The 404,446-nt window shown below is 39.1% G+C and overlaps 1 protein-coding gene across 4 annotated transcripts; it reads right to left on the reverse strand.

Moving 5' to 3' along the window:
- Positions 1-113,666: 113,666 nt before the first annotated feature.
- SRD2 (snRNA activating complex family protein) lies at positions 113,667-368,377 on the reverse strand. 4 transcript variants are annotated; one of them, XM_089423978.1, is made up of 12 exons: positions 368,250-368,377; positions 367,733-368,131; positions 356,780-356,835; positions 319,835-319,901; positions 319,680-319,735; positions 243,883-244,033; positions 243,483-243,595; positions 243,279-243,363; positions 146,326-146,421; positions 114,891-115,016; positions 114,411-114,674; positions 113,667-114,042 (listed from the first exon to the last, which is right to left on the reverse strand). In XM_089423978.1, exons 2-12 carry the CDS (start codon positions 368,030-368,032, stop codon positions 113,758-113,760), a joined length of 1,599 nt encoding a protein of 532 aa, XP_089280104.1. In that variant the 5' UTR covers positions 368,033-368,131; positions 368,250-368,377; the 3' UTR covers positions 113,667-113,757. The 4 variants fall into 4 exon arrangements, with proteins under 4 accessions (XP_089280104.1, XP_089280105.1, XP_089280106.1 ...); XM_089423979.1 differs by lacking the exon at positions 368,250-368,377 and having other exon boundaries at positions 243,507-243,595; positions 367,733-368,203; XM_089423980.1 differs by lacking the exons at positions 146,326-146,421; positions 368,250-368,377 and having other exon boundaries at positions 367,733-368,205.
- Between the last annotated feature and the right edge of the window lie 36,069 nt (positions 368,378-404,446).

The raw sequence follows: 404,446 nt of genomic DNA on the forward strand, positions 1-404,446 counted from the left end.
CATTATTTAGCAGATTGAAAAGATTTCTTAAGGATTAACTTAATTTTGTAAACTCTTTAACTCTTTCTTGGTGTCTTTTGTGCTAAGGTAAGATTTAAAGGTAAATTTTTGTTGTATTAGTATTTTTCATTTCTGTATAGTTAAATGTGCTTAAATTTTTATATCTAAAGGTTAACTATAGGAAAATTTTCCTAGATTTGAGTCACTAAGCATAATTTTTTAAATCTGGATCGAAATTGGTTAGCATTTAAATTTTGTGTTGTTTAAAGCATTTGTATCTCTTGAAATTTAATTGCTAGAACATTGTGCATTTGTTGAATATCTTGCATCTATAGAAATCTATCGTCATTGTTTGAATTATTTAATGTTCATTACATTTTAGACATTTTGCGAATATTTTCAAGCGATCGTTAAAGAATTTTATCGTGGAATTGTAAATAGATTTCATATCTCTGTTTCCTAAGCAGCAGTTGTTAATCAATTACTTGGTTTTCATTTTCCTAGCAAGATCGTTGACTCCATAAGGCACTGGTATTAATCAAATCCTAAGTCTTGCTAAATCTTAAATCAAGTACTTGATTGCTTCGTTGTTTCTCCCGAACTGGTTGATTCCCAACTAGTTCTTCTTTATTCCATTTTTCCATAGGGTCTACCCCCCTTAGCCTGCTGTAGGGAGACAACTTAAATGGAGAGATTGGGGATCTGGGTGATAGCGCCCGATCTGAGTGTTGTCGCGGTGCCTAGACATTCTGTGCGACAACAGGTTGATTAGGATGTGCTTGAATGTTAACATATCCTTGACTCCAATTTGCTCCTTGTATCCGTGGAGGCACTGAATAACCCAAGTGTCCATTTGTGTTACTAACCCTAGCACTCGGTGCAGGTGTCATATAAACACAATTAGGATTTAAACCTACACTGGTAGGGGTATATGAGGTGGCACAACCCTTGGTTGATAGCGTGGGACTTGGATGTTAATCAACTCTTGGTATGATGGTGCGTGCTTTGCAATGTGGTCCAACGTATTGGACATCATCCTATTTGCCTCAAACTGGCTTGGACCATAGACTTCCCTGCTTGTCACCCCTCCTCCTCTTTCCAACACTTCTTGAACCTTTCTTGCCTCCCTCTCTTGCCTTGCCAATTGTTTTTGATGTTCCTTATCTTCCCTTGCTTTTTGTCTTTCCATCCTTTCCTTTGTTCGAGCTTCTGCTGCTGCAATCCTTGCAACTCTCTTGTCCTTGGCCAACTACTTCTTTCTCTTTTTAGTTTCCTGAATTTCATTTTTTTACGTTCAGACTCAAACAATAAATTCATATAATCTTTAGATGTGAGCAACTGTGAACTCCTCCCCAAACGAAGACAATCTGCAGTTGAGTGCCTTGATGAGGCCTTCACTCTCTCTACTGGTAGCTTTAGGAATGCACCAAGTAATCTTTGATTTGCCCCATGCTCCCTAGGATCTGACACTTGGCTTTCAGCCTCCGGTACAACTGATTGGCCCCCATTATTGTCTTCTTCAGGTACTTCATGCTGAACAAGCTCCTCTTCCAGTGAACCATTGTCCACAAAATAATGAACAAGTTCGGTGTTCAACTCTGATGGTTGTGAAGGCATGTCCATGCTTTCCTCATTGGTGGTAGACACATTATGTGGGTTGATATTCATCATGGCCTCTGCCAACCATGATGGTGGGCTTACCTAGGTTGACATGCTCAATTGTTCATTGTTTAATCCTGTTGCATTATCATTTGAAATCAAGTTTGCATTTTCATTCGCTTCATCCACTGCTTCATATGGAATATCACATGCAGAATTGGCATGTGGTTTAGTGGGTGTGACAGCCTCCATAACATTGACAGTTGGTTCATGACTGAACTGTGTCTCACTCTCACTCACATGTTCATCATCATCACCACATAAGTGCCCTTCATAAAAGGACAGTATACCTTCAGCAGCAGCAACATCTTCTTGGGCATCAACATGGTCTTGTCAGTTCTCTGCTTCTTGACCTTCCACATAAAATGTTTGGCTACAATAAGTATTATGCACGAGAGCATCAACATTAAGTGGCCATATACCAGTCCTCCTAGAGCATCAACATTAAGTGGCCATATACCAGTCCTCCTAAATCCAGCCTTGATATTAGAAGATGTGAGAGCCCTTTCTAATGCTTTACTTGCAAGCTAAGCTAGCTCAAACCTATTTACTTCCACCCCTGGATTCTTTGCCATCCACGAAGCTCGCTTGATCCTGAAATAATTCTTGAAAGGCCCAAACACACTGACATCAAGGGGTTGCAATCTGTGAGTGGTATGAGCCGGCAATGTTAACCAACCGGTCAATGCTAGCATGATAAAGTAAGATGATCTCATAAAGTAAGATGATCTCTGCTCCATTTCTGTATTAGAAACTTTTTTGTACGCTGCAGAACTTGTTAGAGACCTTCTGTGTGCCAAACAAAATCAACTATGTCCAGGTTATGAAAAACTCCCTTACTGCTATTTTTCTTATCTCTCACTATGTCGTTTTCAATTAGATTCTCTGTTTGTTGACAAGTACTCTCGAAAATGATGAATTTACATACTAAAATTTCATCGACAAATGCATCTCCAACATTTTTGTATCTCTCTGTGATGCTGCCCTTCACCTACAAGGAGTAAGATCTCATGGAAAGTTTGATTGTCAATATATTATAAACAAAAAAAGGGTTGCCCAATTGAACTGCCAAGAGATTTTACAATTTCATAAGCAGCCTCAAGACGAACTGCAATCGTGTTTTTATCACATAGTGGGTGAGTTACCCAGAGGATAAGTAATATTGCACCAAAGAAGTATGTGTGTGGTCCATCATCCATAGTAATGATTCATTTCCTCAGGCATTAACATTATTTCTCAACACCTCTAATTGCTGCAAACAAACAATTTCAATCTAGTAGCCATTTCCCAGGGCTTCAAAACGTTACCAGCACACTGTCTGATTTTCAAAACAATTAAGTTACTAACACTTTGCCATTTTGCAAAGGCTACTATGTAGTTCTCCATGTTGAGCGCTTGGATTTGATACTATGGCTTCCTCCCTGGTATTCGACACTTGGTGCTCATTGAATTCCTAAAGTCTCTATATGAATCTTGCTGACAGGTGCCCTTCTATTTTATGCCTTGAGATGTAGAAACTGATTGTTGACTCATCCAAACACCATTTTTGTATGGATGCTGGCAATTCTACAGTCAATCTCCAAAGCCTGGGTGAATTCCAGATTCACAGAACTCCCTCCTCACCTCCAGCTACAACAAATGGCCAGATTGTTTGGATTCCAAAGCGTATGCATTTTCAAAGTGGGCATTTACTCTCACCTTAGCTCGTGTCCTGCCTCAATATCCCATGTATAAATGTCACTTCCTGCAATGCTTATAAAATGAGGGCCTCTCATAACCAGTGACCGCACCCAATATCTTTGCATACATGAATGCCCATATCTAAGAGCCACTATAAATTCTGACAGAGTCAAGGTCAAGACATGTAATGGGTCCAATATTTCCACAAAGGAAAAATTCAGTTCTCTGACTTGTGATTCCTCAAATGTCAAACAAATGAGGGAGCTCGAGAATTCCTCGCCAATCTCTCACAAAAACCTCAGTTGCACCCACAACCAACATCTCCAACTATGGCTTGTATTGTGCTACGAAGTGGTCGCGATTATTCAATCAGATACCTTTCTGCATGTTCCACATTCTGATCACTGTATCATATCCTGCAATAAAAATGAGATTTGCTAATGACAGAAGACAAACAGATCATATGGGTTTCTTATGGCTATGGAAAACATTTATTTTAAATGGCCTTAGAAAATCCTTGCTGCGATCTTTTCTCTCAAGGTAGAGCTCTCTCCATGTTTTTCTTGGTGGCAAGGAATCTCGAATGCAGAGTATTTTTTTAGTTCATTGTGGTTTGGATTAGCAGAATGCAGAGGGGCTATTTACGGTAAGTGGTTTTGATGCAGGGGGGTGCACCATCGACATGAGGTCGACATGTATACAAAAATGGTTTTGGGAAACAACCCATTGCGGATCCCCCCCTTCTGTTAAAGCTCAAATAACCCGGGGTTTGGCAACTTAACTAAGGTAGTCGATTTCCAAGTGACATTACCCACTGTTGATCACTGCAAACTATTTATTGTGTGTCTGTTCAATCTAAGGATTTTATCTCTGCATATTGTGGACAGAGAACAAAATAACGCCATCACCCCTTATTCCACCTTAAAATAATATGACTTACCTCAACCTAACTCTGAAAGAAACCTGATAAGTGCCAGGCGAGCATCACTATGCAAATTGTTTGTATTAACTCTCAAACGTCGGATTCAGATGTGGTTTGAAACCTAAGGTCTCGTTTAAATTAATTTCAACAATTTTATACCTGGCAGTAAACAATACACTCAGCGTTCATGATTAACCCTGTCAACATATGTATATTTGAAAATTCGTTCATTTGACATTTGTGCACCCCTTTAATTTATCAGTCGACTTCACCTTTAGCGCACTTGACACTTGATTGATAATAACACTTCCAGGAAGCCCAGTGTGCTTTAACACATTTGCAATCAGCATTTTTTTAACACCTGGCTTGTATAAACTTCAAGCTTTTTGTTCGGATGGGATATATATCCCACATTCGCTAAATGAAAAAGGTTCAAGGCGTTTATAAATATCATTACATTAAAGCCCTATCCCTGCGTAGTAAACATACGCGCCTTTCTGAGCTCCTCCCTTTGGCTTGGTGTTTGATTGGTAGAGCTTTGACTTGCCTTGCAATCGTCGATGCGGATAATTGCTTGCTGGATTTGGTCGTTGGTTCATCTTAGGTGTTCAAATTACTTGTTGGTCCAACTTTGTTGTTCAAATGAACTTTGGGATTAGGTGACAAGCCCAATAATAACCTTTTTAAATTTTGTTGAATGAACTTTGAGATTAGGTGACAAGCCCAATAATAACCCTTTTAAATTTTGTTGGATTTTGTGGCAAGCCCAATAATAACCTTTTTAAATTTTGTTGGATTTGGTGGTTAGTTCAAATTACTTGTTGGTTCAACTTTGGTGTTCAAATGAACTTTGAGATTATGTGACAAGCCCAATAATAACCCTGTTAAATTTTGTTGGATTTGGTGGTTAGTTCATCTTTGGTGTTCATTGTTGGTTCAACTTTGGTGTTCAAATGAACTTTGAGATTAGGTGACAAGCCCAATAACCCTTTTAAATTTTGTTGGATTTGGTAGTTAGTTCATCTTTGGTGTTCATATTACTCGCTCAATTTGGTAAGCCCAATAATAACCCTTTTAAATTAGGTGACAAGCCCAATAATAACCCTTTTAAATTTTGTTGGATTTGGTGGTTAGTTCATCTTTGGTGTTCATTGTTGGTTCAACTTTGGTGTTCAAATGAACTTTGAGATTAGGTGACAAGCCCAATAATAACCCTTTTAAATTACGTGACAAGCTCAATAATAACCCTTTTAAATTTTGTTGGATTTGGTGGTTAGTTCATCTTTGGTGTTCATATTACTCGCTGAATTTGGTCGTTGGTTCAACTTTGGTGTTCAAATGAACTTTGATTGGGTCGTTGGTTCAACTTTGGTGTTCAAATGAACTTTGATTGGGTCGTTGGTTCAACTTTGGTGTTCAAATGAACTTTGAGATTGGGTGGCAAGCCCAATAACCCTTTTAAGATTGGGTGGAAAACTCAATAACCCTTTTAAAAAATTTTAATATTTTAAATAAATCATTTTATAAAAAATATATATAATCATATTTTTATAAAAATAAATTTATTTAAAATTGAAATCATTATAAAATAAAAATAACACTATAAATTTGAACCCGAAACCATTAAAATACTTCTTCAAACCAAATTTATCATCCAAGATCCAAATTTTAAACAAAACTAATAAAATTTGCATATGCCTAGGAGTTGGGCATGAAACAAACTAGCATACTTCGAAAAATTTCGTAACATTTCCTTTGGACAAGAAAATGCTACAACATCGGCTCCACCTGGGGACTGCTTCTCCCTATGGGATGCAAAGAACTAATAAACTTGGTGCCTTTTTGTTGGGTTAATGGAGTCATGCCAAACCTTCAATCAATCATCTGCAACCTGTGACCTACTCACTACAAACATTCACCCACTGCAATAAATTGTGGCCTTATATATTTTAGAATACGAAGAAATCAACAACAATGTTCTATTTATTGGGTTGTGGAGTTATGCCAACACTAATCAAATGAATTCTACTCTTTATCAATGTCTTACAACTTGTGAGCTGAGACAATTCACACTGCAAATTGAAAGATGAAACCAAACAATCCATATATTGAAATCCAATTGATTTATTACAAATCAAACGTTGAAACTAAATCAATCCATAAACTGCACAGTAAAACCAGTTGATCTAGTGCGCACAAAACAAACTTATCCAATTCCACACCCCTACTATATTAGACTGAAATTATGCACTGTTAGTGTTGTAATTTCTAAGTCTAACCCGTTAGAAATTCTTCATGTACTTTTTGATTTGTTCCTACCTACTTGTTCTGTTAATTAACAAGTTATTTACCATGTAAATACTAGAAATAAATACAAGTGCATATTCAACACATTACAAATAATCAACTAAAGGAAACAGAAACAAGCACACAAGTGACACCATTGTTTTTGGACTAATGTCCCTGTAAAAACCCAATGTGGGAAAATCGGCGCAACTATCTGAGGGTTTGATTTATTAAGTAGTTTCAGAATACAATCTGGGTGTCAAATCCAGCTCACCCAACAGAGAAAAATTCTCGGCAGTAGTAACTCTCTAATCGGAAGCAGATATTCCGGTTGAAACCCCGGATAAACACTTTGGCAGCTCCACAACTCCAATATGCCCCACGAAACCCCAACGTCAACCTCTAGGGACTGTGTCAACCTCTCTCTGGCCCAGCGTTAGCCCAACGTCACTCTAGCTTGGCCCGCGTCAGCCTCTGGAGGCACTGGGTCAGTCCTTTGGCCCTCTACATCACCCACACTGGCCCTCTAAGGCACTGCACAGCTCTTGGATGCCTCTGCGTGAGCCCTGGCTAGCTCTGCGTGAACCCTTGACTGCTTCTACATCCCTCTCTTCGGCTACTGCGCTGATCCTCCCGATGCTATCTCTGCCTCTCTGCTTCTGTATTCACTACCCCTCAGCTGCAACTCTGATCACTCTCTCAACTTTCTCAGCAAACTCAACCCCAGAAAGTCGAAATCTTGATCTCTTGGTGTGTTCTCCAAGTGACCCTCAAGCCTCCTCTTATACTTTTCTCGTTGACAAATCAACGGCTGAGATTAAGTCCCTAATCAACGACTAAGATTAGATTTGGTTTGATCCATGACTTTGGACCATTCTAACATAGTTTTATATTAATTCACATTAATATTTTATTTTCCCTAAGTTTAGACTTAGGGACTCCATTAAAAATATTAATTATTTTAATATCTCCCAAACTGTTTAGAATCTGCCCAAACCCTTTCTGGGTATTAGAGATATCATGTGCCTTAGCCTCTCCACCAATTTTCGTGGCTAGAGCACATCCGATGCTACCCCAAATCAACAGTTAGTGTAATCATACTTCCAGTGTAACCAAGTGAAGACTGGATTAACTGACAGACCACCTTGTATGCAACTGAAAATTTGAAAAATATTTACAATATGACACTCAAACTCCATAGGCAACTAATATTTACAAGTGAACTTTGAAGAGTGCATCTTCTGTAAACTTCTGAATTTTTTGCTTATTGTTGAGAAGGAAAACACACAACTGGATAACATCATCATAACAGTGAATGCACTTGTCGTTTGAACTAGTGGAATATAGAACCCATGGAATCACCAAATAAACAAGGTGGAGCCACCAGGTGAAAGAAATGCAACCAATACCAGATGTCTAATCTTTGTTCACCACAAAAAAATAGATCTAGCCTTGATCGTTCTTTTGGGAAAAATATACTTGTCATTGTGCTCCCTTGCAACGATGCCAAATGTTGTATATTTTTCTCGAAGTAAGTCTATTGGCTGGAAACTACGCCGAGAAACCAACTCAGCGAACTTTATTCTCACACTGACCCTTGAATCAGAGGGGGCTCCCTCAATGTCACAAAGATTTAATGTTGTTCACTGTCACTGAACAACAACCTATGAAACACAATGGCCAAATCTAGGGGTCATTGTATAGGGTGGTTGCTTCGGGTTTCAAATCCCTGCTTAACAAATAAAGCCTTCTCTTGTAGATGCCTTATCAAAGTGACAACATTAAACATGACAAAATAACATAACTTAGAAGGTGTTGATAGAATAACGTAGGAGAAATTAGATAGTTAACATATCTTCCCTGAATATCCAATTATCTAATAGGATCATAAACGTATAGAAGAAACTCTATAATGAACATCAATACATTTAAGTATAACATTAAAAAAACAATTTAATAATTTCTAGGTGATCAATTAAACAAATTATCCAATCTTTTACTCAATACAAAACATAAATTTGCAAAAGGACGTAAGGGAGACTGATACTCAACCTAGCTCGTCCCTAATATCTATACTACCTAAGATATATGCATAAACAAATTATGAAATCACCGAAAACACTCACCTAGCAAAAAATATGTCAGAGGCCTAAGCCATAAGCCTATGATTAAAAACTCGGTAACAACATATTTTTTATGTTTTACAAAAAAATAAAGTGTTTATGGGCCCAAAATCCAACTCTTTTACATTAAAAATTAAAGAATATATAGAACATTACAATCATGAATTTGTTACAAGCTTTCATGGATAAAATCCTACCAGTTAACTAAAATTAAAAAGAAAATTTTATTTAATTTACAAGAAATATGGAAATGCTTCATTGATTGTTGATTGCATGTTTTAAATATGAAAATAATCTTCATCCTTAATCTATCTCCTTCGAATTTGTAGTTGATTCTTTGACTACTGAATTTCCTCTGGAATTCTGGGATTTGTCTTCTGTTGTTAATTCAGAGTTTTAGTGTTTGGAATCAATTTGCAAAGAGTCCCACCCGTGTTCTACCCCTTGTGATTTGGATGTCCAAATGCTTCCTATAATCACTGATTGAATCCCTGAAAATTTTGGATTTGAAGATATCATGCCACATATCTAATTTGGATCCGACACTGCTAGATATTTTAGAAATGATGGAATTGCTTCAACATATCTCGAATGCTGAAGGCCCCTGGAGGTAAATATTTTGAAGCAAACAAAGTTCCTTCTTCAGATTAATTACTCAAGAAGACTTGTAATATAAAGATATCCACGAGGATACAAATATTATATATTAAATGTGTGAATAAGCTTTATGATACAATGAGAGTGAGAGACTTGCTTATATATCAAGCATGTGTCTCTTCATGGAGAGACATAACTCTTCAACCTAATTACTAATTAACTAATCATTATTTATGATTATTATCATTTACATGATTTCCTATATATTTATTCACAACATTGTCTTGCTTCTCAAAAAGCTTTGTCCTCAAAACTTGTCAATGAAAAATGCTTGATCTTTTTTTCGGGTTCGAATGTCTTCTCATCTCAGAACAATCATCTTCGTCGATACAAGTTGATATGATCTTCTAAGTGACAAACAAAACTGTCGCATTGAGAAGGGATCAGAGCACCCTAGATTAATCTTCTGTGGAATATTCTGATCACTGGAATTTTGTACTTTGTAATGACTTGTCATCATAGGAATGGATTGAAGTTACATCACTATTCTCTCGAACATCAATTTGTTGTTTCTGTTCTTAATGGTCCCGATACGTAGCATGGTTGAGTTGTCTACTCTCATGATTCAGATGTCGATATGGAACTTTTTTGGTTTGACTTTCCCTTATTAAGTGTATGGAATTTTTTTATTTACTTCAAGTGACGACGTTGTTGAGTTGGTTACAGAACCTTCACTTGAGGCGTTTATCATTTGAACTGCAACATCTAAGTGTGTCTTTTTTTCAACCAGTTTGCATTCTTCTTGAGTTATGATATTCACTGGATCGGTATTTGTCCCTTTATCTTCAAATTGAATTGTTATGACTAGAGATTTCAATACTTCTTCTTTAGTAAATTGTTCTAACTTGTCTTTTAATGCTTTCTTATCATCCTTAAGTTTCTTAATTTGAGTGAATAGATTTTGATTATTGTTTCTCAGACGTAAAAGTTTTTTGGTTTCTGATTCATTAACCTTATTTTCAATGTTTTGACTTTTGAGTTTTTCATCTTTTAGATCTCTAATTTATTCTAATAAATTTTTATTAAAGTTCTTTAAACGCAAGGTTTCCTCTAACTGTTTTGATAAGTGCTTCTTGAATTATTTCTTTGTGACTGTAGTTTTCTTCACTTGTGCAAGTAATTTTTCGACGTGATCCTTGAGGCGAGAGATTTCTCCATCATTTTCCATTACTTCATTGTAATGCATATCCACAGGATTTTTATATTCCTGTTGTAATGCCTTCTTGTTTTGCCGAAGTTTGGCTATTTTGTTTTTCTCTTGATCTTTTAGCTACAATTTCTTGGTACACTGGGTTACATCGTTTTATAAGAGTGATGATGGCCTTTCAACTTGCAATGTGGATTCTGTTTTCCTCATTTCCTTATTAGAATCAGTTTGTCATCGCTTATATATTATCATTAATTGTCCTATATCTCTTGCAATTAATTGTTTTTTTTGCATCACTTAGATATTCGACTAAGGTAAAAGATTTGTAACATTTTATGCAAACAACATTTTGATTTCTAAATGACTCTTGACAATTAGAGTATTCTTTTAAACAAAAAAGACATTGAAAAGAAACCACTATTCTTTGTGAACATTATCTTTTTGTTTTTTCTTCACTTATTTTATCTCATTTTTTAATTAATTTTTATTGTTATTTCTTTTATTTTTTGATTTTTAATATATATTTTTCTTTTTAATAATTTTCTTTTTTTTTTTACTACTTTCTTTTAAATCTTATTTTATTTATTTTTTTATTTCAATACGTAATATAATGTAGTTGATAATAATGGAGTCAAAATTTTAATAAACGTGAGTAATTAAAAAAAAAAAACAAAGGTGGTCGAGGGACTACGAGTGGAAAGACGCGATGGGTCCGGGGGTTTGTAATACGTAGCGGTCGATGGTGGACAGTCACCATTGGTCAAGGTTTGCGGATCAGCGTGACACGGAGCAATGGACGCACAGGGTAACGATAAATATGTGCGGTTGTTGTGGCCGTTGCCAATGCAACAGAGTGAGTGAACTGATATCGATGGTGCGTCGGTGGATAGACTCGGGCGATGAAGTTCGCAGTGTGCGGTGGAAGATGTAGGAGGCAATGGTCGGGGTGTCGGGGAGCTGCTGCGACTACTGTTCACAGTGGCCGATCCACCGAGTGTTGGGAGATATACAGTTGGCGTCACAGGAATTGTAGACGGCTCCAACGGGTTTTCTTTGCGCGGGTCACGTAACAACATGTATATATATTTTTGTATAATCGGTTTTTATTTTTATTTTTATTTTTAAATATAAACTTTTGTTTTTTATAAATATTTTTTTAATGTAATTTTGTTTTTATTTATATATATATTTTTAATAAATCTTTTGTATTTTGGTATTTTATTTATTTATTTATAGATATAATCCATTTTTTTTTATAGTACTTTCCCTTTTTTTTATGTATATAAATTGTTGCTGACTTTTTCAATGGTTTTTGACGGTGAATCCAATAGAATGGAGAACTTCTAATTGTGCTTGAATTTTTTGACGACAACAAGGTTGACATATGGTTGATGGTTAAAAGCCGGGTGAATCTAATAGAATGGAGAGCTTCCAATTGTGCTTGAATTCTTTGACGACAACAAGGTTGACGGATGGTTGATGGCTAAAAGAGATCAAACGTACTCTGATACCAAATGAAGCGAACAAAATTCATACTTTCTCTTAATTACTCAAGACTTGGAATATAAAAATATCCATGAGAATACAAATATTATATATTAAATGTGTAAATAAGTTTTATAATACAATGAGAGTGAAGAATTTGCTTATATATCAAGCATATATTTCTTCATAAAAAATTATGTCTCATTTACACATGCCTCTTCAACTTAATTACCAATTATCTAATCATTATTTATGATTATTATCATTTACATTAGTAATTTTTAATCTATTGATGCTTTGCCAATTGTATTCCAACTGCCAAATGTGTCCAGGCCTTCAAACTGGGATTGTTGACATAATTGCTGATTTTATGGCTTGATATACTCAATCACCCACTAATAAATCTGAAGCTATTGAATGCTCAATCACCCGCTAAGAAATCTGAAGCTGTTGAATACTCTGCTGTTGTAGAAACCAAACCATTAATTTATGTCTTTAACCTCATGGATTGAAGAAGCAAACATTCTATATGTTGTATCTTGAAATGAGCCATGAGTCACAGTGACAACATATTTACTAATATAAACTTTAGTTTGCTATACAAATTGCTTATTAAACTTGACACAAAAAACCCAGTGATCCGAGGATAGAAATTTGACCATTTACAATTTCGAAAGCTCTTGATAATCCAAATTTTCATGAATTTGAAATCTTCCATTTTTCCAAGCTTCCCCCTCCATCTTGGCAACTAGCTAAATCCACTCTGTTATTATATTCCATTCCACTGTCGCTGAAGGAGAGACCCGTCCACTCATACAAGAATCGTTTCCTTTTAATGTACCATTCATCATCGAGGCTAATTCTCTTAATTGTTGCTTCTTGAAATAGTTATGAGACTCATAGTATGTCTGCAAAAACTTCAGCACTGATAAAATTATATCCTCATCACTAATATCATGACCAGCTGAAACAATATTTCCTTCAAATAACTTCTAAACTGAGACAAGACTTTCTTGAAATCTAAAATATTATGAAAGTTGGGCAAATATGACCAATCTAATAAAAAAAAATATAAGCAAGAGCAGAACCACCTAAATGGTGTTTTTCTTCTGTAGGCAAGCCTTTGAAATAAGATTCTTCAAATAAAACTAATTTTCCTTGCATTGAAGCACATTGACAGCTTCCTTCGTTAGATGTGTATAGGGGATTATGTTACCACTCCTTAGCTTTGTACTCCCATATATTCCACAGAATCCATCAATTGTTGAACTTGGTGTAAATACAAGCTAGCAAGCTAAAATAAGATGATCTCTGCTCCTTTCTGTATTAGAAACTTTTTGTATTCCGCAAAACTTGTTAGAGACCTTCTATATGCCAAATAAAATCAACTATGTCCAGGTTATGAAGAATACCTTTACTGCTATTTTTCTTTTCTCTCACTCTGTAGTTTTCAATCAGATTCTCTGTTTGTTGACACGTGCCTTGAAAATGATGAATTTACATCTAAGAATTCATCAACAAATGCACACTTTTGTATCTGTCGATGGTGCTGCCCTTCACCTGCAAAGAGTAAGATCTCATGGAAAGTTTCATTGTAAAAATATTCATAAACAAAAAAAGGGTTGCCCATATGAACTGCCAAGAGATTTTCAATTTCAGAAGCAGCCTCAAGACGAGCTGCAATCATGTTTTTATTACACAGTGGGTGAGTTACCCAGTGTTCAAGTAATCTTGCACCAAATAAGTATGTGTGTGGTCCATCATACGTAGTAAGGATTCATTTCTAGAGGCATTGACATTATTTCTCAGCACCTCTAATTGCTGCAAACAAACAATTTCATTGCAGTATCCATTTCCCAGGGATTCAAAACGTTACCAACGCACTGTATCATTTTCAAAACAATTAATTTATCAACACTTTGCCATTTTACAAAGGCTATTGTGTAGTTGTCCATGTTGAGCGCTTGATTTTGATACTGTGGCTTCCTCACAGGTATTTGACACTAGGTGCTCATTGAATTCCTGAAGTCTCTATATGAATCTTGCTGACAAGTTCACTTCTGTTTTGTGCCTTGAGATGTGGAAAGTGTTTGTCGACTCATCCAAACACCATTTTTGTATGGATGCCAGCAATTCTACATTCAATCTCCAAAGCTTGGGTGAATTCCAGATTCACAGAACTCCCTTCTCCCTTCCAGCTACAACAAATGGCCAGATTGACTGGATTCCAAAGCATATGCATTGTCAACATGGGCATTTAGCCTCATCTTTATCTGGTGTCCTGCTTCAGTATCCCATGTATAAATGTCAATGCTTGTAGCGCTTATAAAGTGAGGGGCTCTCACAACCATTGACCGCACCCATTCTCTTTGCATACATGAATGCCCATATCCAATAGCCACTATAAATTTTGACGGAGTCAAGGCCCAGGCATGTAATAGGTCCAATATGTCAACAAAGGAAAAATTCAGTTCTCTGACCTGTGATTCCTGAAATGTCAAACAAATGAGGGAGCTCAAGAATTGCTCGCCAATGTCTCACAAAAACCTCAGTTCCATCCACAACCAACATCTCCATATGTGCTGATATGGCTCGTTTTGTGCTAGAAAGTGGTCGTGACTGCTCAATCAGAAACCTTTCTGCATGTTCCACATTATGATCACTTTATCATATCCTGCAACAAAAATGAGATTTGCAAATGCTAGAAGACAAACATACCATATGGGTTCCAAATGGCTATGAAAAGCATTTATTTTAAATGGCCCTAGAAAAGCCTTGCTACGAGCTTTTCTCTCAGGGTAGAGCTCTCTCCATGATTTTTTTGGTGGTTAGTTCATGGTGGTTTTGATAAGCAAGATGCGGAGGGGCTATTTATGGTAAAGTGGTTTTGACGTCGGGGTGGGGAAGGTGCGCCATCGACATGTATACAAAAATGGTTTTGGGAGCTCTCTCCATGATTTTGTTGGTGGTTAGTTCATGGTGGTTTAGATAAGCAAAATGCGGAGGAGCGATTTATTGTAAGTGGTATTGACGTCGGAGACGGGAGTGGGTGGGCCATCGACATGAGGTCGACATGTATACAAAAATGGTTTTGGGAAACAACCCATTGCGGACCCCCCTTCTGTTAAACATAGCCTTGAGTGTCCGCAACTGAACTAAGGCCGTCGATTTCCAAGTGAAATTACCCACCGTTGATCGCTGGAAACGATTTATTAGGGGACTGTTCAATCTAAGGATTTTTTTTTCGGAGCAGTGTTCAATCTAAGGATTTTATCTCTGCGTACTGTGGACAGGGAACAAGGATTTTTTTTCGGAGCACTGTTCAATCTAAGGATTTTATCTCTGCGTACTGTGGACAGGGAACAAAATAGGGCCATCGCCGCTTATTTCACCTAAAAATAATAGCAGTAGTCTAACGATCAGTAGTCTAACGATTTTGTTTTGTTTTGTTTTTTTTTTAAATTATAGAAATTTTGGTTTTATTTTGAAAAAATTTAGTGGGAATTTTTGTAAATTTAAGTAAAAGCTATCAAATTTCATAATTTTAGGTGCATTAGAAGTTTTTGAAGGGGCTGAATCCATTTCCACCCTAAAATACAAACAAGATTCAAACACTGATTTTATAAGATTTTTTGAAATTTTTTTGCTTTTACAAGAATTTTTGATTTTTTTTTGCCTGGATTCAGGCCATTTTTTACCATACGAAGAACTGCCTCTACAAAATTTTTGGAAACTTTTTTACCTCTACAAATTTTTTTGAATTTTTTTGCCCAGATTCCAACTATTTTTAACCATCCAAGCAATTCTTCCACCTTTCTATAAACAACTCTGAAATTTCTTATCCTCTCTATAAACAACTCCGAAATAATATAACTTATCTCAACTTAGCGATGAAGTACCTCGGCCTCCATAGACGATTCCAAAATAATAAAATGATATGACTTACCTCAACTTAACCGTGATAAAAACCTGATAAGTGCTATTCACTCTCGAAGATCGGATTCACAAATGGTTGGAAGCCTAAGATGTTCAAATTAATTTCAAGGCTGTTACACCTGTCAGTGAACAATACACTTGGCGTTCATAATTAACCCTGTCAACATCTATATATTTAAAAATTCATTTATTTGTGCACTCATTTTATTTATTGGTTAACTTCTCCTTTAGTGCATTCAGAGACTTGATTGATGATAATGCATAGTCTAACAAAGTGAAGAAGTTGCCTGGAAAGTTATGGAAATTTTGGTCATATTTAGAGAAAATCCGGCAAGGATTTTTGTAAATCTAAATTATAGTCGTTAAATTTCAAAATTTTAGGTGTCTTAGACGTTTTTGATGGTGCTGAATCCATTTCCACTATCAAAAACACAATTCAAACACTGTGTCTACAAGATTTTTTGAAAAATTTTTTGCCCAAATTCCGGCCACTTTTGGACGTGTGGGCAATTCCTATGCCTCGTTAGACGACTCCGATGATAACACTTGAAGGCATCCTTGTGTGCTTTAACACATTTGCCATTAGCGTTGGCATAAAGCATGTTTTTAACCCATGGCTTGTATAAAATTCAATGCTTTTTGTTTGCATGGGATATATATCCCACAGTGACCATATTTAAAGGATTCAAGGTGTTTATATGTATCATTACATACAAGGCCTTCTCACTTGTAGTACAATATATGCGCCCGCCCTTATGAACTCCTTTCTCCGGCTTGGCGCTTGAATGGACGAGCTTTTGAGATTGGGTGAATTTGGTGTTCAAAGTTTGGTTCAACTTCATGGTGACAAGCCCAATAACTTTTTTGAGATTCGGTGAAATTGGTCGAGCTTTGACTTGACTTGGTCATTGGTTCAATTTTGGTGTTGAAATTAACTTTTAAGATTGGGTGAACTTGGTGTTCAAAGTTTGGTTCAACTCCATGGTGACAAGCCCAATAACCCCTTTTGAGATTAAGTGAATTGGTGTTCAAAATTTGGTTCAACTCCGTGGTGACAAGCCCAATAACCCCTTTTGAGATTGAGTGAAATTGGTGTTCAATACCAATAACCCCTTTTGAGATTGGGTGAAATTGGTCGAGCTTTGACTTGACTTGGTCGTTGGTTCAACTTTGGTATTGAAATAAACTTTTGAGATTGGGTGAACTTGGTGTTCAAAGCAAGGAAAACTTTAAGGATAGAAGTTTATATTAAAGTTTAGAAAGCTTGGCGAATCTTACTAGTCCCTAATATACAAATTGTAAAATGTTTGGCAAAATTTTTGGTAAAACATTTAGATTTCTAATGATTTTATATTAATCTTTATAAATTTTGGCAATTTTTAAGGTAAAATTATTTTATACTATAAAATGTGGGCGAATCATTTAAAAAAAAATGGAAATTAACAAATCTTTTTTTTGGAAAAAAACATGGAAAATTAGCCCACTTGCGAATATTAGCCCCTAAAATTTTCCCTTGTTCAAAGTTTGGTTCAACTCCGTGGTGACAAGCCCAATAACCCTTTTTGAGATTGGGTGAAATTGGTGTTCAAGGTTTGGTTCAACTCTGTTATGACAAGCCCAATAACCCCTTTTGAGATTGTGTGAAATTGGTGTTTAATAACCCGTTTTCAGATTGGGTGAAATTGGTGTTCAATAACTGGTGACAAGCCCAATAACCCGTTTTGAGATTAGGTGAAATTGGTGTTCAAAGTTTGGTGACAAGCCCAAAATGCTTTCCAACCCCCCAAAGTTTTTTTTTTTTTTTTTCCTTTCTACAACCATCCCAACTTAGATTTTTGTTGAAGTCAATTATGAGGTCTTTGTAATCCACAACTTCTTCCAGAATGTTTCCTTCAAAGTAGAACTTATGCTGGTTATGTTTTCTTTTTTTTAGATAAAACCACTACTTTCGTTTTGCTGATATTGACTTGCATCCCCACACTTCTACAAAAATGCTCAAGGGATAGCAAGTTCTCTTGCAAACCAAGAGTCGATTTATCAATCAGAATAAGGTCATCTGCATACAAAAGAATCCTTATAACAAACTTGCCCAAATAGATACCATCACCCCCTTGCGAATTTAACCACTCCTCAAGCTTGTCGATATATAAACCAAGAAGGGTAGGATATGTTGATTTTTGGTAGTATCGGATTTGCTCTAGCCATGAAATTTAGTAGAGAGGCTAAGGCACATGAGATCTCCAAGGCCCATAAATCGTTTGGAGAAATTCCACCCGGACGAAGAGATATTAAAATAGTTAATATTTTTAATGAGTTTCTAAGTCTAAACTTAGGAAAATAATATTATTAATGTGTATTAATATAATATGGGTGAGAAATTTCTAAGTGACGAGGATCAAGCTAGTGCTAATCTTAGTCGTTGATTAGGGACTTAATCGCGACCGTTGAATCGTCAACATGAAAAGTATAAGAGGAGGCTTGAGGGTCAGTTGGAGATACAGTAAGAGAGATCAAGAATTCGATTTTCTGGGGCGAGGTTTGCCTTGGAAATCGAGTTAGTGATCAGTTGCACGAGGGGTAGTTCAACAAGAGATTTTCATCCAAGGTTGAAGAATACATAGCAGAGAGGCAGTGAAGTGCCGGGAGAGACAACGCAGGCCCAAGAAGGGCTGACGGAAAGGCCGAAGGAGGCAATGCAGGGGACGTAGAGGGCCGTAGAGGCTGACGCAGAAGTCGTAAAGGCTAACGAAGGAAATGCAGAGGGCTTCAGAGGTAGCCCTGGGAAGATTCCGTGGGGAACACTGAGATCAGATCAACCAGGGGAGGGTGACACAGTTCTTGAAGTGTGACGCAGTTCCAGAGCAATGCCTGGAACAACTTTCACTGTCTAGCACAAGGAACAATCAGAGTCACTGTGGGGTTGATCATCCGGTTGCTGATTTGCCGGAATATCTCTCCGGATAGAGGTACTACTACCGAGGACATTCTCTGTTGGGTGACCCAATTCTGGCACCCTAGTTGTATTCAAGAATCTTCTTAATAATAAAACCCTCATATCTGCTGCACCGATTTTCCCGCATTGGGTTTTTCCGGGGATGATTGTCCAAAAATAACGATGTCCCTTGTGTTATTGTTTCTGTTTACTTCAGTGCATGATCTGTATATCTGTGAAGGCTGCATTTGTGTTTACTTCGATGTTTATGTAATTAAATAACTTGTTAATGTAAAGAACAAGTAGGAGATAGTAAACCAGAAATTGCAGTAGGGGTTTCTGATGTGTTAGATTCAGAAATTTTCACATGGTATCAGAGCGATTGCAGATCAGAGGCGACTGAAGACACCAACCAAGAAAATTTTAGAATTTGCAGCTGAGACACAGTTGTCCTGAGAGACAACGTTGTTCTAGAGCCAAAGATGCAGAAGGAGGAGGGATGTAGTGCAGAGAAGGTGCCGCAAAGGCTCATGCAATGTCTGCATCAGCACTCTGAGTCAGGGGAGGAAGACGCAGTAGCTGGGAGGAGCCTACGCAATAGTTGCGTCAGCTATCCAGGCCAGCACAAAGGCAGAGGGGGTACAGATCAGACCTACGTAGTGCCAAGTTGTCTTTCTCAGCCAGGAAGGATTGACGCAGTGGCCAGGGGGAGCTGATCCAGCTCTCTTTGTGATTGTGCAGAGTTAGAAGGGCTCAGATTATTCAGTTGCTGGCGCTGAGGAAGCTAAGAAAATTTTGATTTGTGGAGCTGGTGGGACGCTGTTTTTATGAGTGCATAACAGTGTCTAAGGAGATTGAACCAAGGTAGAGGGAAGTGCTACCTTGACATATTTCTAGCCAAGAAATCTAGATTCGAGTTCTAGTGGCAAAGGAGGATTGGAGAGGAGTGATTCGATAGTTGGGCAGAGGATTTCAAGAGGGAAATCAAGACAGATTGGACAGGGCTTCCAATTTTGTCATTTGGAAGGCCAGGATCTTGACAATCCTGGATAAACATCACATCAAGGACTACGCATTGAAAACTGTAGCTGTCCCAGTTGACCTAAATGTAAATGAGAAGTATGAGGAGGCCAAGGCGAAAGCGAAATGCATGATTCTAGACGGGGTCAAGGATCATGTCATACCACATATTGTTGAGAATAACACATCAAGGGAGATGTGGTAGACGTTGACCACCTTATACCAGGGATCTTCCGTGCAGTAGAAGATGCTATTAGAGAATCGGTTGAGGTCATATCAGATGCAGAAAGGAGAGGAGATAGATATGTTCCTTCTCAGGTTGCAAGGAATTGGTGACCAATTTACTTCTGTGGGGTCTACACCAGATCCAGAGTTTATGATCAGGACTGCGCTTAATGTAGTATCTGAGGACTAGGAGACGTTTGTCCAAAGCATTTTGGGCAGAGCGACTCTCCCTAGTTTGGAGGAGATGTGGGCAACTCTTTGACAGGAAGAGGTCAAGAGGTTGACTAAGGCAGGAAGTAGCGGTAAGGGAGTTCGAATCAAGAAAGAGGAGGAGGAGGATGAAACTCTAGCATTTGTGGGACAACAAGGGGTTCAAAAGAGGAAGAAGAAAGATATTTCCAAGGTCAAGTGATTCAACTGTGGAGAGATGGGACAATTATCTCTCAGTGCCCCAGGAAGAAAGGCAAGGGAGAAGGTTTCGACTCAAAGGCTGCTCTAGCAAAGGCAGAGAAGGATGTCGAGACCGATGACGATTGTGCCATGAGTGCTCATGCGCCTCTAGAGAAGAGGTGGGGAGACATTTAGTTGTAGTCAAGATGACTACAAAAGGGGGGTAGAATCCTTGAGGTGCCCAAACTCTTGGATCACATATGGCTACAAGAGCCCTTAACGACAGTAGCATAATGACGGGTGTCTGGTGGAGCAAGGTGTGATGGAGCGACAAAGCAGTGCTACAGTGTAGAAGTTTGTAGCAACACAGTGGAGGTTGCAATAGTGCGAGAGGTACAAAAGAGGTTGCAATAGCGTAGTGGCAACAGAGGGAGCACAATATAGTAACAGAGGTAGCTTCAGCATCACGAGGCTTCTAGACTGACCAAGATGTCAGTGTTTGGGTGAAGTCAATTACTTACTTCTTAGTAATTGAGTTGCAGTGCAACAGTTAGTAGTGGCAGCGCTATGGGCAGCACGATGCAACATCTTGAGAGAGAGCTGCAATATAGATGTAGCAGTGGCAGTGGCAGTGTCATGTGCAATAGTATAGGAAGTAGCAGTGCATTGGATGTGGGGCAGTAGGCCAAGCATCAGAACAGAGGACCGATGTGGAGGATCAGTGTGATGCTTCTATGGTGAGGCATTACTAGAGCACATTCTTCGCTAACAGGGAGTGTTGATTTTTGGTAGCATCAGATGTGATCTAGCCATGAAATTTGGTGGAGAGGCTAAGGCACATGAGATCTCCAAGACCCAAAAATGTTTGTAGAAATTCCACCCGGATGAAGAGATATTAAAATAATTAATATTTTTAATGAGTTCCTAAGTCTAAACTTAGTAAAATAAAAATATTAATGTGTATTAATATAATATGGGTGAGAAAGTTCTAAGTGACCAGGATCAAGCCAGTTCTAATCTTAGCTGTTGATTAGGGAATTAATCTTGGTCATTGAATCTGTTGAAGGAAATGTAACTAGGTTCAGTCTTCATAAATGTAATTTTGATATTTGTGCTTATTTAAGAAAAGACAAATTATTTTGATATTATTTGTCAATGGGTTTCTTGCTCATTGAAAATAGGACAAACACATTTTGAAGTGCTTCTAGAGAGTCAAAATCAAAATGTGATTATGATAAGACCCTTTGAGGGCATGTTACATCATGTATGACATCATACAAGGTCAAGGGAACACCTCCAAGCATGGTCAAATCCTCTCCTAGCACCAACGTAGTCTACAAGCAGCAAAACGATGGGTAAAAATTGAATTATAATGCAAATTGTAAGTCGGCCTAAAAGCAGCCAGTCATGTCAGCTTAATTGGAGGGACAAACCTCTATTTATAGAGCTTTTCCACTCCAAAATATGACACAAACTTCACTCTAAAATCCGCATACAAGAGCTAAAAAGACGAAGACAAGGGCAGAAAAAGGGTAACTAAGGCAACAAGTTAAGAAGACAGAACAACGAAGGTAAGGAGATCATTTCTAAAGCAGATAAAACTACATGTGCAAAGGAATAAAGGGAAAATGGTGGCCAGATCAACAGTAAAGTTGCAATGACATATTATTTATGGTTTGGGCTAGTAACTAGGCCTACAAAGGCCTCCTACTCCAGCGTTGAAGGTAGCCTCACAAATGAAGGAAGGAGAAACACAACCGAGGAAGAAGAGGATTGTTTCTAGGGCTAGAAACAATCACACGTGTGAGGTACAGTAAGGGGATGACATCAGCTAACAATCCTTTGTTTGGGTGAGAGATCAAGCCTCCAAGAACTCACAAGAGCCCATCTCTCTAAGGTGAAAAAGGACTCTAATTGGAAGACGAAGTGCTGGAAGACTAAGTGCCGGAAGATGTGCCAGAAGTAACAGTGCAGAAAGAGGAAGGATTTGACTTATGCTTGGAGGATATCCTAGTCAAGGGTCTAGGGTTTGGCAGTTGTTCAAATAAGAAGCTTCAATAAGAGAAATCTTACAAAGGGTTTTCCTCTCAAGATTGGAGAGGGTTTGTCCCTGGCAGAGAGCCAAAATTTTGTGTTCTTGTTATTTTGTTTTGGTAGTAGTTTGATGAAGCACACACATATGCACTAATAATAAGAAGAAGAAGTATAAGCTAACTAGAAAAAGTAAAAAGACTTCACAAATTGTTATCAAGTCTCGGAGAATCATCACAACATTACTTTTCCATAGATTCTCCAACAGAATCGTCAACAGGAAAAATATAAGAAAAGGCTTGAGGGTCAATTGGAGATACACCAAGAGAGATCAAGAATTTGATTTTCTGGGGCGATGTGTGCTGAGGAAATCGAGTTAGTGATTAGTTGCAGCGAGGGGAAGTTCAACAAGGGATTTTCATCTAAGGCTGAAGAATACATAGCAGAGAGGCAATGAAGTGCCGGGAGAGACAACACAAGCCCAAGAATGGGATTCACAGACGACGAAGGATGCATCGCAGGGGATGCAGAGGGCCGTAAAGGCTAACATAGAGGAAGCAGAGGGCTTTAGAGGCAGTGCTAGGAAGATTTTATGGGGCAGACTGAGAGCATATCAGCCGGGAGAGGGTGATGTAGTTCCTAAAGGGTGACACAGTTCTAGAGAACTGCTTGGAGCAACTTTCGCTATCCAACTCAAGGAACAATTGGAGTCACTGTGGGGTTGATCATCCGGTTGTTGATTTTCTGGAATATCTATCTCTGGATAGAGGTACTACTGCTGAGGACATTCTCCGCTGGGTGAGCCAATTCTGGCACCCTAGTTGTATTCAAGAATCTTCTTAATAATAAAACCCTCATATCTTCTGCACCAGTTTTCCCGCATTGGGTTTTCCCGGGGACGGTTGTCCAAAAATAACAGTGTCCCTTATGTTATTGTTTATGTTTAGTTCAGTGCATGATCTGTACACCTGTGAAGGGTGCATTTGTGTTTACTTAGATGTTTATGTAATTAAATAACTTGTTAATGTAAAGAACAAGTAGGAGATAGTAAACCATAAATTGTAGTAGGGGTTTTTGATGTGTTAGATTCATGAATTTTCATAGGAGATAGTGGGCAACCTTGCTTGACCCCGATATCGCCTCTAAATCTTTCAGAAATTCCTGCTAAAGTTATAATCTTGGCTTTCACCTCTTCATACAACCTATGCACAACTGCTCTCAAATGCTTAGGAACCCTAAGTTCCTCCATTCTGTGCGAAATATTATCCCTAAGAACCGTGTCAAACACTTTTCTGAAATCAACAGAGAAACAAAAGACTTCTTCCTTTTTCTCCCAAAATTTTTCAATGATGTGCCTTAAATTTGTACAATGATCAACTATGGAATGTTTAGGTCTAAAACTTGCTTGCCCTTTAGCACGCTTATCTATTTCTTCTGCCCACTTGCTAATTTTATTTTCTAGCATGCTTCCAAATAGCTTTGCAAACAAAGGGTTTATCATTATGGTCCTATAATTGGAGGGATTATTGACGTCACCGCTCTTGAAAAGAGGTATTGCCAGAATAGTTATTGAATATGTAGGGAGCCCCTGTTGTATGATGTTGTTGAAATTTTTTGTAATGTGAGGTGCAAGAATCTTTGAGCCCCACTTTAGATATTCCGCTTGGAGTTCAACTAAGTCTTTTTCTTTTCCAACACCTAACTTCTTGATACCCATCTCTACCTCTTTCACCATGAAGAGTTTAGTATCAATGTTGACCAAGGGGGGAGGGTCAACCTTGGGATCCTGCTCATAGAGTTGTCTTGCATATTCAAACAATTTAGAAGCTGTAATATTATTTCCTATTTGTATCTTTCTCGGTTGGAGCTCCTTCCAAAATAATTTGGGAGTATTTTTCCCAATGAAGATTAGTTCTTCCCTCCTTGAAACCATGAAATTTGCCTTTTTCTTGCTTGATAACTGCTTGTAAGCTTTGAGATTTATGTTATCCTTGTTTGAATCCTTCCACATTCTCTTTGCCTTTTTGCATTCTTCGTCAAACCAAGCATTAATCAGAAAGCAATTTGTTTCAAACTTCTTAATTTTTTCTCTTTTTAACTCTACAAGTGCGCATTGAATTAAATGTGTTAATTCATGACTACGAAGGTCATGAATTGTGATTTTCTCCTTCTCAAAGAGCCTCTCTAGCGTCATTTTGAAGGTATTACAATTTTCTGGAGTCAAAAGAATTATGCCCTTTGGGAGATTTTGTTGGACATGCTGAATTTTTTACTCTAATTGTTTCTTTCCAGTCCAAGAGAAACTTAAATAAATTGGCTTGTGATATGATTTTAAGTCCCAAAGCTGATCTCCAATCAAAACTTCCTCCATTTTCTCACACAAACCATGCGAACAAATTACATAATCTACTACACTTGCTCCATTGTAAGTATTGCAAGTGAAATTACCAGACTTTGCCCATCTAGTCAAGCCATTACAAATGACTAAATCAAAGGCCCCACATAGAGTAAGAAATTTTTCTCTAAAGATTTTGCAATCCTTTTCCTCTGAAATTCTTTCCCACTCATGATTGCTCTCTTCTGTAAGCCAAATAGGGTCGCAGTCTTCTTTACAACAAAGAATGCTAGCTTGATCACTTGCGGTCCTAGCATTGAAATCACCCACTATAAGGACTTCACCTAGCTGAAAATGTGTTGCAATATCTGCTTTTAAGGCTGCAAAGGGATCTTTTTGGTCAAGCCCTCTACCTTTATATATTTTTGAAACTTGTGGCACAAAATAGTATGCTGCAATTCTGATGTGGTTTCCATTTTTTGATATTTTAAACTAAATGAATTGTTTATTTGAGTCTTCTTTTTCTAACTGAATGAGATGACCTTCTTTCTCCCTCACTAAAACCATGATACCCCCATGCCATTTGCCATTCCCTGCTTCCTTGTTCCACACTTCCATATTCCAGTATCCTTCAAATAGAGGTGTCTTGCACCCTTCATGCTGATGTGTTTTTATGAGGCAAATTATGTCTCTATCTTCTGCAATAGGCCCTAACCCGGGTCCTCGTCTCCATGGGTAACATCTACAATTACAACAAACTAATCTTAAGGAAACCTAGGTATGACTTTATTGCTATTTATTTTGACATGAAAGACTCACATTTGAGTCTTTGTCTCTACTTTCCCATACTGACCTTGCTTACTGATTTCCTGTTGAAGAGTTTGTTGCCTCTTCTTTATTACCATATTGCTTCTCTGTTTTGGAAGGAGGTCCAAATAGCGCTATCACAACTTTACCTTTATAAATCCATAATCTCTTGCCTTCATCTCTTGCTGCCCTAACCTTTAACATTTCCTCCCTCCTTTCCTCCTGTTGTCTTACAGTTAAATCTTCTTCTAGAAAAAAGCGAGAACCCCTCAAGAGATGCTTCTTGCTTAGAATAATATATTTATTGTGCAAGCTAGGCATGATGAATTTTATGGGCCTGGATCTTTCACCATTAAACTTACCCACCCTCCATGCTTGGCATATTTTTCCTCACCATAGCAACTTGTCTTTCAAGAAGTCTCTTGCAAGGTCAAGAGTACATTCATTTTTCCCATAGTCTTTCACCCCTTTAATAATTATGTTTGATGCTCTATTTTGTCTTTCCTTTCCTTCTCTATCTTGCATGTTGTCAACCTGAATGATTGTTTCTCCTTCCTTATTAGCAAAATTTCTAATAACTTGAGCCTAAGTTTTGGAAACTTTGGTGGAATCTCCTTTCCTTTCTTCTCTTGCTTTCTCTTCATGGTTGTCTATTTGGGCAATTGTTTTCCCTTTATCCTGGGATGATTTTGCATTCACCACCTATGTACTTTCCACTACATATTTCTTTGTGTTTTGCACATATGCCTTCATGCATTGCCATTCTGTCTTCCCTATCAGGAGAGCTTCGTGGAGTAATGCCACTTGTTCTTTCAAAAATTTATTTATTTCTGCTAAAGCCTTGTTCTCAACTGTTATTATATGAATTTTATGATCTCTTTCCCACTCTTTAGCTTCTAAAACCTCCAACCTTTGTTTTTCATTTAACAATTCTTTCACATAAAGATCAGATGACCAGGTGAGAGGTGTGGATGTGGGACTGTAGAACGCAAAATCATCAATGATTTTTCCTCTGGACTTCTTGTTGCCACATGCTTGTAGAGGGGACTTTTTTGAGTGCTTATTGCGAAGGACTCAAGCACTTTTCCTTTGACACTGTTTTTTTTCCTTGTCTGCTCCCATTTTAGACGGGCTAGTATTCATTTTAAAATGCCCCAATATTGTTTGGCATTGACCCAAACCCACTTCCCAGTTTTGGCGGATGAGGCAATTTTCACTTGTCCTAAATCATTTGTCTCCACTGTTTCTAAAATTTCTTGTCCCGTTATAATGTTTGAATGCATTTTCTGTCCCAAAATTCTCAGACCTCAGACCCTTTTCGTCGCTTTCACGTTCTTTCACTGAAGATTCAAATAGTGCGATTGAGGAGGGGACTGTTAGTTGGGGAATGCATGCTCAAAGTTAGCGACGACACTCAATCAATCAACCTCATGACGATGGTAGTTATTGGGATGGCCTCCCTGTAAGTACAACAAATCTTCCCTGGACGAGCATATCCATGTCCCTCTTATTGGATTCCTCTCCTTGAAAAAGAAAACTACAATCTAGAAGAACTCAGCTGGGCATGTGTAAATATAGGAATGGGGAGCCGACTTTGTCCTTTCCCTGCCACTGTTACTGCAAATTTTTTCTACAAGATGCCTTCAATGTACGTAATGGAAAACCACCCGTTACCACTTTTATTTTGCATGCCAATAAATCTAAGGGTCCATGTCACTTTCGAATGAGACCTATAAAAAACAATGAATAAAGTGAAAATATGATCATCCCTTTACATTTTGTTCTCAATTTTTAAACTTTCAAGTGTATAAGTTTCATGTTGATTTTATTTAATTTAGTATGTTGCAACTATATAAATTGATATAAGTTGTGAAATAAGAATAATATGTGATCAGATTCAAATTGAAGAGATTGCTAGCATTTTCTTTGTTGATGTCTCTTTTTTGGAGTTGGGCTTCAAATATATTTGTTTAAATTTAAAGATTGTTTTTGGATCATTAAAAAGTTTGAAAATCTGTTGTCAATATGGTCACACAAATAGCTATCAAGTGGGGTAGGTTGATTCTTGCACATATGATGCCACAATTTATCATTAAAAAATCAATGTCATTATATTGAATTTTCTATGGTTTGGAGCAAAGGGTGATCACAAGATTCATATTTTGCAATTGGAGGTTATCTCTCGAAAAAAGAAAGCAGACGGATGGGGCTTAAAAAAATTGGATGGGATTTGATGACTTGGCGTGCTATTTTTGGCTCAAGCATTTGGCAAGATATTGTACAAGAGAAATATTTATGAGGGAGCTACTAAAAATGTTTCTTTACTTTGGCATTGGTTCATGAAAATAAAAAATGTCTCACTGGAAATTTACTATGTGAGAATGGGCTAGGTTCAATGGTTGGATTGGATCCAATATGTGGTGTCCATGGTGATTATACTCTGACTAGCGAAATTTTAGTGATATTATATGGGTGTGAATTGTGGGCTAGCAGTGTCCCTGTCTCAAAATGGAAGCAAATTGAGAAAATCCAAAAACGCTTGATCATGAGCGAGTTTAAAATAAAAAGTTCGGTTCCTTATGAGATAATGTTGAGTGAAATAGGATCAACTCCCATTGAAGCAATTGAAATGGTGCGTTTCATAAGGTACCTAAAAAGAATTGAACAAATGGGAGAAGGTAGATGGCCTAAAGTTATCTTCAATGAAGGAATGAGTGAAATAAAGAAATCATGGATGAGACAAAACAACAAATGGATGCAAAAATGGAATATTTACCTCAATTCGTGTCCCACAAATAGCAAGGAGTTAAAGGATTTTGTTATGGAGAAGTTTCATAAACATATATGGGGAAAAGAGATGGGTAGAAAGAAGAAGTACTATGTTCAGGAATTCAACCCCACTTGTGATCTCCAACAAAAATAGTACATTGGAGATAGCATTCCATGGAGAGAAAAGATTCTTATTGCTCAATTAAGAACTAACTCACATCAAATTCGGTGTGAAACAGGTTAGTGGAAAAGACCTAAAGAAGCTTGGGAAGAACAGGTGTGTACTTTTTTCACTTCTAGAGAAGTGGAATCGGAAAAACATTTCATTTTGGAATGTGATGCTTTCATAGACATCAGAGGCAATTACAACAATATGTTAACATTAGTTCATCGGCATTGTCTTTTTAGTGAGGGGACTGTTAGAAGGTTAGATCAACTCATCATTAAATTGAGTAATAAAAGAATTAAATTGCAAAAGGCGAAAAACATGGAGGTTGGTGGTTCCATAGACTATTTCTAGTCTCGTGAACGTTAAAATTTCATTCATTCATAAAATATCAGATCCCACCCATTTTAAGATGTGTGGGTTTTCAAATTTTGTTTTAAATGTTAAGGAATATTTGTAAAGCCCTCTTGTTTGTTGTTGAATGGTGTAGTATATAATTATGCCTAACCAACACATGTATGACAATTTTACAGAGATGGTACACTGAGTTTTACAACAAGAAGGGATGTCGTAATGTTTTGGACACATGCATATAATGCATGGAGCTAATTTTGCAAAGAGTATAACACATACGTAACACAATTTTGGGTATAGGTCGGTCCCTCACTTCTTAAATCTCTTAGATTTATCAATATAAATCTAAACTTGTGGGATCTAAGATAAGTTTCAAGCTAATTCTAATTTCTATTTATTATAGAAGCCCATTAACTAAAGAGAAAGAGTATTGTTCTGTGATTAGGTAGTCAATTCTAATTTCTATATTCTACAATTAATTTCAATAGGGATGAGCTAATGTTATCTGAGCATCACGATTCTCATGTTTAACCATTATCCACACCACAATACATTTTTGAAGAGTTGGGACTGAAGACTTCGACTTTGAAAACCAGGATGAAAACCCTAGTAATGGCGACAGATCTAGTTCAAAGGGCAGCTAGGAGCGCCTTTGATATCAAAGAAAATGTTTCAAAATCTCATGCCGTCAGGTCTGAGAAAAAAATGATCGCACAAGAGGGAGCCATGAATGTCGTAAAGATACATAAGCGACACATAACTCTAGTAATTGCTGATGTCATAGGATTAGAGGACCCTAATCCCGTGGCTAAAACCTATGGTGATGTGTGGCTCCATTCAAAGTAAATTAGAGGCTCCCCTAGAGTGTCGGGTTGAGGTACCCCCACAACTCTCCTTTCTTATATGTTGTTGGGATATCGTGTGCTAGATTCACAAACTTGTTATCATATCTTTGTCAAGATCCCCTGTAGGTAGTAACTTCTCATAAGGTATTTCTCCTCAGATATGGTTTGAGACCTCAAGTTTTATTTAGAGCTTCGAGTGAGTATTCCCTCATGCATACAATGCCTTCTTTTTCAAGGTAAGCAATTAGATGATGCTTCTCCTCTCTTAGTTTACAACATTGGTAAAGATGCCACTGTTTTTATGGTTCTTTGTCTATGAGGGGGGATTGGAGGTAAGCCTTCCTCCTCTCAGATATTTCCTTATAAAGATGTCGTCCATGCTCACCCCCCCAAGGCAGATTAGGCCCAGATGGCTCCTGGGCCAATTTTGGTGGAAAAGTCAAGGAATTTCCCTCCTTATAAATATCTCACTCAGATTTGGAGGATCTCCATTAGTTGTATTCAAAGGAAGCCCAAATATGCCATTTTAATGGCTTCTGGCCCTGCACAACCAATCTATACCAATGGATCCATTCCGCACGGACTAATAATTGCAAGGTTATTTTCTACTCAAAAGGCTTCTTCATTGTGTTATTTGGGGAATCATAAGATTAGTAGAAAGCTTTATCTAAAGGGCTCTGGTTTTGGGGCAATGTTGGATTGTTTTTAACCCCTTGGTTCCCAGATTTTGACCCTTTCACAACTATCATTACTAAGCTCCCAATATGGGTTAGGATTCCTAATCTTCCAGCTCACTTATGGTACTACACAATAATTTAGGGCATTGGAGACTCTATGGACCATTACCTTACTATTGATGCCTCTCGTGGGAAGATTAGTGTATACACCTATAGTAGAATTCATGTTGAAATTGATATCTGTAAAGGGTTTCAAAACCAAATCAATTTAAAATCAATGATTTTCACTAGACCCAAGCTCTGGACTATGAGAATACTATTTTTGTTGATGCTTCTGTCATCAAATAGACCATTTACAAAATTCTTGGCTGATGTTTAATATTCAATAGAAGCAAAACATCCACAATTCCAAATCTAAAAGTTGGAAGTCATGCAACCCTCCTCTTATGGAGGGAAACACCTCCTCTATGTCGAACAAGGACGGTGAAAAGATGAATAGTGATGCTTCTATGGGTATATTGAAACGAGCTCATCAGTTGGATTCTTTAGACTTTAATAAGGAATCTCCTTCAAGGTGCCTTGATAATTTGTAGATTGCTTTGATCGAACTGCCTTCAGAAGGTTGGGTCAAGGTTTTGTTGTAGCTGCTGCAACAAACTCATCCAGGCATCCTTAAATTTTTGGATCCTCTACACCAGGTCAAAACTTCGGCCTCGCCAGGTCCTGCCCAAAAAGTTCATTAGTATCAGTAAAACTGAGGAGAAATCTAAGTTTTGGCTAAGTTAAACCAAGTCGCCAGTTCCTACATTGGTAGGTCGGTCGTAGAGTCAAAACGCGAGTATGGCTAATAATTTCGACCATGGCAACCATTGCGACTATTGTATCATCCATTGTTATTTACGTTTTATTTTCAGTTTTATCACAAAATGAAAGAAAAATCAAAATATGAAAGAAAAACCAAATATTATGTTATAACGGAAATAAAAAGAAATGCGAAGATTTGAAAGAAATGGTTGATTTTATATTATTAATGGCTTTTGAAAGTGATAAACCCGCGAGAAGATCTGGGCCGTCCGATCAACAGGCCACAGATCTGACGACAATCGCGTGGGTAACTAAAACAAAGTTTATTTTGGAAATCAGACGCGATGGTGTACGAAATACAGTTTATTTCACTAAAGTCTGGGCCAATTGCAACCGTCCATCGATAGAGACGAGATCCGACAGATATCAGGTCGAAAAGTAATCGGGTTTTACCTTTAAAATTGGACCCAATAAATCATTAAATGGCAGTTTTATTTCCTATCGAGTCCGTATGGGAGTCAAAGGGGCGTTGAAAAAATGGACGCGATAAAGTTTTGTTCGAACAGGTTTAAAGTTTCATGAGTTCCGAGGCATCAGACCATCCATTGAAGGGGTGATCGGACGGTGATCACGTATAGCTCAAGCGGACGCGACAGGTTTATGAACCAGAGTTTTAATTCTTTGAGTTCCGTGGTAACCGAAGGTTTGCCATATTCTAAAGGTCATGCAGGTTCAAGAGGCGCGATCAAGCAATAACTTGATAAGTACGTTGAGGTGTGTTGCAGGGAAGCAATGAGCATGAAGATTAATTAAAGCTCAACCACCGCAGTTGACCACGATGTTAGCATGGTTGACCACAATGTGTGGCCTGAATTTACAGTGGGGGTTCAACCTCGTTGAAGCTCCCGTACATTATTTACCCCCGCGGTGAGCTCCAAAAGCTTTCCGCCCCACATCGCTCATTCCACATCTTCCACCCTTTCATCTGTTAATTGCCCACGTCACTCACCATACCCCACCACTTCATCCGCTACTCCATTAAGGCTCAAGCTATAGATTCTAACAACGAGCAACAATCTCTCATCATTCTCTGATTTCTATTACTTCTTATTATCTTGTTTTCTTGAAATGAATGAGGTGTTTTTACCCTCAAATGTAATATTTTGTAATGATCTTTACTTCAAAGCAGTTAGAGGATAGTTAGGTAGTTTGACAGTTTGGGTGGTTATTAACTATCCTATGATGTATAAAGAGGCAAGATTATAGAAAAAATGGGGGTTCAAACTTTGGAGAACCTGGAGACTAGGCCACTGTATTCTTGATAAAACTGTTGATTAATGAAAGAATTAGAAGTTTTCCACACATTGTTGGGTATGATTTTGTGACTTCTCTGTTATGTGTCATTAAATGTTTTCTTCCTTTAAGTATGGTAATGAAGCTGCAGGTCTTTATTTCTTATGGAAATGAAGTTAAAATCCCTTAAAAGACGCTCCTATACTTGAAGTTCCCACCTCTGCAATTCTTCTAAGTTATAGATAGTAGTTTCTGTGTAAAACAACATATTGTCTATGACTTCTTCAAGCTTTCTTCATTCATCATTTATATTCATCAATTAAATGGCATTATGAGATTTTCATGTCACCTAAGTATTGAGGGTTTAAAACCAAGTCTTTCAGCTCCTTGATTTGAGAATACAACATACAATTAAGTGACAAACAAGTGACAATAATTATAAACATTAATGTATTAAGCACAATTTCTTCATAGCCAGGGAATTGGTTTCTTAAGGGACAACATTAATTGGCACTGTTGCCGGGGAGAGAAGACAAGAACACTTTTCCCTGGGTTTTCAATAGTTTCCTTTGGTTGTTCAGTGAGGAGGAAGTTTTTGGCTGTTTTGGATAAAAGCAACAACTCTAGCTCCAAAGAGACCCCATACAAGGTCAGATACCTCACAGCAGAAAGTTCAAGCCCTTTGAGATCCTGAGAGGATAGTTTCCAAGAGGGTTGGAAGGCCTAAAACTCCACTTACACCATGTCCTACGCTATCTGCACCAGGAAATAGTTTATCACATCTTTCACATTCATCTTTTATTGACCGAGAGTCACCTTCTACATTCATTCCAAGAACCCAACTGTCAGGAATAGTCTTTAGAGTCTGTTTGTTTTTCAGCCTGAACCTATAACTACATTACCACCTTTGCACACTCCATTTACTCCTCAGTCAGGTTCCACATTTGCTGGTAATCAAGGTTCAGTAAATTCAGGAGCAAATATGGCAGCACCTGCATTTTTGATGAATAGGTATGCACCTATTCAATTGCCACAACAGTTGAATCAAATGCCACAAGAATACTTGAAGATTCTTCCTCGTTTCACAGGGGAGGATGAACAAACAATAGAGAATCATATATCAGTATTTTGTAATTTCGTAGAAAACCTAAATGTTGAACACCTGGATGTTGTTCTAAGACTTTTTGTCCAATCCTTGGATGGAGAAGCAAGAAAATGGTTTAAAGGGCTTCCTAATAACTCTATTACAACATGGGAAGAGATGGAGCGCCTGTTCACCCAGAGATGGGGAGAAAAAAGAGACCATGGGTATTCACTCACAGAGTTTAATGCTATCAAGAAGAAATCTGATGAAGGTGTTGCTGAATTCATCAGAAGGTTCAATAAATTGTATAATAGTCTTCCAATGGAGATTAAGCCCCCTCCTGCTGGTGAAAAAATAACTTTTGCAGGGGATTTTGAGTCAAATTTTGGATTCACATTGAGGGAGAGGAGATCCCCAACCCTTGGTCAGATCCAAATAGATGCATTAGAGATAGAAGCAAATCTGGTGGCTGCAGGTAAAACACCAGATGCACAACCTATCCAAGATAAGGGAAAGGCTAAAGTAGAATCCTCTCAAGATCAAACATTAGAGGATATGAATAATGTAATTAGAAATTTGTATAATAAATTGATTAAATTGGAATTAGAGAGTAAGAATTCTCAGAGACAAGTGCAACAAAATAGAAATTTTAATCCTCAATATAGAAGAAAACCTTTGCAAATTTTATAGAGGGAGAGAAAAGATCAAGATCAGATTCAAGCACCACTGTATATAGAGGCAGATCTTGATGGAGTACCAGAGCATTCCAAGGATCATGATGACCATATTTTCACATTGTATGCAGTAGATGAAGATGAACTAGGTGTTGAGGGAGGAGAATATAGTGAAACAGATGTCATCTATGATGATAATAAAATTGATGAATGTTGGAAGCGATTTTCTGATTTTATGCAGGCATAACTACATAAGAAATATGGCTTGAGATGAAGGAAAATATCTAGAAGTCAAGAAGATGAAGGTGAGCAGCAAGTTCCAGCTCCCTTACAAAATGCGAATCCACAAGAACAAGAACCACAACTTGAAAAATAATTGAATAAAGGAAAGCAGCAACAGAATACAAGTAGCGAGACTCAAATGCTTCAAGGTGAGTCTTCTCAAGACAAAAGTGAAAAAATTCCTTTAGAAAAATTTGTTTGCATTCCACAAGAGATTTCAGTCATGAAGAAAAGTGAAGATGAGAATGAAAGGAATACTAAACAAAGCCATGTGTTTAGTTTCACTAAAGAGTTAGAAAAGAACAAAATTCAGGTACCCCTCACAGAGTTGGTTAAAACACCAGCTTATCAAAGAGAAATTACAGAGTTTATCAATCTATCTCAGAATGTGAATATAAATGACATTGTGAATTTGCAAGAAGATAAACCAGTAGTGGTTTTTGGTTCACATGTGGAGGAGGTAGATTCTTCAAAACCTCCTTTCTACATTTCTTTATTGGTTCATGATTTACTCTTGCACAATTGTATGTTTGATTCAGGAGCCTCACATAACCTTATGCCATTATCAGTGATGAAACAACTAAACCTACAAGTTACTAAACCTTACAGAGACTTGTATTCTTTTGATTCACATAAAGTCAAGTGTTTTGGGGCATTAAAGATATGGTGGTGTCACTAGCCCAGATTCCAGCCAAAAGTTTGGTAATGGATGTAATGGTAGCAGATATCCCTGCTAGGTTTGGAATGTTACTATCTAGGTCATGGGGGACTAAATTGGGTGGTGTTTTGAAACTAGATTTTTCTTATGCTATCATACCAATTTTGGTGGGGAAGAAAGGAGGCTATACAAAGAAACAAGATTTATTAGAACAATCACAAATAACGAAGCAAGTAATTCACCTATATATAGCCAGGAAAAGACGACTTTTCTTGCTTCAGGCTGCATGACAATGCAGAATTGGCTAGAGATAACCAGAGGCAGCTTACTTCAGCTTATGTAAATACAAAGTTGCAAATAGAAGGGGTGTGGAAGTGCTTCTTTGATGGAGCCTATTCTAAAGAAGGAACAGGTGCTGGTTTCCTTTCACAGGATGAACATATTCAAGATCACAATATTGGAATCCAGAAGGAGCCCAAGCTGGTCAAATTGTTCAAGGAAGTTTCATTTAATTATAAGGAGAGATATATTAAGCTTTTCAGGCAATACATTGATGTTTTGGCTTGGTCCTATGAGGATCTCAAGACATATGAGGAAAGCATGTTTAGCAGACTTGGATGCCCTGTCAAAGTCATAACAGACAATGCTCAAGTGTTCAGTTCAAGTAAGTTTGTTGCCTTTTGTTAGAAGTATAATGCTATTTTATCTCATTCAACTGCTTATCATCCACAGGGAAATGGATTGGTTGAATCCACTAACAAAACTTTGATGAGAATCCTTAAGAAAACTACTACAAAGAATCTTGATGGTGAAACTCTACAGCTGCCTGTCAATGGGCAATACCTCAAGCAGTATTTCCAGTTCTGAAGCACAAGCATCCTATCATTGTAGATACCAGAGTGAATTCAGTGTACAAATGCCATAGAATTTGAATTGGTTAAGCAATATATGACTCCATGCCCAAGGTGAAGGCACTGATCTATGGTTCTTAGTGCTTCTATGGCAAAAGCATTATCCCTAAGTGGAGCTAGATTTTGTAGCATCCATTGTTATTTAAGTTTATTTTCAGTTTTATCACAAAATGAAAGAAAAATCAAAATATGAAAGAAAAACCAAATATTATGTTATAACAGAAATAAAAAGAAATGTGAAGATTTGAAAGAAATGGTTGATTTTATATTATTAATGGCTTTTGAAAGTGATAAACCCGCGAGAAGATCTAGGTCGTCCGATCAACAGGCCACAGATCCGACGACAATTGCGTGGGTAACTAGAACGAAGTTTATTTCGAAAATCGGACGCAATGGTGTATGAAATACAGTTTAATTCGCTGAAGTCCGAGCCAATCGCAGCTGTCCATCGAAAGAGATGGGGTCCAACGGATATCGGGTCATAAAGTAATAGGGTTTTACCTTTAAAATCGGATCCGATAAATCATTAACTGGCAGTTTGATTGCCTATCAGGTCCATATGGGAATCAAAGGGGCGTTGAAAAAACAGACGCGATAAAGTTTTGTTCGAACAGGTTTAAAGTTTCATGAGTTCCAAGGCATCGAACCGTCCATTGAAGGGGTGATCGGACGGTGATTGTGTATAGCTTAGGCGGATGCGACAAGTTTATGAACCGGAGTTTTAATTCTTTGAGTTCCATGGTAACCAAAGGTTTGCCATATTCTAAAGGTCATGCAGGTTCATGAGGTGCGATCAAGCGATAGCTTGATAAGTACATTGAGGTGTGCTGCGGGGAAGCAATGAGCACAAAGATTAATTAAAGCTCAACCCCCGCAGTTGACTGTGATGTTAGCATGGTTGACCGCAATGTGTGGCCTGAAATTACTGCGGGGGTTCAACCTTGTTGAAGCTCCCGTACATTATTTACCCACGCGGTGAGCTCCCAAAGCTTTCTGCCCCATGTCGCTCATTCCACATCTTCCACCGCTTTCATCTGTTAATTGCCCATGTCACTCACCATACCCTGCCACTTCATCCACTACTCCATTAAGGCTCAAGCTATAGATTCTAACAACGAGCAACAATCTCCCATCATTCTCTGATTTCTATTACTTCTTATTATCTTGTTTTCTTGAAATGAATGAAGTGTTTTTACCCTCAAATGTAATATTTTGTAATGATATTTACTTCAAAGCAGTTAGAGGATAGTTAGGTAGTTTGAAAGTTTTGGGTTGTTATTAACTATCCTATGATGTATAAAGAGGCAAGATTATAGAAAAAAGGGGGTTCGAACTTTGGAGAACCTGGAGACTAGGCCACTATATTCTTGATAAAATTGTTGATTAATGAAAGAATCAGAAGTTTTCCACACATTGTTGGGTATGATTTTGTGACTTCTCTGTTATGTGTCATTAAATGTTTTCTTCCTTTAAGTATGGTAATGAAGCTGCATGTATTTATTTTCTTATGTAAATGAAGTTAAAATCCCTTAAAAGAGCGCTCCTATACTTGAAGTTTCCACCTCTACAATTCTTCTAAGTTATAGATGGTAGTTTCTGTGTAAAATAACATATTGTCTATGACTTCTTCAAGCTTTCTTCATTCATCATTTATACTCAGCAATCAAATGGCATTCTGAGATTTTCATGTCACCTAAGTATTGAGGGTTTAAAACCAAGTCTTTCAGGTCCTTCATTTGAGAATACAACATACAATTAAGTGACAATAATTATAAACATTAATGTCTTAAGCACAATTTCTACACAGCCAGGAAATTGGTTTCTTAAGGGACAACAACGACCACGATGACTCACAGGTTGCAAGGTCGCATAGTCGCACCTCCACCCTCATAACACTCTTGTGACTTCGCGACCTTCCGAGTCGCATAAGTCGCAGGGTCGCAAGGTCGCCTTGATTCCCGTCAGTCATATGCGCGGCTTTGTGACTATGCGACTCTGTGACTTGTAAGGTCGCAAGGTCGCGCCACATCCTTACATCCTCCGATGCAACCACACGACCCATGCGACTTCGCGACTTGCGAGTCGCATGGTCACAATAGTCGCATTCCCGACCTTCGCGGCCCCCACACGTGCGACTATCTTATAAATAGGAGGTCACCCAGTTGCATTTGTTAAGGCTCTATTAGTTGCATGGGAAGCTAGAAGCCCCTCCAACTTGAATTAGCGCGTGCGTCCGACTCCGGTAAGTAACGGTCCTCCCTCCTACAATTATTATTTCCTTCCAAGTGGCACTGTCTGCCCCTCTCGACCTATGGGTTATCCCTCACCCTAGGGTTTATCCTTTTTACTTGGCATTTCTCTCATTTCATGCTTGATAGTTTGCCCTAGCCTTTCCCCCATGCCTACACCTAAAAAGTTTGCTTTTTCTTAACCCTGATCCCTTTACTTTTATCTGGAAGCCTAAAATCCATCCCTTTGAGGGTGACCCTGGCTTCGCAAAGCCATTTAGGACCTTCTGTGAGCTTTTCTGAGCCATAGTCGCATGTCGTGCAGCCACGACACCATTCCCCACGCGACTTCATGACCTCCAACTGGTTGCGACTTGTGACCACCATCCGTTGTGCGACCTGCGACTAGATTTCGTGCACCGCAACCTTGTGACTTCATTTTGCACTGCGACCTATGATCTCAGTCGCTTAGTCACATTCTTGAAATCTGCGACTGTGCAACTTGCCTTCCCCGCGACCTTCCTGTCACCGACCAAGACTCCTTTTTGTTTTTTGGTTTCAATTGATTGTGATTCCATCTCTCTCATCGTGGGACTGTGTTTTTTACATGCCAGGTGACATCGAGCTTGAGTGCATATCGATTTCTTCTTTCGAAGATGAAATGGGTCACCCAACTACTAAAGCTGCTCAAGGCACCTCAGGAAGCGAGGCATGGGAGGCCGATCCAGAAGAACAACCACCTATCTTCGGAGACACTGCTTGCAACATAAGTAAAACCACCAGGCTCTCCTAGTATACGATCTATGAGGAATTTGCTAAAAAGGATATTCCAAAAACACAGGAAGACTTCTTGGTATATATCAACGTCAAGAAGTCAAATTTACATAAATTGGCGGCACATCCCCCAGTGTTCTCGTTCATGGAAACCATCGAATGGATATTGCAGTGTACATATATAGATGACTGGATGATCAAGGGTCATGATGGGGCACCCATAGCCACCATCTCTTCAACAGACATCAGCACCTACTACAGATTGCCTGAGAAGCAGCAGACTTTTAACACCAAGTGGCTTGCCGGGTTCACAACCCCAACGAAAGACATCTTGAGGGATTGGTGGCAAGAACCGACAAAATTTCGGGTTAGGATAGACGAGGCTTACAAGATAGAGGGGTTACGCAAAGTATATAAGTTAATCAATACGATGATGTGTCGGTTATATGGCAAGGCAGACTGTGATGTCTTTTTTGGCACATGGGTCCCTCTCATGTATGATGTCGCCACTCAAGGAACTATTTTTAATTGGGCAAGCATCCTCTCATTATCTTTGAGGACAAACATAGCTGCTGCCAAAAGGCCACCCCTCGAGCACCCTTCGAAATTTTATATGTCGTCATACCTCCTTGATATTTTCTATTCGAGGTGCTACTTCGAGCACTGGAGCTGTAATTGGGACACATCAGTAGCCCAACCCATTCGCTGCCCCTACAAAATTTTAAGGGACACAACTTATAGAAGCATGTTGGATATAATATCTGAAACATTTATTATCCCATTATACCAACTACTGTTCGGGGAAGAATCACCTTGCATGTCACAGAGATCCATGAAGACGATGGTCAAAGTAGATCATTGGTTACCCATTTATGAAGGAACAATCATCAGAGTGTTCGGTACTCATAAAGCTCCTCATGCTCTTCCCAAGTTCGTCACGGATAGGACACTTCTACGAGAGGTCTGTTACCAAATGATGCAGGGTTTCTCGAAGGTTTTGAACAAAGGCAAGAAGAAACCATGGCCACCTTTTCCTCTCACTATTGGGGCATACATGGTAGAAAACTTCAAACAGGTAGAAGCAGAAGCCAAAGAGCTAGATGGGAGTCATTTTATGACCTTGAATTATCGAACATATGATCCCGAGAAAGTCGTAGTTTCCCATTGCAAGAAGGAAAAAATCAACCCAAGTGAACAACATGCCATAAAAGATGAGATCCTCGATGATTCCAAGGAGGACGTTAGCCTTAGATAAAGAGCTTCAACCGTGAAGAAACAACGGCATGAAACACCAAGGGAGTTGAGGAATCGAGGAAATGAAAAGGAAAAGAGGTTGAAGACTCCCTAAGCGACAGCGAGGAAGTTGTTAGCGCTTGAATTTGGCCTCAGGCTGAAAAAGACAAAATCCAAGGCAACATCAAACCACTTAGCCTCGTAGCTAGCCCTACGGGGACAGGAGAGGGCTCTCTCCGAGTCTATCTCGGCAAAAGGTCTTCAAAGAGCGGAGATGACCAATAAAGAACACTGATTTTAGGCTAGTAAACTGACAGGGAAAGTTTGATTTCAAATTTTTAGGGTTTTGTTGGAAAACTGAGCACAACAATTTTGGGTGCGGGGATGAGACACAGTTTTTGCAGAGATCTTTTTGGGGCAAGGTAGGAGATTGTCTTGATGCCTTTGAATTAAGTGAATGGATAGAAATGACCGGTGAGGAGCTAAAGAGAGCAAGAAACCTTCGAGAGTTCTCTTTAGACAGATGAAAACATAGATATTAAGCAAACTTAAAGGCAGAGCATATAAATTATGAATTCTACCTTAACACTTCATTTACTTAATGTGCAGAAAAGAGGAGTAGGAAAATGATACACATAACAAACTTACAAGTACATGAGAGAAGCACAACATCAACACAAAACACCACAGGAATCCCAAATAGTGCTGCTAAAACCCTGGTCTTTCCTTTGCCAAAATTACAGAGATACAAAGAGTAAAACAGTCTAAGCTTATCCCTCAAGAGTCCAACCATGAAAATGACTAATAAAGTACATAATATAGGCAAGCTAACACACTTCCTTGCCTCTAGGGGTCGAGCTCATCATCCTAGGAGCTGTTTCAACCAATTCTAAACTGAGCACTACAATCTAGGCAATCAAAACAACTTGCCTCTATAAGTTAGGAAACCAATTCATTCATTAATTTTTTGCCATTTTATGAATGAATCTTCTAGAATAGGTAAAAAGTGTCATGTCAATCATGAAATTACATAAAATACATCAAGGAGGATGAAAAATCCAACCAAAAAGTCAAAACTAGTCACTGCTGCGTTTTCCTGTGCTGAAGATGCAAATCTGGCAAATTTTCCCAACGCGTAGCGCGCCATTTCTCAACGCGTAGCGCGCCTTTCAGGCCACTTTTGAGGCACTTCCCGGCATCCAAATGAGGCACAAGTGGGTTTTTTGGAAAGGTCTGGATGTTTACTCTCCAGCCCAAGTGGAATTTCTCAATTTGGTGGCCATTTGCCCCTCCAAAATTGCAATCTCCCAAGACTGCTTCCTGTGTGTCCAAAAAGTGATAGAAGGTCATTTTTTGCTTGTTTTTTGACCTTTTGGGGGCTCAAATCTCCATGAAACTTCTTGGCAGTGGCTGAGCAAGTATATTTTGCCATGAAAAATCCAAAAATGCTGAGTTTTCCTGAAATGGACCTCCCCAACTTAAGGGTAGTGCGCGGCGCGCTACGCATTGAGGGCAAAAACCTGTGTTTGGCACAAAAAAGTCAAAATTGACCAAAATTGCTCAAAATTTCCTGAAATTTGAGCTGGAGGTGTATCATTGAGCACCATGCTCCCTCAAGGTGGCTTCAGCCAAAATTTGAAGCGGATCGGGCCTTTTCCTCCGTTTTAGTGCCTTGGCCAAGCGTGCTTTAAGTACCTTCATTTTTGCTTTGCACACATGCATGCGGGCCCAATAATGGTTCTTCATGTGGCGGAGCATGTCTTTGTCCCTGTTTTCCTTTGCTATCAACCTCTCTAAATGTGTGTTCACCTGAATGAGCATAGAGCTTTGCTCCTTAGGTGTCAAATCACCGGGTCTCTTGCGAGCCAAGTTCCGGTCTTCTCGGATCCTCCGCAACTCATCAAGAGTGTGTTCATCCTCTAATTGCTTGTTGCGCTGCTCTAAGTATGTGATTGTCCAATTTTCCATTTCCAACTTTTGCTGCAACAAGTCATTTTCAGCCCTTAGTTGCTGGATGATCTCCTTTGGCTCTAGGCTAGGAGAACTGATATCAAGGTCAACAACATCTATGCCTGGATCACCTGATGGCCCCTCATCAATCTTGGGCTGCTTGCCTCTCTCTTGTACCTGTGCTGCTGTCGAAAACGAGGCCCCTTCCACCTGATGTGGATATAACACTCGTTGTGCTGATGAAGAAGGCGAGATCCCTTCCACCTGATGTGGAGATAATACTCGCCGTGCAGATGCAAATAAGGTCCTGTGGCCTCTCTGATATGTCACATAAGGAGGAGTGCTGACATGCTCTGGCTCAGGAATCTCAAATTGCTGTGAAGGCCCTCCCTCATCATGGACAACCTCGGGAGGTGGTTGTGGCACCATGAAGAAGTCGCGAGAAATGAAATCCTCCCAAGCAATACCCTGCTGTGCCAACTGATGCATCACTATGATCTCGATTAGTGCATAATGATATATACTTTTGAGCTGCTGTGCGGGATTCTTCCTTTGCACTACGGGCACCATCTTCTCTATATTTCGGCACATGAAAAATGGAATGTTCATCATTCGTACTCGGGTGAAATGCATCAACAAACGGATATGGTACGAATATAAATGTGAAAATCTGCCCTCACAAGTGAAATAACGCATAATGAGCCTCATCAAGGGTGCATACTCATCCCTTAGGAATCTGAAAGGAAAAACAGCAGTAAGGTGCCTCATGCATCCGGGTTTGATGTATGGTTGATAATGAAATTTGTCTAGCAGCTTGCGCTTGGTCCACTCTTCCCCAACATTTGGTATCCCGGTAGCTTGAGCAACCATTTCAGGTGATAAGGTGAAATCCACTCCTGCAAGGTTCACATGGCCATTGTGCAAATGTAGGACAAACAAGCGGACCAGCTCTCTATGGTGTTGAATTTGTGAGATCCTCTCACAATATCCAAAGCATGATTGATATCGAAAACATGACATTGCAAGTGGACAAGCTTGCAAATGAGCCAATGAAGTGGGCTCCTCTCTAACATGCCGACCACCCTTACCACCCTTATGATACCTCCTTGGCACTTCTACCTCTGGTGATGAATCACTGTCATAGCTCTGCTCATAATCTGATTTGGTTTCTGACATGGTTATGAAGGCAAGATGACTGAAATATATTGCTGACTTGGCACCCAATTAACTGCTTTTTGACTTTTTCAAATGCTGTCACCAAGGGGACATAAATACAAGGGAACTGTTAGGGGTAGGGGAACATGTCGGAATTAGGGAGAATAAACACAAAGAAGGAATTTAGTGAAGACAAGCATGTGAAATTACAAAATTATGGGATTTTAAAGTGTAGTAGGGTTTAGGAATTAAGTATGCTTTTAGGAATTTTAAAGAGGAGAATGATGAAATTTCAAGGGAAAATTTGAGGGAGAAAGATGATGAAAATGAGGGTAAAAGGGATTTACAAATGGGCAACCTTGGACAGCAAGAGCAATTTGAAACCCTAGTGCCATTGAAACTTTAAATTTGTTAGACTCTCTCATAAAACAATAATAAATCCAAAAAAGAAATAAATTAATTAAATATTCCAAGTTAGGAATTTGTGCCTAACTCTTGGGTTGTTCCTCTAAGATAGGAGTTAGTTTAGGTAACTCCTATATTGGTGTGTCTGGTGAGAAATTATCTCAACCAAAGGAGAAATTATCTCAACCAAAGGTGTCTAAGATAGCACGCACTATCTTGAGAACACTGTCTCTCATCTATTTATTTGTAACACTATATTCAATTTTTTTGTAATGTATGAATGAGAGATAATACATGAGGAAGCTTGAAGCTTCAGCCTTTTTCTGCCAATATTGTGTCTCTGATTTTTATGTGTTTTTCTGTAATGTGTCTGAGTTAATTTCTCTTTTCAATATGTGGTATCAGAGCAATGCGAGACCGGTGATAGCTGAGATATTTCGCTGGAAAGCTTCATAGTGATGGTGTCTAACTCATCAGTGGAGCGCATCAAGCTTGGTTTACCAGATTTAAAATTTAATATTCCATCATCAAGGTTACAACTCACGGTGGTGTAGTTATCGTATAACGATGCCACTATTCTAGGAAGTCCACAATCTGGCGATTGAATATCCAACAGGTGGTTACATAGATGGGTCGGTGGCCAAGTTCCAATGACATTCCACGACAGCGGTGATATCGTATCATCGGTGGTGGTTCCATACTTCACGCCAACGAAATCAACAGGGGGGATCCGATCCATGGTCAATGGTTTTCCGATTCGTGGTTACGCTAAACAGTGGGTTGCACTGAGCCATGATTTTCCAAGCTTAATGGTGAGTCGAAGAGCCGAAGTGGAGGCTTGAATTTCTTGCAAGAAGGAGGAAGCATTTCTAGCAGAATCTGGTGGAAGCCACAGCAAGTTCAAAACTTTGTAAGAAAAAATCCCAAAAATATTCTCTTGCCTCTCATATTTATTTTCGAGTTGCATGCACAGTGTGTCCGTTGTAATTCTGTGTAAAACGAGTTATGAAAGCACAACCAAATTATCAAATCTCATGGATAAGTGCGAACACGATTTTGTTTTGCCTTGAAATTTGATGTCAGAAAAAGTTCAGCCTAGGAGAACTCGTTCCTTGATTCTTGTGTTCAATGTGATTACATTTTGGTTATTGTCATTTGACTGAATTGTTAAGTCATGAGCACTATATTTTTGTCTCAAGTGGAAGCTAACTGAGAAGTTGTGAGCCTGTTGTCTAAACTACTGCTGCGTGAAGGAGGAAAGTCGTGATTTGTGCAGTGTAAGGTGATGTAGTGCTGAATGAACTATTGAGAGAATTCCTGGAACCGATGTTGAAGACTATAACGTTGTTCAAATTATAAATTTAATAGTGTGAAGAGGTTGTTGCTCAAACTGTTGGAAACGTTTCCCTATTGGGAGTTCCTCTTCTTCACAACCTAGGCGATTGAAAGTGCGAATTATTGCTTCTTATGGTCTCTTATCTCCAAATTTTTGAATGCTTTCTTGATCTTGTGATGACACTGCTAGTTGGAGTGAGAGCGATTGCCCAAAAAGAATGGATCAGCATTGTGCAACACCTAGAGAACATGTCTGTGTTATATGCTGAAACATTATAGGAATCACTTGTATGGAGAAATTGATGTCGTATGTCTATAGGCTACTAAACGAACTGGGGACAATTAATAACGAGCTGTACAACTGTTGGTGGGGCCACAAAGTCCGTGAAGTGGCAATGTCCTATGTGCGAGCAACACATTTTGTTACTGCCATACTGCAGCGAGAACAACATCCAACAAAATCAAATTTAGCACATACAAAAATATATAAGAGCATGGCATGTTTTAATACTTTGAAGTGATAAAGTTTTTTTTTTGAAGTAAGAAGTGATTTTGTATTCAAAGTGATAAGTGGAATTCTTTGAGAGAAATTCTTTTTTTTAATCCGAAGTAATATTTTACTTTGAGAGTGAGTGAGTGCAGGTAGTTTTTTGAAGACATTTTCTTCTTTCAAAATTCTAGAACTCTGATTCCATGAAGATGTTGTGAAGCTGAACGCTTATGTACTCCAAAATTTAATAAAGACATTATTTGTGGTGATTGTGTCCTAGATCCGCCCGAAATTGAATAAGGGGATCTTAGGTACACGAAGAGTGTGTTGATGATGGTGCATGCTTCATGTTTTTTTGCTTATGATTTGTGTCTAGTTTTGACACATAAATGATCTCATTTATCACACATAAAGTTCAATGCAAGCAAGCACAACACTTGTAACAAAATAGCCGCAAGGAAGGATAATTAAGCTCAACACATGCATTTGCGTCACTACAACAAATAATCAAAGTTTTCAACATCAGCATTCTAGCTCAACAAATAAATTCACTCAATACAATCAAGTTCATGACTCCAGCATTTCAAAGCAATGTCTACATCACTACAATCAAGTTAATGAATCTGTAAACTTCAACGTTTCAGCACACAGTCTACATCAACATTGTTGAACTTGTAATCAAACTCAAATTCCATTGAATTGTAAGGGTGCATTCTCGGTTGAAACCGACACCCAAGCCTTGAATTGAGTCATTGTAGTGAATCATTGAAATCATTGTAAGCTTTTTTGGGTGCATTTTCGACAGTGTTCGACACCCTGTCCATGAGTTTTAACTCCTTGACACAACCATCACAGCAACCAAAACAAGTTCAACTCTAACACCAATCAAGCAAGTTGAGTTCGTCATCAAGCGAGCGTGAATTCGAGAAAGTTCTAACAAGTGTTCTCAGCAAATACAATAAGCAACAAATCAAGCGAGCGTGCCATTCAAGTCCCATAGTAAGCGAGCCTGTCATTCAAGTAACAAAATGAAGTGAACCAGTTCAAAGCACGACATCTACGGCAAGAGAGCCTGAGTTCAAGTGAGCAAGTTCATATGGCGCAACATATTCAGTTGTTAAACATTCTTCACAGTTTGATCATCTCCAGTGATGAAGACATGGTGCACATCAGCAAAGAAACTCTTGCTGATATTTCACGGCATCTACAACAAACACATGAAACCATTGAGTTTCTTCAACTTGAGTCCCAACTTCAAAGGAATGAATTGCAAGAAAAGAGTGATACTTTCAAGTCTTTGAACCATCCAGATGATAAGTCATTCATCCCAACAACTTCAAGTGTCAAAGTTGTTCATGATCAAATTCCAATTTCTTCCAAACCCCTCATCAAGCCCTGGGAAGAAATTCAAAATAACAAGAATAGACGAGGCTTAGGATATGTCCCTGATGACACCAACTTACATATCCCAGATTATTCCAAGCCAATTAAGTTTGTGAGTGCAGGATTTCTTGAACAACTCACCTCAGCAGGTTCTGAGAAAGTAGTAGTCAAACCGAATTGCACGCAACCTGAAGTTCATGTTCAACCGAAATGCTCTCATTGTCAAAGAGCCGGTCATATGGAAGATCAATGTTTTGATCTCCATCCTTGTTGCCATTGTGGCAAACCCAATCATTCCTCACAAAAATGTCGCAACCAACAAAAATCAGCCAGATTGAAGATACATTATGAATGGATTGATCCTTGCGAATGGTCATCCACAGTCAAACGGTTGTCTCAGTTCTACAACCGACTACATTCACGCATAGTACAGCCAGCAGTGAATCGATGATGGTACTCTCATGCAATTGAATGAGGGAGTACAATAGTGAAACTCTCCTACACCTGAAGGGGGGGTGTTCAAATATATTTTGGAGAAGATTGTCTCTCCTTTCAGCTGACAAAGGGGGGAAAATGTCAATGAAATTGACAAGTGGTTGTCAGACTGAAAGTCTCGACAACATCAGCAAAGCAGCCAGTGGGCGATCGACAGTCAAAGCAGCAGTGAGCAGCTTTGATCATAGCAAAAGCAACATTGAGTTGTTTTTCGACATCTTCAGCCAGTGGGCAATCATCATCAGCAAATTCGCCAGTGGGCGATCGACAGTCAAAGCAGCAGTGAGCAGCTTTCATCATAGCAAAAGCAACATTGAGTTGTTTTTCGACATCTTCATCCAGTGGGCAATCATCATCAGCAAATACGCCAGTGGGCGTTCATCAAATTGTGTCAGTGGACACCGGATGCTGTTTTCAAGCAAAGGACAGTTGGATCCTTTTGCGGCTTGGCACATGATGGAGTTGTCAAGCGTCCCTCTGAGATGAATCAGTCATGCAGCTGACTCAGTCTCTTCATTTTGTGGTTTTTTCAGCATCCAGTTTTGGCGGTTTTTTCAGGCAATGTTTTTGAGGATCAACATGAGAACTTGGAAGATGGTTCTCATTCTTATTTTGGATTTATCATTGAGGGGGGGAATGTTAGACTCTCTCATAAAACAATAATAAATCCAAAAAAGAAATAAATTAATTAAATATTCCAAGTTAGGAATTTGTGCCTAACTCTTGGGTTGTTCCTCTAAGATAGGAGTTAGTTTAGGTAACTCCTATATTGGTGTGTCTGGTGAGAAATTATCTCAACCAAAGGAGAAATTATCTCAACCAAAGGTGTCTAAGATAGCACGCACTATCTTGAGAACACTGTCTCTCATCTATTTATTTGTAACACTATATTCAATTTTTTTTGTAATGTATGAATGAGAGATAATACATGAGGAAGCTTGAAGCTTCAGCCTTTTTCTGCCAATATTGTGTCTCTGATTTTTATATGTGTTTTTCTGTAATGTGTCTGAGTTAATTTCTCTTTTCAATAAAATTCTCCATAACAAGGGAGGGTTTTGATTTATCATTTACATAGCATTTGAACATATTAATTCTCTTTTTCATTTTGCAAAACCAAATTTAGGCATAGAGGAGAAGCCTACCTGCACTTTGCCTGAGAGAAAAATCGTTTTGATGACTTGCTGGTAGTTTTTTGAGCTGAATCCCCAACGCGTAGCGTGCCCTGCCCAACGTGTAGCGCGCTCCTGACGCGTAGCGCACTTGTAAAATAACACTGAAAAAGTTTGCCTGACGCGTAGCGCGCCCTTGACGCGTAGCGCGCCTCTCCTGACGCGTAGCGCGCCCCTGAAACTGCTCGACTTGCTCAAGAACTCCTCAAATCGACTTTGCAAGGATTCACTTAGCTTGTAAATGGCAAATGAGTTGTAAATGAGGAGTGATGTGCTTTTATAGTTTTCCTTTTGATTTTTACTTGCCCAAAACCCACTTTGTAATGTTTTGAGTGTTGACACTTTTTGAATTAATTGGCTCTGACCTTTGATTTCTTTTCTTTGAAAAATTGGTTGAAATGATGATTTCTTCTGAAAATTTTTGCAGGGATAGCTTCTAGGATGCTTTGGCAAAGGAGACCAAGGCTGCACTTCGACATTTGAAGAATTTGAAATTTTGAGAATTTTTACAAAATGAGATAATGACCTTTGTTTTCAAAAACAGAGTTTTTGAGAACAAGGTAAAAATTTAGCTGTACAATGATGAGAATTTTTGAAATAATATTTAATGAAGGACATCCCTCTGGCCTGCTGGTCCTTTATGACTTCTCAAGACAAAAATGGACTCAACCCTAGACCTAAGACCTTAAAACTTAAAGCAAGATGAATGACCCTTTGAGGATTTTATTTACTTGAACAAACCTGAACCAGCAGTGCCAAACAAGAGGGAAATAACGACACAAACTCCCTCCACCAGGATTATGGCATGCCTAACGGAATGCAACATGATCACACTGATGGGACACCTAATCATGAAATGCAAAGAGCTTTGATCTCTGGTGGAGGGCTACTAGACCGACTCTAACATTGGCTCCAATGGGGATGGTAGCTCCTTGGAGGTGCCAAGAACCGCAAACCTCTGGGAGAGCAGACCAGTGCTTTCAACCATTGGGCGATGGAGTCATTATTTACTCATTTGACACAAACTCTGACAGCTTTAGTGACTGCAGATTTGACTGAAAATTGGACACAACTTTGACCCAAACTAACTCAATTGTGAACAGAAAATGGACTGATAAAAACACCTTGACAAACCTCAAACCAACCGATATCCATCTTCAGAATTATAGCCTTCACCGTGGGCCCCAGACTGAGGATGAAAGATCAGCACACACATGCGATAAAACAGAAGTAAAACGGTATATACAATGATGGTGACAAGAACAGAAAATGCTCAGACATGGTACCTCTTCAGCAGTCGACCATTGATCGACCCTCCGGGATAATCATCTCCGTTCATTTCCTTAAGAAGAAAAGCATTTTGGCCTCGATATGCTGCGATCTTATAGGGACCCTTCCATAAATTATCAAATTTGCCGTGCTTCCCTTTGTCTTCATTCCGAGCATACCACTTCAAAACCACATCATCTATTTGAAAGTCATCTGATTTTGCTTTCCGGTCATAAATTTTCTTTATGCGCTCTTGCAACTTGAGAGTATTGTGAAGAACCTCCTCCCGTGTCTGCTGTAAATGAATCATTTGATTAATCCGCCTTTGCATGGGATCTTCCTCACTATCAACTTCTTGAAGAAATTTGACTACCGGAATAACAAGCGAAGTAGGAAACATTGCATCTGTCCCGTACACCAACTCAAAAGGAGACATGCCAATTGACTTTTTATGACTTACCCTATCAGCCCACAGTGCATTCACTAACTTCTTATGCCAGCTCTTCTTATTGATTTCCAACAACTTTTTAATGATATTTACCAAGGACTTATTCGAAGATTCTGCCAACCCATTTCCTTGCGGATGGTAGGCGGTAGAATGCCCCAAGCTGATATTATACTTGTAGCAAAAGTCAACCATTCTCTTTGACTTAAATGCTGCTGCATTATCTGTAATTAGCTTACTAGGACAGCCAAAACGTGACAGTATATTATTTTCAAGGAAAGAAATAATTACCGCATCCGTGGCCTGCCGGGTGGGAATGGCTTCAATCCATTTTGTGAAGTAATCTGTAGCTGTCAATATCCATCTATGCTGTCCTGACGATGCTGGATGAATCTCACCGATAAAATCCAAGCCCCACTACTGAAATGGTTCGCTGACTTCAATTGATTTGAGAGGCAATGGCTGCAATTTCTGTTTCCCTTGAAAAATTTGGCACTCATGACAACTCTTAACAGCTTTATACACATCTGAAAACAATGAAGGCCAATAAAAACCTGCCCTTAGGATCTTATTTGCTGTAGTCTTCCAAAACAAATGACCCCCACAGTCACCTTTATGAAAATCTTCCACCACTGTTTTGGCTTCCTCCTCAACCAAACAATTCAGCAATATTCCACCAGGGTCTTTCCAATATAGTGCAGATTTAAGGATGCAAAACTTGGCTGCTTTCAACTTCAATGTCCTACTCTTATTTCGAGGCATCCCGGGAGGTGAAGACAAATTTTGAAGTACATATACAATATCAGCATACCAAGGAGAAGAAATAAAGATGTCGGATACCTGTTGTGCTGAATTCTCCTCATCTTCATCGGACATGGCAGCTATCAAATTGATGTCTAGGACATGTAGATTTGTTTCAGCCATCAACTTGGCAAGACCTTGCCCTTTGATCAACTTAGTGGGTTTAATTTCCACATCATACTCTAATAATGCAGCAATCCACTTTCCCCGCCTTCCTTCCGGTTCTGCCTGTACCAACACATCCTTTACTGCCGCGTTAGGAACATAAGCTATAATGTGGGAATGCAATATATACACACGGAAATCTTTCAAGGCCTTCACAAGCGCAAGTGCTTGTTTTTCAATGATGTTATACTTTAATGCTCCATCTCTGATAATACGGCTGAAAAAAGCAATAGGCTTCTCAACTCCATCTCTCTTTTGCATTAGTACAGCTGCCAATGTGTGCTCAGAGGCAAATGAAAACAAAATAAAATCTTGTGTGTAATCCGGACTGATTAGAGTAGGGGCTGAAGATAAAACCAACTTTACCAAATTGAAAGATTTTACCGCCTCTTCGGTCCACTTGAGTTGGCTGTCCTTTTTCAGCATGTTTGTGATTTCTCTAAGGTGCTCGGCAAGATTCGGAATGAAGCGACGCAGAAAATTCAGCTTACCATTAAAGGACTGTATTTCTTTTTTGTTCCGGGGCTGCTCAAGTTGCTGAATAGCTTCAACACGTGCAGGATCTATACGGATGCCATCTTTGGAAATGATGTGACCCAAGAGCTTGCCTTCACTCATGGCGAAAAAACTCTTTTTTGGATTCAGCGAAATACCATATTTTCTGCACTTTTGAAAAACAATTTGCAAGTGATATAAATGTTCTTCATCAGATTTTGAAAATATAGTCAAATCATCAAGGTAAACAACTAAAAAGACATCTTTCTCATTGGCAAAGGCCATGTCCATCACACGCTGAAAAGTGGCCCCTGCATTTTTCAAACCAAATGGCATTTTTGCATAATGAAATGTTCCCCATGGAGTAGTGAATGCGGTTTTGTCACGATCATCCTCATGTACCAAAATCTGATTGTACCCAGAATAGCCATCGAGTAGCGACATCCTTGATGCTCCAACTACTCGCTGCAATATATGATCCATTTTGGGCAGCGGATAATTGTCCTTTAAAGACACCTTATTCAAATTTCTGAAGTCAATGCATAAACGGATCTCACCGGTCTTCTTTCTTATGGGTACCAAATTGGATATCCAATCGGAAAATCTGATAGGTACTATGATTCCAGACTTGTACAACCTATTCACTTCTTTTTCTATCAATGGCAGCAATTTAGGATTGATTCTCCTCAACTTTTGGCGGAAAGGTTTTTGATTTGGCTTTATAGGAATAGTATGCTGAATGATATTAGTATCATATGTTTTCAGATCTGAATAATCCCATGCAAAGACATTAGAAAATGAAGACAACAATCTGACATACTCCTTCTTTACCTTTGGTGTCAATGACTTAGATAACTTTACCATCTTGGGATTCTCAGCTGCTCCAATGTTTACCTCCTCAACACCTTCTTTAGTTGGTCTCAATGTCAGCTTGCGGGCCACATCATCTTGATCAAACAACTCTTCCAAAGGAATCAATCCTTTAGGAATAAAATTATCCTTAAGTTGCAGCACATCCATTTGATTTACCTCATCTGGTTCAATATCTATGGAGATGTCCTTAAACTCACCTTCAATTTGCAGAAAATCTTTGATTTCTTCATCATCCTGGAAGACTTGCCAACATCGTTGATTATCCGGAACTGTGGGGCAGTGTTTCACATAAATCTCAAATTTGTTGCTGGAATTCATTGGAATTTTTAAGTTACTTGTTGCCTTGGCCAATGCATCAGCTACACCATTTTGTATGCGGGGCACACATGTCATAGTATGTTCAGAAAATAATTTCAAAATATCTAGGACAACATTTCGATATGCTCTCATGCGAGGATGCTTGGCCAGAAACTCACCTTTAACTTGCTTTATCACCAACTCGGAGTCGCCATAGACTGCAATCTTCTTTGCTTTCAGCTTGCAAAGAATTTTAAGGCCAGCAATAAGAGCCTCGTATTCTGCCTCATTGTTTGAACAATCAAATGCTAGTTTATAAGAACACACTCTCACCTTGCTTGGGACTTTGTCTCGGGCAGAAAAGGGACTTCGAATCCACACACCAATACCAGCACCATCGCTGCCCACAGCGCCATCGAAATCCATGGTCCAAAGACCATCTTCCTCTTCTTCCAACTGCTGAAACTGTGTTGCCTCTGTTTTTTCTGTTTGCTGCCCCTTAGCTTCAGCTGTTTGCCTCATGGCAGCTGACTTTTCTTCTCTTTCCTTTTGTAGAACTTCTCTAAAATTTTCAGTAATCTCTGGTATATCCTCTGCCTGAACTAACTGACTATCTATCTCATTAAAATTATCAGCAAACAAAACAAACGACTCCAAATCTGTATGTACATAATTTACAGGATGATTTATTGGCTTTTCTTTGCTAGTTATCATGTATTTCATCTTTTGCTCCCGATATAATTTTCTCATTTGACCGAAGACTGGAATTGTAGCATAAGAAAAATCTAGCTGAAGTGTACCTTTCAACTTAGCTCCCCAAGATCTTGAAAGCAACATACCAAAACGCGGAGGAATATCCGCCACAACCACATCCATCAAGACATTCTTAGCTGGAATTTGATCTAGGCTTACCACCAAGTCCTTGATCAATCCAATACACTTTACTCGGCTGGAATCAAATGAATACAAATCATGATATCTTCTTGTGATGTCCAATCCCAACCTTTCCATGATTGCTTTCGGCATCAAATTGTGCGAAGCACCCGAGTCAAACATAGCATTATGTAAAACATACTCGTGCAACCTCAAATTGATATAGAAGGGAGGAACATCATTTTCAGGAGACTCACCATTTAAAGCAGGCCCAAAAATTAATTCCGGCTGATCATCTTCTACATTTACCATGTCAAGCATTGGATCAATATTCATAATTTTGGAAATTTGACCTCGGTAGGTGGTGTTTTTCATGATTTCAGTCAATGGAATAGACACTTTCAGCTTTGAAATTTCATTCTCCAAACTAAATGCTGAAACCTTTTCACCTTCCTTGGCCGGAACTTCTCTTCTTTCAACTTTATCCTTCATTATGCTTGGTGGCTGATTTACCTTATCCGCTGAAGATGATTGACTTGCTGGGGGATCAATTATATCTTTTCCTTTTGTCTGTGGGGAAGCTGAATCATTTTTTGCTGAAGTATCTTTCCTCTTCTGAATGGGATTTATGGGAACAGTTCGATTTCTTAATTGTCTCTGCTGAGCGGACAAAGCATTGAGATATCCTCTTTGGTACTCCTCCGATTCTTCCACGAGAGCTGCATCATTTGATAAGATATAATCTTCATCCTGTTGGATGATGGAGCTTCTCATCAATTCTTCTTCTTCTGTAATATAAGTAGGCAGATCATCAGGAGTGAAAAAGTGATTCTCCTCTCCTATAGTATCACCTTCATCCTCGGATTCTTGGCTAACAAAATTCTGCTGAAGCGGAGGTTTTATTTGCTGCTGAACTGCTGTTTCTTGTGCCCTTGTTTCACGCTGCTTAATTCTGTATTGTGGCTGCTGCGGACCTCAGAAATTAGGATTACGGATCTGCGGTTCCGGCTTGCTGAGATGAGTATTTTCAAGCAACCTTTCTACCCTTTCTACCTTGCGAAGGAGCTGATCTGATGTAGAGGCTTCTTCTTTGATTGTCACTCGCTTTTCAGCTTTCATCCTCGCTCTTTTATCATTCAAATTTGCTTCGACACTAACAGCGATTTTCTGCATATCCTCCAAGGTAGGCAGATCTCTATCTCGCAATGAATAAGCCATCTCCGGATCAAAGCCATCCGGGAATTTGAGAAGTGCTGATTTTCTAGATGGTCTTAAATCATCTGGAATAGCATTGTAAACTGTGTTAAATCTGATAATGTAATCTTGGACAGACTCACCATGATTACGTTTGAGATTGTTGTACTCAGCATTGATCTGAAGTGGATCTTTTCTGATTTCCCATCGATCTAGAAACTGCTTCTGAAGTTCTTCCAATGTGGGTATGCTTCTAGCTGTCAAACCTCTGAACCATTTTCTTACTTCTCCTCCGAATGTTTGTACAAACAAATGCATAGTTACATCCTCTTCATATATCTCATATAGATCAAAGAAATTTGTCATCTTGTCTATATGCTGCTGAGCGGAAACACCCTGAGGAGTGCCATCAAACATGGGAATTTTACTCTGATAATCAGCTGGCATATCATGCAGATTTTGAGGAAGAGCAAGTGGGGCAAACCGGGCAGCCATTGCTTTAGGTAGATTGGGTCTAGGAGTAGCAGGTGGAGTAGGTGTAGCTGTAGTATGAGGGGTATAGGGAGGTGTAGGCAGAGGAGAAGCGATATGTGATGAGGAAGGAGAATTGACTATGGATTCAGGATGTGTAACTATAGGGGATATAGAAATAAAAGGAGGATTGGTCTGCTCGTGCGGAACTGAAGCCGTGATAGTAGATCCAATATTGCTAGATATAGTTTCTAGGAAATCAGCAAGATTAGTGACTTGGATATCTGTCTGAAGGTGTCTTAGGATGAAGTTTTCAACCAATTTATTGTGTCTCTCGATTTCAAGGGCAGCAGCAAAATCAGGGTTAGGAACTAGAGAATCAAGTGCACTTTCAGATTTGGTTTTGAACAAAGACAACTCAAAACTTTCGTCAAAATCAATGTCTTCAAGATACAAAAAAACAGCTGGACATGAATTAGGTTTGCATATATGATTAGAATCTGAAGCCAGTTTGGATATCAAAGAACAAATAACCAATCAACCTATGGAAACTCTCAACTAATCATCCAAAAGTTCAGAGTTTGCAAATGAACTGGGGTAAAATGCAATCGAAGTGCCGTATTCACAAGCTCACGGAGATTGACTGAAGCAGCGTTTATCTACTTCCCCTTATGCAAGGCAAAAGCGTTTCGAAGGCTACCTGACATAACTTCAGGCTCCGTCTAAGACTTATGAAATAAACACATCAATCCACACACAAGTTTGTTCTCCCCAGTATGGTCACCAATATGTTAGCGCTTGAATTTGGCCTCAGGCTGAAAAAGACAAAATCCAAGGCAACATCAAACCACTTAGCCTCGTAGCTAGCCCTACGTGGACAGGAGAGGGCTCTCTCCGGGTCTATCTGGGCAAAAGGTCTTCAAAGGGCGGAGATGACCAATAAAGAACACTGATTTTAGGCTAGTAAACTGATAGGGAAAGTTTGATTTCAAATTTTTAGGGTTTTGTTGGAAAACTGAGCACAACAATTTTGGGTGCGGGGATGAGACACAGTTTTTGCAGAGGTCTTTTTGGGGCAAGGTAGGAGATTGTCTTGATGCCTTTGAATTAAGTGAATGGATAGAAATGACCGGTGAGGAGCTAAAGAGAGCAAGAAACCTTCGAGAGTTCTCTTTAGACAGATGAAAACATAGATATTAAGCAAACTTAAAGGCAGAGCATATAAATTATGAATTCTACCTTAACACTTCATTTACTTAATGTGCAGAAAAGAGGAGTAGGAAAATGATACACATAACAAACTTACAAGTACATGAGAGAAGCACACCATCAACACAAAACACCACAGGAATCCCAAATAGTGCTGCAAAACCCTGGTCTTTCCTTTGCCAAAATTGCAGAGATACAAAGAGTAAAACAGTCTAAGCTTATCCCTCAAGAGTCCAACCATGAAAATGACTAAGAAAGTACATAATATAGGCAAGCTAACACACTTCCTTGCCTCTAGGGGTCGAGCTCATCATCCTAGGAGCTGTTTCAACCAATTCTAAACTGAGCACTACAATCTAGGCAATCAAAACAACTTGCCTCTATAAGTTAGGAAACCAATTCATTCATTAATTTTTTGCCATTTTATGAATGAATCTTCTAGAATAGGTAAAAAGTGTCATGTCAATCATGAAATTACATCAAATACATCAAGGAGGATGAAAAATCCAACCAAAAAGTCAAAACTAGTCACTGCTGCGTTTTCCTGTGTTGAAGATGCAAATCTGGCAAATTTTCCCAACGCGTAGCGCGCCTTTTAGGCCACTTTTGAGGCACTTCCCAGCTTCCGAATGAGGCACAAGTGGGCTTGTTGGAAAGGTCTGGATGTCTAATCTCCATCCCAAGTGGAATTTCTCAATTTAGTGGCCATTTGCCCCTCCAAAATTGGAATCTCCCAAGACTGCTTCCTGTGTGTCCAAAAAGTGATAGAAGGTCATTTTTTGCTTGTTTTTTGACCTTTTGGGGGCTCAAATCTCCATGAAACTTCTTGGCAGTGGCTGAGCAAGTGTATTTTGCCATGACAAATCCAAAAATGCTGAGTTTTCCTGAAATGGACCTCCCCAACTTAAGGGTAGCGCGCGGCGCGCTACGCGTTGAGGGCAAAAACCTGTGTTTGGCACAAAAAAGTCAAAATTGACCAAAATTGCTCAAAATTTCCTGAAATTTGAGCTGGAGGTGTATCATTGAGCACCATGCTCCCTCAAGGTGGCTTCAGCCAAAATTTGAAGCGGATCGGGCCTTTTCCTCCGTTTTAGTGCCTTGGCCAAGTGTGCTTTAAGTACCTTCATTTTTGCTTTGCACACATGCATGCGGGCCCAATAATGGTTCTTCATGTGGCGGAGCATGTCTTTGTCCCTGTTTTCCTTTGCTATCAACCTCTCTAAATGTGTGTTCACCTGAATGAGCATAGAGCTTTGCTCCTTAGGTGTCAAATCACCGGGTCTCTTGCGAGCCAAGTTTCGGTCTTCTCGGATCCTCCGCAACTCATCAAGAGTGTGTTCATCCTCTAATTGCTTGTTGCGCTGCTCTAAGTATGTGATTGTCCAAATTTCCATTTCCAACTTTTGCTGCAACAAGTCATTTTCAGCCCTTAGTTGCTGGATGATCTCCTTTGGCTCTAGGCTAGGAGAACTGATATCAAGGTCAACAACATCTATGCCTGGATCACCTGATGGCCCCTCATCAATCTTGGGCTGCTTGCCTCTCTCTTGTACCTGTGCTGCTGTCGAAAACGAGGCCCCTTCCACCTGATGTGGAGATAACACTCGCTGTGCTGATGAAGAAGGCGAGACCCCTTCCACCTGATGTGGAGATAATACTCGCCATGCAGATGAAAATAAGGCCCTGTGGCCTCTCTGATATGTCACATAAGGAGGAGTGCTGACATGCTCTGGTTCAGGAATCTCAAACTGCTGTGAAGGCCCTCCCTCATCATGGACAACCTCGGGAGGTGGCTGTGGCACCATGAAGAAGTCGCGAGAAATGAAATCCTCCCAAGCAATACCCTGCTGTGCCAACTGATGCATCACTATGATCTCGATCAATGCATAATGATATATACTTTTGAGCTGCTGTGCGGGATTCTTCCTTTGCACTACGGGCACCATCTTCTCTATATTTCGGCACATGAAAAATGGAATGTTCATCATTCGTACCCGGGTGAAATGCATCAACAAACGGCTATGGTACGAATATAAACGTGAAAATCTGCCCTCACAAGTGAAATAACGCATAATGAGCCTCATCAAGGGTGCATACTCATCCCTTAGGAATCTGAAAGGAAAAACAGCAGTAAGGTGCCTCATGCATCCGGGTTTGATGTATGGTTGATAATGAAATTTGTCTAGCAGCTTGCGCTTGGTCCACTCTTCCCCAATATTTGGTATCCCGGTAGCTTGAGCAACCATTTCAGTAGATAAGGTGAAATCCACTCCTGCAAGGTTCACATGGCCATTGTGCAAATGTAGGACAAACAAGCGGACCAGCTCTCTATGGTGTTGAATTTGTGAGATCTTCTCACAATATCCAAAGCATGATTGATATCGAAAACATAACATTGCAAGTGGAAAAGCTTGCAAATGAGCCAATGAAGTGGGCTCCTCTCTAACATGCCAACCACCCTTACCACCCTTATGATGCCTCCTTGGCACTTCTACCTCTGGTGATGAATCACTGTCATAGCTCTGCTCATAATCTGATTCGGTTTCTGACATGGTTATGAAGGCAAGATGACTGAAATATATTGCTGACTTGGCACCCAATTAACTGCTTTTTGACTTTTTCAAATGCTGTCACCAAGGGGACATAAATACAAGGGAACTGTTAGGGGTAGGGGAACATGTGGGAATTAGGGAGAATAAACAAAAAGAAGGAATTTAGGGAAGACAAGCATGTGAAATTACAAAATTGTGGGATTTTAAAGTGTAGTAGGGTTTAGGAATTAAGTATGCTTTTAGGAATTTTAAAGAGGAGAATGATGAAATTTCAAGGGAAAATTTGAGGGAGAAAGATGATGAAAATGAGGGTAAAAGGGATTTACAAATGGGAAACCTTGGACAGCAAGAGCAATTTGAAACCCTAGTGCCATTGAAACTTTAAATTCTCCATAACAAGGGAGGGTTTTGATTTATCATTTACATAGCATTTGAACATATTAATTCTCTTTTTCATTTTGCAAAACCAAATTTAGGCATAGAGGAGAAGCCTACCTGCACTTTGCCTGAGAGAAAAATCGTTTTGATGACTTGCTGGCAGTTTTTTGAGCTGAATCCCCAACGCGTAGCGCGCCCTGCCCAACGCGTAGCGCGCCCCTGACGCGTAGCGCACTTGTAAAATAACACTGAAAAAGTCTGCCTGACGCGTAGCGCGCCTCTCCTGACGCGTAGCGCGCCCCTGAAACTGCTCGACTTGCTCAAGAACTCCTCAAATCGACTTTGCAAGGATTCACTTAGATTGTAAATGGCAAATGAGTTGTAAATGAGTGATGTGCTTTTATAGTTTTCCTTTTGATTTTTACTTGCCCAAAACCCACTTTGTAGTGTTTTGAGTGTTGACACTTTTTGAATTAATTGGCTCTAACCTTTGATTTCTTTTCTTTGAAAAATTGGTTGAAATGATGATTTATTCTGAAATTTTTTGCAGGGATAGCTTCTAGGATGCTTTGGAAAAGGAGACCAACGCTGCACTTCGACATTTGAAGAATTTGAAATTTTGAGAATTTTTACAAAATGAGATAATGACCTTTGTTTTCAAAAACAGAGTTTTTGAGAACAAGGTAAAAATTTAGCTGTACAATGATGAGAATTTTTGAGATAATATTTAATGAAGGACATCCCTCTAGCCTGCTGGTCCTTTATGACTTCTCAAGACAAAAATGGACTCAACCCTAGACCTCAGACCTTAAAACTTAAAGCAAGATGAATGACCCTTTGAGGATTTTATTTACTTGAACAAACCTGAACCAACAGTGCCAAACAAGGGGGAAATAACGACACAAACTCCCTCCACCAGGATTATGGCATGCCTAACGGAATGCAACATGATCACACTGATGGGACACCTAATCATGAAATGCAAAGAGCTTTGATCTCTGGTGGAGGGCTACTAGACCGACTCTAACAGAAGTTACGCTCATACAAAGAAATGCCAAATTGGCAAGGAAGAAGCGAGAGCTCAAGAGGCAAAGAGAACTGGAAAGCAAACAATCACAGGACTTCAACGACCAGATCCATAATGAGAAAAGGAGAAAACAAGAAGAAGAGAAAAGGCGACAGGAAGAAGAAAAGAAAGCATAAGACGAGATAAAGAGAAAAAAGCAAGAAGAAGCTGAAAAGTAGAAACAAGCGGAAGAAGCTGAAAAGAGAAAACAAGAGGAGCACAAAATATTAGAACAAAATCTAAAGAACATGGAGGAGGAACTAGAGAGGAAACGGGCACTAGAATAAGGAGAAAAGAGGTAGCAGAAAGAAGAGCTTAGGATGAACAAGGAAAAGGAAACTGAGAAAAATGAACAAGGGGAGACAAGCAAAGTAGTCGACTTCGGCTCAGGACAAGGTGAGCTTCCTCCTTTGGATGTACCTCCTGCTACTCCCCTCACTAGTGGACACCTTCCCCTCTGAGAGTTGGGCATCTTAGAAGATCAAGACGAGGAGGTCTTAGATCTAACTAAAATCACATTTGATGAAATAAACCTCAAAATTATACAGGAGAGGAAGAAATATTGTAGCAGGAACCCAGCTAACCCATTGTCAGTAACTACGGCAACGGATATCGTGCCCAATATCACGACAAATCCTCAAATGATCGCCTCCGCCGGAACAACTTTCGTGGCTGCCACAGAACACAATGTAGCCCGGATGAGTAAACAAATTGTAGACTTGCAAAACAGGCTATACGCATCCGAGCAAAGGGCCACTGTTGCGGAACAAGAGAAGAAAAGGATGGAGGAGGAGAATGCAACACTCTGCTTATTACACACAAGCTCAGCAGAATTCCAAGCAGTAATCACATCAGAAATAGAGACCCTGGGGGAGACCATGGCAGTAGTGTATGAAGAAATGGCAAAATTGCACCACACTATAGCACCCATCATGGCCATTCAGACTCACTCAAAAGAGAGGGTCACCATGCTCAAAGAAGCCATGACCGCTTTGGATAGAATACATGAATGGTCTTAAAAGTACCCCGAAGCCTCGACAGTGGTCCCCAAGAAATATTGGATCGCTATGCAAAATACTAGGGTCCAACTTCATATCAAAGTTCAGTCCAGAGAAAAATTAGCCAAAGATGCGGAGAGGGTACTGGCCTCCTACAAAAAATTGTTTAGCAGCTTGGAATCAGTGATCCAACTACATGGGCCCCCCTTTATAGGAGAGATTGGACAGGTGAAAAACCAAGAGGAGATCAACAATGAAGTACAAGCATTTGTAGAGACATATAGACAAGCAACCTGTATGGGAGATATGCCAATCACCAGAGAAAATATCAAGCGTTACGTAGTAGAACCAGTGAGGCTCTACACCAAGCTGGGTACCTTGAATAATCATGTGCATGCCAAACGGAACACCCTCCTCCCAGATGCACTTGAGTGCTTACATCGACATGATGAAGGCCAACCACAAATCTCTCCTATTGCGGCAAAATACAACATATGGTGCACTTATCTGACAAAAAAGCTCAGGCTCAACATTCTGGAACTTGCCATCAGTAGATTAGTCAATTAGGTTGATAGTCATTTTTGTGACATTGTGTACTACAGTAGCACAAAATTCCCTGTGAATGTGAAAGGTCACGTAGAATGCCAAGAGTCATCTGGTAGATGAAAGGTCATGAGGTAGCCCAAGAGTCAAGGGTAGACCAAGGGTCACTTTTATCCTATAAATATAACCTCATGCCTCATTTGTCAGGGGCTTTTTGCTGAGGACTATTTTGGAGATACATACACACACACACACACACACACACACACACATATATATATAGATTACTTGAGAGAATTGATGTCCTTCTAATTTATGCAAGAGTTGATTGTACGTCTTCATATTGGATTCTTCAAATCTCTTTGTGCTTGTGCCATGAGTATTTTCTTCACTTGATGGATCGAATGTTCTTGAAAGCTATTTGATGTGCGGTCTCCTCACCTACTGTTTCATAATTCAAATCTAGTTTTGCTACGTATGAATGGTACTTGACTTACTAACTCTATACTTGTGCTGGTGAACTATTTCGTTTTGGTATTAGTATAATCTGTCTTGACTGCATAGTTATGTATGCTTATAAATGGTTGATTTTTGTGAACTGATTTACGATAGTTAAGCATTACTTATCTGGTGTACATAAGTCTTATCTAAAGTCCTGCTAACAATAACTTTGTATAAGGTTGTGTTGTTTACATTTTGGCTATTCATGGTATATATGGTATAAGATATTTGTCAATTATTCTCTTGTGTTTATTAAAGTTCATACATTCGATTAAGTTCATATCCCACCTTCGTCTGAATCTAGCTCTACAAAACCAAACGACATCCGGGCCTACATACCGGAAGGTATCCCAGCACACACAGTGCAGGCTCTAGTTGGGAGCCTACACCAGGGAGATCCCCTTGACTGTTGGTGTAAAATTCCAGCCCATCAACAGGTTTCAAAAAAGAAAGGAAAGAAAGGTCGCCTTGAGGATCAACCCAAATTTGTATGATTCTCCTCTCTAGTTGTTTCTTCTGTCCCTTTAAGCCCACTTTTCTATTCTCAGTATCATTCATCTATGCTTTGATACCATTAGTATAGGGCATTCAGTGGCAGAAAAAGGGTCATCATGGCAAAAAAATGTAATTTTGTGTATGTTTGATCAATATAATTTTTAGAGTCACAAAGAAAAAAACATTATCCTTGCCATAATGATTTTTTTCATATATTAGGCCTTCCATTTTAGGCTTTCTCAAGAATGGCTTCATAATAATTGTCACATTTTCAATAGATCCATCCTACAAATGGAGGGTTGGAGGTAACCAAACTATTGAGTGAATGAGGTTTGAATACCGTTATTTGCTTATCAAGACAAGCATCATAATTTCTATCTAGCAACGAGTTTCAAACCATGGACTTGGGAAGAACATGTTTTGAACTTTGGACATGTGAGAGAAAGCTAATAATATGTTGATATATAAGCACGTCTAATAGTCATTCTTACAATCCAAGGTGCCTTTATGATGCTAGCAATCAAATTTAGTCAGGTATCGTCCCTACTTATCAAGAGTCCTCAAACCACTATTCTAATGATCCATGATCCATAGACAATGTTAGCAATCAAATGCAGTTGGGAATTCCTAGATGCATGATGACCTTTAAGAAATTGAATTAGCAGAGCATAAGAAAACTACAACAATGCATAATGCCATAGAGTTGTTTATTCAATAGATGCAAAACAAACAACAAAATATGGTCAATGTCCCTTCTTTGTTATTTGTGTATGTACTTACATGAAAGGATGTAAATCATTAAAATGTAGAGTTGTGAAGGCACATCTAAATTTGTTTAGGTGGATATCGGTGACCACCCATCTCTTTCACTAACTCAACGATTCTCTATCTTCTTAGTAGTTTTTCTATGTTTTTTCGGTTCCCAAACTTATAGGGCCATTTTGAGGCCCTATATGATGTTTTTTGGCAATTTAGGGGGCCACGGGTTGTCACGACATGCTTTGGCCCCAACTATAGGTTGTAATCCTCATATAGTTATTTCCAATAGGCTATCGTGTGCCCCAAATGGACATTTTATGTAAAGGTTGTGTCCCTTGGTAGTTGATGTACCAACTAATCACCTCAGGCACTACAAACCTTTTGGCATTTCATTCTCTAGGGTTTTGGACCTTTAGGGTTTTTTCTTTATATTAAAAGGCCATTCTTTTGACCTTTTGTAATAACTTTTGCTTATGCGTGTAGTTTCCATCTTTCTCCCTTTAAAAATAACTACCATCATTATGGCCAATTTGTATTCTGCAGTATTATGTTTATTTAATTATCAATAGAAGTTAGGTTTTCACTATATTATTGTGCTCTTTGCTATATTTATTTTTGTGTGTTCCACTCTCTTTCTTTCCTTTCATTTCATTCCTTGTACAACTCTAATTAGTGGTACAAGAGCAATCTTCTCCTTGTTGTTTCTCAATGGATGTCCCTAACAAGGTCAAGGTATAGTGGGTTTGTCTTGAGCTAGTTTCACTTGAGAAGTGTTGAAGAAAGTGCAACTAGGTTTGGTCTTCATAAATGTAATTTTGATCTTTGTACTTGTAAAAGAAAAGAATTATTATTTTTGTAATTATCAAGAATGGGTTTCTTGCCCATTTGATAGGTCAAGCACATGTTTGAGTGCTTCTAGGAAAGTCAAAGAGTCAATGTAATTATTGAAGACCCCTTGAGGGCATGTTACACTATGTAACCTATGTAATTATGTCAAAGATATGTGTCAAAAGTGATCCTCCAAAGCAAAGACAAGTCTCCTCTTCAAGTCGGCTCAAAGAATGAATTTTGGTGCACTTAAAGTCAAGTCGGCCCAAAAGGAGGGACAAACTCCTATATATAGGGCCATTCAACCTCACAATTAGACCATCAAGTGATCTCTGAAATCAGCGAAGAAGAGAGGCAAGAAAGAGGTGCGAAAAAGAGCAAGAAAGGTGCTTCTAGGGAAGCAAAGAAGAGAAGAAATAAATCCGAAGTTTTGGGATTGTTTAGGGCTCCTCTCTATCACACATGCGAAGGAAAAGAAGGACATTCTGCTGCTACAATAAGTTAGAAATTGTATCCCTCCAAGAAGTTTCGATTGGGCCAAAAAGAGGTCTCCATATCAAGCGAAGTGGGTCCCACCTCAAGCAAAGGAAGGGAGCAAGCTAGAAGGACAATCTTGTGCCATAATCAGCCACACATGCGAGAAGAAATCAAACCTAAAGTAGGGTAAGAGGATCAACCTCTCATCTTAGAAGTATCTCTCAAGGAAGGTCTCATTCTCTAGCCTAAGTGTCAAGGAAAGGGAAGATTGCTAAGTGAAGTAGAGAAGGAAAGGAAGACTCCAAAGAAGAGGTCTCTAAGGAGACCTAGGGTTTCTGCAGTTGCCAGAAGAAGTGTGAAGGAAGAGATCAAGGTGCAGTACAGAAGACAGCGTTGATTGAAGAACATTAAAGGAAGGTACAGAAGCGAGACTATGTCTTGTTCTTGGAGGATATACTGGTCAAGGGTCTAGGATTTGGAAGTTTTCAATTGAAGCTTCAATAAGAGAAATTTGCAGAAGGGTTTTCCTCTTTAGGAGAGAGAGGTTTTTCCTTGGCTGAGAGCCAACATATTGTGTTCGTCTCTTTTATTTTGGTAATTGTTTGATGAAGTAAGAGAACACACACTAATAACAATAAGAGAAGATTGTGTTAATAAGAAAAGTGAAAAGTCCTTCACAAATAGTTCTCATTGTCAGAATAATGTCACTATAACCCAGATGCCCTAGATTCTTCAACATGGTTTTAGAGCGAAGGTGACACATCAAGGAAGGGTATCTCAAGAACACATAGAAGATTGAAGCATCAAGATCAAGAAGCGAGGGCACACAAAATTTGAAGCATCAGATCTACAAGCAAGGGTTCTAGATCCATCAAAGACAAGGAGGATTACCATCTCCTCTCCTAGATCCATCAAGAAGGACTACCATCCTGGGAACAAAGAAAGAATAAAGACTTCCATCTAAAGGAATCTACAAGAAGGTTCATATAAGACAAGATTACATCAAAGAATCATCATCTTCAAAGGAAGGTACTCAGATCCAGGCCCATCATTTAAGATCTCTAGATCTACACATTGAGAAGTTTTCATCATCAAGCAAATCTATCACAAGGCACCTTGAAGGAAGCATCTTGAAGAAATCCAAGATCCAAGAAGCTGAAACTTCATCAAGAAATAAATAATATCTCCTCATCACTAACACTCTCAAGTAAGTATTTTTATGTCCTCTCTTGAAAATATCAAAATGTCTTTTTGCAAGGAAAGCAACAAATTAGTTGGGACTGCTAATTTCCTTGCATGGAAAAAGAGGATTGATCTACTTCTCAAAGATGAAACAAGGCTCAAAGTATTATGATAGAATCCATCAAGGACCCTCTCATTCCTTATGTTTCCAAACTTGAAACATCTAAATAAATCTATGATAATATGGTAGAGCTATTCTCAGTTAGTACAGTTGGAGAAGTGATATCGTTGCATAATGAATTATATAAAATGAAGATATCCAAGGAAGAAGGAATAACTCCCTACTTCATGAAGGTCTCTGAGATGATGTGCGGCTCCATTCAAAGGAAATTAGAGGCTCCCCTAGAGTGTCGGGTTGAGGTACCCCCACGCCTCTCCTTTCTTATATGTTGTTGGGAGATTGTGTGCTAGATTCATGAAATTGTTATTAAATCTTTGTCAATATCCCCTGTAGGTAGTAACTTCTCATTAGGTATTTCTCCTCAGAAATGGTTCGAGACCTCAAGTTTTATTTAGAGCTTCGAGTGAGTATTCCCTCATGCATACAATGCCTGCTTTTTCAAGGTAAGCAATTGGACGATGCTTCTCCTCTCTTAGTTTACAACATTGGTAAAGATGCCACTGTTTTTATGGTTATACGTTGATGCCACAAAATATTATTCAAACCAATCATATGTTAATGCTACAAACTATTCTCAGTTGCATTGGTAAAGATGCTACAATATCTTCCTTGGAGTTGTCATTATTAACTCCCTTTCTTTCTTCTAGAACCTATACTTCATGTTGATCAATATTGTTATATTTATTCCATGCAATATTGTTTAAGAGTCTTTATCTCTAGCTATTCCAAAGCATGTCATCTTTCTTCTTTCAAGCATCATGTAACCACATGGAAGATTTACCTAGCATATTTTCAAAGCCAACTCTTCTTGCAAGATTCCGTACATATGATCCCTACCTTGGAGAAGATTTACTTAAAATATGCATACCTTTACTTCCATGCAACCATCTAGCCATCCTTTCTTGAATAAGCCTGCTTCTTATACCTATTGGAGATAGGTTTCTTTTCCGAAGAGTAGACAAACTTTCATTATGCCCTCCATACTACAACTCGACCATCTGCATTCCTTCATCATTTAAAAATATTGTTCCCATACTAGATGGAATATATACTAGTCATAATGCTCCTTCCAAGAACCTTCCAAAATGATGGTTCTTATAGGATCTTGATGATCCCTCTTTGCAAAATGACTACCTCTAACTATATGTTAGAAAATGCTTGGATGAAAAATAATATGCAATATGGTCCCAATATTCTCATTCTTGAAAGCTAGATGATTCCTACCAAAGCAACTTAATCAAGTAGACCCTAATTCTTCCACTATCACATGCTTCTTTCTATGATTTCATGAATTCAAAACCACGACTCTTCTAGATTATACAACAATGCATGCTAATCTACTTTCTACTTAATAAAATAAAGAAAAATTGCATAAAGAACCTAGTAGGGATGGAACTTCCTTTAATAGTAAAGATCCTTGTGATCTTCTCCTTTTGAATTATTCTCAAGTTCTACCTTTTCTTCAGCTATGTGAGCTTCACTTCTTTCCTTTCTTTTGTTGTTCACTTTGTTTGGACAATCCATCTTAAAGTATCCATACTCATTGCATCCAAAGCATTGAATCTTGGACATATCTGTCTTCTTCTTGGAAGTTCCAAAATTCCCTTTCTTCAGCTTCTTGGTCATAGCAATAAAGGCTTGAGATCTTTCATTTGATTAAGTTTCATCCTTTTCCTTGACCGTAGATCCTTTAAAGATACATTGAGCCCATAATTAATCAAAAGGTGTAGTATCTATCTTAGAGTAGATACTAGTTGCAAAACTGCTCCAATCAGGTGAAAAAGCATTCAATACGCAAATGGTCATTTCAGAGTAAAAAACAATCTCCCCAAGCCCTTACGACTAGTCTCTTATCTGTGAGATCTTCAAGAGATAAGTGGCCATGTATTCATCCTTTGACTTCCTTATTTTATATAGTTGATTCCGTAAGGAAATCTTTTAACCTAATGTACTTTTAGAGTACAAATTTACCAACTTATCATACATAGCCTTTGATGTCTTCAAATCAGCAACAAAGGGAACAAGATGATCTTTTATGGATTCAACAATGATCCTTTGTGCTCTTACTTCTCCCTTCTTGTATTTTTCCAACTCTTGAGTCTTCTCTTTATCTGGTACAACTACTTCACCAAGGACATATTCCATGACCTCATTTTCTGTGAGTGCCAAGTCAATCCTCTTCTTCCATGCTAGGAAGTTTGTTGATCCAATGATCTTGTTGCTTTCCTTGCAAAATGTAGCCATGCGATCAATAGATTGAGGCATGTAAGACAATATAATACTTACTTGTTAACCAAGCTTCCTCCTTTTTGATGATGTCTCCAACTATCTTGATGTTTTTAAGACCTTCAAGGGTACTTCAATGATGCCCTATAATGATGACTTCTAGGATGCCTTCAACAATGGTATCTTCGAACAAATTCAAAAAATGAATGATGATCCCAAGATTCCTTGATGCTTCCTCTTCTTCAAGATGATGCACTAGATAATTTTCAATAAGAACTTATCCTTCCTTCCTTCAATGAGAGTTTAATGATGTGGTTTTCTTCAATGAAAGCTTGCTGTAATCCTCTTCCTTCTAGGCCAATAGATCTTCTTCTTCTTTCTTTGTGTCCTTTTGCAAATGATTCCCTTAACAAGCAAACCCTTCAATATGATATTTCTAGCCACCTTCTCTTGTTCACCTTAGCTCTGATACCATGTTAGAGAATGAAGTAGGGAAACTATTAATTCAAATTATCCTTAACATTAATAATTGCATGTGAAATTTAGTTATCTTCTTATATTTCTTTATTAGATATTTTCATCAAACAATTATCAATAAGGAAAATTAAGACAATGGATAAGAGTATTAGGCTCCAAGCCAAGGAAAAACCCCTCCAAGGGGAAAACCAATAAAATCTCTTCTCTTCTTATAAAATCTACTTAAAATGAGAGAAAAAAGGTCCAAAACCCTACCCTAGACCCAAACCCTAGACCAAGTCCTCCTCCAAGCACCAAGTTAGCCTTCCAACAAAGCCCTTTCAAGATGAAAAAAATCAGCTTCAAGTCAATAAGAGTTAACCCTCTTCAAACTTTATCCAATCAAATATTTCAATCCTCTATCTCAGAAATTCAGGCATGCAGTAACTTCAGAATTTCAGCCTGCAATTTTTGGCCTCCCTGCAACAGAACATAAACCCTAATTCACACGTGTGAGAGAGAACTAGCCCAAAATCAATGTCTTCTTCCTTCAATTTTATTTTCTTCTTCTTTCCTGATCTCTTTGCTCTTATTTTGTCCTCGTATTACATATCTAACTTGTGGAGTGTGAGTGCCAAATGAGTTCGAAGTTCCTTCTATATATAGGATTCTTGTGGGGTCAAACTACCCCTTTCTGGATTGACTTGTCCTTGATTATGGAGGACTTGTGCTTAGAGGATCATGGGACTTTCTAGACTCAAAATCATTAACTCTTACATGTTACAACTTTCCCAATATGGTCTTATAAAAAATACAATGACTCTTTTGAATCAAGAAAAATATTCTTTTGACATGAAAAACCCTAGAAGCATGTAGAAATGCTTTACCTAGATGACCATAAAAAATGAAGCATGAAACCCATGCTTTAAAATAATATTTCTATTTCTTCTTTTTCTTGTAACATAGGATATACATAAACTTGAGTACATTGCCAATTATGAATATCAAAACTAGTTACATTTTCCAGAAAGATTTACAGTCCATCATGCCAAAAGTCTAAAGGATCTCAATTACATACTTTCCTTGACCAAGGAAGACTTCGCCAGGTTTTTGCCACACTTCTAGTCACAAGTAATAATGCATCAACCCAAGATCCTTCATCAAATTGAGAAGCCACCTGCTTCTTACATTAAATAATAAGAGGCTCATCATTTGTAAGAAATAAATCATCAACATAAAGTAATATAATGACAAGTGCATTCTTCAAAACCTTAAAATAAACGTTTGGGTCGGCATCACTCTTGGTAAATCCCAATCTTGTTAATTAACTGTCAATACAAGCATACCAAGCTCTTGGAGCTTGCTTATGTCCATACAATGCCTTGTTTAATATGCAAACATTGTATTCCTTTCCGATCCCAATGAATCAATAAGAGAAATAGTGGATCTAATGGAGGTGTACCTGGAAATTGGAGCAAAGGTCTCATCATAATCTTCCTCTTTCTGGGAGAACCGTCTAGCCATGATCTTGTATGTCCACTTGGAAGTCACCACTGACTTCCCCTCTGACCTTGGCACAATCCCCCAGACATCATTATTCATGATAGATTGATATTATTCATTCATGGCCTCTTTCCATACTTGATGGCTAGCTGCTTCTTGATAAGTGGAAGGATTCACATCAATCAAATTAGTCATGAGAGCTACATAGCTAGAAAACCTTTTAGGTTTCTTAACTTCTCTAGATGTGCCATCAAGAGCTACATGTCCCGCTTTTTCCAATGTAGATCTAAGCCATGCTGGTCTCTTTCTGATTTCTGAGAGAAAAATCAATTCCAATGGTTTACAAGGTCCTTCTGGCTCTTCAAGACTTTATGTATAACTTGAGTGCTCTTCCTTCAGATCCACCTACTTTATTTCATCATAGGAATCTATAGCGACTTCCTTAAACTTCCAATATGAAACTTTATCATTGAAAGTGACATCCTAGCTGACCTCAATCTGTCACTGCTCTAGAATGTAAACTCTATAGGCCTTTGATGATTCATTGTAACCAACAAATATGCCTTTCTTTTCTGAGGGTTCAAGCTTGTTCCTTTTATTCTTAGGAACATAAATGTAAATTGGGAAACCAAATATTCTCACAGGTCCAACCTTTGGCTTTCATCTAGAGAAATATTCTTTAGGAGTCATGTCTTCCAGAATTCGATGAGGACTTTGATTTTGAATATATACCACTGCCAATGATGCTTCCAACCATAACAACATTGAAAAATCATGATCATGCATATAGTCTTGAAAAATTATTCAATGGACCTATTCTTTTGTTCTGCTACACCATTTTGTTGTGGATTATAGCTGGGAACAATAAACTCTCTTACTTTCTTATAGAAAGCAACAAGTTCTTTTGAGGTGTACTCTATTCCATTGTCAGATCCCAAAATCTTGATTTTCTCACCTGTCAAGTTCTCCAATTCAGCTTTGAATTTGTGAAACCTTGTGAAGACTTCATTGTTGGTATTCATAAGATATATCCATGTCTTATGAGAGAAGTCATCAATAAATTTCACATAGTACAATGAATCTCCAAGTGATCTCAAATGTATAAATATAAGACTTCTTTAAATCTATTGTCACTACTTGGAAATGGTTTCTTGATATTTGTTACACTAAAATTTGTCACCATGACTATTTTCAGTCAGTATGGCTCCATCAATAACCATACTGTCCTCCTTGGCAAGTCTTATACCTCTGCTCCTCATGTCAAACTCCAAAAAAGAGAGAAAGCCTTTAAAAAATCAATATAACTCTGGTTCCGCACTTTCTCTTGCTCTTACCTGCGGGCACGCACCTCAAGTACATAATACCTGTGTACTTGTACGCTCTGTTTGTAAAGGGGTGGGTGCGTACCCCTGTAAAAGTCAAAAGGCGCAAGTTTTACTTCAAAAAACTTACTTGCGGTCGATTCTAGAGCATTCTAGAAGATGGTTTGACGCGGATTGAGCGCCTCCAGATGGTTCATGCATCCCAATGAAAAATGAACTTATCCCATGAAGAGGGGAGCTATCCCTTTGAAAGAGGGGCTTATCCCATTGATGGTGGACTTGTTTAACTTCCTCCAAAGCATTATAAATACAGGCATTGGGCCAGAGGCAAAGGAGGTTGAAAGCTGAACATTCCTAAGGGTAGATGCTGCTGAAATTAGGACTCCCTTATAGAGCTTGAGAGGAGAGATCACATTCCTTTCTTAGCTTCATTTGGAAGTGGGTGAGCTGATCAAAGTAGAGGAGAAATCTTGCTGGACCCTGGGAGGGACCTGCACAACACCAAGGCGTTGGTTGTAAGGTTTCTTTTGTTTCCAATTAATACAATTAAGTTCATTTTTCTCAACAAGTTGTTATATATAATTTGTTTCATAAACTCCTTGGTCTTTATGATGAATATGTTTTATTATATGAGTTATTCAGGTGCTATGTAATCGTTTGCTTGTTTGTGTATGCAGGCTTCAAGGAGAGGAGCTCATCTGGATCGAAGAGACTTGGCCGCTACAAACAACGTTGGACTAAAGGTAAGCCTTAAACACCTGGTTGCTTTTATTTTAAATGCATATTTAGGGAAAGATAGTGCTTGATTGTTTTGTTTGTCACTAGAAAAGCCTTAGTTTCTAGGGAGGTCGGTTTTGTCCGCAAAATTGACTCTTTCCGCATGACAAAATGGCGACTCCACTGGGGAATCCATGGATTTGATTGATTTCTCTTTTGATTGATACTTTGATTTGAGAAACGTTGATTTCTTTCTAGTTTTTGGATGATTGACTGTGAATTTGGGTAGAATAGCTTAGGATTGAGTTAGTTTTTTATTTTTCTTGTTTTTGAGAGAAGTACGCACCCTCTGAGTTAAGCACAGTGCGTACCTGTACGCACTTCTGCTTTGTACACAGAGCGGGGCCGCACCTGTGCAAACGAGCTGCCTGCGTACCCTGTCAAAAGTTTAGAAAATTTCAATTTTTTCCTTTTTTACCTATTAGATCTTGTTTATAGCTTATTTATTGCTGCCCAGATCCACTGGTTACCTGTCAGAAGTTTTCATCTAGGCTTGTTTCATTAGCATCAAGGGTTTTAGTGAAGTTCATAGAAATTCTAGCCCTAGGTTTGATTTTTGTATTGGTCTTGTAGTGACTCCGGATTTAGAAGTTGTAGAAACCTTGGATATCCCTGGTCTTTTCAGTCTTGTTAGGAGTTAGACCATTCGTAAAATCCACCTTTGTTTGAGAAACCTACCGTTGTGTTGTCTCTTTGCGGAATTTCGAGAAGGCTTGTTTGTTAAGCTGTGAATTTAATTCTTAAGAAAAAGAACAAGAGCTTTTTATTTTTGTTTTTGACTGATTTATGATTCTGCATGAATTAGTCCTTGGTTGAATTGTAACTGAGTAAAACAACCTGGAATTATATTTTGTAGGCTTTTACCTCATTGGATTTGCTTTTAGGTAAATTTCTCTTAGATTTTCATAGATCTTAAAATTGATTTTTGTTAAGTAGTTTTACATGCTTTGTTAAAATAGGAAAAATACAAAATCTCTTTTGAAGAAAGTTTGTTTTAGTAGCGTTTGAAGTATTTGAAAAAGAGAAAGGAAGTTTTCGTGAAATAATTAGTGGTCTTGTGTTGTGCGATTTGGAAAAGATAAAGAGAATTTTTCTTTGATTTTCATTGCTAGGAAAGTTGTATTTATAAATTTTGCATTCTCCAACTCTCTTAGCTAGGGAATTCATTGAAAAGGAAAGATTGTTTTTTCATCCTAGGTGCATCTTTTTAGTGGATTTGAGTCGAGTCTACACATCATAAGTTTCATCTCCGCTACCTTTTGTCCTAAAGAAAAGCCATAAAAAATAACGCTTAAAGTAAAATTAACTTAGTAACTTTTTATTTACTAGGGCTCTGATACACCAACATAGATCAGGCTAGTGTCTTGGAGTAGGAGAGTAATTAACTCTCCAAGACAGTAAAAACAAACAAGTAGTTTATCTTGCGGTAGGATAAATCCAATTGTTACATTTATGCTCTGGGAAAGCTCCTCTTAAAGGAGAAGCACGAGGTCGTGTCCGAACCAGTGAGGGGATCAATCCTCCTTCATTGGGAACGACGCCAGATATGCACGTACTACAAACGGTAAACCTCGGATTAACCATTGTCGAGGAGCCTGGGGTCACTTGTCGGTAAACCTTGGATTATTGTCAAGGAGTCGGCAAGGGGATTGAGCTTGTTACTCTGCCCTTGCGTGCGTATCGAATCGTAGACTGTTCCCCCAGGTATATTTGTTGCTGTTGGTGACCTTAGTGACTATTATCTTTAGGATTCTTCCTAAGGTGACGGTGGAGGGAAGATCCCACTGTACCTGGAGCAGACGTCGGCTAGACTCACTTGGATTTTCTGGGGGGTTCACTTCACTCGAGACGGTTAAAGTGGAGGAACTTGGTCCAGTCTATTCATTAAGCAAGTTGCCGGGGTAACTGTTCCAACCGCCATTTCTGTATTGAATTCTGCAATGTTGGATTTCATCACCAACTAGTGTTTTCGGTCCGGAAAGTTACTGTTTGCGTGTGTTTGATCTCTAGATTCTTTAGGCGTGTGATTCAAATTTGTTTGGTTCTCTAGAGACTTTAGACGGTTTGCTTTGAGATTTTACTTTGTTTGCGTGTGCAGTAGTTAAAAGTTTTTAGCTGTGGCTGAATTACCAAGACAGTCCCGTAGACTTCAGGGCCAGTCTCCTGAGGTTGTAACCGTGGCTGATTTGTTGAGGAAGTCCCGTAGACTTCGGGGCCAACCTCCTGAAGACGTCCCAAGAAATTACGAAGGTTTGAAAGTCCTCGTAACTCCTAGTGGCAGTAAAGTTGGGTCACCTGAAGAAGGAGAGTCTTCGTTGGTCGTTCATCCTGATTACCAAACTCTAGAAACAGGTTATAATCCTGAAGCTATTTCGGTTTCCGAACTTGCTGGTAGCTTTTCATCTACTAGTGATATAGGCGAAGAACCTGAGATATCTGAACCTGTTACTCCAACATCGGGGTTTGTCTCTACAACTTCTAGTGCTCCTAATTCACCTAGGGTAGAAAGAGTAATCACCAAAAATCTTCCTTCTGCTTTGATAGCTATTGAAGAACTTGCTCTGGAAGAATAAATAGGCATCCCTATCCCTGAAAATCAACCTGTTATTGATCTAAGGGAGCGTGAATCAATTTTTTACAGTCCACCTAGAAGTACTACTTGGTATCTTTCTTTAAATAATTATTTGGAAAACCCAGTGTTGTCACAAGTCAACCACAATTCACTTATCAACCGCACCAGGGACAGTATCAATTCGGTCCTGCTGTCCAACATCCAGTTTATCAGTATCAACCGTATCCTAGGTACACTTATCAACAACCACAACAACCCCTGTACGGTCCGGTTAATCCTGGTTTTCCAGAAGGATACAATATCCCGAACGCGATTCCTATTCCTAGTTATCCTGGATATCCTCCTCCTGGGGCTGGTCTCATGACCGAGAGTTTTAGGGATCCTAATCGGCAGCTACCGTTTATCGAAACTTTGGACTTACTAGACTTGTCGCGCCTAACGAACGATCCAATTAATTATCTTCCGTTTTGGCCGCCAATGCCGAATAAGTTGCCCAGTGACATTCCCAAGTTCGAAGGTAAATCTAGAGAGGACCCGTCGAACCATGTGATGACTTACCACCTCTGGTGTGCGTCTAACTCCATCACAGATGATTCGATCCGCTTACGTCTTTTCCAGCGCACTCTCATTGGTCTTGCGGCCAAGTGGTATATTGAGTTACCACGGGCCTCTTTTTATAATTTTAGTCAGTTAGCTACCTCGTTTTTAACTCATTTCCAGTTGCCAGTCCGATATGACAATGGCACGGAATTATTAACTTCGCTAAAACAATCGACATCCACGTACATTTCAGATCATATTCATGAGTGGAGACGTTGACGACGTTTAGTGAAGGTATTTATTCCAGATCAAATCTTGGCTGAGTGGTTTGTAAAATCTTTGTTGCCAAGGATCACTGAAGATGTTGCTAAAGCCGGAGTTGTTATTGAGGAGCAAGTGATTGCTCAAGCACAGTACCTTGACTTGGTCTATACTCAGTCAGGTACGTTACACGAAAAATATCCCCGATCTTCCCAAGTCAAATCAAATCGCTGCAGCTCCTTCGGGATCTCATGCCGCTGATGGTATGATTGGTACGGTTAACACTAAAAGTAAGAAGAAGTCTTCCAAGAATTCTTCTCCTATCATAACCTTGCCTGATTCCCCGACAGGAGATTCTTCTGCAGAGGTTTCCGCCGATATTCACGTTGTAGAATCATCTACGACTAAATCAAAATCCGGTGGAAAGAAGAAAGGAAAGAAGAAGAATAAAGCAGACAAAACTCCAAAGGAGAAAACTGAAAAATCGGAAACCAATGACGAAAAACGCAAACCTCGATATCCTTGTCTTATTTGTGAAGAGGAACACTTTACAAGAGACTGTCCACATCGAGCAGAGGTTGCGAAGATTGTCAAAGGTTCCCAAACTCCTGCTGTTTTGAAGGATCCATTTCCAAATCAAGATAGCAAGATGATAGGTTCTTCTTCGAGTGCCAATGAAGAACCCATATTGATGATGTCCCATGTAAGGATTGCGACTCGATCGCAAGATTATGGTAGTAAAAGTCCTGTTGATGGCAAAGAAGCAGAATCTTCTCATTCTAATCCATCAACCTCAGCTCCCGGTTCTGATCCACTACAGATCGAGAAGCCTAATCCAGACTTGGTAATCAAACCGCCCGCCAAGGGTATACTTCGAAAGTCTGCTTTCAATCCACATGCGAGAGCGGCCCAGAATTATAACATTGTTGAGGACTTAGCTGTTTCACCCTGAGTAATGTCGGCTTTGGAAGTGCTGCAATCATGTCCAGCACAGCGTAAATTACTTTTGTCGGCTATAGGAGCTGTTGATGTTCAGGACCCGAACCTAATATTCTTTGATCTAGAAAATAGTACACCTCGTTTGCCTCATCAAATGGCTTTCCAGATCCCAGTGATAGTAAAAAATAGGCCTATTCATCGGATTGTAATTGATGAGGGAGCTTCAACGTGTATTATGTTGATAGAGTGTTGGAGATCGCTTGGTTCTCCTTCACTAAATCAATCCCTGACAATTCTTAAGGCCTTTGATGGCCGTGGGTTTCATCCTTTTGGCATTCTACAGGATTTGCCTATAGGGGTTGAAGGAAAAACCGTTAGTCTAGATGTGGAGGTGGTTGATGCCCCTCTAGACTACAACCTTCTCTTGGGTCGAAGTTGGTCTTACACTATGACAGCGGTCGTTTCGTCGGTCTTCCGAGTAATAAAGTTCCCACATAATGGAAAGATCGTAACAATAGACCAGCTAGCTTACTTTTCATCCGACCCAGCCTCTTTAGAGAGTATTCAGCATGTCGGTAAAACGACTATCCCATATAAGGATGTTGGAGTAGGATTAGTTAAAGATGCCGGTTTACTGGGAACTTTTCCTTTTCCTCCAATCAACGCATCATCTTCATTTGCAACCATTCATATGATTACATCAGATACTATTTTTTATGACGATCCTTGGATCGTTCCTTCTGAATATGAAATAGACTCATTTGGTAATTTTATGCCGTTGAGTCCATATGAAATTTCCTATGAAGCCGTGCAGTCTTTTACCGACCCGTGTTCAACCGAAAAAGACTTAATGAATGTGGTCTGTGAGGAATCACTTTTCACATCAACCTCGGATTTAACTATGTTTTCTGAACTTGTTCACTCTGATGAGCAAATTCGTGAAATCCTATGTGTAGATGATTTACCATGGGAAGATCTCCATCACAGATCTTCGTTTTTACCTGAGGATGATCGTTTTGAAAATGATTTCTCATCAATCTTTACGATTGAATATGTCAAGGAACCTCAGAATCCAATGAAACATCCCGATTCAGAGTTAAATTTGGGAAATATCTCTCGAACTATTCCCATTGACATTTCGGTTAAGCCTGGAATTGTTGAGAACATTCATATAGGTGCCTCGTGTACAGATGACGAACTTCAGACATACAAGGCCCTATTTCAAGAATTCCGTGACGTGTTTGCTTGGTCCTATGAGGAAATGCCAGGAATTGATCCCGCGAATGTTGTTCATGAGATCAAGACTTACTCGGACGCTAAACCCGTCTGGCAACGTTTGCGTCAGATTCACCCAAGAAAAGCTGCTGCAATTAAAGCAGAAGTTGAAAAACTGTTGAAAGCAGGTTTCATTTATCCGATCCTGTTAACGGATTGGGTATCGAATATTGTTCCGGTTAACAAAAAACAGGGAACAATAAGAATATGCATCGATTATAGGGACATTAATCGAGCTTGTCCAAAGGACAACTACCCAACTCCCTATATCGATCAAATCATTGATGATTGTGTTGACAGTGAAATATTTTCCTTTATGGACGGTTTTTCCGGTTACAATCAAATCAATATTCTACCTGCCGATCAACCAAAAACGGCTTTCATTTGTCCATGGGGGACATTTGCTTATTGCAAATTACCTTTTGGGTTTAAGAATGTCGAAGCAACTTTTCAAAGGGCGATGTCTTATGCGTTTCATGACATCAAACACATTGTGCAACCGTATCTCGATGATTTGCCCGCTCATTCATTACATCGAGCTGATCACCTCGTCCACTTACGTGCAATCTTCATGAGGTGTAGGCATTATCGTATTCGGTTGAACCCACACAAATGTGTTTTCTGTATAGAAACGGGTCGATTACTGGGATTTGTAGTTTCGAATGCCGACATTCGCGTTGATCCCTCGAAGGTCGAAGCTATTATCAATTTGCCTCCTCCTTCGAGTCTTCACCAACTCCAAAGTTTGCAGGGGAAAGCAAACTTTTTACGACGATTCATTCCTAACTACGCCGAGGTTACAAAGGGTTTTACGCGGTTGTTGAAAAAAACGCTCAATTCTCTTGGGATGAGATAACTCAGAAATCTTTTGATGCACTCAAGCACGCGTTGACCCATGCACCCTTGTTGCATCCTCCCAACTACAACCAGGATTACTTTTTGTATCTCGCCGCCTCCCATTCCACCATTGGAATGGTCTTAGTTCAGGAAGATGAATTCCGAACGGAACATGTGATATATTACCTTAGTCGAATGTTAAATCCAACTGAGCTAAAATACTCACATGTGGAGAAATTGGCATTGGCAGCCGTTCAAGCTGTCCAACGTTTTCGTCACTACATTTTACTACGTAAAACTACAGTCATTTCGGATTGCAACCCTATGATCTACATTTTGACCAAACAATTGCTAGGGGGCAAGTACTCTAAATGGATTGTTATCCTGCAGGAGTTCGACTTGGAGTTTGAGAAATCTAAGTCTAAGAAATCTTTAGTTTTTGCAGAGTTAATGTGTGACTTCCCGCGTGCTGACACGGAAACTGTGGCAGAGGAGCCCATTGCGGACGAATCTTTGTTTCTAATCAGCACTTTCGATCCGTGGTATGGGGATATCATCGTCTATCTCCAGACCCAATCCTTTCGGCCCGAAGTTTCAAAGTCGGAACGTCGAAAAATTCGATTCCAGTCCCAACAATACAAAATTATTGGAGATACTCTTTATCGCCGTGGGGCGGACTCTATTTTTCGACGTTGCTTAACTCACGAAGAGGCTGAAAGGGTTCTAAATGACTGTCACTCTGGAGCGTGTGGCGGTCATATGTTTGGGTATGCCACAGCCCAAAAGATATTGCGCGCTAGCTACTTCTGGCCGTCCTTGTTTAAAGATTGTATTACTGCGGTCCGAAAATGCCACAACTGTCAAGTGTTTGATCGAAAGATGCGCGCTCCACCTGCTCCTCTCCACCCTATAATTGCCGTTGGTCCTTTTGCCAAATGGGGTATCGATTTTATTACATGTAACCCTCACTCGGCCGGGGGGCATGCGTATATCATCCTTGTGGTAGATTATTTTACTAAGTGGGCCGAGGCGATGCCTACATTCGAGGCAGACGGCAAGACAACTGCAATTTTCGTGTTCAATCATATAATTGCTAGGTTTGGTGTCCCATAAGCGATAATCACTGACCATGGGCTCCATTTTCGAAACGTTATGATGACAGAACTTACAGGCCAGCTTGGTTTGCGTCACGATAGTTCAACTCCTTATTATCCACAAGCGAATGGTCTGGTTGAGTCCATCAACAAAGTTTTAGTTATCATGATCCGACGAATCATTGGTATTCATCGGTCAAATTGGCATAACATGTTATTTTCAGCGCTTTGGGCGTACCCAACCTCAGTGAAAACATCAACAGGGTTCACTCCTTTCCAACTAGTTTATGGTTTGGAAGCTGTGCTACCCATTGAATGCGAAATCCCGTCACTGCAAATGGCCATCGAGTTACTTCCAGCTACTTCCGAAGAGGAAAATCATTTATTATACTTAGCTCAATTAGATGAGAATCGACGTGATGCTGCATTGGCGATCGAGACTCACGCAAAACGTATGAAAGCTCAGTATGATCGAAATGTGACCCCTCGAAATTTTTCGGAAGGAGACCTAGTGTTATTGTATGATCAATCTAATGACAAATTAGGTGCTGGAAAATTCGTTCCTATGTGGCATGGGTCCTATATTGTCAAGCGAAAGCTAGCAAAAGGGGCCTATGAGTTGGTAGACTTTGACGGGGACTCTTTAGGTAAACCCAGAAATGGTCTTTCCTTGAAGAGGTATTATGCCTAAAAGATGGGTATGGAGAATTTTTAGTTAGGTTAGTTTTTCTTTCTAGCTGGTGTGTTTGTTAGTTTAAACAGTGTGCTTAGCTTAGAGAGTGTGTTTTCGTCGTTATTTCTGCTTATCTTGGTTTTACTCTTGATGTTGCAGATGTCGATGCCTCTCCAAACATACATTGGTTTCGCTGATGGTGCTTGTCGTAGTACACGGAATATCTCTTCCGCAGCTTGGGTTATCTATTCGCCCTCTAACGAGTTAGTATCTATGCATGGGGTGAGCCTCGGTCAAACAACGAACAACATTGCCGAATACAGTGCAGTGATTGAGTTATTGTCTGAATCTATTTCATTTGGGATTCAGAGTTTGATAGTGAGGTTAGATTCTGAACTCGTTGTATTACAACTTAATAGAGTGTATGCCATTAGAAATCCAGTGTTATTAAGATTATTTTTGAGAGTGCGTCTCTTGGAACGTGAGTTTGATTACATTGAATATCATCATATTCCAAGGTCTTTAAATACATTAGCAGATGCAATTGCTTCTCGAATGTTAAATAGACATTTGCAATAATCATACATGTAAATTTAAAACCATTCCATAACATGATTTACAAGATAAGCCGGTAATAATGATATATATATATATATATATATATATATATATATATATATATGAGTGTGTCAAAAAATACATCGTCTTCGATCATAGGTTGAAAAACACCTTATGATCGGCAAAAATGATAAGTACAAAAAACCAAAATGTCACATGTGTCTACAAAACGACCATCCAATCACTGGTGATGATCTCTATATGACACCACTGTACGGGCCACCCTACACAAGAACCTCCTAAAAGGTCCTGGGACCCCGACTACATAGCGCTGAAGCCTGATTGGAATATCATCTATGGTAGTCTCCAGTATATCTGCTGTAAGACGCTCCAAGTCACTTTCCAACTCAGCCAAAGTCTCTGTGGCCTCGTCCTGTGGGGCCGGTGCCGCTGCAGCTAGTAGTCTCCTCTCGTAAGGCCGGAGATTGGTTGGACGTCGCGGGCTTACATCTGCATTTTGAAAATTATTACTATCATTTTTGAGACGATATAAAACAAACAAAAATAATAGATAGTTTAAAAAACTTGTGAAAATGAAGTTACCTGTATCATCCCATTGTTCTCCCGGAGGAAGAACCATGTCCGGATCTCCACGAAAATCAACTCCGGCATAAGGAAAATCTTGTATAGCAAAGACCTGGTTTTCTAACCAGCGAAAGTACTCCGGAGTAAATCGGACGACCTCCGTCCCCTCATCAGGATGACGGGCCATAACCGCAACCCACCGCATCAATTTGGGCTCTCGAGGAAGCCCAGCCTCAACAGTGAGCTGCTGTGGGATCAACATCGTAACCCTCTCTAAGCCAAAACTCACAACTAAAGCCCCATAACCAAAGGTCTTTAGCTGTCCGTTTTTGGCTCTAGTCAGTTGGCCTTTTACATTGGCCAACATAGCATCACACCAGTTGAAAATGGTACCTCGATAGCAATCAACTGCCATCCACATCTGGGATCCAGTGGCAATGTGTAAAGCGGCAGCCCCGCAAAGTCTGGTAACTATAAAGGCAATCACCATAAGTTTAGGACGGGATATAGTTTTGATCTCTATCCCTTTCTTCTGAGACTGAGTGTTAAACCACTCTAGTCGGAGACTAGCGACAGACTGGCCACCTGGCCTAGTCCCGAACAGAGTCAAGTGTTCGCCTCTCTTGGGAAAACCAGTGATAAAGTAGATATCTGCCGGCTCTATCTCAAGCTGGTGCCCTCCAATATAAAAACACTGGTCCTGAACGTTCCATCTTTCTACCAGCCACTCTAGAAAGCTCACTTGGGCCCTCATGCCAGGTATGGCCCAAAATTTATAAAGGCCGCATGCCTTCAAAGCATCAATTGATGGTTGATGATTAATGGCGGCCAAATCAACATCTTCGTGCTCTCTCTTGCGCCAATCAAGCATGGTGAACAATCTACATACCACAAAACATCCATTAACCATAAAATCAAAAAATTTTGGTCCATTTTGGAGAATTTAGGTTTTAAAAACTCGTTGCGCGGGGTACGCACCCCGCCTTTAGGAACAGAGCGTAGGTACGCAGGGTCCCTGAAGGCAGGGTGCGGACCCCTGACATTTTTCCAACTGAGAAAATGTCGGGGTCCGCGGGTCCCTAGTGTGGCGCCTGCGTACCCCGAGAGGCGGTTTTTGAAACCATAAAACCTCCCAAAAATGAAATCTGGGGCCTTAAAAAGAATTCTAAACGGATGAAATTGAAGAGGAGGATGTTGTAGATTACCTGGAAGAGACGGCGTTCGATTTCGACGGTCGGATTCTCCGCAATGTCCATGGGAAGTTTCTTGCCAAAAGCCCTTTTTCTCTCCTCAAATAGTAAAATGGTAAAAATGAATTGGTAAAAGCCCTTTTTATAGGTTTTTTGGGTAAATAAATGGTAAATTTGTTTATTTTTCACCATGAAAAGGTATTTTTCAAAGTATTTTTATCTATCTTCAACAGGTATGAGTAATGTGTTGGTTTTTGTGCAGGATAAAGGATTTTCAGGGAAAATTGTCATTTTTTACAAACAAAAACATCAGAGTCATCTTTAAGCTCTTTTCTAACTCCTAAAATGTGAAAAGATTGCCGAGTTTTCTTTTTAGCTCGTTAAAACAGGATTAAAAAGACGGTCCTCTTACAGCCCTTTTCTGACCGTAAAAACATGAAAAGATTGCCGGATTTTTGTCGTTTCAAATTCGATATTGGAAATAAAACGACGTGTCCTTGATCGCTTTCTACTTTTCAGATTAGAGACACTAATCATGAAAGTACTCCTTGGTCATAAAGATCAAGCGGTTCTCTCAAGTATTATTTTATACTTTTTCGGGCTTGGGAGACACAAATTTACGAAAAAGGTCAACCCTGGAGTCTTCTTAAGTTTTTCAGACTCTCTAAAATTGAAAAACGCCGAGTTTCTCCTATACTGGACTCGTTAAAATTTCACAGTAAAGGACCTGTTTGATTACAAACAGGAACGGACCACTCCTTCTTAGGGTTCGAATCTAAACTAAGTTGGACTCATCCGAAGGATGAGCTTATACTCAAGCAAATGTTATCCTCCTCAAGCTTGTAAAAAATAAAGAGGTACTTGCCAGAAATGGTGGGGGAAAAGAGAGGAAAATGAGCCTATTTGTTATACTTTGTCTCGGAAAAACCTTATCACCACTCTTGAACACGACACTTTTCATTCACCTGGGTTGGGAAATCCTTTGCCTAATAGTTGATCAAACCACATTGAAAGTCTTCAGCCGGTTTCCGGGTATTAACTTTGGGACAATTGTCACCAAACCATCTGTAGTGTCGTTATGTGTTCAAGAGGAGTCTTGCAAATAAACCATTCATCTGCAAAATATCTGTCATCCATCTTGACCATCCCTGAGTCAGTCCTTATAGCTACATTTCTTCAACTTGATCTATGATTTCGTGTTGTGGGCTTGCCTGCAACGGATCGCTTTCTATCGACTTCAGTTCATTATCTAGAAAGATGATCTAGAAATCATCAGTACCTCGGGATCTGCATGCCTCAATGGCAGGTTTCTCGCCTTTGACGACAGTTTACATCATTGACTTTCGATCGAAGGATTCCATGACATGTTCGACATCAACACATTCATTCACATCTCATGGATTGTACCGGGTACTTTGAGAGCCATTGACATCACTGGTGGTCTCTCTCACACTTGTTAACAGTTTACATCATTGATTGGTAATCAAGTGGTTTCTTCCATGTTCGACATCAACTCATTTATTCGCATGGATAGAATCGTACTATTTCGGGAAGCAGAAATAAAGACCCTGGATCTAGTTTCCGCCATTCAGGCTGCGAGGAGTTTTGTATTCATTATACAGTAGACTAATTATAAACAGATGGCTGCGTCCATACTGTGTCTACATGTGTCTATGATTATGATGTATTGCGAAATCATTCCTATATCAGAGCAGTAGTTAGTTTGTTAGTTAAGTTTTTGATCTGAGTATGGGAATGCCTACCTCAGCGATGATATGATCTCATATATGTATTTTGTGTTGAATATTTGTAGGTTCCGACTGGGCTCTCCACAAGATAATCCTCGAAATGATAAAGTGCTTCACCCTTCCTAGATGATATAAAACCTTGATCTACTACAGACCTCGCACTTTAGGGGGCAATCTGTTACATTGAAATTTGTCACCATGACTATTTGCAGTCAGTATGGCTCCATCAATAACCATACTGTCCTCCTTGGCAAGTCTTATACCTCTGCTCCTCATGTCAAACTCCAAAAAAGAGAGAAAGCCTTTAAAAAATCAATATAACTCTGATTCCGCACTTTCTCTTGCTCTTACCTGCGGGCACGCACCTCAAGTACATAATACCTGCGCACTTGTATGCTCTGTCTGTAAAGGGGTGGGTGCGTACCCCTGTAAAAGTCAAAAGGCGCAAGTTTTACTTCAAAAAACTTACTTGCGGTCGATTCTAGAGCATTCTAGAAGATGGTTTGACGTGGATTGAGCGCCTCCAGATGGTTCATGCATCCCAATGAAAAAGGAACTTATCCCATGAAGAGGGGAGCTATCCCTTTGAAAGAGGGGCTTATCCCATTGATGGTGGACCTGTTTAACTTCCTCCAAAGCATTATAAATACAGGCATTGGGCCAGAGGCAAAGGAGGTTGAAAGTTGAACATTCCTAAGGGTAGATGCTGCTGAAATTAGGACTCCCTTATAGAACTTGAGAGGAGAGATCACATTCCTTTCTTAGCTTCATTTGGAAGTGGGTGAGCTGATCAAAGTAGAGGAGAACTCTTGCTGGACCCTGGGAGGGACCTGCACAACACCAAGGCGTTGGTTGTAAGGTTTCTTTTGTTTCCAATTAATACAATTAAGTTCATTTTTCTCAACAAGTTGTTATATATAATTTGTTTCATAAACTCCTTGGTCTTTATGATGAATATGTTTTATTATATGAGTTATTCAGGTGCTATGTAATCGTTTGCTTGTTTGTGTATGCAGGCTTCAAGAAGAGGAGCTCATCTGGATCGAAGAGACTTGGCCGCTACAAACATCGTTGGACTAAAGGTAAGCCTTAAACACCTGGTTGCTTTTATTTTAAATGCATATTTAGGGAAAGATAGTGCTTGATTGTTTTGTTTGTCACTAGAAAAGCCTTAGTTTCTAGGGAGGTCGGTTTTGTCCGCAAAATTGACTCTTTCCGCATGACAATATTCTTTCCAAGTGCACAACCTATGGAAGCACCTTCGTAATCTATTTGAAATTCAAGGACACCTGAAACTATTTGATTCAATTTACGTAATGCTCCATAATGAAGGTGACCATATTCTCTATGCCACAACTCACTTGGATTGATTTCATCATGAACTAGGGCTTGTGTTGGTTGACTCACAAAACTATACAATCTTCCTTCACAAATCCCAATAACCCTAACATTATCTATACAAGTAATTTTCCATCCACAAAAGCTACTTTATCTCCTTTATCTTCTAAACATGAAATAGAGACTAGATTATTTTCAAACTTGGTACATATAAAACATTGTTGAGATGCACATTGTTACCAAATTCCAGCTCTATGGATGCCTTTCCAACTCCTTTGACTGCATAGTTGTGGTTGTCTCCAAGCTCTATCCTTTGGGACAACCTCTTTTCCATCATACTAGAGAGATTTTCAGGATCTTTGGTCATATGTCTTGGTGCACCACTATCTACCATCCACATGTCATCATCATCTTCACATCACGAAGTTCATTTTTATGACTCATAGCTTGGCCAACATTATTGATAGTGAATATATTGGTTAGGGCATAATACATCTTCTTAGAAGTATCAAGCTTTGCAATGTAGGGAATAAGATGATCTCTAATGGAGTCCACAATAAGACTCATAGCAGTAATGTCATCCTCCTTAAACATTTCCTTTCCTGTAGTATCTGCCAATTCTATAAATTTCCTTGTCACTATATCCAAAACTTTGTTCTTTGCAAGAATAAGATCAATTCTAAGTTTCCAAGCTATGAAGTTTGAGGCTCCTTCCAACTTGTTCTCAGATTTCATAGAGGAATCCATGGATGTGAATCAATAAGGAATTCAAAAATAAAATCTCAAAGTAGGGTTTCTTTAAAGGTGATCTCAATGTTCCTTCCTTCACAAAAGCTTTGATACCATGTTGATTTTCTAAGTGTAATATAGAATAGCACAATATTTATAAAATAATGATAATTACTTTTGGTGTTGATCTTCTTTTATTTTATTCCAAAATATTATTCAACAATTATACTTCATAAATTCAACCATAAAAGAACAATAGAGATCACAATGCACAAAGAGAAGGCAATATTTAGCTTGAGAAAACCCACCTAGGGAAAAAACCCAACAACCTTTTCAATAAAGAAATTATTTTTATTAACAAGTGATACACCTAGACCTATGGTCAAACCTGGTCAATCCCTCCAAGTTAACCCTCCCAATCTGATTTAGATTTTTTTTTGTAAGCTTGGTAGGATTACATCTTCATCATGTTCAACTTCTCACCACGATCGTTGGGGGATAGCACAAGATTTGAACCCAAGACTTCCGGTTTGGTGAGACTTCATTTCCATGGCCATTGCCAATTGAGCTACCCCAAGTGGACAATTTGATCTATGATTTTTCTCTACCTAATCTAACCCAAAAATTTAGCCCTCCTGCAGTGACCAGTTACCCCAAAGTTTTGGACCTTGCAATTGCCTAGAATTCTAGCCCCCTGCAACAGAACTGCCCAAAAAAATTACGAACCAAAAGAGAGAGACTTTATCCAAACATGCGAGCTTGAGAGAGAGAGAGAGAAAGAGATGCAATTTGTCTTCTTCTTTTCCATCCTTGTCCTTCTCGATCTTCATTAAGATGCCCATAAAATGTCTTCTTGAGGTAGTGCAAATTGGTGGAGGAGGAATGAAATCGATCTACATTTATATAATGATATGCTAGGTCAAATGGGTGTGTCCTTTGCCCTGAGCCAACTTGACTTGGAGGGAGGACAACATGACAACTTTTGGAGCCAGAAATTACAATTTTCTTCTTTCAAAAGTTGCAATGGGACTTTGACTCAAAACAAATTTTCTTTTGACTCTAGCATTTAAAACATGCTTTACAATGATCAATACAATACATCAAGTGGCCAAATATACATTATGAAGACCAACCATAGTTACAAATTCAAAAACAACAACATAATATTATGTAGGAGAGATCAAATTATAAAAATAAGTGTTATTTCAAGAAATACTATCAAACATGAGTATCTACACTAGGAATACACAAAACAATATTTCTCTATATAAAATTATTTGTGGGATAAGACACCATGAACAATGCTCCATGTCTAATGTGATTTAAAGGAAATGTGGTTGATGGCATTGTTGTCATTGATGGAAAAAGAGCAGCAAGATAGGTCACCAAGAGAGGCATTGTTGTGATGCTTGACAGAAGAGATGCAACTTGTTGCCACCATATGTATGAGAGGAGATGCAACTGAGAATAGTTTGTAAGCATCAACGTATGACTGTTAGAGTTGATGGCTTGTACATGATATGTTGCAGAGTTGATGGCTTATACTAAAATGGAAAAGTAACAACAAAGGAGTAGCAAAGTGTTGTTGAATTGAAGGAGTTATGTTGTATACAAAGATATGATGCAAGACATGATCACATAATAAGGTATACCTATGAGTAGCATGTTGAAGAAAATGTAACTAGGTTCGGTCTTCATAATGATATGATCTTTGTAACTGATGTAAGAAAGAGAATAAATTATTTTTGTATATCTTGCTTCATGAGTTTCATAAGCAAGAAGTATAATTAGGTCAAAGACTTCTTCTTGATGTCTTTAGGATTTTATTGTTATGTCAAAGAGTCATGTCATGTGTAGAGAAGCTCTTTAAGAGCCTATGTAAAATGCATTAATGTCAATGCATCCCTCCAAGACCCAAAAAAAAAAAATCCCCCAAGAGAAAGCACACCAAAATCTACAAGCAAAACAACAAAGGAATCTTATGTCGACTCCAAAATGAATTACAAGGAAATGATTAAATAAATGAAATTCATGTCGGCTCAAGAAAAGTAGTCATGACGTTTCATGGGTTCAAGTCGGCTCAAATATACGTGGCTCACCACTATAAATACCTCGTCAAGGTATTCACAAAACGCAGATTAGTTTTGAAATTCTCTCTGAAACTTCGTGTGAAGATGGGTGCAGGTCTCCGCAAATAAGAGGAGATAGATCTAGGGTTTCCTCTCTGATATCTCGAATTAACAGAAGGAACAGATCCACATCACCTTAGGGCAAGATATCAAGGGTCTGTCTGCACCTAGGATGGGTTTAAGCGCAGACATACTAGGTATCAGATGGCTAGAAAGAGCAAAAAGGCAAGCTAAATCTCGGAAACATGGAGGAGCAGACAGGACCTCAGATGGATGGTTGACCTCAGCATAAGAATGTCTCCATAGTCCTGGTAAGCCGCAGTATCAACAATATGATCAGTCTCGGATCTATGACTGTGAAGGAGCATGACAATCTAAACATTCTTGTGAATGAATCTGCCTAGACATATATATTTTCTATCTCAGACATACATGTATTCTCTGCCTAGATGAAAAGTAGATCTCGATGGATACAAAGACCTTCAAGGTTAATTCAATGTAGTTCAGAACCCTTACTATCCTCATTGTCTCGGCCTAATGGAGATCACAGTGATCTTGAAGGTGCTATCTCAGTCTCAACATATAAATATATTATAATTACTTTGAAGAGAATTTCGGTGATGACCGTGTCCACTGCAGTCCTAACATAATAAAGAGTAGTAACAATCAAATCAGGACCTGTAGTCTCGAGGGAGCAATAAGCAACTATGATAGTTGCAATCTCAGAATAATGATGGGAACTATGATACTGATGACTAGGATGAACAATCTCGACAAGGATCATGATCTCATAATGTTACACATTATCTCAAGCTATAGTAAGGTGCTATCACAAGTCATGATCTGTTTATTGAAGATCATAGTCTTGATGAAGAGTGCAGAGATCACCTCAGTGGCAATATCAAGGATCAGTCATGGAGAAAATGTTAGAAGCAGTAATGAAGATCCCAGTGATAGCTTCAATGGTGCAACAATCATTATGATCTCAACAGTGATGGAGGAAAGGATTGATGTCTTGGCCTTAGAGAGGTAGAAAGTGTCAAGGGTCATGGTCTGGGTATTCGTCAATGAAATCTCTATAAGAAGAATTTTGCATGGGTTTTCCTCTCCAAGAGGGAGCGGCTTTGGCCATGGTAGTAAGCCAAATATTTGTGTTCTTGTCTCTTTTGTTTTTTATAGCAGTTTGATGAAGTAAACACTCACACAATTAATGAATGGAACATCAAGCTAAGATTAATTGTATAAACACTTCACAAATTATTATCATGTAACAAAGAATCAATTTAATTATGCATGCCCTAGATTCTTCAACATGGTATTAGAGGGATAGGTTCAACAGTCAAAGAAAGGGCAGAAAAGAGACATACAAGAATCAAGATTCTAGCAAGCTCAAGGATGGAAAATCAAACCCTAGTCATGATCAAACCCTAGATCAAAGATCAGTCTACAACAACAAGGGTTTTGGATGTCAACAACCTTTAGATCTCAGGGAGTGCATATGGACAATACTCAAATAAGAAGCTGTACTATCTAATGGATCGATATGCATCATGGCAAGCAACTTCAATTTGATATGTATCAGCAGTTTGTTGGAAGGAAATCTTCCTATCAAGGATCTCAGTCAATGGAAGCATCAAAACATCTACTCCAACTACTGCCAACATGATCAAGGTGAATAATTCATCTTCACAATCAAGTAAGTACCTTTTCATTTTATAATAAAATTTGGTTTTATGACTTCATGGATGCAAGAAGACCTATATATATTGAATGGGTCATCAAGGGTCTTGCATGGAATGAGAAGGATTGTCATTATCCCTAGAGAAGTCAATACATCAAGGTCTCCTTTGAAGTCATGAAGAATACACATACTCTCTGAAATACAATGCAGAAGGTGCCAAAGAATGAAGAAATATCTTCATGAGATCTCAATTGAGAGATCTGAGAAAATGATGAATAGATAATCATCATTGATAAGCAAGGTGACAAATGTCTATGAACAAGAAGGTCACCTCAATCAATAGTTTATGATCTCTATGCCAGATAGAGAAAGGTAAGTTGAAAAGACTCAACTATATGCAAAGGAAAGGTTAACAAGACAGAACATCAATATGAAAAGATTATGGAAAAGGGTTCATATCATCTGAAGGATAGAGGAAGCTAAAGGGAAGAGGGAGTAATAGATCTCTAGTATGAGTGAGATGGCATTCCTCTTAAAAGGATCCTATGAAAAGTCCTTATAGATATGATCAGAGTAAGAAGACGCATTGCGGCATCATGAAAAACAAGAGCTCATATGAATCATAAAGGATATACATTGAAGGAAAGGAAGAAGTCATCCGAGACAAAGGGAACATTTGCCGCATGGGGATATACTATATCCTGAAGAATCTCTGATAGAAATCTCAGCGGAGGATCTCCTAGTCTGGGAAGGTGGTAAGTGCTTCATCAGGAATTCCAACTTATGGAAATCATGAGATGAAGGAAAAATAACATGATGAAGTAGATCAAGGGATTGAAGATCTATTCAATTGGGAAAGCTATTGAAAGAAGCCTGAAGAGAAAATGAGGTACGTATGCTTGTATTTGTATTTGTATTTGTTATTGTAATGTCATGATATATGGTTGCAGGTAAAATGGATCGAGCATGATCAAAAGGGAAAGGATCTCCTCCTCTGAAAGGACGCAGTGAGACATAAGTCAAACTAGATGAAATCAAGATAATATGTCCTCATATGATGTATGAGGTAGTTGACTACAATTGAAGAACTCTAAAAGCTCCTGAGAATGGACAATGTGAGGATGGAAGAGATCGTGAAATATGCAACCATGATGAAGGCAATCAACCATCAAGGGATCATAATGATTTGACCGAGAAATCTCCGGGAATGATGTGAAGACTTTGATGGAAGTCTGAAAAGATGAAGACCCTTGACAACAGATATCGTTGGGATATGAGTCAACATGTATGCAGGATGTTGATACCTATAAGAAGATGTCACTGGAAAAAGGCCATCACCAAAAGGTAATATGTGATTTGTTTTTAGTGTCTAACCTCTTGGAAGAGATTGTGTATGTGTGCAGGGCCAAGGTAAGGAGAATTGTGAAGGATGTCACAACTATGTACCTTGTAAATCACCACGAAAGAAAAGGTGAAGTTAGATGGCCTTATGAAGGAAGCCCCAGATGTAAAGCCAAGGAGGATACTTTCCGAGAAAGAAGGAATGACATGACGAAGGAAAGTGATGGATGGCTGAACCCTACACGTGAAGAAAATTGATGACATCGAAGTCTTGGATTGTCAGTCAACTAGAAGACCCTATAAAGCACTGATGATAGAGTCCCTAGGTAAGAGGGAGCTCTAGGAGGTTCCTATAAGTAAAAGCAACTCGAGAAAGTTTCTGAGTGAAGAGAAACTTGGAACTCGTCCCTGGTTAAGAGGGAGAGTTGAATGAGGGTGTGGTAGGGCATCCAAGTGTTAGGATATTCCGACACATAGGAAATAGTTAAGTATAACTTGGTCTAGTATAGAGTTATGTAAAGTGTGTTTCTTTACTATGTACATTTTGTAACTTACAATCCGACGGTCACGATATGTAGTGATCCGACGGTTCATTCTCTCCTCGGTATTACTGACACTTGATCCGTGGCTTAACACCCGATTGGTCCATGATCTCTATTTAAAGAGCATGGAGGGTCATTTGTAGGTTAACTGATCATGAGAGAAGCTTATGTAAAATTTCATTCTTTTATTAATAAATTGCCTGAAGTGGCCGCATTGGCTCAGGCCGTGGACTGTTTCCCTCTTTGAGGGTTTTAACCACGTCAAAATACTGGTGTATTGATCTGTGATCTGTGTGTGAGCGGTGTCCTTTGGTGTTCTGTCTGAGGAACTTACCCTGTAAATTCCTACACCAAGACAAGAATGGGCAAGAGGACCGATATTCTTGAGGGCTGGGAACCCAAGATGAGAATAGTCATAGTAGGGCATACTCGGAGAACACCCGGGTGGGTATGATCCTAAGAGAGACAATGATGATGTGTGTCTATTAGTCATTGGTCTCACCAACATTGTGTGCTCTGATCTAAGTGAGAGATAGAGCTGTTAGTCAAGGCCTTGCTATATGAAACAATGTTGGTTGAAATGATGCTATAACAGATGGATTGCAAATCCGATTCTTCTTATGAGAAATTCTTCATATTGAGAATGACCAAGTACCATTATGAATACCTCCCTAGTTAAGAGGGAGTGTTGAAGAAAATGTAACTAGGTTCGGTCTTCATAATGACATGATCTTTGTAATTGATGTAAGAAAGAGAATAAATTATTTTTGTATATCTTGCTTCATGGGTTTCATAAGCAAGAAGTATAATTAGGTCAAAGACTTCTTCTTGATGTCTTTAGGATTTTATTGTTATGTCAGAGAGTCATGTCATGTGTAGAGAAGCTCTTTAAGAGCCTATGTAAAATGTATTAATGTCAACGCAGCCCTCCAAGACCAAAAAAAAAAATCCTCCAAGAGCAAGCACAGCGAAATCTGCAAGCAAACCAACAAAGGAATCTTATGTCGACTCCAAAATGAATTAAAAGGAAATTATTAAATAAATGAAATTCACGTCGGCTCAAGAAAAATAGTCATGACGGTTCATGGGTTCATGTCAGCTCAAATATAGGTGGCTCACCACTATAAATACCTCGTCAAGGTATTTACAAAACGCAGATCAGTTTCACAATTCTCTCTGAAACTTCGTGTGAAGATGGGTGCAGGTCTCCGCAAATAAGAGGAGATAGATATAGGGTTTTCTCTTTGAAATCTCGGATGAACAGAAGGAACAAATCTGCATCACCTTAGGGAAATAGATCAAGGGTTTGTCTGCAACTCAGATGGGTTTAAGGGCAGACAAGCTAGGTCTTAGATGGCTAGAAAGAGCAGAAAGGCAAGCTAAATCTTGGATGCAAGGAGGAGTAGACAAGATCTCGGATGGATGGTTGACCTTGGCATAAGAATGTCTCCATATTCCTGGTAAGCCATAGTATCAATAATATGATCAGTCTCGGATCTATGACTGTGAAGGAGCATGACAATCTTGACATTCCTGTGAATGAATATGCCTCAACATATATATTTGCTATCTTAGACATACATGTATTCTCTACCTAGATGAAAAGTAGATCTCGGTGGATCTACTTCATAAGTAGTCAATGTAATTTAGAACCCTTACTGTCCTCATTGTCTTGACCTAATGGAGATCACAGTGATCCTGAAGGTGCTATCTCAGTCTCAACATATAGATATATTATAATTACGTTGAAGAGAATTTCGGTGATGAATATGTCTATTGCAGTCCTAACATAATAAAGAGCAGTGACAGCAAATCAGGACCTGCATTCTCGAGGGAGCAGTAGGTAACTATGATAGTTGCAATCTCGGAATAATGATGGGAACTGTGATACTAATGACTAGGATGAATAGTGTCGACAAGGATCATGATCTCATAATGTTACACATTATCTCAAGCTACAGTAAAGTGTTGTCACAAGTCATGATCTGTTTATTGAAGATCATAGTCTTGATGAAGAGTGCAAAGATCACCTCGGTGGCAATATCGAGGATTAGTCATGGAGCAGATGTTAGAAGCAGTAATGAATATCTCAGTGATAGCTTCAATGGTGCAATAGTCATTATGATCTCAGCAGTGATGGAGGAAAGGATTGATGTCTTGGTCTTGGAGAGGTAGAAAGTGTCAAGGGTCATTGTCTTGGTATTGCTCAATGAAATCTTTATGAGAAGATTTTTGCATGGGTTTTCCTCTCCAAGAGGGAGAGGTTTTGGCCATGGCAGTAAGCCAAATATTTGTGTTCTTGTCTCTTTTGTTTTTTTATAATAGTTTGATGAAGTAAACACTCACACTAATAATGAATGGAACATCAAGCTAAGATTAATTGTATAAACACTTCACAAATTGTTATCATGTAATGAAGAATCAATTTAATTATGCATGCCCTAGATTTTGCAACATAGCAAAGTAGAACCAATATTATTATTGGATGCTTATATTGCATATGTTGCTTGTGATGCTTGACAAAAGAGTGACCTAGTTGAGTGATGGTGTTGATGATTGATATGACTTGATGCATTGTAACTGGCTTTGTGAGAAATGTTTGTAGAGATGTTGCAAAGATTGTTGCGATGCAAGGCAAGGCAAAGTCATGATGCAAGGCAAGACAAAGACATGATGCAAGATAAAGGCAAAGGCATGATCACTGTTGTAATGAAAGGCTAAGGCTAAGGCAAAAACATGAATAAGTTGTAATGCAAAGGGTGATGGAAAAGGAGCAACAAGGAAAAGGTGTTGATAAGAAAACATAACTATTGACAACAGAACAAAGGAGCAACAAAGGGTGATGAAAAAGTGTATGCACAATTGATGAACAAGTTGATGTATTATGTCGATATATTATGTTGAGGATTATGATGTATGAAGTTGCAGAAATTGCAAAGGATATGGTATGCTTGATATGAAAAAATATTGTTGATGCTTGGTAATGCTTGGTGAGTGGAGTATAAATGTTCAGTTACATGGTCTTATGCTATCTCTATAAAATTACAGGGCCTTGGCATTATGTTGGTATTTTTAATATTCAAAATCTAAAAAGGTGTGAAACGAATTGGTGGAATGCAAAGAGGCAAGACTGTTCACTTCATATTCTTGTGTGGAATACTAAAAGCTAACAAACTATCTTTATAAAAATATGTACTTTTGAAAGGATGAAATGTTAGAGAATGAGAGAATGTGAGAGTTGATTGTAGAATTGTTCATTAATTACCTGGTACACATAGAGAGCATATGTGAAGCAAATTTGAGGAGAAGAAGAAGTTGAGACAAATCTGGAGGTATGCAAAGTTATAGACCAGGTAAACCAACATGTTATTTTCTGTATGTATCAATGAATTGTAGTCTCATTTCAAGTTGTAGCTTGATAAATAACAAATTGTAGCCTGTTGAGGTAGGAGCCTCCTGTGGGTTGAAGCCTGCAGAAAATATATGGGAGTTGGAGCTTCCTTGAAAGTTGTAGCTTGCAGAAAAATTGAAGTAGAATTTAGAAGCCTCTTGTAGATTGGAGCCTACAAAAAATAATATGTAATAAGGGTGTAGGAGCTTGCCTTTGCATCACAACAATAACAAAGTCGTGTATGGTTTCCACTTATTTCTAGTGTTCATATGTGATGCTTTTATGTGTTCATGTGATGTTTTGGTTTACATATTTTTTGTTGTTCACATATTAAATATAATAATCATAATGTATTAAATTGCTCATTTAATCAGTTAAAATAAGAGAAATTTAAGGTACATGAGTGTACTAAACTGATTCACCCCCCCCCCCCCAGTTTAGTCAAGTTTTCATTAGTTGGCATGTGAGCAGGTTCCTAATATGCGAAGGATATTGTAAAGTCTCCTCCACTTAGCAAGGACGATAGTGGAATGCTTAAGAAAAATGTGTAATGTATAATAACCTTCACAATAAGGATCTTGAGACACTGATAGATTTAAAATTTACAAAAGAAATTTAGGAAAGGTTACAATGTATGCATGAAAGAGACACTAGTAGCAACATTGTTGAAAATGAGAAGAAAAAGGGAAGGAAGAAAAAATCTTATCAAAAGGAAAGTGTTCAATCAAATGAGTCTTGTTATAACACTGAAAATGCATCTGATTTTCATGAAGAAAATTTAGTTCAATAACAATCCAAGCTTGACTTAGCCTTGGCTGAAATAGAAAGATCGAGGAATGAGAGCATAGACCATAAGAAACTGTTGCAAATATCTGATGAAAGAGAACATGAATTCAAAGAGGAAATTATTAGCCTAAGGACACATCTTGAAGAGGCAAGGAGAATAGAAGAGGTGATGAGCAATCAATTGAAGGAGAAATACCTACAGTGTAAGAGATTAGAGGTTGAGATTGATTCAACTAGAAGTAAGTTAGATCAAAAGAACAAACTATGTAAATAACTACTAGAGGAGGTTGTTTCCATGAAAAACTCAGAAAAAGAAACCATAGAGGATAATGAAGCAACTGTGAAAAGACCTATAGGAGAAAGGAAAAGCAACATGATTAGTAAAGAAGAAAGCAAAAACAAGCACCAATATCAAAAGCTAAAGAATGAGATTAAGAAAGGGTCACTTGTAAGAAGCTCATTTGCTCCTAGAGATGAATTGAACAAATTTGGAATATCCCAAAAAAGATTCTTTGCTCCCTTGAAAGATGTCAAATGTTTTTCTTGCCATGAATTTGGCCATGCCATGTAGCAACAAAATGTAAGAACAAACAAACCAAGACTAATCAGTAGAAGATGCAACAAACACGAAGGATCCCTCAAGCAAGCAAACAGAGAAGACAATCATCCACCAGGTACACAAATTATTTTTATGGTTATTGTTATTTGTGCAATGAATTTGGACATAAAGCTATTGAATGCAATTGTACACAAAGAAAAACAAGCATGCATGAAAAAACAAACCATTTTCTCTATTTCTTGGCCACACAAGATGTTTTGTGTGTGATAGTCTTAGCCACAAAGCTAAAGACTACAAGTTGCCATATACCCAAAGAGCTCTAGACAAAAGACGGAAGCAACTCCAAGAAGATCAAACAATGAAGAAAGTACATACAACAAAAGGCATCCCATTAAACTGTGGAAGAGGAAGAAAAATGAGTAGCCAATGACTTCAATGAATTGAAGTCAGCTTGGTCTCAGGGGGATCTCCTCATGAAAGCAAAGAAGAATACTGTTAATGTCATAGTTAGAGGAGAAATATTAATGAAATGTGAAATATCACAAAGGGAGAGCAACCAAAAAAGTTGACAACATTATGGGAATGAAAGAAGAACATCCCATGAGAAATGGCAAAAAAAAAAGGAAAAAAAAATTGAGATGATTCATTTCAATAAGAACAATGTCTGCAACAATGAGAAATATTATTGTTAAAAGGCAAATACCAAAACTAATCTTTACAATATACTTTAATAAATGATGGACAAAGAGGAATTATTTGTGAAGCACTGGCCAATTCTATTTTGAAGAAGAATACACAAGACCTACTACTTGAGAAAATTGTGAGAGCACTGATAAAGTCAAACTTGAGTGTCTAGTATGTGGGGTTTATGTGAGTGTGTTGCATATGGTGAACTACTAAATTTTGACATGGCAAATGTGATGTATGAAATTGCCCTGCAGTTCAATCCACATTGTGTAAAAACATGCAATAATTTAGGAGTTATTTAGATAGGGGTAATCTTGACAAAGTTGTGGAGTGCTACCAGATGGCTTTGTTGATCAAACCTAGTTTTTCAGTCTCTTAATAATCTTGGTATGGTCTACACAGTCCAGGGTAAAATGGATGTTGCTGCAAGCATGATTAAAAAGGCTATAATGGAAAATCCTACATATGCAGAAGCTTATAATAATCTAAGGGTTTTGCACATTGATGTAGGCAATATAATGCTTGCGATAGAGGTATATGAGCGGTGCTTGCAAATTGATCCAAACTCTCATAATGTTGGTCAAAATCGTTTGCTAGTCATGAACTACATCTATGAGGGCGATGATGAAAAGCTTTATATTGCACATATGGAATGGGGTAAACTATTTATAAATCTCTATCCTCAGTACACTACTTGGAATAATTCCAAGGATCCTGAACAAGCACTTGTTATTGGTTATGTATCACCATATTACTTCACATATTCAATTTTATATTTCATAGAAGCACCTCTCGCATGCCATGATTATAATAATTACAAGGTGATCGTTTATTCTGCAGTTCAAACCCAAAGACACATAGGTTTAGAGAAAGAGTTTTGAAGAAAGGTGGGCCTTGGCGAGATATCTATGGAATTGATGAGAAGAAGGCCTGCTCAAATACAAACTACATGGTTTGGTTATCCAAATACAACTAGTTTGCAGATTATTGATTATTGATTTACAGATTCATTGGTCTATTTTTGACTCAAGACTCATGCTCAGAAATCTTAACTATGTCCAGTGAAGAAATGGATCAAAGATTAATGGAGGGAATCTGATGCCTTAATCCGAAAAGAATATTCCTAACACAGACTTAATTGGATGACATTCTATTTACAAAAGAAGAGAGTATATCATATGTAGAGGAAACATATTTGCCGAAGAAAATAAAACAAGGAAACACCACCAACACAAATCACCATCACCACTTGGCACTGAGAGAGAGAGAGAGTTATATAACTTCTCACTTGCAGAGGAGAACAACATATAATACTCTATGTAACTACTGAAGAGAATATACAAAAGACAATTTATAATAGAGGATTATATCACTGCGTTTCGACCCCAAACAAGAAGACAATGGACCAAAGAGAAATCAACAATCAGAAGAATGTGTATTTAGAGAACAACCCAAAAAAACCAAACTGGTAGTATCAGAATCTAAAGATGTAACGCAAAGTCGACAGAGGCAGGATGAACATAATAGAGGTAGAAGAGGTAGATGTGAAAAAGAATTAATGCATTGGAATTATATTATTGCAACACCCTACATGTAATTTGACAATGATGGCTCGATATTTATATGATATATATATTGGTGACTGGCTTATTACATAGTGGATTAACAACATATGCTGTCAACTTTGATAACACATACATTATTGGCAGCGAATGTATTGGAGATGTGTAATGAACGAATTATTGCATATTGCCCACAACCTTATAGTGTTGATAACGTTGGTATAGTGATATAAGTATTGACGTGCATTATTGAAGTTCAGTGAATATATGGCTTTCAGAGCCTGCAGCAGTAGAGAATAATACACGAGACAACGGATGATTGGAGACATGCGTTTCTAAAATATATCTAAAGCAATGCAAGTCTTAGATAACAGAGACGTGGTGCAGTTGACAAGGACAGAGTGGAGGTATCAGAGACATTATTTCCCAACTCGTTAAATGCTTGCACCGTTATTGGCAACATTACATGCTAGCGTTGGTATAATTCATTACATGCTTGCAGTGTTGATTGGTGTTATTAGCAGTGTTACATACTTGCATCTTTATTGGCACTGTTGGTAGAATTCATTAAATGGTGGCATTGATATATGCATTATACATTAGTATTGATATTATTATTTTATTGCGTACGTTATGCTGGTGGGCTATATTGGCATTGATATAATCTGATGTCCATTACATTGGTTATATTGGTGTTGGAATTAAGGTTTTATACCTAATACCACTTATACAGGGCTATGTTGGCATTGATATAATTTGATGTCCATTACATTGGTTATATTGGCGTTGGAATTAGGGTTTTATACCTAACACCACTTATACCGCGTCATGCCACAGTTGAACCTGCATTGTGATTCAATGCAATACTAGTGAACATAGATACATGTTGAGAAATATAGGGGGCAACAAGTGTAGGTGATTTCTCTTATTTTGATAACTGTTTGTGATGTATTTTCACTTGATTAACTTCTTCTTTTCTTTATTATTATTATTAGTGTTCTCTATCATCAAACAACTTCCAAACCATAAAGAACAATGAGACAATAGGACACAAGATATAGGCAATCAGCCAGGGCCAAAACCTCTCCAACTGAGAGGAAAACCCATCAGAATCCTTCTCTTCTTATAGAACTTCAATTGATGAATTCCAAGACCTATGACCCTTGACCAAGTCCCTCCAAGACCAAGTCATCCTTCCTTCTTGATGCACTTTCCTTACATAGCTTCCGGCAACAAACTTTGACCTTCGAACAACTTTGACCCCAACAACAATTTCTGCAACTTTGACCTAGCAACTTCAGTGACTTCAACCTAGCAGCTTCACAACTTCAACCTTGGTACAACTTCAGCAACTTTGAACTAACAACTTCACAACCTTGTAGCTCTACAACTTTGACCTTGCAGCTTCACAACTTCGATCTTGCAGCGTCACAACTTTGATGCAGCTTCATAATTTCATCTAGCCCAGAAACTGTAGAAACCCTAATGGAAGAGAGAGAGAGAGAGAGACCCAAAAACTTCGATCTTGATCTTTTTCTTCTTCTTCATCCTTTTCCAGCTTCTATCTTGACAAGATCAAACTTCCTTGAGTGAGTGTGCAAATGAGGTCAAATTCCTTCTTATTTATAGGCTTGTGAGGGGTACGAATTTCTATTTTGAGGTTGACTTGTCCCTTCATGTAGGCTGACTTGATCTTTGTGCCATGACGAGGTCTTGGAGGTTGTTTTGACTTTATTTTGACTCAATAATTTTTTCTTTACAATATGTACTATGCCCAAATGGGTCTTCAATACATGCCAATGACTCTACTGACTTTATGACAAACCTAGAAGCACTCAATGGATGCTTGACCTAAAAATAAATTTCCCTGGAACATGAAACCCATGCCTCAAGAATACAAATAATAAATTTATTTTTCTCTTTTCATTAAATGCATAAAATCACAATTACATATGCCATTATGAAGATCGAACCTAGTTACATATTTCAAAAATATGCACTATAGAGTATTATTGCATAGAATCTGTAGTAATACATATTCTGTTATGTGAAAGCAGTGGCAGTAGCATGGTTGTTAAGGTTATATGGTATTTGTTGCCCACACCGGTTCACATTATTGCATGGAACACAACATCGAATGTGTAGGAATTTACAGGGTAAGTTCCTCAGACAGAACACCAAAGGACACCGCTCACAAACAGATCGTAGATCAATACACCAGTGCTTTTGACGTGGTTAAAACCCTCAAAGAGGGAAACAGTCCACGGCCTGACCCAACGCGGCCACTTCAGTTAATTTATTAATAAAAAAATGAAAATTTGCATAAGCTTCTCTCATGAACAGTTAACCTACAAATGACCCTCCATGCTCTTTAAATAGAGATCATGGACCAATCGTGTGTTAAGCCACGGATCAAGTGTCGGTAATACCGAGGAGAGAATGAACCTTCGGATCACTACATATCGTGACCGTCGGATTGAAAGTTACAAAATGTACATAGTAAAGAAACACACTTTACCTAACTCTATACTAGACCAAGTTGTACTTAACTATTTCCTATGTGTCGGAATATCCTAACATCCCCCCTTAAGAACAACTTGGGATAGGATTGAAGGATTTACAAATATGACACAATAGGAGAAGGAAGGAGGCACTAGAGCCTATCCCCCCTTAGTGACAACTTCCTGAACTCCAACCATAAATCGAAGTTTAGTGAACTTCGCCTCTGTGAGAGCCTTTGTAAAAATGTCTGCAACTTGATCATCTGTTGAACAATATTGCACTTCAAGAACATGGTCATGAATGAGCTTTCTGATGAAGTGCATGTGCAGTTCAATGTGTTTGCTGCGCTGATGTTGGACTGGATCTTTGCATAGTTGAATGGCACTTTGATTATCACACCAAAGTGTAGTCGGATGTTGCTGCTGAAAGCCAAACTCTGACAGGATCTGACGAAGCCACAAGGCTTCCTTACTAGCTTCTACGGCACCACGATACTCTACTTCTGCTGAAGAATGAGAAATGGCACCTTGTTTCTTGCAAGCCCATGTAATAGGTCCTGAACCAAGAGTGAACACATAACCTGCAGTAGACTTCCGATCATCAGGGTCACCAGCCCAATCGGAATCAGTGAAACCAACCAATAGAGGAGATGCTTCGGCACTGTAATGAATCCCAAACTGAACTGTACCTCGAACATAACGAAGTATTCTTTTAGCTGCTTTCCAATGACTTTCACGTGGGTTTTGCATAAATCGAGCAACAAGGCCAACAACAAAGGAAAGGTTAGGACGAGTATGGGTTAGATACAAAAGTTTTCCTACAAGTTGACGGTATAAGGTAGCATCAACTTCAGGGGAAGTACAAGTGACTGAAAGTTTGACTCCAGACTGAAAGGGAGAAGGGGCTGGCTTACAGTCTTCCATGTGAAAATGGTGTAGAATATCACAGGCATACTTGGATTGGGAAAGGGAAATACCTTCCTTGGATTGCAAGACTTGAAGACCAAGAAAATAATGTAAGTGTCCTAAGTCTGTCATTTCAAACTTCCTTTTAAGGCTAGACTTCACATGGTTTATAAGGTTGGGATCACTACCAGTCAGGATAAGATCATCAACATAAAGAACAAGAATGATAAGAGACTTGCCCACTTTCTTGGTGTAGACAGTATTGTCAGAATGACACCTAGAAAAGCCATTTTCTAAAATAAAGTTATCCATTTTGGCATACCAAGCTCGAGGAGCTTGCTTGAGACCATAAAGGGATTTCTTAAGCCGACATACAAGGCTGGAGTCTGTTTGTATAAAGCCAATAGGTTGTTCCATATAGATTTCTTCATGCAAGTCCCCATGCAAGAAGGCGGATTTAACATCCATCTGATGGACTTCCCATTTGAAAGAGGCAGCAAGGGAAAGAACAAGGCGGATAGAGTTCATTTTGGCAACAGGGGAGAAGGTTTCAGTATAGTCAATGCCTTCAACTTGTGAAAAACCCTTAGCAACAAGACGAGCTTTATGTTTATCAACTTTCCCATCTGGTCCATACTTGGTTCTGTAAACCCATTTGCATCTAACAAGTTTTCGTCCCTTTGGTAGAGGAATAAGATCCCATGTATCATTTGCCAATAATGAATGATATTCTTCATTCATAGCTGCTTCCCAATCTGGATGGCCTAAAGCTTCTGCAAAGGTGTTAGGATCATAATTCAGTGAAGCTTGAGCCAGTAAAGAAGAGGCTCTCTCGAACTGAGAACGTGTACGTCGCTGATCTGTAGGATCACCGGCAAGATCACCTGCTGCATCCCGAGTAGCACGAACCCATTTTGGAAGCTGAGGAGCTGAAGGAGGATCCTGAGAAGGTGGGGGAGGATTTTCATCCTCGCTTTCATCATCTGAAGAAGAAATATTTTCAAAAGTAGAAGAGATAGGCAGAGGTGGCACATCCGCCGAACTAGGCTCGCAGGCCAATATATTTTTAGCAAACTTTACATCTCTTCTAATGATAACATTTTTGGACTTAAGTGGAATAAGTCTATATCCTTTGACATCTTCAGAATATCCAACAAAAATACATTTTTCACTCTTAGGTTCTAAAGCTTTATGTTTCTCATCTGGAATATGGGCCCATGCTTCACTTCCAAAAACACGAAAGTGACTTACATCTGGTTTGATTGAGCTCCATGCTTCTTCTGGAGTGATATTCTTTAAAACCTTAGTAGGAGTGCGATTTAATGTAATTTGCACAGTTAATTGCTTTTGCCCAATAATTAAGACTAAGTCCTTTAGATTGAAGCATACAATTAGCCATTTCCTTTAAGGTGCGATTCTTCCTTTCAGCTACACCATTTTGTTGTGGAGTATATGGAACAGTATGTTGCATTTGAATTCCATTCTTAGTGCAAAAGTTGATGAATGTGTTTTTAACATATTCTCTGCCATTATCAGATCTTAGCTTAAGAATTTGATGTCCAGATTGTTTTTCAACAAAGGCCTTAAAGGCCAAGAACATGTTAAATACTTCACTCTTGAGTTTTAAGAAGTATACCCAAGTGCGTCTGGAGAAATCATCAATGAAAGTTAAGAAATACTTGTAGCCAGAGAATGAAGCAACTGGAAGTGGACCACATAAATCACTATGCACGAGCTGTAAAGGGGCTGAGGCATGCCAAGAGGCACGTTTTTCAAAACTGTCCCGACGATGTTTTCCGAGTACACATCCGGAACAAACACCATCTCTGCAAGATACCATTGGAAGACCTGTCACCATATTTTCTTTACATAGATTCTGAAGAGAGCGATAGTTTAAGTGACCAAATCGCTCATGCCAAAGTTTGCTCACTTCATCATTATGAGCAACAAATACTGAGGGAAGATTTGATGACCCAAAGTTGTGAAACTTATACAACCTTGTAGAATCATCAACAATGCCAGTAGCTAAAATCTGTCTAGGATCTCTTAGGTCCTTAATTACAACATCGTGAGGTGAAAATTCAACGATTTTACCTTCACCTGAATGGGTTATCTGATATACAGATAGAAGGTTGCAGGATAAGGTTGGAACACATAATACATCATTAAACTGACCATTGTCTAGATGAACAGTTCCAGTCCCTACAACACTAAGAGATCTATCATCACCAACATATATATTTTTGGTGTTACAATCATTTAAAGAAGAAAACATGGCTTTGTTTTTGGCCATGTGATAAGAAGCTCCAGAATCAATGAGCCACTCATGAGAATGAGAAGAAGAAGATACATTTAGTGCATAGCCAGACCGAGATGCTTGACAACCACATGCAGAAAGTGCCATTCCTGAAGATGAAGTTGAAGTTGAAGATTGCTCCAAATGGATGTTATGCTTCTTCATTGCTGCTTCCAAGGCTTCCATCTTCTTAAAGCATTTGGATTCTAAGTGGCCATCTTGATTACAAAAGTTGCAATGTCTATCAGTCTTCTTCCATTTGTTTTTATTTGTCTTATCATTTTGTTGAAATGATTTTTCACTTTGAGGCTGAAATTGCTTAGGACCCTTGTTTGGTTTAGGACCATTCCTTTTAGGATATGACTTCTTAGGATTCTTTGAATTTGGTTGCTGCTGGGCAGCTAACGCTTTCTTAGAAGAGTTTCCAAGATGAAGAAGACCAAGGTGTAAGAGTTTTTCTTGTTCTCTTATTAAAGAATCACAAAGGAATCAAAGGAAGGGGACTTGTAGGTTTGTCCTTGAGAAATGAAGGCTTCTCTTGTAGAATGGAAGGTGGAAACAAACACAGAATAGGCTGGTCCCAACTTAGTAAGAATGGAGTAGATACACCTTCCAAGAGAAGTCTAAGGGTCTTGAACTTGGACAAAAAATCTTCAATGCAAGAAAAATTATTGGGGTCCAATGTAAGCAATTCATTTTCCAGTTGATGGGTTTTAAGTTCATTTTTAATTCCAAAGACTTTAGTAATCTGTTTCATTGCTTCATCCGGAGTATCAAGTTCTGCAATATGGAATCTAAGATCTGGAGAAATAGACATCCCTATCAACCCACGTGCTTGGTCTTGCCTATTTTCCCATTTAGCTGCCTTGTCTTCATCTTTCGGTTTAGTCTCTTGGCCTGTGGCTATTCTGTAAAGACCTTTACTTCTAAGTAAATCCACAATGTAGGACCACCATTGGAAGTAGTTGGTGCTGTCAAGAATAACTTGGCATGGACTTTCCATTTTAAAAAAACTGAAGCTATAGATGCTGAAATTAAGTGTTTCAATGGAAAGATCTCGAAAAATTAGGCTGTTTCAAAAAAAAAAACGGTTCTGAAAACGGCGTCCGGATGAAGAAGTTATGGCTTTTTGAAGAAAATTTGATGAAGTCACCGACGAAGTGCGGGAATGTGCGGAAATGAAAAATCCGCCCCCACAAAATGGAGACTTGAACCCAAGACCTCTACTCTCATAAATTAGCTTTGCACCAAGTGAGCTATACAAAAAGTTTGAGAGAAGGGGGGGGGGTTGATGCTTTGGGTTGCGTGCTTGCTTTGAGAAAACTCTTTTTCTCTACAAAACAAAAAACACAAAACCCAACATGAACATACAAAAAAAAACGAACCTTGCGGCTCGAAGTTAGCTTTAGCCGGAAACTAAATATTTTCCTCAATGTTTCTGATTTTCCGAGATCACACTAAGGCGCAACGGAAAAGAGCATACGCATGAGAAAAATCCTTCCTTTCTGTTTCTGATTTGCCCAGATCGCACAGAGTCGCAGGGCAAAGAGCATACGCAGAAATGAAAGGTATAGATCCGGTAATAAAAAAAGGCTAAATAAACCGAAAACCGAAATAAACAGAGAGAAAATAACTGTAAACTGCAAATAAACACTGTATACCTCCAGATCTTAAAAATGACGCAGCTAGGGCTACCGGAAACCTTTTCGCGTGAAACGAAAGGGGTTCCTCACTGGAACAGATGCTCCCAACACAACAGAGCAGTCCTCTCAGCCCGAAAGCAGTCAGAAACAGTAGATCTAGGAAACGGTAGTCGGATGCAGTTCTACCGGCTTCAGATTTGGATCACCAATGGACGCGACCCTCAAATAGCTCTGATACCATGTAGGAATTTACAGGGTAAGTTCCTCAGACAGAACACCAAAAGACACCGCTCACAAATAGATCGCAGATCAATACACCAGTACTTTTGACGTGGTTAAAACCCTCAAAGAGGGAAACAGTCCACGGCCTGAGCCAACACGGCCACTTCAGGCAATTTATTAATAAAAGAATGAAAATTTACTTAAGCTTCTCTCATGAACAGTTAACCTACAAATGACCTTCCATGCTCTTTAAATAGAGATCATGGACCAATCGGGTGTTAAGCCACGGATCAAGTGTCGGTAATACCGAGTAGAGAATGAACCGTCGGATCACTACATATCGTGACCATCGGATTGTAAGTTACAAAATGTACATAGTAAATAAACACACTTTACCTAACTCTATACTAGACCAAGTTGTACTTAACTATTTCCTATGTGTCGGAATATCCTAACAAAATGATCGATATATGTATATATTGCAATGTATCACAATATGAAATGGAATTATACGAAACATCAAATACATAGTGTATCACAACATCAATACGACCATCAATATGTGTTGGTTATAATGAGCATTGGTTATTATATGTAATGTGCATTGGTTGATACAAGCGTTGATTGATATGGTTCATCTCAGGAAAACACTGAAGATGTACCACAAAAAGACTTGCATCAATCATATAGTACATAACATAGGGAACTCGTATCAACCACAAAAATGTGTTATATGTAACTTCGCATCATTCACAGGAAATCCATAGAAAAGTGTCATAGGCATCTCGCATTATACACAAAAGGTAACTTGCATTTGTCTCAAACCATATGCCACGGAAAAACTCGCAATCTGTCTCATAGTATAGACTATAGGAACTTCACATTAATCTTAGAATATACACCACAAGAAATTCGTATCACTGCCACACGAAACTGCCTTAGATGACTTGCATATATAGCTCATAACTCAACACAAAAGACCAACACACTGCTGGTCAAATGATTGAGGATACATGCCAATTTATAGTTGTTTCCATAAGTGAAGGGTCATGTCTATTGGGAAGGCCGACATGAACTCTAGGAGGGTCAACCAACATTGACTAACAAGCTTTATCTCTTCACTAGATCAAAGCACAATGTTGGGAGGCATATATTTGGACACCACCACCGCCTCTCTCCAGGCACATACCCCATCCGGATGTTCACCAGGTATGTTCTCACACGACTATTCTTATCTTGGATTCCCCCAATCCTCAAAGAATATTGGTCCTCCTCGGGACTACTCTTATCTTGGATCACCTATCCTCAAAGAGTATTGGTCCTCAAGACTACTTCTATCTTGGATACCATTCATTAAGAAGCATTGGTCCTAGATGCTTAGCCAATCCTCCATTCTCCCTACCAGTGGCTTCACTAAACTTACGACTGTTAGTCCTGGCCTAGTGCATGACACATGGATAATATGATGTCCACTATCACTTCATCATCACTCCCTCTCAACCAGGGAGGAAATCTTACTCTCTTTCAAAAAGGGGGAAACATCCACAAGCTCAAGCTTGTCTCAAACATACTTATCAAGGCACTGACTACATGTTCTTTCATGGAGATCTTGTTGTAGTTGCTGGGTTCCAATCTGTAACACATCATAATGTGCTTCAACGGTTCAACCTTCCTATATCTTGACAATCTTCATACAACTTTGTCATCAAATGGTTCATTTATCATCTTCAAGGAGCCAAACTTGCTCACTGTTGATTGCACATGTTTTCTTTATTTTATAACAAAATTTTTCCCTCATGCTCTTCCAAGCTATCATAAGTGCTGCCCACTCAATCCATGTGTTCCCAAATTGAATCAAAACAACTATCAATACAATATTATCAAACAAATGTCTCACAATTTCTTGTAATAGCTGCTACATACTTCTGCAATGTATTCGTCCAAGGAGCCAAACCATATCCCAAACAAAACATCATTATCAGATTTGCCAAATCACAATAGCCTCTAGTCAAGCTATGGGATTCTTCATGTCAAATTCTTGCTGCTTGCTCCCTCTCAGGTCAACATTTTCTTATGTTTCATGTTCTTTCGCTTCCAATCATCAATAGTATCTCTATCAACATCAATATTGTCAATTAATGTGTTCCTGGAATGAACCAATCAACTGCTAATAAAAGGAGCCCTATCTCTATCAACTTCTTGCTTAAGGACATTGCCCTAGATCAATCATCTTCTTTTTTATCACAACTTCTCTAGGCTCTCTGACAAACTCCCTCTTAATCTTAGATCTTTTCATTGATGATGTCATTCTTGTCCTTTTGACAACGACAACAAATAGCTAGGGTTTTTGTTCCTAGGGTTTTTTGATTCAAATCTTTGCTAAACCCTAGATGCCAAAGTCCTTAAGACCCGCCATTCAAAGATTGCAAATTCTACGAACACACTAGAGAGTTAGACGTAAAATCCTAGAGATGTCGTTGACAAGTCTTCTATGCATGAGATTTCATTCCTTGATCATAAAACCTAGACTTCATATACAAGTATTATCTCAAAGATTTCTAACATATCTACTTAGATCTTTTACATAATATGACACTATCTTTCAAAGGGAGCATACGATCATTAGCATGTTCTAGAAAGCTTAGCATTATATGTAACACATTTAGCAAGATAACTACGAAAATAACAAGAATTATACATACCTGTTTTGACCTTACCTTAACCCTTCTTGCAAAGATCGAATCCTTTGACATTTGTCAAATACCAACTTTCTCCAATAAAGATGCTTCAAACCTTCAACCACATAAATTTCTTTAGGCTGCTTGATTTGTCTTGGTTCCTTCATTGATGTAAATCGTCTTTCTGCTATCTCAGAGTTTTGGCTTCTAATTTTTAGTGAGGATTTCTATTTCTTCCTTAGTCTTTTGGTCTTGTACTAACAATACACCTTTTGCTTATGTTCGTGCAAGACTTGACTTGAGAATGTCAAGCACTCATGTATGTAATCAAATTACGTGAGTTTGACTGAATCATTGGCCTCAATCACCCTGCTGCAATATTTTCTAGGATGTATGCTATCTAAGACTTCATTGTTCAGTGTTAATCTTGCATTGGATGATAGTTCGGGCTATATGCCTTACTCTCTGCTTCAGTAACATGTTTTCGAAGTCAATTGTATATCTGTCATCAAGCTTTGAGAGATGCTTATCTTGTCAGATATTATTATCAAGTTCCTATAGATCATAATGCAGGGGAGACTTCAGAGAGGTTTGGTTCTTCCTTAGATGATCTCGATCTTTATTCTTAGGATTTCCTTTGAAGCATTATATTAGCTTCCATATTATTTAACAGCTTCTGCCTTCACACATATGGAGATCTTGAGGCATTGGGAATTTTCAATTCCTATCTGAGATACTTCAAAGGAGTCATGGGTTATTTACAATTCAGACTTTTCTTCCAAACTTCAACCTATACCTTAGGGATATGAACTTGAACTGCCATAATTGACCATAGATCAGAGTCTTGAATAACTTCATGTTTCAGATTTGGACTGCTGGTCATAGTGGACTTGATCAAAGATTCGGATTGAGGAGACAGTAGGTTCTGACTTATTGCAATTCCACAGAAAGATACTTCGGGATACACGATTCCACGCAGAGGTATATGAGCTTAGAGACATATGAGCCCCCACAAAGGGATATACAAGTTTCCACAGTTTCAAACTTTATACCTGCTATGGTCCTCTTAACTCAAGACAGGGGTATCCTTAGGCTTGTTCCAGGCCTTTTTTTTCTTCCACAAAATCTCGACTGCCAAACACAGAAGGTCTTCTTCATAATCTCGATTACTTCAATAGATGTGCAAGTCCTTCACAAAAGTATTGTCCTTAGGCTACTTGATAACTGCTGTTCAGCCTTCATAGTGAAATCCTTCACAAAACACCACTAATATAGGCCTTCTTTTGATTTGGCCAACTGTCAGGTATACCTTCAAGACTTCGATCTTATCAACACAGGCCTGTGGCCTTATCAACAAGGGCACTTCTTTTGCCTCTCGCTCTAGCTGAGGTTACTTGGAATTTTAGTCCTAGACAACTATAGGGCTCTCAGCCTTCTGGGTAAACAAAACAAACCTCAGCTTCTTCTAGTAGTGTTCCAGACCTTTAACCTTTCTTTTTCTTTGCAGGACAGAAGAGTAACAACCCTCTTCTAGGAACATAACGTCTCTGTTTCTTAAACGAGGATAATTTGGATTTCCTTAATGAGAGAAGAGTTCTTACCTTAAGACAAACTTGGACAAAGCTTTGAATTGATGGCTCTTGGGAAATTGTTGCTCTCCAATTTTCTTGAACCTAGCTCTGAAACCATGTTGAAATTCGAGAGCAATAGAGAATTTCTTGTCATGGTAATTACTTATGATTGTGTTATGTATTTATTTTTCATTGAGTTCTTTACTTCATTCATTAGATCATCAAGAAATTACACAAATGCAATACAAAAGACAATAGACACTAGAGATTAGGCTCCAAGCCAGGGCAAAACCCACAAGGGAAAAAACCCATCAATCCTTTCCTTATAGAATCTTTATCAACAAGAGAAATCCAAGTCAAACTAACCAGTGATCCAAGTGCCAAGTCAGCCCTCTGAATGCAGCATCATCATGGTAGAAAGTGTCTCTGAAACTTACATCAATATAAGCCTTTGAAGTTTTCATTAACCATTGAAAGTGTATCTTGGGAAACCATTGAAGATCTACCACAAAAGACTTGCATCAATCACAGAATATATAACATAGGGAACTTGCATCAGCCACAGAAATGTGTCATCTGTAAGTTCACATCATTCACAGCAAATCCACAGAAAAAGTGTCACAGGTATCTTGCATTATACACAGAAGGTAACTTGCATTTGTCTCAGCGCATATGCCACAGAAAAACTCGCATCTGTCTCAGAGTATAGACTACAGGAACTTCGCATTAATCTCAAAATATAAACCACAGGAAATTCGTATCACTACCACAGGAAACTGCCTCAGATGACTTGCATATATAGCTCATAACTCACCACAGAAGACGAACAAATTGCTTGCCAAATGATTGAGGATACATGCCAATTTATAGTTGTTTCCATAAGTGAAGGGTCACGTCTATTGGGTAGGCCAACATGAACTCTAGGACAGCCGACTTGGCAACATGGAGGAATAAATAACATTTACAAAATTCAAATTCTCTTTCTTTTTATAGGGTCACCATGAACATGCCCTTTTGATTTTTCTTTTTATTCTCACAAAAAATACATATTGATAAAAATACAATGATACATTAATTATGAAGACAAAACATAGTTACAATTTCAACACACCTATTATCATAGCATGATCAACATTTGTAAATATTATTTTGATTCACATGGTACAAGAGGTTTTATTTAATGCTTATTTTCTTTTCTTCCTTTAATTTTCTAAATATGATAATAATATACAAAATCCTTTGTAAACGTTATATGTACAAAGATCTCTTTGCTACCTAGTAAATACAAGAAATTTATCAGAACGTTCAAATTTTATCCCATTACTCTTATGGTGTGCAAAAGACATATCATTTATTGTCATCCAAAAAATATAAAGCTAAATAGCAGCTTTTCCAGGATCCATTTCAAATCACTTTGGGATCATAATGAACATTAAGTACGCTCCATGGAATTGATGTTCCCATTCATGTACAAGAAGTCACCACCACCAGAGTTGGAATCTACCAGTTTTGGTGAAACAAAACTCAGATGACCACCCCGCAAGCCGCTCTGCAATCATTTCTTTTACTTTCATCTATATGGTACCCAGACCACTATGAGCCCTGCAAATGGCATAACCAATGATGACTACCTAGGATGTATTATAGCATAGCACAAGCATGTTATCGAACCTCCTCCATTAAGATAGGCAGGGATCGCTTTTTGCAATTATCTACCTTCACCTGGATTATCTAAAAAATTATCTTTCGAAACAAAAATACAAATAAATGCGTTAATATACAATTCATATAATACATGTCAGAAAAAATAACCAAGTCCTATTCATGATAGTAGTCATAGACTCTGAAGTCATCATACATAAGAGTTCCACTCTGAGAGTAGTGTAACAGGTAGTAACAGTTTTCACAGAAGAAGGATGGATTTGTTGGAGCCCATTTATCGTCATAGGTGACCTTCTTTGCACGATAGATATCACAGATGCTGCATTTTCGATGTCGGACACGTGGTTGGAATGTTAATAAAGGGTAGGCTGCCTTGTTTTGATTATCTTCAGGATGAATTAACCGCATGTCCCTTATCACAATGCTATGTTTACAGTCACCCTGAAATATCACATGAAACAGGAATCAGCTGTAGGGCAATGAAGCACTAGGCAAAGTTCAATAGCATTATGCTTAACTATCTTGAAGCTTGATGGAATCGGGAATGGAGTCTTATAATTGCTTGCACAATTAATTCTAGAAGATCAAACTCAGTGAACAAGTTTTAGAATATGAATGCTTACGGCACTGATTTACAACAAAGGTTGCAAGAAAAGAAAATAAGCATTAAATAAAACCTAATGGAGTAATGTATTGCAGGCACTTCCTCCTGTGAAACTTTCAGAGCTTTGATAATCTGAAAAAGAGATCTACCACATTTGTTGAAATTATCAACTGCTTATTTTAATGTTCATTGTTAAACCTCATACCTGGTGACAGTAAAGGTACCGAACACCCAATCGGAAGCGTAAATCAGCAAAACACGTTGAAGCCATGTTAGCAGCCTTGAAGAAAGGAAGTTGATCAGATGGTAAAGAACCCTGGAGCAATGCTCGCTGTTTCTTCTTGAAACCAGCAGCCACAATGACCTTCCATTTCTCAAGTGCCTCATCTTTATTGTAATTGACCCAGTCAATGATTGGCCTGCTGTAATCAACAGCCATGCGATCCCTTAAATCATTGTAGAACACATTCTGGTGAAAGAATCAGTAAGGTCAGTAAGAAAACCAGGAAATCCATTTCAAATTTCAATCATATTTTCTGCTTATTGCAAGTAAAAACCAGTTATGAACCATAAATATACTAATATTGAAATAAGGATTTGCATTCTTTCTGCTTATTGTAAGTAAAAACCAGTTATGAACCATGAATATACTAATATTCAAATACGGATTTTGCATTCTGCTTACCTCGATCATGAAATAGCCTGAAGGTACTTGCTGTTCAGCCTTCTGCATCAACTGATCTGTCAAACAGTAAAGCTTATCCTTCAAGACTGTGAGTGGCTGTCTTCCTAGAACCAAAAACTCTTGAATCTACACAAATATTATTCCAATGAAATAAAGCAAATAAGCCACTAAACCATATGAGCAAAAACAAGGTCAAGTTGAACTGAGAAGAAACACTATTGAGCCAGAAATATGGAAATAGAAATAAACTAAATGCAGAATGTATTACTGGACAATATCAATTCATCAAATAGATAAATATGGAATAATTTGCACAATCCACTCAGAAACTAAATGCTTGATAAGACTTGAACAAATACTGTCAGGTCAAGGGAAGCCCCTGGTTTGGTTCGGGAAAAAACTAATGTTGAGTATAAAATTAAAACACTTACAATTATGGCTACAAGAAGTACACCAAATGATATTTCTTCACATATACCAAATCACGGAGACAATGTCAACAAAGTTCCTCAGTCTGATTCATCTCTCCAAAATCTGTGAACTATCAATCTTCTCTGTTGCAGGCAGGCACTTATCATTTTGATTGGTGGTCAGGATAACAAGTAGGTCACTCTATTTTGAATTTCCTTCTTGCACTTGATTACTAGGTTCAATTTGTAACATACCCAATTCCCTCAATGACTTACAGAGGTTATGGGGTACCAAAAAAATTATTTTTCCTTTTACTAGCTTGACAATAAGCTCTGATACCACTTTGTCACATACCCCTACTAAATTTATCCTAACCACACTTGCAAAAACTTGATTTTCATCTCTCATACATTTTTTCAAACACTTTATATGTAAACCTTTCTTCAAATACTTTGTATATAACCAATTAAGTAGTATTTTTCTTGTATACATTTTGTCAAACATTTTGTATGAAATCAAATTAGAAACATTGCTCTAATTCTACTTGTAACATACTAACTGAAATATACCACTCAATCATGCAACTTTTGAATTGTCTTTCAGGTATTTTATCAAATAGTTTGTATGCGAATTGTACAAATCACTTTTAACACATTTTTTCAAATTCTTTACATGCAAATAGACATATGTCACCTACAACAACACTATCATACAACGATACTATCCCCATCCAAAAAATAGTACTTTCATAGGGGCATTTCATCAAACAGTTTGTAAGCAATGAAATTATGAATCATTAAACTATTTAAGCATTTATTCAAACACTTTGCATGCAAACTAATATAGCAAATTCTGTGCATGCAAATAGGCATGTATCAACTACAACAATACTATCATACAACAAAACAACATTTTTATTGGGGCATTTCATCAAACAGTTTGTATGCAATGAATCATTAAAAACCATTTAGGCATTTCTTCAAATACTTTGCATGGGAACTAATATAGCAAATTCTTCAGGGCATATCTCCTAAATTATAGCAGTTCAAGTTCTAAAAAATGAACCAAGTGATCAGTGGGAGTTCCCCTCACTATGGTTTAGATTGCAACTTCTAGAACCTCCCAGATGAAATAGCAGAAATGCTAACATTGTAATGTCCTTGGGTAATTTTACCCTTAGGGTTATTGTGACTAGGGTTTTCTACACCAATTAAATTATGCAGCAACAATGAACATTCATCTATTCTTATAACAATAGGTTTGCATGCATAATATAAAGACTGCCATAACAACATGATTCTCACAAGACCACAATAAATTAGGGTGGATTGCCCAATGCACTGTACGATTATCCAATTCCACTTGATCCAACAGTATAATCCCAATTTACAATAACAATAAATCCAGTGAACAACAACTCTACTCTACTTCTATCAACTCACAAACAGAGTTACTGGTTGATTTAAGCATGGCGTTGCTTTGACTGCCTCAGATCAGATACCACTGTACAACAATTGATTACACCACAGTCTGACTTGCTTCTTGGAAAAAGGGACTTCATTGGTTGCTACCTTCCTACAGTGCTGTGTATGACAAAGTCCCCCTTCCTGTACAAGTCTTGATCAAAGTACCTAGGTATGTCTTCGTTCAGCCGAAAATTACCCTTATGATTTGCCAACAAAAATAATATTTCGTCCCCACGACACTGCGGCCCAGCCTTAGCGAACCTGCGGCCAAAAATTCACTTATTATGCCCTATGTGGATTTTTCAAAGAGGCCACAACCTATATTGGCCTCAAGTTGTTCTGGCAAACCTTTTTTGTGCTGCTCAGAGGGGTTTCCGCCCTGTGAGGATCAACTCAGAATCTCAGATCCCTTAATTGGTTTGGTTAGGTAAAAGATCATCAATCTTCAAAACTAATGCAGATTGCTCCAATGCTGTACTAGAACAAGGAAAGATAGGTGTCTAGGTAGGGTGGGATCAGCTCCACCAAAACTAGACAAAAGGATTAGATAGGGTGGGATAAACTCCACCGAAGCTAATCAAGAAGAAGGGGTATTAAACCCTCAGCTCAAGAAAACATAGATATCAATCCAAATTGATGATGATAAATGCCTCAACTCTCCTTTATTTATAGATTTCCCCATGGAGTTCCTCTAATGTGAGGGGATGCAAGTGCAACCCCCAATTTGGGCTTTTTTGCCCCGACTAACCCAAAATTTACCCAATGTTGCTCCAGTCATTCGATAATTGGGTTTCCCCCCCTTTATCAAGACTATAGCCTACAGGGTGGGATAGGCTACTTTGTCCTCCCTTGGGAAATTGATCCATAGGAGACATTATAGTACCCCCTTCCTGACATTGCTTGTGCTCAAGCAATTGTATGTCTTGGTGTTGCAAAAGTTGTTCCCTTGCTTTCAAGAGTGAAGGTTGCTTGCTTGCCTTGCATCCTACCTTCTGGTCATTTTCAATTTCTACACCAACATAGCTTCTTTTGTTGGAAATACTGAAATGGGCGGTGAATAAATATTTCACTTTTCTTTCCAATTTAGTATCAAAAACATTAACCAATAACATCACATCAAGAAATACACAAGAATTATATGAACAATTTATTTATATTACAAGGGAAGCTGCAAATTCTGGTTTACCAACTATAATTGGAAGGGCTAAAACCCCAAGATATTTACCAGCCACTACTAGAAGGAGCTACAACTCCTATTTTACCAGCAGTCACTGCAAGGAGGCGACAACCTCCTAAAGGAAACTACAACTTCCTTGCCTAGCAACACCTTGCCACCCTTAACAATTAAAAATGAAACAATAATTTTGGGCTCCCATACTAGGGATAATGACCCCAATTACAACAATATTGAAAAATTTCAAAAATTATACAATTTTGTCACTTTTCCTCAACCACTATTGCTCACCAAGGGCTGTCTCACTATATCATTATCAATGAGCTTGTACTTATGCAAATTCACGTCCTCAAGCTGCTTTCTCAAACAAAACTTAATGTGCCTTTGGTTTTCCTTATGACCAACCTCTCTCTGTCTCAATATCTACCTAAGACAACACACATCATAATCTAATTTTAGTCAGACAACAAATGAGCTTTGCCTCCAGACATTCGACCTCTGCCTCAGTTATATATATAGTCAGTCCATAAACTTTGCTTTATGCCTGAGTGTTTGTTGCTTGCGTGACTACTAAATGACCAAACATGAAATAATAATCCATCTATGCATTTATGCGACTATAACAACCATCTACGAGTTTCAAATCTGATGTGTCTTGTGTCACTCACTTGGCAATCTAGTCTCTGGTTATGTATATAAATCAACTTGTCAGTCCACATTCAATGAGTCAAATAACGGAGAAGATTTGACCACTGCAATGCAATCTGTTGGAAACTATTATAACCCAAAGGCATCAACAAAATAAACAACTGAAATTGTGCCAGTCAATATATATGGAACAAAAACCCTCCGCAAAAACTATGATTCTATAGCAAACCAAGCTACGATTGCAAAATCAATTATAATAAGATAATTTATCCTTTGAACCGAAACATTGTCCAATCGAGGTACAACTACAAATCTTTGTAATGAAATCAAACCAAAAATTGCAGTGAATCAAAATCACTTTAATATTGATTTTATCACGACTATACATAAAAGATTTCATGAGTTTTCCAATAAGACTTCATCAATCGTGCTCAGAAATGGAACTCCAGTTCTTTTCCGCCAAATGAGGCTATCATAGACTCAGGCAGTGAGCATTCTGAAACTTCGTTCCATATATAGCAATGCTGACGTTTCAGCCTTGACTGAAGACAACGACAGTGATGTTGAATTTTTGTAGCTATGGTCGGTCTTCATAATCAATATTTTAGCCCTTCAAATATGTGTAATGATAAATACAAGACATGTTCTTCATGTCAGCATCAAGAAAGAGAATTTCGATTTTTTTTTTGAAATTTAATTTTTATTTTCATCCAAAAGATCAAGTCGACCTAACTCTTTAGACACACCACTCCGGGTTCATCTAATCAATATATATACCCATTAGACTTCATCAATTGAGAGGCAATTCAGATCACTTTTGTTCAAGCGAAGGAGGAGAAAGATGAGGGCAAATCAGGTTTAAAGGGCAAGTCAAGAATTTGGGCAAACCTAATCTCTGAGGTAACAACATCTAATTTCTGAAGCAGTAGGTTGAAATTTCAGGAGGTCGAGATCTTAAGAGGCTGAAATTTCAGGAGGCCGAATTTGTCTCTGGTTGACCAGGTTTGACCTAGGAATGTTTGTGGTCAGTTTGACTTTGTTTTTGACTAGAAGATCAGATTGTATCTCTTGTTGAATTGAATAATTTCTCCAAGGAAAAGGTCGTTGGGCTTTTCCCCCAAGTGGGTTTTCCCACGGTAAAATTCTGTGTCTCATGTATTTGGCTCTCTTTATGAACCTACTAGTATTGTGTTTCTACTGTTGAGATCTTTTGTGCAATTGTTTTATGATGAATGTGAACAAAAAAAAGATTAACATAAGAAATCATAAGAAGTAATTATCAAATTTGAAGATCTTTGAAAAATCAAGAAGTGGGACCTGAAAAACCAGAAGCCGCTCCAAGCTTCTCACAACCATATGTGGGACAAACAATATCTAACATCAACAGGCCAAAATCTGTACCCTAACCATACATTATATATATGAACGGGAAGCAGAGATACCACACCTATTTTGTAGCCAGATACAACTTCAGGTAGTGATTATTGGATTGAAATTGGATGACCGTTGCTCGTTGAAGGCCAAATCAACAGAGTCCTCAAACCAAATGCTCTTCCACCGATTCCTTAGATAAACTCCTTCGTTCTTTTCTTGCGTGAATGCTCCATAAGAATATGAATTGATCTGAGATTATTATTTCTTCCTTGATTGATAATCAAATGAATCAATTAATCTTTAATTTACATGATCCTCCTTCTCTTAAGTAAGCTAACTTGAAGCTCATTAACAAGTTAATTATTTTGTTATGGAGCCAACTTGAAGTATCAACAACTAACGTCCGCATCTTGCTTTTGTTTGTTAGGGTAGCTCCAAACAAACGATGTTTAGCTTATGCAAACACAACCACTTTCCTTTATGCATGGGCCAATTCTTAAGTCTCGAGAAATATCTTTGATGGGCTATATCTATTTGGAGAATGATCGGTGTGACAAGGAAGCGACTATTAGTGGAAAAACAAACTTCGAAGTGGAATAGCCCACACTAAAACTAGGTGTGCCAACTCATCAATAACCCATTCACTGTTGATTTTCCACGACCTTGGGTCTAGGTTAGAGTCTTAAAATCACTGATGCTACCAAACCAAGAATCTCAACCATAAACTACTTTGCACAGTGGAATAAAATAGCAGTAAATCACATATGCACATAATATAGACAACTTTTTTTTAAATTTTCAACCCAACTTCGTTATATTAATCCAACTGATATAATACAACAGTCTAGGGCTCCCATACTAGGGATAATGGCCCTCATACATCCACTGATACAAGATACAAAATGGGGCTTGGTGTCAGTCCATTGATGGCCAATCTACCCTCAATAAGATACTCTAACCATCTGACTATCGCATGCTCTCTCAGCTCCTCTCGGTCGTACCCTATACCTACCCGGTCCTTCGGCTCCCGATCTACAGCTCTTGCCTCTATTAATGCTCCATGTCCATCTGGCCACTGAATCTCAACTATCCAATCTACTCTCTAGTTGTGCCTTAGTCCATCAAAGCCACAACACATCGAGATTCCTGTCGAGTTGTTCACAACTCCACTTGTGAACAACTATCAACTACCCACTGCTACTCCTCAACTACTCAGGGACTTCAGCCCACTATGGTCTTCCTGCGCTGCTTCGATGAAGACCAATGTAGGGCATGGAAGGCTGCCACTTATCACTGCAACATGTCCATCTCCCATAATGAACATAGGCTAGGAGGACCGCCCATCATCTGTTGTAGAAGTCCTCCACACACAAGTCTTGGGCTCCATAAACTACTCTAGTTCGTCAACCCTTGAGCTCAACAACTGCCACTCAAGCAACCACCTAGGTCCATCAAGGTGTTGCACACCGGGCTCCAAATTGGACATTATCACGCTGTCCTCCAGCAGACCATAAGTGCCCAATCACGTCCACACTTGGCCTTCTCTCACGCTGCCCTCCAACAATCCACGAGTGACCAAGTCCACACTATAGCGTCTGCTCCTAGTTAGAACATCTCCACACCTACGAGACCCTTACACATGGCTTCCCACAGACTTCACCAATCCGTCCTTTGCTCTGCAATAGAGGAGCTATTGCACAAATCTAGGTACATCAAAATGTCCTTCACCTGGGACACCATCAACTCATCAACCAAGGGAACATCTGCAACACTCCTTGTTGTTGTCCTCATGCCTTCCAATCTGATGTGCCTGTTGTCACCTTGGTTGTTTGGTACGCTACCCAACAATCCACGTGGGCTCCTCCAAACAACTCCTAAGGCCTCCTCAAGCTGCCCATCAACTGATCCACACTCTGGTCAACATCTTTGACCCAACATCCCTCCAAAAACACTATTGCACGTGTTTGTATCTTGTTGTTCATAACACCTGGTTAGGGCACTTGCTGCAACCCTAAATCCTCCCACAGTCATCAAACAAGCCTTGTAAGGGCTGCGACACACCTCAAGAAGCCTCCTCCTCACCCACGTTGTCACTAAGGATAGATGCCAAGCCTCAAGGCACCTCCTACATAACCCAGCTGTGTGCTATGACCTGCGGCCTAGCACAACAACCCTCCTGAAGTAGCGGGCCTCCAAAACAGTGCCCAAACACTCCTCAAACAACAACGTCTTTTCTCACAAGGAGCTCGGTCTTGGTCTAACAACCAGCCTCCTCGACCTCTAGAACAACAAACTCGGTCCTCTTTTCTAGCCCAAAGGTAGTCCGTTGCCATTGTAGCTCACTCGGCCTCCACCATAGAATTCAAACCCTCTTCCACGTTGTCTAGGGCCTCTCCTTTGCTGCGGCTAGGGCTAATTTCAAAGTTCCTTTTCCTTGAGATGATGTTGCACAAAAGGATACCTATAACACATCAAATCACCCTTTATTTCTGGCCAATAAAGGGGTTTCAACGAATTAGTGAAGAGACACATCTATTGGCTAAATTTTACTTCAAGCTTACATGATTTGAAAACCAATTATTATTTGCCAACTTCAAAAATTCATTTCTCCACTTCTACAACTCAGAATTCGACGCTTCTTGAAGCGTTGGATTCTCCTTTCCACCCTCTATTGTCTCATGTCATCACATGTAGAAATGTGCTTCCGAAATTGCCCCAAACACGATTGGGTGCAAGACCCCAGGCTTGGGTTCCAAGCCCACAAGCCTACTTGTGGTGGTTTGACCTCCAACCCTTGAACACTAGGGCTTGGAGTACCTTCCAAGCTACACAAAAATCAACACTCTTAGCAAGAGAGGTACTTCCAAGTAACCATCATCATACGACGATGACACTAGCCCATATGGCATCCATCACTGCAACATATCCTGTAGAATGAATCTGACAATCTAGGTAGTGCCTCTGCTTCATCACATCCAAACTTGAAGATCCCAAACCTCCATAGGGATGCTCCCTCTGAGGCTAGACTCCCTCTGAGCCTACATGATCTCCACTGGCTCAGTCCTGCAAGCACTCATCCTCCTGGATCAAATAACACTTGTGCAAATCCCTCCAATCTCGGATATGCAACATCACGATCCGATGAAGACTCTAGTCTATCAACCTGTAGTCCATCACATGAAGCCATCTCAATCAACCTGATCTCGTCCATGCCAAAGCAATCCTCGAGCTGTCCCAACCATCCATGACAAATCAACAGAAGTCCATGATCAACAATCTTCCCTACAACAAACTGTTGTTCACCGGGCTCACCACCAATCCACTAGAACTCCTAGCCAATCTTGCTGCCAAGCTAGTCAAGACCACATCTCCATGTCTTTAGCTGAACCCTCTGCTCCATGATCTAGACACCGACAACTCCCTCTGAGTTGCTTTGCTGTGCACACTTTGATTCACTGTCCCTCAAAGTAGCTCAGATACGCTCTGATACCATGTTGATTTTCCATAACCTTGGGTCTAGGTTAGAGTCTTAAAATCACTAACGCTACCAAACCAAGAATCTCAACCATAAACTACTTTGCACAACGGAATAAAATAGCAGTAAATCACACATGCACAAAATATAGACAACTTTTTAAATTTTCAACCCAACTTCGTTATATTAATCCAACTGATATAATACAACAGTCTAGGGCTCCCGTACCAAGGATAATGGCCCTCATACATCCACTAATACAAGATACAAACTGGGGCTTAGTGTTAGTACATCGATGACCAATCTACCCTCAACAAGATACTCTGACCATCTGGCTGTCGCATGCTCTCTCAGCTCCTCTCGGTCGTACCCTGTACCTGCCTGGTCCTTTGGCTCCCGATCTGCAACTCCTGCCTCTATCAATGCTCCAAGTCCATCTGGCCACTGAATCTCGGCTATCCAATCTACTCTCTAGTTGTGCCTTAGTCCATCAAGGCCATAACACATCGAGACTCCTATTGAGTTGTTCACAGCTCCACTTGTGAACAACTCTCAATTGCCCACTGTTGCTCCTTAGCTACTCAGGGACTTCAACCCACTATAGTCTTCCTGCACTGCTCCGATGAAAACTGACATAGGGCACGGAGGCTTGCCACCTATCACTGCAAGATGTCCATCTCCCACAATGAACATGGGTTAGGAGGATCGCCCATCATCTGCTGTGGAAGTCCTTCTCCACACACAAGTCTCGAGCTCCACAAACTGCTCCTTTGGTTCGTCAACCCTTGAGCTCAACAACTGCCACTCAAGCAACCACCTAGGTCCATCAAGGTGTTGCACATCGGGCTCCAACTTTGACACTATCACACTGTCCTCCAGCAAACCATAAGTGCCCAATCACGTCTACACTTGGTCTTCTCACACGCTGCCCTCCAACAGTCCACGAGTGACCAAGTCCACGTTGTAGCATCTGCTCCTAGTTAGGACATCCCCAAACCTGGGTGACCCTTACACATGGCTGTCCACAGACTTCACCAATCCGCCCTTTTCTCTGCAATAGAGGAGCTATTGCACAAATCTAGGTACATCAAAATGTCCTTCACCTGGGACACCATCAACTCATCAACCAAGGAAACATTTGCAACACTCCTTGCTGCTGTCCTCTTGCCTTCCAATCTAATGTGCCTGCTGTCACCTTGGCTGCTTGGTAGGCTACCCAACAGTCCACGTGGGCTCCTCCAAACAACTCCTAAGGCCTCCTCAAGCTGCCCATCAACTGATCCATGCTCTGGTCAACATCTTTGACCCAACATCCCTCCAAAAACACTGCTGCACATGTGTTTGTATCTTGCTGTTCATGACACCTGGTTAGGGCACTTGTTGCAGCCCTAAATCCTCCCACAGTCATGAAACAGGCCCTTTAAGGGTTACGACACACCTCAAGAAGCCTCCTCCTCACAACATTATCACTAAGGATAGATGCCAAGCCTCGAGGCACCCCCTATGCAGCCCATCTGTGTGCTATGGCCGACGGCCTAGCACAACAGCCCTCCTGAAGCAGCGACCTTCAAAACAGTGCCCAAAGTTCAAACACTATTCAAATGTTGAAGAAAGTGTAACTAGGTTCGGTCTTCACAATGACACATTCCAATGTAAACGATGCAAAATTGTATCTAGCAAAATATTTTTCTGAATTTGAGAAATGGGTTTCCTGCTCAAAAATGTATTTGTTTTAGGAGCTCTCATTATGAGCTCTAGGCTAGGTTATAGGTTTGTGTCATTGATGTAAATGTTTACACTTGAAAATGTACAATGTATGACAACAAGATCAAGGGCAGAATCATGTGACAAGACTCCTTCAAGACCAAGAACAAAAGGGTAGCAATTAACCCCTCCAAACGAATATGGAAGAAGCAAAGTATTTTCGGCATAAATATATATTTATATTTGAGTGTTCATGTCAGCTTCATATCACATTCACATCGGCTTAGAGGCATGTTATGTCGGCCTAACGAACAGCCCTCAAACACTATAAATAAAGGCCTCTCCTCATCTATTCGGACACACAATCACAAGATCTATTCTGTCTCCATTCTATGCTGAAGAAGATTGTCTTTGGGTGTGAGGTGAAGGAAGAGATCAAGGAGCCGCAGAAGTCTGTTCTAAGTTCTAACAGCAGTAAGTCCTGCCACATGTGCGAGGTTAGGGCATCACTCCATATGCCATCGTTGTGAAGGAAAATGCTCGGTCTTGAGTCCATTTGCAAGGTGGATCCATGTGAAGAAGGGTGACCATTGAAGCGAGGGTTTAGGAGGGCTAGAAGAGCCCTAAACCCCTCTCACATACGAAGGTGCAGATCTGGATTAGGGCTGAGTTACAGTCCTAAGGTCTCTTGATGACAAGGGCTGGTTCTAGGCCTAAAGAGCTCGGTCATTGGGCTAGAAGATAACTCCAAGCACAGCGAGGAAGAAGAAGACCTTGAAGAGCAAAAGGGTCATTCACACGTGGAAGGAAAGTGTCATCTTCAGGTCTGCAACTAAGATTTCTGAGCAGTCCATTCCAGGAAGCAGATCTCATTGTCTCAAGACAGCGTTGAGGAGATCCACTAGGCTAGTGGACCATCTTGAGCAAGGGAAGCTTGAAGGACGAAGAAGAAGGAAGGAGGAAGCCAGTTCATTCATTCATGGCAGCAGATCTGATCCAAGGACAGCAAACTTGCAGTAGCAGTATGATCTAGCCTTGATCTTGGAGTCACATTGGTAAGAAGGGTCTTGTATTGGTCTTGGAAATTTTGTCAAGTGAAGATATCATAAGAAGAATTACCGTGGGTTTTTCCTCTCAGGTTTGGAGAGGTTTTTGCCCTGGCTGCTGCCTATATCTTGTGTCTTTGTTCTTTTTGTTTATCATGCATGGTAGCTGGTTGATGAAGTTGATAATCACTAACATATAAAAGATCTTGTTTGAATAAATCTAAAGGATAAATTTACTTCACAAGCAGTTATCAAGATAGAGAAATCATTAACTTCTCAAGCCCTTAGATTTCTCAACATGGTATCAGAGGGATGGTAGCAGATCAAGGAAGGGCTGATAAAGAACATTAAGGAAGAGGCAAGGCAGCTGAAGTTGAAGGCAAAGCAAGATTCAGAATTCAGATCCACATTCTGAAATTCCAAGATCTATCAAAGTGAAGGATCTATGAGAGGAAGTTATCAAGAATCCTCTTACTTCAGTTGAAAAGCAGATCCTCAAGGATAAGGCAAGCAGATCTCAGGTTCCCTAGCATTCAAGGGTAGTCAAGCTTCCTCAAGCTCCTTCAAGGCAGCCATCTAAAGTCAAGCTTCAAGGATCATTACATCAAGTAAGTATCTTATTGATTTGAGCAAACCTAATCTTGAAAAGGATGTCTTCTTGCAAGGAAAGCAATAAGTTAGTTGGAGTTGCCAACTTCCTTGCTTGGAAGAAGAGGACTGATCTCACTTTGAAAGAACAAGAAGTTATTGATTATGTACAAAAGAAAATTGCTGCTCCTTTTGATAGTCAAGAACTAGCTAAGCATAACAAGAACGAAGTGAGAGCTCAAAAGATTCTCATAGAATCTATCAAGGACTCTCTAATTCCTTATGTAGCCAAGCTTGAAACAACCAAAGAGATCTATGACAAACTGATAGATTTATTCTCCGTCAGCACTGCAGGAGAAGGGATCTCTCTAAGGAATGAGTTATACAAAATGAAGATCAGAAAAGAAGAAGGTATAACTTCATATTTCATGAGGGTCTCTGAAATAAGAGATCAGTTGCAGGAACAAGGAGAAATCATGTCTGATCAAGAGATGACTACGATAGTGTTGAATGCATTACCTGAGGAGTGGGGAAACTTTACAACAAGCATATGGGCCAAGAAGGAGGCATCCTCACTCAATGATCTATGGGCAATATGCAAAGTGGAAGAAGCCCGATTAAAGGCCAAGGAAGATATTGCAGTTGGATCCAAAGAGCAAGCATTTGCTGCCAGGTTTAAAAGAAAAGGGAAGTTTGGAAAGTTTGAGAGATCTAGTCACCAGCAACATCCCAAGAAAGACATGTCAAAGATTCAATGCTTTGAATGTCATGAATATGGACACTACCGAAGAGATTGTCCCAAGCGAAAGAAGAATGGCAAGAGGAAACATGAAGCAGCTCATGTCGCTCAGGAAACAAAAGACAATGAAAAGAAGCCGAAGAAGGAGGAGCCTGAGGATCTTTACTATGATTAAAAGATCACCTCCTGTTTTCTTTCATAGGTCTTAGTTAGCATAGCATGTTGTGATTCATGAACATTCTTATGTGTTGTTTAAGTAACTCTTTTAAAGAATGAACTGATTATGGATTTGGTAACATCTATTGATGAACTATTGATGAACATTTGATGAATGAGGATATGTTGAATCCTCTGGAAATAGTGTTAATGGTTATGATTAATGTACATTGTATTTCTTTATGTAAGGATTCTAGCTAGAAATGAAATTGTTATGTGTAGGAAATTCTAAGATGAGAACATCTTGGTTCTCCAAATCTTTGAAGAATTTCTACAGGCAAATATCCTCTGTAAAAGAATCCAGGTCAGAATGATGAGCTCTAGGCTAGGTGATAGGTTTGTGTCATTGATGTAAATGTTTACACTTGAAAATGTACAATGTATGACTCCAAGATCAAGGGCAGAATCATGTGACAAGACTCCTTCAAGATCAAGAACAAAAGGGTAGCAATTAACCCCTCCAAACGAATATGGAAGAAGCAAAGTATTTTTGGCATAAATATATATTTATATTTGAGTGTTCATGTCGGCTTCGTATCACATTCACGTTGACTTAGACGCATGTTATGTCGGCCTAATGAACAACCCTCAAACACTATAAATAAAGGCCTCGGACACACAATCACAAGATCTATTCCGTCTCCATTCTATGTGAAGAAGATTGTCTTTGGTGCGAGGTGAAGGAAGAGATCAAGGAGCCGCAGAAGTCTGTTCTAACAGCAGTAAGTCCTGCCACACGTGCGAGGTTAGGGCATCACTACATATGCCATCGTTGTGAAGGAAAATGCTCGGTCTTGAGTCCATTTGAAAGGCAGATCCATGCGAAGAAGGGTGACCATTGAAGTGAGGGTTTAGGAGGGATAGAAGAGCCCTAAACCCCTCTCACGTATGAAGGTGCAGACTTGGATTAGGGTTGAGTTACAGTCCTAAGGTCTCTTGATGATAAGGGCTGGTTCTAGGCCTAACGAGCTCAGTCATTGGGCTAGAAGATAGTTCCAAGCACAGCGAGGAAGAAGAAGACCTTGAAGAGCAAAAGAGTCATTCACATGTGGAAGGAAAGTGTCATCTTCAGGTCTGCAACTAAGATTTCTGAGCAGTCCATTCCAGGAAGCAAATCTCATTGTCTCAAGACAACGTTGATGTTAATTTTAGGTATGTTCTATGCTAGAGCAATTTATTTCAATTTTCACAGTTACCACAACATCTTTTCCAGATTAGCAATCACATCAACATTAAAGTAAACTGCAGATAGAACATAAATATAAATCGCAGAAGACAAGCCAAGGCAAGAGGACACAAGATGTGGCACTAGCCAGGGACAAACCCCAATATCAGGAAACCCTTGATCAATTCTTCTTATACATTCTTCAATAGTTCAGCAGAGAGAGAGAGAGAGAGAGAGATAGTACATATACATCAGAAGTCAACACTTTGACTTGACTAGATAAGAGCAGAGATCTTCACCATGAAGATGACACAATGCAGTTATACACCAGACACCAACGACTGTAGCTCGGAGAGCAGCCTTCAATCTTCCATTGATTTGCAACATAAGGTCCTTCAAGGTGAGACCCTTACATCATCATGCTGCTCCTTGTCAGTTGAACCAACCCATGACACTAGCTCTGTCCATCTTATATTACAACAACATTAAACAGTCCTCTAATGGCTTTAGCATCATGACAACTCCATATATATTATGCTAATGATTTGAGCACTTAAATACTCATACGAGATATTGATTGTGGTTTTATGGCCTGCGGCCTAACACACAGTCTTCCTTTGCTACTCACTAGGAAGTTTGTACCTTCATACGGTCAACTCTTCAATCTGCCTTCTATTAATGACGAAGTTCCACCAATGTCACTGAACATAGGCCTATATTAATCTGCCCTCCTGCTCCAAAGGTTTCCAACCAAGGTCTTCAACACAATGATTTCTCTCATAGAATTTACTGTTCATAATCTTCATCAAGTTCACACCCCTTTCTCCATCCAAGTGACTGTACTATTATCAACACAGTTCTAACATATGCTGCCTTGCTGGACAAACTTCAATGTATACCCTTCAGCACTCTTCTCCATGTCATACAAGCCACTTTCAGACCTTCCTCATCTGCCTGAAGCTTGACGCTATTGCTGTCCAAATCTGAGGTAATATTAGGCATCTTTCAGCTGAGGAAAGACTCCTCCATGGCTACGGCTGGGGCATGCTTGAATAGTCTTCTTTTTTACTGCATTAAGGGCTCCCCTTTCCAACGTATACTTGCTGCATAGAACTCTCATTCACTGCCTTTGAGGACTGCGGTTAGGGCAACATAGAGGCCTCTTGAGATAGCGCATTAGAGGACTGCGTCTAGGGAGATAAGACCTCCTATTTCTAGCGTATAAGAGTCTTCTTAAATTGCGGATGTAGGGCAACATCCTAGTGCGGAATAAGGCCAACAGTTAGGGTGTATATGGACTGTGACTAGGACACGAACAAAACAATGGCTAGGGCTCTTTTGATCAGCATATAGGTCTCTCTCCTTAGGGCTGCGTATAGGTTCCTTTTAGGACAACGGATAGGGTCTCTTCTAGACCAACAATTAGATCTTTCCTTGCTGCGTTATGTAGGCTTCCTTCACCATTCTAGATCTCCCTTCCTTTCTGCGTCTAGGGCTTCTTCATTAGGGCAGTGTAGATCTGTATTAGGGCAGCGTAGATCCTTTCTCCATTAGGGCAGCATTATCCCTTAGGATCTCTCCTCCTACTAAAACCCAAAGACAAGTAGAGAGGAAGAGATCCCAAGTGAGTGTGTAGAAATGACTTGAAGGCCACCTCTATTTATACTAAAACGTTGAGCACAAGTGGGGTTTGTTTGGTTGCTGGCCGATCTTGACGAATTGTCCCATAACACAAATAAATTCATATCTCCATGAATACTTATCGGAATTGGATGATCTTTAGATCAATCTTACACCTTTCGATGAGAGGGATCCAAGAAAAATATCAACTGCCATTAATAAGATGACCCACATGGAGTTTGGCCCGAGTTGCCAATTTTAACACTCCCTCTCAACTAGGGAGAACTCCTCCATCAGTGCCCTGCACTGCTCTGCCGAGCTCTGCTCTACTCTACTGAGCTTTTCTCTTCTCTGTTCTGCTGAGCTCTGCTCTACTCTACTGAGCTCCGCTCTTCTCTGCTCTGTTGAGCTCTGCTGAACCATGAAGAAGAAGAATTGATCGAGAATGTCTCATACCATTCTCTACTAACCCGAATTCAGTTTCATTTGAAGAGAGTGTGTCATATTACTGACCCGAAGTCAGTTTTATTGATCCTAGATCAATATCACAAGAGAGTGTCTCAAACCACTCATACTGATCCCAGATTAGTTGGAGGTCATCCTAGCATAGGGAGTATGGTAGATACAACGATGCGTCCATCGATAGTACTACTATGGTCCCTAACCCCATTTCCCTGCTCATTGATCAGATGAGAGGTACTTCCCATGAGTCCCAGACTGCACGGGTAGGATGCCTCAACAGGAGAACTAATCATCCTGTCCCACAGGAGAACTAATCATCCTGTTCCAAAGTCGCCATGGGGTATCACAGGGGAAGGCTGAGCCATTCACCCTGTACACAGCGCACCATTAGGGGAGGGTGAGTCGCCCTATGGTCGTGTGTTGCTCTAGTAAGTACCCCAAGCCCCCCAGAGCTCCCAGAGATCAATGAATGCAACATGCAGGACCCTTTTCTCAACGACTCCAAGTCATTCAGGAAAGTCACAGGTTTGACCTTTCCCCGGGGCTTTGACAAAATGTCTCTGACCTGTACATCAGTCTCAATGTGATGGAGCCTCCTCGCTCATCGACTTACCATATCCCAAATAAGGTAGTATCTGATGTCTATCTGTTGGAGTAATCATCGAATACGGGATTCCTCAATAATCGAATCCCCCCAGGTTGGCACAGAGAATCACAGTGGTATTCATCATGTGTACAAACAACTCACTGAAGAGCTTCCACAACCAGCCAACTTCACACGAGATCATACTCGTAGCTATGTATTCGATCTCAGCGGTGCTTATAGCAACCGACTTCTACTTCTTGCTCATCCATGATATCGAAGCAGAATCCAAAGAGAACCAACACTGAGAAGTGCTCTAGCGATCCTCCACACTGCCTACCCAGTCAGCATTCGAATAATCATGCAGCTTCATATTTACGGCAGTGTATCTCAATCCATGAGAGATTGTGCCCCGAAGATATCTCAGAAGATTCTTGGCACCAATCCAGTGAGGCTCAACCAAATATGAGCTCACAATGCTAATTGCAAAACATATATCCGAACGGAAGTTCACCAAGAACATCAATGCAATGAGTTTATGAAACTTAGAGGCATTTCCCAAATCTGGTCTGGCATCATCACCATATAACTTCTAAAAGTTAAGATCCTCGAGGTAGTCATGGGCTTGCAGTTTACCATTCCACATCCGGAATCCAACTCCCTCTTACTTCTGCAAGTGAGAGGGTCTGCACCTATCAGAAATAGGTCGTTCTTAGAAGGTGCCGGTATGAGAGGTCTATCGTCCACAACCTTCAAACAATGGTTTGGATCGGCTTCACTCTTAGCGAATCTCAACTTCATCTGACAGCTATCAATCCTCTCATATCAAACTCGGGGTGATTTGCTTCAAGCCATAGAGGGCTTTCTTCCACCTGCATACATGAGATTCCTGATGAATCTCAAACCCCTCGGGTTGTTCCAAGCCTGTGAACCTGCTACATGAGAGGAATGGTCCCCTTGTAAGATTTTCCTTCGATACATCTCAGACATGTACCTTCATGCTCCTTTTGAATTTAGGAATCCCAATCACCATCTAACTCGCATCGGGTAGGGCCCCATAATAGACCTCTGGTGCTATATATGAGATGTGTCAATGGACATGGTCCCTAATGGACCATCCTGCAACTTGATACAAAGTGCCAACTCTAAACCCATGAGAAAAACATCTTAGAAAATTTCATTTTCATACACGTACCTTTCCATCGATGAATGCCACCCTGAAACCTTTGACTTCCATTGCCGAAATGGACACCACGTTCTTCTTGCGATTAGGTACATAAAAGAGATTATGTAAATGAATCAAGTTACCCTCATTCAATTGAGGGGTAACACCCTTTCCGGGATAGGTGGCATTAGCTCCAAGTATAATCCCACGAATGTTTCCATCTCTACCAAATTAGAGAGAGAGCACCCTTCTATTCAATGGAGTGCCTTGAAGCACTACAATCAATAAGCAAGATTCCCAAAGAATCTGAAGGAAAGGGCCAATACAAGATAACACTTCTTTATCTTATCATAAACAACATTTGATTCTTCATTCCTGGGGTTCCTTGCTTTCTTGAAGAGTCAACCATTTTCTTGATGACCTGCACTCTCATTCCTCTGATCATTGAAGATGTCCCTGGAATGATTGTTATCATCATCAAGTGATGTGTACCTACCATTCAGACACTCCTTCGCATAATGGCCGAACTTATTTCAACCAGGGCATCTGCATTTCCTTCCTCCCTTAGATTTGGACTTCCCATTGAAGTGATCTTTAGGTAGGCCATAAGAAACTTCGGCTGCGCCATTCTGATAATATTCTCTGCTTCGACTTCACCCTTGGTGAATTAGAAGAGGGATGAGGAATCCATAGATCCTTTTCCTTTCCCAACAATCTTTGGTGATTGCTTCACTCTTCCTTGGGCTTTGTCTTCACCTCAGCTCTGATACCATGTTAATTTTAGGTATGTAACATGTTCTATGCTAGAGCAATTTATTTCAATTTTCACAGTTACCTCAATATCTTTTCCAGATTAGCAATCACATCAGCATTAAAGTAAATTGCAGATATAACATAAGTATTAATCGCAGAAGACAAGCCAAGACAAGAGGACACAAGATGTGGCGCTAGCCAGGGACAAACCCCAATTTGGGGAAACCCTTGATCAATTCTTCTTATATGTTCTTCAATAGTTCAGCAGAGAGAGAGGGAAATTACATATACATTAGAAGTCAACACTTTGACTTGACTAGATAAGAGCAGAGATCTTCACCATGAAGATGACACAATGCAGTGATACACTTGACACCAAGGACTGCAGCTCGGAGACCAACCTTCAATCTTCAACTGATTTGCAGCATAAGGTCCTTCAAGGTGAGACCCTTACATCATCATGCTGCTCCCTGCCAATTGAACCAACCCATGACACTAACTCTGTCCATCTTATATTACAGCAACATTAAACAGTCCTCTAATGGCTTCAGCAGCATGACAACTCCATATATATTATGCTAATGATCTGAGCACTTAAATACTCGTACGAGATATTGACTGTAGTCTTCCTCTGCTGCTCAGTAGGAAGTCTGTACCTTCATACGGTCAGCTCTTCAATCTGCCTTCTATTAATGACGAAGTTCCACCAATGTCACTGAACATAGGCCTATATTAATATGTCCTCTAACAGTCCCCTTTGCTGCTCCAAAGGTTTCCAACCAAAGTCTTCAACACAGTGATTTCTCTCATAGAATTTACTGTTCATAATCTTCATCAAGTTCACACCCCTTTCTCCATCCAAGTGACTGTACTATTATCAACATAGTTCTAACATATGTTGCCTTGCTGGATAGACTTCAATGTATACCCTTCAGCACTATTCTCCATGTCATACAAGCCACTTTCAGACCTTCCTCATCTGCTTGAAGCTTGACGCTGTTGCTGTCCAAATCTGAGGTAATATTAGGCATCTTTTAGCTGAGGAAAGACTCCTCCATGGCTGTGGCTGGGGCATGCTTGAATAGTCTTCTTTTTTACTGCGTTAAGGGCTCCCCTTTGCAGCGTATACTTGTTACATTGAACTCTCATTGATTGCCTTTGCGGACTGCGGTTAGGGCAACATAGAGGCCTCTTGAGATAGCATATTAGAGGACTGTGTTTAGGGAGATAAGGCCTCCTATTTCCAGTGTATAAGACTCTTCTTAAATTGCGGATGTAGGGCAACATCTTAGTGCGAAATAAGGCCAGCAGTTAGGGCATATATGGACTGTGACTAGGGCACGAACAGAACTGCAGCTAGGGCTCTTTTGATCAGCGTATAGGTCTCTCTCCTTAGGGCTGTGTATAGGTGCCTTTTAGGACAGCGGATAGGGTCTCTTCTAGACCAGCAATTAGATCTTTCCTTGCTGCGTTATGTAGGCTTCCTTCACCATTCTAGATCTCCCTTCCTTTTTGCGTCTAGGGCTTCTTCATTAGGGCAGCGTAGATCTCTATTAGGGCAGCGTAGATCCTTTCTCCATCATGGCAGCAATATCCCTTAGGATCTCTCCTCCTACTAAAACCCAAAGACAAGTAGAGAGGAAGAGATCCCAAGTGAGTGTGTAGAAATGACTTGAAGGCCACCTCTATCTATACTAAAACGTTGAGCATAAGTGGGGTTTGTTTGGTTGTTGGCCGACCTTGACGAATTGTCCTATAACACAAATAAATTCATATGTCCATGAATACTTATTGGAATCGGATGATCTTTAGATCAATCCTACACCTCTCGATGAGAGGGATCCAAGAAAAATATCAGCTGCCATTAATAAGACGACCCACATGGAGTTTGGCCCTAGTTGCCAATTTTAACAGTTGAGGAGATCCACTAGGTTAGTGGACCATCTTGAGCAAGGGAAGCTTGAAGAACGAAGAAGAACGAAGGAGGAAGCCAGTTCATCCATTCATGGTAGCAGATCTGATCCAAGGACAACAGACTTGCAATAGCAGTATGATCTAGCCTTGATCTTGGAGTCACATTGGTAAGAAGGGTCTTGTATTGGTCTTGGAAATTTTGCCAAAGTGAAGATATCATAAGAATAATTACTGTGGGTTTTTCCTCTCAGGTTTGGAGAGGTTTTTGCCCTCGCTGTTGCCTATATCTTATGTCTCTGTTCTTTTTATTTATCATGCATGGTAGCTGGTTGATGAAGTTGATAATCACTAACATATAAAATATCTTGTTTGAATATATATACAGGATAAATTTACTTCACAAGCAGTTATCAAGATAGAGAAACCATTAACTTCTCAAGCCCTTAGATTTCTCAACATCAAACAACAACGTCTTTGCTCACAAGGAGCTTGGCCTAACAGCCAGCCTCCTCGGCCTCTAGAACAGCAAACTCGGTCCTCTTTTCTAGCCCAAAGATAGTCCGCTGCCACTGCAACTCACTCGGCCTCCATCACAGAATTCATACCCTCCTCCACACTGTCTAGGGCCTCTCCTTTGCTGCGGCTAGGGCTAATTTCAGAGCTCCTTTTCCTTGAGATGATGTTGCACAAAAGGATACCTATAACACATCAAATCACCCTTTATTTATAGCCAATAAAGGGGCTCCAATGAATTAGTGAAGAGACACATCTATTGGCTAAATTTTACTTCAAGCCTACATGACTTGAAAACCAATAATTATTTGCCAACTTCAAAAATTCATTTCTCCACTTCAACAACTTGGAATTCGACGATTCTCGAAGCATTGGATTCTCCTTTCCACCCTCTATCGTCTCATGTCATCACATGTAGAAATGTGCTTCTGGAATTGCCCCAAACACGATTGGGTGCAAGACCCCAGGCTTGGGTTCCAAGCCCACAAGCCTACTTGTGGCACTTTGACCTCCAACCCTTGAACACTAGGGCTTGGAGTACCTCCCAAGCTACACAAAAATCAACATTCACCCTTTGACATCAATGACAATTTTCTTCCAACATCTTCTCCACCATAACTTGGGAGATCTTGGGCAGGTGAGAGGTATCTTCTTTGGCTCAACCTTTGGTGAAGCTGCGTCATGATAGAATGAGGGCATGGGGGATGCTTTGAATGTCAATTTTTTCCTACGCATCTTTTTCTCAGCTTCTTGTAGCTCCTTTGTTTTGACTTGTGCTTGGTTTTTCTCCGCTTCCTTTGCATTCAATTTTGCCTCTATTTTTGAAAATAACTCTTTATGCTTCTTAGCTCTCTCATTGCATCTAAATCTGAAAACAACTCCAAAAGGAGTACTACCAAGCTTGCCCCTAGAATCTCTGATTTATTTTCACTTGTAGTTGAGGAAAAAGTGGAATGAGCATCTTCCTCTAGGCTTGCATGCTTAGGCGGAGTCAAATTTTGGTCACGTAGATGCAGATTTTCAAAGAGAAAAGGATTGCAAGCGGCTTGTGTATTCAGTTTCACTAATATCCCATCCCTTTTAGGAATTGAAGAAGGTGTGGTACCTCTTGCACCTAAATGCTTGTTCATGTCACTAGCAACTACATCAACGGGCTACACTCTTATAGAAGCCTTTTTGTCAGTGGCGAGAGAAAATGGTTGTGAAACAATATACTTCAAACTTGCAATTCCACTTTTTGTTGGCCGATGAACTGAGCTTTCTGCAGCTGGCACTGTGACTTCCATATGTTCCAATTGAGACCTTTCTCCCGTATTTCCATGTAAACTCAAGTCTTTGCTACCTCTTGGTGCAACGTTTTTAACCCTTTTGAAAGAAGTACTTAAGGGAAATGGCCATGGCTTCTGTATTTGAAAACATTCATTCCCACCTTTACCAAGCACACTTGAACCAAGCCTATGTGATTTCAACTCTGTCAAATGCTAGCTGGACATACTCCAATTACCCTTAGAGACTCCGTTCTTTTTATCGTGTGCCACATTAGATTGGCCTATGGATGAATCATCTATTCCAAACTGATGTTTGTGGTCATCAATTGCTCCATCATCTGTCTCATCACTGTCTTGAACAATTGCTTTCTCTTTTGCTTGTTGTTTCTTTGTGGCCTCTTTGGATTCAACCTCCTCCACAAGACTGTTTTTGTTGGACCAAAAAAGGGGCATTTCTTGCCTTCGACTCTCATTAACTGGGAGTGAAATATTTTGAAAACAATTAGCATTAATACCAGATGTGACTGGAATTTCACCTGATTCCAAATCCACTATTAATACAAGAGAATAGGGAGTGGCACTTGCTAGCATAATAGGATTGAGAAAGCTTCTCTTCCCATCCCCCATCTTTCTTCATCCGAATTGGATCCATGAAGATTATCAAAGTGCCATGACTGTATCAAATCAGGACAGACTTCAAAATGTATGCAAAGAGTGATTAGGAAGACCTCTGGACAGTGGCAGTTTGCAACCAGCAAGGAACAACGAGGACCTCGGTCAAAGCGCGCTGACTGAGGCCCATGGAGACCGCGTAGGAGGCAAAACTAGCAGTTAGGAAGCCCGGATCGGGAAACAGAGGGCATTTCTGATGCGCGATTAGCGCTAATTGCGCATCACTGGGCAAAACCCCTCGAGAAGGAAAAGCCCCAAAGCACTCGGTCGCATGGGAAGCCAGGAAACCGTGGGGAAAGCGCTAAGGCGAAAGGTGGGTCCCGCGCTCCAAAACCGGCAGTATATCGGAGGCATCCTCAGGCTGTAAGCGGATTTGGCAGAAAATGAGCGATTCCATTCAGTGCACGACGCGTGTCCGGCAGATGAGAGAGAAAACTGCCTCTCATCGCGCACTAACGGTCGAGCAAGTCAACTGTGCGAAATGAGCGAATATCGTAGGATCTGGGGGCTCCAGATCTGATGGCGGAGATTGCGCCCGATGGAAAAATCAGATTTGATAGGGGAATTAAGCCGCGGCATAGAAAAGTTGGACGTCCCATTTGACCATTGAGTTGGCAGATGAGTCATTCCACAGTGTAACTGAAATACCGAACCGTCGAGGAAGAGCTAGCGCAGTTTGTGAGAGGACAAGTGGCCACCTCCCTGTGAGATGTTGGTGATGACGCAGAGGTAGGGAACTCCAAGCAAACAGCAGCAGGCGAACCGAAGGGGCGGAAGAGGAAGCGAACAGTCAAAGACAAATTGGCTTTAAGCCATGAACAGACAGAGAACAAAACAGGGAAGAGAACGAAGACAGAGAGGGCGAGAGCAAAGAAAAGACAGTGAAGCAAGAAGCAGAAAACAGAGAGCCGAGCTGACCTTAGGCAGCATTGAGCAGACAGAAAGCTTGAGAGGTTCAAGCAATCCCTGAGAGGATCTGTTGGGAATTGAGCACCACATTGGGCTCCTCCCATTAAAGACCAGAGAGGTCAAGATTTGGTAAGGAGAAGAGTCTGTGCACTCTAGTGGCTTGGGGAATCCAAGAACCACCCTACCAAACATCATCTGTTTCAGGAGACTCAAATTGAGCTCCTCATTGTAAATCTCTGCTTTAAAGACACAATAAAAGAAGGCCACCACTGAAAGCTGGACCAGAGATGTAGCCCTAGAGAATAGGGTGAACTCCTTATTAATTGTTGTGTTCTTGCATTTGCTTACTGTGTTTTCCTTACTGTTTTCCATTTTCCAGTGTCTGTGTATTTTGCAATCTGATCGATCCATTGCCTAAAATAACATAGACACACACCAGCACATGAGTCTGTAATACCTTCATTCATTAATTAATTAACTGAGGTCACTCACGAGTGATTTTCAGATCAAGTGGTATCAGAGCTTTAGGCTGTTAAGGTTAGACAAGCTTGTGTTGGTTTAGTTGTTGAATGCTAACTAGATCAAAGCTCAAATTAGGAGAAGGAGAGTTGGTCGAAACTAATCCTAAAATTGGGAGAGTCTATCCTCAGAAGACAATGTCAGAAGAACGTTCTGTATGACCAGACCCTCAATTCATAGATAGTTTCCTGGCCATAAGGTCCATTGTAGAAGAAATGTATAAAAACTTTAGAAAACACAAGGATGAAGATGCATCAGGCTCCAAACAAGACAAAGGAGAAGATGAGTCCTTCCTCCATGACCACTCAAAAGGCAAAGGGAAAGAAGAACACTTTCTCACACCTCCTAATAGCCCTGAACACAAAAAGAAAGCATCTTTGATCAAACTAGATGTCAAATTTGATTTACCTATATATGATGGAGAGTTGAATGCAGAAAAGCTGGACAATTGGATTAGACAAATTGATGTTTATTGCAGAGTGCAGAGTATCGACTCAGACAAGAGCAAGATTCAGTTGGCAAGCCTACGCCTTGGAGGCACTGCCTTGGTTTGGTGGGAAGGCAGGACCCAAGCTGACATGAAGAGACATGGTAAGACTATCTCTGTCTAGAGTGAATTTGTTTTTGCAATCAAAAACCTGTTCTATCCATTGGCCTACATGCAGCAAGCTATGATGAGTTGACAAACTCTTCGACAGTTGAAAGGGCAAAGTGTGCAAGGGTATACTCAAGAATTTAGAAAGAGAGCATTGATTCTAGGAATCTCATTAGACTCACCTGAGATTCTGTTGAAGTACATTGGCGGTCTACATAGCTACATGAGGCACACTATCCTCATATTTAATCCCACTAGTATAGATGAGGTATCTGTACAAGCTACTCATCTAGAAGCTAGAGGAAAGAATGGAAGTCCAGAAGTTGGGGGATCATCCCAACCCACTACAAGCAAGAGTAAGGAGAAAAGAAAGCAGAAATGGAAAGCAAGGAAGGCTAACACTGCACAGAAGAGCAAAGCTTCATGCACTCACTGTAAAAAGGATGGGCATGATGATGAGCACTGTTGGATTCTGCATCCAGAGCTGAGACCTAAGAAATTCGAGGGCAAGAAGAAGAAGACTGCTGCAACTATTCAGAAGGATTTGGGGTCAGACTCGGGAGATGAAACAACTATTGCAGCCACAAGTATAAAAGGTTGTCTGCTTTAGAGAATGCTGAAATCAAGAAGCAAGTACAGGAGTTGTTCGAGAAAGGGTTCATCAAACCTAGCACATCACCATGTGGGTCACCAATCGTTTTGGTGAGAAAGAAAGATGGCTCGTGGAGAATGTGCATTGATTACCGAGCACTGAATAAGATAACAATAAAAAATCGTTATCCCCTTCCTCACATAAATGATGTTTTAGATCAATTGAAAGAAGCTGTTTATTTTTCCAAGCTAGACTTGCATAGTGGATACCATCAGGTCAGAGTTGCAGAACAAGATGCATGGAAGACTGCTTTCAAAACAAAGCAGGGATTGTATGAGTGGTTGGTTATGCCTTTTGACTTAACTAATGCTCCTGCTACTGTCATGAGATTAATGAATGATGTACTCAGACCTTTTCTTTATGATTTTGTTATTGTGTATCTGGATGGCATTCTAATATTTAGCAAAACATGGGAAGAACACTTAAAGCATGTTAAGCAGACACTAGATGTTTTGAAAAGAGAAAAACTTTATGTTAAACTCTCAAAATGTGAATTTGGCAAAACATCTCTGAATTATTTGGGTCATATAGTAGGGGGTGGTGAATTGAAGATAGATCCCTCTAAAGTGGCAGTCATTGTGAACTGGCCTAAACCCAAATCTGCTACAGAAGTTAGAAGCTTCTTAGGAGCAGCACAATATTGGAGAAAGTTCATTTCTAACTTTTCCTTAATTGCAACTCCCTTACATGCTTTAACATGATTGAACAAGGTGTTTCAGTGGGGAGGCAAACAGCAGAAAGCCTTCGACACCTTGAAAGAAAAGATTAGTATAGCACCTGTACTAGCACTGCCTAATCTTCAAAGACCATTTGAGATCCAAACAGATGCCAGTGATTATGCCATGGGAGCAGTGTTGACACAGCACGGTAAACCCATATGTTATCATTCAGAGACATTTAATTCTGCAGTAGTTAGCTATCCTACATATGATAAAGAATTGTATGCATTAGTACAGAGTGTGAAAAAGTGGAAACATTACTTAATGGGCAAAGAGACAGTAATACATACTGACCATCAGCCACTTCAGTATCTACACTCCCAAACTAAGTTGTAGCAATCAAAACACTAGATGGATGGGTTTTCTACAACAGTTTCATTTAGTCATCCAATATAAAAAGGGCATACATAATAAAGTTGCAGACATGTTATCTAGACTCATTATAAATGCATCTACTATACTTAACCATAATTCTGTGTTACATGAGAGTTACATTGAACAATATGCTCAAGATATAGACTTTAAAGATGTATATGCAACTTTAAGTCAAGGCAAAAGAGCAGAAGAATTGGACTATCATGTAAAGGACCGACTCCTGTACCATTGTGGGAAGTTATGCATTCCACAAACTGAAAGAGTAAAGATAATTCGAGAAGCACATACTTCTCTAATATCAGGTCACTTTGGGGTAAGTAAAACAGTTGCATAGCTGCAAAGATTTTGTTATTGGCCAAAAATGAATGAGATAGTTTCTAGACATGTAAGAGGGTGTACTATGTGTGCAAAAAGGAAGCCCAACAATAGAAAACTAGACTTGTACACTCCATTACCAGTTCTTTCTCACCCTTGGGAAAGTGTTTCCATGGATTTTGTTGGAGGACTACCTAAATCTAGGAAAGGTCATGATTATTTGTGTGTTGTTGTGGATAGGTTCAACAAAATGTATATTTTGATACCTTGTAATAAATAGATAACAGCTGAACAAACTGCAAAACTGTTCTTTCAACATGTATGGGTTCATTTTGGATTACCCACTTCCATTGTATCTGATCTAGACACCCGATTTGTGGGGAAGTTTTGGTCAAGTTTGTGGGAACTGATGGACACCAAACTAAAGAAAAGCACAACTTTTCATCCACAAACTGATGGCCAGACAGAAGTAGTTAACAGGATAGTGATCCAGTTAATCAGAGGATATTGCAGCAAGCATCCTAAGCTTTGGGATGAACACTTATGTTATGTGCAACATGCTTACAACAGAGCAAATCATTCTTCTACACAAAGATCTCCTTTTGAGACCTGTTTTGGTTTCACACCAAGGTCTCCTTTGGATTTTGTCTTTGGTAAAGACACCACAGTTGAGGGACACAGTGATGTGGACAGGGCAACTAGGTTCATTGAACAAATCCAAGAGATCCACCAAGTAGTATAGGAACAGCTGGAAAAGAGCTAAGCCAAATACAAGGCAAGGCATGACAAGCATCGGATGGAGCATAGTTTCCAAGTTGGTGACCAAGTCTGGCTGTACATCAGCAAGGACAAGATGCAAGGTGAAGGTAAAAAGCTAAAGCCTATCAGGTATGGACCTTTCAAGATACTTGAGAAGATTGGTGAGAATGCTTTTCGCCTTGATCTACTAGCTTACATGCACATCTACTCAGTCGTGAATGCAGATTGCTTGAGGCTGTTTGAACCTTCACTAATTGAGGATCCCGAAGAACAGAGTCAATTATCTTTTGTTGATGACCTGCTACCTGAATATCTTAATGAATTGTAGGAAGACACAGTTTTGGACAGGAAGGTGAGGACGACGTGTAGGGGAGATGTTGAGTACCTCAGAGTTGGGCTCAAGGGTTCAAAGCCAAGCAGTGCAAAGTGGATAGAGATTGGACAAGTGAGACAATTTTACCCTCACTTAGTCGATGCTTGAAAACCAACTTTTGGTGGTCCAAAAGCTTTTTCAGTGGGAAGGCCATGATCCAAATTGGATCCATGAAGATTATCAAGTGCCATGACTATATCAAATCAGGACAGACTTCAAAATGTATGCAAAGAGCGATCAAGAAGACCTCTGGACAGTGGCAGTTTGCAACCAGCAAGGAACGACGAGGACCTCAGTCAAAGCGCGCTGACCAAGGCCCATGGAGACCGTGCAAGAGGCAAAACTAGCAGTTAGGAAGCCCGGATCGGGAAACAAAGGGCATTTCTAATGTGCGATGGCGCATTGCTGGGCAAAACCCCTTGAGAAGGAAAAGCCTCAAAGCGCTCGGTCACATGGGAAGCCGGGAAACCATGGGGAAAGCACTAAGGCGAAAGGCGGGTCTCGCGCTCCAAAACCGGCAGTATATCGAAGGCATCCTCAGGTTGTAAGCGGATTTGGCAAAAAATGAGCGATTCCATTCAGCACACGACGCGTGTTCGACGGATGAGAGAGAAAACCGCCTCTCATCGCATGCTAATAGTCGAGCAAGTCAACTACGCGAAATGAGCAAATATCGTAGGATCTGGGGGCTCCAGATCTGACGGCGGATACTGCACCCGATGGAGTAACCGGATTTGACAGGGGAATTAAGCCGCGACATAGAAAATTTGTGACGTCCCATTTGACCGTTGAGTCGGCAGATGAGTCATTCCACAGTGTAACTGAAATACTAAACCGTCGAGGAAGAGCTAGCGCAGTTCGTGAGAGGACAAGTGGCCACCTCCCTGTGAGACGTTGGCGATGACGCAGAGGCAGGGAACTCCAAGCGAATAACAGCAGGCGAACCGAAGGGGCAGAAGAGGAAGCCAACAGTCAAAGACAAATTGGCTTTAAGCCATGAACAGACAGAGAACAAAACAGGGAAGAGAACGAAGATAGAGAGGGCGAGAGCAAAGGAAAGACAGTGAAGCAAGAAGCAAAAAACAAAGAGCCGAGCTTACCTTAGGCAGCGTCGAGCAGACAGAAAGCTTGATAGGTTCAAGCAATCCCTGAGAGGATCTGTCGGGAATTGAGCACCACATTGGGCTCCTCCCATTAAAGACCAGAGAGGTCAAGCTTTGGTAAGGAGAAGAGTCTGTGCACTCTAGTGGCTTGGGGAATCCAAGAACCACCCTACCAAACATCATTTGTTTTAGGAGACTCAAATTGAGCTCCTCATTGTAAATTTCTGCTTTAAAGACGCAATAAAAGAAGGCCACCATTGAAAGCTGGACCAGAGATGTAGCCCTGGAGAATAGGGTGAACTCATTAATTGTTGCGTTCTTGCATTTGCTTACTGTGTTTGCCTCACTGTTTTCGATTTTCCAGTGTCTGTGTATTTTGCAATCTGATCGATCCGTTGCTTAAAATAACATAGACACACACCAGCACGAGTCTGTAATACCTTCATTCATTAATTAATTAACTAAGGTCACTCACGAGCGATTTTCAGATCATTTCTGGTATCAGAAACAGGTTCATCAACTTCTTCAGGAACATCTCAATCATAGTCAACGCCACTGACAACTTTCAAGACTATCTCTACAGAACATTCCTCCAATGCATCCTCCTGACCTTTAGCCTTCCCAATGTTGGTGCATGCATTGACAGCTGCAATCGCATCTAGTTTGTTGATATGCTGGTCAACAGCCACATCGTAATCAACCATATACTGACTAATTGCTACAGTGTTTTTGACATTGCAAGCGCTCTCATCAACTGCCACTAGAAATCCAACATTGACCTCCCTTATAAACTTGGCAAGCACTGATCTGAAAGTTCTCATCATTTTGATTTCTTTGTTCTTCTTACTTTCATCATGTCCATGTGCTTGATCTATGGCAATGTCACCAGCATTTGCTGCTGTTGCTTCTAACAAGTGCCCTGGACCACAGCTTTTACCTTCTCATCTAAGACTTCTATAATTCTATTCACTACTACAACTATACCAGCTTGCACATCTGCATGTGCTGCTTCTTGAGATTCAAACCTTTTCAAAGAAAGCTCAACATTGTTTTTATGTTCGTTGTTTCCAACTATGCCCTAAGATCTGGAGGGAGTACTAGGTTTGGTCTTGTCATCCTTATTATGGGGATTAACATTCTGCAGTAATGGAGTTTTTTCTAGTTCCACCAACACCATCTTCACATCCTGAGATGCAGCAGTATTATCATCCTTTTTCAAGGAATTTTGAGCCCCATCAGAATGATCAATACTGTCACATAAGAGATCACGAAAGCTTTCTTGAGCTGATATATCAAGATGAGGTTGATTATCAATAGACAGACCTGGCACAACTTCACTAGGTTAATTAACAGTAGAAAGGCTTGGTGTAAAAGGCACCCCAACCTGGGAGCAGCCAAAAACATTTTGTTCTGCAAATAAGGAAAACTGCACTGACCCAATCTATCCCCTTGAGTAGTTTTGAGGAGAAAAAAGAACCATTGTAATAAGACTCTTGTACCGTACTTGATGTCTTGCAAATTGACCAGCTCTAAGGAAGGCTGAGCACATACAAACCTCTGCTCAGATTTCTCATCATTCCCAGACTTATCTTGAACCATACTGCTGTCGTAAGGCGAAGATTGTGAGTTATCCCTACCACCAAATTCAAGAGAATCTCTTTTATACATTTTAGGAGGGTATAGCCATGACCGATCATTTGGCAACACTAAAGGAAATTCAATAGGGCTATCACTATCGCCACAATAACACCTCCCCTTACTTTAGGCAGGCCTTCCTCTAGCACAAGTGTGGTATCCCTAGGGTTGGGATTTACTAAAGCTATGCAATGGAGGCTCGAGCTTAGATAGAGAATTAGATTTAGTAAAACAAATTTTAAATGGTTTATTGAATTAGATGCAACCTTTGGATATTAAATTTTTAATTTAACTGAGTCTATCAATTTTGTTTTCATCCAGGAAATTTATTGTAAATGCTAAGCCTTCCAATGGATCACAGGCAGCAAATACATAATAGATGTAATGGAAAAACAAATTGAAAATTTTCAAAAAGTTTATACAATTTTGTTAACCTATTAAGTGCTAAACTTATTTCTCATCTTTTCTTATATAGTCATGACTGACAAACAATGTTGCAAATTGGAAGGATTAATGTCATCATACCTTGTGATCTTTTCTTATATTGTGATAAAACTCAACGCACAAAACTACTTCTGGATAACGCACTGCCTCATACTCACTCTCACTGACTTGCTTTGTCTGCAAATTTATGCCAAAACAGTTAGGGGAGTTTCTTATAACAATATATCTATGGTAACTCTGAATAAATTGCACGGATAGATGTTGAAAATACAAAAGACTTAAAAAATAAACGGGTTGGTTTAGGCAATATCATTGGCTTCAATCCTATGCAAATTTCTGTAACTATAACATTATAGCTTGGATCATATCATGAGGTCTATCCTTGTTATTAGGTCCAACTCCTTTGTCAAACTCAAGAATCTAAACCACTTATAAATCTAGAGATAGGGAGAGATCATGGCGTTAAAGGCTAATCAATTAATCTTGTGGCTGTAACTATAACATAATAGCTTGAATCATATCATGAGGTCTATCCTTGTTATTAGGTCCAACTCCTTTGTCAAACTCAAGAATCTAAACCACTTATAAGTCTAGAGATTGGGAGAGATCATGGCGTTAAAGGCTAATCAATTAATCTTGTGGTTTAATAGAAGCTTAGGTTCTAACTTCTCACGTTTCAATTTACACATTTCGTTCTAAAGCTGACCAGGGAAAATTTTAGGGGCTAATATTTTCAGGTGGGCTAAATGGATTTTCCAAAAAAAGATTTGCCACTTTCCCATTTTTTTTTTCTAAAAATGATTCACTCAAATTTATAGTAAATAATTATTTTACCTTAAAAATGGCCAAACTTTTATAGAGACTATATAAAGTTATTAAAAATTTGAATATTTCTAAAAAAAATTGCCAAACATTTTACAGTTTGCATATTTGGGACTAGTAAGATTCGCCAAGGTTTCTAAAGTTTAAGATAAATTTCCATCCTTAAAATTTTCCCTGAAGCTGACTAATCTAATCCTAGTCTTTCTTGGAATCTATAACATAATTAGTTCACATAAATGTATCTTCTGGACACATTTAACCAAAAACAACGTTAATTGCCTAAACACAATGCATTTATCAGATGTGACTCAAAAAGGAAATAAAGGCATCAAAGTAAATGACACATTTATTTGTAGAGGAAGAAATGAAAACAGATACAAGCATCTAGTCAGTGTTCATTCAATCAACTCCAAACAGTTTCAGGAACACCATGCTTTTTTCCTTTCTGTTCAGAAGTCTCCTCATCATATTTACTTTTTCCAAGATGCTCATTCATTCTCTTCATGCTCTTGTTTATCAATTATGTATTGGATTTTTTTTATTTTTTTTTATGATTCATTTACAAAACTTCTCTTTCTTCTCAATCAAGCTTATGTCAAGAATTTCACATTGTTGAAACTTTCTGTAGTGCAGATGGAGATGAGTTGATGTTGCCCTCAAAAATTTTCTCTTTACTATTTTCTTGTTTCATTCTTCATAAGCATACAATAAACCTATTTGTGCATCCTCTCATCAATAAAATTCTTTTGTTAGAACATGTAATTCGCTTATATTCTATTTTTCATGCTTTATTTGATTTGAAGGCTTTTCAAATAGGTCACTAACAATGTGAAGTAGAATTAGTTAGTTTTATTCCTTCTGTATCCTTATCTCTTCTCTTTGCAAGGCGTGTATTTTTTTTGCTGTTGGAAGTCCCTCCATAGACACACCCCAAGGGACTACATGACATTGCATGAACCTCCTTCAGCGAAGATGCCAAATCTAATAGGCCCAAGACATGCAGCAAACCTTGTCACTTCTAACGTGCCACTAGGGTGGGGAAAACCTGAGACAACTTAATACTTTTGTCAATCTCCTCAATTAATCAAGCCCCAATCAGCACTGTAATTTATATAAGGTGATCTCCTTGGGAGATTTTATATGTCAAATAGCGGAGAAAACAACTTTAGGTTGTAACATCAAAGTATTCATCACAAAGGCACTTGGTTTATGTCATAGAACTTGTACATGATCCAAGCCATTTTAATTATATTTTATCCAACTTGTTCTCTTCCTGGCTCATTGTCTTATAAATCACCCAATAAGTTTGATTTTGCACTCAAAGTAAAAGCTCAATATTGTATTCTAAGATGCCTAGAATCATTCACATAGACAATGCATAGAGAATTCCCTCTATGTTGACCCTTGGTGCTCTACTATGATAGGACATAGATAAGATAAGATAATTTTATTAATGTTTACAAGTGACTGAATTAGGTGAATGTGATTAGATTCTAGAAAGTACATCGAGCCATAATGGTGATGCAAGAGTGTCAAGGCAACTCTTGGTTAACAAAATATGTGTGTATGAAAAAAAAGAATAGTGACTAGTAAGGCATAAACCCTAAGAAAAACTAAAGATAAGTACATCAAGATGAAAAAGGATAAATGAGGGTAGCCAATACTTTGCACTAGATGTTGATGTAGAGGAGGAGGAGCTATCTCTTCCATCATCAATCATCATGACAGTACAAATGCAAGTTTTGATACTATCCTCTGGGGAATGCCTAGGGCTAAGAGGACTTGCCTAGGTAATCTTGGAGAGAGATTGGGTTCAATTAGTGGGAGCTAACTTAACATCGGGGCCAAAGAGAAAATCTAGTAATGGGTGCATAGGAGCTCAATATAAAATGGGAGTTGCACTCATGTCAAGATCTCCTAGAGCAAGTAAATCTTCCGATTTCATGCTAATAGATCATCATTCCCCAACAAAACACGAGGATTTGCCTTGTGTCACCAGTGTATTGTTCCCATTATACATTGCTAGGGTATCTACCACTGTTACCAAAATTGAGAAAAAATCCCGATAAAATTGCCAAATCACGAGTTTTCAACTAAATGATTTTATTGGACGGGTTTTTGCTGAGTTTTTCGAAATTGAAAAAATAAGGATTAAATTGTAAAAATTGGGATTTTTTTGAAATTGAAAAAAATGGAAGATTTTGTACTTTTTTAATTTTGCCGAGATTTTGCAATTTTTTTTATTTTCTCCTGACTTTTGTGACTTTTTCAATTGTCAGACCCTTGCTAATTTATTCCTGAGATCGACTTTTGCAAAATTGGTATCTAAATGGTGTTAAATGATTGCAATCATGATGATTAACTATGTTGATTTTTGGGTAGTTACAGGAGGTATTCCCCAACTACACAAGTCGGCCTTGTTACCCACTACCTGTGGCTAGTATGCATAGGAGATTTTTTTTCTCCTAGATGGTCCTCTGCTACCAGCCAACAGCCCCTTACAGCCACCAGATAGCTTGATGTGCTATTATCTCTGCCACCTGAGCCAGCGATGTGGTCCCTCGCCCATCTGTTATGATCGTATGTTTGAAGGTGGGCCTCCCGACCAAGAAAGTATGGCTTTTCATTGGTATAATTGAGTAATTTTCCTTACTTATCATGGACACTTTTGGGCATGGATTGATGGGGGATTTGGCGGAAAGAGTGGGCTAGGTCTGTACTCTTGTCTCCTCTGCTCGATTTGGTGGTTACCCTTATATCCTAGTCCCTTGGGATCTCCTTTACTGGCCATTAGCTTTAGGGTTGGCACTACACGGGAAATCCTAATTTTGGTTGCATGGTCCCACTTCTCGACACCATATACATCACTCCCTTATGCTCATTCTAACCCATTCATCATTTTTCCCATTTGGGCCCACATGGTCCACTGGGTCCACATAGGGTTAGCCTCCCCCTCCCCTTGTCCACACCTTGGATCGGGAATGGAACGATGCCCTAGAGGTTGATGCAGCTAAAAGAAAATAAAAGCATAATCTAGCCTCTCAATAGAAAATGTACCACAAAATCCAAAAGATGGTTGGGACATACAAATTTAGCACATGGACAAAATCCAAACATGAGCTCTACCCCTTATTTATGGCCATCAACCTGGTTCCTATGGGCCCTAAATGAGCCCCCTCTACATTGAGGAACCCATGATTGTCCCAACCCCTGGAGGGCAATGGAATGCCCCACCTTAAAAGGGGGTACCCACTGCTATATCTTACACATTATACTCTAATCACCTAGAGCCCCCAATAGTTATAAAGAAAAATCAATCAAAGGCAAAAGGCATATGAAGAAGGGTGGAAAAACAAAGGTCGGGGTAACTCATGTACCATGATTTGGTCCCTCCTACACTCATATACCCAAGTGTGGGCTTCCCTCATTATAGCTACCCTTGTACCATGACATGTGGCCTGGATCCTTCCCTTGATCCCCACCCTGTTCCATCACTATATCACTCGCCACCTACCACTTGATGGATGTACCATGGACATGTCACCCCCTTTAAAGGCTGAAACCACCTAACAGGGTCCTTGAGTAACCCCCCCCCGCTATTAAGCTTGGAGTCACTTGTACATGCCAAAGCCCATGTTATGAACTTAAAATCATAACAAATTAAATAAAATATTAAAATATTTTGTTTTTGTAAGTCAGCTTTTGATATTAACAAAATGAAAATATAGTACAAAACTTCTGCTTCAGCAGACTACGGGCCGCTAAATAGCAGGCCTTACCACAGGAGACCAGAAGAGAACAGAGTAACTGAAAACTAGAGAAGACAGAGTAACTGAAAACTGAAAGCCAGCACACCACGCAGGGCGGCAGAGAACTAGAACTAACAAAAGGACATAAACAGAGGAAACCTGGACAGTGAACATATCAACCCGCTGAGAAGAGGGAAGCGAGGATAGCAAGCCGCGAAACAAAAGAGAAAGTCCGCCGAGGATGAGGAATCTGAGAGACTACAGAGTCAGATATGTTTAAACATCTCCAGGACCGGTGCAGACCTTGACATGTTGACCTGTCCTGGCTTGGGAGGATTGCCCTGCTGATCTCCAGTCGGATCTCCCTTCTGCATATCTGAAGGCTTGCTGTCTTGACCAATGACATGTCGTAAAAGTTTAATCAGGACCGTGAGTTTCTTGTCAATCGTGTCGACCTATTGGTGCAACGCACTCAGCTTGAATTCACTGCTTTCCACGACCGCCATATGATCATGCGTCATAGCTTTTGTGAACTGCTGAAGCTTTCACAACTGCTCCGCGTGTTCACCCTAAATATCCATTGCTTTCGCAAGAAGGGTCTTCATACGCCAGCTCTCGGCTTGGGTTCTGACAAATTGACTAGCGCGAGTGCTGAGTGTTCCAGGGTCCTGGATCCAATCCAATTCTTCCCCAATTTGTTGGTTTGAAAGCTTGTTCTCCTCTTCTTGGACTATGGCTTCTAAGTTGATAATCTTACGCTTGTTCCTTTGCGAGGTCCGCGTCTCATACATCTCTCTCGCTTGCCGAAGGTCGTTGTTGGCAGACTTATTGCGGCTGCCCTCCCCTGCCATTGTATTTCTAACTGTCCTAGCGATTTCCTGAGCTCTGTAGAGTGAGGAGGTTCTGTCTTGCTACACGATAAAACAATGGTTTTCCTTTGGCCTTTGATAGTGGTTAAATAACGAATTCCGGGGAGATTACCGGTGAGTGATCGCTTATCTCTGTGCAACTTGCACGTCAGATCACCATAATTGCTGCGTGATGGAATTTTGGTTGGGTTATGGAATAATTGTATCCCCTTACGGTCACCGCTCCCTGCTTGCTCCATATTTTGCCAAGTGTCCCTCTTCCTTATTATGTTTCGGCGGCTCATATCACCATAGATCATGAAACTGCAAAAATCTTTGTCACCTGCTTCTGTCATACTTGCCCTCATCCCGCTTGTCCTTCGAGGTCTGCTGGATATTAATGGAGCGTGTCTAGTCAGCTTGTCTAATCAATTATGGCGCTGAGTTATTCGACCCTTCGGTCGAACTCCTCTGCCGTCACCAGATCTAACCCGGAGAGTTGCATGCATTTTCCTCTTAACTGTGGGTTGTCAATATCCTGCCAATAGCTGTCTCACATTGTGTTGGGGTGTTCAATCCCATGATTTGCCAGGTGGTCAGCAACCGAATTTGCATTTCGCCTTACCGCCTGAAAGATGAGGCCTTTCATTTCTCCTAACAGTTTGGCAATATTGTCTGTGACCTTGGATAGTCGCCAATGTTTTGTAACCTTGCTGGCTGGCGTTCCCCCGTAGATTTTCCTGGCCGCTGTTATGGCTACCTCTGAATCTCCTTCAACCACTGCGTTGCTTGTTTGGTTCATTCTGAGAATCCTTAGTCCTTTTTCCATGGCTGCAAATTCCATTTCGTTATTGGTGCCTTCCCCTAGAGCTTTACTGTAAATGTGAAGAATTTCCCCTTTATGATTCCGGATGATTCCTCCAATGCCTTCCGGGCCAGGATTGCCTCTCGAGGCACCATCAAAGTTTAGCTTTAGGAACCCTTCCGGCGGACGACTCCAGCCCTTTGGCACAGTGTTTAGTTTTTGCTGGCGCTCTGTGGATCCCATGTTTTGTTCGTTGATCAGGTTGAAGGCGTTCAGAATTCTCTAGTCCTCGGCCGAAGCTTGGTTGTCAGGATCGGCTCTGCATTTTACCAAGATAAATTGTCGAATATTTTGGGTTAAGGTAATTTGCGAGTGCTCTATATTTTTGTGCTCATTTTGAAAAATTCTTCTATTTCTTTCTTTCCATATGGTCCAAGTGATGAAGCCTGGCAGGACTTTCCATATACTGTTGATTTTTAAATTGTTAGAGTACTCGCTTGGCCAATTCATAATAGTGTTTTGAATGGAGTCCCTATCCCTATTAGTTTGTTGCATTATAGTTTCCATCCCTCGCCAAAGGTGATCAGCCCATTCACAAGTGTTGAATAAATGGTTCATAGTTTCTTCAGCTTGATTGCATAGAGGACATTTAGAAGGGCCCTTGAAACCTTTTTTGCGCAGATTCTCCCAGGTAAGAGTTTTTCTCCGCATTAGGAGCCAGAGAAATGTTTTTATTTTAGGCCAAAACATGGGATCCCAGACCTTGTTGCTCCATTGCATTACCTCCACTTGCTCTGAATGCTCTAGCTGCTCTTTGGCCTCTTTGAGAGTGAAATTACCACTCCCATTCATACCCCATCTTAGCATGTCGTTTTCTGTGGTCTTTCTGATTTTTCTTTTGTTTAGATGGTTTAGCAAATCCCTTGTATTATTGTTTTCCTCAATTGAGTTTTTAGTGTCAATGGTCATGGAGTGACCATTCTCTCCATTCCTGGTCGCTGTTGCTATGACTCCAGTAGTGGTGGACAGTGAACCTTCTCCTGTTCTGGCATTCTCTTTTAAAATCTTCGAGCTCTAGTTTTTCCAGCTTTGGGAGTTGCTGCCAAGCATCTTCCCAGAAGAGAACGATTTCCCCATTGCGGATTTCCCAGAAACTATGGTCCTGAACTAAGTTGCGATTCCTTCTAGCTAAATTCCATATTGGAGAACCCTCAAGCACTTCCTGTAACCTTATTAAGTGATGTTCATTGCAGTCGGGAGTGTATTTCTCCTTCCAGTGTCTGGCCCAGGGCAGATTGGTTTCCTTCAGCCAACGCCACCACAACTTGGCTTCGCATGTCATGTTGATGGTGTAGGGATCTACTAAATTTAAGCCCCTTGCTGCTTTCGATTTGCATAATTTGTTCCAGGCCACCAGTGCCCATTTCTTTTTCTCAGCATTGCCACTCCACAGAAAGGATCTTTGAATAGCTCTAATTTTCTGGAGGACTCCACTAGGAGCCAGCATGATGGAAAGCAGATACTGCGGAATGGCTTGCAGTATTGCTTTAGTGAGGACCAGTCTTCCAGCAAAATTAAGAGCCCTATGAGTCCAATGTTTACATCTTTTCTCCATTTTCGCTAAGATTTTTTCCCAATGAATTTTTTGCCAAGGTTTAGTCGTGAGCGGGGCTCCCAGATACTTAGAGGGTAGACTACCTTTTCGAAAGCCGAGAATGTTGGATAGATGCTTCTGAATGGCTAGATGAGTATTAAAGAAGAAAATAGTAGATTTAGCATGATTAATCTCCATACCTGAAGCTTTGCTGAAGAGGTTTAGAATGTTCTTGAAATCCCTGGCTTCTTTCATAGTTGAAGTGCCATGCAGCATTGTGTCATCTACAAATTGCTGACGCGTTGTTGCAGGTATGGAGGGAAGTGGATGTAAGCCTTTGATTTTTCCTTCCTCTCTTGCTTTGTGAATGAGCCTGCTAAGCCCTTCCATAAGGATCACAAAAAGGAATGGGGAGAGAGGGTCTCCTTGTCTGATGCCTCGGGAGGGGGAGAAAGGTTCAGAGGGGGAGCCATTGACCAAGATAGAAAAATTGGTGGATTTAATCAGAGCAAGGATCCATTTGGTCCATTGTTTGTCAAAGCCAAAAGCATTCAGAATGGCTTCCAGATAATTCCAGTTGACTTTGTCGAAAGCTTTGGAGAGATCTAGCTGCATCAGCATGCCTGGTAATTTCCTTGTCTGAAGGGTATGAACCATCTCCTGAGCTAAAAGGATGTTGTCTAAAATTTGTCTGCCCTCCACGTAGCCTGACTGCTCTTCCGAGATTAAGTCAGGAAGAATAGGCTTAAGTCTGTTGGCTATAACTTTAGATATGATTTTATATATCACATTACATAAAGCTATAGGTCTAAATTTTTCTGGGGAGTTGGCTTCTTCTTCCTTAGGAATTAGAGCTAGGAAGGTGGAGTTCAGGGATTTGAGAATGGAACAGGAGCGTCTGGAATCTTCTACAACTTCCCAAACCTCTGTTTTAATAGTAGGCCAACATGCTTTGTAGAAATTTATTGTAAAACCGTCAGGCCCAGGTGCCTTATCATTCGGCATACTCTTGACAGCGTCTTCCACTTCCTCCATCGAAACCTCTCTTAGCAGAGCTGAGTTTTGCTCAGTAGTTAGTTCCTCTATGGCCTCTGATCGTTCTTCCTGCGTTTCCTGAGCTATATGCTTGAAGTGCCTAGTGAGCAAAGTTGATATTTCCTTGTGATTTTGAAGAGTTTCCCCTGCTTCATTATTGAGCCGAAGAATTTTATTTGCCCCCCTGTAGTCCAGCGTGGATCTATGGAAAAACTTGGTATTTTGTTCTCCCTCCTTTAGCCATTGGATCCTTGATTTTTGTTTCCAAAGTGTTTCTTCCTGCTGACAACGGAGTTGCCATTGTTGCATCAATGCCTTCTCCTGTTCCCTTGAGTCTTCACTGCAGTTCCCCGAAGCCCATTCCTTATGAATTTGATTTAACTTGCCTTCTATGATGGTTTTTTCCTGGAAGATGTTCCCAAATTCAGCTGCATTCCAATCTTTAATTCTGTTTTTGATGTGTTTTAATTTGCTTTGGAGCTTGAACATTCTGGTTCCTCTGATATCCAATGGTTCACACCACCATTTCTCCAGCAAATGTACAAAGTTGGGGTGAGTTAACCAGAACTTTTCGAATCTAAAGGGCTTGTTTCTAGGGGTCCCTAGGAAGGCCGCCTCCAAAGAGATTGGCCAGTGATCTGATCCTCCACTGGGAAGAATGTCAGAATCCACTGTTATTCCTTCAAGTAAAATGCTTTCAGAGATTAGAAATATATCCAAACGAGAGGCAATCAGCTTCTCTCCTCTCCTGTTGTTCCAAGTGAAGGAACCATTTTTGGGAAGGATGTCTACTAGTTTGGCAGATTCAATGAATTCAGCAAAGAATTCTGCATCTTTATTGAGCCTTCTGATTCCTCCTTTCTTCTCCAGGAGAGAGGTTATCATATTAAAATCCCCTCCCATGATTATCTTCGAGGTGGGGTGTCTAAGCTTTAAACTCATGAGAGAATTAAGAAAAGAAAATTTATCTTCTAATCTTTGCGGTCCATAAACATTTACGCATAAGTAAGTTTCAGAATTACCTATCATTTGAACTTCTGTGGCGACAGCCTTCTGATTCCTCCTTTCTTCTCCAGGAGAGAGGTTATCATATTAAAATCCCCTCCCATGATTATCTTCGAGGTGGGGTGTCTAAGCTTTAAACTCATGAGAGAATTAAGAAAAGAAAATTTATCTTCTAATCTTTGCGGTCCATAAACATTTATGCATAAGTAAGTTTCAGAATTACCTATCATTTGAACTTCTGTGGCGACGAACGATCGTGTAGCTTCCATTGAGAGGATGCCTACTACTCTGGTGTCCCAAAGAGTAACTATGCCTCCTTCCCATCCCTGACTGGCTACGTCTATAAATTCTATAGGTTTACCCAGCCTTTTGCTGATGTTCTCCATTTGATTAATGGCACATTTGGTTTCCTGTATGAACATAATATCCGGCTTTTCTTTTTGGAACTTTCTCTTAAGAAGTCTTTGTTTGGCTTGGCTATTGAGCCCTCTTGCATTCCATGAAATGATTTTCATTTATAACTAGATATATTATTGGTAAGACGGGAAGGCATTTAGAGCCTTCATTTTGCCTGAATTTAACATTAGAATCCCCAAGTCGTGCAATACCTCCCCATTTGTTCTTCGGCCTCTTCTCTTTCTTTGCTTCAGACCTGTTGGATTAAGAGAGATGCTCTTTGAATGATTTCCTGTGCCTTTTGCTATTCCTAATCTCCTGTTTTGCCTGTCTAGTTCCGCCTTTTGTCTTGCGATGAATAGATCACTGATCTTCCTTATTTCTTCTTCCGGAATATTTTCCAGTCCTTGAGTTCTCCAATTTTTTTCCATGTCTGGTAGGTTCACCCCTTCCTTTTCTAGAACTTCATTGAGCTCCATCTCCTCACTACCCCCATCGCTGGTTAGCATATCAGTATCTTCATCGCGTTTGTCTTCTAGCTCTTGCATTTGGACTTCTGTTCTAATTATATTTTCCTCCCCGTCCTTTGTTTTGTGTCCTTGCTTGTCTTTTGGCTCTTCATTAAGTTTCATTTCCCTGTTTGTTCCTTCTGAATCTGTATCGGTTTTCAGAATGCTGAAGGTGTTGTTGGTGATGCCTGGGTCTGCCCCTGCTCTATTCATTCTTTTCCTGTTAGCTCTTTGTCTTGTTTTTGGCTTTGTGAAGACTTCTTTGCTCTTTGCTACTTGCTCTGGTTTGTGCTCTTCCCCTGTTCTGTTTAAAGGGCATTCTCTGATAAGGTGTCCGTGTTCATGACACCTTCTACATCAGAAGGGGATTTGCTCATAATCGATGGCTTGATAATAGTCCTCATCTTTAAATTCCAGCCATAGGCCTTCATGCAGAGCTCCTGAGACATCCATCTCCACACAAATTCTTGCACAGGAAGTGTATCTTCGTTGCATCGTTGCTTCTGAAGCTTTGATGAAGGTTCCGAGATGGTCTCCTATTCGCTTAAGCGTCGCTAGTCCCCAATAGTCTATTGGAAGGGAGAATAGGCGGATCCATACAGGAACCTGTGTGAAGGTTTCTTTTTCGGGCACAAAGTTTGCTTTCCAGGGTCTCATATAGAGTCCTGCTGAAGCAAAGAAGTAAGGGCCTCCATCGAAGACCCTATCCTTGTCCTCTAAGTTCGTAAAAAAACCTTTTGCCCCAAGGTGTAGTTTAACATCACCTTTAGGTTTCCAATGTTGCTTGATCCATTGACAGAGCGCTCGTTCCATTGGCCACAGTCCCATGAACTTGCATATTATTGCATGTTCCGTCATGTGTTCTCTATAGGCTTGAATGTCCGGATCTGAGAAAACCACTCGGAGGGTTTCGATTTTTTTTTGTTTGCATGCTTCTTGCGTTGCTTTATTGGAACTGGGGTTTAGAGCTTTTGCTTTTTCCTCTTCCTCTCGAGAGTGCTTCTCTGCCTCATGTTCCTCTTCGCCCTCTGTTTGGATAATTATTGGTACTGTGTCTCTTTAGCTTGCATCTGCCCTTTTGTCGTTATTCTCCTGTCCATTGTTTACTTTTTCTTTCATTTTTGGGTTGTATCTTGTTTCTTTTTGCAACTGCTATGTCCTTTCTTCGTTGGTTCTGCTGTTTTCCTTACGCTCTCCATAACCAGTGATTTTAAATCCTTCCTGCGCTTTCTATTTCTGCATTACAACTTGCTTGAAGGATGGGGTCCCAGTGGACCCCGTTTACCATTTGTCGGGTCAGTCCTCGACCTCTGTGAAGTAGATCCGCTATTCTGTCTCTATGTGCTTCCAGAACTGGTGCTGAGCCTGCAGGTTTGCAGCACTAAACCCTAGACCTCGAAGCTCACTCCTCCCCTGTTCTTCCTATCATAATAAAATATTATTAGTATTATTTAAATAAATAAATTATTAATTACAATCAGTTAATTAGCAAATAATTAGTTAAATGAAGAGACATCAGTCCCAAGGGACATGTCTCTCTGATTAGGTGTGGCCAGACAACTCCTATTTAAGGAGCATCGCCTCAACCTTGTAATGATCATTTCAATTTTTATCAAATATAAATATAAATATTACATTCAGAATCTTATCTGAAATCTTATTATCAGTTACAGAAAATTAAATATTGCTAACAGTGGTATCAGAGCTAGAACTAGTCTGGTGACACCTACAAGGTTCTGCTGGCTGTTAGGCCTGACGGGTTTTCCATCCGCAAGCTGCATCTCCCTGTCCACAACTCTATTGACGGAATAGACGTGCGTTTCCCCCAGTGGCAGTGGAAAAAAAAATATTTATTGTCAAAGTCGGATTCGTAGCAGTCTTCACACAATTTTCTGGACGTAGGCAGCATGTGCGTGGGGCAGCGGGCCACCAAGGAAGGCCGCAGTGGGCGTGGCTCAATTATGGCATAGCCGGCTCGAGATCTGTTGGCGGGTTCTATCTGCGTGAATAGGTTTTATCTGCGTAGGTGTAAGCCAACGTCTGTGTGGGTGCGGGTAATCAACGGACAGAACAACCGCACCGCAAGTAATAACTGCCACCTTGCAAATGCTCATTCTGTTAATTGGCGGCTTGCTGCTGTTAATTTGCTGGTATAACCGCCCGTGACCACGGTATTTCTGTGCAGAGATACGGGTCACGCTTGGGTCAACGGACGTCACCGGGACCGAAGGGTGACGTCTAGTCACTCTTTTTAATATTTTTTTTCGATCGTATGTCATTTGAAACTTTATAAAAGAAAAAAAAAATTAATTAATATCTTTTAATTAATTAAAAAAAAATTGGGTCTTCAAAAAAAACGGGAACAAAATGACGAACGACAACAATGACGTTATGAAGAAGATCCAAGAGGACATCAGTAAGCTATGTAAACGCATGGATAACACCGAAAAGTCAGTTAGTAAGCAGGACCAGATGACTGACGAGATCTTTTTCTTAAAAAGCTTGATGAACCGACACTTTGGAGAGATCGATCCACCTTCAGCTACACAAAGTCCCAAGATTCCAGAAGGGGAGACTTCCCTATAACAAGGCTTCATGAGGCGTGAGAAGCAACAAATACTCCAAATTCACTTTGAAGGGAGCCAATATTATACGCATTCTCCTGGAAAGAACCATCTTAAAATCAAAAATGAATTATCGAAGTATGCTGGAAAGAACTTTAAAGGCGTCGTCGTATGGGTAAATAAGATGGATGCAATTTTTTAGCAAACCCTCCTCTCAGTGAACAAGAAAAATTCGGCACTGCATCCAATTACTTAGAAGCAGACGTGTACGATTGGTTTTTGTGGTGGTCATCTAAATGCACGGATTGCTCATTCAATTGGAAAAACCTTAAAAGCGCTCTAGTAAAAAGGTTTCATGACGAAGAGGAGGATGGTGTCTATGAGAGATTTGTTCACTTGAAGCAAAAAGGATTAGTGAGTGAATACACTCACGAGTGGGAAGTGTTAGCAGTAAGGCAGAGAGGGTTTTCAGATGAGGAGCTGCTAAAAATGTACCGTTGTGGCTTTAAAGATTATATTCGCGAAGAATTAAAATTGCATAAACCTAAAACTATTGAGGAGGCCAGACATGCAGCCATAATTATCGAGCGAAAATATAAACTTCACAAACCACCATATGTCACTAACGACAGGACTAACAGCCAATTCAAAGGAAGGGTGGGTAAAACCTCGTCAGAGAATACTAGTAAGTACGTTCCACCACCCTTATGAAGTGAAGGAAAACAACAATTTAATGTTGAAAGAAAAAAAGATGGCAAATGCTGGAAGTGCGGAGACAAGTATCATCCAGGACACAAATGCGCAACACAAAAATTGTACAACTGTGAAGCTAAGCAAGAAGAGGAATCCTCAGAAGATAGCTCCGATGAAGAGGAAAATGAAGAAAATGCAAACCCTAGTCCAGAATCAGAAGACAAGATGCCACGAATTTCCATAGCAGCATCACAAGGATAGCTCAACCACAAACATTGAAGCTTAAAGGTTACATCAAGAAGCAAAGCGTTATTGTGATGGTGGACTCAGGAAGTACGCACAACTTTGTAGATGTCAATGTTGCAAAAAGATTGAACATCTTTGCTTACCCAATAGCAGACTTAAAAGTTATGGTAGCAGATGGAAAACAAATAGATGGAGTTGGCAAGTGCCATAAAGTTAAGTTGCAATTAAGCGACTATGCAATAGAGTCCAGTTTTTATATGGTTCCCCTAGGAGGAGTAGATGTTGTTTTAGGTGTACAATGGTTGAGAACACTAGGCACTTATTCAGCAAATCACATAAAACAATTCATTAAATTCAAATGGGATGGACGGAAATATCAGTTGTTCGGTTTTCAGGCACCACCAACACAAGTCATCTCTGCTCAACAGATGAAGAAGCTTATTCGCAAGGGGGCACCAGCATTTGTTGCACAATGTCAGCACTTGGAATTATTATCAACAGAAGGGACTCATCAAACATCAGAGATTTCATCCTTGATCCAGAGATATGAGAAGGTTTTCCAAGATCTACCAATGAAGTTACCCCCAAAAAGGCAAATTGAACACATTATCGAAGTCAAAACCGACTCAACTCCAGTTAATGTCAAGCCATACCATTATCCCCATCACCACAAGACAGAAATAGAGCGCTTAATTCAAGACCTGCTGAAGCATGGAATCATTACGAAGAGTAGAAGTCCATACGCTGCACCCGTAGTATTGGTTAGGAAGAAGGATGGATCTTTCTGATTATGTATAGAATACAAAGGTTTAAATAAAATCACTATTAAGCATAAGTTTCCGATTCCGTTCATTGATGAAATGTTAGATGAATTACATGGTGCAGAATATTTTTCCAAGTTAGATCTAAGATCAGGTTACTACCAAATACGAGTAAGGTTAGAAGACATCGAAAAGACAACATTCAAGACTCATGAAGGGCATTACGAGTTCAAGGTCATGCCATTTGGATTAACAAATGCACCAGCCACCTTCCAAGCCACCATGAATGAGCTCTTTCATCCTTACCTTAGGAAGTTCATATTAGTTTTCTTCGATGATATTTTAGTGTACAATAAGACGTGGGAAGAACATCTCAAACATCTAGAAGAAGTGTTCTCTGTTTTGGAAAAGAACCAGTTTTACGCCAAGCTATCAAAATGTACGTTTGGGTAGAAGGAAGTTGAATACCTAGGTCATATTATATCAAGGGAAGGAGTCCAAGTGGATCCCAACAAAATCAAGGCAATCAGAGAGTGGCCGAAACCCAAGAACATATCTAAGCTAAGGGGATTTTTGGGTTTAACAGGGTATTACAGAAGATTTATAAAAAACTACGCACACCTCACAGTACACTAGACGAATTTGTTAAAGAAAAATGCTTTTAAATGGGATGACCAAACAGACAAGTGTTTTGAGAAATTAAAGGAAGTGATGTCAACCACACCAGTACTAGCAACTCCTGATTTCTCCAAACCGTTCGTGGTCGAATGTGATGCTTCTGGGTTCAGAATTGGAGCTGTATTGATGCAGGACAACCACCCTATAGCATTTGAGAGCAGGAAACTTAATAAACAAGAAGGCTTAAAATCAACATACCAAAAGGAGATGCTTGCCATCATACACGCTTTGACAAAATGGCGCCAGTATTTGCTTGGAAGTAAATTCTCAATCCGAACCGACCACAACAGTCTTCAATACTTACTTCAGCAAAAGACATTATCAACAGAACAACAAAAGTGGATGGAGAAGTTGTCAGCTTTCGATTTAGAAATATTACACAAGAAGGGAAAGGAGAATGTCATAGCTGATGCACTCTCACGTAAGGATGATGATCACACAACATGTGCCGCCATGATAGTCATTCCGGAATGGTTGGATGAAATACGAGCCGAATATGCCAAGGATAAGGATTGTGACTCCATGATCAACAATATCAGTCAATATACCAACTTCGAGTGGAAAAATGACATCTTATGGTACAAGGGGAGAATTTATCTAACACCTGCATCCAAATTTAAGGTAAAAATACTAAAGGAGTCTCACAATTCACCAGCAGCTGGACATGTCAGATTCTACAAGACTTACTACAACGTTCGACAGTCATTCTATTGGAAGGGTATGAGCAAGGAAATTCAGAAATATGTTTCAGAATGTGATATTTGTCAAAGAAACAAGAGCGAAAATGTTCCAACTCTAGGGTTGCTACATTCACTACACATTCCAAATCAGAAGTGGGAGGAGATTTCGATGGATTTTATTGAAGGACTACCTGCATATAGCGGAAAGGATAAAATATTTGTAGTAGTCGACAGACTCACTAAATATGCCCACTTTATGGCTATTAAAAAGATTGACACAATCAAACAAATCGCTGATGTGTTTTGTAAAAACATTTACAAACTACACGGGTCCTAAGGTCATAGTCAGCGATAGAGATGTAAGGTTTAAAGGGAAATTTTGAAAGGTTTTATGTCATCAAGCAGGAATATCACTTAATATGAGTTCATCCTATCACCCCCAAATTGATGGGCAAACCGAAATCGTTAATAAATGCTTGGAAACATATCTTCATTGTTTCGTTACAGATAAACAAAACAGATGAACACAGTGGCTACACCTGGCTGAATGGTGGTATAATACCGCATATCACACGTCAGCTAAGATGACACCCTTCCAAGCTCTATATGGTTATGAACCACCCAGGTGGAAAGATTTTGCATTCCTTGATTCTAGGGTACCAGCTGTTAAAGACCACTTAGGAGAAAGTTAAAGAATCATCAACTTACTAAAAGAAAATTTAACCATGGCCCGTAATAGAATGAAACAACAAGCCAACCAACACTGTTCTGAAAGAGAGTTCGAAGAGGGAGATTGGGTCTTTGTTAGACTCCAACCTTATAAGCAACTATCACTAAAACAACAAGGGAAGAATAAATTGTCACCTAAATATTATGGACCATACCAAATAATTAAAAAGATAAGTAGTGTAGCTTATGGGTTAAAGTTACCAGACAATTGCCGAATCCATAATACCTTTCACGTATCAAGTCTCAAAAAAGTATTAGGGCAAAATCAAACAGCACAGACAGAAATACCAGAGACCGATGAAGAAGGAAGAATAATCCTTGAACCTGAGGGTATACTTGCTACCCGAGAAAAAGTTTTACGATCTAAGACAATAAAGGAATACCTCATCAAGTGGAAGAGGTTACCAGAGGAAGATTCGTCTTGGGAATTAGAACATTTCATGCATCAACACCCAGGCCTACCTATGCTTTGAGGACAAAGCATCTTAAGGGGAAGGCAATGTTATGAACTTAAAATCATAACAAATTAAATAAAATATTAAAATATTATTAGTATCATTTAAATAAATAAATTATTAATTATAGTCAGTTAATTAGCAAATAATTAGTTAAAAGAAGAGACATCAGTCCCAAGGGACATGTCTCTCTGATTAGGTGTGGCTAGTCAACTCCTATTTAAGGAGCACTACCTCAGCCTTGTAATGATCATTTCAATTTTTATCAAATATAAATATAAATATTACATTCAGAATCTTATATGAAATCTTATTATCAGTTACAACAAATTAAATTTTGCTAACAACCCACTATGGAAGGGCATGCCACCATGAAGTGCCCCATCGATTCCACGATTTGTAAGCTCTTTTACTTGATTATTCTAATGATTTGTTGTATTGGAGGGAAAGGGGACGCATTGGATCTTATGCGGGATTGCAGGTGAGTCACCATTTGGGGTTTGGTCTCCCTATACAGGGTCCAAGCCTTCCAGAGGGCCACATTAGCACTTGTAAGGTGAGCGTTAAGAGCCATGGGCTTCCACCATAGCAGAGTACTTCATGAATTCCTAGCACCATTTAGTGATTGCTCATGTTCCACTGTTTGGATAAGGATGATGCACCTGGATCACCATGCCTAGCTGACGTCACTTGTACCACACACTTGGCAAAGGTTCTAGGGTCTAGACGAGGATGTGTCTAATCGCAAGAGACAATGGGAGGGTTTATGTCATCATCCTAGCCCTTACAAATTGTTTATAGGCATTATCGATTAACTCGGAGACCCATGAGGATGTCCTTGTGCCCCCACACCCACTTGGGAGCATCACAGTTGCTTGGAAAACAAGGGGCCAACCCCTTGTCTACTATGTTTGGAGTCCATTTTCTCACCATGGCACACTTTGGACTTCATTAGGCCTTCTTAATGGCCCAACGACCCATTATGTTGATCATTATGCCCTCTTGAGAGGCTTATTTTATGTTATTGAGCTATCTTGGTAGGCTTGTCACCAAGGGATGTTATTATTGCACATTATTTTATTATTTGGGGTTTAATTAGGCCTAATTAGGCAAATCAAACTCCTTAGAGATCATATAAATTGATGAGAGGTGATTCATTTCTCTCATCATCACTTATTTGGGTTTAGTAGCTACTTGGAGAATTTCGCATTCCCTTTTGGAGGACGAGTTTGGTTTCATGGATGAATTTTGATGTTTGGATACTATTCTCTTGGTCTTGGAGCTTCATTCTTGTCATGATTTGATGATTGGATATACTCATTGTACATGTAAGTGATTTATTTTTCATGTTTATTCTTGTATTTATCATATCACATGAATGTTGCTGGGATTTTCACTATCTAGGTCTGAAATTTACTGCTACTTTATGCGAAATGCTAGAATTTTTTGACTAATTGAAGCGTTGCATCATTTCATGTGTCATGTATGAATGGGTGAATGTTCCTAGAGGTTATTTTTGTTGAATATACCTTGATAAGTCATCAAACATTGCACATCGAAGTATAAAGTCCTTGGGTAGCTGCTCTCATGCCCTAATTGCCATGCGAAGTTGCCTATAGGCCTCCTTGATTGGGTTAATTCTCTCCAAATCACAAATTCACCTTGACTCCATCTCTCCCAAAGGCAAGGCACTGATCCAACTATTGGTGGTCACTTAAATGATTATTTTTCACACCTTCTCCTTCTCTTTCTAGGCCTAGCCCTAATAGGTCACCTAGGGCATCAATCAAATTCTCTTCTAGCCATCCAATCACCTCGATTTTTGGTCCACTACTGCGTTGGGGTTTTGTCTAGAGGTCCTCCAAATTTGAAGCAAATCCGATGGTGGAATCTTGAGATATAGCAAGCCCTAGACACAGGACAAATTCTTGCCCTAGATTGACTTGGGTTAGTGTCCTAATTGGGATCATTGCATTCAAATCTCAAAAGAAAATTAGTCCTTTAATCCTATTCCCTACCCTAATTAGGTCAAACCCCTCAGTGGTCTATCAATTCCATACCCTTGACCTAGTTTTGGATCCACTTGGCTTTGTGTGGTCCCGCAACTTTGTAACTCCAATTCCACAGGGATTTCATAGAAGCCTTTCATCCATAAGGATCCTTAGGCCTAGGAAGCTCCTTGTCAAGGCATATCCTCCAAACCTAAACTCAAGAATCCTCTTAGCCCTTCCTAGAGAGTCTACCACCTTGCTTTTGAAGCAAGCAAGCTATCTAATTGAGCCTCTCTTGTGAATAGGCCTTGGGAATCACTCTCTATCCATTGATAGATCCATCCTTCCTAGTGATTCCGCCTATACCGGGTCTCCTCCCATTAGTGAAAGTCTGTAAAGAGTAGGGAGCCTTAGCTAAGGTGATAGTGGGCTATCGCAATTGCTCATTGACCTAGTAGTTGCTCTATAGGATCCCCTCCTAGGACCCCTGCTAGTTTGAGTAGTAACAGGCATTAAAAGAGAATTTGAAAGAAGAAATTTTAAATTTAAATTTGCCTCCAAAAGTACAAGTCGGCCCAACAATAGTCGCACCACTTGGGCAACCCTAAATCACTATAAAAGGGCATCGATCCCCTCATTTGCACACACACACAACAACAAAAACAATCTCTCTCTCACACGTGCAAAGAAGACTGAGGAAGAGGCTGAGATTTCTGAGGAAGATGAAGTTTTTGAGCAGTCGAGTTTGACCAACATTTGACTAGCTTTGATATTGCACGTGTGGGTTGTAGTTCTGGGCAGGTTGACCAAGTTTTTTGGGCAATTGTAGTAGGCCTAATTTTGGCCTATTTCATTGAGGTTGACCGATTTCTGCGCAGGTGCAGTGTTATCACATGCAAGATATCTTTGAAATCAACTCTCTTTAGGTCTTAAATTCTACTAAGTTTTAATTAGTGTTTCCTTTTAATTTGGCAACGCTCATCGTAAGGATATTAATAAAAAGTGCTTAAGACTTCGATCATTTTGCAGCTCCGGGAAGCCAATTGTTAATGGCAGTTTTGTCAACAACAAAAATATCAAGGTTGCACGAAATGGGGAAACGGGTATGAGTTTCCGAAACGGGAAGCGATACGAAACGCGACCTCCCCAAATTTTGGAAACGGGGAAACGCGAATATATATATATATATATATATATTAGGACATTTAAGAAATATGTGCAATCATAAAGCATATATGATACATTCTAATTTATTGCATTATGATAAAATTGTCAATTGTCAATGCATAAACTATAAGTATCTAAATTTACATCACATTTACTCATGAATAATCACATAATGAAAATAGAAATATCCAAAATCAGCCACGAGAAATTTCTAATTTTTTGTCTCGTGCTTGATTGGGAGTCTCCTCCTACATAGTCGAATGACCTTAGTGCTCTTGATTAAATACAATTTTCATACCCTAGTACCCTACAATCTCTTGATTATTGGGAGTCTCCCCTGCATAGAGGGCTTTGTTCTCTCGATTAAATACAAGTTCCATACCCTAGTACATGATAAAATCCAATGGAAACATTGCAATCCCCCAATCCTCTGAAAAACAGATAAGTCTGCTGGATTTTGAGTGAGATCTAAAATTCTACTTTCTCCATATGAAATCCAATGAGGGCGAAACCACTCTCAAACATCCTGAGTCATTTCATGGTAATGTTAAAAATTTAAGTAAAAGGATGAAAATGAAAAATAAAGGAGAATATCACTTTTACTTTAAGAGTTTAACATTACCATGAACTGCATATCAACACTAGGGCAAAAGTTCACTTTTATAACTTTAGACAGGCATCTGGAAGCAACTAGAAGTCACTAGGCTAACGTAAAAATAGATTAGAAAACAAATAATAAAATTTAAAAAAAAAAAACACAAGTAAACGCTGAAATGTGGGTCGTACGGCCCTGAAACGCGTTTCAGGCCGTACTGGCCACGTTTTAGTTTCGTGAAATGTGGCAGTACGGCCTGAAACGCGTTTCAGGGCCGTACCAAATGCGTTTCAGCGTTTCGTACTCGTTTCCGTACGGAAACGCCCTCCTACCCCACGTTTCCTGCAACATAGAAAAATATACAAAATTTTGGGCAAAACATTTATAAGTTTGGGCAAATAAAATTGGTCTTTAAAGCTATGAATGCTCTCAGGTTTATTAGCAAGGTGAAAACTTTGTTTTACAAAAATATTGGGCTCGAGGCCCTATCTCCAAGTTTTGAACCTTGTTATCACCCAAGTCTACAAACATTAAAGCCAATACAACACACATGAAAGCCCAAAGCCAAGCTACACCAAAGGAGTCCATAATTTGTGCACTACGTGTCGAAAAGCATTATGAACAGTTGTGTATATAAACACCAAAAGTTCTTCCTATTTCATTGATGTGGCATTTTTCTCATTCATCAAAAAGGAAAGGCGACAATTAACCAACACATGGTGCCTAAAGAAAACCATGTGAAATTTCAAATGTTGTTTGTCCAAAACCTAACACCCAACTTTCGAAGGAAAGCATCCAAATGTTCGTTTGACTCCCAATATTCATTGCCAGCAAGATAGATACTAGGGATATTGTTAAAATATCTAGGTTTAAAGGTATCTAAGCGCCAAGGGTTTTGAATGCCATCAAAACACCACACTAAAGGAAGATAGTCTCCAGTATCAAGCCATGAAAGCGTTGAAATGCCAAACATGTCCTCTCCTAGAGCATTGAAGTGGAATATCTGCTATGGTTTATGTTGAAATATGTAACTAGGTTCAGTCTTCATAATATTGTATGTATTATTATTATTATTATTTATAGCAAGGGTTTCATGCTCAAGTTTATTTTTGTTCTATGTCAAAGCACCCATTGAGTGCTTCTAGGTTTTGTCATAGAGTAAAGAGGTCAAAAGAGTCATTGTCATATGTATTAGACCCTATTGGGCAATTTGTAACAAGTCAAAATAATTTATTTTGAAGAAAAAATGTCAAAATACCCCTCCAAGACCAAGTCGGCCTAGCAGAGAAGAAATTGGCCTAATTAGAACTATTTGTCTTCCTAGGAAGCCTATATATAAGATACCATTCGACCTTATTTGGAAATTCACTAACTCATTCGATCAAGGAAGCAAGAACAAGAAACAAAAGAGCAAGCAAAGGACCAGAAGAAAGAAGGAAGATAAAATTTCGATTTTTGCCTCTCTATCTCTCACACGTGCAAAAAAGGCTAGGGCTTTTGCAACTACAAGGTTGAAGTTTTTAAAGAAGCAAAGAAAGGACAAATTCCAAGGAAAGAAGGTCATCTTGATCACCTACAAGCCTTTGAAGAAGAAGCAGCCCAAACGAAGGAAGGAGGAAGCCTAAAAAGCCCTAATTCATCCACACATGCGAAATTGCAGCTTGTTGTAGGGGGTCGAAAATTTCAAATCTGCAGTGAGGGCCGAAGTTTGTAGTTGGGAGTCGAAGTTGTGCATTTGGAAAAGATTTTGACATGGTTTGACTTTATAACAAGAAGCACACCATTAAGATGGTTTGACTTGGTCTTGGTCTAAAGATCTTGGAATTTGTCATTTGAAAAATCTATAAGTAGAGGAGATTTTTGTGGGTTTTCCTCTCTAAGAGAGGTTTTGGCCTTGGCTAGCAGCCTACATCTTGTGTTCTTGTGTACCATTGATCTTCATTTTTGGTAGTTGTTTGATGATAAGAACAACATACTAATAAGAGAAGAAGAACCTAATAATAAGGAAAAGTATAAGAATATCAAAAAAGTAGTTATCAAGTCAAAGAGAAATCACTTCAATTGTAGCGCTCTTGATTTCAAAACAAGTTATGAATTAAAATTTACATAACTAAAATAATAATAAATGTATATGTATAATTAATTAATCAATCAATCATTAAATAAATTTAATTAATGATTGAATACTTAGTGATGAATGGACACCATTCCCAAGGGACGTGTCTTATGGGGTTCATGGCCAGTCAACTCCTATTAAAGGAGCACCGCCACAACCATGTAAATCATTCATTCTTTTAATAAATAAAAATATTACAGTTCAAAGGCAATTGTGAATTGAAGTCTTCAAACATACAATATTTTTCCATCTTTATATTCCAGTGGTATCAGAGCCGTCCTTGTCATTCCTCCACACCACTGCGTTCATCCAAACCACTCTGTTCCTCCACATCCCTGCTGCGTCCACCACCGTCGTCGTTCTCTGCTCTGTCTACACCCGCTGCGTCCTACATCGTCTCACCACCGTTGTGTTCTTCTCTGTCTACACCCGTTCTCTGCTGAGTCCCGTGTTCGTTGTCCCTTGTGCATCATACGATCCGTCTCACCATCATCGTCATTCACCTCTGTGCCCACAATCACATGCTGTCTAACCATTCACACATTGTCTAATCCGTCTCACCACCGACGAATGGTTTTTTTCCGGCAGACGTATCCCTGTGAACCGTTGACTTCTTTTTCCATCCGACATCAACCCTTAAACCAATTAAATATTCGTTCATTCATAAAGTATAACCATATTCAGAACCTAAGTCGTTCGATTCAGTTGATGTGCCGTTCAGTTCAATTGATGCATTGAGTGCATATTTTAATAATTAAAAAACTAATATATATATATATATATATATATATATAATAAAAATTATATATATATATATAGATATATAATAATAATAATAATAATTTATATTATTATTATTAATTAAAAAAAAATTGGGTCCACTAGGAAGAAAAAAACAAAATGGGTCATGATGATAATTCCAAAAAAATTCAAGAAGAACTCGACAAGCTACGTAAATGCCTTGACAATGTTAAATGGAAGCAAGACAGTTTTGGGAAAACTCAAAACATGGCACAAAATATCTGAGCCATAAAAGACATAGTGAGCCAGTCTAATAAAGGAGCCAATCCACCCTCAGCCACGTAAAGTCCTTGAACCCTGGAAGGAGAAAATTCACCAAACCAGGAGTTCTGGATGCACGAAAAGCTGTGAATTCCGCAAATACACTTTGAAGGAAGCCAGTGCTATACCAATTTCGAAAGGAACCATCTTAAATTTAAAAATGAATTACCTAAGTATGATGGTAAGAACTATAAAGCTAAGTTACCGGAAACTCCTGAAGAATTTCCCAGAAACGCGGATCCCCGTTTCCGATACATAAACGGATACGATTCTTGTCCGAAACACTGTAAAAACGTTTTTGTGCCGCTTCAAAAAATTGGAAACTTTAGATTTGGAATTGGATATGTTTCCAAGGGATTTAAATTCTTTTGGATCCGTTTCAGGGAAAACGGATCCACGAAAATTGTGATTAGAATCCACCCTTAAAATGTTAAAAAGCTTGAAAATTTGCATAGCCATAAATAAATAATAAAAATGAAGAAATCAGATTTGCAAATAAACTCACTATAAACAGAGTCTCATAAAATCTTTTCTAAATCTTTAGAAACAACAACACTCCATATATTTATCAAAAATTCTTACTAAGAAAAAAATAGATGTTCAAAAATGCAAATAAAGGGGTTTGATGAATGTCTTCGTAAAGAGATTTATTTGAGCGATTAATTTTCATTTTGGTTAAGGTTTTGTTAATTGTCATTGATTTTGCTTTTGATTTCATAAATCCCTCCAATGTAACAAATCTTCTCTAGCCAATCTTGTGCCTGCATATAGTCACAAGACCAAGCTGACATTGAGAAGATTGAAATGTTCAGATAGGTCTTGATGGAATATCCCAATGATCCCATGGGCCTTTTAATTGTCATGCAAGGAAGATAGATATCATCTGCCATGCATGACACGTTCTTTGAAGGAGTTGGACCCGAAAGCACAAAGGTTGTTGCATTTCTGATTACATTATTAATGATGATGATAATATGTTGAATGTTATAATAATCACTAATGATGATGACAATTTTTATGCTGAATTGATGATGATGATTTGTTTATGTTGAATTCATGACGATGACTATGCATTTTTAGATATAGATTCTAGATTCTAGATTCTAAAAGATGAATGGTAATCTGAAATATATATATATATATATATATATATATATATATATATGCATGCCGTTTCCTTGCCGTATCGTATCCTCATATTTTGAAAATTTGTCGTATCCGTTTCAAACCCCGTATCCGTATCCGTTCCCGTATCCGTTTCAGTGCAACTTAGCTATAAAGGCGTCGTCGTATGGGTAAATAAGATGGATGCCATTTTTTTAGCAAACCCTCCACTCAACAAGCAAGAAAGGGTCATGACTGCATCCAACTACCTAGAAGCAAAAGCGTACGATTGGTTTCTGTGGTGGTCGTCTAAATGTACAGGTTGCTCGTTCAATTGGCAAAACTTTAAAAACGCCTTGCTAAAAAGGTTTCATGACGAGGAGGAGGATGATGTCTACAAGAGATTCGTTCACCTAAAACAAAAAGGATCAGTGAGTGAATACACTCACGAATGGGAAGTATTAGCAGTAAGGCAGAGAGGGTTCTCAGATGAAGAGCTGTTAAAAATGTATCGTTGTGGCCTTAAAGATTACATTCACGAAGAATTAAAATTGCATAAACCCAAAACCATTGAGGATGCCAGACACGCAACTATAATTATCGAGCGAAAATATAAACTCCACAAGGCACCATATGCCAGTAATGAGAGAACTAACAACTACTCCAAGGGGAAGTCAGGTAAACCATCATCAGAGAACACTAGCAAGTACGTTCCACCACCAATGCAAAATGAAGGAAAACAACAATCTAGTGTTGAAAGGAAAAGGGATGGAAAATGCTGGAAATGTGGAGACAAGTATTACGTAGGACACAAATGCGCAACACAAAAATTGTACAACTGCGAAGCCGAACAAGAAGAAGACATCTCTGAGGAAGAGAACAATGAAAAAAATGCAAACCCTAGTCCAGAATCAGAAGAAAATATGCCACGAATTTCTTTGGCAACGATCACAGGGATAGCTCAGCCACATACACTAAAGCTTAAAGGTCACATCAAGAAGCAAAAAGTTATAGCTCTAATAGACTAAGGGAGTACGCACAACTTCGTGGATGTCAATGTTGCAAAAATATTAAACATTTTTACTTACCCCGTAGTAGATTTAAAAGTTATGGTAGCAGATGGAAAGCATATAGATGGAATAGGTAAGTGCCATAAAGTTAAATTGCAGCTAAGCAAATACGAAATGGAGTCTAGTTTTTATATAGTCACCCTAGGAGGAGTAGACGTCATTCTAGGGATACAATGGTTACAAACACTAGGCACGTACTCAACTAATCACCAGAAGCAATTCATTAAGTTCAAGTGAGATGGAAGGAAGTATATGCTGTTTGGGTTTCAAGCTCCACCGACTCAAGTCATCTCCGCTCAGCAAATGAAGAAACTTATTTGCAACAAGGAGCTCCAACATTTGTCGCACAATGTCAGAAGTTGGAGTTATTATCGATAGAAGGGACTCACCAGCCTTCAAAAATATCATCCTTGATTTAGAAATATGAGAAGGTTTTTCAAGATCTACCAATGAAAATACCCCTTGAAAGGCAAATTGAATACATCATCGAAGTCAAACCAGACTCGACACCAGTAAACGTTAAACCATATTGTTATCCCCATCACCACAAGACAAAAATAGAACGATTAATACAAGACCTGCTGAAGCATGGAATCATTACGAAAAATAGAAGTCCATACGCTGCACCAGTAGTATTGGTCAGGAAAAAGGATGGGTCCTTCCATTTGTGTATAGATTACAGAGGGTTAAAGAAAATCACTATCAAACATAAGTTTCCGATTACGTTCATTGATGAAATGCTAGATGAACTACACGTGTAGAATACTTCTCAAAGTTAGATCTAAGATCAGGGTACTACCAAATATGGGTAAGACAAAGGGCATAATGAAGATCACTACATCCTTGAAGAAGCCATTGAAGTTCTCATTGAAGCAATTTTCTATGATGACAAAACATCTTAAGTAAGGCATCAAAGCATTTGGAGATTTCTTATTGTCTATCAAGAACTATATCACCAAGACCTTCACTACAAAGGATTTGAATGAAGGACTATTCTCAGCGCTTACAGGTACTTTTGAAGATGATAGCATATGAGTGATTGATAGTGGAGGTTCTAGACATATGATAGGTGAGCATTGTTGAAATATGTAACTAGGTTTGGTCTTTATAATGTAATCATGATTTTATGTATTTAATGAAAAGAGAAAAATAAATTTATTATTTGTATTCTTGAGGGATGGCTTTCATGCTAAAGGGAAATTTATGTTTAGGTCAAGCACCCATTGAGTGCTTCTAGGTTTGTCATAAAGTCAATCCAATATCAATTATTTTATACAATATACAATTACAATTACTATCCTACGATGGATGTCTTTGTCTATGAAGTATTTTAAATATTTCTAATGCGTACGCGACTTTTGGTCATTACATTGGTATCAGAGCCACATCTGATTCGGCCTTTGGCCATCTACCTATTGTCAACCTTGTTGTCGACGTGATTTAGGCATTCGCCAGTGTTGGAGATTCTCCACTCCACCAGAGTCGCCGTGAGGCCTTTGGATATTAAAAAAAATTGCAAAAAAAAAAAAAGGAAAAAGAAAAGAGTGAAATAGTTATATTAGAAAAAAGAAAAAAGGAAAAAAATAAAAAATAAAGTAAAGATATAAAAACAAAAGATATAAAAAAAAATCAAATACATATACTCAAAAAAGAAGAACAATATATTAAAAAAATAAAAACTAAAATGAAACGAATTACTTGCAATTGTCTAACAGCCGCTCTGATCGAACAACAACACCCACTGCTGCAAGCTACCTTCCGCCCACAATCTGCTCCAGTCCAATCGTCCAATAGCTAGATCCATGCTCTTGTCATACAGCAGCGGTCCCTGCTACACAGTTGCGAGTCTACACCATACACCACCACTCCATCATCTTCGTCGTCGGAACCTAGCCGCCCTCGATATCAATCGTTGAGTAACCGTAGGGTCGATACAATCCATAGCTACTTCACCACTGCCATATGCCTTCACTGCTGTTGGTTGCCAAACACCTTCATAACCGTTCCCTGTAGCGTACAATCACCATTTGAATTGGTGAACAATGGTATGTTAACAAGAGACTTGTCTCTAGAAGCGTGCAACACATAATTGCCGTCGTATGAGCAAATTTAGGGAAATCAACACTTGTTCGTGGTCGTGCGTACAGTGGCGTCTATTCATGATTTTGTGGCTCATTTTTGTGACTCAATAAACTTAATATACTAAAGAACGATATCTATTAAAATTAATGAAGTTAAGGAAAAGGTTTTTTGCAATGTTGCACTAATCGTTATCGGGATTAATTCGGCGCAGGGAAAATATAGGAAAAAATCGGAAAAATTGGTAAAAAATCGGTAAAAATCGGGAAAAAATAGTAACATACAAAAATATTCATTTTTTTTCAAATTTTTTAATATCTAAAGCATCTACAACATAAAATAAATACATTGACACATAAATATGATAAAAGAACTAATATATAAGATGTTAATATCATTTATAGTGCCACATCACACATAACAGTGAATCATGTCCTGAATAGTAAGACTTGACTCATGACTCCCAACTCGGCCTCAAAATATCAACAAAAAATATAAAAATGTATCTCATATCATGAGTCATAATGTCATATACAATGAAATGAACAAAATAACTAAAGTCTAATACTACTCATTTCCTTTGTCCCTCTAGATGTAGATGTCGATGGAGTTGGCAGTAGACTCTGCCGTGCTCTAGAAGCTGAAGAACTAGGAGCTACAGGAGGTAGACCACATCCTCTACTGGTGACAGGGGTAGCTTGGGTCACCTCCTCATAAAACAAAGAACAATTTTTTTTAATTTTTTTTTTTGCTACGCGTAAAAATCGTGATTTTTTCATAAAAATCACTGAAAAAAATTTGTGATTTAATCAGCTGATAATATCGCTGATTTGAAAAAATCGCGATTAGTGCAACACTGGTTTTTTGAAAGAACAAAAAAAAAACAAAGGGGTTAAATAAAATAGATCTAATTAAAATCAAAGAAATATTTTCCAATGAAACTAAAGGAAAGGTATACTAAGTGAATAAGATGAAGTATAAAAAAAATAGAAATTGAAAAGTATATATATATATATATATATATATATATATATATTAAAAAAATACATACAACTTTATCATAATCATTATATTATAAGGTTAATATAATTTAAAAATTATATTATAAAGTTAATACAATTTAATTACATTATAAAGTTAATGTAATTTAATTAATTAAATTATTATATATATATATATATATATATATACAAGGTTTATATTTAAAAAAAAGAAAAGAAAGAAAGAGGCGATTACATAATAGCTGAAGTCATCTCGATTCTCGACAAAACAAATGGGATCAATCATTGAAAAAAACTGATGGAGTTCAATTCTAAAATGACGAAGGAAGAAAGTTTTTCCTATAATGGTCTTTTAGTTACAGATCACAGAGTAATTACATTAAAAGAAGGTATCCAAGGAAGAGAAGTTAATGTCACAATCAGCCCAAGCAACGATAAAAATTATATCAACATCAACTTGGCAAATCAACTATTAATTCCAAAGCTAAGCATTGGTGTGAAGAAAAATATTTTTGACCAAAAAGAGTATAAAATTAGTGATCTACAAGTGACAATAGGTCATTATGAGTACATATCTCAATTTCATGTTGCAAGGACAGATAAATACACTGACATCATACTCGGTCAACCTTGGTTTAAGGATTTGGGTACATTCATGTTAAACATAGAGAAACAAGTTTTGACGTTTCCTTATAAAGGGAAGATGGTCATGTTTCGAGACATAACAAGTAAATCAAAATTAATAAAATCTTCATTAGAAGACCTTAAGGATATCTCAGACTTGATGTTTCAAGATAACGAAAAAACTATATCAAAGAAGCAAAAAGAGTTTGAAGAATTCATCTGCAACAAAGACAATGAATTTTCGCGCCTCAGGGATCACCAAGAAAAACTACTCGAAAAAGTCAAGAAAACTAAAGCATTGAAGAAGGAACTCAAGGAGTGTTTATTAGAACAAGAAAAAGAAAATTTGCGTTTAAAGAACCTTAACCAAACATTAGTAGAACAAATCAAGTGTTTAAAAGACGAGAAGCGTGAAGGCCAAAATAAAGTTGACTCAGAGAATGAGGAATGCTTACGTCTCAAAAATCATAATCAAAATCTGCTCAAATAGATTAAAAAACTTAAGGACGAAAATAAATCATTGATGAATAGGTTCAAAGAATTTGTCGCAAAGGAAGCATCAAAATCTCCAGATGTAGCAGTCCAAACTGAAGAAACAAACATCAATACCACTAATCTTGTAGTTCAGGCAAATCCAAACCCTATTGAAGTAAAACGTACTCAGAGGTTGTCGTTCAAATAGAGGACACCCCAAATAAGGATTCAGTAGTTAAGTCAACAACAACAATGCCTGATGGAAATCAGGAAATTTCCATAAAAACGTTTAAGGAAGTTCAAACAAGAAAAATTCCTTATCTACATCTGAATCACAAGAGTAGACACCTTAATAAATCTACAAATCTATATCACAAAGAACATAAACAAACTTATGTTTCGACAAATATTGAATGAGTTCAATCCAGTCATACAATAACTATTCATCACACAGCTCCAAGGATCAAAAGGTTCCACAGAAGATTAATCTAGGATGATGCAATCCATTTTTAGTGCGACAATTTTGTCTATCGCTCAGAGCATCATATCGTCTTGTATCAACAAAGATGAAAGTTAGAAAACAAGAAATATTCCGTCATCAATAAGAGATCTGATCCGTCATCAATAAGATTTGAGGACAAAGATTTTTGAAGGGTAAGGCAATGTAACAAACTAAATTTACATAAAAATAAACACAAATAATGTAAAAAAACAACAAATAAGATTAATGATTAATTAGTTAGCAATTCATGAAAAAGTATGTCCCTAAAGGACATAATTGTTCGTGAAAGGGTACTTACCTGGCTATATATAGTATATGCAGGACCCTCATTCTCATTTGTATCATCCAATATCAATTCTTTTATACAATATACAATTACAATTACTATCCTATGATGGATGTCTCTGTCTACGAAGTATTTTAAATATTTATGCTGAGTATGCAACTTTTGGTCATTACATGTGAAAAATCGGTTACGCAATTCCTATTGTGGCAAACAGATTATATTTCACCTACTTGTGAAATTAATTGAACAAGTTACTTGCAGTTTTCTATGGCAAACACTGAAATACATACACTGCAGCCTACACCAAATAAAACTGCGGAAACTAAATACTGCACATGAGAGAAATAAACATCACACACATCTAGACAGTTATTTTTGGACAAATGTCCCTAGAAAAACTCAATGCGGGAAAACCGGTGCAACAATTGAGGGTTTTATTATGCAGTAGTAATTCTAAGTACAATTCGTTGGATGCCCAATTGGCTATCCGATACAGAGAGAAACTGGACAAAATGAAATAGTGAGATGATCTCACCTTGTCGCTAGAATATCCGACTCTGATCTGCTAGAAGTGAGCCTCTGCGCAAAACTACATCAACCCCACACAGTCTTTGCAACACCTTTGGTGGGGACTACGCTGCTCTTCCTTCTGACCCTCTGTTGGCTGGAAACTTTAGCTCTTAGCCTCCCGGTTTCACACCCCGACTCCCGACTTCTTAAACTTGATTTCCTCAATGGGAATTCGATCTCCCTTTAGGCTCTGCGCTGCCACTGCGTCAGCGCTGCTTGGACCAGTGTTAGCCTCTCTGGACATCGTTCTGCCCTCTCTGCCTTCTACTCTCCGGCCCAGGAAAACTCGCCACCAGATACTATCCCTGCCCCGCACTACAAAAGATCACATCGAATTTCTCTCCTAGCAACTGTTGTGCTTCAGAAATTCGACCTTCTGATCTCCACTCGTTATGTCTTCCAAATGCCCCTCAAGCCTCCTTTTATAATCCTTATGCTGAAAACCAACGGCCTAGATTAGATTCTAATCAATGGCTCAAATCATTTTGGCTTGATCCTCCTTTTCTTCTAGAAGTTTCACCCACAGTTAGATTACTACCCTTTAATTATTTTAATTTCCTAAGTTTAGACTTAGGCACCCATAAAAAATAATTAATTATTTTAATAAAACTGTCTCCGGGTGGAATTTCCCAAAACGATTTCTGAGTATTGGAGAATGCATGTGTCCAAGCCTCCCTGCAAATTTTGAGGCTTAGAGCACATCTGATGCTACTAGAAATCAACACTCCCTCTTAGCGAGGAATGTGCTCTAGTAATGCAACCTGTTGAAGCATCACCCTTCTCTGTAACATCTCCCTCTGTGCTGCTGATGTATGACACCACTTTCCATCAACTACTGCACAAATGTTGCATTTGTACTGCTGCTGACCTTGCCACTGCCAACACTGCAACTCCCTCTCAAATTCTACATCTGTGCTGCTGCTAGCACTACCACTGCCAACACCGCATCTGTACTGCAACCTTCTCCAACTGCTGTTGCTGTTGCATCAGCAAAGGAAAAGCATCCAAAATTACTGAATTGGTGTTCAGCATGATGCATCTTGTTGTTGGAGTTTTGACTGTTGCTAGTCTTTGTGCTGGCCCTCTGAAGCCTCTGCGCTGCTGCTGACTCTGCTCTGTGCCAACTGCACTGCTTCCAACTCTAGCTTTGCGCTGCTCAGTCTCTGGCGCTCCTAGCCACTGCAACTGTCACTCCGACACTCCTCTGCATCAATTGATCTGATCCATCCTGCTACTTCTGATTTGGGCTCCCGTAGCAAGGTATTGATCCAAGAGGTGGACTCCTCAAGGATCCTGCCCATCTGTAGTTCTTTCGAACTGCAGTTTTATATCACCCCACATCTGGACGATCATGGCAAACTCCTCCTCCTTGATCTGTGTGGATGCAGCCTTCGGATCATGCTTCTCATCCTTGTCCTTCTTCTTGGGAGGACACTGTAGCGTAGTGACCAAGTTCGCCACACCAAAAGCACTTGATCTTCGAAATATCTTTCTTCTTCTTTCGCTGCTCCTGCTGCCCCTTAGATGCAAGGGCTGCATTCTCATCCTCCTCCTTGGGCTTCGACCCACTGTTGCTGCTACTACTGTCAAGCTTGCACTTGACTAAGTCTCTCCTCATCTCTTCTTGCTAAAGAGTGGCCCACATACCTTCCCAATCTGGTAATCTCTCTTTGCCCAGGATACTTTGGACAAACACTTGCCAATCTTCTGAGACTGAATTTAGGGCCAACCTCACCATCTCGGTAGGCTGAGGTGGTGACCTCACAACTGCCAACGAGTCTCGGATCTCCTGAAGCTTCGTAAGGAATGCATCAATGCGTTCCCCCTTCTTCATCTGCGTGGATCTCATCTTCTGCTCCAAGTAAATCTTTCGCTGCTCAGAAGATCCCTGATATAGCGTGTACAAGGCATTCCACATTTCCTTGGCAGTCCTTTTGCTTGAGATGTGACATACTACATGATCCTTCACTCCATCGAGGATCATCCGCTTGGCCTTCACCATCTCTCCCTTGTACTTCTTGAGCGGATCTAGATACATAGGCTTAGCTACCACACTGTTGACATAGATCTTGAGAAAATATTCATCTAGAAGGCATGACATCCTTGCCTTCTAGATCACATAGTTGGATTCACCATCCAACCGATCTGGATCTTTCTACGCACTGGTTGCCATCTCTTCCATTCGAAAAAGTCGAATGACCTCCTCTGTCCTCTACGTTGTTGCTGGGCTGGCCTACGCACTCCCTGCTAGAGTAGTAGAGCCGTTGCTCCTTGTTGCTGCTCAACTAATGAGAAATCAAACTTCTTGGTTGGAAGTCCTCTGAGGAAGAATTCCCTCTAGTGTGTCTCCTTCTCTCCCATTGATGCTATTCTGCCATCAACTGCTGCAAAATATCTGTGTCCCGGCTGAAGATTTGCTCTATGAAGAAGAAAATACACTGCTCCCTTCTGCCTCTGGCAAGCTTCGATCTGGAGATTGAATTTCTTTGTCGACTCACTCAGAGAAAATGATTTCTCCTCAAAACTTTTCCCTTCAAGCCTTCGAACTGCACTGCCTCCGGGGTTTCGAATTGTTGCCTCTGCAGTAATTTCGAAATCCTCTTCCTTCCTGCTTCTGAGCTCTTCTGCTCACGATCTGTGCTCTGATACCATGTGAAAAATCGGTTACCCAATTCCTACTGCAACAAACTGATTATATTTCACCTAATTGTTCAATTAATTGAACAAGTTATTTGCAATTTTCTATGGCAAACACTGAAATACATACACTGCAGCCTACACCAAATAAAACTGCAAAAACTAAATACTGCACAGAAGAGAAATAAATATCACACACATCTACACAGTGAGTTTTGGACAAATGTCCCCAGGAAAATCGGTGCAACAACTGAGGGTTTTATTATGCAGTAGTAATTCTGAGTACAATTCGTTGGATGCCCAATTGGCCATCTGATACAGAGAGAAACTGGACAAAACGAAATAGTGAGATGATCTCACCCTGTCACTGGAAGATCCGGCTCTAATCTGCTGGAAGTGAGCCTCTGCGTCCCTTTTGTTAGAAAATTATATATTACATAGCAATGGAACACATAAAATATTGCAGAATTATAAACACAGAAAACACATAAAACAAGAGAGACACAAATATACGTGGTTCACCCAGTTTTGGCTACGTCCACAGAGAAACAGCTAGTCCTTCCTTTTGTATTATCCATCAAACTGAAGAGATACAACCTACATCAGATCCGCTATGATTCCCGCTTTGCTCTCAATCTCCTCTCTCTTCCTCACTTAGAATATAGATCTACATAGACGCAATACAATTCCCTCATATATAGCGAGGGGTTGCCTTCTAGGGCAAAAAACCCTAAATTAAACATAACTTCTACCGTCAGATCTCTGCCTAATGAACGACCCAGATTGACTACGAAATTACAACGTTTTACAAGGCAATTTTACATCTATTTTTAGCTTCGGGGCCGCTTGCCCCCCCTGGACCCCCCCTGCAGCGAATATTTTACGTGCGGCGTTGCCACCCCATTACGAGCTGGGGTCCAATGTGGCGATACCTTTGAATACAGAAGATAATCAAGCTCCACACCCAACACCTTCTGCGTCCCTTCTGCATCACATCTACTGGGGACTGTGCTACTCTTCCTTTTGACCCTCTGTTGGCTGGAAACTTTAGCTCTCATCTTCCTGGTCTCACACCTCGTGTAGAAATTTCTCTATAGATCAGCTAGCTCTGATACCATGTAGAAATTCTCACTGTAGATTAAACCGATTATGCAATGTAGTAAAGCAAAATACTTAATCTACTTCTACAATCAAACTTGCGAAAGCTTAATCGATTTTGAGCAAGATCAAACAGAACACATATAACAAAGAAGAAGATTCAATCACACATGAAACACAGAAGAATATTCTGGGGAAAGCCTCAGCTAAAAACCCCGCTATCTGTATTATCATACAAGTGGAAATATCTTAGGATTACACAAAGCTTTAGCTCACAAGCTATCCAACTCTCAATACAATCCCTCACTGTTGCTCATTGACAGAATAGGCAACACATATGCCTTCCTCCAGTCTTCCAAGCCTCCTATTTCCTTGCACAGTTTCTCCTGGGTCCTCCAGCTGCAACCTATGTGATTCTCACCTCACACACAACACTGACCTCTAAAATAACTGCGCAATCCTGAAGGAGTTAATTCCTTCTGCATGGATGAGTTTTCTTTATAGGAAAATTCCTCCAACTGATAGTACAATGTCCCTGTCTTTAATCTCAACTGGGTCTCTGTCTGAACTGACATGTATTAGTTATTTATGAGAGAATATTCAGTTATCTGGAGAACACTAGTTGCATGCATGCATGCATTAATTGACTGAACTCACAATTAGTTCCTCCAACTGTTTGGAACTAATTTAACTAGACTTAACTCAGTTAGCTGAGCTAACTAATTACAACTCAAATACAACTCATCCTTATCTCCTTAATTAAAGGATAACTTCCTCAATCAAAGGGATAACTGTTGTATGTCTTCACAAAGACTTCATGTTTGATTTTCTCCAACTAATTAACTCAAGATGAATTAATTAATTATTTTTCAAACAGCTAGTGAGACTAAATTCGAATTTTAATTCTCAATTGATTCAAGGACAAATCAAAATTGGAATACATCCCGAAATGCTATTTATAGCAATGGTATTTTTAGCATTTCTATTTTTTGCTATTTCCAACAGAGTTGGAGTATATCTTGAAATGCTATTTATAGCAATGTTATTTTTAGCATTTCTTGTTGCTATTTTCAACACCTCGGCTCCCGGTTTCTGAAACTCGATTTCCTCAGTAGGAATTCAATCTCCCTTTAGGCTCTACGCTGCCACTGCGTCAGCGCTACGTGGCCCAAACGTCAGCCTCTCTCGACATTGTTCTTCCCTCTCTGCCTTGTACTCTCCAGCGCAAGAAAACTCCCCACAGGATACTATCCTTGTCCCTCACTACAAAAGATCACTTCGAATATCTCTCCCGACAACTGTTGTGCTTCAAAAATTTGATCTTCTGATCTCCACTCGATATGTCTTTCAAATGCCCTTCAAGCCTCCTCTTATAATCCTTCTGTTGAGAACCAACGACCCAGATTAGATTCTAATCAATGGCTCAGATCATTTTGGCTTGATCCTCATTTTCTTCTAGAAGTTTCACCCATAATTAGATTAATACCCTTTAATTATTTTAATTTCCTAAGTTTAGACTTATGCACCCATTAAATATAATTAATTATTTTAATAAAATTGTCTCTAGGTGGAATTTCCCAAAATCATTTTTGGGTATTCGACAATGCATGCGTCCAAGCCTCCTTGCAAATTTTGAGGCTTAGAGCACATTCGATGCTACCAGAAATCAACAAAGCAAGGTACAAAACTTTCTAGGAAAGGGGATGAGGATTTAAGGGCTCGGTTGAAGGAGTGCGAATTGTAAAGGAGCTTCCAAAACCCTAAAATCCTTATTGAACTTGGTTTCCCAAGTGGTTTTTGGAGAATTGACTTTTCAAAGGTATGGGACCACACGGGACCAAGTGGACCCAGGTTAGGTCAAGAGGAAGGAGTCTAGCAACCAATGATAGATTTGACCTAAACAAGGAGGAGAAAAGGATCAAAGAAATGATTTTTACTCAAAGGTGTAAAATGATCTGTATGAGGAACTAGCCTAGGGAATCTTAGGGCAAAAACCAATCTCGAGGCTAGGGCTTGGGATATCTCACAACCCCACTGTCGGAATTTCCTCAAATTTGGAGGAGGCCTAGGAGACACACCAGCACAGTAGAGGCCAAGAGATAGAATTTTTCTTGTGGATGGTTAGTCAGGAAAATGATGCCCTAGGAACCCTAATCTGGCTAGACCTAGAATAAAGGAGAGGTGAAAAAAAAATGTTTCTTTGAGTGATCACCTTATGGTAGAGTAGTGCCTAATCCCTTGGGGAGATTGGAGTCAAGAAGAATATGAAGATAGCCTTTGTTTCTAGGTCAAGGAGGCTCTAAGCTCAACTTCGCTTATCATCTAGGGCAAAGGAGAGTGATCTTAAAATCTTTTATACTTCGTTTGCAAGGTGAAGTGGCTTGTCAAGATAAATTCGATCATAGAATTATCCCTAGGAAAATTCGTTCAACATACATGGCCCATGCATAGAGATACGCTATATAGAAACATCATTAAACAATTTCGCAATAAATGCATGCAGCAAGTAGCCCTAGTATAGCGAAAATCTCATTTTAAATGCATGTAACAAAGTGAAAGAATAACAACATTAAATTTGTACTTACATGTAAGAGAATATATCCAACCACTAATAAAGTTGCCAATCATGAAGCTCCAAGACAAGAAAAGACAATCCATACATCAAAATTCATCCATGCTCCAAAAATTTCATCCACTAAGAAGGAATAGCGAGAATCTCAAGAGAAATACAAGTCCAAACCAAGTCATGATGAGAAATGAACTCTTATCATTTGTATTTATACTCTCCTAATGAGTTCGATTCACCTATTTGAGCCTACATTAGCCCATAAAATAAAAATAATATGCAAATAACTAACTTTTGGTGACAAACTAGCTCATAGACAAAATAACAAGCGTCTCAAGAGGTCGAATAATCAATAATGTCATTGGGCTCTCTAAGATGCCTAATGAAGTCCATAAGTGCCAAAATGATGAATTGGACTTACAAAAGTAATGGGCAAGGGGTTGGCCCCTTGTTCTCCACATAATAAACCTATGGTGCTCCCAATGGCTGTGAGGGCACACAAGTGACCTCATGGGTCTCCAAGTAAGTCGAAGATGCCTGTAGACCATCTAAAAGGGCTCAGATGATGGTGTAAGTGATGCCACGTCAACATACAAGTCCCGAGTCATCTGCCAAGTGTATGGTACCACTGTGGGGCTAGCTGGGCAAAGGTGAACCAGGTGCATCTTCCTCATCCAATAGGTGAATTTTAAGCAATCTCTGAACATCTATGGGGATCCATGGAGTGTTGTCTACTACTGTGGAGGCCGATGGCTCTCAACACACACCCAACATGTGCCAATGTAGCCCTTTGGAGGGTTAGGACCCCGTATAGGGAGACCAAACCCAGGATGGAGACCACATGCAATCTTGCATAAGATCCAATGTGTCCCCTAGTCTTCCAGTACAACAAATCATCGAGGAAATCGTGTAAAAGAGCTTACAAACCATGGACAATAGGTGGGGACTTCATAATGGCATGCCCTTCCATAATGGGCTTTGGCATGTGCTAATGTTCTCCAAGCTCCAAATGGGGTTAACCAAGTATCCCACTACATCCTTTAAAAGGTGGTGGCTTGTGATAAAGAGATGAATGGAGTAGGGAATGAAAAGGGGCAGCCCTGGGCCACATGCTGGGGTACATGGTAGCTAGTAAAAGGGAAGCGCACACTTGGGTATATAATGTATAGGAGGGAGCAATCATGGTACATGAGGTGCCCCAACCTTGATTTTTCCACCCTTCTTCAAATGCCTTTTTCCTTTTATGATTTTTCTTTAATTAACTGCTCGAGGCTGAAGGGATAAGAGCATGATGTGTGAAATACAGAAGTGGATACCCTCTTTAAGGTAGGGTGGTTCATTGCCCACCAACGGTTGGGACAATCACGGATTCCTAAATGATAAAGGAGGCCCCGTAGGAACCAAGGTGATGGCCATGATGATGGGGTAGAGCTCATGTATTGGCTTTTGCCCACGTGCTAAATGTGTTTGTCCCGACCATCTTTTGCATTTTGTGGTACATTTTCCTGTTGAATGTGGCCAATTATGCTTTTACTTTTCTTTTCAATTGCATCAACCTCCAGGGCATCATTCCAAGCCCGACCCAAGGTGTGGGCAAGGGGAAGGGGAATACTAGCCCTATGTGGACCCAGCGGAGGAATGTGGACCCAGGTGAAAGAAATGATGAATGGGGTTATAATAAGTGCAAGGGGAGTAATATATATGGATGAGGGAGCGCGACCACACAACCAAAATCAGGGTTTTCCATGTAATACCATTCCTAAAGTTGAAGGGTCAATAAAAGCGATCCCATGGGACTAGAATCCAAGGTTAGCATCCAAAAAAAGGGTCTATGGGACAGTAGCACAAACCTAGCCCATTCTTTCCGTCAAATCCCCCCATTAATCCATGCTCAAAAGTGTCATGATAAGCAAACTGTAATACTAAATTACCAAATGACAAAGCATACCTTTAGGCTCAGGAGGCCAACCTTCAAACATGCAATCATGGCAGATGGGTGAGGGACCACATGGCTAGCTCAAGTGGCGTTGAAGTGGCACAACGAGCTAGTTGGTGGCTGCAAGGGGTTGCTGGCTGCCGACTGAGAACCATCTTGGAGAAAACTTTTCTCCTAGGGATATCACCCACAAAATGGTGGGTAATAGCCTTGAAGGAAGAAAAGTAGGAAAAAGCATTGTCATCATCATCAAGGAATCAATGTGATCTCCCATTGAGCCAAGGATCACTTTTGAAGAAAGACATCTTCTATTATCTACATCATCATCAAAATCAAGAAGGCATCAAGTTGATTTCATCATCTAGGAGTATCTCCGCTTGACAAGTAAGTATTTTTATATCTATATTTGAATATGTCAAAAAGATTCCATATTGCAAGGAGAGCAACAAATTGGTTGGGTCATCAAACTTTCTTGCGTGGAAGAAGAGGATAAATTTGATCCTCATAGAAAATGAAGTCGTTGGTCATGTTAAGGGTTTAATTGTCGAACCTCAAAAAGAAGAAGCTCAAGCTCTACAAGACGAAGATATCAAAAGAAGAAGGAATAACCTCATATTTTATGAGGGTGTCAGAAATAAGAGACCAACTCCAAGAGTTGGGAGAAATAATGTCTGACAAGAAAATGACTACCATAGTGCTCAATGCACTACCAAAGGAATGGGGCAACTTCACATCAAGCATCTATGGGAAGAATGAAGCTACTCCATTCAATGAACTATGGTCATTGTGCAAAATAAAAAAACAAGGATGAAGGCAAAAATCGATGTAGGATCAAGCGAGCAGGCTCAAGCATTTGCTACCATGACTAGAAGAAAAAAAAGTTTGGTCCTCAAAAAAAGAACTTGTTGAAGGTTCAATGCAATGGCTGTCATGAATATGGACACTTCAAGAAAGATTGCCCAAAGCTCAAGAAGGAAAACAACAAAAGAGGAAGGGAAGAACCGCATATCATTGACGAAGTGGAAGAAGCTGAAAAGAAGAAATTCAAGGAGGAGGAAGTAAAAGATCTCTACTATGATTGTGATAGTCTTCCTCACCTAGTTCTTTTCAAGTTTTCTATTGTAAAGTATAACTATCATGGTAGGAATCATTAGAAGCATGATAGGATGCATCATGTTAGGAGATGGCATCATAGAAGCATACAATTGAAAGCAAGAGCTCATGACATCATCACAAAGAAGCATGAAAGATCGCTGAAATATAAGTCTATTGTTGTCACCTATAGAAGGAGGTAGCTCTTGGTAACCTCATTAGAAGCATAAGTAGTACTTATGGGAAAACGAAAGTCATCTAGTATAAAGCTCATTATACATCATTCAAAAGGAGCATTTGCAGGATAAGGAAAATCAAGGTCCTTTGGAATTTTCACCTTCTGGAAGCAGCAAGTGTCTCGTCGTGAATTCCAACATGTATGGGATTCAAGGGATGATGTCAAAAGAAGTGAAGCAGGTCAAGGGATTGAAGTTCTTTCAATCTAGGAAGTTGTCAAAGGAAGTCTAGATGACGAAAAGAAAGAGATGAGGTATGTACGCTTGTACTTGATAAAATAGAGTCATGTCATATGGTTGGAGATATCATGAATGAGTGCTCTACCTCAAGAGCATGATCAAAAGAAAGGATCTCCTCCTGTGAAAGGATGCATGAAGGCATGGCTCACAAATTGACTAGATGAAATCAACATAATATGTCCTTTGTATGAAATCAACATAATATGGTTTGCGGGGGAGCGCCCCCCCCTCCCCGAACCCGCTCCCAATTCACACTCTGCTTGTCAACAGATAGGGAGCGACCTCGGGAGCACGCTCCCTTTAGAAAAAAATTGCTCCCTGTTTTTTCGAAGCGATCGCTTCTTGACCACTCCCTTTCGCTATGGGAGCAAATTTTTAAAAGAGGGAGTGATTGCTCCTGACCTCTCCCTCTTTTAAAAATTCGCTCCCGTCGACAGGAAAAATGGGCTGTGTGACGGAGAGAGGGAAGAGCAGCAAACGGTGAGAGGAAAGGGAGGGAAGGGGAGGGCGGAAAAGGTTAAAAAGGCCCTCTCCCCTCCCATTATTTACTATTTGTCTTATTCGAGAGAGCAAGAGAGAGGAGCTTGGAGCTTAAGTCGAGGAGGGAGATTGAAGGAGCTTGAGGAGCTTGCAAGGGAGATTGGAGCTTGGGATTGAAGGCCAAAGAGGTAGGATCTACACTGTAATCTAGCATTTTTGTTTTTTATATGTTCATTGATAAATAAAATTGTTGTCTTCTCTATTTCCCATTCCCATTCCTCCATTTTTTTTGTAGACTCAAAACTTCAAACATCGTGGCTATATGGCTTGGCATTTTCTTGTTGTTGGTTCTCTTTTTGTTATTATGGTGTTGGAGAGTAGAAGAAGGAGGGTTGAGCCTGATGAAGAGGATGAAGAAGTGGGTTATAGTGGATTTGATGCCTGGAGAGGAGTACCTTGGTGAGGAGGAAGAGAGTGGAGACGATGAGGCCCCAAAAACTAAACAAGACCAAACTCCATTATGGAAATATGTTTCTAGGTTTGATGCAGGGAAAGGGGGTGGAACGACTAAATTTACATGCACCCATTGCAACAACACTTACACAGGTTCATACACCCGTGCCAGAAGGCACCTCTGTGGGAAAAGGCCATGGGATGGAGATAAACAAATAGGAATCAAAGCTTGTGTAAGTGTGTCAACAACAAAAAGAGCCAAATACATAAGGGAAGAGGAGGAAGCCCAATACAAATCTAAAAAATCAAAGGGTTTCTTTGAACATAGCTCACAATCACATGCACAAAGAACTCCATCAGCATCCTCCCATGGCAGTGGATATGGAAGCACAGGAACAAACATCTCTTTAAGGCGTAGAACCATATCAGATTTCCTTGACGAAGGGTGTAGGAATGATGTGGATTAAAAAATTTACTGGTTTCTCTATGCATGCAGGATGCCATTCAATGTTCTTCACTCACCTTATTGGCATGAAATGGTTTTCGCCATAAATGATGCCCCCAAAGGATACAAGAGCCCTAGGTATGACAAGGCTAGAACCATTGGACTTGATCATGAAAAAGCAAAAATAGCACATTCTTTGAGTAAAATGACAGGTGTCGATTTTATTCGATGGATGGACAAATGTAAAAGGCAAGCCATTGATAAGTATTCTTGTTGTGTCTGTTAGTGGTGTCGTCTTCCTTTCAACATATGATTACTTAAAGAAGTTCAAGACTGGCATCAACCTTGCATAACCATTACTTGAAACAATTGAACGTATTGGGCCATACAATGTCATCCAAGTCATCACTGATAATGTTGCTAATTGTAAGGCAGTGAGAGCAAATTATTGAGGATAAATACCCCAACATATTTTGGTCTGGGTGTATGGTTCACACAATGAACCTTTTGATGCATGATATTATTAAGAACAAAAACCAACATTATAAATGGATTGGTGATTTGTACAAGAGAGACAAAAAAATGATAAAATTTATTACAAATCATAGCAATACCCATGGGCTTTTCCGTAGTCACTCAAGATTGGAGTTGTTGAAGATTGCGAAGACTAGATTTGCTAGGTATTACCTCACGTTCAGGTATTAAATGACAGGGCTCCAAATGTAGTTGAAAAGCAAGGTTTTGAATAGGTGGAGTAGACCTCTCTTTATGGTCTGTTTTGGGCACGTGTGAGGGAAGTATTGCAATTCACCAAGCCCATTTATAACATGATTCATTTTGCAGATACAAATAAACTAGTGATTGGGGAGGTGTATGATCAGATGGATAACATGTTGGGGCAAATAAAAGAAAATGTTCGGGAAAATGATCCCACCTTGTATACAATGATTCACAATTGTGTGTGTGCAGGGTGGAATAAACTTAATGTTCCACTACATGCCTTGGCATATATCCTTATGCCAAAATACTACTCTCCATCTTGGTTGGGCCAACCTGCACCTGGGGGTGTGGTTAGGATCAAACCCCATACAAATTCAGAGGTATCTAAAGGATATATGGAAACATTAGACAAGTTGGTACTTGACAAGGAGGAGTGTGCTAATCTGTGTCTTGAATTAGGCAGATACTTCAGTTGCATTGGTTTGTTTGGTTCTTTGCATGCAATGGAAGATAGAGACAAATTTGATACTCTCACATGGTGGAAAGCATAAGGCGACATGGTACTTTTTCCAAAATCGGCAAAAAAAATTCTCTCACAGGTTGTAAATATTTCTTTTGCAAAGAGGTGTTGGAGCACCTACGACTTCATACATAATGTCAGAAGAAACAGACTCGTTGAAAACCAGGCAGAAAGATTGGTTTATGTGCACTACAACTTGAGGTTGTTGAGTCATTATTGTGATCAGACTTATGAGGATCCAACATATAAAATTTGGGACAACCACCCAAAGGACGATAATTTGGGGGATGGCACTATACATCTTGAAGAATTGGAAGCATAAATTTTGAGAGATGATGATGAAGCAAAAGCAACCATGCCACCCCCACCATCGAGTAGCAGTGCTAGTGCTCGACTTCCAACTATTGTTCTTTTGTTGATGTCGCCTCCATCTACATCCTCATGTGGAGGGCATGTGCCTTCTGGTTCTGGTCGTGCGACTATGCGGGAGGAGACTCCGAGAAGACTACCACAACCTGCTCAAAAATTAGACATTTCTCATGGCAAGAGGAAGCTGTAGATAATAGACTTACTTGTCTTTTGTAATTTCTAGTAGTTTTAATAACTGTTGACTCTTTCATATTTATTATGATATTTTTTGTAAACAATATATGACAATTTAAGTTTGAAGTTTGAAGTTGGCAATTATAACTCATTGGTAATGAATTATGAATATGATGCTTCGTGAAAGTTGAAAGTTGTTTCATTTCATTTCATTTTATAACATTTCATTTCATGTTAGATATTCTTTGTTGTAATGGTTACACTTAGCTTACAAGTACAACTTTGGTGATCAATGATGATAAATGTTATATATCAAATTTTGAAAGCTTGAAACTTTAATATTGATGAATCATGAGACTCAATATGTTGTATGTTACTAACTTGTGGACGTGGTTGATGAAGATTATAACTTCTAGATGATTGATGTTATATGGTTCAATCTATGTTTTTATGCTTTTTATATCTAATTCATCATTCTACATGCTTTTGTTGACATATATGCATCAAAATATAAAAATATATATATATTATATAAAAATTCGCTCCCCGATTCGGAAGCTTTTGAAAATGTCGCTCCCGCTCCTGCTCTCGCTCCTTGTTTTCGCTCCCACTCCCAAGTAACCTACCGTCACCATATGTTCCGAGAGAGACAATGATGAGGGTGTCTATAAATCATTGGTCTCGCCAACATCATGCTCTGATCTTGTGGAGAGATAGAGTCGTTAGTCAAGGCCTTGCTATATGACCGTGTTGGATGATACAATGCTATACAAATTGGTTACCAATCCGACTCTTCTTATGAGAATTCCTTAGATTGAGAATGTCCAAGTACCTTGTATGGATTATGAATACCTCCCTAGTTAAGAGGGAGTGTTGAAATATGTAACTAGGTTCGATCTTCATAATGGCATATGTAATCGTGATTTTATATATTTAATGAAAAGAGAAAAATAAATTTATTATTTGTATTCATGAGGCATGGTTTTCATGCTCAAGGGAAATTTATTTTTAGGTCAAATACCCATTTGAGTGCTTCTAGGTTTGTCATAAAGTCATTTGAGTCATTGTCATGTATTGAAGACCCATTTGGGCATGTTACATATTGTAAAGAAAAATTTATTGAGTCAAAAGACCCTCCAATATCTCACCATGGCACAAATATCAGTCGGCCTACATGAAGGGACAAGTCGACCTCAAGACAGCAATTCGTACCCATCACAAGACTATAAATACGAAGGAATTCAGCCTCATTTGTACACTCACTCAAGCAAGTTCGATCTCCTCAAGAAAGAAGCTGGAAAAGGGAAAAGAAGAAGAAGAAGATCAAGATCGAAGTTTTTGGGCCTCTCTCTCTCTCTTTCGTTAGGGTTTCTACAGTTTCTGGGCTAGACGAAATTATGAAGCTGCATCGAAGTTGTGAAGTTGCCTCTAGATCGAAGCTGTGAAGCTATTAGGTCGAAGTTGTGAAGTTGCTAGGTCAAAGTTGTTGAAGCTGCTAGGTCGAAGTTGCTGGAAGGTCAAAATTTGTTGCTGGAAACTGAATAAGGAAAACTCATCAAGAAGGAAGGATGACTTGGTCTTGGTGGGTCTTGGTCAAGGGTCATAGGTCTTGGAATTCATCAATTGAAGTTTTATAAGAAGAGAAGGATTCTGGTGGGTTTTCCTCTCAGTTGGAGAGGTTTTGGCCCTAGTTGATCGCCTATATCTTGTGTCCTATTGTCACATTGTTCTTTATGATTTGGTAGTGTTGATTTCTATAGCATCAGATGTGCTCTTGCCTCGAAATTTTTGCAGAGAGGCTAAGACACATGCATTCTTCAATACCCAGAAATCGTTTGGGAAAATTCCACCTAGAGATGATTTAATTAAAATAATTAACTTTTTTGAATGGTTCCCTAAGTCTAAACTTAGGAAATCCAGTTAATTAAAGGGTATTAATTAAATCAAGTGTGAATCTTCTAGAAGAAGACGAGGATCAACACCCAATTAATCTTAGCCCTTGATTATGTTGTAATCTTGGCCGTTGGTGCTCCAACAAGAGATTACAAGGAGGAGTTTGATGGGCACTAGAGAACACGCTTGTGCAGTTCAATTTTTCTAGGAGGTCAATTTCCTGAGTAGCCGCTGTGAGTTGTCGGAAGTGACTTAGTAAAGTCGAAGTAGTGAGAGAGGGGCAAGGATAGTAGACCGAAGGAGAGCTTTTCCAGATCCAGGGAATGCAAGGTAGAGAAAACAGAGCGAGGTTCAAAGAGGCAGCGCAGAGCTTCAAAGGGAGTCCAAGATTCAGCTGGGAAGTCGAATTCTTGAGCTAGAAGTCGGGGTGTGAGACCCGAGGGCTAGAGGAGCGAAATTCCACACAACAGGAGATCAGAGGAGGAGGTCAGGCAGACCCCAGAGAGGCTGATGCAGACGTTGCATAGAGCCATCATAGGGCCAGTGGTTTAGAGCCTGGATCAAATTCGGATTGCCAAACAGTGTGCGATTTTTCCTCACTATCTCCTTGTCAGTATTTCTTTGTATCAGATTGTTAGTTCAGGCATCTAATGATTTGTACTTAGATTACTACTGCATAATAAATAAAACCCTCAGTTGCTGCACTGATTTTCCCACATTGGGTTTTTTCAGGGACATTTGTCCAAAAACAACAATGTATATGTGTGTGTTTATTTCTCTCCAGTGCAGTGTTTAGTTTCCACAGTATTTTATTTTGTGTAGGCTGCAGTGTATGTATTTCAATATTTGCAATAGAAAACTGCAAGTAACTTGTTCAAGTAATTTAACAAGTAGGAGAAATATTTCAGTTTGTTACAATAGGAATGGAGTCGTCGATTTTTCACATGGTATCAGAGCACAGATCATGAGCAAAAGTGCTCGGTTGCAGAGGGAAGAGGGAATTCGAAATTACTGCACAGGCAGCAATTCGAAACCCCAGAGGCAGCGCAGTCCTTGGGCAAAGGAGGTTGAAGTTTTTAGTGAGATCGATTTCTTTGAGTGAGTCGACAGAGAAATTCAATTCTCCAGATCGAAGCTTTTCAAAGGCAGATGCGAGCAACGTAGTTTCCTTGCAGAGCAGATCTTCAGTTGGAATGCAATTGCTGGCAGAGTAGCGTCAGAAGGAGAGAATAGCACATACTAAGGGAATTTCTTCCTCAAAAGACTTCTAGCCAAGAAGTTCGAATTTTCCAAGCAGAGCAGCAGTAGTTGTGTGCGGGATTTCTTACTCTAGAAAGAAGTGCGAATCACTAGACAATAGCTGCGCAGAGGAGAAGAGGGAGCAGTTCAACTTTTTCAGAAGAAATGGCATCAACTGGGTTGAGATATCAAGATCGGTTGGACAGAGCCTCCAACTATGTGATCCAGAAGGCTAGGATCTTTTGTCTTCTAGATGAGCATGATCTCAAAACTTATGACGATAGTGTGATAGTTGTACCTGCCGATGTAAATATGCTTAAGAAGTATAAGGATGAGATGGTGAAGACTAAGAGGATCATTCTCAATGGGGTTCGAGACCATATAGTCGGCAAGGCTACTGCCCGACATATGTGGGAAGCCTTAGCTATGCTGCATGAAGGATCTTCCAAGCAACAGAAGATGTACTTGGAAGAGAATCTGAGATGCACGAAAATATAGAAAGGGGAGCGTGTAGACCCCTTCCTTGTGAGGCTTCAGGATGTCTGAGATCAACTGGTTTCAGTAGGGTCAGCACCCTAACCCTCAAAGTTTGTACGATTAGCGCTAAATAGCGTTTCTAAAGACTGGGAAGTTTTCGTGCAAAGTATCCCAGGCAGAGAAAAACTACCAGATTGGGAACGTGTGTGCGCTGATCTGTAGCAAGAGGAAATGAGGCGTGATCTGGTAAAGGCCACCATTAGTGGCAGTAGCAGCAGTGGGACGAAGTAGGTGAAGGAAGAGGAGGATGTGGCCCTTGCATCAAAGGGGCAGCAGGAGCAGTGTAGAAGAAAGAAGGATATTTCGAAGATTAAGTGCTTCAGGTGTGGTGAGTTGGGCCACTACAACACTTAGTGTCCTCTCAGGAAGAAGGATAAGGAGGAGAAGCAGGATCAACAAGTTGCATCCGCTGAGATTGACAGGTTGCTCTCCGGACTGAAGGAAGAGTTTGCCATGATTGTCGAGATGCCTCCAGGGGTGAGGTGGGGCGATCTGGAATTGTAACCCCAGAGAGCTACAGGATGGGCAGTATTCTTGAGGAGGTCCACCTCATGAATCAATACCTTGCTACGGGATCCCAAGACATGCAGTAGAAGAATGGATCAGTGGCAGTTGGTGCAGTTAGGTGCCAGAGTGACAGATGCAGTAGCTAGTAGCAGATCAGAAAACTGAGCAACGTAGAGCAGAGTTGGCAGCAGTGCAGAGTCAACAGCAGCGCAGAAGCTTCAGTGATAGCGCAGAGTCAACAGCAGCGCAGAAGCTTCAGTGACAGCGCAAAGTCTAGCAACAATCATATCTTGAGTGACAAATGCATCATACTAACCACAATTGGTTTAGTAGGATGGACATCTCTCAGTTGCAGCAGCAGCATATGAGAGACCATTGCGGATGTTGCAGTGGTAGCAGCAATAAAGTTGCAGTGCAGTAGTTGACAGCAGCAACACGGATGCAACAATCAGAGTTGCACAGTAGTTGGTGGGCAGTAGAACCAGACATCAGCAGCGCAACAGGAGATGGTGCAGAGACAGAGTGATGCTTCAGTGGGTTGCAACACTAGAGCACATTCCTCGCTAAGAGGGAGTGTTGATTTCTGTAGCATCAGATGTGCTCTTGCCTTGAGATTTTGTAGAGAGGCTAAGACACATGCATTCTCTAATACCCATAAATCGTTTGGGAAAATTCCACCTAGAGATGATTTAATTAAAATAATTAAATTTTTTAAATGGTTCCCTAAGTCTAAACTTTGGAAATCTAGTTAATTAAAGGGTATTAATTAAATTAGGTGTGAATCTTCTAGAAAAAGACGAGGATCAACTCCCAGTTAATCTTAGCCCTCGATTATGTTTTAATATTGGTCGTTGGTGCTCCAACAAGAGATTATAAGGAGTTTGATGGGCACTTGGAAAACACACTTGTGCAGTTCGATTTTGCTGGGAGGTCGATTTCCTAAGTAGCAACTGTGAGTTGTCGGAAGTGACTTAGTAAAGTCAAAGCAGTGAGAGAGGGGCAGGGATAGTAGATCGGAGGAGAGTTTTTCCATATCTGGGGAGTGTAAGGTAGAGAATATAGAGAGAGGTTCAGAGAGGCAGTGCAGAGCTTCAGAGGGAGTCTGAGATTCAGTTGGGAAGTCGAATTCTTGAGCTAGAAGTCGGGGTGTGAGACCGAAGGGCCAGAGGAGCGAAGTTCCAGACAACAGGAGATCAGAGGAGGAGGTGACGCAAACCCCAGAGAGACTGATGCAGATCTGCGTAAGTTGACACAGACGTTGCGTAGAGCCAACATAGGGCCAGCCATCCAGAGCCTGGATCAGATTCGGATTGCCAGACAGTGTGAGATTTTTCCTCACTATCTCCTTGTTAGTATTTCTCTGTATCAAATTGCCAGTTTGGGCATCTAATGATTTGTACTCAGATTACTACTGCATAATAAATAAAACCCTCAGCTGTTGCACCGGTTTTCCCACATTGGGTTTTTCTGGGGACATTTGTCCAAAAACAACAGTGTATATGTGTGTGTTTATTTCTCTCCAGTGCAGTATTTAGTTTCCACAATATTTTATTTTGTGTAGGTTGCAATGTATGTATTTCAATATTTGTCGTAGAAAACTGCAAGTAACTTGTTCAAGTAATTTAACAAGTAGGAGAAATATTATCAGTTTGCTGCAGTAGGAATCGGGTCACTGATTTTTCACAGGTAGTTTTTTGATGATAGAGAACATTAATAATAATAAAGAAAAGAAGAAGTTAATCAATTAAAGTAAAAATACATCACAAGCAGTTATCAAAGTAAGAGAAATCACCTACACTTGTTGCCCCCTTAGATTTCTCAACAAACATGGACAACTAAGGACCCTATCAAAAGGAATATCTTCTCATTCAGTCGAGCTTCGAGACGAAAAGAGATATGCAGTAAAAGGAATTGGATCAACCACATTGGAGCTAGAAGACGGAGGAAACATACATCTCAACAACATCCTATATGTCCCAGGTTTGAAGAAAAATTTACTTTCCATTTCTTTTCTAGAAGATAAAGGAGATAGAATTGCTTTTGTTGATGGAAAAGTTATGGTATGGGGTAAGGGCTCTAGCATTAATAATGCAAAAATCATTGGAATTTGTGAGGGTAGACTCTACAGATTACTTACACCTCTCTCTCAAGCCTTGGTTCACCTTGAAATCAGTCCATGTGAACTTTGGCATAGAAGGTTTGGACACCTTTACTACAAAATCTTATCATCTTTACACTCAATGGTGAATGGCATCCCTGATCTAAAGGAAGAGCATGAAGGAATTTGTATGGGATGCACATTAGGCAAAAATGTAAAGAAACCATTTGGAAGCAGTTCACGATCTAAGGAAATTTTGGATCTCATTCACTCTGATGTTTGTGGTCCTGTGGCTACAAAATATCTTGGAGGTCATCTATACTATGTAACTTTCATTGATGACCACTCAAGAAAGACTTGGATTTGTCTTCTTAAGTCCAAGGATGAAGTATTTGATAATTTTCAAGAATTCAAGGTAAAAGTAGAGAATCTTGTAGAAAGGAAGATAAAAGCACTAAGATTTGACAATGAAGGGGAATACACATCAAAAGAACTCATTACTTTCTGTAAGGAGGCAGGAATTAAGAGGGAGATGATAGTTCCAAACAACCTTGAACAAAATGGGGTAGCAGAAAGAAAGAATCTTACAATTGAAGAATGTATTAGAGCTATGTTGCATGATCAAGACTCACTTCAATTTCTGTGGGTCGAAGCATCCAACACAACAGTCTATATTCAAAACCGAAGTCCTCATAAGATACTTGAAAACATGAATCTTGAAGAAGTATTTACCACAAGAAAACCTTGCGTATATCATCTCCAAATATTTGTCTTCCCTGTCTACATTCACATTCCGAAAGATAAGAGGAAGAAATTGGATCCTACAACCATGAAGGGCATATTTGTTGGTTATAGTGCCTTATCAAAGGCATATAGAATCTACATTAAGGAAGGGCATCGAATTGAAGTAAGTAAAGATGTGATTTTTGATGAAAACATTCCTACAAGAAGTCTAAAGATCTCCCTATTGATTCTGATGATGAAGATCTACCAATATTTGAAGAATGTCCAAGGGAAGAAGAAGATACTATACCTAATTATGAAGAAGAAGGTCCCAATGAACTTGTGCAACAAGTCATAATCCTTGAATCTTGTAAGAGACCCGTTTGGTTAACATCTCTTCAAGAAGCAAAAGGACATGCTGCAACTAAAGGAACATTTAGGGAAAGTAAAAATCAAAAAAGATATTCAGGGTATGCAACCTATATGACAAAATTGATTGAAGCAGAACCATCCTCTTTTGAAGAAGTTGTCAAACATCAAGAATGGAAAGATGTTATGAAGGAAGAATATCAATCTATAATGAAAAATGGAGTTTGCGAAATCATTCCTAGGCCGAGTTCCAAATCTATTGTAACTTTCAAATGGATCTACAATATCAAACATACAACAGATGGAAGTATTGACAAGTACAAAACAAGGTTTGTGGCTAGGGGTTTCTCTCAAAAGGAAGGTATCAACTATGAAGAAACATTGGCACCTACATCCAGATACACAACAATAAGATCATTAATCCCTTTCTCAACTGTTAAGTTTGGCAACTAGGGACAAACTTCACATTGGACAACTCATATGAGGAAGCTGATATTTTTATTGGATTCCTCTTTTCGAGAGGTGTAGGATTGATCTAAAGATCATCTCATTCTGACATGTACAAATGGAATTATGAATTTATTTCTATTATGGACAAATTGTCAAGGTCGACCAGCCATCTAATTTAGACCCTCAAGCCCACAACGTTGCATATAAATAGAAGGAGCCTCCTCCTCATTTAGACACTTCACTTCACTCACATATCTCTCTCCTTTCATGATTGGGTACGGATTTCTGAGGCAACTCTCCACACGTGCGAAGAAGGACAATTCTTTTCTATTCCTGCGTTGACTAAAGTTGCAGGAAGGGTTTTGACTAGCGTTGACCAACAACGTTGCCCTGTTTGAGTGCATTTTTGTGGGGCGTATCTCTGATGGGCAAGTCGCATTTCTGGGCAAAAAAACCGAGGCAGACCGTACTGTTTGATCAACGTTGACTACATAAGGGTTTGACTGCAACGTTGACTTTCGTTGACCAGGTTTGACTGAATATTTTCGGATTGTTTTTGGGCTGATTTGATTTGTTGTTGGAGGCCGAGTTGACCGAGCTGTTTTGGAGGTCAAAATCTGCCCTTTTGACTAGAATTGACTTTCTGGTTAGGGATTTTTGTGGTTGTTGTTTGACTAGTCATATTTCACTTTGATTGGGTAAGTGAATATTTCATATTGTACTCTTTCTCTCTGCTGAACTTTTGAAGAATAATAAGAAGAATTGATCAAAGGGTTTCCCCACATTCGGGTTTGTCCCTGGCTAGCGCCATATTTTGTGTCCTCTTGTCTTGCCTTGTCTTCAGGGTTTCCCCACATTCGGGTTTGTCCCTGGCTAGCGCCATATTTTGTGTCCTCTTGTCTTGCCTTGTCTTCTACTGTTTTATTTATGTTCTATCTGCATTTACTATCATGTTAATGTGATTGCTAATCTGGAGATTGATATTGGGCTAATAAGAAAATTGAAGTAAATTTCTCTCAAGCATATAACATACCATTGTTATCTAAAATTAACAACAACAACTATGGGAAGGAACATCCATCAAATAGATGTCAAGATAGCTTTTCTGAATAGTACCATTGATGAAGTATATATTGAACAACCCTTGGGATTAGAAGTACATAGTAAAGAAACTCATGTTTGTGGACTAAATAAGGCACTTTATGGTCTTAAACAAGTCAAGGGCTTGGTATGCTAGGATGGATACATATCTACAAAGGATTGGTTTTTCAAGGAGTTCTGCAGATCCAAATTTTTATATCAAAGTAGTGAAGAATGAACTAGTGATCATTCTTCTATATGTGGATGACTTACTCATAACAGGTGTGGAAAGTTGTTAAAATTGACAACTAGAGCCAAACTCCATGTGGGTCATCTTATTAATGGCAACTGATATTTTTCTTGGATCCCTCTCATCGCGATGTGTAGGATTGATCTAAAGATCATCCGATTCCGATAAGTATTCATGGAGATATGAATTTATTTGTGTTATGGTCGGCCAGCGACCAAACAAAACCCACTTGTGCTCAACGTTTTTAGTATAAATAGAGGTGGTCTTCAAGTCATTTGAACAATCATCTCTTGTGATCTCTCTCCACTTGTCTTTGGGTTTTGGTGGTAGGAGAGATCAAAAGGGATACACTATCCTAAAGGATGCCCTAACTAATACGCAGTCAGGGAGAAAGGTTTCATAACGCAACAAGGGAGTGACCTAAACGCAGGTCTAATGTTCCATTGATTGGTTTGCATATCTACTACTTCGTGGAATATAGAAGTTCGCAGGACTGTCTCACATATGGTATGACCGCAATCCCTTTTCGCATAAGGTATATCCGTGTATGTCATAATCTCTGGCCCGCATATGGAATAACCGGTGACTCGCTGAAAAGCACAGTCACGTTATCAAATTGCATTATATATTATCACCACATTGTGTATGGCATGGTATAGCTAACAACTTATGGCAGAAAATGTTTCTTTGACATGGCAGACAATGTTTCTTTGACATGGCAGACAATGTCATGGAATGGCAAACATCAAGTTGAAACATGATATGGCAGACAGTTCTTTGACATGGCAGACAATGTCATGGTATGGCAAACATCATGCTGAAACATGATATGGCAGACAGTGCTTTGACATGGCAAACAATGTCACAATATGGCAAACATCATGCTGAAACATGATATGGCAGACAGTTCTTTGACATGGCAGACAATGTCATGGTATGGCAAACATCATGCTGAAACATGATATGGCAGACAGTTCTTTGACATGGCAGACAATGTCATGGTATGGAAAACATCATGCTGAAACATGATATGGCAGACAGTTCTTTGACATGGCAGACAATGTCATGTTATGGCAAACATCATGCTGAAACATGATATGGCATACAGTGCTTTGACATGGCAGACATTGTCATGGTATGGCAAACATCATGCTGAAACATGATATGGCAAACAATGCTTTGACATGGCAGACAGTGTCATGGTATGGCAAATATCATGCTGAAACATGATATGGCAGACAGTGCTTTGACCAATGTGGAAAAAGTCGCTGTCGGGATTAATTCGGCAAGGGTCCAAAAGTTGAAAAACTCGGCAAAGTCGGGAGTTTTTCGAAAAAGTCGGCAAAAAGTCGGCAAAATTAAAAAAACACAAAATTATTCATTTTTTTTAATTTTTTTTAACATCTAGAGTATCCACAACATCAAATAAATGCATTTCCACATAAACATGTAAAGAAAGCTAATATATAATATGTATATGAAGTCTAGTGCTGCATCACATATCAAAATAGTGAATCCACTCCTGAATTTTGAGTCCTGTCTGAGTTTCAACTCTCAAGAGTCAAAATATCAACAAAAAATATAATAAATGTACATCATGAGTCATCTAAAAGTCATCAAGTAATCACTAATCAGTCACTGAGATCCTCTTCCCCTTTTACGGGAATAGGGAATGGCTTTGCCTTTTCCTCTAGAGGAAGAAGACCCTGCCCCTGGGGATACAAAAGGAAATGGACTCAATCGTCCTCTAGAAGCTGATGGAAGAGGTGGCCTCTGTGCTACGCTGCCGCTGCTGCTGCCCACCCTAGATGGTGTCACCTCCTCCTCAGCATCCTCATCCAGCTCTGCTACTGCCTCCTGACCCTGATGTTGCTCCGCCTCCTCCTCCTCTATCTCTAGCTCTCCCTCCTCTGCAACTGCTACATCCTCTAGATCCACACCTAACCAATCCGGGATCGTGTCCAAGATTGGCCTCTCAGTCTCGACTCTCCATGCAGCGGTGGTATCAATATTGTCCAATGAGATGGCTTCCACATCAGTAGGTTTCTGAAGCTGTCTCACCCACAATCGAAGATTGTAGTAGACGTATACCATGTCATTGAGGCGTTTGGATTCCAATCTGTATTAGGGTCATAGATTGTAAATTAGTACTTAGAAAATTTAAATATTAAAATTAATCAAATGAATTCAAAAAATTTAATTTGAAATCTTTTTAGTTTTTAACTTTTTACTTGTTGCGCTTTTTGGAGTGTATTTTGTCAGATACACTCCAGTTGCGCTCACACCCAGAGGAACTGCATGTTTGGCTGAGCACTCGAATGGCAAGCTTTTGGAGATGTGGTACTCTGGCACCATAGCTTGTCCACCAAGCATCTACAAGTTAAAAGAAAAATGAGAAACATAAAAAAAAACATTGAAATTCTAAACTTGAAAGTTTGAAACAAACTGAAGCTTACCTGGCATTTTGGTCGTCCTATTCTTAATAGCCATGTTAAAACCAAATGTGCCACCTCCCACCCTATAGACCTCCATTTCTTTAGAAATCTCCTCACGTTCTTGCTCAGATGACACCATCCTCTCGACACAAGTGAAGAATCCATCCATCACCTCGGCATCAAATCTGAAACCACAAGCATAAGAAAATGCAGGGTTGAGGTAGACACCTGCAGCATGAATGGGGCGATGGAGGGTATTGTTCCATCGCTGATCAATCACTCTCCATATGACCTGTTGTTTCTCTAACCCCTCGTCTCCCTTATCTGCATAATAAGCACGGATGGCTTCTTTGGCCCTATCCATGGCCTCATACAAGTAGCCCATTGCGGGCTTCTCTCCATCAACCAACCGAAGAACCTTTACCAAAGGTTCTGAAATGGCACACACCTCCTCTACTCCTGCCCAAAAGCTCTGATCATATGAAACTAGTCTGCATATGCCCTCTCCCTCCAGTTTGCGGCGAATAGATAAAGAACGCCAATCCGCTGAGAGAAACATGCTCTTCACCTCCCACATAGAATTCAACAGAGACTGAAGAGATATGAAAGAAGTGGCAAATCGTGTAATGGCAGGCCGCACCAACTCTTTTTTGTTGGTGAATTTTCTCATCAAGCTAAGCACAGATGAATGATTATAAATAAATTTTGTTATGCTCTTGGATGATTCAACAATATCCCTCACAGTAGGAATTTTACCTATATCCTCCAACATCAAGTCAATGCAATGAGCAGCACAAGGTGTCCAAAACAAGTTAGGATACCTCTCCATAAGCATCTTGCCAGCTGCAACATAATTTGCAGCGTTGTCCGTTATGACTTGGACAACATTGCTTGGGCCTACTTCCTGAATGAAGAGGTCCAACAACTCACATAATAAACGTGCATCTTTAATGTGGTCAGATGCATCAACAGATTTCATAAACATTGTCCCCTTGGGACAACTAACCAAGAAGTTAAGAAGGGTCCTACCCTTCTGGTCAGTCCAACCATCTGACATGACTGTGCATCCAGTGTGCTCCCATGATGCCCTAAACTCTGCCAATCTAGCAGTGCACTCAGTCTTTTCATCTTGAAGAAGAGGCCCTCTCAACTCTGCAAAGGTGGGGGCTTTGTACCCCGGGCCAACGACAGCAACAACATCAAACATAGGCTGGTAGAATGGGTTTGTCTTGGCAATGTTGAAGGGAACATCACTCCATAGAAGACACCTACTGACCAACTTGTCAGCTTCTGCCTTTTCCTTTTTTTTCATTGATGATCTAATCCCAGGTTGTGAACCAGCTGCTGTTCTAGGAACAAAAAAAGATGAGATAGAAGGATGAGTACCACTACCCAATGTACCCATGGGTGAGGAAGGTGATGCTGCTGTAGAAACATTGCCACTCTCAATTCCCCCCACTCTTGAGCCCCCTACAATTTGGTTTCTTAGTGTTGCCCTGGTGTCTTTTCCTTCCTCTTTATCCATCAATGATTGAATGGCCCGTCGGATGATTTCTGGAGTTGTCTCTTTGCAAAGTTCAATATTTTGGCCTGGAATTTGCCCCAAATGGAATTTTAATCTGTTGATGCCTCCTGACATATGCTTTCCACACAATTTGCAAGTCAAATACATTCTATTGACCGCCCCAGTTTCAGGTATAACATCAGGCTCACCAAACTCCCACATAGAATCCAAAATCCTCGGCATTTTGTTTTAAACTTTGAGCTGGAATTTAAAGTTTAAACCTGGGCACAAAAAGAATGGAAACAAATTCAAATCAGCAAATTATAATTAGTAATTTACTAATTTGTATTGCACTCAGAATTTAGAAACAAATTAGTAAATATTAAATAATAAATGTATGTACAGTGAACCTACTCTGAGCGGCTGTTTTGAACAGTTATATAAAATTATAAATATTAAATAATAACATACATATATAACATACATATATAAATATTAAATACATACATATTACATAAATATAACATATAACATACATATTACATAAATATTAAATAATAACAATAAAATAAATATAAATAAATGTAAATAAAAAATTAACATACATATTACAAATTTACATATTACATAACAGCCGCTGTTTTGAAGTTGACTGTTGAACAGTTATATAAAATTTAAATAATAACAATGTAACATACAATTACATGTAACATAACAGTTATAACTTATAAACTTATATATAATATATATTTTGTCCATTAAAATTTTAAATTGTTATTTGGATTCTGGAATCGATAATGGGCAGTGGGCACAGTGAATATTTGAACCGCTGAACAATATATATTTTGTCCATTAAAATTTTAAATTGTTATTTGGATTCTGGAACCGATAATGGGCAGTGGGCACAGTGAATATTTGAACCGCTGAACGCTGAGCGGCTGCCGCTGGCGGCTCAACAGTTATAAATTAAAATATATATATAATATACATAAATAATAAATAAACCTAAATGATAACTCATAACACTGAACAGTGATATATAATATATATTATATAGTCGATTTTATTTGGAATCTGGATAACCGATAATGGGCCATGAGCACAAATGCATGGAGGTACCAAATACATACCTTGACGGCGGACGCTTGCGGGGGCTCCTCTTGCAAATGCACACCGACAATTTCGCAGTCGAACTCGAAACCCTCGATTCTCCTCCACAGCGAACAAGCCAAAACACAATGAAAAAATAAAACGAACGATTTCCGGTTTTTATGCCCGCGGACCAAATTTTTTTAATGCAGCCGATTTTTTCGATCGACTCCCGATTTAATCGGGATTAATTCGATTTAATCGCGATTTTTTCGTTTCTTAAAAAGTCGTCAAAAAGTCGGCCGATTTAATCCTTTCGCTGAAAAAATCGAGTTTTTAGGAATAAATCCCGATTTTTTCGGGACTTTTTCCACACTGCCTTTGACATGGCAGACAGTGAACAACATATATATACATGGTATGGCTAACAGGATTTTGGTATGGCAGACAGTGTATATATATATATATATGACATGGCAAACATAGTATCCATGACATGGTAGTCTCCCTAGTGACATGATATAGTAGACGTGGCAGACAGCTTGATGTATCATGATCCACAGTATGTATTCTTTGTTTCTCTTGATCGATACACTTTATTTCTCTATAATATGGTTGGCATCAAGATGCTTTGGTTTTCTTTAGATATGACATCAACTCACATTGCTCCTCTATATGGGAAGCATCATTGTATGGAGAAACCTAGTTGCAGTTCATTGTTGGGCTAGGCCACAGGCCATAGCCACCAGTGGAGACCTTTTTAGGAGTTGTGTTCATAAGCAGTCCTATAGTGCAACACAGTGACAGTGGTGCAGCCCAGTGATGATTAGTGCAACACTATGTTGCCATGAAACGTGGGTGCGGGGACGGGGACGGGTACGGGGACGGCATTTTTGGAAACAGGGTGTGTGGGTTCGTCGGGTAATATAATAATATTAAATTTTAATAATTATATTTTATAAATTTATAATTTATAATTTATAATTAATAATATATATGAAATTTGAATTTGTATATTTTTTCAACTTTAAATTTTAAACAAGAAAACTTTAATGATAATCATTTAAACATGCATATTATTAATTAATATTTCATATATATATAATTAATAATATATATGAAATATATTAAAGTTGAAAAAATATAATTAATAATATATATGAAATTTGAATTTGTATATTTTTTCCAAACCCATTCTGATAATGCATAAATGGACCTGCTTACCATTTTCATCTGATGGCAGTCTGGCACATGCCTTCAGAATAATAGTGAAGATCACCTGGTTTGGATTTATGCCAAACCAAAGCATTCTGCCACAAATTGGAAAGCATCCATGCAACAGTTGTGGTCAGCATATCCTGCTGTCATTGAGTTCCACGAAACCACATACCACGCAAGCATCCTATCAAATACAGTTTTGCAGGTCAAACTTGTTCCCTAACTCTATATTGCCATATTAACATTGCAGGCATCATTGTTTGTCTGATCACACTGCTATAATGTCCATCCTTTTCCATGCTTCCAATTTCTCTTCCTATGCTTATCTTTCATTTTATTTTCCAAATCCAACAGAATTTCAGACCTTTCTCAATTGTTATGTTACCTGTTTGACCCTCAAACACAAGTCCCCAGTATTAGCTACCATAAAAAAGAGTGAAGATATTAACTATTGTTTTATACAGACAAGCATAACATCTGTTGCTTGATGCAATTAACTTATTCAATTTAGAGCTGCACCATATTTTCATCCAAAAATGAAACACATGAAATCAGTACAAAGTCAATTATACAGCTTGCTGGCAAGTGTCTTTTGTCAAGCCAACATATGGAATAATACATTACAGCTATAAACTATAATTCTTGTGTGCATCTCTCTATGTCCATTAATGTTTGTCTATATGTATGCATCGATTTGTGTGCATACATCTACATCTTATATGTATTTATGTGAGATTTGAATTTCAACACTTCTCATCATGAGCAAAAATAGAACAAGAGTGTCTCTGAAAATGCCTTTACTGCTATTTGTAAGTCATTACCTGAAGCTCCAAGGAAAAAAAAGGTCTCTAACTGAAGCCCGATCTCTATTCTGCCCAGACAAGCTCTCTGCAATCATATATCCAAGGAGGTCGACAGTCCACTCACATCTTTTCTTCACTTGAATATCTTGATGTACCTTCAACCTAAAAATTTTGAAAATACCCATGCTACTTCAAACTTGTTGTATGGGCTCTTGTCCTTGAGAAATGCCCTAGGGAGATATAGCCTTTGGCATGATACATGAAAACAGTAAACAGTCCTCAAACCTCGACTCCCTTTGTAGAGACACCAACAGAATAATATAGCACTTCCAGCTAACTTATTTTACTTAAGCCTCAATATAAATCCCAAAAAAACAGAGTTGAGGAAATAATGAAGTGGATTAAATCACTCAGGACGGTTTCCTGCATGGTGACCTCATTTATGAACTTGGCAGAATAGTGGCAATTACGACATATGCACTTCTTGTGCTTTTGATGAGACTTCAGTGGTCTTTACAACTTGCTGAAAAGCACAAACAAAATATAAGCTTCTTCCTCTTGTAAAACAATGCAGATTCCCACCACTCCTATTGCACATCATGTGATGATCACTACCACCTGCTCCTGTTACTTATCATGCAGCATAAAGTGCACATCAGGTACATCCCCTGCTTCCTTCATCAACCCTGTCAGTCACTGCAATTCTGCATAGATCTCCTCTGTCTGTGGGTGTGATCTATCTCCTACAACAAATGTATGCACTTTGTTCTTAACCTCAATCCAACTATATATTATTAATTATATTTTTAATATAGTTTTTTTATGAAGAACCCAAAGAACCCAACCCGAAGAACCCGAAGAACCCAAGAACCCAAGCACCCGAAGAACCCAAGAACCCGTTAAAGGAAAAGAACCCAAATTTTTTTTTTGAAGAACCCGGTTCTTCATGGAAGAACCCGGTTCTTCTGGGTTCGTCTGGGAAGAACCCGTACCTGAATCCGGTACTTGGGTGCGGGAACCCGGGACGGGTTCGAGAACCCCACCCCCGGGTGCAGGTACCCGTGCAACACAGGTGCAACATGATGAGATACAACATAGCAGTGATGGGTGCAACTCTGTGATGGGTGCTGCATGTTGATGAGATCACCTTAGAGGATCATTTGAAGCAGTTTGCCTTCACCTGAGTTCATATCAGCTACCTCATGTGTCATCTTCTTAGAGAAGATCTCTGCTCTTATTATGACAAGTCAAAATGTTGATTTCTGATGTATATGTACTATCTCTCTCTCTGTTGAACTATTGAAGAACATACGAAGAATTGATCAAGAGTTTCCCCACATTGGGGTTTGTCCCTCGCTGGTGCCACATCTTGCGTCCTCTTGTCTTGTCTTGTTTTCTGCGATTTATGTTTATGTTCTATCTGTATTTTACTATCATGTTAAATGTGATTGCTAACCTGGAATTGATATTGAGCTAATATGGAAAATTGAAGTAAATTTGCTCTCAGCATAGAACATACCTAAAATTAACATGGTATCAGAGCTGAGGTGAAGACAAACCCTAAGCAAGAGTGAAAGAGCAATCACCGAAGACAGTTGGAAAGGACAAAAGGCTCAATGGGTTCCTCATCCCACTTCAAATTCACCAAGGGTGAAGTCGAAACAAAGAATATTATCAAACTGGCACAGCGGAAGCTTCTGACGGCCTACCTAAAGATCACTTCAATGGGAAGTCCGGATCTAAGGGTAGAAGGAAAGGTATATGCCTTGTTTGTAATAAGTTCGGCCATTATGCGAAGAAGTGTCCGAGGTAGGGACACATCACTTGATGAAGATGACAATCATTCCTGGGACATCTTCAATGATCAGAGGAATGACAGTGCAGGTCATCAAGGAAATGGTTGACTCTTCAAGAAAGCAAGGAACCAAAGGAATGAAGAATCAAATGTTGTTTTTGATAAGATAAAGAAGTGTTATCTTGTATTGGCCCTCTCCTTCAGATTCTTATCTGGCTTATTGATTGTAGTGCTTCAAGGCACTCCATCGAATAGAAGGGTGCTCTCTCTCTAATTTGGTAGAGATGGAAACATTCATGGGATTATACTTGGAGCTGATGCCACCAATCCCGGAAAGGGTGTTACCCCTCAATTTAATGAGGGTAACTCGATTCATTTACAGAATCTCTTTTATGTACCTAATCACAAGAAGAACCTGGTGTCCATTTCGGCAATGGAAGTCAAAGGTTTCAGGGTGGCATTCATCGATGGAAAGGTACATGTATGAAAATGAAATTTTCTAAGATGTTTTTCTCATGGGTTCAGGGTTGGCAATTTGTATCAAGTTGCAGGATGGTCCATTGGGGACCATGTCAATTGACACATCTCATCTATAGCACCGAAGGTCTATTATGGGGCCTTACCCGATGTGAGTCAGATGGTGACTGGGATGCCTGAATTCAAAAGGAGCATGAAGGTACATGTCTGAGATGTACCAAAGGAAAATCTTACAAGGGGACCATTCCCCTCATGTAGCAGGTTCACAGGCTTGGAACAACCTGAGGGGTTTGAGATTCATCGGGAATCTCATGTATGCTGGTGGAAAAAAGCCCTCTATGGTTTGAAGCAAATCACCCCGGGTTTGATATGAGAGGATTGATAACTATCAAATGAAGTTGAGATTCACTAAGAGTGAAGCCGATCCAAACCATTGGTTGAAGGTTGTGGACGATAGGCCTCTCATACTGGCACCTTCTAAGAACGACCTATTTCTGATAGGTGCAGACCCTCACTTGCACAAGTAAGAGGGAGTTGGATTCCGAATGTGGAATGTTAAGCTGCAAGCCCGTGACTACCTCGAGAATCTTAACTTTCAAAAGTTATATGGTGATGATGCCAAACCAGATTTGGGAAATGCCTCTGAGTTTCATAAACTCATTTGTATTAATGTTCTTGGTGAACTTCCGTTTGGATATATGTTTTGCAGTTAGCATGGTGAGCTCATATTTGGTTGAGCCTCACTGGATTGGTGCCAAGAATCTTCTGAGATATCTTCGGGGCACAATCACTTGAGATACACTACCGGAAATATGAAGCTGCATGATTATTCGAATGCTGACTGGGCAGGCAGTGTGGAGGATCACTAGAGCACTTCTCAGTGTTGGTTCTCTTTGGATTTTGCTTTGATATCATGGATGAGCAGGAAGCAGAAGTCAGTTGCTATAAGCACCACCGAGACCAAATACATAGCTACAAGTATGATCTCGTGTGAAGCTGCCTGGTTGCAGAAGCTCTTCAGTGAACTGTTTGTACACATGATGAATACCACTGTGATTCTCTATGACAACCAGGGGGGGATTCGATTGTTGAGGAATCCCATATTCAATGATTGCTCCAAGAGATAGACATCAGATACTACCTTATCTGGGATATGGTAAGTTGATGAGCGAGGAGGCTCCATCACATTGAGACTGATGTACAGGCCGCAGACATTTTGTCAAATCCCTGGGGAAAGTTCTAACCTGTGACTTTCCCGAACGACTTGGATTCGTTGAGAAAAGGGTCCTGCATGTTGCATGCATTGAGCTTTGGGAGCTCTGGGGGGCTTGGGGTACTTACTGGAGCAACACACAACCATAGGGCAACTCACCCTCCCCTAATGGTGCGCTGTGTATAGGGTGAATGACTCAGCCTTCCCCTGTGATATCCCGTGGCGACTTTGGAACATGATGTTTAGTTCTCCTGTCGAGGCATCCTACCCATGCAGTCTAGGGCTCGTGGGAAGTACCTCTCATCTGATCAATGAGCAGGGAAATGGGGTTAGGGACCATAGTAGTACTATCGATGGACGCATCGTTGTATCTACTGTACTCCCTATGCTAGGATGACCTCCAACTGATCTGGGATCAGTATGAGTGGTTTGAGACACTCTCTTCAGATGAAACTGACTTCAAGTCAGTAGAGAATGGTATGAGACATTCTCGATCAATTCTTCTTCTTCATGGTTCAGTAGAGCAGAGCAGAGCAATGCAGGGCACTAATGGCAGAGATAGTACAGTCGGACATATGTATCAACAGATGGAGTTCTCCCTAGTTGAGAGGGAGTGTTAAAATTGGCAACTAGGGCCAAACTCCATGTGGGTCATCTTATTAATGGCAGCTGATATTTTTCTTGGATCCCTCTCATCGAGAGGTGTAGGATTGATCTAAAGATCATCCGATTCCGATAAGTATTCATGGAGATATGAATTTATTTGTGTTATGGGACAATTCGTCAAGGTCGGCCAGCAACCAAACAAACCCCACTTGTGCTCAACATTTTAGTATAAATAGAGGTGGCCTTCAAGTCATTTGAACAATCATCTCTTGTGATCTCTCTCCACTTGTCTTTGGGTTTTGGTGGTAGGAGAGATCAAAAGGGATACGCTGTCCTAAAGGATGCCCTAACTAATACGCAGTCAGGGAGGAAGGTTTCATAACACAGCAAGGGAGTGACCTAAACACAGGTCTAATGTTCCGTTGATTGGTTTGCATATCTACTAGTTCGTGGAATATAGAAGTTCGCAGGACTGTCTCACATATGGTATGACCGCAATCCCTTTTCGCATAAGGTATATCCGTGTATGTCATAATCTCTGGCCCGCATATGGAATAACCGATGACTCGCTGAAAAACACAGTCACGTTATCAAATTGCATTATATATTATCACCACATTGTGTATGGCAGGGTATGGCAAACAACGTATGGCAGACAATGTTTCTTTGACATGGCAAACAATGTCCTGGTATGGAACATCATGCTGAAACATGATATGGCAGATAGTTCTTTGACATCACAGACAATGTCATGGTATGACAAACATCATGCTGAAACATGATATGGCAGACAGTGCTTTGACATGGCAGACAATGTCATGGTATGGAAAACATCATGCTGAAACATGATATGGCAGACAGTTCTTTGACATGGCAGACAATGTCATGGTATGGCAAACATCATGCTGAAACATGATATGGCAAACAGTTCTTTCATGGTATGGCAAACATCATGCTGAAACATGATATGGCAGATAGTGTCATGGTATGGCAAACATCATGCTGAAACATGATATGGCAGAGAGTGCTTTGACATGGCAGACAGTGTCATGGTATGGAAAACATCATGTTGAAACATGATATGGAAGACAATGCTTGGACATGGCACGCAGTGTCATGGTATGGCAAATACCATGTTGAAACATGATATGGCAAACAGTGCTTTGACATGGCAGACAGTGAACAACATATATATACACGGTATGTCTGACAGGATTTTGGTATGGCTGACAATATATATATATATATATATGACATGGCAAACATAGTATCCATGACAGGGTAGTCTCCCTAGTGACATGATATAGTAGACGTGGCAGACAGCTTGATGTATCATGATCCACAATATGTATTCTTTGTTTCTCTTGATCGATACACTTTGTTTCTCTATAATATGGTTGGCATCAAGATGCTTTGGTTTTCTTTAGATATGACATCAACTCACATTGCTCCTCTATATGGGAAGCATCATTGTATGGAGAGACCTAGTTGCAGTTCACTGCTGGGCTAGGCCACAGGCCATAGCCAACAGTGGAGACCTTTTTAGGAGTTGTGTTCATAAGCAGTCCTATAGTGCAACACAGTGACAGTGGTGCAGCACAGTGATGATTAGTGCAACATGATGAGATACAGCATAGCAGTGAAGGGTGTAGGTCTGTGATGGGTGCAGCATGGTGATGGAATCACCTTGGAGGATCAGTTGAAGCAGTTTGCCTTCACCTGAGTTCAGATCAGATATCTCATGTGTCATCTTCTTAGAGAAGATCTCTACTCTTATTATGACAAGTCAAAATGTTGAATTCTGATGTATATGTACTATCTCTCTCTCTGCTGAACTATTTAAGAACATAAGAAGAATTGATCAAGGGTTTCCCCACATTGGGGTTTGTCCATGGCTGGCGCCACATCTTGTGTCCTCTTGTCTTGGCTTGTTTTCTGTGATTTATGTTTATGTTCTATCTGTTGATTTGGGGTAGCATCGAATGTGCTCTAGCCACGAAACTTGGTGGAGAGGCTAAGGCACATGAGATCTCCAATACCCAGAAAGGGTTTGGGCAGATTCTAAACAGTTTGGGAGATATTAAAATAATTAATATTTTTAATGTAATCCCTAAGTGTAAACTTAAGGAAAATAAAATATTAATGTGAATTAATATGAAACTGTGTTAGAATGGTCCGAAAGTCATGGATCAAGCTAGACCTAATCTTAGCCATTGATTAGGGACTCAGTTCAATTTCTGGAGCGGGGATAGTTGAGAAATTGAACCAGTGGCCTGGAGAGCAGTCAAGAGGCAGCAAGTACGGAACAAAGAGATGGGAGATCAGCACAGAGGCAGAAAAGGCAGACGCAGGGCCAGAGGGATCCACGTAGAGGCAATAGAGATAGCGCAGAGCCAGCAGGGCCTGCATCATCCACGCAAAGGCTGCAGGAGTGATGCAGAAGGCCAGAGAGGCTGCGCAGAGTCTCAACAGGCTGACACAGAGGGTTTCAGGTCACGCAAAGGTCAGTAGGGCTGACGTTGGGTTCAGAAGAAGTGTTGGAGAATTTGTCTATCTATGGGTAAGCCAGTTTGGCACCCTATTGTACTAGAAAAATGCTGAATAATAAAATCCTCCCTTGTTGCATCGGTTTTCCCACATTGGGTTTTTCCGGGGACATTAGTCCAAAATAACTGTGTCAATGTGTTGATTCTTGTGCATATGTTTGTTTCTGTATTACGCTGTGATATCTGCAGCATTATTTATTTTAATGTTTATTGAAGTAATTTCATGAATAACTGATGGTAAAATAAGTAGGAGAAGTAAATTAGTTGTTGCAGTGATAGAATTTTCACACTATCTGCATTTTACTATCATGCTAAATGTGATTGCTAATCTGAAATTGATATTGAGCTAATATGGAAAAGTGAAGTAAATTTGCTCTCAACATAGAACATACCTAAAATTAGAAGTGCATAGTAAAAAAACTCATGTCTGCAGACTAAATAAGGCACTTTATGGTCTTAAACAAGTCCCAAGGTCTTGGTATGCTATGATGGATACATATCTACAAAGGATTGGTTTTTCAAGGAGTTCTGCAGATCCAAATTTTTATATCAAAGTAGTGAAGAATGAACTAGTGATCATTCTTCTATATGTGGATGACTTACTCATAACAGGTGTGGAAAGTCGTATTCAAGAATGTAAGAAACAATTGGCACCAAAATTCGATATGAAGGATCTAGGGCTCATGCATTATTACTAGGCACAAAAATCGAGGCAGACCGTACTGTTTGACCAGCGTTGACTGCATAAGGGTTTGACTGCAACGTTGACCAAGTTTGACTAAATATTTTTGGACTGTTTTTGGGTTGGTTTGATTTGCTGTTGGAGGCCGAGTTGACCGAGTTTGACCGAGCTGTTTTGGAGGTCAAAATCTGCCCTGTTGACTAGCGTTGACTTTCTGGTTAGGGATTTCTGTGGTTGTTGTTTGACTAGTCAGATTTCACTTTGATTCGGCAAGTGAATATTTGATATTGTACTCTTTCTCTCTACTGAAGTTTTGAAGAATAATAAGAAGAATTGATCAAAGGGTTTCCCGGTCCCCACATTGGGGTTTGTCCCTGGCTGGCGCCATATTTTGTGTCCTCTTGTCTTGCCTTGTCTTCTACTGCTTTATTTATGTTCTATTTGCATTTACTGTCATGTTAATGTGATTGCTAATCTGCAAATTGATATTGGGCTAATAAGAGAATTGAAGTAAATTGCTCTCAAGCATATAACATACCATTGTTATCTAAAATTAACAGCAACAACTATGGGATGGAACATCCATCAAATGGATGTCAAGATAGCTTTTCTGAATAGTACCATTGATGAAGAAGTATATATTGAACAACCCTTGGGATTAGAAGTACATAGTAAAGAAACTCATGTCTGCAGACTAAATAAGGCACTTTATGGTCTTAAACAAGTCCCAAGGTCTTGGTATGCTAGGATGGATACATATCTACAAAGGATTGGTTTTTCAAGGAGTTCTGCAAATCCAAGTTTCTATATCAAAGTAGTGAAGAATGAACTAGTGATCATTCTTCTATATGTGGGTGACTTACTCATAACAAGTGTGGAAAGTCGTATTCAAGAATGTAAGAAACAATTGGCAGCAAAATTCGATATGAAGGATCTAGGGCTCGTGCATTATTACTTGAGGTTGGAAGTTTCGCAGAAACCTGGCAAAATATATCTAGGTCAAGGAAAGTACATAATCAAGATGCTACAAAAGTTTGGCATGATGGATAGCAAACCTATGACAACTCCCATGATCACCAATTTGAAGAGATTGAGAAGTTCAAAATCAAGCCTCATAGATCCTACAAGTTATAGACAATTGGTTGGCTCTCTGATGTATCTTGTAAATACACATCCAAATATTTGCTTTGCAGTGAATATTCTCAATCAGTTTCAGATGGAGCCTAGACATGACCATTGGATAGCAGCCAAACATATATTGAGATATCTGCGAGGGACAATACATTACTTCCTGAAGTATGATGGAAAGAACAATATCTATATAATGGGATATACCGATTCAGATTGGGGAGGCAGTGAGACTGATGGAAGAAGCACTACTGGAGGATGTTTTAGCTTGGGATCCTCTATGATCTCATGTATGAGTAGAAAGAAAGAATCAATTGCTTTAAGTAGTGTTGAAGTTGAATATATTGCAGCATGTGAAGTTGGTAGAGAAGTTGTTTGGTTAAGGAAGCTGCTATCTAATTTGTTCAAAGGACCGATGGACCCTACAATTATACATTGTGACAACACAAGTTGCATAAGGTTGTCTGAAGATCCCATATTCCATGCAAGATCAAAGCATATAAACAACAAGTATCATTACATATGAAAAATGGTGCAAGATGGGATTGTATAGCTAGAGTATATCTCCACCGATGAGCAAGTAGCTGATATTTTGACAAAATCTCTTCCTAATAAGAAGCTTGTGTATTTAAGACACAAGCTTGGACTATTTGATATTTACTCCCTAGCTGAGAGGGAGAGATAGACACATCATTCTCGTCTTCACATTATGAAGAAAGAATGGAGGATTGGGTAAGCATCTGAATACTGATACTCTTTGAGGATGAGGTAGGGCATCCAATAGGTAAGAGTAGTCAAAGAGGAGATTCCTTGAGGATGTGTAAATCCAAGACATGAATGGTCCTAAAAGGGCATACCTTGTGAACATCCGGATGGGGTATGTGCCTTGAGAGACAATGACGAAGGTGTCTATAAGTCATTGTCTCCACAACATTGTGCTCTAATCTAGTGGAGAGATAGAGCTGTTAGTCAAGCCCTTGCTATATGAGAATGTTGGTTGATATGCTGAGATGCATTGATATAAGTTGAAAAGAAAGCTTATGAGATGGCTTACCAATCCGACTCTTCTTATGAGAATGTCCTTGTACCATTATGAATACCTCCCTAGTTAAGAGTGAGTGTTGAAATATGTAACTAAGTTCGGTCTTCATAATATTGTATGTACTCTTGAACTTATGTAAAAAGAAAAATTATTATTATTATTATTATTATTTATAGCATGGGTTTCATGCACAAGTTTATTTATGTTCTAGGTCAAAGCACCCATTGAGTGCTTCTAGATTTTGTCATAGAGTTAAGAAGTCACTGTCATATGTATTAGACCCTATTGGGCAATTTGTAACAAGTCAAAAGAATTTATTTTGAGTCAAAAGTGTCAAAATACCCCTCCAAGACCAAGTCGGCCTAGCAGTGAAGAAGTTGGCCTAATTAGGGCTATTCATCCTCCTTGGAAGCCTATATATAAGATACCATTCGACCTCATTTGAACCACTCACTCATTCAATCAAGGAAGCAAGAACAAGAAGCAAAAGAGCAAGCAAAGGACTAGAAGAAAGAAGGAAGATAAAATTCGATTTTTGTCTCTCTTTATCTCTCACATGTGCGAAAAAGGCTAGGGTTTTTGCAGCTACAAGGTCGAAGTTTCTAAAGAAGCAAAGAAGGGACGAAATCCAAGGAAAGATGGTCATCTTGATCACCTACAAGCCTTTGAAGAAGCAACCCAAGCGAAGGAAGGAGGAAGCCTAAAAATCCCTAATTCATCCACACGTGCGAAGTTGCAGCTTGTTACGGGGGCCGAAAATTCCAGATTTGCAGTGAGGGCCAAAGTTTGTAGCTAGGAGTCGAAGTTGTGCATTTGGAAGAGATTTGACTTGGTTTGATTTGGTAAGAAGAAGCACATCCTTAAGAAGGTTTGACTTGGTCTTGGAAGGGTCTTGGTCTTGGAATTCGTCATTCGTAAAAACTATAAGAAGAGGAGATTTTTGTGGGTTTTCCTCTCTAAGAGAGGTTTTGACCTTGGTTAGCAGCCTACATCTTGTGTTCTTGTGTACTATTTATTTTCATGTTTTGGTAGCTATTTGATGATAATAACAATATAATAATAAAAGAAGAAGAACATCACTTCAATTGTAGCCCTATTGATTTCTCAACAGTTTACAAGTAGAACAACTGAGTTTTCAAATGTCAAGTAAATGAGGATTTAAAACAAAGTACCCAAATGTCAACGTTATTCCTTGAAAGGAAGGAAAATGTTATGAATAAAATATTCATAACTATAGATATATATATATATATATATATATATATATATATATATATATATATATATATATATATATATATGTATTAAACTAAATAAAATAATAAATATTAATTAATAATCAACAAATTAATTAAATTAAATTAAGTGACCCAATTAAATTATGAAAGGGCACTTATGTCCAAAGGACGTGTCTTTAACCCTTGTGGCCAATCAACTCCTACAAAGAGAATCGCCCAAGGGCTTGTAATCATCATCAAAAATTTGGAATAATATATATATATATATATATATATATATATATATTACATACATAAATGAGTCTACAATTGACACATTCTAGTGAACAAGCTTTCTCATTCTAGTGGTATCAAAGCACGTCGATATCCTTAACCTCTGCTGCTATTCATTGTTCATCCTCATCCACCAAACTCGTCACCTCCTCCACAACTGAACAATTCCCTATCCACTACTCCACACTCATCCGATGCTCCCTCAACACAATGCCCCCGTGTTGCGTTCACCTCGGTCCGCTGCGTATTCAATAGTTCCATAGTCATCGACTATGCCCGCTGCCTATGTTGTCGGTTGACTCCTCGACTGGTCCCCACTACCTGTGTATTGGTGTGTCACCTCTTCTCAATAGACGACAGTTTCACTAGCCATCCACGCTGTCGTTGGCTACATCTACACTCGCAGTTGTATTTTCCCCGACAGTCTGTCGTTGTGTTATTGCAGTCAAACGGTGTGAAGCAGTCAAAGAGAACAATCAAATGATGTGACAATTGATAGTCAGGTCATTAAATATAACTATATAATACGTCGTAACATTTGACATTTAATTTTTCCAATTAAATTATATAATTATATAATACATATAGTTAATTAATTTAATTATTTAAAAAAAAAGTATTTAATTAAAATAATAATAATAATATTATTATTATTATTTAAATAAATAAATATTAAAGATTTTTTTTTTTGGGTCTACTAAGAAAAAAAGGAACAAAAGGGGAAGTAGCCATGACGATGCAAATTCAAGGAAATTTCAGGAGGAAATCAACAAGATGCGCCAGCGCCTTGACAATGTCAAGAAGTAAGAGGAATTCGGGAAAGGCCAAGAGAAGATAATTAGCAATCAAGACCAAATGGCGATTAATATCAAAAAAATAGAGAGCATGATGAGCCAGTTTATGGGAGGAGTTAATCCACCTTATAATCCCTTAAGCACACAAGGGTCACCACAAAGTCCCAAGACTCCAGAAGGCGAAGTTTTTCCAAGCCATGAATTTTCGTCGATGCATGAATACCGAATATACAGTTCCAAGGAAGTCAGTATTATACAAAGTTTCCCGAAAGAGACTTTCACAAAATTAAAAGGGAATTACCCAAGTACAATGGTAAAGACCATAAAGGCGCCATTGTGTGGGTAAATAAAATGGACGTCATCTTCGGAGCAAACCTGCCAATAGGTGAATAGGAGAAGGTCATGACCGCATCCAACAACCTGGAAGCTGAAGCATATGATTGGTTCCTATGGTGGTCCAATAGATGTGAGGCTCATTCGTTCAATTGGAAAAATTTTGTAGAAGCTTTGCTCAAAATATTCCATGACGAAGAAGAAGACGATGTTTACGAAAGATTCGTTCACCTCAAACAAAAAGGAACTGTAAGCGAATACACCCATGAGTGGGAAGTATTAGCTATAAGACAAAGAGGGTTCTCCGACGAAGAGCTGCTAAAAATGTATAGATGTGGGCTTAAAGGGTATATTTGAGAAGAATTAAAACTATATAAACCCAAAACCATTGAAGAAGCTAGACATGCAACAATAATTATTGAGCGAAAATATAAGCTCCATAAAACACCATATGCCAGTAATGAAAAATCCAACAACTACTCAAAAGGGAAGACAAGTAAGTCGTCTTCAGAAAACACTAGTAAGTACATTCCACCACCAATGCGCGAAGGAGGAAAACAACAGTCAAATTTTGAAAAGAAAAAAGATGGCAAATGTTGGACATGCAAAGATAAATATTCTCTAGGACATAGATGCACTACGCAAAAACTTTACAACTGTGAAGCAGAACAAGAAGAGGAATCTTCAGAGGATAGCTCCAATGAAGAAAACAACGAAGAAAACGAGACTCCTAATCCAGATCCAAAAGAAGAGAATATGCCAAGAATTTCTCTGGAAGCTATCACAGGGATAGCTCAACCACAAACATTAAAGCTTAAAGGACATATTAAGAAGCAAAACGTTATTGTGTTAATAGATTCAGGAAATACACACAACTTTATAGATTTCAATGTCACAAAAATATTGAACATTTTTGCCTATCCTGTAGCAGATTTAAAAGTTATGGTGGCAGATGGGAAATGAATAGAGGGCGTAGGAAAGTGGCATAAGGCTAAAATGCAACTAAGCGAATACGAAATGGAGTCCAGCTTTTATACGGTCCCTATAGGAGCTATAGGTGCCTTAGGAGTACAATGGTTGCAAACGCTAGGGACATATTCTGCAAATCACCAAAAACAATTCATTAAATTCAAAATGAATGGGAGGAAGTACAAGTTGTTCGAATTCCAAGCCCCACCTACACAAATCATTTCAGCTCAGCAAATTAAGAAGTTTATTCTCAAAGGAGCTCCAATATTCGTTGCACAATGCCAACAATTGGAGTTATTATCAATGGAAGAAGTCCACCAATAGTCTGAAGTTACAGCCTTAATCTAGAAATATGAAAAGGTATTTCAAGAATTACCGATGGAATTACCTCCTTGAAGGAAAATTGAACATATCATTGGAGTCAAACTGGATTCAACACCGGTAAAATGTAAAACCATACCGCTACCCCCATCATCATAAAACATAAATGGAGAGGTTGATACAAGACCTGTTAAAATGTGGAGTCATTACGAAAAGCAGAAGTCCATATGCTACACCAATAGTGTTATTCAAGAAGAAGGATGGGCCCTTCAGGTTATGTATAGATTATTGGGATTAAACAAAATTACTATTAAACACAAATTCTCATTCCATTTATTGATGAGTTTCTACACCAACTCCATGGCGCAAAATATTTTTCAAAATTAGATTTGGAGTCAGGTTATTATCAAATTCAAGTAAGATTAGAAGACACTGAGAAAATTGTGTTCAGAACTCATGAAGGGCACTACGAGTTTAAGGTAATGCCATTTGGTTTAACAAATGCATCCGCCACCTTCCAGGCAACCATGAACGAATTCTTCCATCCATGCGAAAATTCGTCATGGTCTTCTTTGACGATATTCTCATCTACAGCAAAACATGATAGTAAAACCTCAAACATCTTGAAGTACTTTTCGTGTTAAAGAAAAATCAATTTTATGCCAAGTTATCAAAATGTACCTTTGGGCAGAAGGAAGTCGAATACCTAGGACACGTCATATCCAAAGAAGGAGTCAAGGTGGATCCCAACAAAATTAAAGCAATTAAAGAATGGTCAAACCCAAGAACATTTCAAAACTAAGAGGATTTCTAGTTTTGATAGGGTATTACAGGAGGTTCACAAAGAACTGTGCAACATTTGACGGCGCCACTAACAAACTTCTTAAAAAAGAATGCTTTCTAATGGAATAACCAGGCAAACGAATGCTTTGAGAATCTGAAAAAAGTAAGTACTAGCAACTCCATATTTCTCCAAACCATTCGTAGTCGAATGTGATGCTTCAAGATTTGGAATTGGATCAGTGTTAATACAAGACAACCATCTTGTAGCCTTCGAAAGCAGGAACCTTAACAAACGGGAAAGCTTGAATTCAACTTACCAAAAAGAGATGCTTGCCATCATATACGCCTTAACTAAATGGCGACAGTACCTACTCGGAAGTAAGTTCTCAATTCAAACTGATCACAACAATCTTCAATCCCTACTTCAACAAAAAACATTATCAACAAAACAACAAAAATGGATGGAGAAACTTTCAGCATTCGACTTGGAAATACTACATAAAAAGAAAAAGGAAAATGTTGTAGTTGATGCATTCTCACGGAAAGATGATGACAACACAAGATGCGCCACCTTGGTAATTGTTCGTAACTGGTTAAACGAAATACGAGCGGAGTATGCCAAGGATCCAGACTGTGGTGCTAAGATTGAAAATATTAGTCAATATGCCAACCATGAATGGAAAATGACATATTATGGTATAAGGGTAGAATTTTTCTAACCCCATCATCCAAATTTAGAATGAAAATTCTAAAAGAATCTCACAGTTCTCCAACAACTGGGCATGCTGGATTCTTCAAAACCTACTACAACATTCGACAATCATTCTACTAGAAAGGTATGTTATGAATATAATTCATATAGAAATAATAATAAATATAAATATAAATAATAAGTAATTAACTAATGGTTAGTTAATTAGTAATGAAAAGGCATGTCTTAGGGGCAAGACCGTTCATTATTAGAATAATGCTATTTAGTGTTAATAATGCTATTTAGCGTTTAATACTCATTCTTATTAGTTGTTTCTATTTTTATCTTTTTAGCAGTTTCTTAAAAGAAACTAGTTGTTTCTATTTCCTAATAGAAACTTGATGTTTCTATTTCTGTAAATATCTCTGTATTACTTATTGAGCTTAATCTGCTCATGTAAATCAATTCAATTCATTCATTCATTATGGTATCAGAGCACAAGTATTTCTTTTGAAATAATTTTTCACTGTTTGAAAAATTTCGTGTTCATTTCAAAATTGCTCTCTAGGGGTTTGAATTTTTTTTCCGAAGGCGTTGATGTCGAAGACGAAATCCGAAATCGAAGAGCATCGTGTCACCGAGGCACTGTTGTCCCCCGAAGGTTAGTGTCTCTGTTGTGAAAGAAAAGCAAAACCATACCCACCCTGTCCGTCGTCTGCGCTATAGTCCTCTTCCGCTGCCTCGTGTTTTGAACACACGACCTCTAGCTTCATACAAAAACCCGCATTGACTTGCCCATTTAGGCATTTGGATATCGGTAACCAATTTGGCCACTGCATTAGGAAGCCACGGTTCTGTTACAGGTTAACGAAATAAGTTTGAGTGCTCCTTCGCTCCAGAGCTGGGATTTTCGATCCTAGGCTAGCCGTCGCATAGCAAGATCTCTCTTTGAAGGGACACAGCACTTAACGGGACGACGCGAGGATCACCATGTTCTGTCCAACATCGCAGGCATGTCCGACGCTTCATGCGGGCTCTACAACGGGCTCCACGTAATTTTTTTTTCCGCACATCAATTTGGTTGGCGTCTCAGACATAGCAAAATCCACGCGTATTCATTTGACGCACCTTCCATATTTATTGTCAGAACTTCAAATGACACTGTTTCGACTCAATGTAGTTCTTCCGATACAACTCTTTTGGGAGGGGTACGGGAATCAATCGTGGGTTTTGTACAGTCTTCGCAAATTTCACTTAGCAGTTGTGCTATATGCCTTGAGGCAATAAAACCAGGAATTATTGTATCGTTAGAAGCTGTTCGTTGTGCTGCAGCAGCAGTAAATACCTCCGCAACATTAACTGCGACCATCCTTCGTGGCTCAATTTTTATCGACCAAGGTATTTTTAAAAAAAAATTGTCGAAAACTTCTTCCGATTACAGATTTGATGTGGGTTTTGTGATATTTCAACTGGGTAGTTGTCAGAATTTTTTGGGTGCATCGTTTTCTGTGCCTCGATTTTCGAGTCAACGGATTTGAACTTTGTTTCTAGCACTTGTCAGATTTTGTCCGGATCAGGTAGCATCTGCATTGAAATCTGTGCCAGACTTCTTTGTTGTTTTCCGTGTCTTGGGAAACGTGCAAATGGCCTCGTTAACTAATCTAATGTTGGAAGGCAATCAGCGCTTTAATGGCACCAACTATAACATCTGGAAACAGAGAATGTTGACCATTTTTTAATATAGGCGTCTTAATCACCTCATTCTAAACAAAGGGCTCTGTCCTGGTACAGCTGGCACCGATCAAGATAAGTTTGATGATCGAAATCGAGAGGTCATTATGCTTCTCAAGATCTCTGTGACTGATGATCAGTTACCGCAGATTCCTTCTGGTAAGACAGCTGCCGAGATCTGGCAACATTTGAAGGAACTGCACAAGACATCCGACAAGAGCAGAGCTTTCTTTCTCAAGAATCAGTTGTTCTCCATCATGATGGACAAACATATGTCTTTACAGGAACATCTCAACAAAATTAAAGACATTCGAGATCAACTCGAAGCCATTGGTCGAACCATGGAGGAAGAAGATATGGTAGTATCATTCTGAAAAGTCTACCAAAATCTTATGAGCACTTCATAGAAACACTCAACATTACCTCCACTAATGTTGATCTGAAGTTTCCAGAGTTATGCACCAAACTCATGCAGCAGGATCGTTGGAAACAACAGATTGGTAGTGGTGCCTCATCAGCCTCCTCAGAAAATGCTTTTGCTGGCAAATATCAATCCTCTCAATCCTTTCAGCAGAAAGGTTCTTCTCAGTTTTTTGATCCGGCTAGGAAGAAAAATGTGCAGTGTAATTACTATCACAAATTCAGCCATATGAAGAAAGAGCCGACAGAGGATTGCTTCTGAACAGAAGAAATAGGGAGGGCCCCATCAGACAGCGAATGTTGCAAAACATTCCGAGCAGACAGAATCTGCCTTTTACGCCTTTATGGCTAAAAGGTTTTCAGATCATATCCCGTCTTCGGCCTGGTACATTGACTCTGGTGCATCACGCCATTTCTCTCACAGGCGTGACTAGTTTATTGACTTCTCACCTTTCAGTGATTCAGTAGTATTCGGCGAAGGTGAAGAGTACACAGTGGTTGGCAAAGGTACAGTTCAGATCCAGTCTGGTGGGCGCACACTCATCTTCCTGAATGTGTACTATGTTCCTAGTATGGAAATTAATCTGTTGTTTGTCAGCCAGATTATGAGGAGCTCTCCTCGGCTTGATGTAGTGTTTAGTGCGCACAAGTGCTCCATTATCGACAGGGACACTAGTCTTAGGGTTGTTGTTGGCCTAGAGGATCATGGTCTATACAAGCTTCTTGACACTGGAGATTCTCCAGAAGTAGCTCTAGCCGCTCGTGTTTCTCCCATCAGCACTCTATGGCATTAGCGATATGGGCATCTAAACATGCAGTATCTCTCTCAGCTCTCTCAAGAGGGACTTGTGTCAGGGTTACCTGATATTCAGACTCGGCAGTTTGGAGTATGCAGCACCTGTCAAGCTGGCAAGCAACATCGGTCTTCATTCAAGGATGGAGAATCTTGACACGCATCTAAGGTACTCCAGTTAATTCATGTTGATATTTGTGGTCCTATGCATACATCTTCTATTACTGGTTGCAAATATTTTTTGCTTATTGTAGATGATTTCAGTAGAAAGATGTGGGTGTATTTTCTAAAATATAAATTTGATGTATTTAGTATCTTTCAGAAGTTTAAATCCTTAGTTGAAAAAGAGTCTGGCTGTAATATCATAACTCTTAGGACAGATAACAGGGGGGAATTTTGTTCTTCTACTTTCTCCAACTTCTGTGATACTCATGGCATCAAACGTCAGTTAACTACAGCCTACACTCCTCAGCAGAACAGTGTTGTCGAACGGCGCAACCGTACGGTTGTTGAAATGGCTCGTTCCATGTTACAACACAGGAATGTTCTAAACAAATTTTGCGCTGAAGCAGTATTTACTACAGTTTATCTTCTTAACTGATCACCTACTCAGGCTGTTAAGGGGAAGACTCCTGAAGAGGTTTGGTCTGGCCATAAGCCTAAGATCAGTCACCTCAAAGTATTTGGCTCAGTTTCATATGTTTGGATTCTAGCTGCTAAGCGCTCTAAGTTGGATTCCAAAAGCCAGAAACTCATGATGACAGGGTACAGTGATCATCACAAGGCCTCTAGATTGATAGATATAGCCACTGGTCGTCTTAGCTTCAGTCTCCTCCTTCTGAGCAGTGTTCTGAGGATCAGGCTCACACTGTTCTTCTTCCAGTAGGTCCACCTGATGGGAGGGATGATGCAGCATCAGTATTTGATGATGCACTACCAGAGCTTCCTCCAGAAAATAACCCCCCTCTTGTTGCTCCTATTGTTCCTGAGCCTTCTCCATCTCCTCCTGATATTGGTTCCTCTACTCTCCAGCCTAAATGGTGGGTTAAAACCATTGGTGATCTCCAGGATAATGAGCTCCTTGAAGGTAGAACTTCTAGACATAAGAGCAAACAACAGTCTACAGTAAATTTTCCTCTTATGGCTAACCTACACAATATTTTTGAGCCTCAAACCTATTCAAAGGCTAAGGGTACACCTAAAGTGGGAACAGGCTATGGAAGCTGAATTCCAGAGTCTTCAGAAGAATCACACTTGGACCCTTTCTGATCTTCCTGCAGGGAAAAAGCCCATTAGCTGCAAATGGGTGTATAAAGTGAAATACAAAGCAGACGGAACCTTAGACAAGTATAAAGCTCGCCTTGTTGCTCGAGGGTTCTCACAGGTCCTACTCAGTGGCTACTAAGTAGGACCTTGCTCGAAGTTCCGATCCTATACTCAGTGGCTACACAGATTCTGACTGGGCCGGTTCAGTTGATGACCGTAAATCTACAGCTGGATATGTGTTTAATCTAGGATCCGGTGCTGTCACCTGGACTAGTAAGAAGTAGCAGGCAGTGGCTCTCTCCTCAACAGAAGTAGAGTATCGGGGAGCAGTTAAGGCATCTTGTGAGGCAGTTTGGCTTCGACGTATGCTTGCGGATATGCATGTTTTCCAGACAGGTCCTACTCCCTTGTTTTGTGATAATCAGGGAGTGCTCAAACTTGCCAAGAATCCAGTATTTCATGAATGAACAAAGCATGTAGAAACCCATTGTCACTACATTTGCCAGCTTGTTGAAGACGGATCCATTCAGTTGCGATATGTTCCCACAACGGAGCAGCCCGCCGACATCTTCACTAAGCCTCTTGGTCCTGATAAGTTTGTAAAATTCAGAGGGTCTATCGATGTTGTAAATAGATTGAGCATTAAGGGAGGGTATTAGAATAATGTTATTTAGTGTTAATAATGCTATTTAGTGTTTAATGCTCACTCTTATTAGCTGTTTCTATTTTTATCTTTTTAGTAGTTTCTTAGAAGAAACTGGTTGTTTCTATTTCTTAATAGAAACTTGATGTTTCTATTTCTGTAAATATCTTTGTATTGCTTATTGAGCTTCATTTGCTCATGTAAATCAATTCAATTCATTCATTAATTATTCGTGGAAGGGCACCTGCCTAGGGTATATAAGCAGGCCCTCATTTTCACTTGTAATCATCATATATCAATTCTTTTATACAATATACAATTTACAATTACTATCCTATGATGGATGTCTTTGTCTTTTAAGTATTTTAAATATTTTTGTTGTGTATACGACTTTTGGTCGTTACATTGGTATAAAGTCACGTCTAATCCCGACTTTTAGCCATCAAACTCCGTCAACATTGTTGCCATCAAGACTCAAGCGTTTCGCCACAAAGTGGGAGGTTCTCCAATTCACCAGTTGGCCTTTGGCCATTTAAAAAAAAAAAAAAGAGGTTATAAAGAATAAATTCAAAACATTAGCAGGAGTTTAGCAACAAATTAAATTTACATTTTTACTGATGTACAATTGACAAATTTCTAAACATTGTTTCACTGTTGTTCAGTGATTTATTTCTAGCATGATCGCAAGCACAATGTATCTTTCACTAGCTAGATGGGATGGGTCAACATGGAGATCAAATACATCAGTAGATCAGAAATAATTAAACTCAGAAATTTTCTGAATTGTAATTATCAGTTTGTCATTTAAAAATTTATGTTGTTATACATAGAAAAATATGAATATTGCATGGTTACAAGACTGTTGTTTTAGAATATATTGTTGGCATTAACATTTGATTTAAGAGCAGATTACTAGACTGATATTTCATTAGTATGATCTGAGTTTAAAACACTTAGTTTAATTTCTGAAGTTCATTTGTTTTTACATGCTCATTCAAGAAAGATTAACTTAGTTTCACTTATGCATCCAATGATCTTTGATTGAGTACTTCATGCAAATAGATTTCTGAATTTAAAGTGTTTTATTTCCAGCATTTTACATTTCAGTAATTACTTGTGCAGATTTTACATTTTACATTGCTAGTATAAGTACTTGTTTTCACATTAAGATCACCTTTTTTATGAGCCTTAAGTTAAAAAAACATTTAAGACATCTCAAAATAATTCATATTTTAGGCCCTCATTTAACTAAAATTAACCAAGTCCCTACATTTCACATAGCTTTAAGTTTTGCATCTGCATATAAGACAATTGAATCATTCAGCAGCAGTTTCCCATCCTTTACTTGGACTTTATTTCCTTCACAAGATAGTTAACTCCACAAGGCACTGGTATCATTTTCCTCAAATCAAATCGAATCCTTCCAAATCTTGCGCGATTCAAATGAGTATTGGTTGTTTAGTTGTGTCTCCCGAACTAGTTCGTTCCCAACTAGTTTTCATTCATCCCATTTCTATAGGGACTACCCCCCTTAGTCTAATATAGGGAGACAACTTAAACGGAGTGATTGGGGATTAGTGTGACAACCCCCGATCTGAGTCGTTGTCGCGAGCCTAGACATTCTGTGCGACAACACTCCCATTGCATATGCAATGTCTGGTCTAGTATAGGCCATTGCATACATCAGGGTACCGACTGCACTTGCGTATGGAACACGGGACATGTCCTCTTCCTCTTCTTGTGTCTTGGGACACTGTTCAACAAATAAATTTACACCTACAGGAATAGGAACCTTCACTGGTTTACTATCCTGCATATTAAACCTCTGCAGTATTGTCTCGACATACTTCCTCTGGTTTAACCAAAGCTTCCTCTTTGCCCGATCTCATTAATTTCCATGCCCAAAATATAGTTTGCAGCACCAAAATCCTTCATGTCGAATTTGGAGAACAATTGGGTCTTCAAATCCTGGATAATTTCTTTGTCATTTCCAATCAACAACATATCATCCACATACAAGACCAGATAAATAACATGATCACCAATTAATTTAAAATACACAAAGTGGTCCATTTTGCTTCTGGAGAAGCCAAGTCCCCGTATATATGTATTAAATTTCTGATACCACATCCTTGGTGACTGTTTTAACCCATATAGAGACTTTTTTTTAACCTGCATACCAGTTCTTTCTTTCCCTTCACTGCGAAGCCTTCAGGTTGCTTCATGTAGATCTCTTCTTCCAGATCACTATGAAGAAATGTTGTCTTCACATCCATCTTTTTTACCTCAAAATCAAAAGCAGCAGCAACAGATAAAGGTAATCTAATAGAAACTACCTTGGCAACAGGAGAAAAATATCACCAAAATCAATTCATGGCACCTGGGAATAACCTTTTGCTACCAACCGAGCTTTGTATTTCTCCACCTTGCCTTCTGCATTCATCTTCTTCTTAAACACCCATTTTCTTCCAATGGGTTTCCTTCCAGCTAACAACTCCACTAGATCCCAAGCCTCATTTTTGTCCAAATATGCCATTTCATCAACCATGGCCTCTTTCCAGAGTTTGCCATCCTCTGAATCTATTGCCTCCCTGACAGTTCTGGGATCATCATCAGTAATAAATAAAGAAAAAATTGAATAGAAAGTAGATGGACTATACCTTTCTGGCTATCTTCTTTCTCGAATTGATCTTCTCACAACTGGAGTTTGTGGCTCTTCATCTTATGGTCCCTGTTCTATTGTAGAGTCTGATTCTTACTCCTTTAGCTCAAACTCTATCTTCTCAGGTTCCTTTGGGAGCACTTCATGCTTAATAACATCTTTCACCTCTCTAAACACGACATCTCAGTTGTACACAACCTTCCTTGTTTCCGGTTTCACAAGCTTATAACCAATGTTCCACCAAGACTCCGGGACGGGGAGACGCACAAGGGGGACGTGTGGGAGTACCCTCAAATTTTAGGGAAATTTAGGGGGGACGGGGGGGACGTCGGGTATATATATATTTTTTCCTTTTTAATAAATAAATAAATATATATATATATATATCAAATTCATATTCAATAATGAAAGCATAAATACAATGATCCATACTCATCATCCTTACTAATACATACATGATTCATCCATAGATCACAAGATTCAATAATGAAATACTCCAATCCATATTCATTATTCATTATTCACCATTCTAGAATCTACATTGATTTAAAAACTAAATTCATCATTCATCATTCTAGATTCTAAATTGATTTAAAATTAGAATTCATCATTCATCATTCTAGAATCTAATTAGTACTAAGCAAAATAGACTATAATAGATACTGAAATCTGAACACTGGAATAGTAAATTGATATAACTAAAACTCAAAAACAGTGGAGTGATGAGTCTAAAAGTCACTCTAAATTACAAAGAGGGCTTGGTGCTCTTGATTAAATACTAATTCCATACCCTTGTACATGACAAAATGCAATGGAAACATTGCAATCCATCGAATCCTGAATTCCTGAAAAACTGTTAAGTCTACTAGATTTTGAGTGAGATCTAAAATTCTACTTTCTCCATATGAAATCCAATGAGGTCGGAACCACTCTCAAACATCCTAAGTCATTTCATGGTAATGTTAAAAATTTAAGTAAAAGGATGAAAATGAAAGATAAAGGAGAATGTCACTTTTACTTTAAGAATTTAACATTACCATGAATTGCATAGCATTAGTAGGGAAATATGGTCAAATACTAGGTTTTCCCTATCATAAATCATTGTTTAAAAGCAAATTTAACAGGGGATGCATAGCCCATATTGAGGGGAGACGCCCAGGAGTCCCCCTTTTGGGGAGTCGCGTCCCCCACACTGGGGAAACGTCCCCCCTGCGTCTCCCCGTGTCTCCCCAAAAGGGGGACGTGGGGAAACATTTCCCCAGACGTCCCCCCGTCCTGGGTGCATGGGGTGCGAGGGGTGCGCGCACCCGACCTTGGGAGACGCGTTCCCGTGGAACACTGCTTATAACCTTTTAAACCATCCTTATACCCAATAAAGATGCACCTTTCAGATTTATTATCCAACTTGGTTCTTTTCTCCTTTGGAACATGTACATATGCATCACAGCCAAATACCCTCAGATATGAAAAAGAGGGTTTCTTACCAGTTCATACCTCATGTGGAGTCTTATCCTCCACCGCTGATGAAGTTGATCTATTAACCAAGTAACATGCATTCTCCACTGCCTCTGCCCAAATTTCCTGTCCTAACCCAGCACCACTAAGCATGCTTCTTTCCTTTTCCATCAACGTCTTATTCATTCTTTCTGCAACTTTGTACTACTGAGGTGTGTATGGAGTAGTCTTCTGTCATGCTATACCACACTTCTTACAAAAGTCTTCAAATTCCTTCTTGCAGAACTCTCCACTATTATATGTCCTCAACAGCTTTATCTTTTTCTCTGTCGGGTTTTCCTCCAGAGCATTAAATTCTTTAAACCTGTCAAAGACTTTAGATTTCTTCCTGAGGAAATATATCCATATATTCCTTAAGAAGTCATCTGTAAATGATACATAGTACATAGACTTAGTGATCGAACCGACACAGGTCCAAACACATCACTGTGCACAAGCTCTAATATCCCTTTCGCCCTCTTAGCACCAGAGAGGAAACTCACCCGATTATGCTTCCCATATACACAATGTTCAAAAAAATTGAAATACAAAGAGAAATTAGACATACCTTCTACCATACCATTACCATGAAGTATTCAAAGGCCCTTTTCTCCAATATGTCAAAGCCTTTGATGCCATAACATGGTCTTTTCTCCAGAGACCACTAGATTTTCTGCTCCACTTTTAGGAACCACAGAACTGTTGCACCCAACAATAACAGTACTAGCCAAAAGCTTGTACAAAGTTCCAATTCAAACTCCTCGCATCAATACCAGTGTTCCCTGAACCATCTTGCAGGTATCTTTTTCGAACACTGATTTTACACCTGCATCATCCATCTTGCTTACAAAAATCAGATTTCTGGCCAATGCAAGAATATGCAGAACACCCAGAAGTGTTCTAATCCTTCCACCTTGCAACTTCAACTTGACTTTTCCGCGTCCGACGATTCTAGCCTTCCTGTCATCTCCTAAGAAGACATCACCACCATCATATTTCTCATACTCGCAGAACCACACCCTATGGGGAGTGAAGTGAAAGGATGCGCCTGAGTCAATCAACCATGCCTCATGATCTAATGTGTACTTGAAGAAGAAGCCAAGTACACATCCCCACCTTCATCTAAGGTGGTTTTTGTCTCTGCAGAAGGAGCATCATCAGACCCCTTTCCCTTCTCAAGAGCTTTAAATCTACAATCCTTTTTGAAGTGCCCTTCCTTTCCGCATTTCCAACATACCTTTATAGGTTTTCTTGGAGATTTAGATCTCCCACTCGAGGACTTATTTTTATTTTTGTTCTAGGATCGTCCTCGTACAGACAAGGCATCTCCATTCTAGCTCTCCATATTTTTCCGTCTCATCTTCTCCAACAGTAAGGATGAGACTATTTCATCAAACTTCAAAGTAGTTGTATTGCTATCTATTGCAACAACTAGACTATCCCACGAATCTGGTAGAGAACACAACAAACTGATGCACTTATCTTCGTCTGAAATTTTTATATCAAAGGCATTTAGATGCTCTATCACTGAGTCTCCATCCTTCATCCTCAAGTTATACAGTTTTTTCTGCAGGAACAATTTGTTCACCAGAGACTTAGATTGGTACAAAGTCCCTAACTTGACCCACAAATCCTTCATCGTAGCTTCCCCTAATGCATTCAACAACACTGAATCAGAGATACACAACCGTATTGTGCTCTTTGCCTTTTGATCCAACTTCGCCTAGTATTCTGCTTTCATTGTCATTAGTTTAGTACCTGGATCTACTACGATCCATTGATCTTTATCCACCAACAGATCCTCCATCTTGAGTTTCCACAACTCAAAACTCTGACCATTAAATTTGTTGATCTCAATCTTTCCACTGCTTGCCATCTTCTTTCACTGCAAGAATTGATCCCGCAGATCTCCCACTGAACAAGGTCTACCACAGGCCCGAGCAAAACCCCTCAGCAACAAAGGCATCCCCTTGAAGTCGAAACAACTTTAATACCAAATGGAGGCTTTAGCCCTGTACAAAAATTACCTGCAAACGAATTCTTAAAAAACAAAAAATATACAATGGCGAGAAACACAAAACAAATACACAAAGATTTTTCCCTGCATCCCAAAACTGGGACTACTAGATTGATTTTTCATTATGTTCCTTTCAATGTTACAATACATATATATACATGCCAAAGCATTCATAAACCTCAATCCATTAACCCTAGATTAGAACATAATTGTAGTTCCTTGACAAGATCTACAAAATACCATGGGCAGAAAATCATCATGCCCAAAACCATGTGCCAAACCCCTGCACAAAACCATACGTAGGAAACACGCGCGATTAGTCGTGGAAAGAATATAACACACACCCAACATATCTGGTGGTTAGTCTCCACCTACAGTTGATGAGAACCAACTCGAAGCTCATCCAATGTTTGCGCTTGTATGGGGGGCGGATGATGATACCATCCTGTAACTCTAGGAAATGCTCAAGGTAGAAGGACATCTTTGGGCCCAAGCTCGTTAGGGGGAGTCCAAGTGACTTGAATGTACAATCTATAGATATCTTCTCAGATGGACTAATTCAATACCTGTTTGGGCAGCATGAGATGGCTTGGAGTAGAAAGGGAGAATCTGAAGGGGGGAAGACGCTCTGGGGAGATGGTCAGTGTCTACAAAAGTTGAGAAACATCTGAGAACCAACTTTGTGCTTTACTTAAGGTGTGAATTAAAGTAAGGGCCTCCAAAGAACAAAGTGCAAGGTAGGGGTATTGGTCTCTCCGGATGGTTGAATCTATGAAAGATCTGACTTTGTGGAGGAAAGAAACCAAGCAAAAGATGACATTGAGGCAGAAGGGGTGGGCACCAAACTCTGCCTGAATAATGGGTTGTGGGACTATATGTTTGCATTGGATGATGCACCTAAGAAGCAAGGCATGGACTCTCTCCATTTGGGCCCAATCTGTCTATACCAAGCTTAGGCCCCAGATCTCACATCCATAGAGGACCGTGGGTCTACTAATCATGTCCAACAGGTAGAGTTTGGACGAGATGTCTTGAAACTAACTCTGGAAACACTATCTCTCGATGAGGGCTAGGGAACCATACCCTTTACTAAGCCGAGGTTGGAGAGCTTGTTGCATACCAAAACGAAGTCTCGTGAACTTAACTCCCAAGTAGATGTAGGATGTGGTGATCTTGATCCCTTCCCCTCGGAAGTAGAAATGCAAGTCTGTTAGAGTTTTCTTCGAAGCATTGAAGATCATAACCTTGGTTTTGCCTCAGTTGATCGTCAATTATCGAAGGCCACAAAAATTGGCTAGGGCGTCAATTTGTCTCTACAAGCACTTGGGAGTAGATGCCAACAAGACCAATTCATCTACAAAAAGGAGCAGGAGGAAAGATCCCAGCTCATAAATGTAAATCCCTAAGAGGGTCAACAATAGAGGGCACCCCTATTTTACCCCAATGGTACTTTGGATAAAGTAAAAAATAGCCATGTTCCATCCTAAGGTGACCCAAAACTGACTCATATAGTCTCATGATGGCTACCAGAAGGGTCTCAGATATGCCAATGTCCCGAAGCCTCTGGAATAATGCCTCCCTAGGCACAATATCAAATGCTTTTTGAAAATATACAAAGCAATAATAGTCTTTCGAAGAGTGATGATGAGCCTCCTCAATAATGGCTCAAAGTGTGAAGATGTGGTCAATCATCTGGTAACCCAGGCGGAAGCCTGCCTGTCCTCTAGCTCTGAGATGTCATCTCTCTAGCTCCTCGGAAAGCCACTGATGTAAAATTGTGGCATAAAGCATACACAAGGTGTGGCCCACCATGATAGTCTTGTAGTTGTTCAACTCACAACTGCTCCCTGATTTGTGGATCAAATGGATAACATGTCTTGCCCAAGCAAAGGGGGAGCCAGAACAAACCACACGGTTGAATGGATCAGTAATATAGGACTCAACAGACTAGATACCATGCTTTAGGAATTGAGCTAGAAAGCTTCTAAGAGAATTCAAAGATATTTTTGCTTGGTCATATCAAGATTTTAAAGCGTATAGCCCCGAAGTTATCCAACACACCATTCGTCTCAAAGAAGGGGCTAAGCTTGTGTCACAAAGATTAAGAAACATAAACCCAAGTTGACCCCTTTAGTTCAAGAAGAACTTCAAAAGATGTTGGATGCTGAAATCATTGCTCCCATAAGACACTCTTTATAGGTATCTAATCTTGTGGTCACCCAGAAAAACACTGAAAACATTAGAATGTGTGTGGATTTTAGAGACCTTAACCGAGTATGCCTCAAGGATAATTACACCCTATCAAACATGGAAAACCTCTTGCAATGAATCACTAAGTCTAAAATCATGTCTATGCTTGATGGGTTTTCGAGATATAATCAGTTGGCGGTGAACAAAAAAAATCAAATGAAGACTACTTTACAACTCCTTGAGGAGCCTACAAATATCTTAGAATGCCATTTGAAATATTAAATGTTGGTTCAACTTTTCAAAGAGTAATGGATTTTGCTTTCTAAGACCTTATTAGTAAGATTATGGAAATATATCAAGATGAATTAACCGTGGCCTCTAAGGAATGACATGATCATTGCAACCACCTGAGAAAAGTGTTTGAGAGGTGTAGGAAGTATAACATATCATTAAACCCCCAAAAGTCAATCTTTGGAGGTGACCAGGGTGAGTTATTGGGACATATTGTTTCTAAGGATGGGATTAGCATTAATCTTGAAAGAATTGCGTCTATCAAGAATATTGCTCCTCCTAAGGACAAAAAGGCCTTGAGGTGATTCTTTGAAAAAATCAATTTCATAAGAAGGTTCATTCCAAATTTTGTTGAAATAGTTAAACCCATGAATGACTTGTTGAAGAAAGATGGTCTATACACTTGGGATGAGAAGAGGGCTAGATGTTTTGAATAAATGAAGCAAAGAATAGTGCTAGCCCCTCTCTTGGTAAGCCCTGATTATTCCACAAATTTATTTATTTGTTTGCCTCTCAAGATAGAATTATCAGGGTGTTAAAGCAAAAAGATGTTGAAGGAAACAAGAAGTTGATAGCATTCATGAGAAAATCCTTGCAGGATGCTAAAGTTAGATACACTGCCACTGAAAAGTAGGTTTATGCTCTAGTCAAGTCCCTAAAATACTTCTGAACATATGTAGGATATAATAAGATCCATGCTTTTGTTTCTTATCCAGTAGTGAAAGATGTGTTGGATCCAAACAATTGTCTGGGATCAAGGAGGAAATGGTTCTCCAAAATTCAAGAGTATGACTTGGAAATTAGACCTAAGATGATCATCAAAGGACAAGATCTCACTGAAATACTAACTGAAGAAATGACAAAGCTTTCCAAATGGGTGAAGGGGTACAAATTTGTGCCACTGCCATAGAATTGGAGGAAGATGAATGGTATTCTGACGTGATACACTACCTTAAGAATTCACCTGCCCCTCCTGGATTGATAGACCACAAAAGGAAAGCTCTTAGGTTGAAGGCCGCAAAATATTGTTTGACTTGAGATGAGCTTGGTTGGATGAGTCATGATGGAGTTATCCTTCGATGTGTGAGCAAAGATGAATCTAAAAACTTATTAAAGAGTTTCATGCAGGATTTTGTGGTGGGGATTATGCTGTTAGAACCACCGGAGACAAAATACGAAGGGTAGGTTATTATTGGCTTACTATTTTTGTTGATACTTTGAAGTTTGTTAGGACCTGTCAGCCATGTCAATTATTCACAGGAAAACAACAATTACCTAACCTCCCATTAAAGAGTGTTGTCATTGAATCTCCATTCCAGCAATAGGGCCTAGATTTTAAAGGGGAATTCAAAGACAATTCCAGTAATGTTCACAAATGGATCCTCACTGCCACTGATTATCAGACTAAATGGGTTGAGGCCATTCCCACTAAGAAAGTTAAAGATCAAGTAGTAATTGATTTCCTTGAAGATCGTATTATCACAAGATTCGAGGTTCCTGCTAAATTTGTGAATGATAATGCCAAAGCATTCAACTTTATGGCTCTTGCGTCCATGTGTTGTAAGTATGGCATCGTGTTGGCCCATTCCTCTAACTACTATCCCCAAGGAAATGGCCAAACCAAGTTAAGTAACAAGAACCTCATGACAATTATTAACTTATTAAGAAGATAGTCAACGTAAATAAGAGAAGTTGGGATAGCAAGATTAAATATGCTTTATGAGCCAACCATACAACTATGAAAACCTCTGCATGTTATAGCCCTTTCCAACTTGTATATGGGGTTGAGGCAAAATTGCCCATCCAATTGAAGCTACCAGTGCTAGAGTGCCTTAAAGCATTCCCTAACCAACAAAATGTTATACAATCTATGATCGACCAAATCATTGAGATGGATGAGTCTCGACTCTCGACATAAGGCCCTCGACCAAGTTGGAAAGAATCAAGAGAAGGTTAAGAACACTTTCGATAGACGAGACAAACCCCAGGCTTTTGAACTAGGAACAATGGTCCTTTTATGGGACAAGAGGAGAGAAAACCCCAACATGTATAAGAAGCTTGATAATATATGGATTGGCCCCTACAAAATTGTTGGCATTGCTTGCACCAATGTGTATCACCTAGAAACTTTAGAAAGGCGAGCCTCTCCCTTTGTTGGTGAACGGTCAACCCCTAAAGGCGTATTTTCCTAGCATAACCTAGATATGTATAAAAAAAAATGCAGAGTAGTTAGTTGCATTGCATATTGTGTGAGCATTCTGAAATCTTGCATTCTCATATTATGTTCCATTGTTCATTAGATTGCATTTAGAATAGATTTAATTTTCCGTACAGATTTTACATCATCATATAAAACATGGGTGATACCTTACACCCAGTGCACATGCTCCCAAACAAGTTGATTTGAATGTGCAAGTTACAAGTCTACAAGCCCAGGGATTGTTGGAGTTCTCATGAACTCCCCATTCGAGCTATTGGATCATGCGCTCTACGGTGAGCTCATGTCCCTGAGTTGGAGCTAGATGTTACCCACCAAAATGAGTAACCCCATAGGAGGATTTTTTCTCCTACATTTGACAACCAACAACCCCTGCCAACCACCATTTGACGATGATATGGCATGTGCCTTCGCCACTTACATCAGCCATGTGCATCTCACCCATTCGACATTAGCACTTGGATGAAGGTGGACAACTATTCAAAAGGTACTTTGATCATTTTGCAATCGGGCGCTTATACTTGTTTTTTTTTGGCATGTGGTATGGATAATGGGGTGATACGAAAGATTGACAAACTTTGACCATATTCTTGTTCTCTCACATTAACATGAGAGTTAATCTTCAACCCTAATCTAATGGGACCTCCCTTAAGGCCCTTTGAGTTGTAGGAGGGGCACTACCTAGAAAGCCAAAGATTGAGATGGCATAATTCCATCTTCCCCTATGTCATTCTTAACATCTTCCATCTCACATTACAAGCCCTATATCTCACCTCCATTCTTTGGGTACAGCTTGCCATTGGTTCTTGGGGATTTGGCACTCATATGTCCACATACCTTGAGTAGGATCTAAAAATCTTACCCTAGGAGGTTGATGCAGCTAAAAGAAAAGGAAAAGCATATCATGGCCACAATGAAACCAAAGAAAGAAAAATCAAAATGCAAAATATGGTCGAGGCATAAAGATTAGCACGTGGGAAAAAGCCTAACATGAGCTCTACCTACCTCATATGGCCATCACCCAGTTCCTGAGCACATGATGCTCCATTACATCAAAAAGGAACCCTTGCATGTCCCAACCCCGATGAGCAATAAACTGACTCATCATTAAGGGGTAATAAAATTGCTACATCTTACAAAGAAAACTCTAACCCTTGAGCTATAAGCGACAATACAAGAAATAATCAAGAAGAAGTAAAACACGCACAAGAGGGGTGGAAAAACCAAGCTGAGATGGTAACTCATGCATCCACGAATGCTCCCTCACATCTATACACTCAAGATGTGAACACCCCCATCAACTGGTCCCTTTGACCATGGTACTTGACCATGAAGTATTTTCCCATCCATTACCACATTATTATTCACTAACACCTATCAATTGAAGGGTGGACTAGGGAATTGTTACTTCCCCTTAGGGTTAGAAACACCTAATAGGGTTGACCTTTAGCCACCCCTACCTAGGGAGAAAATATTTTTGCGAGTTCTTGGTCCTGATTTTCGAAGGGGATCCCTGTTTGAAATATTAAATTGCCCTTGACATTCAAGTTTGGTTCACTTAGACACGTTATTGATCTTAGTATCTAATGGATGGTTGCTTTCACTAGAATCCATGTTGTTCTTGTCAGATGGTTCAGTAGCCCAAGCCTTGGGCACCCACTCCACACGTACCCAGGCCCTTGAGAGGAATACATTGGCCAAAACAAGTACAACGTCAAGAGATCATAGCCTCCTAACAAAACTAGCAAATGACACTTGTCCCTGAGTACCTCTAGGACCCACAACATTGGTCTAATTTGACCTAGTTTTGAAGATTCTTCATGAAGACACTACTGGGCCCAGTATGCCCCCAGGATGGCCTTGACACAACCTGATGCGCAGGAGATGATTTAGAGCCTAGATGAGGATGATCTCCCATCCGAAGACTAGGGAGGTTTTGTTGCACCAAAGGAACCCCTAACACTGGAGAGAAGGAGGCCTCGTTGGATAATTAGAGACCCATGGAGACCACTTTATGGCACCCGATCTATATCTTGAGACCCCATAGGAGAATTGAGGTGGATAGGAGGACCAACCCTCAAATCATGGACCATCCAAGCATCTACACCTACTTTGACACTTCATCACCCTTGGACATGGCATTTGGACCATCTATGATAGATCTATGGTGGATTTTTGTTAATGGAGCTATTTCTTGGCTTTGGAGACGTCATTTTGGAGCAATAAAGGACTTGCTCATGCATTTTATTTTGTAGTTGTACCTTGTATTTGATAAATCTTTGTTATTTTGTGCCTATTGTATGGAATGGTTGATTATCCAGGGTTTCTATGTGCATATTTATGGTTGGAAATTATTCTATGAACTCTTGATGATAATATTGCATGCATTACCCACCTATAGAATGTGAACGACAATCCCATGGGTGAACCTTTCAACTCGCTCTCCCCATAGACTTTGCTCCTCACAAAAGTGATAGTTAGGATTTGAAACCTAGGGTTTCTTATTCCCTTACTCTTTTGCCAAGGTTTAGCCATCCTTCACCATCCCCTAAATTCCATAGCCCAAGGTCAAGGCACTAACCTTTTGTTGCATGGTTGATCATCTTGAAGTCATCTTAAAATTTTACTTTCTTCTCCCTAACCTCATTTTCAGCCTCTTAAGGTGAGTCAATAGCTAGGGCTAGGGCTAGGGCTTTTTCCTCAACTACGGTTTGGAATGTTGCTTGGTAGAGGGATTCAACACGTGGAGGTGAGGTATTTGCCTCAAAATTAAGTCATTCCCGTGGCTAATTTTTCTATTTTAGGGCAAATGTCCCTTGCCCTAGGTAGACTTTTCCCTAGAAAAGCCCTAGTTTGCCCTAGGCTTCAACTTGGGGCTTATTTAAGGCTTGTTGTTCCATACATTGAAGGTATACATTTGTTGGAAGCCTTTTCCTTGACCTTGTGATTTGAGGTTGATCTATTTACCTTGTTGATTCTCAAGTCATAGGTCAACTTGTGCCTTAATAGTAATTAGGCCTATTGTAGGCAATGTTATCAGAACAGGACCAAAACCAGTGGAACCGGCCAGTCCGACCGTCTTTTGCCCAAAATCGGTCCGAACCAGGCCTCTGAACCAAAATAGGCCGGTTCAGTACCAAACCTGCCTATTCCACCGAACTGGCCGGTTCAGGACTGATTTTGTGCAATTTGTACCTTCCCAGGTCAACGTAAAAAATTTGCCTTTTTTTTATTTTTTCATTTTTTCATTTGGTTGGGCCACTTCTAATTCTCTCCTAGGCCAACCTAATATTCAAGCCTATGGTCCTCAGCCTAATATTCAAGCCTATGGTCCTATTATTGCTATGCATTTCATGGTAATGTTAAATTCTTCAGGATGATTGACAGTGGTTCCAACCTTTAGATTTCACTCAAAATCCAACAGACTTGACAATTTTTCAGGAAATCAGGATTGCGGGGATTGCAACGTTTCCATTGGATTTTGTCATGTACGAGGGTAAGGAACTAGTATTTAATAAAGAGCACCAATCCCTCTATGTACTTTGATGTTAGTGGCAATGGTTGTTGAACTCCTCTATCATGACTACTAAAAATGTACCCATCACTCAAACAAAATCTTGACTTGACATGCTACGTTTTTTCTATCTTATTTTAATGCTTAGAGGGTTATATTGATGACGAAGATCCCAATATAGGCAACAATTGCAGACTTCAATGCTACTCATTCTTCAAATGAGGATGAGGATGATCGAGATGATGATTCTAATGATGACATTGACAATTAGCACTTGTAGGTTGTAGTTGTAGTATTGTAGACTGTAGTATCATACTATCATGTTATTTTGGACTATAAAGGCCTTTTAGAGCCTGCTTCTTGATGTTTTTTGGTTCAATGATGTTTTGCACTAAGTGCTATTTTGGTTATATGCACTATTACTTGATATATAAATGAGAACATTGCGTATTTGTGTATAAATGGTTTGGATTCATATGGATGCACATAAATATATATGTTTTTCTTTAAAATATGAATATTTTGTGTGTTTTTGGTAAACCGGGTTTTTTCCCGTTTTTTACCGGTTCCGACCAGTTCCCGGTCCACAAGGTTTTTCAGTTTGATCACCAGTTCGGTTCTGATAACATTGATTGGAGGATATGCATTGCCTTATTATACTAGCTAAGCCCCATTCCTAGGGAGAGTTGTCCTCATCAAGCTTATTTTGTCACCTTATCCCATGTACTTGATAGATCATTTAGGTGACCTGCTAAAGGGAAGCCTCCCTAATGGTGAAAGTCCACAAAAGAGCAGGAGGTAGCAGTTGTGGTGACAATGGGCCACACCTCATACTGTTGTCCCTTGATTGAGCTCTTGTCTTTTGAGACACCCTCAGAAGTCCAGCTAAATTTTGAGGCACCGGTACCTATGTGCAATGCATGTCATGATACATAACTATTCAGTATTTCATAACAATTACATTTCTTACAATGTGTCTTGAGGTTCCTTCCATGATGAGAAAGGAATATTATCTAACAAGGATTCCTCCAACTTGTATAAATAGATGTAAACTGTGAGGGAAGAACATGACAATGATTGTAATGTACTATGTTGTATTCATATGAACATCTTTCCAAGTTATTACGCCTTCCGGTATTCATTGTCTTTTTTAGCTGTTAATGAATATACATGCCATTTAAAAATTCACATGTTTAAGGAGATTCTTTCAGTTACTTTTCAAGCTTCAAACTAACTAGAGATGAGATAATGATTTTATTGAATTATTAGAAATATTTTTAGTGTTTCCACGATATGTTACAGAAAAGTATGTCTGTAGGAATTGATCAGAAGAAAACTCGGAAAAGCAAAACTGCTAATTCGAGTAAGCAAGCTTGTCTATCCAAAACTAAGAAAAAGACATATAGACTGCAATCAGTGAAAATTTAAAAAGGGAAAAAGAAATCAATATTGTGTGGCAAAGCAAATTTTCAATAAAATATTAACAACAACGAACAAAGCAAGTAAAGAAATAAAGAAGATGGATACACAGACCTTCAATTTCGAAGTAATGAACTTCAAAGCTTTCAACCTTTCCATCTTTTCTGACTTATTGTATTTACATTCAATATGCTTTGATCTGCCATGAGATCAAAAGGAAAAAATGAAGATGTCATAAACCACTAATGAAACAGAATACCAAATCTTGAAACTCAAAAAACTGTAAGAATCATACTGAAGGTCCAACAGCTTTCCTACGATGAAGCCATAGAGAAGGCATACTTCAGTGAATGAAGTTGGGCCGTTTCCTTTTCTGCCTCTTGCTCACGTTTTATCTTTGCAAATTTTTCTGCCTTCACTATCTCATCACTCTGATCAACAATACCATGTTAAACTTATGTAAAACAAACTTCAGACAATGCCTGTTTGAATATGACCCATTGAATATTTTAATGTCATCAAAAGGCTGAACATACTAGTTAAAATGACGCATTCAACTAAAAACAACAACATTGAACTGAAGAAGAAAACTAATCACGGTTGCCTGTTCTTCATCTATAAAATATGGTTTAATTTGTGATTTCCACACATGAAAGCAAATTAAGAAATACTATGCTATGTTGAACTCAGGAGCTCTTGTATAAGTTCTTAGCACAACCTCAAGCTCTGCAGCTCGTGTCTCTCTATCAAAATGTCTTCCCCTTCTCTTTTTATTTTGAGCACTGGGTGAAGAGTTGTTGACAATTTCTCGCCCTGTCTCCTCACTTTGATAATGCCCTTCCCTTGCATTTCCAAGACTCTCTGTCATCCTGCAGTAAGAAAAAAGTATTGCAACATAAAATAGAATTTACAAGAGACTCGAGATGAAAGCAACAGGCAAAATATAATATTACAAAAAATAAAAAATAAATCCCAAACAGATCTGATTACAAACAAAGATAAAAGATGGTTAAAATTTCCACAAACTTGATTTAAATGAAAAAAGTTAAAAACTAGTTTAACTTGAGAGTTTTAACAAATTCAGCCATGTAATAAAATACAGTGCTCCTGTAAAGTACTTGCCAACTTTAGCACATAGGCACTTGCGAGTTTATGTTTATGCATTGAAGGGCTTTCACAGTCGAATATTTGAGATATCATTTTTGGGAGTGTTACCCCCAAAAAAGTGAGTAACCCATAGGAGAAAACTTTTTTTCCTCATTGGACAGCCTGGAAGCAACCCTATTTGATCAGCACATAACATGATTTCAGGATCCTTCACTTCTTACTCCAGTCAGATTTCTCTCTCCCATCCGGCATTCCTTTTTGAAAGAAGGCGGGTCATCCATCAACACATACCTTAACCATTTTGTAATCTTGTGCTTTCACTTAATGTTTTGGGCATACTAATATGGATCAATGGAAAAACTGGATGGTTGACCGATCTTGATTGTATTCTTGTTCCCTCACTTCACATGGGAGGTTATTCTTTGACTCTAGTCTAGTGGAACCTCCTATGAGGCCTAAGGGTCTTAGAAGGACACTACTTGGGAGGCTTTGATTGAAGTAGCATGTCCAAGATATTCCACACCACCTTTTATCTTTCTCATTATTCCATCTCCATTCTTCGAGCTGTTGGTCATTGGTCATGGGGATTGGCACCCTTTCATCCTCATCTTTGAGTTTGGGCCAGAAAAATTTGCCCTAGAGGTTGATGTAGCTAAAAGAAAGTTAAAAGCATAAGAAAGCCACACTGAAATGAAAAAGATAAAAAGCAAAAGATTGCTGGGACATTTGATTAGTGCCTAGGAAAAAGCCTAGCATGAGTTCTACCCCCCCTCCCCACCACCTCATTAGCCATCACACAATTCCTTGAGCACATGATGCTCCATCTATAAAAGAAACTATTGTATTGTCCCAACCCTGACTCGAACACATGATGCTCCATCTATAAAAAGAACTTTTGTACTATCCCAACCCTGATGAGTGATAAACTAACTCATCATTAAGGGGTATTAAATGCTAAATCTCAAAAAGCAAGCTTGGGCTCCTGAGCTATGAACCCAAATTAAAGCAAATCATAGAGAGGTAAAAGGCGCACTAGAGGGGTGGAAAGAGTAAGTCGAGGAAAGAGACAACTCATGCCTCTAAGATTGCTCCTTCCTTACATTAATACACTCGGAATGTTGGACTTCCATTAGCTGGTCACTTAGCTATGGCACCTTGCCTTGAAATCATTCCCATTCCATTGCCACCATTCGCACACACTTATGGATTGATGGGCTAACTTAGGACATGTCACTTCTCCTTGGGGGATGGAAACACCTAATAGGGTTACCATCTAACAATCCCTAATATAAGGAGGTAACTTGTTTAGAAGACTCGATCTAGTTAGAAATTTGAAGGTGAGCTTTGTGTTAAGTATTACTATGCCCCCAGTATTAGGTATGATCCACTATGATGCATCTATGGTTATTGTGCCTAGTGATTGTTGATTTCACTTGGACTTGAAAGGGTTTTGTCAAGTGGTTTCATCACAGCAGCAAAGGCCTTTTGATATGATTGTCATCCTTTCTCAACAGCATTGCAAATGCTATTTTACCCATTCCAGAGAGAGTATGTGACCTTGTTGATGCAGTGTTTCCTATCCATAATATAACATTGGGTTACTTGATGACCCCACATCGTACTTGACACTTTGAGGTAACCCTAGATGTTGAAATGCTGAGACCATGAAGCTTGGCATTGGAATATTGATGATGTGCCCAATGAACCTAGGACACCCCCATGCTGGCCTTGACACTATTTGATGGGAAATACTTGTTTCGGAGCTCGAATGATGGTGGTTATCCTTGAGATGATGGGGGAGGGCTTGCACATCACCTATTAGCCCCAATGCTCAAGAAGGAGAGTGCCACATCACCCCTCTTACCCTTTAGAGGGTGACGTTGGGCACCATGGTGATGATGTCTTGGTATGGAAGCACTTTGGAAGCATGCCCATGACCTTAGAGATACATCTTGGAGTATGGAGCACTAATTAGCCCACTTAACACTTGTTTGTGGCATTTAGAACTCATATGGAGTAATGTTATAGTGGAGGTCTTCTTCCCATACATGTGGATGGCATTTTATGCTATATTTTGAGCTATGAGGTTGGCTTGTAACCTCTCCCTTGTAGAACACTCAAAAGTAAACTTGTAATAAGGGCTTATTACTTGTATTATTGTATAAATGCGTGGGATAAGTCCAATATAAATAGAGACTCGCCTCACTTCATTTATTCACCAAAACACATTCTATTCTTTCCCTCTCTAAGAGAGTGCGAGTTATTCTTGTTGCTACTATGGGCAAGATGTGATCTTTTATTGGTGCGACATTCTTGTGGAATTGATTTTTGCTTGGAGATGTTACTTTGCGATTGAAAGAAGTGCCTTTTTTGGAAAATTTTTGTAAGTATAGTGATCTATCATTGATATTTTGCATGTTGAATTTATGAAGTAGGGTTTCTATTTGTGCATGACTAAATGTTTAATTATTGTTGGAATCTTGCTACATTATTGCATGTAAAATTGTTCTTTCAAAGGCCTATAGGGAAACTCTAAATGTGCATTCCCTATATTTAATTTCTTCCCTCACAAGAATAATAGTTAGGGTTTTAAAAGTGGATGCCCTAGCCACCCCCCCTTACTCCATCAAGGTCTTTCCCTTGAAATTTAGCCCCAAAAGACTCCATTAAACCCTAGTAGGATAAGGCACTAATCATTGCTCTATTGGTCATCTATAATTTTTCATAAATTTCAACTTACTTTTCTCTCCCCTAGACATCTAGGATTAGCAGCTAGGGTTTATATGGCGGATTTATGCATAAAAGTGAAATTTGTTTTGATGTTTGTGGCTCATAAATTAGGATTTGCATTTGTAAATGATTTAAAGGCAAAATCTAGCATAGTGCATTATTGATACCACTGGAAATACTGAGAGGGTGGTGAATCAGTATTTCTCTTCAATTAGTATTTTTAACTCTATAAAACATTAATTATAATTAACATTAGATCATCATAAATCAACATCACATGAATAGTAACACCATTCAACAATGCACAAACATCAAGACATTAGACAACAATTTTTTTTAGGTGGAAACTCTTTCGGGAGGAAACCACTGAATGCTTCTTAACAATTGTCTTAAAAAAATTTACATCAATTAGGGAGCTCCAACTTCCAAGATTTTAAACTCCAACTGAAGGAGGCTCCAACCTGAGGGACACTCCAACCTAGTTTACCAACTCCAACTAGAAGGACGCTCCAACGCCCTAGTTTATAGGCTTCAACCTGAAGGATGCTTCAACACTGTTTACTAGCTGCAACTGGAAGGACACTCCAACACCCTAGTTTACAGGCTCTGACCTGAAGGATGCTCCAACACCCTGTTTACCAGTTGCAACTAGAAGGACGCTCCAATAACCTATGTAGGCTCCAACCTGCCCTAGCACCACCCTACCGCTCTAATCAGTCGGCAGACCACATTTCACAATTTTCAGACTGGATCCACTACTGATCGAATCAATACAAAGGAACTACGACACAACTTCTGCTCAATGATCAAATACCAAAACTTTGCTCACCTGTTAATTTGATCTTTTTGATACAAGGCCAATGCTCTTTACTGCTCAATACATCATGCTCTCTCTACATATCAACAGATCAACCATTCTTCTACAATACCAAAACCTTAGCTGCATCCAATCTTTGCTCAACAAGATTTGCTTTTGCTCAATCACTCCTCAGCATGGTCATCATCATGCAAATTAGCCTATGCAACAAATTTCTGCAAAAACTGTGAAACCCCCACAATGTCATATTTGTCTCAATTTCAAAATATATGTCATTGTTAAGAAGGCATCGTCATACACAAATGGCAACCCTCAACAGCTATTTGCAACCATTAACAACCAATACCTCAATAACAATCAGAAAACATTCTGATCTTGGCTAAACTGTAAAACCCTAGCATTATATTTTTACATTAATATAACAATGAGTTCTAGCCAAACAACTAATCTTTGTTGCCTTTCCGTCAGTACATCCTTTCAGGTACAACAATAGTATTATATGTATATTAAGGCTCAAACTATAGTCTATCATCAAACGACCAACATTCCCTTAACAACTTTGTTCATCCTCTAGCCCTGCAAAGTGACTTTTGCAAAATGAGTCTTCAACTTTGCCTCACTCTCCAGTTGTACCCATATAACCATGTTATAAACCCGACATCTTTTCACTGTCATCAAAGCTCTGTCTACTACAACTAAGCATCAGCAACATGAAACCTTCTAGAGATAATCCTTATTCTTGGTAACACTTATAAATCCTACAATCAAATCAAACTTGTCATCAGTGATCAAAATCTAGTAGTCCATTAAGTATATCATTTGCCATGTGTAAGCAACAACTCAACTACAAGTGATGAAACCTTAACTCATGATATGTTCATCGATTGATGGTGGTTTTGGTAGCATTAGATCGTGTTCTAGTCTCGAGACTTTGTGGAGAGGCTAAAACATGGGAGTTCTCCAAAACCCAGAAATCGTTTGTAGAAATTCCACCTAGAGATGGCTTAATTAAATTAATTGACCATAATTAAAAAATTCCTAAGTCTAACTTAGGAAAAATGGTTAATTAATAGTAATTAATTGAGAAAGGTGAGAATTCTCTAGAAACTCACACAGATCGACTTGGAGATGATCTCAACCATTGATTAAGTTTTAATCATGGTTGTTGGAGTCCCAACTAGAAATTATAAGAGGTGGTTGATGGTAGATGGAGAACACACCAATGCAAATACTCAGTTGCCTAGGCAGTTTGATTTTCCAGTGTAGGTGATTCAACGGGAGAGATCGAGCCAATGGGCGAATAACAAGTGGTAGAGGGGCAACATAGCAATATTTTGGAGGAGATTCCAGTTCTGGAGAGTCAAAAAGAGGAGGCCGAAATTTATCTCCAAGAGGCTGCGCAGGGGCAACCCAGAGCCTCAATTGAGCAGATCGATTTAGCTAAGGAGAAGCTTGTTTTTAGTTCCGGAGGTCAGGAATATTTTCCAGAGTGTCGAAGAAAGAGTTTCCCAGTCAACAGTAGGCAAGACGACTTGATTTGCAGGAGTTCTGGGCTGAGCGTTTGGCAATCTACGCTAGGGTGATGCAAAACCTGTGTCGAGCAGGTTGGATGGCTTGCTTTTTAGAGGTAGTCAAGTGTCGGGATTGTTCGGAGAGAGGGTAAAATCCCTCAATATATTTCTGCTATTATTTCTCTTAGATAGAATCGCCAATTTGGCGAGGTTTTATTGTACTTAGAAATTTTGTCGCTGCATAATAATAAAAACCCTCACTATTGCACCAATTTTCCCACATTGGGTTTTTCTGGGTACATTTGTCCAAAAATAACGGTGTCATAATTTTTGTGTGTGCTAGAATTTCTCAATTTCCAACATTTTTATTTCTGTGACGTTTATTTTATTTTGTGAAGAAATCGCAGCGTGATTAATTCGATATTAATCAGGAAATTAATCAACTGAATAATCAGTTAGGAGAATTCCAATTGCTTCATTTCAAGGAATTTTCATATGGAATCAGAGCATATTTTACGGACGGGAAGCTCAGGGGTGAACAATGAAAATTTTGTTGTTTAAAGGGAGCAACAGGCCAAAATTTTTAGGAGTTGCGCAGTGCCTAGCCAGGCAGTGCAAATTGTTGGACAAAGGGTTCGATTTTCAGTTGCAGTGTGGTAGAAAATTCAACTCGTCCAGAAATCGATTCTACTAGGCAGAGGGAGCATAGCAGCTTAGTATTTTCACTGAGCAGATTTATTGTCTGGGCACAGTGAGTTTTGCAGCGATTTACTATAGCAGAATCAGTGTCAGGTGGAAGAGAGAGTGCACACACAGAAAGAGATTTCTCTCAAAGGATTTCTAGTTTAGAAATGCAATATTTCCAATTGCAGCAAGCAGTTTTTCTCACTCCAGAAGGTGGTGCAAATAGCAGAGCAAGCAGTTGAGCAAGAGAAAGAGGGAAATTTCCATCCCAGGCCAAGTTTTTGCAAACATGACCACAGTTGGGCTCAAAGATCAAGACAAATTGGACAGTGCCTCCAACTATATTATTTGGAAGGTCAAGATGTCCTTTCTCCTTGATGAGCATGGTATGAAAACTTATGCAGACAACGTTGTGGTAGAACCTACAGATCAACAGTAGCTATCAAATTTTAGAAAGGAAATGACCAAGGCAAAGCGGATGATTCTTGATGGAGTTCAAGACCATATAGTCTCACACATATCGGCCAAGAATACGGCCAAGGAGATGTGGGATGCTCTCACAGGGTTATATCAGAATCCTTCCGAGCAGTGGAAGATGTTTCTGAAGGAAAATTTGTTGACTGCTAGGATGCAAAAGGGTGAAGGCATCAACCCCTTTCTCACCAGACTTCAGGATATCAAGGATGAACTTGTAGCTGTAGGAGAGACGCCTCCACCTACAAAAATGGTGAGGTTGGCCCTCAACAGTGTCACCGAGGATTGGGATAATTTCATCCAAGGCATTCTGGGACAAGATATGTTGCCTAGGTGGGACTAGATGTGAGCAGATCTATCACAAGAGGAGATGAGGCGAGCTTTAGTAAAGAGCTCCATTAGCGGCAACAGCAACAAAGGATCGAAGGGTGTGAAGGAGGAAGACAATGTGGCCCTTGCATCAAAGGGGAAAGCAAAAGGTCCCAGTCAGGGACAAGGCTTGCAGGGGAAAAGAAGAAGAAGAAGGATCTATCTAAGATCAAGTGCTTCAGGTGTGGCGAGTTTGGCCACTACAATACTTAATGTCCTCAAAGGAAGAAGGACAAGCAGGAGAAGTAGGATCAAGCAACAGCATCCACAAAGATAGACAAATTGTCCTCTAGGCTGGAGGAAGATTTCACCATGTTTGCAACTATACCTCCAGGAGTGAGGTGGGGCGATATGGAGCTTTAGCCCCAAAGTTGCGCAAATATTTGGGCAGGGTCCAGTGAGGCAAGCATCGAATGGTGTTTTCCTCATGGATCATTACCTTGCTACAGGGGCCCACAAATTCAGTAGCAAGTGGATCAGTTTCAATGGATGCAGTTAGTTCCAAGGTGACAATTGCAAGCTAGTGGCAATCAAATTTTGAGGAGCGCACAACAATATTGGAAGCAGAGCAGGAGGCTCAGTGCAGAATCAACAACAACGCAGATTTCTCAGTGGACAATGCAAAGGCCAGAAGCATTCAGATGCTCAGGAGAAAGTTGCAGCACAAAGACACAATTCATTCAGTATTTTGCATGCTTCTCAATTGCAGTAGTTGCAGTAGCAGCAACAACAGTTGAGAAGGAGTTGCAGTGGAGATGCAGAGTTGGCAACAATACAGCTTGTACAGTGCAGTGTCAGCAGCAACACAGATGCAGTAGTTTGGTTCAACTACAGTCAGTGGCAAATGAATCAGAGTTAGCGTAGTAGTTGGTGGACAGTGGCAGGCAACTACAGTATCAAACATCAGTAGCGTGGTTGGAGGATGTTGTGGTTCGGTCTTCATAAATATGAAATGTACCCTTGATTCTTGTATATTGTAAAAAGAAAGAAAAATTATTACTATTATTTTTGTAGCATGGGTTTCATGCTAAAGGTCAATTTATTTGTAGTTCAATCACCCATTGAGTGCTTTTAGGGTTTGTCATAGAGTCAAGAAGTCAATTGAGTCATTGTCATATGTCAAAGACCTTATTGGGCATATTGTATCATGTTAAGAAAATTATTGTAAGTCGAAAAGTGTCATAAGACTCCCTCCAAGACAAGTCGACCTACAAAGAAACAAGTTGGCTTCATGAAAGGGTTGTCCGACCAGCATGGGAAGCCTATATATAAGAGGCACTCGACCTCATTTAAGAGGTATTAACTAGACATCCAAGAAGTTCGATATAGCAAAAGTAAGTGAAGCGAAAAAGTGCAGAAATAAAGGAAGGTAGAGCGAAGATTAAGGATTGTTTTTGGGCCACCTTCATCTCACATGTGCGAGCAAATTAGGGCATATGTTGCAACAGCTAGACCGAAAATTACAATCATCTTGTAGGCTGAAATTAGGAGTGAAAACGATAAAGTTTGCAGGTTGAATTGTCAAGGAAGAGAAGGCTAGCTAAGCGAATGAGAAAGGAGGGAAGATTCACCATTATTCTCATACGTGCCATCTAGGGTTTCTATAGTAGAGGCCAAAGATTTCAATCCTGAAACAAGAAGCCGAAATTTAGAAGAGAGGCTGAAATCTTAAGTATTGAAGCAAGTTTGATTGGCGTTGACTTTGTGGAAGAATAGCTCATCAAAGAAGAGGTTGAGTTTGTCTTGGAGGGGTCTTGGTTTTGTGTCATAGGTCCTGGAATTCATCATTTGAAGATTCTATAAGAAGAGAAGAATTCTTGTGGGTATTCCTCTCAAGAGGAGAGGTTTTGGCCCTGGATAGCAGCCTACCTTTTGTGTTCTCTTGTCTCATTGATCTTCATTATTTGGTAGTTGTTTGATGATAGAGAACACAATAATAATCAAGTAAAAGAAGAAGCTAATAACAAGTACATCAAGTTAGGTAAAAGAACATCACAAGCAATTATCAAAGTAGAGAAGTCACCTAATCTAGTTTCCCTTGATTTCTCTACACGGTATCAAAGCTAAGGTGACAAAACAAGGCTTGAAGATCATCCAATTGAAGAAGAATACACGAGGTCCAAGCACAAGGAGATCATCAAGGAGGACTATCCATCACAAGGATCATATCATCTACACATCATCTTGAAGGAAACAACTCTTGCAAGAAAAAGAAGACCTCAAAGACCCTACCTCCACCCAAAGGACTCTACATTTGAAGCATTCTTGAAAGCTTACACATTCTACAATCATCAATCAAAGGAAGCAAGAAGAGCACTTCATCATCAAATTAAAGTGATCTCCCTCTCATTGAAGAAAGGATCACATCTCAATCATCCTTGAAGAAGATCGTCAAGTCAACATCATCAAGTAGGCATTAAGTGGAAGATATCATCATCAAAGGAGCATCTTCACTTGACAAGCAAGTATTCTATATTTTATGTCTCAATCTACAATGACTTCTTTCTGCAAGGAGAACAACAAACTTGTTGGGTCATCGAATTACCTTGCATGGAAGAAGAGAATAGATTTGATCCTCATAGAAAATGAAGTTAGTGAATATGTCACGGGATCAATCACCAAACCTCCTCAAGAGAAATCTCAAGCTCTATCAAAATATATGAAAGGAGAGATAAGGGCTCAAAGGATCCTCATTGAGTCAATCAAGGATTCTCTCATCCCTTATGTAGCAAAGTTGAAGATAGCGAAAGAGATCTATGAAAAACTTGTAGAATTGTTCTCCATAAGCACAGCAAGAGAAATTATATCATTAAGAATCGAACTATACAAGATGAAGGTATCAAAGGATGAAGGGGTAACCTCATACCTTATGAGGGTATCTCAAATAAGAGATCAACTACAAGAGCTAGGAGAACTAATGTCTGATCGTGAAATGACCACCATTGTGCTCAATGCACTACCTAATGAATGGGGCAACTTTGTATCAAGTATTTATGGAAAGAAGGAAACTACCCCATTCAATGATCTATGGTCATTATGCAAGATTGAAGAAACTAGATTAAAGGCAAAGAATGATGTTGGAGCAAGTGAACAAACTCAAGCATATGCAATAATGGCAAGGAAGAAAGGGAAATTTGGGAAGTTTGAGTCTCGAAAGAAGTTTCAAAAGAAAATTGATATGTCTAAGATTCAATGCTATGAGTGTAATGAATATGGGCATTTCAAAAGGAATTGTCCTAAATTCAAGAAGGACAACAAGACGAGAAAGGAAAGGAATGAAGCACACATCACCGAAGTAGTAGAAGAACCTGAAAAGAAGCCAAAAAAGGAGGAAGTAAAAGATCTCTACTATGACTGAGATAACATTATATACTTAGGTTTTTTCTTTCTTTTTTTTTCTTTTTTTTTGTAGCAGGAGTAGTTATGATAGAAAACATCTTAAGTATGATAGGATACATTATAGCAGAGATTGAGAAGACATCATCATAGAAACATGGAAGGATATCCGAAGTAGAAATCTATATGGTTGAAGCAGTCACAGTACATGATGATAGGGAAGTAGTTCATGGCATCTTCATTGGAAGCATAAAAAGACAACCGAAGTAAGTAGTTTATATAGTTGGAGTAAGTCATCTAGCAAGTCAAAAAGATACATCATCATACATCATCATCATTAGGAAAAAGCATCTGCAGAATAAGGATTATCAAGATCCTCCATTGAAATCCTTGCTAAAAGGATTCGTTACTATTTCAGGAAGCAAATATCTAGCAGATAGCCTACATTCCACCTCGTGTGGGATCCACTAGTTAGAAGGATGATGGTATGGTGGAAAAGATGTGCAACATGTCAAGTTGGTTGAAGTACTTTAATCTTCAAGCAAGGAAAGGAAGCTACTAGAAGGAAGTCTAGATGACCACAAGAAGGAAGAGGTATGTATATATTTGGTAATAGATAGATAAAATGATGTCATCATGCAGTTACAAATAGAATGGTTAGAATGCTCTATTTCATGAGCATGATGAAGAAACTCTTCCTTTAGAAAGACACATGAAGGCATGGAGACAATATGCCTTGAACTCTTCTACATATTGACAAGATGAAATCAACATAATATGACCTCATGAAGAATATGAGGTGGTTGGCAACTATGGTTCCTATGATGAAGGAACTATGTATAGAAGATCCTAAGGAAGCCATATGCGAAGAAGGTGAAAGAAGAGTTCGTGAAAGATGTATCTATAGTCACATAAGATAAGATAAGTGATCAACATCTGATAACAAGAAGGATTAGCTATGACATCTTCAAGGAGAAGGTATGAAGACCCTGATATGTATGCTGGAAAAGGAGAACCTTGGTAATGTATGCCTTGGAGATGGATTCATACAGTATGTGAAAGGATGTTGATGTTGCAAGAAGCTAATTTCATGACGAAGATATTGATTTCTGATACTCTTTGAGGATGAGGTAGGGCATCCAATAGGTAAGAGTAGCCGAAGAGGAAATTCCTTGAGGATGTGTTAATCCAAGACAGGAATGGTCCTAGAAGGACATACCTTGTGAACATTCAGATGAGGTATGTGCCTTAAGAGACAATGATGATGGTGTCTATAAGTCATTTGTTGAAATTTGGTACCGGAGGACAGGTGGTTCCCTTAGGCTTTGATCTTTGGCCTAGGGAAAAGTGTCCAAAAGAATTTAATTTTTCTCCTAAAGTGACTTTATAATTTTATAAAGTTAAATCTAATTTAAAAGTGACTTTAAGTGATAAAGTTATTAAGTCTAATTTTAAAGTGACTTTTATAAAGTCAATGAAAAATTAGAAAGGAAAAGTGACTTTGGAAATAAATGACTAAGTGGGTCTTTATTAAAGTGGGGTGAATTAAAAAATAGAAAGTGAGATTTAAATGAGCATTTAATCTCAGCCATTGATCTAAATCTATTTCAGCCATTGGATTTAGAGATCACCCAAAAGTCACTTGGAGTTATATTAAAGGAGGAAAAGGTCATTCATTCTTTCATGAGCAGATTGGGAGAAGGAGAGCAAGAGAGCAAGAGAGATTTCTGAGCAGGGAGGAGAAGGAGACAGCAGCTTGGCACACATTCCAAGGCAGCAGTTGAGCAGATTTGTACAGCTGATTCAGCACATAGTGAAAGGCAGATTTTTGCACAAAAATCGAGGAGCAGTTTGCTGATTTTTCTGCACACAAAACGGAGGCCGTACAACATTTATTGCTGTCCTGTTTGCTGTAATTTCCAGATTGCTGTGAGGCACGGGAAAGGAGATAAGTTGTAAATTTGTTTGCTGATTTTTTGCTGAATAATTCTCACTGTAAAAAGGCAATTTTCAGAAATAAAGAAGAGCTCTCAAACTGGTTTTCCCCAAGAGTTGTAGGGGGTTTTTCCAGGGTCACGTTGACAAAAAATATCAGTGTTTTAATGTGTTTTAATGGCTGTTTTTGATTGCTGATTTTTAATTCTGCAATTTCCAGCATTCTGAAAAATTTCCAGAATTTGTGTTTTCAGCAATATTTATTTTTTTCAGTCTGTTAAATGTATGGTTATGGGAATGGGCATTTAACTACATGGGAGAAATAAGGAGAAACTGAAAACCGGGGTGGGAAAACAGAAATTTTTACATCATTGTCTCCCCAGCATTATGCTCTAATCTTGTGGAGAGATAGACTTGTTAGTGAAAGCCTTGCTATGTATGTGACAATGTTGGTTGATATGATGAGTTGCACAGATATAAGCTGAATAAATAGCTTATGAGATGGCTTACCAATCTGACTCTTCTTATGAGAATTCTTCAGTATGAGAATGTCCAAGTACCTTGTATGTATTATGAATACCTCCCTAGTTAAGAGGGAGTGTTGAAATAGGTAACTAGGTTCAATCTTCATAAATATGAAATGTACTCTTGATTCTTGTATATTGTAAAAAGAAAGAAATTTTATTATTATTATTATTATTATTATTATTATTTTTGTAGCATGGGTTTCATGCTCAAGGTCAATTTATTTGTAGGTCAAGCACCCATTGAGTGCTTCTAGGGTTTGTCATAGAGTTAAGAAGTCAATTGAGTCATTGTCATATGTGAAAGACCCTATTGGGCATATTGTATCATGTCAAGAAAATTATTGTAAGTCAAAAAGTGTCATAAGACTCCCTCCAAGACAAGTCGGCCTAACAGCCAAACAAGTCGGCCTACAAAGAAACAAGTCGGCCTCATGAAAGGGTTGTTCGACCACAATGGGAATCCTATATATAAGAGGCACTCAACCTCATTTGAGAGATATTAACCAGACATCCAAGAAGTTCAATATAGAAAAAGAAAGTCAAGCGAAGAAGTGCAGAAATAAAGGAAGGTAGAGCAAAGCACTAAGGATTGTTTTTGGGCCTATGTTATGAATATAATTCATATAAAAATAATAAATATAAATATAATAGTAATAATTAATAAACTAATGGTTAGTTAGATAGTAATGAAAAGGCATGTCTTAAAGACATCACCATTCATGAAAGGACACCTGCCTAGGGTATATAAGCAGGCCCTCAGGACACCTGCCTAGGGTATATAAGCAGGCCCTCATTCTCATTTGCAATCGTCTCATATCTCATATCAATTCTTATACAATATTCAATATATAGTTACATTTCTTACAATGGACATTTACATTTTTGAAGTATTTTAAATATTTATGTTGCGTATACGACTTTTGGTCATTACATTGGTATCAGAGCCACGTTAGTTGATCACCAGGCCTTTGGCCATCAACCTCCCGCCAATCTTGTTTTGTGTAATCGAAGCGTTTCGCTCAAAGTTGGAGATTGTCCATATCGTCATAGGCCTTTGGCCTCAAAAAACAAAAATAAAAAATAATAATAATAAAGCCTTTGGCCATTGACATTTCAATTATTCTAGTAATATATTCCGATGTAAATTTTGAAGGAGAACATTTATATATATAAAAAAGTTCTACATTATTGATAAAAAGTGCTTGATAAAGTCAAAAGGGAATATTTCCAAATATCTTCAAATCTATACGTAAGAGAAGGAAGAGTAGATAAGATTATCTTGATTCTTCATTAAGTGGTTTACAAGCTCGTGGTTTAAGAAAACCATGGTAATTGCCTATGGTATTTTCAAGGTAAAAGAAAAACAAAAGGAATACAAAATCTCTTTATGTGAATGGTAAGTTTTACTTTTTATGTGAAGAAAATTAACCAAGTCAAAGGCACATAAGTGGACATATATTTTATATTATACCCCAAAGAGGTGAATAGCTATGTTTCACTAGGGTTGTAACTTTTCAAAAAGAAAAAAATATTATAAATATATATAGAAAAAAAGTTTATAAAACAAAATAAATAAAAAATAAAAAGTTAAAAAAAATTATAAAAGAAAGACGGGAGTTTAAGAAAAAAAAATAATTGTTGAGAACATAAAATATATATATATATAATAATAATAATAAATTTATTAAATTACCAAGGAAGGTTATCAAGTCAAGAAAAATGGAGCCTAATTCAAAAATAATGAAGTAGTCAAGATGAGTCCCACACAACAATCACTATTTTGGACTAAATGTCCAAGTTGTCTAGACGAAATTGGATATACATATATTCAAAAAAAAATGCAATTTACGTTGTCCAAGGTGTGGAAGATTATTTAGTATAGAAGAACATCAAGACAATGAGCAGATGCAAATAAAATGATTAAAGGAAGAAATCGCAAAACTTCAACAAAAGAACGAAGCATCAGAGAAGAAATATAAAGATATCGAAGATCGGTTTCATGAAAAATCAATAGAAAGCAACGAAGAAATTTGGTGTCTAAGGGACCACAATGAGAAATTACTTTCATAGATAAAAAAGTCCAAGGTTAAGAAACAAAGATTAAAACAAGAAAATGAAAGTTCTGATAAGGAACTAAAGGAGAAACTGTCAAAAAAAGAAAAAGAATATTTTTGCCTAAAAACCTTAATAAAAAATTATTAGAGAAAATCAAAAATTTAAAAGATAAAGAGAAAGATACTAAAGACAAAGTCAACGATTCAAAAAATGGCAAACTTTCACGTCTAAGGAATCATAACCAAGCCTTACTTATGCAAATAAAGAAGCTTAAAAGTGACAAGAAATCACTAAATGACAAGTTAGAGCAACTTCAAGAAGTAGTATCAAAGCCTCCAGTCGTTTCAGTCCAAGTTGAAGATAAAGAAACAAATACTGATCCAGTCAAAATCGTAACTCAAGCAGAGGATAAACCTACTGAAGTGAAGACACATGTAAAAGTTGTAGTTCAAACGATGGACATTCCAAATGATGATTCAGTAGCCAACTCAACAACAACAGTGCCTAAAGGAAATCAGGAAACAACCACTAACATGATAAGGGAAAGTCCAACCAGAAGAACTATTTATCGACATCTGAATCACAAAAGCAAACTTTCCAATCAATCTACGTACCAGTATCACTCATAACATAAACGAAAAATTTATGTTCCCAAGAATACTGAAGTTTGTAGAATCCAATCCTACGATAACTATTCATCACAAATTTCCAGAGATCAAAAAATTCCACAAAAGATTAATCTAAGATGGTCCGATCCGTTCTTGGTATGACAATTTTGTTTATCACTCAGAGTTTCATGTCATCTTGTATCAATGAAGATGAAAGTTCAGAGATGAGAAGATAGTCTCAGTAAGCTTTGAGGACAAAGCTTCTTGAAGAGAGAGACAGTGTTATGAATATAATTCATATAAAATAATAAATATAGATATAAATATAATAATAATAAATAATAATTAATTAACTAATGGTTAGTTAGTTAGTAATGAAAAGGCATGTCTTAGAGACATGACCATTTATGAAAAGGCACCTGCCTAAGGTATATAAGCAGGCCCTCATTCTCATTTGTAATAATCTCATATCTCATATCAATTCTTATACAATATTCAATATATAGTTACATGTCTTACAATTTGAAGTATTTTAAATATTTCTGCAGCGTATACTACATCTCAAGTTGTTGCATTTCAAAGAATTTTCACACGGATCTCTGTCATCTGTATTAAACAAGAACATCTTCATTTTATTCTCAGGAAGGAATGCTTAGTTAATGTTCTTTGTGCCACTGCTTATGAAGATTTGCTGTGAGATGTTAGTCACTGCTACTCAATTCCTTAATTCAAGCCATTGTCCTAGAGCATACCACTGTATGGTCAATTGTTTCACGGATCAACCCACAGTAAGTGTTCATCAACCTAGGGCGTAATGTATTTCTCCTAGTTTGTTATCCAAGCTACAAATGTGTCCTATAGAGGATTGCAGTCATAAGCCTACTATAAACTTTCAGTGCATAAACAAGTATACCAGATTCAAGTAGAGGCCTTAACATACAGTGAATCAATCGGTTGAAGTTCCAAGTAGTCTTTCATTAGGATGCTAGCACTGCTTGCCAAGATTGAGAAGTATGCTTCAGAGGTCAAGTGTTAAGAAATGGGAGACAAGTTTACATAGTGTTACTTCAATTAGGGCTCTTATAAGACACATCTACAGGAGTTATCCTTCCACAGAAGATCACATGACAAATTTTGATGAATTGATCATGAAAAACGAACTATTATTCACTTGGTACCTCACTGAGACTATACTTGAGGTTACAACACGATTCCATGAGACGAAATTTACCAACACTATCACAGTGGAAGCATAAAGATGTGTGACCAGAGGTTTGTCGTAGAGGTGTGCCAATATGTTACAGACTTCAAGATGATCTAAAGTTTTGATCAAATCTGACTTTAACCTTTAGAGATGCTTGGTTAGATGCCTCAAATCTTAGCATTTTACTTCAGCGAGTAGATATATCAGCAAGCCACCATGATTTGAGTTAGGACATTTGAATTGAGGCCTCAAGATGCTTCCTTTAAGGTGCCAAAATCTTGTGCAGAGAAACCCTTCTCAGCGAATGTTATGAAAATAATTCATATAAAAATAATAAATATAATAATAATAAATAATAATTAATTAACTAATGGTTAGTTAGTTAGCAATGAAGAGGCATGTCTTAGGAACATGACCATTAATGAAAGGGCACTTGCCTAAGATATACAAGCAGGCCCTCATTCTCATTTGTAATATCTCATACCTCATATCAATTCTTATACAATATTCAATATACAGTTACATGTCTTACAATGGACATTTACGTCTTTGAAGTATTTTAAAGATTTCCACTGCGTATACGATTTTTGGTTGTTACATTGGTATCAGAGCTATTCGATCCTCTGGACGTTCAACCATTGAAGAGAACCAGTCTAATCCGGCCTTTGGCCATTAATCCTTCGTCAACCTTGTTGTTTTCACAATTGAAGCATTTCACTACACAAAGTTGGAGTTTCTCTATTTCGCCAGTTTCGTCATTCAGGGCTTTGGCCATTAAACAAAAAAAAAAAGTACAGATAAAGATTTTTTTTTAATTATATAAAAAATATACTATTAAAAAAAAATAGTCCGATGTAAATTTTGAAGGAGAACATTCATATATATAAAAAGGTTCTACATTATTGATAAAAAGTGCATGATATAGTTAAAAGGGAATCTTTCCAAATATCTTTAAAACTATACGTAAGAGAAGGAAGAGTAAATAAGATTATCTTGATTCTTCATTAAGTGGTTTATAAGCTCGTGGTTTTAGCAACCCATGGTAATTGCCCATGGTATTTTCAAGGTAAAAGAAAAACAAAAAGAATACAAAATCTCTTTATGTGAATGGTAAGTTTTACTTTCTACGTGGAGGAAATTAATAGAGTCAAAAGCACATAAGTGGACATATATTTTATATTATACCCCAAAGAGGTGAATAGCCACATTTCACTAGGGTTGTAACTTTTCAAAAAAAAAAATTATAAATACATATAGAAAAAAAAGTTTACAAAAACAAACAAATAAATAAAGTATAAAAAAAGAGGAGAGTTTAAGAAAAAAGTATTATAATTCTATTTTTGAAAAAATATTATTATAGAAGTTAAAAGACAAGTTGAAGTACAAAGTGCAAGGGATTATATTAAAAATCATGGCTACATAAAATATTACAAGATTACATTGGTGGAGTCAATCATTGAAGAGAAAATAATGAAGTCTAATTCAAAAATGATGGAAGGAAGATTCTCTTGTAAACGTGGCATGATCCCATGTCATGGATTATGTACATTAAAAGGGAATATCCAAGGAAAATATATTAATATCATTATCAACGAGAATCATCACGAAAATTACATTAATGTTAATTTATCAAATCAATTATTAATTTCAGGATCAGATATAATCGAGAATAAAGAAGCCTCTTATTTCGATGTCAAATACAAAATTAAAAACTTGCAAGTAAGAATTGATGAATATGAGTATGTATCTCAATTTAGTGTATCAACTATGCTTAGAGAAGAGATTGACATAATTTTCGTATTACCTTGGTTTAAAGAATTGGGTACGTTTTTTTTAAACATTGAAAAAAAACCCTGATGTTCCGTTATAAGAAGAAGATGATCACATTCCAAGACATGATCATAAAGTCAGAATCAACATCACACTCATCACAAAACCTTAAGGAGATTTTGAAATTGGCATTCCAAGAGATCTAATCAGAAAAACAAAAGGAGCTTGAAGACGTTATCTCCAATAAAGACAAAAAAAAATCGTGCCTCAGAGAGCATAATGAAAAACTGCTCGAACAAGTCAAGAAAGCTAAAGCCACAAAGAAGGAACTCAAGAAGCGCTTATCAGAACAAAAAGAGGAAAATTCATGTTTAAAGAACCTTAATAAAACATTATTAGAACAAATTGAAACTTTACAAGATGAAGAGAATACTAAACATAAAGCCAACAATCTAGAAAGCGAAGAGCTTTTACGTCTAAGGAATCATAACCAAGCCCTACTTATGCAAATAAAGAAGATTAAAAGTGGCAAGAAGTCACTAAATGACAAGTTAGAACAACTTCAACAACAAGAAGTATCAAAGCCTTCAGTCCAAATTGAAGATAAAGGAACAAATACGGATCCTGTCAAATATCATAACTCAAAAAGATGATAAACCAATAGAAGTTAAAACTTATGCAGATGTTGCAGTTCAAACAATGGAAATTCCAAGAGATGATTCAGTAGCCAACTCAACAACAACACCTGAAGGAAATCAAAAAACAATCTCTAACATGATAAGGGAATGTTCAACCAGAGGAATTGTTTATCGACATCCGAATCACAATTGCAAACTTTCCAATCAATCTATGTACCAATATCACTCAGAACATAAACAACAAATTTATGTTCCCAAGAATACTGAAGTTTGCAGAATCAAGTCCTATGATAACTATTCATCACAAATTTCCATAGATCAAAAGATTCCACAGAAGATTAATCTAGGATGATCTGATCCGTTCTCAGTACAAAAATTTAGTCTATCACTCAGAGCATCATATCATCTTGTATCAACGAAGATGAAAGTTCAGAGACGAGAATATATTCTCAGTAAGCTTTGAGGAAAAAGCTTCTTGAAGAGAGAGGCAATGTTATGAATATAATTCATATAAAAATAATAAATATAAAAATAAATATAATAATAATAAATAATAATTAATTAACTAATGGTCAGTTAGCTAGTCATGAAGAGGCATGTCTTAGAGACGTGACCATTAATGAAAGGGCACCTGCCTAGGGTATATAAGCAGGCCCTCATTTTCATTTGCAATATATCATATCTCATACCAATTCTTATACAATATTCAATATCCAGTTACATGTTTTACAATGGACATTTACGTCTTTGAGGTATTTTAAAGATTTCCACTACATATACGAGTAAGCCCAAAAACATTCCATAAAAACATTTTCTTCAGTGAACGAAAGCACAAAGATGATATATCATGGACTTTCTTCAAGACGTGGCATAGATATGCGTGGCAAAAATAAAGCCTCAGAATGAGTTCGATCTAAGCTTCAGAAAATCTCTTCAGGGTCTAGTCTGAGGAAACCCTAGAACAGGTCAAAAACTTCAGAAAAAAGACCCACGAAAGTTTGTCAAAAGTGTCGAATATGCCTCAACAAAATCTGAACTAATCCATAAAAATTCCAGCGTGAAAAACCTTAGCAAAGAGCCACAAATCAATTCCAAATTCCTTTAAGAACTTAGACCTGTTTCAGATAAGAGTGATTGTCCTAGCCACAGGGTACTTTCATAGAGAAATCGTCCTTTTAATCCATGGTTGTAATGTGAGAAAAATGTCTCTTATTTATAGAGGTCGAGATCCCTTTTTGGATAGGGTGACTTTAGATTTGGAGGGAATTTCAAATTCAATTTTTGTTTTGAAGCCAAAAGGGCCACGGCCTTGGAGGGAAGAGAAAAGTTGAATAATCATTTTTAAATATTTCTTTTTGCATTTTCCTATGTGAGTTTGACCATAAAAAAATAATTTTAACCGCTTCCTTTATCTTAATTTTTATGGAAAGTGTCATAGCCTAACTAATAGAATGTTGCCACATCATCTCCTTTTCGGGATTTTGGCCACACAATGGGGCTTAGACATTTCGAAGAGCATATCTCTCAAACCGTGACAGATATCATGGCGTGCCATATAAACTGGAATCGGTTCAACGAGGAGCATCCAATGATGGTGATCTTAGGAGCAACCTGACTAATCTTCGTCCTCAAAAAGTCAAATAAGCACGAGGATTCTAGGTTTTACCAAGGCTTCTTCCTTAGGAGCTTCCAACTGATGCAATCTAGACAGTGATTAAGAGTGTTTAAGTAACAATGTTGGCATCAATGGCAACACCATTCAACAGATACCTCTTATTTAGGGTTGATGCCACCTCCTTTTTGTTGTTTATGCATACCTAGCAGCCAAAGAAACAAATTCCCAAACCGAATCCTAGTCTATTCGAAGATCATTGATCCTTTGTCAATGAATATCATTTGAAGATCTTTTCTTGGGATCATACATGACATTATACACCTTGTCATCCAATATGTATTGTTAATTTTGGCAGCTCAAGGACAAATTCCCTCCTTTGGTCAATCTTCCTCATCAAGGAAGGCCCCTACTAGCCCTTGGAAGAATTTAAATTGGTTAAGGAAAAATATATTTTAATATGGAAACCCCCATGTGCACAAAAAGGACAGGTCAGCCCAAAAGAGAAATTGGACACCCTTGGATGGCTATAAATACCAATGTTGCAGTTATCGTTATTGGGATATTATCGGCAAGGGAAAAAATCGGGAAAAAATTGTAAAATACAGAAATATTCATTTTTTTCAATTTTTTTAATATCTAAAGCATCTACAACATAAAATAAATACATTGACACATAAATATGATAAAAGAACTAATATATAAGATGTGTAATAACATTTCTAGTGCTACATCAAACATAACAGTGAATCATGTCCTGAATAGTAAGTCCCGACTCCTGAGTGCCAACCCTTGCGAGAAAATACAATAGCTTTCCCTTTCCGTCTAGATGTAGAAGCCGGTGGAGTTGGCAGTGGACTCTGTTGTGCTCTAGAAGCTGAAGAACTAGGAGCTATAGGAGATAGACCACGTCCTCTACTAGTGGCAGGGGTAACCCGGGTAGGTGGGGTCACCTCCTTCTCCTGTTGCTCCTCCTCCTCCTCCTCCCCCTCTACGCCTTCCACTACCTCCTGGTCTAACCAATCATTGGCAGACTCCATGAGAGGCCTCTCGGCCTCAACCCTCCATGCAGCAGTGGTGTCAATCCTATCCAATGAGATGGCCTCCATATCAGGTATCCTCTCGAGTTGCCTCACCCACAATCGAAGATTGTAATAGACATAGACCATGTCATTAAGTCGTTGGGACTCCAACCTGTACAAAGATCATGAGATAATAATTATAAAAAATATATTGTTTAATGAATTCAAAAAATTATTTGGAAATTTGCAATATTTTAAGTTTTAAGTTTAACCTGTTGCGCTTCTTATTGTGTATTTTTTCGAATACACTCCAGTTGCGCTCGTACCCTGAGGAGCTACATGTTTGGCTGAGGATTCGAATGGCAAGCTTTTGCAGAAGGGGTACCTGGCACCATGCATCTACAACAAAATTACAAATAAAATTTTAAATAAACATAAGAAAAAAATGAAATTTGAACGTTGAAGCAAAGTATGAAGTTATGAACTTGAAGAGACAATGAAATTTGAAACAAACTAAAAAATACCTGGCATTTTAGTCGTCCTATCAGTCACAGCCATGTCAAAGCCAATTGTGCCATCTGCCATCCTGTATGTCTCAATTTCTTTGGAGATTTTTGTACGTTCTGCTGGAGATCACACCATCCTCTGAACACAAGTTAAGAATCCATCCATGATCTCATCATCAAATACGAACCCGCATGGGTAAGAAAATGCGGGGTTTAGGATCCCTGCAGCATGAATGAGACGATGGAGTGTGTTGTTCCATCGTTCATCAATCACTTCCCATAGGAGGTGTTGTTTCTGAAACCCCTCATCTCCCTTATCATCATAGTAGGCCCAAATGGATTCTTTGGCCCTATCCATGGCCTCATACAAATAGCCCATTGCGGGCTTCTCACCATCAACTAATCGAAGAACCTTTACCAAAGGTTTAGTAACGGTGCACACCTCCTGCACTCCCGCCCAGAAGTCTTCCTGGTATGAAACTAATCTGCATATGGCCTCTCCCTCTAGTTTGTGGCTCATTGTCAAAGCACGCCACTCCTTTGAAAGAAACATTATCTTCACATCCCACATAGAATTCAAGAGGGATTGAAGAGATATGAAATCGGTGGCAAACCGTGTAATGGCGGGGCGCACCAACTCCTTGTTGTTGGTGAATTTTCTCATCAAGCTAAGCACAGATGTATGATTATATATAAATTTTGTAATGCTTTTTGATGAGTCAACAATATCTTTGACAAAGGAAATTTTTCCTATGTCCTCCAATATCAAATCAATACAATGTGCAACACAAGGTGTCCAAAATAAAGTAGGATGCCTCTCCATAAGCATCCTGCCAGCAGCAACATAATTTGCAGCATTGTCCGTTATGACTTGGACAACATGTTCTGCACCAAACCTCCAAAATAAACACATCCAGCAAATCATATAAAGTTTTTGCCTCTTTGATATGTGAAGATGCATCAATAGATTTCACAAACATTGTCCCCTTGGGACAACTAACCAAGAAGTATATAAGAGTTCTCCCATTTTGGTCGGTCCAACCATCTGACCTCACAGTGCATCCTGTTTGTGCCCATGATGCCCTAAACTCCTCCAATCTTTTGGTATAGTCAACCTTTTTATTTTGAAGAATCCGGCCTCTAAAGTCATCATAAGAAGGGATTTTGTACCCTAGGCTAACAATTGCAATAGCATCAACAGCAGGCTAGAAAAATGGATTATTCCTTACAACGCTGAAAGGAATATCACTACAAATGAGAAATTTGGCCAACAACTTGTCAGCTTCTTCTTTCTCAGTTTTTTTAAGCATTGAAGTGATAGATGGTTGTGAACCAGGCGTGGTTCTAAGAACAAAAAAAGATGAGGCAGCTACCGGGTTGGTTGTAAATATTGATTCTGAAGTAAAACCAGTGCCACTTCCTTGTTCACCTAAGCCTAGCACCCTCTTTGCTAGTTGCTTCTTCATTTCTGCTTTGGCCTCTCTATCGTGCTCTAATTCTTCCAATGATCTCATGGCTCTTCGAATGATTTCCAGATTTGTATTTGTGCAAGGCCCTACATCAAATCCAGGGATTTGTGCAAGGTGATACTTCAATCTATAAAACCCCCCCTGACATATGATGCCCACACAACTTGCAACTCAAGTTTATTCTATCAAACCCTCCATCAGGTTCACCAAATTCCCACAGAGGGTCCAATTTCCTTGGCATGTTTGTAACTTGGTTGAACTCTTGACTCTTGAGTTTTAAATTTGTAAGATGAAGTTTGAACTTTGAACTTTGAAGTTGAATGGTGAACCTATGGCAAAATAAGGATTGCAAGTTACAAAAATTAAAAAAAATTACATACATGAGTAACATGACAAAACACATTGAATTTTTGACAATTTAACAAACAAAAACACCATCAAATCAACTCAAAAATATTTGATAAACAATGGGTTATCCAAACCCAACCAAAAACAAAAAAAAAAAACCAAAACAAAACACATAAATTTGGTGCCCATACCGGTTTGCCGGAGAAAATTGATCCTCTCCTCCTCAGCTCTCAATCCACCAGGGTTTTTGAGTCGTTTTTCTCCTCCAATCAGCTCCCAATCGACCAAGGTTTTTCTCCTAGGTCACTCCCAATCCACCGCTGCCACTGTCTGTCGAAATGAATCAAAAAAATTTCGTTTTTTGGTGTTATAAACCCGCTGTCTGCCGGCCCGACGATAAAAACGCCATTGAATCACAATAATTTCGTTTTTATCACGATTTTTTTAAATTATCGCAATTTTTTCCCAAAAAATCGCAAAAAAAAATACGCATAAAAATCGAGCGATAATATCGTTGATTTATAAAAATCGCGATAATCCGATAAAATCGCGATTTTTGCATCACTGATAAATACGAGTCAAGTGACTCTAATTTGGAGATCATCAATCATTCTTCCTTCTTTGGTTTGGCTCGCACAGGTCTGAAGTTGGTTCATGGAAGTTCGTTCGCACAGGTCCGAAATTGCAGGGTCCGAAGCTCGCATGTGTGTCATGGTTTTTGGTACTCAACTGCAGGGATGTTACAGGATATTTTTGGTTGCAACTGCAAGCACACAAGCCTATGATTGCAGTTGGAGGGTTTCAGTCACACACACATCTCTCTCTCTCTCTGTGGTTGGAACCTAGGGTTTGATTTTGACAGTTGACCGCAGGCTTCTGACAGTTGACCATAGGCTTTTGAATCAAGGTTTTAATTATTAGCATTGTTGGGTTCATCTCTTGGATGTTTTAGAACTTAGGCTTATGTGATTCATAATGATGAATGCTAACTCATCCAGATTAATCACATCCCTTGGATGTTGTTTAGTTGATTTTGCTAGATAGTTTTGTGGTTGAAGATATGGATCATTGTACTCTCTCTTTGCTGAAACATTCAATGACAATCTAATAAGAAGAAGAATTTGAAAGGGTTTTCCCCCTTGTGGGGTTTTGCCCTAGTCTCTGACCAATCCTGGTGTCTCTATGTGTGAATGTTTTTCTTCTATTGTTCCTTATGTTCCACTACATTGTTGATGATATTGTTCTTTCTACATAATTGCATATGTTGTTGAATAATGTTATAATGTTGTGGGGTGAATTCAATGTGTAAATAATGAAATGCAATTATCTAAAGCAAAGAACAATATAGCCCTAAGAAAAATTAACATGGTATCAGAGTTAGGCTAAAGAAAAGTCATTGAGATCACCCCTATGAAGACACCATTGATGGAAGCAAGAGAAGATGGAGGAGACCTAAAAGAATGATAGGGTTTGAAGGAAACCCTAGGCAATATGGTTATTAGGGTTTGATGGTTATCTTGAGCTTAAGGTTTGGAAGAAACCCTAGAGTATGATAAAGGCTCGAGTTTTTGTTCTAGCAGTTGTGACAGATTTAAGCATAACCCTAGTTGGGCTAGCTTCAATTAGGCATGGTTGCTAATAAAGTCGATGGAAATATTTAAGGCAAAATTGAAGGCAACATTGTTACATGGATAATGGACAGTATTAGCTCTTGAAGGAGAGTTCAAGAGAGATCTAATCTCCTCTCGTTAAAGATAAGTACCTTTTAGATTTATGTTATTTCTTTGTGATTTTATTCGTGTTTTGACTTATTGATTATTGCTTATACTTCCTGCATGAATATTTGAGTATATGTATACTTCTAACCTCTAGATGAGATGTGAAAAGTAGATCCTTCTTTAGGATCATCTAATGTGCAGGAAAAGAGAGCTAGTGTAGGAAGAGAAGAGTTGGTGTTGGAAAAGGAAAGAAGTACCTAAGGAAAGTTTTTGAAAGTTTTCAAAGTAGCATCCGAAAATTACAATATGCAAGTGCTACAGCTGCCAAAGACAAATAAGTGTTACAAGTTGCAAAGGTATATGAATACTACAAGGTATGTAAGTTGCAATATTGGATGGCAAGGTAAGCCCTGAGGTATGACAAGAATATCACCTTCATGTATACATATGAAAGTAAGTTTGATTTATGGTACATGTGATATATTGATGTTTGGCAAGTATTTTACATTTTAGATATGATGAATTTCCTAAATCCATCTTTTTTGATATATTGTGACTTGATACCGCTTGTGATAAGCATGGTAACTTTAGTGATAAAAGTGTGACAATAAGATGGGTCCATGGGATATTCTTGTTGACCCTAGTTAGGTTTTGATAAGCTTAGCATCTAGATGCCCTGACTTGATGATTGAGTAATATGATAAAGAAGTGATGTTGTGATTATAATTCTTGTAATATGTTGATACACTTGTCAGCTGCCCTATTTATATGGCACTAACCCTTGATGAAAGTCTGATGTCATATGTGATGATGAAGTAATTGATGCTAACATGTTATGACTATGATGCATATAGTTTAATTTCATGATCTAACAGTTTTGTTGATGCATGACAGTATTATGATAGATTGGTTGATGTCTTGATTAATGATGACTAAAGTGGTTTCCCATTCAGAGGGAGAAACTCTCTCCATGAGATCTCAACACCTATTATTATTTGCAGAAACTGAATAGAAGACACTTGACTACCGAAGGAAGAATTATGGTCATGAATAAACTTTTGATGTTGTCAAAGAGATTTTGGCAAGTTTTGAACTCAGCAGAAAAGGTTTCTCCTAGTCTAAGCCACAACAGCTGGGGGAAAGGCTTAAGGGTGCGGTTATAAGACTCCCAACTGCACGGAAGAAACCCTGTGAGTGTGGTTGAGCATGTAGGTCACAAAAACTAAAACCTTATGCACAAGACAAAGAGCGCAACAGGAATATGAAAGTCCTACAGTCATGGGGTAGATGATAGAGAATTCTATGAATAGGGAAGTTTTACATAATGTTTGACTTTGTTGACCACTACGTATCGACGACCCATAGCAGTACACCTTTTTTTTTCGCAAAAGGGACAGTGCCTGATCGATGTGTACTGCTATCGACGACCCATAGCAGTACACCTTTTTTTTTCGCAAAAGGGACAGTGCCTGATCGATATGTTCATGCCATCTAGCTATCATCATCAGCTTGATCATCATCTTTAATGTAAACCCAGTCTGCATGTGTATAATGTAAATAATCTCATCGGATCCATGTCGTGTATGTAATCACCTAGGTAAACCTACTTTTCTGGTGACAATCTACATTCTAGGAGGTTTTTTGTCTCATCGATCCATTCTCGGATTGTCGATAGAGTTTTCCTTCAGCCTTACCCCAAAGCCGGAATGGATTGTCTCTGGGATCTTAGGGGAGTCGTAGTGTTCTAGATCGAGTCTATGTAAAAGTGATTTGGGAATAATCCTAACTATTTCGTTAGATTATTTTATTACAAATTGCTTGATCTGCTAGATTATATTTGTGTCGAAGAACTGGGTAGTCTGTGAGGGTCCTTTTAAGATGGGTTTTCCCCTTATGATGTAAAACATGTAAAAATCATGATGTAAAGTGTCTTGAGGGTTAGAAAAATAATGTATCCCCTCATAGGTTAATTAATTAAATTTTCTGGGCAAAATTAATTAAAATCCTAAGCTAGAAATTTAATTAATTATAGGTCCTAGGTAAATTTAAATTTTCCAAAGACAAAATTTGTGGGTCCTTTAAAAATTAAATTTTAAGAGGTCCTGGAACTAAGATTAATTGATTATTTTGCTAAATTTTAAGCCTTTGGTCCTTGGGGTTAAGTCAAATTCAAAATTTTGAGGTAATCAATTCAAAATTTTAATTTTTGAATTAACTAAAATGCATTTAATTGAAAAATTCGAAATTTCCTCAATTAAAATTTCAATGAATGAGATCAAAAGAAATTTTGATCCCCATCAATGGTCGAGATTACTTTGACAATGATCACTCGAACTAGCCGTTGGAGGATTTATCTTTAAATAGGAGGTCATTTTGTCAGTTAGGATCATCCGATCTTTGAATCATGTATTAAGCTCTCTAGCTCTCTTGTATACTTTTTTTTAATTAATGCAAAAGTCTTTGGGGTTTCAACGTGTTGTAGTGTTCCTCTTCATGAATTTATGGTAACATTGTTTTAATTTTTGCTTAATATTATGTGAAAACTATCAATCAATAGCTCTCTTAGAATAATCTGAATATAGGTATCTTATTCAGTTTGTTGGATCTAAGGTAACATTTTTAATTTTGATTGAAGTAGCAGGTATCTCTATTTCTTCATAATTTTATTGTTGTTCTATTTCTCTACTTGATTTGATGGTTGATCTAGTGTTTGCAGAAGATCTCTCAGGTTCTCATTGAGCGTTTGGGGATAGTTCTCGGTTGGACCAGCGAACTCTCAACACATATTTTCTAAAGAGCCTACTTCATATAAGCCTCAGGATTTATCTAACGATAATCTTTTTTCTGCATGGTGTTTTTGGGCTAGTACCTCTCTAAAATTTCAAAATATTTTAAATATTTTGTGGAAATTTTGATAGATCTGGCTATTAAGAGCCTTAGATTATCAGATCTGGGAGCAGAGTTGGACTCATACTCCTCAGATCTGTAAATTATTTGTATAGATATGTTATTTACTTGTGTAGATCTGAAATTTTGTAACATAATTTTGAATTTTAACACTTGGTTTTTGGGATTTTCTCTATTTTTGTACATATTGGGTATTGAGTTTTTCTCTTTTCACTTGTGCAGAAATAGATCTGAGAAATCAGTCAAGAAAATCTTCAAATCTGAGCTAGATCTAGACCCTGGAGGGCAAGATCTGGGCTCAAAGATTGTTGGCAGGTATAGATCTGAGAAATCAGCCAAGAAAATCTTTAGATCTGAGCTAATCTAGACTCTGGACGGCAAAACCAGGGCTCAAAGATTGTTTGCAGGAATAGATCTGAGAAATCAGCCAAGTAAATCTTCAGATCTGAGCTAGATCTAGACCCTGGAGGGCAAGATCTGGGCTCAAAGATTGTTTGCAAGGATAGATCTAAGAAATCAGTCAAGTAAACCTTTAGATCTGAGCTTTTTCAAGTAGATCTGTGGGTTTTGAGACAGATCCAGGCCTTGGAGGGCAATATCTTATCCCAAATCTTTTTACAAGGTCAGCCATTAAATATTTTGCAATAAATCCAAAGATCTGAAGCAAAATAATTTTTTTCAGAACAAGGGTTTCAAGTTTTGGCGCTCCTAAGCCCAGATCTGCCTTCTCCTAGCCCAACGCTAGTTCCATTGAGCCTAGATTCCCTTTGCTCCATTTCTGATTTGAATATTTGATTTTCTGAAGCTAATCATTGGTGGGTTTTTGCAGAAAATTTGGTAAGAATTTATGTTTCAGGTATATAAAAATTTTGGGCAACTTGGACAAGTGATCTTCAAGGCCTAGGGCCTAAGGGTTTGATCTCTAAACTACTTTTTGCTTCATTGTTTTCTACAACAGTCATATACCTTTCTAATAGTGGTGAAAAACACATCTAAGTGGTTTGAAATTAACTAAAAAATTGCTAAATACATTAATAAGTCGTTTATGTTTGATGTGTATCAAGTATTTGGCCTAGATCTACATTTTGGGTCACTGTTATCTCTGAATAATTCTGTTTCTAAAGTCTGAAATATAACAGTGGAAAAATTTCATGTGGGTTAGCCTAAAATCAGTTCCTAAGTTGTCTAATACATTAAAGAATTAATTTCTTGAGTTGGGCATTCATCATTAGGCTTATTTCATGTTTTAATTGTTGGCTATAATAAGTATATCAGATCTGATATAATTCCGGAAATCACATCATAACAAGCTGAAAATTTTTTATAATTCATGTGGGCAAGTTTGGAAAAATTTCGGTAAATTTTTGGCATAAAGATATCATTGATAGCTTACTGTTTTCATTGTCATATTGTTGCTGTCATAAAGTTTTTTTTTACTGCTATCTTAAAAATTAATTTCTGAAAATTAAGTACTCTGTCATGGAATTGTGATAAAATGCGTATCCTTTGTTTCATAAACTGAGTATTTTTTTAGCATCTGTTGACATTGATATCGAATCGCAAATTTTTCTTTTGTTCTCTTTGAGCTAAATTGTATCAAGAAGATTTGAAATAAGCTGGTGTTTTAACTATAGTATCTTCAAGAGTTTATTTTCCAAGTCTTCATCTAAAAAAAGGCAAGCATTTCATTTGGGTAATTGAGGGCTTTTGCGGCATAAATGTTTTCCCATTCTCGAGTCTAACTTCATCTCATCTTCCGGTGCATTTGCATATAAGTTAACTTTGCATAGATAAAATTTACTTCCAAGCAGAAGCTTGGTTGATAGATAGATAGATCTTCATCCGTCTTTCTTACGACGTCTATTTTAATAGTACTTAAAACAGTGACCTTGCAGTTGTCAGAGCCACAGTTCTCTGCAGCACCGGAGGCACCGGGTATGTTAGAATTTCAGGAGAGGTATCGTTAATCACACCTTAGTGTGCTTCTCCTGATCTTCTCTTTGCCAATTACTACGAAATCAGGCTCAACACAGAAAGGATTGAAGGGTTCACATTTAAATAGGCATTTAACTAAAATTAACCAAGATTCTTGCATCTCACATTAGTTTTAGGATCTGCATTTCATATAAAATAGTCATTCATCTAAGCAGCAGTTGTTAATCAATTACTTGGTCTTAATTTCCCTAGCAAGATCGTTGACTCCATAAGGCACTGGTATCAATCGTTTAAAATCTAATCAAATCCTATAAGTCTTGCTAAATCTTAATCAAGTACTTGATCGCTTCACTGTGTCTCCCGAACTGGTTGGTTCCCAACTAGTTCTTCTTCATTCCACTTTTCCATAGGGTCTACCCCCCTTAGCCTGTTGTAGGGAGACAGCTTAAACGGAGAGATTGGGGATTAGGGTGACAGCTCCCAATCTAAGCCGTTGTCGCGATGCCTAGGCATTCTATGAGACAACATTTTTTTGGCACCGCTGCCAGGGAAATTGTATTCTCGGTGTTTCAACGACATTTCCTCATCATTCATCTTTCTCATCTCTCATTCGAGCCGACAAAGCCAACACTTCTTAGCATTGCCACTGAGGACTGATTTATTAGGACTTGACTTTACGACATTCATCATTTCAATCATCTCATCTTTTCCGCCATTCATTAGCCTGTCAAGCGGCAGAACATTTCCTGGCATCATTTTTTTGGCGCTGCTGCAGGGGAAATTGTATTCTCAGCGTTTCAAGGACATTCCCTCATCATTCCTCTTTCATCTTTCTCATCTCTCATTCGAGCCGGCAAATCCAACACTTCTTGGCATTGCCACCGGGGACTGATTTATTAGACCTTGACTTTACGACATTCATCATTTCAATCATCTCATCTTTTCTGCCATTCATTAGCCTGTCAAGCGGTACAACATTTCCTGGCATCATTTGATCTTTTCATCGCCCTATCTTTCGTCATCTCATTAATCGTTTCATCTGCACCTTTAGCACCTAGACATTTCGGTTTGCTTCTTATTTGGGTGGCGACTCCACTTCTTCCATTTATTATTTCTCAGACAAGAAGCCCCCCCTTATATCCAGTTGTTTGTTGCCTTTTGGATCCTAGAGTTAGATTCATGTTCAAGTGGCGACTCCACTTCTTTCATTTCTTACAAGAATTTCTACTAGAAGCTCGCTTCTTGTGGATCTCTTGGTTTTCTTGAACAGGGGCCTCTCTCTATCATCCATTTGGTCTCTCATTATTCCTTCAAGCAAGTCATCATGGATGATTCGTTTACCCCATGTCACTTTACTGATTTTCTCCATGATATACCAGAAGCAGCCATTCATAAATTGCCTTAGTTCTTAGGTGGTGATTTAGTCGCTGTTATAAAGCATCTGCACAGGGTTTCTCATACAATCATCAAATATTGTTGTTCTCCCCAGTATAATCATGAAGATGTCAAAATGCGTCTATTTGCCTTTTCTTTAGAGGGTGATGCTTTGAATTGGTTTAATAATTGTCCTAAACACTCATTCGCTTCTTTACAAGACATTGTCAATGCTTTTATAGATAGCTATGGTGATCAAGGTAGCTTGCCTTATGCCCCTAAAATTATGCAACAGAATGAAAGTGATCTTGTAAAGCATCCAGTTGTCAATGAAAGATTTCAAGGCAATTCTCCATATCAAAATGTGCCATCCACTTGTACCGTTGCAAGTCAAATCCATGATAGTGGAAAAACAAGGACAAGTTGTCAAATCAGTGTTGACAATGAAAGGGAAAATGATAAGCAAATTATAGAAGAACTAAAGCAATTGGTTAAAGACATGCAGTTCAGTCAAACGCAATTGGTAAAAAATATGGAGCTTAATCAAGAGAAATTTGTAATTGATTACGTCAAGGATATGAGAACTTTATACACTCAACTGGAAAAACGTGATGAGGAGATGGAAATCATGAAAATTAAACACTCTGATCACGTAACCACCGTAGTAGAAAAGTGTGCTCAGAATATGGAGGATATGAGGACCGACATGCAGAAGGAAATGGAAACCATGAAAGCTAATCATGGCAGAGAAATTAATTCTATGCAAAGCAAGTTATTAGCCCTAGAGGAAAATATGACGATCATGGAATTTAATCATTCAAATCACGTGATTTCTATGGAAATAAGTTCGATTCAAAACAGATTGTCAACTATGGATGAAGAAATGACCATCATGAGATTCGATTATAATAATCAGTTAGCTATCATACAAGCAAATCATGAGAAAGAGATAAACTCTATGCAACATTGTTTGATGACCATAAAAGCAGATAATGACAAAGTAATAAAAGATATGGAAGCTAGTCAGATATGTCTTCAGAATAAGTTATTGAGCATGGAGGAAGACCATGCCAAGGAAGTCAGTGCTATGAAGGTTGAACACTCTAACCAGATGGATGCCATAACAATACAGGTACAGAAACTTCAGCATCAGTCAAAGGATGAAAGAAACAAGGAAACGTCAACAAATCATAAGCCTCCCTATCTGCTGCAGCAAGCTCCATCTTATTATGAGGTCCTTTGTTCCATTGAAAAGTGGCTAATTGAAGGTGACCTGGATAAAATGGAAATTAATAATCAGGTTGATGCTCACACGGTTAATCCACCAGTCATAAAAGATCAAGTTATAACTCATGACACCTGTGCGACTGATCCATCATTCTTGACAGAGAAGATGCAAAATGAAGAAAGACATGTCATGCATATCTTACATACTTCATCTAAGAGTTTTGAAGCAAAATGTTCCACGTCATCAGTGATACAGCTTGCCACAAAGAAAAGACAAAAGAGAGAGAATGAGAAAGCGATTTGATGCATCAGATGGTCGCGAACAGCTTGATTTTCGATAGGAAAAAGTCCTACCATATGCAGAATTGGACATGGCACATCCGGGAAACAACCAACAGATTTGCCTGAAAGCAGGCAAATGCTTAGTATGCACTATATTGAACGCATTTGATCCCATGGGGCATCTTTGTATTGTATTTCTAACCTTCTGCCCTGTTATTTCAGTATTTCATTTTGTAGTTAGATTTGTGTTTTTCATGTTATTAGACTAGTTAATAAATGAAGAGCTTACATCTTTCCTATGCTTAACGTTATATGACGATTTTTGGACGGGCGTTGCTTATGTTATTTTGTGTGTTGCGTGGATGCAGATTCTGGATTCTCACATTCCTCCAGTGCAGCAACGTGTCCCCAAGTAGAGCCAGATGTTGACCACTACGTGTCAACGACCCATAGCAGTACACCCCCTTTTTTTCGCAAAAGGGATAGTGCCTGATCGATGTGTTTGTGTCGTCCAGCTATCATCATCAGCTTGATCATCATCTTATAATGTAAACCTAGTCTGCATGTGTATAATGTAAATAATCTCAGCAGATCCGTGTCGTGTATGTAATCACCTAGGTAAACCTACTTTTCTAGTGACGATCTACATTCCGGGAGGTTTTTTGTCTCACCGATCCATTCTCGGATGGTTGGCAGAGTTTTCCTTCAGCGTTACCCCAAAGCCGGAATGGATTTTGTCACTGGGATCTTAGGGGAGTCCTAGTGTTCTAGATCGAGTCTATGTAAAAGTGATTTGGGAATAATCCTAACTATTTGGTTAGGTTATTTTATTACAAATTGCTTGATCTGCTATATTATATTTGCATCGCAGAACTGGGTAGTCTGTGAGGGTCCTTTTCAGATGGGTTTTCCCCCTTGTGATGTAAAAAATGTAAAAATCATGATGTAAAGTGTCTTGAGGGTTAGAAAAATAATTTATCCCCTATATTAAATTTTCTGGCCAAAATTAATTAAAATCCTAAGCCAAAAATTTAATTAATTATAGGTCTTACATAAATTTAAATTTTCTAAAGGCAAAATTCGTGGGTCCTTTAAAAATTAAATTTTAAGAAATCCAGGGACTAAGGTTAATTGATTATTTTGCTAAATTTTAAGCCTTTGGTCTCTGGGGTTAAGTTAAAGTCAAAATTTTGAGGAAATTAATTCAAAAATAAAATGCATTTAATTCAAAATTTTGAAATTTCCTCAATAATTAAAATTTCGACGGATGAGATTAAAAAAAAATTTGATCCTCATCAACGGTCGAGATTACTTCGACAAGGATCACTCAAACTAGCCGTTGGAGGATTTATCTTTAAATAGGAGGTCATTTTGTCAGTTAGGATCATCCGATCTTTGAATCGTGTACTAAGCTCTCAAGCTCTCTTGTATACTTTTTTTGAAATAATGCAAAAGTCTTTGGGGTTTCAACGTGTTGTAGTGTTCCTCTTTATGAATTTATGGTAACATTGTTCTAATTTCTACTTAATATTATGTGAAAACTATCAATCAATAGCTCTCTTAGAATAATTTGAATATAGGTATCTTATTCAGTTTGTTAGATCTAGGGTAACATTTTTAATTTTGATTGAAGTAGCAGGTATCTCTATTTCTTCATAATTTTATTGTTGTTCTATTTATCTACTTGATTTGATGGTTGATCTAGTGTTTGTAGAAGATCTCTCAGGTTCTCATTGAGCGTTTGGGAATAAATCTCAGTTGGACCAACCAACTCTCAACACATATTTTCTAAAGAGCCTACTTCATATAAGCCTCAGGATTTATCTAATGATAATCTTTTTTCTGCATGGTGCTTTTGGGGTAGTACCTCTCTAAAATTTCCAAATCTTTTAAATATTTTGTGAAGATTTTGATAGATCTGGCTATTAAGAGCCTTAGATTATCAGATCTGGGAGCGGAGTTGGACTCATACTCCTCAAATCTGATAGATCTGTAAATTATTTGTATAGATCTGTTATTTTCTGAAATTTTGTAACATAATTTTGAATTTTAACACTTGGGTTTTTTGGATTTTTTCTATATTTGTGCATATCGGGTATTGGGTTTCTCTTTTCACTTGTGCAGAAATAGATCTGAGAAATCAGCCAAGAAAATCTTCAGATCTGAGCTAGATTTAGACCCTGGAGGGCAAGATCTGGGCTAAAAGATTGTTTGCAGGAATAGATCTAAGAAATCAACCAAGAAAATATTCAGATCTGAGCTAGATCTGGACCCTGGAGGGCAAGATCAGGGCTCAAAGATTGTTTGCGGGAATAGATCTGAGAAATCAGCCAAGTAAATTTTCAGATCTGAGCTAGATCTAGACCCCAGAGGGCAAAATCTGGCTCAAAGATTGTTTGCAGGAATAGATTTGAGAAATCAGCCAAGTAAATCTTTAGATCTGAGATTTTTCATGCAAATCTGGGGAGACAGCTCTAGACCCTGGAGGGCAATATCTTATCCCAAATCTTTTTACAAGGCCAGCCATTAAAGATTTTGCAATAAATCTGAAAATCTGAAGCAAAATATTTTTTTTCAAAACAAGGGTTTCAAGTTTTGGGGCTCCTAAGCCTAGATCTGCCTTCTCCTAGCCCAACGCTAGTTCTATTGGGCCTAGATTCCCCTTGCTCCATTTCTGATTTGAATATTTGATTTTCTGAAGCTAATCATTGGTGGGTTTTTGCAAAAAAATTGGTAAAAAATTGTGTTTCAGGTATATAAAAATTTTGGGCAACTTGGGCAAGTGATCTTCAAGGCCTAGGGCCTAAGAGTTTGATGTCTAAACTACTTTTTTCCTCGTTGTCTTCTACAACAGTCATATACCTTTGTAATAGTGGTGAAAAACACATCTAAGTGGTTTGAAATTAACTAAAAAATTGCTAAATACATTAATAAGTCGTTTATGTTTGATGTGTATCAAGTATTTGGCCTAGATCTGCATTTTGGGTCACCGTTATCTCTGGATAATTCTATTTCTGAAGTCTGAAATATAACAATGGAAAAATTTCATGTGGGTTAGCCTAAAATCAGTTCTTAAGTTGTCTAATACATGAAAGAATTAATTTCTTGAGTTGGGCATTCATCATTAGGCTTATTTCATGTTTTAATCGCTGGCTGTAATAAGTATATCAGATCTGATATAATTCCGGAAATCACATCATAATAGGCTGAAAAAATTTTATAATTCATGTGGGCAAGTTTGGAAAATTTTCAGTAAATTTTTGGCATAAAGATATCATTGATAGCTTACTATTTTCATTGTCATATTGCTTCTGTCATAAAGTTTTTCTTACTACTATCCTAAAAATTAATTTCATAAAATTAAGTACTCTGTCATGGAATTGAGATAAAATGCATATCCTTTGTTTCATAAACTGAGTATTTTTTTGAGCATCTGTTGACATTGATATCGAATTGCAAAGTTGTTTTTGTTCTCTTTGAGCTAAATTGTATCAAGAAGATTTGAAATAAATTGGTGTTTTAACTATGGTATCTTCAAGAGTTTATTTTCCAAGTCTTCATCTAAAAAAAGGTAAGCATTTCATTTGGGTAATTGAGGGCTTTTGCGGCATAAGTGTTTTCCCATTCTCGAGTCTAACTTCATCTCATCTTCCGGTGCATTTGCATATAAGTTAACTTTGCATAGACAAAATTTACTTCTAGGCATAAGCTTGGTCGATAGACAGATAAATCTCCATCCGTCTTTTCTTGAGAAGCCTGTTTTAATAGTACTTAAAACGGTGACCTTGCAGTCGTTAGAGCCACAGTTCTCTGTAGCGCCAGAGGCACCGGGTATGTTAGAATTTCAGGAGAGGTATCGTTAATCACACCTTAGTGTGCTTCTCCTGATCTTCTCTTTGCCAATTACTACAAAATCAGGCTCAACACAGAAAGGATTGAAGGGTTCACATTTAAATAGGCATTTAACTAAAATTAACCAAGATTCTTGCATCTCACATTAGTTTTAGGATCTGCATTTCATATAAAATAGTCATTCATCTAAGCAGCAGTTGCTAATTGATTACTTGGTCTTAATTTCCCTAGCAAGATCGTTGACTCCATAAGGCACTGGTATCAATCATTTAAAATCTAATCAAATCCTATAAGTCTTGCTAAATCTTAATCAAGTACTTGATCGCTTCACTGTGTCTCCCGAACTGGTTGGTTCCCAACTAGTTCTTCATTCCACTTTTCCATAGGGTCTACCCCGCTTAGCCTGTTATAGGGAGACAGCTTAAACGGAGAGATTGGGGATCAAGGTGACAACCCCCAATCTGAGCCGTTGTCGCGGTGCCTAGACATTCTGTGCGACAACAGACTTATTATAGAAAATATGAATGTCCTAATTAATCTTGTGTTTGCAGGAGGCTGGAATATGCATACCGATAGGTTATTTGTCTTGATTTGATCATTGGAACTAGTATATGACAGTATTTGGTAAAAGTTGCAAGGGTTTGACAAGATTCGACTTGACTTAATATAGATAAGCATTATTGAATTTTGACATGATGCTTGACAATTCATAGATATGTTTTGGCTTATGGATTGATTGAAGTCACAGTGATAACAAGTTAGGTTTTTTATCAGATTTGGTTCTTGATAATGGTGATTTGCCTTGATGTGGAATAACAATGCTATGTAGACATAATTGATTTTGTATTGGCATCATTGGCATTTGGCACATTGATTGAAGTGTAAATAGTTGTGATCCTTGATGTATAATGAAAGAAATAATTCATACTATGATTATGTGGATGGCTTGATGAAGTTTGATATTGCTTAATGACAGTTGTTGACATGACAATAGATAAGGTTGTAACCTGATATTTGGGTGTAAGCTCTACTTGGCTCTTGGACTGAAGAGTTTGACAGTGATGCTGGCAGAAAATTTTATGACTCTGATGTTAGTTTTGGTTTGATAAACTGACTTAATTGCACAATATTGATTTGTTTGAGGCTGAGTATATTGGTTTGGTCAGTGTTATGTTTGCAGAAAGCATTGTATGGTTTGAAGCAAGCTCCAAGACTGGTATGTCCGCATTGACAATTATCTAGTGAAGCCTGGAAGATGTGCTGATTTGAATCTCTCCTTCAAAAGTGGTCCAAGGTATGCCTTTGATTTTGGTTTTATATGTTGACAATCTATTCTTGACAGGTAATGAACCTCTAATGATCAAAGTAAGGAGTTGGCCTTTGAAGTTCGAGATGAAGAATCTTGGCATGATGAATTACTTTCTGGGATTAGTAGTTTGGAAAAGGAAAAGATGTTGTAAAGTTATTTGGCATGATGGAATACAAATCCTTGGACACCCCAATGGAATTAAATTTCAAGAAGTTATGCAAAGTTATTGTTGAACTTGACTTGGAAACCGACAATTGATTGAAGCATTGATGTTCCTTGTAACACCCATATAGACATATGTTGTGTAGAGAACGACCTGAGTCAATTCATGATTAAGTCACTTCATACACATTGGGTTGTCGACAAGCACTTTTTGAGATATTTGCATGGGACAATCATTCTTGGTCTAAGATATACTACAGGAGATGTACGATTGCATGGATGCACTAATGTTGACTGGGTTGGAAAGCATTATTGATAGAAAGAGCACATTTGGGTGTTGCTTTAGCTTGGGATTTGCCATGACATTTTGATGAGTAGGAAATAGAAGTTTGTAGCTTTAAGCACGACCGAGGTTGAGTACATGGTTACTAGCATGGCTAGTTGTGGGGCAGTTTGGTTGAGGAAGCTCTTTGGAGAGTTGTTTGAGCAGGTTCTGGATATGACAATGATATATTGCGACAATAAAAGGTGGGATCCGATTGGCAGAAAATCTCATATATTGTTGGGACTGAGATATCTCCTTGTGTTGAGACAGTGTTGCTGTATGAGACAAGCTTAGGCTTGTGGTTGCTGCCTCCATGAGAGGGAGGATGAATAAGGTATTCTTTTGTGACATGTATTTATTCTAACATAATATTTTGATGTAATGTCCTGCATGAACAAGAAATCAGAGGACTGCAAATTTATGAGCTATTCAGTGAGTTGTTTAAGCCGATAGCAGATATGAGCACGTTGATATGTTTATAATCTATAGAGAGTAGGGTTGATCGAGGACACTGAGCCAACTCTTCCCCCCTGTTTGAGCTCCCAGGGTGAGGAATTGAGATGTAGGGCTCCTAGGGTTGAGGGATCTCTGTACAATAGGGTATCATCCCTATCTGTCACCCATAGGGTGGAATATGTTGCTCCCCTATCTTGGTCTATGTAGAGTATAACCCAGTTGGCATCTGTCTTTCTCACCCATCTAACTGATGGGTGTTGGCTGCTTGAGTTAGGCATGATCCTTACGTCTTATGGTCAATGGCATCTCGCTCAAGCTAGAGATGCAGGTGTTCTACCACATGACTCTTGAGGGTCATTGTTGGGAAAATCAACAGGCAATAGGATGGATGAGACATTGTATCTCGCCTATTGCCCGACATAGGGTGGAAGATGTATGCTCCCCTATGAGATGACTTGAGGTGAGAGTGTCCCATAGGACCTTCCTCATTGTCATTGGATTCCGGGTTGAGATGTGCTCCCCAATGTGGTTCCAGGTTGAGCAGGGCTCCTTGATGATAATCTCTTTGATGTTTCTCGGGTAATAGCATTGAGCTCCTCACTAGCAGTGATTCCGGGTGGTGGTGGTAGGTAGCTTGGACTCCCCTCCGATGTCAAATTCTTCTTTTAGATTCGAGAGTGTTCAGCATATGAGCATATACAAGAAGAGATAAGAAGAGATAAGCAAAGATGAGCCGAAATATGCAGTGACGACGTTTGTAGACGATATACATGTGATGGGACATATGTTGTAGTCAGTAATTTCTCCCTAGCTGAGAGGGAGTGTTAATTTTGGTAGCTCAGGGACAAATTACCTCCTTTGGACAATCTTCCTCATCAAGGAAGACCCCTACTAGCCCTTGGAAGAATTTAATTTGGTTAAAGGAAAATTATATTTTAATATGGAAACCCCCATGTGCACAAAAAGGATAGGTCAGCCCAAAAGAAAAATTGGACACCCTTGGATGGCTATAAATACAAGTCAAATGACCCTCATTTGGAGATCATCAATCATTCTTCTTTCTTTGGTTTAGCTCGCACAAGTATGAAGTTCGTTTGCAGAAGTTCGTTCACACAAGTTCGAAATTGTAGGGTCTGAAGCTCTCACGTGTGATTATGGTTTTCGATTCTCAACTGCAAGGATGCTACGGGATATTTTTAGTTGCAACCACAGGCACGAAAGCCTATGAGTGCGGTTTGCGGGTTTTAGCCGCACGCACATCTCTCTCTCTATATGGTTGGAACCTAGGGTTTGATTTTGACAGTTGACCACAGATTCCGACAGTTGACCACAAGCTTTTGAATCAGAGTTTTGATTATTAGTTGTAACGACCAAAAGTCGTATACGCAATGGAAATATTAAAATACTTCATAGACAAAGACATCCATGATAGGACAGTAATTATAAATTGTATATTGTATAAAGAATTGATGTAGGATGAGTACAAATGAGAATGAGGGTCCTATATATATAGCCAGGTAAGTACCCTTTCACGAACAGTCATGTCTCTAAGACATGTATTTTCATTATTAACTAACCATTAGTTAATTTACTTATTATTTATTATTATATTTATATTATTATGATTATTATTTATTATCTATTTTTATTTATTTTTACATAATTTATGTTAATAACATTGCCTTCTCCTTCAAAAAAATTTGTCCTCAAAGCTTGTTGATGAAAGGGCTTGATCTCTTTTCTGCTACGAATGTCTTTTGCTTGATATATTTTTCTGCTATGATGCCTTCTCGTCTCGAAACAATCATCATCGTCGATACAAGTTGATATGATCCTTGGAGTGATATATAAAATTGTCTTATTGAGAATGGATCAGACCATCCTAGATTAACCTTTTGTGGAATCTTCTGATCACTGGAACTTTGTAACAAATTGTTATCAGTAGACTGAATTGAGCTCACTTCAGTATTCTTTGTAACATAAGTTTGTTGTTTATGTTCTGAGTGATACAGATTTGTAGATTGATTAAGGTGTCTACTCTTGTGATTCGGATGTAGATAAGGAGTTTTTCTTGCTTGAACTTCCTTTAACGTTTTTATGACAGTTTCCTAATTTCCATCAAGCATTGTTGTTGTTGACTTAACTACTGAATCTTTATTTGGGGTGTCCTTTGTTTGAACGACAACCTCTGAGTACGTTTTTACTTCAATAGGGTTTGGATTTGCATGAATTGTGAGATTAGTGGTCTTGATCTTTGTTTCTTCAATTTGGACTGCTACATCTGGAGATTTTGATGCTTCCTTTGCGACAAGTTCTTTGAACCTATTCGTCAATGATTTCTTTTCATCCATAAGTTTTTTAATCTATTTGAGCAGATTTTGATTATGATTTTTGATACGTAAGCATTCCTCATTCTCTGAGTCAGCTTTATTTTGGCCTTCACGCTTCTTGTCTTTTAAACACTTAATTTGTTCTACTAATGTTTGGTTAAGGCTCTTTAAACGGAAATTCTCTTCTTCTTGTTCTAATAAATGCTCATTGAGTTCCTTCTTTGATGCTTTAGCTTTCTTGACTTGTTCGAGTAGTTTTTCTTGGTGATCTTTGAGGCGCAAAATTTCTTTGTCTTTGCTACAAATGACTTCTTCAAGCTCTTTTTGCTTCTTTGATATAGTTTTTTCGTTATCTTGAAACATCAAGTCTAAGATATCCTTAAGGTCTTCTACTGAAGATTTGATTGATTTTGATTTACTTGTTATGTCTCAAAACATGACCATCTTCCCTTTATAAGGAAACGTCAAAACTTGTTTCTCTATGTTTAAGATGAATCTACCCAAATCCTTAAACCAAGGTTGACCGAGTATGATGTCAGTGTTTTTATCCGTCCTTACAACATAAAATTGAGATATGTAGTCATAATGACCTATTGTCACTTGTAGATCACTAATGTTATACTTGTTTTCGTCAATTATATTTTTTTTTACACCAATGCTTAGCTCTGGAATTAATAGTTGATTTGCCAAGTTGATGTTGATATAATTTTTATCATTGCTTGGGCTGATGGCGACATTAGCTTCTCTTCCTTGGATACTTCCTTTAATGTATTTACTTTGTGATCTGTAACTGAAAGACCATTATAGGAAAACCTTTCTTCCTTCGTCATTTTAGAATTGAGCCCCATCACTTTATTTTCAATGATTGATCTCATTTTTTTTGTCGAGATGACTTAAGGTATTATATTTAAAGTTCCTTTGCACTTTGTACTTCAAGCCTCCTTTAAAAGTGCCTTTTTAATATATATATATATATATATATATATAGATATATATATATATATTTTTATTTTTATAATTCTTCAAAACTCTTTTAATCCAATTTCCTATTATCTTTAATATTTCAAAACTCTTTTGTATTCTTTTTGTATAATTCTACTTACGCTTTTTTTCCTTTTATACTTTAAAAAGAATATTTTAATATTGTTTCAATTGGCTTCTTTTAAATAACTTATTGTCCTTTGTATTTATTTTTTAAATTTCATAGAACTCTTTACACTTTAATTCAACTTCACTTTAACGTACCGCTTTGTACTTATATATATTTTCAATAATTTTATGACTTGAACTATTCTTTAAATACCCCTTTATAATATAATGCTTCTCTTTATATATCTTTTATTTATAATATCTTTTTCTTTTTCTTTTTCTTTTTGAAAAGTTACAACCATAGTGAAACGTCGCTATTCACCTCTTTGGGGTATAATATAAGATATATGTTCACTTATGTACTTTTGACTCGGTTAATGTTCTCCACGTAAAAAGTAAAAATTACCGTTCACATAAAGAGATTTTGTATTCCTTTTGTTTTTCTTTTACTTTTAAAATACCATGGGCAATAACCACGTAAAGAGTAAAACTTACCATTCACATAAAGAGATTTTGTATTCCTTTTGTTTTTCTTTTACTTTTAAAATACCATGGGCAATTACCATGAGTCTCCACGTAAAAAGTAAAAATTACCATTCGCATAAAGAGATTTTGTATTCCTTTTGTTTTTCTTTTACTTTTAAAATACCATGGGCAATGACGATGAGTTTCTAAAACCTCGGTTAATGTTTTCCACGTAAAAGTAAAACTTACCATTCACATAAAGAGATTTTGTATTCCTTTTGTTTTTCTTTTACTCTTAAAATACCATGGGCAATTACCATGAGTTTCTAAAACCACTGGCTTGTAAAAGACTTAATGAAGAATCAAGATAATATTATTTACTCTTCATTCTCTTACGTATAGTTTTAAATATATCTGCAAAGATTCCCTCTTAGCTTTATCATGCACTTGTTATCAATAATGTAGAACCTTTTTATATATATGAATGTTCTCCTTCAAAATTTACATCGAACTATATTTATTTATTTATTTTAAATCTTTTTTTTTAATCTTTATATGTACTTATTTTATTTTCTTTTTTCTTTTTTTCCTTTTTTTGAATTTGATTTTTTTCTTTATTTTTTTAATCTTTGTTTTTTGACTTTTTATTTTCTCTCTATGGCCAAATGCTTGATAGCGAAATGGAAAAACTCCAAATTCTTGTAGCGAAGCTTCAATGACAATAATGTTGATGAATTTGACGGTCAAAGACTTGGATTGGAGAACACGGCTTTGTGCAGCAGTTGAGCGACCAGAGGATCGAACAACTTTGATACCAATGTGTTACCAATGTAATGACCAAAAATCGTATACGCAATGAAAATATTAAAATACTTCATAGACAAAGACATCCATGATAGGACAGTAATTATAAATTGTATATTGTATAAAGAATTTATGAAATATGAGTACAAATGACAATGAGGGTCCTATATATATAACCAGGTAAGTACCCTTTCACAAACAGGCATGTCTCTAAGACATTCCTTTTCATTATTAACTAACTAACTATTAATTAATTTACTTATTATTTATTATTATATTTATTATATTTATATTATTATGATTATTATTTATTATCTATTTTTATTTATTTTTACATAATTTATGTTCATAACATTAGCATTGTTGGGTTCATCTCTTGGATGTTGTTTAGTTGATTTTGCTAGATAGTTTTGTGGTTGAAGATATGGATCATTGCACTCTCTCTTTGCTGAAACATTCAATGGAAATCTAATAAGAATAATTTTAAAGGGTTTTCCCCCTTGAGAGGATTCTCCCTGGTCTCCGACCAATCCTAGCATCTCTATGTGTGAATGTTTTTTCTATTGTTCCTTATGTTCTATTGCATTGTTGATGATATTGTTCTTGCTACATAATTTCATATGTTGTTTAATAATGGTATAATGTTGTGGGGTGAATTCAATGTGTAAATGATGAAATGCAATTATCTAAGCAAAGAACAATATAGCTCTAGCCACTCGTGTGAACTAGGGTTTCTGCAGAAGAGACCAAAATTGCAGTCCTACAACAGCAAGCCGAAATCTGAAGTTATGAACCAAGTTTTGACCAACGTTGACTTGGAGGAAGAGAAGCTCATCAAGGAGAGGTTTTGACTTGGTCTTGGAGGGGTCTTAGTCAAGGGTCATAGGTCTTGGAATTCGTCAATTGAAGTTTTATAAGAAAAGAGTTCTGGTGGGTTTTCCTCTCAAGAAGAGAGGTTTTGGCCCTGGCTGATAGCCTACATCTTGTGTCCTCTTGTCTCATTGATTTTATTGTTTGGTAGTTGTTTGATGATAGAGAACACTAATAATAATCAAGTGAAAGAAGAAGCTAATCAAGTTAAGTAAAAATACATCACAAGCAGTTATCAAAGTAAGAGAAATCACTTAATTTATTGCCCCTAGATTTCTCAACATGGTATCAAAGCTAAGGTGACAAGACAAGGAAAGGAAACTTGTAGAAGGACCATCAAAAGAAATATCAAGAAAGGTCAATGCATCAAAGAGGACATCAAACCATCAAGAAGGAATACATAAGGGTCGAGCAATCTAAGGAACATCAAGGAGGACCATTCATCACATCTCAAGGATCATCACAACTCAAAGAGAAGAAGACCTCAAAACCCTAGCTCATTCAAAGAAGGGTTATACACTTGAAGCATTCTTGGGAAGCTCACAATTATCATCACAAGGAATAGAAGACCTCAAGGACCCCAACTCCACTCAAATAAGATCTACATTAAAGCTGTTGATTTGGGGTAGCATCAGATGTGCTCTAGCCATGAAATTTGGTGGAGAGGTTGGGGCACATGAGATCTCCAATACCCAGAAATGGTTTGGGCAGATTCTAAACAGTTCAGGAGATACTAAATGATTAATATTTTTAATGGACTCCCTAAGTCTAAACTTAGGGGAATTAAAATATTAATGTTAATTAATATGAAACTGTGTTAGAATGGTCCAAAAGACATGGATCAAGCCAGATTTAATCTTAGTCGTTGATTAGGGACTTAATCTTGGTCGTTGATATGTCAACGAGAAAAGTATAAGAGGAGGGTTGAGGGTCACTTGGAGAGTACACCACAGTGATAACTCATTCTAGTCTCTAGAGCGGGGTTTGCTAAGAGAGATAGAATCAGTGATCGGAGTTGCGGCTGAGGAGCATTGAGTACAGAGAGACAGAGAGGCAAAGATAGTGTCGGGAGAGCAGCGCAGGTGCTAGAGAGAGTGACGCAGTAGCAGCCAGGGCTCACGCAGGGCCACGCAGAGGCAGCTGGGAGCTGCGCAATGCTTCAGAGAGGCCAACGTTGCTGACGCAGAGGGCCAGAAGGCGAACGCAGGGCCTCCTGACGTTGACGCAGAGGGACAGAAGGCTAACGCAGGGCCTCTTAAGGCTGACGCAAACCCATTCAGGGTGACGAAGGGCCAACACTGGGCAAAGAGAGGCTAAAGCAATCCAAAAAGGCAGACATTGGGGTTTCTGGGGCAAATTAGAGCTGAGAAGTTGCCGGAAGGTGTTTTCGGGGTTTCAGCCGGGATATTTGTCTCAAACTGAGAGGTATTACTGGAAAGGAAATTCTCTGTTGGGTAAGTCGGATTTGGCACCCAAATTGTACTCTGATATTGCTTAATAAGAAAACCCTCAGATAGTTGCACCGATTTTCCGACATTGGGTTTTTCCGGGGACATTGGTCCAAAAATAACGGTGTCATTTGGTGTGATTGTTTCTGTTTCCTTCAGTTGTTAATCTGTAATATGTTGAGCATGCACTAGTGTTTATTTTCATTATTTACATTGTAAATAACTTGTTAAGTAACGGAACAAGTAGGTAGGAATAAATCAGATAAAGTGCATGGAGGGTTTCTAACTGGTAGACTTAGAAACTTCAACAAAAGCATCTTGAAATCTCTACATCCAAGGGAAGCAGGAAGAAGCATTGCCATCATTATCATCTAGGTGATCTCCCTCTCTTTAAGGAAAGGATCACATTTCAAGCATATTTGAAGAAAGGCATCTCTAAGAAGAAGCGTTGTCATCTTCAAATTTCATCATCATCAAGAAAGGCATCAAGTTGAAGATTTCATCATCTAGGAGTATCTTCACTTGACAAGTAAGTATATTTATATCTGTCTAAATCTATCAAAATGACTTCATTTTGCAAGGAGAGCAATAAATTGGTTGGGTCATCAAACTTTCTTGCATGGAAGAAGAGGACAGATTTGATCCTCATAGAAAATGAAGTCATTGGACATGTTAAGGGTTCAATCACTAAACCTCCAAAGGAAGAAGCTCAAGCTCTAGCAAAGTATATGAAAGGGGAAATAAGGGCTCAAAGGATCCTTATAGAATCCATCAAGGATCCCCTCATCCCTTATGTAGCAAAGTTGGAGACATCAAAAGAAATCTATGAGAAGTTAGTAGAATTGTTCTCTATAAGCATTGTTGGAGAAATCATATCTTTGAGAACCGAGCTTTACAAGATGAAGATATCAAAGGAAGAAGGAATAGCCTCATACTTTATGAGGGTGTCACAAATAAGAGACCAATTGCAAGAGTTGGGGGAAATAATGTCCGATAAAGAAATGACCATAGTTGTGCTCAATGCACTACCGGAGGAATGGGGCAACTTCATATCAAGCATCTATGGAAAGAAGGAATCCACCCCATTTAGTGAACTTTGGTCATTATGTAAGATTGAAGAAACCAGGTTGAAGGCAAAAAGTGATGTGGGATCAAATGAACAAGTTCAAGCATTTGCTGCCATGGCTAAGAGAAAAGGAAAGTTTGGGAAGTTTGGTCCTCAGAAAAAGAAGAAGATCAATATGTCAAAGATCCAATGCTATGGATGTCAGGAATATGGGCATTTCAAGAGAGATTGTCCTAAACTCAAGAAGGACAACAAGAAAAGAAAAGAAAGGATTGAAGCCCATATCATCGAAGAAATAGAAGAACCCGATGAGAAGAAACCCAAGAAGGAAGGGATAGATCTTCACTATTAAAGTCTCTTGAGTACATAGCAAGGAGAAGTAGGAGGTGAAAAGACCTCCACCATGGTTGTCTAGATGAAAAGCATTGTAAGTATGATAGGATGCATCATATTAAGAGATGGCATCATTTTAGAAGCATATGATTGAAGCAAGAGCTCATGACATCATTATAGAAGCTTGAAAGGATAGCTGAAGTAGAAGTCTACATGGATGTAGCAATCATCATAGAAAGGAAGTAGCTCTTGGTAACCTCATTGAAAGCATAAGTAGTATATATGGTTGAAAGAAAGTCATCTAGCATGATAGAAGATAAAAAGAATTCATCATACATCATCATCATTAGAAAGGAGCATTTGCAGGATGAGGATAATCAAGATCCTCTGTTGGAATCTTCATTAGAAGGTTCACCTCTACTTGGAAGAAGCGTGTCGTTGATCATTCCACCTTGTGTGGGATCCATTGTTTAGAAGGATGATGGTATGGTGACAAAGGAGTGCAGCATGTCAAAATGGTTGAAGAACTTTCAAGCAAGGAAAGGAAGCTGCCGAAGGAAGTCTAGATGACCAAAAGAAGAAAAGAGGTATGTATGCATGTATTTGATAGATTAAGTCATGTCATCATATAGTTGCAGATAGCATGGTTGAATGCTCTATCTCATGAGCATGATGGAAAAAGAAGAATCTCTTCTTGATGCATGAAGGTATACACCTTGAACTAGTTCACATATTGATAAGATGAAATCAACATAATATGTCCTCATATGAATATGAGGTGGTTGACAAGATGAAGGAACTATGTATAGAAGTTCTTGGGGTACAATATGTGAGGAAAGGAAGAAGGATTCATGAAAATTTGCAACTATGGTCACATAAGATAAGGAATCAACATCCAATGACTAGAAGGATTTGGTATGATATCTCCATGGGAAAGGTATGAAGACCTTGATAAAGTCTGAAAAATAAGAAGACCCTTGACATTGGAAATCTTGGAGATATGTTTATGAATGTGCAAGATGTTGATGTTGTACAAAGTAGATGTCATGATGAAAGGCCATCCTAAAAGGTAACTCTGATTTGATTTTTGAATTTTGAATAACATTTGGTTGGGTTAAAACAGGGCTACCGGAAGAGAGTTGTAGATGCCACCTACAACTAGTACTCATGGGAATGGATGGAAGATCCTGAAAGAAACATGACGTGGAAAAGGTAGCTATGTGAAGAAAAGTCAGATGTGGACTGGAAGATCACTTTCCGATGAAAAGAAGGATGACATGATTGATGGTTCAACCCTATGGTTCGTTGAAGGAAAGTGATGGATGGTTGATGCCCTACGAAGAAAAACCTAGAAGATGAAGGCTCCATAATAATGAAGATGAAATTCATGACATCGAAAGGAGGAGCTCTACAAGCAGCTGAAGGTACCATGATCTCCACCAAAGAGCAAAGAGTTGTTGTTGGAAACAAGTCCCTAGTTGAGAGGGAGCTTGGACAAGTCCCTGGATAAGAGGGAGCTTGGGTATATTCCTTTTATAGGAATGAATATATCTTCCCTAGTTGAGAGGGAGAGATAGACACATCATTCTTGTCTTCATATTGTGAAGAAAGAATGGAGGATTGGGTAAGCATCTGAGATTGATTCCGATACTCTTTGAGGATGAGGTAGGGCATCCAAGATAAGAGTAGTCAAAGAGGAAATTCCTTGAGGATGTGTTATTCCAAGATAGGAATTGTCCTAAAAGGACATACCCTGTGAACACCCGGGTGGGGTATGTTCCTTGAGAGATAATGATGATGGTGTCTGTCAGTCATTGGTCTCGCCAACATTGTGCTCTGATCTTGTGGAGAGATAGAGTTGTTAATCAAGGCCTTGCTATGTGACAATGTTGGTTAGTATGATGAGATGCTCTGGCATAAGCTAAGGAAGTAACTTATGAGATGGCTTACCAATCTGACTCTTCTTATGAGAATTCTTCAGTTTGAGAATGTCCAAGTACCTTGTATGAATTATGAATATCATCCGGACTTATGTAGGAACGCAACAAAATACAGAAATACCCATATACACAGAGATGCAGCAGAAATAAAACTTCATTTCATTAATATCAAAGAACTGAAATATGCTTACATACAGAAATAAAAATAAACTAGCTCGAGCAATGGTAGCTTATCTCTGAGAAGAGATGTGGCAGCTACATGCCTCTGAACTGTGTTACAATGAGGCTCAGAGGCCTATTTATTATTGAGAAGCAATGGAAAACCCTAAACATCCAAAAACCTAACCCTAGGAGATGAAGCGCCAAAACTGTGGGCCTCGTTTGGGTAAATTGGTACATCAACTTCACGGGGTTGTAACTTTGGCATACGATCTCTGTTTGACTATCATAATACCTCGTTTCGAAGATGTCAAAAAGAAGGCTGAAAACAAACTGGGATACAGAATTGGAATTTTTTTGGTCTCTTCTTTTTTACTAAAAACGTCTTTTAGTCGCTCAAAACGGCTCCGGAAGTTTAGAATCTGAAACATTGTCAAAAATAGTAAGTTGTGCTGTAATTCAGGAAACTGAAAAGAACCAACGGTGGGGGTCTGAACGGAATAGGTGGGTGGCCAGCAATATCCACCTGAAGCAGTCCTTCCCCCTTAGGAAGCAATGGTCCCCATTGTGTTGAGTGCCTCCATGAGATGGGGAAACTTCTACTAAACTTGGTCCCTGTGAGCCACTTGCCTTGGTCCAGAGTTGGCCAGCTTTGACAACCCGATACAGTTGGATCTTTCGTTGGCGAGTGGTCTTGATCTGCGTGTCCATGATCCGATCAATTGTGGCATGTTCCATGCAGTCTAGGTTTAACTCTGTTGGTGTGAGTTGTTCTGCAATGTCTGATGTGTCCAAAAATGGTGGAAAGTATGGTCGAAGGCAGTCCACATTGAACACTGGGTGTAAGCCAAGGAATGGTGGAATGTTGAGCTTGAAAGCATTGTCCCCTACAGTGTTAGTGATGGCGTAAGGCCCATATCAAAGCAGAAAAAGCTTGGGGTGGGGCCCAACAAGGCGCTCCTTCTGCAAATGTAACCAAACTTTGTCGCCCACCTAGAACTTGATTATGATGCGGCTTGTACTTAGCATTGGCTTTGTCTGATATGTCATGGACCTGCTAGCAGATGTGTTGAATGCGCTCAATGAAGTTGTTAGCCCTGTCAGCGTCGGACTGGACATGAGCCAAATTTGCTTGAGTAGCTACAAATGGTATGGCCACATCAATGGGACATAGTGGCTGGAATCCCAACTCCACTTGAAAGGGGCTGTGACTAGTCGAGTTGTGGAGAGCTTTGTTATAGTTGTGTTGGACATAGTGGAGGCTTTCATCCCATGTGCGTGGATGCTTCAAGTTGTACATACGCAGAATTTGTACGATCATCCTATTGACGACCTCTGTTTGGCCATCAGTTTGGGGGTGGAAAGTCGTGGACTTAGTGAGCTTGGTATCCAACATCGACCAGAGACTTGACCAAAATGTACTTAGGAACTTGTTGTCCCGATTTGAGATAATGGACTGTGGGATCCCAAAATGTACCCACACTCGTTCAAAGAAGAGCTTAGCAGTGGCTTCTGCTGTGATACTCTTCTTGCAGGCTGCCAGAATGGCCATCTTAGAGAATCTGTCGATGACCACGAAAACGCAGTCGTTGCCATGCTTAGTAGAAGGAAGGTCCAACATGTAATCCATGGAGATGGATTCCCAAGGTCGACTAGGAGTAGGCAGAGGAGTATATAGGCCTTGCTTCTTAATGGTCGGTTTGGCAATGGCATAGGTAGTGTAGGATCTGATGTACTTCCCAACATCTTGTCGAAGGTTCGGCCAATAAAAATACTTCTGCAGCATTACCATTGTTTTCTCTACTTTGAAATGTCCAGCGACCCGACTATAGTGCACCTCCCAAATCATCTTGGCACGCTCGCTTGAAGGAACACATATGTGTCCCAGGTGGCATAACAGTGCATCCTAGAGGTGAAAATTTGGAACTTGCTTACCTTCCAGGAGTGTCTAGTATGTGCTGCTGAATTCTGGATTGCTCTTGTAAAGATGCGGCCACCTTGCAGTCTCATGCCCACAAGAGTCGAGCACAATGGTCAGCGCCATGACCGGTGGTCGGCTGAGGCAGTCTGCAACATTGTTGGTGTTGCCCTTCTTGTACTTAATGTTCAAATGGAACTATTGCAGGTATGTGGACCATTTCTGATGGCGATCGTTTTGCAACTTCCCTTGTGTCTGTATGAATTACAGGGGTCGGTGGTTTGTGTGGATGACCGTTTCCTTCCCCATAATGTAATGCTTCCATTATTGGCAAGCCTGCACAATGGAATACATCTCTTTGTCATAGGTGGGATACTTTCGGACTGTGTCTGAAAGTGTCTCACTGTGATATGCCACTGGATGCCCTACTAAGTAAGAACTGCACCAATAGCATAGTCGGAGGCATTTGTCTCGATCTTAAATGGTTGTTGCAGGTCTGCTAATGTGAGCATCGGTGCAGAGCAGAGGCGATGCTTCAACTCGGCAAATGCCTTCTGTTGGGATTCAGACTAAAAGAACTTTGCTTTCGCTCCGCCCTTAGTGACTTGACTTAAAGGCCAAGTGATATGAGAGAACCCCAACACGAACCTGTGATAGAAATTGGCAAGACCTAGAAAGTTGCGGAGCTCTATTAGAGTAGTTGGGGCTGGCCAATCCCGAATGACTTGTATCTTGGCTAGGTCCACATGCACACCTTGCTCATCAATGATGTACCCCAAATATTGAACCTGGGTCATGCCAAAAGTGCATTTCTCCAAATTGGCACACAACTTGTGTTGTCGCAGGGTTTGAAGGACTTGTCGAATATGGTGGAGGTGCTCTTCCCAACTCTGGCTGAAGATCAAGATGTCATCTAAATACACCACCACGAATGCATTGGTGAGGGTCACAAGATGTCGTCCATAAATCTCATGGAGGTTGCGCGTACATTTGTCAACCTGAAATGCATGACCAACCATTCGAAAAGGCTCTCCTTGGATTTGAAGACAGTCTTCCACACATCAGAGGGTTCAATAGGCACCTGGTGATAACCGGACTTCAAGTCAATCTTGCTGAAATATTTGGCCCCCTTGAGCTGGTCCAAAAGGTCATCAATCTGTGGGATTGGGTACCTATTTCAGACAGTGATCTTGTTCAGCGCCCAATAGTCAATACAGAGTCTCCAGGTCCCATCCTTCTTCTGTACCAATACAATCGGGCTCCCACAGGGTGATGAACTTGGCCTGATGTGCCCTTTTTGCAATAGCTCCTGAATTTGCCTCCTAATCTCATCGTTCTCCAGAACAGAGCGTCGATATATCGGTCCATTAGGTAGCAGCGCGCCCAGGGTCAGATCGATGGAGTGCTTGACCTGACAGTGCAGAGGTACCCCTGTAGGTGAGGCGAAAATGTCCCTGTACTCCTCCACGACCTTATCCATCTATTGTTGCTATGCGGAGGAGCCCTGTTTGGAAGTCGTGGCCACAACCTTCTTCTTGCCCTAAGAGCGAATCATAAGGAAAACAAATTTCCTGGTCTGGGAAATGATCTTACTGCATTGCTTTGCAGTGATCAAAGAGATGACAGTAGGCGGGGCTACCTCTAGTATCCTATACAACTTATCGCCCAAAGTAATAATCACAGAGCGAGGTCTAGACTCATATACAGCATGTCGCTTCCACATGTATGGTTGTCCTAATAATACATCACAAACAGCAAGAGGAGCAACATCACACAGTGCCTCATCAGTGAAGGGCTTAATGTTATAAGGAAGGTGGCACTGCTTGCTGACGCGGAGATCTTGTCCTTGGTGAAGCCACCCGATGGTGTATGGTTGCGAATGTGTTGTAGTCAGTAGGCCCAGCCGCTTCACGACCTCTGCTGAAATGAGGTTCTTTTGGCTCCCACTGTCAATAATGAATTGCAGCGGAGAACCCTTCACCCACATTTATGAGTGGAAGAGGCGTTCCCCCTCCTATGGATCTCCAGGCTCATTCTTCTCGATCTTAGTGGTGGCCACAGTGGCACTGGGCTTCGTGTCAATGATCTGCTTCCCTTTGTCATTCCCTTTTTCAAGTTCCGACTCAAAGTTGGAACATGCATCTAATTCGGAAGCCTTCAACTCGGCCACCAGTGACTGCTTGGCCTAACACTCACTTGTGTTGTGAGTGGAGCTCTTATGGAACTCACACCATTTTCTCGTGACCTTCTTTGTTTTTGAAGTGTTTTTATTTGGTTGCGGCTTCGGCAAGTTGTCCTAAGTCGTCCGCCTTGGCCTTGTCCTTTGCTCTGTGGTTTGGGGGCGTCTTATCCTTGCTTCAGATTCACAGATCCAAAGTCTCGCTTCTTCTGTTTAAACTTTTGCTCAATCTTGACAGTGTATCGGTACGTCGTGCTGAGCGAGGAGATGTCCAGGAACTCCATCTAGTCCTAGATGTACTTGTGTAGATAACTGTGGTACTTGAGTACAAAATGCCGCTAAGAATCATTTATACCCAACTTTGTGCGAAGCGTATGAAAAACATTTGTAAACTTCGGCGCATCTTGGTCCATTCCCTGTCGTAGCATGGTCACTTTATGTATTTATCTTTATCTTCATAGCTCCCAACAGGGTAATATTTTTCCTTGATGGCATCTCGGAACGAATTCCAAGTGGGTGCGACTGAAAACAATGAGGATTCCCTCTCGTCCTTTTGTTTACAATAGGTTTCCCACCAGTCCTTGACGTGTGGGGCAGCTTTGAGAAGTGAAAAGTAATATTTTCCCAATTGGAAAAATCATGAATTGAAAAATATCCTTCAAACAAATTCAGCCATTTATCTATGGCATCTGCATCTATTTGGCCCTCAAATATGGGAATATCAAAGTTAACTTTTACCTTAAAATGAGTGGCGCCTCCAGCATGGCTACTGGATGAAGATGTGTCGCCTATGGGTAGTCGTCGAAGGATCTGAGCAAAGCTATCCATCATCGCGTTCCTCTATCGCTCGAGGGTTTCCTTGAGCAGTATTTTGAAAGGATCTCATGCCCCCTCGTCTTTCTTTTCTTCCGTCATGGGAAGCCATCGGGTTTTGCGAGGCTGGTCTTGCAAAGTTTCAACCAGATCAAGCCCTAACTCCTTATACCCTGACCTCGTTGGGAACATGCAAAGAAAAACAGAGAAAGAGCAGACCGATTTGATACCACTGATCCAGACTTATGCAGGAATGCAACAAAATACCGAAATACCCATAGACACAGAGATGCGGCAAAAATAAAATTTCATTTCATTAATATCAAAGAACTGAAATATGCTTACATACAAAAATAAAAATAAACTAGCTCGGGCGACGGTAGCTTATCTCTGAGAAGAGATGTGGTGCCTACGTGCCTCTGAACTGTGTTACAATGAAGCTTAAAGGCCTATTTATTATTGAGAAATAATGGAAAACACTAAACATCAAAAACCTAACCCTAGGAGATGAAGCACCAAAACCGTGGGCCCCGTTTGGGTAAATTGGTACATCAACTTCCTGGGGTCGTAACTTTGGCATACAATATCCGTTTAGCTACCATAATACCTCATTTTAAAGATCTTGAAGAGGAGACCGAAAGAAAACTAGGATACGAGTTTAGGACTTCTCTGGTCTCTCCGTTTTCCCTAAAAACGCCTTTTAGTCCCTCAAAACGGCTCCGGAAGTTTAGGACCCGAAAAACTGCCAAAAATAGTAGGTTGTGCTACAATTAAGGAAACTGAAAAGAAACAACGGTGGGGGTCCAAGTGGAATAGGCGGGTGACCACCAATATCCACCTGGATTAGAATACCTCCCCAGGTAGGAGGGAGTGTTGAAATATGTAGCTAGGTTCGGTCTTCATAATGGTATATGTAATCATGATTTTATGTATTTGTTGTAAAAAGAAAAAAGAAAAAATATATTATTGTTATTCTTGAGGCATGGGTTTCATGCTCAAAGAAAAATTATTTTTGGCTCAAGCACCCATTGAGTGCTACTAGGGTTTGTCATTGAGTCTACAAGTCAATTGAGTCATTGTCATATATAAAAGACCCTTTTGGGCATGTTACATATTGTAAAAGAAAATTTATTTGAGTCAAAGTAGAGTCAAAAGACCCTCCAAGACCTCGTCATGATGCTACAACAAGTCGGCCTTCAAAAAGGATAAGTCGACCTATCTAGAAGGACATGTTGGCCTATTAAGGGACTCAAGGAAGCCTATATAAAGGAGCACTCAGCCTCATTTAAGGAAGCATTTCAAGAAACACACAAGAAGTTCGATCAAGGCAAGAAAGAGTCCTAAAGAAGAGCAAGGAAGAGGAGAGGAAACAAGCAGAAGAAAATTGAAATTTTTGGGTCTGTTTTGGGCTATATTCCTCCACATGTGCGAAGTTTAGGGCATCACCTTGCTACAGTGAAGACCGAGTTGCAGGAGCCAAGATTTCAGTGACAAGAAGTCTAATTTGCAAGCCGAATTGACAAGGAAGAGAAGACAAGTCAAGCGAAGGAGAAAAGAGGCAAATTGATCCATATTCTAGCCACATGTGTGACTAGGGTTTCTGTAGAAGAGGTTGAAATTGCAGTCTTGCAACAACAAGCCGAAATTCTGAAGAAGGGCTGAAGTCTGAAGTTATGAAGCAAGTTTTGACCAGCGTTGACTTGGAGGAAGAGAAGCTCATCAAGGAGAGGTTTTGACTTGGTCTTGGAGGGGTCTTGGTCAAGGGTCATAGGTCTTGGAATTTGTCAATTGAAGTTCTATAAGAAGAGAAGAGTTCTTGTGGGTTTTCCTCTCAAGAGGAGAGGTTTTGCCCTGGTTGATAACCTACATCTTGTGTCCTATTGTCTCATTGATTTTATTGTTTGGTAGTTGTTTGATGAAAGAAAACACTAATAATAATCAAGTGAAAGAAGAAGCTAATCAAGTTAAGTAAAAATACATCACATGCAGTCATCAAAGTAAGAGAAATCACTTAATTTGTTGACCCTAGATTTATCAACAAAACGCAATCTCATCCTCCTGGGTCAAACACCACACATGCACATGACTCTACTATCGGATGTGCAACATCACAGTCCAATGAAGAAAATAGACTACCATCATCTCGTCCATCATACAAAGCCAAATGGTCCATGCCAAAGCACCTCACAATTAGTCCCAACAATGCATGACAAGTCATCGAAAGTCCACGATCCGCAGCCTACCACACAACAAACTGTAGCTCACTAGGTTCTCCACCAATCCACCAGAACTCTCAGCCTATCTTGCCACCTAGCCAGTCAAGACCACATCTCCATGTTCTCAGCTGAACCTTCTACTCCATTATCTAGATAATCTCAGCTCCCTTTGGGTTACTTTGTTGTGCACACTCTGATACATTGGCCCTTCAAACTTGGCTCTGACACCATGTTGATTTTTCCAAGGCACTTTAGAATTAGGTTTGAGTCTAATATCATGAACACAAACACACTAAAATACCTCAACACTACTACTTTGCACAAGGGAATAACATGCGTCAATGAATCAACTAGTGCACATGACAATTTTTAACTTTTAACCCACTACTTGTTATATTACGAACTTTAATACAACAGTATTAGGGCTACCGTACCAAGGATCATGGCCCTTACATATAGTCGTGATACAGGACACAAATAGGGCCTAGTGTCAACAACTATGACCACCAATTTGCCTTGGACAAAGTACACTTACCTACTTGTTGAAGGTGTGCATGTTCAACCCTTTTAGTCCACGTACCTTGAACACATCTAGCAAGTACTTTGCCTCCCCATCTGCTGATCACTGCATCTGCATCTCCAGCTATCCAATTTGCCACTATCAAACACCCTTGGTTGCTCCAAGATGATTGAACATGGGTTCACTGATCTGCCCACTAATAATGTCTTTTGTTGCTCCAAGGCATCATGTTCTTAGGATCTTTGTCAAGCTGCCCTCTTATCGGTGAAATGCCTCCTTGCATTCACTAAACTAGGGCATGCCAATCTGCCAGATGACTGAACATAGGCTCACTGATCTGCCCACTAACAATGTCTTTTGTTGCCCCAGGGAATCAAGTTCTTAGAATTTTTGTCAACTGTCCTCTTATTGGTGAAATGCCTCCTTTCATTCACTGAAATAGGGCACACCAATCTACCTCCTAACAGTCCCTTTGCTGCTCCAAGGCTCACTGTACATGAGGTCTTCAAACTGCCCACTAGTTGTCCTTTGCTTCTCAAAGACACCAACACATAGGGTCTTCAACAAACTGCCCACTAGCATTGATCTGGCTACCCCATCATCACTGCTCTTAGGGCTTGGAGGCTGCCCTCGTATCTCTGATTTGACCCGCTACAAATCACAAAAGTAGGGCTCAATAATCAGCCCTTTTGACTGCACTTTTGCTTCTCCAAAAGTCATTCCCTAAGGCATCAAAGTTCAGCCCACTTGTTGTGACAAGTCTACCACTTATTTATGTCTTTCGCAACGACTAGCTCTCCAAAGAGCACCTTTCAATCCTAGTCGTCTTGAAAATCATGTCATTAACCCAACTCATAAAAATAAAAAATTGTTTTCCTCGTTTGATCAAAGCCTCCATAGTTGCCTTAGGTCCCTTTAGCTCCTTTAAGGGTGCTCCACTTGCAACATTGAATAAATAAATATTTCCTTCAGTTGGTTTCGTGCCCACACCTTGGGTGCGAAACCCCCAACTTGGGTACTTCACCCACAAAACCCTTTTGTGGTCAAACTTCTCACAAACCCAACACTTAGGTGATGAACTATGGTTGTCATTGGTGTCAACCCAAGCAACAACCAGTTGAGCCTCACCTTTAGGGACAAAAATGACACTGAGAGTTAATCTCTTTCAAATCAATATCACCTTCAATGGATTCTCCTTGTCGAACCGATTCTGATGGTATGTGGCATGCCACAAGAGGCCTCATGGTTCGAGAGATATCCTTGGTTGAAGTTGAAAGCCCCATCTGGTGAGAAAAAACCCCAAATGATGATGATGTGGCAACTCTTCAAGTGATGAGGCTCTTCTCCAATGATTAAATCATTCTTCCTATGGCAAAAGATTATTTTTTTTGGAGGGTTCTTCAAATCTATTTAAATTTTAAATCAAATAGAGGGTTTTAGCACCAAAGGCTTTGAATTTGAAAAGGGGTTTTCCCTCCAAAAGTCAAATCGAATTTGGCTCTACAAATTCAAAATTCAAATTTATAATGAGGTTTTCCCTCCTAATATCCTTGTGTCGACTGCCCAAATTCATCCTCTCAAATTACTATATGAAGGCATCACATCGCACCTCTTAGGCATCAAAATTAAACGCATATCATCTCAAGTGTTTTAGCTCTGAAATTATCCTTTCGGCCCTGTGGAGTAACGTTGGATCAGACGAGAGGCTTTGGAGAAGGCTTGCACTTGGTTTTTGCTGTTGGTTAGGGATTCGTTGATCTCTTGTGCAGGAAGAAGGATTTTGGCCCTCATTAGGGCATCAAGTCTAGCTTCTTGTATAGGACTAATTGTCATGAAAGGTCGAGGTCTGTGCTAGCTTCTGTAGCATGAAAACTCCAAAACCCTGATCAAAAGCAGCATATGGCTTAGGGCTTATTCCTGAGCATCTTTTGAGTGGTTGTTCCAGGAGCAAGGGTGTTTCTTTGTACAATGGTTTAAGACCTATTTCTTGCACAAATTATCAAATATCTTTGAGGTTCGAAACTCCTAAATATCTCTGCAGTCTTCATCTTTGTCTCGTCACCGTATTGAATTTGCTTAACACAGAAGAAGTATGTTAAGACTCTGAGATTCGGCCCTCTTTAGGGCATCAATTCTGAGAATGAAATGTTTCATCTCTGCGGTTTGAACGCCAGCAAGAAAATCAAACCAGTGATCTTATTATAATAACCCCTGTGGATTTGAATGTATAACTTGTGAAGGCAATATCCAATGCATAAGGGTTTCGGTCTCTCCTTTTTGAGGACCATCAGAACAACGAAGTATTTTGTTTTGGTACAAGACTATCTCAATATTCTAAAGGAGGATTCAATGAGGAATTGTAATATCAAGAAAGTAACTATGGCCTATGCCTCTGTTGATCTTTGAAGGCTCGTTAATGTCACAAGAAGGTTTGCGGCCTATTTTCTGAAGTTGCACTAGGCCTAGACACATACCTACAATTACGTAGTTTGCAATTGTAAAAATGTTTGGCCTAGTCCCTCATTTACAGTGACTTATCCAAAATACATGTTCTTGTAGAAGTGAAGTCAACTATAGCAGCAAATATGAGGCTTGTGCATTATATTTTTGGTCCTTAACACACAATGAAAAGTTACTTCCAAGACAACAAATTAAGGTAACCTTACGAGCAAACAGAGGTTTGTCACACTCCTGCAAATTGATGAAGTACTGAATCCATCAGATACATTGCTCTTGTCTTGAACTCTTCTAAATATCAATCTTCTATAAGCGAAGAAAAAAGATATGAATATACAATTCTGAAACTTACCTTCCAGTATATTGAATTTCTAAACCTGTGCAAAGATTTATTGTTGTCGCCTTAGTTCGGAATTAAGGGTTAACCATCAACAGTAAGGGTTTCTATTATTGTGGCACTATATTATTGAAGAAGTTTGTGGTTAAGGTTTTTCATATCTTCAGCAGTAAGCAGTTTGGGCTATCTCATCATTTTGTCACTGCAGTGTCTTCATTGTCATTATCCAAAGCAGACAGTAAGGGTTTCTAACATTATGCAACAGTAAGGGCTTCTTCCAGATATCAGCTAACAATGATATAGCAGCAAGAGTTACACTTTCCTATCATTGAGGGTTTTTGTCATTATTGCAGTAGGGTTCTAGAGTAAGGGTTTGTTTGATTGGGATTTCATTGTTGTATCTATTGTAAGTGGGCCATTGTCTCTGCTATGAAAGCCCACAACAACTTGTTGAAAACTACTAATTGTAAGTGGGTCATTGTCCCTAGTACGGGAGCCGACAATATTTTCAAATCATTATTATTTTTCAGGGCGGTTGGGTGGTACTAGGCAGGTGGTTGAAGTCACCTTCAGGTTTTAACCTGAAAATACTTCAATGTCGTAGGGTGGTGCTAGGGAAAGTTGGAGCTTGCAGGGCGTTGGAGCATCCTTCCAGTAGGTGTTGGTAAAACAGGGTGTAGAAGCATCCTTTTAGGAGTTGGAGTTGCCTGATAAAACTAGAACGCTTTCTCTAGAGTACTAGGGAGTTGGGGCTTACCTTTCAGTTGGAGCTGAAGCATTGATGTACTCACAAAATTATTAGAGAAATGTTTGGTGGTTTTTCTCCCAGAAGGGTTTCCACCTAAAAATTTTGGTGTTTATTGTCTTTGATTCTGTGCACTATTGATTTATGGTTTTAATTTGATGATGAAAATAATTAATGCTCTGAAAAGAAAAATTAACTAATTGTAAGTGAAATATTGATTCACCCCCCTCTCAGTATTTCCAACACTAGGGTTGCGGAGTACCTCCCAAGCTACACAAATAAACACTATGCCTTCCTGGGTCTTGCCAGTTTGCCATCCAATATTATAGACCTTTCATTTATCACCTTGAGCCATAGCATTAGCATATCCTTTAGGTGATCTAGGGAAGCCTCACCTATGGTTAATTACCACTAAAGAGCAGAAGAGAGATTGTTGAGGTGACAATGGCAACCCTTTCTCTTGTTATCATAAGGTTTGGCACCGCCCTGTGAGGCTTTGCTCTGGGCCTGCTAGATTTTGCAGCAGCAAGGAGTATCTATGAAAAGTAAGTCATTAATCCATCACCCATATCCATAAGCATTACTCACAACTGACCAATTTTTTCATGAGTCTATGTTTGTTAAATTAGATGTGCCTTGCATCTTTTAAAGAATTATTTATTAAGGGACATACTAGCATCCACCACTACTTTTCATTGACAAACACCAATTATTGCCTACTGTCTATTCAAATGAATATAACATTCATTGAGACTCTAAACCCCATGGAACACTAGAATCAGAGTATACTCAATAACAAGCAGATGACATAACAAAGAACAAAAAATCAAGACAAAATCTACGGTTACAGCCTCAAACCTAGCAGTAAGATGCTCTTTTTCATTCTGCCAACATAGCATTCAAAACACTTAAGATTTCACATGAAAATGTAAAGAAAGAAGAACATGAAAAACACCAATAGAAAGAGGTAAAAGAATCCCTTTAAGGAAAGATGTCACCCATACATCTCTCTCTCTTCAATCACTACTTACGATATAAATTGCCATTCACCATATTGGATGTCTGATTTTCAGAAGGTTTTGTGGCAGTAGTACAATTGCTGCAATCTAAGAACTCACAGCTGTTTATAAAGAGACTATATGGTGTATTATGGGCCCTCAAATGGATCATCTTGCTGAGACAAAGGTTCTTAGAAGGTTTTCTTTATTAGTGTCTTATAAGCCTCTTTTACAGTTCATTTCTCTGTTACATAAGTATGCTTATTCTCAATGGCTGAATCGTGTCTTAGAAAGTTTTTTATGGTAGTTACTAGAAAAAAAAGGTAAATTCATTGCAATTGCATCCTAAACCTTAAAGGACCTTTCTCTTTGGAATAGTTCTCTTTTTTCTACTGTCATGTCAGATTTATTCGGCTCATGCTCAGCCCAAGATTGATTATTGGTAACATATTTCCCCTTATGAGTCGTGACATTACTAATCCATTATGCAAGGAATGCTTTGTGGCTTTTTAGTTATAAGGAATTTTTTATTGGGTCTTGCCTACATATCTCTCTATTGCAGGTATTTGGAGAGAGGCTTCATTCTTTTTTTCACTGTATGTAGTCTTTGATCTTCACAGTCATGTATTGACTCTTGATCCTGATGACCTTCAATATTAAAATAATCTCCAGCACTTGACATGGCTTCTATGGTGTGCCCTCATTTTTATCACTAAAATATCTACTTTCTATCATTACCTGTCTGCATAGTTCTCTTAGGGCCACTTCACTTCAAACATATTTCTATAAAGCTATAGAGTGGCCATGGAATCCCCATACCCTAATGTTTGATGAGTACTCAGCCATCTTAAACTAGCCTTTGATGGACTCCATTTTTAGTGTTCCCCATGTTTCAAATCTCAAGGTTTCCTCGTCACTTTTTCCTTCCATCATTCTAGACCATCTTATTTTGTCATCCTCTACATCCCAATAGAAGCGATGTACCTTAGCTCCATTAGTTGTTTGGGTAGTTCGTCCTCAATGATCTTGGCTCATTCAATCTGGTTTCCTTGATATGCAATTTTTCAAAATGGATGCAAACATGCCTCCTTGGTGTCTAAACATCAACTCTTCTATGGCATATACTAGTTTGTTTTCCTTTGCCCGTACCAAAATCAGTTATGCCTTGGCTCAATCTTCTCTAATCCATAACTCTATGCCAATTGGCCCATTGGGATTTTGAATACTCCTTGATCCTAAGTTGCATGAAATGACGACCGTCTAGAAGTTCCCAAAATAGGTAGGGTTGGAAGCGTGACCCTTGGAAAATGGAAACATTGGTCGAAATGCCAACTGAAACATCATATAAGCACAATCCCCATTGGGCCTTGTTGATGCAAAATCTAGCATGCCTTGTAGAGGGGTACCCTACAAGGCAAGACACTAGACTAAGTGACAACAACAAGGTAGTAGCCCACTGTCACAACAACTACTACCCATTGCTCTTTATGGATTTTCACCAATGGGAGGAATCCGGGTATGTAGGTCACCTAAGAGATATCCTATGCTTGAAGGTACAAGGTGACTTAAAGGCTTCTAAAGGAGGACTCAAGGGCAAGGCTCAAGCGATGGAAAAGAGGCAGAGCGCTTCCCTTAGACAAGCCAAAGATAGGGCATGCTAGACCTAGGGTTTGAGAAATGGCGTGGAAAAAGGAATATCCCGAGGTGAAGGTGTGAAGAAAAGGTTTCCAAGAATGAGTATTAGCACAACCAAGGCACATGAAACCTTCAACAAGCCCTCAAGTTGAAGCTTTAACCAAACTAGGGTTTTATCCTAAGGCAAACAACTAGGGCAAATGAAAATGGAAGGAATGGCCACTAAAGGAAATTATTTTGAGGCAACCACTACCACCCTTCATGTTGAGACCTTCCAAGACCAAAATTTCCCTTTCCTAGCAAATTTGCAATAAGCAATAATTGGGTTGCCTGGCCTTAAGAGGGCAAAATTCGAGAAAGAGAGAAATTTAATTTGTGGGTAAAAAATGTCTTGATCACCAACTAGACAGGGCCAGTGCCTAGTCCTTGGGTGGATGAAGTCTATGGATTCTTAATATAAGCTATAACTTGCAAACAAGAAATGATGTTTGATGCCCTTAGCTCAATCACTAATTATTCAATATTGCCTTTGTGAGGGATCACAATCACATGGGAGAGCTATAATCAAGATACAGCAAGAGGATTTCCATTCACATATTATACATGAGTAATGCATACAATAATGAGACCAAGATTCTATGCAATTGATTTTCAACAAATTAGGGCACAATAGAAAAACCCTAGATCATCAATTTATTTCAGACATTAGAAATGAAATCAGAAATTTTCGCTAAATAAGGCTCACTTACAAGACAATATGCATGAACAATCCTTTATTGATCCAAGACAACTTCTCCAATATAAAGAAAGTAGCTCCAATGAACAATAATACTCCATAGATCACATCTTCACCAAGAAACAAGAAGGCCGAAATCTCTCTAAGGAGGGCTAAAATAGTCCAAGAGATGATGATGAATAGTAGTGATCCTCTCCTCTATTTATATGAGGATAAGTTCTAATTTAGCCTAAGAGCCCCTACTAACAAGTAAAATTTAGGAAGTAGGAATCAAGAAAAGCGCCAATTTCAGTGGAGGAAGCCTATTCATATGTAGATTCTCCATATGAATAACCAATTTCCCAAGTATAAGCAATGGATACGGGTGCAGATGCAATCCAAGTAGGAGACCCAGTTACGGATACAGCCCCGCTTTTAGTAGTCCCCAATTCGGTCCTAAAACCCACCATATCACATAAACATCACATAAGGTATCCACCCATAAAGGGAGATTCCAAGCCAACCCAGAAGCTCTCAACATAAATGCTAATAAAAAACCACATGTGTGAGTCGTGAGGCCTTTAGGGCTGATAGCATGCATGAAGAGTGCTCCAAATGCCAAGCATTGATGCCACAAGGTGCCAAGTGTGGTGTAGTAGCATCTAAAAATCACCATTTGAGGGTTGGCCGTGAAATTTCCATCAATGGTTCCCTGTGGTCCCCAACATCGAATTGGGGCTCCACAAAGGGGTCTCCTAAGTCTCCAATTACGAAAAAATGTCCATCTTTGCTCCAACGCTGAGGGCTTTCTAGGTGCTACCAACACTCCCAAGCCTCTAAAGGTGAGACCATCCTCATTTGGGCCTGGAATCAACTGTCATCCCTCATATGGTGCTAAAGTCAGCGTAGGGGCATGCTGGATCTAGGTGCATCATCTAGAAGAATCATCAAATGTAAAGCAAAGTGGAAAAACGTCCTGCGTGCATGAGGTTCCCAACGTCATATGTGATGTGCTACTACTACTCACAAACTCAATCCTCTAAATGTTGAAAATTGGCAGCTGAGGGAGCAATTCCCTCCTTGGAGAAGCCCTACAAACCCTAAGGAGACCCAATGGCCCTCGGAAAATGTTTAATTTGCACATGGGAAAATATTATTTTTAATGTTGTTCCATGTCAACACAAAATGTACAAGTCAGCCTAATGGAGAAATTCGACCTCCTCAACCACATATAAATACACCTCACTTCGCATCACTTGGAGGCATCACATCACGCATTCACTTCTTCTTCATTGGTTCGATTTGGTCTGAAATTGCAAGGTTTGAGTTCACATGTGTGAAGGAGAGAGAGGCAATCTGATTTGACTGAGTTTGACTTATGTTTTGGGATTGTTTGACCTGTGTTGACTTGAGGAGATTTGACTTCGTTTGACTGGTTTTTAATTTGTGTTGGGAGGCTAAGTCGACTTGGACTTTGACTGAAATTTTCTGTGCATTTTGACCAACATTGACCACAGATATATGGCTAGGGTTGACTTTGACTTTGACCGATTTCTAAGGCAAATTTGTGGATTTTTTTTATTGGGTTTGACCTAGCAAGGAAGACCGTGTTTGTTGTTGCTTTGTCCGAACTGAAGGTGATTTGACCATTGACCAAAGACTCGTTAGGGCTACATTGACTTCTATTGATTTTGACTGAAAATTGCAAAATTGGCATTTGACCAAATTTGACTTTTGTGCTCATATTTGATTGGATATTGGTTGGTTGACTTGGTTGGTCAAGGCATTGACCTTTGACTATTTTTTTATGTACTTGGATTATGTATCTCTTTGTTGAACATTTGATGACAATCTAACTAAAGAAGAATATGGTTAGGGTTTTCCCCCGTTGTGGGGTTTTTCTTTGGTCTTTGACAAAACTCTTTGTGTCTCTGTTAATCTTGATTATCCTCTACTGTGCATATTGGTTATTGTTCTATCTACAATTGCTTATTGTCATTGGGTGATTGAAATCTAATTGGAAAAGTATTTGCTAATGGGAGAAGAAGTTGTTTAAGACTTAAGTGATTGTTACAACATAGAACATTGGAAATTAACACTTAATGCTTCACTTTTGGGTGCCAATATACTTCTCTAATGGCCCGGGTACCTATGGGTAAGGTGACCAGGACGTGGGCTACCGAACCACCTAACAATCACAACATAGAGTCTAGTGAAAGCAACCAATCATCAGGGACAATAATCATTATTGCATCTAAGTGAACCAAGCTTGAATGTAATGGGCTATTCAATACTTCAAATAAGGATTCCCTTCCAAATTCAGGGCCTTGAGCTCGCAATGGTGTTTTCTCCCTAGGTAGGAGTGGCTAAAACCCTAACAGGTGTTTCCAATCCCCAAGGGGAAGTAACATTTCCTCAATCCACCCTTCAATTGATAGGTGTTAGTGAATAATAATGATCGTATGAAAGAGAGAAGACTTCATGGCCAAGTGCCATGGTAAAAGGGACCAACATTATGGGGATCCACATCCTAAGTGAATAGATGTGAGGAGAGAGCAATCGTGGATGAATGAGTTACCAACTCGACCTTTGTTTCTCCACCCCTCTTGTGTGTCTTTTACTACTCGTAGCTCAAAGGGTTAGAACTTGCTTAAAATGATGTATAGCAGTTGTATTACCCCATAAGGATGAGTCATTTCATTGCTCATCGGGGTTGGGATATGCAAGTGTTCCTTTTATGATGTAATGGAGCAACATATGCTCAGGAACCGGGTGATGGCCACAATGAGTGAGGTAGAGCTCATGCTAGGCTTTTGCCCACATGCTAATATGTATGTCCCAACCATCTTTTGCATTTTAATATTCTTTCTTTTAATTTTCTTTTGTGGCCATGATATGCTCTTTCATTTTCTTTTAGCTGCATCAGCCTCCCAGGGCACAATTCTAGGCCCTACTCAAGTATGAGGATGTACAGGTGCCAAATTCCAAAGAACCATCAATTAGTTGAACTTGAAGAATGGATGTGAGATAACAGCTTGTAATGTATGATGGAAAGTGGTAAGTATGAAATAGAGATAGATGGAACTACACTATCTCAATCAGGCTTCTCAAGCAATGCCCCTCCTATAACCATTGGGCCATTAAGGGAGGTCCCCCTCGACTAGGATTGAAGATTAACCCCCCATTTAAGGTGAGAGAACAAGATCACGGTCAAAGCCCATCTTTTTTCCAGGTCACCCCATAATCCATATCAAATGCTCAAATACAAACAAGCATAAGCACTCGATTGCAAAATGATTAAATTACCTTTTGATTGGAAGCCCACCTTCATCCATGTGCTCATGTCGGATGGGTGAGAAGCATATGGATGATGCAAGTCGCAGTTGTCAAGGGTTGTTGGTTATTATGAATAGGAGAAAAAATTTCTCCTATAGGGTTACCCATTTTGGTGGGTAACATCTGGCTCCAACTTGGGGACATGAGCAAAATAGAGAGTTCATGGGAACTCTAGCAATCCCTAGGCTCATAGACCTGTAAACTACATAATGCAATGAACTTGTTTGGGAGCATGTGTACTGGGTATAGGGTATCGCCCATGTTTCATATGAAGACAAAAAATTAGTACAAAAAATAAAATCTATTCTAAATGCAATCTATTCTGGCACGAAAAATGATATGAATGATGTTAGAATGCTCACAATATGTAATGTAAATACTCTAATCAATGATAGCATGCAATGCATGACCTAAATATAGTGATATAACCAATGCAATCAATATCATTAAGTCAATACCACACCCCTTACTCATATAATTAATCATGGAATAGAACAAGTAAGCATCACAATCATATATGTAGCAAACACATTTATTTTGTATCCCAGAGGAACCCAACAGCCCGCCTAACACGTAACTACTAGTAAACCTCTGGGGGTCTATGGCATGTCCTCCTCTCCATAAATCGGATCGCAAACAGGGGGATTTGAACCTTGGATCTCTCAGTTTTCACAAATTTCACATTACTTCAATCACCAATTGAGTTGCCCCCCCGCAACGTAAGACTCACATTTTGAATCACAAGGGTGGGAGGTGGGAAAATAAGGTGACCATGAATCACAAAAACAGGTTGCGATAACAAGGGAGGACATGAATCATGTATGCAACATCGAAACTCTTCTTGCAGCTTGAATATGGAGTGATCAATAATCAAGCTTAGGAACTTCCGTTGAAGAGCCACCTCTGGCATGCAACATTCATCAATGACCCTAGAGGCTCTGAACATCAATAATTATATCTCCCCGATCATCACGAGAGGAGGAAGGTATAGTAGAGTATTGTACTTAGGGAAGAACCACAGCCCCCTTTCAAGGTGTTGAGGAGACTCTTCAATTCCATGCCTCCCAAGGGACTCTTCTAGATGGGCATCAAACTCCTCTTGGGTACTCGGGACACCTTTTTGATAGGTTGAACATCACAAGGATGAAACATGTAGAAGAGGCCCTTCCATTCATCAAGGCAATACTCATGATTTGGTGCGTATGGGGGTGCCTAATGTTGATCAATGTTAATCGGGGATTCTATGATATTCTCTTCAGATTCACATTTAATTCCCAAATTTGCATCCCAAAATTCCTTCATAGATTCATTATTTGCTTGACTATCCAAGGGGCAATAATCTTTTACATGGGAGTCATCACAGTGAATTTAAAATGTCTTTGAAAGATGCTTGCTTCAACCTACAAGCATAAAATTTTGAAGTTCAATGAAGAAGTAGGGCTTCATTCTTCCAATGGAGTTGCTAGATGAGGATCTATCTTGTCGTTTTGACATTTTCCTCTTCAAAGGAATGAAGCTAAAGCTTCAAATAATAGGACGCCAAAATATTGCCGCAAAATCTAGCATGCCTTGTAGAGGGATACCCTACAACTTACAAGGCAAAACACTAAACCAAGTGACAACAATAAAGTGGTAGCCCACTGTCACCACAACTACTAACCCCTCCTCTTTATGGATTTTCACAAATGGGAGGAGTCCCGATATGTAGGTCACCTAAGATATATCCTATGCTTAAATGTACAAGGTGACTTAAAGGTTTCAAAGGGTGGACTCAAGTTAAGGACAAGGCTCAAGTGATGGAACAGAGGCAAGGCGCTTCCCATAGTCAAGCCAAAGATAGGGCATGATAGACCTAGGGTCTGAGTAATGGCATGGAAAAAGGAATATCCCAAGGTCAAAGTGTAAAGAAAAAGATTCCAACAATGTGTATTAGCACAACCAAGCCACATGAAACCTTCAACAAGCCCTCAAGTTGAAGGTTTAACCAAACTAGGGTTTTATTCGCAAGAGAAATTATGGATGAAAATGAAAGGAATGGCCACCAAGGGCAATGATTTTGAGGCAACCACTACAACCCTTGATGTTGATGATTTCCAAACCCAGCACTCAGTATTGGGTTCCCAATAATTATTAATGGAACAAATACACAGCTAGATTCCCAACACAAACTATAGTGGAAGCAACAATTACTCGATCTGAATCACACACACACAGATTTCTGCCCAATCAACAATTCTTCAATAATAAAATAATCACGAAATTTACTTGGGCTGCCATACCAACTATAATGGCCCCACTGAGAAAATACTAACTACAAAGTTGTTCACTAGCCTCACTGCACTCTCTCAATCCCAGCACACACACTGAGAATCCTCTCTCAATCTTGTGTTGCATCTTTCTCCTCACCTTAGCCTCGTCTTTATAACTTTACATTGATCCAAAACCCCAATCCTAACCCTAACCCTAATCTCAAAGTGATGGACAATTGAGATTAGATCTTGCCTCACTTGAGATCGATGGCTAAGATTAAAACTGAATGACTAAAGTAAACACTTTATTTTATCTAAGTTTTTATTTTAGCTCAATAAACCAACATATAATTATGTGCTTTTTCCTAAGTTTAACTTAGGCTAAGTCACATCACAAAATATAAGGTTAAATGTGGGTGACTTTTGCACACCTAGACACAAGACCTATGCAGAAGTACTTGTTTGAGCTACAAACTTCAATAGTTGAGACCTTCCAAGACCAAAATTTCCCCTTCCCAGCCAATTTGCACCACAAAGGGGTCTCCTGGGTCTCCAAGTATGAAAAAGTGTCCATCTCTTCTCCAACATTGAGGGCTTTCCAAGTACTACTAGCCCTCCTAAGTCTCTAAAGGTGATACCATACTAATCTGGGCATTGAATCAATTGCCATCCCTCATATGGTGTTAAGGCCAGCCTAGGGGCATGCTGGGTCCAGGTGTATCATCCTGAAGAATCATCAAATGTAGTGCAAAGTGGCAGAACATCCTAGGTGCAGGAGGTGCCCAGTGTCATATGTGATGTGCTACTGTTGCTCAGAAACCTAAGGCTCTCAACACTTCATCTATGGGTGCCAATATACTTCTCTAATGGCCTGGGTACCTATGGGTAAGGTGCCTAGGACATGGGTTGTTGAACCACCTGACAATCACAACATAAAGTCTAGTGAAAGCAACCAGTCATCAGGGACAATAATCATTATTGCATCTAAGTGAACCAATATTGAATGTAATGGGGCTATTCAATACTTCAAATAAGGATTCCCTTCCAAATTCAGGGCCTTGAGCTCGCAATGGTGTTTTATCCCAATGTAGGAGTGGCTAAAGGATAACTCTATTACGTGTTTCCAACCCCCAAGGGGAAGTAACATTTCCTCAGTGCACCCTTCAACCAATAGGAATTAATGAATAATAATGATGGTACGAAGGGGAGAAGACTTCATGGCCAAGTGCCATGGTCAAAGGGACCAACATGATGGGGATCCACATCCTGAGTGTATAGATGTGAGGAGGGAGCAATCGTGGATGCATGAGATACCAACTCGACCTTTGTTTTTCCACCCCTCTTGTGCGTCTTTTACTTTTGCTTGATTTTTCTTTGTATTACTACTTGTAGCTCAAAGGGTTAGAGCTTGCTTTGAATGATATATAGCAGTTGTATTACCCCTTAAGGATGAGTCATTTCATTGCTCATCAAGGTTGGGACATGCAAGGGTTCCTTTTATGATGTAATGAAGCAGCACGTGCTCAAGAACTAGGTGATGGACATAACGAGTGAGGTAGAGGCTCATGCTAGACTTTTGCCCATGGGTGCCAAATCTCAAAGAACAATGGTCAGTTGAACCCGAAGTATGGATGTGAGATAAGGGCTTGTAATGTATTATGGAAAGTGGTAAGTATGGAATAGGGATAGATGTAACTACGTTATCTCAATCAAGGTTTCCCAAGTAGTGCCATTCCTATACCCATTGGGCTATTAGGGGAGATCCCACTAGACTATGATCGAAGATTAACACCCCATTTAAGGTGAGAGAACAAGATCACGGTCACACCCCATCAATTTTCCAAGTCACCCAACAATCCATATCAAATGCCCAAATACAAACAAGCATAAGCACCCAAGTGCAAAATGATTAAAGTACCTTTTGATCGAAAGCCCACCTTCGTCCATGTGCTCATGCTGAATGGGTGAGAAGCATATGGCTGATGCAAGTGGCAAAGAAAATGGTATATCATCAACTAGCGGTAGCTGTCAGGGGTTGTTGGCTATGTGGCTAGCCGAATGGCTATCATGAAAAGGAGAAAAAAATTCTCCTATAGGGTTACCTATTTTGTGTTAAAATTTAGAAACCTAAATCCTATTGCAACAACTGGAAATTATTCTCCTAATTGTTAATTTTATCTAACAATTTATTTACTGTTTCCTACATCAAATACTGAATAACTCACATTGCAACCTACACAAATAAACTGCGGAAAAAGAAACGCTAGAAGAAATACTAGCACACACACATAAATTTACACTGTTGTTTTTGGAACAATGTCCTCAAAAAACCCAACTTGGGAAAACCAGTGCAATAGTGAGGGTTTTATTTTATTATGCAACAGTGAAATTTGAGTACATCTATGGCTGCCCAACTAGCAACCCAAACAACAATAAAATATGGCAGAGATATTCCCTAAGGAACCCCAGCACTCGCGCTTCCTGCACTCGTGTTGCCTACACTCGCATGTTCCAGTACTTGCGCGCACTCGCATTCCTGCACTTGCGTGTTCTTACACTCACACGTTCCTGCACTCTGAATAAATCAGTCTCTTGCTACTGCCTCTCTGGATCTGGAAATCTTCCTCCGGATCACTGTCCCTGCCCTTCATTGACACTGCATCCCTCTCTGGCTTGAACTCTACTGCTACTAGTTCGATCCGAAAAGGAACTATTGCTCAAGTGTACTCTACAAGTGCCCATCGACTTCTTCTTATAATCCTCTGTTGGGACTCCAACGGCCAAGATTAAATCTTAATCAATGGCTAGGATTAACTAGAAGTCGATCCGTGTGAGTTTCTAGAACATTCACACCTTGACTTAATTAATTCTGATTAATTAACCATATTCCCTAAGTTTAGACTTAGGAAATATTTAAAAACTGGCTAATAATCTAATTAAGTCATTTCTAGGCGGAATTTCCATAAACGATTTCTAGGTTTTGGAGATCTCATGTATTCTAGCCTCTCCACAAAATTTCGTGGCTAGAACACATTTGATGCTACAAAAACTAACACTCCCTCTTAGCGAGGAATGTGTTCTAGTGCTCTATTGTACATCTTGTGAAAGCACCCTGTCTCTGCATCATCTCTTGTCACGCTACTAATGTTTGGCCACACTACCCACCAACCACTGCGCAACTCTGATATACATTGCATCTGTGCTACTGTTGAACTGCTTCCAACACTGCATCTGCACTGCAACTCCCTCTCATTTGTTGTTGCTGCAACTGCAACAACTGCAACTAAGAAGCATCCTAAATACTGAATCAACTGTGATCAATATAATGCATCTGTCACTCGAGTCTCTGACTGTTGCTAGTATCTGCACTGTCACTGAAGAATTTGCACTGTTGCTGCTGACTCTACATTGTGCCAACTGCACTGCTGCCAACTTTGTATTGCACTCCCCAGCATCTGACTACTACTAGACTACTGCCACTGATCCATCCTGCTACTGTATATTGTGGGCCCCCATAGCCAGGTAATGATCCATGAGGTGGACTCCTCAAGGATCCTACCCATCTCGCACACTAGAGTCTCATACTCCACCTCTTGGATTTGGTGCACAATTATCTCCTTTTGAGCCTAGTCCCTGGCTGGGACCCTTCCTTTCTTTGCAACCCACACTAGACAACTCGCACTTCCTCTATTACCTGTCTCTAGCAACTGGAAGTCGATCTATTGCCCAGATCTGCATTCTGGCTAACTCGTACGACCTCCTCTAGCAATCTTGTACGGTCATCCCTGCAAAGCTGCAAAATCTGTGAAACTCAAAACTAGAGAAAATAAACTCGAAAATCTCCCTCTTTCCCTCTGCTTGGCTACTACTTCTACTATTCGCACTCCCTTCTGGAGTGAGAAGATCTGCTCACAACTACTGCCAATCTGCCTGGAAAAATTAGATCTCTAAAGCTCAAGATTCCGTGAGTAAAATTTTCCCTCTTTGTGTGCTCTTCTTCCACCCGACACTAGCTCTGGACTAGCAAACTATTGCAAAACTACTACGTCCAGCTAGAGATCTACTCTGCGAAAGTACTGGGTTGCTCCCTCTGCCTCTGAAATCCCTCAATCTAAAAAGATCGAATTTTTTGTCCCTCTCGGAAAAATTGAATCTCCTCAAGAAATTCAGCCCATTGGCAAAGTGACTGCGCTGCCCTCTGGGGTTTCGATCTACTGCACACACTGAACAACGAAACTCCTTTCTTTGCCACTGAGCTTTCCAGCTGATCACCTGTGCTCTGATACCATGTGAAAATTCCGAAACCTGGGTCCTATTGCAGCAACTGGAAATTATTCTCCTAATTGTTAATTTTATCTAACAATTTATTTATTGTTTCCTACAGCGAATACTAAATAACTCACATTGCAACCTACACAAATAAAACTTTGGAAGAATAAACGCTGGAAGAAATGTTAGCACACACACATAAATTTACACAGTTACTTTTGGACCAATGTCCCCAGAAAAACCCAACTTGGGAAAATCGGTGCAGTAGTGAGGGTTGTATTTTATTATGCAACAATGAAATCTGAGTACATCTATGGATGCCCAACTGGCAATCCAAACAGCAAGAAAATCTAGCAGAGATATTCCTTAATCAACCCTGGCACTCGCGCTTCCTACACTCGTGTTCCTACACTCGCGTGTTCCTAAACTTGCGCGTTCTTGCACTCGCGTTCCTACACTCGCGTTCCTCCACTCACATTCATGCACTCACGTGTTCATGCACTCGCATTCTTGCACTCGCGTTCCTCCACTTACATTCTTGCACTAGGAATAACTCAGCCTCTTGCTACTGCCTCTCTGGATTTGGAAATCTTCCTCCGGATCACTGTCCCTACCCCTCACTGACACTGCGTCCCTCTCTGGCTCGAACTCTACTACTGCTAGCTCGATCTGCACAAGGAACTGTTGCTCAAGTGTACTCTCCAAGTGCCCATCGACTTCTTCTTATAATCCTTTGTTGGGACTCCAACGACTAAGATTAAATCTTAATCGATGGCTAGGATTAACTAGAAGTCGATTTGTGTGAGTTTCTAGAACATTCACACCTTGACTTAATTAATTTTGAATAATTATCCATATTCCCTAAATTTAGACTTTGGGAAATATTTAAAAACTGGCTAATAATCTAATTAAGTCATTTCTAGGCGGAATTTCCAGAAACGATGTCTGGGTTTTTGAGATCTCATGTATTCTAGCCTCTCCACAAAATCTCGTGGCTAGAACACATCCGATGCTACAAAAACTAAAATTTTGGTAGGTAACAAGCCCCTAACATGGTTACTCCCATAACCTCGTAACTAGAGCACAAGCCCCCTAACATAGTTAGCAACTTAGCACATAAACCTAGGTTAGTTAACTACCCTAATCTAAATCATAAGTAACCATCCTTAATTGAGGCCCCACTTGACACCATAAGCACTAGTTGCAACTATCCTCTTCCAACCAAGAACAAGTAACTAGAGTTCATGTTTTGAATTTGTTACAATAGAGTTTTTAAGTTTGATAGAGTTGTGATAGTATTGTCACATTTTAATATTCCCTAAGAATTTTAATTCAATATTTTAAGAAGAGCTTACCTTTCATTCAAGCCATTGGGAGAATCTCCTAGCGGTTTTTCTGCTTGCCTAGAACCCTACATATCAGTCATCAAGTGAAGATAGTTATAAAAACATATACCTGACATTAAACAAAGTAAACCAAAATAAGCATACAGGAAAAGATAAGCTTATACCTTAAATGCTTCCTTAAAAACTCTATCCACTAGCTCCTCATCGGTAATTATTTTAAGATCATCAATCCTGTATATGCAACAACAAAAAACACATCAACTTAAAGTTTTCTCAAGCAATAAAAAATATCATTTGACCTCTAAGCCCTTGTAAAGAAATAGAGGACATTTTTAATCTCTAAGCCCTTGTAAAGAAATAAAGCACATTTGGCACCAAAGCATGACTAGAATAGCTTTTTGCATTTGCAATCATGCAAGTTGAATGTCACTATTATGATCAAGAAAATATCCAAGACCATTTATAGATGCATAAGCGTTTAAAGAAAAGACTTGCATATGACCAAATGTAACTTAACACTACAACCCAAGCTAGAAGTGCAAGAATAGTCAAAGCCACCATAAAAAAGATCACATAATTAACAAGAGACAAAGCTTTAACTATAAAGTCTGCTTATAGCTATCCCTTATTCAACTTTGGTAAAAAATTCCTAGTGATGCATTGAAAAGGAAGATAACAGGATGATTACGAATTGACATATGCTTGCAGTAATCTTGGATTAGGTAATGATAGCTATGCATTTGGAGAGATTCTCGTTTAGCAAAAAGAGGAACAAGGATGAAAATTAAAACAGAAACAAAAATCTTACCACATGCCAATTGCAAAGAGAAAGTACAATGGAGAGGAAAGCTTGGGAGAGAAGCTCTCAATGACTATAAGCAATATAGATAGCCAACAAATTATGGGGGGCTTAGAAGCCTTAGATGTTAAGGATTCCCTTTAAGCATTTTTTCAAGCTTTTGGTGGATTTGTAACCTCCAAACATACACTTCGAGTACTAAAGTCCAAAAACACAAGTCCAACCCCAGGAAAACACAAGAAGGCTGCACATTGTCACCACAACAGCACTTTCTCTCACTTTAAGCCAGCTCTCCTCTAGCATAAGGGGGCTTTCCCTAAGAAGAGTATGATATGCTTTATAGAAATAGATGATGTTAGGCTGCTAAGAGTCAAGACTAGTGCCAATCGAAGGGTAATGGAGTCAAATAATACAACGAAAGAGGGCCTGACATCATGTGGATGAAGATATAGGCAATCTATCAACAATGTGTCATGACTAGTTCAAACAGATCTTTTAGGTTATGAGAGTAAATAAGGGCCCTTATATGAGATGCACGATCAACACATGTAGCCAACAAATAACATGCAACCATAGAGTAGTGAAGGGAGAACCATAACATGAGATTATCAAGAAAAGGACCAAGAAAGACAACCTTCAAATGAATGTACAGCCAAAACAATAAATATACATAGTTAATTAGAACTTCATAGGATGAAATGACCCATTACTATGTGCCATATTAAATCTCCTATTATAGCAGAAATCTTCCACAATTACATCAAGATCTAAGGATGGATTACAACCTCACAGTTAGTCTCCTCCGTGTGCAAAAGGTTGCCTTCTAAAGATTATTGCATCACAACATACAATAGCTACTCAACATAAAACCCAAAATATTCAAAAGAAAAGAGAAATGGAAAGATAGTACTTGCTTGTACCTTCAATTCCACCTCCTAAATGATCTTCAACTAAATTTTGAGGGGTTTCCCTATCAATCCCGATGGACACCTAATCCATAAGGGTTGGTGTAGAGGAATTCCAACAATCGGAGAAGTCCAAGAGACCTCTTGGAATATGAAACCAAGGGTCAGGACACATGTATTAATATGTGCATTCTTGTGAATAATAGTGAATCTCATTTTGATCCTAAATCAGTGTTTATTTTAGTGAGTATTTAGCATGGTGTCAGAGTAGGCGTATCCTTGCCCTCCTTAAGTTTGAGCCACGATTGTGTGGCCTTCCTCCACCACAGGTCAGCATTTTGTTAATTTTTGTAGAATCGGATGTTCTAGTCTCAAAATTTGTGAAGAAGCTAAACAAATGAGTTCTCCAAAACCCAGAAATTGTTTCTAGAAATCCTACCTAGAGATAGCTCAATTAAATTATTTGACCATCATTTAAATTTTTCCTAGAAATTGTTTCTAGAAATCCTACCTAGAGATAGCTCAATTAAATTAATTGACCATCATTTAAATTTTTCCTAAGTCTAACTTAGGAAAATTGGTTAATTAATAGTAATTAATTGAGAAAGGTGAGAATTCTCTAGAAACTCACACGAATCGACTTGGAGATGATCTGAACCATCGATTAAGTTTTAATCGTGGCCATTGAAGACTCAACTGGAGATTATAAGAGGAGGTCAATGGGTAGATGGAGAAACACACAAAGTGAGAGCTAGTAGTGCGAGTTCCTTGGCAGGTCGAGCTATCCAGCTTCAGAGGTCAAGCAAAGGAAGAGAGTTCGAGCCAAAAGGGACGTAGAGGGGCAGAGACAGTGATTCCAGAGGAGGATTCCAGTTCTGGAGAGTCAGGAGAGGAGGCTGAGTTATTTCTCCAGGAGGCTACACAAAGCCTCAAAGAGGCAATTCGATTTAGATGAGTTGGAGGTAGATTCAGTTGCCATAGGTCAGGAAAATTTCTAAAAGGCCAAGAGGATCATTTCCAGAGTAGCAACAAGCAGAACGACTTGAGTAGCAGCTATATCGCGCTAATCATGTGATAGGTTGCATAGAGGTGATGCAGAAACTTGCACGGAGGGCTTGGACAACTTACTTGGAGTCTTCAGATTGTGTCGGGATTGCTTGAGGAGGAGGGTAATTTCACTCAGTTGATTTTGCCAGTATTTCTCCCAGATAGAAATGCCAATTTGGCGTCATTTTATTGTACTCAGAATTTCACTACTACATAATAATAAAAACCCTCAGTTGCGGCATTGGTTTTCCCGCATTAGGTTTTTCCGGGGACAATTGTCCAAAAATAATTGTCATTTTTATGTGTGCTAGCATTTCTCAGTTTCCAGCATTTTATTTACCGCAATGTTTTTAAGGTGAAAATTATCGCTGTGATTTTATTCGTTGTTTGTCGTAGCAAATAAATTGCATAATTAAATTTATAATTAGAAGAAAAATTTCCAATTGTTGCAATAGAGTTAAAATTTTCACATGGTATCAGAGCTTAGTTGACGGATAGGAGACTCAGAGACAGAGGAAAAATTTCGTTGTTCAAAGGAAGCAACAGGACGGATTTTTCAGGCGTTGCACAGTGCCTAGCCATGCAGTGTGAATTGTTGGCCGAGGTTCGATTTTCCAGTTGCAGGTGGCAGGAAAGTTTGATTTGTCTGGGGAAATGATTCTAGCAAGCAAGGGTGAACAGCACAGTATTTTTTCGCAGAGCAAAGTTCTTGTCTAGGCGCAGTAGGGTTTAGTAGCGGTTTGCAGTCACAGAATCAGAGGTAGGTGGAAGAGAAATAACACACGAAACTGTACTCAGGATGTCTCCAGTAGTTTTTCCAGAAACTTCCAGTATGGCCATGGACAGATTTGAAATTCAAGGGGCTATAGAATTGCCTTCCAAGTTGGATGATGAATTTCCTTGCATGACTAGCTCAGCGTCACATGGAGTCTGGTATATAGACAGTGGAGCGTCAACTCGTATGACAAGAGTTAAAGAATATTTCTCCAGCTACAATGAGGAGAAAATGGACTTCCAGATAACAATGGGAAAACCCAATCTTTGATGCTAATAATGAGGAGATCGATTAGGCTCCTACCTATGATTCTATATTCAAATCACTTGAGCCTTTAGATTATAATTTTGGGGAAGAAAGACCCGTTGAATATGACACTTTGCCCTTCCCTTTTCCTTTTTCATCATTCTGAGTCTTCCTCAAGTGATTCCCTCACCCCTTGCCGTATGATCCCAATTAACTATGAGACCTTTCCCCCTATTGAGTATAGTGTCAAGGACGAACCCCTCATTGACTATATTTTATCTCCTTGGATACACCCTCAGAGTTTTTATCACTCCATGACCTCCCCTCTCCAATGGATCCATCAACTTGAGCAACCTATTTCTTGCACTCTTTCTTTTCCTCGCCCTTCTTTCCCCTCTCATCACGACCTTGTGGCATCTACAAAGCATAACATTATAAGCAATGATTGTGATAGGGAGTTCTTGAAAATGATATTTCATTTCATCATTGTGTACTTAGAAGGAAAGCCCCACACTTCTAGATTGACCTATCCCCCTAGGGCTACCTTTTACCTCGAACGGAGATCACATTGTTCCACCTCCCACCCACTTCACCATCCATGTGATTATGTTCGCATTCGCTTTGGGTTTTATTTCATGAGTAATCATATTGGCAAGCATATGTATAGTGATATGATGATATGTTAGCTGCATTAAGTTTATGATTACACTTAGTATTCGCCTTACTATATGCATGTTAGGGTAGGATGCATTGCATGTTGATTTTCTCATTAGAACTAACATCATATGATATTTCTCATGGTAGATTAGCTGCATTTAGATTAAATTTGCATATTTTTACTTTTTTGTTGATTTTACAACCTAATACTAAGCATGGGTGATCATAAGACACCACAAAAACATGTTGCCCCGTGTGCTTGGTCTTTTGATATGTGCAGGTAACAAGTCTGCGGTAACCAAGAGATTGTTGGTGTTCTCATGACCACTAGTTAAAGTAGTTCCGCACACTTTTCTGAGAGCTCATGTCCCAGTTGGAGCCAGATGTTACCCACCACCTATGGGTAGTGTATATGGGAGAAAAAAAATGCTCCCAAATGGTCCTCAGTTGGCAGCCAGCAGCCCCCAGATAGCGCGATGTGCCATTTTCTCGCCACCTGAGCCAGCCATGTGGTCCCTCGCCCATCTGTTATGAATGTATGTTTGAAGGTGGGCCTCCCGACCCTAAAGGTATGTCTTTTCATTGGTATAGTTGAGTAGTTTTCCTTACTTGTCATGGGCACTTTTGGGCATGAATTGGTGGGGGGATTCGGCGGAAAGAGTGGGTTAGGCTTGTATTCTTATCTCCATTGCTTGATTTTGTGGTTACCCTTGTATCCTTGTCCCATGGGATCTCCTTTACTAGCCATTAGTTTTTTTGAAAATGCAACAAGAAAATCCTAATTTAATTTTGGCTTTGAATTAAATTAGGAATAAAATTGTAATTCCACATCACATGACTTAGTTGAATCAGTTAATCCGAGTTGATGGTCCAACTTGAGTCATGTAGAGTATCTCCTACATTATAGAAGCCCTGGTTGAGTATATTTTGAGTTGTAATCAATTAATTTAGTTTAACTAAGTTAAAGTTAGTTAAACTAGTTCCAACTGATGGAAGAACTAGTAGGAGGCCAGCCGCCAGACAGTGGGGTGTTGCATCCTGTGGTCAACCAGTTAACTAATGATTCACTCATAAATAACTCATGCATGTCAGATCTGAGAGTTACCTAGTTGAGACTGGGGTTCAGGGACAGTGTACCATCAGTTGTATAATCATCTGAATTGTACAGATGGTGCATGCAATCAGAGGAAGGCCTATGATGGATTGCGCAATTCCAATTGAGGAATTTCCCTAATTAATAGGGGCTGATTCCCAAGGAAACAGCGCAAGGAAATAGGGACTTGGGCAAGCAAAAAATTGGTTAAGCATTGGCCTGGCCTTGTCTAGGAAGTTGTGAGACAGAGAGAGATAATGCAGAGATTGCTTGGGCTTGAGAAAAGCATTGTAATCTTCTCATATTTTCTGACTAATGCAATATATAGATAGCATGGGTTTTTGTTGAAAAGTGTACCTAGGTTCGATCTTCATAATGACATGTAATTACGATTTTTGTAAATGATGAAAAGAAGAAAATAAAATTATTTTTGCTTGCTTCATGGGTTTCATGAGCAAGAGACTTTATTTTAGATGGCTCCCATTGAGAGCCTTTAGGATTTGTCATAAAAATCATATAGTCAATGTCATGTATGAAGAATGTATATAAAAGTGTCTAGAAGCCCTCCAATGACAAGCACTAGTCCTCCTCTTCCTCTATCGGCTTCAAGGTGAAGCAGAACTCATGTCGGCTCACCTTATGAAAGACACACCTATTCGAAAATATAGGTCGGCTTATTTATATGGATCAACAACTATAAATATGCATGAAGCGTCCTCACATTAGGACAGTCCAGAACTTCGGATATCTCTGAGATTTTCGAATATCAATTAGAGTTCGGATAAGAGTGTAGTACGAGCTCAGACTAGGGTACAGAAGTGGAGATTGGGTGTTATCAAGGGAGTTCGGATCCCTCTGAAGTTCATATCACAATGGCAACGGAAAAATGATAAGAGACAAGTTTGGATAGCATTGCAATCATGAATTTCGGTGCTATGAAGGAAGCCTCAGATTCGGTGCTATCTTAGAAGATATGTTTTGGTCCTCACAGTGATTATAGGTTCGGTGCTATCTGAGTCTTGATGTTATTAAAGTATTGTAACATCGGTACTTCTATAGTGTTAACGGTTCAATATAGTTACAGTAAGAAGGATGCCATTATAATTAGAAGTAATGGATCCATCACAGTTGGAAGGATGACCATCATAGATGTAAGTCCTCCAGAATATGACAGCAAGAAGGTCTCACAGTAAAGGAGATCTCGATGCGAAGACAATGATAAGATCTCAATGATAACTATGTCTTCATGCAAAGAAGATCGAAGCGGAAGAGGAGTCAAGAATAAGAGAAGACAGTGAAGAGAACTAGTGTCTTGGTCTTGGAGTGGCTAATAGCTCAAGGGTCTTGGTCTTGGTATTTGTTAATTGGAATCTCTATAAGAAGAATTTGTGCGGGTTTTCCTCTCAAAGAGTGAGAGGTTTTGGCCCTGACTGATAGCCTACATTCAGTGTCTCTTGTCTATTTATGTTCATGCATTGGTAGTTGTTTGATGAATAAGAACACTGATAACTTAAGCAACAAGAAGATCCTAATCTAATGAAGTAAAAGGTACTCACAAGCAGTTACTAATTAAGAGAAATCACCTAACTAATGATGCCCTAGATTTCTCAACATGTTATCGTAGCCAAGGTGACAGTTAAGGAAGGGCACCTAATCAAAGAGACACCAAAGGATCAGATTTCAAGAATGGCATCAAAGCAAGTCAAAGGATATCAAAGCGAAAGTTCAAATATCTACATTGAAGAATCAAACCCTAGATCAAAGAAGAAAGTTTACTTCAAAAGAAGTCTTGGGATCATCAATCAAATATTCAAGGCCAAAGCCTTATTTCTACTCAAGGCAAATAGATCTACAAATCAAGGCAACTAGAAGTCTACACAAGCAAAAGTGTTGGATCCTCTAGTCATCGTCAAAAGACCACAAAGACCCTCATCAAGTTGAAGAGATCTACAATGCAAGGTAGCACAAAGCGTAGACATCCAAGAGAAGCATTTCTGATCTGCACTCATTCACCACCGAGAAAGTCGAAGTATCTTGAAGGCTAGAAGGCATTGTCATCATCTTCAAAAGCTATAAGGCAAGTTCCCTCTCATTGAAGCAAGGATCCCCTCCTTATCCTTGAAGAAGATCATCCGAGGAAGCATCAAAACATCCTCATCAATCACCATCAACAAAGGGAGCTAGATCTAAAGGCATTGTCATCATAAAAGGAGCAATCTCCTTTTATTGAAGAAGGGATTTTCATTTGAAAGAAGATCATCCAAAAGGGGCACTAATACATCTTCTTCAACCACCATCAAAGTGATCAAGTTGAAGATTTCATCTTCACTTGTCAAGTAAGTATCTTTCATTCTATAATCTAATATAGTAAAATGACTTCGTTTTGCAAGGAGATCTATAAGTTGGTTGGATCATTGAACATCCTTGCATGGAAAAGGAGGATAGACATAGCCCTAAAAGAAAGTGAAGTCATTTCAATGGAAAAGTCTCCAAACCATTTGACGGTCAAGCATTATCTGAATACATGGAAAGGGATCAAAGGGCTCAAGGGATTCTTATGAAATTAGTCAAAGGTCCCCTCATCCCTATATAGTAGGATTAGAGACATCAAAGAGATATATGATAAGAACTATTCTCTGAAGATGCGATAAAGAAGGTCATTGAAGGTATCAAAGGATAAAAGGTTATCTTCATAAGATCTAAATTGCAAGATCTAGGATGAGATAATCTTCATTGTTCTAAATACACTAAATGATGAACAAGGTAACAAATGTCTATGAGGATAAGAAATTTATTTCTATGCAAGATAGAAGAAGACAGATTAAGAACAAAAATTTTCAAACATTTGTCGAAAGGAAAGAAGAACATAGCTAAGATTCAATGCTATGAGCACAACAGGAAAGATTGTCCCAAGCTCAAAAGGGGCAATAACAAGGAAGATAAAGAAGTCCATTTCACCAAAGACGTGGAGGAAGCTAAAAGAGGAAAAGCATTAGAAGTAAGATCTCGTGAAATATCATAGGGAACATGAAGGATGTCTGGAACAAAGTCTATAGCAGCCAACTATGAAGAATATAGCTCTTGAGGACCTCATTGAAAGCTCACAACAAGAAAGATTGTCCCAAGCTCAAAAGGGGCAATAACAAGGAAGATAAAGAAGTCCATTTCACCAAAGACATGGAGGAAGCTGAAAGAGGAAAAGCATTAGAAGTAAGATCTCGTGACATCATCATAGGGAACATTAAGGATGTCTGGAACAAAGTCTATAGCAGCCAACTATGAAGAATATAGCTCTTGAGAACCTCATTGAAAGCTCAAGTAAACACTTATGGGAAAAAGGAAGAAGTCATCCAGGACAAGGTTCATCAGTCAAAAGGTAACATCTATTGGATAAGGATATGCAAGATCCTCAAGATTCTCTGATGGAATCTTCATCAAAAGGTTCACCAATCTAGAGAGGAAGCAAGTGTTTCATCAAAAACTCCAACTTGTGGAATTCATGGGATGACGTTATGATGACATAAGAGATGAAGCAGATCAAGGGGTTCAAGCTCTTTTCAATCAAGGAAGCCGCTGAAAGAAGCCTAGATGACCTAAAGGTAAATGAGGTATGTATGCTTGTATTCAATATTATAAAGTCATGTTGTTTTGGTTGCAGGTAACATGGATCACTGCTTTATCTTGAGAAGCATGATCAAAAGAAAGGAATCTCCTCCTATGAAAGGATGTCAGAAGGCATGGGTCACACTAGATGAAATCAACATAATATGTCCTCATATGAAGTATGAGGTGGTTGACTACAATTGAGGGACTCTGATTGAAAGCTCTTGGGGATGAAATGTGTGAAGAAAGGAAGGAAGAGATCATGAGATATGCAATCATGGTAAAGGCAATAAACATCCAAAAGACCAAGAAGATTTGACTAGAAAATCTCCCAGAAAGATATGAAGACTCTGATGGAAGTCTGAAAAAAATGGAGACCCTTGACAAGGAGATATGTCAACATGTATGCAGGTTGCTGATGCAAACTGGAAGATGTCATGATGAAAGACTATCACAAAGGTAATTTTGATTCAAGTGTTCATTTCTTATTTTTGAACAAATATTTGGATGGGCTTATGCAGGACTTCCCCGAGAACCATGAAGAAGGATATAAGACCCTTCCGAAGAAAATGGTATGAAGAAGGCAGCATGACATGAAGCAAGGCCAGATGTAGACTAATGAATCACTTTCTGATGAAAGGTATAATGACATGACTAACTCATGAATAAAAGTGATGGATGGTATGTACCCTATGAAGAAGTTTCAAAAGATGAAGTCTCTATGACAAAGGAATTCATGACATCGAAGGAAGGAGTTCTTCAAGCAGCTAAGGAGCTGTTGTAGGTCCCTAAGTAAGAGGGAGCCTGAAAAAAAGATTCTCACTTGGAATAAACTTAGAAATTCCTAAGCCAAGAGGAAGCTTAGGTACATTCCTTCCGTAGGAATGAGTACATACCTTTATTGGAATTGATATGTCTCCCTAATTGAGAGGGGGAGATAGACACATCATTCCAGTCTTCACCTGGGAAGACAGAATGGAGGATTGGGTAATCATCTAACATTCGATACTCTTTGAGGATGAGACAGGGCATCCAAGATAAGAATAGTCGTGGCCCGATATTCTTTCAGGACTAGCTATCCAAGATAAGAATAGTCCAAAGAAGGTCATACTCGGTGAACACCTGAGTGGAGTGTGTACCTTGAGAGACAATGACTATGGTGTCTACGAATCATTGGTCTCGCCAACATTGTGCTTTGATTATGTGGATAGAGTTGTTGGCCAAGGCCTTGCTATGTGACAATGTTGGTTGATATGATGCTCTACAGATGGGTTACCAATCCAACTCTTCTTATGAGAAATTCTTCAGATTGAGAATGACCAAGTACCATTATGAATACCTCCCTAGTTAACAGGGAGTGTTGAAAAGTGTAACTAGGTTCGGCCTTCATAATGACATGTAATTGTGATTTTTGTAAATGATGAAAAGAAGAAAATAAAATTACTTGTGCTTGCTTCATGGGTTTCATGAGCAAGAGATTTTATTCTAGATGGGGCTCCCATTGAGAGCCTTTAGGATTTGTCATAAAAATCATATAGAGTTAATGTCATGTATGAAGAATGTATATAAATGTGTCTAGAAGCCCCCCAACAACAAGCACTAGTCCTCCTCTTTCTTTGTTGGCCTCAAGATGAAGCAGAGCTCATGTCGGCTCACCTTATGAAAGACACACCTATTCGAAAATATAGTTCGGCTTATTTATATGGATCAACAACTATAAATATGCGTGAAGGGTCCTCGCATTAGGACAACTTCGGATATCTCTGAGATTTTCGGATATCAATTACAGAGTTTGGATAAGAGTGTAGTAGGATCTCGGACTAGGGTACAAAACTCGAGATTGGGTGTTGTGAAGGGAATTCGGATCCCTCTGAAGTTCGTATCACAGTGGCAGCGGAAAAAGAATAAGAGACAAGTTCGGATAGCATTACAGTCATGAATTTCGGTGCTATGAAGGAAGCCTCGGATTCGCTGCTATCTCAGAAGATATGTTTCGGTCCTCACAGTGATTATAGGTTCGGTGCTATCTGAGTCTTGATGTTATTACAATATTCTAAGCTTGGTACTTCTACAGTGTTAAGGGTTCAATATACTAACAATAAGAAGGATTCCATTACAATTAGAAGCAATGGATCCATCACAGTTCGAAGGATGGCCATCATAGAAGTAAGTTCTCCAGAATATGGCAGCGAGAAGGTCTCACAGTAAAGGAGATCTCGATGTGGAGACAGTGATAAGATCTCAATGATAACTATGTCTTGATGCAAAGAAGATCGAAGAGGGAAGAGGAGTCAAGAAGAAAACAAAACAGTCGAGAACTAGTGTCTCGGTCTTGGAGTGGCTAATAGGTCAAGGGCCTTGGCATTGGTATTCATCAATTGGAATCTCTAAAGAAAAATTTGTGAGGGTTTTCCTCTCAAAGAGTGAGAGGTTTTGGCCCTGACTGATAGCCTACATTATGTGTCTCTTATATATTTATGTTCATGCATTGGTAGTTGTTTGATGAAGAAGAACACTAATAACCTAAGCAACAAGAAGATCCTAATCTAATGAAGTAAAAGGTACTCACAAGCAGTTACTAATTAAGAGAAATCACCTAACTAATGATGCCCTAGATTTCTCAACAGTTTTTAGTTGTGGCTTTCCCTAGGAAATCATTGTGTAATGTGTTGATTTAATTATTTCTCTTGTATGCTTCATGATTTCACGATCGTTTAATTGTTTCCATTGATGAGTAAAGTAGACTCGAGTCTTTTGTTTTAGAAAATTACATAAGTAGTTTGAATCTACAACAAATGTCTACATGGTATTAGAGCTGAAATAACTCTAGAAGAGGAGAATATGAGTTTGCCTTTTACAAGTGAAATCGAATTTGCAATATCATTCTTCAGAGCCAGCACGATGTCGTTCTACGGAATGAGACTCGAATATGCCCTTGAGGGTAGTTCGAACTATATTGCTTGGAAGGACAGGATCGAGGTAGTGTTGGAAGACAACAGGCTTAAGGAATTCATAGACAAAGATATTCCTAAGCCTCCAGCAATTGATGATGAAGATCTGGCAAAGTGGAGAAAATGTGTTGCAAAGGTGAGAAGGATTATCCTAGGAGTTCAAGATCATATTGTCTCGAACCTCCACGGTAAGGAGACTTGTGGTCTGACTTGGTGCTAGAAGAGATTCGGCAAAACACCAGAGATGGATCCTCATCCAATAATGACGACGAGGAGAATTGTGCCTTCAATGGAAAGCCGAAGAAAGGGAAAGGGAAGTCATCCCATTCCAAATCATATTCCAATCAAGGTGGCAACAAGAAGGGCTTGTCGAAGATTAAATGTTTTCACTGTCATGAGTTGGGACACTATGCCACGAAGTGTCCGCACAAGAATGCCGGCAAGAAGCCCTCAGGAGGAGCGGCAGGTGAAACTCTTGCTTCACAATTCGAGTTGGATTTCACCCTCATCGCTTGCATTGTGACACCAGTGATGGGTAGTGTGTGGTATATGGATAGTGGAGAATCATTCCATATGACCGACAACAAAGAATTCTTCAGTGACTTGGAGGAGGACCTTCAAATGCACATCGAAATGGAAGATGATGGAAGGTATAGCGCGACCGGTAGGGTACTGTTACTTTTCAGAGGGAGTTTGGTTCTCCTCTCACATTAAAAGATGTCATGTATGTTCCGGTTCTGAAGAGGAATTTGGTTTCAGTTGCTATGGGGGAGGACCGTGGCTACGATGTGATATTTAGCATAGGAAAGGATTTCCTTCATCACATAACCTCAGGACAAGTGAAGCGGATCGAGGTTTGGGTGAAGACACTCTACAAATTGGATGTGGAAGACTGTGTTGCTTTAAGCACAAAAGCAGAGAAGGTATAGAGTCGAGACATCGGTGAGTTGCGGCATAGAAGATTGGGTCACTTGCACCACAGAGCTTTGAAGATCATGCAGCAGATTTCTACAAAACTTCCCTAGGGTACACTAGAGCAAAGAGATACACCAAAGCTACCTCTCATGATAAGGACAGTTGATCACAAGCGATAGCACCCCATAACCCACAACAAAATGGGGTGGCTGAAAGGAAGAACAAAAGTATTGTGGGGGTTGGATGGGCAATGTGACATGATCATGGCCTACTGTTACACTTGTGGGTTGAAGCATGCAACAAAAGTCCTCATCAGATTCTCGGGATAAGTACACCAGAAGAAGCTTTTCAGGCAAGAGACCAGATGTGGCAAACTTCAAGATCTTTGGTTCATCAGTTTATTGTCATGTTACCAAGGATGCAAGGAAAAAGCTAGAACCAACAACTAAGTTGGGCATATTTGTGGGGTACACTAATACACCTCACAACTATCAAGTGTACCTGCCATCTCACATGATGACAGTGGTTCGTAGAGATGTGAAGTTCGATGAAGAGAAGGCCATGAGATGTTCCCTTGAGAGGGAGCTTCAGTTACATGCAGATGAGGAGCTTTTAGCTCCAAAGGAAGAACCTCAGGATGATGTGGAGCAGCCACATGCAGAGGAGAAGAAAGTGGAACCACCCACTCATGTAGAGACTTCCAGAGATGGAAGGAAGCGCACCAAAGAGGCTGACAGATTGATGCATGATGCTAAAGAGAATGTGGGAGCACCCACATCACAGTGCAAGCAGAGGAGGTCACCAGATCGGTACACTGGCTACATGGCTCTGATGAGCGAGAGTGTAGAGATTGAGCCATCCTTATTCGAGGAAGCAGTGCAGCAACCAGTATGGGTTGATTCCATGGTAGAAGAATATGACTCAATTATGTGGTGAGTTCCAGAAGGATTTACAAGGTAAAGAAAGCAGCAGATGGGAGTGTGGAGAAACACAAGGCCAGATTTGTGGCTAGAGGTTCTCTCAGGTGGAGGGAATTGATTATGAGGAGACTTTTGCTCCAGTAGCAACGTACTCTTCAATCAAATTTATTCTAGCACTTTCAACGCAGATGGGATGGAACATACATCAGATGGATGTGAAGACAACATTCCTCAACAGAGTGATTGAGGAAGAGGTGTACATTGAGCAATTGGAAGGATTTGAGATCTTCAACAGAGAGTCGCATGTGTGCAAACTCAAGTGAGCGCTATATGGATTGAAACAAGCACCTCATGCTTGGTACACCAAGATTGACAGTTATTTCACCAGGTTGGGCTTCACCAAGAGTGAAGTAGATGCAAACCTTTACCATATTGTGGTTGAAGGTAAATTGTTGATTATAGTATTATATGTCGATGATTTAATTCTAGCAGGTGATGAGAAGCTAGTAAAATCTTGCAAAGAGGATCTTGCAAGAGAATTCGAGATGAAGGACATGGGGCTCGTGCATTATTTCCTTGGTATGGAAGTATGGCAAGGAGATGAGGAACTGTTTGCCTCTCAGGGCAAGTATGCCAACGAGATACTTAAGAAGTTCCACATGGAGAGCAGCAAACCCATGGAGACTCCTCTAGCAGGGAACTAGAGGAAGGAAGATGCTACTTCAGGTGAAGTAGTGGAGGCTACTATTTATAGGCAGTTTGTGGGTTCACTTATGTATTTGGTGAACACACGACTGGACATATGTTTTGCAGTTCACCATCATAGTCAAGCAATGGTTAAGCCAACCAAACTCTATTGGAAAATAGCTAAACATGTGTTGAGATACCTCAAAGGCAACACTCAGTTTGGTCTTTGGTACAGACGGATAGAGGGAGTGAAGCTTCAAGGCTTCACAGATGCAAATTGGGCAACGAGTCCATCCGACAAGAAGATCACATCAGGGGGAATCTTTAGTATTGGGTCAGCAACAGTTTAGCAGAGATCAGTTGCACTCAATTCGACAGAAGTAGAGTACATGGTTGCTAGTCAAGCAGCTTGTGAAGCTATCTAGATGAGGAAGATCCTTGTTGGGTTTGGTCAGCAGATGGATCCTACAGAGATTTACTATGACAATCAGAGTTGTATCAAACTCTCTGAGAACCCAGTTTTTCATGATCGGTCCAAGCATATCGACATCCGGTATCACCATCTACAAGATTGTGTGCAGAGGAGAATCATGTGGTTAGAGTACATTCCTGCAGAGGAACTGGATGCAGATATTTTGACAAAGGCATTCTCAAGATGCAAATTCAAGTTTCATAGAGGCAGAATCGGGGTAGCAAATAATCCCTTTCTTGTTGAGAGGGAGTGTTAAAAATGCAACAAGAAAATCCTAATTTAATAAAATTGTAATTCCACATCACATGACAACTTGTATTAGTTAACAAGGTTAATTTGACTTAGTTGGCTCAGTTAATTCGAGTTGAGGGTCTAACTTGAGTCATTTAGAGTGTCTCCTACATTATAGGAGCCCTAGTTGAGTTTATTTAGAGTTGTAATTAATTAATTCAGTTTAACTGAGTTAAATTCAGTTAAACTAGCTCCAATTGATAGAGGAACTAGTAGGAGGTCAGACAGTGGGGTGTTGCTTCATGTGGTCAACCAGTTAACTGATGATTCACTCATAAATAACTCATGCATGTCAGATTTGAGAGTTACCCAGTTGAGATTGGAGTTCAGGGACAGTGTAATATCAGTTGTATAATCATCCGAATTGTACAGGTGGTGCATGCAGTCAAAGGAAGGCCTATGATGGATTGCGCAATTCCAATTGAGGAATTTCCCTAATTAATAGGGGCTAATTCCCAAGGAAACAACGCAAGGAAATAGGGACTTGGGCAAGCAGAAAATTGGTTAAGTACTGACCTGGGCTTGTCCAGGAAGTTGTGAGACAGATAGAGATAGTGCAGCAGTTGCTCGGGCTTGAGCAAAGCATTGTAATCTTCTCATATTTTCTAAATAATGCAATATACAGATAGCAGGGGTTTTTATCTGTGGGTTTCCCTAGGAAATCATCGTATAAGGTGTTGATTGAATTCTTTATCTTGTATGCTTCGTGATTTCGCGATCGTTTAATTGTTTTCGTTGATGAGTAGAGTAGATTCAAGTCTTTTGTTTTAGAAAATTACATAAGCAGTTTGAATCTACAATATATTTCTACAAGTTTTAGGGTTGGCACTACATTACTCCCGATACCACCTACATTACTCCCTCTCCACTTATTTGAGCCCCATTCATCACTTTTTCCATGCGGGTCCATATAGGCTTAGCCTCCCCCTCCCCTTGTTCGCACCTTGGGTCGAGCTTGGAACAATGCCTTGGAGGTTGATGCATCTAAAAAGAAAGTAAAAAGCATAATTGGGTCACTCTCAATAGGAAATGTACCACAAAATGCAAAAGATGGTCAGGACATACAAATTTAGCATGTAGGCAAAAGCCAAACATGAGCTCTACCCATAATTCATGGCCATCACCTTGGTTCTTGTGGGCCCTAGAGGAGCCCCCTCCATCATTAAGGAACCCATGATTGTCCCAACCCCTGGTGAGCGATGAACTGCCCCACCTCAAGGAGGTATCCACTGCTATATATTACACATAATTCTCTCCATCCCCTGGAACCCCGTGCAGTTATGATGAAAAATCAATAAAAGGCAAAAACAGAGGTCGGGGTAACTCATGTACCACAATTTTCTCCCTCCTACACTCATATATCCAAGTGTCGGCTTCCCTTGTTATAGCCACCTACCTCGTAAAGGATGTACTATGGACATGCCACCCGCTTTAGAGGTTGAAACCACCTAATAGGGTCATTGGTTAACCCCCTTTTGAGCTTGTACTATGGACATGCTACCCCCTTTAGAGGTTGAAACCACCTAATAGGGTCATTGGTTAACCCCCTTTTGAGCTTGGAGACACTTGTACTTGCCAAAGCCCACTATAGAAGGGCATGCCACCATGAAGTGCCCCATTGATTCCATGACTTGTAAGCATTATTACTTGATTATTCTAATGATTTGTTGTATTGGAGGGAAAGGGTACGCATTGGATCTTATGCAGGATTGCGGGTGGGTCTTCATTTAGGGCTTGGTTTCCCTATATGGGGTTGTTAAATTATGGTATGTTCTATGCTTAGAGCAGTTTACTTATTTTTCTTCTTATCAGCCACAGATTAGCAACCACATATACATTAAGTAAAGTGCAGATAGAACATTAAATGATCAACAGAAAACAAGCCAAGACAAGAGACACAAGATGTGGCGGCTAGCCAGGGACAAACCCCAATGCGGGGAAACCCTTTGATCAAATCTTCTTTTATCTTCAATAGTTCAGCAGAGAGAAATGGTACAAAATCTGAATTCTGTAATTTTATATCAGCAGCAGCAAACCCTAGATCAGCAAAGTCAATCTTGGTCAAACTGGCTAAAATTGACCTCTAAAATACTTGGTCAATTTCCAGTCAACTTGTCCTCGAACAGCCTGAAGAAATAGCCCTTGAACAGCCCCAAAAGTTCAGTCAATTTGCAAATTTTTGAAGTCAACTTGCAGCCCTAAACTAGGGCAGTCAACACCAGTCAAACCAGAGGTCAAATCACCTCGATTTTCGTGCCAAAAATTGCGGCATGCCTAGGAGAGGCAACCACACCCAATCTGCACTTCTAGAAGGTCAACGCTTGGTCAACGCTGGTCAAAGAGATGACCTGCTGCCCTAGAATCCTTCTTTCCGTGTCTTCCTTGCCCTAGGACGTCTTCCTTTCAGCCACACGTGTGAGAGAGAGAGAGAGGCTCCTTTTATGCATAGGAGAGAGAGAGAGAAGATAAGTGAATTGAATTTTTCAAATGAGGAGAATGCTCCTTGTATTCATATGCAAACGTTGAGGTTGAATAGACATCACTGTTGGGCTTCTGAGCCTACATAAGTTTGTTGGCCGACCTTGACAATTTGTCCACAATCAAAATAAATTCATATCTCCATAAATACTTATCGGAATCGGATGATCTTTAGATCAATCCTACACCTCTCGATGAGAGGAATCTAGGAAACATATCAGAAGCCATAAATAAGGTGATCCACATGGAGTTTGGCCCTAGTTACCAATTTTAACACTCCCTCTCAACTAGGGAGAACTTCATCTGAAATCCGTCAGATCGTCGCTGCTATCCATCCATCAAATGCACTGTCCTGTACAACTTGACCCCACTCTGCTCTGCTCTGCTTTGCTCTGTTTTGCTCTGCTCTGCTCTGCTCGAACTATGAAGAAAAAGAAATGATCGAGGATGTATCATACCATCCTCCACTGACCCGAAGTCAGTGTCAGAGTGTGAACCACTCTCACTGATCCCAAATCAATGGAGGTCATCCTAGCATAGGGAGTACGGTAGATACAGCGATGCGTCCATCGATAGTACTATTATGGTCCCTATCCTCATTTCCCTGCTCATTGATCAGATGAGAGGTACTTCCCATGAGTCCCAGACTGCATGGGTAGGATGCCTCAACAGGAGAACTAATCATCCTGTCCACAGGAGAACGAATCATCCTGTCTAGTGGATGCCATGGAGAACTAATCATCCTGGCCTACAGGAGAACTAATCATCCTGCTCCACAGTCGCCACGGAGAACGAATCATCCTAGCCCACAGGAGAACTAGTCATCATGTTCCATAGTCGCCACGGAATGTCATAGGGGATGGTTGAACCTTTACCCTGTACATAGTGTACCACCAGGGGATGGTGAGTCACCTTGTGGTCACATGTTGCTCCAATAAGTACCCCGCGCCCCCCTAGAGCTCCCAGAGCTCAATACATCATACTTGACCCTCATAAGAGGGTCTCTAAACGACACCAAGTCGTTCTCGGAAAGTCAGGAATTTGACCTTTCCTAGGGGCTTTGTCAAAATGTCGGCGACTTGTTCATCTAAACCGATATGTTGGAGCCTTATTGCTCCTCGCTGCACCATATCTCGAATATAGTGGTACCTGATATCGATATGCTTGGAGCGATCATGAAATACGACATTCTCTGATAAACGGATCCTGCTCTGGTTGTCACACAGAATCACGGTGGTATCCAATGTAAATCCAAACAACTCACTAAAGAGCTTTCGCAACCAGGGGTGAGGATTGGAGGGTTGAGGGAGAAAGGATAGGCTTATGAACAAGTTTCTCAATCCCTATAATCCTTAGGAAACTTGGATTCCCAAATGGTCCTTGACAAATAGTCTTTATTGAGAAGTGGAACCACACGGGGCCAAGTGGACCCAACCCAGGTTCAGGGATGGAATGTAGCAACCAATGATGTCCCTATCCTGGACAAGGTGAGGGGAAAGGGCCAAACAAGAATACTTTCTTCAAAAGGTTGAATTGATCGTATTGAGGTCTAGCCTTGGGGATGCCTAGGCACAATTCGATCCTAGAGCTAGGGCTTGAGATTCCCAAAGATTCCACTGTTAGAATTGCCTCAAATTTGGAGGAGAGGGAGGGAACCCACTAGCGTAGTAGCCTATAGGAGATGGAATTTTTTCCTTGGGTCAATTCCCTGGAAATTGATGCCCTAGGTGACCTAATGGAGCCAGGTTTGGGGAAAAAGAGGAAAATGGTTAAAAGAGGGTTGAAATGATCACCCTTTTTGAGGGATCAGTGCCTAGTTCACTTGGGGATATGGAGTCAAGGATAATGATGAGTAAGAACTTGGTTTCTTGATCAAGGAGGCCCAGAGAGTCAACTTCGTCTTATGTTGAGAGAAAGAAAAGAAAAGTGACCTTCAAGCATTTATAATTTTATACTTCAAAGAAAATGATGCAAGCTTCTCGAGATAAATAAATCTCTAAGACGTTTCATTCATATAGCATTGGCCTATACATTAAATTAGCTAAAACATGCTCAATTCCACATTTTGATAATGCGGCAACTAGCCCTAATTTTAGCAGTATGCAACAACAAGAATAATAGCATAAAAATTTACTTACAACGTTATAGAGTATATCTAACCAGCGTTTTGTTTGTTCAATAAAGCTCCAAGACAAGAGAAATAGCTCAAATCCATACATCAAAATTCATCCATCTCCAAAAATATCCACCAAGGAAAAAATGCGAAAATTCTTTATGATTAGAGAAATCCCAAGTCAAGTGATGATACAGATGAGTGTATCTAACATCAATATATAGCCTCCTAAGGAGTGCGAATTAGCCTATGGGCCTACATTAGCCCCTAATGATAAAATAATGTGCAAATAAAACCCCTATTAGTGACAAGCCCATCAAACTAGCTCGTAAGTGTAAAAATAAGCCTCACAAGGGGGCAAATAATAATATGTGCATGTCGTATGGCCCTCTAAAGGCTCAATAATATGTTGAAGTGCCATATTGAAGAACAAATTCCTCGGAATATGATGGACAGGGGGGTGGCCCATTGTTCTCCAAGTAGTAGACCTGTGGTGCTCCCAATGGGTATGAGGGCACATAGGTGACCCCATGATTCTCCATATGAATCGGAGATCCTCTGCAAGAGTCCAAATGGTGAAGTGAATGTTGCCATGACATCATACAAGTCCTAGAACACCTGTCAACTTAAGTTGCATGAAACAGGGAAACGGGTACGAGTTTCCGAAACGGGAAGCGATACGAAACGCAACCTCCCCAAATTTTGGAAACGGGGAAACGCGAATATAGATATATATATATATTGAAAATATTTAAATATATATATATATATATATTGAGAATATATATATATATATATATGTGCAATCATAAAGCATAAATGATACATTATAATTTATTACACTTAAACATTAAGATTTAATTTACATCACATTTACTCATGAATGATCACATAATGAAAATAAAAATATCGGAATATCCAAAAGCAACCTTTATTATATATCCAAATCTCAAAATCAGCCTTTATTTATATTAATATATGAGGCTGCAAGTACAATAAAGACTATAAAATTGCAAGAGAGAGATCCAAATCAGGATTTTCTGCATCCACATCCCATTCTTTAGAATGACCACTGTTGTATTGGGAGTCTCCTCCTACATAGTCGAACGACCTTAGTGCTCTTGATTAAATACACGTTTCATACCCTAGTACCCTACATGATCTTGATTATTGGGAGTTTCCCCTGCATAGAGGGTTTGGTTCTCTTGATTAAATACAAGTTCCATACCCTAGTACATGATAAAATCCAATGGAAACATTGTAATCCCTCCAATCTTGAAATCCTGAAAAACAAATAAGTCTGCTGGATTTTGAGTGAGATCTAAAATTCTACTTTCTCCATATGAAATCCAATGAGGGCGAAACCACTTTCAAACATCCTGAGTCATTTCATGGTAATGTTAAAAATTTAAGTAAAAGGACGCAAATGAAAAATAAAGGAGAATATCACTTTTACTTTAAGAATTTAACATTACCATGAACTGCATATCCCTCAAACTCCCTGATGAACTGCATATCAACACTAGGGCAAAAACTTTTATAACTTTATACACGCATCTAGAAGCAACAAGAAGTCACTAACATACCCTAAAAGTAAATTAAAAACAAATTTAAAAAAAAAAAATTAAAAAAACACAAGTTAATGAGGAAACGTGGGTCGTACGGCCCTTAAACGCGTTTCCGGCCGTACTGGCAGTACGGCCGGAAACGCGTTTCACGGCCATACCAAACGCGTTTCCGCGTTTCGTAACCGTTTCCGTACGGAAACGGACCTCTATACCACGTTTCCTACAACATAGCTGTCAACAGTGTCGGGCTCCTGTGGAGGTTTGTTGGGCATAATGTACCAAGCATCTCATCATCATCCCAAAAGTGGATCGCTAGTAATCTCTTAGCACTCATGAAGATCCGTGGAGTGTTGTCTGTTGTTGTGGAGGCCAATGTCTCTCTATGCACACCCAACATGTGTCAATGTAGACATCTAGGGGTTAGGATTCCATATAGGGAAACCAAACCCAAATGGAAACCACCTGTAATCCTGCATAAGATCCAATGTGTCCCCTAAGCTTCCAGTACAATCAGTCATTAAAATAATCAGGTAAAAAGCTTACAAATCATGGATAACAACGTGGGCACTTCATAATGACATGCCCTTTCGTAGTGGGCTTTGGCATGTGCTAGTGTCTCCAAGCTCCAAAGGGATTAGCCAAGTACCTTATTGGGTAGTTTCAGCCCTTAAAGGGGATAGTATGTCCAAGGTACATCCCTCTAATGGGGGTGGAAAGTGACAAATAAGTGGAATGGAATAGGGAATGAGAGGGGCAATCCTGGGCCACATAGTGGGGCATAGGGGTAGCTAGATAAGGGGAAACCCACACCTGGGTATGTAATGTATAGGAGGGAGCAATCATGGTACATGAGGTGCCCCGGCCTTGATTTTTCCACCCTTCTTTATATACCTTTTTCCTTTTATGAATTTTCTTTAATTAATTGCTCGGGGCTCAAAGGACAAGAGCATGATGTGTAAGATATAGCAGTGATTACCCCCTTTTAGGTAGGGCGGTTCATTGCCCTCCAAGGGTTGGGACAATCATGGGTTCCTGAATGATAGAGGAGGCTCATCTAGGGCCTATGGAACCAGGGTGATGGCCATGGATTGGGGTAGAGCTCATGTAATGGCTTTTGCCCACGTGCTAATTATTTTTGTCCCGACCATCTTTTGCATTTTATGGTACAATTTCCTGTTAAATGTGGCCAATTATGCTTTTCACTTTTTCTTTTAATTTCTTCAACCTTCGGGGCATCATTCTAGGCCTGAACCAAGGTGGGCGCAAAGGGATAGGGAGGCTAGCCCTATGTGGACCCAAAATGGGAATGTGGACTCAGGTGGGAGAAAAGATGAATGGGGGTATAGTGAGTGGAAAGGGAGTAATATGTGCGGGTGAAGGAGCGGGACCATGCACCCAGAGTCGGGGTTCAAGAGTAGTACCACCCTAGAACCGACTGGTCAATAAAGGAGATCCCACGAGACTAAGATCCAAGGGTAACAACCAAAAGAGATCAAGGGGACAAGACCACAAACTAAGCCACTCTTTCCGCCAAATCCCCCCATCAATCTATACGAAGAAGTATCCATGATAAGTAAACCCAATACTCAATTACCAAATGACAAGACATACCTTTAGATTCAGGGGAGCCCCACCTTCAAACATACGATCAATACAGGTGGGTGAGGGACCACATGGCTAGCTTAGGTGGCAGAGAAATGGCACAACGAGCTAGTAGGAGGCATCAAGGCGTTGTTGGTTGCCGGCTGAGGCTCATCATGGAGAAAAAATTTCTCCTGGGAATATCACCCACAAAGTGGTGGGTAACAAGGCCGCAACAAAATGTTTATTTTATGATGTCGTGAATATTGGCCCACTTAAAATTGACATTTGATATGGACGTGAGCATAAGGTCGAAAATGACATATCAGGCCAAATTATTTTAAAGGGATGGAAACTATTATTTGTGAAAGAGCCAATGATTAAATTATTGGAGAAAGCCAAATTCTAGAATTCCCATAGTCGAAATGCAGGGTCAACCTTGCTCTTGCAAGCTGAGTACACCCCAATCACTAAGCGCAACCGTGAATATCAATTGACTAGAGTGAATCATCGAAGGCGCATTGATCTCACTTAAGACCAAATCTAATGAATTGTTTCTGCAAGGGTCGATTTATGCGTTCAAAGGCCATCAATAGTTTCATATCATGGGTACAGTGGTATTTTGCAGAGGGGAACCAAGTTATTGGTCACTTGAGGTCGACTTATTTCATAGGAGGGTTTGAATATTTCTGGGGTCTCTCTGGTTGATGTTTCAATTCAAGGAAAGGTAGGTTTCTTCCTCTATGTGGATTTTGGCACTCTTTGAACACTAGGTCGAGCTTTGGTTAACCAAGGACGAATTTATCACTAGAAATTGCTCATGGTCATGTTCATTGTGTGCCGGAGTTGAATATCCTCTCACCTCTATACATCTTTGCGATTGGTGTCACGCTTGATCTAGATTTATGAAGGAACAAAATGAAATACAAATATGAACAGAAACACGGAGATATAGCGAAAGCATAACTTCAATTCATTAATAACAAAGTACTAAAAAATTATTACAAGTAGAATGAAAATAAACTAGCTCAAGCGATGGTAGCTTATCTCTGAGAAGAGATGTGGTGGCTACATGCCTCTGAACTGTGTTAAAATTGAACAACGAAGGGAAATCCTAAACAACCAAAACCCTAACCCTAGGAGATGGAACGCCAAGAGTTTGTGGACCCTGTTGGGGTTAGTTGGACAGCAAACTTCCTAGGGTTGTAACTTGATCATATGATCTTCATTTGGCGCGTACGATACCTTGTTAGAAATATCTCTCCGAGTACTACAATATTTGTGGCATGCCCCTACCTATGGCTATGGGCCTGCTGCAGACCTCAAAAAAGCATCGTTTAGGGTGTCAAAACAGTTTCAGAAGTTCAGGACCCGAAAAACTACTAAAAATAGTAAAGTGTGCCATAATAAAGGAAACTAATGAAACTAGTTGGAAGTCCAGGTGGAATAGGCGGGTGGCCAACAATATCCACCTAGATTAACGTTGGTCCCAAGCTCGTGAAATTTCATTCTACAAGGTTCGAACGTAATACAATTTGTTGAGTTGAAAGTGCAGCTACGCTTGGAAATTTGAACTGTTAGCTACATACTAGGACAGCGTATCTCTGTACCACTTGCTGGAGTATTATCACAAGAGGGTTGGGTATTTATATATTCCTGTGGTAGCTACTTCACACCAAGAGTTCCACATCGCTTGAGGTTGAAATCATCTTGTACCAGCAAGGCCAAATCCAATCAAATCATCTTAAAAGAGTCGGATCACCATTGCTAGACGAAGTTCACACATAGTGAGACGAGTTCCCATGGTTGAGTAAGAGCACGAGTTTCATTGTAAGGAAGGGTTGTTGCTAGTTGTGTGAGTTTCCCCACTGGAGGTCGAACTAGACCTGAGATAATTCTTGTTCCTAGTTGATTGTAGTCGTTGTCTTAATTGTATTGTTTGGTGCTCCATGAAGGGAGAATAGTCTACAACTTGTATAGAGTCGCGTTCCCTTCCCATTAGCTGGTAGTGTGGGTGATCTTGAAGGCAAAGTCCATCATTCTTGAGGAAGACGAAGTTGGGTTGGGTTGTTGGACGCATGAGTATACACCAGTTCACTATGTGACATAATAGCATAAATGGGAGTCTTGTAGCATACAATCACCCAGTGTTACTTGGGAGCGGGAGCGACATTTTCAAAAGCTCCCGGTTTGGGAGCGAATCCCAAAGCGATTTTTATATAATATATATTTTTTATATTTTGATACATATATATCAACAAAAACATGTAGAATGATGAATTAGGTATAAAAAACATAAAAAAACATAGATTGATCATTGAACCATCAACCATATAACATCAATCATCTAGAAGTTATAATCTTCATCAACCACGTCCACAAGTTAGTAACATACAACATATTGAGTCTCGTGAATCATGATTCATCAATCTTAAAGTTTCAACTTCAAGCTTTCAAAATTGAAAATTCAATATATAACATTTATCATCATTGATCACCAAAGTTGTACTTGTAAGCTAAGTTTAAACTTTAAACTTTAACCATTACAAGAAATAATATCTAACACGAAATGAAATGTTATAAAATGAATTATGAAATGAAATGAAACAACTTTCACGAAGCATCACATTCATAATTCAGAATCATTACCAATGAGTTATAATTGCCAACTTCAAACTTCAAACTTAAATTGTCACAGTCATATATTGATTACAAAAAATATCATTATGATATGAAAGAGTCAAGACTCAACAGTTATGAAAACTAATAGAAACTAGAAAAGACAAGTAAACTATAAATCTATTATCTACTACTACATGTGGCCCTTGCCACGAGAAGTGTCTAATGTATGAGCAGGTCGTGGTGGTCTTCTAGGAGTCTCCCGCACAGACCGACGACCAGAACCAGAAGGCACATGCCCTCCGCGTGAGGGTGTAGATGGAGGCGACGAAGGCAAAGGAACAAGACTCGGAACTCAAGCACTGCTACTGGATGGTGGAGGTGGCATGGTTGTTGCTTCATCTTCCTCTCTTATAAGTTCCACTTCCAGTTCTTCAAGATGTATAGTGCCATCCTCCAAATTATCATCCTCTGGGTGGTTGTCCCAAATTTTATATGTTGGATCCTCGGAAGCCCGATCACAGTAATGACTCAACAACCTCAAGTTGTAGTACACATAAACCAAGCTTTCTGCCAGGTTTTCATTGAGTCTGTTTGTTTTCACATTATGTATGAAGTTGTAGGTGCTCCAACACCTCTCTGCAGAAGAAGTATTTACAAACTGTGAGAGAACTTTTTTTGCCAATTTTGGCAAAAGTCCATGGCTGCCATATGATTCCCACCATTGTTGCAGGAAGCATCCCCCCCCCGGTTCTAAGGTCCGAAGCACGTCCCGTGCGGATGCGTCCAGGAAGCGTCCCCGGAAGTGCAATTCCAAAATTCGGAAGTGCGCTTCCGCCTGTTTTGGACGCTTCCTGGAAATTTCCGAAGCTTTCCTCCGAAGCACGCTTCCAAACCTCCGAAGCGCACTTCGTACGGCGCTTCGGTTGTACAAAGCGTGGCGCTTCGGAGAGCGAAGCATACGCTTCCGTATGATTCTGGAAAAGCACCGCACTGTTTAGAAATCGTTTTTTTTTTTATTTTAGGTGAGTTTGCTTGCTGGGGGTGGGCCCACCTTGGGTTAGGGTGAGGAATGAAAGCAAACAAAATATAAATATAGCAGATGCTCCCTCATGGTAATGTTAAATTCTTAAAGTAAAAGTGACATTCTCCTTTATTTTTTATTTTCATCCTTTTACTTAAATTTTTAACATTACCATGAAATGACTCAGGATGTTTGAGAGTGGTTCCAGCCTCATTGGACTTCATATGGAGAAAATAGAATTTCATATCCTGTTCAAAATTCAGCAGACTTAACAGTTTTCAGGAATTCAGGATCAATGAGATTGTGGCATTTCATTAGATTATACCAAGTATGAAGGTATGCGATTAGCATTTAATCAAGAGCACCAAGCCCTATATGTACCCTAGTGTTGGTGGTGTTAATTGTTGAACTCCTTTGTCACGTGGCACGCCCTTAGCAAAAAATTACCTTTCAATCAAGTCAAAATCATCAATCAAGCATGTTAAGCTTTTTCTACCATATTTTAAGTCTTGAATTAGATAGTTTGATCAAAATTAGGCAATGTTGACTAATATCCCTAAATAATCGAGGTAGAGGCAAAGGCTAGACAGAAGGAGAAGAATCTAGATTCTAGATGGTTGATGCATCTAAATGGTTGACGCTCGAATAATTAATCATTAATGTACAATGGATGCTATATCTATCTTGATTTATGCAAAAATATGCATGTTTTCATGTCTTCTACAACTAATTTGGTATTTGGGATGTTTGTTTTGAGTATAAATGCAAAAAAATATAAATATATATATAGCAGACGCTTCGCTTCCTAGATTTTTGGAAAATGACGCTTCCGCGTCCCTGCTTCCAAAAAACGTCCCCGCTTCGTCCCCGCTTCATGCAACATTGATTCCCACCATGTGAGAGCATCAAATCTGTCTCTATCTTCTATTGCTTGAAAGGTGCCAAACAAACCAGTGCAACTAAAGTATCTGCCTATTTCAAGACGCACACTAGCACATTCCTCCCTGTCAGATATCAACTTTTCTAATGCTTGCAAATATCTTGTAGATACCTCTTCATCTATATGGGGTTTGGCCCTAACCCCACCCCCTGGTGCAGGTTGGCCCAACCAAGATGTAGAGTAGTATTTTGGTGTAAGGATATACACCAAGCAATGTAGTGGAAAATTAAGTTTATCCCACCGTATACGCACACAATCGTGAATCAGTTTGTACAAGTTGGGATCATTGTTATCAACAATATATTTTATTTGCCCCAACATGGTATCCATCTGCTCATACACCTCACCAATCACTGATTTATCTGTATCTGCAAACCGAATCATGTGATAAATGGGCTTGGTGAAACCCAATACTTACTTCACACGTGCCCAAAACATACCATCAAGAGCGGCCTCCTCCGCCTGTTCAAAACCTTGCCTGTCAGCTGCATTTGTAGCCCTTTCCTTTAATAACTGCCAGTGTGGACTTGATACCATGCTAGCCAATGACTCTCTTACCTTCAAAAGGCACCTGAAGGTGAGGTAACAGCTAACAAATCTAGTCCTTGCAATCTTCAACAACTCCAATCTTGAGTGACTACGGAAAAGGCCATGGGTATTGCTATGATTTGTAATAAATTTTATCATTTGTTTGCCTTTCTTGTACAAATCACCAATCCATTTGTATTGTTCGTTTTTGTTCTTAACAATATCATGCATCAAAAGGTTCATTGTGTGAACCAAACATCTAGACCAAAATATGTTGGGGTATTTATCCTCAATAACTGCTCCTGCTGCATTACAATTAGGAGCATTATCAGTGATGACTTGGATGACATTATATGGCCCAATACGGTCAATTGTCTCAAGTAATGGTTCTGCAATGTTGATGGCGGTCTTGAACTTGTCTGAGTAATCATATGTTGAAGGAAAGATGGCACCACTAACAGACACAGCAAGAACATTTATCAATGGCTTGCCTTTTAGATTTGTCCATCCATCAAATACAATGGACACCCCATGGTCAGTCCAAGAACTTGTCATTCTATTCAAAGAATGTGATATTTTTGCTTTTTCATGATCAAGTCCAACGGTTCTTGCCTTGTCATACCCAGGGCTCTTGTATCCTTTAGGGGCATCATTTATGGCAGAAACCATTTCGTGCCAATAAGGTGAGCAAAGATATGGTTCTACGTCTTAAACCTGGTGACCTTGTGCCTCCATATCCACTGCCTTGGAAGGATGTTGAAGGAGTTCTTTGTGCATGTGATTGTGAGCTTGGTTCAAAGAAACCCTTTGATTTTTTAGATTTGTATTGGGCTTCCTCCTCCTCTCTTATGTATTTGGCTCTATCTGCTACTGACACACCTGTACAAGTTTTGATTCCTATTTGTTTATCTCCATCCCATGGCATTTTCCCACAGAGGTGTTTTCTGGCAAGGGTGTATGAACCTGTGTACTTATTGTTGCAATGGGGGCAATGAAATTTAGTGGTTCCACCCCCTTTCCCTGCTTCATGCCTGTTAACATATTTCCACAATGGGGTGTGGTCTAGTTTAGTTTTTTGAGCTGACTCATTTTCACTCTCCTCCAGCTCCTCCTCACCGGGGTTTTCATCAAATCCACTATGTCCCCCTTCTTCATCCCCTTCTTCATTTTCAATTTCAACCCTCCTTTTTCTACTCTCCAGCACCATAATAACCAAAAAAGGAACCAAGAAGAAGAAAATGCCAAGAAATATAACCATGATGTTTGAAATTTGAAGTTTTGAATCTGCAAAATTTAAAAAATGGAATGGGAATGGGAATGGGAAATAGATAAGATAAGATAAGATAATTTTATTAATGTCCAACAAATGACCATAATAGGTCAACGGGATTGTCTGTTACAATGATTACATCATGCCAAGCCGGTGGACCAAACGGTCCCCTTTAACATTTCTTTTAAAAAGTAGAAAATACATCTAGAATATAAGTAAATGTAAATGTAGAAGCTAGGAGCTCTCGGCTTCGAAACAAAGCACTGCGATGAAGCAGAGAAGGAGAAGAGGAGGAAGAAGGAGAAGAAGCAAGGGAGGAGTCTCCTGTCCAGTTCCTACTCCTAACATCCGAGGTCAAGAGAAGAAAACTAAGAGAAGCTTGTCAAAGTCTGTTGTCCTGTGGGCATACTGGGTTGTCGTTGTTGTCGCCTGGAGGTTCTAGGGCGCCTCCCAGGGGTGGATCCAATCCTAGAGTGTTGGTGCAGTCTGGTGGGTTGCCCCCCCCCCGGGGACCGCACCGATCTAGTCTCAGTGTCTGTGGGTCGGTCAATGGTTCTTTTGGTGCCCCGCGCTGATGGTAGTGCCCTAAAGAAGTCCGTGATCTTCTGCGTGGTGTCCAATCTGGTGGGGGGCTGAAGAAAATGGGCCCGAAATCTGAAGGCCTCCTGGAGATAAAGTGCAAGGCATCTCAGATCAACATATCTGAGGAAGCTGGTCAAAGTCTGAGAAGACCTGAAGAGACAATGGAAACGACCTCGAATCTCATAGTAAGCAGGGCATCCGAAGATGAAGTGTGTCTGTCTCTATCTCCTGTAAGTGACAGAGCTGGCAAATCCTATCTGCCCTATCGATGTGGTGATCTGTCTCCACCCGGAGTCTATGAGACCCAACTCTGAGCTGCCCGAGGGGGATTCTAAGGGCATGCATCCAATGTTGGAACGTGTACTGGGGTTTGATGATGAGCCCATCCCTGATCTCTAGGCAATGCTCCGTGTAGAAGGCCATTTTTGGACGCAACCCATTGGGAGGATTGGTCCATGTAGTCTGAATGTATCGTCTATAAATATCCTCCTTAATGATTTTATTCAGCTCTTGCTGATTGGGAAGGAGGTGGCCTGGAGCATTCAAAGAGTACTGAAAAGGAGGGAGATGGTCAATCTGGATTCCTGAAGCCTCCAGAAGCTCTGTCACACCGGTGTACCAACATAGAGAAAAATTTATTTATTTATTTAAGAAGGAATAAACATTAAAAAAAAAATTGCTAGACACTCTATTCAATATTGTAAAGCCTACCTCTTTGGCATCCAATCTCCCCTTGCTCCTTGCTTTCTCTTGCTCCTTGCTCCTTGCTCGCTCACTCTCTCCTTGCTCCTCACTCTCTCCTTGCTCTCTCTTGCTCTCTCCTTGCTCTCTCTTGCTCTCTCCTTACTCTCTTTTGCTCTCTCCTTACTCTCTCTTGCTCTCTCCTTACTCCTCACTCTCACCCTCTCTCAATCTCAATCTCACTCACTCTCACAATGATGAAATGAAATGAGGGAGGGTTTCGCTCCCGTCGGTCGCTCATGTCGCTCCGGGAGCGATTGGAAGCGATCGCTCCCTGACCGCTCCCGGGATATAAAAATCGCTCTCGGAGCGACGAGAGCGACGCTCCCTGCTTCGCCCCGGAAATAGGCAGAGAGCGCAATTTTTTTTACAGGAGCGCGCTCCCACCCAGAGCGCGGATTGGGAGCGGGATCGAGGGGGGGCGCTCCCCCGCAACACTACAACCACCACAACAAAGTATTGAACTAGAGCTATGGAGGGGACAAGGACATTCAACCTCTCTGTTGGTATTTATGATCAAGTCTGAGTTGAAGCCTCACTGCAATACATGTAACTAAGTTCCAATAACTTTGTTATACATGGTATATATATGTGTCCAAACAACTAGATGATTGTTATTACTCAGAATCTTTATTGTTTATAGTTGCATCAACAGTGAGAATGTATATTTCTGAGTTTTTAAATGAAGTTTGTTCATCTATTTGAGGCTTCCTGTATTGTGGCAATGGTCCCTGTATGTGTCAACTGAAACAAATAATACAATCTACACCTACAGCAACTATCATTCAGACTGTTTGATAAAACTACTCATTGAAGATGACCAAAGAACTCGGAGATTCCTAAGGTGTGTTTTGAATAATTTCCAAGGAGGAAACTTACTGATTTGTTCATATTCCAGATCTGAATTTTCTTTAAGTCATTACTTCTATATCTGTAGTAGCCTATTTCAAGAGGCCAAGTTGGTTGTAGCTTTGACCTTTGGCATGTATTTTCCATAGTCATGAGAAGTTAGTGTATAGGAGAGTCCATTACCAGTACATTGAATAATGGAATTTTTAAAACGCCTCATGAACCAAAGACAATAGTACCTTCATGGATTGCAATATAGACCAAAAAACAAAATTGAACAGCAGACCTTTCTCAAAAGAAGTCTATGCCATTCTTCAAAAAGAACAGCCAAAGGATTTGTAGAAGGAGCCAGAAATAGGACACAAAATCTTTGCACTTGGGACAGATTTGAAACACGAGGGACACAGTGAAAAGCCTTTTCAAACTGTACGAACTAGACTCACTCCTTTCCAAGGTGGGTCATTCAAAGGGGAAGAAGCTAAGTTGGGCTTTAAAACCCGCCATGCTTCAGTTGCATCTTGTCTCAGTAACATTATTGATCTGAATTGGATCCTAAAACACTCTCTAAGTTTTCATAACTCTGAAAAATTCATGCCAAAGTTTCAAAGACTTACAAAGGTTGAGCTGATCAGAATTAATTTGTGAGCAACGTGGAGCAACGAGGACCCTTGGTCAAGCGCGCAGACCGTTGGCCCATGGTAACGCGTGCTGTCACGAATTGGCAACACGGGAGGTCATTTTGAGAAACGGGGGAGGTTTCTAATATGCGATTAGCGACAAGTTGCTAATCACATATCGTCGGGCAAACCCCTCAGTGAAGGAAAAGCCCCGAGCGACCCGGAACCGAAAAGTCATAAAACCGTACAGATATCGCGCCGATTCTGTCAGAGGCGGGTCCCACACGAAAACTGGCAGGATATCAGAAGGGCTTCAAGCGGTAAGTGGTTTCAACCGAGTCCCGCCCGATGCCACACACTGGGTGCCTTGCGTCCGGCGGAAGAGAGAGAAAACCGCTCACATCGGACGGGTAAATGTCATGCTACTTACTCGCCCGATATGGACGAAGACCGTAGGATCTAGAGGCTCCAGATAGACGGCGGAAATGAGATCTGATGGATGATCGGATTCAACGGGGTAAACAGGCCGAATTGTATAAGGTTTGAAGTCCAGCATGGACGATGAGTTGGCAAAGATTCGTGTTTCGCAGGCAAATCTTGGAGCAAATGGAACTAACGACCGTTCAAACATTTCCAAGAGAACTGACACTCAGTTCGTTATGAAACAGGTGGCCACTTCCACAGTGATGATGACGCAGAATAGAGGAATTCAAACAGACAGAGGCAGGAGAACCAGAAAGCCGGGAAGCAGAAACGAACAGTCGGAAAGCAGATTGGCTTTAAAGCCACGAACTGACAGAGAGAGAAGCAAGCAGTAAAACAGTAAGCAAGTTGAGAAAGCTAAGAGCAGAGAACAGAGAAGAAGTCGAGCTGGCCTGTAAGAGCAAAGGCAGCATCGAGACAAAGACAGAGAGAGAGATAGAGAGTCTGTGTACTCTAGAAAGGGCTTGAGAGGTTCAAGCGAGCTCCTCTATATATGCCTGTCATGTATTGAGTCTCAGATTGGACTCATACCATTGTGACCAATAGAGGTCGAGATTTAGTAAGGAGAGTCTGTGTACTCCAGAGACTTGGGGGATCCAAGTTCAGTCTTGCTGATTTATATCTGTTGAGTGAGACTCAAATTGAGCTCACTGTTGTAAAAACTCTGCTTTGAAAACATAATAGAGAGGCCACCACTGAAGGCTGGACCAGGAGATGTAGCCCAGGAGTATTGGGTGAACTCCTTATTAAACTTGTTGCGTTTATAACTTTATATGTTTGCCTGTTGTCTTTTCTTTAACTACTTCAGTGTCTATGCATTTCGCAATCTTATCGATTTGTTGCATAAAATAACATAGACACATCCATGCACATAAGTCTGTAATACCTTATTGTTTGTCTTCGATCAATTTCAAATCAATTATGGGGTTGACCGTACCTATACTCCCTTACAACGATGATATTATGAGGGGAGTTTTCAGACTGATAGTAGAGACCTTTCGGGACTTGGATGACACCGTGGGACTTACCTTGGGGAAAAAGCTTGAGATTTTAGAAGCCATGGCCATGCTCAGATCTTATGAAGTCATGTTTGATCTTGAATGTGATAACCTGATCCTTCAAATATTCCAACACTTCTTCAGCATTCAGAAACAACATCCTGACACGGTCAAGGCAAACATGCAATCCATCTTGTCTTCATGTATGGGAGGCCATGAAGCCATTTGTAGGAGATTGCAGGCCAAGTTGTTGGCCATATGGAGGAAGGAGCAGTTGGTCTCGCGTGCTACTTATGAACTGGCTGAAAGGTTGTTTAAGCAGAACATAGAATTGTTCAACAGACAGTTGACAAAGGAGGAGTTGTGGAGGATTTGTGGTGACCAACCGTGCAACAAGAATGAGCTGAGGAGAAAGGGGCTTTGCTTCACCTGCAAGAAGCCTTGGGGACCTGACCACTCATGCTTGGGTGATACAGCAAAGATGATTAAGGTAGATCAGGAGGAGGATCCTTCTAACTTTCTGGATGAGGATTCTTCTTTAGTTGAGTCCATGGGTTCTTACGAGGATACCTCTGAGGAGCATGAGCAGTCGTATGGAGTTGTTGACAACAGCCTAGATACACATTCCTGTGAGCAGTCAGTAGACCCCATGGGAGACATTCAGGGAGATGGGTCACCCGTGATGATTCAACATGAGCAACATATGGTGGAACGTGGGTCAGATCAGGAGTATGATATGCACGATGGGCATGATTGGCCATTTTTGGAGAGCCAGCTAGTGGCTCACATTGAGCCCATGATAGAGCAGGATGAGCAACTGTTCTTTGGGCCAGTCATTGGCAAGGAGCAGACAAAGGCATAAATATCCAATAGGGTTGTAGTACTTGTAGACACTGGTCGTCAGGAGGTGTTGGAGCCTGACAGGATAGTTTTGCAGGAGGTTGGTACACTAGAGAAGCGTGGAGTTTCCGGTCAGATGAGGGAGGATTATTTGGAGATGGTGGTGCATTCATCTTTGGGCCTACCCATTGATGAGGTGCAGACAGGTGTAATGGCAGCTAGTAGAGCTGCAGTACTTCTAGGAAACAGCCCTCTCCAAGAGTACATAGACAAGGCTTGCAGCACGGGTTATCCATTTTTGTCCATTACAGAGAGAGAGGCAGGGTTCCTTGGACAGATCTTGTTGATTGTCCAGGCGGAGCAGCATGAGTTGAGCATGGACCAACATCATCATAGTAGACTTGTTCCACGAGCATGAGACCATGCATTCGATCCTCCCCAGAGGTTGGATTGGCGAGAGATCATGAGTTGGTATCCTATTGATGGGGGATCATTCCTAGTCAGGTGCATAATACTGTTGGGACCCTTAGATATAAGGGACACTACATGCTCCAGTCGGCAGTGGGATGTCGGTCGACAGTTTATCAGCATACCAGTTGCACTAGGCCTGCATCAGCATAGTGGGGTTGACCTTGGTCTATGCCAAGGATTGGACTGGAGAGAGGTGATGAGTTGGTATTCTACTGGTGGAGCAGCATCTATGGCCAGAGACACTGGTATTCTACTGGTGGAGTAAATGAATGGAATTTTATACGTAGCACTTGCTAAGCTAACTTCCAAGAATCTGCAAAATTTTCCCGTTTGGGATACTACAAGTAAAGACATGTTTTTCCACCCTCAAAGTGTCTAGAAAGAAAGTTGAGGTGTAGAGGTATAATTTTGATTACTCATACCCCCTACAACTTCTATAGACAACACATTTTACATTTTGTATCAAATAATTATTAAAAATCCCGACCTGTGGGAAATTTTTAATAATTAGAAATAGACACTTAGACACAACCAATTTCTGCGAAACTTTAGACATGATCTAGTATGGTATTTTACATCGACTCTAAGGACTCACCTAAGTCTTTACCATCAAGCCTCACTCCGGTGTTGGAGTATAACTGGGAGAAAAACTTCACCAGTTATTTAGTGTTGAGAAACACAAATAATTACCTAAGGAAAAAAACTCCTTGGAGTGAAAACTCTCTAGCAAAATCCCAAGCTACCTAGGTCTTTTACATGGCTTTGTTTTCATCATATTAGAATCATTTTTACAATAACCCCACAGGGCTGCAGAATTTGAAATACAAAACGTTGACCAGAAGCTGCATGATGATGATGATGTCTGAAATTCTGACTGTTCTGACCATGATGGAATGCTCTAAAATGTGCTTTAGCATAGAGTCTTTGACAATTCATTAGTTGACATTTGAGTGATCAACAGTCACTAGAAGTTGTCTCGAACTACTTCTCACGTTCACACCTAACCTGTGCAAAAAGCTCCTGCTTGAGCGATTTTCTCCACACATGGGACCTGTGCATTTGCACCTCGATGACCTGAGAGGAGGATTAATGTTTTGGTGACAGATTGGAAAGGATGTCACAAGGTTGTCAACCAATCAATCTTATTATCATTGTTATTCTCTTTTCCACTGTGCATCTCCTTGCTCTAACTAGTCATATTGTTTAAAAATTAATATGTATTTGAGCTTTATGCATTAAAAAATAAGGACATCCTCATTTTCATATTAGATATACCAGGAGAATGCTCTTTCGGTTCACTTCTCAGTACAGAAAATATGTATGCAAGGACTCTGTAATGCTTGTCAGTGGATTTGTTAGAAGGGTAAATCTGCTTGTTAGCCCTCCAGAGTCCACCAGATTTTGAATCGACCTAAAGCTGAATTGATTGGTAACTTTCTCATCTATCAAAGTCTCAGCAATACCTACTTATTCTCACTTTTTTTAGTTATGGGTTTGTATCCTAGTTTAATTAAGCTTGAAATTTGGGTCATTATCAGATAGCCAACATTTTAAAGCGTGTAAGGATGATATCTAAGTCCTGATATGAAACTACTAAAAGCTAATTTGGTGCTCAGAGCAGCAGATTCTTTCAGGTCAGAAAGGAAGTACATGTATGTTTCTTTTCAGGTCATATATATGTTGATGTCACTTAATTCTGTCACCATCAGTATAGGGTACCTTCACATCTATGCAGTACCTGTTAACTAGGATCATGGACTGAGGCTGTAAGTTTCCTTTTTTATCAATGGCATATGGTCAAACACTCTTGCATTCTTAAGAAAAAAAAGGAAAAGGGAAGAAGAAGAATTAACACTTTAAGAATGAAGTTTTCCTTAACAGAAACCATATACGATTAAACAAAAAAGTTAAAGAAATTACATAGCCACTATGTTGTTCCATAAATGGATCTATAGATCAATTTAAAAACATAAAGAAAGAGCATCACAGTATCATCTTCTCCAAATAAACAATTAAAAATTCCAAGGTGGTCTGAATCTAACTTACGAAATGTCAAAATTATCAGCTTCAGGTAAACCATCACCCAGTTCTTTTTGAAGACTCTGCAATCATTCACAAAAGTAGATTACAAATTTATATCACCGGAGCACCCTCAATGGCAAAGCAAAATGCCACAGAGAAGCACTTAAAAGAATCCAAATCAAGCAGCACAAAACCTTCTTGCTAAATGTAAGCAGATCTACAAATTCTTTGTATTTATATAAGATAACTTTTATTAATGACCACAAAAGTAGCTCAGCGGGATCAAAAGTACATCCAGTAACATAAGTTATAAACTACAATGCAGGAGTGTGAAAGCAACTCCTTGATAAATGCTTAATTCAGAAAATCTAAGCTCACAATCATCAAAAAAAACATCTACCTAATAAAGCTAACAATACCAATAAGAAAAGCATAATAAGTAGAGTATGAGTTTGTATAATAATGTGAAGAAGCTACAGTACTGAGAGAAGAGGACACTCAAGGCTGAAAACTGGTGCTGATCAAAAGGAGATGATGTCAAGGAGTGTCAACACCAATTGCTGAGGACCAGTGTGAAGACTGAGTCTCACTCACTGAGTCATCAATGACTGCAAAATTGTCAATGCATCGGTGGATGATGTCCTAAGGAGTGTCGGTAAGGCTGAGAGGGTCCTAGCTATATAATACTGGAGAATCACAAGAACAAGGGAGCCCTCCTCTCAAGCATCCAAGGCCATGGGAAAGTAGGTCCAAATGGAAGCCTGGTTGTATTGTGCAGGGGCTGCCCTGCCTTGGGGTCATCTCAAACTAAGTTGTCTACTAGATTGTCTACTAATCTAGTGGTTTGGACCAATGTGAAGCCTGAAACAACAGCTCTATAAGGGTCCCATGGAGATCAGTTGGTCTCCAGGGTACTGGTCAACTAGAAAACTAAGGCCTAACCAATATAGAGTCTAGGGGATCATCTTGGGGTCTATTTGAAAGTATTTAAGTCCCTGTCTTCCACTTGTTGCACCAATTTGATGAGACATGGAAACAAGAAGCGATCTGCTAAAGTTTCAACATTAGGCTAGGTAGAGAGAAAAAATTATATTAAGACAAAAATAAAATAAGATCAAGCCCTTTCATCAGTAAGCTTTAAGGACAAAGCTTTTTGAAGAGGAAAGCAATGTTATGAATATAATTTATATAAAAATAATAAAATTATTGTAAACAATGATAGTCATAATAAGGTTAACTGAATAGTCTTTAGTAATGAAGAGGCGTGTCTTAAAGACATGACCATTCATGGAGAGGAGAGGCACCTGCCTAGGTATATAAGCAGGCCGCATTCGTAACATTCACATCATCTCATCAATTTTTATATAATATTCAATATACAGTTACTTGTTCTACAAGGGATGTCTTTGTCTTCGAAGTATTCTGAAGATTATTGTTGCATATACGAACATTGTTCGTTACAGTCTCTTAAAAGACCCCTCCAAGAGCTATTAAAAGAACATTGATCTCCCTCAAAATCTATGCATTTCAAATGAATGATCTTTTGTGAATAAGCTCTGAAACTTCGACCTATGTACAAACAGCAAAAAAGTTCAGAAGAAAGGGTTTATATTTTTGTTTTTGTTTGGGTTTTTGGTGGTTCGTTGGGTATTCTTCTTGCAGGTTCAAGTGAGCTCTCTTATCCAAAGCATATCCTCTCTCCTGTGGCCTAGCATATTCAAGATTAAAGGCTTGTTTTCTGTTCAACTGTTGAGGGACCCGAAACCTCAGGAAGCCCTAAATCCCTGCGGTTAGGGCACCAAAGCACAAGCCTAATATCTAGCAAATTTGATTCTGTGGAGCTCCATTTGGACATCACAAGGCAGTTGATCTCTGCAAGACTGAGCTCCAAAATACACCATCTTCTGCGACCTTCATCACAGAACAGCAAAATCTTTTCACCAACAGCAAAATCGTTTGGTGAAATTGTCCTTGTTTCAAGACACTACATGTCAACGAAAGGTCTGGCTCAGAATTTGTTTACAAGACCTTCATTCTTGCGGCCCTTTTAGGGCACCACTCCAAACAAATCTCTGCAATATTCTGTGATTAAAGTGGCACAAGAAGATCGAAAGGTTCAGGCAGCAAAAGGACAGCGAAGTTGAATAGAACCTCAGCTCCTCCTTTACAACGAAGAACTACTCTTCCTATGCAGACTTGGGCAACTCCATTAGTCTCATTTGAAGGGCAGCTTGATCTCAATTCTAGACAAAGTGTAAAGCAGCTACAGAAGTCAGCGAGTTTTTTTTGGCCTTGTTCTCAATGAGAAGTGACAGTACTGAAGCTTGCAGACCTAACGCAATCAACCTGAAGTATGGTAATCTGATACATATGTTACAGTGATATCTAGTAGAAATAAATCACTGTGTGCAAATTCAAGGTGTACAAGCATTGTGTAACGGAGATAGTACTTGTCACATATATATGCATATATTTTCTTCAGCATTTGCCTACAAGCCAACCTATATAGCAATACTAAACTTGGTGACAAGCACAGTGTGAGCATCTCTGTTCATTCGAAATCCAAAACATTGTGTTCTGTAGTGTGTCAAAGTTCGTGAAAGTTTATGTCTGAAGCCTAGAGAGTTCTCTGCAAGAAGCAGTAAATTCTATAGCAAGGTTTGAAGGCAGTACATTGTTTTCACTTTATCATTCCATCATTGAAGGCAAATAGTTGAGGGTACATTACAGGATAGTGCAAAAATTTGAGAATTGTTACACCTAGAAGTCAAAAGCCACAGTAGCACATTTACAGTTGGCAGCGCAATTACTTTGCAAGGAGGCAGTGAGAGTTAGGAAGCAAGGATCACTCGATTCATGATGGATGGACAGTCGAGCTTCAGTTCAGAATTATAAGAGAAAGTAGCAGTAAAGTGTGCAGGTACTCTCCTCATAAGACAGGTACATAACCTTTAGTGAGGGTAAATATTTGAAGCCAAAGCTAACTTGAGTTCAAGACATCTACACCAATGAAAAGACAAGTGTATATGCTAGTGTGATTTTTTATGTAAGCTTGATGTATCACCTTGAATATTAGTGGGTATACAACTAGTGACACTTGCCTTGATAGCCTGCTAAGGTCTGCACTATCTATACCTCTTGATGACTGTGATGACAACAGTGATGCAACAGAAGTGATTGACAAAAACTAACAGTGTTAGGATAGTTATCTACATAGGTGTGCACTTGGCATTTGACAGCATCTTTTGGTACTTGAATCTTGATACTATTCCTTGTACATGGCAGTTTCTTGATGATATGACAGTACTTGACTGACATAGAACAGTGATAGCAGTATACCTACATGGAAGTAGATGGTTATTAAACAGTGACTATTGGCAGAGTTGGGTTTTGTATAGCAGCAGCAGTGATAGTGTGAATGCAACAGTATTGTGCAGTAGTCAGTTGATGTGACAGCTAGGGTTTGGTAGTACAGCTGATGCAGAAGCAGATTCTCAGTTTGATGTGCAGATTGTGCAGTGGTTTGATTTGGCATTGAGATTGAGCAGAGGTAGGTTTGGTGAATAGTGTTTGAAGTACTGTGGTCACATTGAGCAGTGAGGCTGCCAAGATTTGATAGTGATATACATAACGAGCAGAGCAACAGAACCTTCATTACAATTTCCTTATATTGATTTTGAGCACAAGGGGATCAAGTCTAAAAATTGTGAAATGTGGTCCACCAACTCTTCAGGGTGGCAGAGTGGTGTGCAAGGTAGGTCATTGGAGTCACCTTCAGGTTGGAGCCTGAGAACACTTCAGGGCGGCAAGGTGGTGCTAGGGTAGGTTGTAGCCTGCACAGGGCGTTGGAGCATCCATCCAATTGCAGCTAGTACACAGGGTGTTGGAGCATCCGTCAAGTTGGAACCTAAGATCTAGGGCGTTGGAGCATCCTCCCAGTTGTAGTTGGTAAACAGGGTGTTGGAGCATCCTACAGGTTGGAGCCTGTAAATCAGGGGGTTGGAGCCTCCTTCAATTGGAGTTGAAAACTTGATGTAATTATTTTGAAGACAAATATTAAGAAGTGTTCAGTGGTTTTTGACTTGGGGGGTTTTCCACCTAAAAATTTGTGTCTACTATCTTGATTATTGTGCATTGTTGAATGGTGTTGTTTATTGTTTATGTTGATGAAATGTTAAAGATAATTAATGCTCTGAAAGATTAAAAATATTAATTGATAAGAAATATTGATTCACCACCCTCTCAGTATTTCCAATAGCCGCTAGGGTTTTTAAGGCAAATTTTCTGCATAAAAGTGAATTCGTGTTGGTTGTTTGTGGCTCATAATTTAGGAATTGCATCTATAAAACATATAAAGGCAAAACCTAAAATAGTGCATGTTCCTATTTAGGGTTGGTGTCACACTTGTTTGCTATCTATGCAAACATTTAAGCCATAAAATTCAAACTCCTAGCCTTAATCCTAGTCTCTATGGGAAGGCCTTTGTTCCTCTTTGTTGATTATTTGGACTACTATATGACATTGTGCACCCTATTATTGCATATCAATCAAACCCTAACTTATAGAACATCTAGGCCTTCCTAGGCTTTGCCAGTACTCTGGGCCATATTATAGACCTCTTATCCATCACCTTGGGCCATAGCATTAGAATATCATTTAGGTGATCTAGGAAAGCTTCCCTTGTGGATTAATACCATTAAAGGGCGGGAGAAAGGTTGTTGAAGTTACAATAGCAACCCTTTCATTTGTTGCCATAAGGTCTGCCCTATGCAATGATGCTTTGCACTGGGCCTACTAGATTTTGCAGCAACAATAACCACCAAGGTGAAGAATGGGAACAAAGTACAAACCAAAAGCAGTCTATTATCCATTTCAACATGTGATTCATACTAAAATGCCCTTAAATATTAAATGAAAGCACTTTAATACAAAAATGATTAATGTACCTCAAAATTGATGACCCGCCTTCATCAGATGAGCAATATAGATGAAAGAGAGCACTAACAAGAGGATGGATATCAAGCAGCTGAGGCTAGCTATCTATGGATCGTGATAGGGCTGCTGGTTGGCTGGCCGAAACAAAAGGAGAAAAAAAATTCTCCCAAGGGTTACCCAAATGGGTGGGTAACATTCACTCCAAGTTGTGTAAATGTAATAGGTATTTACTATTTTTGTTCCAAAAAATATCTGGAAAGCCTAACCAGTTGTTAAACCCCATCTCAACAAGAATGGGCAGCCTTTTAGATCTAGATTGTCCTTCAATGACCATTCCTTGTGGTAGTCTCATATTCTGATGCATGAAAGAAATTTTTTGGCCGAAACAACGCAGTTGTTGTCCTTGAGATTTTTTAAAGGCAAATTTCATGAGGCCAACACAATCAAGTTGGTTATTTGACTAAATTAAAGATTCTGATCTCCAACTCTCTACTTATCAAGGTAAGCTCACAATCCCCTGAAGCCTAGTGGAAGGAACGAAAAAGAAGGCCTTCAAGAAATACAAACCAATCCATGGCTGCAAAAGGATTTCTCATAAGCCTATCATGGATGGATAATCTAATAAATGTTGAAGACTCATGTCTAAAGAAACGACATGGTTCTTTCCACAACAAAGAATCTGAAAACCTATGGTCAAACTCAAAAAGGCCTTTTTTAACAAGTCCCTCATTCTTAGGGGCGTGACTCTTGGAAATAGGTTGATTCACCTTCACAACTCATAGCCTAAGTATCCCCACTGGGGTAGATCTTAAGCTCTGAAGCACCTTTTCGCAATCGCTCATATCATATATGTAAAGTAAGCCTAGGATTGGTTCACTAAATATTTTGGCAAACACCTCCCTATTTGCATATATTGGAAGTTTCCCTCTTAGGAGATGAGCTTCTTCCGGCCATTCAAATCTGCAGTGTATGGCAACTAATCAAATTGAAGTGATTTTTTTCATTTGGAAGAAACGGAATAATGCTATGTTTAATGAGGCATGGCCTATTAAAGGTTTTCCTAGATTAATAGCTTGCTCTGCTCAATCGATATATGTAGATATAGATAACTCTGCAGGTATAGAAAGTTGAATTGGATGTGGCTTGTTGGAATATTAGAAGGGTGCTCCCTGCATTATGTTATATACCTAGGGGGGATAATATGGGGTACCAAGCGGGGTACCCAAGGTAATAATGTAATAATGGGATGGGCCATAGTAATAAATAAGGTGGTTAACCCATATCATGTAAGGGACCACAAGTAGTTAGTAATAATGTAATGGGCCCATGGTATTAGTTGATGGTATGAGGGAACCATGGTAATGACTCATGGTATTGTATGTATGAGGCCTATATAGAGGCTAGAGACTCCATGCCAAGGAAGAGTGCCAAGGATTATTGTATGAACAGGCATATGGCTTGTGGAGTATTCTCCTTCCTTAAGGAGTGAATGTATGGTGTTGCCCTACCTTAAGGGTTTGATATCAATAAAGAGAAGCATTTCTATTTCTATCTTATTATTTCTTGGGTTTATTTCTATTATCATATATTTTTGGATCAGATCTATAACAATTGGTATCAGAGCACTTTCTTGGGCACAAAAGTGGAGAAATTTTTTTAATTTTTTACAGGATTTCGGGGGCGGCGAGTTTGCAGATCAGATATGTATGTTTTGGTGCAATATTTGAAAAATTTAATTGCAGATCTGTATTCTTTGTGTAAAAATAGCCGATTTCAAAAAAAAAATCGGTTGAATCGGAGTCCGGATGAAGGAGATATCGCTGACTTAAAAATCAGTGGGGTTGCAGACAATTTTCAGGGCAGCGGAGTTTGCGGCGCAGATCTAGATGTCCTGGTACAAGATCTGAAAAATCTAATTGCAGATCTGAATTCTATGTGAAAAAATACCCGATTTCAAAAAAAAAACGGTCGAATCGGAGTCCAGATGAGGGAAATATAGCGATTTTTGCAGCAATTTTAGTGACGGTGGGAGTGTGGTAGCGCAGATCTGAAATTCTAGTGTCTGGATCAGGATTTCTATCACATGGACACATGCAGAATGGTTGTTCCATTTCCAAAAACAGGTCATAATAGGGATTCTGAGCAATATTAACGGAACTGTGACAATTTCAAATTTTCTCCAAGTAAGTGAATTTTTTCAAAACCCTCTTCATGGCGACTCTATGTTTTACAGGAAAAGATAATGGTCCTACTATTGAAGAATTCATACAAAGAATAAAGTCCAAATATGGGATATTTTGGAAAGCTATAGTACGGCTTAATTTGACAGAAGAGGCTGACAGATGGTGGAACTCACTTGGCATCAAACAGTTGGACGACTTGTCGGATAAAGAATTTGAAAAACTCTTTATGGACAAATGGTCTTGTGCTAGAAAAAAGAATAAGACACGTCAGGGGTTATGTTCTACTGGTATATCCTTATTGCAGGTTCATGGATTAATTCAGAAAGAGAAGATCATTGTTTCTATCAATCCTAGTTGCAAGCATAATTTTATCAATGTTAATTTGGCAAAAAAATTGCAAGCTCCAACAAAACACATTGAAAATACACAGGTTGATGATAAGGATGTTCAAATTTATAAGGATTTGAAGCTTTCTATGGATAAGTATGTGTTTCATGGTGATTTTTATGCTTCAGATATGGATAACATGGATGTTGTTTTGGGATACCCTTGGATGGAATCAGTGGGTACTATCAATATTAATGTACAGAAGAAATTCCTGAAGCTCTGGTATAAAAAGAAGAAAATTACATTACAAGATATTTCCATTAATAAACAGGTAGAGTCCAAGGAGGCTGAAGCAGAAGATGTTCCAGGGTCTGACATATTAGATGATGAGCCAGTGATGATCGACAATCAAACACAAACAGAGGCTGAAGCAGAAAAGGTTACAGGTGCTGATACATCTGAGGAGGGCTCAGTGGTTGAAGTAATATTGGAAGATAAGACACCACAGCAGGCACCACAACATAACAGTCAGGCTCTAGTAAGGGGTGAATTAAAGAAAAAGACACCGTGGGTTAAAACTTCAACATATCATCACCCACATCACCCCGCAAGACAACCATCAAGCTGGCAACCAATTAGCCACAAGGACAACAACCCCCGCAGGACAGATAGAGAGGAGCGAAGATCCACCTACTACACATCAACATAGAAGAGCTGCCAGGGTCAACTTCCCTCTCAAGCGAGCGAGGCACCAGCGAGATCGAGGGTTCACCTTTATCTTGCATGGCTAGATGCACGTGCATGGTACCAGTGGACTACTCTTTTGAGTAGATCTTATTATTTGTGTTCTTCCCATGTTTCGGGGACGAAACATGCTAAGGGGGGTGGAATGTTATATACCTAGGGGGGATAATATGGGGTACCAAGGGGGGTATCCAAGGTAATAATGTAATAATGGGATGGGCCACAGTAATAAATAAGGTGGTTAACCCATATCATGTAAGGGACCACAAGTAGTTAGTAATAATGTAATGGGCCCATGGTATTAGTTGATGGTATGAGGGAACCATGGTAATGACCCATGGTATTGTATGTATGAGGCCTATATAGAGGCTAGAGACTTCATGCCAAGGAAGAGAGTCAAGGATTATTGTATGAACAGGCATATGGCTTGTGCAGTGTTCTCCTTCCTTAAAGAGTGAATGTATGGTGTTGCCCTACCTTAAGGGTTTGATATTAATAAATAATCATTTCATATTATTTCTGAGTTATTTGCATCATCTTATATTTTCATATCAGATCTATAATATTTCTGGGTTAGATCTATAACAAGCTCTGATACCACTTGTTGTAGATCTAACCCAGAAATATTATAGATCTGATATGAAAATATAAGATAATGCAAATAAACCCAGAAATAATATGAAATGATTCTTTATTGATCAAACCCTTAAGGTAGGGCAACACCATACATTCACTCCTTAAGAAAGGAGAACACTCCACAAGCCATATGCCTGTTCATACAATAATCCTTGACTATCCTTCACTTGGAGTCTCTAGCCTCTATATAGGCCTCATAAATACAATACCATGGATCATTACCATGGTTCCCTCATACCATCGACTAATACCATGGGCCCATTACATTATTACTAACTACTTGTGGTCCCTTACATGATATGGGTTAACCACCTTATTTATTACTATGGCCCATCCCATTATTACATTATTACCTTGGGTACCTCCCTTGGTACCCCATATTATCCCCCCTAGGTAGATTAATAGCTTGCTAATCTGCTCAATCGATATATGTAGATATAGATAACTCTGCAGGTATAAAAAGTTGAATTGGATGTGGCTTGTTGGAATATTAGAAGGGTGCTCCCTGCATTATGAGTAGGGAGCTTCCCACAGACTCTCCAAAGCATTGTACTCGACCCAAGCAATCACAAAGATTTGAAAAAAGGTTACAACATGTAGTTGGCTGGGATGTCCGTGAGAGAAGGGAACACCCCCCTAGTTGGACCCCCCCACTGCAGCACCAAAATAACAAATTGGCATTGGTCGCACTTCCCATTTCTGAGATGAAGAAGCCTAATGAGGAGTCTCTACATGATAATGTGAGTTGGGGGTCTGCAATCTATTATTCGGAACCAGTTAATAAAGGTTGGCGACCCATGCCCAAGGGCAATGGCAACTCCCACCTAATGCAGGCCTCATCCCATCAGCTGCCTAAGTTATGATCTTTGTTATGAGTGCTTATATGTGCGTCAAATGCCCAGACTTTATTATTGTTTATAGATTTATGCCTGTTGAACTGCATTTAGCATTTATGTATGCCCAAGTGACCGTTTTAATAGCGGATCATACCTAGTGTTGAGATAGCCTGAGGTGGCCGCTAAGCAGATCACATAATTTTTTATAAAATGTACTGTGTGTACATACTAACTTATATTAGTAGTCAAAGGAAGTATTTTATTACCCAAAAAAAATGTGACAGCTAACCTAGTAACCACTAAAGACTGTCTGCTAAAGCATGGTTAAATATTAAGTTCCACTCCACTAAATTTGATACTATGAGTCTCGGCATTGTCCCCACAAGTGAACAAACTATCATGAGATATCCTCTTAAACAACAAAGGCAAAAAGGCGAAGAACTCAACGCATCTTATCTAATTGAACACCAAAAGCAAACTCGCCATAATGGTTCTTATTCCCAGTCTTGCATCATATATGCTTTGATCCAACCCTGAGGAAAGGGATGCCTCTATGGCTCAAGATCCCAGTAAGGATACCATACTTTCCAGAATGACTGAACACAGCATTTCAGTTTAAACCAGGAAAACAACAATGCATGTTTGACAATGACGAGATGTAGGATTTAGTTTATTACAGTCAAGGCATACATCCAATAAAGTGGAACTGACTCTTAATGGTTCTGCCTATAATTCACGTCGGTGTAAGTTAAAAGCATGCAGCTGGAAGATTGTCATCAAGCCCTGCTTGAGTATCCAACTTAATCTTTTCTGGTTTTCTCAAATTGAATTGATTGGCAGAATTTGAACGGCCCACTTGAAAATAAATCTGAGTTGCCTCTTTGGCTCAAGGCAGTGACAGAAGAGAATGAGACGGTAAAATATTAAGAATCACGACAGGTTGACGCCAAAAAGCATAACATGTTTGATAATATATTGGTAACATTTCCATCATCACTAAGGGAGATTTAAACGAGATTTAAACATTATATAACAATTCCACCAAGATAGCATTTCTTGTTTAAATCTATAAATACAATAGACGCCAGAAAAATAATGTTTACTGAAATGCGCAATCATATAGAAAAAGATGCCAGTGTTGATTCGTAATTCTTGACGGGATGGTCGCAGATAGAGTCAAAGTCAATAGCAAGCGACTAAAGATGTCAGTCCAAATACTACCAGAGCAATCCCTATTAGTATAGAAACACAAAATACCCCACAAGCATAGGGTAATCCCTGTAAGTGTAGAGCCATGAAATAGCAACTATACTTACAGTTAACTGTGCAGTAACAGACGCCTCAAATTCACGAACGCTTGTATAGGGACTGATCAATCCAGGCATGAAAAGGGGCCCTCCCCGAGCACCCGTGTTGGAACCCTGAATCTCACCTTCTTTTCTTTGAGTATTAAGGGACTCACTGTTGTCCTCTGTTTGAAGTTCCGCCATGGAACCTGCAGGTACTAGAGCTTCTTCGCGTTGGCCATGGTTCGAAGTGATGTTTCGTTGAGGAGAACATAAATTTGCATGTTGAAATTCACCGTTATTACACCCTTCGGCTCCTTGGCCTTCCATAGGTAGTGCGCCCTTAGTTTTTCAATTTTTTCAGTTGCAGAGGACGAAACGAACCAAAAGAAAGAGACTACGAATTTTAATATTTCACATCTTGATTTCCTGAACCGAAAGAAGAGACTATGAAATTGATATTTCACAACTTGATTTCTGAGACCGACAGATTAAGAAATCTCAATTTAAAAAATATATATATTTACAACATTTGTACGTGGTTTACCGGTTTAATGTTAAATCGGAGTAGCATGAACAATATGAAGTAATCTTGGAATCTGGATTCAAAATTAGGTTTATTTTATTTAATCAAAAGAATTGGCAGAGTTGCGGCTGGTCAGTGAAGAGGTTTGGGATAGCGTGCATGAACAATCTGAAGTAATCTTGGAATTTGGATTCAAAATTAGGGGTTTTTTTTTTAAATCAAAAGATTTGGCAGATTTGTGGCTTATTAGTGAAGAGGTTTAAGATAGAGTTGGATGTATTGCTTTTATACCCTTAATTTTAATAATTTAATGAAATGGTTTATAAGCACATTAAGTGGGTTAACCGAGTTTCTAATCTGGTTGAGATTTTAATAATGGTTAGCCAACACTCTTTAGTGAGAAACATCTACCAATTAGACTTAATGGGCTTAAGTATTAGAGTTAATTTAACATCGGTAAAATTATTTGGAGTGAAGTTCCATCGTGTATAGAATTTGGATTTTAGTGAAATTTTGTAGATGTTTAAAAATTTGGTTAGCTTAATTTTTTTTGGTTTAAAAATAGGATTGTTTTGTTATACATTTAGCTTATCCACTCGGATAATGGGCTAATGAATTAGCTCTTATTTCTTTTTTGCTCTAGGGTTTTCTTTACCAAATCTTGTACCACAAGTTGTTATTATTATCCAATACAGTCTCTTATACATCTTTTGCATAGCCCAAAGCTTATTGCTAAGTGGAGCTCTTAACTTCCAAGCAAGGTAACACAAGTCCATTTAATGTTGAATAATGCACCTACCTAAGCCACTCCCTTCTTCATTACATAATTCTATAATTTTCAAAACCTCCTAGGGTCACTTAAAACAAATGGAAATTTAATTCACCAAGGTGAACAACTAAAGTGGTGGTTAAGTTATTCAACACCTAAAGATGTGAGCAATACAAGAACAACAAACTACATCCACAACAATAAATTTTCCTTTGGATCGGGAAGTTTTATGTTGTCTTTACCTCTAAGATATGAGTATCCATGTGGAATTTAATGGATCTTAAATTACTATCAAGGAAGTATGGTGCAACAAAGAGCACACCCTCCCAAGGATTTGTAAAATAAGTAAGTGTTGGGTTATGAGCGTTCTTAAAACCAGTATAGATTCATCTTAACTCTGGATCTACCCAGCATTGAGGGAGATCAAATCTCTAAAGATGCAAACATCTTTAGAGTGCTAAACTTGAGAAAGGGTTTACATATTGAGAGATTTGATCTGTCTCAGCACTTAGTAGATCCAAAATTAAAATGAATCTATGTTGATTTTTAACAATATATTTATATTTATATAAATGTTGTATATATATATATAGAGAGAGAGAGAGAGAGAAATATTCTTATTTTTTATTTTATTATACCTGCAATAATCAGATATAACCTATTCAAAAAAAATTGATGCTGACATTAAATCTAAGTTGTCCAAAAATTTATGAAACTTTTCCAAAGTTTAACATTATAAATTAAAATTTATTATTTTTAAACCATATTTGAATTCATTTATCTAAAATATTATTGGTTCAATTCTTTCACCTCTTATTATGTAATGATGGCAGATGTACTTCACTATTAATTTGTATTGTACAATTTAATGTACAACTTCCACTATAAAATGACAGATGCACTTCATCACTAATATAATTTATATTGTATGAGTCCCCACCTTGTTTCTGCCGTAAGACCTCTAAATCATGCACATATCCTAACCACGTATAAAATTAGATCGCCCAAAGGGTAAAGGGTTATCGCATGGATTCTGAACATCATAATAAATACTTGGAAAGGCCTAGACCGTGCTCGGATCTGTATCACTTCTGTCTCATACCTTATAGGGTCATCTTCACAACCGTAAACCATTTCAGATCTGTATCACTTCTGTCTCGTACCTTATAGGACCATTTTCACCACCCTAAACCATTTCTATTCGAAGATAGGAACGAATTGTGTGGAACACTATAAAGTTTATACTATATATGTGCATCATGCACCGAAGAAAAGATTTTGGACCAATTAGCTCGAACCAATAAAGACACTTAAAAAACCCCTTTGCTTCCATTTGGTATTCCACTGGAAAATATGAATTGACTTGCATTTATTACTAAATTACCAAAGGTGTTGAACACTAATATTTCCAACTCGCATTTTTATACCTCTCACAAAATATATTTATTTACTAATAATATATTATCATTGGTATATTGTGATATACGTTGTTACTCGGACTGAGTAATTACTCGCATTTTTATACCTCTCACAAAATATATTTATTTACTAATAATAGATTAGCATTGGTATATTGTGATATCCGTTGTTACTCGGATAGAGTAATTGCTTTGGCTAGCGACTACTTTTACATATAATACATGATGAATAATGTACATGAAAAACTCATATTACCTGTCATAGCGTTTGGATTTTTAAAAATATATTATTATAAATAATCTTTATCCATTTTATTATATAACTTTTTTTGATGTTCATATTTGGTTTTTTCATTACAAATAAATATATTTTTACTTCTCTAATCTCTTAAAAAAATAATTTATATCATTAGTTGTACCTAGAAAAAAATGTTGCTATTATCCCATTTAAGCGTTGTAGATTTAATCTAGACTCTCAAATTAACATGCTTGTGGGTTATCTTAATAAAATCCATATCACTCAAATTATCATGGATTAATTGCCATCATAGGGAAATTTGTTTACTTTAATTTAACAATATTTAGATTAAACGTCAGGTACTCACTACTATGTAGCACTTGCTAAAACCCTGATAACACATATAATTGCATATATATACACTTACATTTTCTAGCACATGTTTTATAATTTTTTAATGTGATACATATATATATAATAATAATAATAATAATAAGCTTTTATATGCTTATTAATTATATTTAAATATGAAGTTGTAAAATATAATGATTATGAATATGAATTGTTATTCTAATTTATATGATAAAATCAATCTCAGTTTACAATCATTATTTATATTTTATATATAGTAATATTTTTATTTTTAATATTTTTTTTTTTTTAATTTTCGGCGAAGATCACACGAGACATCATTTGTCGACGCGTTTCGAACCAACCAGTGTGGTTCATCGTCAGGACAAGTGTGACATCATTTGTCGACGCGTTTCGAACCAACCAGTGTGGTTCATCGTCAGGACAAACTTGTCCTGACGATGAACCACACTGGTTGGTTCGAAACGCGTCGACAAATGATGTCTCGTGTGATCTTCGCCGAAATTTTTTTTAAACTTGATATGGATCACAAAAGCCTAAATTCTACTAATATTATTTTTATTAATTAAATTTACTAACTTTTTATGTGTTTATTAATTATATGTTTGAAATATTATGATTATGAATATGAACAATTATTATTTAAATTGAGCCCTTTAATTATTTATTTCTTTTATTGAGTTGACATTGTGTTTTTTGTCCCAAAGAAAAATCGTAATTTTATTCAGCCTGGAAATCAAGGAACAAAATTACATTTTGCAGATCCCTCAAGGCATTCCTTTAGCTCAGTCTTTCGACCGATGCCCAAAAAAAAAGAAAAATTAAAATTAAAAAATAAAGGTTACATGAATCTTTCGAAGCAGTGCCAGTCAATAGTTGGCACCCAAAGAAAAAACCAAACCAAACAGAAAGGAGAAACTAGGACTAAGAAAAGATGCTTAGTCACCCTTTTTTAGCCTTCTTCTTCTCTGCTTTTTGTCATCCCCCTTGATTAGGACTGGATGTTACAATGATTAGTTGGTTGTCTGCTGCTTTCCTCGGATGTTCCTTATGTGAGTCCGAGCTCTCAGAGGAATAAGGACATTTGAATCCTCTAATTTCATTCTCCTTCTACATTTCTTGACCAAGATTCCCTTCTGCACTTGGATTTTGCGAACTTACTGTCACCATTCCTTCCTGATTGGTTCCTTCGCTTGTTGGAGGAGCTTGTGGGTTTGAGTTTTCCTCAGTTATGGGATCCTCTTCCTCTTCTTCATTAGGTTGTTGTGCTGGGAATTTCCATCCCTTAGGCTTCTTAGTTGGTTTCTTTTTCTTCCTAGGATCTTTCTTTGCCAGAGGACATGAGTTTTTTAAATGTCCAGTTTGTAGATAAAAACAACACCTGAATGTCGTATTCTCATAATCTAAGAACTAAGTCCAGCACTGGTTGTTGTGTGTCAGAAGAATATGATCAGGAAGACCTTTGTTGAGGTCTACCTCTACGCAAATTCTAGAAAAAGTATATATTTCTTCTTATGTTCTTTGTGTATCCATCTTGATGTATCTCCCTAATAGGTTACCAATTCCTTCTAAAACTTTTGGATGCCATAAATGAAGGGGTAAATTGTGCAATCTTACCCACACTGGCATTTTGGAGACCACCATTGAATTGCCACCGAAATATGGGAACCATGGTGTGATGAACAATCTTGCATTACCCCAGAACCATGGACCCTCTTATATAACATATTCTCTGATCTCTGATGATTCAAATTTTACTATGAAGAAGCCCTTGGAGCAGAGGTGAACCTCACAATTTGGTGTCCAAGTCGTAAAAATCCACTAAAAAAGGTCCATAGGTTTTGGCCAAAAACCATTAAACCTGCAAATGATTGTCTGGGCTTGATAGGTTGTATGAAGATTAGTTGTTTCTGCTAGAGCTATTGTCATTGCTGGCATTTGTTTTATCTACTCCACAATATAGGGCCCATGAATGTTTAGAGTATGTTCATATTTACCTGATGTCGCAGATTTACCTTTAAGAGCGTCTTTGAAGGAAGTAGATCCATGGATTGGTTTAGGCAAGCCTCCCTGCAACCTTAGGTTAATGATGATTATGGAGTTCCTGTCTACACCATAGTCTTGTAGTTGTTGATCATCCTTCATAGATCTACCTGCATGTATCAAACTTTGCGCTTCCATTAGAACACCATATTTGTTATGGATCTCCCTTTTCAAATCTCGTACCAAGATCCTTTTTTACCCCCATGAGGATCGATCTTCCTTATGGGGTTTGAGCGAAAAATTGAAATACTACACCTTTGCCCATGATAGGTGCTTTCTCTCTTTTCACTAATGGACACTCGTTGGGGAACAAAAATGCCTCTCGCCCAGATTTCATCGACCTTGGGAGACCCTCCTTGTCGCCTTCATCAAATTCTACCAATAAATGAGATAGAAAGAATATATCATGTCTTATACAGAAGAGGGTTGCTAGATCAGTAGAAACCTTGGGTGAATTTTCTACATAGTCTATGGAGTGTTCAATATGCATCTGAAAACTAAGGATTTGGTCTTCGTAAACCTCACATCCATGACTCTCAAGCACAATCTTTATACCATAAGCAAACCCTCCATGGTCGTGGTCAACGAATGAGACAGAGTTAACATGCTCCAGCAACTAAAGAAAATAGCCACCACACATAGAGGATCCATACCACCATTTATCAATCCATAATGAGAGCATTTTAGTTGTGGCAAGAAAGTTGGTCGCGGCGATGGCAACCCTCTGTTGGAAAATTTGATGCATTGCTCTTAAGACATCTAGATCCCATTTTCGACTTGTCGCACCTTTATTTATAAGCCAAACTTTGTTCTCATCGCGATATGAGATGGGCCAATCATGCCATATATAGAAGCCCCCCACTGCTAATTGCATCGAGATAACAGAAAAACCAGTCTCCATTGTTCGAACCTTCTCCAACAGTGTAAGCCAAACCCTGGCTAGCAGCAACATCCGGGTAAGAGAGGTGTAGCGGGCGAACCCTATAATCAATCGCACAAACCATTTTTTTCCCTCAAACTAAAAATGTGGTGCTATAGCACAAAATTAGTCTCAATACTCTTTCCAATTACATCATTCATTGATTATGGCATTCTTCGAGTCGACATTGTGTTATATTATATTATTTTGTATTTAATGTTTCATGTAACGTACTAATACAATATCTCCCCCATACTGAGTTGTAAAGCGCCTCTTAGTGCAATATAGAGACCAACATAGCTCCATCTTAACTCTGTATCTACGAAGCGCCGAGAGGGATCAAATCTCTTTTCATCTTAAGACATTTGATCCCTCTCGTTGCTTGGTCAATCCGGAGTTAAGATGGATCTAGGCTGGTTTAATTTCCCCCTTTAAATAGGCTATATTCCACATGAATACCATGGGTCAATACCATGGGTGAATACCATGAAATTATTTATTTTAATGTTATTTTTAATATTATTGTTATCTTATTTTGATCGAGTAAAAGTGTTTTCACATTATTATTTTTATTTTTATTTTTATTTTTATGTAATTTGACCAAGTCAAAATGTTTATAGGATAGAACATTACAACATTTCTTCCATACTGGGCTGGAGAGCGCCTCTTGGTGCAAATATAGGAAACTACCTTGCTAGGTTGAAGCATTGCTTTATAGTTGTTGGCAAGAGCAAATTTATGTTACATGCTTTACTTGATAAAACCAAGAGGTAACAGGCTATAATCAAAGGTTTCTCCTTTCTAGTTGGATCATGTGTGGCACATTAATTCATGGCTAATTAAATTCATATCTTATGCTACAGTAGATAATCTAAGGTAGTGTGAATGAACTCTTACTGAAACGGCTTTGAATGGAAGAGGCATTCATTTCCTTCGCAAAATAAAAAATCAAGGAAATTAGCGACAAATTTTGATATCATATAAACATCTTCAAAATTAGACAAAAAACAAGCAATTCAAGAATAAATGCAACTTGAATTGATAGACTTTTGTCTTTGCACCTCCCAACAAGTGTGGATTTACATACATAATTGTTATATGAATATAATGCTTCTTGCAATTCCTCATGGTTTTTTAATCAAACAAAGGTTATTGAGAAATCTTAGACGAGGTGTTATGTTATTCTTCCTTGCAAGCCTTTGTACAAATTTAGGGGCACTAGGACTCAACTATAACCAGCCTAGATCCATCTTAACTCTAGATCTATCAAGCATCGAGAGGGATCAAATCTCTCAAGGTGCAAACTTCTTTTTTGAGTGAAAAACTTGAGGAAAGGTTTGCACCTTAAAAGATTTGATCCCTCTCGACACTTGATAGATCCAGAGTTAAATAGATCTAGATTGGTATAATAATTAATAATTAATAATAATCAATAATATAGTTATTAATTTTTTTTATTTTTTTTTAAATGCAATTTGACTGATTCAAAATGTTTTAAATAATAATAATAATAATAATTAGTTATTTTATTTTATTTTTATTTTTATTTGTATTCTTATGTAACAAAACCGAGTCAAAATGTTTACATAACATAATATGATATGACATTATAACATCTCTTCCATACTGGGTTGGAGAGCGCCTCTTAACGGAATAATATTGATTGAAAACCAAAGTTGAACTCCATTTATATTATTATCACACTATTTTTTGTCTACTTGCATAGATGAAATGGTTTTCACTGAAAAGCATCTTTTGTGACCATATATCAATACAATGAAGTCAGTGAAACACTAAAATATAAGGAGTATCATATTTTCATATGGAGAAGCAAAGACAAATCATGTAGTTGATTAGACTATTCACTACATAGCACATTGGTGATACAATGTGTGCAAGTAATCCTTCAATACTCATACAAGCTTCTTATATGGTATCCACCAATTAAATAATGTGATCTAGCTATTCCCATGAACATTTGAAGATGGGAAAGTTTAAAAGCTCACAATTTCGCTGTTGGTGATGAAGTATTAGAGTTAACAAGGTAATTTCCTGGCTTAACTTGTGAAACATATTCACTTCCCATGCATGACATTCTAAAAGAAAAAACTATGAATGCATCCATATCGGATCATTACATTGTTTTTCATCCATCTCGATGCTTTTTGGAGTGGAAAAAGTGGAGGAATTAGCTCGCAAGACCAATTTTACTAGTGGGACCTAGTTTAGAAAATTGGGGTTTGAAACCTTTCATGAGCATTTTGAGGCATCATATGAATTTTTAGGGGTAAAATTTGTTGCTTTAGCACGACACCTTTCTTTCCTATTCTACACACAAAGACCTTTCCAATGACGCAAGAATCGCCTCAATCGAAATCCATATGCAAAAGTTATGCCACTTAGAAGGTGACCTTACTGTTTTGTCCACGGGAGGATGCATGTCAGCCCCATTACTCGTGGAAAATGAGATAGACACATGATCATGATGAAGAGGACTCTAGAATATTTAATGTTGTAGCTCCAGTTAAGAGCTGAAGGAGTCATACCTAACCACTAGTACGTTATCAGGTTGTGTTACAACTGAGCTACTAGGAGGAAAAGGGGTTATGTAACACCCTCCTCCCACATTTACCCAAGCTAACCAGTCCACTGGGGTAAACATGTGACAAAGAGTTGCTATGATATGATTCAACTCCATAAGTACAATTAAGGAAGTGGAATCGACAAACCAAAACCAAAATGACCTTCCTCATGAGCTATAGGACCCCTCAGGGGCTAACCAACCACTCCAAGTGCCCAACCCCTGAGTTAACTTGATTTTTACTGACCTAAACCCCCAATCACTCCCATGACAAGCCCTCCATGCAATTGAAATCCTTCAGTCACTCCCATAGCAAGACCTCCATGCGACTACAATCTTTTTCAGGTAGTTTTGTGCCAGCAACCCCGAAATATGAGCCACTTTTTCAGGGCTAGGACTCAGGCCTCTACCCAGAACTTGATGAAATTCTCAGAAATGATAAATAATAAGAAGACAATGCCTCTAATGCAAAACTTGAACAAGGAACTGACCAGACTCATCCTAACCATGACAGGCATTTCGTCAAACACATCATAAACATGTAATGTACAAGTCATATAAACACATATGAACATAGGGACCTCATACTTATCTGAGATCCATTAAGAAGTTTTGATGTCCTCTCACAATAGTTGCATTATCATCTATTAGGTCATACATTCATTAACATTTCATTTACTAAACAAAACATGATGAGAGCCACAACCAAAGTCTGTCATAAAACCATGCTTATAACCAGCATATAACCAACAGATTAACAATGATAGAACAACCATTAAAATCACATAATAACAAGCACATTTACTCATAAAACTCAAGAGGAAATATTCTCATTATTCATTTGCAAAATCCAACCAAGTTAGGGACTTCCACGTACCACCCGACCATAGATTGGGCTGAATAAAATCTTTCTTTCAACCAATCACCCCCATGCCATATTCCAAGCATGAATGTGGAACTCACAACAAAACCAACCAGGGCTTCTCAAGATTTACCATGTATCCTGCCATTACTGGTCAAGGGATTCCTAGGCCTGAAACCCTCATCTATACCACCAAGATTTATCGTGTATCCCGTCGTTACTGACTAAGGGATTCCTAGGTCCAAACAAAGAAACATACACTACAAGATTTACCACAATCCTGCCATATACCGGTCAAGGGATCACTAGGCCCTAAGAAAGTATGGATGCCTCCAGATCTCTCCACCTAAACCATGAGGAATTTTCCCGTCTCCACCCTCAGGCTTTACCATGTATCCCACCATTACGGTCAAGGAATTCCTAAGCCTTTGGTAATTTTCTTGAGACCACCCCACTCAGTTTTAAACCATCCGACAATCCAGATCAACCAAGTAAAAGAACCCCATCACACCATGGCTATCCAAAAATGGAAAGGAAAGGCTAAAAAACATTGCCACACCTAGGAAAACCCATGTCAATGAGAATAAGAAAACCAAATAAACACATGCATGTACCATGCATGCCAAAACTAGCAAGGAAATCATACATGCAACTCGATAATTGCAAGTAATTCCGTTGTAGCCACTTGATCCAACTCTTTCTTGCTTGATCTTTGCTTCCCTTTGCCTCCTTATCCTTCTTTCTACAATGTTATAGTGCTCCAAGAATGCTCTAAGCATGCAAGAGTATGAGAGAGTAGAGAGAATAGAGAAAGCTCCAAGCTAAAACTGACAAAAGGTTGTGAAATGATCCTTAGAAGCCTTTTTATTAATGAGGCCTCTATTTTCTTCAATTTCCATTATTTTTCCTTCAATTTCCTCCTCACATGCAACCTGTGACCTTTCACCTTCCTTTTCTCCTAATTTCCTTTATTTTCATAAATAAAATTCCAATTAATGCCTCTTGCCTTTCCAAAGCCTTTTCCATTGCCTTTGCCAAATTCCCTTTAGCCATAATAAACCAAATGAACACCCACTAGGATGTTTTTCCCAACATTCAACTTGGAATATGTGTCCCATGACCTTGGTCTTATTTTTCCTTTATTAACTTTATTACATGAAATTTTGAGTCGGGGCTGTTACAGGTTCCATTATTTTCAAGTGCATTTTGTTCCATAAATGAACAAAGTAGCTAAGAGGGATAGGGAGAGAGAACACACAGAAGATTTGTGCATTGTAGTAGCCCATGGGCCACATGCCTTACTTCTCTGTACTCACAACCATTTTCTATTCAGAGAAAGAGAGTAGAGCGGCCTCACCTTCCAACTAAGTTTTCTTCTGAAAGGGTTTCCCAGGTTATATCTTGTGTCAAATCGTGATTTGTGAGTCTTTATTTCGATGTTCTATTTTATGCATGATTATAATTTGCATGCATATATAATAAATAATAATTTACAGATCCATAAATCTAAAGAAAAATAAACCCTCATAATGTATATTTCAAAATTTCAAGTATAATTTATTAGATCTATCGTGACGAATTTTCCAGTGGAATATCCAAAGTAGTTTATGGATCATATTAGTATCAGAGCAGGTTTATTTTGGTATATTGTGGACATTAGTAGGGGATATAGATTGGCGAATCCAAAAGCCATAAAACCCTAGTCATGGTCGAGGAATCTATGAATAGACTTCATGATCCTGTAGAGAAGAGGTTTTCACAGCTGGAAGCACAAGTTACAGATATAAATTGCAATGTGAATCTCCTCTTGGTGGCCCTAACCAATAAACTTGATATATTAGGAGAATATGGGGGTTCTAATGCAAAGGTTTGATCAAAGGGGAGCTTAGGAGATCAAGAATAAACAAAGAATGAGCCAAAGAAAGGACCTAAAAAAGATCAACCCAGTTCGAGTGTTGTGAACCATTCATAATCACTGTTCAAAATGGAAGCAAAGATCGATATCAAGCCATACTAAGGTGAGACTGACGCTATGAAGCTAAATCACCAGTTGTAGCAATTAGAAGTTTATTTCAATGTTTATCATATAGAGGAAGAATATAAGATTACATTTTCACGTTTGAAATTAGAGGGCGATGCCCTGACCTAGTGGGAAAGCCATACGAAGAACTTGAGGTTGGAGGGAGATCCTCTAGTGACTAAGTGGGAGTACTTTAAAACCCTAATAAAGTCACAATTTTTCCCTATTGGGTATGTATATGACTAGTGGATCTAGTGGCACTACTTTAGGCAAAAGTAGGGGTAAAGTGTATAGGGGTACACCACAAAGTTCAGGAATATGGCCATAATGTTGGGTATCTCCCCAAAGAATCCAAATGTACTCCTTAAGTATCTGGGAGGTCTACATAGCCATCTACAAAAGCAAGTGATGTTTTCAAGCCCAGATCGATGGACGAGGCTTGTGTATAGGCATAGTACCTAGAGAACATAGGCCAGAAAAAGGGCAATCAAGTGGATTGATGCAGAATGAGCACCATGACACTTTTTAGGAGGGGAAGAAGAAGTGGAAAGGGGGAAAAGACAAAAATATGGCAACCACAACAAACCAGTGCGAGGATCCCAACAACCATCACAACCACTATAATATTGATGACCATACAAAGGAGAAGTGTTGTAAGTTGCATTCAGAGCTTAACTCGAAGAACAAAAAGAAAGAGAATAAGAAGAAGAATCTCATGGCCACTGATTCAAGCAACATGGTTAAAAACAACTCAAATGTGGATGAGAAGATCATCTACACACCAATGCAAAAGTAAGTGAATCTGAGTAGCCTTTAGCAACAGGAAGAGAAATAAATGACCAAACTCTTCCACTTAAAGATACAGGTCAAGAAGACAAAGATTGATGCTCTGTTTGAATTTGGATTACAGGCGAATCTCATCGTAGCAGAGATGGTCAACAAATTGGGATTGGAATTTCATGATCATGCAAACCCATATCCATTGGGATGGGTAAATAAGGATGCAGAGTTAAAGGTAACAAAATAGTGCAAAGTTACATTGTTATCGTTGTTGATTTTATTGATGAAGTAGAACTAGATTTAGTTTCCCTTGATGTATGTGGAGTGGTGTTTGGAAGTCCCTACATGTACATGTGAGATGTAATCTTCATGCAAAGGACCAAGTAATTATGACTCGTCATGGATGGAAAATCATTCACCATCAAAGCACACAAAGGCAAGTCAAAAAATTCATTGGTAAGTTCCAACCAAGCCAAGAAACTGATCAATTCTAACAAGAAGTTTGTTTTATTGTTTTTAAGAGAGAATGAGTCTATAGAAGAGTCAGTAAGAGCAAAGGCATCACCAAAGAGGTGTACTAAGAAATAGAAATAACAACTAGAAGAATTGCTACAAACATACAGGGATGTGTTCTGAGAGCTCAAAGGTTTACCACGTAAGAAGGAAGTCACGCATGAGATCCAACTATTATCAGATTCCACATTGCCAAACATTGGGTTGTACAAGTAATATGTTATAGAAGCAAGTGAGGTGAATTAGAAACAATTGCAGCAACTACTAGAACGAGGGTCATTTGACTAAATATATCACCACGTGGGTCACCCGTCATCACAATGCCAAAAAAGGATGGGACTTGATGGATGTGTATTGATTATAAGGCACTGAACAAAATCATTCTCAAGAATAGGTACCACCTACCTAGAATCGATGATTTGTTGGATCAACTGCAGTAAGTGAAATACTTCACCAAGCTGGACTTAAAGTCTGGATATCACCAAGTTCGAGTTAGAGAAGAAGATACCTAGAAAACCGCCTTCAAAATCAGGCAATATTTGTATGAGTGGTTACTCATGCCATTTGGCCTATTCAATGCACTATTTATGTTTATGAGGTTAATGAATGATATACTATGCCATTTAATAGATTCACGTGTTATTGTCTATTTGGATGAAATAATGGTATGCAATGTTACCTCGGAGGAGCATATCTCACATTTGGCGCAAGTGTTGGAGACATTAAAGAAGCACCAATTGCTAGCAAATATCAAGAAGTGTGAGTTTGCACAACAATCTTTGGTGTCTATGGGGTATGTGATAGGTGGAGGAGAGCTAAATATATATCCTTCTAAGATGGGGGCCATCATGAAATGGTCGGTGCCTACTCATGTTTTTGAGGTTAGGAGTTTTGTTGGGGCATAACAATACTTGAGGAAATTCATAGCCTCATTTTAAGTGGTAGTAGCAACACCCCATGCCATAATAGCAAGTGGAAAGAGTTTCCAATGGGGAAAGGGTTAGTAAAGGGCCTTTGAGGAGTTAAAGAATACGACCAATCAAGAATTGATTCTAGCATTAGTGAACTTGCAACAACCCTTTGAAATCGAGACAAATGTGATTGGGTATTCTATGGGAGTGATCTTATTGCAGGGAGAAAGGCATGTATGCTACTATACTAAAGTATTTCATAGGGCATGTAACAACCCTCATAAAAAATTCCATGTAAATAAAGTTAATAAAGGAAAAATAATAACCAAGGTCATGGGACAAGTATTCTAAGGTGGGTGTTGGGAAAAACATCCTAGTGTGGGTGTTCATTTGGTTTGTTATGCCTAAGGAAAAAAAGGCAAAGGCTTTGGGAAGGTATGAGGCAATAATTGGCATTTTATTTATGGAAATAATGGAAATTAAGAGAAAATGAAAGTGAAAGGTCACAGGTTGTATGTGAGGAGGAAAATGAAGGAAAAATAATGGGAAATTGAAGAAAATAAAGGCCTCATTAATAAAAAGGATTATGAGGATCAATTGGTACCCTTTTTTGTCAGTTCAGTTTTGGGAGCTCTTTCTCTCTATTCTCTCTCTCTCACACTCTTGGATACTTAGAACATTATTGGAGCACTCTAGCATTAGATCAAGGAAAGCAAAGGAAGGACTAAGAAGGCAAAGGGAAGCAAAGATCAAGCAAGGAAGAGCAACATCTAGCAGCTACAATGAGATTATTTGCAAGTATCGATTTTCATGTGTGATTTCCTTGCTAGTTTTGGCATGCATGGTACATGCATGTGTGTTTTGGTTCTCTTGTTTTCATTCGCATGGGTTTTTCCAGGTGTGACATTGTTCTTCAACCTTGCCTTTCCATTTCCGAATAACCATGGTGTGATGGGGTTCTCTTGTATTTGTTTGAGTTGGATTTTCAGATGGTTTCAAAACTGAGTGACGTGGTCTTTGAAAGAAATAACACAAAGCCCAGGAATTCCTGGACCAGAGAAGATGGGATTACAATAAAGCTAGATTTCGTGTGCCTCGGTGGGCCTAGGAATCCTCGACCAGTGCATGGTTGGATATATAGTAAATCCTAGAGGGGTGTGCCCTCGATCAGGCCTATGAATCCTCGATCGGTGAATGGCAGGATGTATGGTAAAGCTTAGAGGGTGAAGTCATGATTAGGCCTAGGAATCCTTGACCGTTATGTGGCGGGATATATGGTGTGTTGGTCATGCATTCATGTTGTTTGCATATATATGTTCTCTATGTTTGAGGTCTATGTACTTGTTGTGTATGCATGGTGGTGGTCATGGTTGCAGTGGTGTCGCCATGTGAAAGTGGATGGTGTGTTGTTGGATGTGGTCGTCATGAGTGTATTTTGGTTATGCATGTCAGTACTTGTATATTGTTATGCATACATTGACATGGTGATAATTTTCGTGCATGAGGTCATGGTATGTGGTCGATATGGTCATGCATTGATAATTGGATAATGGTTGATTGATATGATTATGATTATAAATGTATTGTGCTAATCTGGTTGATCTTGCAGATGTTATATCCTCCCCTGAACTATACTGAGGTATGTTGATTATTTTATGTTTTGGTTTAAGCTAACACGGTATACTTGTAGGAAGAAGAACAAAGATGACTAGCAAGATGGTAGACTACAATTCACAAGATTCTCCCTATGGATTAGATGAGCAGTGTGGTGTTGGGCACTCTTTTAACTAAGCAGACACATTAAGAAGTTTGAAGGTAGAAATAAGGAGTTGCAAGGAAGATAATCACAGGATCATTCAGGCACAAGAAAAACAAGCAGAAGTCAATGCAGTAATCCTTCAAAATTTGTCAAAATTGTAGAGATAGGGACAACTTCGGACCAACCATGGTTAGGAGGATAGCTAAAATGGGGCATTTGACAGTAGATCTCATGGTGGGCACAGGTCAGATATAGATGACACAATCAAATATGGTAGGTTCTTGGATACTCCAGATAGGAGAGGTGACAAACACAGGTTATATTCTAGTTCTGGTTCTGATAAACCCTATGATCGTCATTGTTATCATCCTTATAGGAGGAGTGACTGTGGATATTTTCCAAATGAGTTAAAGAAAGCAAAGCCACCTACCTTTGATGGGGATTTGAAGAAACCAGAGGATGCATAGGCATGACTACTTGGGATGAAGAAGTTATTTGAGCTGCATGATTACACAGAGAATATGAAGGCTAGGATAGCCATCTTTAGCCTCAAAAGGAAAGCAGACATCTAGTGGGAAGATTTGAAGCGGGTTAGAGACATTAGGACAGAGGAGTTGATTTGGCATGAATTCAAGAGACTTTTCAAGAAAAAGTACTTCTCAGAGAGGTACTACGACAACAAAGCCAAGGAGTTCTATGAGCTAAAGATGGGATTGATGAAAAATGAAGAGTACACAACTAAGTTCCAAGAGCTATTTAGGTATGTACCATATCTTAGGGATGAGAAGGCCAAGGTTCAGAGATTTGTAAGTGGATTTCCATTAGCATTTAGAGATCAGATTGAGTATGATGAACCTCGGTCGCTCGAGGAAGTTATTGGGAAATTGAAGCATTGTTATGAGCAGTCAAAGCGCAAGACATAACCTCAAGGTTGGAAAGGGAAAGACAAAGCTAAAGGTAAATGGCAGATGAAAAGAAAAAGGCCTCAGGATGAAGGTAAGAAAGAAAATGTTGCACCTTAAAGGAAGTTTAATAGGTCACAACATGGAGGGCAGCAAAATAAAGGTGATGGTACAAGATGGTTGTAGTGTTGGACATGTGGTAAGGAGCATCTTAAGAGGGATTTTCCGCAGAATCAGGGTGGTAGGCCTAAAATTTATAGTGCACAAGAAGAGTATATAGTGGGGATGTTGGGCATAACATTCCACGAATTTATGTAGAAATGGATCACAAGCAGACAGATCACCATGCAACTATTATCGATGGGAAATAAGCTTTGTGATCAAGTTGTTTCCATTTTGATTAACCCTGGATATAATTATAGTTATGTTAGACTTAACCTGGGGGATACATGTGGTTTGAATAAAAATGTGCATGCAAAATCTCAGTTAGTGCACTTGGTTACATGTACAAAGAAGAGAGTGTGTCACTGGGTAAGAGCTTGTGCATTCGAGTTGAATGATATGCCTACCTCAACACATTTGAATGTATTGTCATTGGGATCATATAGTATGCTTTTGGTTATGGAATGGTTGTATCTTCACAGGACTAAGGTGAATTTTTATGATAAGGCGATTGAGTGTTTGGATGACAATGGAGAATAGAGAATCTTGTAGCGTAAGAAGAAGGCAACATCAGTTAGAATGGTGACAATTATGCAGGCAAAGTGTAGTTGCAAAAAAGGGCGTGTGCTATTTGTAGTGTATATTTCTAGTGATAAAGTTAAGGATGTTGAGGATGCAAACATATTGAGTAGGTACCCGACCTTGGAGCAGTTTAAGCATGTTTTTCCAGTAGAGATTTCAGATTTTCCGCCTCACAGAGAAATGGACTTTTCCATTAAGTTGGTACCAGGGGCAACACCAACATCGAAGGAACTGTACAGGATGAGCACACCAAAGTTAGTAGAGCTGAAGTTACAATTGAAGGAAATGCTTGACAAGGGATACATTAGGCCAAGTGTATCACCTCGGGGGGAACCGATGTTGTTTGTGAAGAAGAAGGATGGTACTCTTAGGCTATGCATTGATTCATGCAGTTGAACAAGCTGACCATAAAAAACAAGTATCAGTTGTTGAGGATTGATGACTTGTCTGATCAGTTGAAGGGAGCAACATTGTTCTCGAAGATTGATTTGAGATAAGGATACCATCAAGTACGCATTAAGGAAGAGGACATATACAAGACAACTTTCCAGACCAGGTATGGGAATTATGAGTTTGTTGTAGTTCCATTTAGTTTGACTAATGCTCCAACTACTTTTATGTTCTTAATGAATAGTGTATTGCGTCCTCATCTGGACAAGTTTGTTATTGTATTCAATGATGACATCTTGATATATTATAAAAATGAGGAAGAGCATGTCAATAACTTAGCAATAGTGTTGAGATTACTAAGAGAGCATAAGTTATATGCCGAGCTTAGCAAATGCAGTTTCTTTCAGACAGAGGTACGTTGCTTGGGACATGTTGTTTCCAAGGAAGGCATAACAGTGGATTGAGAGAAGATAAGGGCTATCATAGAGTGGGTAGCTCCTGGAAATGTGGATGAGGTAAGATCATTTATGGGGCTAGAAGGTTATTATAGGAGGTTCATCAAGAACTTCTCTCACATTGCATATCCTATTACGTCACTGCAGAGGCAAGGTAATAAATTTGAATGGATAGAAGAATGTGCAACCAATTTTGAGAAATTGAAGCAGTTGTTGATGAATGCTCCAATGTTAATGATTGCAGATCCAGACAAAGAATTTGTGGTGTGCATAAATGCGTGTAAGAGAGGACTTGGTGGAGTCCTTATGCAGGAAGGACAATTAGTATGCTATGAGTCACGTAAATTGAATGAGCATGAGCAAAATTATCCAACACATGATATTTAGTTGGCAGCGATCATCCATGCATTGAAGATGTGGAGGCACTATATTCTTGGCAGGAGGTTTGTATTGATGAGCGATCACAGTGGATTGAGATACTTGTTTGACCAACCGAATCTAAATTCCAGGCAAGCTAGATGGTTGGCCATGATCAGTGAGTTCGACTTTGATATAAGGTACATTAAGGGGAAAGAGAACAGGGTTGCAGATGCTCTTACCAGGAGAATACAGGTAAATCATGTAGCAGCTATGAGCTCCTATGGGACAGACTTACAAGATCAGATCTTACAGGTAGGACAATAGGATGACAATTACATGGAGCTTATGCATAGGTTATAGCAAGGTACAATTAGTAAGGATGTGGACTATCATCTTACAATAGATGGTTTGGTCAGATTTAGGGACAAGATATATGTGTTGAATGACAGTGAGCTCAAGAAAACTATATTGTGAGAGTTTCATGCAAAACCGTATTCAGGTCACCCAGGATACCAAAAGACATTGACAATAGTGAATAAGTTTTTATCATTGGTCGAATCTGAAGAAGGAAGTGGCAGAGGTTGTTGTTAGATGTTTGGATTGTCAGCAGGTGAAAATCGAATGTAAGAATCCAGGTGGACTACTACAACCGATTTTGATTTGAGAGTGGAAGTGGGAGGTCATTTCCATGGATTTCATCGCAAGTTTATCGAGGATATCTAGACAACATGATTCCATCATGGTTGTGGTGGATAAGTTGGCTAAGGGAGCACACTTCATTCCAGTGAAGTCTACTTATTTAGCTAGTGATGCGGCACAAGCATTCACTAGAGATGTAGTGAGGCTGCATGGTGTTCCAAAAAATATTATGTCATACAAGGATGCTAAGTTCACTTCCAAGTTTTGGAAGGAGTTGTCTATAGGTTTGGGGACATAGTTGGTCTTCAACACAACTTATCATCCACAGACAGATGGATAGACAGAGAGGGTCAATAAGATATTGGAGGACATGTTGAGGATGTATCTGATGCACCAACATAGCAGATGGGAGGAGTACCTTCTGTTGGTTGAGTTTGCTTATAACAAAGGGTATCATGAGTCACTAAGGATGAGTCTATTTAAGGCACTATATGGGTAGAGTTGTAATACTCCCATTAGTTGGAGTGACCCAGTGAACAAGGTATTGATAGGACCAGACATGTTGGCGGAGATGGAATAGGAAATGTAGGTTATCAAGAAGAATCTAAAGGCAGCACGGGACAGGCATAAAAGTTATGCAGATCGGAACAGGGTGTTTAAGGAGTTTCATGTTGGAGAACATGTGTATTTACACATCAAGCCCAAGAAGAGATCCTTGAGGATTGGATCATGTGCCAACCTGGCACCTCGATTTTTTGGACCTTTCAAGATTCCTAAAAGGATTGGACAAGCAGCCTAGCGACTTGCATTGCATTCGATAATGAAAGTCCATGATGTTTTCCATGTGCCATTGCTTAAGAAGTATGTCAAATATGTTGATCATGTGATTTATTGGTCTGTATTGCAGGTGGATCCAGATAAATAATTCCAGCCAAAACCTCAGTGTATATTGCAGAAAAAGATGCTTATGCTCCGAAACCCAGCAATCGAAGTTAAAGTGCAGTGGAAGCACTTTGGGTCCGATGAAGCTACATGGGAGATGACGAATCAGATGCGGGGTATGTATCCTTCTCTATTTTCTGGTTGAGAGAATGTTTTTGGTATATGTTTTGGTGTGATCTTTTGGTATATACATATGTATATGGATGTAAATACCACCATGAGTTGTGCTATAAAGCTCCAATAAGCAACATGGGTGTCACGTCGTCATGATTGTCATGTTGTTATGTTTTCATGTTGGTTTTCTTCTCAGCAGGTTGATCATTGTAATTATTGCATCGAGGTAAGTCATTAAGCTCCATGGGCAGTATGTTTTGCTTCTCAACATTCTTGTTGGTTGTAGGTGTCATTGAACACCGAGAACGGTGTTCCCCCAAGGGGGAGGGTTCTGTAATAGCCCTGGTAAAAAAATCCATGTAAATAAAGTTAATAAAGGAAAAATAATAACCAAGGTCATGGGACACGTATTCCAAGTTGAATGTCAGGAAAAACGTCCTAGTATGGGTGTTCATTTGGTTTATTATGGCTAAGGAAAAAAGGAAAAGGCTTTGGGAAGGCATGAGGCATTAATTCGCATTTTATTTATGGAAATAATGGAAATTAGGAGAAAAGGAAGGTGAAAGGTCATAGGTTGCATGTGAGGAGGAAAATGAACGAAAATAATGGAAAATTGAAGAAAATAGAGGCCTCATTAATAAAAAATATTCTGAGGATCAGCTGGTACCCTTTTTGAAAGTTCAATTTTAGGAGCTCTCTCTCTCTCACACACTCTTGGACACTTAGAGCATTCTTGGAGCACTCTAGCATTGGATCAAGGAAAGCAAAGGAAGGACCAAGAAGGAAAAGGGAACAAAATATCAAGCAAGGAATAACAACATATAGCAGCTACAACGAGATTATTTGCATGTATCAATTTGCATGTGTGATTTTCTTGCTAATTTTGGCATGCATGGTACATGAATGTGTGTTTTTGGTTCTCTTGTTTTCATTGGCATGGGTTTTTCCAGGTGTGAAAGTGTTCTTCATCCTTGCCTTTCCATTTCTAGACAGCCATGGTGTGATGGGTTCTCTTGTATTTGGTTGAGCTGGATTACTGGATGGTTTCGAAACCGAGTGAGGTCATCTCTGAAATAAAGAACGCAAGGCCCAGGAATCCCTGGACCAAAGAAGGTGTGATTCCAGTAAAGCCAAATTTTGTGTGCCTAAGAATCCTCGACCGATGAATGACTGGATATACGGTAAAGCTTAGAGGTGTGTGCCCTCGATTAGGCCTAGGAATCCTCGTCTGATGAATGGTAGGATATATAATAAATCCTAGAGGGTGGAGTCTTGATTAGGCCTATGAATCCTTGACCATTGTATAGCAGGATATACTGTAAAGCCTAGAGACTAGGAGATAGGAAAATTCATCATTGTGTAGGCGGAGAAATATGATGGCATCCATGCTTGTTTAGGGCCTAGTGATCCAGTGGGGATTGCGGTAAAGCCTGAGGAAACTTGGATTGGTTTTGTTGTGAGTCCCACACTCATGCTTGGAATATGGAATGGGGGTGATTGGCTGAAAGAAAGATTTTGTTAAGCCAATCTATGATTGGGTGGTTCATTGAAGTCCCAAACTTGGTTGGCTTTTGCATTCATTAATAATAGCCGTTTCTCCTTGGTATTTCATGTGTAAATGTATTGCCTTATAAGTGGATTTTATGGCTATTATATCCTTGTTATTTCCATTGGTTATATGTTGGTTATGAGTATGTTTTATGACAAACTTGATGTATTCCTTTTATCATGTTTTGATCAGTAACTGAAAGTACAATGAATACATGACCTAATATATGATAATGCAACTATTGTGATATGGAAACAATTGATCTATATGTGTAAAGTTGAAGTTTTTTAACAATTTTCAAGTTAAAATTACATGCGTCTTGGGTAGAGGATTAATTTAATAAACACATAAACAAGTAAATTTTAACCAATTTTTACATCCAAACAGAGAAAAATAAGCATATCTGAAACACATAACACAAAGCATGATAAAGGAGTTCACCCCTCTCTTGGGCTACATCTCCTGGTCCAGCTTCCAATGTAGGGCCTCTTTCATTAAAAATGATCAAAAGTGTGTTTATATGCTTTACGAATCTCAAAAATTAGAAATTATGTCTCCAGTGGATATAACACTGTCAAAAACCCCCATTTTGGTTCTTTCTACACCTCATTTGGTCAAAAATTGAGAAAGTTATGATTGTTTCTTCCTTCCTCCCAATTTTCTGACTAGTGATCCTACAATTCGCCCCAAACGCAGAAACGACGCGCAAACCTAGCCTACCTTCCCACTCGACAGGTGAAATTGTAGGATGGATAACTCTGCAATTAAGACCCTAGTTCTGCCCACCCTTGTTGGCCTGACCCGCAATGACTAGGTCATGGTCACCACGTGCCTATAGGACCGAACCTGATGTCGGATTCTCTGTGCTGAGGGTTGATTGGTGGGCATGTTTCATTAGCTAGCAGTCACATTATGGGTCATATGACCTGGGGGTGGCCCCCCATTTCCTCCGTCGCGCCCGTGGTTCTGTGAGGGGTCATATGACCTGGAGTTGGACCCCGTGGGTTGGCCCCTTAACCTTTCCGCCTTCGATCTAGCTCTGCGCTTCAACGATGTTATATGCTATGGGGTTGTGGCCGTGGGCTGGGCTAAGGCCTAGCCCCTGGCCCCCCACCTGTGGTCCCATGGATCTGGGGTGGCCAGGGGCTAGAGCTTAGCTCAACCCCCTCCCCCATATGCACATTTTATAAAGTTTAAATATAACGTTGCCACAATGCTTTACAAGAACCATCGGTGGTGCAGTGGTGGGGCACCTCGCTGCCACCACAGAGGTCTCAAGTTTAATCCTAGTGGATTTCATTTTGGACCCAAACCAAAATTTTTCCAAGTTAAGAGGAGGCCATGTGGCAGCCACCGATTGGCCCACATGGCTTTCCCTTATTGGTCCAACATTACACAACCAACATAACAATAATATATTCGAACCAGTCACAACGCAACAAATAATGAAAACCCATTGGCCAATAAAATTCAAATTTTTGGACAAATTAGGGGAGGGCATGTGGCAGTCTGCCATTGGCCCAAAATGTCCAGTCATTTGTCGTTTTTTCCAAAAAAAAATTGTTTGCCAATTCGATCAGAACGTGACATCGGGAGCATACGATATCAATTTTGAGTGAAACAAATTGCGTTGGTTCAGATCGCCGAGATATATCTAGTTGTTTAGGTTTCAAGCTCTATTGCACACTTTGAATTTTGAGCACTATTTTGATCCACTGGATCACTCCTCCCCATTGGAAGCTTTTGGACCTCCAAAAGATCTTTATCAATCAAAAAATAGATGAGGTTAAAACTCCCTTACCCTTCCAGTCTCAATCCACTGAACTTTTCTTGACTTTGTCGCTTTGAGATTTTCATGAAAGCACATCACTTTCCCTGATTTTGGAGTCTTGGACTTTCTCTCAAAGATGAATTCTCGTTGCAATTTTCCAAGATATGCATAACTTAAAACTACCCTTGAAGGAATATGAACATTCCCTCCTCAGTATTCAATCAATGGAAACTTAAACAATTTCATCTTGAACATTGTTGTCATGACGATACTTAGCATGTCTAGCCTTGCACTTGGCTCGAATCTTTACCAAATGTGATCGCCATCGCCATGCACCATCCTTTTTAAAAGCCAAAACATTATGAAACCCACAAGAAGATGTTTTGGGACCAATGTCCTCTTTGTCAAATAGCCTTTGCATTTGCTTTTTTCCTTCTGCATGCTTTAACACCGGCATCTTGTTCACACCAATGTTCAACAATGATGCATTATGCTGCAAATTCACTTCATTTTGTTTACCTCTTTTAGGAGGCAACTTGTTAAACTCCTGAAACATCTTATCACATGAATTAGAAACATCAACGAAATCAGATTTCAAACTTTATTCATATCCTTAAAAGGCTTTAGATTCCTCAACATCATCATGTTTCATTAACGATGCAAAGTTCTGACAAGCATTAACAATCCTCTTCATTTGTCCCGCATTTACAAGAGTTGTATTCAACTTCTTCTTGTGTGCTTTAACAATGTACTCAATCCTATTTTTAAACAAATGATATTTTTTCTCATGGAAATGAAAATTGCTCTCCTATGATATAGATACAAGCTTCCCAAAACAATACCACATATATCAATTGGAATTACATCAAGTTATACCTCATCTAAAAAGTTTGCAGTGATTGCGAATTTCAGTTTACATCTTTTTTCCATATGAAATTTAGCATTCTCAAATATTTAACCTAGAGGATAAGGTTTAGGATGAGGAATTGTTTCTAAATTCAACTTCTTGACAATGTTTCCTGAGATAAGATTTGCTTGTGAACCACTATCAAACAATGTATCTATCTTGCTATGTTTTGAAATGACTCTACTATGGAAAAGCTCTATTCTTGTTTTTTCATCTTGAGTTTCATTGCAACAATACGAAGAACTAGTACATGCAATGTCCTTACCTTTCAAACCCATGGTTGTGATTTTTGTTTCATCTCTAAAATCAAAACCTAAATCTTGTTGTGTAGTCGCAGTTGTCTTATCTTTCTCCTTGTTTTAAACTTTTTGGGTCTCATTTATGGACGAAGTTTACCGCTATGGTCTTCATCATGGCCATCTTTGGAACAATGTTTACATGTAAGTTTTTCTTTCTCCATCTTGATGGCAACATTCTAATTTCCTTTCCTTTTAAACTTATCCTTTCCTTTTTCTCTAGACTCAAAGGAACTCTCACTAGTTTCTTTAGAAACAATTTTTCCTCTTGCCTCTAAATGAATTTCCTGTACACAAACTTAATCTAGTTTCACAGGATTAAACATGAGAATGGTATGTCTTAAATAACTATGCAATCCTCCAATGTATTTGAGCAAAGTATCTTGAGAAGAAAAATCTATACCCAAAATCAAAGCCGTTTTTCTAAATTCTTGAGTATAAGATTGCACATTTCCCCCCTTAGCTTTTCTAAAGTTTTGTATAAGGGTTGGTTACCTCCTAAAGGGTCTGTAGCTCTTGGGGAAGGTCATTTTGGTTGTGTTTTGTCGGTTCCACTTCCTTAATTGTACTTGGGGATTTGAATCACATCATAGTAGCCTCTCGTCACATGTTTACTCCAGTAGATCAGTTAGCTTGGGTAAATGTGGGATGAGGGTGTTACAAGGCTATTCTTAACTACCTTACCTACGACAAGGAGCTCTATGCCCTAGTGAAAGTTGCGAATAAGTAGAAGCACTATCTGATGGGAAAGGAGATGGTAATCCACACATATCACCCGCCACCATAGTACCTTCAGGCCCATAGTAAGCTACAAAATACCAAGTATTACAAGTGGATGGGGTTTCTACAACAGTTTCATTTAGTGATAAAGTACAAGAAGGTCAACACAAAGAAGTTGGTTGACATGCTTTTAAGGCCACCTCCATCAAAGATAATCACTTTGGGAACTTTGATCCACATAGAGCCATTCACCCATTATGCATATAGAGAGTCATATTTGGAGGATGAGGACTTCAAGGAGGTGTTTCATCAGTTGCAAAGTCAGAGTCATGTGCATGATGACGATAATGCCAATGACTACCATGTCCAATATGGGTTACTGTACATGTTTGATAAGTTTTGTGTTCATAAATGTGAGTGATTGACATTGATTAGAGAGGTTTACACCTCCAAAGTTGTAAGGCACTTTGGTATAGGGAAGACTATGGTCAACTTGCATAGGTATGTGTATTGACCCAAGATGAAAGAATAGGCAGCTAGCTTCATAAGAGAATGCATGATTTGTTGTACCAACAAGCCTAGTAATAGGAAACAAGGTTTATATCATCCCTTACCTATACCCCCTCATCCCTAGAAAAACATTTCCATTTTGTGGGAGGTTTACCAACAACCAGGAAGGGACATGACTACCTATTTGTGGTAGTCGATAGGTTAAGCAAGGTGTGTCTTATAATGCCTTGAAAAAATACCATCAATAGGCAAGAAGCAACAAACTTGTTCTTTGGACAGGTCTAGGTGCACTTTGGGATACCATGGAACATTATTTCAGATAAGGACACTAAATTTCTTAGTGCGTTCTTCACTACATTATGGGAAAAGATGGACAGGAAGTTAAAGAGGTCTACAACATTCCATCCACAGATAGATGGGTAGATAGAAGTAGTCAATGGGATTTTGGTGAAACTTTTGAGGGGTTATAATTAGAAGCATCCGAAGATCTGGGATGAAAATATGGTATAGATATAACACTCTTGTAACAGATTAGTGTACACTTCTATTGGTAAGTCCCCATTTGAAACCTATTTTGGATATTTGCCACCTTCACCTGTAGATGTTCATATGAGAAGCAAGGAAGAGACAGGGAGGATCTTATAGGGGATGCCTTGAGGGCTAAAAGAATTGTGGAAAATATTAGGAAAATCCATAAACATGTACAAGAGGCACTATAGAGGTCACAAGAACGATATATAGTTAAGCATGATCAACACAAAACAAAGAAGTCATTCAAGGTGAGAGATAGAGTATGGTTACAGTTGAACAAGGGGAGGCTATAGGGTCCTAGAAAGAAAATCAAGGCCATGAAGTATGGTCCCTTTGATATATTGGAAAAGGTGCTTATAGAATCAATCTACCCCCATACATACATATTTACTCAGTTGTGAATGTAGAGAATCTAAAACTCTATGATCCTTCCATGTTAGGTCAGGTAGAGGAACGAACATGTCATACCTTCTGCAGAGGATTTGGTACCATATGCTTAAGTAGAGTTGATAAGAGATATAATTTTGCATAATATATCCATAATTACATGATAGGGTAGCATGACCTTTTGTAGATAGGGTTGAAAGGACAACTTATAGGCAAGGCTAAATGGTACACCTGAGAGAATGTGGAGGAAAATTTTCCTCATCTCATTCAGTAGAAGATTTTGGTAGCCAAAATCCTCCCAAAATGGGGAGGTGTGATCCATATTGGATCATGATATTTCTTTTCATCCATCTCCACGCTTTCAAAGTGGGAAAAGTAGAGTAATCAACTCACAAGATCATTTTTACCCATGGGACCTAGTTTGGCAAATTGGAGTTTGAAACCTTCCAAGAGCATTTTAAGGCATCAAATGGCATTTTTTGGGGGTGAATTTTGTTGCTATCTTTCCACACCATTTTTCCTATTCTACACACAGATACATTTCCAACAACACAAGAATCACCCCAATCAGAGTCGATATGCAATAATTATGCCACTCAGAAGGTGACCTCCTATCTTGTCCACCATAATTTGAGAGAATGCCACGTCAGCCCCATTACTCCTTGAATAGGAGTTAGCCATATGATCATGATAAATAGGACTCTAGAAGTTTCAATGTTGTAACTCCAACTAAGAGTTAAAGGCAAACCTATAACCACTAGTAGGCTATCAAATTGTGTTATAACATAGCCACTAGGAAAAAAATGGGTTCCATTATTTTCAAATGCATTTTGTTCCATAGATGAATAGAGTGGTTAAGAGGGATAGGGAGAGAGCACACAGAGAGGATTTGTGCACTGTAGTAGTCCATGGTCCACATGCCTTACTTCTTTGTACTTGCATCCATTATTTATTCAGAGTAAGAGAGTAGAGCGACCTCACCTTCTAGTTGGGTTTTCTCCTGAAAGGGTTTCGTAGGTTATATCTTGTGTCAAATTGTGATTTGCGAGTTTTAATTTCACTGTTATTTACTTTTTTCATAATTATAATTTGCATGCGTATGCAATAAACTATAATTTACAATTCCATAAATCTAAAGAGAATAAACCCTCAAAGTTTAGATTTCAAATTTTTAACTATAATTTGTCAGATCGATTGTAACAAGTTGTCCAGTGGAATATCCATGACAGTTTATGGGTCAGGATCTCCAAGATTTGGTCACTTTCTAAATCAACTTCATTGCACATTATTGGCATTGGCTTCGATCTTCTCTCCATTCACTAAGAAGTGACAATTTGTTCTCTAGTGATTGCTACAATTTAGAGAGAGAAAACATCAAAGAGGATTGGACCCTACGAAGGAGAAAACTTATATATCATCTTCACAATTCCTCTTCGGTGTTATTGTTCCTTTTTATGTAAATTTCTTCTCCACTTTTCATTGATTCAAAGTTTTATGTTCTCTTTCCCTAATTTAATTATGCCTTCCAGTCGTTAATATATATTTTCATTAGTTTCTTTTCCAACCTCCTAACTTTGATTTATAGTGTTTTTTTCTTGCCTGTCATTGTGTGCAAGATTTTTAAGAAGACTTTAATGTGTGGATCCACCTTCTATAGAAATTTTGAATAATTAAACACTTATTCACAGAGATTATCCCGATTATACACTATTGCGGAATGCATGCATAATACATAACCTCCTCTACGTTGATCATCAATCTTGCAGCATTAAAAACAATGAAACATCAATCGCATGCGCACATTAACACAGTATGTAACCCGGGGAAAGCATACAGCTGAAAACCCCACACTATCTGTATATTATAATGATTGAGAACATGTAACAATACATAGTACAATACTCCTCACAAGTACTCAGTACTATCTCCACCTGTTACACACAAAACTAGCTCAGATCTGAATCAATCATAAGTTCAAATCTCCTCCACTGCTTGCCTGCCTCCACTGTGCAATCCTGCATGAGAATAAATGAGAATGGCTGAAGCAAACTCGTATTTCCTTGGCTGAACCACGCAATCCTCATTGGCATTACTCAATCCATTGATTGTGCAAATCTCATGCACAACTATAGTCACAACTGATAGCAATCTCAACCTCTAACACCTGTCTCCACTGAACTGTCCATGCACTGAGTTAACTGATGTATTCTTTAGTTGCTTTATGAGTTAATAATTAGTGAATTAATTTAACAATTAATTCACATCACTCATCACTAGTGTATTCTGTAGTTAGACTAAATACAACTAGTTTAACCAAGTCAAACTGAACACAACTCCATCAACTCCTTAATCAACTCCACCAAACTCAACCACATGAGTTCTAAGTGAAGTCCATCATGCAATAGCTCAACTGACCCATAAGAAAAGCGTATTTCCTTCTGGCAGCTGCACGTGCCACATCTGTAGCTCAAACTGAAGTGCTCCAAGAGGATAAGATAATGTTTATAGTCCAAATATTATTAGGAGCTAATAATATTCGACTGTTCTATTTTTAGCCTGACAGTCTAAAAATAGAAACCGCCCATATGTCTAAAAATAGAAGTCCATATATTTTTACCAACATGACCAATCATCCACAAATAGCATCCTGCAACTCATAGACCATGATCCATATGTCTAAAAATAGACATAGTCTAAAAATAGACTTTGCGCCAAAAATAGCCTGCGGGCCCACTTAGTGAAGGCAACTTCTTTCCACTAAGCTCCATCATCTTGTTGCATTCTCAACACTCCCTCTCAACAAGATATGGATTATCAGCAACCCCTATCCTGCCTCGGTGGTACTCGAATTCACTCCTGGTGAGCGCCTTCGTCAAGATATCAGCATCCTCATCCTCCGTTGGAATGTATGAAAGTAACATGATTCTCCGCTGCACACAATATCTGATATGATGGTACCTGATGTCAATGTGCTTGGATCTATCATGAAATACTAGATTAGCCGAGAGTTTAATGCAACTCTGGTTATCACAATAAATCATTGTAGGCTCCAAGTATGAATCGAACAACCCGACCAAGATCTTCCTCATCCATATAGCCTCGCATGCAGCCAAACTTGCTGCCATATACTCGGCCTCTGCTAAACTGAGTGCCACGGATCTCTGCTTCCTGTTGTACCAAGAAACTGTTGTCGACCTGATACTGAAAATCCCTCCAGATGTGCTCTTTCTGTCCGTTGGGCTCCCTACCCAATCTGCATCCATGAATCCACATAGCTTCACCTCGTCCTCCTGTCTGTACCACAATCCATATCCCGATGTGCCTCTGAGATAACGCAATACATGCTTGCCTGCCTTCCAGAAGAGCTTGGTTGGCTTAACCATAGCTTGTGAAAGCTGGTTAACAACATAGAATATATCGGGTCGTGTATTGACCAGATACATAAGCGACCCCACCAACTGTCGGTAAACAGTGGCATCCACTACTTCTGCTGAAGTAGCATCCTCCTTCCTCCAACCTCCAGGAAGAGGAGTATCAACAGGCTTGCAACCATGCATGTTGAAATTCTCCAATATCTCCCTAGCATACTTACCCTGAGAAACAAATAGTCCATCACTGTGCTGCCAAATTTCCAATCCCAGGAAATAATGAAGGAGACCCAAGTCCTTCATCTCAAACTCCTTAGCAAGATCATCCTTGCATGAAAGTATCAACATCTCATCACTTGTCAGAATCAAATCGTCTACATAAAGTACAATGATAAGCAACTTACCCTCCACCACAATCTGGTATAGGTTAGGATCTGCCTCACTCTTGGAGAATCCAAGTCGGGTGAAATAACTGTCTATCCGTGTGTACCAAGCACATGGTGCTTGTTTCAACCCATACAACGCTCTCTTGAGCCTGCACACATGCGACTCGTTGCTGAAGATCTCGTAACCTTCGGGCTGCTCTATGTACACCTCCTCCTCAATAACTCCGTTGAGGAAAGCAGTCTTCACATCCATTTGATGAATGTGCCACCCCATCTGCCCTGAGAGAGCAAGAATCGTCCATATGGAAGAATACGTTGCGACAGGTGCAAAGGTCTCCTCATAATCGATCCCCTCTATCTGTGAGAAACCTCAGGCAACAAATCTTGCCTTGTACTTCTCCACACTCCTGTCTTTTACGATCCTATGGTATTTAGCCCGTCTTTTACGATCCTATGGTTTTGGCCCGTGGTATAGGATCTAATTTATTGAACCCCGGTTTGGATCCCTTGTATTGATTTTTGATGGTTTTGTCCCATGGTGTGGATAAGGGTTTGACTATAAAAAGGTGAAGGAGATCACTTGGCTGGTCACGTGTGAAAAATTGAATATCTTAAGATCTGAAATTTTGGGTGTTTGGTTTTACAAAGCTAAGATCTAAATCAAGGAGAAATCTTAAGGTGAATCTACTGATAAGTCGTGAACTCTCGGGCGCATGATCAGATCTGTGGATCTGACTGACTGTGGCACATTGGAGGACTGTTATTTTGGCCCTAATCATAGGTTCGCAGGGGATCCACGTCGTAGGTGCGGGGGTACGCAGTGCAGGAGAAGACACAGTGTAGGGGTATGCAGCGCATCAGAAGGCACAGTGCGGGGTACGCAGCGCAGAAGAAAGCAAAGTGCGGAGATACGCAGAGGCACAGAAGGAACAGTGCGGAGGTACGCGGTCTGACACACAGTGCAGTGCGTATCTGAGTTGAGGTACGCAGTTCAGCAGAAGGGGAAGTTGCGGTGGTACGCAGAGCAGCAGAAGGATACAGTGCGGATCTGCGCAGTTCAGGCACAGAAAGGCTGCGGATACCCGCAGGTTTATATTGGTGAAGTTGCAGACCTGTCTTGAAACATTTATTGGCTGTCTTTTATCTATTGTTGCAGAGTTCTGGGTTTAGATTTCTGGTATTACTTTTCTGTTTACAACATTCTGAGTAGTTGGGTGATTCATTGGTTGTATAAGGAGATTGGGTGATTTGCATGTACTTGATGATTATTTGATCTTCTTGGATCCAGTCTGAAAATTAATGAAACGTGGTCCTTAAAGAAGTAGAAGAGCAAAGGGGGTTGTAGCTCCCTTCCAGGAGAGACTGGAAAACGAGAGAGAGTTGTAGCTCTCTGCAGGTTGTAGCCTGTGTACTGGTAAAGGACTGCACCAGTACAAAATCCTTGTAAAAGAAGTTTCTAAATTGAAAGAAGATAGAGACATATTGCAGCAGGTGGTTTTCACCCACATTGGGTTTCCACCTTATATCTGGTGTTCTTTGGTGTGCTTATCTATTTTTCTGGTTCTTGGTACTGACATACAAATTAATGATCAATATCTGAAGAATAAATTAAAGTATAAATCTGGAAGGCATATTGAAAAGAATTTGATAATACTGATTCACCCCCCCCTCTCAGTATTATTTCCAACAATTGGTATCAGAGCCAGGTTCTTCAGAAGAAGCTTGATCGCTTGAAGAAAGATCTTGCATCATGAGCAACTACGAGAGGGAAGCATCAATCAGGCCACCGATTTTTGATGGGACAAACTTCATTTATTGGAAGGTAAGAGTTACTGCCTATCTTCAATCTCTTGGTACAGAAGTCTGGGATATCATAGATACAGGGTATACTTTTCCTTCAGCAACTCCTACAGATCCGGCTGAGAAGAAGAAATATGAAACAAATGCAAAGGCGGTCAATACTCTATTAGGATGCCTATCTCAATCAGAATTTGTCAAGGTAATGCAGTTTAAATCTGCAAAAGAGATATGGGACAAGATTGTTCTGAGCTATGAAGGAGATGATCAGGTAAAAAGAGAAAAACTTCAAACCCTCAGGATTCAGTATGAAAATCTCAGGATGTATAATGATGAAAGTGTGGCTAACTATTTTCTTCGTGTAGATGAGATTGTTAATTGTATAAAATTTTTGGGTGAAGAAATAAAAGAGGCTGTTGTTGTTGAAAAAGTTCTAAGATCTTTGTCCCCTAGATTTGAATCTAATGTTTCTGCTATAGAAGAATAAGAGAATCTTCAAAGCCTTAAAATGTCACAGCTGCATGGAATTCTAACTGCTTATGAAATGAGGAAAGGAGGTCCATCACACAGGAGAGAAGCTGCCTTCAAGGCTTCAGGCAAAGGCGAGTACTACGAGTCAGGACACGTGTCAGAAGAAGAAGAAGAATCAAATTTTGTCAGAAATCTTCAATGGGGTACTGGATGGTTCCGAGGTAAGTTACCTTTCAAATGCTTTGCTTGTGGGAGAGTCGGTCACTATGCTGCCAAATGTCCTCACAAGGATAAGATTGACAAAGGAAAGGAACCTGTTAGATGGAACAAGAAACAGAATGCAACTAAGAAAAGTTACTACACTCATGAAGACAGTGATGGCCTATCAAATAGTGACGAAGATGAACGAGGTAATGATTATAAACTTTTAATGGCCTTTGAAGATGATGATTACATGGATGCTATAGATGTGGATGACTTTTATGAAGAGATTTCTAGACTCACGACATGTTTAGAAGAAAAGAATGTGATCATTGATACTCTGCAAATTCAACTTGATGAACAAGAAAAATCTCTTGAGAAGTTAGAATGTGAAATTGTTGGCCTTAGAAAAGAAATTGAGAAAACAAAGGTTCTTAATCTTAAGTTTGTTAAAGGATCTGAAACTCTGGATGAAATTATCAATGTACAATGTTCTCCACTAATCAAGACAGGTCTAGGTTATAATGGAGAAACATCTCAAGCATCCACCTCAAAGAGTTATCTTGATGCAGCAAGGAGGAATGAGCAAAATCCCAATGGAGATCATCAGGTAAAGCAGGGACGAATTACATCAAGAACAAACAGAGACTACCAGGTAAACCAGGGGCAATCCATCTTAAGGGTGAACAAAAGCTACAACCAGCCACAGGTAAAAACTTCTCAATTTGCTTCAAGAATGGATGACAATAGAAATTACAATCATTTGGCTGGTAGATTTGATAATCGCAGAAGTTTCTTCAATGGCCAATGTTTCTCTTGCCATAACTTTGGTCACAAAGCAGCTCAATGTGTTGCCTATAAGACAATCATGACTAGAGAAGCTCAAAAACAAAGAAGTATGACCGGGATTACGAAAAGGACCTATAACAATTTTTCGGCCCTTGAAAATGAAATTGAATGTTCTATTTGTAATAACTTTGGTCATGAAGATTCTGAATGCAGGAGCAGGTTTCGGCAGACAAAGGAACAAGCCTCAAGCACCCGAACATGGAGAATAAAGGAACCACAACCAGAAAGATGTGGGATAGCTTTTTATGCAGAAGGACCAAAAAATCTATGGTACATCGACAGCGGATGTTCGAAGCATATGACAAGTGATAAAGAAAAACTTGAATCATATACTGCTTTAGAAAAGGGTAAGAAAGTTTCTTTTGGAAATGATACCCCTGCAGCCATAAAAGGAAAAGGCACTGCTCACTTGAAAGAAAAGGTCAAAGCTGGAAATGTTTTGTATGTTGATGGCTTGAAGCATAATCTACTAAGTGTCAGTCAGATGTGTGATCAAGGAACCGAGGTAATATTTCGATCAAATGGATGTAGCGTTCATGATCTTGATACAGGAAAAACAATGATCAAAGGCAGAAGAACTCCAAATAATCTATACATATTTGAAGAAGGACAACAACAATGCTATTTGAGCAAAGATGATGAACATTGGTTATGGCACCGGAGGTTGGGGCATCTAAGCTTTTCACAAATAAGGAAAGCATGCAAATACCAGGCAGTTCGTGGTCTTCCAGATATCAAAATTCCAGACAACACCATATGCAAATCATGTCAGTTTGGTAAGCAAACCAGAACTAACTTCCCTGAGAAGGAAGGATCAGCCAGCAGGCCTCTTGAACTAGTCCATACAGATGTATGTGGTCCATTTAGGACAAGGTCACCTCGAGGAGAAGAATACTTTATATTATTCATTGACGACTTCTCCAGGATGGTTTGGTTGGGACTTATGAAACACAAGGACGAAGCATTCGAAAAATTCAAATCTTTCAAAGCCTTGGCTGAAAACGAATCAGATCACAAAATTAAGTGCCTCAGGTCCGACAGAGGTGGGGAGTTTACCTCAAATGAATTTTTTGATTTCTGTGAAGAACATGGAATAAGAAGGGAATTCTCTACAGCTAGGACTCCTCAGCAAAATGGAGTGGTGGAAAGGATGAACAGAACGGTCCAACAAATGGCTCGTGCTATGCTTGATGAGTCTGGGACTCCCGCAACCTTTTGGGGTGAAGCTGCATTTGCTGCGGTTGTTATTCTCAACAAAACAAATGTCCGAGTGAACAACACTCAAACTCCTCATGAGCTCTGGTATGGTGAGACTGCTTCGGTAAAGCATTTCAAAATTTTTGGGAGCAAATGCTATATCAAGAACACTGATGAACAATTTGGCAAACTTGAACCTAGAGCAGATGAAGGCATTCTCCTTGGTTATTCTCCCCACAACAAAGCATATAAGTGTTACAATAAAAGACTTGGAAGAATTGTTGACAGCATTGATGTAGTGGTTGATGAAAAAGGATACATCCCTAGGCAAGTAAATCATGAAAATATCGAAGAGGATGAAGACTACTCTCCAAATCAGACAAATGATGAAGAAGAACCTCAAGAGGCACTTGAGGAGCAAATAAGGATAGAAGAGAAGACTCCATCCAGGTACGTTCAAAAGAATCATCCAGAATCTCAGATTTTGGGGCAGAAAGAAGCAGGTGTACAAACAAGAAGAACAATTGCAGAAGCCTCAAGCTATTTGGCATTGTTCTCCTCCACTGAACCACAAAATGTAAGAGAGGCATGCAAAGATGAATGCTGGGTCAAGGCGATGGATGAAGAACTTGAGCAGATCGAAAAGAACAACACTTGGGAGTTGGTTCCCAGACCAAAAGATAAGAGTGTCATAGGGACAACATGTATCTTCAAAAATAAGTTGAATGAGAATGGAGAAGTAATTAGAAACAAGGCCAGAATTGTGTGTAAAGGGTATGCTCAACAAGAAGGAATAGACTTCGAAGAAACTTTTGCTCCTGTTGCTAGACTTGAGGCCATCCGAATGTTCCTTGCTCTCTCAAGCTTTCAGAAGTTCAAAGTTTTTCAAATGGACGTGAAATCAGCCTTTCTGAATGGGGACTTAGAAGAAGAAGTGTACATTGAGCAACCAGATGGTTTCATCCTTGGGAATGATCCAAATCTTGTATGCAGACTAAAGAAGGCTCTCTATGGTCTTAAACAGGCTCCAAGGGCTTGGTACTACCGTTTGGACAAATATCTTCATCAACAAGGTTTTTCAAAGGGGTCAGCAGATAGCAATCTTTACATAAAAATTGAAAATGACAAATTACTAATACTTGTTGTGTATGTAGATGATATTATCTTTGGCAGCAATGAAGAAGCTATGAGTCAAAGCTTTGCCTTGGTAATGCAGAAAGAATTCGAAATGTCTTTGCTTGGAGAACTGACATATTTTCTTGGATTGCAAATCCAACAAAATGAAGGCGGGATCTTCTTGTCTCAAACCAAGTATCTCAAGCAGATTTTGAAGAAATATGGCATGGAAGATGCAAAACCAGTATGTACCCCCATGGTCACAGGATGTAGCCTTAGTGCAAATGATGAATCAGCAACAGTGCATCAACCAACCTACAGATCTATGATTGGAAGTCTACTTTATTTGACAGGTACCCGACCAACATCATGCATGCAGTGGGAATAGTTGGAAGATTTCAGGAAATCCAAAGGAAACTCATCTTCAGGCC

The sequence above is a fragment of the Pinus tabuliformis genome, chromosome 4_2 (assembly GCF_031772625.1).
Source record: "Pinus tabuliformis cultivar Carrire ecotype Pingquan chromosome 4_2, CPIR1, whole genome shotgun sequence".
Lineage (NCBI taxonomy): Eukaryota > Viridiplantae > Streptophyta > Pinopsida > Pinales > Pinaceae > Pinus > Pinus tabuliformis.

Bases quoted from the DNA above. Each gene is read 5' to 3' on its own strand.
- SRD2 (XM_089423978.1), bottom strand. From the start codon at position 368,032: ATGGAAGGCCAAGGAGCCGAAGGGTGTAATAACGGTGAATTTCAACAT. The intron at 243,596-243,882 runs GTTGTGCTAAGA...ATTGTTGATCAG, and splicing joins CACGAGCTGCAGAGCTTGAG to AGTGATGAGATAGTGAAGGC. The intron at 114,043-114,410 runs GTATGAGGTTTA...GTGATATTTCAG, and splicing joins GGTACCTTTACTGTCACCAG to GGTGACTGTAAACATAGCAT.